Source organism: Sebastes umbrosus, chromosome 16 (genome assembly GCF_015220745.1).
Source record: "Sebastes umbrosus isolate fSebUmb1 chromosome 16, fSebUmb1.pri, whole genome shotgun sequence".
Lineage (NCBI taxonomy): Eukaryota > Metazoa > Chordata > Actinopteri > Perciformes > Sebastidae > Sebastes > Sebastes umbrosus.
Window position 1 is genome coordinate 21,758,898 of NC_051284.1, and position 576,716 is coordinate 22,335,613.

Sequence of the window (576,716 nt, forward strand, 5' to 3'; positions counted from 1 at the left end):
TTTTTTTCTTTTTGCATTTAGCACCCTAACCATTTTCCAGTAGGAACTATAAACACTTAGTGTTTTGTCACTTACGTGTTTTGCTGGTTATTGAGCAGCAAGTGCTGAAAGTCCACATGTGCACACTGAATGTACAATCATTTCAGTTTTTCTACTGAACAAGCAACACCAAGAGGCAATCTTTTGTTCTGTCAAACTCAGTCAAACAGTCAAAAAATCTAGTCTACATTGTTCGCCTGTGAACTCATTCACTAATTCTTCCTGTGAGGACAGGAGCGCCTTCCCAGCAGTACGAGTGGACAGAAGGTCGTCAAGCTAAAATAGAAAGTACATGCTGTGAGCCCCGTTCTCAAATGAACACATCTGTTAGCATAACTATTTCTGAAGAAAAAGAACACTCCCCTGCCCTGCTGGTCTTCATCACATTCTCGCACAAAACGTGCGCATTCAAAAGACTCACACAGAGACAGACATGCACAACGTCCCCGCTTTTTCCCAGTCAACATTTAGACACAGAATAGATGAGCTTGACCACAGCCTGCACTTATGAGTAAAACATTAAGCTGGGAAGCCCGGATTGAGTATGAGACTACTTTTTTCCTGTACTTAAATGATGGCAAACATGGACCTGAAGATGAACTTGTATATATAATATCACTATAATCAATTGCTCATAAAAGAGTCACATGCACCAAAAGAAAAACTGCATTTTTTTCTATAATAGAAACCTAACGTCATGGTGGCGCTAGAGGAAAAATCATTACGATTCATCCTATGGGGATCATTAGTGTCTGTACAAAATCCAATGGCCATCCATCACCTAGTTGTTAAGATATTTCAGTCTAGACCGACATTTCCACACCGCTGGCGTATAGCTAAGAAAAATGATATGTAAACTGATGGATACTTCTGTACATCACAATCCATTCCAACCAAATGGTTGTTGGATTTGTTTTCAATATTCATCCCAGTACCCCCCAATCCACCACACACATACACAAACCTTCCCTACTGCTCCTCTCTCAGCGGGGTTGAGCACATGAAAGGAGGACAAAACACCTCCTTCTGTCCTCCATCAGCCATCCAAATCCTGTCAGAGATGAAGTGCTCTTTCTGCCCATTATTCACTTCAAAATCTGGATTCAATAACTCCGCTGATCTTCAAAAGCACTCCGAGCACCCCCTTACACAGACACACACACGTGCACACAAGCTCACACATGTCGGCTATACATGCACAGATACTACACACACTCTAAATAACCACACCGTCGCTCATCCACTGCACATATACACACACTATGAAATAAGCAAACAAATCTAACCTGAATGTGAAGCGTGTTATAGTATTTTGGAGTAGAGCTGCATTGATTAATTGATTAGATGTCAACTATTGTATTAATCACAAACTATTTTGATAATCAATTAATCGGTTTGAGTAATTATTTTAAGAAACAAAGAGTCAAAATTCTCTGATTCCAGGTCCTTAAATGTGAATATTTTCTGGTTTCTTTACTCCTCTATGACAGTAAACTGGATATATTTAAGTTGTGGACAAAACAAGACATTTGAGGACGTCATCTTGGACTTTGAGAAACACTGATCGTCATTTTTCACTATTTTCTGATATTTTATAAACCAAACAACTAATCGAGAAATGAAGAAAAATAGTCGACAGATTAATCGACAATGAAAATAATTGTTAGTTGCAGCCTTATTTGGAGTATATATTTAATAAAACCCCAAAATGTTAAGTTATAGAGCTCGTCAGAAGTTTCATGATATTTCTTTCTCTGTTTTACCTCATTTCCTTCTGGACTCACAATGCTTAGCTATTTAAAGAATCCACATTTCTGTGTGATACTGATAAGAGTTTGGTGTTTTTCCTGTCTCTTTCAGACATAACTGTTCTGCTCTTTTCGCTATAATAAATGTAAAATGATTATGTTTTGTGTCACACCTGCCCTGTATAATATTGCCAAATAAAAAGTACCTGTAGTTATGTGTGGGACTGATAGGAAACAGTTGGAAGAAACTGAAGGTGGCTCTACATTTCCTCTCAACTCTTTGATACCCCCCCCCACACACACACACACACACAAGCACAGTTAATCCTGTATTCAATAAAAGCACACGGTTCACACTAATGCTTTGATCCCTGCTCCTTCTCCATCTCATGCTGTTTCGAGACATGTAGTTACATAATGGCCCTCCTTTACACTTGGCGCTACCCCAGTGTTGATGTATGTAGCCTATGTGTGTGTTTGGAGTAGTGTTTTCCCTGACTTACAAGAGAAGCCCTCTACCCCCGAAACTCTATCAAATCTCCAATCATTCCAAACCGGTTCATCTCCTCCGAACGTCGAGCAGGAAGCCAACGGCTTCACCGTCTGGATAAACAGCCTTGGAGCGCTGTGGAATGGCCCATAAAACTTCTGCCAATCCCCTCCACAATCCCCGCTTAGATCGCCACACCGAGCCTTGAAAGAGTTCAGACGATCCCAGTAAAACGCTCCAGGAGGAAAGAAACACTGGAGGTTTCTCTGTAATGGCCGTGGAGGGGCCTTAATGGGTTCAGTCTGTGGGGACTGCAAGGTGACTCCACGCGGGATGTGAAGGGAAGCAATGTAGAGTTTCTTCCAAAAAACGTATGCAAATGCATAATTTGTAAGAGGCAGGGCTGAGAGGAGGTGGCCTTGTTTGAAAAGGGGCATTGTGATTATTGACACCGTCCTTTTTAAAGTGAAGTCCTGTATCAGAGTGGACGTCCCTCCAGCAAATCATGTGGAGTGCCTCATCGTTGCTAAAAGCCACAAACATGGCATGATCTGCTGTCACGGTGTGGGGTGAATTTAACATGGAACCCAAATGCAGAGTAACAGGCAGGAAAATAGTTGAAATAAAAGCGAGCTTTAATAATACTAAGCTGAGAAAATCCAAAACACAAAAGGCAGGGAGGGGAACCAAGAACAAAACAACAAATAGAAACAAACAACAAAAACCAAACAGAGGACCAAAACCAAAAATCACTAACCAGGGAAACACGAGGATCAGAGCAGGAGGTAACAGGAAACATGGAGGACAAGGTAGACGGGGGCTGGAGAGACAAACGAACCGACAAGGACAGAGGGGAACACACAGGCTTAAATACAAGACATGATTACACACAGGTGAAACAAATCAGGGCGGGGCAGACAATCAACAAAAGGCGGGAAAACAAAGGAGGGAAGTAAAACCAGACAAGACACAGGAGGAGTGAACTACAAAATAAAACAGGAAACTGGAATAAGAATATAAAAGAAGCCAAACACAAACCAAAATCACATAAACATAACTAATAAAGACTGGCACAGCCAGAACATGACATCTGCAGGTGCTTAAAGCAGCAGTAGGCAGTCTATTTTTGGCATCATTGGGCAAACATTCCATAATAACCTTTCAGCATATTGTAATTCAAGTGTTCTGAGAGAAAACTAGACTTCTGCTCCTCCTCATGGCTCTGTTTTCAGGCTTTAGAAAATCTAGCCTGTGACGGGAGACTTTGACCCATCACAGGTCATTTCATTGAGAGAGTGTTCCTATTGGCTGTGCTCCGGAACATGGCGTTCCTTCACCAGATTACACAATGGTGGCGGCGTCACAAACTTTCTAATTTTACAGTTGAACCGTGCACTACAAGATGATTCTGGAAACATTTGAGGCGAGAAATAGGCATTACAGTAACAGAATATTGATTCAAATTTGATCAGCGCTGCCTAGATTGACCGTTTGGTTGGAGTTCACGAGTGATTGACAGCGGGCTCTCATAGACAACAGCTGGACAGCGGACCTCAGATCAGCTCTGACTGCTTGTTTTCCTCTGGTATGTGAAATCTTGCAGATGCCGTTAGGAGCACCGGAGGACACAGAGGCACATGATTTTTTTCAGGTTACCTGTTTCATGTACTACTGTCAGGATATAGCAACCGTTTTATAAAAACAACTTTTTTAATCATATTTGCTCCAATCTCGTCTACTTCAGCTTTAAGTCAAATAGTAGAAACATTTATCACTTGTTGCCACATGTGGGTGCTATCATGCACAGCTGCAGAGCAACCACTAGTCCGTGTACATTAGGTTCGTTAATGCAATAACACACTGATTCCCAACCCGGGGGTCATGACCCCCACTAGGGGTCACCAAGGCTTCACATGGGGTCGCGAGACCTTCTTGATTTTAAAGGTTGTGAGACAACTTTTTAAAAAATATACCGCTAGCCTATATCTCAGGGTTTCATTCATTTCTGTGAAGAAAACTAAATTAAATTGTTACTTTTAAAGTTTGGATTATTTTTTTTAAAATAAACTTAAAACAAATCTCTCAGGATAAGGGCACGGTGAAGTCCTGAACACATTCACTCTCTGCTAAACAGCCTCGTCCTGCGTTAGAAAAGTACGTAGTTAAAACAACTAAAGAGCTAATAGAACAATGGTCAAACGTCAGGGAAAAGAAAACGCTGAATTTGTCAAAAAGAAGCCTCTTAAGTGTGTATGATTGTTAAAAACACACACACACACACACACACACACTCACACAATACAGAGAACTGTATTAAAAGTCTATGTTATTGCAATAGCGATGCAATATTCACAGGAAATAATCTACTTAAAATTCATCCAAATTGCTCATTTTACACAGACTTCCTGAAATTATTGCATTCACTATTTGGGTTAATTGTACAGTTTATCAGTTGCTCTGTACTGTTATTGTTATGCACTGAATATAATATAAAATATCCATAAAATATTAGTCAGGGGCCGTCAGTTTACTCAATGATAGAAGGGGCACCTTAAGGAAAAAGGTTAGGAACCACTGCCATAACATGTGCATGGCTTTCTAAACCACTTTCACTATCACTACTGTTCTGACTCTCACTTGTAAAGTTAGATATCCAAGATTTTACTAAACAGACAGACAAACAACCTTTTTTTCAGCTATAAAATGTGATGCTTCACTGCCATCTACTGGGCATTTAACATCAATGCATTTTGTGATGAGATACTTTCAGTATTTGGCACATATCAATCTACACAATGCTGCATTGCCATATATGGCTTCAATGACATGTCTGCATGCTCTCCAACACTGAGAAACTAAAGTGGCATATATACTGTATAAATTTGATTATTACAACATGGACCCAGCCCAGCAGCTGGAAGCCAATCTGCAATCCAGAGGACAGATGCAAAAACCAGAATATTACTTAATGTGCTATTTCACGTCCCATAGTCTAACACAGGTGATAATCCCACTGCGCATCATATCTGTTCTCCTCAAATTGCTATTGCTGCTCAATATCCCTGGTTGAATGCACTGCCATTTTGGGTTGTTTGCCCAAAAAAAGTCTGAAAAAAAAGATCTGAAAAAATGTCCGAGAAAAAAGATCTGAAAAACTTCCAAAAAAAAGTCTGAAAAAAATTCCAAAAAGGTCTGTAAGATGTCTGAAAAAAAAAGTTGGAAAATAAAAGATCTGAAAAATGTCCGAAATAGAAAGTCTGAAAAAAAGTCTGATAAAATGTCGGACGAAAAAAGTCTGAAAAAACAGATCTGAAAAATTTCCCCAAAAAAAGTCTGAAAAAATGTCCGAAACACTACGAGCTTAATGTCAACAGGAGACCTACTTGGCTAATAGCCAATCAAATTGCAGCTGGGAAAATAGGCTGGCATCAATTGTGTGCCATCTCCTTGGTGGCTAAAAGGTAAGACGCAGATTGCGAAACTCTCGCGATATGATTATTAATTTATTTATTATTGTTGGAAAAATAAGTCTGAAAAAATGTCCAAAAAAAGTCTGTAAGATGTCTGAAAAAAAAAAGTTGGAAAAAAAAAAGATCTGAAAAATGTCCGAAATAGAAAGTCTGAAAAATGTCGGACAACAAAAGTCTGAAAAAAAAGATCTGAAAAAATGTCCGAAAAAAAAAGATCTGAAAAATGCCCGAAAAAAAGTCTGAAAAAACATATCTGAAAAATTTCCGAAAAAAAAATCTCAAAAAATGTCCGAAACAAAAAGTCTGAAAAAACGTCCAAAAAGGTCTGTAAGATGTCTGGTAAAAAAAAGATCTGAAAAATGTCCGAAATAGAAAGTCTGAAAAATAAGTCTGAAAAATGTCGGACAAATAATGTTTGAAAAAAAAGATCTGAAAAATGCCCGAAATAGAAAGTCTGAAAAATAAGTTTGAAAAAAAGTCTGAAAAATGTTGGACAAAAAGTCTGAAAAAAAAGATCTGAAAAAATTCGACATTCGACTTTATTCTCGTAATATTACCACTTTTTTCTTGTAATATGACTTTATTCTAGTTATATTACCACTTTTTCTTTTAAAGTTATGACTTTATTAGTCCAGCGAGGTAATCAAAAAATAGAAACCCTTTGTTGTGATGTGTTACATTGAGCCATTTGTCATTTAGAAAACCAATGTCGAATGTAGCCAGTAACATCTGAATGCTCTTTATTTTGCTTATACAGTACAGACAGTTGTAATTTTTAGACAGCATCCGTACATTAGTTAGAATAGAGGAACCTTTATGTCCCAGAAGAGGCTAAAGGTCAGATTTCCCCCGAAAAATCAAACATTAAAAGGAAGAAAGAGACCTGCGCCAAGCTGTAGAAATAACCCCTAAAACCCCTTCCCCCTACATACACCGGTAACATAAAGTACAAGACTGAGTAAATCACATATTCCCTATAACACAATACCTGTGGTCTAAACATACAAATAAACCAGTTTCTTGCAAGACAATTGAAATAGCTTTAAAAGAGAAAAAGGAAATGTGAAGCAGACAATGCCTTTGATGAGAGGCACCAGAGAAGATTTGGAGGGGACGGGGGGGGGACAGGAAATGTAACACTCTCCAATACCAGAATAGTATAGACTTGTGAGACAGATTAATCAAACTGAAAACAATCCTGATAATCTAATTTATTACCCCTCATTGCTGACACCGATAAAGTAACACATCTCTTTTAACACTCTGTTTTGGGGCCCTGAGAGAATCTGCCCTCATGACACTTGCAGTTGTATCCCTAGCAGTCTCTGACCCTAGATCAGCATGTGAAGCCAACGAGGACAGGACAGTGTAAACATTTTTCTCAAATGGAATCAGAGGTCAGTCCTGCGTGGTGGTAATTAGTGCTACATATCGGAGTCCAGCTTAATAATAAGAGGGAACTGAAGATGAGAAAGGAGTCAATTTCCCTGCGTCTGGCATCGGTTATAGACACACAACGGGGCACAAATATGGCTTGAGGAAGAATGACATCTTCTGTTAGGGCTGTGGAGGTGGAGGGAATGTGGTTTAGCATAGAAACCTCATACCACATCTATTAAACAGCACTATTGATTGGATATTAGCATTTGGATACTTTTGGAAATCTAGCCATGGATTTAAGGAAGCAGTATTGTACACACTAAACTGGTTTTCGCAGACACGATGGCATATTTGCAACCAAAATAAAAGGACAGAGCACAACGCCACAGTGTGTGTAGGCTCACTGCTCACACAGGTTTACCTTCAGTACAGCTTTTGCTTGCGTTTCCTGTAATTTGCATATAACGAGTTTTGTTTTACACACCCTCTTTGCGCTGATTAATAAAAAATCAGGTTTGTGTCGCAGCAGGCTGAAGTTGTGAGAGGATTTATGTGCTTATGAAGGCGAGCAGGGACTTCAAGTTGTCTTGCATGTGCCCCCCCACCCCACTGCTGCCTGCGTTCATTTCCTGGTCAGACACTTTTTTTTTTTTTACTCCTGCTTAAAGAAATGAATACTATGTGAAACGTACCATTAGTACACTACAGTTATGTGGCTTCCAACTTAGGTCCTTGCAGTCCAGAGTACTGTTGTGCTGTTTTGTACCATAAGTGAAAATTTAGATGACCAGGAGAGTTGAAAGCTACTGTTTGTGATGCCACAGCTCCTAACATATAGATATTTTTCAGGGAAAACACCACACATTGAACAACTGAATGTTGAGAAGCAAAATTAATGTAGAACTTAATACAACATACAGAGGATTACTTTGGTGCCTTGACAGGAGTAAAAAATACTTAAGCTGGACTGAACAAAAATAACAGACCAGCTGCCGTTGTATAAACTTTAAAGCTGGACCAAATACCTTCCAATATTAATATTACAATCAGTGTTTACACGCATTTAACTAATCTGATTATTGTCAACTTTTGGCAGTAATCCCGACATCATAAAATGTCATTAAATCACTTCCCTTACCCAGTGTAAGGGACTAGAGAAATCAATTTCTTGACCATGTATATGCTTAACTGAGTTTATAACAGGGTTTTTTACAAGAGCACATGATAATGACCAAAACTTGAAATTTTGTCAAACTAAAAATCCAAATAAGTGATATCCACAGTTGAATTGCATGTTATTTGTAAGTTTCTTAACACATGCACTCTTGAAAGACTTCCAGAGTCTGTCCGTCCTCACTTCACCACCGGTGCAAGTGATCAGATCAGGGAAAAAAAGAAAAAACACTCTGGCTGCAGGGCTTCAAATATATTGCTAATACACAAGACTTTTACAGTTGTAATTTTATGGTAGGAGGTAGGGGAGAAAACTGACTACCTGCATGTAAATGCAGATTTCACATCAAACCATGTTAATGCAGTGCATTCTTCTTGCAATTACCCGATGTCTCCCAGCAATAGTTTTTTGTATGGATGTAAACTTACAAAACCAACCATTTGCCATATTGGCATTTCATAAAAATTCATGTGTGCCACAATCCGCTGTAGAGTGTGAACTCTGCACAAAATGCTTAAAAATCCTAATGAACTGCAAACAGACCTACCACTTTCTACAACTACTTTCCCCCACCCGCACCCAAAAATATAGCTCAATGGTTAACACTTATCTATTCTTTTCTTGGGCACCAAAGTCTCCCATGACAACAAGACTTGCATAACCCACAGCGGAACTACCATCTAGATTAGGCTACCTCGTTTCCACTATTGTGTGCTAAGAATTCTCTTTAGCATTGTGACGTTGCTAATATTTTCTATACATTTGTCAGCTCGTAAAGGCCTCAAGTGAAAGGAAAAAAAGAAGAAAAAATGGCCGCACTCAAACACCCGTTGGGCTTCAGAACAGCTTAGACACCCGATTTTACAGAGACCCGGCTAGATGCAAATCTTGTCGTGAGATCTGCAGTTGAAATGCAAAAGTAAACTAAAATTACACTCGGAGAACGCAGACCTCCGCCAACGCGTGACTTTAAAAACAGATCACAGCTCACAGATGGCGGTTACGTGAGGTGGTCGGCTTATTATTAACACGATGTGTTTCAGTGTAACGTATCGGCGGATGTCTCTCATTAAGCAGCCTCGTTATGTCTGTATAATGTTACACTACGTTGTTTGTCATTCTGTCTGTTACAGCTTTGTTCTTTCTCACCGCGGACGGCCAGCAGCTTCCACACACGGATCTCTCTGCTCTCAGAAGGAGGCGGGGTCACGCGTCATCAGTTTCACTGCGCATGTGTTATACCCTGTGGTTTTAATGCTCAGGCTGATCGGAATCTTTAAAAATATTCCTGAATCCAGATCACCACCAAAATCTAATGGATTGTTCATTGTGCCACAGCCCACCCCTCCAAAATTTCATTCAAATCCATCGCAGACTTTTGGAGTAATCCTGCTAACGGACAAACAAACATACAAACCAACGGCAGTGAAAACATAACCTCCTTCCTAGTTCGTAGCTAACTGGGATGTGTATACAAGTCAATTGACAATTATAAGTGTGTATTTGAATGCATGGGTTTTAATCGTCAAAAGACAGAAATGAATGTACCAGCCATCAATGAAGTTATATTTTTAGGCTCTCTGAGCTGTGTACCAAGTAGAGCTGGAGCTTCTTTGAGATGTCAAATTAGCCAGAAGAGATACAATCCTATAAAAGGGAGACTTTAAGTTGAAAGCAAGATGCAGCATCTCAACTGGAAACAAGCCTTGACATACATGCTCACAACCAACTCAAATGCTCCACATTTCATTCAGAAAAAAAGGGACAATAAGGATTTAAAAAGTAATGCACACAGAAAAAAAAAAAAGTATATCACCCTTAGACTAAAAAGAATGTTAAAATTGCTGGAATGTCATTTGGAATTCCTGGAATAATAGCAGTAGCCATTGGAAAGTTAAGCTGTGATGGCTACAGGTGGATAACTTCATTGATTGAAATGTCAGTCAGCCCTGACCCCAAGGTAAAGTAGAAGAAGCTGACCCAGTCCAGTTCCCAGACTTCAGTTGACAAGCGGGGAAACTGGTGGGGATGTGGGGTGAAGACCGGTCGCTTTGATGAGGCGTCAAAGCCATACTGGAGAATAGGAGGGTGCGGTTTCAATCCTGTTCGTTAGACAATTTACAGCTGACTGCCATTTCCTCCTTCATAGCGTTCAGCACACTGATCTGAAAAGGGAGGAGAAAAATAAGATCTGAGACCAGTTGTCTCACAATTAAGTTTTTTTTCTGCAGAGTAATGACCCCTTTATTCTGCCTGAATGTCAATAGTAGGGATGTTAATAATTAACCGTTAACCGACATTAAGAATTTTTGCGGATTAATGCTATCAGTTAAAATATTAAAGATTAAATAAAAAGCGAGCAAAACTCAGGAGCGGCTTGTGACTTAAAGGAGAATAGCTGGTCCACCATAACAGCCCACCTTAAGAGAGTTTGAGCCAGTGTTGTTGCTTACGCCAGAGCTAACCCCCTTCACTTTAATCAGCAGGCGGCTAGCAAGACACGGGAGCAGTAGCATTTATTCACCGACAAATAAACTGTACACACACTGCTACGTTCAAAGATATATCGCCACCAACCCCACACTCACCGCCGCCACACACACACTCTGTTTCCCAACCGAACACTTGCTAAAGGTACGCCGTGCTCACGGAGTACGGCACGCAGACAAACAGCTGGACGCGCTGTTCCTATTTTTTCTGTCGCACGCGTTGAGGACGCAGCAACATGGACGAGAACAGCTGATTAGTTTAGTTAAACTGAGCCGTCAGGGCCGCTGTCAGTTGGAGAAAACCGGGTCAATTGTCCTGGATGTAGAGGACATTAACTTGATTATTGTCACTTTGAGCACAAGCATTGACGCCTGCAGCTGTATGCATAGTGTCCACCACAGAAAAACTATTACGAGGTACCTGGGGTCAAGAAAAGCACAGCACAAAAGAGACAACTATGGAAAAGGAGCCTTCACTACAGTATCAGTACGAAGCCTCATTTTGATCCGCTCCCGTTTGCGTGTGTTTTTTTAATGTAGCTCAATAGAAAAAACAGAAAGACCTACAAATCGGGTGCATTAAAACGCAGGAGGACAAAGAGAGCAAGAAAAGCATCCTGTGCTCCTCTTACATCTTCTACCTGTTTGGATTATTTTGTTCAGTATTGTGGGATACACAATGGACTAATGTTACACTAAACAGGGACAACAACTGGCGAGTGAAACATCCACATTTAATTTTTATTAACTTAAATTGTGGGTATGAAGAAATCCGTCATAATGTTAGATTAATCTGTTTAATTCCCTGTTTACCGTATCTCAGCACTTGTCTGTGTCACTGCCTGTGCTGTTGTCGCATCCCGGGCACGAGCAGGATGCATGGCGGGCTATATTATGTAATTTCCAGTAACTATCACAATATAAAATGTAGATAGCAAGTACTACTAACCCATCTTTTAAGCAGTTACGTCTCCAGTCTGATTATGGAGCACACAGCTGATATTACATGTTTTTTTAATATGTCGTAGGACAGAAGTGCATATTTAACGCATTCAGTGTGGACATAGAGCGCCCGAGCGATAGTTGGACGCTCGCATCCAGTTAGGACACGGTATTAGACCAACTCATAAAAGCTGCATTACGCCAACAGTTTGATTCTTATATGTTAGGGGCAGTTCTGAGACAATGTCAAAGTTTGATAAAATATCAGTGAACACAGCAGATTTCTGGATATTTGCTCTATGACTTTATGGAAATGCAACATATAAAAAGAATTAACTGTTTTACAGTTGTTCCAGTTTGGCCATTACCAGTAAGATGATTTTATTTTCATCCTCAAGCAACAGAAACTCACCATCAACGTCTCTCCTTGGTCAAACCGCTTCTGGATTTCTTTGCCCAAGTCACCCGCTGGCAGTTTAAGGTCGTCTCTCATTTCTCCATTGTCATCCATTAACGAAAGGAACTCATCCTCGATGTTTACCAACTAAATGTGCCATCAGGTAAAGAACAAAAAAAAAGTTAACAGTTAAAACATTAATATGGTTTAATATTTATTTATTTTTTAAATGGAGAAATAATGTATAACCAGTGCCAGTCAACCTAATCTTAGGTGGCATTCCAAAGCACAACAGTAGAACATCAATAGTGGCATCACTCTTAGGCTGCATTCACACCAGATCAGGCTGCACGGCAGATTATTATATCATTAAAGTAACTCTCCTAACTCTAACTCATGGACAGCTTCATGTTGTGTACAGTATGTAAAGCCCAATCAACATCAGATCACGAAAGAAATAGACAGTTTGATTCGAAATTTGTCCTCAGGGTCGTTCTGGAACACCTTTTTCACTGCCTGCCACTGTGACACGCAAGTACTTTTTTGTTTGCCACTCACAAATTTATTATAGAAATAATAAGAGTATTGGGCGATGGTAAATTATAACCCTATCATGATGCGTTCAAATGTCATCTTGTAAAATATCGATTTTGGCGAGAAACTTGAATACAGTTGTTTGAAGATGTTAGAATAGATATACAGTATAAATAGAGAAGTATGACCTGTTAAACTTCCCAACACAAGCTCTAAGCAGCATATTAGGGATGTTGATAATTAACCGTTTAACCGACATTAAGATTTTTAACCGATTAACGCCATTGGTGAAAAGAAATTAGCCATAATAGTGCAGCCCTACCATGGTGAGTGTCGCAGAAATATACTTAAGGAAATATGTTATTTACCAGAATCTTTTGCCACATTAACAATACAACAGAGACCATAAAGCACAAATTCTGTTGAACAAAACTGACCCTAAAAACTAAATCTAGTCTTCCCACCAATACACCAACCATTGTTTGCTTGTGTTTTTTAGAGAATTGCCATCCCAAAAGAGGCCTCTAAGCAGGGCAGAAGAGACTGCTTGTTGGCCAAGCCAAAACCTGTTTAACCAGTTCAAAACCTGTACATCCTTTCACAACTATTGAAGAGACAGCTCAGCTCTAACGCATGTGACACACCTATTTAGCAATCAAGAAAGCATTCATTTTCTCACACCAAACTTGTTCCATGAGGATTAGGTTATATCAAATTCAAAACATAAATGGGAAATGGATGCACTGGTGGGGTCTAAACAAATGCCAAAACACCCAACAATGACCAGGGAAACAATTATTGCCTTCCAGCACAAACTTGTTTTGATGTAATGTTGGTTACACCAAGTGATCCAGCAGAGTCATCTCACCGTGAATTCTTTCCTTATAACATTTGGGACATCCATGTTGTGGGTAGATGGGCAGATATCTTCAATCTTCTTCCCATTAAATATGTCAATTCCTATGAGATGAACCTGGGAAAAACACCATAAGATTAGATTTGGCCTCAGGCCAGGGCAAGCAGGGGGTTACTTGTAAAACTGGGAAGCAAGCTAGGTCACAAACGTGCCTTAAGCTCTGAATTCCAATGGATTCACAAGGAGGTTTTTACCTTGGCATGTCCATGCTTGCCAGTCTTGGAGGTAGTCATTTCAACGATCTTACATGCACGGTTTTTCATCACGACAAAGTGATTCTTCCTGAGTGCAGAGCACTGCATTGGAATTGTGTCGGAGGCCCCAGATTCCCCAGAGTCATCATGGTCAGCACAAAAATCGAGGTGTTGGTCCATGATGTGGTGTTCTTTTTCGTTTCAGCAATAATTGCTTCTAAATCAATAACCTGAAATCAGAGGAGAACAATTAAGTGCTTTGCTACACATTGCATCTTTCCAAGCTAACGCCGATACAATTTTTATTTTTTTCGTTTATTTGTTTTGCACAATTTAAGACCATACAACACAACAAAAAAATAAATAATATACAGTGCAGGAAGAGGCAAAAAACCCACTGGGCTTATCTGAAGCCTCAACCTAGAGACAAGATTAATATAAAGAAATAATATGACTACATAATAGTGATAACAAACATCTAGGACAAGATATATAATAACAACAATACAATATATTAAAAAAAAGACAAGTGTGTGTGTGTCTGTTGTCAGGCAGGGTATGGTTAGCGTTTGTGAGGAGGATATTGAATACATTTCTGTAAAGACTTCTGGGAATATTCCCACCAGAAAGTATCTTATAAATAAAAACACATTTGAGAAATATTGATATCATAAATAGTAAGAAATCTCAAGTTTCTTAAATAGAGCAGAGATGTGTGACTGATCAAGTTGCAATCCTCACAAAACGTTTTTGGAGAACTCAAATTTTATGAAGGTTTGTAGGAAAAGTACTCGCCCAAAGCTATATTACAATATGAAAGATAGGGCTAAATTAGACTATAATAAAGAGTAAGGAGACAGTTTGTGGTGACAAAGAGGACTAACCCTTATTATTCCAATAGATTTATTTGTTTTTTTTACTAACCCAGTCAATCTGTTCTCTCCAACTCAAGCGCTTAACAATTTCCCACACATTTCTTTACCTTTACAAAACAATTATCCCAAGGTGGAGCAATCATATATGGCTGGCTAACTATCGGAAGAGCTAACGTGACTTGATAATATGTCGAGTTTGTACGCCATGTTGCTGTCATCTCACATTTTCTGTCTGGGGGGATATACCCCAAAAGAGTTAGTTAACCATTTTAGCTGCCTTATTAGTTAGTTGATTTTTAGTTTCATTGCCTCATGTGCTTGTCGCCTCAGTCATTGGTATGCGTTTATCTACAAAACTCATTCTGGGTTTAGTTCCTTCTTACTTGTCTTCTCTTTTAAAAAGGAAAACTGGAAGTCATAATCTTCGTTCTATGGACATTTTGCAATTTGTTGTTCCCAAAGGACGGACTGAATTTGGAAAGAAAGCATTTAGGTATTTGGCACCTACTGCTTGGAATAATGTACAACCTGATCTTCAACTATCAAAACTGTGTCAAGTGTTTTTGTATGAGCAAGTTTTATAATGTTTTTAATTTATGTGTTGACTTTCACTATAACTGTCTTGCTGCTATCTTGAACCAGGTCTCCCTTTGTAAAATATCTTTGATCTGAAATGGGACTAACCTGGTTAAATAAAGGACAATAACATAAAATTGCCCTAAAAAAAATGTTCCTTCTTACTTGTCTTCTCTTTTAAAAAGGAAAACTGGAAGTCATAATCTTCGTTCTATGGACATTTTGCAATTTGTTGTTCCCAAAGTACGGACTAAATAAATTGGGAAAGAACGCTTTTAAGGTTTTCGGCACCTACTACGTGGATTAATGTACAATTTGATCTTCAACTATCAAAACTGTGTCAAGTGTTTTTGTATGAGCAAGTTTTATAATGTTTTTAATTTATGTGTTGACTTTCACTATAACTGTATTGCTGCTATCTTGAACCAGGTCTCCCTTTGTAAAATATCTTTGATCTCAAATGGGACTAACCTGGTTAAATAAAGGACAATAAAATAAAATTGCCCTAAAAAAAATGTTCATTCTTACTTGTCTTCTCTTTTAAAAAGGAAAACTGGAAGTCATAATCTTCGTTTTATGGACATTTTGCAATTTGTTGTTCCCAAAGGACGGACTGAATTTGGAAAGAAAGCATTTAGGTATTTGGCACCTACTGCTTGGAATAATAAACAACATGATCTTCAACTATCAAAATTGTGTTAAGTGTTTTTGTATGAGCAGGCTTTATAATGTTTTTAATTTATGTGTTGACTTTCACTATAACTGTCTTGAACCAGGTCTCCCTTTGTAAAATATCTTTGATCTCAAATGGGACTAACCTGGTTAAATAAAGGACAATAACATAAAATTGCCCTTAAAAAAATGTTCCTTCTTACTTGTCTTCTCTTTTAAAAAGGAAAACTGGAAGTCATAATCTTCGTTTTATGGACATTTTGCAATTTGTTGTTCCCAAAGTACGGACTAAATTGGGAAATAACGCTTTTAAGGTTTTCAGCACCTACTACGTGGATTAATGTACAATCTGATCTTCTACTATCAAAACTGTGTCAAGTGTTTTTGTATGAGCAAGTTTTATAATGTTTTTAATTTATGTGTTGACTTTCACTATAACTGTCTTGCTGCTATCTTGAACCAGGTCTCCCTTTGTAAAATATCTTTGATCTCAAATGGGACTAACCTGGTTAAATAAAGGACAATAACATAAAATTGCCCTAAAAAAAAAATGTTCCTTCTTACTTGTCTTCTCAAGTTTTATAATGTTTTTAATTTATGTGTTGACTTTCACTATAACTGTCTTGAACCAGGTCTCCCTTTGTAAAATATCTTTGATCTCAAATGGGACTAACCTGGTTAAATAAAGGACAATAAAATAAAATTGCCCTAAAAAAATGTTCCTTCTTACTTGTCTTCTCAAGTTTTATAATGTTTTTAATTTATGTGTTGACTTTCACTATAACTGTCTTGAACCAGGTCTCCCTTTGTAAAATATCTTTGATCTCAAATGGGACTAACCTGGTTAAATAAAGGACAATAACATAAAATTGCCCTAAAAAAAATGTTCCTTCTTACTTGTCTTCTCTTTTAAAAAGGAAAACTGGAAGTCATAATCTTCGTTCTATGGACATTTTGCAATTTGTTGTTCCCAAAGGACGGACTGAATTTGGAAAGAAAGCATTTAGGTATTTGGCACCTACTGCTTGGAATAATAAACAACATGATCTTCAACTATCAAAACTGTGTCAAGTGTTTTTGTATGAGCAGGCTTTATGTTTTTAATTTATGTGTTGACTTTCATTATAACTGTCTTGCTGCTATCTTGAACCAGGTCTCCCTTTGTAAAATATCTTTGATCTCAAATGGGACTAACCTGGTTAAATAAAGGACAATAAAATAAAATTGCCCTAAAAAAAAATGTTCCTTCTTACTTGTCTTCTCAAGTTTTATAATGTTTTTAATTTATGTGTTGACTTTCACTATAACTGTCTTGCTGCTATCTTGAACCAGGTCTCCCTTTGTAAAATATCTTTGATCTCAAATGGGACTAACCTGGTTAAATAAAGGACAATAAAATAAAATTGCCCTAAAAAAAATGTTCCTTCTTACTTGTCTTCTCAAGTTTTATAATGTTTTTAATTTATGTGTTGACTTTCACTATAACTGTCTTGAACCAGGTCTCCCTTTGTAAAATATCTTTGATCTCAAATGGGACTAACCTGGTTAAATAAAGGACAATAACATAAAATTGCCCTAAAAAAAATGTTCCTTCTTACTTGTCTTCTCTTTTAAAAAGGAAAACTGGAAGTCATAATCTTCGTTCTATGGACATTTTGCAATTTGTTGTTCCCAAAGGACGGACTGAATTTGGAAAGAAAGCATTTAGGTATTTGGCACCTACTGCTTGGAATAATAAACAACATGATCTTCAACTATCAAAACTGTGTCAAGTGTTTTTGTATGAGCAGGCTTTATGTTTTTAATTTATGTGTTGACTTTCACTATAACTGTCTTGCTGCTATCTTGAACCAGGTCTCCCTTTGTAAAATATCTTTGATCTCAAATGGGACTAACCTGGTTAAATAAAGGACAATAACATAAAATTGCCCTAAAAAAAATGTTCCTTCTTACTTGTCTTCTCTTTTAAAAAGGAAAACTGGAAGTCATAATCTTCGTTCTATGGACATTTTGCAATTTGTTGTTCCCAAAGTACGGACTAAATAAATTGGGAAAGAACGCTTTTAAGGTTTTCGGCACCTACTACGTGGATTAATGTACAATTTGATCTTCAACTATCAAAACTGTGTCAAGTGTTTTTGTATGAGCAAGTTTTATAATGTTTTTAATTTATGTGTTGACTTTCACTATAACTGTATTGCTGCTATCTTGAACCAGGTCTCCCTTTGTAAAATATCTTTGATCTCAAATGGGACTAACCTGGTTAAATAAAGGACAATAAAATAAAATTGCCCTAAAAAAAATGTTCATTCTTACTTGTCTTCTCTTTTAAAAAGGAAAACTGGAAGTCATAATCTTCGTTTTATGGACATTTTGCAATTTGTTGTTCCCAAAGGACGGACTGAATTTGGAAAGAAAGCATTTAGGTATTTGGCACCTACTGCTTGGAATAATAAACAACATGATCTTCAACTATCAAAATTGTGTTAAGTGTTTTTGTATGAGCAGGCTTTATAATGTTTTTAATTTATGTGTTGACTTTCACTATAACTGTCTTGAACCAGGTCTCCCTTTGTAAAATATCTTTGATCTCAAATGGGACTAACCTGGTTAAATAAAGGACAATAACATAAAATTGCCCTTAAAAAAATGTTCCTTCTTACTTGTCTTCTCTTTTAAAAAGGAAAACTGGAAGTCATAATCTTCGTTTTATGGACATTTTGCAATTTGTTGTTCCCAAAGTACGGACTAAATTGGGAAATAACGCTTTTAAGGTTTTCAGCACCTACTACGTGGATTAATGTACAATCTGATCTTCTACTATCAAAACTGTGTCAAGTGTTTTTGTATGAGCAAGTTTTATAATGTTTTTAATTTATGTGTTGACTTTCACTATAACTGTCTTGCTGCTATCTTGAACCAGGTCTCCCTTTGTAAAATATCTTTGATCTCAAATGGGACTAACCTGGTTAAATAAAGGACAATAACATAAAATTGCCCTAAAAAAAAATGTTCCTTCTTACTTGTCTTCTCAAGTTTTATAATGTTTTTAATTTATGTGTTGACTTTCACTATAACTGTCTTGAACCAGGTCTCCCTTTGTAAAATATCTTTGATCTCAAATGGGACTAACCTGGTTAAATAAAGGACAATAAAATAAAATTGCCCTAAAAAAATGTTCCTTCTTACTTGTCTTCTCAAGTTTTATAATGTTTTTAATTTATGTGTTGACTTTCACTATAACTGTCTTGCTGCTATCTTGAACCAGGTCTCCCTTTGTAAAATATCTTTGATCTCAAATGGGACTAACCTGGTTAAATAAAGGACAATAAAATAAAATTGCCCTAAAAAAAAATGTTCCTTCTTACTTGTCTTCTCAAGTTTTATAATGTTTTTAATTTATGTGTTGACTTTCACTATAACTGTCTTGAACCAGGTCTCCCTTTGTAAAATATCTTTGATCTCAAATGGGACTAACCTGGTTAAATAAAGGACAATAACATAAAATTGCCCTAAAAAAAAATGTTCCTTCTTACTTGTCTTCTCTTTTAAAAAGGAAAACTGGAAGTCATAATCTTCGTTCTATGGACATTTTGCAATTTGTTGTTCCCAAAGGACGGACTGAATTTGGAAAGAAAGCATTTAGGTATTTGGCACCTACTGCTTGGAATAATGTACAACCTGATCGTCAACTATCAAAACTGTGTCAAGTGTTTTTGTATGAGTAAGTTTTATAATGTTTTTAATTTATGTGTTGACTTTCACTATAACTGTCTTGCTGCTATCTTGAACCAGGTCTCCCTTTGTAAAATATCTTTGATCTCAAATGGGACTAACCTGGTTAAATAAAGGACAATAACATAAAATTGCCCTAAAAAAAAATTGTCCTTCTTACTTGTCTTCTCTTTTAAAAAGGAAAACTGGAAGTCATAATCTTCGTTCTATGGACATTTTGCAATTTGTTGTTCCCAAAGTACGGACTAAATAAATTGGGAAAGAACGCTTTTAAGGTTTTCGGCACCTACTACGTGGATTAATGTACAATCTGATCTTCTACTATCAAAACTGTGTCAAGTGTTTTTGTATGAGCAAGTTTTATAATGTTTTTAATTTATGTGTTGACTTTCACTATAACTGTCTTGCTGCTATCTTGAACCAGGTCTCCCTTTGTAAAATATCTTTGATCTCAAATGGGACTAACCTGGTTAAATAAAGGACAATAAAATAAAATTGCCCTAAAAAAAATGTTCCTTCTTACTTGTCTTCTCAAGTTTTATAATGTTTTTAATTTATGTGTTGACTTTCACTATAACTGTCTTGAACCAGGTCTCCCTTTGTAAAATATCTTTGATCTCAAATGGGACTAACCTGGTTAAATAAAGGACAATAAAATAAAATTGCCCTAAAAAAATGTTCCTTCTTACTTGTCTTCTCAAGTTTTATAATGTTTTTAATTTATGTGTTGACTTTCACTATAACTGTCTTGCTGCTATCTTGAACCAGGTCTCCCTTTGTAAAATATCTTTGATCTCAAATGGGACTAACCTGGTTAAATAAAGGACAATAAAATAAAGTTGCCCTAAAAAAAAATGTTCCTTCTTACTTGTCTTCTCAAGTTTTATAATGTTTTTAATTTATGTGTTGACTTTCACTATAACTGTCTTGAACCAGGTCTCCCTTTGTAAAATATCTTTGATCTCAAATGGGACTAACCTGGTTAAATAAAGGACAATAAAATAAAGTTGCCCTAAAAAAAATGTTCCTTCTTACTTGTCTTCTCAAGTTTTATAATGTTTTTAATTTATGTGTTGACTTTCACTATAACTGTCTTGAACCAGGTCTCCCTTTGTAAAATATCTTTGATCTCAAATGGGACTAACCTGGTTAAATAAAGGACAATAACATAAAATTGCCCTAAAAAAAATGTTCCTTCTTACTTGTCTTCTCTTTTAAAAAGGAAAACTGGAAGTCATAATCTTCGTTTTATGGACATTTTGCAATTTGTTGTTCCCAAAATACGGACTAAATTGGGAAATAACGCTTTTAAGGTTTTCAGCACCTACTACGTGGATTAATGTACAATCTGATCTTCAACTATCAAAACTGTGTCAAGTGTTTTTGTATGAGCAGTTTTTAATGTATGTGTTGACTTTCACGATAACGGTCTTGCTGCTATCTTGGCCAGGTCTCCCTTTGTGAAAGATCTCAAATGGGACTAACCTGGTTAAATAAAGGACAATAACATAAAATTGCCCTAAAAAAAATGTTCCTTCTTACTTGTCTTCTCTTTTAAAAAGGAAAACTGGAAGTCATAATCTTCGTTTTATGGACATTTTGCAATTTGTTGTTCCCAAAGTACGGACTAAATTGGGAAATAACGCTTTTAAGGTTTTCAGCACCTACTACGTGGATTAATGTACAATCTGATCTTCAACTATCAAAACTGTGTCAAGTGTTTTTGTATGAGCAGTTTTTAATGTATGTGTTGACTTTCACGATAACGGTCTTGCTGCTATCTTGGCCAGGTCTCCCTTTGTGAAAGATCTTAATGGGACTAACCTGGTTAAATAAAGGACAATAAAATAAAATTGCCCTAAAAAAAAACGTGTCTTAAGTTAGCGTTAGAATGACGAGGCAGCTACACAACCTAGCAAACACCATTACTAGTTAGCTATGTTAGCTCGTGATGTTACGTGGCAGCTAGGCCAAAATGAGCTAACAAGCTAACGTTAGCTTAACTAGCTTCAGGTTAGCACCTCGTGTGTGTACCGTCATCCTTAGCTACATTAGCTTAGCATGCTAACACGACCCACACCCCATTGTGGCTAACGATGCTAACGTTAGCAGAAAAACAAAGTACGGTGCGAACTTCTTTCAATCGCATTTAGTGAAGTTAACTGCCGTTACCAAGGCGACTAAACGTTCTCCCAGTTTAATATACATTTAGGTAAAGGTGACCGCGAAACAATAGGTTACTTTAACGTTAGCTATATGGTAGAAATGTTACTTAATAAAGCAGCTACGTGTTTTGACTTACCTCGAGTCTTGATTAACAACAGAAGAGGGAGGGCTAGCTTTCCTGCGTAGAGCTTTTGTACCGCAGGAGGAGGAGGAGCCAAGAGCCAGGAAGTGCGCCGCTCGACCATCCGGATTGTCGTAGTGGCCAAACGGCGGTACTGCAACTTCCGTGTCAGCTCATTTCAGTAGGAGCAAGGATGCCCAAACTTTGGCTGTGACTTTAGTGAAATCAAAATCCCAAACAAAACAATTAGAAATATGTTTAATCACATCTCATACCCTATAATATCTTACAGAAATTCAATTTTGCAAATCTATCAGAAAGGAACTATTCACCCCTAGTGGACTGGTCTCGAAAATATACTCTATCTTACATAAGGCCTCCTGTAAGCCACTAACTATTGACAGACTGTGGAAGATGGACCTCTCTCCAAATAACTCCAACCTAAATTGGAAACTAATCTGGCAGAACATCCAACTATCTTCCAGGAACCCCAACCATCAAGTTATACATTTCAATTTCATACACAGAACATATTTCACCCCCCACATATTGCATAAATTTAAAGCTTTACCATCACCAAACTGCACCTTATGCAATCAAAATGCATTAGGTACTTTTTTTCCATATGGTTTGGGGGTGTCCAAGGGTTGCAGAGTTCTGGAAAAAGGTTGCAGAGATGCTATCAAACATATTGTCAAATACAATTCCTTATTCACGCAGAAGTTTTTATTTAAATTACTTTTTGTTGTTGTTTGTTGTTATTTTCCTTCTTCCTGTTTGTTTGTTTGTTTGTTTTTTTCATTTTCTTTTTTCTGTAGCTGCTTGCCAATTCTGTATTGATTAGTACATGGACATTTGTGATTATATATATATATATTTTTTTACTCTATTGGTGATCTATCAATTTGTAACCCCACCCAATATAATTTTGCTTAAATACCAATAAAAAATTGATCACAAAAAAAAGAAAGGAACTATTCACATGTTACGAACTAAATATCTAAAATTCCCCATAACTCTCAAAGCAAAAGAAATCCATTTTAAAATATTAAACGGAGTGTATCACCATCCATCCAGTGATTTTTTGCGACAAAGATTTGGAATTGAAACCAATAACTGTGTATTTTGTGATGATACTGAAACTACTGATCATTTATTTTTTCATTGTATGTATTCTGGAGCTTTATGGCTTGATATACATGACTGGCTTTTCCCAAAAGTTTCTCATCTGGGAAACTTCTCTCAAAAGGACATTGTTTATGGACTTGTCATGGACAACAACAAAGATGACTATCTGGGGAATAACATTCTCATTCTTGGAAAATTTTATTTGCACAAATCCAAGTATATGAAAGTGAAACCTAGGTTTAATGTGTTTCATTCCGAGTTCCTTTCTTACATAAAAGCCCTTAAATTCATGAAAAAAAAAATGCATTGAAACTTCTTGGTATAATAGAAGAATACGAATTACATGTAAAGCCCTAGCCCTTAATTTAATTTATTATTATTTTCATCTCTTATTTTCATGTATAATTTTACATATTCTATTTGTTCTTATTCTGTATGCACCTTGTCCTTTTTACTTGAATGCAATGATCTATGAGCCATGTTGTTTGTAAATTTGAATTTGTTTAATAAAATATATTAAAAAAAAAAAAAAAAAAAAAAAAAAAAAGGATGCCCAAACTTTTCCCTTGGAGAGACAAAACTGGATCTCAATGGTGGGCCGCGGGCCAAAATTAAACACCTATTGTATTGTATTATTCAAGATTCAAGATTCAAGATTCAAGAGTTTTATTTGTCATTTGCACCTATAAGTACATTGGAATTCTGAGCAGTTTACACCAGAATCAGAATCAGAATCAGAATTGTGTTTATTGCCAGGTGTAAGAGATTTACATTAGGAATTTGCTTTGGTTATGTTGGTGCAAGTCAAACAGTATAATAACAAAATAGATAAAAACGTTAGAATAAAATAGAATTAAAAAAATTGAAATTTTAAGAATATACAATATACAAAATAAGCTTTAAACAAAAATAAACATGATATATACAGATAGTGCAAATATTGCCAGAGTGCAAACAATCAGAGTCAGAGTCAGCTTTAAAGGTCCCATATTATAAAAAAGTGAGATTTTCATGTTTTTTTTATTATAAAGCAGGCTGAAGTCCTATATAAATACTGTGAAAGTATCGCAACACTCAATCCACAGAGAAATACACACAGCCCATATTCAGAAACTCGGCATTTAAAACAAGCTGTCAGGATTTCTGCCCATTCGTGATGTCACGAATATACAATATTTAGATTCTATTTTAAATGTAAACATTCTAAATGTGTCCCAGTTTATTTCCTGTTGCAGTGTATGTGAATGTCATCAGCTGGACCCAAGCTGTTCCCTAGCAACGCAATTCTGTTGCAATTCCGTTGAAATGCGCTAAAACGGAGTGTTTCAGACAGAGGGTGAATACAGGTATATTCAGGCTGACAGTATTAGGAAAATAAAGTTTTTTTTTAACATTACAGTATGTAAACATGTTCTAGTAGAAACACAAAATACAAGAATGAACCTGAAAATTAGCACGATATGGGACCTTTAAGAAAGGAAAAAAGAAAGAAAAGGCACAAGGTAATTACAGTACAAAATAAGTAACACATTCAACTCAACACAATAAATAAATACATTATTAAAATATAAAACGCCCTCAGTGTAGTCAATAAATAAACTAAACTACCCTTTGCATAGGAACGATACCCCAGAATACAAATATACAGTATATATGCTCCATGATCATGTTAAAAGAACTTGTAACTCTCAAAAATATAAAAAATAAAAATAATAATTAATATATTTCAAACAATTACACAGTGGAAGGCAGCATATTGCACAGCATTACAGTCCATTCAGTTCAGGTGTACTGTGTTTCAATAATGGTATGGAGGTGAGGTGTGGGGTATTTGTGTCCCTCTTTAATGTCCTTTGCCACCAGTCTTATTGTAGCTGGGAAGAAGCTGTTGTGAAACCAGAGATGCTCTGTGAGTGGAGATGCTCTCTGGCCTGTGGTGCCTCAGGTTGTGTCCTGATTCCCTCCACCTGAACAGAGAGTGAGCTGGGTGGTGTCTCTGTGCCCTCCTCCTGCAGGGCTGGGTGTATATCGTGTCCATGGAGGGGAGGTTAGAGCCAAGGATTTTTTCTCCAGTTTTTATGACTCCCTCTCAGCCTGGGTAGTGTTCCCAAACCACCCCGCGATGCCGCTGGTGAGGATGCTTTCCACCAGTCCTCGATAGGCCAGGGTGAGGGGCTGACGTCTGAGTCCAGCCTTCTTCAGCACTTCTATTAAGATGCAAAATATATATATACATATATATATACATAAATATATATATGTATACTGTATATATACACATATAATAATAATATATGAATAATAATAAATTGGACTTATATAGCACATACATACATATATAAATATGTATATATGTGTATATATGTGTTTATATATACGTATGTATATATATATACATATGCATATACAATATATACGTATGTATATATATATATATACATATGTATATATACACGTATACACACACACATATCTATATAGATATATATATTATATACACGCAAACACATTGTTATTATTATTACAGTGTGTTATTGCTTTTACTCAAGAGGATCGGAATACTTCTTCCATCCATTTGCCCATCTTTGAAATGGGACAAAAGATAGTTAAAAGTCATCATGTGGTTATAAATTATTTGTTTAATTTTACTCCGAAGAGAAAGAAACATATTTTTGATTTAAGACGAAAAAAGAAATCCAGATTTTCTTATTATATAGGCCTATAGCACCAGAACACAAAACAGCTGTGTGATAACTTTCTGTAGAAAGACAGAAAATGTAATTCTAACAGAGATTCTTTATGGTCTCTTTAGTGCTTGTAATGAGAAATGTGCATAAAGACAACTATGACGATGCAAAATACCGTGCCTCTTTTAAGAGGTTCTTGTTTTTGCTGTTGAAGATGCCCGTTTCCTTTGTTCCTGTGGTATCTCATGACTGTTTAGCTCAGAGCAAAAATGCAGCGTTTACTAGGAAGAGCACAGCCAACTTGTAATTATTTAGTCTGAAACTAGTCCAGGGACGTTGCTGGGGGCTGTGTAAGAGGGACTGTGTCTTTGGGTAAATAGACCTTTCTGAAAGCAGAGTAGCTGCGCTCTGGTATTGGTTAAACAGTCATTGCTACCCATCTGCTCTTTGCTCTCCCTGATCGGTTTTCATGTGGATCTTCTAAAAGCCACTGAGGGTTCCCTAAAACAGTGCACTATTACTTGGGTGGATAAAAACACTTACTTAAAGGTTCCATTCAGACATGTGATGAGATGTACAAAAATAATTTGCTTTGAATGATAATAATTAAAAAAAAATAGTTTAATTACCTCATTAAAATTTCTCCATTGAAAATTAATGGGAAGCTGATTTTGTGGACCCACAGAATGTTTGTTTTCTTTTTTATTTCCAAATGAGTTTTATTCTACTGTAGTGTTGTCAGTTGTGGAACAGAAAATGTTCCCGTATACTCAGAACATTCCCCTGGGTGCTCTCAGTGTCATCTAGAACATCTCTCCCCATTCATTGTCTATGGAGGAGCTTAACACTTTACACCCTATATATGACATCACAAGTTTGAGTTTTAGGACTCTAGTTTTTAGATTTGGGAGCGAGTTGTTCATGTTTAATATTTTTAGGACTGTCTTAGACCATAGGAATAACATGTATGAATTTTGAAAAAGACCCAGTTCCCCTTAAAAAATCCATTGTCAGTGTATGTGCACTGGACGCTTCAAGTTTCCACATCACACTTTTGGCTTCCAAACTGTGATGTCAGAAAGTAATGGTCATGTAAGTCTACCTTAAACTCCGGTTTAAGGTAAATGAAGGTGGGAGATGAATTCGAAAACAGCCTCCTAGTGTCAAAATCAGCACAGGCGTATATACATGAATTTACATGAATACATGAAGTCCAAACATTCAAGTGACGCAACAAAAAGCAAAACACATTTTTTAGGGACGTCAGGCTTATGATTTTATTTCAAGACAAAAACTGGTGGAGTGAGTAATATCCATATGTGGTAACCAAATATCGCTATGACAGACGTAATATTAGAGGAACACTTCTATTTAGAGTTCTGCATTCTGTTTCATTTCCTGGCACACTAATTCCACAGTTCTAATTTTTTTAATGTATTTTTAATGGTAAACCAGCAAAAACAAGCTGCGAACAAAACAGTGACAGACCTGATAGCCAAATGTCGCCTATTTACAAATCCAGCAGACATAGGGCAATGTTAGCATTCATTTGGGGTTGTATTTTTGGCCACCCGATGGATGTAAGCCCAATATTTACTCTCCTTTTAGCTCCTTTGGTCTCTATACTTCCCCTAAATTCCCCTCTATGCTCACCAGCTATTCGTTAACTTTGTCTGACTTCTGTCTGGTGCTGGGCAGCGGGTTTGTGTACAGCAGGTTTTTTGGAGCTTATTCGCTGAAAACATCTGCCAGCTGTGGCCAAAAACGAAGCTATGAGAGCAGTGGAGGTGAACCAAAACACTAAAGCCTGAAAACCACAACAATAAAAGACGCCATAAAGCTCAGTAGAGCTGCAATCGGGTCATAATTCTCTGTAGGTTCAACAATACAAGATACCCCTCTGACTTACAAATAGTCATATAATCCAGTATCGGTTATGGACACTTTAACTATCAAATCACAATGCTGCAATACAAGTTTATATTTGGATTAAATGTAAACACTACTCCATATAATAGAAACGTGATATTGTGAGTCACTGCTGGTTTTTGCTCTCATATTTACATTGTGAAAAAAATGTCATCTAGTGTAAAAAAAAAACTTCACCGAGTGATTATTATAATACTACAAGGATAAATGTACATAGACACTTGACATTTGAAATACTGACAGATGGACACTCCCTTGCACACGCATACAATATGACCACGCAAATACACGCCGCCGTTGTTTCAAGCATCTGTGGATGTTTTGAGCTGCTGCAGCTCCGTAGCGCCTATGGGGCCCTGTGCCACATTTTTCCGGCCCTTTTGGAAGATGGCCGAAATCTCCTCGAAAGATTTGCCCTTGGTCTCGGGGACCCGAAAATAAATAAAGACAGTGAAGCCAAGAAGCAGCCCAGCAAACAGGATGAACACATAACAACCCAACCATTTCTGGAAAGAAAAGAAAGAAGACAGGAGTCAGTAGTAATGACAGTGTCTCTGATTGTGTGAGTTTACAGTACATATGTATGTCCGCGTTATTCTGCCCACCTGTATGTATGGAAAGGTCATGGCTATGATGAAGTTGCTGGTCCAGTTGCAGCAGCCAGCTAGAGCGATGGCTGCGGGCCGAGGTCCCTGACTGAACAGTTCGGCGACTATGAACCATGGAATGGGACCAGGACCTATTTCGAAGAAGCTCACGAAGAGGAAGATAGCTAACATGCTGACGTAGCTCATCCATGAGAATTCATCCTGGAGGGAAGAGTACTTCAGTCAGGGTACTTGAAATTGTACCTGTTGGAAACATGTTGCATGCCAATCTGCATGCCATTCTTCGGTCCATTTTGTGCTCTGTTTGTCTTCTTCTTGTGTGTGCATCAGAAGCTTTAATAAATATATTCTCAACTCTTTGCCAACTTTACAGTTTTTTTCTCTCTCTGGGCCTCTTTCCCCCCACATTGCCCTGTGTTTCATTACATTTAAAGCTTCAGTAGGCAACACATTTTTGGAATCATTGGGCAAAAATTCCACAATAACCTTTCAGTATATTGTAATTCTCGTGAACTTCAAACAAACCATCAAACTAGGCAGCGTTGATCAAATATGAATCACATATTCTGTCACTGTAATGCCTATTTCTCGCCTCAAATGTTTTCAGAATCATCTTGTAGTATACTGTTTAGCTGTAAAATGAGAACGTTTGTGACCCGGCAGCCATGTTGAGATCAGTGGAGGAAATACCAAGCACCACCCACCAGCCGAAGCACAGCCAATAAGAACGTTCAAGAGATAGATTTTTTTGAAGTCTGAAAACAAAGCCATGATGAGGTGCAGAAGTCTAGTTATCTCTCAGAACACTTGAATTACAATTTGCTGAAAAGTTATTATGGAATTTTTTTTCCAAATGATGCCAAAAACATTCGGCCTACTGCAGGTTTAAGCAGATGAAAGGTCAGCACAAGTTGCTGACTGACTAAAGCGCTGACACCTGATTGAACAAACCTGGAATTTGAGGCCCACTGTCATGGCAACTGCACAGCAGCACATCCCTCCCAGACCGACCAGAGTCAGAGTGCGCCTGCCAGCCTTGTCCACCAGCGCAACCTGGAACATACAAAACACTGTTTATCTATGAGTTTGTGTGCATGTTAAAGTGTGTGTGTTCATGCGTTAATGTCCATATGTGTGTGCATGTGCGCTTTGTATCTGTAGCTACTCACAGACACCATAGTGAAGACTGTGTTGATGACCCCGACTCCTATAGTGGCGTAGACTGGCTGAGCGACACCGGCCCCAGCGAAGATAGACGTAGAGTAATAAAAGATCTTGAGGACAAAACAAGTATAGATTTTCCGTAATTACAAGGTGAAATATAAAGGAACAGTTTGTGTGTGTTTGCTTTGCTTAGGATGAGTGCCAGGTATTTTACACTCATACAACAGAGCAATACAGATCTCATGTATTATCCTTTTTTATGCACAAAAACAAAACCCAGTCACCGCTGATGTGAACATACAGTATGCTCTCTGACAATAAAACCAGGATTTTCCTGCCATCTTATCATGTCATCATAATCACTATAATTTAACTTCAGCAAAGTGAATAAGAGGCAGAAAAGAGTAGAGTTGGCATTAATTTGCCACTCACCGCATTGATGCCAGACAGCTGTTGGGAGAGGTGCATGATGAGGGCAACAAACAGCTGCTGTCTGTACACGGAGGAGCGGATCTAGGAGGAAATACACAACAGTAAATATATTGTCACTGCAATGGTTTTCTAAAGCGCACGACTAAAATGCACATACATTTTTGTTTAACTTGATCTCTTCTCCTATCTCTCCCGTCCTTCTTCTTTGTTTTAAAATATTGTAGTATGAAAACTAGAGTATAACTACTAGAGCAATTTCAAACCACATCTTGTTTGTTGTCTTGTCTGCTGTCTGCATTTTAATGTGTTTTGCGATTGCAGAAATCTTTTGGTTTCACGTTTGGGAGCCGTCCACAGTGGGTTGGCTTCATCTGCAGTAGGTTGTGCCAGAAAGTGTATTTCCCATTCATTCAATAATCTTTAAAACTAAATCACTTTAGATAGAATCTGGAAAGATGAGATCTGGAGCACACAGTTATAGTAAGAGCTTTTAATAACATAAAGCATGTCCTCATCTGCGTTACTCTGATATCGAAACATTCTCATCTTTCCAGATCGAGCTTTCATCACCTATTTAACTAATGATTTAACATTACTGAGTCATCACTTGAGATTATCGGTGTACTTTGGTTGCTGATTAATTTGGACAGTTGAGAGATTGTCTCTGTCTACCCTGAAGAGGAATGTTATGCTGAGTTCATGGGTGTAGGTTTGGTCTCAACATTGGTAGGGACACCAGTGGGTCTTGGAGCAAGTGATTTTAGAGCCTTTTAAACTGGATGCTTTTGTATGTTGCACTTGCATGAAAAATGTGGACATGTTTGCAGAATGAGCAGATTCAGAGCTGCAGGCCATCAGGAGACACTCGTAAACACAGGTAAATATTTGACTTTAGTCAGGTTTAATCCATCCCTTGTCCTGAACTGGCACTACCTAGGCCCTTGGCTGAACTTCTGTTGATTTTTGTTGAGTGTTCTGGTGGCTCAAGGAGTTTATCAGTTATTCTATTTTAAAGATACATTTTTTGGGGACATTTTCAAGCCTTTATTGATAGAATCGTGGATAGTCTAGGAAAGGGGAGAGAGAAAGGGGGCGCCATGCGGAAATGGCCACAGGTCAGATTCAAACCCGAGCCGCAGCGGTTAGGACTCAGCTCTGTTATATCGGCACCGGCTCTTCCAACTGAGCTATCGGGGCACCCCAGTTATTTTATTTTAAAACCCTTGAATCAATTTTCTCACAAATTTGTCAATGGAAAAATGTAAGTAAAATTCACAAGATATACTATTTAGGTAGTTGTGACAATATACTCTTCCTATATAAATGGTAAATTAACTTGCATTTATATAGCGTCTTTCCAGTCTTGACATGTCAGCATTCACCCATTCACACACCCATTCATACACAGACGAGTGCCAACCTGCCCATCAGGATCTAATCTAAATACTCATTCACACACCGATGGGAGCAATTTGGGGTTAAGTATGTTGCTCAAGGATACATCCACATGTGAGGAGGAGCCAGGGATCGACCCGCTCTACCTCTGAGTCGCAGCCGCCCCTGTGTAGAGACTTACCAAATATAAAGAGACTTACCAAAGAAAGGATAGAGACCCTGGGCTCCCTGTCTGCCTCCTCTTTCTCTCTCCTCATCTCTTCCAGATCAGGAGTTGGATCATAGGCCCCCTTTAGACGATGCAGACCTGCAACACAACACGGAGCGAAGGGAGACAAGAGCGAGAGTCTGTATAAATGATTTATAGGCCCTTTTCACAGCAGCCACCTTGACGTGTCATTGCAGGGTAAACACAGGTGTAATTAATAACATTAATTATGGTCCTGTTCCATTTAGGTGGGCCAGGGCCCTGGTGTTGTGCATGCTTGCCTACTGGAATAGCTGTGACACTAAATAGAACGGGGACGTAATTCATTTGATCAGTTACACCTGTGTACCTGCAAAGGAATATTCCTTTAAGTACATTTTGCTGACAATACTTGCGTATATAGTTCTGCATTTTGAGAAATACGCACATTCGCTGCCAAGAGTTAGATGAAAATATTGATATCACTCTCATGTCTGTACGGTAAATATGAAGCCAGCAGCCGGTTAGCGTAGCTTAGCTTTTAAGACCGGAAACAACTAGCCTGCAACTACCACCTCTAAATTAACAAGTTATATCTTGCAATACAATGCATTTTGCACATTAACAACAAATTGGCACTTCAGTTTCCACAAGATTAAACAAGTAAGGGATAATGTACAGCAAGCCGGTCATTGTTGTGAAATAAACCCCAACAGGGCGATGCGGTGGCCCCCGCCCTGAAGTGGTTTATTTCACAACAATGACCTGCTAGCTCTACATTATCCTGCTTATTACACGGCTACTTACTTTAAAAAATCAATAATTTGACACAAAAATGGTCTGCCAGAGTCTTACATTAGAACTGCGCCCATAGCAACGGTCTGTTATACCCAGCAACGGTCTGTTATGAAGAAATAACAGACCATAGAACGCTGTGATTGACCAATCAGAATTGATTATTCAACAAAGCCGTGTAATAAATGAGATAACGTGTTCATTAGTGAGCTTTAGAGGTGTTTGTAAAGCATTTTGTTACCGGACAGAGCCAGGCTAGCTGTTTCCCCCCGTTTCCAGTCTTTGTGCTAAGCTAAGCTAACCGGCAGCCGGCTGCAGTCTTATATTTAGCAGTCAAATGTGAGAGTGGTATTGATATTCTCATCAAACTCTGCAAGAAAGTGCGTATCCCAAATTGCTGAACTATTGAATTAAAGTATATTATGTAGCCTACGGTAAACACTGTATGTCGTGTTTCAATAAGAGAGCACTAGAGAGAGAAAAGGGATGCAAAAGAGAGTTGCTGTGTGTAGCGCTTACTCATTCGAGCCTCTTGCTCCTTGCCCTGTATAATGTAAAGGTACCGTGGGCTCTCGGGGCATAGAGGCAGTAGAAGGGATTGTAATACTGTCGGAGCTCCAGACAGACCAAGCAACAGGGGCCACATATTATCATTACCCAATACGAAGTCCAAGCCTATTACCTACATTCACACAGGAACACATACAGTTTAGGTCATATGATCAGTATGTCATCAAGCAAAGATGATGCGGTGCAGGTGTGTGTGTGAGTGCACCTCACCATGCTGATTAGGATGCCAGTGACAATAGCCAGCTGGTGTAATGTTCCCAGAGCCCCTCTGTAAGCCTTGGGTGCAATCTCTCCGATGTACATAGGCACTAGCCCAGATGTCAACCCTGAAAAACACACATCATGAGGACTTTAAATAAACATCTGCTTATTTTTTTTTCTTGTTAATTTCCTCTTAAAAATATAAAATAATTAGCTTTCAATATGATCATGAAGGGGAATATTCCTAATGATAAAGAGGACAACTTGCCTTATGTATAATATATAACACACAAACATTGGAACTTAATGACGTGAGCATTAAAGAGGACCTATTATTTATTATTTTTATATATTTTTCAGGTGCATACTTGTATTTTGAGTTTCTACTAAAACATGTTTACATGATTAAATGTTCAAAAAACGCTTTACTTTTCTCATACCGGCTGTGCTGCAGCACCACTTTTCACCCTCTGTATGAAACACTCTGTTTGAGCTCCTTAAACAGAGGACTTCAAGCAAGACGTTTCAGGCAGTTCAGGAGCAGTGTTTCCGTGGGGGAGAGTAACTCCCTTTTATGTTTTATGGCTTTTGTAACCTTGCAGACCTTTTACATGCACAAAAAAACTACATAATGCACTAAAGGAAAGGGAAAACGCTCAAATCCATAATAGGTCCTCTTTGATTGAATGTTACTGTACCACAGTAAAAGCCCATAACAGCGCGGCCGGAGATGACCATGATGTGAGGTTTCCACATCTTGCAAAGACCCATCAGCAGTCCAGCAGCTACAGCCAGAACATTGACCATTAACATGCCCTTTACCCTGCAAAACAGACAGAGATAGAGAGGTGGCAAAGGGAGATACAGAGAAAGACAAATGATGGATGAGGGCACCACGGCATTATTCCATATTGATGCTGGTTTAACTTCAGGTCTTATCATGCAAACGTTTGCCTCCATCTCTCCTCTCATTACTCTCATCGTTCTCCATACTCTGTATTATTTTATCCTTCCTTTCTCACCTTCCTCTCATGTCTCCCACAAATCCCACCATGAAGGAGGATAGCATGCCACCGATGGAGAAGATTGCCACCGACAATGACCAATACATGACCACGACAGGATGACCAGCTCCTGAGAACTCTTCTTGCTCCGTGCTGTTTTCTGACCGGACAGCGGCCCTCTCTGGCCACACCCCCAGTGAACGTGCATAATGCTTTTCAATGACCTGTGACATAGACATGTTTATGGATCATCAGGAGGTACAATCATGGCTGCACACAGAGACAAAATATGTAAACACACAGCCATACATGGATCCATTCTGCTAAAATCTAATTTATAAATATGCATAGTAGTTATGACATTCATTACATTTGACTATGTCAGTTAAACAAGGACAACAAAAATATCTTTTATTTTGCCAATTTAGTTCAATTCAATTTGATTCGATCAATATCACTTCGTCAATTAAAATCAAATAAATAGCAGAGGCCATCAACAGTGTGATTGGTGGTGAGCTGTGTAGTTTTGGTTTACTTACACTGAGTTGTTTCTAATTTCAGCATACCAACTTGTTTACATCTTGTTTTGAGGAAATTACCAGTCATGTCTGCACAATGCCTTACAAGGTCCTCTAGCTGGACACCATTATAGGAACAGACCAGGGGTCCCAGTGAGTATACTGGTGTTTTCATAGTATCTGACAGCAAGCTAGAGGCTAGATTTAACTTCATTTTGAGTATACTGTCAATCTTACATAACCTCTATTTGGCTTAAGGCGAGACACCCCGGGCAAAAACATCTTATTTCATGCACTAATCAAATTTGAGATTTTGGGCTATTTTGCTTCCATAACATGTCTTCTTTCAGACTTCCAAAATAAACATTTAGATCTTTTTTTTTTACTACACTTTGTCTTTTTCATCTGTGGATTTCTCCTAAATTCACCAAGAGTTAGCATTAGATCATGCCACATTTGCATATTTAAAGCAGCAGTAGGTAGAATTGGAGCAAATATGATTAAATTATAAAACAGTCACTATATCCTGAAAGTAGTGCATGAGACAGGTAATCTGAAAAAACTCATGTGCCTCTGTGTCCTTCGGTGCTCCTAATGGCCTATTCACCTGGGGTGTCTCCCCTTAACCAATCATCAAGTTGCCTTAGCCCACTGACATTTACATGCACATACTCCACCAATCAGGAGGGACCTTGTTTAGCCTATGACCATTTGCCCTTGACATATCTTGACATATTTGCCAAGCAAACAGGTCTCAACGTTAACACCTCCAAAACACAGGTGGTGTGCATTAATACAACACCTTCAGCACCTGTTTCAATAAATAAGTTTGTGGAGAAATACATTTGTTTAGGCAGCTTTGATCAGCAAGGACAGCAGGAGACAGACGAGGCAAGATTGGGGAAAGTCCAGGGAGGAAGTCCGAGCATTACAGCCTAAAAAACAAAGGTCTGTCTATAAAACAGATAAAGATAAAATGTTGAAAGCTGATATGAAGAGAATAAAGACATTACACAATGGATGCCTGAGGAGGCTTCGTGGCATCTTGACCCACGGCTGGGTCGTGTGCTTCGAATGCCCCATTTGGATCTGCTGTATGCTCCCTGTCCTGAACAATGTCCACACAAGGTCTAGGCTTTAATTGGCCGATGCTATGCTGTCATAGATGGCTGTCAACAGAGAGGGAAGCCTGTCTCCTGTCTCCCAGAGCTTCGGTCCGAGATGTAATCCACTGTGGGGCCAATAAAGGCAGACTTCAGCACAAATGCAGGACGGTATAGAAAGGGTCTGCAAGGGCAGCGAAAGAGTACAATGCAACCTGAACATAACTGGACTGGAGGATGTCCTCATGGTGAGCAAACTCTTTCGGCAGGGAATGAAGTCGTGCCAACTCTACCGGCAGCTTGCAGCAGAGAGACATCCTGACTTGTTTGCTGCTACAGAAGATGTGTGTTTGGTGGAGAGACACAAAGTCCTACTCATTACAGGCTAGAGAATTTCAAAGTTTCACATGAAACAATTCTCAGTTGGCCACGCAAGAAAACTTTGGGAGAAGTTTGGTGGAAAAGTTGTTTCTCTAGACACTGAAAAAAGGGAAGTCTGACCCTTGATCTCTACATTATCTCCTGTGCTGCAGAAAAGTGTAAACAGAGAACTTACACTTTGTCTTATGGGGCAAGTGGCCATAGGGTGGAGTACGCTTATCCGAACTGGCTGATTTGCATGCAGATATCAGTATGCTGAGGTAATTAGATGGTCCAGTAAGGTAATATTAAAGTAGAGCCTACCTTCTGGGGTGCGTTGATGACTCCAAGACTGTAACCATACTGCAGGGAGCTCAGAGTTGCTGTGAACACAGCCAGGGCCAATGTACCTGTTAGCTGCTGCAGGAGTGAGAGGTAATCATTTAGATAAGAAGACACACAGACACACACACACACATGAATGCATGAACAAACACACAATCTAACATGCACATGCACACAAGCAAGAACACAAGTCACTAAGCCGTATTCACATAGTGTCACAAATAAATGCATATGATTGCAGAAAAAAAGACTTTATACACATTATTGATGGATTTGTTCCTGCTCTATGCACTATTTCTGACCATCACAAGAATGCTTACATACAGAAGTTACATAAGAACGCTTAAATGAAAAGTTTTGCATATTTTTTTTGCTATATTTGCTATAGATATGTTTGATCTTGTTGTGGCAGACACATGATAATTTAATTCATTACAATCTCCTAAATGCAGAACACACCGGTGATTAAAGAGCTGCCGGCTTCTTCAGGTCCGAGTGGTAAACGTAACCTAAAGCTTCATATATCAGCATTATAGTGAGATCAGCCACCTGTTTGCAAATAATTGCGTCCATGATTTAGAATGAAGAGGTAGAATATTTAACCATTTTATGTGATACATGGAAAGAATGCATTTGCCCAAGAGCTGTCTTACCTTCCCCGACTCCATGATGGGTTCAGAGTGTCAGCCAGGAGGTTGGTAATGATCAATGGAAGCTGCATGCTCGATCACGCTGTGTCCACTCACTAATCGACAAACACATGCGTGCACACATACACATGGATACACACACAGATACACTGCTGACAGAACTTTTACACATAAATGAAGCAGTGGTCTTATTTACCTTCTATACGCATAATAGATGCATTGCTATTGGAGGGAAGCAATAAAATGATGACCAAACAGTGACACAGTCTGGATTCTAGTTGTTGGAAAACACTGGTTTCAGGCTGGTACGTGTGGTGTTTCATACTAGTACATTATGGACAATGATATACCATATATTACAATTAATAATGGAATGCAAATCTACTGGCAAATAGCACATATTGCTGCTCAGATTCAAAGTTGGGATTCTTTGATAGTAATATTAACAGTGGACACTATTCTCTCTCTGTCTCTCACACACACAGACACCTGCTGTTAATGATATACTTGAGGGACGGACAAAGTCTGAGGGTCACAGCTGATACAAATGTGCAAACTCGCAAAAAAAAAGGCAGGCTCTCTCACAAACACATCCACAAAAATAAAAAAATACAACAACTCCAGTAACATAATGCTCTAGTTTCATTTATTTCTCTCTTACAGTATCTCTTTTACAAAACAAATAAATCCCAAAACAGGACATTAGTAATGCTCTTTCAAAATAAAAGAAAACAGGAAATAAAACAGAATAAAGAAAACAGTGGTTTCGTCTTTGAAAGGAGAGTCCTCAGTGTAATGACCGTCAGCCTTTTCCGATGGGAAGAGTGAATTCCGTGATGGACAAACAATAATAATAATAATAACAATAATAATAATAATAATAATAATGCCCCATTCACACTTGCTCATTAATCATACACACAGATGCGCACACACACACACACACACAGGGAAGACAGTGGTTTTCTTCAGCTCGGCTCTTTATTGCTAAAATGTTAGCCTGCTCCTCCCTAGCAGAGATCGGTGAACTTGCAGCTGCAGTGTGGATGTGTAAAAAAGTCCTTGAAAATATAAGTGAATTTTTTAAAAATAATTTTAAAATTGATTCAAATGATCATTACATCATTGGGGAATGAATCTTTCTTTTTGTGTCACCTTGCGTTTGTTAACCATAGGCCAACATGGCAGGCCGAACCTGCAGTACATCCACCAGGAAAAAAAGACTAATCTGCATTACAGTGCTCTCCAATGTGGATGCATGAACTAGTCTGCCTGCAATAGTGTAAAAAAATTAATACAGTATGTATTAATGATTGAGCTGTGCTATTTAGAAAAATGGTTTTATTCTACCATATTCAGTTACTCCTTTCAAAAGAACAAATCTTAAATGTGTTAATCTCCATTAGAAGAGACAAATAACATCAGCAATGTGTTAAAAACACACACAAAAAGAAACAGTGTAAATGAACCGTATTGGCAATAGAAATCATTAATCATAACGTGATAATCTTTTGGCCTCCGTTTTTGTTTTGCTTACATCATGCTAGGCACTGTACAAACAGGTGGGAGCCAAAAATCAGAAGAACCAATCAGGGAAGAGCATGATTCAAAAAGGACGCCACAGCTTTCAACAACATGCACACAGTATTCGGGGTTGTAGCTCGTATTCTGTTGAGGTTGTATTCAGGATGAGCGTCTCCGTGTTCCCTACAGCAGCACGGCTGCGTTTGTGAACAGCCAAAACACTGCTATGTTAAAGGGAACAGAAAAAAAACACTCCAACCACTTATATTGCCTATGTTTAAATGCTTGGCGTTCAGACAAACCAACTCATAAACGTCACGTTAAGAAGATCATAAATCTGCATGTAAACACACTCAATGTTTTTTTGATCGCATTCAGGTCAAAGGTCACGCATAGAATTACTTGACTCTTTTTTTCTGCCTGTTGATTTCAACGTCCCGCTTTGATTCAAACTTGATTTTTTTTCTCAATGGGACTCATTTCAACATCGTCAAAAACACTTATGCACGCACTCACACACACACTAACATACACTCCTGATTTCAGAAACACAGATGTGCTGTACATTTCATCCCGCTCCAAAGACCGACCGACTCAGTCACAGAAAAAAAAGAACAGAAATTAAAAGAATGAACAGAATGACGCTCTCATTGTTCATTTAATATTACAGTATATCTGATGCAGCACCTTCAGAGTTTAAAGAGTGGGAAGAGTGATGGTGACAGGAGGAGGGAAAGAGGAAATAAGGATGGACCAGTGATTTCATTTTAAAGGGACACAGACGTCATCTTTGCATACTGTTGTGACAACCCGCCGGTGACAGCAGATTGTCTCGCCGCGTCTCTATCAGCGAGATGCGATCGAACGCTAAATCACAATTCGGTTTACTCGGGGCCCGAGAAGACGGCGAGAGGAGGAAGTGGAGGAGGAGGTGGAGGAGTGACAGAGGAGAAAGAAAATCAATCAGGCTGTCTGCTTTCACACCCGGAGTAGATTTGTCATCCCTCAGCTGCCCTCGCCGCGCTGTCATACTCGGAAGTATATATTTGAATTTATATTAAATCTCATTCATCTATTCTTCCGACCTCTGAGGTGTAAGTTCTCCGGGAGTGAGCCCACACATGGCAGATAGGAGGTGAGGAAAATGGAGGACATGGGTGTCAAAGGATTGAGAAAGTGATGACTAGATCTACCGGGAAAGAGTAGAGGATTAAGAAGAGGGGGGGACAAAGGGAAGAAGAAAAGCGTTTTTCTACAGCTGTTGAAAGCACTGGTCCGTTTGGAGAGAAGAGACAGACGAAACAGACAGAGACAGAGGAAGAGGATATTTGGAAAGTCAGTGGCACCAGTTTGCCAGTCAGTTGAGTAACGATGGCTTCTGCATGACCCGACATAATCTATGTCTCTTCATTTAGATCAGGTCTTTGTTGTTTTTCTCTACGATAACTTTTTTTTTTCTCTACTACGCGGTTTTTAGTCTCTCCAGTGTTAAAAGAGTTCACTCGTGGCCTCTCGGGTTAATCTGGTTCATTTGTGAGATGTGCCGTCGGGCCAAGGTGTGTCGCCGGGCGGGCCAGTGGCAGAGTGAGGCAGAGTGGACGGTGGGAAGAGCCATCACCAGTTCATCATAGAGTTTCTGTTGAGGGTCATGAAGAAAACCTGGCTGCTACCTCCCGAACGCACCGATGCGAAGAATACCTACACAGAGAGAGATAATCAAAACAATGCAACAAATTTGCACACTTTGCTAATATATATATATATAATGTTATCCTATGTTTATATGTTATGTTAGTTATAGTAGTTTAGCATATTTATAGTGTATTCTAATATATTCTTTATATTGTATATTCTATAGATATTCTATATATATATATAGTGTTTATGTGTAATCACTGTTCCTGTACAATGCCTGAATAACCTGCTGCTGTAACACAATATTTCCCAATTTAGGAACAGTAAAGTACATCCATCCAGCTAATATTACAAAAATAAACATTTTCAGTTCTCATTTCTAATAAATAATAATAATATCTAATAAATAAAATCATTTCTCAATAACTACAGTTCACAAATAATTAGGCTTTTCCGAATTGTTATTTTTGTAAGTAAATTACGTTATTTATAATCAATTAAGGCTATTATGTTCGTGCATCTCAGTTAATAAGTGCACTGTAGGTGTCAGCTTTTGCAAACTGCGGATATGCAGTTTCATTATTATGCATTCATTTTTTTTTAATTGCATGTTTCTGTGCACACATCTACTCACATTTGGATGGACAAGGTTGTATCTAATAACCCCCCCCCCCCCATTATAAAATAATATATAACTTGATGGACATTGCCTCTTACCTTAGCTGAACTTGAAAATGTGTTACCCAACATAACATTTAAAGTTTACTTGTTGGTTCTATGGGCCTGTGTAAGATCTATGCAAATTATACCAAACTCCATGCTCACAATCAGCGTTTTAAATAGATCATGTCATTGTACTCCAATCATTTCCAAGCAACAGATAAGAATAACTGAGAATCAAAGACAGTGTTTTTTTTTGTTTTTTTTACCTTGTCGTTCCGCTCACAAAGGAATTTGAGTCTCTGGGCTCTCTTGTGCATAAAGACTCCATCCAGATGACCGGTCTCCACGGAGCGGATCTCTATGGCTTTCTCACCCCAGCCCATAATCTGATTTGAGTGGATATAGGCTGGGAAAGAGGAAACACAAGAGAAGCATAAATGACAATAATAAATATATGTCTATACCATTCAGTTCAACATCCAAATGCACAATGTAGAATCCAGATTCATAGTCACTAGCCTAAATAATGGTAGCATTACAAAATGTTATACCACTGGCTGTCACATGAGGGCAGTAAAGTACTTCCCTATGGAAACAGAGCTCATACATGCAAGTACACAGTTCTTTGTTGGACTTTTGATCTCTTGGTTGCCTCCCTCTCCCTGTATTTTATGCTCTCATTTTCCCCTTTGCATTTGCTATTGATCATCCATTTTCCATCTTTCTCACACTTTTACCCTCCCTCCCTCCCTCATCTTCCTTCGAGGCGGCTCTGGAAGCCTTCCTATGAAGGCTGATGTTATTAACTGATTTTTGAATGCAATTAAACCTCAAATGAACCCCCATAAGTTCAGTTCGCAGAGCACTTTTGATCTGCATTGCACACATACACAGGCAAATGAGTACGAGCATATATCACTGTAGTTATTTAAACCTTTTAACTTCAAGTTTTTGAACTCGGTGTTTCTCTATGATGTTTTAATGACTCCAGTGTTGATAGAAATTCATTTAAAATCAACGAAACACACATCAAAATACAGGTGTATGTGTGGGACGTACCAACAGAGGTAGGCATCTCTCCCCACTGTAGCACCACGTCCTTAGTGATTCGCCCGTAGGTGTTGACGTAGACGCCCTCGTCCTCGTAACACAGCAGCATCTCCATCCCATCAGTTTTAGGGAGCACCACGATGGCATGGGGCGTCACCTGGCTCTGGATCTATCGCATGCAAACATTACAGAGGCTTTAATTAAATCTGTCAAATTTAATCATAATCTACAGTAGATTAAAATATTACGGAGGTTTCATCACGGCAGTTTAATGCAACACAATTTGGCTGGCTCTTTGGCATTTTTTTGGACCGGCCTGCATACTGTAATCCTCTAAAGAGCAAGTTTGTGGACACTGACAAGGCTGCCAGATATCAGAGGCATCAGTTCATCAAAAGGCTCAGATATTGGCTTGTTGTCTGAGAAGCCTTGTCCTGTATAATAAGTGAAAGGACGAACTAAAGCACTCTTCTCTGACCTTAATAAACAGGAACAACATCAGAAGAGTTGGGAACAGTAGAACACACACATACATGGCTTGGATCTGTGAACTTTACCCAAAGCGTACCCCAGAGAATAACCCCATTATTTGTGCCAGCAGGGTCTCCTGAGGTGCGACTCAAAGCTACACTTCAGGAGCACAACAAGGGATCATATCAGTAGAATGAATGAGTGATGAGGTGATGGAGAAACTCATCTTAGCCCACGAGAAACTGCATTTACACAAGAACTATATGCAAAGTGCAATTTACAAATTGTATCAGATATAAAAACGGCAGTGCTGTAACCTAACAAAACCACTCTGAGTACATCATACTGTGGTGTTGTTGGTCGGGTGTCGAGTGTCATCTGACAGAAAGGCATTGAATGAAATTGCAATTTAAAGGGGACATATCATGCTCATTGTCAGGTTCATACTTGTATTTTGGGTTTCTACTACAACATGTTTTCATGTTTTAATGTTCAAAAAACACATTATTTTTCTCATACTGTCTGTCTGAATCTACCTGTATTCACCCTCTGTCTGAAACACTCCGTTTTAGTGCCTGTCTCTTTAAGACCCCTCCCGAAAAAGCCCAGTCTGCTCTGCTCTTGGATTGCAGGAAAAATATGGTGCATCTTTCCAATGGTCACGTCTAGAAGGTAACCAACACTTTGGGAAACTCTCGCGAGATGGTTTAGGCCCTGAGCACACTGAGATACGTCGCTAGAAACGCATCGGCAGCAAAACCATTGTGTTCCTCACAAAATTCGAGTATTTTTTAGAGTTAAAATACTCTCAACTTTTCCACCCCAGGCGGAGGCTATCCTCGTTAATGTCAAACTTGGCCCAGGCAGCCAATCAAATCAAGCAAGAGGCGGGCTTTGCTACTTTACCACTTCCTTCCTCTTGTTAGCTCTTAGACTGTGAGAGATATGGAGTATGTGAGACGGCAGGGGGAATTCCCATCTCGTGTTGTGAGGCTAACGTACTGTCTTTCATCACATTTGATCGCCTGGTTAAGCACACAGCCCCGCTCCACGGACGCACTTTTGCCAAGGGACGTTTTTGAAGTTGCCGCGCCTGTGGCGTCGCGTCTCAATGTGATCGGGGCTTAAGGTTAGGAATTGAACTCAAATGGTTAAGGTTAGGATAGGTTGTCAGTTAGCGAGTCTCGCAAGAGTTTTTGCAAGTTTTCGCAATTTGCAGGTTACCCTCTAGACACAACGCTTTGCAAAGATAGTTCTCAAGCTGTGGGTGGCCACAAAAAACTGACTGGGTTGTCTTATTTCACAGTTTGTGGGTTAGTTGTCACTCCAGATACCTAAATGTATGTGCACAAGCACTGAAAAAGTGAGTTTTTCTTAATATGTCCCCTTTAAATGAAAAGTAATACTAATTATTCGAATGAATATTTTGATTTAGGCTTTAACTCTGCAATTTTGTGTTGTGACTCCAACATTCCTCTGGTGGTAGTATACTTTACTCTTCTCAGAACCTTTCGGTGTCTCCTGTGGGTAAGATGAATTTATTCATGCAACCTGTTTCTAGCTAAATTTCCATGAATCTCTACTCTAATGAACTGTACTGCACACAGACACACGTAGTACTTGTGTGCATCCACTACGGGGTTTTTACTAAAGATCTATTGATCTAGTCTAGCGGGTGGATGGCAGGATGTCACCTTCGTCTGTTTGGCACACTGGAAGAGAAGTTGGCAGGGAAGGAGAGAGAGAGAGGAAGCACGGATTAAAGAGACAATCACCTCAAGAGGAATATTCTCTCATAGCAGGTCTTGTGGCGCGCTCGCTGTAAAGCCCGGACTCAACTGAACACGGGGCTACAATTGCGTGTCCTCACATCTGTATCCAGCAGTTTATATTTATTGAAATATAGCCAATAAATCAAGAGTTTGGCTGAAATGTGTGCGAACTTGATTTAGATAAGAGCAAGCGATTAGCGAAGCCACCACGGAACAAACTAATCTGCATGCAAGCATCAAAACTGATTTGCATTCAAGCACGCACATGGACAACTACTGATGGTGCACCTAGCTTCCATGAGTGATTGAGTGACTGGAATATATAACTGACTGCATGCTGCCATGGGAAAAAGAGGTAGTCTAAAAGCATACGCCGGCTTCTTGACAATAACGCTGCTTGGATGACCTTTGTTGCAACAGATAAGCAGCTACTACTTCTTAAATTTCTGTAATGGGAGCACCTCAGTAATTTGAGCTACAGGTCTGAGCCCAATGAACTGTATTTAGCAAACCAAAAAAAAGTATCTGATAAAAGAGGTAAAGCACCCATCAATCTTTTACCCGCACGGCAGCAAATCAATCAAAGAGGCAATTTGTCAAGAACAAGTCATTGTATTCCTGGAAGCCGATCGTCGTGAGCTGACCTTGGCACAGGAGGAGATCAGCAGGTAATATAGTAGGATACAAAGTACTGTTATCCCTCTCTGTTGCCTTACATCGTGTGTGTCGCTCTTCGTTCAAATTCACAAGACGTGAGAGAAAAACATGTTTATTGAAGATTTACAAAAAGATACATCGTATACAAGCACAGCCTTGCACTTACATGCGAGGGGATGTAGATGTCGTAAGGGTTGCCCGAGTCCACGTCGACGACATGGAAGCCCACGCTGGAGCCGTAGATGACTTTTAACCTCTGACCTTCCTCCACAGTCAGGTCAACCAGCTGAGGACGGTGCTGCAACTCAGTGAAGGACTGAAAGAGCGGGAGGGAGAAAACAGACAGGGCAAGACAGAAAAATGTCAGGCCTGTAGTCACACAATATATCCATTCTGCATCTATACGTATATATATATATATATGTGTCTACGTTTTTGAGTGTTAATTGTGTGTTACGTATGTGTAATGTGTGTGCTTCCATACCTTAAAGGCCATGAACTTGTGGTAGGGTTTGGGAGCCCAGGCATAGATTTCCACAGAGTTCTTCAGAGCAATCACCAGGAACTTAATCCGCTCATATTTTACTGGAAACAGGACATGGACACTTACACGGTGGCAAATCAGAACCGCTGAAATTTTCTACATTAGCAAATCTGACCTGATGTACATAATGTATATTAGGTTTTATGATTTATTATTTAAATTGAGGACTATATTTCTCATAAACCATCTCCGCACTCTCCTTACTGATTTTAATATCCTGCATTTGATGTGAAGAAAAACATGAAGGGCAAGAGTCAGGAAAGGTTTCTTGGGTTAGTATAACCAGAATACAATTATAGTTTAATAAAAATCAAAAGAATAAAAGTCCATATTTTAATCTGTAAAACAATTTCCCTTAATAGCATTACGTAATCTAATTAGTACTAAATCTGAATAGCTGGTAGCAAAGGTAAAACAATTAAAACTGTTCCCAAAGCCACTTTATTCTGAAGTTTTACAGCCTACTGTATTACCTATATATGTTTTACCTCTCTGTGTTAATATTGTAGCTACATAGAATACATGTCACCTGAATATATATTACTTTATTTCCCTTTTTTCCCAGCTGGTAAGGGATTCGTTTCTATTTAAAATAAAATTTCAGCTCAGGCCAAGTCAGAATCCAGCAGAAATATCAGCCTTTGCATGTGTAATTGAAATGATTCATTCATGACATACACACACACACACACACACACACACACACCGATGCTTACCAACTTTATAATGCACACAGCCCTCCAGTTCCCCGACTGTAATCCAACCCTGCTTCTTCTCCACTTCCGGGTCGTTGTGTAATATTCTGTTCCTGAGCCAGGACAAGTAGTAGACACGCAACTTGTTCTTTTTACCTTGGAGGGGAGGGACGAAGGGAGGGAGAGAAATGAGATTGAATTTACAGGAATGAAGTGATAAAACCCCAAAATACAATAGAAACCTATTCGGGTGTAAACAGCACACAATGGCAGATTACCGGGTCATTGTGACTGACCCAGATGACTTAGATTTGTACTTTGAGAAGAATGGAAGAAGCACAAGTCTCCAAATATTATTTGATTTTGCTTTCAAAACTGCTAACTGTTAACTATTTACCAAATGTATGACACCTGATGGAACACATTCTTGAGAGAATAAAACACACACTACCATGTCTAAAAACACAGAAGATGCATTGAGGGTGAAAAAAAACAAAAAACTATCTGGATGTAGAGATGCGATAGTAACATACTTATGTCACAAATTATGTCATAGTATAGTATGTCATAAAAAAATATAGTATAGTATGTCATAAACAATATTTCTAAAAAGTCATAGTACTGTATGTCATAAAAAAGTAATAAAAACTCATAGTATAGTATGTCTTGAAAAATGTCTTAAAAATGTCATAGTATGGTATGTCATAAAATATTTCTAAAAAGTCATAGTACTGTATTTCATCAAAAATATCAAAAAAGTAATAGTATAGTATGTCACAAAAAAGGTCAAAAAAAGTCATAGTACTGTATGTAATAAAACATAAAAAGTCATAGAATAATATGTCATAAAATGTCATAAAAGGTCATTGGCTGCATTTGAAACTGTATACTATACTAGAAGTACATACTGATTTGGCCAAAATGTAGCATGCAGTATGCAGTATGCAAACAAAAGCAAAAATCTACTGTATGAAAACATACCCGAATGTTGTGATGTATATGCGTATCACAAATATAATACGATATGAGCTACAAACTGCGTTCAGATACAGTGTAGAAGGGTGCACCTGCGTAGGTGCATACGCTATGAGTGTGTCTCTGTTAGACCTACCAGATATGGTGACCAGCACATTGAGCCCCTCCAGCACATCCATCTGTAGGAAGCGCCGTCTGGTGATCAGGTTATAGACTTTTCCCTGTCCACTTCGGTCAAGCAGCATAAGACCATTCTCTGTCCCCACCAGCAGGTTCACGCCTGAACACACACATAGAGTCAGAGACACAGAAAGATATTCGGGACAGTTCAAATGTTCTTGTTTTATAAAGGAAGACGAAGGATGTTCCCTCCTACCCCAGAGTGCAGCACACAGGATCTCGGAGTTGAAGCGCTTCTTGTATTTGCGGATCTCTGGCGTGTCGCTGTGGGGTCTGATGTTGGTGGGGTTGACGTTGACCACGGAGATCTTTCTGGCTTCGTTTAGTCGGGCCTGCTCCTGCCTCAGCAGCTCATTAGCAAACATGGCTGGGATACCACAGAAGGAAAGGAAGATGAGGAAACAGAGAAAGATAGAACTGATTAGATTTTTTTGCACAGCTGTGCAGGCAAAAAATGACCAGTTGTTGAGAATAAAAAAAGGTTGAATATGTAAAACGTGTGCTTTACTTACCTTCCGCTGAGCTATCATCATCATCATCATTTTCACTTGGGGAAGTTTGATAGACACGTGGATCAACGAATGGGGTGAAGGACGCTTTGGACCCGCCCAGACCAAACTGCAAGACAGAAAACAGTGAGGCATTCATTATTATTACACGGCCTTGTTGAATACTCGACTCTGCTTGGTCAATCACAACGTTCTACGTTCTGTTATTACTTTATAGCAGACCGTTGCTATGTATAACAGACCGTTGCTATGGACGCAGTTCTGATCTTGGACTCTGGTAGACCATTTTTGTGTCAAATTATTGATTTCTTAAGTAAGTAGCTGTGTAATAAGCAGGATAATGTAGAGCGAGCGGGTCATTATTGTGAAATAAACTCCTTCAGGGTGATGCCAGACCCTTCAGCGAGCACTATGCGTCCTGCATCACCCTGTCGGGGTTTATTTCACAATAATGACCGGCTCTCTGTACATTATCCCTTACTTAACACATTACCCAGAGGTGCTTGAATTCATACTACAATTCCTACTTTTGTTCTGGAGTTCTGGATTTGTTTAATGCCAGACATCAAATATGAAAAGTCATCTATATTCATTTTTAATAATTAATCTGTAGATTTTTATGTTGACAAATATAAATATATATTTTTTAAATAATACATCCACAGAGCCTTTAGAAAGGTGCCGAACAAAAGTATGGATTTTCCTGAAAAAAAATATTATGATTGTGAATTAATCATTTTAAAAATTTTGGCGGGTCCTAAATGAATGTTTTGTTTATCTCTTAAGATATCTCACATTTGGTTCCCACTAACAAGGCTTGCGAGCCAATAGTAAAACGACGTTAGTATCACGTGGTGTCTCTGGGTCGTCAGTTAGTTTGGAAAAAACGGATAAATGGCTGAGATTGACGGTAAGTGCCTGGCAACAACTTGTTGTGAAGTGAACGTAATGGAACGGGGGAGGGAGAATGCGACAGCTAGTGGCTGAATGTTATCAATGTTATTAAAAGCACCTTTAATTTAGACTTTATTTAACTTTATGTTGTATTTACAGCACTATATCCATGAGTGTGTGTGTGTGTGTGTGTGTGTGTGCGTGTGTGTGTGTCTGACCTCAGCCATGTCGCCCAGTTCCTGCAGGGCTGAGGTTGGTGTGGCTGAGGGAGAGTTGCTCTGCTGCACCAGGTCAGGGAGGTTACCATGGTTACTGTGATTGCCGAACCCATTACTCTCAGTGTGGCCACCTCTCCTCCTCTCCTCCGCCTGAGAGACGGACAAAAAAAAGAGAAAAAAATAGTAATGAAACGAAGGATAGAAGAGATATAATGCTGAGAGGAGGGGTTTACAAGAAAGTGAGGACAGAAGAAGTAAAAGAAAACAAGGCGATAAAGAAGCAGAATGAGCCCAGCTTGATAGTAGAATATAAACAGTTTGTTTTCATTTCCTTCTCTCTAAATCCCCGTGGCTTGTGTGCGTGCACATTCATCACCTCTCTCATCACTAGAGTGCCGTCCTTGGAGCTATTATAGGCCTCTCCCAGAGAGTCCTCTGTCAGCCCTCCATACGACTCACTGCTGCTCTGCACTGCTGGCCTGCAACACACACACACAAAACACACACCGCACAGACCCGATTATTTACAAAGCAATTCTGCCAAAACTATACTGACAAGCTGCTGGCAAGGCGCATATTCCAAAGACATGCATTTCTCAACACAAATGAATACTGACAAGTCCAGCTTGAGAAACAAACCACAGAGAGAGGGAAAGACAAAAACAGAGGGGACAACTTACATGATGCGGGGGATGTCGCTAACAGCAACAGTCCCATCATGCCCCACCGTCTCCCCGTCGTCATCGCTGCTCTCTGAATCTTCACTAGAGGACGAGTAGTCTGTCACCTTTATTGGAACGCAAGATGGGGAGACAAAATAAAGAGAATAGGTCAGAAACCCTCTGAGAAACAACACTGTGATAAGACCTATTAGGGTTGTATTTCACATTTTTTTAAATCTTGTTGTGACCTCAAGGATACACATAACGAGTCTTTTTGAGAAATACTTAACTTTTTTAATAACTTTGTTTGTTTACAAGGAAACTCCCCAGGGCAACTTTAACTAAGGTCCCACTTACAAAATTGTGAGGAATTACTCTACCAATTTCTGTATTACAGTTTTATTAGAGGACCTAGAGGACCTATTATGCTTTTGTGCTTTTCCCCCTTTCCTTTAGTGAGTTATAGTTTGTTAAATGTGTGTTAAATGTGAGCAAATTTAAGTCTAGGCCAAAGGACTCTGCTCTTGAACTGCCTAAAATGCCTCGCTTGAAGTCCTGCCTTTTATTCCGTAACGTGGTGATGTCACCAAGTAACACATTTAATAACAATACCTAACACGCCCTCAAACAAAGCTAGTTAAAGCGGAGCTGGAGCGGAGTCCGAAGAGTTTGGTTCAGTTGACCAATCACAACAGAGTGGGACAGATGACCAATCGGAGCAGACTGGGCTTTATTTGGGGTTTTGAACATTAAAGCATGTAAACATGTTCTAGTTAATATATGCTCCTGAATAGGTCCTCTTAAATATTATTCCTTTCAGACAAAACTATATTCCTAAATATTGCTGCAGTTCGCTGTGTTTTTTGTTTGGTTTATTTTTTTTATTTTTAACCTGACATGAAGATCTGTCACCTAACCCTTTCCCCTTCTAATGAGGACCACAATGGAAATAATCTTTTAGCTTTATTGTGTTTTTCTTCTCTGCAATTTTCTATTGTAGGCAATAAAAATAAATATATCTATCTACTCATCATCATCATTGTACCTTGACTGGAGGTCTGCTGCCTTCCTCTACCCTCAGTTCTCTGAGTTCCTTAGCCAATGCACTTAGGTCCTATAGAGAGGAACAGAAGAGGAGAAACAGACAAAGTCAGTTAGTTTATCAGTTCTATATCTTCAGTTTTAACCTGAGGAGTGAGAGACCGAATCACAAACAAGGACGAGGGAAGCAGAGAGGGGCAGAGAGTAGGACAAACCAAACTGATTTGTTGTCACGCAAACATCCGGGCCTGTAACCATAGGTGATCAGGAACAAGAGTGCTCATCTGAGATCACTTTTTCTGCTTAGCCACGCTAAAAGATTTATTTTGAAGTGATCACAGATCAGCACTTTTATTCGCTCACGAGCAATATATCAGCTATGTGCAGACGGGTCATAAGAGGAGACAGATAATCAGGCTTGATGTACAACTGGAGTGCAGCATCAATCTGCACCCCTTCTACCAATCACCCCCATGCCAACTGGCCTTCCCTCCCCATTCAACCCAGCCTATGGATCAGACCAAATCATGCAGATGGGGGAGGGGGGGGGGCGTCATACACGGTGGGCTTACCAGCTCCTCCTGACCAGTAACCGTGACGACAGAGAAACAGGAAAAGAGATTCAGGTGCTTGGCAGTTCAAGTGACACACACTCACGCATGCATACACACACGCAAACTCGCACAAGCACGCGTCCACATACGCTCTCTCAGGTATGTGTGTAGAAGCACACGTGCACCGCCATCGCCGTTACACTCTGATATCTTAAAGTTAAAAGAAACATCTTCTTGTGAGACGAACTATCTTCACAATGCCAGGGGGGGAAAAAGAGGGGCTCGGAAGGTCGAGGCAAAGTAAAATTGGGATCAAATAAAGGGGACTGGAGTGTCACTAACCTCATCTATGGCTTTCTTATAGCTCTGAAGAATGAAAGGACAAAGAGAGGGAGGCAGAGAAATACAGAACCAGATGAATAGCAGAAAAAAAGGAGAAGAAGGCCGGTAGAAGATTCCCAGAGAGGAGACCGCTGTGACAGAAAAATGGATGTGTGACTCACTGCAGGTCTGCTGGGTCTCGCTGATTCACGGCCCTCCTCCTGTTTGGGCTTGGCCTCCTGATTGGCTCCTGGAGGGGATCCTTCCTGCTTGGCTTGACCTATCAGAACAAGGAAGTAATTACACATTTCACCTAGGGACTCCCTAAAAACTTAGGGCCTTTCTCAAACCAACCTCTGCACCCTCGCTCTACCAACTTCCACTCCGTTTACATGTTCGCATGGAAGGTCCGCCATATTAAATGCCATCCCAAACCAACTAGCGGGGAGTGGAAGTGGGCTATACAGTATAACCCTCCAACAGCGAGCCTGCATCAGTACCGACTTACTGGCCATGTGTAATGGCGTTTTGTGCTCGTCATGGAAATCGCGTCATACAAATGTAAGTTCCGTGCAACTACCTGTACAAACTGCTCAAACTAAGATAGATATTTAATATTGTCATACAGATGTTAACAACATAAGATTGTATTTAGGATCAAATGTCTAGTCTAGAAAACAGCTGACGTGTTCATTTGATTGTAAAGTGTTGTATATTTACAGGGACTGCTGCAAAAACCGAGCAGCTCATTAACATTAGAATTAAAAACGAGAAGAAGTTTACAAAAAAAGTAAAGAAACGCCACCACAGAGGCATGGGAGTAAGTTATATTTCTAGTTTCTCTGTATATTGCATATTCTTTTTATTACTAATACTGTCAACCTTTTCACCTTTGCACAACCTTGGTTACGAAACCATGGTTACAAAACGTTACGACAGTTTCCGTTGGAGAGAGGGAAGTTGGTCTCAAAGCTTGCTGCTGTATTTATACCCTACACCTTAAAGAAAAGCTGCTTCATTCAGCTGTGAGTGTGACTACATGAACTTGAGAAGCTGGACTGAGTGGCAAAGTATGTGCTAGTTTTATTTCTGCAGCTTGGAAAATTAGACACACTAGCAGAATAATACACGCATACAATATGAGATCAGTTTATTTGATGCATGTCAATTATGAAGGCAATATACTAGTCATGTTTTCCTATAATTTTTATATTTGGTGGTCACACTTATGGACCTACATAGAAATTGATAGTATGATAGTTGATAGTAGATAGTAGTCTATCTACTATCATTGATAGTAGTCTCCTGTACTTTTAATCTTTGGGTTAAGGCAAAGTTTAGGTTAATAAACAACTTTTTATGTTACAGTTTTGCTAGCTTATCCAAAAAGTGATGAGACGACCCGATGCAAGCCGATGAGAATGCGCATCAGGCACACAACACAGGAAGTAAGGCGCCGCCCCCAGGTGAAAAAACAAGTTTTACGGGAGTCCCATTGCACCTATATACACCAAAAAGTTTCCTTAGTATCACCGAAAAATGTTAAATACAGTATGTTATCACTTTTAAAATACAATTTAACATTCGTATTGTCCGATGTCTTTTAAGCTATTTTGTATTTTTCTTACCCTATCTTGATCGGGCCCTTTTTTTTTTTTTTACATGTCTGCCATATTTACTGTCAACCCCATTGCAAAATAACACCCAACAAACATGAAGGAAAAGCGATCCTACCATACTTCAACCTGTCTCTCTGCCATGTGTTTGTCAAGGGGAGATCCATGCATATCTTAGATATCCCTCTGGCCTGTTGTCTGACACATCCCTGTACGCCTCTCTCTCTATCTCCCTCCCTCATTTCCTCTCTTCTATCTCTCCGGAGGCTGAGAGCAACAGGGCACATCAGACAGGTTGATCAGAGCAGAACTGCGACTGACATTGTCCCGCTGATAGCCTCTGAAAACTCACTGTGAGTGGATGTTTGTGTGTTCCTGCGTCTGCATTTGCATGTATGCAGGTACATGCACCGGTTCTTAATTGTTTGCATGCAAGCATGTCTGTGTGTGTTCATTTCAGTGCATGTGTGTGTGTTTCTTGTGCGAGTTTTTGTACCTCTCCTCTCGGCTGAGCCTCCCTGAGATGAAGGGGAGGAGGAAGATGACGAGTTGGAGGACGTTCTTTGTAGCATGGCGTCCAGAGAGAGCTCTGAGCGCCGCAGGTCCGGGTTACTGAAACAGGTGGGAAATATTTTCACTCATTTTTAAAAGTTCTTTAAAAGTATACAGCATATTTACATAAAACATATGCATGCATTGCAGAATTGTCATGATTTTATATACTTTAGATAATCTTAGGCAACTCCTGCAGTGTAAAAAACAGCAGTGGTGATGCAGTAAGATGGAATTTCTGCAATCAATAGGCTCTGCTCAACGATCTAATTTAACAACTACAGCACTCTTTGCAAAAGTATATACAGCAGCACTTTCTGTGATGCTATACAAAAAAAACACAAGGGATTAATTAAAAAATCACTAAAGAATAACAAGAGAATTATTATAGGTAAAAAAAGTCTGTATAAATGTGTTAAGAGGTGGGTTAAAAGATTATCTAGACCATGAAGGTGACTTTAGAAGTGGACATTGTGCTAGCTTTACCTGGCCCGTATGAGTTGAGAACCAGTGCGAGGGCCCAGACCCACTCCTCCATTAGGGGAGTTCTTCCTGACCAAGGCTGGGGAGATGGAAGTGGTCCTCTGGGGGACCTGGACACATACATGAATACACACAGACAGAAGGTCACCATTGCTGGTAGAGCTCGGCTTTTAATCCCCAGTTTAAAGTTTGTAACCAGAATGTTTTTTCTTATTATGATATCATTAAAGAGGACCTATTATGCTTATTTTCAGGTGCATACTTGTATTTTGGGTTTCTACTAGAACACTTTTACATGCTTTAATGTTCAAAAAATGCTTTACTTTTCTCATACCGGCTGTGCTGCAGCACCTCTTTTCACCCTCTGTCTGAAACGCTCTGTTTGAGCTCCGCCCCCTCCCGAAAAACCCAGTCTGCTCCGATTGGTCATCTGGCCCACTCTGTTGTGATTGGTCAACCAAACTAAACTCTTCGGACTCTGCTTCAGCTCCGCTCTTACTAGCTTTGTCTGAGGGCGTGCCAAACTAGCCGCTAGGCAGGTATTATGCAAATGTGTTACTTGGTGACATCACCACATTACGGAAGAAAAGGCAGGACTGAGAGCAAGGCGTTTCAGGTAGTTCAGGAGCAGTGTTTCTGTCCTTTCGGCGTGGACTTTGGGCTTTGTAACTTTGCAGACCTTTTACTTGCACAAAAATACATTAAAGGAAAGGGAAAAAGCATAAAAGCTTAATAGGTCCTCTTTAATAGATCCGTGTGAATGAAAAGTGAAAACAGGTGAATTAATTAAACTGGGCGGTAGGGCTCTAAATACTCTAACCACTAATATTAACCTGTCCTAGTTAACAATGCCAACAACATCTAATTAAAATAAAGCCAGTGAACTGCAAGGGACACATTTCACACATCATGTTTGTATTTCCTTGTATCAAAGACAACAGTTTAATTCCAGCAACTATTTTCAAGTTTTGCAAAAACCTGATTAAACCTCGCAAAACTGTGCAATTTGTTGTGGTTTCAACATCAGTTCAGTTTCCTCACTTGACTAGAGAGGGTACCACTGTGTCATTGAGTCACACAGCAACCACTTTGTAACCAAACAAATGAGAAATCATCAGCACTGAAATATGATATGCATGATGAGGTTTGTGTTCATCTTGATGCTTTTGATATTTTCATTACTATGTAAATGCATACTACACTACACTAAACGACATATTCAAAGGTGTAATCTAGGGGTGTCACGATATACCGGTATTGGCTGTATATATTAAAAAATGAAATATTGATATCATGTAAATAATACAAATATGATAATATTGTTTAAATAATCCAGCATCTCCTAAATTATTTTATATATACAGTTATGATTACAGAGTCTCTCTCCACCTCCCTACACTCGCATTTTGAGTGCAATTCATTTGCCAAAAAAGAGACAAAACAAACAACAATCAAAGTTTAAGATGAATTTGACAGATTGTCAAATTTGACTGAAAATCTGATATCGTAACAGCCGTAGTGTAAACTAAAATTTATAATTATAATAATCTATACAAAATTCACTACAACATATAAACAGTGCTATGAAACTCTAATATAATACCACTTCATTCATCTAATAAGTTGCGCAAATTGGTGACATTGAAGAGGCACTAGAAGTGTGAAGTTAGAGTAAAAATAACTAATCTATTGTGAGGAATGTGTGCTGTACTCTGTTTTATGTTTGTGATCATATTCTTAATTCTGTTTATATATTTATTTATTATATATTTATGTTTGTATTTTCTTTTATTTATTTAGTTGTTTTTATTTATTAATTTCATTATATTCTCATTGTAAATATATATCCTTTTTAACTTTATGTTTGGCTATTTATTTTCAAGTAATTTTTATCATTATTATTATTTTATACACTGCCATATGTTCAGTTTGGGGGGAAGGTTGTGTGTTTCATGTATAATCTGTTAAATGCATAAAATCAATAAATACATTTAAAAAAAAAAAAAAAAAGTTAAACAATGTATTTTAAAATATTTCTTCTACAAGAAAACACATCATCAGTGATTGTCAATATTCCTTTCTGATTGTAATTCTCTGACCTTGGGTGGGATGTCCTCCTCTCTCAGCCAGGCGGCCCTGTCCCGATCCTTGTCTCTGTCTCGTTCCTCCCTGCCGGTGATGCGCAGCGGGGCTCCAGGGGTGTCAGAAGTGGGGTCCGAGTTCTGGCGGGGCATCTCGGGCCTGGGGGAGCCCGCGCTGACGCCCTCGCTCAGAGCTGAGCCCGACTGTTCCTGCAGAGACTGAGAGCCGGACATGCTGCCGGAGTGGGTCTTCACTGGGACCAGGTGAGCCATCTGTAGGAGGGATGGAGATAAAGACAGAGGGAGAGGTGAAGGGAGCATGTCAGGAGGGACGGGAGGAAGTTGAAGGGTGGAAGGTGTAGAGGTGAAAAGGTGAAAATGAAGAATTAAAGGGCAAGAAAGAAAGATTGAGATAAAGAAGAAAAGAGAGAAAAGGGAGGAGGGAGGGAGAAATCATAAAGAAAGATTGATTTGTATGGAGGCATGAACTTTTTATAGTTTACAAGGAGCGAAGAGATTTATGATTTGTTTTGATATACCATTCACAAGGAAAACAAACATTCACAACCCTTCCTTTGGCACACACTCGCACACACACCTGTGGTTCGATGGAGCGGTGGATGGGTGGGGTGCGGGCGGGCTGCATGCCACCGCTGCTGAAGGACTCGGAGCGGGGAGGGAGGGAGGGGTCGGAGATGCGGTTGGACACTTTGTGCTGCAGCGCTGGGGAGCTCTGTCTGTTCAGCTTAGATCGATCCTCCACCTGGGACGGGTCACACATACCACTATCACTCACAGCCATGCACTCACGCAGCACAACCTACCACCACGCTCGACCCAATGGGGGTTTCGCTCCACCCGCCGTCCCCCACCATGCAACCCTACAAGCCACCAGACAATCATGTTTTTTCACATTGCGTGTTGTACTTTCCTTTATCTGTAAACCTGTTTTTATTGTTCATGACTCATGACTAAACTGTTGCTCTGAGAAATTCAGTGGAAGTCTTGGTCTTCTTGACGTAACTTGTAATCTGCCTCCGGATAATTACAGTTTAACCAGATCAGACTTTCACAGAAACCTTCAAAGGAATTATCTAATCCAACAGGTTGCCGTTGCCAATGTTTTGTTTATCTTCTCAGTTTTGTTTTTTCATCTATAATAGCTGTGTATGTTTATCTCAATGGCACCACATACAGTTGAAAAGTAAGAGTGTCTGATGGCTGTGGGTAAAGGCCAAGAATTATCCCTAATCTTCTTTAGCAGAATTCAAACCAAAAACATAGATTTGATGTGCAAAGGTAGTGCGTGCGCACACACAAAAACATGTTTGATTTGACACAAGAGCTCGAGCGACTGCTTCCACCGACTCGTGGGAGCACCCGCGAGCGTCAAAGCCAACCGACGCCAAATATCTAGAGGTGAGGAAAGCAAAGAGCTCCTCTTGCCAGTGTAATAAGATTATCAGATTATCTGCTGTGCAGTGAGAGAAGGCTCCGAGGAACTCTCCCAGCTGCCCAAATCACACTTTCCCCACTCTAAACAATCTACTCAACGGCTGGCGGAGAGTTGAGTCGTGGCTCAGCAGGGCATAGTGTCAACAGCCCCCAGGTAAACACGGGAACTATCCCCCTTTGGAGGCTTTCAGTAATTCCACATGAGCTCATAATCTAGGAGGATTATTCAAGATTACGACCTGGGTCGGAACAACTATGCAATACTGTGTCATTCCTCGAATCTTTGTTAGTTCCCTGCTAGGGAGTCAACTAAGGTGATATATAATGGCGGCAGAAAACATCTCAAATGGTTAGTTGTTCACTTGGGATGAAAAGGCAACTAGTGATTTAGGAAAGAAACAGTAGCTAAATACAAAGACCCATCAGAAAAGAAGTATTTGGTGATTCAGGAGAAGCACTGCTGTGATCCAAGTGGAGTTTAATCTGTGGAGGCGATCAAGGTTAGCATAAACATCAACTGACCTTCAAAAGATAGAGAAATTACTATTAGAAGATCCCTTTACAGAAGAAAAACCTTTTGGGTAGTGCTGCTTAAATCTTCACTCTGTGTGTATCAAGTGTTTGGGTTCATCTCCAGTAAGAGTGTAAGAAAATATCGATACACATAAGTACACTATAGTAGACTATGTTGCGCGATACTGTATCGATTCTCCAAAACATATCCATTTTTAATTAACCTCTTAAAAATCTGTCGGGCCCAGACCCTATTTGATCTTTGAGAGGTTGTAGCGAGCTCAGTTTTAAAGCTAGAGTGAAGGTAGTGGCATCATATGAAACTATAAAACCTAAGGAATCATTGGAACCAAGCATGTCATACTAGCTTGGCGAGAAGGAGGCGAAATAATGCTCCAAAGTTACGCTTAATTTTGACGAGGAAAAACTCGCCATGGCGATTTTCACAGATCCCATGGGTCCCTTGGCATTTGACCTCAAGATATGTAAATGAAAATGGATTCTATCGGTACCCACGAGTCTCCCCTTTACAGATATGCCCACTTTATGCTACTGAATCGTTACCCCTGTATCATGATACGTATCGTATCGCCAGCCCTAATCTTCAGCCTACCACCCAAAAGCCCCTTCTACCATTCTAAGAGGTTAAAACAGAGCATTAGAGGAGGTTAATTGTGCCCACTGCCGCATCTACACTAAGAAAGGACAGAGAAAAAGATTAGGAAGGAGAGCAGATGGAGGACAGAGGGCATCCTCTGAGGATCCAGGTTTTTTAGAAGGGTCCCACCACCACTTGGCCAGCACCCATCACCACCAAGCCGGGATTTGATCGACCGGTTGACTGACCTAGAAAGAAGTTGGGATGTGTGGGTTTCCCCGATGACATTGACACCAATATGGCGGCTAGGAGCGGGCTTGCAATGGCGCTTTGTGTGGCACTGGGTGGTAAGGGTGACAAGGTGGCTAGCAGAGTGGGGGGGTTGGGTTGGCTGGGCTGTGGTTAACTAAGCTACCACTGGATGAGGGTGATATGAGAAACTGTCCCTGCGTTTCGGCACCTCTCCTCCAGATCTCAGACCCAGTAGAGAATGTTTCCAGTATTTAAAGATGTTCAGTATAAACAAACACGTAGTGAAGAATAAAATACACAGACTTTGTAGAGATAAATGTAGATATATTTACAGATCCTTAACTTATGTTAATGTGCGTTTGTATGTATGTACATTATGCATGTGTGCTCCTGCACTTCTATCTTTGTGAGGACTAATGTGACTTTTAGACTTTGAGAGTGGGGATGCTTTCTGAAAAGTGAGGACATGTTTGACAAAGGGCAGTTTAAGGGGTAAGACTTGGTTTAAGGGTTAAGTTTAGGATTGGGTTTTGGTTTAGAGGCAGTAGATGTTTTGATTTGTATCCAGGTGGCACATTTTTTGGACTACAGTTTTAAAGATTCGATTGTAACTTTTCCTTTTGTTATTTAAAAAGGTACAGTGTGTAGGATTTGGCGACATCTCGTGGTCTGGTTGCAAATTGCAACCAAATGAGTGCCCTTCCGCTCACTCCTCCCTTTCCAAGACTGTGGTAACGCCGTTCGCTTCGCTCAGAGGCCATTCTTACCATAATAACACTACTTTAGGAGCAATGGAAGTCAGGCGGCTACGGTTCTGCACTCTGCAGCTCACATTACCGTAGTTTCACAAGCACGTCGGAGAACTACGGGGGCCTTCGGGTAATGTAAAAATGTGAAAGTGTTCGGTTTGTCCGTTCTGGGCTACTGTAGAAACATGGCGGTGCAACATGGCGGACTCCGTGAAGAGGACCCACTCACAATGTAGATATGAAGGGCTTATTCTAAGCTAACGAAAACACAACGATTCTTAGTTTCAGGTGATTAAACACTAATGAAAACATAGTTCTGAATATTAGATTCCATTTCTGCTAATAGATCCCCCGAAATGTGTGTACCAACCTCTTAAAGTGGTATCAACCACTACTAAAGGTACAACGATTAGATAAGGGTTGGAGTTCAGCATGCAGTTGTTATGGTTACGGTAAGGATTTGGGGCTAGGTAATGCGTTATTTCAGTCACAAAGATAGAAGTACAAAAACATGTGTGTGTTCCTATTCATGTGTGCTTAGGACCAGGGTCTAGCACTCAACAGATCAGACGCAGAGCTGGGTCTGGGATCCGAAGGGAGAGCCGTACGGAGAGCCGTACGGGGAGCAATTAGGGGTACAGATTCTGACGGGGAGGGGATAGGAGGCCTGGTTGGGCTGGAGGAGTTGGCCGTGGAAAGGTGGAGAAAATCTCTGGGGCTTGTTGTACACGAGGGTGTGGGGAGAGAATGGGGGGGAAAATGTGTCAGAGGACCAATGGCCTGAGGACGAGAGAGAGGTTCGTGGAGAGGTTTGTGGAGAGGTGCGAGGAGAAAGGCCCAGCCAAGCAGCTGGAGTCCTTGAAGAGATGTGTGGCAAGTGGTCAGAGGAGCAACTACTCATTAGTCTGCACTCAGCCAGGTTCTGCCTGAGCATGTCTGACGGGGCAGAAGCACTAAGGTCACACATGCTTGCTCTTCTTCTGTCCCCATCAGAAGTAAGGGAAAGTAAGGGGTGGTTATTAGGGACTTGAAGAAAAGTGCTAGAGGCAGGTGAGTAGGAGCTCCTGTGTCCAGGTAGGGCGGAGTGGAGAGCAGTGTAAGGGTAGGATTGAGAGAGGGGGTCAGTTGTGTCAGTTGGGACCTCCCAGTCACCGGGCACCATGAGGTACTCAGAGCTGACAGCTGACCTCATCTCTTGCCACCACGGTTCTATATCTACGTCTACTCTATTGCGAGGTGAGTGAGACCTGCTGCGATGACTGCAACTAACCAGTTTCACCTCTGGGATGCATACAGGGTTACATACGGACTGGTGTCTGGACGACTGAGGATGAGGTTGAAGGGCCTTAAGCTCAGGGTCCTGAGACATTAGCCCCTGGATGGCTGCCTGACCGGGGCCAGAGAGAGGCCTGTCTCTGGGCTTCTCTTTCTGGGGCCCCAGAGGATAAAGGTTGTTTGCTGGATTAGACTGGCTGACTGGCCCTGGACCAGAATGACTCATACTAGGTCCCATACTGGGCCCTTGGCCAGGAGCATGGCTGTGTTCCTGGTTGTGTCCCGGGCTGCGGCTCCTCTGTCTGAGATTCTTAGCCCTGAACTCTCTGACCTGCTGACTTATCTCCTGCTTCAGCCCCGGATCGAGGGGTTCTCCGGGGTCTAGTGAAATACGGATGTCGGGGAGGTGGGTGGGGAGATGCTGGGGACCGTGGGACGCGGTTCGCCTAGGGACCTGAGCTCTGTGCTGGCCGTGAGAGCCAGGGGATGAAGCCGGTTGGTTGAATGACTGGTGGTGTCGTAGTTGGGAGCGGGACGGGTTACCCTGAACATGCTGCTGCTGCTTCAGGACCTAGGAGTCAGAGTCAGAGGAAGGTGAGCAACAAAACACACACACAAAGCAGACATCGCACTGTGATTATCGAAGCAGCGGCGTCAAACATCTTCAGATTCAAAAAGCGAGGGCCACTGCTTCTAGTAAGACCTGCTGAATGAGACATCAACAACACAAGAAGGCCACTGGGTGTGTTTAATGTACAACAGGGGTTGATTTCCAAAAGGATCATCAAAATACATTTTACTTTTCCTCACTTTACAAAAACAATTTCACAATTGTGGAAAATACCTCATCACCTATTCATGCATGCCTTTCATGCATGCCTTTCATGCATGTTGTGACTTACCTCTTTAGCCCAGGCGGGCTTGTCATTAGGATTGATGATATCTTTGTAATGGTACAGTGGCTTCTTCTCCGCTTGCCTTCCCTCCTGCTGCTGCTGCTGCTGCTGCTGCTGCTGTTGTTGTTGCTGCTGCTGCTGTAGAGACACCAGGTAGGCTCTCTCCTGCTGGAGCTGCCTCTGTAGCCGCTCCGCCTGCCGCTGCTCCTCTATCTGCTTACGTTTGTACTCCTGGAGGGAGAGAAGGGGGGGGTATGAGAGATGAGAGACAGGAAAGCAAAACAGACAGATGGATATAGAAGGAGAGAGAGGAAGGAAGGTTAAGAGGAGGGCAGAGAAGATGAGGAAGAGAAAGTAGTGATAGACACAGAGGTCAACACCGAAACAGGCGAGTCATTATTGTGCAATTTTCAATCTATCGGTCGTTGCAATTAGTCGTTGCAATACTTCTTATTATTTATTAGAACTTCCCAGATGTGTGGAGTTTACTGCTTTAGGACAACTTGACTGGTTATCCTAAATGGGAAGCTGAGATTATCTCTCAATTATTCTGTTTTGTGCATATGTGCAAATACTATGTTAGGGATGCACCGATACCGGATCGGATATCGGTGACAATGGGGCAGATATATTCAATTCAATTCTATGTTTATATACTATATATGTTATATACTGGAATTTGAATTCCTGTTTACGTTTTGACCAATTAGTTGCTGCATTAAAAAGGTTTACATTACAATTTTGAAGATTTTTTTTACCAAGTCGCTGGTGCACGATTTATTAAATAAAGATCAATTAAATATCTGTGTATTTACTGGTCACATTTTGTTTGACAAAGTTAGGAAAGCAATGTTCAAGTGAAGACTGATGTTGCCTTACACATAAAAGAATGATCCCAGTCACTTCCACACAGTGAGGCATACATCTCATTCATTTAACACTGGTATCAGATCGGTACTCGGTATCGTTACTGGGTATCAGGACTGAAAGTGTTGGATCGGTGCATCCCTACTATGTGTGCAACGAGCCTGTTTCTAAAGTCAGATTGGAGCCATCCGTTAACAAATATTGCAAAACACAACTGACACACACAAATATTAACACAAACACACACCTTGCACAATTATAACCACATTTGTGAGGCTGATGATGGATAAAGGGGACCAGGAACTTACTGGACATGAGGCAAATCTTACAAGACAGGGGAGAGGAAGGTAGGTACTGAGAGGGAAGGAAGGAAGGAAGGAAGGAAGGATGGCAGTATGAAGGGAAGGGGAAGCTGCCATTTTTCGGGCTTCAACACATCCCTGGGATTTGGTGCTGTGGCCTGTGGAGTTTACATGGGTTGGATCTCAAAAGGTTTCCTTTAATATATTTCTCTTCAAATAGGACGCATGGACAAATACTACGAGACATACTGTGGATACATCGCACTAATAAAATAAAGAACTGTTGCCCCAGATAAGACTGGGGCACTGAGAGAAACCCTCTGAGGGAAACAACAATGTCCTATTTCCTCTCAGTTGTTCTCACGTTGTGTGGGCCAACATGATTTTGGGCAAACCAAACCGTTCTTTCTGCCCCCCCTCTGGGGAATCCTTTGAGATCCAGCCAAGTAAATTCATGCAATCAGTGATCTGAATACATTCAACACGCAATTCATTGTTTCGGTTCCGTTTTTTCCTCAAATGGATGTGGAGCTAACAGGTTTCCTCACTGTAAAGCTGCCACTGGGGTGCATGCAGTGGGGTTATGGGGCCACACAGCACAGATGGGGAGCAGTAGTAGCACTATGGTTACCATCAGTAACGCCTGTTCCTGTAGTAGCTGCTGCTGGAGAATCTCTAACTGCCTCTGTTCCTCCTCCAGCTGTCTACGGATATACTCCTGAGCAGCGTGTCGGCACAAGGAGATAGAAATAGACCGAGAGTAAAAAAATCAGGAAATCTGAACACAGACAGAGAGAGAGAGAAAGAGATGTAGAGAAGATAATCTCCCGAGGAGGATGTGAATGAGGAGAGAAGATGAGAGAAGATGAAGCTAAGGAGACCGTGTTCTCGAACAATAGTGATGTGTTACAAAGGAAATATGACAAAGAGACAGAGAGGAAAAAGAAGAAGAGGTTTGAATATATCTTTCCAAAACACTTGGAAAGCGTGGGAGGAGAGCAACGGAGCGATACAGAGGGAGCAGGACACAGACAAAAAATACACATCAGAACAGCAGTAAGTTCAATGAGAGGATGAGGGAAAGAAAGCAGAACGATGTAGGCTACTGGGGAAGATACAGAACATTTAAAAATGCACACAAGAGCAGAACCAGAAATAGAAAAAGAATCCCAGAAATAGTAGCTTGAGAAGCATATGACTAAACCTGTTACATTTAGATCTCAAAGGCTACAACAGTTTCCAGTCTGACAATATCATACAGGGACCCAAGCTCTGATATATTATATCAAAAACACTGAGCGCGTCATGATGATATGCTATTTGCTCAATATTTGTTTTTTGTGCATCTTTGAAAACATTTAACAAAGTTGTCTATTGCCACTTTAAAGGCCTTTACACACCGTTTTTTTTAATCGCACGTCAATATATTCTTTCGAACTGTTGTTTTTCTCATGAATGCTTTCACACAGAGCGCAAATATTACTTATTACTCGGAGAAAAAAGCGACATGACACCATGATATTCTTACACTAACCCTAACTGATCTCATTCCTCATGCCTAAACCTAACCAATCCAACCAACGAAGGCAAGGAGTACTGGCCAATCAGAGGCAGAGCAGGGCGGTCCATGCTTTAACTATAGCAGGATACCAGGACGTCAAACTTTATCACTCCTTTCAATCTTGACAAAGGCAGCGCATACCAGATCCACTCCTTCTGTTCTCACCTTTCACAATAACAGCCCTAGGCATATAATATTGGCAGGTGAGTATTTAGCTCTTTTTATGTTGTTTAGTCATCACGCCCCCGGTGTGTAGAGGCCTTTAGATGTGGTAAAAAAATTTGAATCAGAGAGACAGAAGAAAGTCGTGTTTTTGCATGTAAAGATCCAGGAGGTGATAAGAAGAAAGTGAACTAATAACAAAGCATACTGTAGCGCAACTGCGGCATGGGATATAAAATGTCAGAGTTCTGCGTGTTTGAATCTGAAAAAAACAAAAAACAATAAACAATAGGGAAATACGCCACTGAGGTAATTTAAGGAGACAAGTAAAATCAGTGTGACTCAGGAGGACAGAGGAAGACGCTGCCATGAAAAGAAACAGAGAGTTGAAGGGCAAATGAAGGATTCTGGACTCATAGGTCACACATTTCTGTGGCACCATACTGTCTGTCTTCATACAGTAGTATGTGAGTTCACATAATATTACAGTAAGTGTATAAACCTGCTCTCTCTCCGCGTGCCTCCTCTCCTCCTCTCTACGGAGCTGCTCCATTTCCTCGTAGCGCCTCCTCTGTTCCCTCTCATGCTGCTTCCTCAGCTCGCGCTCTCGCTGCTGCTGCTGTCAGGACGACACGAGAAACACACAACGCAATGTTTTCACACGAATTAAGAAATCCTGTCTCAGCAGAGATCCTCACACACACACACGCTTTGATATGTGAACTCATTTGATCATTGTTCTTTTTGCATCTTTACTAAATTTCATTCCTTCCGCAATGTGTCTTTGCTTGTAATAGGGCATTCACACTTGTCACAAAAACATGTCACAGAGTCACAGACACACACTTGGCCCCGAGTGGAAGGGTCATGTTAGTTGAGACGAGTCATGGTGCTTAGCCGTGCGTCGGGAGGCAAACCCTGGTGGGAACCCAGAGAGAGTGCAAAGATTATGGGCTAAGGATTTTCTTCTATAAGCCTGCTCTCTGGAACTAAGAGAGGGACACTGGGGAAAGGCTGAGTGTGTGTGTCTGTCTCTGTACCGCTCTCCCTTTCTACTGCAACCTCTACCAAATGGTGAACGAAAGGTTTTTGTAAGTTTGAAGTGCCAGAATGGGACGAATTATGTTTGCAAATAGGCTTTAAAGCGTTTAAAAGACGAGAGCCAAACAGTGGGCTTCCATTGGGAATGTAAATTTGGGCTATGCATGTTAAAAACGTATATACTTGTGTATATTGTTCAGTAACACTTCATTTTACAGGTCTGCAAATTTCATGGTAAATTAGGTGATAATTAGCAAGTAATCTATTTTAAATTTCTTTGGCATTACTGCCAATTACCCCAATATTTACCTCAAAATTTATCAAAAATTACTTTATTATAAACATTATTTAATAATTATATGCTAAAAATGGCATATAATGGTTAAAATAGGGCCCTTAGGCTTGAGAAGCGGCTGTGTGCTGCTCTTCATCGGAGGTGGAAAACCAAAACTAATAGCAGACACTTATGATCAGGCACAAATCTCACCATTGTGTGACTTATTGTCTACACAAATGTAACCTGGTGGCTAATGTAATGATTTGTTTTTTAAGAAATTTCAAAGAAGTTATTTGCTAATTATTATCTATTTATTAGCAGACATGGAAATCAAGCATATCAATTAACTTTGTATTCTTTTTCCTGGAAATATATTAAATAAATTACCAGCTATTGGGAAATAGCGGAATATTATAATAAAAATTATGTTTATAATAAAGTAATTTTCGATACATTTTGAGGTAAATATTGGGATAATTTGTCAGTAATTCCAAAGAAATTTCAAATAGGTTTCTTGCTGATTATCACTTAAATACCATGAAATTTGCGACCCTGTAAAATTAAGTTTTAACCATTTTTCATATAAGCTGCTTGCATTCAACAAGGTCAAAAGTCATGGCTAGTGCCTCCTCCAGCTAACCTCCTCCACGCGCCTCCTCTGCTCCTTCTGCTCCTCGATGCGTTTCTGTCTCTCAGCCAACAGCAGGCGCTTGTGCTCCTCGTTCTGCTGTTGCTCCAGCTGCTGCTGCCGCCGCTGCGCTTCCGAGCGCTCCTTATTGGCCAGCTGGAGGCGCAGGAAGTCCCGCCTCAGTGTCGACTCTCCGGGGACGTTGATGATGGAGCTGTCAAATGGACCAGTGAGAAGAGCAAGGTGATTTTGAGTTAGTGATAAGATGTCAATGTTTTTTAGTAAAACAAGTTGTGTTTATATTAGGGCTGTCAAAGTTAACGTGATAATAACACGTTAACGCAACTTGCGATTTTTAGGTTGTAACGGGCTCAGTTTTAAAGTTTTAAATCTCCCTTTATGGTACATTTTGAACAGATACAAAATGTGCAATTAACTTGTGATTAATCATGATTAACTATGGACAATCACGCGATTAACTATTTGAATCGATTGACAGCTCTAGTTTATATTCGCACAAGTGTGAGGATACTGACCTTGGTTCACCCATGTCTCTTTCTTCATCCTCCTCTTCACTGCCACTGTACTCGTACTCTGTCTCGTCTGATAGAGAGAGAAAGAAAAATTGTAAACGAATAAAAACCATATGAGTAAGGTAATAACCAGCAGAGCGCAAAGCCATTCCACTTCACATTTTTCATTTTTCACTTGAACTACCTTTGCTCATTGCTGAGCTGCTTACGATTCTGGCATTCCCAGATCCACACTCCTTCAAGGCACTTTCTTTTAGCCGCTTTGAATACGAGTATAAATTGTAATTTCACTGTGTGTAGCGAGGTGGGGAACATTAGCTCGGAGCTCTTTCAGTCGAACGGGGCTTTAAAGCATAACGGTTGTAGAGGCGGCGGCTCCGGCTCTTCCTGAGACACGTCCACGCAGACCTGTCCTCCGAAAGTGACAAAGTGACAGCTGGAGGAAGCCACCGTCTCCACAATGACAAGACATTTCTATACATCATCACGACGTCCGCCCCGCAGTCTGTTGTTTCTTGGAGCGGTTAATGTGGTTCTTACTGGCGCAGTCCTGTGTGCGATTGTCAGTCTATCACTCAAACTGTGTGTGTGTGTTTGTCACTGTGACGGCACACGAGTGTGCGGGAGAATTTGCGTCTGTGTGTGTGTCTAAAAGTGTATTACATCTCTTTGTTTTTTATGGGTGCAAAGAGTCGATTGTGTGTTTAAGTGTGTATCTGGGTGTGTCTGCTGCACTGTGAAGTTATAATCCTTCATTTTCATGAAATCAAACCCTGTTTTTGATCCTATTTATGGTTTTCAGTAATGGCGATTCAACATACATAGATTCTGTAGTTACCTGTCTATATATTAGTTTTCATTGTTAGTGGCGGGGTCCGCCATTCTCACGCTGGATTCACAGGAAACAATGAATGTATGTAATTCGGCATTACCGTTTTTAATTTCACACACCGACAGCCGTATCAGAGCTGTATTGAGTTATTGATAATGCATAACAACATTCCCTACTGCTGCTGCTTCACATTAAAAGCATTCAGTTGGCGAAACACGGGTGACTTTTATTGTGAAACGGTCACATAAAACATGTATTTGTCATATAGGTTAAAGGTGCTAAATGCAAGATTGGGAGCATTTGTATTGCCTCCGTGAGGCTCAACATGGCTACGGCTGAGCCGACGGCTCGAAGCTATCGGTGCTAACAGCACTAACAGTGAAAACAATGGCAACAAGTAATTGCCGTATGAGAGCAGTGCAGAACGGCGGCCGTGAGCTAGTCATTGGGGCACGCTTACATGCACGAACACACACTCAAAGGCACACACGGCCGGCCCGACTATGTCAACAAAGCAAGGAGTAGCTTTGATTACAACACACCCAGACGCAGAGTGACTTCGTTCTCTGCTCAGGTAGACATTACTCCTCTATATCTTTACATAGCAAATAGTTGTTTGCTGCTATATTAATGCTCTGGATATCGAATAGAGCAGTGGACGTAATCACTCTAGAAAAAAAATTACAAATCCTCAAACGAAATCCTCCGTTTGAATAAAGTGATTCAGCGTATTAAATTAGTCTTTTTTACTAAATCAACTTTCTTTAATGAATAGAACTCGTCAATTTTGTCATAAATAAAGTGACGGCGTCTAATTTTGGATTTAGAAGTGAATTTTAGTGTCACATTTAGTGAAACATTTTGAGTAAGTGAACCACTAATATGATACAATTTTGTGATATACAGCATCATCATTGCATCACTGTATACAAAGGAAACTCTCCTTTTAACGTCAGCTAACTCCTGCGGGCATCTATCAAGCGTAACTACTTCATGAATCAGTCGCTCCACCTCCTCCGCCAACGTGTGTGTAAATTATGCGTTTACATCTGCGTTTAAATCCATACGTGCACGTCTATAAAACACATGTTCTCCCTCACCCCTCTCTCCTCTCTTCTTCTTGGTGCGGTCGATGTGGTCCTTCAGCTGGATGCGGATCTGCCTCTCGTTGGGCAGTTCTCTGATGAACGGGTGTTTGAGGAGCTGCTCCGTGCTCGGTCTCTGGCTGTGGCTCTTCACCAGACAGCTCTCTATGAACGACTGGAACTTCTTCGACCTGAAACCACACACACACACCAAAGAAGTAAATAAATAACCCGCAGTGTTTGACTGAACTGATTTTCCTGCTCTTGATAGTGTTGCAAGATTCCCACTCACCACTTCTTGGACTTGAGTCTGGGGGCGGGGTTGCGTGGGATGAGGAAGAGGGCTCTCATTGGGTGCATGTCACACAGCGCTAAAGATTCAGATATCAGGTGGGTGAGTTACTGTAGGGTGAATGTTTCTAGCTAATTGTGATGAACATTATCATGGCATATAGTCAAAGCCAGCTGGAGTTAGCCCTCATCTGATCAATACGCTGTCGATACTGATAACAATCTATTAGTGTAACACACACTCTTAGGTCTTGTCATCTTGAAGAACACTTAGGTTGGTTATCCATCTCACATAATGGGCACTATAACATCTGGTTATTTGGGGTTTTTAATATCCAAACTTCACATTATCAAACCTAGCCAGGGGTTAACTAGTCTTCAGCTCAAAATAGATTAAAAGATGTTTTAATATTTTGGATCATTTTTGTTCACGGCTTTTAGTTCGTCCTATGTGTGCCACGTGACGTGCCACGAGTTTTCAGCAATTGACTCTTCCTAAGTCCCGCCCCTTTTCGCTCTGTGCTCCAATAACATTTGAGCAGGCTTGGAACCTGGCTGAACCTCAACTTTCCCCTTTCCTGTTGGGTTATACATGTACAGTACTTAGATATGCTATCTCTGTTCAAATGTAACACTACTATGACTTCTATTACAATAAGGAACTATCGTTTTGTGCAGTCCTGGTTCTGGTTCTCCCGTGCCTCCCTTCCCTCCAGCGGGCCCAACAATACGGCCTGGGTCTCCAGCAGCGTGGGGTCAGTGTTGGCTCATGGCTGGAGGAGGAGCCGCTGCCGCCGGGCGCAGAGCTCTCCACCTCCCGCCGGAGCTCCGACTGCAGGCCGCTGATTTGCATGATTTTGTTTGATTTCGTTATATTATCTCTGCTTTGTGCCGACCCGAAGTATGTTGAAGTATGTTTCTATTTGTCAAGCTTGTCCGACCTAGCAACAGTAAACTAAGGGGGGGCAGGACTGAAGATCGGTCAATTGCTGGCATCCTAATGTGATTAATTTGTGTTTACTGAGTCTAAACCCATATGTTATGTCCAATTTGTGAAGCACACACTGAAATATTCTCATATAGTTGGAGGTCTTCTTCCAAAACAGCATTGTACTCTCCTCGACTACTAGAACTGAACAACCTGGACAAAACTAAATTATGTCCTTCATTATTACAGTCAATTACCGACCGTAGCTCAGGCAGACTCTCACCAGAAGTTATACAAAATTTCAATCATCACAATGACTGTGTGCAACCTCTGGGAATAAGGTAATGAGGGAAAGAAAAGAAAAAAGAAGAAGCAATTTGACAACCAATTGTATAACCGCTCCTTTGCCCTCATTAAAAGTATGGCTAAAGATGAGTTGCATTGGCCTGGACACCCGATTATAGTGATGTGTTGCAGAGGTGTGTGTTTTTGACTGGGTACGTACGTGGTGCTCCTTCAGCCATCTCTATTGCTGTGATTCCCAGCGACCATAAATCACTCTGCAATGACAGAGACACAGTGCATAAGTACTCAGGGTGATCACAAACAGCGTAACGGACAGCGGCCGGGAGGTTGTTGAAGCACCTTGAAGTCGTACGTGGCTTCAGGGTTCTCGTCGCAGGCGATAACCTCTGGCGCCATCCAATATGGCGTCCCGATAAACGTGTTCCTCCTTCCTACTGTTCTGTCCAACTGGGCTGACACGCCAAAGTCCACTACAGGGCAAAAAAAAACACAATACTTCAGCATATAGTCTGCAGTTTATTTAAATGGTTGTTTTTCACTGTGTTTCTTTGTGTGTGTGTGTGTGTGGGCTGACACCAATGGGCTTTACTAAATTCCATAATGGACTCTGAACAGGAACGAATTGCTCAACCTGCAATAGCTCGCCCAATTTACAAACACACACACACACACACTTTATAATCCCCTCCCTACTGGGCTTTAGGGGGAGAGAGAGAGAGTCCCTTCTTCAGCAGTCTGCACCAGGAACAGTGGCAGAGCTACAGAGAGATGAGTAGGCTGGTATTCAGCATAAAAGAAGAAAGAAAAACCTCACACACACATCTGAGCCATCTGAAACCGTATACCTCCTCCTGCCCTCCCAATCCTAAAGCCGTTTTGTCAAGTGGGGTTCGATGACAGACTGACCTAGTTTGACCTCTGCGTTCTCCGTCAGCAGGACGTTCTGTCCCTTGATGTCTCTGTGGATGACCTTGTGCTGGTGGAGATGAGTCAGACCCTGCAGACAGCAACAGAGACACACAGAGAAGGAACGCCAAGTCATTATTAGTATTATTATTATTATTATTATTGTTATTTAAAGAGCTTATTTCCAAAAGGAATTGTCCTTGAACAGGACTAACAGCTCCAGTTACTACTGTGTAGATGACCATGACCTCTGATCTCCCTGTGCACAAAAAGAGAAAGCTTATTACCTGGGCTGCAACTAACGATTATTTTAATGTCGATAAATCTGTTAGTTGTTTGGTCTATGAAATGTCAAAATATTGTGAAAAATGTTTATTTCTTAAAAAAATTACTAAAACCGATTAATCAATTATCAAAATAGTTGGCGGTTCACTTAATAGTAAACAACTAATCGATAAATAGATTAATCGTTGCAGCTCTACTTTTTAGTAGTGTTACCTGTCTTAGAAGTAGATGTAGTAGCAGCAGTATTTGTACATCAATTTTGGAGCATACTACACTACCTGTTCAACATTTCGTCAGGAAAGTCAACTATTCAATATACTGAGAGAATAAATGTTGAATACAGCTGTGATATCAGGCATTTTGTCTCTAAACGATCAAATAGAATTAGGAAATGAATTGCATGAGATGGTCCCTCTTGCTAGCGTAATTAAATTTACACATATATATAGGATTTTTAGTATATTGAATCCAAGCAAAATACATGAATGTGTCAGGTATTTATGCTTTGAAAGTTTAATATTTATTTTTCTAGTGAAGTGTCTTTCTCTATTCTGTACAGCAACTGAAATAATAAGTAAACGACAGAGAAATGGATGGGAGGTGGTGGGGGGGGGTAGAAATGTGAACAGGGAAGACAGGAAAAGGACGGAAAAGAACAAGATAAAAGACAGACAAAGGGGGAGAGGACAGAGAGACTAAATGTAAGGGGACAGAGGCACACAAAGAAACAAGAGCAAGTCACAGCAGGAAGACAGGAAGCAGAGAGACGAGGGGTGAAAAAGGAAATAAAAGTGGATGAAAGGAAATCATTGTTGCCTCAGTTCAGAGCAGCTCTGCGTCTGTTTGAGGCTATCGCCCTAAGCACAAAAAAACAGATAGAGATAAGATGTGGAAAGAACAGGTCAATTACTGTATAAAATACCAATGAAGTGAGAATGAAGAGAAGCTATTACATTATTATGTTAAATGAGAATCCAATGCCTCGAGAACTTCAATCAATATTTGAAAAAAGAATAGAAGTGTAAAAGTTTGAAAGCAGTGAATTAAGGATATTACTATCTTTAAGAAACTGCTGAATACTGAAAAGTTTGTTTTCCTATGTTAGATGTGATGAAATGCTTTAAAATATACTTATTCTACGCAATAAACCCTGATTTTAATTAAGACAACGGGGAAAAGGCACTATCCTATTTTTCTACTACAGTATACTACAATAGTAGCTATTAGTTTACATTGCACAGGGGACATTTTAAACTAAAATGAAAATAACACACAGAAGATAAGCTCATTAGTTCAGTATTCTAGTGCTCTAAAAGTGAACTGTGGCCTGAGCTGAAACTGTTAGATCATTCTGCTTAATCAGTCGGATTAAGGTATGTTGTACCTGTGCCAGGACAAGGAAGTAGTTTGGAGAACGAAGCATAAATCATCAGAGAATGACAGTTATATAGAAGAAAAACAGGTGTGTAAATGTATTTTTTCACGCCTGTTTGACTGTGTTTAAGTGTTGATTATCTGAGCTTCTGTAATGGAGATTCTCTGCTTCAGACATGTCTTGTTCCCTTGGTTTGGAAGGACACAAACTTGAACTGTTTTCTTTCAGAAAACTTTCAGAACTACCATATGAACTTGAAAGGAAAAATGGAAATAAATGAAATGCACATCTGGAATAATCCTTTGTCAGAAGTAATTCTGATAGTTTCAGATGATTCGGTCTGTTTTTTCCTGACCTGCAATGCTACATTTTGGCACAACGAGCAGCATTTGTGAATTTTTGTTATTTTACATAAATTATGTCTGATAAACTGCATGCTTTTCTTGTGAACAGCAATAGTAAATCATCACACAGATGTCTTTCTTCGCACATCTCTCACAGTCGTATTCATGCATTCAGAAGGAAAACATCGAGGATCTCGCTCTGTTTCTTTAAGCTTTGCTTACTCATGGAAGGACGGCTGTTGTAGTGTTGAAACAATGACTCTGCAACATGCTCACTCACCCTGAGAATCTCTCTGCAGATGTAGGCGGTCCACTCCTCTTTCAGAGAGTTGCCCTTGGTGTTCTTGATCAAGTCCGTCACCGAGCCGGCTCCACAGAACTCCATGACCAGCTAAACACAAACAGCAAAAGGTTAATTATTGACTGTTCGGCAAAAGGAATCAATCTGGTCTGGGATCTGTTCTAAACAAGCCAGTAACTCCCATAAAGCAACTTAATGAGATAACCAGGGAGCTAGTAAACAATTGTATTTGTTTATTTATGTATGCACAGTACTCTGTGGGCAGATACATTTCTCTTTTTGTCTTGTGACTGGTCATATTATCAAAGTACTAGAGCCTGACCGACACGTCAACAGACCGATACTATGTGCCAATATCAGATAAATCAGTCAAAGAGGCACTTTCGTTGACTTAACGGCCACAGGTGTCGCTGTTAACAAGCATTTCTGATTCTTACCATCAGTCCCTTTATGTACCAAAAGTCACACTCTTGGATGTATTTATTTTTATGGGCCGCTACTGACGCATGTGAACAGAATAAAAAGTGCTTTCTTTCTTCAAACATGATGCTCCTTATAAGGAATATACACAAAACTCATAATCTGTAACTGTAACAGCATTACTAATACAGACTAGAGAGCAAAACACAGCATGTACAGACAGTCATCCTACAGACTCCTTCCAGTCACACACTCCACAGCGACCACAGAAACGACCGCATAAACTGACTCAACGGGGTCACGAGATCACATGAATGAATCAAGTCGTGCATCTCTTGACCCCAAAACACAATGTGTCCATTCTGTCCATCCGTCTCTTCTCTCCATCCTTAAGCTGCCTCATGGCTTCATCTCTCCTCTCCCTCTCCCTCTCCCTCCATCTCCTCTCCCTCTCCCTCTCCCTCTCCTCTCCCATCCGAGGAGATTTGCGGGCAAAGCTTCAGCTGGTCAGTTCTGGCCCCGCTTCAAGCTCCTCTCATGATCATCACTCTGGATAACAGGGAGAGGAAGAGGAAGCTGGCGACTGATGGCCCACCCCTCTCATCCAGGCTGAGCACGTACATTCAGACACGCAAAGACAAAAGAGACATGTATGCATAAACATAAGGGGACACATGTCAAAGTACGCAGCTCGTGCACTTACTAACACACACACGCAGGGAAAACAGGCGGCTGTTGAGTCAGGAGGAATTATGCGGCCAGTAGATGTGGCTGCTGCTGTGTGTATATGCATATGTGTGTGTGTGTGTGTCCTCCCATTGTAGTGTGATGAATGCTACAGGATCAGAGAAGAGAGAGCTCCCTTAGATCGCGTTAACACATGATTTATTGCAGCCAGCCAGCCAGCCACACACAATAATTCATATCCTTTATATCTTTCACACACGCACGTTAAGTATATATACTGTACATATTCCAGTGCACACAAAACCTGCTAAACAAACTACACACTCTTTCACATAACAGTGAAGAATGGAAAGACTCTTCTTTCTGTTCGGCTCTGTGGCGCTCTACAGCCGTCTTACACTTTCACATACAAACGCGTAGAGTTGCATTAACACAACTTGATTTTTAGGTTGTAGCGGGCTCGGTTTTAAAGCTAGAGTGAAGATACTGGCATCATATGAAACAATAAAGCATAAGGAATCCATTGGTACCAACCATGTTATACTAGCTTGTTGCGAAGGAGGCTAAATAAGACTACGAATTACACTCAATTTTGGAGACGAAAGACTGGCATGCTCCCTTGACCTCTGACCTGAAGATATGTGAATGAAAATGGGTTCTATGGGTACCCACGAGTCTCCCCTTTACAGACATGCCCACTTTATGATAATCACATGCAGTTTGGGGCAAGTCATAATCAAGTCATCACACTGGCACACTGACAGCTGTTGTTGTTGTTTATGCTAAATACAGTACCTGTGAGGGTTTCTGGACAGTATTTGTCATCGTTTTGTGTTGTTAGTTGATTTCCAATAATAAATGCATCCATGTATTTGCATAAAACAAGCATATTTGCCCACTCCCATGTTAATAAGAGATTTAAATACTTGACAAATCTCCTTTTAAGGTACATTTTTATCAGATAAAAAACGTGTGATTAATTTGCAATTAAATATTTTAATTGATTGACAGCCCTAAAAACAATACTTGCACAAACACACAGAGATAATTGCGTACCCATAGCTGGTCATCTATGCCAGGGGGGTTCTTCTTGACGAACGCTCCGTAGTAGGTGGCGATGTTCCGATGGTGGCTGTACTTCTTCAGCATGTTAATTTCCGCTTTAATCTCCTCTTCCTCATCCTAGCACACACACACACACGGGAAGAGAGAGAGAGAGAGAGATATCAACAGGCGTTAAACCGCAACCTTCATTTGTGACCCCTCAAACATATTAATAGGATGGCGATAGAGCAAAAAGGGATGAAGTCGTAGGATGGATTTGCATTTTGAATCCATTTAAATTCTGTTGCAAAGCACACAGCTGGGCGCTAAATTATCCACAATGGCATTACTTTTTAATTACTTTCGTTTTAGGGGGTTACTGCCACAAAAGCCAAGAAGCAGTTGCTTGAAACAAGTTGTTTGTGGCAGTTGGTTACTTACCGATATAATTCCTTATTCATTATGCACAAAATTACGCCTTGATTACTTCAATTTAGTGTTCATCAGCCGTGAAAACAAAAACACTTGTTGTAGTAAGCTGATTTTTGTACACTAGCGGCTCATTAAGTTAGCAATTTTGTGTTTCATTTAATTTTCTATCATCAATTAATACAGTCATTTATTTTTATTGTATTTAAGCAGACACAGTCATTCATACACAGTTTAATTTATTTGTTTATTCCTTCTATTCCTTTGCTAATTTGCTCATTCATTCATTCATCCCCATACACCTGCTTATGTTCATTTCCTTAGCCAGTCATTCATGCTCCTGTTCATTCATCTGTTCCTTAGTTGCTTCATTCCTGCAGTGCTTTCATTGTTTTGCTGGCAGCCGAGTGCTGACGGGGAGGCGTAGGGTGAGAGGATCTCTAAATAGAACTGAGATTCTCTCCTTCTTTTACAGACACGTCTGAGACCACACTGCTGTCCTAATACCTCCGGCTAATATTACCATGGCAATAGGCCTGTCCTCGTTTCCTCTCCGCCACATCGCACGTGCACGCTCGCACTGACTCATCGCTCATAATTAGATGACACGGTCGACGGCGGCAGCGGCGGTGTAATCACTTGAGATGATTTTTGCTGTGCGCGTGTAGTGTTTGAGCGCGTGCGTGTAGGTGTGTGTGTGTCTCACCCCGGTGACATCCATGACCTTGATGGCTGCAAGCTGCCCCGTCTTAACATGGCGACCCTGGTGAAAGGAAGGAAGGAGAGAGACGGTCAGAGACGCAGGGAGACAAATTTAACAGTTTACAGTACATGCATTGTATACTGTATCAGGGCATATCAAACACTACATTAAAAAACGTATAGTGAGCATGGCTCCCCAAAGGAGATCCAGTACAATAAGCAACAAATACAATGTGTGTGACCTTGACTTTTAGAAGATACTTAAACATCATTTTTACTCAATCCAACATAAGTGTCATCCCGTCACCAAAATACTGGATGGTAAACTGCTATTATTCCCAAACTGATTGACAGGTCTTTTAAATACAAGAACCAACAACAGACAACAAACGAAGTTACTAATGTTTGCTGATGCTGCTCAAGCCTCTTGTTTCCAAATCGAGGATTTCTCTAAAACAATAATTCAATATGCATGAGGGGATATTGAAAGCAACAATCAAAGTAAAAAAACTAAAGTAATCTGCTTCTTTAGAACAACATGAGCAAAAAACTCCACAACTCTCATCAGATTTTGATTAAAATATTGAGTGAAGAAAGGAGGTTAAACGTGCTTCAACCGTTTCGCAAGGAATAGTAGGCCTGTCCGGTGCACAGAGTCTCGGATGAAGATGCAGTTGGTGTGGAAACATTTGAAATAAAAGTTGATTGCCTGAAATCCGTGCACTCCAGTGTGCTTTGGACCTAATCTCTGAAGTCTCTCCTGTTACAAGATTGCTAAATCCTGATTGGTGACATCACCTTTTTCTAACTTTAAAAGGTTTGCTCACGTGAGTATTGTTTGTTCGCAGGAAAGCATTTTCAGCAACAACCAGTTCAGAACACACAAAATGCGATTTTGTTTTTCACCCTTTATATTAAGTAAAACTTTTCAATAATCGTACAGACTTTACGTGGTCAAAAATGATGGATTGTTGACAGCAGAGAGAAACAAAAAATATGGTGTCCCTGGCCCAAAACCAGCCCTAGGCATCGCCGGTATAGGCGAATGCTAGGAGCAACGCCATCCATCCATGCATACGTAGGGGCGCCCCAAAGGAGGGGAGCAAACATTCAAAATGTATATCTCTTACTGTTTGGATACTATTATTTTGGAATATTACAAAAAAGCCCACAACAACACAACTACATAGCTTATTAAATATACCCTATTTTCTGTGTTGATTGGTGGTGAAATTGGCTGTGATGCAACAGGCACCAGCTGCCCTGACCATGACCTTCAAGGACATGACAGCACTTGCATTACATTGCTTGGTCGACATGATACCCCAGTATGTCACTGGGATCTCGCTTGTAGTTGCAAGTTGCAGTTCAATCCAATGTTAATAGTAAAAAATGGAAGATTGCAGTCAAAAACACAACTGACAGTGTCTCGATTGGAGCAACAAAGACAGATAGCGACCTACAGACTTGTCTGTGTTGTGTAATATCGAGGCTAGGCAGATGCCTGGGGGAGCTCGGAGGGCGAGGAACCGGGAGATTGGAAGCTGGGGGGCGTATGGAAGACCCAAGTGGTTCGTTTTGCAACAGAGCATCTGTGCCTGTGATTATCTAATGAAGCTAACAGGACTAGAGACGCTACAAACCACTAACGGCTATTACTTCCACCTGTCTGGTATCAACTGATTAGCACGTTACAGTCTGAGCAGAACAGCTTAGCAGCAACAAACAAACTCATACACACATAGTCAAGGATACACACACACACACACACACACACACACACAGACACAGTCAAAACAAGGGCAGGACTGTTTTCTTGGTGGAATTGTAACAGTAGCTATAAACCAGATGGCATTAAGGGTCTGGCTCCGAAACGCCTCCTGAGGGCTTTAATCGAAGGGCCATTCTGATAATGAGCGCTGCAGCCAACACAGAGGCTAGGAATGCTTCAATAACAACAGAAGTACTGGATATGATGGCAAAAGAAAAGTTGGTGGTTTGATTGCTTTGCAATTCATGATTGTGCAGTGGCAGGACAGTCTCTGCACCGTGCCACTGGCCATTAGTCACTCTGCTGCTTTTTAACAGATCAATTGGACCCACAGGCTCACCAAAACTCACTTTACTTGATGAATAGTGAGTCGGAGTTTATTCAATACAGTATATATACAGTTATTTATTGCAAAATAATGCAGGCAGCACAATAGCTCATTTGTTCCTTCAAACTCTAATTTTATAAAGTAGCAAAACTGGTCAGAGGTCAACATAATGATGTGATCACATCTCTATTAGGGACACAAAGGGATGTGTTTGCTCATTAGGTCCCCTACAATACAAATATATAATTATATAAAATATGTTATATGATATAATTAAAAAAAAAACAATATTACAAGTACATTCACTTATCATTAACTGCTTCAATATGCTTTAAAAGGTCACAATAATTTGCTTTAATTTGAGGAAGCAATCATGTTCTCAGAGCAGCAAGTAAGAAGAAAACTACACTTGTACATTCGGTGGGTTCCCGCCATAGACTGTTTATAAAGATGGACAACATGACAGCTCCCCAAAGGTGAAGCCAAAACATCTCCATCGCCCCCTGGTGGCTGGCTGCAGTATAGGTTATAAATCCCGCCCCTTCCATGTTAGGAACATGGGTCAAACTAAAAAGTCAAAGTACACGTCAAATAACTTTTCCCCAAAGATTTTTTTTTTTTTCTTGTCTCGCTGACTTTGAAGCGAAACTGCAGTCGTACGAAGAAAATACCAATAATAGATTTGTTGTTCTAAGGAAAAAAAAGGCAACACTGACATCACGCTGCTGGTTCACATGGACCGCCAAAATCATATATATATAGACGCCCAAATGACGTCAAAATCTCAAGATGGCAACTCCCGTATCAGGGTTATTTGGGCTTCACTTTTGTACAGTTGGAGACATTTATATATAGGCAGTCTATGTTTCCCACAAGATGACTGGCAATATGTTAACACCAGAAGTCCCTGAATAAGGGGAAATTAAATCCACAAGTTAAATTTCTCATTAAACATCTCCTCTTGAATTAAAAAAAAAAAAAACACTTTGAAAACTTGCTGATTTATTGCTAAATGAAAGTTAGGGAGATTTAATATGATAATTCATTGTGTCACCCAATCCAGCACTGCACAATGCAAACTATAAGCACCACTGGATGTCTGAACGCTGTGATCAGTCTCTCTTTTTTCTCACACGCACACACACACACACACACACAGCGAGTCCAGCAGCTTCTGTGAGAGTAAAAAAGAGCTGGAAAGATTGAACAGGGATTTCTCATTAGGATCAGACTGCCCCAATTCCACCAGCACAAGGACTGGCTTTGTTGGAGACCAACAAAGGAATTACAGCCACTTACAAATCAGAAACTCTCACACACACTTACACACACGAAATACTAAAAGATCTCCCTTTTTCTCCGCTACTCGCACAGACAGAAGAACTCATGCAAACACCCACACATGTGCACACAGAGAGAGACAAGAGGGAGGGAGAGAGAGGATGATTGAGAGAGTTAGAAAGTGACTAAGCGAGCGAGAGAGAGAGCGAGAGAGAGAGAGAGAATGTGTCCGATAGATATTGGACATAAAGATTCATTACTCTCTCCGCCACCTGACAGCCTCCCTCCCTCCCTCCGTCTCTCCTTCCCTCCTAGAGCAGTAATGTCATCCTGCCTTATTAAATGACCAAGTGTGAAAGGAGCAACAGAAAGGAATTAGCAGCTGTCTGTTCATCTTCATCTCTCGCTCTCTCTTTGTCCTCGCCCTGCTCATTTATTTGCAGATTCAAAGAAGGGACGGGGGGGTGTGTCTTTGGTTATATAAATGTGAAGTTAAATAGCCATTTCCAAAGCAGTTAACAGGATCATGTGTCTGTGTAACAATGATACCAAAACAAAGTCGGGAAGACGGATGATAAAATGATTAGCGATGAAACCATCGGTCAATTAATTGTCTCATCAACATGTCATTTATCAAGCCAAATATTTGCTGATTACAGCTTTATTAATGTGAGGATTTGCTTTTTTTTCTCCATTTCATATCATTGCAAATTGAATTAATTTGGGTTTTGGACAGTTGGTCGCACAAAACAAGCAGTTTGAAGACTTTAATTTAAGCTCTGGGAACTTGTGATGGACATATTACACTGTTGTCCAACATTTTAGACCAAACACAACCACATCAATCCAATGACTGACAAACTAATTGACAGATTAAAGTAATACACAGTGCAGTACACAGTACAACCCTAAAATACATATTAAAAATAATAATAATGATAATAAAACAATAATAAGTCATTACTTTTGAAATAGTGACAAATCACAGCAGGTTTATGCTGACCGAAAAGGAGTAGGCTGAAGCCTTATAGCTTACTACACCTACCGTCTATACATTCATTATTTTGTACACTTTTGTACATCTATTAAGTGCATTACACATTTTCATTTTATTTTAAAAAATATTCCACAAATTAACTCCTTTGAACATCCTTTTTTTTTTGCATTTGTTCTAATCTTAATTAACATGCAAATTCCTCTTCGTTCAGTTCATACTGACTCACTCTAAAATTTGGAGCAACTTCTGGATTTAGTCTGGAAGCATCTGATTTTTTTACTTTTTAATTGTGCCGTTTTAAAGTCCACCAAATCTCTAAATTTGAGAGCATGTCAGTTCATAAACAATATGTTGGCTGGTTCATGATAACCAGCTCTGTTTAAATAATGGAAAAAAGAGAGGATGTCACACGGTATTACAATAAAATTGTCATCTTCCTTCTCTCCTTCTCTCTCTCTCCTGAGGATGGCCCACTCTCTCTCTCTCTCTCTCTCTCTCTCTATGATCCGTCCCATTCAGATTGAGGAGCTTTGAGCCTCACAGGGCTGCTCATCCCTTCCTCCACTCGATTGTTGACTGCTTTGCCTCTCTGACCTAGATCTGTGTTTTCTCTCTTTCTCTCTCTCTGCCTCCCTCTCTTATCCCTCTGATTCTCTCTCTCTCTCTCTCTCTCTCTCTCTCTCTCTCATTATCTAACCCTCTTAACTCCTCACAATCTCCTCTTTATGCCTCTCATTATTTCTGCCCTCCTCCCTGTAGATGTCTCGCTTACTTTTTTCCTGCCCCTTGTATTTTTCTGTCTCCTTCTCTCTCTCTCTCTCTCATGCCTCGCAGCTCCGACCGGCAGCAGCCCGTGTGAACATGACTGAGCCGAACGCTAATGCCAACGTTCAGCTTTGAGCTCGACGAGCAAATATGACACAAGCCGAGTGCTCCCTGCAACCCTTTCACTTTGCTTCTGCTAATGCATCTAGCGTCCTTCTGCAAACCACAATGCACTGACACGGGCCCCCGGGTGTCTCCGCAAAAGCAAAACAAACACGTACTGAACACTTGCGCGCACAAATGCTTTCATCTAATACTTCCTATCTAGTGAGCATGCTGTGCATTAACTTCAATCATCACAGAGACATTTCAAATGAGGTTTAGGAAATTATCTTCACATGTGTCCAATCCACCGTTTTCCCCCCTCTTTAATCCTGTAGAAGTATTTTTGACCAAATATGATAGCAAAACATCTGTCACTCACACACACACACACATAAGGAGCTGCGAAGCTGCCTGCATGGCCAGGTGTGTTTGAGCGATAACAGACCAAATTGACTATGTTTGTTCCGCTTGGATGGCCGTGCTGTGATGGAGACAGCCAACTGATACCAAACTGATCTCAAATCAGCCTCGAGGCGGACGCATCATGGTGGAGTCATTACTTGGCGTCCTCCCTGCAGGTCAGTGTTTGGAAACTACTGTATGGAAATGGAGTTTAGGTATTTTTCTGATCGTTCCATCCAGTAAAATAGGAATGTGCTTTCATAAACCAGGATCATTTAGTTTCATCTGCTGTACATGTGTATAATATGTAATGGTTATTGTTTCATTCTCTTACACAATAAACTAAAAGACAATAGACTCCACTCCCTCAATTTAAAAGTCGACTGATTAGATTTTAAATAATCCAGAAGCAATAATGCCTCTGTTTACTCCCAGCACTTTGTGATGATCGGTCCAAAAGAGATGCGTTCATGATTACAGGCCAAAACACAAAAGGTGGACAAAATACACCCAAACACTTGCAATTTTCTGCAATTAAATAAAATCGCCTTGCAATAAATACTAATTTTGTAAGGCTTAAAATGTCAAATGTTCTAAGATTGTGTCCTACAAGGATTCATTTTTTTAAGTGCAAGTTACGGCTGCATCTGCTGATTTTTTGTCATCTGACTTGAGCTGAAAATAACAACTATTTTCATTATCAATTAATCGTGTGATCACTTGGTCAATAAAAAAAACAGAAAATAATGAAAAATGATGTCATCAAATTGCTTGTTTTGTCAGACGCTGTTAGACTGAACACTCCCAAACCAAAGTTATATTCAATTTATTATCATATAAGACATAAAAAAGCAGCAAATTAGGGATGTTACGATAACAGAAATTTACTAGTCAATACTAATACCAGTGAAAATCGCCCCCGGGATGACGGGAGTCTCAGGTTAGTCTCGAATCCTGATCCCAGGTACCTGCGGTACTGTAGAAAAACAAGTACCGTCACGTTTTCATAATTTTGGCACTGACTTGGAAGCGAAGTATTGGTTCTCGTGACATCCCTACAGCAAATCCCCACAATTGAGAGGCTGGAATTTGGGAATATTTGCCATTTTGATTGAAAAATTACTCAAAATCAAAATAGTTAATTATTTGATGTCCAAAAAAATACAGTAAAATGTTCGTTGCAAGTTCCCAGAGCCAAAGCTGACATCTAAAAGTTGCTTGTTTTGTCAAAGCACCTGCCAAAACCGAAAGGTATTCAACTAATCGCCGAATCACTTATCAAAAATGCAGGGGATTAATTTCTGTCAATAGACTTATCGTTTCCGGATTAACACGTACTAATACTCACATGTTCTGTGTGTACACAGAGAGAAGCATTCTTACATATCTTGAGTTCTTTATCGTACAGCACCCAAGCTACTATCAAAAGTAAATACACACTTATCGCGTTCAATCAAGACCTTTTTCAGCGTGCTAAAAATCCTTTTGGAGCTGTCGTCTGTTGAAGAGTAATAACCGCTTATCATGTTGTCTATATAAGCTCATGCTGTATTCAAATCTAAACGGATTGTAGATCCAACATTACAGCGCCTTCTCATCTCATCTGTCCCCCTCCGTGTGCACCATGAGGGAGGCGTCAGACTGACACAAAGTATACCTATTCCAGTAATTATCATAAACACATAATTATGATTAATTGCACCTGCCAAGCGACAGTAAAACACCAGTATAGCCCTCGGTGCACAGGTACGCAGAGGACTGTGTGTGTGTGTCTTAGGATGAAGAAGAGGAGGTTGTGTGTGTGTGTAATGATTCTCTTTTTACGATTTTTCTGCCGCTATATGGAGCTGAATGTTGAGGGAATAAACACACACACACACACACACACACACACACACACGAGCACCACAGGCTGCAGAGGGAGGCATCTCTTCATCATTCTCAGCTTGTAGCTTCAGTTAGGCGAGACCAACCTGATCGCCGCTGCCTCAATACAACCTGCTGGTGGATATCATCACACCCAAAGCTTCTGCGTGTGAAAAGAAATGTGTCGACAGCGTGTGTGTATTTTGTTTGTTTGTGTGTGTGTGTCCATGCCCTTGCCAAGTCAATTACACAGACCCCCCCACCACCACCTCGGACACATTTACTATGCAGGACACTTCCTGTCGTAGCCTAGCAACAGTCTTTGCTGGCCAGAGTACAGTGGGCACGACACTTACAGAAACGTACATGGTCACACACACATACAAAGAGAGGGAGAAGACAGGGAAGAATAAGACACTATTATCCTGATGTTGTTATTTAGAAGATTGGGTGAGGAAAGGAGGGAGGAAGAGAGGAAGAGAGAGGAAGAAGGAGTGATTGTGAAATGAGGGAGGAGATGAGCAGGAGAGTAGTTCAGTGAGAATTTCACAGTGCATCTGTCCTCAGTGTGTGCATCTCGCTGTGTGGCCAAGCTGCAAGGTCAGAGGAAACCATCCACATTTTGCCCCAAAATGGCCGAGTGAACAAGCTTTGTGATTTAAAAATAGACCCTTATTTGATTTGAAGCCTTGATCCTTTACATGAAGCAGGATTTAAACACCTACACCGGAGCTTCTGCATGTTGTAGCCCATTAACTACAAATCTCATTACTGGGGATAATGCCCATCATATTAAGATTGATTTCCGACTTTCTAGAGAGCCATTGCTTTTTATTCATTTCACTAAAATTAAAAAGCAGCTTGCAGAAACTTAATTAAGACATTCATTATGGGAGACTGTTCAAGTTTTATGTTCAACTTTTTAGTTTTTTTTGTCGGCGTGGTGATGCAGTTGCAAGTAGGACCATTTTAGAAAACTCTACACACTTCCTACACTTTTATGATATATATTTCACTCAACAAATTCCATATATTTAAAGGGACAGTGTGTAAGATTAGGTGGCATCAAGTGGTGTGGTTGCAGATTGCAACCAACTGAATACCCTTCCAGTCACTCCTCCCTTTCCGAGACTGCATGTGAACCGTGGTAACGCCGTTCGCCTCGCTCAGAGGCCATCCTTACCATAATAACACTACTTTAGGAGCAACGGAAGTCAGACTGCGGCTGGCGGTACCACGGTTTTACATTCTGCAGCTCACGTTACCGTAGTTTCACAAGCGTGTCAGAGAACTATGTGGCCTTCAGGTAACGCAAAAACCCGAAAGGCCCTCTCTAGAGACAGTGTCTGGTGTATCCGTTCTGGGCAACTGTAGAAACATGATATGAAGGTCTCATTCTAAGCTAATGAAAACACAACAATTCTTAGTTTCAGGTGATTATACACTAATGAAAACATAGTTATGAATATTATATTCCATTTCTGCTAATAGATCTAAATTGATCATGAGAGGAGATTGTAAATGATCAATGGACTTATGACGATCTAATTTAAATACTCACTCACACACTGATGGCACTTCGGGAGCAATTTGGGGCTCAGTATCTTGCTCAAAAGCACTTCGACATGTGACCGGAGACGCCGGGGATCGAACCTCCAACCTTCCCATTGTTGGGCGACCTGCTCTACCTCTACCACTGAACCACAGCTGCCCCCTATCTGGGTGCGTCAATCTTGGTGGCTCACCACCACTGCCACTTAAAATATGGTCTCCAATAACGTAAAGGAAAGCATGTTATTTGATTTAGAATAGATATTTTGCCAGATAGTGGCAAGTAAAGTAAGTAAAACATCTAATTCGTCTGCATTTTTTATCAATTTTCAAAGCAATAATGTGCATCCATGATGCTACCACCTGCATCAGTCTTCATATGTACCTTGTGTGCAAAAGATACAGGAAGACAAAAGCAAATACACTGCACGCTAAAGCGTAATGCACACACATACACCCACACACCCACTCACCAAACTAAGAACAGATTGCCAGATTGTGTTGCCAACTCTTTGTAAAAAAAAAAAAAAAGGAAATGGGTCACACCATAATCCTAATCTGTGTGTCATGGTAATCCATGCACACACAGAAACATACACAAACACCAGGGAAGAATTGACTGAATGGCATCTAAGGATGCTCTCCTGGCATAGGGCCTGTCGGCATGGTAACAGTATCATAGGGGAAAAGTGGGCGATGGGGATGTGCCCCTGGGCTTTCAATCTATACATTTTTCTCTATGTCTCTCTGTCTCTCTCTGACAGGCAGGTCCTCGAGGGAGATTGCCCACTGTGCTGTCACACACCCACCCAACTGTAGCCCAGTTGTGTTTTAGGGTTGAAGGATTTCAGACAAGCGGTGTTTCAGTCTGTACCCGCGTATCAACACCCACTGGTTCCAGTCTGTAAGCTTAAAATCCCAGCATGCCCAGCAGGTGCCGGAGCTGCGATGCAGAATTAAAGCTACTTTCAGCTAACAAACGATACAAACACAGTTCTGCTCTGAGGAGCCAAAAGAAATAAGGGGGCAATACTACCAGACACACCTCATTGCAGTTCAAACACCTGCAATCATTCCGCATTCACACACACAAACACACACACACACATACACAATTATGTGTGCACGCTGTTGTGGAATCAGTGAAGCAGTAAATAAAAGTGACAAAGGCCTCCATTCCAATCTACTACTGCACTGCCCAGGAAATATAGAAGCACCCCGAGGCTGCTCTCACACTCACACATGAGAAAGCAAGAGAGGGAAAGAGACGGGGAAGAGATTTGAAAAGGAGGGAAGATATAACGAGCCAGTGAGGATGAGGGAAACGTATACAAGCAGAGAGTTTGTGGGAGTAGGAGGTAATAAAGAAAGAGAGGTGGAGGTGATGGAAGAAAGAAAAGAGAAAGATGAGAGGAAGAGAGATGAGAGCAATGATCTGTAGAATAGTCCAGAGGGCTTTTATTGACGAGTAAGGCGGGGGGGGGGTTGCAGGAAGGAGATGCTGAATTGTGCGACAGAGAGCGAGTGTTGATTCCACTCTGAATGAACCGGTGTTATCGGCTAAAGCCTTCTGGAACAATCTGAAATATAGCCGTTCATTAACCTGCTCGCTCACAGTAAAACAAGCTAATTAACAAAGCCGGTGGACACACAAATGTACGACTAATCTGGGGTCAGGGAAAGGATTTGGCGCGGCGCTACATAATCACGACAAAACGGTTTAAATAAGTCTGCAAACAGGCAAATACACACAAACCACGCGCGGGGGTTTGATCACAAGCAACAAAAGCACATCTGTCATCTCCCTGTGGTGGTGTGACGGTGCTTGAAACAAATAGACAGGGTGCAACACACAAAGCTGGGTAAATCCAGCGTCATGTGACACGAAATCTGATTTAGTTTCATGTCATGTATGTAAAGAGGATGCATGTGTTTGTGCGTGTGCATATGTCTGAGGTCAGGAAACAGGAGAAGCTTGTCCTCATCATTATACATGCTTTGATGTGATGGAAATAAATCAACCCTAACAGGATAACCACTCGCCGGATGGACGTGTGTGTGTGTGCAAAGCTTATTTATAGTAGAGGCTGACCCAGATTAACTGAAACACAAACTCACACATAAACAGAACGTTTTCAGCTTCATGCTGCTGGGATCCGTCTAACAGCTTCTCCACCAACTAACACATTACCTGATTGATTCACTAGCTCATCTACACAGGTTAAGTCGCTAATGCACTTACTGGCTAATTCACTCTGTTCGCCACTCACCCACTTATCTCTCATTTCAAAATCAAACTGCCAAAATGTCTTCAGAGTCGCGACAGAAAGAAAGAAAGAAAGACCCTGATGTTACAGCTTCTGCACTACAAACAAGATGCACAACTGGGAAAAAGACAGAGCAATAGAGTGTGCACGAGCGAGGGGAACACTACAGAGGAGGAGGAGGGTTGCGGCGAAGAGGCAAAGCAGCAGGTTCAGCACATCGGCATCACGCTCCGGCGGCTCTGGAGGTCAAGCGAACAGTCGGGCTGATTTACTGTACGGCACTGGAGGTGAGAGAGGATGAAAAAAAGCTGAGCGAGAGTGAGAAGATGATGAATGGAAAACATGAATAAAAGAAGCCTCTCAGATGAAGGAGAGGAGCAGGGACGGAAAACAAAAATGAGAAGTTAAAGGCTGTGAAAAAACTAGGGCTGTCAAGCAATTAAAATAGTTAATTGTGATTAATTACCCATTTTTTATCTGTTCAAAATGTACCTTAAAGGGAGATTTATCAAGTATTTAATACTCTTATCAACATGGGAGTGGACAAATATGCTTGCTTTATGCAAAAATATGTATATATTTATAATAGGAAATCAATTAACAACACAAAACAATGACAAATATTGCCAGAAACCCTCACAGGTACTGCATTTAGCATAAAAAATATGCTCAAATCATAACATGGCAAACTGCAGCCCAACAGGCAACAACAGCTGTCAGTGTGTCAGTGTGCTGACTTGACTATGACTTGCCCCAAACTGCATGTGATTATCATAAGGTGGGCATGTCTGTAAAGGGGAGACTCGTGGGTACCCATAGAACCCATTTTCATTCACATATCTTGAAGTCAGTGGTCAAGGGACCCCTTTGAAAATGGCCAGTTTTTCCTCACCAAAATTCAGCGTAAGTTTGGAGCATTACTTAACCTCCTTCGCAACAAGCTATAATAACATTTACCAATACCATATACCAATGGATTCCTTAGATTTTCTAGTTTTGATGCCAATATCTTCACTCTAGCTTTAAAACTGAGCCCGCTACAACCTAAAAATCGTAAGGTGCGTTAATGCGTTAAAGAATTTAGTGGTGTTAAAACTAATTTGCGTTAACGCGTTATTATCGCGTTCACTTTGACAGCCCTAGAAAAAACACTTTGAATAAGAGAAAGGAGAGGACAGAGGGAATGGAGAATAATAGAGTCAGAGCTGGTATAGGTTATTGACTGAACTATTGACAAGCAGTAATTCACACTGGGGGAAGAGAACCCGGGACTAAATAGCTCTTTACAGTGCACACTATCAATTAATGAGCGGACTGGAAAACATACAGCAGAGAGAGTGAGTGAGAAAGAAAGAAGAGACGACGAGAGAACGAGAGAACGCTATTGACATCAGGCACGGCTAATTGACCCCGGTCGGCGTGGCAGGAGTGCATTGTGGGTAAGTGGGGCGTGTGGCCTTGGGGAAGACAGACAGAGAGAGAGAGGATGTAGGCTAATGAACACACACTGCCAGGTGTGAGTGTCGCTGTATGTGGGTGGAACGAGCACATCTGCTGTTCCCACGGTAACAAGCAACATCCACCTCGGTCACGGTTCACAGTTCATTCATGAGGACTCGGGAGATTGAAGTGTGTGTGTAGACGAACGCCAAAAATACAGCAATAGAGAGAGGCAATGACACGGTGTCAGGCTGTAAATGACCGCAACAATGTCCCGACACCGGGGACACGCACTGACCCACACAATATACACTATATATACTGTATATACACACACACATACTTCACATATAAACACAACCCAAGCCCTATAAAGTCTGCACACACTCCCAGCTGAGACTTCCTGGCAGCGTCCCCATTAGCACTAATGCTACCATATAGTACCACATTCCTTATTCATTTACATCATCACGCTAACTGCAATTTACAGACACAGTGAGCATAACTAGCCTCTACGATTGCTAGGAGAGGCTGGGGATGAGTAATGTACTCCCTGTGTGCAGTAAAGTACCGCAGAGGTGTTGTTGCCAACGGTGAGACTCAAATGACTGCATTTTTGGGGAATGTTTATGTACATACTGTAAAAAAGTAATAGTCAAGCAGAAGTGAACTGCTGTGAGCTATGGTGCGGTTTGCAAATAAGTATGATCATAATTCAGATTCATGGCCCCATTAATAAGGATATCTTAGTTGAATTTAATACGCTTTTTTAAGGAGATTACTCTAAGTTTCATAATAATAATAATAATACATTTATTTATATAGCACTTTTTAAAACAGATGTTAATTCAGAAGACAATAAAAGCAAAGTAAAGTGGTAAAACAAGGTGATAAAAACAAATATATATTCATAAATGTGTATAAATATATACACGCATACACACCTGGACCTTATAAAAACGTCTTCCTACAAAAAAATGTGTATTTAAATGTTTTTTAAAAGTGGACACAGATGTTTATGATCATATATCTACAGGAAGTGCATTCCAGAGTTTGGGAACCCAGACAGCAAAAGTCTGATTTATGTCTCTGATCATTTCTTAAAAGCAAAGTAAATGTGAAAACTTGACAAAATTATTGTTGCAACTAAATTACTCGTGAGCCTGTTAACTAAACCAAAGTTCAGTTTTACTTTACTACCTGTATTACTTTATTAAACTGTTTGACAGAGGGGTTGATTCAACTGTATGATCATTTTGGAGGCTTTGTGGTAGTGGTGCTGTTGAACTGTATTGCGTTTTACTGACAGGTGTTTCTATTATTTTGTCCACTCCATTTATATTAATGACTAAAGCCGGCCTTTAGTAGTCATGTTTTTATGATTTTTCATGCTGAATGACTTATGACTTAAACATAATGCTAACCACTGACGTGTCAAGTTACCATTTTAGTATGATCAATGCATACTTTCAAAAGAGACAGTCTCTCTGTATACGCCGGCTTGTTTGATCCTCTTTCCTGCTGAGAAACACGAGCTGGAGGAGTTAGCAACATCAAACAAAGAGGAAACATGACGTCATCTTCCATCCTTTTCCTCGGAGTCTCTTATGCCAGGCTTTCGCACTTCATGCTGCTTCTCTTAGGTGTGTGGAACTGTGTTTGTGTGTGTGTGCAGGCACGTGAAGCGGGCATACAGAGAAAACAATCTCCCACAGTCCTTTGCAGCGTGACTCCAAGCAGATAAGGAAGATAAAAAAAAACAACTTTGAAGTTTTATTCGGTTCTTAAGAAGGGCAGAGGAGGAGGAGGAGGAGGAGGAGGAGGAGGAGGAAGAAAAGAGGTTGGCCGGAGTGCAAAACAGGCAGGGACAATGAAGGTAAAAGCGATAAAGAAACAGAGGGAGAAAAAGAGAGAGAGATGTGATTGGTAAACAAGATGAAACATGCCTTTAAGCCGTTTGTTTTCATTCTAAGACCCCGGATTTCCACGGTAACAAGATTATCATGACATCAGCAAACGTGTGAGGTCACAACTGCACATGCCTCCGTTTTGTGTTCTCATCTGTTCATCAATTCTGAAGAAACCAACGATACGACTTTCTCAGGAGCTACACACACACACACACACATATCGCCCTACATGAAAAACACACAGCGACATGAGAGCATGTCACCACATACATGCTCCTTCAAACCCTCGCTCGCACACATTGGTTTACATACAGATACACCACTGCAGTAAATGGAAGGCACACAGCTGCTCTTTGTACAGAGCGGCTGTCACAGCGGGTGAGCATATAAAAGCCCATACGGCCCGGGTCCCCAACCGTCGCTTTGTGTTTGCCTATGTGTGTGTGTGTCTCCGAGTGACTGGTGAATATTTAAAGAGTGTGTGTGTGTGTGTGTGTGTGTGTGGAGCATTTTGCCCGAGGAGGAGCAGCAGAGTGGATGTGTTCTGTCATCAGAAAGAAAAAGATTGGTCGCCTCCTTTTTGTCTCTCCTCCTCTTCTGCTCCTTCGCTGCATGGCGACAGCAGAGTCACGGCGAAAAAAAAGTGTGTGAACGTGAAACACACACGCGCGCACACACACACATTCACAAACCCACACAAACACAGGAAATGTTTTGTCGCCGCGAAAGCCGAGGAGACAGTCGATGGGCTGAATGTGTCATCGATGCTGTGTTTGTGTTGTTATGACCGAGATATGATTAGTCGCCCTCTCGACTTGTCCTTGCATCCATTCCCGTGGAAACAGCGAGGAGCTGCGATCAATCAATTAGCCAATCAATAAGTCTGTCAGTCAATAAGTCGTCCTGTCAGTCAGTCAGTCAGGGAGTGTTTTGGCCAATGGCTGGCTAGGGAAGATCCCCGTTCCCGCCTCTGCTGTCCGTAGCACTGTTAGTGTGCGAGGCTTCAGAAGCACTTCCTCAATTCGGAGAACTGCAATTCCCATAAGCCCCATCAAATATTCACAAGCATCAGAGAGAAAGAGAGAAGGGGGAGACGGTACAGAAACAGAGGCATGATAAAATAAAAAATAAAAAAATGAGTATGGGAAGGAGAGTGGAGAGAGAGATGATGTGACAACAGTTGGAAAGAGAAAGGGAGCTAGGGGAGGAAACAGAGAGAGGACGACGGAGAGGGAGAGAAGTGGAGAGAGAATGCGTTTAATTATTCAGCATTACCCGTGTTCTCTATTTATGGCCCTTTTAGAGCAGCCAGCAGAAGCTATATATACACACATACTGTAGGCACAGGCCGCTCCCTTAAGTACAGCTCGCCTTGGAAGTTTCCGCCCCAAAAAAACAGGGGGAATGAGAAGAAAACTTACATATTGATAAGAGGGATGAAGAAGAAGAAGAAGAAGAAGTGACGGGGGTGATATAGGACAGAGGAGGGAAAACAAGGAAACAGAACTGCCGTGGAGATGTAAGATGAGAAAGGGAGACAGAGGGAGCTAAAATTATCATTTCGCCGTGGCTACTCGTCTATCACTGTTCGTCTTGGCCAAACTATTTCTGCTGACGGGGGAACTGCAACAAAAACAACAAACCTGAAACAACTTTTTGAGACGTTTTTTTTAATTGAGATGAGATGTTGGGTGAGAGAGAGAAAAAGAGAGAGATGGAGAGAGGGAGGAAAGAGTACCGTGGAGCAGATCTGTATCATTTAACTAGATGGGGTAATGGAATTGTTGATAAACCTGTTATCTCTCACTCCCAGACCCACAGAACTGCAGCAATGTGGCACATTACTGCCCCCCTAACACCAACATAAAACACAGCGCTGGCCATTACTATCGCACACACACAAAGGGATGCATGCATGGGTACATAAACCTACATATCTCTAGCTTCATTACACATAGTGTACACTGAGTAAAAACCACTGCAGCACAATGCAGCGGGCTGGTTTCAGAGGCATGTTTTTGCTGCAGGATAAATACCAAAGTGTCTGACTTTAGAAAAGGTTAAACTAAAAAAAAGTTCCATTACTGGTTCCTTGTTTTGTGATGTTTCATGTCATATTTCCGTTGAACTAAATTCCAAATCTAACAAGACGTCAGCTGCTCAGGAAATTAACTGTTTTTAGCTTTTGCTTGATGATTTTAATGAGACTTATTAAAGTTTTAATAGGCCTTGATTTACCGATCCACAGAAATTAATAATTCAGTTTCAGTGAAATGAAAATCAGTAATGTTGCAGTTAGGATGTTATTGTCTAATAACATTGATATGTAGTATTAAAGGGATAGTTGGGTGTTTTTAAGTGGGGTTGTATGAGGTACTTATCTATAGTCAGTGTATCACTACATTCAGTAGATGGCGGTCGCCACGCCCCCAGCAAAATGTATTTTAGCCACCTAAAAGAAAGGCCCAACTACAAAAAATCAATATCCATTAAAGTATATTTAGAATATTTTCACCGCTTTATCTTGATGTCAGACAGCTCTTTACGACGGGGAACTGAACTGAAAGTGAAACTCTATGCTCTCTCCAAAGCCACCAGACCTCATTGACAAAAACAGTATAGAGAAGTTTCACTTTCAGTTCAGTTCTCCACATAGACTGTATATAAGAAGTGGACGTAGTCACCGTGACGGCACCCATTGGTTTGTGGACTGCCGTTTTTGAAGTTTCGAGTTTGGCATTTTGGCCATCGCCATCTTGGTTCTTTGCAACCAGAAGTGACACGAGAGGGTGGAGCTAAGTACAACCGAACGTTGAACAAGAAATTTTTAGGCGCCCAAAAAGGTCAAAATCACCTTTCATGAAATGAAAACACACTGTGAAAGGGTTGAAGTTCTAAGACAAAAACACGGACAACTCCCAGACCGTACAACGCCGTGGTAGCAACCTGTCAATCACAAGGTAGCCACGCCCCAAAGTATACCCTGCTTTATGGTCTATTTGACTCTAAATGGGACCATCATTTACTAAACGAACATCATGCTGTATTGAAGAACACTTGAAACTAGTGATTGAGACTATAAACTCATGTTTACAATGTTTACTGAGGTAATAAATCAAGTGAGAAGTATAGGCTCATTTTCTCATAGACTTCTATACACTCAGACTTCTTTTTGCAACCAGAGGAGTCGCCCCCTGCTGGATATTAGAAAGACATTGGTACATTGGCTTCACTTTTCAGATCCGGAGGTTGCCCACTGGTTCACCATCGGAAAAATATTCTAAATATAGCGTACACTTGGAAACGGAAATTGATTTTTTGCTGCTGCCCCTGTCCACAGCAGTACATTGCTTTGCTCCTGTGCTGGTACTCCTATATGTTGACCATCATCTACTGTAGGTAATACACTGACTATGGATAAGTATCTCATACAACCCTACAGCAAAACACCCAAACTATCCCTCCAATCTGCATACATTTCTGCAAACAATGAGCAAGAAACAAAATAAAAGATTGCTTGGGTAGAGGAGTTGTGAAGAGATTCTCAATTTTCGAAAACTGCCGCAGCGAACATTGGTGTGAAAGAAAATATCAAGGTCCAACTTGTTAACTTGCAGTCTATGATCACAGATACATCAGAGCTAAACTGGCCCCCAGCCACTGAGCAAATTGAATTTAATTTGGAATCAAAACGCGGAGTAAAATCCTGTTTACAGCCTGCCAGACTCTGATCTTCACATCTGAGCAAAAAATCCACCTGTGTTCCCTCCACAGCACACAGACCGACATTCATCGATCCAGATGGGGATACTGCAGTCCAAAGCTATATACGATATATGCTATTCCTATGTGTTATTTTTCTGATATAACAAGTGTCTAAAAATGGTTCAGCGAGAGCCAGAGCAATTCCAGTTCACTAATACCCAGCAGGCTGAAGGTCAATTTATCATCTCGGTGACTCAGAGATTCACCTGCTCACAAGAAGCTGATCCTCTTCAGGCGGCTTGCCTCGACCGCATGAGGAATTTAAAATAGATGGCATTTTTACTCAAGTGACTCGGCTCCTTATCTGTATGGATGAATCCAATCTTTCCCAGTTTACATCTGTGCCTCTACAGCATTGAAGGGGCAATATTTGAAACAAAGCACTGCATGTTTTCTGCCTTTCGTAGTATTACGTTGTATTGAAGATTTATATTTCTATGACTGGAAACAGATGTTTCTTTTCTCAAATAAATGTTTGGTCTCTAACATGTCAGTAAAGAAACAAAGTAAAAAAATTGTTTTGAAAAGCTGAAGGTGATCTACTGTATATTGCCAAGAGGTGTAAGTCAATTGTTTGATCCATTGAAACATCAGCGCCCGGCAGTAGACTAGACTGAAAGCGACTACCGGATGCCGGTGAAACGTCCGCCTACAAAGTGCTGTACAAAAGTAAAACAAAATGATTTCTATTCTATTGTCATACTCTACAGATATTACCTGTGTTGAACAATAAATATGATAAATATAACAAGTGTTTTCAGTCCAAAATGGCGGTGGCGGAGTTTCGTCTCATAGCTTGTATACTCTTTGATCCAACCATCTACGGGAGAAAAATGGAGGGAGGTCTTCAGGAATGTTTTAAGCTGTGCAAGTTTTATTTGTTCTTTCATGTCAGTTAGTATGTTTCATGCTGTCCAGAGATGAAAACAAGCATTCACAGGTTAAGGGAATTACCGAGAAGACGCCAACAGAGGAAACAGCTGATCAGTCATGTGAGTTAAATGTTCGCTACGTCAGAATTTATTCGGCTATTATTAATCTATTTAGCGTCAACTCTTTTTCGACAAAGGCAAAAACCAACTCAAGCGAGCGTAAAAACTCGCGACTGAGGAAGTTTTATCGAATTTTGCCATTTCCATACTCACATATGCAAATGCACATAAAAATATGTGAATGGAACCTTTGAAGTGAAAGTGTGAAGGGGAATGTGTGCAATAGATCTTTAAGGAGCTTTGTAGGCCAACAGTTTATAATATGTAGCACCTAAAGGAAACTGAAAGGATAGTCAAGCACAAACAGGCAATGTAGAAAATGTAATCGACTTAAGGTTTAAAAAGCTCATTAACAATCTATTGTACACAAATAAAAATTAAAACTGAAATGTCATTTTTGTATGTGTCAACCACCAGCAGCAGTAACAGAATCAACTCCACTATAGACTCCAGTGAGTATTATAAACCGTGCGACACCCAGTCACAAACCCGTGTGGATCAGCTGTATGGGCCACAGACCCAACAGGCCGGTGCTGTTGCCATAGGCGCTCTGTGGCTCGGTAATGTATAGGAACAGACTGGCGGAATGTCAGCCGGTAAATGAGCCGTGACTTTCACCAAGACAGCAGAGTCAGCAGCAGCAATACACGGATGCACATAACTCTCCTGTTCTCCATTCCTTTTGTGTTTTTTTCCTCCCTTCTGTCCGTCAGATAATTTCCAGAAGCGTGGAGAAATATGTCTGACCTCTGTCTGACCTTTCATCTGGTCCAATCAGCTGTAAGATCAGCTCCTCTCCATCACTACCTGACCTTGACTCTCTGCTCCATTAGACACACTCACACACACACAGAAGGCATGATGAACTCACAGGGGCCTTCACATGTCCATGTCTTCACGTATTTGAACAAACACATGTTTATTCCAGCGAGAGGTGACTAAACAAAGAGTCACATGCCGGCGCGACATCCTGCGGTTCGGCAGGATAAAGCGTCGGGATCAGGAAAAGGAAGCGAGGAGCAGAGAACGGCGGGCCATCATAGAGGGAAGAGGAAGTTCGGTTGACATGGACCGAGAGATAATGTTTAAACGACAGCGGGAAAACAGCTGAGTCCAGCTGACAGCAAAAACCTCAAACCACAGCGCTGTCACAACATCAGACCAACTGAGCACTTCCTGTGTCCCAGAGAAACCCCCCTGAATACCTAATCTAGAAGGGACAAATTATAAACCCCTTGCACAGGCATGGAAAGTAATGCAAATACAAGCAGGGAAGGAGAGAGAAAGTGAAGAGAAATTCTCCTAAAAGCACTTCAATGTGTCCCAGTTTCTGCTTCTCCTCTCTCCGCATTGAAGTCTCTTTTACATTCGCTCCATTTCTCTCAAGCTTGCGCGCCGTCTTTATCTCCTGTCTTCTCTGTTTCCGTCAGTCACAGTGCACATTTCTATTCTTTATTCCATACAGGCTACTTGGAGAGAATGGAGAACAAAAGCTGATAACAATGGGGAGCGTGCGGTGCTATCATAAAAGACAGACTAATATGGGTATCAGGGTCTGTTTATGTGTGTATCTTACCTTGTACACCTGCCCGTAGGTGCCGTTTCCCACCAGCTCAACCAGCTCAAAGATGCCAGCGGGATCCTAGAATGACAAAGGAAACATAGTGGGATCATTAGGGATGAACAGGACTAATGGAAGCGTTAATACCTCAATGCAACAAGGTACAGCGTATATGTTGAATCAGATTTAGACAGTAAGCCTATATCAGTGTGAACAGATTCCTAAAAAAACGTGAGAAATCCACAATGATAAATACAGTAAAGAGGCAGTTCACTGAGGAGTGATGGCTAAAATCTGTCATTACGGAAACATGCTTGCAGAATACAGTCCTGATTGGCAAGAAATATTAATCAACTTTAACCGGTTTTGACACTATTATGCAGTGTCCTCCTGGCATAAAACGCCTGCAGGTAGAAAAGCCTGTTGAATTGTTTGGTAAGGTAGGGTTAGGTAAGGTTAGTCACTCTCAAAGAGCCTGAGGCAGAAAACAGACAGATAGATAACCACAGCATTAATAAAGAATGGATTGATAAGTATGCATTTATCTTGCCAATGTTCAAACCTGAATGCCTCATTTGCAATAAAACAATGCTGCAAAAGAATTCAATCTTAGGCGTCACTATTACATAAGGCATGCAACTTTAGATACCACACAACCCGCATCACATTTATAAAAGATGTGAATTCATTTCAGCTTCACCTATCCTACTGTAGGGTGCTGTTTAGCGTACAACTAGCAAAACAAGCACAGCTTTGTGAGTGAGTTAGGCCTGACTCCTGCATCGGGTTGTGTAGGTCAGTGGTTCCCAAACTCTTTCATGTCAAGCACCCCTAAACTGACACAAATTAGACCCACGGACCCCCATTTGATAAGATTTTGTCTCCCATCTGGTAGGATTTTGGCTTTTAGATGTTTTATTACCGAAAGTGTATGAAACCCATGACCAAAATAGTCATACATTCTGTCATTGTTACTTATGGATGGAATTATTGTGACAATAAACGATTCCCCTTTTTAATGGGGACCTCCTAGAAGTCCCTTAAGGACCCCTGGGGGTCCCCGGACTCCACTTTGAAAAGCACTGGTGTTGGCTTCTCTCTAACAATAAGCTGGCAGATTGATTTATAACATCTTTAGTACCCTCGGAGTAGAACACACATATTTGGGGTTGGTAAATCATTCCTGTTTTTGGGGTTGCGAGATATCCTAAATACCAAAACACATTTTTTTTTTTCCTCCTCACATTTTCTGAATTCATTAATAGTCTGAGGGCCGACGGTCACTGTGCTACACTATGATACTGAACATTGTAAACATATACTGCTACATATCAGCATGTTAGCATTGTCATTGTGAGCCTAGTACAGGCACAGAGCCACTAGCATGGCTGTAGACTCTTAGCCCAATAATCCATATTACAACATGTTGCTGTAATATTACATTGTTAAAGATGGATAACTGCATCTTTAACAATGGTGTGAGTTGGACCTCTAACCCATGCAGTGCTGATGTCTTACTCTACCAGCTGAGCTCTCTGAGTGTTGACACATTGGGTCTGAAATGCAGTGCTGGATTGTTTTAGGCTTGTGTCCAGACTAGCTAATAACTTAAGCCCACAGTCGCTAGGTTGCCAACACGGAACCCGACGCATCTCTGACAAGGAGCAACTTGAACAGAGCATAAAACCTATTGACCCCCGAACACACACACACACACACACACCTCCCCCTTCCTCTCTGCGATGTGTTGCTACGGCATTCCAACAATAGCTGGTATTCACCCTCTCCTTCCTTCTCTCTCTCTCTCTCTCTTTTCACACTCTCTCTGCTCCACCAGCTTCTGTTCTCCAACCAGCCGAAGTCCATCTATGTCTCTCTCACTCTTTTATCTACACATGCTTTCTTTCTCTCCTTCATTCCTGACCGTGTCCAGGACGAGTCCCTCTTTTCAACGCTCATTCCAGCAGAAACACAGAGGCCCTTTTTACCAGCTTCTATAACTGTATGTCTCTTTTCTCCCTGTGCATCCTGTTCGTTATTAAAAAGGAGGAGGTGTAAATCATGAGTTTCATCGCGATACGATATTATATTGATTCTTTGGACAACAATACGACATTTGCTGATATCGCAAAGTCTGCCACAATACGATTTTGATCCCAAAATCAACATGCCCACTTTATGATAATCACATGCAGTTTGCGGCAAGTCATAGTCAAGTCAGCACACTGACACACTGACAGCTGTTGATACCAGTTGGGCTTCAGTTTGCCATGTTATGATTTGAGCATATTTTTAATGCTAAATGCAGTACCTGTGAGGGTTTATGGACAATATTTGTCATCGTTTTGTGTTGTTAATTGATTTCCAATAATAAATATGTACATACATTTGCATAAAGCAAGCATATCTGTCCACTCCCATGTTGATACGAGTATTAAATACAATAAATATGGCAAATCTCTCTTTAAGGTACATTTTGAACAGATAAAAAAATGTTAGTAATTTGCGATCAATCGTGATTAATCATGGACAATCACGCGCTTAATCGCGATCAAATATTTTAATCGATTGACAGCCCTAGTATCGATGTTTTCACTTTGCATCGATATATTGGATCGTTGACCATTGAAACGATAAAAAACGATCCAGACCGATGTATCGTTACACCCCTATTAAAAAGTTTTGTATTCATTTTGGGTTTTAACCGTCCTCACTTTGTACCTCTTCTTGTCTGTGGAGACGTCAGAGCTAACGTTGGGCCCTCATGTACTGAAGAATTACATAATCAAAATGTCTATTATCAGCAATCCTACACTGTAATGATCTAATAACCAGTGTGAGGATTTGTAGTGTTAAGGCTCTATCTCTGTGGATTCCCTTGAGCTTACAGCCAATTCTACTGGGCCGGTTAAAAATAGACCAATATCCAAGGTCAGTTCTGTCATTCCCCCCCCCCCTTTTTTTCTTTTTTGAAAATGTCTCTTCAATATCATCTAGGGACAAGCCAAAGCAGATGTATAAAAACGAGATCTCCTATTGGGGGCAAAGCTGGAGGCTTACTTCGTTGCCGATTCACAGAAATAAACTGCGGTATTGTGTAGATCCGCGCCGGGACTCATGCAAAGCTCGAGAACAGACGATATTACACGATACCCACTTTTCACAGACAATTCCCCTCTCAATAAAGCGTCTCTTTATTTCCGTTCTGAAAAGCCACACATGTACCGACTCCATTTCCATCCCCGTCTCTCTAACCTCGTCACATTCTCTCTCCTGCGTCTTTCATTCACGGTCTCTCCTCTATTTTTTTTTTTTTTTTATCAGACACTTTGTTGCTTTCTCACTTTCAGCAATTCTCTTTCATGCCATGCGTGTGAATTTGCAGCTGAACTTTCGGCTAACTTTGCTGGCAAAAACACGCAGATCAGTGTGCTGTCACAGTACACAGAGAAGGAAATGACTTTACAAGTGCATTTTGGGGCGCTACTGTATAATATTGTGAACACGCTCAAATCGTCTGAATGCGTATGGTGTTTGTAAAGGCTTCTTTCACTCTTTCCTCTGTTCTTCCTCTCCCTCTCTTTGTCTCCCTCGCTCTTTCTCTATATGTTTGTTTCTGCGGGTCTCAGCAGACCTGTCAACCTGTCAGCTCTTTCTGAAGACAGGCCCTTTTCTTGCTCTCTCCATCCTTTTCCTGTCGTTTTTTGTTTTTTTTCACCCTTATTCCTCTGTTGTGTGCAGCAGCAGACACTCACACGCACTTTCCCCTCACATACAAACACACACATTCTCTCACACTCCGTCTCAAGTACATCCTCCCGCTGTCTCGCTCTCTCGCGCTCTCATAACCACACACACACACTGTGCCAAAAGCGCACTCCCACACAAGGGCTAGTGTTCAAATGTTCTAACGAGTGTGAGTGGGCTCAAAATGAAGAGTGTGCGTCTAGCTAAACGCGTGTGCGAAAAAAAGAGAGTCAGAGAGAGAGAGAGACTGCAAAACCTCTTTCAGCGGTGCAGACAGCAGCATTCTGCAAGCTCTGCAACTGTTTGCCTTTGCTATCGGGCCTTCAAGCTTATGCAGGTAGATTTTTTTCCTCGCCTCGCTTCCTTTTTCTCTCTCCAAGTGTGTGTGTTTGTGTGTGTGTGTTTGGCAGCTGTGTGAATTAACTCTCAGAGCTGCATACAAAGTTCTGACAGCAACTCCCAAGACGCATCTGAGGATGCACTCTCTTTCTCTTTCTGTTTTTATACAACAGAAACATTCACACACACAGAATGCTGTAAATGCATATAAGCCCCACAAGCACACAAGAAGACGCATGATGTATAGGCATGCACGTGGTGGAGCCCACGACCTCCATGCACAACATACAGAACGAGTGCTGTGGCTAGAGAAACGGAGCGCTTTTGCTGCTCCAGTTCATACGTGTCCTGAGGCTAAAAAGTATATACAGCACGATATCATTCATATTTTATGGGCCACTTGAGAGAGAATGAGCTCTCGGCGTGCGCCAGGCTTTGTCAGTGCGTCGGCATGTGTGCGTATGCGTGTGCACGTCTGTGTGTCAGATGTTTAGAGCTCCCTATGACTGAGCGCTTTTGACCCCTTCCCCTTTTCTTATTTGGTGTTCTTTCCTTTTTTGACCGTTTGCCAGCGTCACATGACTGTCACATGACCTCACTGGTGGTGGCTGATGAATCACGGTGTGTGTGTGTGTGTGTGTGTGTGTGTGTGTGTGTGTGTGTGTGTGTGTGTGTGTCTAAAGCCCCTTTCACACATGCACCGCAACCCTGAACTTATCTAGACGTTACCCGGAGGAGCTGTAAGTGAGATCGCAAATGTCTGAATCATTCGGACGGGACATTACACAGACTTTACCCCTCCACAGCTCCCCTAGTGCAAAGTCCGGGTAATGTCCGATTGAGCCCGTGTGTGAAAAGAGACGGTCATTGTCCGGAGAATTCACAGCGAGCGAGTGGGCGTGTTGATGACGATTCTATCATGCGGCTGGCGCAAAAAACGAAAGAAAACAAACATTTGAGGGTGAAGAAGAGGGGTCATTTACACAAAGAGGCCAATGAAAATGTGGAGAGACGACAAGATACGGGAACTTACGTCAGTGAGGTAAGGGCCGACGTTGAAATCGTCAGACAAATTCAAGGAACATAGAGTTACAACAATTAATCAATTAGTTGTCAACTTTTAAATTAACGATTAATCGGTTTGAGTAATTTTTTAAGAAAAAAAAGTCAGAATTCTCAGATTCCAGCTTCTTAAATGTGAATATTTTCTGGTTTCTTTACTCCTCTATGACAGTAAACTGAAAATCTTTGAGTTGTGGACAAAACAAGACATTTCACAATTTTCTGACATTTTATAGACCAAACAACTCATAGATTAATCGGGAAAATAAAATAAATAATTGTTAGTTGCAGCCGTAAAGAAATGGCAAGGGACTCGGTTGTTATGAACCAGCTACATAACCGCGCCATGCCCTGCCCCTGCATGCTCTACCCAGGCGCCAACCCCTCGCCCAAACCAAACAAAGTATTTCAAGAAGGTAAGAATGCGTTGACAATGAACAATCTCCTGTTGTGTGCTACATGTGTGATTGGGCAACTCAAAAATCAGGTCCAGATATTGTTCATACAAAAGAACAGCTCCATGAAAAAGACCCGCTCCCTGTATAATATAAATGTCTCATTCTAAGGTAACGAAAACACAACGATTCTTATTTTCAGGTGATTATACACTAAAGAAAACATACTTTTAAATATTATATTCCATTTCTGCCAATAGATCCCCCTAAATATATATTACACAGTGGTCCTTTAAAGAAGTATTTCACTGTGAAGCTGCTGAATAACAGTAACACATTATAAAGAGCTTCTAAAAGTGCTGAGAGAAGTAAGTCTTAGGTTCACACAGACACACATCAGTTCTCCAAAATGTCAAGTTTTGAGAAGAGGTTAACTTAAACCCTGATGACGTGGCGGTTTCTCTTTGTAATCATCCTTATCGACCAGACATCTGAGAATTTTCCAAACCCACAAAGCAGCGTGACTTCCTTCTATTTCTGTGAGAACAAGTTTAAAGAAAAGTTTGATTTGCGAGGCCTTCACGCAACAACAGCGAGGACATGTTTGTCCTTAAGAAAGGACACGGTCTGCCTGACCTCAATCACCACTTATCTACAAGTCAGAAGAAGTTATCTTGCTACTAGCATTAAGTGCAAAGCATGACATTTATTGGTCATAGACGGCTAATCTCCATTTTAATTCCTTACACACACCTCATACAACCCACTATAAGAAGAGAGCTTTTCTACTGACATCCCTGTACATCTGCAGATAAAAAAAATCTGTTGTGGTGCCAATTTCCTCTGCCATTTCTTCATGACAAGGAGAGGGTTGTTTGCCAAAGTAGGATGAAGTAGGATTAACTTTGGGCACGAGGACACCGAGATGGATGCGCCACTGGATCCACTCTTTTCTTTGAATGAACAGGGGATATTGGTCCATTAGAAATAATGGCTTTTAGAGTGCACGGCTGCAGTTCTTGTGAAAGCCACTTTACCACAACATGTGTGAGGACTTTTACTGACTGCGTCCATTCTTTCATTCCTCAACCTGTATCCTTAATCCTCTCTTCTGCATTCCTAACCTTTACTCTTACCCAACCCATGAGTTAATCCTCAGTCAACATTAAAACTAGAACAAACGCCCTCATTAAAATCAGGTGCAAAACACATGAGAAAATGATGCGAGACACCACAACGCATTTCCTCGTTCCGCGCTGGACCACAACTGCTGAGATGTTATGAAATGTGACTCATCTGCTGATCATCACATACAACAATAGTTCTCAGGGTTTCCTGCGAATAGCTCTGTCTAATCCTGCTGCTATGTTGTGGGTCAATTTGACCTATTTAAGATTTAGAGTTAGAGAAAAGCCGTTCATGAATTCAAATGACGTTTCCTCATTATAGCACATGATCGTGTGTGTGTGTGACAAAGACTCCTGAGTTGAAACATACTGTATATACGTGCTTTAATAAAAGACTTTCAATGTACATCAGAGTGCCTCGAATGTCTTTGAATTGACGATTAAGGAAATTACTTTGTGAACGAGGAAGCCGAGTGGTAAATGTTAATTATTAATCTGCCATCACTTGCCAAATTCTGAAGAGCACTTGAGATTATCCCTCCACCTTTCAGCCCTCTTCGTCTTTGTTTTGTCGTCTCTGGCTGACACTCAACTTTTCCAGATAACTCTTCAAAATCAAGTGACAGAAGGACAAAGACTTAAAAAGCTGTGTAAACAAACTCGCAAATACAACATCTAGTTTTGTCAGCCAAGTCTTATCAGCCATGTCAAATTTAACTGTGTAAAGAATACAAATGCTGCTCTATGTTAACAGAGAAAATCACAGGCGGTAACCTGCGGATCAAAGGAGGTTTTATTAGCAGGAAACATCTATTTGCCACAGAGACCTTGGCATGAGATGTGGAGGTGTGGAGATGATAAGGTTTCTCTTAACAGCTTAAGGCCAAACATTTCTATCAGCAGCCGTCACACAAATACACCCGTTGTATCTGTAAATCAACACGTGACATGTGGGTTAAGAGGAAATAAAACGTAAGTAAATATCTGAACATGCTTTATGAGTTAAAAACACCGATAGTGCAATAGGTGAATATTAACTTCCATAAAAACAGAAATAAAATCAGTGCAGATGTGAGAAACTCCAATTTCAAAACAAACTGCACTTATTATAGACAAAATATCATTGTCCTTTGTGTTCGTGTAAAGTCATGAAAAGAACAATTTAGACCTACTAACACTTATACCACCAACTACATATCTCCTTGTTTACAGTAGGGCTACAGCTTCTTATCAGTTCATCTGTTGAGTCTGTTCTCTGTTGCGTTCCTGCAGCTAAAAAGTTAGACTAAGTACTGAATTTTTCCTCACAGAGGAGTGAAGTTTTGACTATGTCAACCTGACCTCAGTTAAACAATTCTATTTATACAGTTGCTTTAGCACACTTACATGCCAGTTACATGGGGTTTGCAACAGAGTGCAGTGTTATAAAGTTAAGATAATTAAAACGGCACTGATCAATAGTTGATGTGAAAGGGGAAACACTTAGCATTTTAGCATCTTTCAGCTTATTGTTTTGGTATAATAGTCTGACCGCAACTTTGCTGTTTTGATTCATTATCATTGCACTCTCGTCTATGGAGGACCACAAGTGTCACAGAGATAGTAATAAAGCATTTCATTAATTAATAGCTAATTGTACAAAATAAATTCCAACTATGCATATATTTACAAATTCCTTTACTAATATATAAATAAATAGACTAAATTACAAAGTAATTTAGTAATTTATTATTTGATATTTTAATGGGCAATAAAAATATGAATGATTAATATATATATATACTGTATATATTGTATATAATATATATAAAATGTGAATCCATTAATTAATAGTTCAAATTAAAAAGGGAATTAGAAAAACAATATAAAATAGTCAATAAGTACATAATTTAAAAATATATCAATGAATTCATAAAAAATAATGGAATTAAAAATACATATTTTAATCAGGCATTTAAAAGGGCAATTTCCTTTCCCATTTGCATTTCCATTTCTCTGCTGCTTTTTGTTTTCCTATTAGCTATTCGATTCGCTTAGTACTTATTGACTGTTGTATGTTGTTTTGGTAAATCCCTTTTTAATTTATACTATTTATTGATGGGTTAATATTTAATTTGTAAACTATTTTTATAATTCATCTTTTCATTGTCCATTAAAATATCTAAATTTAAAAATTACTATTTCTGTGACACTTGAAGTCCTTCATACTCATCAACCTAGTTTCCAGCAGGTAGACGTTTTCAGCAATAACATCTGACAACCTGACTGTACGCTACCTGCCAGGCACCAAACAACAAACATAGAACATAGTGGATCATTAACAGTGAAAAAAAACCCTCAGATGTAAGTGGCCAGCAAAACAGAGCTAAGAGATAGTGAATATAAATTCCTCAGGTGGCTAAAAACAAGACTCCAAATGAATGCTAATGCTGCTCTGTGTCTGGTGGAGTCAGTAATGCAGTAAAATGTCTATATGAGACTCAAAAATGGGGGAAAATGTATTTAGAAAGCAAATAATAATTCTTTCAAAACTCCCCCTGGCTGGTCCCTCTCCAGATCATGCAGGTCCACTGTAGTGCGTATATAAAGCATATGTTTCCGTGCACTTGGCAGCAGCCAGGTGAGTGCAGTTAGTGTCTATAGAAAGTGAATTACAGAGAAGTGAGATGGATTGAATTAGAGACCCTAAGAGGATGATAGGAGTCATGCCGGGGCCGGGTCTGTCTCTTATAAAACCACTTACACTTAACAACATGGCTCACCACTGCTTGCTTTTACAAGGAGATGCTGTAATTCCCAGGACGTCTCACCCAGACATGTACAGTACATTAACGGGAGTCAACTCTTAATCACAGATTTACAGCCCCGACAAAGACGACGATGCGCGCCGCAGAGTTTGTCCGACTGTGATGCTAATGAACCCATCCGCCTCCCTCGCCTTCCATCCGTCTCTGCCAAGTTGTCATCTCACACCTTTTGCTGTCATCCCTCTGTCCTTCCCTCCCCTCCTCCCCTCATCATTCATCTCTTTTTCTTCATCTCAATTTTTCATCATCGTTTCAAGCCATCTTTCTTGCCTTTCCTGCCCTGGCAGCACCACGCGAGTCACACACACACGCGACGGAGGGATTCAGCTCCTACTATGGACTTGTTTATGCACATGATTCCTTCAAGCACTTCAGATCAAGTGTACAGTATGTGTAATACTATGTGTGTATGAGAGGAGAGGAAAGGGAAGACGGAGAGAGTTAGGGAGAGTGTGGATCGTGTTTTAATTACTGCTGCCAATCGATTCACAAATGAATCACACATTTTTTATCCGTTCAAAATGTACCTTAAAGGGAGATTTATCAAGTATTTAATACTCTCATCAACATGGAAGTGGAAAAATATGCTTGCTTTATGCAAATACTTGAAATCAATTAACAAAACAAAACAACTACTAGTACTGCATTTAGCATAAAAGAAATATGCTCAAATCATAACATGGCAAACTTAAGCCAACAGGCAACAACAGCTGTCAGTGTGTCAGCGTGCTGACTATAGGACTTGCCCCAAAACTGCATGTGATTATCATAAAGTGGGCATGTCTGTAAAGGGGAGACTCGTGGGTACCCATAGAACCCATTTTCATTCTCATATCTTGAGGTCAGAGGTCACGGGACCTTTCTTCGCCGAAAATTAGCGCATGTTTGGAGGGGTTATTTACTCTCCTTCGTGACGAGCTAGTATGACATGGATGGTACCAATAGATTCTCGCATGTCTTTAAAGCATGTTGAAACATAATGCATTATTATTCAAAGTTATGATCTAGAAGATCACAGCTTTGTTAATTGTTTCAATGTTTTGATATCGTCTTCGCTCGTGGGGTTTTTGTGCTGCACTTCCACAAAATCATTAGGAAATCAGACAGTCTGAAGTCTTTTTCTTTGAATTTCAAATCGACTCTATCTGCTCAGAAGCTGTGCTTACACTAACTACAAACCACTGGTGTTTTTGCTGGAAACATGAACGACATCACTTCATATGCATGAGTGAATATTCCCGGCAAAACCTGTCCTCAACCTGAATGTTTAAGAGGGCAAATCTTCTGAATTTGGCATACACTGAATCACTAATTTCCTAAATCAGCTGGTGATAGCAGGCATCAAAAAGACATTTACATAAAAAATGTCATTGATTACTGATTTAATTTTGCAGATTTTTTGTGCATACAGAGCCAAGTTACATCTTTGTGCTTGTGCAGCAGAGAATTAAAGACTTGATGTGGCTCCATCAGTGACTTGAGAGGGAGGAGGAGGGAAATAGGTCAACTAGAAGCAGGCTGGCAGAGTGGAAAGGAGGGTGGGAGGGAGAGGGGCATTTCTCAGCGACAGACTGCCATACAGTATATAGACTATTCATGAATAAGCTCTGTGTAAGCCTTGGGCACTGCTGTGGCCCCGTTACTATGGCGGCCGTGGTGAGGGGCCGAGGAATGTGGCCTTACTGGGCAACGGGGATGGAGGAGGGAGGGAGGGAGGGAGGAGATCTGGAGAGGGGTCTTTGCTTCGGACTACTTTAGTCACTGGTCACATCGCCACCTTTTAGCCCGAGCACAGCCTCTGTCGCTTTCTTCTTCTTCTTCTTCTTCGCTCTGTCTCTCATTGTGCCTCTAAAGTCTCTCTAAGCTCAATTCATCTTCCAAATCCCTCGCTGAATCCATCGTTCATCCCTCTCTGCGGTCTTTTTCCTCTCTGTCTTTCTCTGACCGTGTCACCGTTCCTTCATCCTCGCCGGCTCTCTCTTTCATCTCAGATCTCACACCTGAGTCCCTGCACAGCACATTTATGCATCGCCAGTGTGTGTGTGTGTGTGTGCATGCGCTAGTGTGAGCGTCTATACTTCCTGCTGGTTCACCATCTGTTGCTCTCGTCAGCTGACTGGATGAACTCGTGCTTCTGACGCCTCTGATCTACACTGTCTGCATAAAAACCACAGCGTTCGACCTGTTTTGGTCGTCATTGTGAGTCACACACACACACACAAATAACGCCGGGAACATTTCTACGTCTGACTCTGACTTTGGCCTTTCCCACTAGAGCGAAGCATGCAGCATCCGTACAGGTGCCGGGGGTTGATGTGCGACACCAGTTAAATGTCGCAGCGAGCCGACGAGGCACACCAGAAAAGAGAGCGAGAGAGAAATACAAAGAGAAAAAGTGCAGAGACAGCGAAACATAAAAAGCCACTTCTCTCTACTTCCCACTCAATTCTGCCTGCCTCTTTGTATCAGTGTTTGTGTGTGTGTGTGTGTGTGTATGTGTGTTTGTGTGTGTGTGAGATGGTCAGTGTGCCCAAGAGGAGCTGAGCAAGACACACACACACACACACACACATAATCCCCCATTACCACCACCAATGCCAGTATTATAATCACCCCCCCTCTCCACCTCGTCAGAGCCAGCTGACCTACTTCCTGTCTAGCCAGTCCAGTGGTTAACTGTACACTCATCTGAGATTGTGTATGTGTGTGTGTGTGTGTGTGTGTGTTGGGAGGGGGAGGGGAGTTGGGGGGGTTTCATGATAAGTCAAAATACACGATGGAAAGATGGAAAAATGTGAAGGACGGGAACAGAAGTGGAACAGTGCAGATGGAGAGATAGAGAGAGACGGAGGTAGAGAAAGAGTGTGCGCTGTAACTAGATGCCGTCCAGACATGTTGAGGAATTAATCTTTGGTTCCATCGAAACTTCCACCGTACTAACATTGAAATTAAGACGATTCCCTAGAATTTGGGAAACGTATTTGAGGAGGAGAGAGAACAAAAACACTTCTGTGGAATAGATATAGTTCCACTGTATGCACTGCCAAATCCATCAACATCAAGTTGTCCTGTTCTGTCCTGTTTTTGGTTTGTTGTTCCAACTCTTGACTGTTGAAGCTATGTGGTGTGATTACACTGAGGGGGGATATTCAAACTGAAGATGGCTGCACAATTTCATCCAATATCTTTGGGATCGCAACTAAAAGTTAAGACATTTGGGTTGACACAAAGCTCGGCTGCACGGTGAAACGAGGCACCTATTGGCCGGCCGGAAGAGTTTTAGAGGTTAAAGACTTTACAAAAGCCTCATTCTTTGAACAAATCATATTCTAACAATCCATACGTATATGCTCCAATCGGGACTCTCCGCTCTCAGAATACAGGGCTCCTGTCTGTCCCCAGAGTGAAAAAGAAATCTTTTCTTATCGAGCCCCCTTCCTCTGGAATAACCTCCCTATGGACATCAGACAGTCTGATTCTGTGGAGGCCTTTAAATCCAAACTCTAAACTCATCTTTTTGCTCTAACTTTCAATTAGTTAGTTGTTCTTTTATGATTCAGTGGGCGGGTCGATCTCAGTTGTCCTGCTGACGAGAATAATATTAATTCTAAGCCACTGCCTCTCAATAACCCTCTGTTGTTTATGTCCCACATTACCAAGCAACTGTGAACTAAAAACTAAAACCTGGTCCTCTCTCTAGGTTCCATGGTGGAGAGGAGGTCGTGTTGCTCAGCCTCTATCTGCTTGACATCCTCCTGGATCCATCTTCTCATATACGTTTCTCATTATATCAAGTTTTGTCACATGGATTGTCTATGTTGTATTTCCATTATGTTGTTACTCTGTACACACGACATCTATTGCACGTCTGTCCGTCTTGGAAGAGGGATCCCTCCTCCGTTGCTCTTCCTGAGGTTTCTTCCAATTTTTTTCCCCTGTTGAAACTTGTTTTTTTCGTTATCCGATGAGAGGGTTGTACTGTAAAGGATAGGTATCATGTACGGACTGTAAAGTCCCCTGAAGCAAATTTGTGATTTTGGGCTACACAAATAAAATGAACTTGACTTGACATACGGATCTTTGAGATGTCATGTTGCCCAAAGGAACTTTACGGCTTATTCTCTTCCTGGTAATACGCTATGAGTGTACACATTACATCACTATACATAAAAGGGGGTGTCAAATGATCACTATTGATGAGACTACTCAAATAAACACATGACCGTGCCATGTAAAAACAAATGGGAGCATTTCTATGTGTGCGTGTGTCCTTGTATCTGCCCGAGTCACAGTGAGAGACGTGTGCGCTTGACATTACGCCTCTGAGACAACAGGACAAGCATGGGCTGACTCCCAATGCACAGACACTTCCTTCCTCTTCCTCATTCCCTCTTCATCTCCCTGTCTGTCTGTCTCACTCTCCCTCTCTTCTTCTTCTTTCATGTTCTCCTTTCCATTCTACCTCCAATAACATCCTGGTGAAAACACACCACCACTGCACACGCTGCAGGTTGTAAACCTCAAAAGTAGCATTTGTTATCGACATTTCATCCACCTCAAACCCCTGTGTGAACATTACTCTTCATCGGGGAGGTGGGCAGAGAGAGGCAAACGCTAAGAGACAGGGCGGCTGGCAGATATAGACGGGGAGGTGCATTCAGTCAGTCACACGGACAAGACGCTGGGAAAAACGGGCGATAAAACTGATGGACAAAGGATGAGCTAGGTTAGATGGATGAGCAGTTGTGACTCCAGCAGAAACAGAGAGACATGAACAGAGAGAAAGAAAGAGACACAAAAAGCAGACATGGAAACAGGTGAAGCAGACAACAACTGCATTGTGTGTGTGTGTGTGCGTGCAGCAAACAGGTCTTCAGCTGGAGCCCTTTTTCTCATGTGCAGCATCCCTTACTTACCATACATTCAGAATAACACACACCATGCCCAGCGAAGCGAGAACATGGGTATATTCATGCATAAACACAAGCGCAGGAGGCTGTGTGTGTGTGTCTGTGAGTGTGTGTTGTGGTTTTTGCAGGCACTGGATGAACAAAAGAACTGGCTATTGCAGCATGCAAAAGCTTTGATGGAGACTACAAGTAGGTAGGTAGGTAGGTAGTCACACACACAGACAGAGTAGTATAGCTCCAAAAACAGCAACTAGTTTACCATAAAGGAGGATGAGGATTCTGGATAAATAAAAAAAATTGCACTATAACACACAAGTCTGGCAGCAGTGTGTGTGGGTGAACTAGGTTAAATTCCTCTGCTGTCTGAATAGAAATAGGCCTATAATAAAAAAAAAAAAAAGAGACATACAACCCTCCTCTATATCCAGGTCAGCATAATCCCAGCAGCTAAACTCAGCATCACACACACACTATCAAACCGTCCTGTTATACTGACTTGAATGAAGATAGTAATTCTGATTCTGTAATTTTTGCCCTTTGTCTTCGTTTTCAATTGTTATGTTTGTTTGTTTTATGTCTGCAACCGTGTGAGTGCTGCCTATCTATCTTGGCCAGGACACTCTTGGAAAAGAGATTTTTTAATCTCAATGAGTTAAATAAAGGTTAAATAAATACAAAATAAAAGATATAAGCATGATGCAGCTGTCAGGTTATTTAATGTCTATATATAATTTGATCTATAATCTGACACATTTGTGGTGGCCTCCCACACATCCTCCTTTTTGCAGCCTCTCCTCTGCCTGGGTTGCTATTCAGGGAATCAGGTGCACACCAGTTTCTCTCACATGAAGAAGTGTAAAAAAGAAGAAGTGTAAAAAAAAAAAAAAATGTAAAAAAAAAAAAAAAAAAAATGTTAAATCTTACCCTCAAAGCAGAGAGGTCGATTTCATCCAGACTCCGAGCCGGAGAGTCAGTCGCCATGATGATGGAGGGCACAAAAAGCCGCTCTCTGTTATCCTGAAACGGCCTCTGCTGTCACGACTGTGTGGTCCCTCTTTCTGCTGCTTCTGTCTCTGTCTCTCTCTGTATAAAGAATACCAGTGTCCTTCGGGTCAGCAGCAGAGCACAGCTAGAGGAGCTCGGCCGCGGAGAGGATGGGAAGCAGGAGAGCCGCGTGTTTACGCACCTCCAGGTCCATCATGTCTGTCTGTCTGCGGGCTGGAGGAGCGGAGGAAGAAGGAAGGTGAAGCGCGGTGGAAAAGTGGATTAGTGCTGCTGCTACTGCTGCTGCTGCTGCTGCTTGTGCTGCTCGCTTGTCCTGGAAGCTGCTGCTGCTGCTGCTGCTGTGTGACAGCCAGTGAATATAGAGGAGGAGGAGGAGGAGGAGGAGGAAGAGCGCACTGCCTACTGCCTCCAAACCACGCCTGCTCTGCTCCAGGGCGGGGTTAGCTGAGGCTGAGAGGAGACAACAGAGGACTCCCTAACTAAACTCTCTCTCCTCCAACGACCCCTCACTTAACTACTGATGATATTATTATTAAATGATGTATGATGTCACCCTGAAGACATTTATTTATTTATTTTATTTTATTACATATATAAAACTGCACAAAATCCAGTCAAAAACAAAACAAGAAATGTGTCAGGAGAGGTCAAGAAGCCACAGGCTTATTTATACAAAGGACCTCCCCCTACCAACTTCAGGAGAAAAAAAACAGTAAAAAAAAAAAATCCAAACTAACATAATTTTAAAAATACAACAAAAGGTAAACAATTTACAAGAAGTACACAACATTTGCAGAAAAAAAGCCTAACCAAACAGTGGAAAACAATCCAATAAAAACAATGAAATACATACAAAAAGCAGTACAGCAGAAAATAAATTATATCTAAACATATCAAAAAATAATTAGACTTCATTAATTAAACATGACATGAGGACGTTTTCAGAAATGTTTTTAAGATACTTATTTATATGTATTGATATTATTGATTTATTTTGAGATAATAGAAATTATCTATCCTTTTATTATGGGTGGAGTTTTTTTTTTAAAATTTAATTTAAGAAACAAATATAATTTAAGGGGAGACACCCCAAGTGAATAGGGTAAAACATTGAACTAGTAGATACCGCAATGAAACTTCCCCAGTTGATAACTAGTATTTTTTGTACCGCAAGTTTTTGGAAACTTTAGAGAGTAATAGAGTTAGAATATATAGAGTTAGAGTTAGAATATATATATATATATATATATATATATAAAGAGAGAGAGAGAGAAAGATATTCATCAATAGTTATATATATATATATATATATATATATATAACTATTGATGAATGTAGGAGAAACATTGTAAATATATATATATACATATATATATATATAGAGAGAGAGATATTCTAACTCTATTTTATATATATATATGTATATATATTTATATATATACATATATATACAGTATATATATATATATATATATATACTATATGTATATATGGATAGACATGCAATCCACTTCAGTAAAACAACTACACAATTTATGAGATCAAAAATAACATTTAAGATGACACAGTCAAAATATAATTGTTATGAAAGGTATTGTTAAGCTATTGAATTGGCAACTAAACAACTAGATTTGGTGTTAAAGGGGTACTCCAGCAATTTAGTATTGCACTTTCATAAAGTTGGGGGCAGTAGGGGAAGAAGTATTCAGATATTTTACTGATAAAAAATACTCCATTACAAGTAAAAGTCCTGCATTCAAAATCGTACTTATGTAAAAGTACAAAAGTATTGTCATGAAAATATACTTAAAAGTAAAAGTACTCAATATTCAGAATGGCCCATTTCAGAATAATGTTATATTACTTAATTACAATTATTGATGTATTCATGTGTTCATCACTCTAACGTTGGAGCAGGTAAAAGTGGGGCTAATTTTAATTACCTAATGAACTGCTGGGTAGCTTTATCTATAATAATCATAATTTTTTAGTTGATTTATATTTTGTGTTAATAATCTTAATCAGCAAAGTAAGTAGGTAATTTAAGTTATCAAATAAATGTAGTGGAGTAAAAAGTACAATATTTCTCTCCAAAAATGTAGTAGTGTAGAAGTGTAAAGTTGCATAAAATGGAAATATTCAAGTAAAGTACAAGAACCTCAAATTTGTACTTAAGTACAATACTTGAGTAAATGTATCCAACCACTGGTTGGGTGACTCAGAGACAGAGACAAACATCACTGTTTTCACAGGCTGAGTAATAGTGGAAGTCATTATGAGTGGGAACATATATTTAAAATATTCTTACTCTGTCAAGGATAAAAATAACTTTTGAGGGAACCCTAATCCCCAATTTAGGAGCCACTAAATTTGACGAAATGTAAGCAATGCAACAAGAAACCAGATTTGTTAACTAGTGAGAGAGAGTGGAGTTACCTGGTACAGATGAATACCTGTCTACTTATGTAGAAAACATTAGGCAGCTGACGTGAGAATGTGGTGTTGCTCGCACTGCTTTGCAATAACACGTCAACTGTCACTAAACAAATGGGACGTTTTCCAAGGAAGGGAAGGACGAACTAAATGAATGACCCAGTTGCATCAAAGACTTAAATTGTATACACACTGGTTGCTCTGCAGGTGTGAGCAGTTTCCCACAGAATTCATCCTTCGACTGGCAAACCTTTCTTTAATTAAGCCTCTATTTCCTCAAGTGTTTCCCAGGGATTGTCATTCTGTATGTCAGCAATGATGATCGTTAAAAGTATAATTTCCCAGTTCCACCCAGTATTTCAGGTTTGTGGTTTAGGAAATTAAAAAGAAATTCAGATGGCCTGCTTTTACGGTTCTGGTTATTTTACATAAGAATTGTCACTGACTGTGGATTCCACGGGAATCAGCAGCTCCATGTGTGTTTGAAAGTGTCCATTGTATGCGATTTAAGCAGCAAAACACAGTAGAAATTCTCCATTACTTTTATATTTTAATACTTGGTTCATTAAACAGAGGGTCTGTTGTACTAATACACAGCCATTGTAAAGTGTTTATGTCCTTTTTAAACTCCTGGTGCATTTGAGAACCTATAGCTAAACTACTAAACTGAAGTTTGTGCCTATTACACAATCACAGCTTTTGTATTTTAGTTTTTTTTTGCATTGATTACATTAAAGTTGAAGAGCTGAAATAAAAGTAGGAGCAAAACATTTGATTTCTCAAAAAAAAAATTAACTACAATCAAATTATTCAATAAAAAACAATGTTTGTACGTTAATTTGGTTCTCAATTTGCGACTGAAAGAAACAAAAATGTCAAAGATAATTTTATTTGTTAACCGTTTAAATTATGAGTTACACTGTGTTAAATGAACAGACAGAAATTAGAAATACTTTCAAATGTACAAAAAACATAATGTATTGCATATAAACAGTGGAAGCAAGATCAGCTGAATTTAGGCAAAAGGGATTTACAGATAGTTGACAGAAAAGACTGCTGCATGATGGTTATGATAAAGAAACATTCAGTTACAAATCCACTACCATCCATACAAACATGCCGTACATTAAAAAAAAAAAAAACATGTTTAAAGAATGTTAAATGATTTATATTTTATAGACAAATACAGCAAGCGTAAACAATACAGTGATGTCAAAATCAGTACAAATTGAAAAGCAAAACTGTGGCGTTTCCAGTCATTATCACTTCAGCGAACATTCATCAATTTCCTGGTCCCATTAAAAAAACAACCAAAAAAAAACATTATTAGATCCCATGCACTGGAAGTTATTATCTACTTCTGTTGAATAAATACCAGTGATTCACATGTCAGGTGTTGATTCACAAGTCAGGTGTTTATTACTTAAAGACTTTGTGGGCCTTTCGTGAGAATCCAGAGGAGCTCTGCCAAAGGAAACTGCTGATGTTGATTTACATGACACCTCTTCCCGGCAGCTGTCAGTCTAGCCTTAGTTGTTTTAATAACCTTCGTGTGAAAATCATTTAACCAACTATGTGCTGAGAGTGTCTCTATAACTTCACTTTATCTTGGCCAGGACTCCCTTGAGGAAGAGATTGCTAATCTAAATAAAATATTTAAAAAACATAACCTGCCCTGGTTAAATAAAGGTTAAATAAAATAAAAAAAAGATGTTGGTGATCAAACAAGTGACAAATATTCAAAATTAAAACAAATCAGGTAACATGGAGTCCATACATTCACATATTCAAATATTCAATTAGGACAATTGCCCCATACGGTAGGTCAGTGGTTCTCAACCTGGGGGTCGAGACCCCGAAGGGGGTTGCAAGATCATTTCCAGGGGTTGCGAAGAAAGAAATTAAATGACATTGTAAGTAAAATAACATATTTTAGACTGGGGAATGGTTTATTACATTATATCGCCTGATCCAGTGATATAAATTGCCTAAAAATATATTTTATAGTGTGTTTGTGAGAGTCAAAGTGTGTGTGCACGTGAGTTTCGGATGGGGATTTCCCAAATGAATAAGAAATCCACAATGCCTGGAGCACATTGGACAACGCCTAGATGCTGGCTGTCATCACAAACAAAGCATTATTTGACAGTTAATTAATTAATCAATCAGAATACTCATAATAATCCCTCAAAATCAGCAGGTGGTGGTGCGTAGAAACAGCTGTTTACGCCAGGTGGGAGGGTCGCGAACACCAACCTGATTATTCTTGAGGGGTCGCGACGCAATAAGGTTGAGAACCACTGCTGTAGGTCAGATACCATAAGAATCCCTAGAAAAAACGTAGTTTCCCCTTGACAGATATACAGGCTGTGTTACATTATAAATATTTTATTTTTCACTCTGAGTAAAAAGCTTCATCAAGAAAACCACTAGGAACTGCCAGGAAACGTACAGTAACAAGCGATTTCAAACTGTATCTTCATATGACAGTTCTGCCTCTGGCACCAGTTGCATGCTAAATGGAAAATATTGATTTTATGTTCATTGTTTATATCGTTTCAAACACTGTTTTTCTGCACTTTAATACAAAGCCGTCATCATAAAGACTGAGAGAAAAATAGACGGGAGAACTGAAAGGGCCGCTGTACACAAGCTGTATTTTTGAAAAGCTAGCACCATCTGCTGAGCAAACAGGAAATGACTCCTTTGAACGTGTGGGCCGATTGTCTCATCCAACCTCTCTGGTTTTTACCATTTTACACTGCTTCCTTTAATCGTACACCCTCAGCCATCATCCTCTGAATGTACTGTAGCTTTTGTACCGGGGTCAGCTCAACACAGTTCCACTTTGATTGCAGCAGTTCAGTCTGACAATTATCCGTCACAAAACACCTTCGACAGGAAATATAATGTCTCAGAGATGTGATTGGTACATGCATCATAGCAATCGTGTTAACAAGATTTGAGCACAGTTAGTAAAATCATGCACCACTGTTGAATCGGCGAAACTCTCTCTCTGTGCTGAACAGTAAAAGAGCGATCACATGTTGTTGGATTTGTTTTACAGAAGAGATCCTTAAGACGCATCTGAGATAACCACAGTAGCTCCTCTGTGAGCTCATTAACAGCGTACGTAGCACTAATGCACCTCACGAGCATACAGCCACAAACTCAGTGAATCACATGCATCGCCATCTCTGTCATCGTTTTAAAACTAAGAGCCAAACATTTTACGAGCGCCTCACCCTGGTTCCTTAGAAATCCTCGCTGTCTTACGAGCTTTTCCAACAGTCCAAAGGTCTAAGGGTGCAGCGTTGAGTTGATTCCCAAAACCCAAAGTTCACGTGGCTGTTTATCATCTCCACAGCTTGAATGCAGTCTCGAGTGTCATATCTTTTTTTTCTTCATACATCCCAAAAGTGTTAATGCTGCTTACCCAAATACTGTAAGCTGTGCTGTGACTACGGTTTAGTGTTCTTCAGTAGAAAACAGATTTGAGAGATTTGTCAATGCCCGGCAGTCCTATCAATCCAGAGGAGACTCTCATCTCTGGATTAAAGGCCATCTCTCCAATAATCCCATATTAAACATTTGATGACAACTACAATCCAGATACTTCCCTCAAGGAACAGTTAAAAAATTCCGATGTGCAAGTGGCTGGCAGTGGTGGCCCATCCTTTATGTCCAGATCTCAGTTGGTACCATGGACTCCTTCGTTCCAACAGAGGGCATGAGGTTCTCCTCAGACAGGAAGTCCAGAGGAAACTGGACCAGGAAGCCTCGGATTTTGCGCAGCTCCTCCTGAGCACGGGCCAGGTCGGTCTGGGCCAAACCCGGTTTGGACTGGTACTGCTCCAGCTCCGACATGTTCCTCACCAGGGACGACGGGAGGCAACGGAATACCTGCAGAAAAACACACATGTGTTATTGCAAACCGTTTCAACTAGGGCTGTCAAAGTAAAAAAAAAATGTGTTAAAGCAAATTTGTTTTAATTGCAAAAACATTTTTAACGCATTAATGCAATCGATCTTTCAGAGGTTGTGGCGAGATCAGTTTTAAAGCCAGATGTCATACTAGCTTGTCGCGAAGGAGGTTTAATAACACTCCAAACTTGGTGAGGAAAAACTGTCACAGACATTTGACACTTGACCTCTAAAAATGGGTTCCACTTTATGATAATCACATGCAGTTTGAGGCAAGTCATAGTCAAGTCAGCACACTGACAGCTGTTGTTGAACTTTAATCAATATACAACCCTAGTTTTAACATTTAATAATTAAACTGGATATGTATTGCACACATCCGTAATTCAATTCTTCCTACTCAAAATGAACATTTTAGACATCCACAACATCATTTTGACATCTCTTTTGCTGATGATGTGTATTGGGCTTTTAAGTTCAGTTATCTACAATTGCATTCTTTATATCTAATATGAACATTCTGTTCACAAATTTATTGTGGGTATCTGTGCTGGATATACAAGAAGATAATGAAATGCCAAAATGGCTCACTTCAGTTATGACTACTAACAATTGGATTGACGATTTTTCCAAGTACGAATTATATTACAGATCAAGAATGTTCATTCTAAATATCAAAACTGCAATTCTTGTACATTTTTCCTAGGAAGAAAGACATTATGGATATCTAAAATGACAATTGTGGATAGAAAAAAATGTTATTATGGATATCTGAAATGTTCTTTTTGACTAGGAAGAATTAAATTACAGATATCTGCAATAAATATCCTGTCTAGCTATTAAATGTCAAAATGGCCACCTATACTAAGGATTTAAAGATATCTTAAATTTAATTTTGATTAGTACAATCGAAGTTGTAGATATGTTGAAATACATATGTTACTGTGGATATCTTTAATTGCCATTCTGACAAGGAGAAATCCTCTTATGGATATCTAAAATGTAATTACAGATGGGAATGTGGTTCGATTAAATGTTAAAACGACTTGCCATACACGTACAGTATGTACTGTTAACATACAGCTGTCTTTAACTGAAGCACTAGTCACTCAGTCTTTAGCCAGTCTTGTAGATAGCTCTTGGGAAAGTAATGTTGGCGGGGCTGTCATGGTTGATGGTGAAATATCTCATCAACTATTGGATGGACTTCCATGATATTTGGCACTAGTATTCAAGTTTCCCTGAGGACAAATCCCAATGACTTTGGGGAGGAAAACTGAGTCTGAAATGTCCCAAAAAGGCTGCTGCACAGAGGATAAATCCTTGGCAACATAAATCACATACTTTTTCTTTTTACTTTTAGTACATACTGCAGCTTGCATGAAGTATGCATACAATTGGGACATACAACTTCATCATAACATTGCGCCTTGACCCTCTTGCTTATATATCCGCTGTGCAGAGGATTGTGGGTCAGAAGAGACTGAAAAGCAAGCTGGCTTGCATACTGCAAAATGCAACCGGATGTAGTAGGACATCCTGGTATTTTTGGCATACTGCATTTGATATACTGTGTATTGGGACATACTACATATTTTTCTGGTGTACTTAATAGTATGGTAGTACGGGTATTGGAAAGCACAGCTTGTGATTTAGTTAACAACATGCCCATTCCTCTGGCTCCACTAGTGGTAAGGATTTATAGCAATTTCGATTTTCTATTTTTCCAAATTGTTCTTTCGTTTTTTTAGTCTTGTTGAATTTTTGAGCACAGGAGGAAATTATTGTGATTGAATATAACAAAATGATCACCACATATATCGTATGCCTGACTCTTCAGTGAATCCTTAAATTTGCTTTCTCAAATTTACCCGCTGACTTGTTATATATATATATATTTTCTTAAATAGATGACATCTGCAATTTATGTCTCAGTTACAGCATCTGTAAAATGCACCATCTGGCACATGTGCTAATTCCTCCTAAAGCCTGATGACTGATGAATGGAAAATGTCCCCCTAAACCATCACACCCGTCCATACTGTACCTTCTCATAGATGGTGTCGTTGCGGCCAGCTGTGCTCATCCACACCTCTTTATAGAAGTGATCGCTGATGGGGTCAGACACGTCAATACTGGTGTCGGTGTGACCTCCAAGGATAGTCCTGTTCAAGAGAGAGAAGATAGATGAGAAATAAAGTACATTCATTAAGAAACTTTATTTGTTTGTAAATGTTTCAGTCAGATGAAGCCACAAAGACTGTACAGTGGTATTTGTAATGGATTGTGTGGGGATGTGGATGGAAAAACAAATCTATTAAAAGATTTCCACTAGATTATAACATGCTCCTTAAACACATCTCTCTTTCTCATTCACACACACAAACACCTGAAGCATTCGATGCGAAGCCGAAGAGCGTAGGGTCCCGCTTCATACTCCTGTCCGTCCATCACCGCAGCGACCTTTTCAGAGTCCTCGATGATCACCGCCACCTCGCTGTCGCGCTTACCCAGCATGCTTCTGTCGTTGATGTTAGCAGAACCTGAGACAAACACGCAGGACAAAGGATAGAAGCTGAATCTCACTGGTAGCATTACATCTTAATAATCTTAATAATAGTGTCTGTATAAATTCTGAGAGAAAAATTATAGTATATGTCTAAAAAAGAAAAAAGAGAAAGGAGAGCATTTATTGTAGGAAACATTTTCAATCTTTTGATTTGTTTATTGTTGTTAGTGAGAGTGAGCTGTAACTTAACAGCCAGCAGAGGGCGCAGCAAAGCTATGTTGCAGCAGTCACTACATTATTTGTATGCACATTGTTTTAGCTGCACACATGGCGAAAGATACAGAAATGGAGCCCGATTTTTTGATTTCTCACATATCAATGGTGTCAAGGCAGCGAGGCTAGATGCCTCAAATAGTAGTAGGTGAAAACAACACGAGAGACAGAACGTGAGAGAGCAGACGAGAGACTGACCGATGATGACTGTGTTGTCGTCAGCGATGAGCATCTTGCTGTGGACGTAGATGAGCTCGGTGACCAGGCGTCCCTCCAGCTCAGCGTGAGTCCGCAGGCCAGCGAAGGAGATGTAGTTCATCCAGTGGTCGTCCACTGGGAGAAGAGAGGAGGAGGAGAGGAGAGGAGAGAAAAAAACACAAAAAACAAGATGAAATTAGAAGAATATTTGCACTTTTCCAACTCTAACCTTAATATTAAGTATCAAAACATGTAATGTTATAGTGTATTCTTTTACTTACTCTCGTTTTTCAGCTGAGAGATGATTGAGTAGTCTCCTCTGCTCATGGTTCTGAGGAGGCAGGAGATTAAAGCTCATCAAAAAGTATATAGATATCGCACATCCTATTCACTCATCTTGAAAGAAACATAAAACAATAGAATCCAATGTCACTTCCACATCTGCTCTCTCATTTCCCTTCACTCTTCCTCTTTCAATATAAAACTTGCACTTATTTGAAGTGTCATGTGGTCCACCTGTAGTTGAAGTGCATGACAGCCTGAAGGGCGTTCCCTCCTCCGGTAGTGATGTCCCCCTCAAATCCAGGAAGCAGCGGGGTGACCACGTACACGCGGTACTTCTTACCCTCCCTGCGAGCAAACACACATCGGTTACATAAAGACACAGACTATCAGCGTTAAGATGTGAGAAGCAGAAGTAGAAGTAGAAGTAGAAGAAGACAGCAGACGTATCTTGTAAACTTCCTTCCTGTAATCACATGTACAACTAAAATAGACAAATGTTTGAAACAAAAAGGGAAGTACTTGTGTGCTCTGAGGATCCTTTCGATGATGGCATCTCCGATCTTGTTGTAGACCGTCCTGTTGTCGGCACAACTGATGAAGAACTGGTTCTGATGGGAGAGCAGAGAAAGGACAGACTTTGTTTCTAGTACACTGACAACATTACTGACTAAACCCTCTGATGAATTCACAACAATTTCACATCACAGTATTTGTCTTTTGCTGCACCCGATTTGACTGTTGTCAGGCCATTGAATAGGCGTAATCGGTCACTATAAGCATCATAGATGTGGGTCAGTAGGGGCCTATTACACCTACTACGTTGTAAAAGTGAAAGTGAAACTTAAAAGCAACACATTCTAACACATAAAACTGAATGAAACGTTACGTTTTGAACACAAATAAACAGGCTTCTTTAGGTTTAGGAAACAAAACTACAACTTCTTTACATTTAGGCAAAAAAAACAGTTAAGTTTAGGGAAAAACATCGTATTTTGGCTTAAAATAACAAAAAAAAGTACAAGCGAAACTTAACGCTTGTGAAGACAAAGACAACTACACATTGTCGGTTTCACATGGAATGCCTTCTGGTTGAAAACCCTGTGTTTTGAGTGTCCCATCCACCGCCTCCGACCTTCACCCCATATGGAGTTTTACGTTGCAGGTCACTACGGTCACTAGAGGTCGCTGTCATGTGCTTGTTATACCTTCTTTCGGTGATCTACCATGTGAATAGATGATAAAAAACCTACTAGTAGGTGTAGTAGGCCCCTAATGACCCACATCTATGGTGCTTATAGCGACTGATAACGCCTATTTAATGGCCTGATAACAATCTAATCGGCTCTTTATGGTGACATCCTGGCCTCGCTGCTGGTTTACCTCTATGTAGATGTAGTGTTTGCTCTTAGCGATGACCTGGATGTAGGCATTGTGGATGGACTCCTCGTGGTACTTTATGCCTGCCGACCAATCTGCTGCTGACCGCAACACCTTCCACACACAGACATAGGATTAATATCATAGCAGCAATTCTAAAAAATATGAATGTGTGTGGCTAGTCATCTCCATTATACTAGAGATAAATAAGAGCTAAACAGAGAGGAAATGAGCTGACAGCTGGTGTGAGAGTGTCTTTAAGCAAACAAATTGCATGGTTAAATGTACCTACATCATAAAAGCATAATAACTACTTATAGTCAGTGATTATAATAAGGTAATAGCAGTATAATAAAAAAAAATAATGATTTTTCTCACCTATAAACTGCAACCTAAAAACGTCTGTGTAATACTACTTACAGCAATAAACAATTAGTGGTAAATAATTTCTGTGAGGACATTAACTTCACTGCAAAAATAAAATAAAAAAATAAAAAATAAAAAATAAAATAAAATAAAACAAAAATTAAAATTAAAAATTAAAATCAAAAAATAATAATAATAACATACAGTAAAAGTTGTAAAATGTTTTAAAAATGTATGTCTATTATTAGTGGTTATAGTAGATACAAATGGACAGTTTGAATGAAACACACATGTATTAAACAACACTGACACAACAAAAGAACACTTTCTCTTAAAACAAACATGATGGAGTTGTGATGGGATCTTCGTCCGCTTCTTATTTTAGCATTTCACTCAAAGGTTTGTTCCTTTCGGCTAAAAACCTTTGAGTGTCAATCGCAACTCCAATCCTTTGTAGTTATGTAACTTTTTGGCCCATGGAGAGTTTTTTTAACGCTCACTCTCTTTTATCTTCTTCCAGCAGTGATGCAGACTGGGATGTGGAAAACAGTGTGGCAAAGTGAGAGTTTATACTGTTCTTGTGTTTTCTCTGTAATTTTCTACCAGTGGTTCTTTTAAGGTTTGGTGAACGGTTGGGTTTTTGCCCCACTTTCTCATTTTGTATAATTATAGAGAAAGAAAAAGCAACATTTTCCACAACATGTGTTTTATGAGCGCAGTTAATGGTAAAAATGGTACTTAGTGTGTTCAGTTCTCTTACCTGCACTTTGGCGTTGACGCAGTCAGGGACTTGGTATCTGAGTTCATCTGTAGTGGAGTGAGACTTTGGAAGCAGGAATGGATAAGACAGAGAGCGATACTTGGGCTTCATGATCTGTAGGGGAGACAGTTTGGGCAGAGAGAGGGTAAATATAGGGTTAAAGGAGGGATGGAAAAGAGTGAAAACAGGAAACTGGAGGAAAAAGTTGCTAAGTGTGAGGATTAAGGTATTTCTTTCCACTGTTCCAGCCAGACATTTCCTAAGAATTCGCCAGGTTAGTGTTTATTTTTCTGTTTTATTTTTTTTAAGTCAACAAATCGTGATTTTCCCCACTTAAATTGCATTAGCTACTACTTGCTATGATTACGACTATGAATTACCATTAGGAATAGTCAAATCAAGCAATGACAGTCTAAAAAGTTGTTAAATTCTGCCAACAAACAAGTTTAGCTTTAAGTTTTAATCCTGCTCTACATTCCCGTGTGTGTGTGTTACCGGACCTTAGTGAAGTTCCAGCGCTGGATGAAGTGCCGGGCCACATCCCGCGCAGCTCTGCCATGAACAACGGAGGCGATGTCATGCCAGGGCATTCTGGGAGTGGTGTACCTGTCGATGAAGTCTGCACAGAGCGGAAGCAACCCAATGAAGACAGGAAAAAAATGTGTGAGATGGAGAGAGGACATAAAGAAATACAGTAGGATGGAATAAAAAGGGGCAGATAGAAGGAGAAAAGATGGGAGAAAGAAGTACAGCGGGGTCAGAGAGTTTGGTGCAGAGAGAGAGGGAGAGAAAACATTGGAACAAAAAAGTGTTTTATGGTACTCGGTTAGCTTTCCAGATGACTATTTGTTTCCATCCAACTGGCATAACAGGAAAAATCATAAGACTCAGATTAATATTAAGTACGGTTTTGTATAATAAAAAGAGTTTTAGACTTAGCAATGGGGGAAAACTTTTCAGAGTAAGATCAAACTAATAGTTTGTGTGTGTGAACCGGACCATCAAAAGGTTTCTCCAGCTGGATCCAGTCCTTGTAGACAAAGTTGCAGTAGTCTTTTCCATGCCAGAAGCGTGTGTTCCCCTGCAACTCTCCAACACCTGTCTTTAGGCTCTGCACTGAACCACTCCCTAAATAACACACATACATACAGAATGAAAATATTATGGTAAATGAACTGCATTACACTTTTACAGCAAAGTTCTTTACAATGTGCCTCTCATTCACCCAATACATACTCCCAACATTCTCACTATATTCTCTTTCTTTTCCTCTCATATGAACCCACCTGCGCTGTCGACACTGCTGACGCTGTCTGCGTGCTGCAGAGTGTGTTTGTGCAGGTGTCTGTACAGACTGAAGCGAGCCTTCCTACTGCGTCCAATCCCCTTCAGCTTGGGCAAGTCCACCTGATCACCGGGCGGCGTCCCTCGTCCGTTGCTCTTGGAGACGAAATCAACGGAGGGCACAACCTTGCTGGACGGAGTGTTAGTGGAGCCAGCCTGGGAGCAGGAAAACAACAGGGGATGGACACTCAGTTGCTAGTTGATTAGCTCAGGTTGTCTAGGCGATTCATAAAGACTCAGCGCCAGCGTTTTTTTGCACCATGCCTCATAAATTGTATGAACATAAAAACAATGTGGGGAGCATCTGCACGGCACGCACGGGTGCTGTAATTTATCAATAAATCCTTTTTGTAAAATAATTAGTGAACTGTTCGTCATGACTTTTTTTTAATTTGTGAATAAATAAAATGAATGAAAATTTAATTTAAAAGTTTTCTGAATCTGCATAACGTAAGTATTTAACTATAGAAAGTTTTGTCTTTAAGCTTTTTGGGTGTTATCTTGATCATAGTAGCCTAATAGTTATGGTCCAAAAATATGCAAAAATGCATAGATTTAGGTGAAAAACATAAACATTTTCTTGGGGGAAGCCAATATCTCCAAGTTTCTTTTATTAAACTGTTGAAATTCAGACTGTGTCTCTGTATAATATGTAGAAGCATCCTGACTGGGACACTGCTCCTAAAACCTGAATGCATAGCTGACACACCTCAGCTCTACCTGCCTGTCTGACTGGCTGGTGTTGATTCCAGTCTATAGGCATCCTATAATATATTATAGAGCGATACTAAAGGCTACAGATAACACAGGGAAGCACTTTAACTATTAACACTATGAGTAAATATACAAACACACCACCTTAACCCTATAATGTTCCAGTTGGAATATTATTGGAGTATTATAGACCCACTTATAGGAGATGTACAGCCCAAATTTACTAATATAACAATAAAATCACAACTGATTACAGTATAACATGCTTAAAGAAATAATGCATTAATAAATCTGAACAATAGATTACTAATATGTGAATAAGGGGAGTACTGGCACTTATTTTTTTCCACTTCAAGAACTGTGTATTCATGCACATGCACCGTCACCACAGGCCATGCAATGCAACCGCATTCAATGCTGCCTCATCACCACCTCCCCGCGCAACTGTGTGAGTTTGAGTGAAATAGATTTCTCTATTTCCTTGCCTCTCCTCCTTCTCATATTTGAGCCGTTTGTCAGGAGGTCAGAGCCACTTTTATTGCCTCTATAACTCCAAAAACTGTAGACAGGGCGTTTTAATTAGTTGTGTGTGTGTAATTTGTGTGTCTGACCTGCTCGAGAGCCACAGAGCGCGTCACACTGCCGACATCCGTCAGCCGGTGCTCTTTGTCATCCCAGCGACCGTAGGCCAGGTCGATCCCGCCCACGAAGGCCACCGATTGGTCAATGACGACAATCTTCTCGTGATGCGCCCACAGGTAGACGGATGAGGAGACGTGGTCGGGATGACGCATCACCTGAGACACAAACGTATGAAATACACATGGATTCACATATACATAGAAGGTATAATATGTAATTGTGTGTTGTCTGGTACCCATAATCCTTCAGTTACCTTGATGTTGGGGTGCAGGTGAGAGAGGGTCCTCTTGCTGTAGCCCGAGTTGATGCCCAAGGCGAGCTCCACCTCCTTATACAACATCACAAAGATGCGCACTCCCTGTTGCTGTAGAGGGAGACACAAAGGAAGAACAATGTTAAGAACACATTTGACTGTTCATATTTCTTTGGTTTCAAAACATTATGAATCATTTCTGAAGAGGAGTATTGTTATATAATGTAACCTTAATGTCTTTTATGAGTACTATAGTGCTCAATACTTGGCCTGCAGGTCATTACTCTCCCATAATGCTGGCAACCTGGAGCCTACTTACTGCTTTGCGTTTGAGGGTACAGTCTAGCCTCCACCTGTTTCCCTCCACTACAGGCCTCTTCAGGAAGATCTCTGGACTCAGCCTGGCGAAACAGAGAGACAGAAACAAGATAGAGAATATTATGTATTTCTGAATGCATCACTATTACTTAATAAAACATTAAAAGATGGAGAAACTGATGTTTATATTCACCCTTCAGAGTTACCAACACATTTTATACACTTAACATATGACAGGCATGACATAATGATGTAGTCTCATCATGAGTCATTCACATTGGCATCCTGTGCCGACACGTCTACAATGCCATTGGCTCACATTACACAGTCTGACACCTCATTGGTTAAGACCATAAGCCCAGTGATTACTGCCTTGGAACAGAGGGATTTCAGTCACGTCAAACAGTCGCACATTTGGCACCGAGGGGCCTTAAACTATTATATTGGAAATTACACTGGCAGGAATACTGTATCATCAGTAAGTCAGTGGAGACAAATACAGTGATTTCCTATTAGAAAACACGAATAAAGGAATAAGAGAAGGACTCCTTAAGGGAAAGTGTATTCAAGCAGTTGAGTATTGATTTTAGATTTGATTTGCATCTTTGAGACACCGATGGCAAGGTTACGGTACCCTCAGGCGTGACTGTCATCTGACAACAAGTTTTCACATGAGACGAATTAGGTTTATATTGGTTTGAACAGAAAATGTTCTTAATTTCAACACATTTCTGTCCCTAAACTTCATTATACACTTGGATTATATGCCTGTTTGAAAAAGGCAAATAGACATGCATACACACGTACAAAGTTCAGACATGGATGGATTACTAAACCTGGCCCAGGGACCGAACAGGTTAGGGCGCACCTGGGCCAGACTTTCTGTTTGAAGTTACTGCAAACATTTCTTGTTGGGAAGTCACAAAGAGATGCAAAACTACCACAGAGACGCAAAACTACCAAAAAAGAGATACAAAATGACTACAAAATGACCAAAAAGAGATGTAAAACTACCACAGAGATGCAAAACTACCAAAAAGAGATGTAAAATAACTACAAAGAGATGCAAAACAACCAAAAGAGATGCAAAACAACTACAAAGAGATGCAAAACAACCAAAAAGAGACACAAAAGGACCACAAAGAGACACAAAACGACTACAAAGAGATGCAAAATGACCAAAAAGAGACTCAAAACGACTAACAAAATATGCAAATGACCACAGAAACGCAAAACTACCAAAAAGAGATGCAAACGACTATAAAGAGACGCAAAAAAAACAAAAAGAGACGCAAAACCACTAAAAAGAGACACAAAACGACTGCATATAGATGCAAAACGACCAAAAAGAGACACAAAAGGACCACAAAGACATGCAAAACGACCAAAAAGTAATGGAAAAGGACACAACTGTACTTTCAGGTCCTCTGACAGGTCACAGGATCAGTCCTCTTGTGAGGAACATGACCCAGACAGTAAATTAAGAAGACAAAGGGGGTGTAGTAGAAGTGTAAACAGATACTATATGGACACCGTCTTCTTGTCAGTGTATTTCTATTCTGAGTGTGTGGTTGAGGCTGTAATTAGAGCCAGCACCATCACACTGCTGGCCAGAGAGCCAGGACTTGTGCGTAATACATAATGTAATGTGTAACAGTGTGTACTACACTGACTGGGTATCAGAGTGTCAAGTTGTTAGATCATTCTTTGGAAGGAGTCTGATGGTGGTCTATGTGTTTACCAAACTACTGAAATAAGACATCACAGCTACTCTATAGCGTTGTCAGGGATTGGAAACATGGGGAAATATCAAGGGGGCTTGACATAGAACAAAAAGGACTCCATGTCATTACACAGCAATGCACCAAGAGAAACAAAGAAGAAGAGTCAACATGGACGTAAACAATGCAGGTCTTAAACTTTTAGAAAAACCTGCTTCGCAAATGTTTCCTGAGGACAGAAATGGACTTGTTTGTTAGATCTCGAGGATACACATGATGTGTTTTGGTGACTCATAACTGAATGCAAACATAACTTTTGTTTGTATACAAGCAAAGTACACCGGGCACCTTTAACTCTGGCTTTCTGGTATCACGAATCCGGCTCACTTTTAAGCAGGGTGCATCACCATGGTTACCTATGCTGCACGGCGAACCCAAGCTTCAGTCAGTCAGTCAGTCGATCAGACCTGACCGATCAGATTTATTTACAATAAAGTGACGAATAAAGAGCAGAAGAAACATTCTTGCGCAACCATCTGTCCAGTGAGTTTAAAACAGGACCTTAAATAAACAGAAGCATAGTTTACCACACTGACCGCCTAAAGCTTCCTTCACATGATAAGAAACTTGCTCGTCACTCACCGCGAGGTCGGGCGCAGAGCCTTGCAGGGGGCAGCAGGTAAAATATCTCCCCAAAAAGAGCGCAAGGAACGCCATTCATTGTTTCTAGGCAACAACAACAACAGTTGCAGCTGTATTCGTTGCACTCAAAGTTGAAATAATTTGAACTTTGATCGCAACGCTCGGCTTAAGACACGCAAAATTTTTTTTTTTCTTCAGCCCTTTTTGGGACAAACTATCTATACTTTTCTTCTCTACATCCCGACAGCAATCAAATCAATAAATCAAATGCTCTGACAAAAAAAATTGGGTTCTATGGGTAACCACGAGTCTCCCCTTTACAGACACTCTCCCCACTTTATGATAATCACATGCAGTTTGGGGCAAGTCATAGTCAAGTCAGCACACTGACAGCTGTTGTTGCCTGTCTGGCTTGAGTTTGCCATGTTATGATTTGAGCATATTTTTAATGCTAAATGCAGTACCTGTGAGGGTTTATGGACAATATTTGTCATTGTTTTGTGTTGTTAGTTGATTTCCAATTATAACTATATTCATGCATTTGCATAAAGCAAGCATATTTGTCCACTTCCATGTTGATAAGAGTATTAAATACTTGACAAATCTCCCTTTAAGGTACATTTTGAACAGATGTGCGATTAAATATTTGAATCGATTGACAGCCCTAATAATAATAATTCCAAGAGTTAACGGAGTCAGTTGATAACCAGCTTTGTGATGTTAGGCTCTGTGAAGGCAAGTAGCTCAAAGAGAGACAGACTTTGTGATAAAGGCTCCTGGTTGAGTCCACTAATAAGAAAATACTGTGTGTTTTTCTCTTGTTTTGCTTCTCTGGGATTATTATTCTGTCAGGTTTGGGGTAAATTGAGGCTGAACTGGATGCTGCAGTGTTAAAGCAGGACGGATATCACCCACTGAGCTGTTTATTTCTGGGTCCTCACCCTTCAGTGCTGACATCTCAACCAGAATGTTTGACATCATGCAAAGACAGTGAAACTCACCACCAGTCGGTGATAAAGATCTCTTCTTTAGCCTCCTCCAGAGCATCAGCAACATCCTCCATGTACGTCTTCCCATTCACATACCTGCAAAGAAAAGAAATTACAGTTTGTCTGAGGAACTTGTGAGAACAGACAACATGCTCACATGTGCTTGTTATGACACGTACAACACACACAAATTTCCCCAACTTTATTCAACCTTGCAAGCTTCAGGCAACACCCATTGCTGTGTCATCACAACATAACTCTTTTTTTACATTAGTTCACAGGACCGCAGCGTGTTTTTCCATCAGGCTCCATGCTGAGCACAAAGATAATGTAATGACATTATCAAACAGATGATTCAATATCACAGAATCTGCAAGCTGAGGGGAAGAGAATGCAAAAAAAAAAGACCTGGGAAATGGCAAAAGCAGCAAAAAAGACAGTTGACTGCTTCATCTTCTCAAAAATTTCCATAGTTACCAGTGAAAGGATAACAGAGGAAGGCAGAGAAAAAATAAGGGTAACACTTTCTATGATGCCCATGTCTATAATGTGTTATAAACATACTTATAATGAGTTATAATCTGCGTAAAGAACTGTTTACTTATAGTTATAAGTACTCATAAATATTCATAATGCTTTATAACAATAATCATAGCAAATTATAAAGTATTTTATAATGATTTATAAGGAAAAGTATCATTGCTGGTCACTCACTGACTTTTTGATTTTGCAAGGATCATAGTGTATTATAATTATCATAGATGTAATATATTAAAATAATTAAATATTGCATTATAATAACTTTTATAATGCATTATAGTGTGATTATAAGTTACTCTAAGTAGTCATTGTTTGCTTTGAGTAAAGTTAAAAAAAAATAATTCACAATGTTTTGTGTGTTGTAGTTTTAATTATATTTTATTATTATTATTATTTTTATTTTTCATATTTCTTATATAACTATAATTATACAATGCTATAAGCAGAGTATAACACATTATAACTATGTTTATAAAGCAATACAGACATGGTTGTCATCAAAAGTATTACTGCACCAAAATGAGATATGTTGAAAACGTGTGTATTTTGAGTATTTTACTCTCCAATGAGCAGCTTTCTTGCAGAGAACATGATTAAATCTACTAAACTTAAATCGTATATACATATTTTTAATTTTAGTTACTTTTGTAGAGCTGAGCCACAAAGCCACAAGTTAAAAAAAAATTGTAAATGATACTACATAGGTCTGTTAGAAAGAAACAAATGTGGACGTTTGAAACCAATGCAAAAATGTGCTTATTATTTGCTTGTTCTGTGTTTTTATTAGGGCTGCAACTAATGATTATTTTCATTGTCAATTAATCTGTCGACTATTTCTTTAATTAATCGATTAGTTGTTTGGTCTAGAAAATGTCAGAAAATGATGTAAAATGTGGATCAGTGTTTCCCAAAGCCCAAGACGACGTCCTCAAATGTCTTGTTTTGTTCAGAACTCAAACATATTCAGTTTACTGTCATAGAGGAGTAAAAAAACCAGAAAATATTCACAAGCTGGAATCAGAGAATTATGACTTTTTTCTTCAAAAATTACTCAAACCGATTAATCGATTATCAAAATAGTTGGCGATTCATTTAATAGTTGACAGCTAATTGATTAATCATTGCAGCTCTAGTTTTTATTTACATCAAGTGTTTATTGCTATGGCAACATAAGTTCCACCAGTTGTGCTCTCTCCCAGTGTAGTTACCATTTGGCGGCGATGTTTTCCTGCTCCTGTGCAAATGATCCGCAGCGGTGATCTCGGAGGAAAGCCTTCCCATGACTCCTCACGAACGTCTCGATGCTCTGACCCCACCAACGCGCATGTCTGTAGCTGCTGCACTTAAACACCAGGGTCCTGTCGGGAGATACAGACACAGACACAATGAAACACACGGATTTTATCAGCTCTGGCATGAAACACACATTAGTGCCCCTTAGCTCAACACACAAGCAGCCATTGTGCTTTCCTTTTACGAGATAACATAGCTCTGTAATCATTCCTAAAAATAAAATAAGCCCCAGATTAAGAGTGTTGGAATGAAAAGGAGCTAAAGAAAACAACCCACAGTGTTACAGCAGACTGTTAAGCAATGAAGCTGTGATTTTTGAGCCCATTGATGATTTTTCATTCATTTTTTGGAACACTGGTTGAGATTTGCAGCGCAAGTTGGACAGCAAGTCACCTTATATGTTCTATTCATCTGCGTGTCAACACAGTAGAATCTGCAAACAAATGTGATACGTTTTCAGCAAAGAGAGACACTTTGTTTTTCTCCATTCCTACAATTGCTATAGTCAGAGGTGGAAGAAGTACTCTGCTCTTCTACTTAAGTAAAAGTACTAAAACCACAGTGTAAAAAATACTCTGTTACAAATAAATGTCCTACATTCTAAAGTGTACTTAGGTAAAAGCACAAAAGTATCAGCATCAAAATATAGTACTCATAAGTACTCATTATTCAGAATAATCTATATTACATTATTGTATTCTAATTATTGATGCATTAATATGTTCACCATTTTTATGTTGCAGCTCATTTATATACTGCTGGGTAGTTTAATCTAGACTATTACACGGCTTTGTTGAATACTCAATTCTGATGCGTCAATCACGGCGTTCTACGGTCTGTTATAAAGAAATAACAGACCGTTGCTATGGGTGCAGTTCTGATGTAGTAGTTTTGTGTCAAATTATTGATTTCTTAAGTAAGTAGCCGTGTAATAAGTGGGATAATGTACAGCTAATGGGTCATTGTTGTGAAATAAACCCCTTAAGTGCGATGCTTCGCGTCGGGGTCCACCCACCCCTCGGCAACGCCCTGTCGGGGTTTATTTCATAACAATGACCGGCTTGCTGTACATTATCCCTGACATAATACATCATCATTTATTAGTTGATAATATTGATAATATACCTCAAAACTGTACTTATGTACAGTACTTGAGTAAATGTACTTAGTTACTTTCCAGCACTGGCTATAGTGTCATTTACGCCTGTTCTTTGGGAGACTGTAGGAAGTCTGAAAGTCTTTTACTGTATAATATATATATAACCGTTTGGAATACATTTAACATCACAAACAGATTTTATCTAACTTAATGAGAATCTAAGGAAGGATTTTCTTTTTATCTGATGTTGAAATCCAGAATCCACTGTGAGGCTTTACTCGAAATATATGTGATAACTCCTTGGGCAGAAATATAACCTGGAGAGGCTGTCAATCCGGACTCCATGTTTGGTCTCTGTTTCTTTGGAGTCCATCTTGATGCTGAACTCTTTATCCACCAGCAGGACGAAGGAGATGGCGCCTGAGTCTGGCTTCATGTAGAGCATGCACGAGTCCTTCACCACCAGCCAGCTACACACACACACACACATACAGTCATCATCATCATCAGGATTTATGATTTGTGTGTCTACGTAAAGTTCTGCAGATCTCGACTCATTGCTGTGGACCATTTCTTATGTTTCTTGATTCCAGGAAAAAGGATGTAGGAAGAGAATCATCATGGGGATGTAGGTGGACGAGCAGAGCGTTTCAAACGTGTGGGATTTTTTTGTGTTGTCTTCAGAAAAACAACAATAAAAAACTGCTCACATAATAATTTGGCTGTGATAAAGAGAGACAAACAGATGAAGAGAGAGAGGCCAGCATGTGCCAATGCAGCTGGGCTGAAGATGCTACTAAGATTTTGTCAGCAAACTACAAAAAATGATACCCAAAAAAGAAAACAAAATCACGTGATAGCCAAAACTAACACTTATCAAGATATTATCATTGTTATGTTTCTAAATATGCGAATGAGTGGTCACTGTGTTTCAACACCCACGCAATGACAGCTTCCTGCCAGAAAATCGGAGTCTGGAATCTTTAATGTGCCAGTAAAACATAGAAATGAACAAGTAAAAACAGCTAATCCTTCTTCTTGTGTTGTAACACCATAAGACATTAAGGAGTTCCACTCGTAAACTGTAGTAGTAAACTCAAAATGGCAAGAAAGAGAGTCGCTATAAAGAGAAACAATAAAAAACTTTAAATTACCATCCAGTAACTGCTAAATAAATTCAACTATTTGCTTGATTACAAGATGAAAAACCAGTCAACAACAACAACAACAACGGTGTACATTATGTTACCATGGCAACTCAAACAATGGGAGGGGACAGCAGAAAAAAAGAGAGAGCAACAGACGAGCAATAACTCACCGTTTAGACCAGCGGTAGCAGGCCTGGCTGTGACCACAGCAGTTCATGCCAGGGATACGATGTCCACCGGAGCGCTTATAGATCATCCCTTCACTGGAGGAGACAGAAAAAAAAGTTAAGTCTTGTCTAAAAGAAAGTACTATGGGATAAAACAAAATAGGACACTTGGATTTTTTTTTAAATAAGCACGTTTAAAAGAAGTGACATAATAATAATAATAATAATAATAATAATAATAATAATAATAATAATAATATGTTTTAATAAAAGACATAATAATAATAATAATAATAATAAAAGACATAATAATAATAATAAATTGGACTTATATAGCGCCTTTCAGAATTCCAAGGACGCTTTACAAAGGGGGCACACAAAAATCATACTAATAAATAACACATACAAGACTAACAGAACTGTTTTATAGATGGGAAGAAAAAGGGACTGAAAGTAGAGAAAATGCTCACAGTCCTTTGGGCCCCAGGTCATGAATGAAAGACAGCTGGCTGATGTCAATGAACTCCATCTGAGAATAGACAGGAAGAGACCACAGGAGGCTTCACACAGTGACTCTTGTACAGACTAAAACCCAGATACACACTGTACTGTATACATCGACATGTGACTGAGCAGGCAGCTGTTACAGTGCATCCACGCATATCATCCACCTGGAGGCAATGTGACTCATCTCAAATTATCTCAACGTGTTGTTCTCTCAGATATTAGCTTTTAATGCGTCAGGATGATGCATAGTATTAATATGGAAGCACATAACAGGCACAGTGCTATAGCTAAACCTACAGTAGTAATGGTCTGTTTTAAAGGGGACCTATTATGCTTTTTCTCTTTCCTTTAGTGTGTTATATAGTTTTTTTGTGCAAGTAAAAGGTCTGCAAAGTTACAAAACCCAAAGTCCACGCCAAAGGGAGAGAAACACTGCTCCTGAACTGCCTGAAACGCCTTGATTGAAGTCCCGCCTTTTCTTCCGTAACGTGGTGATGTCACCAAGTAACATACTTTGCCAAGCGGCTAGTTTGGCACACCCTCAAACAAAGCTAGTTAGAGTGGAGCTGAAGCGGAATCCAAAAAGTTAGGTTTGGTTGACCAATCACAACAGAGGGCCAGCTGACCAATCAGAGCAGACTGGGCTTTTACAGTACAGCAGTACAGCGTTTTTTTAACATTAAAGCATGTAAACATGTTCTAGTGAAAACCCAAAATACAAGTATGCACCCGAAAATAAGCATAATAGGTCTTCTTTAATGTTGCAGTCGGTAACTTTGAGCAAATATGATAAAAAGTAATTTTTATAAAACGATCACTATATCCTGACAGTAGTGCATGAGGTAATCTGCGAATAAAATCATGTTCCTCTGTGTCCTACTAGTGCTCATAATGTTTTTTTTGCAAGATATCACCGCACCAGAGGGAAAACAAACAATTAGAGACGAGCGGTCTCTGGGAAGCTGCCAATCAATGCTCGCGATCAAACTGCCAAACTAAGCAGCGCCTCAGATGTTTTCAGAAACATCTTGTAGTTTACTGATTAGCTGTAAAATGAGCGGTGGGCGGTGCTTGGTCTTGGCTCGACTGTTTTCAACATGGCAGTCAGGTCACAAACTTTCTCATTTTACAGCTAAACAGTACACTACAACATGTTTCTGAAAACGTTTTAGGCGAGAAATAGACATTACATTAATGTATTTGATCAGCGTTGCCTAGTTTGACCGTTTGATCGGAGGTCGGCCCTGATTGGTTGTTTTCCTTCGGGCACATGGAAATCTTGCAGAAGCCATTAGGAGCACTAGGAGGACACATAGGAACATGTTTTTTTCACAGATTATCTGTCTCATGCACTACTGTCAGGATCTAGGACCGTTTTATAAAAATAACTTTTTATCATATATGCTCAAAGTTACCTACTGCAGCTTTAAAGCTCAATCCACCATAAAGGTAAAGTAAGTAAGGGTAAAGGTAAAGTTTAGTATGAGAGTGTACACACTGTGTGTTATAGGCCCGAATATAAGATTGCGCTGACAATAACTCACTCCCTATTTACAATTTTACTATTGTACTGTTTTGTCACATGACATAAAATACAATAAACCAATAGTTTTTTATATGTAATTTACAGAAAACATTGTCTTATGTTTCTTTTTTCACAGTATTACACAGTATTTTCCTTCAGGGTGTTTAACAGATCTGAAGCCTTTGGCTATAGCTTCAATGTGCTGTTTGTTGAGTGTGTCATCATAAAGCAGACACGGTGCTATGGGTAAACATATTAATGATCCATGTCAACACTCAATGTTCCATCATAAGGGTAGAGCTTAGCTGACAAAAATAAAAATCACTGTTAATCATATTTCCTGTTACAGTGCATCCAAGGTACCTACAGTAGCTGACATGGCTCATATCTACAGAAAATTCCTAATACACACACAATTAGTATACATTTGAACTTCAGGCAGTCATTATGTGGTTATGTCATGGCTTGCAATGCTTAGTATGATTACTCACAGTATGGTGATATTTGCGGTACATGGCCATCCTCAGCAGCTTGTTCAAATAGTCCTCTAATTGTCTCTGTAGAAACACATACACTACATTTTGGCCACTGTGAGTATTTTTATGACAAATCCATGCACACACACACAGTCAGAGAGGGTTTTAGAGGATACATGTGCTGGCAAGGAGTTAAGTGCCATGGCAACAAGCGAGTGCCATGAGAGCTCCTTGCCATAAAGTTAAGATATGACAAGAGGGAATTTTCAATGCAGAGAAAAAACAACACACACAGGCTAAAAGGCTGCAGACGCTGCAGCGAAGCGACGTACCCTCCTGCTGGAGACCTGCTCGTCTCGAACCAGCTCGTCCCCTCCTCCCCTCGGCAGGGAGGGCATCTCCCTCACCTCGCTCTTCCTCACTGTCCTCCTCCTCACCGTGTGGCTGAGAAAGACGGGGAGGGAGAAGATGGAGATGTTTAATTTAAAAGCCAAAGCTATTTGAAGATGCTTTAAAGAACTTGTCAAAACACAGTGTTGCCATACTTTGTCCTTAAAAGTTAGAGGACAACCTTCAGGCCTAAACAACCTTAGGGCAATGCCGTTTCTCTTCCACCATCACCCGAAGCTACAAACCTAGTTTCAGCCGTTGCTTTGAAATGAAAACACTAAATTCCCCTGTGTGCTTTTCTTGCCAGCAGGTGTTTAGACAGGCAAATGTAAAAGCCTGAATAAATTGACAGGTTGCAACTTGACTCATTGTTGTGTTACATCAATAAAGCAACACAGAACGGTAAAATGGACTTTTATTTAACTGAAAACAGGGAGGCAAAAGAACAACCACTAAAGCAAATGTGAAAATCCATCATGCACCCTTCCTGTAACAAAATGTGGTCAAGATCCCAGACAGGGAGAGAGAAAAGAGGGAGTAGGGCAAAAGTAAATCCTCTTAACATCCAAGGTCAACATTCCTTTGTTTTCAATTGTGAACATCACCAGAGAGAGACAGAGAGAGGGAGCGAAAGAAGAATAATGGAAAAGAGGAAAACAAAGAAAGTGAGCTGAAATGTCAGAGTACCACTGAAGTGAACAGAACATTATGCATATGTTGATAAAATATTAAAGTAGCAGATTAATATACTGAAAGGAATAGTTTGACATTTTGGGAAATACTTATAGTGTATGAAGGTAGAGCCTGGAGGCCATTAGCTTAGCTTTGCATAAAGACCAGAAGTAGGGGGAAACGGCTAGTTTGGCTCTGTCCAAAGTTAAAAAAAAAAAAGCAAAGAACACACCCACCACCACTTAATTTGACCAATTCACATGTTGTGTCTTGTTTGTTTAATCTAAACACAAACAGAAATGTAAAAATGACAAGTTGTGGTTTTGGGGGGGAATTAAGTGCTGGAGCCATTTCTGAGCACTGTGACTTCCCGGAGACATCCTGGTTGCCTGGCAACTGTTGCTGCATTTACGCAATGCCGTCAGAATGGGTATAACTAGAGGGCAACTCCAGGGTCTGAAAAGTGAAGCCAATGCTGAAGTGCCTTAAACTTGCATTCTTTCTAACAGCCAGCAGGGGGCGACTCCTCTGGTTGCAAAAAGAAGTCTGATTGTATAGAAGTCTATGAGAAGATGAGCCTACTTCTCACTTGATTTATTACCTCAGTAAACATTGTAAACACGAGTTTATGGTCTCAATCGCTAGTTTCAAGTTTTCTTCAATACAGCATGATGTTCATTTAGTAAATTATGGTCCCATTTAGAGTCAAATAGACCATAAAGCAGGGGATGCTTTATGGCGGGGCTACATTGTGATTGACAGGTCGCTACCACGACGTTGTCTACTCGTGGAGTTGTCCGTGTTTTCGTCTTAGAACTTGAACTCTTTCACAGTGTGTTTTCAGTTCATGAAAGTTAATTAATTACAAGCTTTTGGGCATCTAAAAATGTCTTTCGGTTGTACTTAGCTCCACCCTCTCGTGTCACTACTGACTGCAAAAAAAAAGCAGAAATGGAGACGGCAAAAATGTCGAAATCCATGCTCCAAAACGTCAGTCAACAAACCAGTGGGTGACGTCACCCCGACTATGTCCACTTCTTATATACAGTCTATAACAGTCTAAAATCTCCCATTATTATACCAAAAATTGTAAAAATAAATGTTATATTTTAATTAGTGAAATTAACAGTAGATGTGCTGACAGATTTCTTTAACTTTGGATAGAGCCAGGCTAGGTGTTTCCCTTTGTTTCCACTCTTTATGCTAAGCTAAGCCGACCATCTCCTGGTTCTAGCTCCATATTTAGTGTATAGACACAAGAGCAGTATTGTTCTTTCTCATTTAACTCACAAGAAAGCAAGTAAGTCTATTTACAAGAAAGCGAGTAAGTGTATTTCCCTAAATGTAAGACTATTCTTTTAATATGTTAATCAGTTTCAGTGTGTCCATGCACCTGTGTGTGTTTGTGATTGTATACATACTGTACTGTACGTGTATTAATCACAGTGTGGGATGAGAATCTGTGCACAATGTAACACTGTGGGGACTCACTTCCCTGGTGGGGACAAAAAGCTGTTTTCCACAAGGTCAACGCAATGTGACAAAAACACGTGTGCATGTGCATTCCTGCGTACATCTTAACTTGCGTCTGTTAGTGTTCTCACATGTGCACATCCGTGTGGGAGTGTAAATGTGTGTGTGTGTGTGTGTGTGAAGGCACCAACCTGCGTGACGGCAGCGGTATCCTCATGAAGGTCTTGTACGTCCTCAGCTCTCTGTGCAGCTCCATGAAATGTTTCTCCTTCCTCTTCACCACCCAGGTAAACTCACCGTGCTTCAGCTCGATCTTAAACACCGCCGGCAGAGACTGCACACGTACACACACATTGGCAGAGAGACAGATGACAAACATTAGGGTTAGAGTCATTTTATTTGCTTAAGAAATGGTTATTTTAGAAGCAAAAATTTTAATTCAAATACATAAAAAATTGCAGCGAACAATAATTATAGTGATTTATAACAACATTTTTATTTAGCTGATGCTTTTATCCAGAGCAACTCACAAAGGGGGGAAAAGAAAGATAGTAATAGGGTCTGAATCCACATTGTGTGCAGTACCTTGTTGACACTCCTTTGGTGTGACAGGTTGAAGCGGTCTTGTGCGGTGGTGAATCTCTCAACCTCCAGTATTTTGGCAGTAATGGGCATGGTGGGAAGGTAGACCTTAGCAATGGCCTCCTTAAAGCCCACCGTAGCATACACCGCCGAAAACGGGATACGACAGTCCCCTAGGAGGAAGAGAGAGGCGGGTGGTTAGCGTGTTTTCTTTTCTTCTTCTGTTTGTGCATGTAGGAGTTGTTCAGGCTGCTTAGGAGCGAGTAGGATGCATCACGGGAAACTCGGCCTTTGTTCAAGATTTTTACTTTACTGTGTTAGGGTCAAATGTTTCTGTTTGTGCTCCGGTAAAGTTTTTGAGATCTAAATTATGTAAAGGAAACATCCACCCTCATACTCCTGCTCTGTTAGATGCTAGTTTGAAGGCTCACCAGCTGTAGTATTTCTTAGTGTAGTTTTTGTCAATTTTCCACACTGACATACGATGTGAGCCCGATTTCCCTTAGCTGGTCTACTACCCTTCAGTTTTTCAGCATTTCCCAGGGACCCTGAGTTCAACCCTGAGAGGACAGTCCCATACTTCATGCTTTGGGCTTATAAGGACATACAAATCTTTCTTATGAATGATGAATCTGGTTCATAATCCTGACAAGCGAAGTTTCCTGGAAATTGAATCTCTTGTGGATTTTACATAATCTTAATATCTGAACTGTTCATTACTGGAATATCTGACCTTTGTTATCATCACTGGTGGACTCAGGGTGGACGGGGGGGCGACCGCCACCCTTGGTGACCCCATGTTAAAAAGAAATGCAGCAAAAGTGCCCTCTTGGATGCCCGGATGGTAGACAAAACATGATAAAATGCCCCATAGGATGCACTTCCAATATGGTAAAGTGCTCTCTTGGGCTCCCTTAAATCAAGAAAATGTGATAATGTGCCCTCTTGGGTGCCCTTAAATGGAGAAAACATGATAAATTGCCATCTTGGGCTCCCTTAAATCAAGAAAATGTGATAATGTGCCCTCTTGGGTGCCCTTAAATGGAGAAAACATGATAAAGTGCCCGCTAGAGTGTTCTTCCAGTAGAGAAAATAGGATGCAGTGCCCTCATAGGGTGGCCTTAAAATGGAGAAAACACTATGCAGTGCCCTACATGCTAGAAAACCTTCTGTGCACTGGTGCCCTTTATATTTTTTCCGCCCCTGCCTCTCAGACAGCTTGAATCCGCCACTGGTTATCATTACAGTATATATCTTTTAAGGTGTCATCTTATTCTTGTGTGAAATGATGGTGAAATCACACAACTTGAGACCGACTGGTAATATGTAATCACACACCTAAGTAGCTCCCATCGTAGTCGTTCTCCTCTCCCTCCCCCATGTCCAGCTCTCTGGTATCCAGGCTCTCCACGAGGTCGGTCATCGTGATACCGTCGTGCGCGTCCGGGGCCGCTGTGGCGTCCGACACCTCAGAGTTCACCAGGTTGAGGCTACTAGTAGTGGGCGGAGCTTTACCCAGCATGCTCAGCAATTAGCCCCCAGAGCAGGGCGAGCCTAGAGGGGAGGAGAGATCAAAATATATTAAAAACAAATATTATATACTGTGGAATAAATGTAAACTTGAGAGTGCGTGGGTTCGTATGTCCATGTTGTAAGCTACATTTCCTGAGTGTACATTGACTCCCACACAGACTCATTTGACTTTTAACCTTCCATCATATCCTGATCATGACTTGTTACACAACACACTCATGTTCTATTATAGGAGTCCCATAAGGACCTCAAATATGCAGGCTCTTTAACAAACACAGTCACACAGACTTTACATGTAGACACAGCTGGAACAGGTTTCAAGGTCACATGTGGCCACTTCTCCAGACCCAGCAACACTAGGATGATATGATACGCAGAACCAAAAAGTTCAGACCTGAAAATCAACTAGTCAGGTGACAGAAATGAGCCGGTGAACAGATGTCTGGTATCAGAGGTGTAAAACTGGCTTGATCTGGATTTGGTGACTCCTCGTACCCTGTTGGGAAGCATCTGCATGTGTTGTGTTTCTCCACCTGTCTGGATGTTCTTACAGTGTTGATCATTATTCCTGGAGCCGTAAACTATTTAAGATAACATTCTATTCACCATTCTGTCAGTGACATTTTACAATTTTGATATTTAGAAAAATAATGTGAACAAATATAAAATATAATAAAATAATAAAATATATATTTTTCTCAATATTTGCATTTTTTTATTTTTTGTTTTTTTGAGCACTTACAAATATTTGTTTTGAGAATTATTCGTGTTATTATTATTATTAGTCTGAAGAAGGCCAGTATGATGAAGGTCAGAGGCACCAAAACATTGCCGTAAAAAGTGTGACAGCCATGCTTGAGGTGGGAAAACTGAGGAGTGGTACTGGCATTAATCTGTTCTCCCCATGAGACAGAGGTGGACGTCATTCACTTTAGTTTTTAAGTAGCAATTATGACTGAATCAAAATCTTCAGGTAAGGAAGTGAATGATTTACTGAAGTCGCGCCCTCCTCAACTTAATCCCTTCCTTCCTATGAACTGTTGATACATTTCTTTCGAAATTATAGCTGGATAAAGCATGTGTTACTCACCACTTCTGTCTGTGATGTCCTAAGACTTAAATCCAGTTAATGACAAACTACCTGTCTGACTGACTTCAGTTGTTCATTACTGACACACACAATGAATGAATCAGCCGATAGCCTCCTCCCTATCCAAATCATGTGTGTTATCATGAGTTTAATGACTTATTCTCATACTGCAGATGAACATTTGTACTACTTCTTCATAGGAGATACTGAGTAATGATGCGGCCCATTGCTGCTGCTCAATATTTGACCTTGAGGTCATTAGTCAAACAGCCCCATTGCTCTGGTTTCCGTCTGTTACACAGTACACTGGTCTTAGTATCATGCCAATATGATACCAGAGTTCAGAACAAATACAAAAAACAAAAAAAAAAACTTTTTCTTTTCTTTTTTTATACCTTAATGATCTTATTTAAAGTTATCTTCATATAATATGCCTTAAATAAATCCAAAATTCCAATCAAAATATCTAATTAAAGATTATGTGATGTGTTATTAGTGAACAAGACTGAGAGCACTTTTGGAGTTTTTGCGCAAATGACACAAAAAAAGTCAAATTGACTGATGTCTGCGCAAGACTAATTTTGGCACTAATATCCGATATGGATTTGTTTATTTCGTGCTGTATCAGTAATATTACATATCCAATAAATAACATGTAATCGTATTTATTGTCTCACCGTGGGTTCTTTGGACCTATAGGACAAGGACCCCCTTTTGGATTTAAACTGGTAACATGTTCTTTATTTCTTTTGGGGATTTTTACCACGTACATGTTCGGCATTATTAAGGGAATAAAAATTACATCATCTATCATTTTTTAAGCTAGAAAAGATGAGATTTACTCTACAAGGACCTAAGAATAATTTTAGCAGCGTATGGAAACCTTTCATTAAATAACTGCTTGAGCAGCTGTGAGATCGTAGTATGGTTAGTTTTATTAATTTGCTATAGAATTTGTTTTCAAACCGCCACACACACCTTGCCTATTGTTGTTTTAGTTTTGTTTTTTTATGTCTGTTTTTATCATTATTATTTTTGCTTTTATTACTACTATTATTATTATTGTAATATGGGGATTATCTTATTATACTTGATTTTGTTTGTCTGTTTGTTTCCTTAAAAAAAGATGAAACGTGTTTTCCTGTACTTTTGTGTACAAAATGTTGTTGTTTTTTATGTGAAAACTAATAAACAAAGTGGGAAAATAATTGCATCATCTACATTATGATACACTATTGCAGTTAGAATTATTCCAAATAAAGGCAAGGTGTTGCTGTAAACAACAGAATTACTAAATCTTTTCTAAAACGCACTCGTTGACTAAGAAAAATGACATCATGCACAGCTGTTACAGACACACCCACGGCGTTTCTGCACAGTATAACCTCACTTTCATTTTATTGGCAGCTTCACCAGAGCAGCAGTGGCCTATCTACTGTAATTATCTTGCTCATTAGCACCTTACGAGGTCCCATTTAATCCACTCCTACACCTGGATCTCCTACTCACAGGCTTCTTATACATTTTAGTAGTGAAGTCTCTGCTCTCCCCAAACCTTCAGTCATTGTGACTGCGTTACCAAATATTACTTAACATGTTTGTGGTATTTTCTCGGTGCTGTGTCTGGGACTGACTAACTGCACCCATAAGAGTGGGAGTTGGTGACGAAATAATGTTGCTGATGTTATCTGATTTGTAAAACACCGTGCTGAGACCATGCTGAGACACACATGCATACAGTCAGCCCACATGAATTAACATAGAATACCATACAACTAGCTATAGTGCTCATACATGACACGAAAACACAGTATACATAGAGTCAAAATACTGCAAAGGCAAATAAGCAAATGTCATGGGGGGTTTTTTTGACAAATATTTGCAGCACATAAACATGTTAACACACTGCAGGCTACAGCTGGTCATGTTACTAGATGTTAAACAAAGAACGACAAACAATGTTCAGATCTTTGTTTTAGTTTCACTATTACCTCACCAATACACATCGCTGATAACAAAATAAACATTTCCTTAGACGCCGAAAAACCTGCTAAACCTGTTAGGAAAAATTACAATTCTCATGTTTTTGCTACACTACTGATCCAGTTTCATTAAAGCCCCATCTGTAAAATCCTGCATTACAAAGACAGGATACAGCAAGGTGTGGAGAATAACAGCGCTGCAGCTACAATAAATCTTCCATCTTTCAAGTGCAGTCAAGTGAAAAACACCGCAAAAGAAAGACACACACACACAAAATACCACCGAGCAGTATGCTTAGTCAGCCGACTGAGACTACCCCTTACACATGAGGCCCATTAACTAACCTCCCTCTGAGATGAAGCAGAAAGAAGACACAGGAGGAGATGGGAAGAAAGGAACGGAGAGAGTGGTTGACTCAGCAGAAAGATTCTACATTACTGCTGTACATCACTGTTAATGATATTTCTGTGCTCTATCATGATGAATCCCCCTATTTCCCCTTAATTGTTTTGCTGTCTACTGTATTTCAAGGTAGTTGTAAAACAATGTAACAAAGAAAGGCTAGAAATTGTCTCGGTTGGGATGTAATGAGACAAGATAGCAGGGAGCAGATGGCCCCCCGGTTATCTCATCCCATCTCACAGTGATCCAAAAACTAACTATGTTTTCATATGAAAAGATGAGCAGAAGGTCATTGAAAATGTCAACATTTGACAGCCCTCTGATAAGAACAGACAGAAAACAGCTACTGTTAAAATAAACACTCATTTTTGGACAAGAAACACAAGGGTTTACCGGAAAAAATGGCAGAGCAGTCACACAGCCGGCAGGCAGAACAATTAGAAGTATGGTGATGAGTCAGTTTTAAGAAAAACACCAAACAAAGGCAGTGTCTTTTTTTCTACTTAGTTTAAGGTAACCAGGGAGTAGCAGCACAAAAAGGATGACGTTTTGGTGATTCATTCGATTTCTGGAGTGTTTTCTCTGATGTAGGTTGGGATGGGAACAAAACACACACACTTTCACACAAATACACACACAGAGAAAAGTCAATTGTTTCTTTACAGTCAGTGAAGGCAAAAGAAATCAGAGGTTTACGTTTAAAGGAATACTTCACCCCCAAAATGATCATTTGTATATCAATTCCTCAACCCGTGTTATCTTGAAGAAAACGTTGTTTTTCCCCACATACATTCACGGTGAATGAAGAAAAATGGAGAAAAGTCTTGATGAATTGACCCTTCGCTAAGTCCCACCTCTCGAACGCAGGCTGGCCGATCATAGCGTAGCATCAGCCAGCTCTGACCAGGGTCCGACAACTATACGGCTCTGCTCCATAGACTCAATCTTTTCAAATTTTCATCATTTTCAGGCTGTTTTTTTTGTGTTTTTCGAACAAGTCATGGTTAAACGTTGTGTCTTGGGGCAGGTGTATTAGTGATATTCGTTACCCAGAGAGGTTGGAAAGAGATATAAGTTTATAAAACGTTACGTTTCTACATAAAAACCTATGGAGCTAACATTAATAGAGTACATTAGCACATCATTTAACTACAGTAGCCTTAACTCACAACTCGTGCAGTATAACTCGTTTACGGGGAAGTGATTTAAATAGTAAGGTTTTAGCGAAGATGCACGTGTTTGGGATGTAGTGAGCATACAACTGGATAAACGAGATTGGGATTATAGTGCACGAGTTGTGTGAGAGTTTGTAAACGGTTGTTTTGATATGGTTTTGTTAAACGCCGCTCCCATTTACTTCAATTCATCAAGACTTGTCTCCGTTTTCGGAGTCTCTGTACACCGTGGAGGCATGCAAACAAAGTCTTCTTCATCAATTAAAGGTCACGAACTGAGGAATTGATATACAAATGAACATTTTGTAGGTGAAGTATTCCTCTAAGGTCTTTCCACCGACTAGATTACCGACATAAGATACCCATAATGCCCAAATTTAACATTTTTCATATAAAATGGTATCATTATTCTGAACCATTATAACCCAGATTAAGAATACACCCTGCTCAAGTAAGAAACAGGTACATTACAAAGTGCGAAAATCTTCTGTTTGGAGATAAATACACTCGTGACAAATCAACAACACATGAGCACGCACACCAGCAGAAAACAGCTTGACAGTATTCATTCCCACTCTACTGAACAAGATCCAACACGCTCACACAGTCAGCCCCCAGCAGCCACCAGTTGCCTTCAGTCACTGCATGTCTGTGTGCTTCCCGTTGCCCCTGCATTCATTCATCCAATCATTTTCTCATTCTGTTTTTTCCTGAATAAGGTTGCTTATGTAAGATTTAAGTAATGATTCTGATTATTTTTCAAGACTTTATTATAATTAATGGCATTAATTGCTTATTCTAACTCATGGTCAGCATCAATCATTTGGAAAAAAAACAATCTGCAAGAAAAAAAAAGAAACTCTTTAAAACTATTTATAAAAGCAGTGTTTCCACATTCCTAAGCAGAGTATGTTTGTCCACAGCATTTGCACTAAGGAGCTCACTTTGCTTGGTTACGTTTTGTACAGAAGGACAACAGTGTAGGAAAGGGTATTTCACACAGCCAAGAATGGTGTGACATCTAAATTCTCCCATCTACTAAGTATAGCGAGTATAGAGCCCATATACTCGGAAGACAATTCAAAAATGTCAATGTAACCTGACCCGGACTGCTTGCAAGTGACACACTGTTATCACGTCACCTCACCTGTTGTTTCTTAGGCTAGGAGGCTCATTTACCAAGCTTGTTGTCAGAGGTCTGAGCCCAGGTTGAAATAGTGAAATGGCATCTTTAAAACATGCACAAGGCCAAGATCTTCTATCACGATATAGGTCATTTCATATCTCTATAACGATATACATCACGATAAAGCATGTTCTCTGGTTATTCAATAAATAGTGTATATGAAATGACCACATGGTAAAACCTATCTTTGTGTGCTCCTGTGTGAAATACTTGACAAATGAAAAGTACGCAGTATTTTCTCATTTAAGAACTTGAGTGCAAAATGAACATAACAGTTTTAAGTGAAATTATCACGATAGAAAAATATATACGATAGACATTTTTATATCGTTTTGACGATATATATTGTCATATTGCCCAGCCCTACACTTAAAGATGAGTTGACTGAGAAATATTTGTTCATTGTATTGGAGAAAAGCTGGAGACAAGTGGGCATCATTTTCAATGAGACGGCTGGTCATTGTGAGGAGCAGTAAAACGCCACTACAACAACAACAAACATGGGAAAGAACCACAAAATGGAACCATCTGAAAATGTCATATAAAGCTACCAGCAGAATGATTGTAAAATGAATTGGACAACAAGACTGAGCAGTGGATCATCAGCCTTTTAAAATATATGAATATGAATATAATTGTGGTCTCTGTAAACATGCAAGATGTATCAATGTCGTTAAATTTAACAAGGCCCATTCGTTGTTTTGCAATCTTAGATTCCAGAAGAAGTATTTTTTCACAGTGCAGAGTTATCTCCCTGCTCTAAGAATACCCACAGCCTTGGCCCACTCAGAGGTAAACTGCAGAGGGACCTGGTATGCTGCATGTGGTTTAAATGTCTGCATGTGTAGACCTAGATGTCAAACCTAATGCACACACATATACATGCACAAAAAGCCCCAGTGGTCACGGTATCTGTGTCTACAGTATGCAGTCTGATGGGAAAGCAGAGAGAAGACAAGAATGCAACGGGAGTTTTGCAGGAGTTATCTCTCTCCTCCACTCCAATGGAACGCTGCCTACTTCCTGCTTCCTGTCCTGTTGTCATAGTGATAGTAGCAACAGCCAACTGAGCTGCTCGTATATAAATATCAACAGAAGCAGCTAAGAGCGTCCGCCTCTCCCTTTATGTGCTAGCATCCCTCGTAAATGTCAATTAGTTGGAATCAAGTCGCAGATGAAGAAATGAACGAATGTTGAGTGGGAGAGAGAGAGAGAGAAAGAGAGAGAGAAAAATGAGGCATCATAAAAGCAAAGTGGGAACTCGTCAATCGTTTCTACATGTGACACATGGGAAATTTAGTCTCTCACCCTGCATCACAGAGCCATTAAGGACATATTGCTACGATTCTCATACAGGAACCTTCATTAATTTTAAATAAGACCAAATCCATTACTGGGGGTGTGATAATTCACTCAAATTTAGAGCAAAGCTTTTAGGATAAAGGTGTGCTGGAGAACTTTGGTACCACTGTCTAATAAGGCAGCCCTTATGAAGGTTTATAAGATTTAATTAATGGCTTTATTGACATAATTAATTGATCATTCCCTAATCGTTAATGGGAATTAATTTTGGGGTCGCCAGATTGTGATTGATGTTTATTCTCCCCCAGCAGGACACTTGTTTTGTTTTTAGCTCTTTAGTCCAAGAAATACAGTAGACTGCTCCAATGGGCTGTTTGACCTCTGACGGATGACTGTTGGTAACCAATTAGCTTAGCTTAGCACAAAACAAACTCTACAAATACTGGAAATATGCTCATCTGCTTTGTTGCTGAGTGTTAAATGAGAAGATTAGTATAAAGTTTAGCATAAAGACTGGAAACGGGGAAACCGATAGCGAAATCCACCCAGCAGCACCTCTAAAGCTCACTAATTAACATATTATACATTTTTAAACAAACAAGAAAGAGCCATGCTAGCTTTTCCCCAATGTCTCCAGTCTTTGTGCCAAGCTAAGCTTACTGACTGCTGGCTGTAGCTTCATATTTAACAGACTAACTTTTTTTCTTTAAGATTATTTGGGGTTTTTTTTGCCTTTATTCAACAGTGCAGCTGAACACAGGAAAGTGGAGAGCGGTATCAATCTTCTCATGGTTTCCGCCAGAAAATGAATAAGGATACTTCCCAAAATGTCTAATTATTCCTTTAATATTCACAACTTCATATATGAATATGTTTTAAAGAAGAAAAAAATAATGATTACTAAAACTAACTTTTGCTTTTGGCCTATTAGTGAGAAACCTGTGACCTTTATTAGCAATGACTTTTATAAACTGCAGACTTGAAGGTTTATTAGAAAGACTTGACTAATGATGACGAACCAACGTGGCCACCCAAAAGATGTTCTAATTAATAACTTACAGTATAACATCTATAGAGCATTAGTTTGTGATTAATCATTAACTTAAAATAAATGTGGGCTTGGTGGTGCGAAAAGTTTAATAATTACCGTAGGTTAAAGAAGGTTAATCCAGAATCAATACTGCATTCAACAGACACTCGATTCATTCATCTCTCACACCCATTTACTCCCATTCATGTCACTCTGACGGCAGGCAGGGCGAGGTGAGTTTGTTTGTGTTCAGCAATGTTCATTTACAGTTCCTATTTTTTATTCCATCTTCTCCTGAGATTCATCGTAACATAAAACATTTCCGTCTGAGGTTTTGAAATAAAAGAAGATACCCTAGTTTCTGTTTCTGTAGTAGAGTCTTGTAAGTATCACTGTTGCTGCAGCAGTGCAAGGACCCGAGAGGGATACATGGGAACAAAGATGAGGTCACCCTGGCCGTATCTACTGGCAGAAAAATGAAATATGCATCCCTCGTCAGTCGCTTAACTGTTGTTGTCCAAAATTAACTTTAGTCAGGAAGTTGTGTCTTGCAACATAAAGTCTGATTAACTGCCAAACTTTCTGTGATGCGTGTGGGAAGACACTACTATTGGTCCACATGTAACATGATCATACATATTGTAGTCGTGTCTTTTCTGAAGCTGTGTTCCTTACCACTACTCTTGTACTCTCACACAAAGCAGGCAGCACGATGGTGTCAGTAATCGGATCTAGTCTGAAAGGTGGGAACTCGCCATGATGCGGCTACCGCTGGGAGTTGAGTTGCGCTCACTGCACGAGACCTCAACCGAATCCTCAATGCTTTGAACAGGGAAACAGTTGGATTGTCCTCATCCAGAGCTGGGTGGAGAATGTTTTGTATTTCCAATACGCTAAAACAAAAAGATTTTCCTCTGCTGCTTTGGGGCATCCTGGTGATAGAGGAGTCTTAAGGTGGACAGCACATACAGATTGTTTTCACATTCCACTCTCACTCTTTGCATGTCATCTCCTTTTTCTCCCTCTGTTAAGGTTATGATCAAGATTTTTTAGGATATAATAGTATAAATGGCAGAAAATCAAGCCTTTTACACTTTAAGAAACAGTTATTGGTGACATAGCTGGCATTGGTGTTTGCACCTTGTAAATGTGTGGTTCATTTTGTCATTCCCTTCCTTGGCCAAACAAAGACAATGTGAATATTTCCAGTGCAGCTACCATAAATTTGTTTTGGCAACACCAATAGTAAATCATTTCAGACAGTTTAAAAGAGGGCATATTATGCTCTTTCACTTCCCTTTAGTGTGTAGTATAGTCTTTTGTGCATGTAAAAGGTCTGCAAAGTTACAAAACCCACGCCAAAGGGAGTAACTCTCCCCCACAGAAACACTGCTCCTGAACTTCCTGAAACGTCTTGCTCTGAGTCCTGCTTTTTCTTTTGTAACGTGGTGATGTCACCATGTACACATTTGCATAATACCTGGCACGCCTTCAAACAACGCTAGTTAGAGCGGAGCTGGAGCAGAGTCTAAAGAGTTTGGTTTGGTTGACCAATCACAACAGAGTGGGCCAGCTGACCAATCAGAGCAGACTGGGCTTTTCAGGAGGGGGAGCAGGAGCTCAAACAGAGCGTTTACGAGGGAGGGTGACAAGAGGTGTTGCCGCACAGCCGGTATGAGAAAAATAAAGCATTTTTTTTAACATTAAAGCATGTAAACGTGTCCTAGTAGAAACCCAAAATATAAGTATGCATCTGAAAATGAGCATAATAGGTCCTCTTTAAAGAGTTTAATCTATGTAATGGCACATGAGTGCAACATAATTCATTGTTTTGAACATCAGTTTGATTATTTTGTACGAGTGAATTTGCATACATTTGCCATATCGTGTTATGAAATCGATATCGGAATAGAATATATCTGTGTATATCTATATATATTGGGTAAATGATTTGGACATACATCACACAAATACATGTTATACTTTAGTCTTTCTGTGAAAATGGGAAATCACTGGCTCATGACAGGTTGAGAAAAGTGAAGACAACAAAAACAAGTTATAGCATTTCATCACAAAGTTGTGGAATACACTGAACATCATTGTCAACAGTTTAAGCACACTTTTCATTTTTCATTTTTATAGGTGTGACATAATGACCAATAATTAGTCAGCAAGAATGACAGCCATCATCACCACTTATTTTAAGTTAAACTGTCCTAAATGCTTTCCATCACCTCTGAGCCAGACTTCTTTATCATCTTAATTATTACATCTGTATCGGTGTATTACTAACATCTGTCATCGCTGCTTCTTTCATCCATAAAGTGTCATAAACTGTACGTCTGCTGCCTATTTTAAATGGCAGCGGATGCTCTTACTATTGTCCCTCTACACTTGGTTTGCTTGCAATGTGTCACATTGTTGAAGAGAACACTGGAGGCGGGCTGAGCATCTACAGTATGTCAATATCAGCGGAGGTGCTGTCACTGGTTACCCATTGAGTGTTCGGAAAAATAGATGACTTGGGAGATGCATCATCTATTCCTGGACGTGTGATAACACGCTTGACATTTAAAAAGTACTGTGGCAAACACAGTGAATGATTTAGAATCATTGTAAAGATACCGTACATACATGTAAACACCAACTCGACATCACTCACACGCATGCACACATACATACGATAAAGTCAACATAAATCCAGCTTGGCGTTCACAGATCGTGTGGTGCCAAGCTCCTCGTGGCGCAGATGGTACAAAGACAGAGAGAGAGAGAGAGAGAGAAGATGGAGGGAGGAAGAGAGAGGGAAGCAAAGAGAGAGGTCTGTAACACCTCTCTGTCTCTGCCCACACTAAAGCTGCCTATTATCTAATCCTTCACACCATGGATAGGGGGGATAGGGATGGTCCGAGAGGCAGAGAAAGCAAGACATACAGTAGATGCCAGAAAAAGAGAGGGCGCAAGTCATCATCGCCAGAGTGGCGTTCTGCTGGCCGTAACACAAGGCATCATTGTACTGAAGGAGTGATGGAACTGCTCTCTCTCTTTCTTTCTTTCTCTCCTTCAGCCAAGCCTGACTCAGACTTGCCAGGGCAGCCAAGTCAGAGCCTGGAAATTACCAAACTATAACTTGTGTACTGACCACTAAAGTGACAGACCATGATTATAGTAGCAGGGCAGAAAGTATAGAGGACATTTGGGCTCTTGACTGAAAGGCTTGTTCCACCCAGATTACCATCTCCAGCGGAATCTAGCCATGAAGATTATTTTGGTTTTGTTTGCCCATGTGTTGAGATAGTCCTTAAGATTTATGCCGCCACCCCCAATACAATGGAGCTGGCTGGAATTCCACTTGTGATGCCAACAGCAATGAAAAAGAAATTACGTTTGAAAATTTCAACAGCTACTTGTTGTTGTCCAGAATCAATAAAGAGGACTCACTGGAACTACTTTTTAACTAACAAATAGTCCCTATTAAAACTGTTGACAGTGTTTTCTGTGGATTATTCAGAGTAATGACAACATTGTTTCTGGAAAAAAAGACATCACTGTTGAATATGTTTTTTGAATCAAGTGAACACCAAAAACAAAATCCATTTATTTCCATTGTATGGCTGTGTATTGGCAATAATCTATTAATACGATACAGGTACGATTCAATATATTGCGATACTGTAAGCAAGGCGATATATTGAGATATTTTAAATCAAATTTGAGAGAAACTGTCGCAGTATAAAGAACACACCGTCCCTTTAGCATCCAACATCATAGCACTATACTTTGAGAGGGTGTATCTCTTTGACAATGAAATAAAGTACCTTCTGCGTTCATCTTTGCATGTTAACTATTAATCAAAAATCAATAGGGGTTTTTGAGAATCGATACAGTATCACAAAACATTATATTGCGATACTTGATATTTTTTATATTTTCTTACACCCCTACTAAGGGATAAAATATGAGTTTTAGAATCAGGTGAGCTAACCTTTGCTAGAAAATATTGTCACCTGTCCTGGACCTCAATACCTGCAAATTCATAACACAGCGCATGAATCAGGCGCGCATATAGGGGGGCCAAAAATAAGCTATTCTGATTCAAAAATAGAGACACGGTGCTAATAAATACATCTCTATTTCCTTACATTTCTTTATGTTTATACAAGAGCAACTGTAACGCCCAAATTGCCCCCCTGGGGATCAATAAGGTATTTCTGATTCTGATAATAACGGTCTGAGTGCCAAATGGCACAGTGACATTTCTCACCGTGTAAATAAATCCCTTCTTTTATCTTCTGCAGTCTATCTATTCAGCAGTAAAGCAATGCTGTCAGCGTAACTTCAGCTAGATTTAAACCTGTTATTTACTGTATAGCGGTACCATTGAGAAAGTATGACCCACATACAGTGGTAAGCCAATACCTTACAGTATTAGCTATGAACAGTCTTATGATGCAGAGAAACAAACAGTGTCTGATTACACACATTTAGATCATCCACAAATGATCACTTTTACGACTGTGGTTGGAAACTCAAAACAGGGTTTGTGGTTTTTAGACAGGGGTTCACCATATGGCAGGAGCCTACGAGACTGTAGTCAACATCTGGAATAAATTTACAGTAGTACTGAATCTGCCTGCCAAGCTAAAAATATTCCAAATCCTTCCAATCCTTCCTGAGAAGAAGAAGAAGAAGAAGAAGAACACTGCAATAACTTCACAACTCTTCAACTAAAGAACAGTAGGTGGTTGTGGACAAACATTCTCCCACTGTCCAGATTAATGATTGATATGTAGGCTATCACAGAACTAGGTAGCATCACATGGAACGGGTCGATACAGTTAAAACACACATTTAAAGCCCGAGGCAGCACAATAACAGTAGCAAAGTTGATCCTATGTGTGTGTGTGTGTGTGTGTGTGCTGCTGGCAACACAACAGAGTAAAGTATTGAGGTCATGGTTGTGCTACTGCCTGCATATGCAGAAGGAAGACGAGGTGAATGTCAGAGGTCAGTATCATGTGTATTCAGTTGCAAAGACAACAGAAGAAGAGAGAGAGAGGAGGACAGGATAGGAGAGGAGAGGAGAGTGGGGGGGTTGATACGAGCGAGCAGCAGCGGAGAAAGAAAGAAAAGCAAAATATCTCCAGTGTTCCCATGACATTCCAGCTGCAGGAACTAACTTCCACAACAGGGTGTGAGAGAGAAGGGGGTAGCAGGACCACACACACACACACACACACACACACCTGTGCAGGATTAAACAGCAGGTAACACACACAACTTGTTGAAGTATTTCATAACTCATCTCCACGCCCACCTAGACAAGGATCTCCACACAAAGATTAACAGACATTTGCTATGCAGTATGATGCAAACACACAGGAGCAGTAACCATGATGGCAAACATACTGTACATGCTTCTACATGATCTGGACCCAAGGAGTGTCACAGAGACACATATCTCCCCCCAAGCCCATGGACACAAATAGCCCAAAGCAGACATGGAGACAAGCAGAGAGAGAGAGACATTACCAACCTGCTCTCTCTGTGGGCGTGCAGCCCACATGTTGGTTAGAGCTGATCAATCCACTTAGCTTCAATGGATGGACGACAACAACACTCAGACACACTCTCCCAGCTGGGCAGACAGAGAAGTGAACAGCAGCAGACAGCTAGTCCTATGCTCCTTCTGCTCTGTATAACTCAGTAAGAGTGGCTGAGAGAAAACTAACAGGGAACTCACTCCAACTCCTCAGGAAGGGAGGGGTCTGTGAAACTCTAGACCAATCACAGGAGCCGGTTCCTCCTACAGGCTTCTCTGATTGGGTGAAAAAAAGTTCTGGACTCCTGGTGAAGTAGGAGGAGTTCTCTCTAGGGTGACAAATACTGACACACTGGTTCTGCCTACTACAATATCTCACCTTTTCTCACTCTGTTACTTTCTCTTTGCATGTGTTTTCTTTGCCTTTTCTATCCACATTTCCTGTGTGTGCGCTACCATGTTTGTTTATGGCTTGATGTTTGATAGATAGATAGATAGATAGTAACTTTATTGATCCCAAGGGGAATTGAAGTTTGTGTTAGGGTTGTCAATCGATTAAAATATTTAATCGCGATTAATCGCAAATTAATTGCACATTTTTTATTTGCTCAAAATGTACCTGAAAGAGAGAATTGTCATGTATTTAATACTCTTATCAACATGGGAGTGGGCAAATATGCTTGCTTTATTTAAATGTATGTATAATGACAAATATTGTCCCTAACAGTGCATTTGGCAAACTCAAGCCCAACAGGAAACAACAGCTGCCAGTGTGTCAGTGTGCTGACTTGACTATGACTTGCCCCAAACTGCATGTGATTATCATAAAGTGGGCATGTCTGTAAAGGGGAGACTCGTGGGTACCCAGAGAACCCATTTTCATTCACATATCTTGAGGTCAGAGGTCAAGGGACCCCTTTGAAAATGGCCATGCCAGTTTTTCCTTGCCAAAATTTAGCGTAAGTTTGGAGCGTTATTTAACCTCCTTCACGACAACTTAGTATGACATGGTTGGTACCAATGGGTTCTTTAGGTTTTGCAGTTTCATATGATGCCAGTATATTCACTCTAGCTTTAAAACTGAGCCTGCTACGATCATAAAATAGCAAGTTGCGTTAATGCGTTAGAGAAATTGGTGGTGTTGAAACAAATTATTTTAAACGCGTTATTATCGTGTTAACTTTGACAGCCCTGATTTGTGTCAATATGTGTGTCTGTCTATCCACGTCTGTGCATTTCTGTTTAACTGCCTGTGCCTTTGCATGCATGTGTGTTGACTATTTTAAGCCTTTATTGATCTGCATAAGTACCAAAACAACCAAACACTTAAAAGATAAGTGGTAAAAGCTCTCATCTAATAAAATACGCCCTCATCACACTAATAGCACAAACCATTCATTAGTCTGGCACTCATTCACATCCACAGGTTCAGGTACAAAATGAAATGAGATCTCTTCCTCCATCTTGTGGATGAAGAGATGTCCTGCGCCCCTCACAGAAGCAAACACTCATACGCATCGCTGCCAAATGTGAGTGTTATGACAGGGACTTTACCCTGTACTCTACCACCACACCCTGGAAGCAGTTCAGACAAAATCACACCCAAAACTCTCCCCAATACATGACCAACTTTACCGTGGTAGTCCAGAACCACATGAACCATAAACTGTGTATCGCATGGTACAGAACACACAGCAATAAAATCATAAAAAAGATCAAACACAGAAATGAACTCCAGAAAGCTATGTTTCATATACATAACACACAGTTCACAGTCATAAAAAGACCAAACAGAAAAAGCTCTCCTGACACTAAAATAGGCTACAGCCGTGACATTTGAAAATGTTGCCGTCATTACCTCCTGTTGTCCCAGAAACAGTCCAATTTTACCATTTTGTCTGTGTATACAGAGGCAATTTCAGCTCGTTGTTGGTCTATTATCAGTATTACCACAGTTATGAGCACAAGGCCCACTGAAATGTAGTTAGATTACACAATACAGATGTCAGAGGTTTTAGTTTGTCCCTGAACATCACAAAAATGTGAAATACACACCCGCATGTGCAAACACACACATATATTACAATCAGGACACACGTACACATTGTATGACCCCAGTCAGATACATACCAGATGTGATGAAAAGGTCTCACAGAAGCTGTGAAAGACAAAACTGTCCTGACAAGTGTTCTTCTCTTCGTGTTCTTTCCACTATTAGGATCCCTCCCGTTCTCTCTTTCTCTATTGATTTATCTCCCACTCTTTCTCTTTCTCTCTCTCTCTCTCTCTCTCTCATATCAGGATTCTGTGGTCATAAACATATCTGCTGGTAAACACAGCGCAAAGGGCAAGGAGATAATATTTGAAGCATGAGGAGAATCACATCCGTGCAGTAAAAGTAGAAATATATTGCAACTCTAATGGTGAGGAAATTCACATTTGTGTTGAAATTGGTCACCGGTTGCGCCTCCAGCAAGCTGTCTATTCAGCCATTAAGGAAATAGGCAACAATGTTTGTTATTCTCATATGTTGGTTGCAATCTGCAACCACACAACTGCCCCCCGAATCCTACACACTGTACCTTTAAAGATTAAGAACAATATCAAAGAAACAAGAACATACGTTGGACATACGGTACTACAGTTCCCCTGCATCTTTGACATTGTCCAAACATTGAATGCATCTAAATGTAGTTTTTTTAAAGTCAGTGACAAATAATAATCAGCCAAAAAAGGCATGAAATTAAAGTTTTACAACCTATTGTTATGTTACACTATTTGGCTGAGAGCCTTCAAAGTTCAAACCCTTTTTTTTTTTTCAACTTACTGTAGTTACTGTTCACTGCATTTGGCAGATTAGCCAATCATCTTGCCACTTATTATGGGGGTGATATATTCTATATTCTTATGGTAGTTACTAAAGTGACTCTGCTTTAGGCTCATTATACAGTATGCAACAGTTTTAATCTGGCTGAAGCATGGATATTCTCCATATACTGTGTCATATGACACAGTTTATGTGACTACACCTGCATGAAATGTTCTTTGCAAATAAAACTCTACAGCAGGTGGAACTTGACACATGTTGCTAATTTGCAAAACACCAGGAATGGTGCACACTCATAAATGCCAGATTATTATCCCTCCGGCATCCGGTCGGAGGGAGACGATAACGTTTCTCGCTGCGGATCCCCGTCGCTTCACAAGACATGTAAAACCTCTGTTGGTCTGGAGGAGCAGCAGCATTTATTTCTGCACAAACGTCCACTGTACATTCACTAGATATTCTCAGAGCTAAACTAACTCTTCTGCAGTGTGTAGTGAGCGCGCATGCACGTGTAGGGGTGGAGCGAGACAGCGAGAATGTACGCGGTGTGTGAGTGAAGGCAAGCAGGCAGCGGAGCAGAGACTCCGGCCAGTCGCGAGTGCGCATATGCGAGCGTGCATGGCATCCCAACCTGGTAGATTTATACGTGTAAGAAGTTACAAACAGTCCCTTTAAAAAAAAATAATAATAATTAATATTGAAATATGCAGGTAATTTTAAGAAGCAATAGCCAGATTTAAGCTGATGACTAAATTGACTCCTATGAGGAAAAATATCTTATTTACTGACCTTCTTGCAGAATCAGCTGCAAAGCCACACCTCTGGAGCAGCTGGTTATTTTGAGTCTTGGTCCCATTTGGAGTTCCTGAAAGGTCACTCTTCTTTCCCTCTGCAAGACCTGGTGGTAAACAGATTTTCAGAGACTGGTGAGCATTAACCCCCCACGCCTCCCCCAGTGATCACTGCCATAAAGTGCCTGTAGGTGGCGTTGCAGCACTGAGCTCACATGTAGACCCTACCACATCAGCATCCACTGAGCAGCACCTGTATATGATGTTTTGCTCACTGGGAGCCAGGATCCACACACACTTGGACATGCACCATAACTAGAGGAGCAGATTTTGGAGAGCCAGGGGTGAATTATTTTTGCTTTCTCTCTTCAACTACTTTATTCTACTTAAATCCTTTTGGAGTTTCTTTTGTGCACCAATATGTTGACAATGCGTCGCTCCTTTTTGGTGCTTGTGACTTTTATCAAACTGTCTCCGTTCCGTCGCACAGTGTTGGTTTTCACTGTGGTTGTTGTTTATCCGTTTTGTGTTTGACCGACTTTGAGCTCCAGGACAGATGTGCACAGCTGGCTGCTGCAGCATCATTCCGACCTTGCCTCTGACTCACCATCACATGCTGCACCGGTGCAACTCATCTACCGATTTTACTGTTTTGTTTTTGTCTGCTGGTGATGGGAACTCTTTTTTGGGACTCTTTGGCGCATGAAGGGTTCTCATGGCTCATTTTTACGCAAAGCACTCAGCTGCTGCTGGATCTCACTGACTGGAAGGCGATAACTTGTCTTTAAGTTAGATTTAAGAACATACATTTTTTAATTTTTTTATTTATACAGTTATATATTATAATTTAATAGATGTTTGTGCTGTTTTTTTTCATCTGTTTTGATTAGAAAACACCTGCGCATTCATCTCGGTTGATGATGATGATGTATAGTTTACAGATATCCAGCATGTAATTGTAAGGCTGTCTTCTTGTTGCCTTAACTATAAATTTACTTGTCACTGAATTAAACTACTGTAGGGCTGCTGTGGGTAAAGCAAGAGCTTCATCTGTGCAAAACAGGATCCACTTTAATGTCTCAACTCCAGCCTATAGGACAATTGAACACCGATAACCAGGTGGCACATCACTTCTCACTTCATATCACTCCGCCAATCTTAATCATTACTCACCTTATACAAGCATGTAAGGTGCGCCATATTATATAGTTCCAGATCTAACTTTAAAGGAGCAGAATACAATATGTATACTGTATAAAATAAGTCTTTACAAAAAAAAAAAAAATCTAATCTTACATAATTTATACGCCTATACTCTTCTTTTTGAACAAGTATACTTTCAGCACCAAACCTTGTTGCATCACTTCAGGTGTTGCAGGTGAAGTGGAGAATTGGATCGACCTAAAAAAGTTTGCCTCATGTTTGTGTAAGACTATGGAGAGGACTATCTAGCTGCCTGAAGGATCTCAGAATTGGGACTTGTTTAACCTTCACTGTGAACTAGGTTTAGGCAAAGGCGCGCAAGGATTTTGCTTTTACGCACGGCTGCCAACCTTTTTTCCATTCCCTCTGCAGCTCAGACAGTTGATGATGGGAGAAAAGGACAGTGCCAAAGGACGTGTGGAGTCCCAGACCTGGGGTGCCTTTAGCAGTCAGGGTCAGCTTACCGTGAATGGTAAATGGACTTGCATTTATATAGCGCTTTTTTAGACTTCCAACCACTCAAAGCGCTCAACACTACATGTCAGTATTCACCCATTCACACACACATTCATACACTGATGACAGAGGCTGCTAAGGTGCCAACTTTGCACCATCAGGATCTAATCTAAATACTCATTCACACACCGATGGCTCTCTAGCTGCAGGACAGACCAAAGCCATCACCAGAACTGTGTTAAAGACTCGTGTGGCGGAGCAGGAGACGTCTCTGGCAGGAAAACTGTGGATATCTCAAGAACACTTTTTTCTTTTGCTGGCAAGTACCAGACGGATGAGCTGAATGAAGCTTCGGAAGAGGAAGCTGCAGACTCAGCTGGTGAAGGAAGGAATGCCTTACGGAAACTTTGTATGAATGTTACAGTATATATTCGGGTTGTTTTATTTCACCAACGGTCATTTTTACTATCTTTTAAGCAACATGAGAAAACTTCTTTCTTCGGGAGCAATTTGGGGTTAAGTGTCTTGCTCGAGGACACATGTGACCTTGTGACCCCGGAGCAGCCGGGGATCGAACCACCGACCTTCCGATTGGTGGACAACCAACCTGCTCTACCCTCTGAGCCACAGCGTGCGGTGAAAGCATGCCCTCTTGTCCCAATCTCTCGGAGTGCCTCTCCCATGATAACTACAGCTGGGAGGAGACACACAACAACGCCACGAGGACCTCTGACCTCGGCCTGCCTCCTCTCAACTACTACTCCATCCCTCTCCTCACGGCCATCACCACCGCCTGCACGCTGCTGTTCCTGGTCGGAGTGACCGGGAACGTCATGACCATTTTGGTGGTGGGCAAGTACCGAGACATGCACACCACCACCAACCTGTACCTGTGCAGCATGGCCGTGTCAGACCTGCTCATTTTCCTCTGCATGCCGCTGGACCTCTACCGGATGTGGAGGTACAGGCCCTGGCGGTTTGGAGCCGCGCTCTGCAAACTCTTTCAGTTCGTGTCAGAGTCGTGCACCTACTCCACCATCCTGAGCATCACCGCGCTGTCGGTGGAGCGCTACCTGGCCGTCTGTTTCCCGCTACGTGCCAAGGCCTTGGTTACCAAGAGACGGGTGCGCGGCCTCATTCTTCTCCTCTGGACGGTGTCTCTGTTGAGCGCCGGACCTGTGTTTGTCATGGTGGGAGTGGAGCGCGACAGCATGGGGCCCAATTTCACTTGGGAAATGAATGAGACTGGCTTGTTCATGGAGGACACCCGGGAGTGTAAGATGACGCATTACGCAGTGGAGTCAGGCCTGATGGGCGCCATGGTGTGGTTGAGCTCTGTTTTCTTCTTCATGCCGGTCTTCTGTCTCACAGTCCTCTACAGCCTCATAGGCCGCAGGCTGTGGCAGAGACACAGAGAGACAAACATCAACTCACGAGTGGCTCACCGGGACAAAAGCAACAGACAGACCATCAAGATGCTGGGTAAGTTTTGGAGAGTGCGTAAATTACGATACGATAATACGATAATACGATAATACGATAATACGATAATACGATACGATGCAATACGATACAACTATATCCTCCTGAGACCCAGCCTATTGACATGTGTCCTCTGTAGTGGACATTTTGTCCACATGCATATCCTTTTACTCTTTTGACTTACTCTATCAACCCCTGGTGTATTGTAAAGAGGACATCATGGGCTTTCCAGTGATATGGCATTAGTTTTTTTAATCAAGTTGAATGTATTCTTGATTTAATATCACTCTACAGCCATAATCTGTTCATTTTTTTTTGTCTTTTCACACTGAAATGGTCCTGTGGTCCACTACAGTGGACATGCTGTAAAATAAAAAATAAAGTTTAAAAAGCCTAAATTGTAAGATTTTCTTTTAACCATAAATAGGAAGGAAATCACACAAAAAAGTAATTGTAAGACTCTTTTTTTACTTGGTTCCCAGGAGGTTATTGTCAGTTTGCACTGAAATTCATTTTGCATCTTTGCGACTGATGGACAAAAGCGTTCTTTAGCCTGATGCAGGTTAAATGTAGGGACTCTGAATCGCGTCTTGGAGGGCAGAAGTTGATATTCCCCATTTAAAACATGTAAGGGATCAGAACAGATGTTGTTGGCCTGTCTGAGCATACTCTTGTTATGAGCTGTTTGAAAGGAGGGTGTCACAGGAGGGCCAATGATCTTTGCGCAGATTTTGATTTGGCTATAAACAGTGTGTCACTGTGTCATAATACTTTATTGTCAGACAGGTCTGAAATTTGTTTTGCATCACAGCAGCTCCATTTGCAACATGACAGAAAGGAAAAAGACAAGAATACAAGGATACGTACATTTAAACATTACAATCACAGAAGGACGATATTCAGGGCCCTTCAACGTGCATTTGATCTGGGATTAGGCTTCATATTTAGTTTTAGGATTAACTGGTGTACAAAAGAGTGCTTCTTCAGTCTAACCTTATTAAATCGTGGAACCCTGTATCTCTTATTTTGATGGTAGCCATTGATATTCACCATTCAAAACATGGTTGGTGGTCAGAGACGATGGTGTTAGCCAGCCTTAAGTAAGATGTTATTATGATAGGCTGATTCATAGAATTTCTCAAGGGGGTTGAATGACAATCTTGAGCAGATTTTCATTTGGTGAAGCAGTTTTGACTTTAAAGTAGTGGACAAACTCTTGTACCATGTAGTATAACAATACTGTAGAACACTCATAGTAAAAAACAAAAGAACGCACACGCATAACTTGGCATTTCAACTAGAGTTTTTGCAACTTCATTAATTCTCTCCTCTCTCCTTTTACCTCTACCTACCTGCTCACCTTCGTCCTCCAGTGGTGGTGGTTCTGGCCTTCGTCTTGTGCTGGTTGCCGTTCCATGTGGGTCGCTACCTGCAGTTCCGCTCTCTGGACGCTCCGTCCCCGCTGCTGTCCGTGTTGTCCGAGTACTGCAGTCTGGTGTCCGTGGTTCTCTTCTACCTGAGTGCCGCCATCAACCCCATCCTCTACAACACCATGTCCTGGAAGTACCGGGGCGCAGCGGCGCGCCTCTTCGGCCTGGCCGACAGCCAGCCGCCACGAGGGCGCACGGCCAGCACCGTGAAGGGAGACGGCTCCAACGGCTGGACGGAATCCACAGTCAGCTTCTGAACACTGTCAAAATGGAAAAAAACTATTAGTCATAAATTGATAACAATCACTGACCTAAAAAAAGCCATTATTTCTGTCAGGCCGAAGACAAACTGCTCTGCACGTCATGCAGCGCGCGTCACTTGCCTTTTGACTTGGACACAAAAAAAAACAGATGAGAAAAGCGCGAGCCGCAAAAAGGCTGCAGGCCTCTGTTCACTTTATCAACATCCATCAATAGAACTTCGATTTTAGTCAAACAGTTCATTTTCTTGTTCGATTATTTCAGCAAGTGCCCTGCAGTATTCATTCACACAACACACTCAGCAGCATTTCAAACACAGAAGTGCTTCTATTGATCCAAATGTGAACAACATGGGGGCGCGCATGCCCGTATACACGCACACATATAAATAGAATAGACATCTACAATTGCCTTATATTGTATTCATACTCTGGATGACAAAGAAAGCACTGTAGAACTTGTGGCACTGATCTGTACCCTTTCTGGGAGGGGCAGCGGTGCAGTGTTTGTGTCTGTGTCTGTGTGTGTGTGTGTGTGTGTGTGTGTCAGAGAGAGAGAGTTTGCATGTGTGTATTGTGTGCCAGGTGTCATGTTTTTGGATGTGATTGCTGTAATATGTTAGAAAGAGTGTGAATATGTAAAAGTACTGTGTCACTGTTATTCATTTCTGACATGCTGAATGCCCTGTATCTTGGAAATTCAAGTCCATGCTTTGTTGATGCTGCCAAGAGGGCCAATGGGGATTGGATTTCAGAGAATTAATGTTCCTGTGAAGCCACATGCTGCGCAGCAGTGGGCACTTGGGACTGTGAGATAATTTACCGAATGCAAACATTTCGATATGTATCATTATCATGTCTCTATTTTTGTAATTATACTCATTGTTGTTAAATGATCATTATTGAAGCTGCAGGCTCATCTGGGGGAAAAAAACAGTGTACATGAGGAGGGTTTTAAGAAGCTTAGACAAAGAAAGCTGGTTGGTGTTACTGTAAAAAATCATGTCAGTGGCCATAAATGCCTCAGCTTTCTGAGTCTTGTGAACTGTGTGCATCATTGAAACATTGCTGATTTCAGCCATCTCAGGTGTGCTGATGTTGGTTAACTTCATACAACATGCAGTACAGGGTCTTGTCTGTTTATTACAGCTGTGCGAGGACAGGATCCAATCATAAATCACATGTAGCACATCTGTCTGATTTGACAAGATTCGTTATGTTACTTGAAGTAATGTCCATACTTGGTAAGTGATGAAAACCGTTGGGAAGGTTAAGTAACTTTTAATTTTACCTCATTCACACCTTCATAAATGTACAAGAGCAGTCAGCCTGGAGTATCAGCTGCCCTGTGGATTTATCTGTGGCCTGAAACTGTTCAGTGTGAACAGTAACTTCTTCAATGGTTAAATCAAACACACAATTTAACTTATATTATGTATGTATAATTTGTCTTGTTTATTGATTTGCCAAAAAGTTTTATTTTGATTAAAATTGAAGGATTGCATGGGTGTCCAGTGGAAACTATTTCCACGGGCGACTTTAAGGTGCATGATGGTGTGTGAACTGAAATAAAAACAAACTAATGTGCCAAAGGTGCCACCCTATACAACACTATTGTACAAGGATGTTTTTTTAAATAGCCTTTCCTTTAAATATGTATATGATAATGCAACAGATGGAAAAATTTAAAATATTTAATTTGTAAAATGTATCATGCAAGTGATGATGTTGTGCTTGCTGCTTAAACTTGTACATAGATGCTTTGTAATGCTCCACACTCAACGCTGTACACTCAGATGGTTTCATCAGTCCAAATCACCGCAGCAGCCTCCACTAATCTGCACTGGATCTCAAAACATTGGCCTCCTGTGCTCTGAAGAATGTATCTCTGTTATAAATAAATGTTTCTGACTGTACATAATGATGTCATGACATACTATTTATTAACATACATGATGTATAATTAAAATAGAAAAGATTGATTCATATTTTTCTTATTTTTGAAGATGTCTGTGAATATCTCCTGCTGGCTAATGTATATGTCGATGATAAAGTGTTGTAAAAGTAAAAAAAAAAAAAAAAAAGGGAAAACTCAGTTCCTTGTTGCTTTTCTTCTGTAAACAATACCCTAAACCTTCCATCCACATTAAACATCATTGAAGTAAAGAACACACCGCTCAGAAAGAGGGCCTGTAATCCTTTCCCCTTGTGACCCTGCTGTACCCCATTATAATGATGTAAGTCTCAATGGGGTGTAACAGCAGTCAATGGATTGCAATCTTAACACAGAGACGCAGCGGTGTGCTCTCTCTCATCTCAGCACAGCTGCATCACCTGCTTCAAAGACAGCAGGCTCTGTCCTCAGATGCCACACAGGAGCCCTCACTCACTTGTGAGGTAACATCAGGCAACACTTAAGAGTGTCTGCAAAAAACCCACGCTGACAACATTACACCGACAGAAGTGAATTAATTAAATAAAAGCTGGGTTGGTATCTCATAGAAGATGGTTAGTGGGCGGATGATGGGTGAGGAGAGGGAGAGGTGTGAAAGAACAGGGACGAGAGGTCCCCATTCAAAACAAAGTGTGCAATGAAAAATAGACAATAAAACAAAAGGTGAGAGAAGAGAGGTTTAATCAATGAGTCAGACATCATGACAGTTTATTTAGATGTAGGCTGTGCAGTGGAGAGTGAATTAATTACCTTTACACAAAGAGGAGGAGGAGGAGGAGGAGAAGGAGGTTGAAGATGATCTCTCTCAATTTATATCAGCGTGTACCTGCACATGCAGTAGCTACTTTGTTTGGTATACCAGCTGGTACCAGTTATAACTAGCAGTTGCTAATTGGTACTAGCTGCTGTTGAATTAGAGGCACATGCTCGAGCATGTGCACCCTCACAAAAGCTGAAATTCATGTGGTGTATGGATTTAGCAAAGTGCCGGTTCCCTGCAGACTTGACAGTTATTGGCGAGTCTGTGGTGCAGAATCCCAGAGGTGCTCTACTGGGACTGTGTGCAGACACAGTTATATTTCTGGAGCCATCGTCTGACGGTGACAAAGCATCCTGCAGGAATCATCCATTTATTAAGAGTCTACAGCCATGCTCGCGGCTCGAGGAGGCTGTACTTAGGCACGGCGGTGCTTTGAGCTGAATGCAAATATCAGCATGCTTCTAACATGCTCACAATGACAATGCTAACATGCTGATGTTTAGTAGATATAATGTTTACCATGTCTCAGTTTAGTGTATAGCATGCTCATACTTGTTAATTAGAACAGAACATAAAGTATAGCTGAGGTTGATGGGAATGTCGTTAGTTTTATGGGCATTAGGTCATAAACCAAAGTATTGGACACATTTCAATTTTGACCTGGTGATGGCGATAAATTAAAAGTTAAGGGATTATCACATCTCATCCTGAATGGGAGAAATAAATCTGAACCAAATTTCACGGAAATCCATCTAAAATTGTTGAGACATTTCACCCAAAAAGCACAAAAGTTCACCTCATGATGATGTGAAAAAAGGGATCACCAAAGTCATAAAGCTTCATCCTCTGGGAAACACGAATGTCTCCACAAAATTTCATGGCAATCCATCTAATAGTTGCTGAGATATTTTAGTCTGAACTAAAGAGTTCTTCCTATACTGACCTCACCAATGTCATCTCTAGAGCCATGGTTTAAAAAAAATGCATTTGTATGCATTTGTATTGCATGCATTTATGTATGCTATATGGTGTTCTGATGGTTCTTTGCGGATCTGCCCAGTTTGCTGTAGCCCCAACTGTAGATTACACAGCCACAGAAGTACATTACATTTCTTATTCTTTGGTTTTTGACCCGCAAGCAGCTGATTGGATTTTTTTTTAGATGATACTGTTGGTGAAAATGCCAAGAAGTTGGCTGCTTCAAAGACGCCAGAAGAAGTGGTGCATCAGACCCCACAGATCATTCAATTGTGCTCCTTGGCCAGTGATTCACACACTACCAAAACCACTTTGGATTGCTTTACCCTTCAGCTTTATTCATGCTGCATTTCACTGTCTGGTAGAGCGAGTTATCGCGTGGCCACTGCTTACAGTGCACTTCCCAAGAACAAGGGTTTCTCATATTATTGCTTTATGAAGGCTTAACTAATAAAAGACAAGTGTTGTTTTGCTCCCTCCTATTTAATCGTTCAATTTCAACACCACTTTATACAAAAACTATGCGTGTGCACCACTGGAACGCTCCCATAAAAAGGTTAAAAGACACTCTCTCTCTGGTTGCCCTCGCGGACAGCAGGGGATGATCACGAGTGATTTACTCTTCCCGGCTATCGAAGCCACTGGAGAGTAAATCTAGCACTGACACACCTTCACGCTGATAGTCCAGCATAAAGGGATAGTTTGGGTGTTTTGAAGTGGGGTTGTATGAGGTGCTTATTCATAGTAGGTGTATTACTTACAGGAGATGATGGTCGGCACGCCCCCAGCATTGAGAAACAGGAGTACCAACACCGGAGCAAAGCAGTGCTGTGGTCGGGGACGGCAGAAAAATGGCTCACCTAAAAAAAATTGATATCCGTTTAAGTGTACGCAATATTTCGTATATATTCTGATGGCGAACAATTGTAAGTGAAACATATCCATACTGTTTTTGTCTTCTGAGCTGGCTTTGGAGAGAGAATAGATAAGTTTCACTTTCAGTTCAGTTCCCCGTTGGAAAGGGCTGTGTGACGCCAAGATAAAGCGCTGAAAATATTCTAAATATAGCGTACACTTAAATTAATATAGATTTTTTTTTAGGTGAGCCTTTCTTTTAGGTGGCTTAAATATGTTTTTCTGCCGTCCCCGTCCACAGCACTGTATTGCTTTGCTCCGGTGTCGGTTCTCCAACCTGTGGGCGCGCCGACTGTCACCTACTGTAGGTTATACACCTACTATGGATAAGTTCCTCATACAACCCCACTTCAAAACACCCAAACTATCCCTTTAACTGGACAGTCGAGACAAAAGGTAAGTCTTTAATTACATAAATGAACCTCTGACATTTAAAATGTTGTCCCCTTGAAGAATTACAACTGTTTTGAGACTATTAATCATAATTTAAACCCTAATATTTTAATTCTTGATTACTACTCAGCGATGATTATAACAGTACATAAAGATGTATCTGATGAGAACGGAATCATCATTCTCTTATTGAAGATAAAATCAATACTGCTACACAGCAGTAAATGTCAGCGAAACTGTTTTTGGATTGACGTTAGCTACTGTTAGTTTGCACAACAAATAACTGTCCATTTAGCTACGGTTCATCAGTAGAAAAGTGATCCATACAAAAGCACAGAGCAATATGTAGAACAGTGTATATGTAGGTAGAAGTGCTGATGAATAATGACACACGCAATAAAACATACAGGTGCAATCGAAGTCAGAAAAAAAATCAAAACATTTATTGGGCATAAATATATTATATATACGCTACCGATACAGTTACGTCTTACATACATAGGGTAGTATTTGCAAAAATCTATACATTAAAATTGATATGGCAGTTTCTTTTATATAATGCATATGAAATTGTCTAACATTTACAATACAAGAAGAAATGCATGAATTTCTTTTTTTTTTTTCTCAATTCGTAGACCATGACAACATTGGAATGTTTGTTTTTAAATCGTGAGGTAAAAATATGTTTCTTTTTTTTTTTGTCTCGCTTAAAAAATAGTTAAATACCTGTGAGTCTCTGTACGTTTGTCAAATCGCCAAATTCTCAGTCAAAATTCTCTACTTACTGTAAAACGTACAAAACATAAAATAAAAAATTAAAGGAAAAAAAATAAACTGATCAGAAGGCACAGACGTGGGGTTTGCTGGGCGAAAAAAAAAAGTCTTATTCTTGACATACCCGCCAAATGCGCAGGACCTGCAGGGTGGGGGTGGTGGTGGGGGGGTGAAGGGGCGGGGCGTCTTTAAAATCACCAGCATTTGAAAATAACAAAAAAGCACATAAAGGGAGTACCCTGCCCACACACACACAGCCTTTCAGTTAACGCTGTGATACCTGTACAACGCTAACAAGACTGGCCTGAGCGCGACAAAAAACACCTCTGCTCTCCCATTAAGGCCTGAAAAAGGGGGATAAAGGGGGCTGCGGGTGGGCAACATAACATCAGGGGCTTAAAGGACAGGACACCTCACATTATCACCTGTCGACTACAATGCAACAGGCTCGGTACACGCACCACGAGCACGTCTGAGAAAGGAACCGATTCTCCCTGTGAACTGTGCTTCCTTTGTTGCCGTAGTTTGGAGAAACACAGCGGAGCCGTGCTCCGGTAATGCCAATGTCACAGTGACGCCAACGACAGAATAATGCCAATGAATGTAACAGACGGCGTTGGCAGTAGTGTTTGGAACAGAGCGACGTCTCCTCCCGCTCTTATTAACCTCATCAAGACTAATGCTCGGCATAAAAAAAGTGCTTCAACTCTGTTAGTCATAATGTATTACCATCTCATTCTATAGCTCTATAGATATCTCTGTATATCATCTCTTAGCAAAATACTGGATACAAAATACTAACTACTGCTATACCAGCACTAGCCCGATCAAGGAATCGTCAATATTATTATTGTCATCATCTGCCTGAAATCATCATCATATGATTGTTTTTGCCTTTCAGTGTGAAATCAGGTTGTGTTAAAAACTCTCCTTCGAAAGGGGCTACACATTTCAATAAAATGGCACATTTTGCTTTACAAAATAATAAAAAGATAATATGAAAAGAAGCATAATCACAGATCAAGTTAATGTTTTTTTTTTTTTCCTTTTGAGAGAATAATAATAACAATAATAATAATGCTGTGTCGTTACAGAAGAACATCACAGAACCCTTTAGACGACTGCGAACGCGACATCTAGTGGACACGAGAAGCCTGCGCTTTGGCAATAAAACAGTAAAAAGATATCAGAAGCTTCATTATAACACTAATCAGGAAAATAAAAATAAAAAAGCCAAAGGCAGCGACGTTTATCCCAATACAGATGACTTGAACCGACCCTATAAGGCCTCGCTTTGCTACATGTCTCTCTAAGCGTTACAAGAACTGCTCGGCTGTGCACGGCCGCGACAGGAGATGAGAAAAAAATAAAAATACATTTGGTTACATGTTTGAAACGGCAATGATAACTGCAATGCATGGACTGATGAGCTACAGGTTCCCAACAGCTGTAAGAGAAATACTTAAAGGGTTACTGAGATAAGGAATGCTGGCCTTAATCATACAATCTAACGTACATCCATTAAAAAAAAAAAATTTAAAAAGAAAAAAAAAAACATGCTACAAGGAAAAAAAAAATTAGTATATAACTACACTTGTCTCTTAATCTTTAAACAATAAATAAATGAAGATTGCACTGTAATTGGCATGTAAAGTACTGTATGCAAATATATAGTATAAATAAAACCTAGAAAAGAACTCTACCTTAACTTTCCCATCAACTTTGGCAAAGGTATTTTTGAGCTAGTAAACCACTTTGCTTACTGACACATACAGAAGCAAGGCACAGCATCGACAAGAGGACAAGATACAGCATAAAAAAATAAGAGAAAAAGAAGAGAGGGAGGAAGACGGAGAGAAACAGAGGCTAATATGATGACGAAGATGACAGCGGTGGGGTTGACAGGATCAGATCTCCCCTCTGTAAGGCCTTATCCCTGAGGTACGTTACAGGCTGCCAATCAGAGCTGGCCCGGCGGCGCTAAACTACAGCACCGCCACTCTTCCATACTCCCCCCTTCCCACCCAATCCTTCTTCCCCTGCACCCCACCTGGTCAGGGTGACTTCTTTGGATCATCAGGGTATGTATTGGGCTGTACCTTGGCTTTGTGTTTGTCGGGGTTTGGGATAGTTCAGGCGGGAGGTCAGGTGGGGGTGTTACGTGTGTCAGAATGCCCTGTTCTGTTGAGTTCTGTCAAAGGCTTGTTTGGTTAGTGAACATGATTAGTTCAAGTCCCCAGAGAACATGTCCGTCTGAGGAGAGACCACAGACTTGCTACTGCTCTGATTACATGTCAATAAAGCACCTTTTAATAGAGAGAGAGAGAGATGGAGAGAGGGAGAGGGGGAGTAGTGCATGGGTAGAGAAGATGGGATGGATCGAAAGCAAGAGAAGAGCAGCCAGAGCGAAAGGTAATTACGGATCATTATCATCATCATTATGGGCAGAAAAAGAGGAGACGAGTCTTCAGATGTATTGATTCACAGGCAAGCTGGAAGGAGAAGCTGCAGCGCTGCTCTGGCTGGCGGCTGGCTGGAGGAGGTGTGGGAGGGGGGGGGGGGGGGTGGTAAAGCTCAAGCTAACTCCTAATGGCTTTCCTGGTTAACACACAAGAGCTCTGAGAAGCGCGGCAAGCTGGCGAGCTGTTAGCACCTCTGGGTCTAACGGGCGTATCGCTACTAAAGCTACAGATAAACAGGCTGGAGCGATGGTACTTGAGATGGTAGAATACGAGGAAGGACCGACAGCTAAATCCCTTTCCCGTTTAAGTCGCAGCCAATCACAATCCCCCAGCCCGGCTTCCTACACGCTAGCGCCAGTTTACGCCCGACATTCGAATAACTACAAGGGTTCATAATCTGATCCGAGATCAGTGTTTAAAGGCTCCTTCTTTGAGCTGCGGTTTGTGAGCACCTAGAGTCGCCTCCTCCTCCTTTCACACTGTACTTCAGACCTTACATTGCCATCACTTATATTACATCACTTTTATAGCATCATAGATATTTGTTATAATATATATATATATTTATATATATATATATATTGTGTGTATATATATATATATATATTAGATTACTGGTTTTCCATTCTTTCTTAGATATAATAAAATCACAGGATAGCAGCATCTTACACCACACATGGATTGCATCACTTTGGTAGCTGAATGAGTGCGTGATTGAATGTTAAAAGCTGAGCAGATATGAATCGACTGAATTGCATGAATCGACCGACTGAGTCTGTATAGTAGTAACAAACTGAATAATAAGGTATGAACGGCTAAAGCTTTGTAGGCCTACATTGGAATATGGCTGAAATGAATAAAGACTGCAGCAAAAAAAAAAAAATTTAACATTTAAAAAACAAAAAGTAAGGCAATGACCGTCAAGAAATATACACGTTCTCTAATCAAATATGTTTTTAAAAAGATACAAAATAAAAAAAACAAAAAAACATGCAAGTCAGTCTGAGGAGCAACTGCTTTGCTCACAGCTATTTTAAGGCTTGATTATCAGTTTTCTTTCCCAACCGGGGTACAGCTAAGACACGGCTTCCCCCGACAGAAATCCTCAACAAATGAGACAGACGATGACACAAAGACGACAGAGACGTAGAGAGAAATGAGACCGAACTGAGTGAAGGCAGAAGACAACAGGAACAAGGTGAGGAAAGCCAGAATCGATACTTTGACTAAAAAACATACATCGCCTTAGAAGTACATCAAGTGTTTGTTTTGATTTCATTCGGTTCTTTCATAGACGTTTTTTTTTTTAAAAAGTTTCTCTGTGATTTTGCTTTCTCTTTCTATCCTATAGTTAAAATTCCCTCACTTCATGAAGAAGTACTGTAGCAAGCAGGCGATGAGGATGGAGAAGCCCGCGAACACGCACACGATGAGCGCGGCGAAGCGCTCGTCGCTGGAGATCAGCCCCGCGCCTTTGCCCGTGTCCACGGCGCACAGCTCTGAAGAAGACGCCGTCTCCTGGCGACGCAGCGTGAACAAGGAGGAGGGGCTCAGTGGTCCGCACAGCTCCTGGCACGTATCCTGGCAACGGCGGCAGGCGCCCACGCGGAAACGATAGTCTGTGTTGCCCTGGAGACCAGAGATTTGGAACACGCCCTCCTCTCCCTTAAAAACCTGCGAAGGGGAGAAACAGACAGGTTATAAAAACATCATACAGTTTGTTTCTTCTCAGTTGTTTGTACTGGAGGTGTTCTCATGAGTGAAATGAGTTGCTTGGTGTTTTGTTGGAATAGGGACCTGCACGCTTGCTTGGGTCACAGTGACATATGATTGATGTTGTGAGCACGGTAAAGCTCTCAGCAGGCGCCTATTTAAAAAGGGAACCGATTCAAGTCAAATTATACACATGTGGCAGGACGTCATGGCCGTTTTAAGAAGAGCCCCCCCCTACAGAGCGCCTTGAGTGAGTCCTGCTTTTATCCAACATGCTTAATATTTGAAACACCTTGCTGAATGTGTCCCTCTTTCAATGAAATTCAAGCAGTTATTGTCACCACTCATTTACTCGAGTTTTATCTGCTGCTAGTTATAGGAATAAATAAATAAAGGACTTATAAGGTTTCAATTTTTCTGTTAACTTCTTCCTTGCTTATCTGCTTATTCTATTGGAACTAAATTCTTTTCCATTATCAAGGTGTAAATTAAGTTCAGGAAATGGCTTCAAGCTTTACAAATAAAAACCACTTCGCTATAAATAACTGATAAAAAGGTTTCAGATTCGAGTATAAGTTAAAAGGTGACAAATAGTCACAAAGTGTGTCCTGTAATGGCCAGTCTGTACTGTAGAAATGTCCTTGGGTAAGACAACGAACCCATATTTTCTCATTTCCTGTCCATAACTCCCGAGACTGACTCATAAAATGACAATAATATGATAATACAAAGTCATCTAAAAGACACAGTATCAATTTCAATATCTTGACAGGTCACCTTCTTGTTCATTTTGTAACCGAAGAAGCACAACATGTTATTTTATTCTGAAAAGCCATTGGAACTGGCTTGTAGCTATATATGTGCCTATGTAGGCCCAAATTATGCAATTAGACGCCTGCTGTGAAAAACTGGATATCACGTAATTACCTGAGATACCAGTCATTGTCCCTGCTCCACACAGACACCAATTTGATCAAGTAACAGTAACTCTCTACACACACACACACACACACACACACACACACACAACATCTATTACATGTCTGTCTGCCCTGGAGAAGGGATCACGCCTGTTATTCTTCCTGAGGTTTCTTAAATTGTTTTTTTTTTTAGGGTAGAGGGTACACGCTGTACAGATTATAAAGCTCCTTGAGGCAAATTCGTGATATTGGGGTATATAAACAAAATTGACTTGACATTGATCAAAAACAGTGACTTTGTTTTTGTAAGTGAAAGCAGCTAACATAATTTTGCAGGCAGAAGGTGGACCGTAAGTGTGTGCATGTGTGGGTTTCATGGACATCTGGATAACAGCCTAAAAAAAAAGTAAAACGGTCATTATTGGACTCATAATATTCACTCCTGGTGTTATCCATCTCGTCTGTTCCTGTGAAGTAATGTTTATAAAAAATAAAATTTAAATAAAGTCTATTTATGTGCTGGATGTGTTGATGTAAGATCATGTGCATGCATGCGTTCCTATGGTCACACTATGTGTTAAATAGAAACACATGCATAAATATGTCCTTGTATTGTCATACTGTCTTTTTTGTTAGGGTTGTTTGTCATGGAAAATCCTAAATACCATCTAAATGGAAAAAAAAAAGTTTTATCCTTCAGAATGTCTCTTATTCATGAATGAAATTTGCAAATCATACCGTAGCGTATGCATGCACTCACTTACTCACTTCTCCTTCTCTCCTCATTGTGAGACTACACAAAAAGGACAAACACACGGAGAGGGATGCATACAGACGTCTGAAAAGCAGCATCGCAGACTTGTATTGACAGCTGATGTGTGTAATGAAATGAGCAAATACACATATCATACCCCCATATGCACACTTATGCACACAGCTGCGGTTTAGTCCGCTGGTGAGTATCAGCAGTTCTTCCATTCAGTAATTCAATAACGGAGAGGAAAAACGTCCCTGAAGACAAATGTCTCTTTGTCTGCAGTATGCGGCTCATAGCTTCAACCGCCAGACACCCAATACCATATTTCCAAGTGCAGCCAAAATCTTGTTGTCAGTCGTTTCGGTTGTTATTTTCATTAAAATCCTTCAATACTATTCAATAAATACTGCTGGCACTGCAGATTACCTTCAATTTCAGAATGCTCTATCTCTCAGGGAAGACATAGTGTGTGTGTGAGAGAGAGAGAAGGAGTGTGTGCGTGTTTCATTCATCAATGTGTGTGGGCGGTTGAGTGCTCTGTAATGCTTTCCCCATCAATGCAAACTGAATTTTTCTGCTCCTCCGGGAGATTAGAAAAATATCCTCCCAGTAGTCGTACACACTTCCACAACTTTAAGAATGAACCAAATTACTGAAGCGGCGTTCTGGACTACAGAGAGCTCTCAACACTATCCTCAAATAACCCGAGTGTGTGTGTGAGTGTGTGAGACGAACCTGTTTGTATTCTGACTCGCGTCCCACCAGCACCTGGAGCACATAGCTCACAGGATCTCCTCTCATTGGTGCGATAGTCTCCCATGTGATCTCACACATGTTCCCCTCCAGCTGGTGCACCCTGGGAGCTGTTGGAATAAATTCCATTAAGAACAGGATGTTAATTACATGACAGGATTTCATAATTAGAAATGTAATACAATATAAAGCTAATAACACTCCCAAACGAAGAATAATTGAATCTCACTCAATTGTCCCTTTAGGCACCCTTACAGTCAAGATGGCGGGAAAGATTACAAAAACAGGGATTTATTCATCTTGTATCGTGTTTAACGTTAGTTTGCAGATTCTCTGGTTCAAAATGAGACCAAACTAGGGTTGTTTTTAGCCTAGCTGATTACCAAAAATGCCTTTTGCTACTGTAAATAAATGTCTATTTATAAACAGTTGTTGATCACTTGAGGAGCGAGTTTTAAGCGGGGCGAGAAATCAGCAGTCACAGTCAATAGAATAGGTTTTTCAAAAAGTGTGAATCACTGCAACTACGAGAGGTCTTTGAGCATACAGTCATAAATGAGCACAACAAATATTAAAATATTAGGGTGATGGGTCCAGTCGTATGCAAGATAAGCTGCGGACAGACAGACACACTCGACCGAACACATAATCGCCTGGTGGAGATAACAAACATTTGGACTTTGTACATTTGGGCTCCTAAAAAATAAATTCAACCTATTTGAAAAACAGAGGCATGGAAATAGATGAGGTATATTCTACCTTTTCCTATTGCAAGAATGCATCCTGAAGGTCAAATAACAGTAATTTCTAACCACCTATTTATTAGTAAACACTCCATCTCTCCATCTCCCTCCTAGAATCTAATGCTTCATATCAGCATGTTAATAGCTGCTGTAGATGCTGCACATCATCCTGGACGTGAGCCACAACAAAGACAACGGATTATTCATGTGTAATAATTCTGCTTTTCAGTGTTGATACCTGTTTGGTAAAGCAATAATATCATTGGACACTAATGTCATTTTACCGTAAACAACATAACAATAATCCAATTCTGACTGCATTAATTGCTGTGCTAAATATAGCATTCATTTGACTAAACTCTAATCAGGGGCCGATTCATTGAGTTGTCTCAACTCGTCCTGCTCTTGTTGTTTTGAATAAAAGCTGATGCAACCTGCTAACAGTTTTATCGAAGCTGTTTGGACCCCCGAGGCTGTTGTTTGCCTGGTTATGGATATGTCAATGCTGTGCTGCAGATTCACAGTAATACCCATAACACTTTCTGGTTATATCACCTGAGAGGATACTCTTTACTGTGATTATTGCCGGTATAATCAGCCACAGCAAAGAGCACATACTGGAGGCAATGTTCAAGCAAGGCAACAGTGAACGTGTCATCTCTACCAGCCAAACAGAAACAAATGAATTGTCTTGTCCTGTTAGTATATCACCTCTCTGGGGCCGTTCAGCGTAACTCCTAAACTGCTAGAGTCAGTTGCAACAGCTTTTCAAAAGTTGGAACTTAGCCTAGTTATAACATTTTGAGATTTATGCATTACTAAATTACAAAGGGGTTGCACAATGCAAACTCTTACACAGAGATTAGTTGTTTCTAAATATTTACACCCAGTAACTGCCAGGTGTAGGCTAACTGTTGTGTAGCTAATTGAACCGAATGACAAAGCTAACGTTAGTCACACTTGGAAAGCTTTTAAATTAAATTCCAATTACTAAACGTTATGCTAATAACGTCACACTAAATGACCAAATAAGCATATTATAATTAGCATAATCTGATATTTTCCTTCTCATTCCAAACTGCATGACTACACACATTTCTCCATGTATGCACTTTAAAGCAAAACAAAATAATACGTACATTTACAAAAGATTAGCACTTAAGCTTAATATATAGTAGGCCCCCCTAATACTGATATTTTTGTAAGTTTGACTTCTTGTTTATATGTTTTATTTAATTCTTTTGATTGGACGGCGCAACAGATGTATCAAGGTCATGTCTAGAAGGTAACCCACAATTTGGGAAACTCTAGCGAGATGGTATTGGCAAGGTATTGACCTTGAACAGTTAAGGTTAAGCATTGATCTTGAATGGCTAAGGTTAGGATAGGTCATGGGGCAGCGAGTCTCGCAAGAGTCTTTGCACATTTTTGCAAGTTTTCGCAATTTGCGGGTTACCTCCTAGACACGATCACCAATCAATTTACACATTGTGAAAGATTTTCCTAGCTAAGACATTTCTTACGTTTTATAGTTTGAAACTGGCTAGTAAGAACAAAGAAAGGACTCGCTGATGCAACCAAATCCTGGAGTGCCTGGGTCATTTACCTTTGATGGCCGGGGGTACGGACTTGGTGGTGCAGAAAGTGTGCGTGTCGGAGAACGGACCCTCCCCAGCGTCGCTGATGGCCTGTATTCTGTAGCTGTAGCTGCTGGACTCGGTCAATCGCTGGACTTTGTAGGTGTGGCTGGGACCGCGGTAGATCGTCACGAACCTGGACAGAGGAAATAACGAAGATGAAACGTAAGTCTAAAGATCTAAAAGGGAAACTCTGTAAATGAGAAAAAGGGGTGAAGAATAGAAGAAGGGATAGACCGTGCGACGAACCTGGACAGAAAGAAAAAGTGAGTCAGAGATAAGGGAAAAGGTGAATACTGAGGTGAAGGTGAGAGGAAGGAGTGATGGCGCTATGAATATATTAGAGGAAGAAGGGAGAGATGTAGTGATAGAGGAACTCAGATAACAAGAGCAGATCGATGCTTGGATTGCACTAATCACCAAACTAGTTTTGGAGACTGATTCAGACCACGTTCAGAATTTAATTGATGCATTTTCCCAAGACTTTCAATGACTCATCACAGCAGGCATTACCAGTTAACTGCGCTTATCACCAGTTCTGGTCTAACCATAAATATATAGATGAATCACAGTTCTGTCGTTACTTCTTTTGTTGTTGCAGTACTTGAGACCTTGAAAAGAAACAAGGATGCCGGTGGGAAGAAGAGAGGAGAATGCGTCCGAACAAAGATAGCAGTGATTTATAAACACACAGCACGAATACTGACAGGCCGTAAAGTCACAAATCGAATGAAAACGAGCACCAAAAAAAAAAGTTTCTGGCTGGCTGGATGGACAGATTGATGGACTGAAAGAGAAATGATAAGTGAGTGAATGAGCGAGTCTGAGAGAAATGGGGATTTGAGCTGAAAAGGCGGTTATTTATCTCCGCTATCAGCTTTTCAGCACAATAAGGTAAAAGTCTGAGCGAGGAAGGGTTATGGGAGGGGAGGGGAGAGAGAGAGAGAGAGAGAGAGAAAGACAAAGGTGACGGGGCAAGTGAGAAGAGGAGGCAGTGATGGAGGGAGAAAGAAGCGGTGACTGGTAATTATAAGAGCGGAGACAATGATGGAGGGTCTGCTGTTCGAGGAAGGAGAAGAGAGAGTGAGAGTGGAAGAAGATGTGAGGGAGGTCATGGTTTAGTAGTGGGCTATAACTCCAGATGAGCTCTTTATGTAGCTGCACTGCTGGGAAGTGATGCGTTTCTCTGTCTGATGTATGATGTTATTAATCCTTACTGCCGTACGGTTAACACCCGCAGACACCCAGCGCTGGTAGACTTAGTTCAATGGTTGTAAATGTGTATCGGAGTCTCCCCTTGTTTACTCTCGGTTGACCCTCACAACCACATGGCCAAAACTTAGTTTTCTTCTACATATATATAGTAAATATATCAGCTTTTCCAGCATCATCAAGTTTCATCATCAAAACAATTAACACTCAGCAGAGCACGGACAATAAACACACACACTAAATGACCAGGCTGCGGTTAATGAGATGAACTGCATCCTCGGTCCAGAGCCAAACAGCCGACCAATTAACCACAACAAGCAGAAGCAGAGGAGGACACAGAGGGGTTAGAAGTAAGCAATGATTGTCGCTATCCATTATTTCTGGGTTTTTTTTTTTACAAGAATAAGTACAACAATATTGGATATTTTGTACTGATATCATAAAATAGCGTTTTATTTACTTCATTCTGTCAAATGTGCCTAATGTGCTGGAACTGTGACGCTTGTTTTGTTCCCGGTGCAGATCCACTCACTGATAAGTAACAGAAATAGCATATTGTGACCAAAAATAGATGTGTGTAGTTGTCATTAATGGTGAAATCGTCATCACATTCGCACAGGACTTATATACGTTTGTTATCAGTTTTTTAAGCAATTACTGCCTGATATGAATGCGTCAAGCATGGCTACGTAGTGATAAGGTTAGCATTGGAGGCAGAGAAGGGGAAACAGCTTGTTTTCAAAGTGGCTGAATTGCTTCCTGGCTGGCTGCGTGGAAAAACAGATGGGTGTACATAGAGGAAAAATGGCGGAATACAAGGATGAAGGGATGGAGAAATGAGGAACATGGAGGAACGAATAAACAAATGGGTGAGTTGAGTGACACGTAGATATAAAGACAATATTGGATTAATGAAATGATGTAAGAACTGAAGGAAAAGGGGATGAAGGATGGACGAAAGGATGAATAGACCGCTATGGATGGATGTTTCTTATGAGTGACAGCACCCAGCTTCGCCCCTAGTGACTTTTCTTCCACCTGCATTCATCTGACAAATACGTTGTCAGAAGGTTTAAGCCTTCTTCGCACTGCGCTGCCTGTGTTGCCATGGCGCCCTTACATTCCAAATACCCAAACTCAGGTTTTAAAGGGTAACAACGGAGTGAGTAAAATAAAGTGAAAATGAAAAAAAAAGCCAGGAGCGAGGGAGGACAGAACACGAGCAACAAGTCTGCATACAGGGAGATAAGAGTGGACAAAATAAGCTGTGGGGAGAAAAAGAGGGACGGAGAGGGAGAAGAAATGGGATTCAATTTTGCGAAAAAGCTTTGTTTATCATTTTACACACTCACAAAGACGTGGCAGGGTGGACGGGGACAAACAAAGAGGGTAAACGATGGGAGGGATGAAATGTATGAAAGGGGGCGAGTATTTCTCCAGAGGTCCCTCAGAGGTGAAGTCACCTCTCCAACAATGAAATGAGATGAATGAATATGAATGAGATCGTCCGGAGACAAACAGATAACGCAAGAGACGGGGTCGGGGACAGCCAATGTCAAAAACATAAACAGACAGTAATGTCATTTGGTTAGAAAAATGTTACTGATGGAATTTATTGGCAAAGTCTGAAATTATATTTGTAGAAATTGCAGCTGGCTATTCGGTGTTTTTGTTTACAAAGCAATTTCAAAATTCAATACTTTGTCTTTTCTCAAAAGGCCCCTCCAATCTCCCTCGATACATTATGATTAGCAGTGAAGCATCGGGTTACCATGGTGATTTCATCAATGATAAAACCTCCTGCTAATTCTTTTTAATAGAGTGTGACAAGAAAGCAAAGGGGGAAGAGGAGACGCGTAGGAAGAAGAGCCCTGTAAACCAACTGCACGCGCACACACACTTGCACGTGCACACACACACCACTAATGCAGCCGCTAATGCCCCTAAACGCCCCGTCACAATCACCTGTAGCTGCAAGTGATGAATCCTAAGCAGAGGCAATTAGGCTGAATCAGTCAGGAATCACGCATCGTCATTATGGGGCAATTCAGTCAATTATAGTTTATGGACAGTTTCCTCGGGGAGGAAATGATGGCGATGAAGAGGAGAGAGTAAAATAATGTTTGTGTATTTGGGCTCTTTGGAGATGCTGCTGTTATTTTTATCTGGATCATTTCTACCAAAATGATCTGCAGTTCTATCTGAATGAATCTGGAAGTTTGTGTCCAACCAAATGCTAAAAATCCACCGAGGTCAACTGCTGTTCTTGAATATATAGAATTCATGCTTTTATAATGAGGTCGACCAGGGTTGGCATGAAAGGGATCGCGATGAATATGTTCCTCTCTGTGGAAGTCTGATTTAAAAGACGTGCAGTCTATGGCTATAACTTAACTAGAAAATCATCTCTCTCTCTCTTCCTTGATAGAAGGATTGTGCTCTAGAGGAACAGGCTAGTGAGATCCTACTCAAAATGTTCCTTTGTTTACTTTGTGAGGAGAGTACAGAAATGTGGAAAAATATCATCTCGGCTGAAAGGACAGCGAGCGTTGATTCACTCCTACTTGAAGCAACCACTCATAACAGTCTACTATCAGAGTGCAGGGAGGGACACATGTGGACTGGAAAAAGAAATGAAGTAAAACTGGCCAGAATAATGATACATTTAAGGCTATTCTTGGACGAAACAAAAAGCTCCCGTGGAACACAAACAAGCCCTGCTCAAGGTTGCTTTTGTCTTTTAAAGCCATATTGTTTCCAGTGTTATACAGTTTATCTAGAACGTAGAAAACATTTTAAAGTACAGAAAGAAATTTGACATAAATGCATTATTTATGTTTTGCTAAATACAGTAGCGCGCATGTTTTCGTCTTACAACTTTAACCCTTTCACAGTGGGTTTTCAGTTCATTAAAGTTAATTATAACCTTTTTGATCGCCTAAAAATGTCTTGATCTGTTGCACTTAGCTCCAACCTCTCCTGCACAAAACCAATGGGTGATGTCACGGTGACTACGTTTTAACCTGTGTATGTGTAGGATTGGGCTTATCAATTATAACACGTGCTATAAAAATCATATAATCAGAAGAAAGATCGGGAAAATCAAATAAGCAACTGTATTTTTTTTTTTTCAATTTGCAGGGACAATTCTCAAAATACCATCTGATCCAAATATGGTGCATGCACACATATGCACAAACACACACTGTGTGCCAATTGGAAAAGGGTAAATAAAACTCTCTACACTGTGAAAGCTGTTTTCATTTAGCTGGCAGGGAGTGTGTTTGTACCTACGTAAATGGCATTCCTCTGTGTTTGTTTGTTTGTGTGTCGAAGAGGTTACCAATCCAGGGGTGCCAACATGATGCCAACCAAGCTGTAATTCAAACACCGATAGCCGGCCAACCAGAATGGTAGAGGGCTCGATGGAGGGATGGAGGGAAGGAGAGAATCTGACAGGTGGGCAGATAAAATTGGCTCTTCACTGCTTTTCAGTTTGGTCTGTTACCTTCTTCTTTGTTCATCTCTCTCTTATTCCCTCTACTCTTTGCTATTTCTGCTTGGATGCATAAAAGATTCTGCCTTCTCCTCCAATTATGTGTTTCACTCCCTGACAGCAATTATGTTTCACCCCTTCGCCTCCTCCTCAGTCCGTCTCCCTTTTCCTTTCTCTGTCACACCTATCTGACCAGCCCGTTAAATAGAGGCTTGATTGTTTGAGGCTGCATCCCAGCTGGCTCCAGATGCCCTCAACGTGACTACTCGCTGGTACATCTGGTTACTGCATACACAGGAATAAACCCACACACACACACACACACACATACAAGACCTACACACTAACCAGGCATTCATGCACACAAGCTCCCTCGTCTTCTCTCAGGCGGCTCGCGTTCTGTCCATCTTGTGTTTGTGTGTAGTATTGACCTTCTGATATTGACTAGCTGAGGGTTAAAGAGTCTGAGAAATGCGGCTGAGAGGTTTAGAGAGCACTTCCCCACAATCACAGATCCAATATCAGTCGTAGCCGAGGCTCCATATATGAAATAGCCACTAATCTTGTCTCCTCTCTACAGAAGTGTTTATAGACCATTTCACAGTTGTAAACATTCCAAATGTGTCCCATTTTATTTCCTGTTGCAGTTTATGTGAATGACAAAACGCCAAGTTCATACTATACGACTTTAGCCCTGATTTTCCACTCACAGACAGTTTTAAGAACTCCGCAACAAAAGCCCCACACCAGAGGGAAATCAGCGTTGGCTCGGCGCTTGCACATGCTCACATGCTAAATATCTGGACCTGTTGGGGAGTCCGTCAAGGAGCGACAGCCATTAAGAGCGCGAGACACAGGTTGAGGGGAAATCTGGGAGAAGGGTCTTCTGTAATAATAGGAACTTCACTGCATGTGTTGCTTTTGCAACACGGACCAAAGTGGTTGGTTGATTTTGGCATGAGTAAAAATAATACATATCACAGTGAGTGATCTACATAAAGGATATAGTAAAGACATTAGGGATTACAGAAACTAGGGCTGTCCTCGACCAAAGAAATTCTTAGTCGATTAACACTCACACCATTTTGTCGACTAATCGATTAGTTGATTTAATCAACAGATCCTATAAAACGGAGTTTCTCCAAAAATAATCACACAAAAGCACCACTTTAAATCTTGTGTTTACCAGAGATGTGCTCATAAGTTTCTCAGAAATAAGTCATTCAGCATGGAAAAGCATAAAAAACGACTAATCGACTAAAGAAATCTTAGTCCAAAATGTCCGATTAGTCGACTGATCGACTGAGAGGGGGCAGCCCTGGTGGACTATGCCTGTGTAACTTTTCGCGTGTGTTTTTGCTGCAAAATGTAGTTTGAAAACCTCATCGGGGATTCCTCCCAGTGAAACATCTTACAGTGTGTGACTCCCTGTTGGCGATCAGTCATGTAATGTGAAAACCACGATGACTCCAAGACAGGAAGTTGTGTAGTGTGAACAATACTGCGATCTGATGACTTTGAAAGTCGTATAGTGTGAACTTGGCTTAAGCTGACAGGAAGTAAACAACAACCCAAGCCTAGCAACGCAATTCTGTTGAAACGGTCTATACTGTAGTGTTGATGAGTGCTTCTTTTGACTAGAAACATCTTAACTTATTGATGTAACACATTGAGTTACCATTTTGCCAAATACTGCTGTCCAAATGAATTATTCTGCAATTGTGCAAAACTGCATTAAAAATGAACTGCATTCATTTCATTATTTTTTACAGTAGGAGCTGCTGCGATGAGGTGTATAGTGTGAACAAAACTTGAGGTTCTTTCTTAAATGTGTAAATGTCATCTCTAATTGTGAGCTGTTATTGTGATGTGTTTGTGTAAATAAGCATGTTTTGGATGTTTGACTTTTTATCTTTTCTTTACCCTGTACACGTGGTCTGGTATATAGTAAGCTGGAACCCTTCTCAGTCTGTACCATGAGGTAAACAATGATGATATAAGAGCAGCGTAGATTAGTGTGTGTGTGTGTGTGTGTTTTCTCCACCTGTGGTTCTTGTCCTCCATCTGTAGTGTGTAGACCATGTCGTCGGTGAGCAGGGCGCGGGTGTGCGTGTTGCTGGCGTTCTCGCCCCACTTCAGCTTCAGGCTCTGAGGGCCGGCCGCCGAGCATTCCAGAGGGGGCGGGGCCGGAGGGAGGGGGCGTGTCCTCGCCAGCAGGGGTGGACTCAAGGGACTGGAGCCGATGGCGTTCACTGCCTGGATATGTACACTGCAAGCCATAAAGAGAGGGAGAGACAGATTACAATGTGGTTGTTACAGAATGTTAGATGGAAGATAACATTTACATTTACACGTATCAATCGGATACCACTTGATGTTTTTAGGAAAATGTCTTTAGAAAGGGTGTTTCCACAACATGCATGTTGTGTGCAGGGATTGAGTTCACAAGCCAAAAGAACTTGTACATAAATGCTGGGTACATCAACCATGTGTATTTGCAGACCTATTTATCTAATGGTGGAGTCATTTTCAGTGAAGAGGCTGCTCTGGCGTGTTAGCTTTGACCTTGGATGCGTCCGTGATCTCTCCGCCCATTACCATTCCCCCATTACCATTCAACGTACTCTCCAGGATGAGACTTAAATATATCTGGCCTACTTTTTCCTTCATCTACAGTATAGTAGTGTGCATGAAAAAAAAGCAATCCCTGCTGCGCGGTGTTTTACAAGAAGGACTTTTCTATTTTCCAAGCAACAGAAAGCAATTTCTTTCTTTTTGTCCAACTTGATTTATGTTGCGGAAAGCCAATTCTAGATAGAACAATAACAGACAGGCTACAGTTGGTGCAATGCAATGTGGTTAAAAAAGAGTGTATATACCCCTATCCTAAAAAATACTAACATGCACACGTGCACACACAAGGACAGACAGATCTACTGCTAATTAAAAAGCACTTGCAGAAATTGATTTTTGTTGTTTTCAAACTCCCCTGCTGCCTTTCTTCTAAGAATCCCCCTCCTTTCCCCACCCCGTCTTCTGTCAATGTCTAGGCGGCTGATTAGCATCCATATCAGAGGCCCTCGGCTAGAGAGCATCCACCGTCTGGTATTCATTCTCTGTAACTGTAACCTTTCATTATAATTCATGCAACGGTTCAGAGTGAGGACCGATCAGAAAGGGCAGCGTTCCGTCCGTCCGTCCATCCATCCATCCATCCATCCATCCGGTGGGTAATTACGCATACAGATAAAAGATGATGGGGATAGATGAGAAGGAAGGGAACGACAGATAAAAGATCTTCGCTTTTGATGATGAGGGATTATATTTAGCTGTGTAGGGATTTACATATCAAAGTTCAGGACGGATGCAGTTTTTGTTTCACAGGTTGAAACGAAGAAGAGCAGGAAAGAGATGATCAAAAGGTGGTCGCTGCACCACCATAAGGCTTCATGGTAAACATGTCACCCTTTAACTAGTCACTCACCGTATGCTCAATTTAGTGACAACTAGCCAAATGATTAAAATGTAAACATAACGTCTATTTTGCAACCTTCCTGCAAATACATTTATTTTAGTGACAAACACACAACGCACTGACTGCTCCAATTACTTGTTTGAAATTGGCATTTTGTGCTTTTCTTGTCTATTTAAGAGTGCAATTTCTTAGCGAGTCTGTAGTCTGTGATGTGTGACTGTTTGGCAATTATCAGACTTATACAGACTTATAAATAGCTTTTAACATTAGTAATGGACTGTGACCGTATTGAGCAAATATGCATGTGGATGGTAACCTTGTATTTGTAGAAAAAAAAGCCATTACTGAAAAAAAAAAAAAACTCTGCTGCCATTCATTTTGTTTATCAAGCACAATCTTTGGAGACTTAAAGGTTATAAAGCTTTCAATGAAAACTTGAAATGTAATTAGAAGAAAAAAAAACATTGGTAGGTGCTTCAGGTGTACCATTAAGACATTCTTTAATATATTAACTGATGAAAGAAAAGACTATTTTTCTTTTGAACATACAACTACTGTTACCAAGGACAGTTCTCCGCAGTATGGATAAAAGAGAGGGAAAAACACTCTACAAGTCTAAACATTCATAAGACATGTTAAACCGGCACTAAAGCACGGCACAGCCCCACTCCGACAAAGAAAACAACATTTACCACGGCCCTTCCCGAAGTACAAATTAAATATGAATATTATTATTTGAAGTAGCTCACACTGCTGTAAATAACAACCAGAATTACCGTCATTGTCACACACACAAAAACTCCCACAGGCAGACTCTCACGCAAGCACACACACACACACACACGCACAGTGTTATTGCCATTATGCAAGAGAGCAGAGTGACATCGGGACAAAAACAACCTCGGAATGAAAACAATGGCGTGTGATCGCTGTGCCTCTTCACACGTCACCCCACCTTGGACAGACACCCTTTCCTTTTTTTCACAGAATTTGCTCATGTAAACATCATACCCTTACTACTATATACTACTACTACTACTACCTCCTATGTACCTGTGCCTTAAAATTCATGTGTTACACCATAGGGAACAAGAGACAAAGTAAACAATCTTGTCGCCTACATGTCATGGACAGACGGTGTGTTGTTAGTGGTATTGAAGAGTAAGGACCACACCAGCATCTAACTGTGCAGAAGTGACATTTACAAGTATGTTTACACGCTGTATAATGGTAGATATTAGTTTGGTCAGTCGTTCAACCAGCTATGGTGAAGGACAAGACGTGTATTCATGTTTGTAAGTTATATAAGAAGGAGACTGGAAAGTTAATGTGGGTTGTTGTTCATAGTCTGTGGCTCTTGTGTTGCGTAGCTGCAGTCTGGCTCAGTGTGACCGTCTGCTCTGCTTACAGTATGATAAAACCCTGACCTTACTGCTTTATGGAAGATTTGATTGGCTGTATCGAAATAATGTCTCCGTCTATGTCAATAAAACACCGGAAAAGTATTCTGTTAAATTACTGCAAAAGTAGGGGGGGCCATCATTAAGCCAAAAAATTAGGAGTGTCAAAATGAACACGATAATAGCGCATTTTTTCAAGGCATTTACACTACTTGTGATTTTTAGGTTGTAGCGGGCTCTGTTTTAAAGCTAGAGTGAAGGTAGCTTGTCGTGAAGGAGGCTAAATAACACCCCACATTTATGCAAAATTTTGGCGAGGAAAATTGGTATGGCCATTTTCAAAGGGGTCCCTTGAACTCTGACCTCAAGATATGTGAATGAAAATGGGTTCTATGGGTACCCACAAGTCTCCCCTTTACAGACATGCCCACTTTATGATAATCACATGCAGTTTGGGGCAAGTCATTATCAAGTCAGTCAAATGCAGTACCTGTGAGGGTTTCTGGACAATATTTGTCATTGTTTTGTGTTGTTAATTGATTTCCAATAATAGATATATACATCAATTTTCATTCAGCAGCATAATTTTCCACTCCCATGTTGATAAGAGTATTAAATACTTGACAAATCTCCCTACATTTTGAACAGATTGGAAAAAGAAAATGTGCGATTAAATATTTTAATCATATGACAGCCCTACAAAAAATATAAAATATTAATTTCTTCCCTTTTGTTTCTGTTTTTTTTGCCCAGGAGAACACAGGAAAATTGATTTACAGAGCAGATAAATATGCTGTAGCAGACAAAAAAAATGCAATTTAATTTGAGTTGGACTTTAAGAATGTGAAAGGGTCGTATTAATGAACCCACAGAGAATTATCACTCTGTCCCTTCAGCTCTACGGAGCATTTCAGCATCTTTCATATCAGTTTTTTTTGGTTCTTCTACAGTCGAATTAACTGTTTTTTTTCTCAAGCATATATTTCAGATGCAGCAGGCAGCTGTTTTAAACCAAAAAAAAGCTCTAGAAACCAACTGTACACTTCCTGTTACTTAATGCAGGTTTATTATTCAATATTTCATACTGGTTTAGGAAGGATTCAGATTCTCTGACAGCTGATGTTAATGGTCATCTGCCAACCAATTAATTCCTGTGGTAGTATATTTGGGTTTTATTAGTAGCTCATGTAAGTCAAAATGTCAGCCCACAATTTGATGTTCATCATGAATATAAATCACACTTTGTATCTAATAAACCATCAGTTTAAATGTCCCTCCCATCAGCCCAGCTGTCTACTAATGTATGCCAGTACCTGTATTCGCTGTCTGGCTGCAGGTCCGTGACAAGGTGACTCGTCACTGACTCCACGGTGATGGTTTGGTCGTCCAGGGTGATGACGTAGGAGGCGATCTCCGCCCCGTTGCTGTTCGGCTCGTCCCACTTCAGGAGGAGGCAGGTAGACGGGGATTGGCCCGACTCCGAGGAGGTCGGGAGGTCCAGGAGGGCGAGGGAGGAGACCGGGTCGGGATTGGTCGCCGGGGTCCTGAAACTCACCTGCTCGCTGTACGGACCAGCGCCCGCCTGATTCACCGCCTGAGTCGGACACAAAAACACAGAGAGGGTGAGAGATGAAGGAGACGAGGGAGGAGACGGAGGAATCTGAGGACAGTGATAAAAGAAGACCAAGACAAATAGATGAAGGTTAAAAACAGGTTGAAAAGAGGAGAAAAAGTGACAAAGTAAAATAGAGCGGAGAAGCAGACTTGAAGAATGGAAGAGAGAGAAAACCAGCAGAGGGAGAGGAATTCAAATTAGTTGTGAAAGCACATCAGTCTATTTATTATCTATTTATGTAACACATTTATATTCACCTCAAGTAGCCTCTATTAAATGCTTCAATCGCTTCTGAGTTGTAATAGTCTACTTCACTGCCTCTGACAAACTCAGCAAGGAGAAAACCAGGATAAAATATACCAGCTACCAGAACGAAAATAAAAAAAATGCAAGAAAATGTCAGAATTGTTCTCTGCAATTCTTTTAATTCACAACCAAAATGCGACTTTCTGTCTGCGAGGAGCGATGGATTTATTGTAATGGTCAAAAAAAAAAAAAATCCAGTACTTCTCCGAGAACATGAGGACCACTTATTTCTTAGTATAACAAGTACCGAAGCCACTTTCTAACAGCCCAGCAACATTAATGTGAGTGCACCTCAAGGAGTATAAGGCGTGCTTTGCAGCCTACGGTGTGCACTTAAAGAAGAGTCCTGATTTACTACTTTATCTTGGCAGTAAACTATCCACACTTTGAAGGTCTGACAGGAAAAGTTATATTTCAGTAGTACTTCTGATTTATCTTAACGTGTCAAAGACGTTTTGGCGAGGCTTGAAAGACTTAAAGAAATATGAGGAACTTTTTATTTACCTTATCCTTGTGTGTGCGTGTCGGGCTAGTTCAAGTGTCTCATAAAACAAGTGCATGTCAAGCGGTGGAGATTTGAAACAGTGATACAGTAGGTGAAGCTGCACTGGTTCGTACAGGTACGGGACGTAAAGGAGTCACAGAGAGTTCAACCAAGTTGATGCCTCTAATGTGGTTTGTTCTTGCAAGTTATTACACATTATGAATACACATGTGCACAGAAGTACACAAAGACGGATCACGTACGCACACAAGCGTATTGATTAGAACATTAGGATGACCTTGTGTTGTCCTCTGAACTATAAATGAGCCCATAAGGAAGAGAGCCATAAACCATGCTGTTATTGGATTCATAGCTTCAGAGGGTGCATCAGAGAGAGAGAGAGAGAGAGAGAGAGAAAGGGGATAAAGTGTGTGTGTGTGTGTTAGAAAAATACACAGAGGAAAAAGAGCACTTACTTATGCACCTTTCGCTGGTCTCTGTCTGTTTGTGTGTTTCTTGCTTTTGAGGCTCCCTTGGCTGACATTTGTAAGCAGGTGTTTGCACTTGTCTGTGCCTGTGTCCTGACTGCGTCTCTGTCATGCTTGCAACTGTGTATGTTTGTGCACGTGTCTGTGTTTTTGTATGTCTGTGTTAGGGATATACGAAACGATAGAAGACGATAATTCGGTAGCAAGTCAATGCCAAAATTCTGAAAACACGATGGTGCCGTCAGGGCTAGAGACTAACGGCGTCCAACCGTCCTGGGAACGATAGAAAATGTGTTCGGGATGTAGTAAACTCACTATCGACGCGTCCAGGAGACGCGCCCTATTTTTGTCCCTCCCAATTTTACATTGCAAATAACAAATCCGTGTAGAAAATCGGCAGGACGAGAGATAGTTAACGTTAGCTGTTAGCTCTGTGCAGGGCTGTGCTGTTTACCGGCTGCTAACAGATAACGTTAACTAGCTCTCGTCCTGCCGACATCAACACGGGAGGTGGCATTGACTTTACCATTGACGTTTACATCATGATGCGTTGAGGCTCTATTGAGTAAAAATTAGTATTTGGTGAAGTTAAATTCTAACGTTATCATGATGTGTCCGAATGCAAACATTTTGAATAAATGCAGTTGTTTGAAGGAGATGTGTTTATGATGAAGTACATGGGATTTATTGTTTTATTTTTGTTTTTTACTGTGGTATCAAGAATCATGAAATTTCACTGGTAATCGGTATCGACTACTAAATTCTGGTATTGTGACATCTCTACTTGCAACTGTGTTCATGTGTATGTTTGTGCATGTATCTGCTTTCATGCCCGGTATAGCTTATGGGCTTTCTTATTTCCTGTAAGCGAATCTCTCTCTGTGCATGTGCACGAATGCAGCATCTATGTGTGCTATGTGTGCGGCTGTGAATAAGGGCACATGTATTTAACAGCCACAAGTAGGTTTTGAGTGTATTACCTGTAGCCTGCAGCAGAAATCGGTGGCAGGCGTCAGGTCAGACAGTTCACACTGTGTGGCGGCTCCACAGTAGATGAGCTCCATGGGTTCGTCTTCCCTCGCCCACTCCAAACGATACTCAGAGATGTCTGTACCCGAACCCTCAGGACTCTACAACACAGAGACAATAGGAACTTGGAATTTAAACAATACTACCATAAGGGAAATGATGGATATACTACTGGAGATTTATTCAATTTAGGATACAATGCCAGAGGCTTTCTTTCAATTTGGATACGTCTTCCAGGACGAGTTGGATTGCTATGAACAACAGTCTCCTAGGTCTACTTGTCCACAACAGCCCGGCAGACAGATTTAAAGCAGCAGCTTTTTAGGTCAGTAGGAGCAGAAAAAGGGAGAAGCGTGGCCTCTCTGTCTGACACTTTCTTTGCTCATAAACTGGTTCTTTCTTTTGATAAATCCAGGAGTGTTTCTGTGTTTGTCTCACCTCCCAGTTGAGCGTTACGCAGGTGTTACTGGTGAGAGTGATGAGTGGCGCCCCGCACTGGCCAGGAGGGCCCGCCGCAGTCGTCACCTCTGTCGGCTCAGAGTACACTCCGAACTGCAAGGGAGAAAGAGACACCACATGATGAGACATGTGTTTAACCTATAACACAAACAGGAGAGGCAGCACAGATCACACTGGGTTGCCTGCTTATGTGTGTACATGTGAGTGTCCTCAGCATGCGTGCACTGTTCCTCCGTGTTTTTGTCTGCATTCGATCAGCCAGTCTGAGTGCTATTCACTCTTGAGTGTGTGTGTGTGTGTGTGTGTGAGGATGATCAAATCAGCAGTTGTTAGCTGTGGAACACTTATGCATCCAAACACGGCTGCTTTTAGTCTGTCTGGGACACTCTGACCTAATAGATACCGTTCCTGTGTATCTGTGTGTGTCTGTGTGTGTCTGTGTGTGTGGCTACAATAAAAAAAACCATTTTGAATAAATTGGATAATATTTGGATCATATGAAGAGGTTCCATAGTTTGTGTACTCGATGTGCTGAGTAGATTTCATGGCCTGAAGAGGCATTAGACACAGAATTTCATGCCTGTAAAGTGGAAAATAAGAATTACTTTTATTCATTTTGAAAAGCTGACTTGTTGAGGTGCATGGTTTAACGTCCGGGAAGTGTTTTTTTTTGGGAGGGTGGTAATATTCCAGGAAAAAAACAAAGAATTTCTGAGATTATTTATGAGAAAAAATAATTGTGTCGTTTTTTTTGTCAAGGAACCACATTGCTTCAGTTTGCAAGGCTGGATCCACCTCATTAAACCACAGACGCCACCGTTAAACACTGTGAGCCGCCAAGTGCAAAACTGTGGTAACGCAAGCCACTCTCTGAATTTCGTTGCTCCTAAAGTAGTGTTATTGTGGTAAAGATGGCCTCTGAGAAAGTCGAAGGTCCTGAAAGATACATATATGCGTTTCCTCTCATGTAATTTCTGTGTTATTTTATGAACATAATGATAACATCAGTATGCATTGCACTTTATCGTCCTGTTAGACCAGTTGCACGTTTTATTTTGCCAATGGGTTATCAGATAAATCCTAAAGATCACTGTTTCCAGCCTTTGAGCGAGGCGAAGGTCCTGAAAGATACATATACACATTTTCTTTTATGTAATTTCCGTGTTCTTTTATGAACATAAATAAGTACTAATACAATTAATATATTTTGCACTCGACGGCTCACATTAACGTAGTGTTTAACGGTGGCATCTGTGGTGTGATGAGGTTGATCCAACCTTGCAAAGTGAAGCGATAAAAACACAATTTTTCAGATTTTTTACTTGCAAATTTATGACTTTATAACCTCAGAAAAGTTTTTTTTCTTGTAAATTTGTGAATCTTTTTCTCTTAAATGTACCACTTTAATCTCAGAAAATCTCCAAGTTTTTTTCCCGTTAATTCTGAGTATTTTTCTCAGAATATTAGCCCCCTCCCCTGGCTCTGTAATTTAAATGTTTTTTACCTACAATGGCCCTACTATGTTGTTGTATTTTCCTGGTGAATTACTAGTTGACAGGTTTTCTTTTTCTTTCCTATTGCTGCTGTGTGCGCATGTTGTGAAATTCTCACCCCGGCCTCGTTGGCAGCCCGCAGTTGGAATCTGTATGTGGCACCAGGTAGCAGACTACCCACAGTGCATTGCAGCTCCGACCCGTGGTAGACCTCTGCTGGCTTTGTGTCCCCCTCACTCATCTCCAGACTGAACACACACTCCTCACACACTCCCTCAGAGACAGCGGGCTCTATAGGGACAAAGAGAGCAATTACAATCGTGATCAGATGACATGTAATCAAAATCATCTGTGATGGAAAGACACAACTTATATAACGTCTACATGTATACATAAACTTTAAAAGATTTCCTCAATATTAAGTGTAGTTTTAGATGCCATGTGTTTACAGATCAGTTCACCAGGTGCATTTTCTAAATCCCCTCCCAGGGATTCTTTCTCCCGCCAGCTGCTTCACTTGGGTTGCAGTATGGTGAAAGTAATAAATGATGGAGACAGTGGGGAAAACCCTCCAATACATTATGTCTGACCTTCAACTGGAGCCAGTAATTGCAGCAGCGCTGCCTCAATATGAGCTGATTAGGACTGCGGCCAGCACTATTAGACTGGTTAAAACAAGAACTTCCCCAGCGTTTCAGGCTGGGAGACTTTAGCCTGCCAACAGATAACAGAACTAATCTGCAATAATGGGCTGACATTAGGAGAGTAAAGTCAGATATGAGGCTAGTTCAGCCATATAATGGGCTAAATTAGGGCTCAATCAGGCTGAAACATGGTTGACTAAGGTTACATTAGAGCTGGCCAAGGGAACATATTAAGCAGCCAAGGGCGATTTAGACTGAACATAAAACAACTCAAATACATTCTGGTAAATAAAACTAAACACAGTGTGTATGTGCACTCACCCCATTCTAACTGCACTTCCTTGTGTTTGGCTTTACCCACAATCCTTGGCGGCGGGCAAGGTCCTGGTGGGACGCTTAATGTGCGGACCGGAACACTACCGGTGCACTGCAGGAGCGGCGATAAACACAGGAAATCAAAACAAAAGAGAAGGAACTGCAGTTATAGATCAGCTTGAATAATAACTGGCAGAAATTGTTGATTATCTTTGTGCAGATTGTAGATTTTCCCATATTCTTTTTCTCTACATGAGCATCAGTGATGTGTCACTGCTGCCCCACTCCTAACTCAAGCTCAGGTTACCACTCTGAAGTTGTTTTCACCTGCGTGTGTGTGTGTGTCTTACCGGGCTGTGTCCTCCGGTGGTGATGCTACACACACGTAGGCGGTAGAAGGTCCCAGGTGTCAGACGCTCACACACACATTCTGTTGCTGGACCGCTGTACGCTACCTCCCACTGGCTCGCTGCACACACACAAAACAAAACCCAGAATTTCACAACCGATCACATACATAGAATCCTCTACTGTTTCAAACGTATTCTGCAGTCGATGTAATTATTTTCCCAGAATCCCACTGACCTAATTAATAACTGCACATCACTTTGTGTTGCGGTTATTGTCCTGCTGATGGATTGTGTAGGACTGTGAAATGTACTATTCCAGCTGTAAAGCAGCACTTGTGTTATGCAAATATAGGTTGTGTTTATACAACAGCACTGAAAAGCTATTGTGCAGCAGAGATGTGATTGTATAATGCAATACCCTTTACATACTCTGACTGCAGCTTAAAGTGGAGTTCAGGTAAACTTTCAAGTGCTGCACATCGGAAAGACAGTGTTCAGTGACTGCTGAGAGTTCACCCAAACATCTGTTTCAGAGAAGTAAAGCTACACACAAAAAACACACTTCAAATGCTGTAATGAATCACAGCAACCACAATGAGATGAGTCAGTGCCGTCCTGAGAGTTCACCGCTGGTGCAACTTAGTGAGAGGTGAGAAGGTGAAAAGGGAACAGGGATAAAGGAGGAGATGGAGACAATTTACAGATCAGAGAACACGGGACAACAAATTCAGTGTGAACGGTATCTCTGATGTTTGAAAGCCCTGAAAAGCTTTGTTTCACAGTCAGCAATGAATTAGAACCTACTTTAAAACACAGTTTCACGCCAGTTTTGATTATTTCACATGAGATATGCGGTCCAGGTTGGGGCCACATGTGATTTTAGGGGCACCAAAAATATTAAGCAGCCATTAGGGATGATAAGCGGTCGTCCACTAATCGGAAGGTTGTTGGTTTGATCCCTGGTACCTGCAGTCGTCATGTCAAAGTGTCCTTGGGCAAGATACTGAACCCCAAATTGCTGTAAGTGTGAGTGTGTCTGCTCTTTGGTACCCTTACTCTGTCAATAATACTACATTTATACTGTACATTTCAAGAAATACTCTTATGTAATTCTTATTTATACCATTCTGGCATTTCTATTTAACACACTTAATAGCTCTCAGCATTTTATATTTACTTACAAACAATTTGTACTGTGGTTATATGTTATATATTGCACATCATATATTTGTACATATCTTATATTCTCATTTCTTATTTTTTATTTTATTACTAACTTATATTTCTTTACATATATATTGTGTTTATGCTGTAGCATTGTGTAAATAATTTACATGTTACATACTCCTTTATTTCTATTTTCTTACATTTCTTTACGTTAATATAAGAGAAACTGTAACGCCCCAATTTCCCCCCGACGATCAATAAAGTATTTCTGATTCTGAACAGGTGGCTGGTATGGCAGCCTCTGCCACCAGTGTATGAACATGTGTGTGAATGGATGAATGCTGACTTGTGCTGTAAAGTGCTTTGAGTGGAAACTACGGTAAGAATAGAAAAGCGCTGCGTATATGCAGTCCATTTACCATCCCCATAGGTTTGGTTCTCTAAAAGATTCAGATATAACAATAAACACAATACTCATTCAGTGCTAACATACATTTTTATCACTAAGAATAATTACAATTTCTCCTCTCTGGGGTGAAATATATATAAAGATATTTGCCACAGCTCCTGAAATATTTGAATCTAATAAGAGCACAACTGCAGTAGTTGAGGTGATAAATCATATCACATCCAGCTGGCTGAAAAGCACAGATTAAATTTGAGTTGCACACAAGCCCGCGGCTGAATTTACCAATTACATCAATCTAACTTGTGATTAGATATGTGCTGCTGCTGATCATCTTTTCATCATCAGTGATCTTTCACTGATAGAACATGAGCTTTTGATACTTAACACTGGTCTCCAATAAACAACTAACTCCTCTTTCTTTGATATGATTGAATGAATACAGATTCAAGACATTATGCCTCTTTCCTCTCCTCGCTAAAGAAACAAAGAGGACATTTGGTTTCCTGAAGCGCATATTTGCGCAAATCAGAAAAATGCTGTGTGCTAAATTGATGCCAAAGAAAGAGTGAATTACAGCTGCTCTTCTTCTAAGTGAAGGTAAGTGAGAGAACGAACACACGGGAGAGAGGACGGATGGTACATCTTGAGCTTGAGGACTTAGAAGGCACTCAATTTAGCTGCTGCATGGACAGATGGACAGACGGAGAGAAGCACAGACATATAGATGTACCTTCAGAGCATCCCTCCGAGATCTCTAGCAGGTACGTCAGAGCCTCAGAGCCCCCGTTGTCCTGGGGAGGATCTGTTGGAGGAAGAGATGGACTCATTTTAGTTTGGGGTAAACATCATGAGCTGGAACACAACTCAGAGGGATTTAACATTCCCAACATGGCTTTTATGTCTTCAGGAAAAGGTGTAAAACAACTAAAATGGTCCAGTATCAGCACATAATCTATACAAAAATGATATAACACATATTCATAAGTCACCAGTTGAGACTTTTCATGACATTTAGCATCCTCATCATTCCTGGAGACGTTATACAAGAGCTCATAAACTGTCAGGTGCTGTGGCAGATTGTTCGTCTTTCAGCCAAACAAAAATGATAATTCTCTCAGAGCACAGTCATCAAACTGTCATCAAATGTTTCAGTGGCAAGGGAGCTGGTTAGAAGTGGTTTTAGTTTCAATTCTTTTTGTATTAATCTGTATATAGTCTATTTTAAAGAAACTATACAGACATTATGATGTAACGGTAAGATAATACGCTATTAGGGATGATTCATTCTGAGATTACAGATAAATCAGCACTGCTGGAAACAACCTACTTGGCTATGTCTCATCTCATACTTATCGTATCAACACGGCTGCCATAATTACAGTGAGGCACACCCTTGGGTGGTGCTGTTTGAATAAATAAGCAAAAGTAACAAAATACAGCACACAATGAGGGAATGCAGTGCAGCTATATCAAGCTGTAGCTGCAGAAATCCCACTCCTTACGATATAATAAAGACAATTGTTTAGCACTCTATAATGTGTTTATAGCTCTTAGAGTCAAATCAATGGATGTGATCAAGAGACATACAGCAGATCTGTGCCGTGTTTGCAACATTAGAGAGAGGGCAAACTGCCCTGACTCCTGCTACTAACACAGGACAGATGGATGAGAGCAGACATGATGGCTTTCATGGCCGCTACAGGAACTCAGTTTTATGATAATACCCCAGAGGAAGCAGTTTATCAATGAATTTCCATCTTCCACAAATATTTTTATTTTGCAATATGAGTAGTTTTGGTACACTTTGATCACTTGCAACCATTCTCTGCCCCGTCTCAAGGTCAGATTCACAAAAGATATTGCGGTAATGATATTACAGTGCAAACACGCCCATAAAGTTGCAATTTGCCTTTTTTTGTGTCCGATTGTAATTATCCATGTGGCAAAATTTGAAAATTGCCTTTGCGCCAAGAACACATTAGGCAGAACAATGGCAGACAGAAAAAGAAAAAATTCAATTTTCAGACCGTGAGCTACAGGTCCTGACCGACGAGGTGCAGAGGCATTCCTCAAAACTTCAGGCAAGGAATTTAAACGTGACCAAGAGAAACCGTATTTGGAATTTAATATCCCAGTCTGTCAGTGCTGCTCTGAAGTCCAGTGCAGTTCTGGGTACTTTTCACCCTTTACAAGTGCTTTGAGAATTACACGGTTTATTTTGTCTTATTTGTGCAGGTTTAGCAGCCTCAAAAGTCACGCAATCCTTTTGTGAATTCGCCCCTGACAGTACTACAACATTTTAAAACATAATTATTATAATATTATTCCAATAACAACAACAAGAGAAGAAGAACAAGTCCAAGAAGAATAATTTAAATGTCATGTTTCCCTGTGTCTATTTCCACTGGCATCTTGCAAGTGTTTGTGTATTGCACAATGTGCAGTTGATGTGTATCTTTACCCCATGAGACGGTGAATCCGTAGGGTGTCGCCGCGGTGACACAGGGTGTAGATGGAGGGCCTGGTTTGTCTGGATTGGTGGTGCACACCAACACTTCACTGGGACTGCTCTTTCCCTCCATGTTCGATGCTATGAGCTGCAGGAGAGGAAGAGGAGGGGGGTTGTGTGTGCGGATGGTATGGTGTGGGAGATAAATGTAGGAAAGACGAAACAAAAAGACGGAGTGTGAGTAATAGGAGCCATTACTCTCTGCTCCTTCACCTTTGGTTCCTCTGCCTTCATTTCTCTTCAGTTTACTCCCTCCTTTCTATAGAAAATCTATTTGCTTTTGTTCCCAGATGTTCAAACCGGATGAACATCACAAAGAACACACGAGGTGTCTCTGTGTGTGTGTGTGTGTGTGTGTGCATGTGTGTGTCTGACAGTGTGAGTGAGGACAGGTACACATGCGTGTGATAGTCCATGTGAGGTGCTGTTTCAGATGATTGCACCATAATACACAGTTAATAACAAGACAGGAATGCCCGCATTAATAAGAACGCAAACTCACTTACAGAGATCTAATGTTGGTACATTTTGTTTCACAATGTCCTCACATTATGAATGGCTATCACAGCTTTTAGTCGAGCCGAGCGGTGTTCTCTACTCGCTAATAGCTGGTGAATTGCCTTCTTTCACTATTGGTTAAATTGCAGTCTATCCCGAGGCGGTAAAATGCTGTATTCCTTCCTGGATTGATGGATGGTGTATTACCACTGAAAGTCACCTGGTGAGGTTTGTATCCTTGGAAACATTTAACGGAAAGAGAACATCACGGACTGGTAATAAATGAAGAAAAAACTGAAGATTATTAGGCAGACACGATGACTCCGGTGTTACGAGCTTTGCGCAAATGCAGGCACAACGCCAGGATTTCAATTTTGGAAGGGCCAAATTACAGAAGTTAATACTGTTGCCTTCCTTTGACGGTTTCCAACTGGTAGTCCTGCTAAAACAGAAATGACTGATATCATACTGTGGAAGGCGACTAGAACAATGCCCCTTAGCTGTTGTAAAATCATTGTAAATCACAGCCTCTCATGGATTATTGCTTAAATCTAACTCTCTGTCGACACAAAAGTAGGGAGACAAATACAAAATAGGAAAAACATAGACAAGTATTGATCTTTTATTTTATAAACTATTAACCTCTTAACAATCCGCCGGCCCTCTTTCAGAGGTTGTAGCGGGCTCAGTCTTAAAGCTAGAGTGAAGATCCTGGTATCATATGGAACTAGAAAACCTAATTGATTGCTACCAACCATGTCATGTTGGCTTTTCGAGACGAACGCTAAACAATGCTCCAAAGTTGCACTAAATTTTGGCGAGGAAAAACTGTCATGGCCATTTTCAAAGGGGTCCCTTCACCTCTGACTTCAAGATATGTGAATGAAAACTCTGAGATGAACAGAGTGAAAACTATATCTTATTAGATAAAACAGATGTTGACTAACTGCATAATTTGTAGTTGAAAAAGGACCTTTGTGACAACAAACAAACACACACACCAGCATCCACATCATCACGTTGTGACTTACCCTGAATTTATACTGTGTACTCCTCTTCAGGCCTTGTACAGTACAGGTCAAGTTTTCTCCAGTGTACTTTGGATGAAAGTCTGTTCCCTGTGGGTCATACAGATACAGACATACTGTCAGTGTGTGTATGCGTGAGTGTTCCTGTCAGCATGTATTAGCTTAAGTGTACATTTTTGAGCATACGGATGCAATAAATGCTGACTTTTGCATTATATACATGTGTGTGTGTGAAGGAGTGTGTGAGAGAATTTGGTGCAATTTCCTCCTTGTTTACGTGCTCAATCATATGCATATGCTGCGTGTTTCTGTGTGTATGCTTGTGTATTAGAGGACTTACTGCTCTGTGCATCTGCTATACATTTCCCCAAACTATTTTGCAAGCAATTTTCCATATTTACTCATAATCTGTTTTTTTAAAGTACATAGTTTCCTGGTGGAAAATGTTTATTCTCCTCTTGTGGGATTCAAGTGACTGACAGCATGGAACTCAATCCAATAATGTTTCACAAAACCAGATTAAGGTTTTATGTTTACTGTGGTGGATTGTGTTGCTGCTGCTGCGTTCAAATCTATGAGGGCTGTTTTGTTGATGTAATGTAAAAGAACCTGCGTCAGCGACATAAACTTAATTCATGTTTTCTATATAATATAGGTGTTTACATGTGTGCGGTACTCACGCTGTTGTCCTCCTGGATCTCGAGTGTGTATTTGAGCTGCTCCTCGCTCGGACTGCCCTCGGGACGCCCCCACTCCAGGGTCACCCAGGACACCCCCGCCCTGACCAGCCGTGGCGCCAGCGGCAGAGCGGGCAGGGTGCCCATGGTGTAAAACACCACCTCTGTGCTGAAGCCGCTGCACAAGACACATTTTATTCACATTTATTTAAAATGCTGAAGCAAATTATTAACTTTATGGATCATTGCTTTTGCTGGAAAAGGGAGTGCTGTGCGAGAGCGAAGGGAGGCTGTGCATCATGAATTACAAATTCAGCAGAGACGGAGAGAGGAGCAATTTTTTAAAAAAAGTGAAAGGATGCTGACATGAGGGCTCATTTGACAGGAGTGCAAGGGTGCGTGCGGGGTTGCAGGTGAGGATGGGGGACGTGGGGAGCACCCGGTGGAGAAAGCAAGAAGAGGAAGGTTAAAGAGGAGCCGTGACAGAGGAAAAATAGGATATATACATGTCAGGAGCCAGACGGAGGAGGAGGGGGAGGCTAATTTGAGAGTAGCAGGAGGGAAAGAATTTGAATGTACGACCAGCAGCAGGGGTTTGAGAGGTCGGAAAAACTTTTCCCAAGCAAGAAAAATAGCCAGTAATCAAATGCCGTGCGAGTATGTGTGTCCGTGGCTTCAAAAGGGGAATTAGGCTGAAGGATGCATTAAGGCCGCCTCGAGTTCAGCCAGAGAGCTAATATCTCCACCCTCGCTCTAGCTCCCCTCCATCACCTCCTCCCTTCTCCCTGTCACCCTAACGACTGCAGGAGAGATGCTCCCCGCCGTAATGACAAAGAGGAGACGAGGCGAGAGAGGAAATGGAGGGAAAATGAGAGAGAGGAAGAGGACTCGTGTCACATGCAGAATAATGGCCACAGGTGGACTGGTGCATGTTCGTGTGTCTCTGTCCATCACTTTATCATGAGAACGTATGTGCTGGACGACACTGATACAATTTGTTCCCATAGGTATAGTCTCCGTGGTTATTAAAACTATTGGAGACCTCACATCTGTCAGGACCTCATGTGAAAGGCTGTCATGCATCTTAATAAATCCATGCTCCTACAGTATATGAAAAAGGAACAAGATGATGTGTGCATGAATACATTTCTCTCTTGAGTGTATGTGTTTTGGGCAACAGTACCTTGTGCCGATGTCATTGTGCGCAGCCACTCTGAACGTGTAGCCACAGGCGGGGAACAGTCGCGTCAGCTTACAGTGTCTCTGGCTCCCAAAGTAACATTCTCTGAAAACACTGTTCTTCTTTCCCTGCAGAGGAGAGACCAGACGGATGTGTTAATGGTAAGAAAGTAAGATAAGATAAGAACAGGGGGAGGAACAATTAATTTCAATAGGAGATTAAAGAAAATAGATGATGAACAAAAAGCGTGAAAATGTACGAAAGGGGATAAGGAGAGTAGGGACTGACATGGATTGGAAAGGCATAATTCACACGTTTAGTACATCTTCTCCGAGGAGCTGGACGTTGACATCCGTTAAGTGACGTCTGTGATAGGTATGAGTACTTTTTTTTAAAGGAATGACAGATGACATGACATGTAAAGCGAGAGCGAAGACTCACCTCATCCCACTCGAGCAGGTAGTTTGTGATTTTGGATCCGTTGTCGCCTGGGGGCTGTGGACGTCAGAGAGACGGACGGAAAGATTAGTCAAGGATAAAAGAGTCCGACACCGAGACAAACAAAATACCTGCTGTGTTTTTATGATTGTCCTCATATCCTGTCTGGGTGACTGATGTCACTCTTTACCAGTGACAGTGTGAGCGGATATAAAAATTACTTGTGCAGAAAAAAAGGTCAGAGAGTGCGGCGCGCTGACACCATTGGGCAACAATGCAAGGATTTCTCTCTATTAGGTGCTGTAGGGCTGATAAAGTCAAGCTAGGAGATAAACCAGGTGAAGCAAAACATACTGTTGTTGATGTCGCTGTGATGTTTATTGGAGTTAAAATGTGTTACTGTGTGTCTTTGAGATGAGAAAGGAGTGTGTGTTTGTACCTTCCACTGTAGGGTGAGGGTGCTCTTGGTGCGGTGGGAGAGTTTGGGGGTTAACGGGATGTCGGCAATGCTGCAGTGTGTTTTGAACGAGCCCGCCTCCGAACACGAGCCTCGGACTGAGTTGTACATCACCGACACCCTTTGAGCAAAAACACACAAGACATCACATGTGCACTGCCAGATGAAGCTAGGATCTTAATATATTGAAAACCCACAATCTAACATATAGAACATTGGAATGTTACAAAAACACAGGAATGAAAGTAGTATAAAAAAGTCAAAAAACGTCCTTACCGTACGTGGTAGTCTGTGTCCGGCCTTAGGTCTTTCAGATGATACTCCAATTCTTCGCCACTGAAACACACACACACACACACGCAAGCAAAGAACAAATGTCACACCAGTGAACTCTGGGTGTCTTTTGAGGTGTATTGCAGCTGATGCGTACTCTTGTAGCTTGGAGCGTGTTCCCTACCTGTATATGAGACGATACTTTCCGTCTCGTCCTTTATCTGTGAGGTAGACCTCGTAGGAGCAGGACACAGGCATCCCGTTACTATGCCTGTTCACCAGCCCTGCCGGGGGGGCCCAGGACAGCCGTGCAGCCCGCGCCTGCACATTGGAAACCTGTAAGACACACATGAACATATATACTAGGGTTGTAAATCAATTAAAATATTTAATCACGATTAATAGTATAATTGTCCATAGCTAATCGCAAATAGTCACAAATTAATTGCACATTTTTTCTGTTCAAAATGTACATTAAAGGGAGATTTGTCAAGTATTGAATACTCTTATCAACAAGGGAGTGGGCAAATATGCTTTGGAGTTTGGAGCGTTATTTATCCTCCTTCACGACAAGCTAGTATGACATGGTTGGTACCAATGGATTCCTTAGGGTTTTTAGTTTCATATGATGCCAGTATCTTCACTCTAGCTTTAAAGCCCTAATATATACTATATGTTATATTCACAATTAAACCAAGTACCCGTGCACAAAATGTAAGGTCACATTTGGTCTATTCTACTCAGCAGTACTTCTACCTTCATGAATATATATATTGTTCTATCAAGGTGTGTGTTTTGCTATCATTTTGAATGAAGCTTTTGTCTGTCCGTTCATGTATGTATTCAGCTCTATACGAGTCTTTAAAAAGCAATGTGTCATTAAAATTATTACCCCAGATTCGACATCTCTTTCCGGCTCAACGCACAAGAGAATTCAAATGAACGAACAGGAGAAAGAGGGCTGCATGTTAGTGTGTTTAACTGTGTGCCTGCGAGTGCCTGCATGTTTATGGGAGTTTAGCCTCTATTCCAGACTCCACTTCCACTGAATAGGCGATGAATGCGCCTTGAGGGCACTGCAAACCACAACCATGCCCAGACTGTCTATGAGGAAGACAGACAGGAAGAGACGGAGAGACAGACGAGTCTGTTTATTGAGAGTTCTGATCATAATGATTAGGTTTTATGAGATCACATCGCTGCGTCCGCATGTCTGAGAACGCCTCTGTCTTCGACGGCAATTTATGCAAAACTATGAACACTCTTTTATTCTGTCAATCACTTTGCTCATATACACACTGTGGATACATAAATAAGGTTTCCACTTAAAGTGAAACATTGCAGATTTTCAACCGGCTTTGTATGCTATGGCAAAAGTCCGCTGGATGACGCCGGTGACCTGATGATGAATGCAACAACAGTTTGATGTCCATAACGGCAACAGAGAGAAAGACAGTGAGAGCAAAGACAAACTGACAAAAGGCAGAAAGAAAAGAACACGAAGAAGCAAGAAATGACAAGAAAAATAGGATGAAAAAACGGAGATAAAGAATGAAGGACACCATTTAGAGGTTTGTGGCCCTCTTGCCCTTTGACCCTGAGAGACAGCCGGTTCATCATCTACAAAGACTCTGTCACACAAAGGCCGCTGAAAGTTAGACGGTGAGAATCAGTCCTCGTCTTCTGTTCACTGCTTGTTTCATCTCTCTCGTACAATGGCTGCATTTATGTACATACTAAGGCTGCCACGATATCAGATAACGATGTTATCGCGATATCTATAGAAAATTTAGAAGAAAAAAAAAATGATGCGATCAGTCAAATTCATCTTTAACTTTGTTAATCTCGTTATGAATTAGGGTGCTTTCACATTAGGGACCCGGGCCTGGATCCGAGTACACCTGACCCCAAAATCCAGTTTGTTTGATTAGTGTGAACGCTCCGTACCGCACTCTGGCACGGTTTGTCGATCCGTACTCGAGTCCACTTGAGAAGGTGGTCTGGAGTACGGTTCATGTGTACTCGGGCACAGTTCGCATCAGGTGTGAAAGCCAACCGTACTGAAACACGGAAGTGGACCGCTTTTTAATGCGAGTAACGTTAGCAGCCAGCGAGTAGTTGTGAAAGGGCTGGCTTTTTACAACGCCGCAAGTCTCATCCGAAATGTTTATACACAGCTTTATTTAATTTATATCTTATTAGCATCATGACAGAAAGGTCAGGTGTAAAGCTGAATGCTGGAGGGATTTAACATTATTTCGGTCATGCACATAAACCTATAGCAACACTTTTCTAATACTAACTTTTTATAGTGGGGTTAAAATAAAAAGAATATTGTTCCTGGTTAATTCATATGTCTTTTAACCAAATACCCGTAAATCAACTGAACAAGAATGTACCATCTCTTTCATGGCACATTGCATACTATTTCCGGTGAAATATTACAGTATGCAAAACGTTGGACACTACGGCGACATAAGTATCCCACAATGCAATGCGGTAGTGACGATAACGATCATAACAGACGGACAAGATGCATACTACTGTTTATTCACACAAAAGTAAGTTGAGCGATCGTCCACATATTTGGTATGTAGTGCGTAGTATTTGATTTCGGACGCAGCCTAGGTAAATGACATCAGCTGACTGGAAGTGTACCAAAGCTGTTGCCTAGCAATGCAATTCTGTTGAAACGGTCTATTCTATACCCAAATCCTCAGTGACACTTAGTGACACTCTGTAGGGAATGCTATTGGGTAGAAATCAGTTTGGGAAAACAGCTTTTTCACTTTAACATAATTTGGCGAAGCAATTAATCGGTCTTTGCTCCGTAGAAAGGAAACAGGAATATTAATGAACCTGCATTAACATCTTAATTGGTGTGATGCCTTACTGTGAAAATCAGCCATAATCAAATAACCATGTAAATGTAGCCAGTGCCTTTGAGGTGAAAAGTTTGCTGCATTTTTCTTTAAGCACTAAGAGCAAAAGAGTACAGAGAGTCTTTTCCTTGCATAGTTCTCTTTTAGCCCCCCACTGCTTCTCATATTTCAATTTAGCTGAAGTAGACGCGCCTCACTGCTATGAAAGCAAACGATACAAGCACAGGAACGATATTGTGAACATTTTTATATGAAGAACTTTCTCATATAAGCTGTGCCTCTGCGACACCTGTTACACCTGGTACACAGCTGAATCCATCACGATGCACTTTTGCTGTTGCACAGAGGATTGTCAAATTTACTCTGTCCTATACAGTATAAATCCATACCACACTCCTGCCTGCAATAAAGACGCATTAAAGTAATGGGGTGTCAAAAGTGACAGAATGTCACATCTGCAGTTCATGACACAAAATAGCAATCAGTGACACAAGGAGATCTCAAAATTGTCCTTCCTTCCCTTCCCTTTTCTTTTCCTCCTCAGTACCGACTATAATAAACTGTCACTTCACTATCAGTGAAGGGTTGATTCGAGGTTATGAGAGCGAATAAATGGCTACTGCACACTTCTAATCTCCTGAAGGGCTCAAAAGTCTGACCTAACCTCTCATCAATCCGTTCTCTCTGTCCGTTATAAACTCGCAGATATCAAATGGTCCAATTATTGGACAGCCTGCTGACCAAACTGCTTTAACCGGGAGCGAGCAATTCCTCTCCACCAAACCATGTCTGCACGGCTCCAGCTCATTCATTCACACTCCCCTTAGGGAAGGAAAAAAAGCTGTTACAGTGTTTTTCAGCTGATAGTGGGAAGTGAATGGTGTGGACAAGCAGATGCTGCCCTCATGTGGCCAGTCCGAGCAGAGCTTAAATGATCCCTGTAACTGTTATTAAAGCCCTGAAAATCACTTCAAAACTGTTATTATTTTCAGTGGAAGCATTTTTATGTTAATTAAAGAGACAGGATGGAAATATGGAAAATGCATCAACACTCATGCCAGCTATGATTGCATCAGACAAGAGGTGATTGATGAAAGTGGTTAGGAGTGTGTCAGGTTTTTGTGTGTGTGCGCAGCTGTGGGAAGAGGTACGCATACCAACCTGTGGTTTGTCGATTGTAGACAGCATGTCTTGAAGTCGCTTCCCCTCTGAATCATGATCTGAGGAGACAAGAGAGTAATTATCAAAAAACAAGAAGAAGAAGCTTTTTTTTTTAATGTACTTTAACAGAAAAGAGAGACTGGCACCAATCACGGGAGATTTTGTGCCACATGTGGGGTCATATGATCCATACATTTCTGAATTTGATTCTGACTTTTTTATTTAAATAAAAAAAAAAGAAAACAAAAATTCCACAATCTTAAGTTTCAAAACAGATGCGCATTAGCAATTTTGGCAGCGCTGCTGCTGAAAACAGGGCTGCTGATTGACAAGGAAAAGGTTTACAATTCCCACAAGCCGTGTTATTGTGATATCTTGAAGTCTATGGCTCATTATTGTCCAAGGTCAGCCAAGGTTTGCATCTAGATTGTCAAATTGTAGGGTGAAAGAGTCAGCTAAGATGCCTGATATTGTGTTAAAATATTCTATCCAAATCTGTGGAAAGCCTAAAATAGAGTAAAAACAGACCTAAAATGTGTTCTCTAATGGTGATGCAACACTTGTTTTCCTCAGCAAACCACTTATTTCTTCCCATCAGGTCATGATGAAAACAGCCCTTGGAAATAAGAACACTCCCGTGTTCCACAGAAACGAATTAGTCACGAAATTCCTGATGATTTCCTCGAGCAAATACAACGGGGATCACCAAGAAAAAAAACATGACTCATATTCCACAGTGACTGTTTTCTGCTCTGTACACAGAAACTGTAGATTATATCTTTGGAGGCATTAGTTCATAGAAATCATGATACTTATCATTATTATGTATCATTTTCAATCAGCCGAATTGTCCCTACACCTGTGAATAATCATCCACATAATCACCTGACATCAGCCGCGTTGTTGCCGCCCCGCAGCGCAGCTTGTTACGCATGACATTAAACAGAATACAATGCCATTACATAATGACCTTGTTGCTATACAATGCTGCTGCTGGATCGTATAATGCTATACACATACAAAAAAAACAGGATTAAGATATTTCTCTTAGAGCTCCTTTTAAGTAGTTATATTTATTTCAACTTTTATTTATTTTTTATTTAACTTGATTATTTGATACAGATACCATCAAATATAATGGACCAGATACAGCTGCTACAGTAAGTCATGTGGTACCAAAGAAGAGGCTACACATTGCTTCCTGTGCAGCATAAAAAACACTGATCCTTCCAGAAAACATCTATCAGACATCAGGTGTTTAGAGGAGCAAATGTGAACTCTTTCATATCTTAAGAACAAGCGTAATAACTCAACGTATCCTCAACACCGGCTCGTATGATATCTTGCAAAAAGTTATGCCACATTTTTCGTGCGTTTTTTCTACGAATGTCCAGCAGCACGTGTCAAATTCCCCTCGTTACATGCATACAGTCTTTTCAAAATAAACGTCCATCTTCACAGGAAACAACTTGGTTAGGTTTAGGCAACAAAACTACTTAGTTAAGTTTAGGAAGAGATTGTGGTTTGGGTTAAAATAACACTGGAAGAGGCGTAACTTAAAGTTCGGAAGTTACGTGACAAATGAATCAACGCTGACTTCTGGTTTCTCACGGGGTACGAACAGAGGTCTCCTTTGTGAAGTCCAGTGTTTTTTGGCTCGTGGCGTTAGTCGCTCTTTATACTTCCTGGTTGATGATTTCTTGGATTACATACGAATTGATTTTGTGACATATACACAGTGCATTACTTTTCATAGGTATAACAACGAATGGTGTATGAGAACAGCCTGAATGACTATACAAACATTGTGACGGAGTAGAAAAAGGACATTTATTTCTATGGAAATGGTGCAACTCATTATTAAGCAACATATTAGGGATTTGAAAGGTAATAAGGTTTGAAACCATTGAGAAGTTGACATCAGAAAATTGATTAAATCAATTATTTACTGAAGTCATTTATCAAGCAATAATGTTTACTCGTCCTGTTTCTCAAATCAGAGATTTTGTTGTGCTTAATATCATTGTAAAGAGATAAAATAATCCTTTATTAGTTCCACAGTGGGGACAAAACTAACAATTTAAATAAATCACATTGTGCTCTAAGAAGCTTGTGAAAAAATGTCTCATTCTTTTTTTTGTAAAATTAATTATTAATCAATTAATTGAAAAAAATAATCAAAAACATCAATTGATAATGAAAATAATCACCATAAAGTTGCTGCACTACAGTTCATTCTGCCTCTTTGGGTATGATTTTGCGTGGACTAGTCCATTGTAACACACACACATACACGTAGCACAAACAAATGCACACAAACACACACCCATGTACACGTCTGGTGCGGTGATACGATGTGTCTAAAGGTGATTTATTGGACACTCGGGGTAGTTACAGTAGGAGGGTGAGCGCAAGTGAGTGTGTGTGCGTGCATGTGCATGCATGCATACACACGTGTGTGTAATGGAAGTCTTTCCCCCCTGTGTGATCCCCGCAGTTGAGGTTTTTCCGACCAGAGGAGGCCTGCTTTCTCCATCTGAGTCTGACCACTGTAAATCACACAGGACGTGTACGTGTACGTGCGTGCGCGCGCGTGCGTGTGTGTGCGTGTGTGTGAGGGTCAGCAATACAAGACCTGTATGAAACCAAGTCTGTTTGATGAGAGTGTTACAGTGGTAGAGCACTGCGAAAACACAGACATGTACACACCTGTGTGCACACACACACACACACACACACAGTATACTTGTGTATATTAAGATATTTAAAAAATCACTGTACACTTGGAGCAAGTAATGAATGAGAGTGTGTGTGTGTGTGTGTGCGTGTGTGTGTGTGAGAGAGAGAGAGAGAGAGAGAGAATGGCTAAGTCCCTCTGACAGGTTGTGTGGGGGAGAGGGCCTTACTGTGCCTGGGGGTACACTTATGAGTCATGGCAACAGTGATGTCATGGAAGCACAACCTCAACTTGACCTCCTCGCGTGTGTGTGTGTGAGTGTGTGTGTGTGTTAGACGGAATAAAAAAAGCAAGCGCAAGAGAGAGACAGCGAGTGTGTGTGTGTGTGTGTCTCAGTATCAGGTTACAGTAGATTGGTGATGGGTGATAGGAGGAGGGGGGGTTGAGCTACTGTGTGTGTGTGTGTGTAGAGTTCAACAGGTGAAGTACACATTCTGCATCACTGCTAGACACTGTGGCTCATTAGCACGCTTTTTTTTCATACGCACACTTGTCCCCTTTCATCCATTTGGAGAAAAACTGAACTTTTCTCTTTAATGGAATAAAGGCCCAGTGAGACAGACAGCTCCAGACATGAGCAGCTCCCTCTGACCCAGCTTATTCCACCCATTCATCACAGCTGGGTGCAAAAGGAGAATATTGCCTGTTTATTGCCGCGGTCCTGTAGCTACTTGTCTGATGCAGGCTCCTCGGTTTAGGTGAGAAGAAGTGGAATTCCATTACAGCATCAGTTCAGCTGTCCCGTTCAGCACACAACAGATGTTAATAATCAAACAATATGCATGGCTGGCGGACAGCTTCTCTGGAAGTTCAGGGCTTTATCGAGGAATGGAGAAATTAATTCTGCATTTACCGTAAAATGGTAAAAAAAAACAAACACATTCTGCCTTTTCCTTCATTAAATTCAGTTTATCATCCAGCCTTATCAAAACAACTCCATTCACTCTTGACGACTATTAGAAGAACCAAATGTGAAATGTGTTTTTATTTTGTATTTGTACTTTTCTGTACTTTGCAACACACTTCTTCTCGAGGGCTGCATCAGGACCAAAAGTAGGACTACGTCCGGCCTGGTTAAAATATTTACTTGAATGGGGTAGCTCACCAGGTAGCGTGGGCGCCCCCATGTACTAAGCCCCGGGCCGCAATGGATGCATGAGCAGCACGTGACGGCTAGCTCGCTGAACTGTTGCGTCTCTCACGTGTATGGTGTCTACACCGACAGCGTTGCTGCTGCTGCTGCTGCTGCTGCTGCTGCTGCTCTGCGGCTACTCTGCGGCTGCCAGCCGTTTCTTTTTACGTAGTTTGCCTTTCATAATAGTCAGAATGTTTAATTTAATTTCATTATTAATGTCATATACATTTATTTTAGACAGAAAAAAAGTTAAGAAGCGGGTGTTCATTTGTAAATAATAATAATAATAATCCACAATTAAAAGCTCCTACTCTATTTATTTATGGAGCCGTACAAGTCACTGCATTTTCCACAACACTGTCCTGCAATTTCAAAATAAAAGCCCTGTGTTAAAAAAATGAAGAAATTCTGTCCATAGAAAAAAGGGCTTTTATTTTGAAACGGACACAGAAAGTGGTTTCATGTCTGTGACATATTCTACATATATAGACATTGAAACTGTAGTAAGGTTGCGGGTATGATGACAACATACGGTCAAAAGATCATTTTCACTCTGTTGACGCTGTGAACAGTGCGGTACACGGACAAAAAATAGGCGAGACCGCGAATTTCTAGAAGAGATGCAGCTAACGCGCATCCGAGCCTGAGCCCTGCTGCTCACGCGGGCTGTGTGGCTGCTTTAACCTGTTAATATGGGCGCAGAAATAAAAAGCAAGAGGTTCTCATGCGTCCTGTGTGGTCCAGGCGCAAGGTTGAGTCCTTAGCAGTCCATTTCAAAGCCGACCTGCTGCCCTTTTGCTGCATTTCGTCCTCTCTCTCTCCCCCTTTCCTGTCTATCTTCAGCTGTACTAAAATAAATGCAAAAATAATAACTTCAAAAAATAAATTAATATATATACATATATATTAACTTGAGTAACCCTATATTTAATGGCTGCATTACGTAACTAAAACAAACCAAACAATTCCACACTGACTGAAACGGACTAATACCTCAGCACTATGAAAAGAAGTTGGCTCGCCCACAAAACTTTGTGACAGAAGTAAGAGATTTATTTAATATTTCAGGAGAGCAGTAATAAAGTTTGAAAAACACTGCTGCTTTACCTCACCGCTGAGTGTTATGACTTGCTGTGGTTGCTGAGTCCAGCTGCTTAAGTGTTTAATATAGAGAACGACCACAAAGAGCTGATGCTGACGGCTGAAACAGAAACTGAATCTCTTCCCAGTGTAACTCCACACACACACACACACACACTCCTCTGTCCTCGCCGTCCCTCACCTCCTCTCTCCTCTGTTTGTGCGCTGCCCACGCACCCTCACTTCCTCTCCTCGTCTGACCTCACATCCTGTCTGCGTCTGACTGCCTGTGTTTGATTACTGAGGACAGCCAGACGGAGCGAGGGAGCGCAACGGACAGCAGGAAAAGAAGAGGAATGAGGAATGAAGGAGGGGGGGGGGGGGGGGGGGGAGTGGCAGGCCGAGCCAAAATCAGGCGAGGGGTGGGGGGGGGGGGGGGATTCAGAGGAAGAAAGAGAGACACTGAAGGACAGACTGCACAGAGAGAGAAAGAGGACAGGCAAGAGGAGTCTGGGTAAGAGATTAGGTGCAAAAACGCAAGGAAATTGAGAGACGAAGAGCGAGCCAGGGATCAACAGAGGAGGAGAAAGGGAGGGATGAAAGGAGAGGAGGGAGGAGATGGCTTATAGGATGTGAGGTGAGGATTACACAAACTTTTGTGACATCATCAGTAGGCGCAGTGCAGATGCACACCAGTGATCTCAATGTACGTATTAGTAGTTACAGTACTAGTCACTGCCTTCAAATCTACACTGGCTTCACTACAAGCAGAAACAAAACAGATATTTTATAAAATAGTTGCTTTGAGTTTCATGTTTATTCCAGCCTTTAAAGTGCTCCAACTTCCAGTCACCTTTTATTGGACTTTTACTTCCAAAATCCTGGACACCTGAAACAACTCCTCCACACTGTAACTCTATTCCATGGGGGGGGAATTGTAGGAATGCACACACTGGATTATTAAATAGCACACATTCACATACTAGACGTGAGCTTCATTCTGACTCTATCCATCTCATTCCTTTCTAATTCCTCCCCTCCTTGCTCCCTCTGTCCGCCTTAAACACATGGACATGTCTACAACAATAGTTTTTTTAATGTCGCACACCTACGCACTTTATTAGTGGCGTCACTTGAAAATAGCGCTACAGTAAAACGGAGTCACTTTGACAGTGAGGAGGTTGCATTCCTCCTGCATGACGGCCTGCGGTTCTTAGACGCAGTCTGTCTGCACTGGGACAGAAAAAGACCTTTAAGGCCTGGAGAGAAAAATTTGAAAAATGTGGCGCTCATTCAGCCCCCACTCCGCTCCACACACACACACACGCACACACGCACACACTGGGCCACAGGGTGCGTGTGTGTGTGTGTGTGTGTGTGTGTGAGGCCGCCGTAAAGGAACAAAGTGACATATGATACCCATCTTTCGAAAGCCTCTAATCAGGGAGAACAAAGCAAAGTAACGGACACTCAGCTGGAAGGAAAGGGAGAGAGAGAGAGACGTGGAGATGAGAGGGAGGACAGACAGACAGACAGCAGAGGACAGAGAGTGGGGACGGAGTTGAGACGGAGGGAGGACAGAGGGAAGAGGAAAATCGAGGTAGAGAGGAGCACAGACCTTGGATTCCACACTATTATCATCGGCTGCATAGTGAGCATTCCATCTGCTCAACAGCTGGGCTACACACACAGACACACACACACACACACACACGGCATAGAAGTCGTTGGGACATGCCTGAGATTGTGGTTGTCATGGTGAAGGTTTGGTTCTCATGGCCAGAGCCCTGATCGTTTATAAAGGGGATTAGAGAGGGAGAGACGGACCGAGAGGCTGGCACAGAGAAGTAGTGTAAGAATGTGAAAGAGAGCAAATAAGGGCAGTGGATAGAAAATTAAAAAATCAAACCCTCAAATCAGAGAGGAAGAAATGCAAATAAGAACGGTGGTTATTATGGTTTTCCTGCAGTAAACTGATTTATTGGATTTTCCAAATCGGGGCAAAGGATTGAAAGAATCTGGTTAACACAGCTTGATTTCTGCAGGAGAAACCTGACTTTTGGCCAATTAATGGTTTCTAAAAGTCTGCAATTGCATGAGAAAGACTTTAGAAAGCATTGCATGTAGCAATGCATAAGAAACATCACTATCCGTGCGTCCTTGTGTCCAAATCCAAGGTCAAACTTTACCAGAAACTAAAATAAATAAGCCTCAGTATAAACACGCGCAAATTGCGTTCTCCGATCCCCTGCCTTAAACTGATTTCTCTCAATAACCGGGCTTCATGTAAACGTAGACGGAGAGAGACAGAGAGACCTTGTCCACTGCAGCCCTCTCACCGAGGAGAGAGATGAGCGCCTCAACTGCCAAGCGACACAAAAAACTCTCTCCCACTTTTCCAAGAAGACCATGAATTTGTGCGCATGCATGCACATGTGTTTATGTGAGTGTGGACGTGCTGCGTACGTCGTAGCAACCTGGGCCAGGCAGCGAGGGATTATGGGGGATGAGTTTCTCAGAACCCTGACCCCATTCGACCCTGCTCAGCCCAAAGAAGTCTTGAGAGAGTGACTGCAGACTGGCAGACGGAGTGGAAGACAAATTCAAAGTCAGAGAAATGGAGGAAGGCTATCAAAGAGGCAAACAGAGATAAAAAAAAAATACACAAGAGGAGGCAGATGGAATGACGGGGACGGAGATGCAGATTGAGTCTATATCCACACTATTGCAGATGAAATGTAAAACATCTGTTTTTATGTTTGCTCAAGAGGCCTGCACATGCAAAGTACCAACAACCAGCAATACCAGCAATTTGCATGGATGGAAAGCGTGAAATGGTAACATCATTTTCATATTTATCAGCATGTTTGATGTAAAATTATGTTAATTAAGGACATTGTGAGCATATGGACTCCTGGCCGGCTTCTGTCTAATCAAACACAAAGAATTATTTTTTTTCAAAATGAACACCAACCAGCTTTCCCATTAACCCTTTTGTTTGTTTACTGTAATTGTAGTTTTTCAGTCACGTAGAAAGTGAACCTTCCATAGATCTCGCACTGCACTGCTTTCATTATAAATGCAATTTATATTTACTTTAGACAGAAAAAGATTAAGAAGCGGGTGCTCATTTGTAAATAATAATAATAATCCACAATAACTAAAAGCCGGTACTCTATAAGTTTATGCAGCTGTGCAAGTCACTGCATATTCCACAACAATGTCCTGCAAATATTTCAGAATAAAAGCCTTGTGTTAACAAATGAAGGGATTCTGTCCACAGAAAACAAAAACTAGAGGGTTTTTTATTTTGAAACGGAAACACGAAGTGTTGAGTAAAAAATAAATATATATTTTTTTTCATGTCTGTGACATATTCTACAGATATAGGCATTGATAATTTTCATTGTCGGTCTTTGCTGTGAACCATGTGGCACGCAGAAAAAATTGGCGAGACCTCGAATCTCTAGAAGAGACGTAGCTGACACCCTTCCGAGCCGCGCTGCTCACGCGGGCTGTGTGGCTGCTCTAACCTGTTAACATGGGCGGCGAAATAAAAAGCTAGCGTTGAACTCCAAAAACTTTAGCTGTGTAAAGAAATGCACCTCTTACAGCCATACAAAGCCCAGCACAGTGACACACAATGTGAACAAGTAAAGGGTGGTCTCAAAATTAGCCCAATATTGGTCTTAAAATACTACATGCAGAACCTTTAATCAAGTCCCAGATGTCAGAGGTTTGCGTATTTCTTCTATTCAACAACTTAATTTCGAACTCAGTTTGCAGTTGAAAGGATTTAGAATATTATGTAATCTAGTTCTGGTTAATACGGAGCGGTCGGGTGCTGTAGTTTCAATAGTGTGGTGAGTTTGTATCACAAGGTTCATTCAGCTAGATGGGGTAATGTCTGGTGTACTCATTGTGATTGGCGAGAACAACCTCCCCTTCTAATCCCACTAGTCCTGTTACATGATATCAGCGGGAAAGACATTCCTCTGCTGGTAAAGCCATCCCTTGTTCTCCCTCCGTTTTCTGTACATCCCCCTCTTTTGACTCTTTCATTCCCCCAATTTCTGTCCATCACATCTCTTCTGTCCTATTTCCTTGTCTTATCTCTTTCTTTCATTCCCTCTTCCAGCCCACTGCCCTCCATCTTGCCCTACAAACATGGCCGTATTTGGGTTGTGGGAAGGGGTCGGGGTGGGGAGATGAGATTATCACCATGGCGATCCACATCAAAACAATCCAGTAAGCGAAGGGTGGGAGTGTGACACACTCGTTTCACACATCTCCAGCCCTGTTACTACAGTTACAGCAGGAGGAGCTGGAAGAGGAGCTTGATGTTAATATAAGGGCTGAGTCATGAATCGGTCAAAGGCCACTACAGCTAACAAGGATGACGTCACCAAAACACTACGAGACATTGTGCTTTTATAAGCCTTTTTCTTTTTTTTTACCAGCGTCAATGTTCTAAAACTGTCAGTTCATTGGAGCTGCAACTTAATTAATAGGAAACTCTGTTGGGGTATAAAAAATAGCACAGTACTAGAGCAAAACCCACTAAACCGTCACAAGAGACTGTTTCTACTGGTGTTATCTGCATAATACAGTTATGGATCTACCGTCACCTGATGTTTTTTTAATGCTAACTTTACAAGAAGATGTTAAAGCACATCCTTCAACTACAAAATTAGAAATTACACATTATTCCTCTTACAAATTTAATGTTCAGTTCATAAACAATTAAACACACCCCGGCACAGTTCAACACACTCAGGAGTTTTGCTGGTACAGCCTAAGTTGGTCTTAAAACTTAAACTTTATTCATATCATCACATACATATCAACACGTTCTCATCCCAACTCGTCACATACCGCCGCTTTGTCAAGCCCCTTGGAGTCACTTCGTTTTCAGCATCAAAACCACTATAGTTAGCCTTGCCGTCACTTTAGGTTTGGGCAACAAAACCACCACTATAGTTAGGTTTAGAAAAGAAGTGAAAGTGAAAATGACACGCGACATGACACGTCAATCAATTGTTCAATTGATTGACGCACAGGACACGAACAGCGGTCTCCTGGATGAAAGCCTTGTGTTTGTTGAACCCATCCACCTCCCCTTACCGCCCACCTGGTGTGTGTCTTTTTGCTCTCTACTACGTCACCACACTCCCAGCGCACTTTCTCGGAGCGTTTACTGTTGCCGCAGATGAGTTTACATTGTAGTTAATGGAACGCCCGGTGCGTTTCATACCGGCGCTAAAGGGTGCTATGTGCATCGATATCGGAGGCCAATGGCCATGAAAAAGCCTCGGAATATGACGTCCTGGAAATGAGAACGGGCTATTACACATGCACATTTGACTTCTGCATTTAACCCATCCTAAGCATTGAGGAGCAGTGTGATGTTGTAAAGCGCCTGGGGAGCAACTTGGGGTTCAATTTCTTACTCAAAGACGCTTCAACATGTGGAGAGTAAGAACCGCCAACTTTTTGGTTGAAGGACGACCCGCTCTACCCCCTGAGCCACAGCCGTCCCAGTCTGGTATGACCAGTAGCTTATGATGACTAATGTTGGCTAAAGGTAGCAAACTTTAGACGGGTACTGCTGTGGAACTGATATTACTGAGTCAGTTCACTTCCCTAATGGCTCATCTATACTTGTGCTACTGTTACACTAGATATGTTTTAGCATTTATAAATGGCAGCAGTGGCTCATTGGGTACAACAGGTCGTCCTTTAACCACAAGGTTGGCGGTTCGATCCCCACCTCCTACTGTCTGCATGTCGAAGTGTCCTTGAGCGAGACACTGAACCCCAAGTTGCTCCCTGGGCGCTTCACAGCAGCTCACGGCTCCTAAATGCTTAAGATGGGTTAATTGTAGAGGTCAAATTTCATGTATGTACCTGTATATTTATGACGAAAGTTAGTTTTGTTTAAAAGGTGCTGCGACAAATATCCTTTATATAAAAAGGTAGGCTTAAAATACATTTTGAGTAACCAACTGGTGAATCTGTTCTTGTTCAGGTTAAACCTTGATGGTACTGTAGTTGGTACTTTTAAAATCAGGAAAATGAGGCCAAACTGTTCTTGGGAGGAGAAACTTGTATTCTTAGATGACGATGCCAGAAGAAATTATTATTTCAGAGTAATCGTATACGAATTGTGCTTCAAGTCTGAAGCAAAGAATGAGCCAAGAACTGACAGAAGATTACATTCCAGTCGGGTTTTCCCAGTTTCAAAACATCCCTCTTGGCACATTGTCTTTATGTTTGGCAATGAAGAAACATCTTTAGAAATGTCTTTGGTTTAGATTCACTATGTCAACACTGAAGAAACATGAAATGTTTTCCCTTATTTTGGTTGCTAAGACGATTGTGCAACTGAAAATGAACTTTGAGGAATTCCTCAGAGGCTCAAAGAAGTGCAGTTCAGGAAAAAGAAAGGAAAGCCAGCTATACATTAGAGTTTTCCCCCCTATTTAATAGATAGATATGTTTCCACAGTTCTCATACCACAACAGCAGACCACTGTAATATCTATTACCCTTCTTCTTTTATCCCATTCAACAGAGCCAACATGGTGGACACAGCCGTCACTGCGCACATCTGGTTTCTCCTGAATTCACAGCACTGTGGCAATGACGTAGAACCAAAGATGGAGGAGCTGCTGGCCCATCTGTTTCTGCTGAAATCCCAGTTTCTCTCCGAGTGAGAGACAGGATCTGCGGTGGTGATGATGCAGAGCCAAGATGGAGGAACAGAGGGGACGGGGCCCACATCTGTTTCTGCTCAGCGAGCATACTCAGTTCTGAGGAAAAGGGCCTGTAGAGCTGGCTTTACTGGGGAATGGACACCGTGCTCGCCAAGTCAGCCTGCTGCCTTACTGGCACCGGGGCGATAGCCACACATGCACACACGGAGCAAGGGCATCAAGGGCAGAGCGTAGGCGGCTGTGTGTGTGTGGTATTCTGGGTTGGACCATACTTGGATGCGCCGGGCCAAGCAGCAACTTTGTCGGAATGCTCTTTAACTCGCTGTCTCTTCGTCTTTCCATCTCTCCGTTCCCTGTGATGTTTAACTTCTGGCTCATTTTTTCTCTCTCTCTCTTTACAAGCCTTCCATCCATCTCCCTCCTCTCTCTCATCTGTCCTTAAAAATCCCACATTCCTCTCCTCTCTCTCTGTTTGCCCCCCCTGCCTACCTCCCGCCAATTCTCTGGACCCTCATGCTCTGATTGTTTTACAGGAAGCCTAGTCACGGGGTGTTTGTGCATGTGTGTGTGTGTGTGTGTGTTGGTGTGTGGTAGCTGACTCAGCCTGATCTCCAGCCCGGTACGGAGACCCTGGCAGACCAGAACAGACAACCGACGACATGCTGACATCCTCCTGTCCGTCATGTGTTGTTTGACTACTACAGTATGTGCAACATGAAACTATGACACTCACAAGCTGAGCTGTCGACTTCACTTTCCTTTTCCTGCTTTGGCACTCGTCTAAGCCGAATCTCTGCTAGTGTGTTCTGTGTGTGTGTGTGTGTGTGTGTGTGTGTGTGTGTACTGTAAGGAGCTGTGCAGTCTCCCCCCCTGCAATGCAGTCAAACACTGCCTCTTCTGCATGTGTGTGTGTTTTGCATTTTGCAGATGTCCAGACTTGCACCTGTACTACTGTACACTCTGTGAGTGTATGTGTGCAGGTTTAAATGCATTTGAGCGTAAAGCGAAACACGTTTTCTCACTTTACATCTAGCGGTATCAAGTCATGCAGATATTTTTGGTTGTATAGCACACATTATTAGATATCCGAAAGAATTCTACAATGATGTGAATCTTGCATCCTCACTAGATGACTTACAGACCTTGTGGTGAACAGTAGGGCTGCAGCAAATAATTATTTTTATGATTAATTCATCTGTCAATTATTTTCTGCTTGTTTTGTTGAGCCAACAGCCCAAAACCCCAAAATACAAATTTTACAATGCTTTGAAAAGAGTGAAGTACAATTAAATACAGAGAATGCTTGGGATTTTTGCTTACAAATGACTCACTGAATTGTAATTTGTAGTCAGTTAAATCAACTAAATGCTTAATCAACTCGTAGTTTTAATAGGCACTACTTTCTATTGAAACAAATAGTCCTTATGAAAACTGACGGTATGTTCTGTGGATTATCCAGAGGAACTAGGGACATTTTTCAAATGTAATTTTTTCGGGCTGCCCCTGTCGTTTTGGTCTGAGTTGACTAATCGTTTCTTGTGCTTTTTCATGCTGAATGACTTATTTCTGAGAATCAAATGAGCACATCTCTGGTAAACACCATATTTAAAGTGGTGCTTTTGTGCGAGTCTTTGTGGAGAAATTCAGTAAGTTGATTAAGAATTTCTTTGGTCGAGGACAGCCCTTGTAATTTTTCAATGCTGTGAGCATAACAAACCAGTTTCCAATCATCTCTATTGTATTGAGTTGGAGGCAGAAATCTTAGAGACAGAAAACTAAAAATACAAGCAAATAAAACCAATACTGTCTGCATGGCAAGATACCATTAGGCTTTGTTGGCAATTTAGGTGAATTAACCAATTAAATGCACATTTCCATAATGTTTTAATCCACCTAAACCAAACCACCCCAGTTATATTTATAGACTTACAACAATTTTGCCATCTCCAAAGTCCAAACAATATTCTAAATACATGACAAGTCTGTCACCACAAAAATACATTTCATACCAACATGGGTATGTTACAAAACGTTCAGACTTTATTTATATAACGTAGGACATAGGATCATTTGAGTTATGCTCAAATTTACCACCACACTCGTGGATTTTGGGAATCGCACACTTTCCCACACCTGACCCAGATGTGATATAGCTCTGATCCGACACCGTGCTGTGAGCGACCAAAGCAAAGTTTTATGGGGAGGGTAAATTAAAGAAGAGTCTGACAGTTACAGCGAGGAAGTAGATGAATTTATATCTCTCGTTATGTTTTTCTGTCGTCACCTCTGCGCATAAATGAGATACTCAGCTCTTTTCAATAACTCAGACGTACATCTGACGCGTCATTAAAGAGGAACACTACCACAATGAAGTGTGTGTGTGCGCCCTCATGTCTTTCCACTTCTTTATGTGTGTGCGTGCGATAAGGCTGAGCTGTGGTGTCTAAATCTCGGAGCTCAAAGGTTTCCTTCATCTCGAGCAGGACTCTACAGGTATGTGACTCCCTCCCTCCCCCCTCCTGTCTCCCCTCTCTCTCTCTCACCCACTCCCCCCCTCTGTGGCTCAGCCTTCACCAACAAGGCCGGTATTGTAGCGAGGGTAAGACGATAGCGCTCAGGGACGGGTTCAGCTATGTGGTTACCCAGACAACCTCTCATACCCCCTTCCCCACCTTCCCACCACTACCCCCCTCACCCCCACTGGATCCCTTCACCTCAATGAGGCTGCATACATCCATTCATTTTTTTTTGGGTGACATTCTGTGAGAAGAGAAAGAGAGGAACGAAAGGTGTGTTTTATCAGGCGAGCTTGAATGCGGAGGGGCATTGAGGTTGAAGAGGACAAAGCCAGTCACGTAGAGACGGAGGGAGAGGTCAGCGAGGACAGAAGTTATTCTTCCGCAAAGAGATATGGGCTGCTTTGATTGCATAAAAAGAGCATAAAAGAGCATAAAAAGGCCAGACTAGCAGCAGCAATGTACACAGGAATGCCCAGTTTGTCTCCTTTCTGTTGGTTTTGGGTGAAATTTTAAAATCAAAAGGAAAACATTCAGACCTACTGTGAACCGTGAACTGTTGCTGTTCAGTTGTGTGTGCCAGTCTCTCCTTATGCTTTGTGTGTGTGTGTGTACGTGTCCTACCTTGTGTGTGTGTCTCTGGTTCACTGTTTCGTGGACTGCTGCGGAGTCGTCTCTCCGGCTTCTTCCCTCCTGGACTGCAGAGTCCACCCCCTGACCCCACTGACCCGAGCGACGGGGCGTGTGATTTGTTGCTGCATCACAAATAAAGTTACAAAACAGCGTTTAATTCATGCAAGCCAGAATTTTTAAGTATCAATCCATATTTGCAGTTTATCATTTAAAGGAACAGTGTGTAGCATTTAGAGGGATCTATTAGGCAGAAATGGAATAAAATATTATTAAGTATGTTTTCTTTAGTGTATAATCTCCTTAAAATAATAATCCTTGTGTTTCGTTACCTTAGAATGAGTCACTTATATCTACATACGGAGCGGATCCTCTTCACAGTCGTGTCTAGAAGGTAACCCACGAGTTGGAAACTCTCGCGAGATGGTTAGGGTTAGGCATTGATCTCGCGAAGTTAAGGTTAGGAGAGGTCATCGGGCAGTGAGTCTCTCGAAAAGTTTTTGCCAGATTTCGCTATTTGTAGGTTACCGTCTAGACACAACCTCTTCACGGAGCCGGCCACCATGTTTCTACAGCGGCCTAAGAATGGACAAACCAAACACTGGCTCTAGATAGAGCCATTTGCGTTTTTGCATCGGACACCATAGTTTCACTTGGTTGCAAAAATGACCTGCAACCTCGCCACAAGATGCCACCAAAACCCACACACTGCACCTTTAAAAAAGACAATCAAGTCAAAGCGGATCTCAGAGAAGCAGTATGCTCACCTGTATCCGTTGTGTGCTGGCCCCAGGCTGCCCTTATAGAGAGTGGAGGGAGGGGAGTTGAGTCGGTTCTGTCGCTCTAGTTGTCTCTGTTCCTTTATCTTTTTGGGCTGTGGCTTACTGTACGTCTCCTCTCTGCCTATGTAGTTAGACATCCCATAAACTGGGATGATTTCTGAAAGAGGAGATGAAAGAAAAGAATACAAATCTGCACAATTTATATTTTTAAATTGGATTAATAAATGAATTTTTAATTCCACATAAACCCCTTGATTTTTTCTGGCAGTAGCATAAAGTCCAGTCGGCAGCATGTCAGTACCTGGGTCGTACATGGGGGGAAGGTGGTGCTGGTAGTACTGGTGGGGCAGCTCCCCGGGGCTGACAGGGGGGTAGAAAGAGTGAGAGTTGGGGATGAAGTGAGGGTGAGGCAGGTAGGGGGGCAGGTGGTGTGTGGGGGAGAGGGCCGGAGAGTAGGAGGGAGGGTAGCACTCTGGAGACTGGGGGGTCACCACCACCCGGCGGACCCCTGTGGTGTCTTCCAGCACCTGCGGGAGACACAGAAGAAGGGAAAAGGGAGGTGAGTGTGGGAGGAATAAAAAATGTGTTTCAGGAAGTCACAGTTCAGTTGGAAATTTTGCACACAGCTCCAAAATGGCTTCTGTGCCCATAAATCACACGAGGTCAGTAAACTGCACACAGTGTGTGATCGCTTTATATGTTGATGTTGAGTGGGGGGCTGCATGGATAGCGCTCACTCAAAGTGGTTCAAGAATCAGTTTGTATCTTATTATTTAGTTTCAATTTGACATTTGGTATGACATCAAAATGTAATCTGAGTCAAGGGGATAATGTACAGATTATCAATTAGTTTCTACATATGATTTATGCTGATATCACAGGTTTTTATGTATATTACATACGGCTTAAAGGAATAGTTCAACACTTTGGGAAATACACTTATTGACTTAGATCAGTGTTTCCCAACCTTTTTCTTTAAGGGATTTGAGTAAGCTGACGACCCCTGACTAAGTGATATATTTTATGGATATTTCATATTATATTCGATGCATAACAATACTAGTACAGAACAACAGATGTACTGTACAATTAACCCAAAAAGTGAAAGCAATAACTGCAGGAAGTTTGTGTAAAACGAGTGATTTGGATGGATTTTGCATCAGAGATGAGTTTTCGTGTTATTTTGAGGAACTTTTATACAGTCCTTAAAAATTCTAATATTCTTTATATCTATTTTTAAAGCTATTTATAGAGCTGCAACGATTAATTGATTCGCTGTCAACTATTAAATTATTCACCAACTATTTTTATAATCGATTCATCGGTTTGAGGAATATTTTTAAGAGAAAAAAAAGCAAAATTTCTCTGATTCTAGCTTCTTAAATGTGAATATTTTCTGGTTTCTTTACTCCTCTGAGACAGTAAACTGAATATCTTTGAGTTGTGGACAAAACGAGGCATTTAAGGACGTCATCTTGGGCTTTAGGATAAACTGATCCAACATTTTTCACCATTTTTCTGACATTTTATAGACCAAACAACCAATTGATTAATCGAGAAATTAAATGGACAATGAAAATAATCGTTATTTTGCAGCCCTAGATTCGAAGTTCTGGTGCACCTGCTCTTACAAAATGATGCTGTCAATCATTTGTGTAAGAGCAGGTGCTCTGTGGATATCTAATAAAGGAAATGAATCGCATAATTTATTGAACAAGCGGGGCATTGTGCTAACAGGATGCTTTGGCCCGTTAAGTGGTGAAAACAAGTCGCAATGTTGTCATCAGATGGTCTGCAGATTTCAATAACAGCAAGTTTCAATGAACTGCCTCAAATTAACATAAATGCCATACATGTGTTCACTTTCACATTCACGGACACCCACACACACGCATTCCAACTATTCAGACACTTTCACAGGCCTGCATTCCTAGCAGGGAGCAAACACACACTCCCTGCAGAGAGGGGGAAGTCATCTGCTGGTCCCCAACAACAACAACAACAACAACAACAACACACACTGAATAAAACTACCCCAAACCCCCCCTCACACACACTCTGAGAGGCAACAGACTCAGTGCCAGTAAACAACAGACAGAGAGAAAGAAGAGAGAGTATTAAAGGGGGTCAGAAGGGGAGGAAGAGGGTTACAGAACTAATCCGAGTGAGAAAACTTGAGAGAGGGGGAGAAGAAGAGGAGCAGGAGGAGGAGGAAGAGGAGGCCCCGCTTCCCCTCCAACGCTGCAGAGGACAAAAACAAGAGTGTTTACAGGAAAACAAGGGCAAAGTCCCTGCATGAGTACATGTGGACCCGACCTACAAACCCACGCAACATTTACTGGCAGGGAGACACTCACACATTCCAAATAATACAAACTGGAAGGGACATACAAATACGCATGCACGTGTACCCACACACACAAACACACACACACCCACCATCACAATGCAGAGCCATTAGCACAAACCACCAAGGACACACACACACGTGCAAAATCCATCTGTCAATGCACTACTTTCCACCACCGCAGTGCTGTTTCTCCATCCATCCCTTCTTCCACCCCTCACTCCACAATAACCCACCCACCCACCCAGTGCCTGTCTCCACTATCAGCCTTGTTTACGTAAGAGTGACAGTGTTTCCCGCTCACACTTGGCCCAGGCCCTGCTAACACACACACACACACACCCACACACATGCAAACACACACCCACGGTGAGCCAATGACCTGACTTCCATTGGACATAGGAACACAATCCCCACCACATGCACACCACAGATGTATCTGCAACACTATACTTGTGAGGACAGACTATTGATTAAATAACCTTTGACCCCTCCACACTACTGACACAGCAAACTCAACCTTTACCTAATTCGTAATATCAAACTTGGATGTCAAAAGTCCAGAGATAAAATCCTCACTTTCAAAGATTTTTCCTCATCTTTCTGTTCTTGTGAGGACATCTGATAGAGTACACACTCTTGCTCTCTCTCTCACACACACACACACACACACACACACTCCCACCCAAGAGAGAGTCAGAAAAACAAGTGCCCCCTGACACCCAAAATTCAGCACATTCCTGCTCGGTACTCGGTACGACACATGAGGCTGCCTTAGTTACTGCTCTTTCAGCCAGGATAGGTGTAATGCTTGGTGCATGCTTTCTGTGTGGTTTGATGTGCACATGCTCTCCACAAATAGTCTGACTTCCATCATATTAATGAGGACCACTTCATCCACTTCTGATAGTAGTCTGACAAAATAAACACAAGTGAAAAATGTGTGGTCTTTCAGGCAGTCCTGCTCAAATCTCTTATGTTGCATAACCATATTTGTAATGCAACTATTTTTATATGCCAGGAGATTATGTATTCGGTTGTGTGTGCATCTCTGTGTCTGTCAGGTCTGTCCATGGCTAATCTCGCATACTGCTGGACTCATCAAACTTATATTTTTTGTGCTCATTTATGACTGTATGCTCAAGGATCTGTCACGATTTCGGTGATTCACACTTTTTGAAAACTTATTTTATTGACTGTTATATACCGTTATTGACTGCTGACACCTCATTACTTTTAACCAGCTGGTAGGGGCCGCAAGTGATCAACAACTACAGCAAACAGAGCTAAAAACACAGCCGGAATGATAGTTTTTGTTCAGAGGAAGCGTTAAACAGTCAACATGAAGCATGAACTGCAGTTTAGCTGCAGTGCAGATACCTGCGTAGATTAAAAATAGAGTGTGTATATTGCATGAAACGTGTAGGTCAAACGCTCCAGAAGCTCACCTAATGGAGTGAGCGCCCCATGTACCAAGGCCAGCCCATCCCCACTTTCTCTCCCTTTCATAACTATCACTGTCAAATAAAAGGCAAAAAGCCCCAAAAACAATCATCTTAAAAAAAAAATATGCCGGTGAAAAATGTGTCTGATAGACTTGCAGTGTAGACGGGGGGATTGGTTTGTACTCAGTCACACATTACAGTAGTGGTCACTGCAGACACACTTGGTGGAGATCTGCACTCTACTGACTACACTTTTCTATTTAGCTTTAAATATATAATTTTAATTTAATTTTCCTTACTTCATTTCAGGACGTTTCCAGAAAAAAAGCGTCAGTACGTTGCCACAAACCAAAAGGCTGTTCAACTGGCACCAGTAAACTGACACCTTATGAAATAAATACTGAATAAATTTGCCTCGGAAAGATGTTTAATTAAGGTTTTTATACGTATTATTTATTTGTTACTAATAAAAATAGTCTTTTAAGAGTCAATAATATTAGATTGCAATATTAGATTGGCTTACAAAGCCTTATTTTCCAGAAGTATAAATGACTGGTTAATTAAATGCAGTTACACGTGTTGGTCTCCAACTAACTGAAACGCTCCAACAAAACACAAACACATGATGAACATAAAAATCATGTCTGAAAGGAAAAAACACAAACAAACACAAACTAACCTGTGAGATGTATCCTGGGGGAACGTGGATGGGGGGGATTGACCCATTTGGGGACATCATCGGAACCTCGGCAGGACCTGCGAAGGAGGAGAGGAATTATTTATTTAACCAGGCAGCTAAAGTAAATAAACACACACACACACTGAGGGGCTGGCGAGTGTGACACAGATGTGCAACACCTTTATTGTAAAGCGCCCCTTATTTCAGTGAATAAAACCTCTACCAAATATAAATCTAAGGCAGTCTTTTCCTCTTATTTCTGGCAAACACTTAAAGCTCTTGGAGATGACGACGTCTGTAGCATCGTGATGGATGGATGTACAACATATGAGGGCATGCTGAAAAAGAAAACCTCAGCTCTGAAGGAGAAGCAAGAGAATCTAATAGAATTAGCAGATTGAAAATGATGTTGACTTTTCCACAATCCATATCTCCCCCCCCAAAAAAAAAACTCTCTCAATGTCTCTCTTCCTCCGTCTCTCTCTCTGATGGAGGTCTGCAGCTGCCGGCTGGTAAAGTCATTGGGACCCCGTTGGGACAGCTGGAGGCAGACCTGGCCTCAGAATAAATCATACTGCACACACACACACACACACACACACACACACACACACACACACACACACACACACACACACACACACACACACACTCAGAGGCCATTTCTACCTACAAACACAAGTATGATACGAATAGTTGCTGTCAAATGTCAGTTGAATATTCTAAAACCGGATTTCCTCTAAAGGGTCATTACATATTTTCTCACTTACCTATGGTCGGTATGTGAGAAAATAAGCTTTTTTTCTTTTGTAATTTAGATGAACTGACCCTTTAGCTCCTGTTTTCATCCCTCCCCTTGCTTTTCTCTCATTTCCTCTCCCCCTTTCACCCAGTCTCCTTCCTTCAATAACTTCTCTCTCCGTCCATTCTTGTGTCTCACTTATTTTCTTCCCTCCATCCTTCTCTGGACCTTCACTCTTCTGCTCTTACTCACTTTTCTCTCCTTCTTTTTCCCTCTCTTCCTCCATCCCTTCATCCCCAATTTCAGGAATTCCTCCTGTGTGATCCTCCCTCTTTCCCTCCCTTCACCTATTACTCACATCCTTCACTCCCTCCTTTCATTTTCAAATATTACTCACTTCATCTTACTTATTTCCCCTAAGTCATCCTCTCCCCCCTTTTTCTCCCCTCTCTCCCTAAATCATCCCCTCTGTCCGTTCCATCCCTCCATCACCTCCCTGACCTCTCACCAGCCAAACAAACAAACAAACAGGTACAGTAAACACCCGCACACACATATATACCCACGCACACACAAACACAACCTGAGCAAAGTCTGGAGTGTGGACTAGTGCGTGTGTGTGTGTGTGTGTGTGTGTGTGTGTGTGTATGTAGTGAGTAGGTCACAGGTACGAAGAGACAGACCTCTCTCAGTCCTGTCTGCTCCCCTACCATGGAGACTATGAAAGTCCTCATTGAGTAGAAGGTCATAGTATGGGGAACACACACACACACACACACACACACACATACACAGAGCTCCTCTAAACCGCTTTCCATCACTGCTCAGGACACACTTTCCCTCTCGCTCACACACACACACACTGTCCCAAATACACTCTCTCCATGTGTCTCAGCCGCCCTCGCTCAGACACACACACACACACACACACACACACACACACACACACACTCTTGACAAACAGACGTGTGTTTGGACAGTCTCTGCTGCCTCTGTGCTCTTCACTCAGCAAACAGCAGCATTCCTCAGCTCACACACACACACGCTCACACACACATACACACACTGAACATTCCCATCCCTGGCCCCCAGGACTGGACCCAACAGGCCCAACTACCCCCCCATCCCCTCCCCAAAATACAAGACACTCTTTGTCCTGCTACCCTTCACACACACACACACACACACACACACACACACGCACACACACTCAGTGCTGTAAGTCATATAGTATTAGACTGTTTGCCATTTAGAAAAGCTCAGGATAATCAAGCAGATGAACGTGTGTGTGCTCAAGTGGTTGTTATTGTGTGTGTGCGCACATAAAAAAAGTGAGTGTGATCCACATTGTGGTAACGTCACGCTCTGGTCTTGCCTCCAGCTTTGGCCTTTAAGCACCACAAACAGAGTCACAACTTCCTCTGCCTAATCCTGCAGGAATCCCAGACAACACAGCTAACACACTCCACTCCCCCCCCCTTCCCTCCCTCATCCCTCCCCTTTCACATCTCCCATCTGTTGCTTCTTCCGCTTCCGACTACCGGAGAGGTCAGGTCAAGGATCAGTTATGAGGTCATATCCTGCATGTGGGATGATATCACAGTATTACCTGAGCAACTGAAGGGCATACGCATGTGTAATCTGGTCCTTTGAGAGGCATTAAGGGGGTATCCGGCTCAATGAGGAGTCACTCATTTCCATTTTACTCCTTTGGAATGGAAAAAAGTCCTTTACACACCAGTGGTGTGATGAATAAACAACACGAAAATGCGAAATACTCGCCTGCAAACATTATATGTCTAGGGCTTTTATTGTGAAAGGTTAGAACAGAAGGGGTGGATCTGGTCTGCGCTACCTTTGTCAAGGTTGATAATAAGGTTTGCTGCCTGGTTCGGACTACGGAGCCTCCGTGTTGTTGTTTCAAACATATAGGAGCAACTCAAGATGAAGTGACCACGAACCACGTGTTTAAGTGCAAAACTTAAAACACAATACATAGTATAAAAAACACGTACCACATCTATGACTTAAAATTCCTGCTGTGATGGTCACTGAAATAAATGCGAGGTCTGTGGTCAGATGCGCATTCATTTGGGGGTCAGTGACATGTGTACATATTTGTTTGAGAGCTGCTGTCTAAAGTAACCGAGAGGACCACAGGAATGATGACGGAGTACCGTAACAAAGATAGACACAACAACAACAACAACACTGACACACGGGGGACGGGGGACGGCCAGGTGTTGAATGGGAAAACACTGTTGTCGTGAGAAGAGCAACAAGTTACAGAACAAATTCCAATGACGTGGTTACTAGAATTACCGCTTTGCAGTTGTATGCCACCGCCAACCAGTCAATCTGCAGTTAACAGTACATCCATGTCTGTCCAAAATGTCATCATTTTATCCTATTAGATATGTGTGAAATTGTCATAATTAGCGTAGGAATTCTTGAGTTATGGCCAAAAAATGTGTTATGTGAGGTTACAGTGACCTTTGACCAACAACATCTAGTCAGTTCATCCTTGAGTCCAAGTGGATGTCTGTGCCAAATGTGATGAGATTTCCTCCAGGTGTTCCTACATATCGCGTTCATGAGATTGGGACGGACAACCTGAGAATATTATGCCTCTCGACGCATAAAAAGTGCAAAATAAATAATCTAATTTTGTTAAAAGTGGAAATGTAGGGCAACAAATAACTCAAGCTGATTGTCAAAGGAAAAAACAACAACCACATCTTCATGCTAATCTAACACACACACACACACACACACGTCTCACCTCAGAAAGATGGTCGGCAACGATTTACACAAGAAACATACACACATGTCCATGGTAAACATCCTGTTTCACACTCACAATCTCAGGCAGACAATCTCATACTCAACTCTTCTATACCGACTCACTCTCAAAAAGAAAGAAAAAAGAAAGGAAGACAAACTTGTGATTTTGTCTGGCTGCCCGTACCGCACATACATACACAGATAAAGGAGATGATGCAACATTTCATCAGATGTTTCCCATGATCCAGCTGTCAAATACAGCTGTGCCTGGGGCCCCAAAGCACAACACACACACACACACTCCAAACACAGAAAGAGTCCTGGTCTGACACACACACGCCCAATTACTAACATCCGCAATAATGCACTAACTTATGCACACTACATAAACACACACTCATCTATCGATCGACAGCGCCAATGCCGAGCTTGAATATTGAAGGCCGACTGTGTGTGTCGGTTTGCGTTCTGTCCGTCGAACTGAAGCAGCGTTGAGCTTTTAGAAAGAAGCAAAACACTTTCTTTCTCTCTCTGCCTTCATTTCAGCGCCGCACATGTGGCCACCACATTGAAAGGAAACGCAGACCCTCTTGGGAAGGCGTGTGTGTGTGTGTGTGGTGTTGGTATCAGACCAAAGGAGCCTGTTTGTGAGCTGACCTACATACAAAACAACTGGACTCAGATGGGTTTCCCAAAAAACGCTCAGACAAAAAAAAAAAAATTGAGTTACTAAATAGCCAGACTTAAAAAAAAAAATGTTCACTTTATTTTTAAAGTACAACACACACACATACACAGAGACACACACACACTCATTGTAGACCCTATTGGAGCCCCACGGAGGCAGCTGTCCAATCTAGATGGGTATTTGTATTCCTGTATGTGTGTGTTGTGTGTGCATCTGTGCATGTGTGTGTGTGTGTGTGTGCGTGTGTCTGGGTCAGTTGTGACGTGGCGTTGCCTGGAAGTTATGTAAGCATCAGCAGGGTAATGTTATCTGTCCTCAGAGCTCCAAGAGCAAGACACTCCCACGACAGCTTCCTCTACTGCCCGGCCAATACACACACACACACACACACACACACACACACACTCACGCACACAACCACATACACACTGTATAGAGCATGGCCTATTGTCATATGTCGTAAAAATGATACAAATCCCCTTCGATCTTTTAGTCAACTGATACGGCTCCTAGAAGCTCTGGGAGAGAAAAGTAGACGGAGGAAGGTAAAGAGAGAGCATGATGGGAAACATAGTGAAGAAGAAAGAAAAAAAGAGTTATAGAGGGGGGAAGAGAGGGCTTGCTGTTGCAGGAAATGTGGGAGACAACTTTAAAATAGCACAGTGTACTGTATATACACACATCCCGGATTGGCGCTACATACACACACATACACACACACACAAGAGAGCCCTTGGGTCCATCTCCGGTGAGTCAAGTCCGGCGGACATCTTTGCCGGGGGCAGGGTGAAGCTCAGTGATGGAGGAGGAAGTCAGGACATCCTGCGCTGCCCTGCCCTCGGTAACGACACCAACACTCAACACATGCACAAACACACAAATACATTCACACACAGCTGATGGCTCTGGATATGCATGTAACTAACATCTATACACGTGTGCATAGAGAAACACACTTCTGATCCTGACTGTCTGTAATTTGAGCGGGCTGCTGATTTGCTGTGGAATGTAAATCATAAGCTGGAAAGTTGCTACGTCTGAACACTGGGTCTTACTGTAGGTACATAGTGTGTGTGTGCGTGTAGGTGTGTGTAAGCACATTCCTCAGGACAAGTGAGCCCCTCGACTTATAGCCTCCGAGCTCAAAGTTACATAAGGAGAACAAGCATTCTCAGTTGTGCCAGCTGATGAATCTATCGATGCCATGACGACTTCATCAACATCTGACATCAGCACATTAAGAGAGAGAAGAAGAAACAATCGCTACGAGGCTTGTAAAACCACGGCTCTATTTTACTAGCCCTCTGACTCGGCCTCATATTTCACATTAAGCGTGCTCTCCTTCTAAAAACTAATGTATTAAGCTTTTTGCAACAACAGTGGAGAAAACTTTCCACCCCCCGCAAAATAAACCCGTCCAAGCCAAATGCTGCATTGCATGGGGTCTGATGGTGGAGAGGTTTGTGCCAGACTTGTGCACGAAAGCCTTCAGTTCCATCTCTGGTTGTTTGCCCGGAGGAAGTAAATGTGGTTGTGATCTTCGTCCCTGGTTGGCGAGAGATTAAATTCCACTGTAACCTTCGGCCTCTTCAGAATCTCTACTGTCCTTAGAGATAAAATTACCATGGAAGTTATCTGTCCAACTTATAATCATGTTTTTTAACCATTTAAAAATGGGCTGTTTGCACAACCCCATTTAATTCAAAACCCTAACAGCTAGAGCATTCATTCTTTTTGCAGCGGAAAGCTAATGCTTCTGTCTTTCACGTCATCACGGTGTACACTTGTGATGACATCATTACGTTACTTGGCGTGGCGTGACATGCGGATCAAAACACCTTTGAACTGCTCATAAAAATTACCATATCTCAAAAACTAAAAACTGTGCATAGTTCAAATAACATATGAGTGTTGAGAAATATTTTGTTCATGTTTCTACATTTAGAAATCTTTTGGATCAATGTTTTGTGTGTTTATTTCGTAACATTTTATTAAAAAAATGTCCAATTTTTGTTTTATTTATGACACAATTTCAATATTTTTTATCAATTATTATGGTTTATTTACTTACATAACCTGTTAGCTTAGGTTGTGCAGATTTTAGGGATATGAAGCATTTGAAGATACTCTGAGAAATCCCATCAAAATAAGCAAATGTAGGCAATAGCGGACTATTTCTATTGCAGAGTTCAAAGGGTTAAGATGTATTTCTTATGTGATTATATGTATAAATAAATAAATGGTAAATACAAAATTAAATATACTTCAGATTTATCATTCAACATAAATACTGTTTTGACATACAGGCAATAAAACTGACATTTTGTCAGCTAAAGAGTAATGTAGTTTCCAGTAATAATATATTATTTCTGTGCTATCAATCACTACAAAACAACAGGTGTCATTTTTATGTTGGACATGTCATTTTGGAATAAACGCTTCATAAATCAAAATAGGTTTTTGAAAAATTTGAACCACTTGTGTTGTGCTTCTTCTATTCCAAGTCACAAATGTGTCCTCTAATATGAAGCTGCCAGTCTCTCCGGGTCTGTGCCAGCCTCCAGGAGTTCCTTGAGGAATCTTCTGAGGCATCTTTTACACATTATTTATGACTTTTAGTTTATTTATGTAACCTTTATCTATCCATGTTAGTCCCAATGAGCTACAGTATTTTTTTTTCTTTTACAAGGCAGAACTGGCCAAGACAGCAGCAGCACTTAAAGTGTGTAACACTCAATAGCCCCGGAGCATTGGAAAACATGTGCAAGTTATTATAAATCTAACAATCCTCTTCTTTTTTTTAATTTTTGAGAAAGATATAATTCCAAATGGAGATCTTTTTCCCCAAATGTGACTCATTTTATGAGAAAAAAACGTAACACATTAGGATCATCATTTGTAAGACACACAACAGCCAGGTTATAAAACTATTGAAGAATTCTTCAACCAAGATCCTAAGTGACGACTAAGAGATTTTTCTTTTTGATCATTTCTTTCTAACATTTTTTCCTCTAAATGACCACGTCCCCTGAATTTTGGATCTCCTTTAGGAAAAAAAAACACTTTACAACTTATTTCCAAAGGTTGGATTTCTAAGAATACGATAAGAACATCTTATCCTGTCCTGATCGCTGTGTGAACAGTACTTAAGCATACAAGATCTGTTTAGTGTTGAGCTTGTAGCCTGGGTGCCAGCCCATAATACCTCCACCCAGCCCACATCTCTCTCCGGTTCTCCCCCACCCAGAGGAGGGGTGCTGCTGTCGGCCGACCTACTTCTGCTGCTGAGTCTGAGGAGAGCAACGTAACGTCTGGAGGGACACCGAGCCCAGCCGTGCTTTGTTCTCAACATGCACAAACACACATACACACATACCTTCACAATGACACTATACACCAAGACAAACAAATTTAAAAACTGCAGACAAGTGCATAATGTTTAAAATGTCGCGCTGACATGGACACAAAGTCGCTCACTTGACTTGTGGAACACACTGACATTTACACTGACAGAAATCACGGTCACCTAGGTACAAACAACCAGATGAGACACACACCGGCTGTAATACTTCTGCAAATCCAGACATAACTCTGAACACACACACACACACACACACACACTAGCTAGATCTTTTCCAGTATTATCACATGGGGCTATTCTCGGGCTCGCAGATATAATTGTTTTGGGATTGGTAACCATGCAACACACACACTGCACGGACTGAGCGACATACTCCACTTATCGCCCTTGCCGTCTGTGCATGTGGCCGCGCGCGGAATCCTGACATGCATGTGCAAGCGTGCACGTGCACACGCAAATACACACGATCCAGACACTGATGACTCATTGTATCCATTCCCTAATCAACTCTACATGTCTAGAAGGAGAGAGAAAGAAAGAGAGAGAGAGCAAAGAAGTGCAACAGCTGTTGGTGTGTAAACAGACCCAGAATCATTTCCTGCTCTCCTCCTTTGCTCCCTTCTTTTTCTCTCACTCCCTCGAATCCTCAAGACGCAACAAATTCTCAAACCTTGACCCACTAAAGGAACGGCAACGCTTTCAGTCACTTTTACTAATTCTTTCCCCTCAGTGGGCAACCTGCTACGCTTTGTACCAGGCAACCTCTCTCCTCCTCTACTCTCACTTTACTCCTTCTATCTCTCCACATGTTAATGTGGGGCATTTCTGGTGGATGAGTCACAATCTGAACAGTACAACAGAGTTTGTGTCCACCGCAGAGAGCAGAGAAAGTGTGTGTAGGGAGGAAGAGAGGAAGAGGAGAGAAGAGAAGAGAAGAGAAGAGAAGAGAAGAGAAGAGAAGAGAAGAGAAGGGAAGAGAAGTCGTGTGAATCTCAGTGGAAAGAAAGAGGGCAAGACTGGAAGTGCTAGATTAGCAGGGACTTTCCCCCCACTCCCCATCTCTGAATTCCTCTGTTTGTGTGTATGCGTTTATGAGTGTGTGTGTGTGTGTGTGCACGACTCATAGCTGCAGACAAGCAAGGGAACTGCAGATATGGTCGAGATTGTGTGTTAATGCAAGAGGGGACGAAATATTGTTATAAGTCAAACTAACAGATTTTCACACTTGGTCCCTTTTAGCCCTCCAAACAAACTCAGAACGATTAGTCAGCATTTTTTGCGTATATGTGAACGCTAAAAAAGAACTCAGACCCCTTCTGAAACAAACCGTACACGGACCACCTCCCGAGGAGGTCCGAGTACGGTTTGATTCAAGTCCGCGTTGCGGTTCGCTAAATCTGTGCATTGTGAACACAAAGCGCCATTGTATTTTAGCCCTCTAGAGTTGCGTAGACGGATAACACGCGCTTGCACACTGTGATGCTCGGAAAATCAACTCGGCACCATGGTCGCTAGTGGACGAGGAGTAGTTTGGACCGAAGAAGACACCCCTGCACTTCTCCAGATACGGAACGAAGAACACGTCAAATGGCAACTATTCAAGTCTTCAATGCACAGAAACGCTAAGGTTTTACTCAAATTTTCAGTTCATATGAAAAGTGCAGCGTCAAAGTAAAAAAAAAAACTATGTCAAAAGTACTTGACCGCACGCGATAAAATGAGAAAAATCGGGGAATCCGCTGACATAAAAGACACGTGCCCCGAACTGGACCGTATTGTGTGTGGAAGTGCCTGTGCCAACCCAAAACATGTCATTGAAGGGGAAAGCATTGACCAGCAGTGATGAAGGTAGGAACTACTGTATAGTGTGAACAGAGAGAAGACTAAGGCCCCCTCAGAGCTCTTTCAAAGTCCTCTTTCAAATGAACCGACAATGTGAACGCGAAAGGAACTGAGTCCCTTTTCTGTTGGTCCACCTTTTGGTCCACTTTGGTTTAAAAAGGACTAAATGTGAAAACACCCTAACTGCACTCCTAGACCAACATCAAACCTGCTTCTCTACTAGTTCCTCCGATCATTCCTCGACCTCCGTGCCTGGGCCCTCCCACCGACTGACACACACTTCCCTGCTGCCGTCCAATCAGATCAGAGCAAAAGGAAAAACTGAGGGGCTTCCCTGTGAAACCTAAACACACACGATATAAACAATCACATTGTATTCTACGCAGCTGTGCAGGAGGCCTCAGGAACCGAGGCACATTTATTCCCATCACCACTCGCGGCTCCAACGGCCCCATGCGATCAATAAAGATTCAACCAATTTAACTGAATCTAATCCGAAAAGTGGCGTGAGCAACATGTGGAGAGGATTTTTTAAAAAGGACCCTCGAGTGTTATGATGAATTTCATTCAATTAAAAAAAGCATGCAAAACTTAGGCGGGAGTTATGAGGACGCAGAGAGAAGGGAAGCAAGGGAGGAAGTGAAGGAGGTTGGAGAAGGAGAGAGGGAAAATGAGGAGGGAATGAGGGCGGAGGGAGGGAGAAGTGCTCCAGCTGTACCCTGAGCTTCAAGGGAGCCAAGAATTTCATCCCTGGAAAAGCTCGCTTTCTTTCTCTCTCTGGAAAATTCTGCAAAGCTCCTCTACACAGCTGCTGTTCACACACACATCCACTTTCACACAGTCTTATACATGAAGACAGACGCAGTGTTCTCCAGAGTTTTGCCCACTCTTGTCTCTCCCCCTCCGACCTTAGTGTTGCCATAAGTGGGCCAGTCTCAACAGCAAATAAAGCCTTCCCAGGAGCTGGCAGACCAGACCAAGTCAACAGCGCAGGGGTGGCTGGGGTCATCGCATAGAGGAAGTGGCCTCGCCCAGAATGCATGGCAGCAGACACGACCAGACATGCAGCGTCTGATTCTCTCACTCTATTCCTCTTTTTTCTTTCCGTCTCTCTCTCCCCCTTTATTTACCTTCCTATCGTTTCATTTCTTCCTCCCTCCCTTCCTCATGCCCTACTGTGTGAGGGCATTGAGTTTATAAGAGAGCGCTGGGCAGGGCATACAACAACAATCAACTCTCTCTCTCTCTGCCTCACGCACACTAAAGTCAAGCTCTTAACTACCGTGTGCCAAATGAACCAAACCAGTCCTCTCTGTCCTTTTGTTTCTTACAGAGTACATTGTGAGTGGAAACTAGTGGAAAAAGAAAAAAGGTATGCTTCACACAGACACACACACAAACTGTGCCCAGAGGGACCACATTCCAGTACACACCACCTGGAGTGCGAGTCCGTTCCCATGGTGACCACTTTCCCAAATCCAATGGGACATAACACAAAATTAAAACACACACACACCCACTAAACAAACCTCCACGGTTGATTTTACAGTCGGCCCGAGGGGATAAAAACTTGAAGGTAAATCCACTGGCTGCCAACTAAAAATTACATACGTACAGACGCATGCATGCATTTCTCTATTATACGATCATGTGTCTCTCCACCCATCCCATTACCCGTTTTTCCAGCAAAGCATATTCCATAAATACAGACTCAGCAGTCGTCAACTTGAACCAATTTAAAACAGAGAGGGGAGAGACTAAATGTGTTAGCTCTTCAAAACACAAGACTGAGACTTCACTGTCTGAACGCTTGTTACTGCAAAACTTTTGATATGGTCTCCTGGTCTGACAGGCAACATGACGGTACTGGGAGATTTAAATATGAAGATGGTTGCTGTGTTCAGAGCAGGTATTTTAAATAAAAGGTTTTTTAAATCTTCTCAGTCGAGAAAAAGCCATGTATCTCCAAATTTGGATAATTTCATTAAGTTTTACTTTATGGGTTGAGAAAATTATTATGTTCTTATGCTAAATAAAAACCTAGAAAACCAGTGCCTGGATTGGACCAAAAAAAGTGCCAGTACCTTAATTCAGCAGTTGCGTGACATGATCATCACACATGTCTTGGATATTATGTGTATATCTTTGTAATATATCCCACTTTAAAAGTATTTTTGTATGCATTTCATTACATACATTAGGCCTACATACAACATACATTTCCACAGTTTGTACATAAATGTATTTGGTTAATAAAAACTTTAAAAACGTAGCTATTGTTACAAATAAAAATTGTACACAAATATAATATTGCATATATGCAACAATAAAACCAACTTAAAATATGATGTGTTGACCTACAGATGAAATTGGATAATGAAAAGGAATACCAAAGGCAGCATTAAGCTATAGCTACAGTTTACGTTTACACAGAGACACATTTACGCGGCTGTTTAGGGGCGCACACCTCACCAGTATGTGGCGGTACGCTATAAGAAGTAAGGGTATTCATGTGGACAAAAATCAAAGTGCGGTACTCCGTACTGGCGAGTACAGGCCCGTTTCAGGCACTGAGAAAAAACCCATTGGAATATCTACATCTAAACAGTCCTGTTTGTCTCAGCTCATAAAAAGTTGTCATACATTGTTTTCATAGGACCGCGTTGAGATAAACCAGTCAGGATATAAAATTAGCAACGTAAAGGTGAACTTAATCATGTCTGAAAGGCCACATAGACACAACGAATGCCCATTTAAAGCACTGTATAAATATGCAATGCACATTTAATTGGTTATGGGATTCATTATGCCTGGGGCTAAATGCAAGTGGCAATAACAACAACACCCTCATTCATTTGTCTAGTCACACAAACAGGAAAACACACATCCATACACATTTTTTGATGTACATTTGCTGCTAATTTTACAAAATAAGGTATCATAACACATAAAGCCTAAGTTATGTTAATTTCAATACACATACTGTATACATACACATACATTCAGTCAGCAGTAATTTTCAATCCTGCTCCGTTTGATTGTCACACTGTCACATCTTAGTGGATTTTACAGCAGGTTTGAAACGTTCCCTAAACAACCGCCTCTGGTTACAAGCAGCGAAGGGACCGTCTGTAACAGAACTCTAAATGAAGCCCTTCTGAGAAAAGTGTATTTGTGTCTTCACCCCCAGCTTGTTTAGAGCCACCTGGCTCGGTGTAAACACAGACCTCGAGGCTTTCCACTATATTTCTCTCAACCAGCTATTTAGCCCATTTACATTAAAAAGGGCTCAGAGTGTTGAAGTGCACACTCTGGGAGAAGACTGGCGAAAGGGAAGCTCAGCGTGCTTGTGTGTTGATGCGGTGAAACCAGCAAGAGGAACATCAGCATCGTCCATCCGACTCTGGCAAACACCGAAGCGAGGGAGAAACTGAGACGAACGAAGTGAGACGAAAATAGACAAAAAGGACAGAGAGGCTGAATGATGAAAGGGAAGGAAAACACAGGGTGCATCCCGATTCCTCCGACTTAAGAAACGAGGACGAGGAAGGGGAGGAGGGAATTGAGGAAACACGAATCATCTGAATTGACGTCAGTTGCTGATCCGACACTAAATGTGCATGACTTGCATCTGCATTTATCAATTTCTTTTCACTTATAAATGCATTATTTAATAATCCCAGATTATGATGAAGCCTCATAATGCGTAATAACAATTTAGCGGCCGAGCCATTTTGTACAAAATGAAAATAGCTTACAGTACAACTATAGTCACTTCTGGCTGATGCACAGTGATTGATCGCTGCACTCACATCACAGCATGGAAATGATGCCAATAGACAGTTACTATGACAACAGCATAGCAAGAATACTGTACAGTAAAAAGAAAAGTTTGTCATCATTAAGACCTATATTCAGTCCAACTTTTACTACTTTATGAATAGAAAACAATAAAAACTGGAATAATATTCAACCTGAGTTGTTGACAATATCTGTGTTTATCCACATCAGTAATTTGATACAACTGCCGTGTTGTGGTGATGTGATTTCAAGGCAGCATCCAATTACTATAACACATTTTCAATGGGTACTATTTGTCTGATAAATGACTTGTGTATCCTCCATCTAAATAGAAAAAAGGTAAGTGGAACGTCCTTAATGACGGATCGACTTCAGGAGCGTAAAGATATGAAATAACAGGATTAGGATGCACCCACAGAGGGAGAGAGAGAGAGAGAGTAACAATGAGAGAGGGAGAGCAAACAAACAAAACACATCTGCTGGTAAAACACAAAACAGACCATGACATGATTCACACTCCGCTCCGTCCAGATGACACACATGCAAAGAAACATGTGCACACAGCTGGTGCAGAGACCACATCACTGAGGTCACGCTGGCAGCGTCCACCATAACCATTGTTTGTCAGGAAAAAAAAACTGGGCCTGGGCGAGCCGGACTGCAGCAGAGCATAGGACTACATTTCCCATTGTGCCACTGCAGTAATGCAGCACTGAGACTGGACTCTATCGTGCATGCATTCTGCATTTTCAGACAGAGGCCAGTCTGTGCAGGAAGTTCAAGTTCAACCTTTGTTAATATAACCGATTCTGTTTAATACAGAAGAATATTTTAATGTTCTAATAAGAAAATTACCTGTAGGAACTATTTAGTTTTTGTTTTTTTCTGGGACACATTGAGAACAGTAAACATGAGTTTATGGTCTCAATCGCTGGTTTCAAGTCTTCTTCAATACAGCATGATGTTCATTTAGTAAATTATGGTCCCATTTAGAGTCAAATAGACCTTAAAGCAGGGTGGCTAACTTGCGATTGACAGGTCGCTACCACGGTGTTGTCCGGTCTGGGAGTTGTCCACGTTTTGGTCTTACAACTTTAACTCTTTCGCAGTGTGTTTTCAGTTCATGACAGTTAATTATAAAAAATGTTCGACTCCTAAAAATGTCACGGTGACAATGTCCACTTTTTACATACAGTCTATGGTAGATACAAATGATTTTTTGCAAACAGGTTGAGTTTATTATGAAGCCATTTAGTAGCTGCCGACATAATCTACATGCAAAATGCAAGTTTTCGGTGTCAAACTGATTAGTTTCAAGGCAAATGCAGCACAGATTAACCACCTCTACTCAACTCTACTGAGATGCTGTGCATTTAAGACGTCCAGTAAGGCCGCCAGTGGTTGCAATAAGTTGAAAAAATAAAACCAATCAACCATCCTTAATCTCAACCAAGACCAGAGAGTACAAATACTCAACAGGAGACTTGCTTCTGCTGCTGCTGCCACCCATGCCTCATGACGTCACATCCTCCCTGGCAGGGCACAGCTTCCTGCTCTTCACCCCCCCCCCCCTTGGCCTCATCATCCCTCATAAAACTCCAACAAAGAGCAAACAACACAGTAAACCAACACAGCCTTGTAAAACACACATAGACACACACACGCATGCACGTATTAACACACTCACATTCCATAGCAGGGTGCTCTAACACACCCCCTAGAGTCTTGTCCTTTGATGTGAGTGTGGGAAAGCTCAGGGGAATGGTCTTAGTGGGGGAGGGAGCGAGAGAAAGGGAGAGGGGGAGGGGAGAGGAGGGAGGGGAGGGGATGGTATACATGAGAGCAACCCAATGAGACGGTGAGAGATAGGGGGGGGTCAGTTGAAGCTGACCCCTGGAGCACCGAGAGGTCAGTGTGTTTAAACAGGGGATGGAGACATGTAGACTCACACACACACACACAGTGCATGCTAATTAACAGACTGACACAGGAAAGGATTTTAGATGCAGATACACTGATTCCCCACAACAAAAGTGGCACAAAGAAATTAAATCGTGGGAGCAAAATAACAGCGACAGACTCCGGAAGAAAGCAGCAAATAAGATAGAGAGCAGGGAAAGCATTGTCAGCAACAGAACTAATGAAATAACTGAAAACTTTTCAGAGCAAACATGAATTATTCGACTGTGCGCACAGTGCGGCTCTGAATAGATTTTCTGTGCCCTGAGGTTATGGAATTTGTTAATACAATCCTGTGTAAACTTTCAGTCCAAATAAAAGAGCATAATTGAGCCAGTAGCATTTAGCGGTAGTGTGGCTAATGAGCAGTACTTAACATCAATCCAACAAAAATACAATAATCTCTTTGCTGCTGCAGGTTTGCTCGAAGGTATAGAGGCAGAAAAGAGAGAAGACGAGAGGAGTAAAAGAGGAGAAGGAAGGCTGAGGGCTCGTATGAAAGAATCTCTTTGGGCTGCTGTGCCGACGTCTCCAGGCTGGTTGAGCCTTGGCAGGAGCATCTGTGCCTGTGTGTGTGTGTGTGTGTGTACGTGCATGCATGTTTGCATGCATGCACCGCAGTGCAGCAGCTAAACAGAGGTTACTTTATATAAAAAGCTGGGCCCCTGGTTGTGCCCTGAGGTCTCTGTAATCTCGCTCTCATGTCACACACACTTGCGCATAAGTACGCAGGAGTGCAAACACACACACACGCAGCCAGGCACACAAGCATGCGCAAACCCAGAGCTCTGAGGTCTCAGTAATCACACCAGAGTCTCTGTCTAAAGAGCAACTTTAAAAACACACCGCCACACTCCACCTCTCATTAAACCCAGTGACCTCCTCCAGATAGAGACATGGAGAGAGGGAGAGAGAGAGGGAGACACACAGAGAGAGAGAGAGAGTGTGTGTGTGGCCCTCCACATTAATAATATGTGCATTTAAACATGACCCCGAGCCCCCAGCCACCCGCCCAATTAACTGTCGTCGACTGTAGTAAAAGGCACCAAAAAAAGCTCACACAGATGCACACTGTGCTCTCGATGCTAAATTTTGCATCCAAGTGCACCCACACAAATAAACAGACAACCGCCAGACCCCAGCTACGTCAGTGCTGTGTGTGTTTACAAATCAAAGTATGGTATCCCATTAATGTAATCTTTTATGCATCTTTCTGCAACTCATTGATCCACATCTATAAATTTATTTGTCAGCTGTATCTATTCTGCACATCTTTGCATCCGTCCATCCCATCATGCACTGTTGCTATCTGGCATTATCTGAGCCTCTGAGGTCCGCCTAGAGCAATCCCTCCGATTTCAGGGAAAAATTGAATTACACGGCGGGCGGAGAAAAGGAGGCGGGCTGTAATTAGTTACAACATAGAGTATGGGGTGGTGGTGGTGGAGGTGGTGGTGGGGGGGGGGGTCAGTGTCTGAGCCAAAAGTGCTCTCACTCAAAGGAAACCTTCACAGAGGGCAAAAGAAAGAGTGAGAGAAGAAGCGAGAGAGACAGACAGATGGAGAGAGATTCGAGAAGAAAACAAAGGCGCCCTTTCAAAGTTTCTGAGTAACAGCTTACTCTGCTGACATCATCAAAGTGAGACGCTATTCCACAAGAGGAGTCGGGGAATTCCCGTGCTACTGCCACCTCTTTCCGTCTTTGAGAGCCTCTAAGTGGCTTACATTTCCACTCTTTTCATGCACTGATATCGGATGCGGCTGAGAGAATATGTCACCAGTCTGTCACTGACTATGCTTTCAACTAGTCTTTTTTTAATTTGAAGATAACATGCGCAGAATCTTCACCCTTAACGCTGCATTACTGACTTCTCTCCCAATAGACTACAATTAGGAACTATTCTGGAGTTTAACACCCATGTGCAAAAAATTTAAAAAAAAATAAGGCTGTCATTCGATTAAAATATTGAATCACAATTAAATCGAATGAAGGTCCATAGTTAATCATGATTAATCATAACATGGCAAACCGCAGCCCAACAGGGAACAACAGCTGCCAGTGTGTCAGTGTGCTGACTTGACTATGACTTGCCCCAAACTGCATGTGATTATCATAAAGTGGGCATGACTGTAAAGGGGAGACTCGTGGGTACCCATAGAACCCATTTTTATTGACATATCTTGAGGTCAAAGGTCAAGGGACCCCTTTGAAAATGGCCATGTCTGTTTTTCCGCGTCAAAATTTGGAGCGTTATTTCGCCTCCTTCTCGACAAGCTAGTATGACATGGTTGGTTTAACTTAGGTTTACTAGTTTCATATGATACCAGTATCTTCAGCTTTAAAACTGAGCCCACTACAACCTAAAAATCGCAAGTTGCGCTAAAGAAATTAGTATAATAACGCTTTAACTCTGACAATAAAATATTGCTTTTGAGAGGCACAGGGATGAGGAAGAGACCTCAAACTCTCCGGACTGTGATGCTAATTGAATTTACTGTATTTGTTTACTGTTCATTTTATTGGTGATTCTTGTTTTGTTTGTTTTTTGTAAAACAATACTGCTGATAATTTTCTAAACCATTATTTTGTAAAATTTTTGAAAGGTAAACATTTGTGTAGAGCCTTAAAATGTGCTTGAGATGGGTAATAAACTTCTAAAATGCTACAATGCAGTTGAAAGAATGGGTCGTTGTGATGCATTCATGTGCTGGTGGGAATTTACAACATCCTAGGTTTGACTTCCAAGAATCCATGTTTTCACCAGTATCACCATAAAATAAAGGAAAAACTAGCATGCTATTCCCTGTGTGGCTTCCTAATCTTTCAGCCAGTTCCAAGTCTACATCATTTGATTTTTTAATAATAAACTGTAATAAAACAGAACCCAATAGCTACCTAGGATAGAAAATCTTAAAAATCGATAAATACATAATATGATTTGGAAAGAGATTACCCATAATGTCAAGTTTTGTTGTTCAAGTAAATAGTGAATTAAGTTCTTGTGAAATCATTAGATTGCATTTTCAACCCACAAACATCACGTAAGCATGTGCAGCCAGCACGTAATTAAAGTGATGGGAAATACTCGGTCTTAAAGTGACACACATCAAAGCGGCCACCAGGCCACATGTTAATATGATAATGTAATAATAATACAGTATATCATGAGACTGACCCTGGATGCATTGCAGTGAGCCGTCCTCTGCCCGGATGGTGAACGTCTCCCCCGGGTTCACCTGCACCAGGATCACCTGTACCAACAACACACACAAAACACGCACACATAACCACACAGTTAGACAGCACCAATCAGATTCATTGATCAAAATCAGCCACGCATAAAGTCATAAACATACATTTTGTACATGTTCAACAATCACAAAAACAGGATTAGACTCTCTGCTGAGCAGCCAATCGGCTTGCAGAAGTGACATAACACACAATAAGCATCAGATCCCAGAGTAGGGCGGACACAGAGTTCACACACATATGAATGAGGTGTTAGGTAAGCTAATGGTGAGACAATGCTGCCGTCTCACACACCCTGATCTGAGAAAAGCCTTTCTCTTTTAACCACAGTGACTGGCAGGAAACCACTAAAACCAGTACACACATGGATTTATCACAATTGATGAACAGACAGGTGGCACACAGTGTTTCTGCTGAATATGCCGGAAGGGAGTGTGCTGTGCATGCACCTTACCGTCATATTCTCCGCATACAGATTGTTGAGAGTGTACACATGGCTGTAGACATGAAACAGGTGACCCTCCATTACACACACACGCACATATGCATGCACACACACACACACACACACGCGAGCACAGCCCCGTCTACGCTCTACAGGTGTGCCGTCGTAAAATCCTCATATCCTGCGCTCCTCCTGTAGTGTCTGCATGCTCTCCCATCTCAGCGCTAACCTGCTCCTCTCCCTCAGACACACACACACACACACACACACTTCCTGCTCTGTCTGCTGCAGCGGCTGCTGTTGCTATGGGAACCCCAGCATAGTACAGGGCGACCCATGTTTCCCGGAGACTGAGAAAACCCCCATGTCAGACCATGTGGGTGGTTGTGTGAGGAGTGAGTGTGTGTTATGTATGCGTCATGTATAAGCAACCCAAGATTATAGTATATAGTGTAACATAATCATGTGGGATATTCTTTATGTTTTGATTTGAAGTTGCTATGATCCAGTGAGCTGATGGTTTACAGAATATTTTTAATACGAAGAATGTTTCTTACCTATAAAATCTGCAAAAATGTAGTTTTTAAGTTTAACTTCATCTAGATTTTGGTGCAAAATGCACTTACAGCATATTAAAAAAATCAGATTGTGGCTGAACTGACATTCTCCAAACATCTTCTTTGCCAGGCTACAAACATTTATTTTAGTATCGTCTGAGAATTTGATTTTTCTTCTAGTTATCTCGTTTATTTAGTAAACAGTCTCAGGCAGCATGAGTTTTGAAAGGCACCATTTATAGAGAGACAATCTGAACATTTCTTCTGTTCCAGAAGTAAGAAGTTCCAATTCAGTAGCTCAGTCTGTGGGGACTTGGCTTAGGAACCGGAAGGTCGCCAGTTCAAGTCCCCACACGGACCAAGTACAGAGTATGGACTGGTAGAGCTGGAGAGGTGCCAGTTCACCTCCTGGACCTCCTTGGGCAAGGCAAAGAGTTGTTCATGTTTATTAATATTTTTTGGACTGTCTTAGACCATAGGAATAACATGTATGAATTTTGAAAATGGTCCATTCGTCCAAAAAGGCTTCAGAAATTTTTAGAAAGCATTGTAATATCATTGTTTATTTTAATATTTCTGTTTTAGCAGCCTTTAACACACACCGTTTCTTAAAAGCCCGATCCGCCACAAGTTAAACGTTACCAACATGACGGACCTAAGCCAATCGAGTGGCTATGGGACTTAAAGTCAATGGGTTTTTTTTTTTAATGGGGTTTTAACACAAAATTAGGATATTTTAATATTTTATTCTATGATTTCGTTTCTCTTTTGTTTATAGCTTAACGTTAGCTTTTTATTTCTGCGATTGCTGCATTTATGGGAAAAATTGGAAAAATCCCACCGGCTTTTTGTCGAGGGAAACCGTGTGACTTCTGCTTCTAACTTCTGCATGGGCTTACAAAAATACGTCATCCCTGCACCACTCTATTGTTGCACTTTATTATGTCACAGCGGAGAAACTGTTGCAACTGTTTTAATACTAACAAATCAATCTTCAAGGATTCAAACTCTTACAGCAAGGGCTTTAAGTAGATAGAAACTTATCTTAGTATACATGTAGTAAAAACCTGTTTCACTTTAGCAGAAAGGAAAATGAAAGAAACCCTCGATTGAGAAATTCCACCAAGTTCCAGCTACAGCTAGTTTAGATGTTGGTGGCGCTTTGGCTCTTTATACGATTTACTCAATTATGCATTATCATGTAGTAGAATGATATGTTATGCACCCTAACAATGTTGTCTTTGCTTGCATGCACCGAAGGACACACACAGACATAGATAAACACACATACAGGTGTGGGCAGGCAGACACAGATAGACAGACAGGAAGGCTGATAGACACGCAAGCAGACAAACACAAATATACTATGTACTCAAGACTCAACACAGACACTCGTGTTCCCACAGAGACGCTAAAAGGGTAAAAGAACACACACACACACACACACACCAAGAAACAAACACAAACACACAAACAAGGACACACACGAGCACGCAGAGTGAAATCTATATAATCATGGGTCTAGATCCCTGATTCCACACTGGGAACTGAGTCTAAACTGCAGGGTGTTACAATAAAAAGAGCTCCCTAACTGCCGTGTGTTACAGCCAAAAACCCCCCTAACTGTTATGTGTCGCAGCCAAAACACTCCCACCATGCTTCCTCTGGGCTGTGAGGGAAACAGGCCGGGGACGACGCATAAACATCATCATCATCATCATGTCTCATCTACCAAAAAAGTGCATGGTGTAAAAATATATCTGTGACAACAGGATTAGATCCAGGTCAATTAACTGTGATGCTTTTAATTGCGTCCACGCTTCCTCCCGCCTGTGCCGGGAGCTCGGGTGGGGTTTTGTACTTTGAAGGTGGATCCAGTTGGCACTGCGGCTTCTGATAAGATCGGTCAGCCTCAGAGAATCCTTTTCCAACGTAATTTAAGCTAAGGCCTGGGATCCATCAATGGAGCTCTCTCTGAGATTGAACGATGTTAGTGTATGTGCCTGTACGGGTCGGTCTTGTTCCTGTTATATGACAAATGCTTTCCCGTAACAGCTTGGCAGCTATTCATTACCTGTGCCAACAACAACCCCTGAGTCATGTGACGAAATGACAACAAAAGAGAAGTGCCCGCATGACTGTTTGATGTGTATTCTTGCATGCATCTGGTCGGTGCGTGTGTGCATGGAAACACAGGAATGCTGAAAGGAGGTGGCTGTATTTTGTACACTCATTCTGCAAGGATGACTGAATGCAAATGACAGACGTGCGCGTGAATCCGCTTACCTGCTGCGCAGCGTCCCCGTTAACCATGTGAGGCATGAGGGGGACCTCCCCGTTCAGGAGGGGGGGCGGAGCCAAGTCCAGTGGAATCTGGTCTGTCATCATCATTGTGACGTACATTCATGGAGAAATTCACTGAACTGCCCTACCTAGGAAAGTACAGAGAGAAAGAGGAACAGGGGAAGACGTCAGTATTGTTCAGTTATAAATACACACATATCGTGACGAGAACAAACACAACATGAAAAGTAAAAACCGGGTTAGGGGTTTCCCTGGTTCAATCAAACCGGATTCCACAGAATGTCAAAAAACACCGAGACGAGAAAAAAAGGAAGAGTGATCTTTACTAGTGAAGATATAATAAAATATGGCTTTATAGCATTAGCAACAAAAAACAACATTTGTTGGACAGATTTTAAGTTTCAGAAAGTCCCTTACTTTTTTAAAGAAATTGTTTCACACTTATGTTTATAATATGTTTAGATGGTTTCTTGCCAACAGTTAGATACTATGCTCATGTCTATACTGTAAATATGAAGCTGGAGCCAGCAGGAGGTTAGCTTAGTTTAGCATAGCTCAGTGGTTCTCAACTTTTTTCATGTCAAGGACCCTCATTTGATAAGATTTTGCTTCAGGAACTTCCATCTGAAAAGATTTTAGTTGTTAGAAGATTAAGACCAGAATTCTACAGTTGAGGAGATAACTATGATCAGAATAGTAGGGCTGTTCCGAATACCATTTTTTGGGCTTCGAAGCTTCGGTGAGTAATCTCTGAAGGTATTCGAAGCTGTCGAACATTATTATTACATACTTAAATATAAACAAAAAAACAAAAACAAAAAAAACGAAGCATTCAAATACTGATTTGGAAGTTGAATACCATGGCAACGGTCGAAGCGCTCTGGTCGGCACTACAGAAAAGTCACTCTTATGACTATAAACTATTCCCCATTTTTCTGGGGACCGCCTGGTACTCCCTCAAGGACCCCTGGGGGTCCCTGGACCCCTGGTTGAGAACCACATATTAAACAGACAGATGTATCCTCTATCTAACTCTCACTAAGACAGCCAATATTTCCCAAAATGTCAAACTACTCCTGTTGTACAATGAAGTGTGATACCAGATTATGCCAAACCTGTATTAGGCCGGCCAACCAGTGTGTTTTTCATCTGTGTGTATTGTGGAAAATCCTCATCTATAAAACTATTTTCCACTTCATGTGAGCGTGAAAACCTCTCTGCATTGTTGAGGAGCTTTTATTAAATGTGTCTGTTTCCACTACTGTAGTTATGCCGTTTCCATCCCAATTTAAGGGTAAGAACTTGGATCAAAAAGCAGATATATTTCTAATAGCAGAGGTGTACGGGAAACATGAATAGCCGTACGAACACTGGTATAGTAGAATGAGCTAGAAAGAGAGGGTGTTTATTCTAAGAAAGGTGCACACAAGCAGAACAATGGAAAGATAGATACTGTAATTGGTCCAGTTTACAAAAGGTAAGAAAAATAACCTTGTGCACAAGAGGAAATAAAATAGACGCATAGAAAGAGACAGAGGAGACTGCATTATACTTGTGTTTCTAACAGATTAACATTAATACTTTCCTAATATGTTGTCTTTGGATAGGCTTTGGTAAAATGCAACAAGTCACATCATGTCAATATAAAAGGAAAAAAGATGAAAGAGGCAGAGTAAAAAGAGAGATGAGAGTGAGAGACTAGCTCAAAGCACTTCACCATCAACAATAGTAAAATACAGGAGAGATTACAGTGAATATCCTGTTTGGAGGATTAATACAAAATAGAAATATTGGCTGAATGAGGTCTTAGTTTGATAGGTGAATAGGGATTACTGCACCTGCTGTTGGCTTTCTAAATAAAGTACACAGCAGATCAGTATTCTATATAAACACGCAAACACATCAAGAATAGGATGTGCTCCGAGGCCTTCTGGGGTCAATGGTGATGCCGCTCTTTGGAGAGTAAACCCGGAGAGCTAAATGTGGATGTGGCTTCTTCTCTTGCATAATAACAGCAGTAAAAACCAAGAAGCGTAATTATGAAAAAAAAAATAAAAACAACAACCGAGGCCATTCATCTTAAGTGGAAAATAATATGGCTTTACCAAATTGGCTATAGGGCAAGAACCAAAGAAAAGAGGCAATGTGTGTCGGCCGTGCATGCGGTGCTCGCCGGGGTTTTAACCGAGCTGCTAACTTGAACTCATTCACACACTTACGTCAGCAGTGATATATATGCTGTCTCCTGGGGGCATAAACACACTCATATACAGTAGATACACAAAGAACTGCAGAACCTAACGCATACATATGAACACATATACAAAAACACACAGATTGATTACCAGAGGTAGATTACCGAATGACGAAATTCAACGCTGCTGAGTGAAATCGCTGCTAAAGAGCTACTGACTAATGGCTATAAGCTGCTATTAACACACAAACACACCCATGCAGTGTGCATTACGGAGTTGCTATTCATTTCGGTAAAGACATACTGTATATATCCGATATCCAGTTCAGCATTCCTCTGAAAACAGCTGTGTGTCATTGCATGTCTTTTCTTTCAGCTGGTCGTCTTCTAGCACTGACGAGGTCTTTGAAAGGGTTAGTAGATCACACAGCTGCGGCTCGCACTGTTGCAACACAAACACACACATCACTCAGTGTCTTTCTGACTCTATCTCTTCTTTTATTTCTTGATTTTGTTCTTAAAACGCTCCCTCTTTCTCCGTCTGAGCCCCGTTCCCAGTTCAGCCTGGCCATCCTGCCTTCAACACACACACACACACACACACAGAGAGAGAGAGTTGCGTCCAGGACACATCACAGACAGATGGTAACACCACTCGCAACTCTGCCAGGAAAAAGAGAAGAGCGAGACAGGGAAGAAAGAAGGGAGGAAGAGAGAGAGAGAGGGAATAAGTAAATGAAGGATCGGCTTATATGATAGATGGAGAGCGAATGAAGAGGAGGACAGTCCAAGACATGTCTTCCAATAACCCCGTGTTCTTAAAATAAGCCCTCATTTCCTGAAGAAATTCATTATATTCCTACAATCTTTTGACTCATGAATACTCATCATCGGCCTGAATCACAAGTAGAAATGAGATTGCAAAAGTGTGCGCTGGTATGATGTTCAAGGGATTCTGGTGTCGGGTGAGGTTACCGACAGGAAGTCTATCTGCATACAGGAAGTGAGGAATTTCAACTGGAAATAAGCCACCAAAAATAAAGGCTACCATGGTATTGTACCTGAAAGCAAACCGGTCTACTTGTCTAAAAGGTCGCTTATTCTTTTCTTAAGGGTCAGGTCACAACAAAACAGAGAACTCAACCTTTAGATAAACCATGGACCACGGAACAAATCTGAACTATAACTACAGTATACTGATATACAGTATGTATGAGTATTGAGTAACGTTACAGAACACTTTAAGGCTGTCGAGACACGCAAGCCTTCCCAAGTGCCTATTTTTAAGGGCGTGACGGCTGTGCCCCGAGATGAACACAATTCAACATTTGGAACTTCAACCTCATCATCGCATCGCAGCATGCAGGTTTTGGTTGCTTAGTAACGGCAGGTGTGACAGGAACGCAACCTCCCAAGCACCTGGATAAAAGGATGAAAGCAGCACGGCTGGCGTTTTTCAACACGTTTTTAGTTGCTACATGTGAACGGCCCTTAAGGCTACTATTTCAAAATTAAAGAATAGGCTGCAATTATTAATCAGATTACTCACATAAGAACGTAACACTATCAGAGTGCTAGATACTTTTTAAATTTATGAATGATTCTCTGTCAAAATCAGCAGAGGGAGGCGCAGATACAGTTTGCAGCTCTCGCCGTCTCTCTCTTTACAACCACGAAAAGAAACCAAACTAGGTGACGTGTTCTGTCGATCTGTCTGTCGATCTCCTCTCCGCTCCGTTTCAGTACTACGGACAGCGCCAGGAATATCAAATTGCATCGCAGCAGTCAGTGAGAGTGGGTGACGATGACCAATATCGTTTGGCTATCAGACTCCAAAAGTTACTTTGGCCATGGCTCCCTGCCGACTATTTCTTGGCTTCTTTCAAAACCGGGCTAGCCGTTTCCCCTCTGCTTTCAGTCTTTATGCGAAGCTAACCGGCTCTAGCTTCATATTCAGCGCACAGACCCGAGTGGTATCGATCTTCTCACTCTCGAATAAGCATAAATCCCATAATGTCAAACTATTTCTTCAGAGCAATCACGGAGCAGTCTGGTAGATAAACACAATGTGTTGTGTTCAGCTTACTGATGAGGTCTTGTTATAGAATTTCTTGGCATTGGCATACTCTAAATTTAAACACTTAACCTTTCGCTGCAATTTAGAGCAAGTGATGTGTGAAATTGCACAGAGCAGAAGCAAGTTTAAAAAAACAACTGATTATCCTTTTTTGTCTACTGACGTCTGATTTGTCTGACTTTGGGACTATGTGCCTTGTTGGCCTGAGGCATGCTGGGAGTTAAATGTAGGGGAAAATGTAGATGCACTTTTTGTTTCCTACAGGATCCAATGCACATATCTGGAAATTAAATTTATCGATGAATGAATAATGACCTTTGTTTTTCGAGTGGAATCATTACCAGATGGATGCTGCTGTTGATAGCTTCAGAAAATCACCACACACACACACACACACACACACACACACACAGTGGTTTCCGTTCCCCTGTGGAATGTGGGAGGAATAAGGTGTCGATTCCCAGCAGGGATAAAATGTTAAATTGAAAAATTCCATGTTGAATCCAGAAAACAATCACCCACTTGTCCGGGCATATGAACGTTTGTGTGTGAAAGAGCATGAGTGTGCATGTGTGCATGTACACGTGTCTGTGTCATTAGACAGAAAGCCCTGTGTAAGCATGGAAACTGCCTCTCCAACATAAAAGATGCATAGAGTAAAACACACACCGAGATGTAACGCACACACACACACACAGAAGCACTAGATGTTCAGGAGCAAGCTCTGACCTCATAACACGACGGTCATTACTCATACAGCCATTTATCATTCACACACGCACGCCCGATGACTCCGGTTTGTCCATCCTGATGAAGCATAATGGATATTCACAACCACATAACAGACTGTCTGACTTACTTCCAGTCGACTGCTTCACACCTCTCTCTCCCAAGAAACACACACACACACACACATTTGTGCAACAGGCAAAATCTCTTGAGAAATTTGGCCTTGGAAAATAGTCTTGAATTTTTTATATACAGTAAATAGCAAAAATAACAACAATACTCGAAAATGATCCCATGTGCTCTCTTACCAACCTGTACATCTCCTTTTCTGAATTAATTACTGATTACATGTCCACTTCTTCTTCTTCTTCTTCCGACCACAGAGATTGACGAGATGACGTGAGGAAAATAAAACACTGTGACAGCGTGCGGTTTCTACCAGCCCGGTGAGAGAAGCCACAGGTGATATAAGGCTAACATTAGCTAATTGGCCATCCATGTATTCCCTTCAGGTTAACTGCTGCTTTTTAAGTCTTGCAACCGGGGAGATCAAAGTCAGTCGTGTCCTGGCATTCGACATGCAGAGCGATGCTGAATCAGTGCATCGGCATGTCTGACTCTCTTAGTTTGTACTTTTCCTCGGCTGTTAATGACGGCAGTAAGAGGCTTTATCAGCTCTATATACGGCGGAAACCTCTTATGGTGTCCATGGTTACATTGCTTATATGGGTCAAAAACCTTGAGGCAGAATCATTCCTATATATAGTATCCAAGTAGGGTCTTTTCATATATGACAACATATGGAGAAAAAAAAGTAAAACTAAAGTAATTCCGTAAATTAGAAAGTGATTTTCTCTCAATAAAAAAATGTAGGCTATGTATGGCTGCTAGTGATGGAGACAGAAAACGAATGTGCACGGGGAAAGCACCTGTGGTTGAAGCTGGAACAGCTTTACTGTAAGAAGTTGGTAAAACAGCTTTTATGTTTCAGGTTCCTTCTGATTGGAATAAGTTACCTTTAAATATTCATTCTCTGTCATCACTTCGCTTATTTAAAAATGTTTTGTTTTCTCGTCTTAAAACAGACTGCCAGTGCTTTCAGTAATGCCGTCACTGTTCCCCTCTCTCTGTTTAGAGACTGATCATTGATCGTTTGATTGTGTCTAGTCTAAGGTCTTACTTTTTTTCTTTTCTATTTTTCTTATAATTTTTTTCTTTATTATTGATGTTATTTTTCACTTCGGGATTTAGTTTGTTATTTGTTTGGTTATATGATGTTTGTTTTGTCTCTTTTGTGTCATATTGCATTGTGTCTTGTATTGTTCCGTTTTCCATTTGTGTTGTAAGTGTTTGTTTGGGACTAACTCGAAAACGAGATGACGCATCTCAAGAGGTTTATTCTGATGTAATTCATTTTTTATTAAGTACTTTATTTTGAAAGAGTCAATGAAATTCAATGAATAGTGAAAGCTGTCTGTTTCATTACTTTGTATTCATGTAAAGAAATACACTAATGTCAACTAGATGGTAATCTATGCATGAGGAAAAAAAAGGAAAAGAAGAAAAAAATTGGCTTACAGTGATCAATTTGACCCAGACAGACTTGAACACATAAGAGGTATAAGAGGTTTACGCTGTAGTAAAAAAAAAAGTTTGTTTGGGAGTTTTAAACATTTTAAAAAGCTTAAAACTTTGAGCTCAAATATGTAGAATAACATTTCATTTCAGCTCCAATCATGGGGCTGATAAACTTATGGATAACTTTGCTCATGTGTAATCCACCTGATTCATTCTAAAATGTGCTAAAGCTTTCGGTCAGACTTTTTTTTAGAGGATGATGAATGCATGGTTCACACACGACTCATGTGACGAGTCCTTCTCAGGAGTGAATGTGTCACCAAAAGAGATAAGCATTGATTTCAGATGTAATCTTGCCCCATTATCAGGGGACGGGCAGCGGAGATGGTGGGAATCTATAACGGTCTGGAAACTCGGACAGAAAGCAGTTGAACTTTGAGAGCCACACAGACCTAATCTGCAATAAAAGTCAGTAACGGCTACTTTTTTTGTCTGAGGAATGTCCTTTTCTATCACTGTTATGTACTGTGGTGTGTCTGAAGCCACTCTGTTGACTGGTAGAATGCTAAACACGGTATGAAATGTGGTGCATTATTTGATTGCAAATTCACTGCAATTGCTCGGTTGTATCAACTGCCTTGTGTTTGTCTTTGTCGACTGTTGATTTACTATTTGGATAATTACAAAAGATGAATATGCTGTCGAAGAACTATGCATGTGTTGATATCAAACCGACATATGTAAACACACTGATATGCAGAACAGAGAGGCGCATTATATCAGAGCATTGCATCTCAATTAAAACAAACACGGCTCCATGAAAAGACCTCGGCCTTTTTGGTCAGTTCTGCTAAATACACCACTGTTTCCCGTCCTGGATAACGGAGAGAAAGATTGAGTCCGAGTCCATTTTATCCAGCACACCAACGTTTCCAGGAACTTAGGAACACTTTCAGGAGCTTAGAGCTGGTTCTGATTTTGGTTTCTTGATTCCTACCACAAAAAAAAAAACCTGCCCTGCAACCAAACTACTAGTTTTCATTGGGCTGCAAAATCCTGGGGTGGAGTTTGGACTACTGAACTGCTGATATACACAAGAATCTTACACAACCTCCATTTTTAAATACCAGCAACCATGTGATTAAAAGCAAGAGAGTCGATTCCTACTAATAATCACGGCTCCTGATGCACGACACGTGTTCATCTAGTTTCTGGAGTGTTTTCTGGTGACAAAGAGGTTAAATAGAGAGAATAAAAGAAGACAGAGGGAAGAGAAAGACCGGAGATTAGAGAGGTAAGCAGGAGGAAAATATGGCCACGAAAGGAGGAGGTATAGACAAACAAAAAGACAGAAGAGAAACATCTTCACAGTAACGAAACAGAGAAACAAGACAAGGAAATGAAACTGAAACTGGACTTTATTTGCTACTTCAGTCATGTTATTCTCTGTAATTTTGTGGTTTAACGGGGATGACTGATTAACCCGGGACAGTGGCCTCAAGTGAATATGTCATCATGAATGCGCTTCCTGTATTGACAGCGTATATTGGACACTGGTATAAGCTTTAAAAAAAGAAAAACCACATCAGTGTAACTGATCTCTAATGTGCATGTAAATGTGGCGACACAGAAGGAGAGAGATAACAGAGAGGAGACAGAGGTGCAGGTATCCTCTTCCTCGTTCTGGGTGTGTTAAGAAGCGAGGAATGCTCTCAGGTGTCAGAACTGAATGGCTATCTATTCTATTCACTGCAGCGCACACACACACACACACACACACGCACACGCACATGCACACACACACAAACAAAGTTCATGCCAAACATGACTGGGATTGATCCAAGCCCTTTTAAACCCATTTTATCAACTGACAACTTTAATCTGTGCTGGCATTTAATACGCACGCACATAGACACATTCATGTGTGTGTGTGTGTGTGTGCATGTTTAGAGAAAGAGGGAGGGGGGGGTAGCTTCTAAATATGGTGGGAAACTGCCACCAACACCACTCCCATTCAACCCCAGCTCCTTTTACAAAAGGTATTCAGTGTAGGAGAGACCTGCTCTCTCTTTCTCACTCACCCTCTTTCTAACATGCACACACACACACACACACACACACACACACAGATGGAGTACCTTTTTACCAGAAGAGAGAGAGAGAGAGAGAGAGAGAGAGAGAGAGAGAGAGGTGGGCTGGAGAAGGGGGGAGATGCAGAGAAGGAGGGAGGGAAAGAAGGGTGGAGAGGAAGGCAAAGAGGAATGCTGTGCTTGTGCTTACTCTGAGGGGAGCGTGAACACACACACACACACACACACACACACACACACACACACACACACACACACACATTTGGGAAAGACAGAGAGGGGATTTATAAAAGATGGAACCTCTTCGGGTTCCCACGTCGGCTGGCAGCTTTCCGCACATATGCAGCCTGTGTGTGTGTGTGTGTGTGTGTGTGAGAGAGAGGGAGAGAGAGGGTGTGCATTGAGAGGCTGAAAGAGAGCGACAGAGGCAAAGTGTCTGAAGCAAAATTCAGAGTTTCAGCTTGTTCTTATTCATGCATTTGGCTCGTGTGCGCATACATTTGTGCAGCGCCTTTATGTGTGCACGCCTCTCTCTCTCTCTGTGTGTGTGTGTGTGTGCGTGCGTCTATGGTCGAAGTCTTCCTGCCCTGTAATTGCGGTAATGATATGTCATCCACGAAGAAGAACTCGGAACGGGTGGAGAGGAATGCAACGGACACATACGAGCGCAGACACACACACACACGTTCCACTTGCAAACCGTGTATGAACAAGCTCCTCTTCAAACCCCCTGAACTGAGCATTTTTTTTCATCCCCCCTAAACAGATGAGATCCAGCACCTGATGGCAAAGCCTCAACAAACCAGCTGCTGCTTACGGCTTTCAATTCACTTCCAACAGGTCTCTCTTTTTTAAAACTTGTATTCAAGTTCCCTCAATGCCACAGCGAACGTAGAGGTTGCTGTTACCTTTTCCCTGCAGCATCAATCAATCATGTCATCATTTCTGGATAAAAAACATCGGTCTCCTGAACAATCCCTCAAGGTGATGGAAAAGAAAATGTGTCCTCTTGAAGGTAACATTGCTATTATGAAAGTTTATAGCACATTTAGCTGGCACTCTTACAAATCTACGAATGAACTACCAATTAAATGTCCATCGTCTTTCTCAAGGATACGTCTACAAAAACAAGGTGAACTTGTGATTGTCTGGGCGCAGGACAATCTGTTGCATCACCAGGCACACCTGCCAAACCGGGAATATCTGCAAAACACATCAAACGCAATATAGGACGTCGAATTTCTCCCTCAAGCTCTGGCTATCCCTATCACAACAAGGTTTTGCAGTTCTGGCAGTTTTGCCATTGCCACGTCCCACATTCCCTGCAAGAACGAGCATTTCCCCACTTTTACAGAATGCAAATAAGTCTCCAAGGTTAAACCACGGTCGGTTGCCTCGCCTGCATCTCGCGCATAACTCAAGGCAGATGAGGAGCTATTAACAATCTGCAGTTAGTGCTGGGAAATGCAGGAACACCCCGAACTGTCTGATGAAATCTTGAACTGTCATGCTGCACTTAATGAATCCCAGATTAGGTGGCATAAAAACATCACTGTGTATTAATTCTTTTTCCTGGATTACTCCTTTCATGGAACTACTTTTTCTATTTTATTCTCTCTCCTTTTTCTTCCCTTGTTTCCTCTAAATGCCAGGCATTCTGCAGATCATTGTGTGCAGCCGGAGCGCCGACAAGTCAGGACTCAGCCTGGTAAACGTCAGGCTCAGCACTTCTCCTCTCCCCCGTCCATCCCTCAACCTCCACACACACACAGACACAGAAAATAAGCACCCTGGGCAAAGCCTTTCTCCCCTGTCATCCTCCCATCCATCCATCTACCCACCCATCCAATCCTCTCATCAGGCCTGGTTTCCAGGAACACAGGCCAGAAACAGATGACCCAGTGACTTCGAGTCAGCCTTCGCTCTGCCTCTCCCTACCTCCTCCCTTTGAATGCATTTAACATAAATGTCAGTATATGGGTGATCTACAGTTGTAGCGTCGGCCGATTTGACCACGAAGATGAGAGTGACGGCTGGCTCGATCGCATGTTACGGCAATATGATAACGTTTCCTGTCCATGTCAGAGTTAGCATGCAGCTTCAGCCGTGATGTCTAGCTCTGCTTTTCCTGGCAATGTGTGAAACCCAAAGTGTTTCCGTACTTTACTGGATGTGTAGTGTTTACCGCGTTGGATTTAAAATGTGAGCGTTAAGGTCGTATCCACGCCGACCCTCCGCCGTTTTCTACTTTTTCATTTCGGCTTGCGGCGGCCGGCTGCTGTTTGTTTTGGTTGAAGGATACGGAATGGATACGGAATGGATACGGAATGGATACGGAACGGATACGGAACGGATACGAAACGGATACGGAACGGATACGACGTCAAGTTACTCAGACTACAACAATAAAAGCGGTAACATCCTTTTACCTCTGTATTGACTCAAATGAAGCGAATACATCGATTCTGGCATTAAAAAAATCTATTTCAAAATTGTAAAACAAAAATCGTAAAGTAAATCGTTTTTTTTTCCCACCCCTAGTTCTCTGTCCATCTTTCTCTTTGACAACAACTTCAGATAACTTGAATCAAAAGATAGAGACAAGAAGAATTCTTTCATTCAGTGGAAATACAACAACATGCTCTTGTACACTCAGAAAAACAAAACTCAAACAGCTTTGATTCGGCTCGTTTCCACATGAAAAGAAAAGTGTATCACATTGAATTCTTTTCCAGGGTGCCAAATAAGTAGCTCAGCCAAAAGACTCCAGGATCTGACTCTATTGCCATCCACTTCCTGGAAAGACCCCGCCTCCCTCGCATTCCACCACCCTGTCAAAACACAGCTCCCCTCTCCCACTGGCTGACGGGAAAACCATCGGCTCCCGTTATAGGCTGTTCGCCGGGGCAGTGGGCGGGAGGAAGTAAAGAGCGCAGCTCAAAGAAGCAGCGGCCCATTCCCAGGGACAGACTACAGTTACATAACTGCACACACACACACACACACACAGGATCAAGACAACACCCTCAACACACAGCAGAATAGGGTCAGAGAGAAAGAAAGGTGAGGAGACAGTAGAGGGAGTGCAGAGGAAGAAAGAGTTGAGAAAGGGGGGAGGAAGAGGTGGGTGAGGCATCGGTTTTCCTTGTGAACAAAATGAAGAGGAAATGGCTTTTTTACACTCAGGTCAGGAGCTGAGGGAGAGTAGCTCCAGTGTGTGAGAGAGAGAGAAAGGTTAATTGGTGTACGGTGGAAGATCACCTGCATCGAAACCAAAGCGGAAGAGCAGTGGACCGAATAGGAGAACTGTGCCAAGACTAAAGTGCACGTGCACACACACACACACGTGACCGAGACAGCTCTGTAGTTTTGTCAAAAACAAAGCAATTTGGTGTTATTAAATCAATATCATCTGTTGCCTGTCTGCGCAGGGCGGAACTGACAGCAATCTGTTAACTGAGAGAAGGGCAGGACGGAAAGAAGAGGAGGAGGAGGGGAAGGAAAGAAGACAGGAGGAAAGAGGAGAAGGGAGAAAATGGGGAGGAGAGGGGGGGGACAAGGGGGCCGCACGTTGAGTGTGTGTGGAGACAGAAATGTGTGGAATCCTAATTGTGTTATTGCTCCAGAACAAACATTAGTCCTGCCTGTCATACCACAGACAGCAGGCAGCGAGCGAGTGTGTGTGTGTGAGTGAAAGAGAGACAGACAGGCAGAGAAAATTGAATGAGTCCTGCAAATTAAAGAGTCGAGCTAAGAGAGTTTCAAACATGCCGTCCACTTTTTTTTTCTCCCCCAGCTATTCACGAAGGTTCACAATCAGCTCTGTGTTAGCCGTTAGCTCCGCATTAGGACAGCGCAGCTAGCTCCAGCAGATGTGTGCATCTGCCAGCGAGCCCTCCCTCCTGCAGCTGTACGGCTGTGGGCTGGCCATATGTGTGTGTGTGTGTGTGTGTGTGTGTGTGTGGTTGGGCTGGGGGCCAGCAGGCAGTAAACCCACAGTAGAGGCCCTGACAGTCCAACGCTTGCCACGTAGCCACGCAGCAGCGACGTAACGAAAGAGGAGAGGAGCGAAAAAGGAGATCTATACGTCTCCTTGCGTGTGAGAAAACAGATGCGAGCAGGAGGGACAAAGTGAAATAATGTGGGTCATTGTGTGGGAGTCGAAACAGAGTCGATGCAAACACTCGAACACACGAGACAAAGTGACTTTGTGATAGCGTTTATCCCGGTCGCAGACACTGACGTTTCCACCAATTACATCAGCCGGGGGACGCCACTCACGCTCTTTTCTTCCCAACTGAGAGCTCCTTTGACTTACAGATGTTCGAGGTCTGTTTCCACAAACTGGTGACCACACACACAAGAAAATAGTTTACCAAACCGGCACAAACACAAACCCACCCCGCCCTAATCATCATCATTAAGACTGATGTCATTGTCTTCATTACTTCCATCAGCCTCATCAACGTCTTCACGACTGGCACTGCCAACACACTCATTGTTCCCATCAATACGCCAGACGGCCTACAGAAATCGCCGTATTTTGTTTGGTGTTTGTGTGTGTTTAATACTGAGGAAGTGGCTATTCTCCCACAAGCACATGAACATGACTCACTCGTCTTCATGGCAGTGCTTCCAGATTTTTCTTCTCCTTTTGTCCTTCTCTCTCCCTCCTCCCTCTCTCTCTCTCTCTCTCTCTTTCTCCTCACCACAGTTCAGACTTTCCTCCGTCAGATCCAGAGAGGCTGAGGGCTGAGCGCTCTGCAGCCCAGAGAGGAGCGCTGAGCCTGAGGAAGGCTCACAGAAAACCCCTCCCTAACACCTTGGATCTCCGAAGCTCAGTCTGGCCACACACATAGGAGGCTAGATCGACAAGCCGGGAGACTAAAGGCTGAGTTGGGCTGACTGGTGGTGGGTAGTATGACAGGCTGTGGAGATGCAAACACAAGCCCTCTGGGTTCGGCCTTGGCATGGCTTGCTTGCTAATAATGTTAAATAAGACCAGGGGTCGTTCGGTTTAAAGCCTATTTAGGGATCATTAAAGATTTGGGAATTCTTGAATGTCTTTAGCCCCAAGCACATTCTTTTACAGCACCATTGAACCCTACTGACCTTTGACCTAATGACCAAATGCTGAAGATGTGCATGCCTTCAGGTGTGCTTGAGTTCTGCAAGTTGGTGCAGTTTAAATTGACAAAGTGAAGGTTATAAGTGTCATATTTAACTTGCCATTAATAACAAAGGTACAAAGATTACTAGCTGTAGGAGACACATTTGTTTATTTTATTTTTATTTATTCATTTTAATATATTATTATGTATTTATTTATTTTAATACATTTTAATTTGTATGTATTTGTTTATTTTAATATACTTTTATTTTGTATGTATTTATTTTAATATAATTTTATTATTATGTATTTATTTATTTTCAATATATTTTATTATGTATTTAATTGTTTATTTATTTTTAATATGTTTTTATTATTATGTATTTGTTTATTTCTTTTAATATACTTTTATTATTATGTATTTGTTTATTTCTTTTAATATACTTTTATTATTATGTATTTATTTGTTTACTTTAAATATATTGTATTATTACGAATTTATTTGTTTATTTATATTCTATATAATTTATTATGTATATCAACTTCATTTCTGTTGTATATTTTTTAATGTATTCTTATTTTATGTTTTTCTTGTCTTGTGTATGTTTCTTTAGTTATGTATTGTTTATGTTTCTTGAAAATTAATAAAAAAGTGTAAAAAAAAACAAAAACAAAGGTAGAAAGACAGATGAAAAAGCAGAAAAAACAGGAATAAATAGGAAGAAAAGCACAGTTACTTTTTTCTTAATATACTAATGTGTTTCAGAAATACATGTTATTTCAAAGTCATTTCTCCTCTTGTCACCATGGAGATTTGAAGACGGAGTGAACTCAACTCAGGTTCAAACCTTCTCTCTGTCTGTCTTTTTCTCTTCCTCAGACACACACACACACACACACATATAATCCCCAAATAACACACACTTGCACATGCACTTCCACGTGCATCAGACATTCATGCCAGACACGACAATATTATGCTAGTATGACATGCAGCAGCAGCTCTGCATTAGCTCCACAGCCTCATTCATGTCTCCTCTACATGTCCATCGCCCACCACCTCCTCTCAGTCTTTGCTTTATTGCTGTGTAATACACTTTGTTCCATGTAATGCAGCCCTTTAGCAAAAATATGAGGCTTTTGCCCGCAGTGGCGTCTCAGATAAGGCAGCGTCTGTGCTGTGTGTGACTTTCGTGGTTGCACGGTTTTCACAAGAAAGGACCAGTGGCCAATGAACATTAGCTACACTTTGATTTTCATGCACCAGCGCCCGGCCTCCTTCCTCTACTCCTCTTCTGTCCCACGTCCAGCTTTAACCTGTCTGAGCGCTCCCCTGCACTCCCTCTTCCTCACTTCATGCTCCCCCACCCCTCCTAACTACACTTCCCAACAACCCCTCAGCCTTCAAAGACAGCCGCCCATTCAGAAGGTTTTGGGGTAGGGTGGGGGAGGAGGTCGGCGCAGGCTTGGTGAAGGAGGGGGGATGCAGGGTTCTCATTCCCGCTAAATTGTCCCACATGGCTGAGCGTGCTTAGTTTAAACAAACACAGCCACTTCCTCCTCACTGCGCACATCGGCACACAGACACACACACACACCAATTGGGTGCACAGGCATGCTTGAACTCCGTCACACAAAAACAAGCATGCGCGCACATATATAAACACACAATACATTGTATAGCAGTTGGCGGGCAGCTTTCAGCTGAGCCTTCAGACTCAACGCCAAAACACCACAGACTGGACTGAAGATTGCTTATAGTTGCTCGTGATGGACAGTTTCACATGCATATTCAGCATGTTTAGTGTATGATTTGGCTCCTGGTTGCAGCGAGTTTAAAAAAAAAAGGGAAAACGTTTGTGGGGCTTTAACTGTACAATCCACAATAAACATCTCAGCTAATGGGTCCCTGGAGTCAAACCCCAAAACCCAAACTCATACCACAGAATGAGACTCAGGGATCAAACACCGGACACAATATATGTATATGTGTGTGTTTGAGTGTGTGTGTGCACAGTTCTGTATGTGTTTCCAGACAGAGAGAGACAGATGGAAATATGAAGGACATTTTTAATATATTACTGTAAAGTCAGGTGTTTGGGTAATTTAATTAAATCACATTACATGCATGTAAAAAAAATGATGTTTACCATACAGACACTGTATGTCTATTGCAGAGTGCACACAGTGATTGAGGCAAATATGAGCGATTCCTCTAAAAATGCTTTTACAGCAAATGAGGGAAACGTATTTGAATAATGACAGTGGGGCAGAAGAAGATGCATCTGAACCAAATTTGCTGAACTTTTTAATGTTTAATTTATAAGGGAGAGTAACCACAAAGTCCCTGAAAGTATTCAGAATAAATTAGAGCTGCAAAATTGCCAACATTTGATGGTCCCACATTCTTAAATTGCTGCTTTTCTTGGTTTTACTTTCTATTAAAGGGATTATTAGTTTTTTTGGGGCTGTTGGTTGGACAAAACCAACATACTGATATTTGAATACTGATTTGGAGGTTGATTACCATGGCAACAGTCAAAACATTCGGGCCAGCCCTATGTAGGATATTGCGATATTGTATTTTTTATTGTTTTCCGATTATACAATCATTAGGCAACTATCATCCCTCCTTGTTCATTTTACAGTCACATTACAGGCACTTAGGTGAGAGATTGCAAAATACAGCTGACTAAACACCAAATAATGTCACAAACCAACAGTTTATGAAGTGGGTTTAGAGCCAGAGATGCATGACATGGCATGCAGTATGTAGTGTATAAAGAAATACCTTATTTAGAGAATTCCAAAGTGCACTTCTGTTGTTTTACCTCTGCTGTGAAGTTAAGTAAAGAGCCATCTACCTCGGCATCGCCATGTATTTCAATGCAATGACCTGCAATCATCCTAATCAGCTCTGCGTTACAAGCGGCTGGTAAAGAGTGGAGTGAAGGAGGACAACCACAGAGTCCAGACAATGAGTCCACATTCCCTGCCAGCGGACCTGCCGCCGTCCCGGCCGGGAAACACACAGCATGTCTCTGCCACTAATGCCGAGCTCCATCAGGGCCGCATGCCATGAGTCTTAATTAAGACAGCTATGCCAAGTCAAGAAGTGAATTCTACTCCCCCCCCTTTCACACACACACACACACAGCTAGACGGATGCCCAAACTCACATTCTTGGATGGACGAGCACGTAGACGAAGACAAACCACCAAGAGACACTCAGATCATCAGTTTTATGGGCCATGAAAAAGCTTCTCTCAGTGGGTGGTGTGTGTGTGTGAGTGTGTGTGTGTGAGTGTGTGTGTGGGTGCTGAGAGAGAAGGACTATTTAGTCACACCTACATGAGAAACCTGTCTCCTCTCTCACAGACAAGACAACAACTGAGTCTGAGAGTGATGTGCACACACACTCACACAGCCTTTAAATGCACAACGGAACAAGCAAATCATGAATGAATGGTACTTTGCATGCCTAATTCCATGACTAACTCATAGTCCTGTTTATGAATGTGCATGTGTGTGTGTGTGTGTGTGTGTGTGTGTGCATAGAGAGCGGGCAGCAGTGTTTAATCCATTAGAAGAAAACTGAAATGGGCTGAAAAATGAGGACACTTCTGGGAATAGTAAGCCAATGGAAAGTGTACATACAATCACTTGGTCCCGTAACATCAAACACACACACTTCCAACACCCCTCCCCACAGCCTGGGGTCACAAGGTCACATTCCTCCTCCTCAATCAGCCTCAGGATTTCACACACTAGTTCAGGGATGTGGATGTGTGAGTGCTTTAGTGTGTGTTTCTGCCTGCTTACGTGTGTGTGTGTGTGTGTGTGTGTGTGTTTGAGATGTTTCAGTGATTTGTGGGGGGTCCAGGTTTGAGGGCAAGGAGGGGAGAAGTGAGGGGAAAAACAGGGGAGGCCATGTCCACACAAAGCCGGATAAATCTGAAATGCATTTTCTTTTTGAAAAACTCTCTTCGAAGTGAATAAAGCTTTCCCAAAAACAATGATAGACTCAATCAGGTGCACTTGTGGCGGTAAGGTTAAGTGGTTTTATCGCCTCAAATTCTCCTGTGGTCACTCATTTTTGTATTTATGTTCATAGTGCCAGCTGATTTTGCGAGTATAAAGTCACCATTTGATCGACGTCTCAGTCAAGCAGCGCAAGAATTACTGTTGGATTTCAGGTATTTATGATCCGTGATCAAATCATTCTTTTATATTGTTTTATACACAACATGACAGTTGTCCCTGTACTTATGGAGTAGGAGATTTAGCTATTTTCCCATTTGCCTCCTGATTTTGAATTTCAATGTGCACAACAAACGTTTCCGTGCAAGTTATGCACAAAAAAAACACCTAAAATTTGCTGGTGTGGATGAAGTCCATCAGTGTTTTACCAAATGTATCAGCCCTGTGGAAACAGGCTGTGAGTGGCAAAAGAACAAGAGGGAGAAATGACAGGTATGTGGAGCCGGGACGGGTGGGGGGAAGACGGGGTGAGAGGAGGGGTCGAAGTGTGTCTGCATGCCCTGGAGGAGGGGAGAGAGAGGAGGAGGAGGAGGAGGAGGAGGAGGAGGGTTTAACAAGGGAAAGCAATAAAACATGTGGCTTCACATTAAAAAACATCTACTTCCTCCCTGAGCAGAACCCTCAACTCTGGTCCTGCTTACCCGCCAACATGTGACACACACTCATACAGTAAATACACACAGAAAGAGGATACTTGAAAATGCAGGTACCCGTTCCAATTCTAGTTCCAGCCATATAATAATCAGAAATATAACCCACAGCAGACACACCCGAGATACACACACACACACACACACACACACACACACACACACACACACACACACACACACACACACACACACACACACACACACACACACACACACACACACACACACACACACACACATACACACACACACACACACACACACACACACACACACACACACACACACACACGAACCGCTCACTGTCAGGCATAAAAACAGCCATTAACGACCGGCGGAACTTTCCATGGGCCTGCCAACTAGCAACACCAACACGCCTGGCATGCTAATGCAGGCACGTAAAGTTAACTCTGCAAGTGTGTGTTTCATGCATGTGTGTTAAGTTTCTGTGTGTGTACAGGTGCACGTTTGATCCCTTCAGCCAGCTGACCACGCACACACACACACGGACAGCAGTGGGCAGCTCTTCAACAAGCTATTTCTATGGATGATACCCCCGAGGAAGTGTTCGAGGGGCACGAGTCGGGCAGGGCAGCCGAGCGCTACGCAACTCTCGAATCATTCGGCTTTTTCTGCACGCGTGCACGCATCCTCAAAACTTTACCAACTGACGGGGAATTGATGAGAAGCTTGACAGCCTAATTACCGGATTCCAAACACGGTATCTATTTGTCACAATCATTTTATTTCATCATCTGCTCCAATCCTCAAATGTCACTCTCTGTCGTTCCCTCTCACTGGTGTCTCCGCTGCAGCCATACAGCTGCTGTCAAGACCTTTCAAATGACACCAAGTGACGAGCAGTGACTCAGATGTGCAACAAGAGAAGTGGAAGTTTTTGGTGAAGTCACGCATTGCATCATGTGCCACATATGTTGTGTATTCAATGCATCAAAGCTGCACAAATATTGTGGATATTTGCACAAAAGGTCTACTGTATCCCCTCAGAGTAATACAATACTGTACTATATTATACTATACTGGTTCTACTATTCTGACATTTGAAACTATCAGATAAATCAGTGACTTGCTGAGTTAATTGTTATGACCCAGTTCACTTGAAATTGAATTATGACCTAAAGATTGCCGCTATTTTGTTAGCAAGAAAAAGTTTAAGATAGCTGAGAACTTCAATGACCTTTAATGACGGGGGGTTTTAGATTTAATAGCAGCAAATGATAGTCAAGTCAGAGTAGGCATCACATTTCTCCAAATGTCAAATGTCTTATTTTGGACTGGAACTTGTAAAACCAGGGATAGAAATGACGGAGATTGTTTGACATTAGACATGAGGAGAGGAGAGGAGAGGAGAGGAGAGGAGAGAAATAGGAAAGGAGGAGGGAGGAGGTAGGAGGTAGGAGGGAGGAGGGAGAAGTTGAAAGACTTCTTTTATCTTCTTCTAAATCAACTGTCAACAATGCAGGAAATTATCAAGGGACACAAAAAAAAGTGGAGACGGGGCTCTGGAGAACGAGAGAGGAAGGGAAGGATGGAGGAAGGGAGGGAGGCAGAAAGAAAGAAAGAAAGAAAGAAAGAAAGAGAGGAGGAGGGTAAACATTACAGCTCTGTGCCAAGCAAACATGAGATGCTGGGATACTTCAACAAAAAGCCAGCGTTCATATGGGAGAGAAAGAGACACCAAGAAGCAGAGGGAGAGAGCATGCAGGAGAGAGAGACAGTGAGGAGACACAAAAAGCTGGGAAATGGAAAGTGAAAGCATCAAGCAGCAGACAACAAGCTGCTGTCACGAGATACAACTAGTTATATTTTCTGTTTTGGACTTCGAACCTATACTTGCAGCTCTTAACTTGGTATGTGTTCTGTTTACATGGTATAAATGCATCGCCTGCAGATTTAGTTTGACCAAGATGTAACCTCATGCATCACCACATTTTAATCAAAATGAAACTACTCAACAGCTACTGCAAGACAATTGTACACTCGTACACATAAAACAAACCAAACACTTCACCCAAAACCTGCACAAGCACACTCTACAACATCATTCAACTGTGCCAAACTACTACTGCAAACGTGTCACTTTCTAATTTAGTCTGTACAATCCACTATTTCTGCGCTAGGCTGAACATAAAGTCAGTCCCATTCACAGTAACTAAGAGGAGCAAGATCACTATGACATATCATCATTCACTGATAAATACAAACAGCAGGAAACTCAATGTCAAAGCCAACAAAAGAAATGTGTTTTACTTTCTTGAGAAGTAGCTTTTTATGTTGAATACAGCTGAAAGGATTAGCCAATGGACAGAAAATTGAGTTGGGCCAACGTGACGCCCCGTCTCTCGAACTGCGCCGCCACCTTACCAGAATGCATTGCACGGCTGCTTACATAGCCAATGAATGGGAAGCGTGAAACAGACGGAGGCTGTGGACACGTACCATAAGAGGGGGGAAGCCCTATTATTTTATGGATAAAATGATTAACGGAATAATTGAGAAAACAAATGGCAGATTTATCGGTATTTTATTGCACGAAGATTCCTCTCAGCTTAATAAAGCCATTTGTTTTTAATATAAATGAAACATGGGGTCGGCGTACCCTCTTGAGCTCCCCTGCACTCCATCATGTGTCACGGATGCCGCAGCAGAGATTGTTTTCAACGCAAACACACCGCAGGGAGAAGCCGTGTGTGTTTTACTGTGCATCATCGGGACAGAAGGGTCACAGGGACGAGAGGAAGAGAAACTGCAGAAGCTCTCCCTCCTGCACTCCATGCGTTGACCCCTTGACCTCACCGAACGGGAACGCCTCCCTCCGCACATCCAACCCACCCAATAAGTCAAACCTCCCGTCACAGGCAAGGGAGCAGGAAGCAGCTCGTTCATTTGACCAAACCACACCTCTGCTACAGTAACAGTGGAGGCTTTCTGGGAAGCACACCTGTTGCATTGGGAGAAACAGATGGCACGACTGATAGCGGACTCAGACGTAGTTTAGTACTGCACATGGAAAAGACGTACTAGTTAATGGGAGGAAATATTCCAGATATGGGCCAGCTGGACCATTTTAAACAGTCATTATCAGTATATATTAAGGGCAATTACTGATGATTATTTGCAGACATAGTGGATAAACTTCTATCTACACAGGCTGAGCATATTGAGAGCATTTCCTTATTTTATAAAGCTTCGAAAGCTTATGCACCTTTTTCATTATCTGTTTCATTGTTATCACCCCTGTCCTATACTGCCTAGGGCTGCAACCAACAATTATTTTCATTATCGATTAATCTGATCATCATTTTCTGGATTCATTGAGTACTTGTTTGGTCTAGAAAATGTTTGAAAATAGAAAAACAAAAAGTGCAGCCCAAGGTGACGTCCAAAATCCAAGGGCATTTGGTTTAGTAGTGCAAAAAAAACCTAAGAAAATCAGCAAATCTTCAGATTTGAGAAGCTGGGACTAGTTAATGTGTGGTGTTTTTGCTTGCAAATAACTTAAACGTTTAATTATAAGTCATTCAACTTGTCGTTTCAGCTCTAATACTAACATAAAATGAGTCATCTTGATCCCACCACCAAGTTGCCTGATAGAAAATGTCCAATCAATGGTACAAAGCTTTGTTTCTCTCAGAAATATCAATCAATGCCTTCAAAAATCTACCGTAGGTTTGGCACTAAGACATCAGATCGGCACAAGCAGCACTGCTCCGTAACACTATCCCTCGGATAACATGTTCTAGGTTACCAGTCATGTGCACACACACAATGGCCAGCATCGTCCTGCCCCCTTCCTGACCCCATTTCGACCAGGCGTACCTGAAGGTTTTATAGAGCCAACAGCGAACCGCAGGCGGCTGCGGGTAGAAAGCGGAGAAGCCAGATGATGCTTGAGGTCAGAGATGGAGACAGACGCTCTTGGCATCACGAGTCCTCATGAAACATGGGAACAACTTCCTCGTTGCGCTTAGAATAACCTGTCTACGGAATATTAAGAGATAAAACACAAGCAGTCCATCAAACCCAGGTCACTATATGTCAATCTTTGTCTGCTGGAGGAGAAAACGGGAAAGTGTAACTTGTAACTTTGATTCAAAGAAAGCACAATAAATTGACTTTTCTAATGATATACTGTGAATTCTTGGCGTCGGTTCCCCCCGTTCTGGTTCAGGCACTTCAGTGGAATAAAACAAACTGACAAACTGATTAAGTGGGATCAAACGAAGCAGCTGCACAGCTACATGTACCCCGTGTGCAGGCGATGACGCACCATGACCCGGGCTGACACAGCTGAGTGACTTGTACCTGCAGTGTGACAGAGCCCTAACGTTTACAGAGCGCAGATCGTTAACTTATATAAAGCGTTATTCAACCCTTCGCCTATTCATGTGAAAGACAGAGAAAGGCCACGGCAACAATGGCTCCCCTCCTTCAACCTGACTCCAGTCTAAACACCGCTCTTTCTGCTCCGTTATATAATTGCAGTGTATTCGATTTTTTTTTTTTTTTTTTAAACACAGAAAAAGGGGATTTTACAAGTGGCAGACTAAAAACGGTTGGAGGAAATACACTTGCTCGCAATTGCATCAGTTGGATTGCAAATCCCTGCTTACATTATGCCGTTGCACATCCAACATTCCTGGCTCTCCACACAGCCAACTAAACATACAGTATAAAAATGTATAAAAAACTCAAAAAGCCTGTCATTAAAAAGGCAAATACGAGTTTTCATCCAAACTTTTTTATTGAATTTGCTATGAATACAACGACAACATAACGGGGCTTTCATAACTTTTCAAATGTCGGCCTGCTAGCTTTGTTTACATTCTTATTGTGTATAAATGTTGAAGCCAAAGAGGCTTAACTCTCAGAGAACAGTGTGCAGTGATATAAACCTCATTCAGCTTGTGTTAAGAGGGATATGGCTGTATAGTATGTAACTTAACCCATGAAAAAAAAAAACAGTTTCTGCTTTGATGTATGGATTGCCTTTGTGATCGGCACCTGGAACTTAATCAGGGCTCAACAATAAGGCTTGCCTGCCTGCCTGAGGCAAGTAAAATACCACATCAGGCTGGTAATAGGGCTGGGCAATATACTGATACTATATAAATATCGTGATACGAGACTAGATATCGTCTTAGATTTTGGATATCGTAATATGACAAGTGTTGTCTTTTCTTGGTTTTAAAGGCTGCATTACAGTAAAGTGAGGTCATTTTTTGAGCTTACCAGACTGTTCTAGCTGTTTTATTATTTGGCTTTTCCCACTTAGTCATTATATCCACATTACTGACCATTATTTCCCAAAAGTCTCATTGTGTAAATATTTTGTGAAAGCACCATTAGTCACCCATACAATATCGTTGCAAAAGCAATATCAAGGGATTTGGTCAAAAACATTGTGATATTTGATTTTCTCCATATTGCCCCAATTGGGCAAGTAGTAAATAAGAATTAAACACATTGTTTGATCTGATCTCTGTTGAGAGTTGCCCATGTATAGAACCGATCGGGCACTCACGAGAAAATGGCGGCGGGTGAAGACAAAGTTTATGAGCTGGAGCGCAAGCGAGCATTTCAATTATCCTGGAAATAGGAGTTTAGTTGGCTGGCGTTAGAGGATGTGGGCGAAACTCCACATTAATTTACTTAAATAAAAATTAAACATGACAACTAACTTTGGTCTTTGTTGTTATTTGATAACCGCTAATAAATAAAACAATTCAATTTGCATAGGGGCAAGTAAAAACTGACTTTGGGCAAGTCAATTTCTGACCCACTTACTCAACAATGTTTAAAAAACATTAACATAAACCCTACTTAAAGCTACACGGGTACCAACACAGCTTTTTCACTGTGAGGATCAATTGCAAAATACAATGCCTTTAGCATTTGTTTCTCATGTAACACACTGGAGCTGCAGGCCATGATAAACAACCTGAAACCCCAGAAACAAAAGGAGACGTCATGGGGCTGTAAATCAGGAGCCATCCCAAATCTGAAATTACCTGTTAGGTAACCTCTGAGTGAGGGCCTGATTTAGAAATGAGACATTTTGAAAGAGTTTAAAGAGGCAATCTGGAAGATTTACATTTAAATAAATGTCTGTTAAGTCACTATCTATTGCCAAATGAGGTAACACAGTGGTGATTGAGCCTACGGCCCACTGATGAAAGGATTGCAGTATTTATTTATTAAGTATTATGAAATGGGTGTCTGGGGTGACATTGCCGGAAAATTACTGTTTTTCTCCATTGGATACACACAAAAAAAATGGAACTATGCACACGATTCTGAAAACTTGAAACGTCTAAGCTCATGTGTCAACTAAAAAACTCCAGACTGCTAAACTCTTTAAGAAAAAAAAAGTCTAGAAACTTACACTTAAACTTGCAGTAGGCTGAATGCTTTTGGCATCATTGGGCAAAAATTCCATAATAACCTTCCAGCATATTGTAATTTGAGTGTTCTGAGAGAAAACTAGACTTCTGCACTTCCTCATGGCTCTGTTTTCAGGCTTTAAACAAATCTAGCATGTGACAGTAGTCTTTGTCCAATCACAGGTCATTTCAGAGAAAGAGCGTTCTTATTGGCTGTTCATTCAACGGAGGCAGCTGTCAATCACTCGCGAACTCCGATCAAACGGTCAAAAGGCAACGCTGATCAAATATGAATCAATATTCTGATACTGTAAAGCTTATTTTCTCGCCTCAAATGTTTTCAGAAACATCTTGTAGTGTACTGTTTAGCTGTAAAATGAGAAAGTTTGCTCCGGATGGTGGGCGGTGCTTGGTATTTCCTCAACTGATCTCAACATGGCTGCCGGGTCACAAACTTTCTCATTTTACGGCGAAAAACCGTGCACTACAAGATGTTTCTGAAAACATTTGAGGAGAGAAATAGGCATTACAGTAACAGAACATTGATTCATATTTGATCAGCGCTGCCTAGTTTGACCGTTTGATCGGAGTTTACGAGTGATTGACAGCTGCTCAGAGACGGCAGGCTCCAGATGGACTCTGATTGGTTGTTTTCATCTGGTATGTGAAATCTTGCAGACACAGAGGAACATGATTTTTTATTTCAGATTACCTGTCTTGTGCACTACTGTCATGATATAGTGACCGTTTCATAAAAATATATTTTTTTAAATCATATTTGCTCCAGTTCTACCCACTGCTGCTTTAAGGGATGCTACTTTCAACTGAAGAGATTCTGTCTCCATCTTTACCTGCTTCCTCCTCCTCCTCTTCATACCTTTGGCTTATTGCCCAAACTTTTGATGCTAAGACTTTTTGATGCCTCTGACTTGTGGAAGCAAAATAAATTGCCCATTCATGCACCGAATTCCTTTGCTCTCACCTAAACCTAAACACACCTTTTCAGCGGGTAGCCAATCATTTCGTCCCTCTACCAAATAAATAAAAAAAAAAAAAAATCTGATATCAGTTTTTCACAGAAAAAAAAAAAATAAATGCATGGCCACATCAGCCTTTTACCAAAGGAATGTCATCTGACGTCATGTATTTGGGATCGGATTTCTCTCTCTCTCTCTCTCTCTCTCTCTCTCCACTGAAAAAAAAGTGTGTGTGGTGTGTTAGGTTATTTTTTCCCTTAGTCTATATTCTCCAATGTACCCACTGGATCCAGAGCCCACAGCAGCAGTAGGGGGATATTCTCAAATCATAGCCCCAATTATAACCCCCCTCCTCCACCACCAATCATGACAGCATGACAATTAACCACTCAGTCCTGTTATTATTACATTAAAAACTGACGCATAAAACCACCAAAAACTAGCTCTGGAGTCATCTTTCTTGCATCTGAAATTTTCCAGTGTGTCTTCATCTCTTCACTGATGAACTAAAAAAAAGGACTTCTACTTAGAGGTGCTGTGTTTTTTTTTTCTTTTTTTTTTAAACGTGTGGAAGGCAGATAATCGATCCCCTTCAAGCAGAGGAGGAGACCAATGTTTGATTTCCACGTCTGCATCCAGAGAGGCTGAGAGAGAGGTTTGTCTTTCTCTGCACAAACAGACAGACACGTAGTCGTTTCTGAGAGGGAGAGAGAGGGGGAGAGAGGGAGAGAGAGAGAGAGAGACTGGCTGGAAGGAATGCTAGGATATGCTGGAGTTGGGATTTTTTTTTTTTACCCCTTTTTCCTGCATTCTGCAATTGCGCACAAACTCTCTCTGGAAAAGTCGCTCCAACACACAACCCCCTTTTTTTACCATTTCCCAACATTTCCCTTCCTCCTATAGTGTCAATTCAATGATTTCGCAACCCCCTCTCCCTCTCTCTCTCTCTCTCTGTGTCAAATCTGACTGCCTCAGCATCTTTACACTCCAAACTTATTTTTCCAGCTATAAAACAAAAGTGTCCATTTCCTGATTTTTGCGCAGCTACAAACACAACCGACTAATTCTAGAATGCTCGGAAAAGACGCAACAATTGCTACATTTGTTGCAGAATTACTTTATTTTTTCCCCTCTGTTGCGCACTCACTCCATCCGAAGCTCCTCGGAGACAAAAACACATTCTTTCGTGGAAAGCTGAGAAATTGCGAGCACAAAGACTCCAAAAAAAACGCACAGCCTTGACGCATTCACTCGGTTATAGTGTGGAGAACTAACCTGTTTTAGCTTTTTTTGGTTCTAAATAAAGGGGAAAATGTTGCCCAAAAAGTTTCGTTTCACCTCTCTCTCTCTCTCTCTCTCTCTCTCCGCAGCAGTTTTCCTTTTTCCTTCGCGCTGGCCAAGTGGCCCAGACTGCCGGCGTCAGCGCTCAGCTCTCCAAAACTCCACACACACTCACAGACAGACACGCACTTTGAAAAACTTTGTTTTCCAACATCGACTCCTACCGTCGCCATTCCCCCCATTCTTTTGCTGAGCTGGTACCGTGAAAGAAGTGTAAAAAAAAAAAAGGAGACTCACCTCGCTGCAATAAAATAATCTTCAAACAGACTGGTGCTGCGTGTGTTTTTTTATTCCCAGGGTCGGGTCTTGCTGTCTGCTGGCGCGGCGCAACGCTTACTGGGAGACTCCGCCATGTCAATCAAAACGCGACGCACATGTAGGTCAGAGCCCGCCTCCTTTTTACCGTAATACACCGCGCACTGGGAAACCGAGAGCAGAGCTGCTGCTTTATCTTAGTGAGGGAAGAAATCTGAATGCTCGTCTTTTCCATTGGTGTAGGTATTTCATAAGGAATAACAACAAGGTGATCATTTCTAAACTATTTAGGATCCAGTTTTTTTTTTGTATGGTATCCATTTATGTATCTTTATTGAAATGGACTCATTCTGATCTTTACTTAGCCATCAGAACAACATTTTGGAGCTGTTTTTTTAAAGATGTTTTTATTGAAGCAAAATAATAAAATATTTTTTTCCCATAGATAAATAGACTACACATGAAAAACAGACAAACAGGGAAACAAAATACCCCCTAACACTCCCCATCCACAGTCCAGGTAAATGTATCCCTTGTTCACAATTGAAAAATAGAATAAAATAAAATACATTTCAATCAAGTAAGGTGTGAGGTTCTATACTCTGGAGCTGTTTTGACAAATACTTATCATATAAGACATTTTGTGTTACCATTTTATTTGATGGCCACTGATCAGGTAGAGGTAGAAAACATCCATTGTGACACTTCAACTACCACTTTCAGCATATTTTTTTAATTTTCAGGGGGAATAATAATAATAACTTTATTTATATAGCAACTTTAAAAGTTTACAAAGTTACAAAGTTTACAGAGTTTACAAAATGCTTTGACAGACAAAGCAAAGCAAAAGCAGGATACAAGGCAATATAATGACAGAAAGACAAACAGTGATGCCAAACAAAAGCAAGACGAGGAACAATTTAAACACAAATAAAACAGATAAAAACAATTTAAAAAATAGATACATTCAACTAAAAAGAAGAAAGCAATAAAACAAATAAAAAATGTAGGTTGCCGTGTCCTGAAGAGTTTTTGTTATGTCAGCTCAAAAAAGGTGGGTGGTGGACTGTTCTACAAATAAAAGCAAGCTGAATCCAGTTTCGGCTGGTTTAACCTTGATTATGACACAGAATGTCTTCTTACGGGAACCTACAACAGCAAATGACCTGCTCGTCCCGTGTCACCTTGCTCGCACTGGTACATTTTATTACAACAACAAAAAACAAACACCCCCCAAAAAAATCAGTAGATGTCAATATAGCAGGAAAAATAACTTTATTAAAATACACAGTAGGTTCCAACAGACATAACATGTGCAAAATAGTCTGCTTATGATAGCAGATTTTGAGGAGGGGCAAGTGGGTCAAATCTCCGTCCCAGTGCCTCCAAAACAGCTTAGACAACAGGCCAAAGTCCCTCTGGTGGCTGCACAGAAACCCAGCGGCATCCCTCAGCTGACAGGTCCAAGGGTTACAGGTTCGACCGACACTGGTGCTTAAGATAGAAAGAAACATCATGACCTGATTTATTAAAAAGAAAGAAAGAAAAAATGAACCAATTAAGGTCAAAATCAGTGAAATGTGTGCCAAATTCGGTTCATACTACAGGTGTGTTGTGATGTGTACCCTGCAGGGTAAACTATACAATGAAGGTTGTATCTAAACCTGTAACTGAATGAATTACAGCACAGTTACATGTATACTCAGAGTTATTACCTGCGGCGGTGGTAATATGGGCGTGTTGGTGCCTGAAATTAAGACATTAATATCAACACGTCAGGATCAGAGTATTAAACACTGCTGCAGAGTTCCACTACAAACCCACATATTGCCATTTCATGGAAGGAACTACTTTTCCGAAATTATTTCTTGTGCATTTTCAAAATTAAAATGGGATTAAAATTACAGAACAGATGCAACGTAGGATATATTTTCCCCTCTAATAACAGATTGAATGCAGTATTTTTGACTGATGACATGATGGCGAGACTCAGCAAAAAAAACAGTATGAAAGTGAATTCACTGCACAATAAAACTCTCATTAGGAGTCACTGACAGATTCAAATTTGTGTCCCAGACTGGAAAATGTGAGGAATTCTTCAGTGGAGAAGACATTGTTCTTTATTAACATAACATAACAAGCTACATAAAGAACAAGGGCAAACAACACGAAAACAAGCTGTTAAATGAACAACGGGGCTCCCGTCTGTTATGTGCGTGTTTGTCTCCAGCAGAGATCGGCGTCGTTATTTCTGTATTTTCAAGCAAGCAGACTCAGCCAAATACACTCATTGCCCCTGAGTTCTACATTTCTCTCTGCTGGCAAACACACACACACACACACACACACACACACACACACACATTCCAGCAACTGCACTAAGAAAACAGCCACTGCTGTAATTCTAAGCCGGTAGAAAAAAATGGCCCTGGATCAGGACAGTGTGCCTGTAAGGAATTAAATTCAATTCACTTCTATTCAATAAACACTAATCACCCTCAGGGGGCAATTGATGTGGCAGGCAGAAAAATCCTTCTCACACACCAAAAGTACAATGCAGGTTATTATTATTATACAGAGTGGGTACGGGCAGACTGTGGAGCCCCCTAACTGCAGAAATAGTGTATGATACCACTTAAACAAACTGGGTTTGTTTGGATGTCTATTCTATATTCACCCATTCAAATCTATCAAATTTGATTTTAATTTATGGTCAGGATAAGGGGAGTAAAATGCACAGTAGTTTATGCCATACCGCCTTCAGTGTGTGATAACATTTAGCTTCATAATTGAGTGTTTTTTCAACATAAAGTGTCCATCGATTCATCCATCAAGTAGCTTACCTTCAATAAGAAATGGCATTCACAAAAAAATATCCAACATATAATCTGAAATATATTATCCAAATCAAATCACATTGATAAAAAAAAAGCATAAAGCAACCCCCATTGGCCTTGTTCAGCTGGAGATATTAAAGAGATAGTTACTGCGGCAGAAAGTGTCCAGCAAAATCTGCACCAATTGACAAATCTTTACTGCTTAACTACTGTATATATATCATCAGGTTTATGCAGGATGTGCTTAAATGGCAGGTCTCTATATGGTATCAAGATTATCTCTCCACACAGCTACATATTCCATATCTACGGGGACTAGCGCTGTCCTCGACTAACACTAACACTCATATGATTTTGTGGACTAATCGATTCGTTGATTTAATCGACAGATCTATGAAACTGAGTTTCTCCACAAAGAATATCACAAAAGCAGCACTTTAAATCTTGTGTTTTTCCACAGATGTGCTCATAAGTTTCTTGGAAATAAGTCATTCAGCATGAAAAAATTATTAAAAACGACTAATCAACTAAAAAAATCTGAGTCAACTAAGACCAAAATGACCGATTAGTTGACTAATCGACTAAGAGGGGGCAGCAGATCTGCATCATGTGTGATAAATGCAAAGTGAGACATGGCTATGTCACTGGACAAAAATGCTCACAACTGCTTTCCATACCTTCCACTGATAGTAAGATGTTGGTTTAACTTTGATTGATTGCTTCCACTATTTCCATTACTCATGGCCACGTCAACTGTTTAGTGTTTACATACGACGAAACAATCTTACCTCGTGGTCGATGTAGCTGTTCCGGAGCTTTCAGTCATATCACATGATCTTCATCAGAAGTTGCCTTCATCAGTTGCATTTCCTTTTTTCTGAGCACTTAAAGGACTTCTTTTTCCCTGTTGGTATAAAAGTTGAAATAACACTAATATTTATAATATTTTATGCAATCTGCTCTTTTCTCAGCAGCTATCTTGACATGCCATTGCAGGGTAAACACAGGTGTAATGAATAACATTCACTATGGCCCTGTTCCATTTAAGAGGGCCATGGCTTTGGTATTGTGCATGCTGGCTCACTGGAATGACTGTGACCCACTAAACTGAACTAAACTTTACCCTGATATGACTTGTCGAAATGGATGCTGTGAAAAGGGCCTATACACTAATGACTATTAAATCTGAATTAATCACAAAGGGAGAAGATGTATAAAGAGAAGCAGATGAGTTAGGGAAGGGCTTAGAAACTTTTAAACAAGTGAGAAGTGAATTGTTGTGCAACATGGGGCTGTAACTCAATATCAGGGAGATGTTTCCCACGATTTTGCACAGTGAAAACAGGGCACATTTGGGAGTGTACCGGCAGTGTGTGAACAAATAAAAAAAATAAAAACCTATTGATTCAAATAAACGTGTTAACAAAGCCAAAGTGGGGCAACCTTGAGTGACGTATTGGACCTTTACAGACAGCCAGTCACGTTAGATTAGATCTGTGGAGGAAAGTGGATGAGGAAAGACTGGAGGGAGCAGATCTTGGAACAGCGACGCAGCTATTTCCCCTGTATGTCAGGGCCAGGCCTCCACAACCACCAGATGTTTACCACCAACCCAGCTGCTTTCTCTCTCTCCCCTTCTTTCTCCCCGTCTCTCCCTTTCAGATTTTTTCTCTCCGAGTCTCTTTAAAGCAAGCCCTCCCTGTAATCATGCACACTCAGTTCACCAGAGGTCTTTGAAGTAAGTGGAATGTGTCCAGCCATATGATAGTGCGTACTGTATATTCTTATATCACAGAGAAAGCAAAGCAGAGAAAGCGGAGAAGGAGATTGTTGGATTGCAGCCAGTCCTTTCGATGTGGTTTTCTGAATGTTAATTATGCCTTCGCCTCGCTCTTACATGCGTGTGTGTCTATGTATGCATTTATGTTGTGTCTACATGAGCGTGTGTGTGCATATGTTCGACGAAACGCCAGTCTGAGACGCCAGGTGACCGATGATAATGGGCGTCTGGCTGCAGAAAAGGCTGGTATGGAACATGGTGGTGCGTGCATGCGCTCGTGTGTCTGTGTGTGTGTTTGTGCATGTGAGGTACTTCCTCCCATAGATGTGAGGATGGAATTTGGCTCATCATGAGTTCAAAGGAGTCAACCCGAAGCTCTCTGCACACCAACAAGAGCAGGCATGCCTCTCTTCTTCTTCTTCTTCTTCTTCTTCTCTCTATCTGTCTGTCTTTGTCTCTTTGTCAGCCTCTCTCTACCCCTCACCCCCCTCAAATAAGATGGATGTGATTTTGGATGTGTTATGATTCCATCACTGATGTCCAATCAGCTCCTATCACTATTATATTCCTTTTTAAATGACAAAGCAGTTGAACATTATCAGGAGTAAATACCTTTTTGTTATGTGCTAACATGGCACACTGTGCAAAGGCAAACTGTAATGTCAGAATAAACTTGAAAATATGTTTTGTCTGAGTGAAATTCTTCTGCCTTTTCAGCCTTGGTTTTGCTACTTGGTGGCATGTGCAGCTTTGGCAGTAAACATGTGCAATGTACCACTTTTTTAAGGTAATATCAACCTGACAGAACTAAGTTTTAATGAGCTGGGAATACACATAATGGGTCATTACTATATGTTGCATCAGTGAGCGAATCACACCTTCATATAAATGAAAAGGTCACATATCACATATCTTTATATGAATTATACAAGGAAAAATAGTGCATTATTATCATATTTTTGTAATGCTATTCTTAATTAAAGCCACACGTGTATGAAATTTTGCCATCTGGTGGTAGCATCAAAAAAGACAGAGTGACTGACAACATAGAGGACTCACAAATACTGAGATGAATGGACAATACAGAGAATGCAACAATTTGCACCCTGTTTCATTACAAATATATATATTTATATGCAATCAGAATATTTTGAAAGATGCTATAATCGCCATCAACGGCCATAATAGCGTCTCTGTGAGGCTGCATGTGCACAGTGACACTGTTAACTGTATGCTAATGTCATAATCATAGAACGGACATAACCGTCTGCCGTGGTCATTTGACTAGTACAAAAGTCATAAAGTATGTTGCTCCGTCGCTAAGCCGGCAGCGGAGGTATAGTCACAAAGCGTTGTAAAGGGGACAGCCGGCATGGCGAGACTACACACACACACACACAAACACTAGACGCCGACGCCGTTGTTTTACACGTCACGCCGGCATGAGTGAGTCCGCGACTTGTCGCAAGTCGGTTTACGCGGAAGTTAGCCCGCTACATTGGTTGCAATGGCAACAGTACATATAAAAATGGCCACCGCTCTGACCAGCCTGCTACGTTGAATGGGAATGTCCGTTCTAGTGGTATTCTATTTCTATGTTCATAATGCTAACATGCTCACAATGACAAAGCTAACATGCGAATATTTAACGATAACCATGCACAACATCTTAGCTTAGCATGTTATCATGCTAAAATGTTCTAATCAACACAAAGTACAGCTGAGGTTAGGTATTTGGTAATAAAGCAAAATATTGGATCAATTGAAAATTGTACTTGATGATGGTGCTATAGGAAATATGTGCGGTTATTGAAGTTACGCTGCTGGTGGCGACAGAGAAAAAGTCAACAAAGTCACTTGGATTCAGTCGGGCCGCCACAAAATGGATAAAATTTCATAGCAAACGGTCCAATATTTGCAGAGATATTTCAGTCTGGACCAAAGTGTTGGACAGACCAACAGTAGTGCCACGTTGCTAGTATGGCTAAAACATCTGTAGTGGCTTTAAATGTTTGGTACTGATATTTGTTATTTTATTTGTCTGATATCTAGTACACCTATCTCTGGTATGTCTGGAACAAGCGAGACACCTGATTCAAAAAACACTCTGTTTCTCTTTGATAAGATGAATTGCTTCCAGTTGCTTCCTCGCTCTCTCCAGGACTTTTCCAAGCAGCTTTATCCAAAGCTCATGTTTCTGGGAATCACTGGTATGTCTGGAACAAGCACACACTCAAGACCTTTCGGTGCCCAGACACATCTCTCTGTCGCCCTTCTTTCTCTCTTTAATAAGATGAATTGGTTCCAGTTGGATCTTCGCTCTTTTGGGAGGGATTTTTCCAGTCAGCTTTATCTGAAGGCTCGGTGTTCAGGGGAGATCCGTGTTTGTTCCAGCGCTGCCAATCATGTCATGTGTTCCCACTTGCAGAACACCTTCCAGTCATGACATCACAGGGGGTGAGATCACACAGGCCGGGTCACACCACCATAGGGGTGGTGGGTGTTGTGGCAATCATGGCAGTGGAATGTCCATGACTCAAGGAGCTGAGCTGGGACTGCGATCTGGTTGGCTAAATTGTGACATTCTGACATTTGTGAAAAAACAAGCAGAGTGCCATTTCAAACAAAGAGCAGTCAACTCTGACCTTCGGTGGGAGGCAAATTGCTCAAATCACAACATGTTGGCATGCCAACTATTACACCAGTCCCAGGGCAATCCTTGTATTCAGAACAATAAACCCCCATCCTGCCTACAGCCATCATTAGTTTGCCATGGATTACGTCTCTAAGAAAACATGTAAGTTCTATTAAGTCCCACATAAACAAATTAATTTTATGTAGGAAGAGGAGTACCAGTCAAGACCACTTAAACCGAGACCGAGTCATGACCAAGACCGGAGTGTAGCAAGACCAAGTCATGACCAAGACTTAGAGGGGTTGAGACCGAGTCAAGACCAAGACCAGACCACTAGGAGTCCCACACTGCATGACACACAATAAAATGTGGAACATGCAAACCATAGACACTCCTAAAAATGATCTGAAAAATCCACATTCCCATAAAAACACCCACAGAAAACAAATTAAGATTCCTCTTCATTCAATTCTTTTATTGCCATAACGCTATAATGTATGGGTGTGTGTGTACTATGAGAAATGTCTTGATAAAATAATCAAAAGGCATTGCAGAGGTGAATTTTATGCATGGGATTTTTTCTTTGTTTTCTAAAACCAATAACAGTCATGATGTTATCAAATAAACCAGACAAAGCACAGGCAGGTTAGTGATACCCCCGCAGTTGTGGTCTTATGGTCTTGTGGAAATAATACCCTCTAAAGTCCTCTTTATTTGAGACCGAGACAAGACGGAGTAAAAATTATGGACGCACCGATCTGACTTTTTCAGTCCCGATACCGATACCTGGTCTTTGGGTATCGGCCAATACCGAGTACCAATCCGATACCAGTGTTTAATTAAAAAACTGCATGCCTCACTGTGTGGAAGTGACTGGATTAGGCTTAATTTAAACATTGCTTTCCTAATTTTGTAAAACAAAATGTAACACAGGAATACATCGATAAAATTTTACTGAATTGTATTGAAATAATAAAATCGTACACCCTCAACTTGGTAAAAAAATCTTCAAAATTATCAGGAATTACAAATCAATTGTTAACCTTTTTAATGCAGCAACAAATTGGTCAAAACTTAAAATTTTCAGTATATTATCTATATTGTATACAAACATAGAATTGAATTGAATAGATCGGCCCCATTTTCACCGATAGCCAATCGAGCTATTTGAGTCAGTATCTGCCCGACATCCGATCCAGTATCAGTGCATCTCTAGTAAAATGTGGTCGACTCCGGGATGAGACCTTCAAAAAGTGGTCTTGAGACCAACCTCGAATACTACAACACAGGAATCTACTCTGTCAGATAGAAGTGTGGGAACCAGAACATGTGATGGCTTCGTCCCAAAACGCTAACTATGCTACATGAAACTCAAATTCAGCCCAAATTTAAAAAACTTAGATGATCACAACCTAAAAGCTAAAGCTATTCTAGATGTAAAGGGATACTTTTTAGCCATGTTACTGTAGCAGCATGGCTCTATGGCAATGTCAGTAAATACCTGAACAGCTATTGGGTGGTGTGCCATGAACTTTGGTAGACAATGGTACTATGATTCATCATCTGGGCACAATGACTATCATTGTGAATCATAATGACTTTGGTGATTCTCTTACTTTTCCTGTAGTGCCCCCAGAAGGTCAAAGATTTTACATATCCTGTCATTATATCCTGGTTCCCTGATGATGATTGCTATCACTTGGGTGACTGTCTTGTCAGGTTCTGCCCTGTCCAGTCCAGTCTGTGTGGTGAGGACAAAGTTGACAGAGAGGGAAAGGATGAGGACAGTGGTGCTAGTGAAGAGGTCAGTGGTGCCAGATGGTACCACTTTGCTCCTGCTGGGTGTGGACACACTGACCAGTATTGGTTAATGGTAACAAGTAGCATGAGAGAGGTATCCTGCTCCAAGGTAGGAGTAATAACACAGACATCCAGGCAACACTGCTGGCAAAGACGTCACTGCAAGCTGGATGGAGAGAATGAAGAAAGGTACCTTGAGTAACTCATCAGCTGACTAATGTTGTAACCAGTATCAATATGAATCCCAGTCGGGAGACAGCTACACAATTTAATTGTACCACGTGACAATGACTATGACGTCTATGAGACTAGGTCAAATCCAACGACTGAGTGATTCTCAGTCAATGGGATCCTTGGCTGCGGTGAGCCTGGGAATCTCCTGAATGTTTTCTGCCAAAAGAACAATCAACAATGTGCCAGCCTCACCAGACACTTCCTGTTTAGGTCCGTGTTTGTCATGACAACAGTGACGCCAGCCACAGCGATTCAGCGCAAAGCTGCTGACGTCATGTATGCCAGACACAGTCCGAGCCACATGGGTGTGAGAACCCTCAATGAACTGAGCTGGCATCAAATCATTGCCTGCACTCCAGGAGAAAACAGACTCCAAAAAACCTCAGTTACCTTCAAGTGTTGATTTCAAAGTTGGTTAAAGAACAGTTTGAAGTTTTGCGTAATGCTGATTAAAAACACATGTAAAAAAAAGTAGAAATGTCTGAAAGAAAATCTGCCTTCAGGTAAAAAAAAGGTCAGACAGGGCACTCAGCAGTTCAAAAGGCTGTAAAGTACACTCTACTGAGCACCGGTGCAGACAAACACACTTACTGTACAGTACACAGTGTGTGTACACAAGGAGGGTATGATGACGAACGAGTGTGTGAGAAAGATGTTTGCGTGTCTGGGGGGATAGGAGGGAGGGGGGGGGGGGGGTGTAACCGTAAAGAATATTCGAGGAAAATTAATATTCTTGAAACATCTTTATTTAAACTTTTAAACTTCAGACAAAAGCAACAAATAACAGGGGACAGGGCAAAGAAGAGAAGAAAAAGAGAAAGAAAGTCAAAGAAAGAGATAAAGAAAGAAAGAAATTAAAGTAAAAGAAAGAGCGAAAGAAAGAAAAATGATTGACAGAAAGAAAACCATGCCAATACAATAACCATCAGGATTTGAACACTTCTCAGCCGACTCAAGTCTCCTCTGCACAGAGGAAATACATCAAAATAAAAGTCTTGTGTCTACCTCTCAAAGTAGAGATGTAATTTCAAAATAAAAGTCTTGCATGGCTTCTTCTGTCCTAGCCTGATGCCGCATGTGCGAGTACCAGGACACAATCGGAGACGCCCCGTTGCCTTCAACAGTTCTTCTTAAACACTGTCTGGATGAGCGGGTCTCCTTGGGAGTGTGTGAGTGTGTGTGTGACCACAGCGGTGAAACATCAGCCCTCAGAGGTCTCCATATGAGAGGCTTCTCATATTTTTTTGTGATTGTCAGATCAGTCCTCCACAGGATCCCCCCCTCCTCTTCTGCTGATGAAATCCGCCGCGCGTCGAACACACAAACGTAAACACACGTCTAACATAATTTACCCCCCTATCCCGAGCCACACAGTGGCACAGCAATACAAACCATCAAAATACATCAGAAATCTGAGCCGTTATATCTATAATGGCTTATCATTCGTTATTATTATAATAATATAGTTTTAATACACAGTCAGGCACATTTACAATGGCTATAGAGCAGAGGGGGGAAACTTACAGCATCCACTAGCTCGTTCTCCCTTTCAATAGCAACTATAGTGTGGTGTGTTTAAGTGTAATCTGTGTGTGTCTGTGTACAGGAAGTGCCAGTAAAGGAGGTATATGCCAGTGAATTTGAAGCCATTGAGGACAAAAGCTGTCCCATTCCTAATTAAAAAGAGTTATACAAGCACACACACACACTGACCCCGGGAACACCATCCCCATGGCAACAACTATGACGTATAAACAGCCCGAAACTGAGAGCTACACATCACACACGCTCCTAAAACACACCCCTCTATCAGTAATTTTCTAAGCAAACACACGCTCCTAGCTATTACAGTAAGGGCAGTGTACACACATGCGTCTGTCCCTGTGAGGGCAGCACAGTAAATATTGGGAGTTAAAGGGGCAGTTCATTCAAATTTAAAGGCAAAATCTCACTTAGTGTCTCCGTCTATGTAAAAAGTTTGGATCCTAATGTATCCGTCTCTGAGATTTCTGATTTTAAGACAAGTATGGACAACTTACAGTAACACATGTCCACGTTACTGTAGGTAGCTCCAATGAAAACATTTTCATGTTAAAGAGGACCTATTATGCTCATTTTCAGGTGCATACTTGTATTTTGGGTTTCTGCTAGAACATGTTTACATGCTTTAATGCTAAAAAAAACGCTTTATTTTTCTCATATCGGCTGTGATGCAGCACTCTGTTGTGATTTGTCAACCGAACCAAACTCTTCAGACTCCGCTGCAGCTCCGCTCTAACTAGCTTTGTTTGATGGCGTGCCAAACTAGCTGCTAGGCAGGTATAATGCAAATGTGTTACTTGGTGACATCACCACGTTACGGAAGAAAAGGTGGGACTTTCAGGCAGTTTAGGAGCAGTATTTCGGGCAGGGAGAGTTACTCCCTTTGGTGTGGACTTTGTAACATTGCAGACATTTTTTATTCACAAAAAAACTCACTAAACGAAAGGGGAAAAGCACAAAAGCAAATAGGTCCTCTTTAAGTGCCACAAATTCCATTCATTTCCATTGTAATGTGGTTGAGGCAAAAATCTCAGAGACAGATTTCACAAAACTTCTGCAAATAAAACCAAAACTATCTGCAGGCTAGATACCACTAGAGACGTGAGAATATATGTTTACATAATTTGGGTGAACTGGCCCTTTAAGAGGCATCCTTAGTGGTGTGTTTGGTACTGTATGTGTGGTACAGGGAGAATGGACGTTTCGGTGTATGACAATGAGATGTTTAAGCGGAAAAATGACAATTTTTGGCATAAATTTCAAAAGCAGATAAAAGTAATTACCAGGTACTGTACACAATCAACAAGGATGTGAGAAAACACACAGTGGGATGTGCTGGGTTATTGCATGAGACTGACAGGACAACTCACAGTTCTTATGCGTATCTATTGCGTTATTACAAACATGTTACAGGTGGAAATGTGTGGGCAACTCTACCAGAGAGTTTGATATGTTTGCATCATTTTATGTGCACGTGTCTAACTTTGACCTGATTGAGAATTAACACAATGAAGTGGTACCTTTCAGTCTATATGTAGTCAGAAACTTTTTAAAAAACGACTGCAAAAGGAGTCCAGAGGTGGAGAGCTGATAACGCCGCACTAATAATAGAGCAGCTCAGATTGTGTGTGCAGTGAACTGAACTCCCTCTAGGAGAAGTTGGCCAGCCCGTTACGCACCGTGCACAACAGTGATGACATGCAGTAGCACAGACTGGCCACAGAGAGGTGCTGTTACAATCAACCCAAACTGTTACATGATTCCTCCCTGAAGAGACCGGAGGTTTAACAGCTTCCTTTACAAGGAACACAGTGACACGCTGCACAGGCAGCAGGTTTCTGATGGCAGTGTCTGTCTGTATGTATCATTATTGAGCAGATGACTGCAGGTTTTCAGTGCCTATCACTATAATTATATGTTTGTGTAACTGACAGTCTACCTGTCTGTCTACCTTTAGATGATTGTCTTCTGGCAGGATTGTCTGTATAGAATTCATAATTACATTATTTTACAGTTTTGATTCCTTTTAGAGCTTATCACACACGTCTCCCCCCACCCCCATCGTAGGCTTTGTTCTCTTGGATGGAGCGAAGAGCTGGAGGCAGTGAAATAGTTTTCTGTATGTCTACAGATCCGTTATTGCACCAGACACAGAACAGTACTGGTTTTACGGTCACACACACACACGCAAAAAAAAACGAAAAAACGTCCGAGTCCGTTCTGAGGAGACTCCAGAGTCATCGAGAAACAGATGCCAAAAGCGTTTTCTCTCTCCGTCTTTACATCCATGTATTTTTTGATGCATCCATCCAAGGGCACCTTCTATCACTGTGTTCCTGTTAGTTTTCCAGAAAGAAAGGCCCAGGAATTCCAGGGAAGGAGTTTTACGCTGACAGGTCTGATATGACCAGATTTTCCATTTTATTCCCAATCTCTCCGGATACTTGAAGCTCCTCGGATTCATAGTCGTCGTCAAAGGACCTGAGAACACAACACACATAGTACAACTTTCATTGTGTTGTCTATCAAGCTGATCTAAAAAGGGGTGTCTTCTTTAAATGCATGGAAAACTGCAGCAAACTGAGATTGGTTGTATTTCAATACTTGGAAATGCACATAGGCATGTATGTAAGTGTGAGTGTGTCGTACCCTTCATGTAGCTGTTCATTTGCAGTCTCCTCCGCTACCAGTATCTCATACTCCTCTGAGGCATATTTATCCCAATCAGATGGCTCTGGACCTTCACTGTCAATGTCCTGGAACAACACATGAACGCCACATATCAGTATTTTACAAGAGAGAGAGAATTTAATACATTTTTACAAAATAAAAAAGAGAAGTAGCTTTAAAACTAAACAAATACTAGTTCTGTTTAGTACTAGCAATTGATGCCTGCAAAATATGGCATATGGGGAAGGAACCCAAAATGTTTTCATCTGGAAATTTAATATGTATATGTGTTTATATATTTTCTTATGTCTTCTTTGCAAACACTTTTGAGGTGAGAAATGGCAGGTAAAATAAGTAACATATAACAACTGAAAATGTCCTTTTTCATATTTTCATTTGCATTCTCAATTATGTTTTGTGGGAAACATATTTTCTCCCGGATTACAGTCACACTTTAAAACAGTTTTAAATGTGTGGTTAACGTTGTAAATTGAAACAAAACAAAACAAAAATCCCCATCAAAACTATTTGGTTAAGTTTAGCGGAACAAACATCATGGTTTGGCTTAAAATGACTGAAATTGAAACGAAGCACAACAAAAATGCAACAAAACTTAGGTTTACAACATCATGATTAAAATAAGTGAACGTTGACTTTTAGTTTCACGCTAGAGACAAACAGCGGTCTCCTGGCCAAAAGTCCGGTGTTTCTTTGACCCACACACCACCCCAGCCTCCTCGCTACATGGAGTTGTACTGACAATCATTACAAACATATTTATGATGCGTCAAAGACAAAATATGAAAAAATTCACACATGCACATAATTTTCTGAATTTTGATAGATTTGTTTTTCCTTCCCTCTATTGCAACAAGGAATCCCTGCATTCCCCTTTAAACTGACTCCTGCAATATGGCTAAATATTACATAGATGTAAATTCCCACCTTTTGCACAGCAAATGGGTCTCTCTGTTCGTGGTCCAGGTATTTCTCCAGGTTGAAGAAGGTGTCCAAGAATATGTGAGCCATCCGGCAGCGCTTCAAATCACCCAGGGTTATCTTACCTGGAAGAAAACAACATACACACAAATACATGCACGTGTAAAGTTTCAGATATCAATGGCAGGGTGCGGCTTTCCAACAAAAATAAATAAAAGATAACATGATTATAAAAAGGGAGAAAAACACCAGCTAGTGCTGGCACTGACCTGAACTCTCAGGTTTGACCAGGTCGAGCATCTGACAGAGCAGATCCTGGAAGGGCAGCGGTTCGATGCCCATCCTTTCCATCCTCTCACACTGTTCCTCGTAGAAATACTCCAACTCAAACATGGACAGGACGCCATCGCCATCCACGTCCATGCAGCGGAACCAGTACTCTAAACTGGATTAGAGAGACAACACATGCATACAGAGTTACACACCACTTGTAAATGGTGGAAGAAGTGCATTTGGAAAATAAAAGTGACATCTGGCTGGGATGTAATATATTCATGAGACACATGCAGAGAGAAGAAATATATCACCTGGTGGGATTTTTCTTGTCTTCTTCAGACATGAGGAACCAGACGAACTCAGCGTAGCTCATCCTGCCTTCCCTCTGCACAGCGTTACCCCTGGAAACAAGAGCGACAGCGTCGTTCACATCCAATACTGCCATCATGGTGAAGCAATCAGCTCCTCTGTGTTTGTTCATGTGCGTTTGTTCCACTTACCGCGTAACGGCCCCTGAAAACAATCTTTCAATGATTCTGTTTGAGGACGCTGTCAGAGGAGAGAAGGAGGAAAAATAAGCAAACGTGATTTTGTTCCAAAGACACTGGGTACTGTTTGTGCATGCAGAGCAGTCACTTGCGTAAGTACTGAGTAAGTAAATTAAAATTTGGCTAAGTGGTCGTATATAATGCTGTTAACAGTGTAATGCATTTCACATCAGACAGCATGAACGTGTTGAGCCCAGGACAAACAGCTGTTGTTTTCTGCTCTAGCTAGCGGGGGCCCAACAAATGGAAAATAAGCAAATGAATGTGCCAAATCCAACGACATCTGTTTCTGATTCTTTACTGGCGTCCAATCCATATTAAAATACAATGGGACCAACACATTTTTTTATTTATTTACATACTGTAGCCCAATATCATAAATCAAAAATATGCCTCAAGGGGCTTTACAATCTGTACAGCATATCTAGGATAGAGGTCGATGTCGATCTTACAGAAACCCCCATGTGTCCGCTAGGGACGTATTTCATAAGGGGAAAATAAACCCTCTGCCCTATTCGAGTTGTTCTCACCATGGTCGTTGTATCTCGCCAGGTCTTTGGGGTCAATGTAGAGGTCATGGTCAGTGTCCAGCTCCCAGAACTTGCAGTAGATGACGTAGAAGTGTTCGTAGGAGAAGTAGTCAGTGATCTGGTTGATGTCGTCCTCCTCCTCCAGCAGGGCCAAGGTCTGCAGGAAGTTGCTCCTACGCAGCTCCATCATGGTCATACGACCCGTCCACGAACGGTTCACCACGTAGAATATCCGCTGGATCACCTGGGAAAACAGAGTATGATTCAAATGGTACTGATTAAAATGAAATGAAATAGAATTGTGAATTCTTTTTTTATAAAGCAGCACCACAAAAGACAAAATCAACATTTACGGTGAGAGCAAGCAAATGATTATCATAATGTAGACACTTAATCCATAAAGTATTTAGGTGTCGGGCAGCAACTAAGGATTATTTTCATTATCGATTAATCCGCTGATTATTGTCTAGATTAATTGATTAATTGTCTGGTGTATAAATTTTCAGAAAATAGTGAAAAATGTTTCTCAAAGTCCAAGGTGATATCTTTAAATGTCTTATTGTATCAGTCCAAACCCCAAAGATAATCAGTTTAATATGATATAAAACAGAGAAATCCAGGAAACCTTCATATTTGAGAGGATGAAAAAGGCAATTTCTGTCATTTTTGCATGGAATAAATTACTTTAACGATTAATTGATCAAAATAGTTGCTGATTATTTTTCTGTTGATTGACTAATTGATTAGTCGACTAATTATTGCAGCTCTATTTAGGTGTTTAAGGTATGGCAAGTTATAGATTTAGTCATTACAGGATTGCATGTAAGAGCTCCATAATAATGAAGTAGAGAATGATGTTTTATATTTGCCTCTATTGTTTTCATCAATACAGTATCACAAAATATAATAATGTGATTCTCATTTACTGTATATCGATATTTTCTTACACCCCTGTTGAGCAACAGTGAAACACAAAACACGTGTTTAAAAGCACAAAGAACAAGAACACATCATATAATTACAAAACAGAAATCAAAAGCAAAACCTACATAAGTCAAAAGGATTTAAAAACAAGTAAAATTATGAGTAAAAATGTAAAATATTAAGATAATTTGAATAGTTGAGAGATGGCCGAGGCTATGAAACGTGTTTATTTCTGTTAGTTTTGGCTGACGGGAGTCTAAAAAGGGATCCAGAACGAAAGGTCTGACGCTGTGACAGGAGCTGTCAGGCTGGTTGGACTCTGCTTTCAGTCTATGAAAATAGCATGAAACTCATATGGGATCTTTCCAAGCCCCGTCATCTAGACTTAATAAACATATTCCTCATCTTTCCATGAGGAAGACCTACCCACCAACGTTTCATCTACAACCTATATTTGTGTCCTCATTCATAATATGAGTAAGACAGGTCTTTAGCATACAGTGGAAACAAGGGGGTCCGAGCTCCCTGTCCCTGAAACAGAACACTTAGGCTTATTAAAGAGCGGATTAGCACCCATTTCCTGGTACACAGACCTCCCAGTGCTACTAATGCCTCATACAGTAGCGGGTCAGCTGGCCTAAACTGAAGGAAGTGTCTTAATATGGGCATGTGGAGGGTCGGGGCCTCTGTGGGGGGCACCAGTGTTTCCGTGACGTTCCCATGACGCTTCAGACTTCTCTGCATCTCTGCACTTCTACTGTACGCAGCAAACCCTCGACTGCTAAAGCACGTGTTGCAGCTGTCCCGATCAACACACACACACGGTCTGCTGCTAAAGTTACTGGATGTGCACAGAAGCAGTTTCGCTGACAATGTAGGAGGAATGAATTCTGAGAAGTCACTGATATTTAATACTGATGGTTTGAACTATTTCATGCTCTGCACAGAGCAATGCTGGAGGAAGTACTCAGATCTATTACCACAATGTAAAAATACATCATTACAAGTAAAAATCCGTTAAAAATTGGATCTTATTTTTGGACAGTTTAATTTATAATAGGCCTAATACATCATATTTTATGACTTGATTGATGATTATCAAATGTTTTGTATGAACAATCTGTAATATCTGTAATATTTGTAAAGCTACTAGTTACTAAAGCTGTCAAATATATGCATTTTTTAATTATACTTGGATAATAGATCAGAAAATGTGGCTCCATTATAGCCATCTCAGCAGACTAATAAAAGTTTGAGACTAAATGATAGTAGTCCTATCGTTACACTAAAATACACATGTATCATAACATCACATAAAAAGCACAGCTGATTTTTATCTGAGTTTACCGTTGTTATGTAGCGGGAGTGGAACTCCGGTGCATCCTTCAGAAATGTGAGCCCAGGATGCGTATCCACGATGTCCTAATCAGACAAACAGAATAAATAAATATAAGTATAAAAATAAATAACAGAATAAATCATAATTCAGAAAAGTTTGTGTTGAATACAGAAGACAGCACAGAGACTATAAATGTTTGTGTTGATTAAGACATGTACCTGCAGTAGAGGGATTAAGTCCTCCTGCTCCAGGTAGTTACAGCTGGGTTTGGCCAACAGGGAGATGAACCTCGACGAATCATCGTGGCAGCTGTGCAACAACCTGCAGGAGCGGAGACGTTTAAAAATAACCTGATGACAGATATGATATCACATTTTTAAGACTCTAGATGAACATGATGGTGTGTCTTACTTCCTCCAGGTTGCAATGAAGGAGTGAACAGAGACAAAGCCCGTCCTCTCACCGCCTGCCGAGTAGAACATGGGGGCCTTCCAGTAGAGTGGACACCCGCATGCCTGGACAGAAAGACAACACCATTAGCTTATCATGAAAAACTATTGTGTACTGTACTTGACCACCGTGTTTGTTTCCTAGAATCAGTGATCACACTGCTTAGCAAGGAGTGGCAGCATAAAAACAGCCCTGCATCAACCAGGCCAATGTGTGTGCAATGACTTCTGAAGAATAATGTCAACCAAACCATTCATTCAGTGTGTCTACTATTATATTTTTTTCTGTTACATCTTGTTTTTTACAGTTTACTTATCATATCTTGTTTTCTTTTTTACTGATGCCTCTTGTTTGCACCATCCCCTTTGCTGTTGTAGTTCTGCCAATTTCCCCGCTGTGGGACTAACAAGGATTATCTTATCTTATCTTATTTTAAGAAAAGAAAATGCTTCCATGGAATAAATCAGTGTGGTAGCTTCAAGGTGAAACATGGAAACATTTATGTTAATCTCCATATTACTGCCAGTAAATGTTGATGCTGATCTTTTCATCTTTTATGCTTTTATCATACTTAAAAGCATTAAATTAAAAACAGAAGTAAAAGTTGTTTCTAGAATTACGAACACTGTACTGTTGTTAAACTGCTGACCTTTACTATACCTGGCAGCCCCTCTTATCTTATTTTGACCGACTGACGTAGTGTATTTGTGAATAGACTCATGGCACATGAGATGTATTTCTCTCCATTAGCTAAAATGTATGACATCATAAAGTTATGTAAACAGAAATGACTACTAAAAGTTCATTTGTCCATTTGTACACGGTACTTTGTACTTGATGTTAAGTTTATCAGCTTATTTATCTGTAGTTTGGGATTCATCCTATAATTATTATTACTGTCAATGTGTACTTTACTTATTATTATTTATTTAATTCATTTTTTAAATCTTATTTTTAGTTTTTTTTTGTATTTATTGTTTTTTATTTTTTATCTATTTACTGTATTTATTCTAAAATACCAACATATGTAGGGACAATCATTTACATGTGTGCTTTATTTGTGTTTCTGTACACCTGATGTTACTTCCAATAAATTATTACATAAAAAAAAGAAGCCTCCTGACCTTTGCGATCTTGCCCATTTCATATATGTCCGCCTTCTCCTCCTCAAACTCAGTGAAGGCCGCCTCGATGGCAGCGATGGCGGCGTCGTGGTTGGTGACCGGGCCCATGGCAGGAAGCCCACGGGGGTAGTAGAACCTGGGAATGTTGATGGCCGGCGGAGGAGGGGTGACTATCACCGGAGCCGGAGGAGGACTGGGTGAGCGCGGTGTGGGCGTGGGCGTGGGCGTGGGGGTTGGTGTAGGTGTGGTTGAGGTCAGGGTCGGGGCTGGTGGAGGTGTGCCTGGTTTCTTCTCCGGTTTGGACTGGACCTGAAAAGAGAGAAGGCTGGTCAGGTGTGGGAATGGACAAGCAGGGTGGTGGGAACTTTACACCTGCTATTTATTGTTCAGTTTAGATATTTTTTCATACGTTTTTTAAAGAAAATCTTAAAAGGAAGAAAAAATAATAATAACTCCTGCAACATCTTACATAGACAACATGCTAATGACTGAAACACCACAGTCTAAGTATGCATGATGTGGCTTATTGTTCCAAATCAGAGCTACACTCTTGCATTGCATTTCAACTGGCAGCACTCTTTGAGCCATATTGTTGCATGATCCCAATGTGTAAATGACCTCCTTTCCATAAATCCATATTCATTTCTTTGGGAAGTAACTAAGTCAAAAAAATTATGTACTTTTTCCCAAACGGAAGACAAAACACAACTTCACTTTATGAGGATAAAGGATCCATGCAAGGGTGGGATGTGGGGGAAACTCCCAGTGAATCATAAAAAAATATGTACAAACAATGAGAGACTTGTTTTATAGTCAGCACTTGGCATGAAAAGCTCCAGGTGGCACAAGAGTGCGGCAGTTAAGACTTAACTTAATTTATACTGATCTCTGGAACCTTAACTAACTAATAAGGGAAAATAAACAACACTCGCGGCAACAGTTCTGCTGTATTTATGATGGTTTGATTAAACCCTTGCAGCTTTAAAACTCTGGGCACCAACTTGGACAACATTATGAATTACAAGAAGGGCCTTCTGGGTAGTATGCAGTAATGAGTGCATGGGGAAATAATAGTACAATTTGTCTTACATTGTGAAGAATTATCAAATGGTGAGCAGGAAAGAGGACAAATGCTTCAGTGAGTTCCAGTCAGCCATCTCTATTTGATACCAAACACAAGACTTCCTTCATGTAACAAAAAATACACCCATAAGATAAGATAAGAAAATGCACCCATACATAGTGACCTATCCTCAGGAAAAGCTATTTTATTACTAACACACTCCATTATCTAATTCACAAAACAACAGAGATGGAAGAAGTACTTATTTATTTTAGTAAAAGTAGAAATAAAACAGTCTAAAAGTACTCTAAAAATCCTGAAATCAAAATCTTACTTAAGTAAAAGTGCAGAATTATTATCATAAATATACTTCAAGTATCAAAAGTAAAAGTAAAAAGTCCTTTCAGAGTATTATATAATTCTTTTTTTATCACTTATGATGTCAAATAAATGTATTGGAGTAAAAAGTACAACGTTCCCCTGTGAAATGTAGTAAAGTAGAAGTATAAAGTGGCAGAGAATGGAAGTAAAGTACAAGTATGTCAAAAATGTACTTGAGTACAGTACTTGAGTGAATGTACTTAGTTACATTCCACCACTGCAAGACAACAATGTCCACTACTAGCAATGACGAGGTGAGATGTCTGATACAAGACCCATTCGCTGTAGTTCAAGGGTGATGAAACGTTACAGCTTACACAAAGTGAAATGAAACTATAATTTAATTCACAAATCAAAACTAGTCAGTGTGTTGGAGCAGGAGCTCCCTGACGGCTGGTGTGAGGGGCCTCCATACTGTGTGTGTACTGAGCAGGACAGCTGTAGCAGTCCTCCCTCCCTCCCACTCTCCTTCACAGAGTTCATTCTATCACTCTATTCCTGCACCTCCTGCCCTATTAATAACCTGCCGGGATCTGCCTCAGAATGGTCTCTGGCATGTCACTCTGTGTGTATGAAAGCAACAACACAAATCTACTGTATGTGTGTAGAATATATGAACATCTGTGATAAACGGTTAGAGATAATTAGGATTTGAGTAGATTTCTCATGAGTTGCACGTCCAGACTTGCAGGTCCATCGTCCACGTCCATCCTGCTCATTGCACCGACTGACCTGCTGTTGCTGCTGCTGCTGCTGCTGCTGCTGGAAGAATTTGAGTCTCTTCTTGAAGCGTGAGGGGAGGACAAAGTCACACCCCCTGGCCAGAAAGGCCAGCTCCCCCCTCAGGTCAGGGTCCCGGCGTAACGACGTCTCCTTGATCATCATGGTGGGGGACGAGACGCGTAACCCCCCACCAGACACGGCCACCGGTGCGGCTACTGACACGGCTACTACAAGCGGACCAGCTTGCCCGACAACTAAACAACCGCTGAGAGGAAATCAAGTGGACTGTAGCAAAGAAAGTCCACTTAACAGCTCAGATATCCACTAACCAAAAAAAAAACCTCAGGAAAGCATGTGTGTGACTTCAGGCCTTTTGACAATCACTCCACTCGCATGTACAGACTCCCAAAGCGGTGTCCTGTAACGCAGTAATCCAGCAGTGTATCTCCAGTGCTGCTGTGTAGGCCGGGAGGCAGGACCATGGTACTGGGCTGTTTTATGACCAACCGCAGCCCCAAACAGCAGCTTCTCTCCTGGGTAGAAAGCCTCTGATGTCCCCCTGTCAGCTCAGGATGCATGTGTTTGGTGTAGTCTCACTGGTGCCTGCCGCTCCAAGCTGGGCTCTGACAAACTGCACTGAGAAACATGAGCTATGCCAGGGTCTGGCAACACACACACACACACAGCACACCGGCTGTCCTGAGCACTAGAGTGGGGGGGTAAGGGGTTCAGCCATGTCGCATATCTGTGTGTAGTGTTTTGCAGGATCTGAGCCCTCCTCAGTCCCTCCTTAGACTAAAGTTAGCCGTTGGGAAGTTACAAGTCAAAGTGTGTCTGATTGAAATAATTTCGCTGCAGACAGGAGGCTTAGATCAGCGAGCGGCTAGGACCAGTACGCCAAAATATATTCATAGAGGTAATTTCGGAGGGAGTGATGAATCAGCAGGCAAAGCACCTGTTATATCTGTTGACATTCAGTAACTCAGCTGGGCTTGCTTGGAAACTTAATTTCCTTTTGCTAAAATATTTTAACATGTGTGAGTCACTCTTGATTAGAGCTGAAACAAACAATTATTATTGTTACAGTAAAGGTCCATTTGAGGACATCGCAAGGGGATGTCCTCAAATGGCTTGTTTTGTCCAAAATAGTTGCTGATTATTCTTCTAATTGATTAATTGACTAATCGTATGAGATCTGCAGTCCAATACCAGAAGATGTTTAGTTTACAATCCTCTAAATCCTCATATTTGAAAAGCTGGAAACCAGGGACGAGACATTTGATCGTCAAAATGTTGGCAATTAATTTTCTGTCATTTGACTAATCAATTATTCACCTAATCATTTTAGCTCTATTTTTGATTGACACCTGCCAAAAGACTCTAAAGCCATCGGCAGGATTTAGGTTTCTCTCCTGATGCTTTTGGTACGTAGGTGCAAAAGAAAAATGCAGTAGTTGAGGTCCAATTCTTATAAATAAAGCAAGCCTTTGGTACACCTTTGGTGAATTTAGCAAATATGGTAATAGCTAATTAAAGTCACTATGAGGAACTTTTAACTGGTTATGAAACTGTCTCAATTTATTACTGATGCCTCTATATGACCTACATAAGCAAACAAGACCATCAGCGAGAAGATTGGCTATTTCTATATAGTTATTCTTGATCAGTGCCACTGGGTCCGATTCCGGCGATATCAGATGAAATCATACAGGTTAACCAGAATGTCCTTCAGCTCAGACTCCAGCACCACCTTAGACCTACAGTCGGAGCTCCAGCGGGAGGAGGAGGGCTCCGTGCCTGGCGATCCCTACTGGGAGTAAACAATGACACCACGTCGCTGGACACCCAGGCCGTATTGCTGGGCCTGCTGGAGGGAAGTGAAGTACGGGAGAACCAGAACCAGGACTAAGCGGGGCAGACTGTCAAACCCTTCTGCAGCAAAACGAGAGGTTTTCTAAAGGGACTCTGGTGCTCGGAAACACTACTGCTTTTTTCCACATGGATCTCCATAATCAACACAAAACGTTCCTCATAGTAGCTTTAATATATGAGTATACATAATTAAATGTATACATTGCTAATACAACATCCTCCATCTTCCCTTTCTCCCAGCTATGCCAGATCAGAGCCCAGCAACCCCAATCTAAAGCCAGACAATGCAAGAGGGGATCCCTGAGGACAGAAAGGCGTGTCCTATTTTAAACTTGTCAAAGCTAAACTCCTTCCAAGACAAAGATAACACATCAAATGCATGCCATATAACTGTTTACACATATTGTACTGTGTACAGTATATCAATGCTGGCCCGCTGACTGTCAAAGAAAAGGAAACCGTCAATTTCTCAGAATCTGTTGGCGCAGTAAACACAGATTCCACTATGGTTGTGTTTCAGAGCAGCAAAGATGGAGAGTCAAGTGCCCTCTAGTGCTATACTGAGCTCCATGAGTAAACATGTAGTAACTTATGAAACAGAAGGATATATATAAACGCTGCTGTTGGATGAAAACTTTTCAGGAACTATTTTCACACCTGGAGTCATGAAGTGGACTAAGAACTTAAAGGGGACATATCATGAAAAGCTAACTTTTTCAGTGGAGTGCCTACCAACCCACAAACTCCCCGTCCTATATCACATGTAGGCTCATTAGAATATACCGCCAACAGCTTGAGAACTACCTTTGCAAAGGTGCACCATATTTTTCTCGCATGCCAATCAGAGCAGACTGGACTTTTTCAGGAGGGGGGCTTAAAGAGACGGGGGCTAAAACGGAGCGTTTCAGACAGAGGGTGAATACAGGTATATTCAGACAGACAGTATGAGAAAAAATAATGTGTTTTTTGAACATTAAAGCCTGTAAATATGTTCTAGTAGAAACCTAGAATACAAGTATGAACCTGGAAATGAGCACAATATGTGCCCTTTAAAAGGTGCAGTGTGTGAGATCTGGTGACATCTAAATGGTAAGGGGGTAAGGTTGCAGATTGTAACCAACTTAAATTTCTTCTGTGTGCCAAGCGTGTTGGATAACTACGCTGGCCGACGTGAAAATGCGAATGGCCCTATCTGGAGCCAGTGTTTGGTTTGTCCATTCTGGGTTACATACAAACATGGCGGCCGGTACCGAGAAGAGGACCCACGCCATATGTAGATATAACGGATCATTCTAAGGTAACAACAATTCTTATTGTCAGGTGATTATACACTAAAGAAAACATACTTAAATAAAACAAATTAATATTATATTCCATTTCTGCCAATAGATGCTCCTAAATGTTACACACTGTTCCTTTAAGGGGTTCAAAAACCTTAAAAAAAACAAAAAATATGATATTTTCCGAAACCAGCAACACGTTACTTTCCTGCTGTTCCAGTGTGTATTTTTCTACATCCTAAATATACTCTTGTTATTTGTTTCTACTCAAGCTTTCCTACTACATTTCAATGGTGTTTCATCCCCTGGAGTCCCCTGTCCTTGCTGTCCTTTTGACCCATTTCAGCATCTCATCACTCCAACTGTTAATGTCTCGGCATCATAGACAACATTGTGTGCTAATAACAGATGAGCAACAACTCTCTCACGCTACAGACATGTAGAATGCGTCCTGACATTTTCCAGAGAAATCAGTGAGTCACCTTGGGGTTTTTAGGGTAACTCCTCTCAGCTCCCTGCACGCTCGACCCAGTGAATTCTTTGGAACAACTGGACTCTGTACTGGAGCCAAGGTCACATACCGATCCCACACACTCACACTGACACACACACACACACACACACACACTGTCTCCTTTCTGGCCAATTCTCACCTCCGTGCTGCAGGGGGAAACATTATACAATCACTATCTCGTGTCTATCAACAAATGAGCACGATCCGAGGAGCGCCATCTCGCCAGTCTTGCATGTCATGTTGAATCCCTCACCCCTCCCTGTCTTTCCCTCTCTCTCTCTAGTTCCCACCGCTTTCTCTGCAACGCCTCATCAGCGATGCACTTGTGATATCATAAATCTCTGTATAAAGAGATACGTGTGTACATGGAAGTGTGTGTGTGTGTGTGTAAAGGGAGCCAGGACAGATGCCATTGAGCAGCTGTGTGCTCTTTTCCTCTCTGACTGACAGTCGGTGTAACTCTGCCCTCTCAAAAAGTCTCCGCTTGGTCCTAAAACCAGTCTCTGTGTATGAATACTGAGTGTTAAACCAGCAAAATGAATAAAATGGCTAATTTATTTATCTATGTGATGACTGCGAGAATGGCGTGTGGTAACCCAACTCATTAAAGATTCTTAGATGTCCCACTACAGTATGTGGGACAGTAGCTACTCAGGTGACATGAAGGCAACTTGAGGGACAAACTGTTCCCAATGGGAGGGACACATAAGGTCAGCAGTGATGAGTGGGTCAATTCTGTGGGCATCCAAATGTGTTACCTATCCATAACCAAAAGGAACACAGACACAGTTAGTTAGTTAGTTAGTTAGTTAGTTAGTGACTAGCTGGTGAACATAGTGAGGAGTTTAGCAGCTAAAGAGTCACATATTTCTCTCAGGGGTTGGTGGAGACCAAAAACAGAGCTAAAAAAGGAGAGTGAACATTGGACTTAATTCATCAGGTGGCCAGAAACACGACTTCAAATGTTGCTCTGTGTCTGCTGGATGTGTATATAAAGTAGGTTATTTTTGCTTTAACTACTTTCCAGGGTAATAATATGTCAATGTTGTGTTTAGAGCTTGCTCTTCTACCCCCAAGTAGCCAAAACTACAAGCCACATGATAGAAAAAAAACTTTTTAAAGTCAAATGTGCAGCCCTTTTACTTATTTCCCTACTGTTCAGACAGATTAAACATTAAGGTAATGGCCCTGATCCAAATTACCAGATCTTTTAATACAGTCTTTTAATACAACCTGGGGGTTGGGGCCCACAAGGGGGTCGCAAGATAATTTTTGGTGGTCGCCAGATATATAAAATAAATAAAATAACAGACTAGGGGATAGTTTTTACATTAAGGGCGCCTGCACCAGTGATACAATTTGCCACAGAATAGATTTTATTAAGTGTGTTTGTGAGAGTCAAAGCGTGTGTGAACATGAGTTTCTGATTTCAAGCAGGTCAGGAGTGAAAAAGTCACAAAACGCATCAAAAATCCCCTAGCTAGGTGTTCAGACTATACAAACAGAAACAAAACTGGGGGTTTGCAAACACCAACATGCTTTATTCTGGGGGTTGCGACTCAAAAAGGTTGATTTTAACACACAGACCAATGCTAAATAAAAAACTAAATCTAAATGACAATTTGTATTTTTAATAATGATCCATCGAGAAACACAAATGCTTCAAAGCTCAAACTGTTCAATTATATGGATATATTTTTAAATAAAAATACTGAAACAGCATGTGATTTAATGGATGACACATGGATGATTTTGATGCCATTGTTCTCATCTTTTAATTGGAAAGTTGAGCCACATGTAAATTCCCCCAAAAAATTAATGTATTCCTTGAAGATGCTCGCGTCGGGAGAGAAGAGGCAGGCAGAGAGGGTGAGAGGGATGAGGAAGAGAGGGCAGAAAGGGCTGATGGGAGTTTATTCGGGGGTTAGAAGCTGAGCAACAGGTGTTTGTGAGTGTGTGTTGAGTGTTATGTCTGCAAGTGCTTTCCTCCGTCCACCACACAGACCTAATCCAACCCCACTGCTACAGGAACAGGTGAGTCAGCAGCCTTCATGGCGTTGATCAAATACATGCATGATGGGAAGAGCGAAGGGACCAAAGCAGAGGATCAGTTGTCCCACAACAACTGTCGCCTTCGTCCAACTGTTACACACACACGGGACGTGCACACATGCCCTCTTAAAAGTGTCTAATGAGTCATGCAAATCATTTGTGTGTGTGGGTTTGCACGTATGCCTCGATGGATTCAGTGAACAGGAACCGCTTCTTCCAGTCCTTCAGAGAAGTTGAATAGTGTGAACATAACAACTTCCTCAACACACACACACACCTGTTCGTTGAAATTGGCTGCCTGCTGTGTGTAAAATTATCTGTGTAAATATAGCCACCGATTTCATGTTTATTTCTGCTTCAGGCACCGGGCAGACTTCACATGTGCACATGTGACAACACACACACACAAGCATTAGGTTGGCTTGCAATTTAGGAGATTTTGCTGATAACTTTGTAGAGTTATGATCAGGTATTTAAATGGACTGTTCAATCACATTAAACCTATCACTGTCATTTATTGTTTAATTTTCCAATTTAAAAACTTTCTATTAAATTTGTAATGTGATTTGTAACTACATTTAAAAAATGCTTTGAAAATATGCTTTTTGCTAAATTTAAAAATTAAATTATTCAGACATATTTTATTTGTTTTTCCACTAAGTATATATGTTTATAATTTCTTTTTTAATATTACTGAATTGGCAAATGCATGTTGTTATGCATGTCAGCCTTATATTTGTATGCAATGTTATTTTTAATACTTGCAGTGAAAGTTTATACTTGAACGTGATGATATTGAAAGAGGCGACTCCCCCTCCCCATCTCTGTGATTAAACACACACTCACTTTAGACCGGGGCCTGCCAAATGCCATCTCCATGGCGATAACCCTTTCCCTGGATTGAGTGGCGGGTGGAATGCTCCCAGGGTTACCGTGCCAACAGCAGGAAACGCAGTTCACATCGCAGCTCTATTCTTTATTCCCAGTCTCACTTCCTCTCAAGAAGGACACACACACACACACACACACACACAAAGTTGCCTTGGGAACCTCCTCTCTAAACAGCGGAGAATGAGCCGAGTTCAAGTGCTGCCTCCGTGATAGATGAAGTGAATCAGTGCTCGACACGGTCTACCTCACATCCGAATCAGAGGAGGACAACATGGGAACAGTTAAAAACACAGCTGCTGTAGCTGTCTGAGAGGAGGAAGAGAGGCTGTCCACCTGTAATAAACATGTCACAAGCTCAAGCACCACAGCAGCCGACGGCCCTCTATGAAAACACTAAAACTGTCATCCGGTGACATTCTTATTTTTACATAACATGAACACACATAAAGATACTCTGACTGCCACCGCCAGTTGGTTTGAGTTGAACAGTCTGTTGCTAGTAGCAACAACTACGAGAACAATTCTGCAGCATCTTCTGTTTTCATCCACCAACTTGTCAGATCTGTGACTAAGCAAATATTACACACTATAGTCAGTGACTCAGTAGCTATTACAGTCTCTCTATTTATAAAGAAAAACATTGTTGTGACTCATGGTTTAGTTTTTCTGCAACAATTTCTGAACAGTTATGTATATGTATTGCTATATAACTGTTAATATTATTAATTTTACCCATTTTACTTTTACTTCTGTGGACCATATGTATGTAGGTGCCAAAATGTGTATTTAGCCTGTGTTGTTTATTATTATTCATTTAGGCTGCACCCGTTACTTCCAGTAATTGGCACAGGGGTGTGGTTTCTCTTTATTTACCTGTTCACTTGTTCTCTTCAGACAAAGAGTCTTCTTTCCTACTTTAGTTATTCCAGTTAATTTATTGCTTGTAATTCTTTTCATTTTAATAAACAGCATAAACGCATCTGGATGTATAGATTCCTTTGAACGAGTCACAGTTAAAAGCCTACTTGGCCTCTTAGCTGCTTTTGATTGATAGTAGTGGCGACAATGTATTTATGTATTTTTACTAAATTAACTGCTGTGTTATACTTCATACGGGGACTTAAAGGAATAGTTCAACATTTTGGGAAATACTTTTTTACTATCTGGCAGAGAGTTGGATGAGGCTACAGCCAGCAGCCGTTAGATTTTTATACCACATTTAAATACCAGTAAATATAACACAATAGTACGGTAAACATCATTTGAATTTTACTTTCTCAAACAATAACTACATAGAAAACACAAAGCTATATCAAATTTTAATTGAGCATGAAAATAACATAAAAATCCTAACATCCCTAACACAATATAGCTGTGACAACCCGATATCGGCTGACAATATCGACCTGCCAGTCTCTACGCCACTCTCCCAGTATGTCATTCTGAATAACTGCATCTCACAAAGACATAAATGTATTCTGAAATATTAAGCCAATAGAGCTGCCTCAATAATCACTAGATGAAAGGCCTCATCATGTTAAAAAAAAACTCAGATTTTTACTTCACCACCTATATCTGCGAGGGTTGCCCACCAGAACAACTGCCCAGTGAACCACCTCCCTCTGCAGGAACAGCAGCCTGTCAACAAGTAATCTTTAATAACAACAAACTCCAGGCCTTCGTTGGCCAGCTTGGCTTTTCATATTTATACACATGGCTATCAAGGCAGGTTTTGCATTACCTTCCCATGGCTATCTTAAGATATAGAGTAAGTGAGCTAATCCTACATCAGCAATAGTGATGAGCCTCAGCCTGGAGCTGCAGCGAGAGAGAGCTGTCACTGCTGTGCAGGAAGAGACTTCACACAGCCAATGGCAGAGCAGAGCAGCTCCTGTTTCCTGTCTTTTTCAGACGGAAGAGTAAAGATAGACAGGAATGTGAGGAGGGAGAAATGTGTCAGCATATAGAAGTAGCCGCTGCACAAGGCAGCCACATTTTGCTGCAGCCCTGCGATATTAATAACAAATGTAAGAGGGAGACGGTCAGATAGCAGTGAAGAATGTGCAAGAAGAAACTGCACACAAGGAATGCTAAAAGTATGTTGCATAAGTAATGATCCTATACCCTACAGACCATGCACCAAACACACCACCTTAACATACCTTTGCCCATGCACCTTGAGCAGTATTTTCCCAGCAAACTATATAATTCAAACACACAACCAGTGTGGGAAGAAGTATTCAGAAGTAATAGTACTGCATTCAAAACCCTACTTAAGTAAAAGCATGCAAGTATTATCAGCAAAATGTACTTAAAGTACTGAAAGTAAAAGTATTGATAGAGCAATGAAATGTCAGTGTTTTTACTATTATATATGATGTTTCTGGATACATATGAATTAATATTACTGCTGCATTTATGTTTATGTTGCATTTAAGTGCTGTAGATGTTTTAACTCCTTTATATTACTTAGTTTATTCTACAGCAATGCATCATATTCTATAAGATCATCATATGTTTGAACCTTCAACATCAACACATCTGGAGATACGTGATTTCCACTGGACAGGAAGGGGATGAAAAACTGTAATCTGAAAAGCAATTAAAACTGTCAGATAAATTTAGAGCAGTAAAAGTACAATATTTACCTCTGAGATGTAGCGGAGTAGAAGTATAAAGTAGCAGAAATTGAAATACTCAAGTATAAATACCTTGAATTTGTACTTAAGTACAGTACTTGTAAATGTACATTCCATCACTGCATACAACATAAGACAATAGCCTCTAGAAACACTTGTCTTTGACCCAGAATAGTGCTGTACCTTGCACCACCCTTTCCTCCCAACAGTTACTTCATGATAATGTCACAATAATGGCAGATTGTGTTATTGTTTCAACACAGGACAGGTTTTTCATGCCTCTACTTCACTAAAAATAAGAAGTTAAAAGCATTGAAAGTAGCTTGAGAAATAGAAGAACATGTGAAAACTGTCTTTGGGAAATAAACCTGATTGTGATTTAGATCCTGACAGACTAGTGTTAGTTCACAGATCAGCCTGTAGATGGAGCTATAGATCCTCTTCATATCAATAAACAGAAGTGAGGTTGGCCTGTAAGCCGACACAGTTCCCTGTGGTACAGTAGGGTCTGAGCGTCGCTAGAGGGTAGCAGCTCTCTGCTTGTTACCATGTCCAATCTGTCCAACACTGGAGCCTCACAGGTGAGCCTGGATCTGACAGGAGACGCTGGTTTCTGCTTGTCTTTGATCCGCTCGGCTTCAGCTCCCTCATCTCGTCTTATTCAAGGCCAAAATTCCTGCTATCACCTTGGCTGACAGAGTGAGAGGTTTGAATGATAAAAACCATATGCTTATAGATCATGTAGTGGGAACCACAGCTTCAAATATCATTCTTAACCCTCCGCACAGACCCCAGAGGTCTACTTCTTTTGTAATATCTCACAGGTGCTGTATTCTATCATTGCAATTTTTCATGACTTTGGCAAGCAATTTACTCCTAATGACTTGACACCAGTCAAACGCACCCAATTGCTAAAATAGAATAGATGGATAAAATGTTTGCATGGGTCCTAATTTAAAGTATGACACACTATCAGGGGGATAGGGGCACGCTGTCAGTCATTTTGAAGGAGACAGACACAGATCTCCTCATGTGCTCTATCTATTTTTGTTTAACTCAATATGCAAATTAACTGTAACTTTCCTAAAATTGTGATAATCTGTATTTTTTTTAGGAATGAGTCCTAAAACCCGGAAATGAGTTAGCATTTTATCACTTCCGGTTCCCTCATCTGGAAGTCAATGTTTTTTTTTTTAAATGGGTTAGATGCCTGACATAAGGTCTGTGGTTAACACAAGCTGAAGAGATTTTAACGTTTTGTTCTACAACATAGAATACGTCAGTAAATATCCCACTCGTGAATTTTGAAGCCTTCATGTGTCTTCAAAAAGGCGGTTGCTAACAAGTGGCTAAATGAGACTACTAAACGTCATCACACCGAATCGTCCGCCATTAGAGCCTCATTGTGTATACTCGCGCTCATGCGACCGTGGTGTAGTTCATTTAGCCTAATGTTAGCTTTTTACTTCTGGCGATTGCATTCACACTTCAGAAATCATAAAAGTGGTGTTCATTTGTGGAGATTATCTTGTTGAACAAAATGTGTAAGTATCATAAACGTGAGCTTGCCACAGAGTTTATTTTCTGCAATAATCCAAAACCCAAAGGAAAAATCCCATTGGCTTTTTTGTTGAGGGAACCAGAGCGATGCTAACTTCCGTGTTGGCCTACAAAAATACGTCATCCCTGCAGCACTCTATTACATTATCTGTATAAAACAGATGTTTTATAATGTTTAGAGAAGAAATAAGTTAATATTTTGATATGATGGTTGTTTCTTACAGTAGTTTATTCTTGGGGACCCCAGTCGGTAGTCCTTGTATGTTAAACAGGTTGTTACGATGATGGATATACAAACACCTTTAACAAAAGCTTTTAAAAAAGTTTTGTCATTAGTGACACTCTACAAGAGGTTGTACTTGTTCTAGAAAACTTTTTTGTGCATTACAGTACAATTTAGAACACAGGCAGACCCTTGGCCAAGTTTGGGTGGAGCTGGGTGAAGGGTGAGTTCAAAGGGAGAGGTTAAACAGGGAGGGAAATGGGTGGGTGGGGGGGCAGGTGACACCCAAGCCTCCACCGAGTCATAATGTTCTGGAACACTGGCAAACTATTTCACATGGAAACAGACACGTACACAAAGCCAGCCACACCCACATCAACACAGTCAGTATTCAAAAATAAACCTAAAACACATCCAGTCTCCATCTGATCTCCCCTGGTGCCACGATTCTGCGGGGGAGCCCCCTCCGCCGGCCAATCCGATTGCACAACTGATATTCTGGGGAAGGGGAGTCCCATCAGCGAGCCTAACATGTTGTGGTGGTTTCCATGGCGACACTGAGGGAGGCCCAAAGACTTACGCAGCGATGCCTCCCACTGAGCTAAAAACATTTCAGATGAAAAAAGTAACTTGTATTTAAAAAAAAAAAAAAAGGTCAGGCTTGCATATGTGTGTGTGCGCGTGTGTGCGTGTGTGTGTGTGTGTGTGTGTGTGTGTGTGTGTGTGTATGTGTGTGTGTGTGTGTGCATATGAGCATCTGTGAAAGTGTGCACTGGGGACAGCAGTTGGAATTTATCCCAGCCTGCACTGGGAGTGGTTAATCATGATATCACTTGCTTAAAAGTGCTATGTGTGTGCGAATATCTCCCAGCCAAGTAAAGTTAATGAACTCCACCGTTTCTGAGTGTGTGTGTGTGTGTGTGTGTGTGTGTGTGTGTGTGTGTGCATCAAAGGGCTGGGTGGTGAATATTTCATTGTCCAGGCTAACCTTGGGTAGAAGGAACTGTATTGGAAAAGTCTTCGCACACATAGCAACACAGGCCCCCGTCTGGTCGTGCATTGTGTGTGTGTGTGTGTGTGTGTAAATGAATGCATTCATCTGTGTGCTTGTGCACCTTGAAACAGGCGTCTTTCTTCGCTTGGCCAAGGTTCCCACTGTGACCTTATTTCCTGTGGAAGCAGCCGAGGAATGATGTCATCCTCGGCCGACCCAAAGTCAACAACTGTACGCTGCTAACCCCCCCTCACTAACTCCATCCCCTCCCCCAGCACCACGAGTCTCTTTCTCATCTCCGCTCATTTTCTACGTCTGTTCCTCTTCTTCTATGACTCCCTATGAATTCCTCTTTTCTCTATAAGTTACAACTTCTCAAATGACAAGAAAAACTTCTCCCTCCCGCTGGTCTCACACATTCATTCATTCATTCCTGTCTTCCTGTTATTTCCTTTCTATCTCCACGCTTTTCTTTATCGCTCCTGCTATCCTTATTTAAAGCCTCTTTGTGCCAAAAAGTAGCAGCTTTCTGTCTAACAAGGTCAACAATTCCAACAATATTTATATATACAATATGGGCGAGAAAAGTCAGAAAGAGGAACACTCATGTCTACGTCAGCTACGAGCTGAAATATGCTGAATTGCCCTTGTGTGGGATTCACCTCCTCAACACTTTAATGAACGCTGTGACTCACAGAGGAGGACTGCTGAACTGTTATTTTCAGATGATAAAAATAAAAGAACTGTACGGCCATGAAACAAAGGTTTCTCAATAAACTAATTCCACTTTTATTAAGTAAATTTTTTAAAGGTCCCATATCAGGCTCATTTTCAGGATCGTACTTGTAGTTTGTGTTTCTGCTAGAACATGTTTACATGCTGTAATGTTACAAAACCCGGCTTGTTTTAAGGCACAGTTTCTGAATACAGGCTGCGTGTATTTTTCCATGGTTTGAGCGTTTCAATACTTTCACAGCATTTATACAGCACTTAAATCTACTTTATAATTAAAACAACATTACAACATTGGGACCCTTAAGCAAACTTATGGCAGGTTTCCATCAACTGGTATGAAGTGAATTAAATCAGCGACAGCGTAGTTTGCGTCAGAAGTTGGCGCTACAGGGTATGCATGTCTGTAATCCACTAGTAAACACAAGTTGTCTTGGCCATCTAACCATCTACGAGAGAACAATGGAGAGAGTTCTTCAGGAATTTGTTTCAATCGGGAAAGTTTTAATTGTTATTTCATGTCAGCTAGTATTGGCCATGTATCATGCTGTCCGGAGACAAAGACGAGCAAAAAAATATGTGAACGGAAACAAGGCTAGTCCATTTACTCACACAGTGTGTTGTTGCATCGCTGCTACAAAGGAAAATTAATTCCACTGAAAGACAGCACTCAGTTTGGCAATGGACATGTTAGCAGTTACAACCAAAAAATATACATTTTATTTATTTTAATATACCATTTTCTCACCAATTTCCTCTCCAGCACGCCGTAACCCGAGCCGTAACCGACCAGCACTATTCTAGCCTAGCAACATGTCAACAGCAGTTGGCAAAAACGCTCAAATCAGCGGCGAGTTAATTAAGCCATCAGAATGGCAGCTCCGGATACAGCCAAGAGTCTACGTGTGTCTGTAAATCATGTCGCCGTTGGCTGTCCTGGAACAACCCGTCACTGAAATAAAAACATACAGGTCAGATTTAGGCGAAGGGGAAATGTGATCTCATATCTTGTCTTATATTCGCCAAAAACAGAGAGAGAAGGGAAGAGCAAAGACAGACCAACTGCTACTGGGAGGCCATTGACCTCAAGTAGCACTAACAGATTTAGTCGACTGCTCTACTCTCAGCATCACCGCTGCCACGTCTCCCCGTTCCGGGTCTGACTGTTGTGGCCTTGCCTCTGATTTATATCAGCTGGCTTCCTTGTATCCATGGAGATTAATGGGTCGGCTCTGACAGGTGCAGAAAGCCCTGTATTAGTCTGCCAGCAGCAGAATCAACAATAAACACACAGATGAGGATGGTACCGCCTGAGGCCGGTGTCATCCCCAAGGGCTTAGCAGAGCTTCCTATCAAAGCCATGACAATGCCAAGGGAAACTTCAAATCTCCAAGGTGGAGTGTGTAAAGTGGTTGTGTATGAGAGTGCAAGGGCATTGTCACACTTGGTGTGTGTGTGTGTGTCTGTGTGTGAGGGGGGGGGGCTTGTTTATCGTTTGATTGGCAGTTTAATGTGCAACCGAGGCAGGAGGCGGGGTTGGCTCTGAGGAATATTAGCATAATTCCCAGAGTGCCAGAGTCAGTATTGGGTGTCAGAGAGCTATTCCCAAACTCAGCTGTGACCCACAGTAGCTGGGTCAACTTACAATCAGGCCAACTAACAGACACACACACACACACACATGCACGCTTGGTCACATTCATTCAAATGGGATTCATATGGATACACCTGTATGCACATATGAACACATGTGTGAATGCACACACATATCTGAACATCTGGGCATGTAAGAAAGCTCGGATGCACACACATACACACACAAACAAACACCATCACACACACACATATGCACGCCATCACACACACCCACACACACACACACATGCAGGTCCATTTACACTGTGGCGACAGTGAGTCTGTTAGCGGGATGCCATAGTACAGAGGGGTGGACAGATTTAGGTCTCCCTCACACCTAGCTCTGCCAGGAGGGGCGGAAGGGGGGTGTTGGAGGGTAACGATACCGTTAACACTCGGTGTGCCAACAAATGCCCCCCCCACCCTCCACTCCACACCCTACCCCACCTCGCCCCGCCCTCCTCCACCCCCCTCCTGCTGTGCTCCAATCAGCACCTCTCATTGGGTTGCTCTGCCCTCCACACAGCAACAACTGTTATTCAGCGCTCCCAAAATAACACAGCGGCCAATCACAGGGCGGGAAGAGAAGCGGTGGTCAACGCAGACTGACTCCAGGTGAAAGAAGGACACCATTAAGAGGGGAAAAGGCACACAGGAAAGAGAGGAACAAAAGTGGCAGAGACAGAATGAAAGATGGGCAAGAGATTACAAGAAACGTGGAGGCAGAGAGGAAGGAGGGATGGATAGGCAGACAGAGGACGGAGGAGGAATAAGATCGTGTAATGATGTGTTCGGTTGCTGGCTGTTCTGTTCCGACTGTGGCAGCTACCATGGTAACCTCATAAATAGGTGCCCTACATATCTGCAGGGCATAAGGTTACACAGCTCAGTAAATAAACACACACTTACAGCAGACTGGTGAGGAGAAGGAGGGATGATGGGAGAGCAAAGACATTTGTAAAGAAAGGAGAAAACAAATCAGGATGTGAGGCAGCCGGTGTTAATAATGTGTGTTTGTCTGTCATAGATAATTACCTAAATCCACAATGTGTTGCTGAACGCCCACATCAGAGACAAGCTGAGGTAAACCCCCCCTTCTATTTATTCACGGCAGAGTCACACACACATATAAACACGCGCTCCACTTGCCTCGCTCTCTCTTGGTAGCGCAACCCTAAATTACCTTAAATATTCCCCAGGGTGGAAAGGAGAGCCAGCACACACACACACATGCCTGCACACACACACTCACATATACACGTTCACGTTACAAAACACAAGTTAGAAACCAGGAAAAGTCAACAAAGAGCCACTCCTAACACAATGAGCTGTTCTGTTCCACCAGCCTTTTTTATTCGAGCCCAGATAGGGAAACTGTATCAGCGTGTTCATCACAGCTAATGAATACTATTCATCACGGCCCATCAATTACTGTGGCATCAACCCCGTTGTGTCACAGCGATAAAATCCTCGCCTGGGCGTTTAATACGACATGTACTGAAAGCCATAGAGGCTGTCTTTCTTTTAAATAGTTTATTCGCAGTTAAATGCTGTCAATCACTGTTTCTTGGCTCCTGTGTGACCGTCACTTAGTGCCTGTCTATCTGCTTTTGACACCATGGCAACAGAAAACAGTTAAGATACATATTTAGATGATGTTGCTATGTATTATGATCCATCATCAGTTTACTCAACATTTGACATAATGTAATAGGGTTGGAAAACGATTAAAATAGTTAATCACGATTAATCGCAAAGTAATCGCTCATTTTTTATCTGTTCAAAATGTACCTTAAAGGGAGATTTGTCAAGTATTTAATACTCTTATCAACATGGGAGTGGGCAAATATGCTGCTTTATGCAAATGTATGTATATATTTATTATTGGAAATCAATAAACAACACAAAACAATGACAAATATTGTCCAGAAACCCTCACAGGTACTGCATTTAGCATAAAAAATATGCTCAAATCATAACTTGGCAAACTCAAGCCCAACAGACAACAACAGCTGTCAGTGTGTCAGTGTGCTGACTTGACAATGACTTGCCTAAAACTGCATGTGATAATCATAAAGTGGGCATGTTTTTAAAGGTGGGTACCCACAGAACCCATTTTCATTCACATATGTTGAGGTCATAGGTCAAGGGATCAAGTTTGGAGCGTTATTTAGCCTCCTTCCCAACAAGCTAGTATGACATTATCACATTAACTTTGCCAGCCCTAAATATTAAATATATTTACTATGTGCAACTACAGTGAACGTGAATAAAACCAAACCTGCACAGAATGCAAATATCCTCCAAGGGAGTTGAATAAAGATAATCCACTCTATCTGAGACACTGATTTGCAATAGATTTGTATGGCTCCATACTCCAAATACAAGAAGTGACATTGTCTTCCACAAAGCAGCGAGCTAGTGTTTAAGCCAGAGAAAGTTGGACTCAATAATGACTGATTTTGTTTTTCACCAGACACAAAGAATGATAATTCAGGTCTGAGATGCGCAGTTTGCTGACATGACATGATTTAAACCCCAGAAATTCCTATTCCTCCATTTCCTGGAGGAGTTTTAAATAACTGAATGTGCTAAAATCTCACGTGGTGTGTTTATACAGCTGTAACAGTGTGAAACTGTAATGTTAGGTTGTGTCTCTGGCTGTCCATTAGCTTGTGCATTTGTCAGCAGTTTTAATATGAAGGTGCGTCTTTGACTTACCCTGATCACCTCTGGAGTCTGCTGGATGAGGAGGGTTGAGCCAGTGTCTCTCACAGCAGCAGGGTCGCCAACGGCAACGGCAGCATCTCTTGCGGCGACCACAGTTGGGATGGCAACAGGGGCCGGAGCTTCAGGCGCAGCCACAGGTGTGGGTTCAGCTGAATGTGTGGAGGAATGCAAGCTCGCAGGTGCAGGCGTTACAGGGACAGGGATGGATGTTGGATCAGTCCCACCCGTGGAGGCTTCTGTAACTTTATCTGTAGCCACAGTTGTAGGCTCAGATATGGGTGTAGGCAGAGGTTTGGGGGCAGCTTCGGGTGTAGCAATGCACGCAGCTTCAGATACTGCAGTTACAGGTGTCGGTGCAGGTAAAACCGCAGGTATATTTGCCAGGGAGTGTTTTGGTGGTATAGCTGGGATCTGTGTGTGCATGGACTGAGCAGTGGGAGCAGCTGGTGGGCTTATGCTCTCCACAGGGGTATCAGCCCTGCCAGTGGTGGCCAGTGTATCCTGCAGGAGCCTCATCACCTCCCGCTCTTTCCCACATTTCCTCTCAGCACTCCCCGTGCTCCCCGCCCCCGAATCCACCAGCTCCTGGGCAAAACTCTCAATGCTCTCCAGGATCCTCAGCAGCAGTGCCCCATCCTCCTCCTCTCCCACCACAGCGTCACTGTTCTCTCCCCGGGGGGGAGTGAGACTCCTGGACGTAGGGCCATTCATGGCTAGGTGGTTGGCTGGCTTCTGGACTTGGAACTGGGCCATTTTAGGCTGAGTAAAGGCCTCACTGGAAGTGACTCCTTCCCTCTTCCTGGTTTTGGCTGGAAGTGGAGGCTCTGTGTTTCTGGGGTGGCTCATACTCTGAGACAGATTCTCCAAGTCCATCAGCAGTTTGTCAATGTCATCATTCCTGTGTGAGACCGCTTTGGGTGCTGAGACTGTTAGTGAGGCAGAGGAAGGCCACGCGGGGCTATAGCCGGTGCTAGCCGGCAAAGCATTTGAAGAGTTATGGAGCGTGTGTGGATGGGACAGGTGCATGTGTTGACCCAACGTTATCCCATTTTTGTTCTGGGTAGCATTCACCCCTCTGGTTGGAGTGTGTGAGATTTGTTCCGGTGTCTTTCCCACATCTGCTTCCTCCTCCTCGATATAAAGAGTCTCCATGGGGGATGCTGGAGGAGTGTGTGCGTACGGTGGTGTCGGGGAGGTGCGAAGAGGGGAAGGGGAGTGTGTTGGAGAGGAGCCGGATGGAGAGCATGTGACAGATGGGGGAGAGAGTGTGTGTTGCGTGATAGAAGAAGGATGCGGTAGTCCATTGGTTAGTGGAGTGGCTCTGGACGGGGAACTTTGGATTGGTTTTGTATGGATGGAGTCTGATTTCAAAGAGGATGAGGAGGAGGGAGTAGACGATGCTGAATGAGAAACAGTCTTTGGGAGGGGAGGTGACAACACCACGTCCTCGTAGCGGGGAGGTTGCTCGTTGCCAAATATTGGAGAGTACGGCCCCTGCTGGATGGAGTGAAGAGTGTTGACCAGCTCGGCCAGATCGCTGTGTCCGCTTCCAGGTGCGCCCTGACCCCCCTGCCCACTGCCTCCCAAACTTCCAATTCCCTCCAGCTCCAGAGGTAATCTCTTCAAATAGGAGCTGAGTCGGGTCATCACGGCCCGATACACGCTGTCAGGACTGGCTGCTCCATCCTCTGGCCCTCCACCAGCTTTGTGTCTGATGCACTGCTTGATGATGTCGGTGCATTTCTTTAAGTCTTCGGAGCATTTGAGCAGGATGTCAAGGCAGGCGCGGATGTCCTCCCCGCCCGAACCTGCCTCCGCTCGCGTCTTCTCCAGGAGACGGGCGATCAGGTTCTCCTCTCCCAGGGTGTTGCGGTACAGGGAGGCCATTGTGTTCAGACTTTGGTCCAAAGCACCCATACTCGATAGGCTGCCTGTCGATCCACCACCCACTTTGGTGATGGCTGACAAGATGGCTGTGCTTCCCTTTAGCTTCGTCTCCTCCAGGCTTGCTACCTTCCCTGGCACAAATGGTGGCAGGTTCTCATCATTAGGCGTGCCCGTGCCATTTGTCATGCCATTAGTAGTTCCGTTTGTGGTGATGTTGGAGCTGAAGTGGCCGTAGATGATCTCCAGGTCAGTGGAGCGGCGGCTGAGAGAGTCGGGACGGACCTTACGACCTTTCCGGAAGGTGACGTGGCTGGAGGAAGAGAGGCGGAGCTTGTCAAAGGAGAACTCTTTGAGCTTACCACTGGCCAGGTTGATGGCCTCTTCGGTGATGTCCTTCAGACTGCCAGAGGAGCTCAGGTTCCCAGTCGATCCACTGGCAGTGGGGGCCTTTTTACCACGCCATGTGGGGCTGTCCTCCCCTATAGACAAATTGCCACTGCTGTCCGCCCTCTCTATACCACCATTATAGCTAGTATCCATAGTAACAGTCATTTTACCATGGTTGGGAAGCTGCTGAGTGATCATGTGATGGGAGTGTATGAGCGAGCTGTTTGGGTCAGTGTATGCAGCGTCGGGTGCAACAAGCAGCTCGGAGCATTGGCCGCGGTGTGCGACGGTACAGTCTAATCCCTGGGACAGCGCCCCACACGGCCCCGAGCAGTAGTGCACGGCATGGGAGTGAGTGCGCCGGTCCACTACCACACTGTTGTAGCAGCTCACACTGCTCACCACGACACGATAGGCTGCTGCCATGGCGACCGATGTCCCTCAGGGCATAGGACGGTCAAAATAATATCAAAGTGTAAAAAACAATATAGCTTTAACAAAAAAGTGGATGGACTATGCCAATACTGTATTATAAACAAAAAACACCTGAAAAACAAATGTCTAAAACAATGACTTCCAAATTCGATATCCTTTCATGATTGCATCCGAAACAGCTTTAAAGGGTTCCACGTTCTTGCAGGGAAAGAAAGAAGGAAGAATTCCTTGTCTGAGAGCTCTGGGCCTCTTAATAACAGCTGTGAGGTTCCTCCTCTCTCCACAGGCACCCTCTTCGTTTCCTCTCTAGCAGCAGCTCATTAGCCACTAATGACAGCTGTGGAGGATGGCGACAGCGGAAGATCCAGCTGGGGTATCACCCATCCCTCCGAAGAAGCAGCCCCAGGGGCCTAATCCGAGGCCAGCGAGGCCTTAACATCGCCCCAGCCGAGGCTCGTTCCCCGAGGCAACGAAACGTAGGGAGAACCCCCTTATCCCACTCCGTGGTTTGCGAAGTCCTGACGGAGCCGAGAACCGTTCGCTGACTCCAACGCAGCTGCAGAATAGCAGGCGGACCGACCTCAGATGGACGACTGCCTCTTTCTTTCTGGATCTCAGTCAGTCCCGTACTCACTCTCACCCCTTCCGTCTCCCGCTGTCAGCCATGTGTCAGAGGGAGTGTGTGTTTCTGACAGGAGGACGCCACCTGCGAGTCAGCAGAGAAGGGAGGGAGGGACGGTGCAAAAGAGGGAGAAGGAAAACAGAAGAAGAGAAAGTAAATCATTAAGACAGTTATCAAGAAGTGGATAATTGTGAATGTGAGTGCATATATATGTTGTGTATGAACAAGACACTCTCCCTCCAGCTGTCATCAAGATGACAGCTGATAAGAGGGTTTACGAGGGCTTACTCATCAAAAAAAAAACTGCACAAACCGTACTTAACTTCCTGCCACATCAACATCAAATACACACACATAGAGATCAAAAGGAAGGGAGGAAGGGAGGCATTGAAGCGTGGAAGGTTAAACGGGCAAAGTAGAAAACAAGATGTGACTCCCTCTCTGGTCAGAGCAGAGCTACAAAGACTTTCGTCTGACCCCGCTGACAAATCATGACTCAGTAAAAGAGAGGCAGGTGTGTCGGAAGGGGAAAACACCTGTTGCTTTCCATTCCTGTTTTTTCTTTTTTTTTGTGCCTGTGCTCCAGAGCAAATCCTGTATTATGTCTGTAAAGGTGTAAATAAAGATGTATTTTTCTGTTCTATTGTGTTTTATTCTATTCAACTTCCATAAAGAGCCGTCACAAACTCTGTACACTTTAACAAACAAAGAGCTCTGTCCCAGCTCCCTTTATTATAAGCCTAAATAAAGCAAATGCTTCTCACAAAGCTCTTTTGGACCAACAGATCCACCTATGAGGTACATTTTTACAACTGAAAGCTAGAAGACAGTAGGGCTGTGTATTGGCAAGAATCTGGCGATATGATACGTATCATGATACAGGGGTTATGATTCAATATATTGCAATTATATAAATCTAGTTTTAGGAAGACTGTCAGTTTAAAGAGCACACTACCATACACATAGTTTACTTTTTTATGCAATAAGAACAGTGGGATCCGTATTTGCATTTATCACAGTCCCTGCAACATCCAACATCATAGCACTACTTTGAGAGGGCACATCTCTTTAACTGAGTTCATCTTTGCACTTAAACTATTAATCAAAAACCGGTACAGTACTATAAAACATAATATCACAACACTCGATATTTAAGATATTTTCTTATACCCCTAGAAGACAGTGGGAAAGAAGTTAGGCACTTCAATTTTGATCATCTTTAGCTTATGATTTCAAACTTTTTTAAATGAAAATGTGAAAGTAGAGGCAGCTTTGTACATTAAAAGAAGTCAAGCAACATATAAATACCAGCAAGGTGCCACATACTGTACCAGGAACTAACAGAGCCTGACTGGGTAAACACATTTTGTAGCCAACCTTGCACGGCTCTCTCCCTCTCTTTCTCTTTTGTGTTTCTCTGTCATTCCCCCTATATCAAATACTTTTAGTCATTTTTAATTTACTTCTCGTCTCAGTTTCAATTTCTTTTTCTCTTTCTCCCTCCGTTTCCCTCCCCCACCACAGCGGCAACACATTCCTCAGAGCTCCTTATGCCCATACTTACTGTAAATACATGCATATACATTAACTGTAACACCGCGGTGAGACGGCACCACTGTGGCCACAACCACACACACGTAATCTAACCTCAGGCTTAATCTCAACTATACAAAAACACTGTGGAGTTAGAGAAACTCTCAGGGTATGTAAGACTTATTTGCTGTGCAAATGTGAATCTACAAAGGATTTAAAAAGAAAACCGAAAAGAAGCCAGGGTCTTATACTCAAATAATTGATTTTAAGAATTTTTTGACACCGCTGATAGTTTATATATGTTCAGAACTGCATACCTGAGGGATGCAGGGTTTTCAGCATAACCACAAGAAGAAAGAACAACACTGACTGAGAGCGCGGACATATGATCCATCGTGGGTTCTCAGGGGCATTAAGGAGCCAGAGTTTCCTACTTAAAAGTGTGAAAAAGAGCAACTGAGGAGAGGAGGGAGGAATGATTGGTGGGCTTGTGGGTGGGTGGGGGAGAGGGGCTGGCAAGGTGAGGATGGGGGTCTGTGGCACCTGGAAAAACAACTATTAAAGGATGGAAAAAACAGGCAGTCGCCTCATCCTTCTGTCTCGCTCTCTACCTCCTTTCTCTCCACACAAACACAACAGCTGGATGCTGCTGAATCAGTCTCTCGAGCAGGAAATTACACTTCCTGGCAAGCTGCACTTGAAATCTGGACAGACAGTTAGAAATAGACTATTATAGGATGGTAATGCACACAAACGTGTCCACTCAAACTCCTTCCTCTTCGCTGTACACACACTTAATATCTGTGTGTACATCTCGGTAAACGACAGCTTCCCCAAGTGATACCGAGCATGTAAACAAACTCCACTGGTGTTTATAACACCAAGTAACCTCCACACACACACGCATGCACGCGCATAAATACACCCACTCATGAATGCCAGCACATGCCTCGCTGACACACATTACAGAAAAAGATGATTCACTTGTGAACACACATTCTGTGGTGTCTTTTCAAGCCTTCGTTGTGATTTAGTGGCAGCTAAGTGATGTTTTGTTTTTTTCTGGAGCTGTTTTATGGGCGAGTTAGCGGAGAATGCGTGGAGGTATCAGCTTTCAGTTTAACGTCAACAAGCCGAGCTGAAATCAGGAATGTCTTTATGAAAAAAATGTGAGTTTATTTTTAAGAGGTCTTGAAATAACATAAGAGTAAAACTGACAAAAAATAAACGTTTGCTAATCTCATAATCTACTAACACCATGTGTCCCCAGATATTTAGTATGATGAGGAAAAATACCACAACATTTGTTCTGATTGGTCAAAAGTCTTGAAATTTGGTACGGACATACTTTGAGCAAGTATCTAACAGTACAATTTGAAATTTTTAAATCACATGAAAAATCACACTTTCAATAATAGTCAAAGTCAGGGTTTTTGAAAAATGAGGAAAAAAGGCTAACATTGTGCTTATTAAATGTCTTTTTGCACTGCATATGTGTGCATATCTTTAATATTCAACTTGTTATGAGTCCATAGATACCATGTGCTCCTTGTAGTTTCTGAGATACAGCCATTTTCTTATAGAGATGTTCCGATACCATTTTTTCCTTCCCGATACCGATTGTGATCCCTGAACTTGCAATCTCGGACGATACTGAGTATCAATCCAATACCAGTGTGATAAAAAATTTATATAGTTATAGTTATTATTATTATTATTATTTAACAGCAGTTTACTACTGACCATGTACGGATAGTGGACAGTAGTTGCCATGGCAGCCATGATACATCCAGGGTGAAAGCACAGTGAATGCTACTGTTTTGGAGCGGAGAAGAAGAATTGATTCCCAGTTGATTTTTTTCTGGGTTAATAAATTATGGTATCGGATCGATGCATAGACTGGCGTACTCGCCGATACCTGATCCCGAATTTTGGGCAGAAACGGACGCATTTCCAATACTTCGGTATCGGAACAACTCTATTTTCTTATCATACTATATCTAGTCTGTGGGTACATGGGACTACTGTTTTTTTACTTAAATATAACAAAATAGTAGTCCCATGTGCCCAGATACTAGATATGAAAAAATGTCTTCAAATGTTTTCGCTTTGGCAAACCCAGAGAACACTTCCACCACGGGAAATTGAAAATGTCATTTGTGGGCACAAATGGGTTAACTCTAAATACAGGTAGCAATATGTTTTATTTCATTGCTAAAACGAAAGATTTTCATCAGATTGAAACTACTATTATTGACCAAGTACATAGTGAAGGTTACCTATTAGCTCAGGGCACCGTAATGCAATTTGCAGTGGAATGCTTATCCGTCCCCTTTATCCTTTGCTTCCTCCACTTCCTATTTCTTTTATGGCTCTCTGTCTGTGTGAATGGATTCAAAAGCAGAACAAGAAGAGGTAGATTGTGGTCCCTGAGGTTATTTGTGACAACCTTTCCCCCCTCTCTCCTCCCAATCCTCTCTCCTTCTTTCTTTACCTCTTCTCCCTCCCTCCCTCTCTTCATTCTCCTCCACCTAAAAAAGTCTTTCCTTCAATGTGACCTTCACCAGGAAGCACTAAATCACCGGAGGCCACTTCTGTCACAACCTCCACTCCAGCCACCAAAAGTATGTCTGAGCATGTGTGTGTGTGTGTGTGTGTATGAAATGTGCACAAAATGAGGTTGTGTGTGCGACTTTGTGATCACGTGAATACACGCAACATGTGTTGGGGGCCAGGGGGGCCTCGCAGAGGGGAAGTGGGTCTTTGTGAAGAAGAGGGAACCCCAAACATACCCCGAGGGAGAGAGGACAGGTCTATACTCGCCCTCTCACTGTACACACACACACACACACACACACACACACACACACAGCTTGATGCACTACCTCAGTGTTGCTGCTGCGATCACACAGAGAGAACAGAGAGCTCCGCTATGCCATGCTAATACTAAATAGAAGAGAGACTAACAGCTTCATGGGTATTGACTTCTGCCTGACAATGGGGGACAACAGTAGCAACAAAAGAGGGATTACTGGGCTTCATACAATATTATTCCCCACTGAGAAACACACATACTCATAAGGAAATGCACACAAACACATGCAAACTGTACTACAATGTGCAGTTTTTAAATTCAACAGTTATAAATGATCAAATATTTAATAAGAGCATTTCTTTCTTTCATCCATCTAGCCTGTCTGTCTTTCATTATTTCTCCCGCACTGTGATCTTAACTAATGTCCAACGAGCTAACTGCAGTCCTGACCCACTTCTCTGCTTCTTCTCTGTAATCCTCACATGCATTATTTATTGACTCTGCCTGTTTGCCTCCACACACACACACACACAAACTACACAGTCATATTCTCTTGAAAATAGAGTCCGATTTATTTTTGTTCATCAGCTGTGCATCAATCAACTGTCGTGATGTCATTTTCTGGCAGAGAGACACGAGGTGGTGCAGACAGATAGATAGAAAGATACTCTGGCAGACAGCTCTGTTCCCGTCAGGCCTCGGCCACGCTTTCACAATTATCATCATCATTTTCTGCGTCTGCTGCAGAGAAAGTCAGACTGGGAAAAGAGGGAAAAAGATGGCCTGTTTGGCAATCAGAGAAACAATTGTCTGACTTGTGCAGGTGAAAAACTGCAACCTGAAGCTATTCGGCACAAGAGAAAAGCAGTAAAACTACAGCAGGGAATTGAAATACAGTTATTTTTTCAGCGTTATCAGTTGTTATAAGCCCCATAAATGTGGGTCAGTAGGGGCCTACTGCACCCTCTAGTAGGTTTTATCATCTATTCACATGGTAGACCACCGAAAGAAGGTATAAAAGAACATGACAGCGACGTCTAGCGACCGTAGTAATTATGACAGGAGCAGAAGCAGAAGTCAGGTGCTGTAGTATAGACAGCGTGAAACTTCTTTAAGGGTGGAGGATGGGGACGATGGATGGGATAGAAATCACAGGGTTTTCAAGCAGGAGACTGGAGTTTGCATTCCTTGTGAAACCAACAATGTTGCCTAAACCTAAAAGAAGTTGTAGTTTTATTGCCTAAACCTAAAGAAGCCTTTTCTTCTTTTCTGTTTGTGTTAAAAACAAAGCCTTTCATGCAGTTTTTTACGCTTTAGAACGTGTTGCTTTTAAGTTTCACTTTCACAACGTAGTAGTAAACCTAAAGAAGTTGTAGTTTTATTGCTTAAACCTAAAGAAGTTGTAGTTTTGTTGACTAAATCTAAAGAAGCTGTAGTTTTATTGCCTAAATCTAAAGAAGCCTTTTCTTCTTCTCTGTTTGTGTTAAAAATGTAGCGTTTCATGCAGTGTTAGAACATGTTGCTTTTAAGTTTCACCTTTACAACGTAGTAGGCCCCTATTGATTTATGGTACTTATAGCAACTGGTAACGCCTATTTAATGGCCTGATAACAGTCGAATCGGGTGTTTTTTTCTCTTAATCTGAAATCAAACTGTTTGCAGAGAGTTTTGGAAACACAAACCCTGTCTTCACAACTCTTTAGGTTTGAATCCTTCAATCATCCCCTCCCAATCTTCCTCTCTGCCTGTCTACTGTCTAATAAAGAAAAAGTACCTTGAAGTTAAATGTGTAATTTAAAACACAGCAGGAGGTTTTATGTTGACCAGATGCACAAAGCTATTAGTCTTTCTTGAGAAGGAGAGCTGGAGTTTTGGAGCCCTGGATTGCAAAAAAAAAGCCCTGCCAGGTCCCTCACAAAGACGAGGAGGGAGCTGCAAACCAGACGTCTGTACACGGGCCAAAACAAAACAGGCAGGAGAAGAATCAGTGGGGATATCTGACACAATTAAGGATCAAGGGACGGTTATGGTGTTCTCAAGCCCTCAAGTAAGAGAGATTATGTGTGTTTGTTTAGATTTTACAAACAGTAGAAAGCATAAAAAAGTCATTTTCTTACATCTATGGATGGTAAACGTTTAAGACTGAATATGTACAGGGGTGATGGTGTGTGTGTGTGTGTAGAGAGAGAGATTGCAGAGACTTGGGGGTTCTCTAGTTATGTCTGCCAAACTTATTGTCTGGATGAGACCCAGAGCACAAATCACTGCACTCTGGAGACACACACATACACACATCCACACACACGCACACACACACACACACACACACACACACACAGCTGTTCATGATGAAACCCCGTCTGCAGACTTGATCGAGCACGTCCCACAGTAATATCACTGGGCTTTATAGGTCAGAGCAGCAGTCAGGGCTGAACAGGTCCAGACCCATAGGGACAGTTTTATAGAAATCACTGTGGAGGCATTTTTCATGTAAACAGAGAGAGGAAGCACGGGACAAAGAGAGTATTGGTTTATATTTGTATAGTTGGTATTCATCTTAATGTTATGACAGAAGTTGATTAATCTGTTTTCTATTACTTTTCCCTACCAGGCAACAAAAGTCGAACGGTCTTTGTAGGTCAACGCAGCAGGCAGCAGTGGGCTTTAAAGGCATTTCTGCTGATGAAAATGACTTCACACTGAACAACCAGGACGTTACACGTGTTTCACAGACCAAACTAAAAACATGTGTGAGGTAGATTCCATTGAACGTTGATAAATGTTAACATTAAGTTATTATTGCCCGCCCTATCGCTCCAATACTCCTCAAGATTTTAGTGTAACTAATGTTGACCACTATAATAATTGCTACCTATGTGGGGGAAACCATCAGCAGAGAGACAACAGCCTATTTTCCTACAGTTTAGAAAAGGTCCAACACGATCCATAGACATCCATTTAGAGCTGCAACAATTAGTCGCTTAAATTATAGCCAACTATTTTGATAATCAACACTTAAAGTAAAAATGACAAAAATGAGCTTGCACCAGCATCTAGTAGGGGTGTAAATCACCAGTTTCATCACGATATATTACATCGATTCTTAGGACAAAGATACGATATTTGCTGATATGACAAAGTCGGCCACAAAACTATTTAACTGTTTGATTTAATTCAGGGGCCCGCGATCGATATGAGACAATATCATGTTTCATATACAGTATATTTAACACAATCAGTTACATTTAAATCAACTCAAAAAAATCAACTAAACTTAAATGAAAAATTTAATTTAAATGAATTCAAACAAAAAAAATCTATTATTTTTAATACAAAGAATAAAAGTAGACCTCCTGTTGTACACTATACTAAGTGCCCCATTTCTCTGTGTTAATGTTTTTTTATCAGTTAGGAATTTCAAAATAAAGGCGTATCTTAAACATGACGATATTTATCAATGTTTGCACTTTGCATCGTTGATATTGATTCGTTAATCATTGAATTGTTACATCGATCCAGATCAATGTACACCTCTAGCATCTTAAATGTCAGGATGTGATGCTTTTCTTTGTCATACAGTACATCAACTGAATATTTTCCGGTTTTGTACTGTTGGTTGAATAAAACAAGCTATCTGAACACATCTGATTGGGCTGTGGGAAACTATAACAGCGTTTTTCACTTTCTTTCGATCGTTTTATGGATTCATTCAGAAATGAATCCTTAGTTGCACCCTTCATTTATTAATAAAGCATAGTGTCAGTTAGTGAAATTACGCTCGCATTAGCTGACAGCTGCTTTATTCATGCTTCGCAGTCAGTAGCCATTTACTATGAAGTGTCGGTTCCTTCACGTGTTTCTGACTGAAACTGAGCTAAGCCAGGCTAACCCAACATTTAACATACCTTCACACTGGACACTGAACATACATCTTTGAGTCTGTCTGATTCTATGTCAGTCTGTAATATAGCAAATTACCGTCAAACTAAAGCATTCTTCTAAAACATGTTTAGTTTCCAGTGAGTACAATGAATACTCTCTTCCTCTCGCTCTCACTTGGTCCATCATTTCTCCCTTTCTCTTTCCCTTTTATTCTCCTCCTTCCTCTCTTCATTATCTCCTCTTCTCTAGCTGGCAGCACGCTCCCACTTTACAGGCTGAGATGGCACAAATGCTCCTCCACAGTCTTAAAACTCCAGCGCTATACCAGCTGTTCCTCCAGCACTCTTCACATCTCTCGGGGGGGAAAAGTGGGCAGTGTGAATAGCTCACCACCTCATTAGGAACAAAACAGCAACCCCAAGGACTACAGGACACACGGACACACACACACACAGAGTATATCCCCTTAGGGAAGGTGTTCATAGGGCAGAGAAGAGGATGTTTTTGTGCTCCTGAGCAGATGAGGGAAAACAGTGACTCACGTCTTTTCTTATCCTTAAATGTTTCCCGGTTTAAAACAGCGTGGCCTTATAAGGCTAACACACAGTCTTGATCACACACACACACACACACACACATCCTGCCGTTCCACTGCAGAGGGCAGAAAAAACATGCCGTGAATACGCAACACTGTAGGCCACATGAGACGACGATGATGAAAGCTGGCATCTGCTTCAAAACATCCAAACCTGGACTAACACACACACACACAATAGCAAAGAGTGCACACACACACAGTAGCAGATACAAACATACACAATCAATCACACCTCTGCACGACACTCATACACGTTAATTCAAGCATGCACAAGCACACACCTACACACAAACAAAAACAAACACCTACACACACACACACACACACACACACACACACACACACACACACACACACATCTGTCCATCCTGCCTCGCCTGCAGCTCACTATGACCCGTTCTCTGCATTGCTGCTAATTTAAAAAGAACATTTTGGGTGATGTCACGCTTTTGGCTGTGTTCTGCTAATGCACATGAAAATCAAACATCATACACACCCACATAAACACACACGCTGGCACAGAAGACAAAGGACACACTAATAAATCTAATGTAATGTACAAAGACAGCTGACCTGAATTCAGCCAGTCAACAGTTTATTCCTATACCACCTACCTACGATGCAGTATAGACCCAAAGGCAACCAGCTTACACCAACAACTTCCAACCAGAAACCAGACAGCTGAACGCACACACATGTCGAAAACCGCACACTAAACCTGAGGAAATAAAGCAGGAAGGAAATGGCTCCGTGTTTGGAGCAAAATCAATGAGCCGAAGCGTTAATCAGTGCAATAAATCAGTGATGCACTGAGAGCTTCCTCGTTATTGATATTCATAAGAGTGTATTTTAACAGATCAGTCACGGATCAGTTGGTTTATCAGTGTATACTTCAATAAACCTGTTTCCGCTCAGGATCTCCAAATCTGATCCCCCGTCGTCCTTTTAAAAGAGGACGCCACCAATTTGCACTCTTATAACACTGTCAGACTCACAATGGACAGTTTATGGGGGAAAAAAAAGATAAAAATCGACCAGAAATATAATTTCTTTTATTAAATGCATTTTTCTTCCCTGTCAAAACCGGCAAGGAAAGCTTACATTACCCACAATACAACTTGACCACTGACAGTTCGGTCTGACATACAGTATATAGAGTACTGCAGGAATGAGTCCTAAAACCTGGAAATGAGTTAACATTTTAGCACTTCCAGTTCCCTCGTCTGGAAGTCGATGGGTTTGTTTTTTAGTTAGATGTCTAAAATAAGGTCTGTGGTTAACACATGCTGAAGAGACTTTAACGTTTTGTTCTACGATATAAAATACGTCATTAAATATCCCACTCGTGAATTTTGAGGCCATAAAGGGTCTTAAAAAAGGCGGTTGCTAACAAGTGGCTAAATGAGACTACTACACGTCATCATGCTGAGTCGTCTGCCTTTACATCCTCGTTGTGTATACTGGCGTTTATGTGACTGTGGTGTAGTTCGTTTTTAGCCCAACGTTAGCTTTATACTTCTGGCGATTGCATTCACACTTCAAAAATCATAAAAGTGTTGTTCATTTGTTACTTGCTGAACAAAACCTGGAAGTATCATAAACGTTTGTTTGACACAGAGTTTGTTTTTTGCAATAATCCAAAACCCAATGGAAAAATCCCATTGGCGTTTTGTCGAGGGAACCAGGGCGATGACAACTTCCTGGTTGGCCTACAAAAATACGTCATCCCTGCAGCACTCTTATTATATTATCCGCATAAAACAGATGTAAAAAACACTTAACCAAATATAGGCCTATTGGAAAAATAGCAAAGCCAATCCCATTGAGAGTAAATATGTTTAACAGCAGAGGAGTGTAATCTAGTAAAGATTTATCAGCGGTACAAAAATAGCTAATATGACAAATTAAACGGGGTGAACAACACAATTAATAATGAGGTGTTGAGTGTTCAGGCGCACTTAGAGCCCAAAAAGGAAGAGAAGTAGACCAAGACTAGACCGCATGGAGCCAGAACCAGACCATGTCCCAGACCCACTGCTGGTCAGAGCTGAATGGCTTGTTCCAAAACGTTCTGGACTCAGACATTCCCCACCGCAGTGTTTTTTTTACACTAACAGACATCATTCAGAAGTAACGTGCACTGCGATATACAGACTCACTCACACACTCACTGAAAACAAACTGCAACACCCGTGGAAATGAAGTGACAAGATGATGGATCTGCCAACAAGCAGCTGATGGTGGGACGCATCGGCGGTGCAGCCAGTTAAGTCGAGATGTATGGCGAAGTGTGTCAAGTTTGGCATGACAGGCTGTGAAATGACAGCATAATGTTTGTACACAAACACACAGAGAAACTACCGAGGGTGACTCAGACACTAGAGAGGAGAAAGAGAGAGAGAGAGGAGATCGAGCAGACATCGCTATGACAGATTTTGACGACTGCCTGCTGTATGATTTCCAATCACTTTCTCATAGTTATTGAACTGATAAAATGCAAAAGAGGCCAAAATCAAAGCTGCAAACTACATGAAACCTGCCTTCAAGGAGAACAGAGACAGTTTGTTTTCCTGTTCTTCTTCCCTTGCATCTATTTCCTCATCTTTACATAAACATAGAGGTTATTAATAACATACCGATTAATATAATTATGCGGGTAATAAGGCGGCTTTCAAATAAATTGTGTTCTTTTAATAAGGGTAGATTTAAAGTCAGGCTTGTGCATTATCATCATTATATTTTTTCAAACTGTTGTTTTTGTCATGAATACTTTCACACAGAACGTGAACATTACGTATTAAAAAAGGCAACTTTTTTTTTGCGGAACAAGGACGATTTTTGGGGGTTTTCGCACCGCAAATAAAAGCATCAACCAATCACGCTGTGCAGAACGGGTTGAGTTGCGCCTATATTCATAAAAAGATGTGTCTAGAAGGTAACCCCCAACCCAACTCTTGCAAGATGGTTATGGTTAAGCATTGACCTCGAATGTTTAGGGTTAGGATAAGTCGTCGGGCAGCGAGTCTTGCGAGTGTTTTCGCACATTTTCGCAACTTGGAGGTTACCTTCTAGACACAAGCTTTATAAAACATCAACTTAGAGGCTCCATAGTCCGAACACTTGTCTGAACCAAGACGACAAACTTCATTACTCCTTGACCTTCACCTTGAAAGAGGCAGCGCAGACCAAATCCACTCCTTCCGTTCTTACCTTTCACAATAAAAGCCCTAGACATATAATATTCACAGGCGAGTATTTCACATTTTCGTGTCGTTTATTCATCACAAGGTTGAAAATATTTCAGGAAACTTTTTTGTCTGTTGTTTTTAGTCATGGATTTGGACGCTATCCATAAGAAGGATATTTCTAGTTTTTACACCATATCAGATGGAGTTTCGATTTTTAATGAAGAAGGACAGCTGGAACATAGCAAGTATATAAAATACTGATGACTGTCTTAAAGAAGTCAGATGTCTAGAGTTCACATCTTAAATACCTCTGGCCTCCCTAGAAATGTAGTCTGGACGTCCAAAAGTAGCCTCTTAGAGGCGTCTCAGTGTCACGAGAAGACATATAAAAGACTTTCTTTCCCGCTCCCCTTAAAGACGTCTTCTGGACGTCAAAACATACCGTCTTCCAGACATGTTTGTGCTCACTGTGTAGTTACATGTAGGCAGCAGGATTATGTGTTTATAAAGAAAGAAAGAGTGGAGATCTCCATATTTTAACAGAAATCCATATAAGAGCATGTTTAGACTGGAGAGCCGAAGCTAGACTAACTAGTCTGAGAGCTGTCTGTCTGTGTGTGTGTGTGTGTGTGTGTGTGTGAGTGTGTGTGTGTGTGTGGACTGCTGTCCCTGTCCATCAGAGGGTCACATGAGGAGCAGATTAGGGTTTCTAACCGCAAACCCCTGTCGCCATGGCCCCATCGTCACAGAGAAGGTGAGGAGAGTCATCGTGTTCCGAACCACCACTGACTCACCCCTCCTTATCTCGCCGCCATGCACACGAGTACGCCGAATGCACACACACAGAACCACATCTAAATCAGGACTTTGTGGCGCAACCCATCTCACACGTTCGTCATCCCTTCTGCAGCTTCAACATCTCGACCAATCACGTCAGTTTGAGCCAGAGCACATGAATGCCATCAAGATAGAGCTGCATATGATTATTTTCATTATAAATACTGATTCATTTCTCAATTAACCAATTAATTGTTATATTATAAGAGTCAGAAAAAAGCCATTTTGATTTATTTATGGATCTATAAAAAAAAAAAACCTTGTCTCCTACAAAATGACGTTCCCATACAACGTAAGTCTGAGTAGGCAGGAAGTCAAAAAACACAGGACTTCCACCCAAGAGACCGCTGTTGGTGTCCCGCGTGAAACTGAAAATCAACGTTCACTTGTTTTAATTTACGTCCCTGGCTGAAATAACATAGCAAACGTAGTGATTTTAAGCCAAACCATGATGTTGTTTTACTAAACCTAACAAAGTAGTAGTTTTTTTAGGAGACCCAGGGGCTGAAAAAAAAAAAAGCCAATCCAAGGGATAACATGTTAAAACACTTGGTCCCAAAATGTGAAAAGACACACAATTAAACAGTAAGACTACAATCTTACTAAATCAGTGCAAACTAAACAAAAAATCCATACAAAGCAAAAACAGTTAAATGGCAATTTCAGTCCAATTTCATTAATAACCCATCACCTTATTCCACAAAAAAGCTCTGACCTGTCTTCTGAAAGTCCCTCTTATTTATATCAACTTCATATTTAATTGAAAGCTTCTCCCCAGTTCAGCACCAGTATGTAACAAGAAGATATTCAATGAGAAAAAGCAGCAAATCCTCACATTAGACAAACTGGAAGTAGGGAATGTTTGACGTGTTCGCTTGGAAAAAATGACACATCTTCTGTTAATTGACCGTTTTAGTCATACTTTTCCTTTAATACCCTTTGATAAAACAACAACAACATGTGGCAGATACAGTATCTCTACTAAGTCTTTAAGACTGAGGTTAGTAAGACTTGCTTAACACTTCACGCTACATGCTTTTTGCTGACCATCGGGCCTCACCAACCCTCTAATCAGGATTTCCATGATAAATGCTGATGTGGCAAATTTGGTCTAAGTCGTCCCAACAGTAATCTAAATCCTCCCTACTGTTAGTGGTTTCCATCTACCTCTAGGACCCTGACTCAGTCTGCTTCTTGTTGTCTTACATGGGGACTACTCATAAACTGGCACGCCAGGCCTTGCGGGTTTTTATTGAAAGCCATAAAAGACGGAGACGATGTCATCTAAACCGTAGTTTTGAATTTGAGAAGTGAAATAAATCATCTTAATCATTTGGTTTCTAAATGTTTTACCGTATACAGTACAGTTTCAACAGGACCAGCTATGGCGGTCTGCGGGACCAGCTGTCACTTTAAGCCTGTTAGGGGGGTATTTACAACCCTACATACAAACAAGCCCATAAAACTGGACTCCCCTCACCTCTCTCTCAACTCTCCTCCCTCTCCCTCCTATTAAACTTGAGGCTGCACACAACCTCAACTGAAGGAAAATTAGTGGGAACAACAGTAAAATCACAACTTGAAAGATTTAATTGATATTAAACGGGATTCGTTAAAGCCAGGGATGAAAGAAAGACTTAAAAAAGTAACTGCTTTTACTTATTTATAAGCCTAGTTAACCCTATAAATAAATGTATAGCACAAACACACATGAAAAACACATGAAAAACACCCAAATCTGCCTCTCTCTTGCTCTCCCTCACACACACATGCCACATCCGCTGTTACTAGGTTATTTTCTTCCCCAGTGTTTAGAGTCTATTCTTGGACTTGTGTTTGTGCATGTGACCCCAGTCGCTGCTCACGGTCAAATGTCCGGCTGGCTTTTCATCTCAGGGTACAAATGTGTGCACGTCTGTGAGTCTCACTGTCTCTGAGTGCGTCACACACACAACCTGATCCATAGAGACGGGGCCCATGTTTGCACCTTCTGGTCCATATCACCACAGGCCACCACCAAAATCTTCCCTCTTGTCCTTTTCCTTTTACATCCCAGTATACGTGCCTACAATCTGCACTCGAAATTTCTCCTATTTTCGTCCTCCAATGCACACTCCCCTCTCCTCTTCTCTCTTAATCAACACCTCTTTAGTTTTATCCACTGTGAATCACACCCTCCCTCAGGATCCTGAAAGATAAATACCGACAGTATCCCCTCTCCTCCTTTGTGTACTCATGTTTTGCTGAGGTTTTCCTTGACATTTTATTTCATCTGTTTGAGACATCAACGCACACCAGCAGGGTGTTTCATTCGCTTGCCCATAAACCCTCGGTGTGTGCCAAGTGCATACAGTCTCCGGCTGGGATGTGGGTTTAGCCGAGCATGTGGCTGTGTGGCGCTGCTGCCGCTATAAGCCCGAGGTTTAGGTCTAGACTTTCCTAATGAGAAGCAGCCCTCTCTTGTACAGCACGCCACAGTCAAAGTCTGGGGTAATACTGTACATACAGGAATCCACATGGATGCATGCGAATGAGCAGAAAAACATACATACATAGCAAGAGAAGCCGGTTGAACCAGCTGTTTGCGTGTTCAAACTCAGCCGAGTTAAAGCTTAAAAGGGACTGTTTGTAAGAATCAGAAATGCTTGTTAACAGCGACACCTGTGGCCGTTAAGTCAACGAAAGTCAGCGTCCTGTTGCTCGCGCTTGTGCTCGCTCTACATAGACATGAACGAGCATCGCTCAAAACAGTGAGGTGACACACGTCCGCTAAAACGACAATATCACTCTATATTTCAGCTGCTTGGCAGTAATGTTAGCTGACCAGACGAAGGTCTCTCCATGAATCAATGCTGATCCTAGTGTTGGCTTTTCCTGCTTCAGCCTCCCGACCGCGGCCGGAGGGAGACACCGGCACCCGGTCAGAGACGATAACGTTTCTCGCTGCGGAGCCCCGTTTCTTCACAAGACACGGGAAACCTCTGTTGGTCTGGAGGAGGGTCTGCAACCAGATTTAGGAATTCACTTTTTTTTAAACTAGCTAGTAGTTAACTTTGGGATGGAATTACAAATGAAGTCGTGGATTTCAGATTAGCTTGTTAAACCAAATCTAAGTGAGCAAAAGGGAGGAAGAAAAGAAACAAAGTTTTCAAAGCTGCTACTGCCTCAATAAAAAGGTGTGGAAGCTCAGATTTAAATCAAGAAGCAACAAGTTAAAGAGAAGAAGAGAGAAGGAGGGCAGTACAAGTAAAGACAGTGTGAACAAAAGGTAATAAGAAGGCAGAGTAAATCCTAAGTGGCCGCATAAAAAAAGAAATGAGCATAATGTACTATACGACGTAATGAAAAGAGCTTGTTTGTCCATGCAGGTTAGAAAACTGGGTTTGGTCTCAACAAAGATTCAAAGCAAACATAAGAAGTGAAGGAGAGGGTGTTTTTTCTGGCTCCTAAATATAGCTGCAGGCTGTATTTACGTGTATCTACAGTGAGTGTGTGTGTGTGTGTGCACATCTGTTTGTAATATGGCTGCACAATAACAAAGATTTACTGCACGAGCTGACTCGAGTATGGCTTATTAAAGTCCAATAATGTCAAACCAGGACTTAACAGAGGGCTGGAGGAGGCTACCTGTCTATGCTGTCATTACACATACACATAGACACATACACACATACACACACGCAGCTTCTTGACAGGCCGCCCAGTCTTGTAAGCCAACGTTTACAAAGTAGACCGAGCATGGTGGTGATCTCATATGAGACAGCGCTGTGTATAAGGAAAGTATCTGCCCTAGGGCGATATATATCCGCACACACACATGCATTTTCTTCCTGGCTTGTTTCTGTCACCTGGAGGCTGAGGAAAACAACAAGACCTTTGGTTAGAGGCCAGCAAGTCAAGAGTACAAAGACAATGGCTGCAGCACGTATGACTCACCGTGCCACAAAGACACACACGCGCACACACGCACAGACACACAACCTCCCTTGGGTTAGGCTTAGAAAAGAACATTCCCTCATTATAGCAGCAGTTCAAAGGCGGAGTGGGAGCACTGTGCTGTTACTATGGCTCTAACTGGCTGCGAGCCCTGGACCTTCACACCGACTACTGTCACAATTTATCATGCTAACACACTGACCAATAGCCCGACAAGTCACACACACTGTAACGCTGGCCGGCCAACAGTGATATCAATTATAGATCACTGGATCATCAGTAAGTGGCAGGTCACGAGTAAAGTAAGTTCCTTTATATAATATACAGTATAGGCCCTTTGAAGCAGTGGTGGAGGAAGTATTCAGATCCTTTACTGAAGTAAAAGTATTAGTATCACACTGTAAAAAAATACTCTGTCACATGCATTGAAAATGTTAGTTTAGTAAAAGTATGCAAGTATAATCAGGAAAATGTATTCAAAGTATTAAAAGTAAAAGTACACAATGCAGAAAAATGCCCCCTGTGGCTGTTACACTATTATATATGATTATGTTATTATTTACTGTTGTAGTTGGTTGAGGTGGAGCTCATTTTGAACTATTTTGTATAGGACTGCAACTAATGATTATTTTCATGATAGATTAATGTGCTGATTCATTTCTCTATTAATCTATTGATAGTTTGGTTTGTAAAAACTCTGAAAATAGTGAGAAATGCCATCACAATTAAAGCCCAAAATGACACCTTGTCCAACCAACAGTCCAAACCTCTGAATTATTACACATACATTATTATTATTATTATTAAAAGGAAAAATGGAAACGATCAAAGTATTTGCTAATTAATGATCTGTCAATTGACTAATTGACCAATCAATTAATCATTTCAGCTCTATTTGTATATACTGTTGGGTAGTTTAGTTTATAACACCAGATTTTATACATCTTCTAGTGAAGTAAAAAGTTCAATATTTCCCTCTGAAATGTAGCGGAGTAGAAGTAGAAAGTGGCACGTACAAGTACCTCAAATTTGGGTACTTCAAAATTATAAATATTTTAAGACAATGAGTCATGAAAAAAACATGAACTGCAGACGTAATGCAAACATGGAAAAAATGAGAACAAACACAGCCTAAATATCTGGAGCTGCTTTTTTAAAAAGGTCCAATGGGAGTGAGTTCCAGACCTCAAAGGCTGATCAGCTTTGGTTTCAAGTCTGAGGCGATACACTCAGTGAGCCCGGCTCAGAGGACTTAAGTGGTGCACTTGTGATAATAGAGCTCAGTAACATACTGTAGGAGGTCGCCCCCGCCATGCACAGCTCGGAGAGTGAGAGAAAGGATTCTTAATTGATTTCAGAGTTTGACGGGGAGCCAGCAGGAGAGAAGCAAATTTGCATTTGAGCATGGAAGTTTATTTTTGACCCTTAGGAACAAGTATATACTGTATATAGAACTAGAATTATCTGCTCATGATCCGTAGAGACTTACAATATAACTGACATGTAAGGCAGCATTTAACACCGGGGGGGGGGGGGGGGGGGGGGAATTTAGGCTTTATCATTATGATGACCTAAACCTCAGGTGATGCTACTCTCACCACTACGTACTGTTACTGGGTGACTTATGCCTAATTTATACTTCTGCGGAAAAGATTGTAGAGATGATTTGCGGAGCACGACAGACGCCGCAGAAGTTTGATTGGACATCAGAGCCCGGAGATGGCATTTCGGGATAAGGGACACAACAAGAACCTCATTAATTTTAGGCACAGGAGCTCCTTTGCATCATCCAACTCTTCCATGATTTCTCTGCCAGCCATGGAGCTGTGTTTAACTATTGAATCACGGCTGTCAAATAAATCAAAGCCCTGACAAAGGATGTGAAAACCGCAAGTCCAAATCAAAACCAAATTACATGCTATGCTCAATCCGCCGCAGTAGTATGTATGCCTGGCGTGCGCCAGAGGTGCCTGCAGGCAGTGCATACTCTACATGTAGGTGCGCAGCCGCAGGAGTATAAATCAAGCGTTACACATTATAAATCTACTCCAAGAGCTAAAGCAGAGCGGCGGGCTGAACCTGAAAAGACGGTATGGACTGGATTTCATCATCATCACCACTACTGTGAGTCACTATGAAGAATGAGATGCTCCGCAGTATGTGGCTGTGTAAGGTAGGTCAGAGGGAGGCCAGCAGCCTTGTTAGCCCTGCCTTATCTGGAGTGGTGCAACACACACACACACATACTCGTAAGAAGCAGCACACAAATCTCCAACAAAAACCCAAGTCAACTCCTCATCTGCCTCAAATCCCTCATGCGTTTGGTATGACGGCATGCCGTATGCTGCTGGGAGGTGTCGTTGGCTCATATCTCAGCGCGCATGTATGTGTGCGTGTGTGTCTGTTCCCATAAAAGTTGAAGGGGGGGGGGAGTAAATTATGTCAAGTAGGCGTGTGGATGTCTTTCTTCTTACCATTAGCTGCCAGTAAATACTATAAATGTAAATGTGAGTGTGTGTGTGTTTCCATATAACATGAGCAGGCAGCGCTCACACTGTGATTCCAAATGTTCCAGTCAGAGTTACTGAGCTGCTGCTGGCAGACAGAGGAGGCAGACACACAGTCATCCCGTCGGTATACTGCCAAGTCTTCCATGTGTCCGCGTCGCACATCTGTTTGCCGTTACACACACGTACGCAAACGCACACACACTGTAAGATGCACTCAGTCACAAACGCAAGACACACACTGACACCTACAATCCCACAGTTCGGTGCAGAGAGAGAGGTTTATAACGCCCACACGAACCACCCGCACAAGTTCACGGACCAAACTGACAGGACTGGCTGAAAGGAGTGTGTGTATACTTTTGCAAACTGCTCATGGACACATAAAGTCACATTCGAATGCTTGAAAAGAAAAGAAGTATAATAATAAAAGGCTGTAGGAGAAGATTGAATAAGATTGAATCCAGCCCTTTTTTTATTGCATTAAAGGTTCTCTATACGATATCCAGAACATTAACATAGCAGCAAACAACTAGTTGCTATGTGAAGATATAGAGGAGTAATGTCTACCTGAGCAGAGAATGAAGTCACTCTCCCTCTGTGTGTGTTGTAATCCGAGTTTCTCCTTGCTTTGTTGACATTGCCGGGACGGCTGCGTGTGCCTTTTAATGCATGTTAGTGCATGTGAGCGTGCCCAACTAGCTCGGCGGTCACATCTGATAACGCCGTCCCAAGCGATGGTGCCGTCGCGGAAGCGTAAATAAGCGTATATGATATTTGCCTGTTTTTAGTTTTTATTTGAAGCACATTCAGTCTACGCCTGTCATGAGAAATGTTTTGATTTGATCTCCATCTACCCAGCAGACCGGCACCTGCCTGCAACAGATGAACCTGGAACCACATAATCAATACTTACACCTGAATATAGTAAATAATCATTCTGTATATCTATCTCTACAATTTCCGTTCTCAGAAAAGAGCAACAAGCCATGGTTACTTCTTCAATTGTATACCTGCAATCTTGCCTTTAAGTGGCCCTTTCACATCGACAATCTCGAGGTCTAATTCCCCACCACTAGAGATGCACACACACAAACACACACACACTTGTTATCCCTCAGGATTTGGCTCCACCAGCAGCAGTGACAGTGTGACTGTTTCGGCCTTTGAAGTCAGGAGTCAGTAAACCTCTGGGAAACTGGCTTCTTCGCCCCGTCTCCACCCCTCAGTCAGCAAATAAAGAGCCGCTTCCCGAAAAGCCTCATTATGAAGTCAAGAGAGGAGCCTCAAGTTATAATGATCCATTCAAAAAGCCTCGGGCCTTTGTGTCAAGTTAAGTCCAGAGATTGTTTCATCTTTTGGCTCATTTCAAAAGCATCAGTCATCCGTCCGTGTCTTTAAAAGCTTCCCATCTCCTCAACTCTCTCTTTTCTCCCAGTGACACGCTGCACTGTTTGGGATTAAGACTCTGGGTTTTAGCAGAGGAGATATTCAGACTTAAAAGAGTGGAATTGAAGAAGTCCATCATGCTTAGTGAGACAGAAAGGAAGGGAGAGACTTTGACATATTGAGGAGAAAGAAAAACTCCAGACTTGAATTAAAACACCTTTTTCCCTTATAGTTCCTCACATCCACACATGTTCACTCAGACACACAGTAGCTTCTCTTTTTACCCTTCTAATTTGTAATCCATCATCATCGCGACAACAAGACGGATTTAGGATTCTTGCAACATGACTTGTGACTTATGAGGAAGCGGCCCCACAGTGTGATTAACATGCTGTAGGTGTATGTTGCATCCATAGGAGGAGGAGGAGGGCGTACAGAGGGCAACGCTGGCGCCCTGAAGTGTGCAGCCTATATATAAGTCGTGACGCCTGAGGGTAAAGTAGCCTGCATTCCCCTGATTCAGCCTAAAAGATGGATACCTGAGATACCTTCTCTCACTGTCACTGCCTGGCCAGAGGCTGAATCATACCGCTCAGCTTCTATCGTCACCTCCTTCGCCCTCTTCTACCCACGCATGCCAGGAAATGTGTCACTTGATCCCCATATCTTTACTGGACGCAACAGAAACAAATGGAAACAGGGTTGGACTGTTGCATCATGTGGATGGACGGCTGTTTTCGTCCTTTAATTGTAAAAATAGTCTTACACATTCTAAATACTAAGGCTGTCCTCGACCAAAGAAATTCTTAGTCTGCTAACAAATGATTTTATTGTGTTGAATCTATTCGTTGATTTAATCGACAGATCTGTAAAACTGAGTTTCTCCACAAAGAATCATACAAAAGCACCACTTTAAATCTTGTGTTTACCAGAGATGTGCTCATAAGTTTCTCGGAAATAATTCATTCAGCATGAAAAAAAGCATAAAAAATGACTAATCGACAAAAGAAATAATTTTTGACTAAGACCAAAACGACCTATCAGTTGGCTAATGGACTAAGAGGGGGCAGCCCTACTGAACACAAAAAAGTAGTGCAAATATTTTATTTATTTTCTCAATCAATCGCTTGGTCTATAAAATAGCAGAAAATAGCAGGAAAAAATACAGTTTCCTAAATGTTCAAATGTCTTGTTTTGTTCGACCAATAGTCCAAAACCCAAATATATTAAATTTACCATGATATAAAGCAGATTAAAGTACCAAATTCACATATTATACAAACTGGAAAATGTTAAGCCTTTTTGCTCAAAAAAATGACTGAAATAATTTACAGATTATCAAAATACTTTACATTCTGCTATATGCATGCATGGTTAATTTTGATCCCATATAATCATGAAAACTTTTACTTTTAAAGTTCTACAGGATCATTCAAAATAAAGCAGGTGAGACAACATGGAAACTTACTTTTATATGCTTTTAAACCTCAAATATGGCAAAATATGAAATTTAGATGTTTAAACGTCCCTAACAAATACAGTATTTTTTTCATTCAGTGTTAATCAGTGGTTCCCAACCTGGGGGTCGGGACCCCCACAGTGGGTCACGAGATGATTAACTGGAAAGAAAGGAGAATTTTTTTTTTTTATATATATTTAGATTTTCCTCTTACATTTGTTTTTTCGCTTGTGAAAACCTGGATCATTTTACCTCTAAAAGATATTCAAATAATGCAAGAAAATTACTTTTTGGTTTAACTGGTCGTCACTGGTAGACATATGGAGTCACAAGAAAATAGGAAACAATGATTACGTTTACATGCACATGCCAATATTATTTGGGTTTTAGGAGCATTGTTTGGACATGTATACACGGCCCCTCGCCTGATTACGTCCAGCTCTGTGCATTGTACACAAACCAACCGGCCAACAGTTTGCAGAGATGCATGCCCAAAAGAAAAGCCCACATTTCTGGTCAGAAGAAGAAACACATCTACTTTTTAAACATTATGAAAGACTTGGATATCAACATGTTTTAGCCCACCACCAGTTACGTTAATCGGAGTATGCAAGGTTGCATGTAATTAGGAATATTAGTAGGAATTAGTCTTTTTCAGAATAAGGGCAAAAAGCGGAATATTTTATGCATGTAAACGTAGTCAACTTAGTCAATGATGTATGTAATCAGCTCCTTAGCAAAAACAGTTTTTATGACATCTTCTATACTGATTGTAAAGAGGGAAGAAGGAGGCTAGAAGAGGAATCAAGGAAATAAGGAGGCGACTTAACAACAAAGTACCAAAATATTCCCTGTGCGACTGAAAGGGCAGATGACGGAGGAGGCTGCAGTCTATTTGTTGTGTGTTTTTTTTGGCTCCGCTCCACGTGTCTGAACTGCAGCTTTCATGTATTTGTGTGTATTTATATATGTGTACTTCTGTATAATAATCATACTTACAGTATCTGATCGGAATATGGGATTTACAGGCAGGAGCTTTTCTCTGTGCGTGTGTGTGTGTGTGTGTGTGTGTGCTGTAATGTTTTGGTCCCAAAACTGTGGGAGTGCGTTTATCAACAACAGCACCAGCAGTACAGTCCCAGCCAGGGTCCCCGAGGACGCCAACACTAAAAGCCCCTCTGGTTCCCATGAGCGCACAGCCCACGCAGCAGCCTCTCTCACTGGGTTGTGCTGCTTTCTATTGTGAAACTCAGTACAATGTTGCTACAAATAAACCAGTAAAAAAAACAGTTTAATCACAGCGTTACTACGACGAAATTACAGTATAATTACACGCACGGGCCACATCAATGTAGTCAACATGACGTTGTTGCTGTCACTCTGTTTCTGCTTTAAAACTCAGCCTTTAATCAGGACGCAATCAAAAAGTACAGACTGGGAACACCAGGGCATATAGGGCTAATTTTACCTTGTATGTTGACATTTTAATGCACTGAGACTTCTAAACATAACTTTATTATTATACTCAATCCTCATGGACAGTAAGGGAGTATAAAATCCAAACAGAAAGCTATTTTCCTTTCTGTCTTAATGAAATATATTGAGCTGTGTGTGTGGCAGGAGATATGTGGTTCATCAGGAGGAATGGCAGGAAAACACAAATCATCTTTACAAATCAAGATTTATGCCCTTCTAACGACTTAATGTTTGTGTGACATGAGAAAATGTTAGGAAGAGAGAAACAAACAGAACAGAACAGGGATCTGAGTCAGTTCATGAGCACATTTACAAATAAAACAAGCCCGGATAAGATCCCCTGCATTCCACGGCACATCAAGATAATCCAGATATTTATCGTTGTATAATCTAGAAGAGCAGACTGACCCTCCCGGTTCTGCTAAACTCCCAATAGATAGTTACTGTTTAAGATTTATTCTCCATGACGGATGGGAGGACAAACATTTCAAACACTGAAAGCTGATACAAAAACACAAATTTAAGGTTAAGTGCTTCTTTTAAAGAGGCGCCGATGCAATTCACCAGGTCAGTATTTGGTGCCAATACTTCATTAAGCAGATCAGGTACTAATCATGAGTTTCTATCTCAATGTCAAATATATAAAAGTTGCATTAATTCAGTCTCAGCATGCCGTAACTATCCCTGACCTAATGTTACCTCACATATAAATAATTCCAACGAGAAGCTTCATAAAATATGGTGGCGGTGCAGGGTGTCAGTTATTAATGTAAAATTAAAATATAGGGGTTAAAAGGATAGGTTCATATTTTATATAATACTCAGACAGTTATTGGTATCTGTAACCGTTTATTTTAAGGCCCAGACACACCAAACCAACATCAGAGTACTAGCGGTCGCCTCAAGTTGCCTTTGTCTTGGCCGGAAAAGTTGCACTCGAACACATCGCAAAGACTACAGTCAACGGCCGACTACTGTTGGAATGATCAGATGAGATGAAGATGAAAAATAAGAAGAGCCTTCTGTGTTTTTCCTCTTGACTTTCCTCGTTGGCTTGCTTTCCTCACTTCCGTTTCTCTTCTTGTGCACTGATTCGTTTAAGCTGAACAGCCAATCAGAGTGATTTCTCTCACCGACGGGCTGCAACATGCTGAATCAGCCAAAAAGCCTTCCGACACTAGGGGCTGCATGATTTAGAAAAAATATCTAATTGCGATTATTTTGACTGATTTTGCAATTGCAATATGATTTGACATCATTATTCTCATTTTCATTGAAAAACATCTCAAAATGATTATGGTGTGATTTTTTGGGGGATCTGTACCAAACAAAGATGGTTTCTTAAGTCTGCAGAATATGATGTGTAGGCCAGGACATCTACGCAACATGACAATATCTCATTTAAAACGGTATTTTGACACACATTTCGACACTTTAACGAACATTGCGCCTCCTGCGATTTGAAAAGTGCAGTAGGTCCCATTGCGATTACCATAAAATTTTGATTAATTGTGCAGCTCTATCAGACGGGACTGATAGGGTTAACAGTGCAGAACACACCACAAAAACTAGGCCGACAGACTCTTGGCCGTCGGCTTGGTGTGTCAGAGCCTTAAAGTGATTTCAAGGTAAGTGATGGAGGAAAAGATCCACAGTTCCTCCACGTTCTACAATGTTCCCTCTTTGTGTTCCTCTCCTGTGACTCCCCTCCAACCTTGGAAAAAGAAAGATGGCAAAAAAAAAATGAACAAAGCCCAGAAAGCTACAAAGACAGCAAAACAGTAGGGAGGGAAAGAGAGAGGGAAAGAAAGAGCCAGTAGATTGAGTGTGCAGGTGATGTGGCCACAGCTGCAGCTGTACAACAAGCTGTCTTTGATTCACTGCAGTTCAAACACATAGCAGGAGAATCAGCTCACTGATGAAAGAGCGCCAGTGATATCAAAACTACCACATCTTAGCTCTCCCAGGTATGGGGCACTGACACACACACACACACACAGAGTAACAGTGTGAGAGCATGAAGATATTTATACCAGCATTATAAAGGCAAGAGTGCAGCTATGTGCGGCACTATACTGTATATGGACAAATATTCTACACACACACACACAAATCCAGTCATTCAGTGACTCTAACGATTCTGCTGTTCCTCCCCTGAGGGGCCTGCCCTGTACCTGGACAGATGAGAAGTCAGAGGAAGAAGATACGGGGGGAAAAAAGTGAGGAAGAAAGCGTTGTCAGGGCCGTCTGATCCGATCAGAGGACAGATGAAGGAGATATAGAAGACAGAGAGATAAGGAAGGAGAGGGGAGGAAGGAAAGAAAGAAAGAAAGAAAGCAAAAGAGAGGCAGCAAAAGTAAAAATCAGTGAAACCTACCCGTCCTCAGTCCTTTAAGGCTGATTCCAGAAAGGCAAAATAGCTGGGAGGAAGGGTGGGAGAAGCTATGTTTCCATCCTACTGTCTAGGGACTTTTGAGTGAAAAAACAAACAAAATGCTAAAATTCCTCATTCCCAACAGCTGGGCTTAAGTGAATAAACAGACTTCCTGAATGTAATAAAAAAGCATCCACAAGGAAAAATGGAAAGAGAAGCTGTTATTGTCTTTTGATTGTCAGCAAATGTCGCTCATATTTCATCCAAAAAGCATCAATATTTCAATGCTTATGCATTTATAAATATCCATACAGCCAGATGAGGAAACTCACACGTGCAAGAAGCAACAGGTGATGTTTGTGGTGAGGTTTTCAAAGAGTCTGAGACAACATTTCAAGACATTTCTGTGCCCTTGCATAATAAAGCTGAACCAACGCGACCGACCGACCGATCATGCCAAACCCATATAATTTTTAAATTGAATCCACTTAAAAGTCGGAAAAACTGTTTTGCATGATTGGTTAGATTTGATCTAAATTGTAGCCTTGCTTTAACTCAGCAGAGACGGGTGAAAATGTCTCTGATGTCTCTCCAACACATCAGAAGAAGAGACAAAGAGGGAGAGAAAAAAGACCCTTGTTAGAGGATTTCTTGGGTCTCAGCTCTCAGCACGACGCGGCTCTAACTACCGGTTGAAGTTACTCTCATCTGTCTGGTGTCGGTGCGTGTCTGTCTCACAGCAGGGATCCGGCACGGTCTGTAACCATGGAAACCACAAGGATGTAGTGCTCAGACTCATAGGAAGTGATGCTATATTATACCGATGCCACACACGCACGGAAAAACCATCTTCCCGTGATTAAAGTGAGGGAAAAGTCACGCAATCGGCATCCTCAAGAGTCAGCTGGGACTTTCTGTTTTGTTATTGTGAAAAGAAACTTTTTTTTAGAAGGCGAGCTGAAGCTGCTTCACATCCACACAGCTGCTGTCGGCAAAAGAGCAACTCCACTAGAGTTGTTCAAGTTCTTCTTGACCTTTTTACTTTACGCCTGTTTACTTTCCTCGCCTAGACTTCCCCTCGCCTTTCTCAACCCCGGCAGTCTTCTGGTTATGAGCCTGCTGCATCAGCTCCAGTCACCCAACATAAAACTTCTTCCCTGGAACTCCAGGCCACAAAAACAAAACCACCTCCTTTATGAATTAGCAATCATAACCCTGTGCATGTTACGCAAGGTTGAATCTGTTATAGCTCTCGTATTTCCCTCCTTTTATGCCGCTGCAGACTACCTCATAAAGCAGAAATGCTGTGAAAGTGGGGTGAAAAGATGAAACGGTAATATACTGTATAACAGACATGATCAGTCAAGTCCAAATTGTGGCAAGCGTGTGTGGAAAAAGATGGATCATTTGGATTAGATCCACTTGGTTGAGCAGAGGAAAGATAATGGGGGAGACAGGTGAAGACAGCAAAGAGAAAGATGGAGGGAAAGACAGGAAGAAAGACGCCGTCCAAAGTCACTCAGGCTGTGTTCATATATACTGTTCATAGATACACCTATGAAAAGTAAACGCACCGTAATTTGTGTATGTCCCACGTACGTAATTTATGTAATCGTGACCCAGAAAATATAAAGAGCAGCAAATGCCATGTAAGGAGGAGATGTGGGTGGATGGATGGGTCAGAAGTCCTGGTGAAACCAGAAGTCAATATTGATTTATTTGTCACGTAAATTTACAGAGAAGTTTTAAGTCAAACCACAATCTTCCTAATCCTAACCAAGTTGTTTTGTGGCCTAATCCTAACCAAGTCGATCTTTTCCTTAGCCTTACTAAACAGTTTTGTTGCCTAAACCCACGGAAGTTGTTTCCTGTGAAGACGGAAGTTTATTTTGAAAAGACTGTATGCATGTAACGAGTACACGTGTTGTCATTAATGCATTAATAGAACTTTTAGGTTCTTTTTTAGGTTGTAGCTCAGTTTTGGAGCTAGAGTGAAGATACTGGAATCATATGAAACTAGAAAAACCTAAGGAATTCATTGGTACCAACCATGTCATACTAGCTTGTTGCAAAGGAGGCTAAATACGCTCCTAACTTGCGCTAAATTGTGGCGAGGAAAAACTGGCATGGCCAATTTTAAAGGGGTCCTTTGACCTCTGACCTCAAGATATGTGAATGAAAATGGGTTCTATGGGTACCCACGAGTCTCCCCTTTACAGACATGCCCACTTTATGATAATCACATGCAGTTTGGGGCAAGTCATAGTCAAGTCAGCACACTGACACACTGACAGCTGTTGTTGCCTGTTGGGCTGCAGTTTGCCATGTCATTATTTGAGCATATTTGCCCACTGTCATGTTGATAAGAGTATTAAATACTTGACAAATCTCCCAGGTACATTTTTAACAGATAAAAATTGTGTGATTAATCGCGATTAAATATTTTAATAAATTGACAGCCCTAGTTGAATCACTACATATTTAATTGATAGTGTTTTTTATATTTATTCTCAGGGATTATAATATGAAGCATCACTCTCCTCCGAAAGTGCTGCAAACACACACTTATGCAAACACAGAAAAGCATGCATGTCATGTTAAATATTCCCCTCTCATAAAATATACAAAATGAGCAGCTATGAGAGAAAAATGCAGAGCAGATCCACACAAGGTTTTGTATGAAATTATCTCTGGTTTATGCAGTTGCACTGAACTCCACCATGCTGTGAGCAGTTACACACACACACACACACAAACACACGTAGCCACTAGTGGTCAGACTGGCAGGCAGGAGGGAAGCTTGAGTGTGCTGGGATCTGACCAGTTCACCGTATACTGCCTGCCAACAATCCACCACACACACACACACCACTGTTTTGTCCAACCACAGCCTCTGAGTGTGTGTGTGTGCACAAGTGAGCGGGAGTTTGACCTTGTTTTTTGTGTGTGTGTACCGCAGGCCTGCGTATCCATTTATACAAGTGTGTGTTCTCTGTGTGTTACAGTGTCCTCTAAGTATGTACGCATGGGAGTGGGGAGTTAAAGACACAGTATAAACAATGTAGGGACTCCCTCGGCTGTGTGTTTACTGACCGAGATAAAGGCTGTCATTCGTCTCTCACCGCCAACCTACTGTACTTCCTCCTCGTCCAACCGGAGAGAGGCAGAGATGCACTTAAGCCTTGGCAATGTCAGAGCGATCTTATCTTGCCAATAAAGCCTCTTGAATGGATTTAGATGAAGAGAGAGGGGAAAAACAAGAGAGGGCAAACTGGTGCAATGGGGTCATTTCCCCCCGCCATGAGAAGGACTCCTGCCCTCCTCCTCTTCTTCTTCTTCTCCTCCCACCTCACATGTTAATGTACTTACAGCCCTGCAAAACCTTCACTCTGCCCCGAGATGCTGGGTGGCATAACAAACAGGAGCCTGAAATAGTCTCTCCCCCTGTTTCCCATGGAGGTATTTCCGTGGTAAAGTCGAAATCCCGACGTTGGATCAAATCATCAACCCGCTTCTCTGTCTTTCTACTTCCCTCTCTCTGTGAGTTTCGCCGGATTACTGTCAGTCTCCGTCTGCCGCCTTCCCTTCATGTCTCATTCCTCTATCTCCCCAATTTCTCCGTATTTTTTCCCCCCCTCTGCCTGTGGTAGGCAGTGAGACGCATGGTCTACCCACACCGACCAATAAAAAAGCAGCCCTTTGCCTCTGTCATTTAGTCAGCCTGTCTGTTATACAGCTCAGGATGTTGGACACCTCAGAGGGGCAGAAAACACACAGACTGTCTCCTTGTGATGTCACAAGTTTGGATTCCTCATGACCTTTCCCGCAAATGGCAAGCCGTTTTTAACATTTAATAGCTCAGCTTGACTATCTGGAATTAACATTAGAGATGTCCACAATAGTATTTTAGTCGTAATTGTGACTAGTCAGAATTCTTATTCAAGATATCTATAACGTCATTCTGAGTAGTCAAAACAACAGTTAGAGATATCTGTAATTCAGTTTTGACCATCCTAAATAAACAGTTACAGATGTCTCAAACGTCATTATGACTAGACAGAATATGCTCATGCAAGGCTTCCCACTGGATATTGGCCCAACAAAGCATTTGAACAGTGTTAGGAGAAGCTTTTGCTGGATAGTTCGGTAAAGATATTCACAGATTCAAACTTCCCAGATCAATAACTCATAAGCGGAACAATGTTAATACAGAAACGACGGCTCTTTCTAACCGTAGTAAGGTAGACAACGAGCTACAACCCCATTTGAATCGCAACGAACCGTCCTTCGAGCTGGACACATGGTCAGGGACCGCTGTGGATAAGATAGTTAGGAAATGCCATGATATAGAAAGAGCTTGTCAGCAAGGAATTTGTGGCGAACGAGCGCTTTGTTCGCTAGAGAGTTGAGGTAGAAATTTGCAGCGTATTGTAGATATTTTGTCTCTGGACACACTTTATAAACGCATACGGCTTCAGTGTCATCCCATCCCACCCCCTTCTGACGTAATTACAGATATCTGCAACGTCATTTCTCCTAGTCAAAACTCTAATTCTAGATATCTGTAATTACATTTTGACTATCCAGTTTGAGATATCTACAATGTCATTCTGACTAGTTAAAATTATATTTAAGACATCTAAAAAGGACAATGTAGATATCGTTAATTGAGTGAAATTAAAGATATCTTGAACTGGAATTCTGCCTAGTCAGAATTAGATTGTATTTATTTAAATCTCCTGCTTCTGTTTACCAGTCTTTTTACCCAAGGGGTTACTTGCACAAATTTACACCTTGAGTAAATGCAACCACAAGCCGACTCTATAAACTCAGAAATGCTATTAAACGCATCCTAATGGAGCCCAGGCTTCGTTTGCTTCCACTGAGAGAGAGAAACACAACAGAGGAGAGAAGTAATGAAAAGAACAGGAGGAGTAAAAGGAGCACAAAAAAGCAAAGCAGTAAAATATTTTTAGCTTCGGACTCATTCATGTCTGGAACCGGAGCCAGGAAGAACCGCACTGCCATGACTATGAATGGTACTGTTAGTTAGTTTCTTTCTCTTTCTCTCTTGGCAAGTGTCCTGCCACTGGAGGAATGCCTGGTTCACATTCACATGTGTGTGTATTATGTGTGTGTGAGTCTGGACAAAGAGAGCCAGTGTGAACAACAGAACACAATCAACCACTCAATGGATAGCTATTAACTCATCGCACACAAATGCACACAAACACTCGCACACACAAATTCCAGAGTCCACGGACGAGAAGCAGTGACATTCAGGGCCGACCGACCAATCGGCGCGCTTCTGCCGCAGCCACAATGGAGCCAGTCAATGAGCAGCAGAGGATGATGGGAGATCTGTGAATCAAAGTGTCCGGCTCCTCATCCCTGTCTCACTAATCTTCCGTCCTCCTTGTTCCCAGGGTGGACCTCTCCGTGGTTAAAGGTGGTTAGAGGAGGCCAACGGGCACAGTCCACCTCCCACACACTCATGTATGAATCAACCCATTGTGGGCTGGGTTCCATTCCTAACACTGGTGCAGGGATTTATTGTGACAACCACATGCAACTACCTAGGGAGTTGTTTTTTTGTTGTTTTCTTTTTTAGCCCATGTTGGAATGGGTGCAGGCTAAAAAGAGGTGATTCACTATAAAATTAGACCATCAAGGTCATCAACCTTTAATATCAAAAGAGCCATTTATAGCCCAAAAAAGAAAAATATAAAAACGAATAAGTCTAATACAGTGAGGACCAAAGTGCAAATGAGAGGCCGGACACTAGACACTTGAAAATAGGGATGTCACTATACCAGAAATGTAGTAGTCGATACCAATACTAGTGAAATTCCACAATACCCAATTTGATACCACGCTAAAAAACAAAAACAAAACAATAAACCCCATGTACTTCAACATAAACTCCTTTATTATTGTTTGCATATTTGCGAATGCATTATTAATCCCTGATGATCTGAATCAAGATTACATTTCAACACATCATGATAAAGTTATAATTTACCTTCGCTCAATACCAACACATTCTCATCCCAACTCGTCACATATACCGCTGCTTTGTCCCGCCCCTTGGCGTCACTTTATTTTTGGAATCAAAACCACTATAGTTACTCTTGGCGTCACTAAAACTACTACGTTTGTGAAGTGAAAATTCAACTGAATGCTGTGAACACGGGACACGAACGAACAGCTGATTGTAGAGTGAAAGTGAAACTTAATGCACGGGATACAAACATCGGTCTCCTGGATGAAAGCCTTGTGTTGGTTGGACCCATGCGCCTCCCCTCCCTCCTGCCCTCAGTGTGTCCTTTCGCTCTTAAAACTACAGTCGGTGCACTTCTCTCTGAGTGTTTACTGTTGCCGCGGATGGGTTTGCATTGTAGTTAATGGAAAGCCCGGTGTGTCTCATACTGGTGCTCAAGAGTGCCTTTGTGCGACAGTATCAAATGTGCTTTAATCTTTAAAAATCTATAAACTTTAATCTCTGTTTTACGGCCACAACTATGCACATAAGACCGAAAGCTGTGATAAAATGGAATTCCTCTTTAACTTTGTGTAAACTTTAGATGTTGGTCTAGTAAGAAAACACTTGCCTCAATGAGATGCACATGGTTTTCACTTTTTACATGGTACTCAATATAAGTAAATGTTATAACGTATCAATATCAAGAAAAAGCTAAGATAATGACAGAAGTTTTGCCCACATCACCCACAACTACTTCAAGGCAGCTTACGGCTACCACCAAAACTGTCAAGTCGTCAACCTTATCCAACCTTCCCCCTGTAACAGTAGCCCACTTTTATGGTCTGCCACAAACCACGACATGCAAAAACAACAGGTGAGCTGCTCGTGACTTCACTTTGAAGTGTCTCCTCTCTCCTTCTCCCTATCTTTGAACTTCCCTTTGTTGATTTTCTCTGCGTCACTCTCTCTTTCTAAAAAACTTTCATACATTCCTCTATTGCAAAATTGGAATTGTGATATGAAGGTTATCAGTATGAGTCTATCTAAAACAAATCTGACAGGAAAGTTAGAGAATCTATTTGACTACTTGACAGCCGATGGCAAAAGGCAAAGAGATAACCGAGCGGAGCATGTAACCTCGGCTTATTGAGATGCAGCTCGCCCCCCTACCCCAAACACACACACACACACACCCCCACTTCTCACTATCACACTCACACGTTCCCTGTCACGTCTTCATTTTTAGCAGCCGGCGGCGTTGCATGGAATATGAGACGACCACCCACACACACACACTCTCTCACACACACACATATGCTGCTGGGAAATGTGAATGACTGTGTCGCTAAAAGTGACGTGAATACGCTAAATACAATAGTGCCTTGTGCTGCAGAGATGAGTAGCTGTGTGTGTGTGTGTGCATGTGTGTGCATGTGTGTGTGTTTGTTGCACAACTAAAAGCAGGCGAGCACATGTGGGTGCCAAGAGAGCCACATAAATCACACTCTGAATCAATTAGAAAGCATAAATGTGAGAAGTCCTGCAGCAGTTGGTAGCCTGGTATACAGTTTAATGCTGGCTTGATTACAGACACACCACACCCATACAACACACACACACATCCAGACGAACAGCCAGACACACAGCGAGGGTGTGGGTGTGATGGAACGCCTAATTACACATGAAAGTAATCCAAAAATGAAACTTAATTAAGATTTTGTATTCTACTGGATTCCTCTTCATGTGCATCTCTCTGTCTCTGTTAATCTTTTTATTACCCCCTTACATAAAACACACACACACATGCAGACAAAAACTCTCATTCACACACACAGCGTCTGTCTGAGTTAAACACAGTAGCAGGGAGTTGTCCTGACTTAACCAAAGAGGTGTGTGTGTGTCTGTCCTTTTTAGTTCAAACACAGTTTCCACCTCTGGTTATTTCGCTGTTACATAACACCGTGTTATTGACTGCACTCCTTTTGTCTATGACCTTGCATGTCTGTGCTGGTGTTGCCTTCAGATTCGTAACATCTGGATCTGTTGAATTTATGTAACCAGGTAATTTCCGTGCTTTTCTCCTCCTACCCTGATTAGAAAACGGCGATTGAAGGTTGTTTAATGGAACTATTAGGTTACTATATCTATAGATAGATGTCAATAAAGACAGATAAATAGAGGTTAACCAAATCAGGGCTGCAACTAACGATTATTTTCATTGACAAGTAATCTGTTGATTATTTTCTCACTGAATCGATTAGTTGTTTGGTTTATAAAATGGTGTAAAATGTTGATCAGTGTTTCCCAGAAGCCCAAGACGACGTCCTCAAAAGTCTTGTTCTGTCCACAACTTAAATATATTCAGTTTGCTGTCACAGAGGAGTAAACAAACCAGAAAATATTCACATTTAAGAAGCTGGAATCAGAGAATTTTGAGTTTTTTTCCTTAAAAAATTTCTCAAAACGATTAATCGATTATCAAAATAGTTGATTAATTTAGTTGTTGACAACTAATCAATTAATCGTTGCAACTCTAAACCAAATATTTGGTCTTTTACTAAACTGACTAAACTGTCCATGATGCCAATAAAGAGCTAGAAGACAGAAAAGGCTAACAGCATATTGCACTCTGCTATATGCTTAATTGAAAGTACATCCTGTTATTTTTTTTTTATAATGTCCAACAGCACTCACAAATTTCTACAAATTTCATAGATTTGACATGTGCTTGAAAAAATGACTTACATTATTCATCCATTATCAAATGAGTTGCAGATTAATCGACTAGTTGATCAAGAAATAATGACTTGATTAATTGCCTTATTAAAGAGGTCATATCATGCTCATTTTCCGGTTCAAACTTGTATTTTGGGTTTCTACTAGAACATGTTTTCACGCTTTAATGTTCAAAAAACACATAATTTTTCTCATACTGTCTGTCTGAATATACCTGTATTCACCCTCTGTCTGAAACGCTCTGTTTTAAAAAGTTCTCAAGCTGTGGGCGATATATTCTAAGGAGCCTGCATGTGACATAGGACGGGGAACAATATGAATGGCTTGTTGAATCACATGTTTTCTGATCTATGCAGCCCACAAAAATAAATGACTGTGTTGTTTTATTCCACAGTTTGTGGGTTGGTTGTGAGTTTTTCATGATATGTCCCCCTTACGTAGATTAGGTAATTGGACAGACATGACTGATCCACAGCGTGGAAGGAAACAGGGCGTTATGAGTCTACGTTTTGTGACTCAGCCCACTGATCCCACCTTCATCTGTCTGCACTAAACCCCCACAACCACAGTCATTACTCCATTACATCAGGACACTCCCAGTATGTTCTAATGGGAAGTATCGTTGCTAGGCACTCACTGTCCTTCTACACCTATGTGAGAAATGGATAAAACCCAGATTAATATCACACATGCATGCACACACACACAGTTGTGCACACAAAGCTTGGGAACAACAAGCACCTGTGAAAAGACGCACATCTGTGAGGGACTGAGAGAAACCATTGGCTCATATAAATGCAGATTCAAAACGGACTCCGTCGCCCATCCGCCCACCAATCCACCCACAAACCATTCCATTCGAGCTGCAGCAGACCGAGAAGCTGATCAGTCAATTTATCTGGAAGTTAAAAACACATAAAACAACCTCCTCCGCGATGTGTAGATCAAAAGAGCGGAGAAATCGAGTCTGAGACAAGAAATGGTTTAAAGCGGGGAAGGCGAGGGCTGCAGCTATTAAAATGTTCCGTCATTTAAATGGATCAATTGATTTCAGTGGCCCTGATAGATGTATAATGATGGGAAAAGGCAGCATCTCGTATCAAGAATGACAACTCTGGCTCTGGCACTGAACAATTCAGTGCTCGTCATCCTCTTATATGAAAGGATTTCAGTCTGAAAACCACAACTACCACAACTGGAGGAAGGAGGATGCAATCTGTGAGTGTGAATTTAGTCATCGCGGGTTGAGATAAGTTTAAACACAGGAGACGTCTGGCCCCGAGCCGGTTTCACATCATGTTTCACACCAATAAAGCATTCTTCTGCATCAGTCCATCCATGAGAAGAGGTGAAAAACACACGTTTGTTTCTCTCATGTATACATAATCACACTTCAAAGATGTATTTTGTCTTTCTGCTTAAAAACACACCAGGTCAGATTGAGAAGACGGTGGAAAGCACACACTGAGCCATCTGTTTTATTACAGAACCGTCATCAACACATGATCTGCCTAGGACTGCAACTAATGATTCTTTTCAATATAATTTAATCTGCCATTTATTTTTATGATTAATGAATAGGTTAGCCTATAAAATGTAAGCAAAAAATGCCACTCACATATTCCTAGGGCTGCAACTGTTCGTTGTCGATTATGTTCTTGATTAATCCCAAAAGAAATGATGTCCTCAAATGTCTTGTTTTGTCCACAACTCAAAGATATTCAGTTTTACTGTCACAGAGGAGTACAAAAAACAAAAAATATTCACATTTAAGAAGCTAGAATCAGAGAATTTTGAGGGTTTTTTCGGACATTTAATAGACCAAACAATTAATCGATTAATCAAGAAAAGAATCGGCAGATTAATCGATAATGGAAATAATCATTTGTTTTTCGTATCAGAATTGGCACTGGGAGCAAATACTTTGGGTATTTTTGCCAATAGTATGTCACAAAATTGTCATTAAAAAAAAATCATAGTATATATGTCATAAAAAGTCACAAAAAAGTGACAGTATTCAATTCAATTCATTTTTTAATAGCGTCAAATCATAACAGAAGTTATCTCGAGACGCTTTTCATAAAGAGCAGGTCTAGACTGTACTCTATAATTATAGTATGCCATAAAAAAAGTCATAAAAAAGTCAAAGCCATGCCATGAAAAGGTCCTAAAAAGTGTCAAAAAGGTTATAGTATAGTATGCCATAAATGTCATAAAAAAAATGTCATACTATATGTCACAAAAAAGTCATAGTATAGTATTTCAGTTCAAGGTCTGTCATTGATTGTGTTTCTGATTATAATGGCTGTGATGGTGTCTGTGGATGAGTATGTGTGTGTGTGTGTTAAGGAGTTGGTGATGGGATGTTTATGCTCTCTCTCACACACACACATACACACACACACTAACTTCCACATTCCCCACAGTTCATGCAGAGCGGTCTTTGTGGCCTTCCAAGAGTCAGTGTGTCCAGCCAGGCTCGAGTTACAGCAGACAAGATCCTCTCACTCCTTCTCTCTCTCACACATACACACACTTTCAACTAGCATCCATCATGTGAACAGGCCAGCAACAAGAGAGCACTGGTTTGTTCTTCTAACATGTCCTTCTCTGACTCATGCCTGCCATTCTTCACAGTCTAGAAGAGCAGAAAAAGAATAGCCATACAGCAGAAAGACTATCTGTCAAGCTGGCTGTTGTGTCAAAGTGCCCTTCAGCAAGACATCCCGACCAGCATCTGTAGTGATGCTATGAGACAGTTTGACGCCCACTGTGCTCATCTATAGAAAAAATAACACCTGTAGTTTAGAACAAAACCAGAGAGGAGAGGACTACATATTATATACTAAACACATATTCACACACACCGTCTTAACTGGACTTGACGGAGCTGAAATGTAATGATGTAACGGATGCATGTAAATGAGACTTATAGTTGGCATCAGCATCAAGGAGAAGAACGCGGTCTAACTTGAGAAGACGACGTCACAGTTGCTATAGTCCTTCTATTCGTGGAGCGTTGAAATAAAGTGGATTTCAGGCTAATAAGCTACAGCAGCCTCACACATCATGAAATCAAAGCAGGGAGGTTATTATGGTTTCATCAATCATTGAAAAAGAAAAGTCATTAAGCTGACTGAAGATGGGCTTAAAATGTGTGTGTGCATGTCGCATCTATTCTCGGAGAATTCCAGAGGGGAGACCCTGTGACTGACCCCCACCCCCCAGGATCTGACAGGATATCACCACCCGGACACACACACACTCTCACACACACACATATAGATATATATATATAGGCACATGCACATAGAAACAAACAAATGATGGGCGTGTCGAAGGACATACACACAACTTGCATGCAGAGGAGACACACAACAGTGATAAACTGCATGTGTGTATATGCAGGCTAGCCACACCTAAGTTGATTTTATGTTCTTAAATGGCATTAAATGCATTTCTTTGCCTCGTGTAAAGCACTTTGAGTTGTCTTTTTGTTTAAAAAGGTGCTATAGAAATCTTATTCAGCACGTACAATGACTAAACGGTGCTTTAAAGTCAAATATCAAGCTCTTAAGACAAGATTAATAGGATACTGGTTTGACAATTAGACCAAAAGCTCCCCTAAAATTAAAATCTATTCAAAATGAGTGGGAAAAAATCTGGTTTTAGTGCTTTTTGTTCAAACACAACTCACTTCTTGGACTTCTGCAACATACTGGAGTCTATATCTTGAAATCTAGACAACAACACATGTGCTTTAAAGTCAAATATCAAGCTCTTAAGACAAGATTAATAGGATACTGGTTATCCAATTAAACCAAATACTTTCCTAAAATTACATTCAAAAAGAGTGGGAAAAATCTGGTTTTGATGCTTTATGTCCAAACAACTCACTTCTGCAACATACTAGAGTCTATATCTTGAATCTAGACAACAACACATGTGCTTCAAAGTCAAATATCAAGCTCTTAAGACAAAATTAATAGGATATGGTTATGCACTTACACCAAAAGCTCCCCTAAAAGTAAAAATCCATTCAAAACAAGTGGGAAAAATCTGGTTTTGGTGCTTTCTGTCCAAACACAACATACTATATTGTCATACTATCATGTATCTTGAATCTAGACAACAACACTTGAGTTGTGCTTTCTGTCCAAACACAACTCACGTCTTGGACTTATGCAACATACTATAGAGCCAGTATCTTGAAATCTAGACAAAAATACATGTGCTTTAAAGTCAACTATCAAGCTCTTAAGAAACGATTAATAGGATACTGATTGTCCAATTACACCAAAAGCTCCCCTAAAAGTAAAAATCTATTCAAAATGAGTATGAAAAAATCTGTTTTTGGTGCTTTCTGTTCAAATACAACTCACTTCTTGGACTTCTGCAGCATAGAGTCTGTATCTTGAATCTAGATAGCAACACATGTGCTTTAAAGTCAAATATCAAGATCTTATTGAGACAGATACACAGGATAGGCTACTGGTTATACAATTACACCAAAAGCTCCCCTAAAAGTAAAAATCTATTCAAAATGAGTATGAAAAAATCTGTTTTTGGTGCTTTCTGTTCAAATACAACTCACTTCTTGGACTTCTGCAGCATAGAGTCTGTATCTTGAATCTAGATAGCAACACATGTGCTTTAAAGTCAAATATCAAGATCTTATTGAGACAGATACACAGGATAGGCTACTGGTTATACAATTACACCAAAAGCTCCCCTAAAAGTAAAAATCTATTCAAAATGAGTATGAAAAAATCTGGTTTTGGTGCTTTCTGTTCAAACACAACTCACTTCTTGGACTTCTGCAACATACTAGAGTCTGTAGTCATAGGATACTGATTGTCCAATTACACCAAAAGGTCCCCTAAAAGAAAACATTTGTCCAAAAAGAGTGAGAAAAATCTGGTTTTGTTGCTTTCTGTCCAAACACAACTCACTTCTTGGACTTATGCAACATACTAGAGTCTATATCTTGAATCCAGACAACAACACATGTGCTTTAAAGTCAAATATCAAGCTCTTATTAGACAGATACATAGGATACTGGTTATCCAATTACACCAAAAGCTCCCGTAAAAGTACAAATCCATTCAAAATGGACAACATACTATAGAGCCTGTATGTTGAATCTACACAACAACACATGACTAAACAATGTTTTTTAAAAGCACATAAATAAAGGAGTTAAGTTGACAAAATGCAGCAAAACAAAAAAAATGAAGTTACCTGTGCATACTTCAATGCCAGCCTTTTTTCTCAGGAAAAATGAGACTCCACTCACATGAAACATGAAATATAATGCTAGTTGTTTTTTTGCAGGTTGCCCTCTCTTCAATGATCCACAACAATCTGAGCCTCCAAATCTTCAAACTTCCTGTGACACAACCAGAGGATCCCCCCCTTGAAAATGTGAAATGCACACACACACACACACACACACACGCGCATGCATAGGCGCGCGTAAAAGAGGGACTACTTTAATAATAAACACGCCCTGGTTGGTGATCAAACAGCCTGCAGCTGACTGATACACGAGAGAGACAGCTGTAGGAGGAGACGGTATAAACACACGGTAAAGTTTGTAAACAGAGAAGAGGAGAAAACACCACATCTCTTACCTTTTTCTCCTCCTCCCCTCCTCCTCTTTTCCTCCACTGCTCCTCCAGCCGTCTCCAAACTCTGTCACGACGAGGCTCTCCTCTCCTCTCCTCTCCTCTCCTCTCCTCTCCTCTCCGATCCGCCGCAGACTGCGAAACCTTAAACAGCCGCTTCTCTCTGCTCGGTAACCGGTGGAGCAGCAGAGACGCACGGTCGCTCCGACATGCAGCAGCTCTCCGTGGGGATTGAATATGTGTATGTGTGTGTGTGACAGCTCATGGAGAGAATGAGCAGAGAGAGGAGAACCAGAGGAGAACCGGGGAACTTAGGGGGAGTTCCCGTTAACAGGCAGGCGGGGCGACGAGAGTGACAGGCTGCTCAGAGTCTAGCTCCACAGACCCCTTCTCTGGTAGTATAGTAGGCTGTATATTCAGTGTTTTAGTAGCACCAGAGGGGGGAAAGTGTAGTATGTGTAGCCTACTGTAGGATATATTGTTGCATATAATGTAAAATGCATATAAAGTGGGATACTTTACATAGTATCTCCATGTTTCCAAATAGTACATTTATATACTGTATACTTATAGGTAGCCCATGTCACAAAACATATAAGGTCATAAAATATGATAAGCTATTGCTATAAATTAAAGTCACAACCAACAATAATTTTCATTATTGATCAATCTGCTGATGATTTTCTTAAAGGTCCAATATTATAAAAAAAAGTGAGATTTTCATGTTTTTTTTTATTATAAAGCAGGCTTAAGTCCTATATAAATATAGTATCGAAACACTCAATCCACAGTGAAATACACACAGACCTTATTTATTTATGATTTCTTTATTTTTGTATTCAATTTGTTTTTTCTATATTCTTTTTAATTCAATTGATCGTTAACTAGCCTACTCCTTTTGAGTATGGTTCTTTTTCAGTTTTGTATGTGGGTGGGATAGGGAGGGAATTTGGAGCCATGTTTGTGTGAGTTTGTGTTTTGTATTTGGTTAACTAAAATTTTTTTTTAAATAAAATATTCTAAAAAGAAATACACACAGACCGTATTCAGAAACTCTGTATTTGAAACAAGCTGTCAGGATTTCTGCCCGTTCGTGATGTCACGAATATACAATATTTAGACCCTAAACACAATTTTAAAACGTAAACATTCTAAACGTGTCCCAGTTTATTTCCTGGTTGCAGTGTATGTGAATGTCATCAGCTGACAGGATGTACACATGGACCCAAGCTGTTGCCTAGCAACGCAATTCTGTTGCAATTCCGCCAAAATGCGCTAAAACGGAGCGTTTCAGACAGAGGGTAAATACAGGCATATTCCGGCCGACAGTATGAGGAAAATAAAGTTTTTTTGAACATTACAGCATGTAAACATGTTCTAGTAGAAACTCAAAATACAAGTATGAACCTGAAAATGAGCATGATATGGGACCTTTAAGTGACTGATAATTTGGTCTATAAAATGTGAAAAACTGTCCAAAAACCCCAAACATCTCAAATGCATCGGAGTAAAGCAGCCTCACAAGAACTTTAAAATTGAATTTAAAAAAGTCTAATGTATCATTTAAATCATTTTTTTTTTGTGCTGGTCCACTGGTTAAGTGAATGGGACATTTCAGTCAAATCTCCTTTATGGCTATCGTGTACATTTTTCAAAAAGCAGACTTGATAGGATCTTCACATCCGTTCCAGTTATTTGTAACTGATGCAAATCAGCTGAGAGGACCTTGACTCATCTTTTCATAGGCTTGTCCTAAGAGAGGAAATATTGTATTTATTCATTCATAATTTGAATAATATGTAATCTAAAATTACTTATATGACACAGCAATCTTTAATATCATTTAAAGCTAAATGCTCAATGATATGTTCCCTGTCTTTATTTGAAGGACAGTACTCCTCATCTTATTCGCTGTAAATTTGTTAAGAATTGGGGGTCCTTTTTATTGATTATATCAGAAAGCAAATGGACTTGACTGCCACTAAATAGTGAATATTGAATTATGCGCCCCTCTTGAGTGTGGCTTGATGTACAGTTTATGAAAGATGTACCTTTAAATGTGTAGTCATTGGACAAACCCGGACTGTGACAATGTACAATATGTACAAAATAATTACAGCTGCATAGGACAAACAGAACAACTGGTTCACACATTGGGGTCCAGGAACCATTAGAGGGTCTTTTAAAGAAGTCTTTTAATTTCACTACAAAATTAAGCCTGTGAGATAACACGTGAAAATGTCTAATTTAATCACAGACTGTCACTATATCAGTGTTTTACACCAAATCAACAACAAAGCAGTTACTCATTTGGGGGCCTGAGCTCTAATGTGTAGCTTTTAGTGGTCCATGAGCTTAAAAATCTTACAGTCTAAGTGTGTGAGATTTATGCCTTGGGCCTCTTATGATCAATAACTTATGAATTATTAAACGTAAATACAGTGTTCATAACAGGCAGCAGGTATAGTTTAACCACACAGCTTATTTGGTGTGTTGTGTTAAGAGAAAGTGATGAAAATCTGCTCCCATCACACATGCACGACCTCATGCTATTAGATCCACATGGTCAAAAAAAGGGGGTTGATGGGACTCATGTGTCCTCCATCAATGTTATGAGAAGTGGTGGTGACGCCGGCGCCGCTTGATCGTGGACTTGAAACCGCAGTTTTAGCAGATGACCCCAAGAGGAGGGGGAAAAACTAGCTAAAACGGGATATGGTCTGTGGTGGCATCGTTGCTGGCGGTGTGAAGTTACCGTGCCGACGAGTGAGAGTAAGACCTGCTGATGGACGATGTGCGGTGGATTTGATTTAAAGCACCCTGGCTCTTTACACACACACACACACTCACACCCAAGATCGCTCTCCAAATCCTGATGGAATGTGTCTCCTATAACAACATTACTGTCACAAGGCCTGCATCACATGACAAGAAGGGCCCATTTGTGTGTGTGTGTCTATATATTTCTTGGATGGTGTGTGTGTGTGTGTGCATAATGGACGGTACCTTGTTCTGCCCACAGGGTAAAAATAAACACTCAATCAGGGGAGGAGCCAGTCCAGCGTTACAGAGAGAGGACCGGATAGAGGGACGGAGATAAAGTTGCACTAAACATTTTAAACCTCTTACACAACGAGTCCCTGATGGCAGCAGAGAGCACAATACAATTTTACCCTGCATCTAATTTAGTTTGCCATGCCCGGGAACACTTCCCAGATACATTACCGCATGTATTGAACGCAGGAAGAACAGCAATAAAGGGAAACTTTAAAGCTTGTTTATCCATATTACCTTAAACACATTTTCTCATTTACCATTAGTGGTATTTAGCCCCGGAGATGGATTTGGATTTAATTGCACAGCTTTTAGATGCACAGTCTTTGTGATTTATGCCTCCACCCCAATGCAATTTAATATTGTTGTGGTGCTTACAGCATTGAAAAAAGAAAATAGTGACATATGAGTTCAGAAATAATGTCCCCATTGCTCTGGATGATCCACAAACCTCGCTCTGGACAGTTTATTGGAACTACTTTCTACCCAAGTTCCTTATTAAAATATTTGACAGGGAGGTCTGTGGGTAACAAGGTTGTTTATGGAAAAGCCTGAAATTAAATGCTGTTTAACATCTAACCTAAACTTAGTTTTGCCACATCTGTTCACTTTAGCTCGGAGAAGCTGCAACCGAACATCAAACTAAATGATAGCTTTTACGGGTTATACATTTCAATAATCACAGACTGTAAACCACGTTCTTTCCACTCTGAGTATTAAGAAATATCACTAAAAAGCCAAAAAGTGTGGACGCGAGTCACATGGGACTCGAGTCCGGCTCGAGTCACAAATTTAATGACTTTACTGTAGACTCAACTTGACAAAATAAAGAAAGACTTGCAACTTGTCTCAGACTTTAACAGCAGTGACTCGTGACTTGATACCTTTCAGCCAAAGATTAAAAAATGCGTTATTTAAAAAGTGTGTGCACGAAGACGATCAACTGCCCGGTACCGGAAGTAACTCCAACAGCATCGGAGATATTGGGTTTATTTACTTTTTGAGAGATCCTTTATGGGATTTCTTTTGGGGAAGAGGATCTACTCGTAGGGGGAAAAACTGAAATGAACAAACTGAATTTATATATTTTGTTGTTTATTGCTGAATCCCAGAAAAGTGGTGTTTTTTTTTTGTTTTTTTTGGTGAATATTATTAGGACTTGCCTTTTATTATCTTACACTTAATTCCCCAGATCCACTTTGGTTGAACCAATCTGACAGCATCCAATCAAGTTGCAGGAGAAATCGGCTTAGCCACCTAATTTTAGCTAATTTTGTCACATTAAGAGAGAAAATGCAACTTTAATTCTGTTGTTATCCGTGAAATGAATTGCTGGTGCTGCTAAGTGAAACCAATAATCAGCAGCTAGTGGCGAGCTTTGTTTCATAATGACTGTTAATAAGCCTTTTGTGAGGGAAATCTGAGGAGCGGAGTATCAGCTTTATTCCAGAGAAAAGAAAAAACACCTTGACTAAAATCGAAACAAAGACCGAGCCATCCGGACCTGGTGAGAGCTGCTGCTGCGACGCAGAGCTGAAAAAGAGATGGAGGAGAGAGGGCTGTAGGGGTAAAAAAGAAAAGGCGATGAGGGTGCTGACACATCCTGACAAAATGGAACAGGGAGTGTCACTCAGCACCTCACACACCAATACTGTATATGCTGTACATGAGAGCTCGCCTGCAGGACAAGGCACCTGGATCTAAGCTTCTGCTGAAAGCAACAGATGCCAGAAATACAGCATCACAAATAGAGCTAAGGACACAAAGAGGTCACACAATCACCCACACTTTCACACACAGTCCAGCTATGAATGCCTGAATCTGAGGTGAGCTTATTACGAAGCCACAGTTAATAAAACCCTCGACTGCGCGAGCATTTTTACAAGGTGAGCCCTCTCGCCTGCGTATTTGTGAGTGCTCATTATCAGCAGGCTTCGTCGAACTGTGCATCTTTGTGTGTTAGTTTGGGTTTTGTCTCCACAGGGAAATGTTAGTAAAAGGGGAAGAGTTTTATTAGGGTGTTGCATGATACCAGCTGTCTAAACTGGCTCCTTTCTCTAAACCAAAGAAGCTTTCTTCCTGTCTTCAAGCCGCCCGACTCTTCAGCGAGTGTGCAGCTTCTCAACATCTCCTCCGCTGCAGCTCCCATGTCCAAATGTTCTCATCATCTTTGCATGTTTGAGGCACTCAAGCTACAAATTAGCTTCAAGCAATCCCACAAGCCACAACCACAGACTTATGTGCTGATAAACTGGCAATCGCTCACATATTTATTTGCTGGATGTGTGTTCTGAAAGTGCCACCCCCCACCATATGTGTGAGTTATCTGCCTATTTATCTACGTATCTGCTCTGGCTGCTGCCTACTGCATCAATCACACCCTCTCACCGCCGCAACAGCTGCCTCTTGTCAACGTCGCTCTGCAGCTGAGGGCGAGGGGAGGAGTGCGAAACCGCGTTTAACAGCCTCGGTTCTGGCTGAGGGGAACGTGTATGGGGAGAGGGGAGTGGGGGTTAAAACAGAACATCAGGATCCCATTTAGACCAGAGAGAGGCTCATGGGAGTGGGACGGGGCGTCGGCTGATATGCCAAGGAGGAAGTGCGATTTCATGTGTGTATGTTTTTTTTTATGCATGTTTAATCACAGCTGCTGTGTTAATCCCTGCAGCCTTATGAGCTCTGCTCTATTGTCTTTAATGTGGTTGTTTTTATTTGCCACTGTTTCCATTGAAGTGTCATAATGAGGTTGAGCGGGTGTGTGTTTGTGTGGCGAAAAGGCTGCAGCTCTCCGCAGCAGAACAGTACAGCACTGTCCTCATGCACGTCCAGGTTAAAGGTCAGAGCTGAGGCATGTGGCTGTCCACATCAGTCCCTATTTGACACTTGACCTTTGACCTCTCTCTCTGCCCAGGCCGGCTGCCAGCCTGATGCTTTTTCCAAACTGTGGGATGCACAAACTGGAGGAAACTGATGTGCTGTCTGCTGCTGGCAACAGTGAACGGACTGTACCATCCGCATCCCAGTGGAAAACTTGAGTCTGACAGTAGCTAGATATGAGCTGGAGTTGGTGATGGAAAGACTTAGTTGGGAATGGAGGGGCGGGGTTTGAAAATAAATGGGGAGAGAAATTGTGAAACTAGTGATGAAGAGCTTGTGAAACTTTTTCCCACCTCTTCAACTGAATCTATTACTATCTTTTTGGCAGAGACCAGATCAGACCAGGTGTTGTTTTCACTTTCACTATCTCCTCCTCTCATTTACAGTAAAGCCAAGACTTTAATTCAATTCCTGAAGATATTGTTAGTCAGAGCCTGTCTTAGCTCGCCTTCTGGCTGTTTTGCGTGGGCATTTAATACAGTAAATGAGATCCGGAAAAAATCTCTGTAACTTGTTGTTAGCTGGCCTGTGCACTATGACTCAGAATAGCCTCTCACATCATTATTTCTTTATCTGTTTTCAACAAATGATGTGACAAAAATAAAAACAGAAGTAAAATGTAAAACTAGAGAGTACAGCTACGGACTAATAGTCTACGGACTCTGTGAGGCTGTACTCAGCTCATAATGACCATGCTAACATGCTGATGTTAAGCAGGTGTAATGTATACTATATTCATCATCTTAGCTTAGCGCGATAGCATGCTAACATTTGCTAATTAGCACTAAACACAACGAGTACAGCTGAGGTTGATGGAAATGTGATTCGTTTTGCAAGTATTTACAGTTATTACAATTCATCCTAAAGAGATGACCGTCGCCATGTTCTATTTTTGTGCAACCGAACGCTGAATAAGACATTTTCAGGCGAAAAAAAAGTTATAATTAACTTTGATGAACTGAAAACACACTGTGAAAGGGTTAAAGTTGTAAGACAAAAAAACGGACAGCTACCAGACAATGCCGTTTTATTGACCTGTCAATCACAATGTAGCCACGCTCTTAAGCATACCCTGCTTTATGGTCTAATTTACTCTAAATGGGACCATAATTTACTAAATGAACATCATGCTGTATTGAAGAAGACTTGAAACTAGCGATTGAGACCATAAACTCATGTTTACAATGTTTACTGAGGTAATAAATCAAGTGAGGTCATTTTCTCATAGACTTCTATACAATCAGACTTCTTTTTGCAACCAGAGGAGTCGCCCCCTGCTGGCTACTAGAGAGAATGCACGTTTAAGGCACTTCCACATTGGCTTCACTTCTCAGACTCGGAGGTAGCCCTCTGGTCTGTGCCAAGTTTTATGGCAATCCATCTGATGGTTGTCAAGACATTTGACTAAAAAACAACAATGTCAACCTGCTGATGGCGGTAGAGGAAACGTCAGGGGATAACCAAAGTCAGTAGGATTCATCTGCTCTGAGTCTGAACCGTGAATATCTGTACAAAATGTGATGTCAATCCATCAAATAGTTTTGAGATATTTCAGTCTGGACCAAAGTGGTGGACCGACCGACAAACTGACCATCAGACAGACACTGCCACTAGCACGGCCAAACATCCATCTATCTCCCTATCGACTCAATAAAGGAAATGAAAACCACATTACACATGTACTAACAGCCGAGCACAATGTGTGAATTCAGTCTAAGAAATGATTGATTCCATCATTATCAGTTCTCCCGTTGCTTCATCTTGTGTTACAAGAGTGATTGCAACTATTTGTGGCCTAGTTTAACTAAACTGTTAATTTACATAACACACATGTGGCAGAACAATCAGTGCGTCAGCGTTCCTCTCTTTTCTTTTCCGTAGCATGCCACCAACATACTCAATAAGCCATCAGACAAATTGAGATAAAGTAAAGGATCTAATCAAGAGTGTTTACAGTATGCCATTTAGAAACAGATTAGCAACATCCCAGCATAATGCTGTTGATGTATTGAGCTGGAAACTTACAGACGATAAAGCCGAATGATGAACAGCAGAGAAATGAAAACTGCAATAGAGATGAAGAATTCAATATGAACCGATTCTACCCTGCTAAGATGATGACTGTGTTTCTTCAGCAGCAGAGCAAATAGCCCTCAACCAATTAAGAACATTGTGTGCTTGAACGCCTCGCACCAACAACAGCATGCCACCCAGCACAAAACTGAGCCTGCTTCTGTTCCCGTTCTGTCAGACGTGACACCGTGCAGTTTGCAGAGGGCAGATAACAACAGGTTGTTGTTTGTCATTTCAGAAATAGAGTCTGTGTTGCAGATGAAGCACACCAACTGGCCTGCTGTCCATGACATTCCCGAATGCCACAATGCATTATTGTCACCGTGTGTATGCGTGTGTCTAGTGTGTGCACACACACGCAAGCACATAATGCATATCTCATATGTGAGGTATGTTTAAAATGATCTGTTGAAGGGGAACTCCACCTGTATTTAGATTTCCAATATCTTATTTCCATGGTCTCATACTCAATATGTGTACTATCGTTCAACATACTTTTGTGTGAGTAGTATGTATCTTTTCGGACGCACTGCAGTAATTTACTCTTACTCACTTCTCTGAGAGCCTCCTTTCCTGTTGGAGATGTGTAACCATGGTAACCCCTGACAACCTCATGTAAGAATCATAAAGTCTGAACTAATATAAAAACTATATTACGCCCAGCAGAGTAGAAACTTATACTTCCACTCAAATTGAAGTGTTATTGATGTTACAGAGCTGTGCACCATTGTCTGTTATGAAAGTTGTCGTTACTAGGCTACCGCATTGCATTATGGGATATTTATGTCACCGTAGTGTCCAGTGTTTGCATACTGTAATATTTCACCAGAAATAGTATGCAATTCACGTACTATTGGTTTCATACTAAGGTTTCAGACATACTAAAAAATCTCACCGTTCTTCGGTCTATGCAGCAGCTCCAGACTATATACCCTGTCACATCACAAATTTGAGTTTTAGTACTCTAGTTTTTAGATTTGGGAGAGAGTTGTTCATGTTTACTAATATTTTTGGAGTGTCTAAGTTTAATTATGAAATGGGTGAAGTCCCCCTTTAAATAAAATATGAAATCCTAGCTTTTAAAAAAAAAAAAAAAAGTTAAAATAAATAAATAAACAAACAGGTTAAAAAAAGGAAAGTTGTCTTAACATTTCTAATTTGATTAATCACCTGCAATGCCAAAACAAAGTGTAATGTTTCCTATGCCATACAGATTCTGCCCTGTCATGACTATGCACACAACAAAGACACAAGGAAATTTGCATTTATGCTCAATTCAAGAGGTTTAAATCTATTCAGATTTGCCCAAGTAAACGTGACACTATGAGTGTAAAAATACTCCACAAGTAAAAGACGTACTTTCAAAATTAAAAAAAAGTGTCAACATAGTCAAGAATGACTCTACAGAAAAAGTGCCGGTTCCTCTGAATCACTGTCCACATCTCAGATTGCTTCAGTGACAATGAAATGGCAACTCAGTCTGATTATCAGGATGTGGATGATGTTCTATCTTGGTGGCTATTGTCATGAGACCAGAGAATAGGAAATGTACCAGCTGCAGCCTCCACTTTTCATATCAAAGACTCACTTCCTAGTGAGGTAGTTTCCTCCTTTACAAGGAGCAGTGGCTGTGGTCAACTTGAATTCATGCCAGTTAGATTTGAGGTGAAATATCACTTTATCCTCCTGTTGGCTCAAACAGTTAGTGGCTACATATTTAACATATATTCATTGCCACCTGCAGAATCATGAAAGTACAAAGGATCCTGTGAAGATATCATCTGCTCCTAACAAATATCCAAATAGGTCTTTTTCACAGCAGACATTGTAACTTGTCGTAGTAGCAAAAGCAGATGTTACTAATAAAATTAATGATGACATCGTTATATTCAAGTGTCTTAGTAAGCCAAGACAGTGATTCAGCTAAATGGTATTCAGCCATCATTAATTTCTATTACTTACGCCTGTGCACAGTAGGAATACTGTGACATGTCCTCTGTGAAAAAGGTATGTTATCAAAGTAGAGGATCTGCTTCAGTTGAGTCGTTGCTTCCTCAGACATATCCGAGAACATTCCTAATTTTACGTGCACATTAGCCAGTCAAGATGATGTAAATGATGTGTGCAAAAGTAGTTTAGTCTCCGTTGAAACAGATTAAAAGAAAACGTAGTATTTGTCACCATTTTTGTCACGGTCACAAGCACAGTTGGACGCACATCAGCTTGAACAAGATATATTTGTTATCACTCCTTTTTAATCGTTTTAATCAGTGCCTATTAGCTTGTATTCTCTCATTTCTACTTGCAGCAAGTTGTTGCTTAACATCCATTACGACCTTAACTTAATGTCTAGTGGAACACAAAAAAAATTTAACCTACACAGCAAGAAAAAGCTGCTGAAGCACTTTAAGTGTAACAGTGTGTGACATTTATATGAAAATAGTTAGAGAAATCAACTAATATTACAGAAACGGAAGCAAATAAGGCATTAGGGTCTCCAAGGACAAATAAACAAACAAAAGGACCAAAACTAGTAAATAAAAAAGCCATTATTCTACTGAATCAAACAAAAAGACAATACTTATCTCCCTAACTTGTAGCCACAAATTAGGAAAAAAGCAGAAACAAAATAAATAGCATAAAGAACCCCTACAAGGCTTCTTTAATAAAGTGACAAAGACCAACAAAGACAAAGGATCAAGAATTATCAGAGCCATGTCAACTCCAGTCTGTGCGTACCAATACCCGTACTACCATACTCTTTAGTATGCCAGAAAAAGATTTAGTACGTCCCAATACATAGTATGTCAAATGCAGTATGCTAAAAATACCAGGATGTCCCACTACATTCGGTCTCATTTTGCAGTATGCAAGCCAGCATGCTTTTCTGGCTATTCTGACCTACAATCCTCTGCACAGTGGATATATGAGCAAGAGGGTCAAAGATCAAGGCGCCATGTTATGACGAAGTAGTATGACCCAATTGTATGCATACTGCATGCAACAGTACGCACTTAGTAAGGGCAGTATGTACTAAACGTAAAAAGAAAAAGTATGCGATTTGGAACGTAGCATTTGTTACACCAGTTAATCAACAGCAGCAACAGACAGCTCAGAGGCCAAAAGGGCAGGATCTCCGTTTCTGGGAGTAGATAAACAACTCCACTGATTGTTGAATGAGATTCAGGTCTGGGTGATCAGGCACTGAGAGAGGGGCGTGGCAGACCTGAAACACAGAGAGAGAGAGAGATCTCTCTCTTCCAACCAAGAGGCCAGAGGAAAAATCAGTGTACGTAACACAACATCCTTTCAGCCAAGTCCTTGATAATCAGAATACCAGATGCGGAGCAGTTAGTTCAAGGTGCTGTTTATTGGTAAAATCTCTTGCCATACTCGGCCCAGTAATTCATGCTCAAACAAATGTAAAGTAAGTGTCAAGAAAGAGGCTGAACAACGAGACAGGACTGCCTGAAATGGAAAACCTCCATTTCTGCCTCCTGCGTTAAGTCATGTTAAATGACCATAAGTGTAATTCCAGTCGGCGACACAAGAGAGGCCCTCTCTCTGCCCTCCATACCACAGACTGGAGGGAGACGCCAGACCAACACACAGGAGGGAGGGGAGGAGGGCGGCAGGAAGAGGGAATTTTAATGCACACTCCTCACACACACACACACACACACACACACACACGAAAGCACGTATATCACATTAACGTTTACAATCTAAGCTTTCTGCTGACGCTCTCGTTCAGACAGCTTTTTGGACAGAGAGCAAGAATGGCATCTGTGTCTGACTTAAGGTGATCTTTGGAGTGTGACCCCCACCCCAGCAGGGTCGTAGGATTTCAAGATGACCGCAAAGAGTTTGTAGTTTCATGCGTCACGAGGAACACCACCAGCTGTGTCAGATTTAAGTGTACTGGTTGCAACGGTGACACGTTTTAAAGTATTAAAACTTCCACTTCTGCAGCACAATCCACCTTCTGCTGTTCATCCCTAAATACTTGTTTCACCAAAATATGCATAAAAAAAACCTACATACCATTTCTTCTTTGATCTATAATTAGATTGCACTGTACGGTGTGCTTACTTAAAGTTGTATTTCATAGATGAAATCCTTTATACTAGTTTGACATTTTGGGAAATATGCTCATTTGCTTTCTTGTTGAGAGCTAGATGAGAAGATCAACTCCACTCTATGGTTAATATGAAGCTACAGTAGCCTTATTTTGAAAGGTCTTGACATCCATCTGGAGCTCAAACTACGCAAACAACAGAGTTAAATGTTCTATCACTTTCCAATATTAACACTCACATTTACAATTCTCTAATTAAATATTGTAAAGACTATATCACTGACCCTCTGCAGCCACCTCTCCATGTCTTCTTCCCCACTCTGGTCTTCCAAGAGGCTAATCTGACATGGTCTGGTGGTCTAGCTGCTGCTGTGTTTTGGAAAACTGGTCCAGTGCAGGCCAGGGGTCAGATCCTCATCAGCTCCGATGTTTGTTTACATTCTCACACAGGGCCACCAGGGACAGACAGTGCCCATTTAAAAAGTTAAACCGTGGGAAGAAACAGGGCGATAAATAGCACAGAGAGAGAGCGAGAGAGAGAGAGAGTGACACTGAGACTCTTTGCCCCGCAGTCTAAGATGCACACCACATAATTGCAACATCCTCGATTTGAATTTGGCTGTGGGCCTTTGTTGCGTGACTCCCCTTTCTCTCTCTCTGAACTCATGTTTCCTGTCAGATTGTCTTCTGCAGAAAATCGTCTGCCAAATCATAGCTGTGATCAATTTAAAAAAAGTGATGCAAACAGCATGTTTTTCCAGGGTTGACACGTTTAGATATTTTAGTGGTGTCAAATTTGCTGTTGATGTGTCCCAGTGCAAATATTGAACACCAAACCAGACAAAAAAAAAGAGAAGGATGACCTTTTATCAGACAGAAAAGTATTAAAAGGTAGAGGGATCGATAGCCTGTGAACGATCACGAGGAGTCTGATCTCTGTCCAACAACTCGCACCACTAATCCATTCCAGTAAAACTTCAGTCCAGTATTGATGTGTGTACACATAAAAGGCATCAATAGTCAGTGAGTGAAGCACTTCTGACTTTACCAGACATACAGGGCTATGATTTCACCCCAGATCATTCCACCTGTTATTGACCTTAACAGCATAAACTGGCATTGACTGTTTTCTATTTATGTACTAATATGCTGTGTATAAGAATGAACACTTTGATTTTTTCTTACATTAAATTAGTAGGATTATTATAATCGTTAGGAGCATATTTTTATGGACGTAATGTTGTGGTTTTTTTTACATTAACAGGAAATTGCCAAATTAAGAGTTGCAGCATGTGTGTAAGGTAGCTGTTGCAGAGAGGTGGTGTTTTATTTCGCTTCATGGCCAGTTTCCTCACCTCTAAGTAATCACTAACATATTTGCATCTACTGACCTGCAATATCAAGTCTACTCTATACATCCTCCTGCAATTCAAGAAATTCTGCATTTACCTGTCTTTGTACGCACCAGTGTACTCTCTTAGGAAGATGTACAACAAGCTCCAGATGGAGCTGAAATCTTCATTTAATTGCATTTATGTGGTTCAATTTGATCTTAATTGGGCCATAAACTGTAAACACTCTAATTTTGCATCATCTGAGCTGATAAATAAAAGATCTATGTGTCTCCACATGTTATTGTTTTCTTAAAGAAAAAATAATTAAATTAGATTAAATTGGCATTTTCAAAAACGTTATGTAAATATTTTCTATTATTAAAGTAGTTTCCTAATTTCCTTTCTTTTTTCAGTTATTATATTTTCACCTTGCAAAGTATGATGAAACTATAGATAAAACCAGATTTAGGTATGGAGTCCTGGCTGCACTCTGCAGCTCTATAGTGCCTCTCCGTGGTCACATGTATGTAATACAACTTTGTACCAACCTGCAGATGTCACACAAAAAACTCATTTCCCAGACGCCCATTCGTTGCTGCCTGCAGCCTTCAAAATAAAAGCGTCAAGTCTTGCCAGGTTTCTGAAGAAGAAGAGAGAGGACAATTATACCCAAATACTATAGATTTGTTTGTAATTAGATTAAAATCTAGCAGTAAAAAAATTCTGCAAGATAAACAAATGTGTAGGCTGACACAATATTGGTGGCATACCTAATATTAATGAAACAGTGCCTTGCAAATTAGTTATTTCATATTTCATTCCTAACTTTGAAATAAAAACAGCAACCATATTTATTGACTGCAAAGTGATATAACTTATTAATTTATAATGATATATTTTCTTCAAACAGGTCGAATCTGAAACGATTTAGGCCAAATGTTTAAAACATATCAATTAATTAAAGGTCCCATATTGTAAAAAAGTGACATTTTAATGTTTTGTTTTTTTTATTGTAAAGCATGTGTAAGTGCTATATAAATACTGTAAAAGTATCAAAACGCTCAACCCATAGAGAAATACACACAGCCCGTATTCAGAAACTGTGCCTTTGAAACAAGCCGTCAGGATTTCTGTAAGTTTGTGATGTCACAAATATACAATAAATTGACCATTTCACAGTTTTAAATGTAAACATTCTAAATGTGTCCAAGTTTATTTCCTGTTGCAGTGTATGTGAATGACATCAGCTGACAGCAAGTAAACATGAACCCAAGCTGTAACCTAGCAACACAATTCCGTTCCAATTCCTTTGAAATGCGCTAAAACGGAGTGTTTCAGACAGAGTGTGAATACAGGTATATTCAGAGACACAGCATGAGAGAAAATAAAGTTGTTTTTTTTAACATTACAATAAACATTTTTTTTATAGAAACATAAAATACAAGTAAGCTATGAACATGAAAATGAGCATAATATGGGACCTTTAATTTAGTTTGCAGACAACAGGCTCAGAGTAAATATAGATGTCAATACAGGTTTTATTTTGAAGGTTTTCAGCGGAAGTCTCCATGCTCTAACGGTCCCATAAAGTAATGTGTAGTGCTATAATTAGTGTTACCTCTGGAGCCTGGTTGGCCCTCGTAGAGAGCATCAGAGTCAGTTTGGATCCTCTGTCAGCTCGTCCATGAGTCACAGCTGGAGACACTGAAGCTGTCAGATCCAAGATGAGGCTGCTTCCAGCTGCTGTTACTGTGTCACTAACGGTGGCCGTCGCTTATTTCATCTACATCCCGCTGCCTGATGCCATCCAGGAGCCCTGGAAGCTGATGATGCTGGATGCTGGATTCAGAGCAACGATGCACCTGGTGAGAGATGAGATGTTTTCATTGGGAATGGTGCATGTGCTTGTAGGTACAATAGTGAGTGGACTGATGAGTAACTTCAGCTATATGATTATGATTATCTGCACAAATAATATCATTGAAATTATATTGTTTTCCACATAAAAAGGTTATTTGCAAATACTGCATATTGGAAAACAGCTACTGTAATAGTGGTTTTGAGAAAAGACACACCTGTTAGCCTACAGCACACCTAATCTGTGCAGACATGGACTTTGATCCTACCCACCTAAGCCTTGTGTTGCCCAACTGTAGCTCAGTATAGTTATTATTGCATAATCAGTGCCTTACAATGTGTGTTTATTTAAAGGTCCAATATTGTGCTCATTTTTAGGCTCATACTTGTATTTTGTGTTTCGACTAGAACATGTTTACATGCTGTGATGTTAAAAAAAAACTTTATTTTCCTCATACTGTCTGCCTGAATATTCCCGTATTTACCCTCTGTCTGAAACGCTCCGTTTTAGCACATTTCGACAGAATTGCGATGGAATTGCGATGGAATTGCAACAGCCTGTAACAGCCTGCAACAGCCTGCAACAGCCTGCAACAGCCTGCAACAGCCTGTGACTCAAGCTGTTGCTCGGCAACAGCTTGAGTCACGGGCTGTTGGGTCCATTTATATGCAACCAGGAATAAACTGGGACACATTTAGAATGTTTGCATTTAAAACTCTGTAATGGTCTAAATATTGTATATTTGTGACATCACAAATGGACAAAAGTCCTGACGGCTTGTTTCAAATGCAGAGTTTCTGAATACGGGCTGTGTGTATTTCCCTGTGGATTGAGCGTTTCGATACTTTCACAGTATTTATATAGGACTTAAGCCTGCTTTATAATAAAAAAAAACAGGAAAATCTCACTTTTTATAATATGGGACCTTTAAGTATTTTCAGAGCAGATGTCATGTACATGAATTGACACACAGAGAGCTGTACAAATCAAAATGCATGTGCTGAAACCCCCTCAACATTGTGTAACTGTTATGGATTTAAGTCTACAGTGCTTCTCTTTACTAGAAGGTCTGTTCATGCTTGTATCCATTAAGGCACATTAGTAACAGCAGGGTAACATGTACAAACTTTGTCAAAGAGCTTTTTCAGTTTGATTTTGAAACTGTTACGCCGATTGCTAGTCTGTTGCAAATCAGCCATCTGGATATTTATTCTGGGCTTGAAGCCACAACAATCTCACCTTTGTTCTACATTTTGAAAGTCTCACTGTAGGTGAGGAGTCATGATAGGAGTTATCATTGCCACACTGGCTGAGCAAGTTGTTCTACTTATTATTATTATATAACAGATAAAACTCTTTTATTTATTTTTTTAAGTCATTTAATATTTAATCGTATCTTTCTGTTCCAAAAATTAAGTATAAAAGATCCATTGAGATAAGATTAAAGTAAGTCCAACTGGTCTGTCATTGTTATTTAAATATTTGGTCTTCAATGTGTTCTTTTATAACATTTACTATGATATACTGTAGAAGAAGAAGCGTAAATGGTTTAGAACTAAACACTGAGATGAAATGCTCTTTTTTCCTTTGTGTGTTTGCATATTTTAAATATACTAAAGTAGTTTTAAATAATACATATTGTTTTATATAGTAGTTATATATAGTATTGTTTTTGATAATTGTACAGAACTTAATTGTCCACCAGATTGGAAAATTGCAGCTCACCAAAATACAAGAAAGTGTAACATTGAAAAAATATGTTAACGCTGAAACAAGTACTAAAAAGTACCTAAAACAGAGCATTAAAAAGCATTAAAACATAAACTAAAATAGTGTGAAGCAAGATTTGTGTCTCACTTTATTAAGTCTTTTATTCCGAGCAAAGGTAGATAACGAGGTTTACTAAAATACATCCAAAGAAGGGATGTATTGATCTCATGATACTGACTTTATTAAAAAAAAGTACTCCACTGATTTAGCATCGCACTAACATTGCCGGACTCATGATGAACCGTTTAAAAATAAATGCCTACAGTAGAACGAGGGGGGCAGGACCCAAATGCAGACGGTTCAGGCAGACAGGAATAGTTCAGTGATTTATTGAAGAAGTGAGGATACATAAGCTTACAAGAAGGCACGTACAGACAAGGGTTCAGGAACAGATACAGGGTACAGGGTCAGGAACAGATACAGAGTACAGGGTCAAATACAGGAAACAGGTTCAGGTACAGGGTCAGGTACACATAAGGGTTCAGGTCAGGAACAGATACAGAGTACAGGGTCAGGGTACAGGGTCAAGTACAGGGTCAGGTATTTCGGGTACAGGTTCAGGTATTCCGGACCATAGGAAGACTAGCTGGTGCCATTGGTATCAGCTAATGGGGATCCTTTTTAAATAAATAAATAAAGTACAGAGTACAAGGTCAGGTACAGGGTACAGGGTTCAGGGTCAATTACAGGGTTCAGGGTCAGGTACAGATGGCTAGAAATTCAAAAGTCAAATATCCCGCCACATTGGTCGAGTTTTCTTGCCCGGGTCCAGACCTTTGAATCCGCCCACATAAGTTAATTTCATTTTTAATTCTTCATCTCTATCGCAGTTTTCCTTCTCTGCTCTCTGCTCTTCGGCTTTATCATCTTGTATTCTAAGTTTCCAGGTAAATACAGCAACAGCATTATGCTGTGATGATGCTAATCCGTTTCAAAAATGGCATAAACACTTTTGAGTAGATTACATTATCTTAATTTGTCATATGGCTTGTTGAGTATGTTGGTGGCATGCTACAGAAAAGAAAAGAGAGGAACATTGACGTACTGATTGTTCTGCTACATGCGTATTGTGTAAATTAACAGTTCAGTTAAACTGTGCCCACATTTTTGCAATCACTCTCGCAACACAAGATGAGGCAACAGAAAAAAACGATAATGATGAAATCAACCGTTTCTTATACTGAATTCACACACATTGTGCTCGGCTATTAGCGCTTGTGTAATTGTGGTTTTCATTTCCTTAATTGAGTGGATAGATTGATAGATGTTTAGCCCTGTTAGTGGCGTGGCTCTTGGGATGCCGGTGTCTGTCTGATGGTCAGTTTGTCGGTCGGTCCACCACTTTGGTCCAGTCTGAAATATCTCAAAACTATTTGATCCATTGCCATTAAACAGCTGTGTCTGCTGGCCTTGGTTGAACCAGACAGTGTGAGATGTTTGTGGGGAGGAGGGCAGACATACTGAGACATATCAGTCAGATACAGTGCAGAAGGACAGAGGGGACTAGGTGAGACAGTTGTGTCTCAAGTCCCTGCCAAGAGATGATTGCAATTTGTCTTTTCCCAAAATTCCTTTCTCCTACTTTTCACCCGTCGTCTGAATACGTCTTGAATGTCTTCTCTATCTTCAGGCCTCTTTGAAGGCCTGGCTCGGCTTTGATCATTACATCAAGACAATCAGGGATTCCACAGAGGGTTTCGACGGCATGATGGAGGGGCTGCGCAATTCTGAGAACGACGGAGAGGTCTTTCCCGGAGTTAAAGTCAGCGACATCACTTTCGCCGGCGTCCCGGTCCGTGTGTACGAGCCCCCGGCTGGAGGGGAAGGTCATCTGAGGAGAGGGTTGATGTTTTTCCACGGAGGAGGCTGGGCCCTCGGCAGTGGCAGTGAGTATCGACGTTCCTATCGACGTTCCTATCGACGTTCCTATCGACGTTCCTATCGACGTTCCTACTGTCTTTAAGTATAAGGAGAGGAAATTAAATCAGAAAAAAAAGAATTATCAAATTCATTATTTTGTCTTTTAAAATGAGTTATAAATGCAACTATAAACACAACATTAAAATCTTAAATTTAGCCTTACGAAACCTGCAGATTGACAGTATTTTTGTTTGTTTTATTGAATGGGATCTGTTACATTTTCTGCCTTTAAGGGAAATGATTTGTCCAGATTCCAAAAAAGGAGTTTGTGTAGTAACTTATGTGTGTGTGTGTGTCTTTGTGCCTTTCATTGAAACTTCAAATAAGCAAATAATTCAGCAATAAAATGTTTTTTGTTCACTTTTCCACACACCTCCACCTCTCTCTCACTTCCTCAGAGAAGGGGACGTATGATTCGATCAACCAGATGTTGTCCGACGAGCTCAACACTGTTGTGGTATCCGTTGAGTAAGTGTGCAACACTAATCTACCGTTTCAAAAAGTTTCTGCTCATAGAGACAGAAACACACTTTAAGAAATAGAAAAACATATTTGTATGTTAACTCCATAGACTGTGTATATATAGATGGACGACACGTCTCCACTTCCTCTCACTGTACAAAAGTGAAGCCAAAATATCCCGGATACGGGAGCTGCCATCTGCGTCATTTGGAGCCAGAGTCTGCGCTGTAGTGATCGGGGGACTGGAGCCGCGGTATCGAGGTCCCACTTCATTTATGATCAAACTAACACACATTCTATTACACAGATTTGTGACGGTTATGGAAAGTTAAAGTTACACCTCCTCTCTCTTACAATTCCTGAGCCTCCGGCTGCGCGACTACTTCACTCAGAGCAGCTGTCAATCATGATGTTTCAGCCCCTTTTAATAGCATCAAATAACTAATTAAAACCAAACTTATCAGAAAAATTAACACTTAAAGTAAATGAGCGTGATAAGAATTACCTAAAATGACAGAAACCATCTTTGGGAAAAATGTATTTGATGTGAATTTTTAAGTTTGGCCGATGTCCCATCTGCTAACATGGAGGGGGCAGATTTATGACATATACCGCAGCCAGCCACCAGGGGGCGATTGAGATGTTCTGGCTTCACTTTTGGGGAGCTGTCATGTCGTCCATCTTTATATACAGTCTATTTTTAACTCAAACTTTAGAAAGCTCACAGATGATGAAGTGCTTTCACGGTTTGAATCGTACTCCTGTAGACAAGTGACCCTTTAACTATAGAGAAAGTGCTTCCAGTCACATTCTCCAGTAAATGATCATTTTGCAACCAATGTCTCTATAGGTATCGCCTGTATCCAGAGGTGCACTTTCCAGTGCCGTATTTGGACTGTCTCGCTGCTGCCAAGCACTTCTTGTCCCCAGAGGTTCTGGCCAGGTATGCCATCGACCCCGAGCGTCTGGCTGTGGCAGGTGACAGTGCTGGAGGAAACCTGGCTGCTGCGGTCTCTCAGGAGGTACATACCGAAGCAATGTCATGTTGAGAGCGTGTAACAATGTGCTGTAAATATAAATCAAAAGATTGAGGCCTTATATGTTTTTATATTTCCCCAGATTGCCATAGATGAAACTATGAGTGTGAAATTCAGCGTCCAGGCGTTGATCTACCCAGTGCTCCAGGCTCTGGACTTCAACACGCCCTCCTACTTGCAGAATGGAAATATCCCCATCCTGTACCGGACCCTCATGATCCGCTTCTGGCTGCAGTACCTCAATGCTGACCTCTCCCTGCTGCCCCAGCTGCTGGCTAACAACCACAGCGCCTTACACCACTCAAACATCACCCCAGAGCTGAGGGCGCGGTTCGACTGGACCGCCCTCCTTTCGCCGAAACACAAGAAGAACTACAAGCCTGTGGTTGTGGAAAAAGGTTCCCAGGGGGCGGTGAAGGAGATGTCCGGGCTGCTGGACGTGAGGGCGTCACCACTGTTAGCAGGACCAGAGGTTCTGGCTAAATGCCCTCGAGCATACATCCTAACATGCGAGAATGACGTGTTGAGGGATGACGGCCTGATGTACGCGCGGCGCTTACAGGACGCAGGCGTCGCAGTTACCAGCGAGCACTATGAGGAGGGCTTCCACGGATGTTTCAGCTTCATATCTTGGCCGGTGGAATTTGATGTAGGGAAGAGAGCACTCAGGGGTTACCTCAACTGGCTGCAGAACAACTTGTAAGAGTGTGTATGTGTATGTGTGTGTGCAAGTGAGTGAAAGTGTCTTCATGTGTGCATGCATGTGTGTGTTTGATACAAATGCACTAATCTTTGCTTTATGAATCATGGACTTGCTAAGGGCTAATACATCTGCTCTTTGTTTAAAAATACAAGCTCAGGGACCTCATGTTCCTGTAGAATACACACACACACCACCTGGATACATATGGAGGTTTGTTAGCACTGTAATGTCTGTTGGCAGTGGAGAAGGGCAAATATGTTAACATTAACACTGTGACCAGCTAACAAACATACTTAACAGATGCACAGCCACTAATGGATAAATTAATCAGCTGCTTCCACTGGGAGGAACCACATCAGTACACCGATTCTTACACATGAGCAAGAGATGTCACATGTAATTGGTTTTATACCTAACTTTTAGAATAAAACAAACAGAAGTTCATGTTAGCAGTGGTTTAAACTGTCTGAAGCAATTTAAAAAAAAACAAAACAGGAATTATGTTTTGTCCATTTTGGTCCCGACTAAAATATCTTAAAAAGGTACAGTGTGTAGGAAGTGGCGGCATCTAGTGGTGTGATTGCAGATTGCAACCAACTGAGTACCCCTCCACTCGATCCTTCCTTTCCAAGGCTGTGGTAACGTGAGCCGGCGAGTGCAAAACTGTGGTAACGCCGTTCCCCTCACTCAGAGGCCGTCCTTACCATAATAACATTACTTTAGGAGCAACAAAAGTCAGACGCCGGCTGGCGGTACCACATTTTTGCACTCATTTAACAAGCGCGTCAGAGAGCTACGGTGGCCTTCAGGTAACGTAAAAATGTGAAAAGCTCTCTCTAGAGTCGGTTTTATTTTGGTTTGTCCGTTCTGGACTACTGTAGAAACACCGCGGATGATGACAGATTGTGGATGATGCTTGACAATCACTTAACAAAATGCACTATTTACTTTAATTATTCACATTGTGTCCTACTTACTTTCGGGACATTCTGTGTATCTGAGCATGCTCTTAGTTTATTATGAATTAAATGTTTTGTGATTTAAATGCCTGAGTAGGGATTCTTATGGAACATGAATGAATCACTGGAGTTACAAGTTCACTTGACAGTAGCAGTCCTAAAATTTGTATTATATCAAATTTCCCTATAATATCTGCTCTGCTTGGTCAGCACTGTTGTCAGAAATCTACATTGTATATAGAATCACTCCTACAATATTTTAAAAGTAACATGCAGGACATCTGAGGTGCAACACTTGCTTTTTATGCATGTATTTCAACTGAAGGGCTTCAAATAATGTCATCTTACCTCTAAATTTAATTTTCTTCTTCTAAATGTTATGTCTTTTAAACATTTCACGTGGGACAAACTTCCTCTGTGTCTCTGCTCTGCCAGCTGTTTGTGATTTATGAAGGAGCTGATGAATAATAATAAATACTCATGAAGCACAAATTGTTTGTCCATTTACTATTAAAAGAAAATCTATTTCCAAATATATTGTTGTGCATCATCAGCCTGTGATGTTTAATATATGAAATGTTATTTTGCAACTAGGTGTATTTTTGTGTTATGTTTCCCAGAATGCCTTTTAACAACCGTGATAATAAAGGTGTGGATGTTGCACCTGTACTGTACATGGAGGTTGTGTGTGACTGAGGTGACGCTCACTTTGACTGTTCAGTACATGACGTGTCGTTGGCGTGTTGAACAAACTTAGATGTTTGTGTAAAAAGTGCAAACATTAGAATTGAACAAAGAGTTCAAATAGACGGAAATAAAAGACAGAATGACGAATATTTTAATTTACAATTGATTGTTTCCAGGGCCTTCTGTGTACTCCACATTACTACTACTAGAGAGCCCCCAAATGATTTCACATCTACACCAGCTCTCAATAATATTCAAGATCAGACATGTTTTTGTTTCTTTACATAGAAAGAGAGTGCATTTCTGGGCCAATAATCAATGCAACACCCCCCTCTAGTGGACTGAGAACATCATGACCCTTCCATGGTCTTAATCTAACACACATTTGGTAACCACTAGTGGATACTCAAGTACTGTGAGAACAACTTCGAGGTACTTCCAGAGGCTATTTCCTCTACTACTACTACTACTAATATGACACATCGTTATAGATTAAACTATCAGACAGTATGTGAAGTAGTTAAAATTAGAATGAATTAAGCATGAATGATTTAACAAAATTAATCCAATAATACAACACACAGTAATAAACACTCACGGGGGCCGTTTGTCTGCATGTTAAATCATTTTGATACGATTGTGAGTTAAACATTAGTCTGTATTGGCTCTGTTTCTATGCTCCCACATTCACATACAATAGTTTCCTATCGGGGAAACACCTTTCCACGGACACACTAGCTGAGTCACTGGCAACTTGTGCTGCTGTAGCAGTTTTCAGCACTAGTCTTTGTTTCATAAATGAGACAATGAGCAGCTGTAATGCTCAGGCGGGAATTTAGGGAGATTCCATGACTTTACCGAGAGGAACGTTGGGAGGAGAAGCCTCAGGGGAGGGGAAAAGGGGAGTGGAGGACAGAGGAGGGTTGGATGGAGCGTGATCTGTGCTTTAAATCTATAATAACATATGTCTTCTGGGTGTTATTTTAAGTGTTTCGCTACAGGGGGGGAAGCTGCTTTCATTCCCAGAGAAGCAGCAGCTCTCCTTATGCTTTCCTGTTTCCAATTGTTCTTGTATTTCAGATTTACGGAGTTGGAAAATAGTTTCGTCAGCGTCACTGAGTCTAACAATTTCACAGTACTGTTGAGTGTTCCTCACAGAGAGACACAAGTTTTTACTGATTTTGGTGCTGACCAACATTTGTTCCACTTATAAAGTTACAACCCCTTCATATTTTCATGAATAGCAATAGCTATTCAATGTATTTACATTATGTAAATACCTTTCTATATATTAAATTTCATGGTTAATGGCGGAGTCCACCATTCCAGCACTTGATTTGATTTGCCTTCACACGCCAGAGGGATCACAGGAAACGATGCAGCGTTACTGTTTGCAATTTTATCTCATTGATGTTAGCCGCACTGATTAGTGTTCACTCCCCCCACAGCCAGAAATAGAAAATAATAATAATAATAATAATAATACATCCCTGCTGGCTGTAGTTTAATATAATAAACGTAAGAGTGGTATCAAGCATCTCATTTCACGCTCAGCTAGAAAGCAAATAAACATATTTCCCAAAATGTAAAACTATTTCTTTAAGTTAAAACACCACAGGATTAAAGCCAGTTGCTGCATGTCTGACAGAGGTCAAAGGTCACCGGCTGATTGAGGATAAAAATAACAATAATATGATAGGTTTAAAAATATTTAAACATAGTTTTACTGTCTCTTTCTCTCTGTGTGTGTCTGTTTGCCATGGGACTGTAGACAGGCATGTCTCTCAGGGTGTCATCTTCCACGCCCGGGGCCAGACAGTCTTCAGCTATCACTCATGCTCTCTCTGACAGGCCTGGGAATTGACGCACCTAAGGGAACACAGGAACCTCTTATCACTGCCGCATTTTTAGATTTTAATCAGTTAAAGGAAACAAACAAAATACTTATTTTCCTCTGCTGCTGCTGCACTCGCTTACACTTCCTACATTTTTTCAGTTTGGTACAGCACTACCTACATGTGTGAACATTACGGCAGCATGTGTGCCAGTGTGAATGTGTAACACATGCTTTTTAAGGCAGGTCTTGATTGCTGGGAGGGTCGTGCACATCCAGGAGCTGTGAACTCCTTCAGCTCCACTCTCACTTCCTCACACTGACAATGGAGCCGGGATTAGAGGTGAAGGAATGAAAGTAAAGGAATCACTCAAGGTTAAGCTCTGCACATTGAATGACTCCCCTGGGACAAATGGTACTATAGGGCTACACATGAGCCCAAACAATGGCGGGTCATTTGGCACTATAATCGAATAACATTCTCTCAGATCACTTCACAATAGCAGGAAAGAGAAGAAAAAAAGGGTTCTTTTTTTCATCTTACTTTCAGATGCTGAGTATCTGTTATCTACACTGCACTCAAGTGATTTTGGTCATAATGCAACATGACTTTGTTTTATCTTTTTTTCAAATCAAGCAACAGCCAAGAGTCGCGAGGAAAAAAACAGCCATCAGGAGAAAATAAAGTTTGAGTTACACAGTATTATTTATCTGCAGCTGTTTAACTGTGAAACACCAAGAGAACACAAAAGTATCACACTGACAAAAATTGTGAAAATGAAAAACTGAACAAAGACTGAATGTGGATTAAATTACACACAAAAAGCCAAATATCTTAATAAAAACATCACATCTTTATTACTGATTCTTTCCAGAGCCTCCATGCTCACCCCAAATGCCCCATTCAACAAACACAGCTAATGCTGCCTTTGACTTCTAGTCTCCAACTTTGGAGACTGGAATTCATAAAAACAATTTGTACTGCACTGAAGTCTTTCTGACTTGAAATGAACCCAGTTACAAATTGTGGCAGATGTTGTGATTGAAGTTGAACAACGATATTATGAATAACAGAAAGGAGTAAACAATGTCAGATACTGAAAACTGCTGTCTCCTACAAGCATCTGCTACACATAACTAGACCTACGGGATTTAACACATCAAAATTTTTATTAGAACAACACAGGACAGAACACAGATCTATTTTTTCTCTCTGTGCAAAGCTCCTATCTGGTCAACACACTTGTTTGATAACTCTCTGTTTAGACATCAGTCACATCCACTGGTGTAATAGAGGGTGTACACAGCTATACAGAGTATACCCACTTCTTTTTCTGGCATTTTACAGCATACCCACCTACATCACCCAAAAAGCCATTGGAATATAAAGCAGAGTACACCCACTTCCTCCTCAGGTAACCAATAGACTACCATCTATCTCGTACACCCACCTCATCAACGACCACTATCATGGCCATTTTCATTGGGGTCCCTTAACCTCTGACCTCAAGATATGTGAATGAAAATGGGTTCTACGGGTACCCACGAGTCTCCCCTTTACAGACATGCCCACTTTATGATAATCACATGCAGTTTGGGGCAAGTCATAGTCAAGTCAGCACACTGACACACTGACAGCTGTTGTTGCCTGTTGGGCTTCAGTTTGCCGTGTTATGATTTGAGCATATTTTTTTATGCTAAATGCAGTACCTGTGAGGGTTTCTGGACAATATTTGTCATTGTTTTGTGTTATTAATTGATTTCCAATAATAAATATATACATATATTTGTATAAAGCAGCATATTTGTCCACTCCCATGTTGATAAGAGTATTAAATACTTGAAAAATCTCCCTTTATGGTGCATTTTGAACAGATAAAAAATGTGTGATTAATCAAGATTAATCAAGATTAATCATGGACAATCATGCAATTAATCGCGACTAAATATTTTAATCAATTGACAGCCCTAATTAATATAACAATAGAATGAAAAAATGAATATTTTGAACACATATAATGCTCCATCTGCTGATGATGTGGTGAAGATAATGTGTAGTAGCCTTGTTTGGTAAAAAAAAAAAAACAGAAATCTTAGGCTATATACTAGCTGTCAGTCTTGTCAATGGTATGTGCATCAGCAATAGAATATGAGTAAAATATTTCAAGGTTTAAAAGGTCCACATTATTATCTCTTTTGGGTTGCTCAAGTGAAAGTTTCCATATTTCCTACAGCACATGAAGGCGTCATGAAGTTACATGTGCAGTAATAAGCTCCCAGCTCATTTCTATCTAATAACAGATACATCTTGAGGCTGTTAATCCTCCCACCCTCTCTCTCTCTCTCTCTCTCTCTCTCTCTCTCTCCCTCTCTCTCCCTCCCTCCCTGTGGAGCAGAAATGCAGCAGAGCTTGATCTGACTTGTCCTCCCTGCTGGCTGGAAGAAGTGTCTCTTGCTCCTCGGGAACTTTATTTGGGTGCCTCACTAACTCACTCCAGCAGTGTGATATGGCCGTTTCTGTTTCTCTCCAGTGTCTGGGGCTCATCATGCTCGCAGCAATCCTCCTGCAGACCATCGCGGTTGCCTTCAGCTTTGTGTACTTCAACAAAGTCCTGAGCACGGTAAGATATGCTTTCACTTTACTTTACAACACAGAGCTTGGTTTGCCATGTCTTTTTTACAGGGATACCAGACCAGTGACACAACTTTATATCCTCTGCACACAAACATTAACTGTGAAAGTACCACAAACATGGTGTAGTAGTAGAACAGTATAGGAAGGTATAGCAAACCTTATGCCATGATGTTCCTTAAGGGATTAAAACATTGCAGGATTCATATTTTAGAGAAGTGTATTTGGTGAAATGAGGTTAAAAAAGCACCACTTATGCAATGATTTCTGCCATTTTTTGGGCTGGGCAATGAGAGAGGAGAAAGTTGGGAGAGTAGATAACAGAAAACAATGGCAGGAAACGAGACTCTGGAGGTTGTGACACCCAAAAGCAACATTCATATTTCAGATTTGGTGCAGATATTATGAAAAGAAAAGCAGAAAGGAGCTGACAGATTCAATGCTGAGCTCTGATTGGCTGAGTGACAAGAAAGAAACTCCCACCTCCTCACCTATGACCACGTCAGAGAGTTAATTGACCTTTCACTAAGCCCCGCCCCTTAGAACGTAAGCCAATCAGAGCGTAGCATCAATTAGCTCCGACTTTCAGATTTTCTTAATTTTTCTGGCTAATTTTGTGGCTAGTTATGGTTAAACATTGTGCCTGGGGGCATGTGTAATAGGGATATACGTTAACCGGAGAGGTTGGAAAGAGATATACGTTTCTAAAACGTTACGTTTCTATGTAAAAACCAGTAATAATCAGTAATCAATAATCAGTTTGAGATCCTAGATATATCCTTCCAACATATTGAAGACCCTTAGCAGGGAGTGCAGTGACAGTGTGGGCTCCATGGTAACTGTTAGCTCTGATGGCGTGACGTAGTAGCAGTGGGGGGCGGGGCTTACTAATTGGCATCCACCAATTAGGTGATATACCACTACTGTGTATTTTGCTTAATAACCAAGGAACTTTATTGTTCTGACCAAGAATGTTTTTTAATTAATCAATATTATAAAAAAATTGTATTGAAAATGTGTGTTCTTATAATGATTATGTGTTGCCTCCTTATTGTCGAAGCCAAAGGCCAAAATTAGAAGGAAATTAGTTTGTACTAGGCCTCACAGCTGTACAAAATATCATTCAACCATGGAAAATCATGCTTGTTTGTGCTTGCTTACCTTTGCATGTGTGCTACCCCAAGAGCTGAAACTATTAGTCAATTAATGTAATTGATTGTTTCAGTCATTTTTGCTGTTTTTTGAGTCTCAAATGTGAGTAATAGAAAATTGTAAATTAGCCTAATCAAGAAAATAATCAACTGATTAATCTATCCATCCATTATCTGTAACCGCTTACCCTATTCAGGGTCGCAGGGGTGGGGGGGGGCTGGAGCTGGATCAAAAGTAAAAATTTGTTTTTTTATACCTTTTTTATGTTGACAGATGCAGGAGAGTTTCTCCCGCAGCAGTGTGTCCTGTCTGATCAACGCAAATCAGCTCAAAGATTCAGCGGAGGACAAGAAGAGTGATCCCTGCTGGCAAGTCACGCAACAGCTCCACTACCACATAGAGAAGGTTTTTTTTCTTTCTTTCTCTTTCACTACCTTCAATTCGTTTTTTCCCTGATTACAAATTCTACGTGCGAGAAAGTTCCTTTTTCAAATATTTAAGACACCAGTGGCCACGCAGTGCATGTTGAGAAATTATATTTTATTTCTGCATTACATGCGGTTACTCAGAAACCACTGATTGGAGCTGGAAAAATGATGCAACTCCACATCTCTAAATAACAGTGACTCACCCAAAGGGGAATACTGCTATTCCAGATCAACAGATGACATATTTATTGGCCCAGAGGGAGAACTGAATGATTCATGGGGGTGACAAGGCCCCTGGAGAATAACTGAATGTTAATTTAGATCTAAAGATACCAAAATGGCATAATAACTGAAGAGGTCAAGATATTTTAACTCTTTCTCTTTTTCTTTCTGTCTCTCTGGCTGTTTTTCTTTCAGACGATAGCTGACAGATTCCAGAAGGAGATATCCACCGCTATGAGAAGTGAGGACATTGCCTCCCTTGACTATCAGTCACTACTAATAATAGGAGTAAATCTTTTTTCCACTAGAAATGTCTTGTGTGTGTTTCTTATCTGCCTGTCGTTTCACAGATAAGCTGACGGGAGTGCTGCCTTTCCTGAGCCCCGGGGTCCAAAGGGTCCCTCTTCCTAAAGTTGCCGCCCATGTGACGGGGGTCATCTCGTCCACAGATCCTCCATCAACAGACGGTGAGGATCCTTTAAAGTAATACCGTGACACATATTCACAATGCTCGCACACCTGTGAGAGTGCTGTGTTGTTTCATTCATACCTTTCCAGGGCAAGAGGTGAGGAATGTGCTTCAAGGCTCCTCAGGCTGCTCTCACATTCACTAACGTCTTCATGTTTGTCAGGACCTGCAGATGTGCAGCTGCTTTATCTTTGTCAAAATGTCCTGTAGTTGTCTTTGTGACCAGTCAGTGTCCCAATTACTCTTTGTCCAGATATTAAAAAAACACATGCATTATCTTAAGACGTTAGTAGTCCTTACCTAATGTGATTTTTATCTTTTTATGATTAGATTTATGGCATTTTCACCTTTTATTTTGGCATTAGACAGACAGGGCGATAACATGCAACAACGATTCCTGGCTGGAATTGTAGAAGGATATGTGTGACAGACACCCCCTAGTTTTAATCTTTTTTTACTCAGAAAATGTTTATTATCAGCAATTTCTGGGAAACACACCTTTCTAATAAGGAGGAAAAAGCCTATCACCTCAAGTCCTTATATTAAGTTACTTTAATTGCAGTACAGTTTTAAGCTTGTTCAACCATTTTAATTAGTTTTTGAATGATTTATGGTATTTAGCAGTTCATACCAGACAGTTACGGCAGCTGAGTTTACTTTTTATTTTAATTTAGTTGAGCCAGTTGCAAATACATTTGGTTTCCCTCCATTCAAAGCATTTTTCAAATTGTTCAAAGCTTTTACATTTTTGTTTCTGGAAAAATGAGTCATATGATAATATGATATGTTATTAATTGCTCCATTCATATGAGGAGGTCTGTGGGAAGGAGGGGGCATGTAGGTTAGCAGCATGCATTGCTCTCTGTCACAGTGTCTGTTTTGATACGACCACTGGGGGACGCCAAAGTCAATTTCTTTCCAAATTTACACATTTTGGCTTTAAAGGAAAACTCAAGTAATGTTCTATATTTTTCTTATTGTAAATAAATCCCATGAAATTACCAAAACCAGCAATGAATGAAGTGATTCTACTAACAAGTATTGTCCATGTAGCCTGGTGCTCCATTGTTGACCAAAAAACTATTAAAAACACATCATTGGGCCACCCTACTGCACTGGTGTTTCTTCATTATCATAAACCTGGGCACTGTAGTTTATTTTTGAGTGAATCCCACGTACAGTATCCTGCTGCTGTAAATAATCACTACACTAGAGCACCAAATGTGTATTAATCCACGGTTTAAAATAGTCCCCAATAGATGCACTATTTACTCCTGTTTGAGCGAAGTTTGCGGAAAAACCACAGTGCCCAGCTGTATTTTTTCTTTTAATTAAAGTATATAATCATGGCGCGTTCTTAAAGTCTGTAATAGGAATCGAAGTCAAAAGTATTAAAAGACGGACTAACACATTGTTGGTTTTGGTATTTTCATGGGATTTGTTGCCTTCTTTTTAACATGTGGCTGTTGTCTGTGAGCTTAAAAAAGCCACTAGTCTGTGAGCACATCTGTAAGCATTATTGTCATACTGAAAGTTTGTTTAACATTTGTTTCTTATTCGAATAACAGTGACTGGTTATTCTCAGTAACACTCCACTGTGTGTGTGTTTCCGTGCTTCTGCAGGCCCGCGGAGCAGCAGGGGCTACTTGGGGGAGCGAATCCGAGCGTGGGAGGGCCAGAGAGGTCTGTCCTTCCTGCAGAACATGGAGCTGAAGGAAGGAGAGCTGCTGGTGCCCAGAGAAGGCCTCTACTACATCTATGGCCAGACCTACTTCAGACTGCACTCCACGGAGGAGACGGATGGGGATGCAAAGGGGGAGACGGGGGAACCAAAGGAGGAAGGAGCTCAGCTTGTCCAGTACATCTACAAGAAGGTTAGGCTTTGACATGAAAAACAATAAAAGGTCCTTAATAAGCCTCTGACCTCAAAATATGTGAATGAAAATGGGTTCTATGGGCACTGACGAGTCTCCCCTTTACAGACATGCCCACTTTATGATAATCACATGCAGTTTGGGGCAAGTCATAGTCAAGTCAGCACACTGACACACTGCAAGTATATTTGTCCACTCCCATGTTGAGAAGAGTATTAAATACTTGACAAATCTCCCTTTAAATTACATTTTGAACAGATAAAAAATGTGATTAATTTGCGATTAATCTCGATTCAATATTTGAATCGATTGATAGCCCTAAAATGAATGCTTTGATTATGAAAGTTTTGATCTTGTTTTTGTGATCTGGCCCACAGATGAGTTCCTACACGGTGCCCATCCTGCTGATGAAATCGTCCCGGAGTGCCTGCTGGCCTCGTGGCCAGGAGCCTGGCCTCTTCTCCCTGCATCAGGCCGGTACCGCCTTTCTACAGCCTGCTGACCGCCTCTTCATCACCGTTAGCAACGCCAGCGCAATGGAGATGGACGGAAGGGCAAGCTACTTTGGGGCCTTCCTCGTGGGCTAAAGAGGGAAAACCCCCCGGATAGAAGTGTCCGGGACTGGGACGACTTGATACAGACGTCAACAAGAAGTGAACCCAAAGGTCAAGGGGTTTGCTTGATAATATGAGCAGCTGTCTGGGGGTACAGGATTGGAGAAGAAGAATGGACTCTGAGGAGTGCAAAGGACTTCTTCGGGACCACGGAGCTGTAAGGATATGATCTAACGGAGCTGCAGTGGCAGACTCTCAGTGGCCCAATATGGCAAGGACGAAGAGCCATTTGCTTTTCAAGGCTAGTAAACAGGATGACAGAGCAAACGTGGATTATGTGGTGCATTCAGAGTACGGGGCGATTGGACAAGTACAATAGATGCTGATTAAATGTTGCGCTCTCATGTGTGAATGACTTCTATTGAGGACAGAGAGGGATGCTTTGCCTGCAGGTCAAACAGTCAACAGTTATTGAGTTGAATTTCCTCTTTGTGCAATGTCTTCAATAAATGTGCGGCGTGACACAGATCATGTCATGCGGCCTTGAAGAGAAGCACTGATCTAGTATGAATGGACCGAGTATTAAAAGTGTTTTTCTGAAACATTTACACGTCACATTTGTACCGATTTCTTAAGCGCTGGAATTTGAAGATTTTAGTTAGACGTCACTCGCGAGTCAAATATCCCCTCTACACAAAAAGACACAGAACTGAAAAAGTAAAAAACTATCATTTAATTCATGTTGTATTACATGTTTCCATATTATGGCAGTGAATGTTTCAGCAATAATAAGAGTCACTCCTCAAACGAGAGCTTTTTTGACATAAAAAAAACAATACCAAAAACTAATCAGGGTTCAAGTAATGCCCAAAAGAAATACATTTTTGAAACATACACACGCGCAGGAAGATAGATCATATTTGCTGATCGCTCTGTAAATCCACCTGCTACTTCCTGCTGGTCTATGAGTTGAGAACCAAGGTGTTTTGTTTGGTCAGCCTGAGTCCTCCCGCTCTCTCCTCCTTCAGTCTCTTTTTTGGTCACCGTGTCTGGACTGACAAAAAACATGTTGTAGATACAGCTGAGACAGTAAACACAAACACAGACAATACACACACACACACAGCCGCTCGAGTTATAGGAGGGCTTCAAGGTGCTTTAACCAAAACACAAAAAAAAAGACAGTGGTACCAAACACTTGGTATCAAAAATAGTCTCTGAGTTGGTCTCTAATCAGTCGGGACACTACAACTGGGGGGGAAATGCACACGCAGAGGGATATTTTGTCTTGTTAATGACAATCTATGGCTTCAGTTTATCTAAACACACACGCACAGTCATGTACAATCCCATACTCAAACCTTAACGGTGAAATATTTTTAGAAGACAGTCAGTTATAATCTATATAAATGGCAATACTGTAAACAACTGCGTGTGTGCACGAGAGCTGGGAGGCTCCTTGTTGGTGCTCCTATTGCTATGGTAACCAAGAATGGTTTTTAGTTGTAATTTGGCCAATCAACCAGACTAAGTGCTTGCAACCCACCATCCATCCCCCCCCCCTCCCACTGACATTACAGTAAATCTCAGCAGGCACACACACACACTTACACACACTTACACACACACACACGCACACACGCACAGAAACCGTGGAGCCAGCCAAGTGCTTTGACATTATCTTGCTGCCTGTACAATGCCTGCATCAGTCAAGTTCATTAAGACAAATTCATTATCAGCCTAACAGTACTTGGATTGAGTGAGTTAATGAGATAGAAAAGGCATAGAGTCTTGTGTGGGACATAACTTCTCCATTAGATTAGTCACAAGATTCATTCACAATTAAGGTGTGAACACATACGGGGTTAGTAAGGGCCGTCCTGATACCACTTATGCATTTACACGGAGTAACACTCGGAACATGGAAAATGCTGCGACAGGTGAGATATGTTGATGCGTTTTTTTGTTATCATTATGCACTGATAATCACACAGGCACACGCTGAAATCTATAACGGTGCGCACACACTAACAAACACAAAACCTGGTATGGGTTTCCTATTGCCTCTTACAGTATGTCTGTGGTCTATGAACAAAAAGCACCTCTTGGGAGTACAGAACAGCCTTGGAACCGAGTATAAGTGTTTAACTACAGACAGGCAACGATACACACCGGCACACAGGCACAATACAGGAGGCTTTGGCACACCCATGCTAGTCTTACTACTCAGCATTTTCCAACACAGAAGAAGAGCAGGTTACAGAACAGGACAGACCCATAGCTGCCTTAGATTGCCTTCCCCCCCTCTGGAGGGGTGGGGAGGTACAGGTTGTCAATGATCAGCCGTCACATTCAATCAGCATCGAGCTGTCTGGTTTTTTCAGAATCCCCCCCCGCCTCTCATCCAATCAGCAGCTCCAGGCTGTCCTCGTAGGTGGGCTCTTGCGGGGGGCTGGGGGACAGGAAGGCGGTGGTTACGGGGGTCCCCGTCGCCGTGGCGACGTTGAGGAGGGTGTTAGCGCGGATGCTGGTGGTCGCCGGGTTGCGGAGTGCCGCGGCCGCAGTGATGCTGGTGAGGTTGATGCCGAGCGTGAGCCGCGTCTGCTCCAAGGCTTTCTCTGGCACGGCGAAGGCCTCGAGCTTCTTCTCCCCGTTGGCCATGTAGGAGTTCTGGCAACCTCGACAGATACAATCCAAGCACGCCTGAGAAAGATGACGAAAAAATTGTCAAGGAACATCCGTCTATTTAAATCACACCAACGTCATGTTAAAGCTGCAAAATGACTGATCTAACCCCGAGTAACTTATGACTTTGTAAATACAGTGTCATTATTAAATCTGGTTTACAGAGCACATAAATCACAGGTGGCAGTTTTTGTTAACAGATTAGGCAGATTAAGATTAAGCCCCTCTTCAAGATTTATTACTACCATTGCTTGCTTCATGGCAATGCAGAAATCAAAACAAAGAAGTTCAAAGACACCTTAAAATCAAAGCATTGAGACAGGCCAATTAATTCATACTTTAATCAGACAAGTTTATTTGAATTCACATTAGTTGTGTGTTGAAAATTAATCTACACCCAATCACATAATGATGACATTACACTTCTGAAGTGCTGATTGAATAGAGACATTTTAGTTAATAAAATCAATGAAACTTTGATTAAAAAAAATATTCCACACATGCAATGGTTTTACTCTCACCTTGCGGTTTGAGTAACAGGGACAGCGTTGCCCCCTGCAGGTCAGCACAGATGGATTCTGGGTGGCCCTGCCACACTTACAGCCCTTCTTCTCCACTGGCTTCTTATATGGAGGCCTAACGGGCGCCGGGGGAACAAGGCAGCCTGACATCAACCGCTGGTCTTTGCTTCCGTCCTTGGTCTTGGAGCCTCCCCCGCTGCGGGCCTTCGCGTGGGGCTTTTTAAGGCCCGGATCGACGTGCTTCCTGGCACCTTTATTGTGGTTCGGCGTGGGGCGACTGAGCTTGGGGGGCGCCCCGTTGGGAAGGGACGAGTATGTGTGTGCTGGTACAGTCAAGGAAGGTGTTGGTGGTTGCATGTACAGTGTCTGAGAGGGGTTTGGAGTGTGTAAATGTGACGAGGGGCCCTGTAGGATGGAGGCGATGGGGAGGGGTTTCACCTTTTCCCTGTCGCTCTCTGAACGAGAGCGTTTACGTTTAAGGCGGACTGGCGGGGGCTTGGAGGTTGGAGGAGGATCGAAAGAGGATGTATGTATGTGAGCACCATGACTTGCCACTATGTTAGTCCTGTCTGTTTGGATCTGCGTGTAGTTGTGAGCTGCGTCCAGCTGTATGTACATTTGAGCGTGCGCTCTGTCCGTGGTTATGTGCGTGTGAGTGTGCATACGTTCTGGCTGTAATAGAGGAGAATCTCGACCAGGCTGAAGGGGATCCAAAGTCTGTAACACCTCCTCCACACTGAGGAGCAACACCTCCCCCTCCTCCAGCTCCCTGCTGCTAGATTCCCCATCCCTGAGTGAGCACACAGTGCCTGAAGTTGGGGCTAAAGGTCCAGTGGTCAGACTCAGTTCCAGACCACCACAACCAGTATCGGACAAAGACAGGCCTGCCTGTGGCTGCTCTTCTACCAGCTCGCATACTTCCAGCTCAGGAGAAGAGGGTTCCAGGTCCTCCAGCACGTCTCCATTGCATTCCTGTGGTCCATTGGAACGGGGAGGGTCAGAGGAGGAGCTCTGGGGTACAGCTGAGAGCTCTGCAGGAGCAGGTGGTGCCTCTGTGGGGGTGAGGGACTCAGGGGCAGATGGATTCATATCTTCCTGCGCCAGGCTCGAGTCCTCTGTCTCTAGCTCCTCTTCATGTGACATTAGCACCTCCTCTAGCAAGGCCATAACCTCTGGAGACCCTCCCACGTGGCTGCTGATCGGCTGCAGCAACGGCGAATGAGTTACATAGAGGCAGAGCTTCCTGTAGCATTGCACCAGCAAAGAGAGCTGTTTGTTCTCCTGGAAGCAGGAATAGTCCTTACAGCGGCTGCACGACGGCCTGATCTGCATCTTCTGGCCTTTACAGCCCAAGCAGACATAATGCTGACACTCTGCATGTGTTGGGGAAAGGGGATCCTGGAGCAGTTTACCTGAGAGAAAAGCAAGAGGGAACTGTTAATCCACGTGTTTATCCACTTTGCATTTATTTATGTGGAGAAACTATGGCACAATCAACTAGCTGGACTAGTCATTTTAAGTTCTTTCCATTCACCATCATGCCTCTCTAGAAACAGATGTAATTACCATTTGAAGTGATTAATCTGTCAATCATTTTCTCATTTAACCATTTGGTAAAACATTAGAAAACAAAGGAAATGGCTTGTTCTGTCCAGCCAATTTCAAAATAGATGCTGAATAACTTTCCGTTAATTGATTTATCAATTGATTAGAGATGCACTCATACGACTTTTTCAGTCCCGATATCAATATGATCCCTGGGCTTTGGGTATCAGCCGATACCAAGTTCTGCTCCGATATCAGTGTTTAATTAATAAGCTGTTTGCCTCACTGTGTGGAAGTGACTGGGATCATTCTTTTATGTGTAAGGCAACATCAGGCTTGACTTCTACATTACTTTTTTAACTTTGTAAAACAAAATGTAACAAGTAAATACATAGATATAAATGTACTGAATTGATATTTATCATTAAAGTCGTAAATCGTACACCAGAAACTCGGTAAACAATATTCAAAATTAACAGAAATAACAAATCAAGAATAAACCTTTATAATTCAGCAACAAATTGGTCAAAACTTAAACAAAAATTTTAATTCCAGTATATAATGTATACAGTATGTATAAATAGAATTGAATTGAATACATCGGCTCCACTGTCACCGATATCCGATCCAGCTATTTGAGTCAGTATCGGCCCGATATCCGATCCGGTATCGGTGCATCCCCACAATTGATCAAATTGATTGCTTCAGTACCAGCTGATGCATTTCAAGCAGATCAGAGAAATCAATAAACTCAATACCAATATCATGATGTGTGACTAATCTGGGATTTTTTATTTTTTCTACACCTTAAATGTTGGTGCTTCTTGCACTTTTTTCTGAATTTTAACTTGTCCGTTTATTGACATAAACAAATGAAGGCGCCAACCTGCCTAAGCTTTATGTTGACATTACGGATTTTTTACTGCTTACATCACCCAACCTGTTGTTCTGGTTAAATATTGCACGAAAGAGGGAGAAAGTAATCATGCCAAAAACACCATTACATAATCAGCAGAGGTCAGAAATATTGTCATTTTATCATTCTGTCTATATTGCCCCATCTCTAAATGCAAGCTGTGCCATTGTTGATATTCCACTAGCAAAGCGGAGAGAGTAAATAGAGCATGAATTGGAAACACATGGCTCTGCAGCAGACACAACAACAGAGGAGTCATCTGTCTTGACAAAAGGAGGACAGATGACTGGTGCTGCTCAGCCTCGGTTGCTAAGGAGACCACGGGTTGTGGAGCACGACAAACCGCTGTGCACGCCCACAGACACTTAAAGTCAATATGAGATTATGAAACACTTAATTCATTTTTTAGTAAACTGAAACTTGAAAATTATGATAATCTTGCAGTGAGGTGACATAAAAACAGTACTGCTATTATTCAGTGATATTTTCTTTTTATTTTCAATTAACTTATTTGTTGATTTAATTTATTATTACTCTCGTATTTTTGTATTATTATTGGGTTTTTTTTGTTATGTGTGTCTTTTTTGTTTGTTGTTTTAACTCTATTCTTTCTTTTTGTCATTATTATTATTAAGGTGACATAAAAACAGTACTGCTATTATACAGTGATATTTTATTTTTATTTTCTATTAACTTATTTGTTGATTTGATTTATTATTACTCTTTTTTTACATTATTATTGTTTTTGTTTTTTTGTTATGTGTCTTTTTTTTATTTATTTTTTTAACTATTCTTTATTTTTTACATTATTATTATTGTTATTTATTTTTCTTGGTTTTGTTTCGGTTTTATATGTTGAGGTTGTTTTCTCTCTAGTGTACTCGATGGGTTTGTCTGTAAGCTCATCTACTTAAAAGTTGGTTTAATTACGAACAGTGGATTGCATATATCAAAACAGCTTTGAAAAAAGGGGGAAAATAAAGTGATATTTTGCAGGATGCTTACCACAGACATGGCATGCAAGCGCCTGTCTGAAGAAAGGCAGAAGCGTGTACATCTCTGCAAAGGTGTGAGGCTGCCTCGGGTCACTCTGCAGCACGGCCCGGCTGGCGGACACGTACAGAGCGGTTGCATTCACCGGGTTCATAGCGGTTCTGGTGTGTGATCCGTCTTGCAGCCTCCTCAGGGAAACAAAAAAAAAAAATCCAGCCACTTGCTGCTGCTGCGACTCTAAAGCTAAAGATAGATAGTCTCAGGTTGGATGCTGGATGATGATGGAGGAGGAAATATAAACTGGCCTCTGGTGGAGCAACAAGCAAGTCACTCCAGTGTGTCAATACAGGCACATTAAATAATAATAATAGCACGCACAATAATAACAGACATGCTTGAAGCTGAATCACTAAACGTTAGCTCTGCAGCTAGCTGGCTAACGTTAGCATCACCGGTTCGTAGTAATGAGATCTTTTAGATCATTAAGTTTCTATTAATTAGGACCAACTCGACCCTATGTTTTAATTACTCACATTCTCCCTAACGCTGCTCTAACAGCTACCAGTGATCAATCAATCGATCCATGATCAGAAAGGTTAGCATGTATGTAGCTAGTTAGCTTATCAGCCAAACGTTTTAAACCACAGATGCTCGATGCTATAGCCATAAATAAAGCTCATGTATAACCCAACACAGTCTCCTCCTCTCTGCGACGAACCAAAAGATGCTCTTAAGATCGCATAATTGGTTTGGTTTCTCAATCAGCTAACACCTCCCAGGCGCGCACCTTGATGTAAACAAAGCTAGCGTTAGCATGGCGAGCTAACAATTAGCTAGCAGAAAATCCAACCGTTATCTCCTCCTCCTCTAAGGGCCGCCGCCGCTGCCTTTATGCCTCGCACTCACAAGCAGGAGGGTAAATGCAAGCTATAGATTGAAACCCTGCGACTCTGGTACGTTTTGCTATAATACTTGGCGAGCAGCGAGCGAAACATAGCTAACTAGCCGCTTTACAGATGCATCAATCATTCGATTCTCCACTTTTCTCTCGCATCAAGCTCTCAACCTCTCGACAGGCATGAGCATCATCTCGCGAGATTTACTCTAGTTACCTTGGTTACGGTAGTTTTCGAGGGGTTCACAGCGACTTCAGCTTCGCTTCATGCACGCACCTGCTGTCCTAAACGACACAACAAATTCATTAGTTGAACGAATTTAGAGTTTTCCTCATTATTATTATTTATTATTTAATTTAATTTTATTTAATTATTTATTTATTTGTTATTTTTATTGTATTTTTATTTTTTATATATTTATTATTTTTTATATCTATTTTTGTGTTTTTATTTTTTAAATTTATTTATTTTTAATTTTTTAATTTAATTTAATTTAATTTAATTTAAATTTATTTTATTTTATTTTTCTGCACAATCTCCTGTTCCACACTCCCGTCCAGATGGTGGCGGTAATGCATTTAATTTAATTTAATTATTTTTAATTAATTTATTTTATTTTATTTATTTATTTTATTTTTTTGTTTCTGCACAATCTCCTGTTCCACACTCCAGTCCAGATAGTGGCGGTAATGCATTTAATTTAATTTAATTTAATTTATTTTTAATTAATTTATTTTATTTTATTTATTTTTTTTGTTATTTTATTTTATTTTTTTGTTTCTGCACAATCTCCTGTTCCACACTCCAGTCCAGATGGTGGCGGTAATGCATTTAATTTAATTTAATTTAATTTATTTTTAATTAATTTATTTTATTTTATTTATTTTTTTTGTTATTTTATTTTATTGTTTTGTTTCTGCACAATCTCCTGTTCCACACTCCAGTCCAGATGGTGGCGGTAATGCATTTAATTTAATTTAATTTAATTATTTTTAATTAATTAATTTTATTTTATTTTATTTATTTATTTTGTTATTTTATTTTATTTTTTTGTTTCTGCACAATCTCCTGTTGCACACTCCCGTCCGGATGGTGGCGGTAATGCACGTCTAAGATTGTTTGCCAACCGCCAATAAACACCAAAAAAGAATAAAAAATTCAATTAATTCATTCTTTCAAGAAGAAAGTGGGAAAAGGTAATTAAAATAATAAAATAGAACCGTGGAGACATATCATATTATGTTATGTAGGCTATCCTAAACCCTGCTACTCTTGCTAGCGAGCAGCGAGCAAAGATGCATCAATCATTCGATTCTCCACTTTTCTCTCGCATCAAGCTCTCAACCTCTCAAGAGGCATGAGCATCATCTCGCGAGACTTTCCTCTAGTTACCTTGGTTACCGTGGTGTTCGAGGGGTTCGCTTCATTCATCGCCTACTGTCCTAAACAGCTTGCCAGTTAAAAATTAAATTCATTAGTTAAAAGAATCTAGAGTTTTCCTCATTATTATTATTTATCATTAATTTAATTTGATTTAATTTAATTTAATTTATTTAATTTTTAATTTTTTTTATTTAATTTTTTAATTTGTATTTAATTTATTTTATTTTATTTTATTTTCCTCCTCTAAGATGGTTTGCCAACCGCCAATAAACACCAAAGAATAATAATAATAAGAAAAAATTTAATTCATTCATTCTTTCAAGAAGAAAGTGGGGAAAGTAATTAAAAGAATAAAATTAGAACCGTGGAGACATTTCATATTATGTTGTGTAGGCTATCCTAAATCTTTTTTTTTTTAAACAGAATTTATTTCTGAATTTTGTTAATACAACTCTGACAATCCACTGCACAAACATGTTTGGACTGATAGATATACCCCGAGGGCACTCAAAAAAAGCAAAAAAACAAATGTACAAAAATAAATATAAATAAATAAATAAATACACACAAATATACAAATAAAATAAAATAATCATAGTGAAACAAATAAAAAAAAATAGATAAATGAATAAAATAAAATAAATTAACATAAATAATGATAAATTGTTAGAGGTCTAGGACAGTATACCTTAACATCTAACACTAACATGCATAAAGCAAGCACATGAGTTAAGCCGAAGAGTTGAACACAAAGATAAATCAGAGGTCTTTCCAATGTTTCGTTTGAAATATTCCTGGTCAAATATATACACTAAATCTTTTAAAAGCCAAATCAGCACTGGAACATATATTTCAGAAAATCGCAGCTGAGGGTTGGAACTAGGATGGTGCATTAACATCCCAATAAACAATAAAAAAAATTGCAATTCTTTATTCCATTATTTAAATGATTTTAAAGTTATTTTAAGTATGGTGAATTACAAGAAATTCTCATTTCTGTCCTTGTTATGAACTACATGAAAAACTTAATCCTCTCTAAGCCCCGCCCATTCCACACGTCATACACATCCCTTCATTCTTATTGGCTGTGACAGCTTGCCCCTCTTCCCTATTGGCTCAAATGACGTCATGCCGTCCGCCACGCTGAGAACACGTTACGTCAGGGCAGGCAGGCATGGCGGCTCTCAGTGTGGCTCGGAGAAGCTGCGGACTGATCACCGGGTTGAGGACGTCTTTCAGGAGTTTTACACCTGTGAAACATGGAGCAGTCGTTACCGGGAGCCTGCACCGGGACTCCCGCTGGTACTCCGTCAGCCAGCTGTCCGTTAAAGAGAGGATTGATAAGAAGCTGCAGGCGGCGCTGGTCGGAGGAGGTCAACAGAGAATAGATGCTCAACACAAGAAGGTGAAGTCAGCTGACAGAGGAAACATTGGTTTAATTCTAGTTGTGTGTTAGTTTGCATTTAAGATAACATGTGTGCAGCTTTTTCCATAACTTGTAAGCTTCAAATCCAGTGACAGCTGGAGTGGTTGAGGTGACATGCTCGGCCCCAATGTTTACTTTCTTCCCTCACACACATGTAAATGACCTTGTTGAAGGAAATGGACTGAATGGTGTGAGCAATAGAGGGGAGGAGTAGATAGCAATTTATGCAGAGCAATTTATTTTAGAAGCATCATTATTATATATATATATATATATATATATATATATATATATATATATATATATTATATTATATTATTATCTTATATATATATATATATATATATATATAAGAAAGATAATAATATATATATATATATATATTATTATCTTATATATATATATATATATATATATATATATATATAAAAAAGATAATAATATATATATATATATATATATATATATATATATATAAGATAATAATATAATAAGAAAATAATTATATAATATATATATATATTTATTATATTATTATTTTCTTTCTTGCTTCTGTCTGTGTGTGGTTTATGCTCTGCAAAGAGAAAAAACTTATTTACAATAAATCAAATCATCAACAGATATTGTGCAATAAACAGGCCAATCAAGCATTAAATAAGTAGCTTAAATTAACTTACAGGACAGCATACATCATGTTGGAGGTCAAACGGAAGTGATTGCACCTCCAGACAGGAGCGTTCGTTTTTTTTGGGTTTAAATAATATAATATATAATAATAATAATAAGAAGAAGAAGAAGAATTTAATGATTTAAATAATATAATATATAATAATAATAATAATAATAATAATAATTTAATAATTTAAATAATATAATATATAATAAGAATAAGAATATTTCAAAAGTTCAATACAATATAATCACATGTTCAGATGCTTCATTACAGTTCTGCAAAAAATACTGTACTGTATAAAAATAATATAAACATAAATTATAAAATATACAACAAATACACTGTAAGGAAAGGAAAAGATGAATAAAAACAAAACAAAATAAAAAAACAAACAAAAAACATTCGGGGTCTGCTAAAGTATATTATGATTAAAATAGTCAGTTTTTCTGAAATTATTTAGGTTTAAAAATGGAAATGGAAACGGCTAATCCTTTCGGTTAAATGTGTAGTAACTTGGTGCTGTGTGTTGCAGGGTAAGCTGACAGCCAGGGAGCGAGTGGAGCTCCTGCTGGACCCCGAGTCCTTTGTGGAGTCGGACATGTTCGTGGAGCATCGCTGCTCTGATTTTGGCATGGAGCAGGATAGGAACAAGGTAATCTCATCGTGCTTTATCCACTGGAAACAAGAAACCCTCTCTGAAAATACTTATTGTTATAATATCTTGTTCTCTCTCTGTCATAGTTCCCGGGTGACAGCGTCGTGACAGGCCGAGGCAGGATCAATGGCAGGCTGGTTTATGTGTTCAGCCAGGTATGAAGTGTAATTATACTGTAAGAATCCTACATTGTGGCAACACACAGCAGCTTGGTTTCACCTGTATATAATATTCTTTTCCCTTTGTTTTCCCTCAGGACTTCACAGTGTTTGGTGGCAGTCTGTCTGGAGCTCATGCACAGAAGATCTGTAAGGTAAACAAAACTGAGAATCACTAACAAGGAAAAAAAAGCCTGTTAAACATGTATTTTCCCTGATTAAACATTCCTTGTCAACAATGATAGATATAGATGTATAACGTTTAAATGTCCTGTGCTCAGATTATGGACCAGGCCATGATGGTCGGAGCCCCGGTCATCGGGTTGAACGACTCCGGAGGAGCTCGGATCCAGGAAGGAGTGGAGTCTCTGGCTGGATATGCGGATATATTCCTGGTATGCTTATTTTTTTCTAAAGAACCTTTGCACGTCACTGCTCACTGACTGAAATTGTGACATCAAAATCATACTTATCAAGCTTCAACATCTCTGTACAAGGCTGAATGTACACAGCGAAACAAAACATGTACTTTTTCCAGAGGAATGTGATGGCTTCAGGAGTCGTACCTCAGATCTCCCTCATCATGGGTCCCTGTGCAGGAGGAGCCGTCTACTCTCCCGCCCTGACAGATTTCACCTTCATGGTTAAGGTAGGAAGCTGCACGAATACAGATAAAACAATAATTATAATTAGTAATAATCAACATTTTATTGATTTTTAGCTAAAGCAGAATTAATTATGCAGTCCTGTTTTGTATGTGATTGTATTCTTACTTCCACTAGCCTGATATCTGTGTGCATGTGTGTGTATGTGTGTATAGGACACATCATACCTGTTCATCACAGGACCTGATGTTGTGAAGTCCGTCACCAACGAAGACGTGACTCAAGAGGAGCTCGGTGGAGCCAAAACGCACACCAGCGTGTCGGGTTAGTTTGCACGTAAAAAGCTTTTATCACTGCTTTGTTGAGGAGTCGAGGTGCGCCGTTTCTAAGTTGAAATATTGTCTTTGGGGTCTTAAAAAGATTTCTCATGTGTTGTTCTCAGGAGTGGCTCACCGTGCGTTTGAGGATGACGTTGAAGCCTTGCTCAACGTGCGAGAGTTCTTCAACTTCCTGCCGCTGAGCAATCAGGATCCCGCCCCCATCAGGGAGTGCCACGATCGCAGGTAAACTAATCACCATGACCTCCACAAAAAAACAATAACCTATTATGAATGGGAGAATATCTGTTTGTTTCCCAGCTCACTCTGATATCTCGGCCCCTTTTTTCAGCGATCGTCTGGTACACTCGTTGGACACCATCGTCCCGTTTGAGACGACTAAAGCCTACGACATGTTGGACATCATTCAAGCAGTATGTACACACACAGACACACACACACACACTCGAATGTATCTAACCACTTCTCATTTAATTTCTACAAGAAGTAAAAGTTTCCTTTCTTCATCTGTTCAGATAGCGGACGAGAGCGACTTCTTTGAGATCATGCCCAACTACGCCAAAAACATTGTGGTGGGATTTGCCCGCATGAACGGACGCACTGTAGGCATTGTGGGTAACCAGCCTAAAGTGGCTTCTGGTGAGTAAAATAATTGAAGTGCCAAAAGTCAGAGGGGCAATCAGAAGGGATAAATTATCATTTCCTTCCGTATTTTCTCTTTTTAAATGATATATGCAAACAAAACCGAGCCCTAGAAACAATATTATATATATAAATTGGGAACAAAAGCATTGTTTGTTGATTAATAATCTACTCTGGTGTGTTTTGCTATTCAGTCCTTAATTTTTGTCTCGTTTTTCAGGTTGTTTGGACATCAACTCTTCAGTGAAGGGAGCCCGCTTCGTGCGCTTCTGCGATGCTTTCAATATTCCCATCATCACCTTTGTGGATGTGCCGGGCTTCCTGCCAGGTATTCCTTGAAAATTTCACTTGAATGATTTTCTTGTGATTCTCTCTGCTGCCATGAATAATACAATTATTGGCAGATGGAAAAATCTGCCTGCACAAAAAGCAAGAAAAGATTGAGCTGCCAGCTCAGGGAAAATAAATAAGAAACTCATAGATGAAGTAATCGTAAAGACACACCACAGTAACAAGTTTTGATACGGGAGAAAGCCAGGTATATATCCCATAAATATTTGCTAAACTGGCTATATTATGTACTATACACACAAGCCAAAAAACGGGTTATAGTATTTAACATGTGAGCAGAAATTCTCCTCCCATTGAAATGTAGCTTCTGTCACATCTGATCGTGCACGCTCATTATAACTGCTGTGACGGTCGTCAACAGGCACCGCTCAGGAGTACGGAGGCATCATCAGACACGGAGCCAAACTGCTGTACGCCTTCGCAGAGGCCATTGTCCCGAAAATAACCATCATCACCAGAAAGGTGTGTGTGTGTGGACAAAATGAGGAGAGATTGATGTGGAAATGTGCCCAACAAGCACTTGTAGCTCAGAATAAATGTGGTACACTGTGTACTTCAATAAGAGAAATATGACTCAGTGTTTGTGTATCCCAGGCTTACGGAGGAGCCTATGACGTGATGAGCTCCAAACACTTGAGAGGAGATGTGAACTACGCCTGGCCCACAGCTGAGGTTGCCGTCATGGGCGCCAAGGTACAAACACACTAATTCGTTTGTCTCTCTCTATTTCCTTTGTTTGATCTGACGGTGTGCACGCACGCTTTGTTTCTTTCTTTCTCAGGGTGCTGTTCAGATTATTTTCAGAGGGAAGGAGAACCAGGCGGAGGCAGAAGCCGAATACGTGGAGAAGTTCGCCAACCCCTTCCCAGCTGCCGTCAGAGGTGAACATTCTCACCGCTAACTCCATTCACCGATATAACGCATTGTACACTTCTGTTTCTGACCGGCTACATGTTTGCGTTTAGGTTTCGTGGATGACATAATCGAGCCGTATACCACTCGCAAACGGATCTGCAGAGATCTGGAGGTGCTGGCCAGCAAGAAGCAGATCAACCCCTGGAAGAAACACGCCAACATTCCTCTGTGAAACTCACCCAAACTGTGTCCACATTAACTCTGTCCGTCGCTGTGGGATTTTCCCTGATGCTGACTTTACATTCAAGTGAACTGCAGTGGTACCCCCGTGGTGAAGACTTGGGTAGCCTGCCAAGCAGATGTTTGTTTTAGTCATTTACCACTCCACTGAAAGCAGCACATAAAGATACACTACTTGATTTTCTAAGTGCTTAATAGCAGCCCCAAATGTCCCTTCTAAAAACTGTAAACCTTACACTTCAGGGGATCTATTGGTGCTCTGTATACAAAATCAGCACTTGCATCTTTACAACTTTACCACTGATATGAAATGATAAAATCCTAACACATTTTACAGTACCTGAACAGAATGATAGTGGGCACACACATTTAAAGCAATAGCCGCATCAGTAGTGGCCATATTGGTCACTATTGTTGGTATGATTTGACATTTTGAGAACCAGATTGTATCTGTAAGGGTAAATTACAACAAGCGAAAAAACACAAGCAACTAACATAATAGTACAGTACAGTAGTGGAAATGCAGACACACTGCACTCTGCTGCCACGTACAGTGTTTCCACAGTAGTTCATGTACTGTATTTAGTTGTTGAGGTTTCTGGTGTGTACTGTAGTTTGAGCTTTCAGACCCTGTGTTTTTGTCCTCTGTTAAGCTCAAGAAAAAGTCGTTTTCACAACCTGGAAGTGTGCCTTTCCTCTCCGGCAGGATCCGCTCTGCCGTTTGTAAAATAAATCATGGACTCAATACCGTGTGTGTTTTCTTTACTTTTAAGTTGTTGTTTTTTTCCATAGTGTTGGTTTTAAGGATAAAATCACATGATCTAGAGTAAGTGGACGGCTGCTTTGTCCGATGTGTGAATCAAATGTATAACAAAAATTTGGTGGTGAAACTCAGGACATTCACAAAGAGCTGAAATGTTCAAATGAATGAAAAATGTATTTCAGAAGTTAAGGAATAGTTTAGCAAATACGCTTAATTGCTATCTTGCCGAGACAACTAGGTGACAATATTAAGCGTATCTTGCGTGTCTGTCAGTGAATAAACTACAGCTAGCGACCGATTAGCTTAGCATTCAGGAAGTGACTGCGCCTGGCTGAGAAATAGTCCGTCGTTTTTAATCAGGTTACGGAGCCTTCGACTCTATCACATGGTCCTCATCAGCAGATTGCAGGTCGCTGTGCAACATTTGAGCTGTCTAACTCAATTTGTAAGTCACTGTGGACGAGACGTACTCATAATTTACATAATTGACATAATTTAAACCCTGGTCCCTGCGGTCGAAAAGCAAAGAGTTCCTCAAAAGGTTCCTAGTTCCGGGTGAAAGTTCCTGTGGTGGAAACGGGTCTTTGGAAAGTTTGAACATCTACCGTTTGACGGCAACTGAGCAAACTCGACCTGCCGATGAGGATCATGTGAAACCGTCGAAAGCTCCGGAACAAGTGAGCAAGTGGACCTTAAGTTGAGATCGTTTCGTCAACTGTAACTGTTTCCAAGGTCAAAAATGAACTGTGAAGCGCCACACAGTTATAATCCACTATGAAAACAACAGCTGTTTTGAACTCTACTGAGGTTGTTGTGAAACAAAGTCACACACAAACACTGGTCCATAAATCGATTACAGATTTTATTTTATTAAAAAGAATTTAGGTTCACAGAAAAAAAAAAACAGGCTTTTAGAGCATTTTAGGGCAACTGATGTCAACTGCACTGCAGAAAAGATCCAATTGTCTCTGATATTTACAGGAGGACTGCCAAGCCAGCCGAGGGGAAAACGTAAACGATTGATTAACCGACGGTGGGTGAACGACGATATGGCTGGAAACATTCAAAACACATTCAAACAAATCTGTCAGACATAAAAAATCCCGTCACTGCACTGGATTTGAACAATGATAACAACGAATCTTAAAACTTCTTGGATCAGTTAACACTGAAGGCGGGCGTAAAAACTCAATTGTAAAATGAACCAACCTAACAGGTAATCTGCCGTAATACTGAACTGTGAAACGATTACAATCAGACCATACAGCGCGTTAAAAACTGACGTCCCACATCAACAATCTGAGCTTGGTAACCGTTGAATAGGAGTCACAGGTGAAGGGGGACGGGGCTGGAATATACTGTAAGTATGTAGGCCACAATTTGGCAACAAACAAGATACATATTCAAGAAAAAGCTGTACAAACATCAGACAAAAACAAAAACACACTTGATTTAAAACTTTAGTACTAAAGCTACGGAATTCAAAATATGTTTATTGTCTTTTTTTAAAACTTTTTAACTTCAAAAACTTATCCAAGGTGTGTGTGTGTGTGTGTGTGTGTGTGTGTGTGTGCAGAACCGAGATCTGGGAGGGTGGAGGCGTCTGTCCGAGGTCGGTTGGAGGGGAGGAGGTGGCTTCGCCGTCAAATGACAACCTTTTGCTTTGACATTACACACAAGACAGTTACATCACTTCCGCCGGGTCAGTCTACAACCTCCGTGTGCATGTGCGACTACTCAACCATCATCATCATCACCACCAACACTTTACACACACACATCACACACCAGCACCACCACGTACAAGGACTCGGATGGCGTACAGAGAGAGGTGGGGGTAGGGGGGTGGTAATAAGAGCAAATATATAGAACACTTAGTATTGAGATCCTCTCTATGTCGGATTTAACCAGACGGATCGAAGTGCGACACCAAAACAAGGGGGGGCTGTACAGAGTGTTACGCTGCTCTGTGCTGCTGATCGGGAGCGGAACCAAACAACTGTACATCTGTGGAACGGGGGAACCGTAAAAACTGCGAGTGCTCGTCGGCCGGCAGCAGGATTACTTAGCCAGAGCGCCATCAGAGCTACCGCTAACGAGAGCTAAACCAACAGGCTGGGAAGGAGGAGGAGGAGGAAGAGGAGGAGGAGGAAGATTTGGAGCAAGACGAAGCTCTTGAATAAATCCGGACTAGATTCTGGAGAATATTCTGGATCCTCCGGCCCCGCCTGAAAGAACAGAGGCGATCCTTGCTTCACACTTCAGCCGATGCGGGATCCATCAGTGGATCCGCTTGACAAAACATCCTTCCATCAGGTCTTATAGAAAGAGAAAAGTACGTCAACAATGTTTTTTTTCTTCTTCTTAAGAGTTTGATTTGCAGGTTATCTGGGTTAGACGTCCCAAACACCCCCCATTCTGTTTACTCCTGATGTGGATCCTGAGCTCAGGATCTTTTCTTCTTCCCAGATCAGAACATGGGCATGCTGAAACCCTGGAACAATGGAGAGGAGAGCGACAGTCAGACAATCTTAAACAAAAACAGTTGGCAACCTCCGGGTCTGAGAAGTGAAGCCAACGCTGAAGTGCCTTAAACTTGCATTCTCTCTAGTAGCCAGCAGGGGGCGACTCCTCTGGTTGCAAAAAGAAGTCTGATTGTATAGAAGTCTATGAGAAAATGAGCCTACTTCTCACTTGATTTATTACCTCAGTAAACATTGTAAACATGAGTTTATGGTCTCAATCACTAGTTTCAAGTCTTCTTCAATACAGCATGATGTTCATTTAGTAAATTATGGTCCCATTTAGAGTCAAATAGACCATAAAGCAGGGGATGCTTTAGGGCGTGGCTACATTGTGATTGACAGGTCGCCTCCACGGCGTTGTCCGGTCTGGGAGTTGTCTGTGTTTTCGTCTTACAACTTTAACCCTTTCACAGTGTGTTCTCAGGTCATGGAAGTTAATTATAACCTTTATGGTCGCCTAAAAACGTCTTACTCAGCGTTTGGTTGTATTTAGCTCCACCCTCTCGTGTCACTTCTGGTTGCAAAAAAAACAAGATAACGACGGACAAAATGTAGAACTCGAGGCTTCAAAACAGCAGTCTACAAACAAATGAATGACGTCACGGTGACTACGGCTACTTCTTATACACAGTCTGTGGGTGTAACCCTGCATTAAGCAGTATGCATTGCTGTCTGCCACAGTGTCGTTTTTTGATTACCACTAAGGGGCACCAGAGTTGAAAAGTTTGAATTCTACAGGCTTATCAGTTTCAGTTTCAAAGTTTTACTTACCGACTCGTCCTCAATCATCGCTGCAGAGTCAAAGAAGTCTGGTCTTAATTCCGCTCTTTCACGTCTGTTCCTCGATGGCGGCTGGGAAGGACAAAATGAGGACATTTAATTAAGAATTAGAATTACTGCCTCGCGGTTGTATGCCTCTGCCAACCAGTCATGTTGCAGTTTACATCCATGTCTGTCCAAAATGTCATAATTTCATCATTTATCATTTTAGACATTTGTGTGAAATTGTCCTAATTAGCGTATAAATTTGTGAGTTATGGCCAAAAACGTGTTTTGTGAGGTCACAGTGACCTTTGACCACGAAAATCTAATCAGTTCATCCTTGAGTTCAAGAGGACGTTTGAAGAAAATTCCCTCCAGGCGTTCCTGAGATATCACGTTCACGAGAATGGGTCAGACGTACGTAAAGACAGACAACCCGAAAACACTGATACGGTGCAGAAGCATAAAAATAATGAATTAAGACAACGATCTTTATTATTTGTCTTTATTTCGTCTATAAAAATTTCACAAATGCTGTGAAAGAAAGTGACGTTACTGACCAGGTCGATCACCATAGTGTCTTCAAACTCCTCGTTCATGTCCTCCAGCTGGCCTCGCGATGACATCATCACGTCCTCGAAGATGGGCTCTGCGTCATCCTCCATCAACCCACGCCTGATGGGAAATGTCATTAAAAGTAAGACAAAGAAAACACAATTGAAAAGAAGAAGCATTTCCATCTGTTTATCATCTTTGTTCTTTGCTGTCTAATTCAGCAGAGGACTGACAGGAAACATGGTGGCGGTATGAAGCCGGGCTTCCACTTACACAGTCTGCCGGACGCCCTGATTGCTGCGTGCCTTGATGTAGTTCATGCCCGTCCGGTCCTTCCTGTTCACCTCCTCCATCTTCTGCTGGCCGAGCCACGACATCTGCATCTGAGGACTGAAGACAAACAGAGGGTCAACATACATATAGAAGATGCTAACAGATTCTTATCTTCTCTGTCTTTAAATAAACGTAACAAATTTATGTTAATGTTTATATTTTCATTATGTGTATACACTCACTTGTGTACAAAGTCGTTCTCTGATCCGGGTTCTGAGTCCGGGTCGGGCATGTGTTCTGCTGGTCTGTTCTCTCTGAGGACTGTTGAGGTGAGCTGAGGAGTCTGCAGCGCTCCCGGTGTCTGAAGAGTGTCGTTACGCAACAACCACGAGCCCTCAACGCTACTCTCTTCTGAAAATGAACACACAGCGTCAGTAACACGGCAGCAGATAACCATGAACATGTCTCCTATTACATAACTGATTCAGTGCAGCAAAGCCGACCCGAATCAACCGGGTAACCCTAATCTGTTTCTCCTCACCCTCGATGCGTTTCTTGTGTACCGGCGGTCGTCCCTTCTTGCTGCGGACCGAGCCGGCCTTGCTGCTGGAGCCCGACGTGACAGACATGTGGTCCTCGTCTCCTCCCGTCAGCAGGCTGTTCCTGTAGGAGATCAGTGGCAGCCACACGTCCTCCCGGCGCTCTGACATCGACTCGGACATGAACTTCTCCAGGTACGAGTGGCTGAGGAGACATTTATATTGAAATTAAAACGTGTAACGTCACAGACTGAGTTTGGCTTTACGGTAGGAAAAAAGATGGAGGGGAGTACTTACACTGTCTTTTTGTCTTGGCGGATTAGTTTGGAGGAAAATTCACTCAGGACCTCGAGGAAGGCCAGGTTGATAGGAGGAAACTCTGGTCCTCGAGGATTCTGGTACTTAAATGCAAACTCTATTCCATCCCTGATACGAGAGAGAGAGTGAGACAGAGAAAGAAATATAAAGTAGACAAAGAGAGAGGGAGAAAAACAAGTAAAGTCAGTAAAAAGAAATGTAGAGCAACACAAAGTGAGCAACAGAGACAGTAAAAGTCACATAAATAGTCACAGGAGGCTGTAGTACTGAGCACATACTGACAGGTAGATATACATCTTTTTTCACCATCAATGAACTCTTTCATTTTAAAACAAATATGCCGGCTTTTTGCCAGCATCACGTGTAGTGAGATTAAACGATCAACGGCCAAAATGTGTCTGGGGAAATATGCCAAATAAATGATTAATTAATTAATAGCATATTAAATAGCCTAATATTGTAAGATATGTCGCCAAGACAACTTAAATATAAACTTATATTATACAAAAGTTTAAATGCCTCCACTCCGCTGTGCTTCTAATCTAATACACTTTTTGTCAAATTCAGTGACTATCTCCCCACGGTCCACTGGCTGTCTGTTCTGTGTGTGTTAAAAAGAAAAGCCAGTTGACGGTGTTAATGCAAAACAAACAAAGTGGCTCAGATGGCCGTATTGTTAGCTACACAACCTAAAAAAAAGTTATTATTGATAGAAAAATAGTCAAATCCTAAACCTAATATTCACATTTTTATTTACAGAGTCAAATCAGCATCACTGAAATGCAGCACAATCATCTGCAAAACTTTCTAATCCCCTTATTATCTTTGAACTCACTCTAACCTCAGCTAAAGTGTTCCTAATTTCCTCCTTGTCTGATTACAGCTGTGAGCCCAGTCTAGCCTCCCCCCCCCCCCTACAGGACACAGCACTCGTAGTCTTACTTGTGCAGCGTGGCAACAGCCTCTCTGGTCTTGATCTGATCCAGGCCAAAGGTGAGGGCGAAGCGGCGGGCCAGCTCCTTGATGCCGCTGACGTGAGACGACGTCCGGTCCAGGTTGGGCCCCTGGTCCTGCAGCAGCTCGTTGAACAGCTGCAACGCACACGATGACAAAGTGTTGAGATCTCGAGCCAGAGAGCCGTGTGTGCATGTAGCCTGTAATATTGTCTTCATCAATGTCTCACCTGCTGCAGACTGAGGATGAGCGTCTTGGCACATTGAATCTTGTCCGTCTGTCTGGTTTTACTCAGAGTCTCCTTGATGATGTCCCCGTAATCATTATAATACTGAGGCGGAGAAACAAGACAGTTTAGTACATTCATTTGTAAAATTTGACATCCCAACTTAGGCTACTTTTTTGTTTGCTTAAAAGAAAAAAGCTCATCGTTTTCCCAATAGATTTTGCATTAGAAAGCTTTTTCCTCTGCTACATCCTAGTGCAAACTTTACAATACTGTATCATTAAATAATAGGAAATTAAAGATATTGCAAGGGTAAATTACTGCGAAATCTGTTCTGCAATCTAGATCTATTGCTATCTTTTAAATCACCTTTTTACATACAGTTTTAATGGTCTCTAAATGTGTTAATGGCAATGTGTTTCATTTTGCCTCTTTATTTTATGTTGATTATGTCGATATTAAGTATCAAGTACAGATGAACAGTCACCTTCATGTAGTGTTTGAAGATGTCGGCAGCAGCGGGCATGTCTACGATGTCGTAGATGATGAGTTTGCAGAAAGCCGCGAGCAGATTTCTCCTTTTGTGGAGAGCCTCGATCTTGTTGGCCTCGTCCTCCTCGTCTCCCTCTACGCGGAGACAGAAAGTGAAGTTAAGAAGAGAAAGAGCATCCAATGTGCTTGGATCAAAAAAACAGAGCGCCCCGTGAGAAGCTCTCACCCATGCTCTGACTCTCATCGTCCTGGTCGATGAAGACGTGGTCCAGGACGAAGTTGAGCAGCTCGTTCTGCAGCGTGCTGTCGGGGTTGAAGACCAGCGGCTGGAGGGCCTCCCTGCCGCCGGACACTAGCTGGTGACTGAAGATCATCAGCAGGTCGCAGAGGAGCATGAACGCCTGAATAAGAGGGCACAAAGGAGGAGTTAGGATTTGATGAAAAAATGTTAGCTGTTCATTTTACAACAAAACTAAAGTTTGATTTCTTGTGATAACAGAAAACACTTGTTTTGTCAAAGTAAACATACATTTTTTGATGGGTCGACAAAAACATTTCTAGCTATTTTCATCTCTAGTCTTTAAGAACATCAAAATAAATTGATCAAATAAAAAAAAAAAATTTGTAAGAAACTGCGATTAACTTTTAATTTGAAAGTCTTGGCTGTGTCCTTATCTCTGGCTCTCTCCTGGGTATACATTCTTTTTCTGTATTATTCACACCATTTAATTTTGTATTTCATTCAATGTTGCTATGTGAATGTAAATGCATGTGCATTTATTGTGAATATGTGATTACTTGTGAATAAATTACAATACGTCTAATTCTGTAGTGAAAGTGAAGGTGTGAGCAGGTCACATCAGGTGTGTGTTGTTACCTGTTCTTTGACTGGTGTGTTGACGTTGGAGAGGCACTGCTGGCACACAGCCAGGAAAGACTTCACCACTCTCCTGAGAGCCAACAGGTCATCCTGCATACACACACACACACACACACACAACAAACCATTAGTGTGAAATAATGAGCACTTAAACAGAAATCAATATTAAACAGCAGTATCAGTCAGGCTAAATGTCTTTCCCTGGCTAACTGCACCAGTGAAGTGATCAAACTTTAATGATTTCATTAAATCATCGGCTAACTTCATTGAGGCAGAAGAATCAATACGCTTCGTGTTGACGCTGGTCGAGTCTGTCAAAGGGCTCAGAGAGCGCCAATAATGATCAACTAATGATGACCGAGCCCAGGCCGTTTTATATGTAGAATTAAAATATTAATAATCTTTAGTTGCAGCTCTAGTTACAGTTTATTTTTCAATTTCTAACACACTTAAAGTGGCAGTAGGCAGACATTTTTTGGCATCATTTGGCAAAAATTCCATTCATGTCATTTCAGAGAGAGCGTTCCTATTGGCTGTGCTCTGGCTGGTGGGGGCGGTGCTTGGTATTTCCTCAACTGATCTCAACATGACTGCAGGGTCACAAACTTTCTCATTTTAACAGCTAAACAGTACACTACAAGATGTTTCTGAAAACATTTGAGGCGAGAAATAGGCATTACAGTAACAGAACATTGATTCACATTTGATCAGCGCTGCCTAGTTTGACTGTTTGATCGGCGTTTGTGAGTGATTGACAGCTGCTCAGAGACGGCAGACTCCAGCTCGGCTCTGATTGGTTGTTTTCCTCCGGTATGTGAAATCTTTAAGCAATCATAAAAAACTGTAATAGCGAAGAATTAAGTGACATTTAATGGGCCCACATGGGGAATCTTTAATCTGCTATTGAACTTAAGCTAAAGAGACCATCCTTCACTTTAAAATAGTGCACTGTAGGAGGGGGCCAAAATGTTCCCCAGCAGCAATACGAGTTAAACTGAAGGTTTGGGCTTCATGCCACTACGAAATACCAGCCCTGGGATCTGATGCCTCTGTGCGGTGTTTAAGTGTGAAATGAGATAGATTGGGGGTAAGCCCCTGAATCCTGTCCGATGGGGAGATGAATTTTCTCTCAGCAGAAATACAGATAAGCTCCTGTCCCCTCTGGGCCACGGCAGTCTTTACTGTGAGCCCCTTACTGAGGATAAACCTGGGATCTGAGTGTGTGGCGTTAAAGTCAGTCAGGTGAATCCAGCACCTTGCTGGGAGCCCCCTCCGTGATCTTGACCAGCTGCCAGAGGACGGAGTAGTGGGAGCACTGCAGGGCCTGCACGGCTATCTGCTCCGGCATGGAGCCCTGCTCGATGCCCGCCTTCAGCAGCCGGTAGCAGCTCCCAAATAAATCCCACCGTGTCAAGTCGTGCGCACTGAGTCAGGAAACAGGAGGGAAACACATTAGAGTTCATAGAGTATGTTCAGTCATCAAGTTAGTAGAGAGAGAGAGTCTTACTTGTGGAAGGCTGTGAGTCTCTTGAGCGTAGATAAAACATTGTAGATATCGTCATCATCGGCCTCCTCAGCCTGCAGAATAACAAACACCTGTTACTAAACAAAGACTAAGGATGTTGATGTTATATGTATGCGTCTTAAACACCAGTACACCTGCGCGTCCACACTTCCTGTGCAGCTTGAGACTGAATTTCAAAGACATGCTCCGCTAACAGACATTATAGATCACATATACACCCAACGCCTGCTACTCTTCCCGTCGTACCTCCTGCAGCAGCTCTTCGACAGAGTGCGAGAAGCGATCCGTCATCTCGTCGATGAGCTGCGAGCGGGCGATGTCCACGCGGTTCATGATGGTGTACTCCTCGGAGCAGAGGATGCTGTAAGTCTTGCTGCAGGCCTCCAGCACGTCCATCTCAATGTGCTTCTCCACCACCAGCCGGATCTGCTTCAGCAAGGCGTCCAGGTGCTTCTCCATGCGCCCGGCGCTGTACACGTCCAGGTCAAAGAACTGAGGGATCTGCAGCAGGTTGGCTACCTTCTCCGAGTCTGCCTGGTACTGTGGAGAAGGAGATGGAGAGGTGGGAATTATATAAAGAAGCACAAGCAGACAGAAAGGCAGAAAAGAGAAAGACAGACCCATCAATCAACTTTGTTTCTGTTTCATAGTAGGTAAAATGGTCGATTACATTTTAAGCATTTGGCCGGCACACTTGCCCAGAGTGGCACACATTCAATAACACTTCTCATGACTATATAAGTTACACCCTGATCAATTATTTCGACAAACAGATCAGTCACTCAGCTCGCTCATTAATCAGAGTCACCGGCCCCGCTGCTGCTGGCCCTGTGCAGACTGCATGCTGGACGTCTTACCTTGGACAGAAGCATGGGCAGAGCCATGATGAAGTGCTCTGTCAGTTTGTTCTTATCGTCTATCTGGGTCTTCCTCTCCTTCGCTGTCAGCACCTGGACGAGCAGACACAAAAACTTAAGGTCAAATGAGGTAGTAGGTGTAAAAATAACCAGAAGAAAGGGCGAGTTTGTGTTAGATGGACTATTCTGTCCTCTCATTATGAACCGCGTGTAGAAAAAAAATCTGCTTTTGCTACCTCTGTCCCTTTCTCATAAATCCGCCAAGGATACTGTGTCTTGCTGACAATACATAAGAAAATGTTAAGTAAATACATAAATAAACAAATATACAAATGAACAAAAAAGATATTCAGTTGTTGACATTATTATTTTGACAAACTTAGCGAGATAGCTTAACTTTTTGATATTCTTAGGGCACTTTCACCGGCCATAGTCCGTTTGGCTAGTCCGAATCAGAGGGGTTTGTTTTCTATTTAGTCTGGTGTGGTTTCACAGTGCACAAATCAGAGGTGGACCAAATTAAAAAAAATAATTTGCTGAGGGGTGTGTATGAAGGAGCGAATTTATCTTTTTCACCTCGAGAGCTGACACTTCTATGCAAGGAATCGTGGAATTTGAAATATTGCTGTCATGTATAGTTTTTTTCACTTTGACTCGGCACAAATCGCTTCTCCTCCAGTTAATCTCAAATTATTTTATAAACGTCATTATTTTTGTTGACTTTATTTATCATATTCTGTATGTTCTCTTCGGCCCAGATGTCAAGTTAACATCCGACTTCTGCAGAAGTCCTAGCCAGACCTCTGGCACTCATATTTACCTGTCATTTAACTGTGTCCATCTCAACAAATGCACAGGCAGCCTGCGTTTCGGTTTGCTTGGAAACAGTCCGAGACCACCTCTTGCAAACGGTCTCGGACTAGTTGTTTTCGTCCGCACCAGAGGACGATTACTGCGTTCACAACTGCCCAAATGAACCGCACCAGAGTTTGATTAAAACAAACTATATGTTGGCTTGTTAAATCTTATAGCAGCTTTCAACGAAGCTGTTTCTCTCATCGTCACACCCACAGCAAACTGATACTCGCCAATTTGATCTCCTGTCAAGCATAAAGTACACAGTCTTGGAACATAGATATCTAAATATTTGTTCTTTGATGCTGAAAGTATAGTGTGCATTGCTTGACCTACCCGTTTGCCGGTGCCTCTGCCGACAGGTGGGTGTGCCTCTGCTGCCTGTCGGATGGTGCACACCATCAGCTCTATCAGAGCACTCTCCTGTCTGTCTGACAACACTGCAGGGACAAGACAGACGGAGAGAGAGAGAGAGACAGATATATATATATAGAGGAGGGAGAGAAACAAACGGGGAGACAAAAGGGAAAGTGAACGGTCAGAAACAGAGAGAGAGGGATTAAAAAGAGAGAGTTTCAATGAACAAGATTTCATTACATCATCTCTTCTAGCTGTGCTTGATGTGAAGTAACCTAAAGCAATTTCAGAACAAGAACAGTGTGTGTGTCTTACCCTCCTCTCCCTGCCCAGGCTCCTCCAGCAGAAGTTCAGTCATACACTCCCAGTCCTTCAGCAGCTCCTGAGAGCTTTCCCACAGTGAGTCCACCAGGTAGGCTGCATGCTCATGGAGCTACGCACACAGACAGACACTTGATTTTGCAGGCATTGTGTGAAATCTTACAGCTGAAATCCACAACTTTTAATCAACTACAAAGATGGTGACATTTCGTGTTAGCAGAGTGAAATGTCATCAAACGATCGAGTAACTCCAATGTAAAATATTATTTACTTTATTGTCACTGTCAACCAGGACAGGACGACCTGACGACGACTGTTCTCATTATCAATACAGTATAAAATGATGCAAATATGCCAGTTTCAAGGTTTTACCATACTTCACCGCACCAAAAGGACATAACATTGATTTATTATTTCAAAACAGCTAAGATTTTAGCTTAAAAAAATAAAGTACCCTTGTGCATACTCAGTATGTTTAATATGTCATGTGTGAATCATGTGTTACCTCACTCTCCAGAAAGAAGAGCACCAGCATGCGGATGAGGTTTCCGTTGGGACTGCTCCTCCCTCTGCGCTTAGCCAGCGCCTCCTCTGCCTGCGGGTCGTGACGACTGAACAGTCTGACGGAGAGAAAGAGGGATAGAGAACGTGAGATTGAGAGAGAGGAAAAGTGAATAGACAGAAGCAGAGAGCGAAAAAAGAGGAAAGACGGTGAGGAGAAAGACCTCAGGATGGACTCACTTCCTGTGCAGGAACTCTCCGGCAGCAACTGCCACTGGTCGGTGGGCAGAGTAAACCAGATGGTACACGTTCTCACAGTCCTCATTGGATAAAGCGTCTTCACTGCCCCTGCAACAGATAATCAAAACGACTTACAGTCAACACAAAGTTTAAAAAATTGACCTTAGTGTCCAGAGAATAAGATCTACATGAAACTAAATGTATTAAACATATAAAGGGATATTTGTGGCCCCAAGTGTGATGATCATTCTACGTAAACTGAGCCTGCAGAACAACCCTAGTTAGGCCTGATGTCAAAGCTCAGTGCTCGGTCCATTCCCATCCCACTCTGAAGCATCATGTCTACAATATTGAGTAGTGACCCTAAACATGTGCGCTTTGAATGACTTGACAGTTATGGGATTAAGACCCGTTATGAGTTAATTGAAAATAGAGAAATACTCCAGAGTTTATAGGATAAAAAGACAAAAAGCATTGAAGTTACTCACTGCAGGATGAGTGTGACCAGTCTGATGGCCTCCACAGCCACATCATACTCCTTATCCAGCGTCATTGATACGATGCGGTCCTGTCAAAACAGATATGATTGAACAGGGAAAGAGATGGAATAAATGAGCAGAAAGGCAACAGAAATCATAAAATCTCAGCAGTCCTACTGTTGACTATCTTAAAAGCAGTCAGGATTCTTATTTTCACTCTTGTGTGTGTTACCTTGAAGCGGTTGGTGAACAGCTCTAACTTGGGGAACAGTTCTCGGTTTGTGTACAGGTTCTGCAGAGCCTTCAGGCACTTCAGACGCACCTCTCCTTGCTGAAAAAGAGAGAGACAATTAAAAGCGGATCCCAGTTGGCTTAAGATCTACCAGCCTGTCTATGAGTAAACATCATCAGACCCATTGAATCAATTCATTAAGTGGTGCATTAAAACATCAACCAAGTCTTGAAGAAATGTGAGAAAAACAACTACTAAACAGTGAGGCGGTGGTACGACTGTGTGCTTACCCTATCGTGTAGTGTCCAACCAACATATTTCAGGTAGCTATCGTTGAGAAAAGCATCGCTGTACATCTTCATCCACACTCCGATCTCCTCAATACAGATGGCTCGGATTTCAGCAATTGCATCCCTGGAAAATAAAATCACGACCATCATTATTATTGTTATTATTATTGTGAAAAACAAGGCTCTAAACTGCAAGAACAGACAACATTTGACAAAAACTGGTCACGTCGGATTGTTAACTACCAACATGATCAATGTTTGCGGTCATTAGGACTGACTGGGCTGCTATTAAGCATCACTACATCTAACTGAAGTAATGTTATCTTCTAAAAAAATACAAATAGCAATAATCACATCATCATCAACATGCACAAAGTGTACCTGTAGCGATGCACAAAGATTCCCTTGAAGATGGAGTTCATCATATTCTCTATTTCATCTTGGTTTTCCTGAAGCTGCAAAAACAAAAACACAAAGTTTTAGGCTAAACCATCTGTGGACATTTTTATAAACATTTTGATATACAGCGGAGTATCCCAACAAGCTAAACAATAACAACAGCTGTTACTCCTAATTAATAGAACATACCATAGTACACTAAGTTGAGAAATAATTTCAGCTGTATGCCCGAAAGTTCTGTGTAAAAAGCTTCTAAAAGATTCTAATATCAAATCTGAAAAGTCACATCAAACGTCAGCCGACCTCCTTCCTCTTTTGTAACAGCAGCTCCAGCTTCTCGTTGGCTCGTTTGCCGGCGATCTTGTTCCTCTCGGCCTCGTACTGTCTCTGGGTGTTGTCCTGGTGAATGCTCAGGTTCAACGCCACATTCACCAGCGCCGTCATCAGCTTCATCGCTGTGCAGCAGAGACAAAAAAAAAAAAAATGCACATTTAAGGCTCAGTAATAAATACACATTTAAATGCTTCAGACTTTTCCAAGCGAAATACATACATTTCTGATGTTGTGATCTTGTAAAAGACCTGTATACAAGTATAAATTAAATTGTACAATATCAAGTTTACAACACAGAAATCTTCAATTTTTTATTGTGGCAAACAAAATAATTACATGCAAATATGGTGTATCAAAAGCAGGAAGATGCAGCGGTCTCTCACATCAAATCAAACAACTTTTCAAGTGATGGGTGGCATTTCAACTGTTTTTAACTGCTTTATTATCTTTACAGACCTTTATTTATCGTCATTATCTGCCACTTTTAAGATATAGCGCTACTAAAAGAACATTAGTGGTGTTATCATTCACTGTTGGCCAATGTAGAGGTGTGTGTGACTCATTTAATTACTCTTCAGCGACATGCAGCTGTAAAAATAAATGTTTTATGGTAATGATAAGAACCGTTGCAGTCCCCATAAAGCCGGTGTCGTTACCTGCTAATGTGGAGGTGTGTCTGAAGGCTCGCACTTGAGAGTCCGACAGCCCGGTGAGGAGGGAGATCACCGTGTCCATCATGTACTCGTCGTAGATGATGCTGTACTGACACTGGCGGATCAAAACGCTGATGAACTCGCAGAAGTTGTAGCGGAACTTCTTCCACAAGGGCCCCGGCATGGTGAGAGGGTAATCGCCGCTGTCCTGTTGACAGAAACAAAGTGATCAGAGGGATTTCATTAGCGTTTATTAGAATGATCTGGTACCAGCACGACTTTCCCATCAGAGTTGCTTTAAAGAAAGATGAGGGACATGTTTTCAGTAACGTGGACACATTTGTTCATTCTGGCTGCTTGTTATGATTTTATGGTTTAAGCTGAGAATACATTTGTTACCAATGAAGAAGAACAGAACCCCTTTTATCTGTTAAACCGCTGCTATTTGTTTTGGTCTTGGCTCTGTTAAAAAATGTCATGTTGTGAGAAGATGGTACAAGAAAAAAGTAAAAACGTGGTGTGAGAGCTCAGTGAATTTCATCTTGGTTTGATAAGAGACGTAGGATAAAGTATCAAATCCATTTGACGCCTTCATTATCCTGTAAGGGTTGGGAATCACCAGAGGCCCCACGATATGATATTATGATACAAGTCTCAATACGATCTTATTGAAATTTTAAACATTTTGCGATAAGATATATTGCGATTCATTACCTTTTTTTTTTCAACTGTAAACTATGCAGTTTGTCAACATCTATTTTATCTAATAAGATACAGTTTTCACTCCGTTCATCTCAGTTTTCATTCACATATCTTGAGGTCAGAGGTCAAGGGACCCCTTTGACAATAGCCATGTCAGTTTTTCCAAAATTTAGCTTAACTTTGGAGCGTTATATAGCATTCTTCCCTTTAGCGTATCCTCACTCTAGCTTTACGACTGAGCCCGCTACAACCTCTGAAAGACAGAATAGCGGCTTGGCCTGCCGTCGGATTGTTTAGACGTTAGTAGTTTACACAATAAAAGATTGAGATCAAAATATTGCGATACTATGCTGTATACATTTTTTCCCCACCCCTATTATCCTGTGGAGGATTATTCCTGCTATAACCAGAACCTGAGAAGAGCACACAGCTTCTATGGACAGGCAACACATGTTCCTTGCTGATAAATACAGCAATACATCCTTGCAAACCAAAGACAAAACTTTGACTTGAACATTTATTACTCCCTGACTGGAGCAGACAGTTACCTCATCAAACTCTTCGGTCATCTTGCGAATGATCTCTGCGTTCTGCATGTTCCTGAACATCTCAATCCTCACGGTGCCTGGTTACAGAACAATGATGGCAGGATTCTAATCAGATCTTTCAGTCCAGTTGTTTGACACATGTACGACACCAAATTTCAGTAGTTCTCATTAGCCTTACCTTTGCACCCTGAACACTGGATGAAAAAATTGATGAGATCCAGCAGCGCCAAGTCTCTGTCCTGTTTATACGACTCGATCCACTCATCCACCACAGACTGGACACACACACACACAGAGAAGGAAACACACAATCACAACAGTGAGCCAAATAAATATATTTGAATGAATAATGCAAATATTATAAAGCTTATGTTTTGAGTATGGACACAACTACATTCACCCACCTGCATGGCACTCTTGCCCAGTTTGACCACTTCAAACAGAGTGACGGGGTCTCCGCCGTCTCCATTATGCTGAGCCACGCCGTTGGCTTTCCCTCGCCCTCTCGCTACGCCCGCGGCCTTGTCCGTCGGCGACTTCCGAGGCTTCTTATTGGTTGTCTGTACAGACAGAGAGGTCAGTAACGCAGGGAGGAAACAAAGAAACCCAAACACTCACACGAGAAACAGAAATATACACTTCCAGGTGCACACAAACACAGACTTACATACGCTGGGGGTCATAACAGCTTGTTTCCTCAAATCTTGCAGCACACACTCGTACAATCACACTCATTTCCTCCACTGACACAGACTCATACCGGGGCTTGTTTTCCGGGCCTCCCTCTCTTCTTCTTGCCTTTCACCTCTGGATCTTCAATCTCACCTATGCCTATACTTAAACCCACTGCGTCTGTTGCCCCAGATTCATTGGACGAGTCCCTGAGAGAGTAACACAGGAAAAAAAACATATGACTCCTATGCATTCGAAAGCTTTTATTCATCTACAGAGCAAATGACGGATATTACTCTTCACGTGAAAGCAAGAAAAGCAAACCAAAGTACTTGTACTGACAGAGGGATAACCAGTACAAACTACAAAGAGCACCACTTATTTTAAAGCTTTTTCTACAGTACTGCAACAATAATAAACATAATTTATAAAGCACCTTTCATACATGGTGAGTAGATCAATGTCGAGAAACAAGAGACTAAATAAAAACGGACAGATTAAAACATGAAAACACGTCACGATAAAACCAAGCAATAAAACAAAAGAAGTTATGGGAAAAATAAAACATATAAAAGATAAGTATAAAACACAGGAAGAGTGACAGTTATTTAAAGACAATGCTGAATAAATACGTTTTCAATTGTCATTTAAAAATGATCACTGTGCTTGCATCTCTCAGAGCCTTGGGTAGGGAATTACACAGTATTGGTGCATAGTTAAAAAAGGCTGAGCTGCCGATTTTCTTATTCGTGGGATAGTTTGTATTTAAAAAAAACAAAAACGGCAGCAGAGGGTCCAAGAGGCCGTGAAGGATTATAAAACCACAAAGAGTAAATGCATGCAATTTTCTTTTTCTCTCAACTGTGTGTTTCACTCACTGAAGGACAGGGAGCTCCGAGGTGATCATCCTGGTTAGTGGGGCTGGCGGTGAGGTGTGTAACTCGTGTGTATGTGTGTCTTCAGGACTGAGTGTGTTTCAGGTCCAAAATATGGAGGCACAAGACAGCCGCTCGGTTGGGGGAAAAAGTGTTGGAAGGGCAGGGAGGAGAGGCTCCAGGACGGACAACTTGCTGGCACTTAACTCTCTTCAGCTCCTGGAAAAAAAACACAGAGAAAAGAGAGAAAATGATTATTAAAACATACATTTTAAACCAGTAACAATTATGACTGATACAGGTGCTCTTTTGTGGCTATAAATAAGCATGTGCACACAAACACAAGCCTGATTTGGATATTGAAGGGAAGATATTAAAAAGGTAATGAAGTGATCGCCTTAAATCACTGTTGATTTGTTCAATAAAACTATGACCAAAATGTTTTTTAACATTAGTTAACACCGGACAGTTTATATGATGTGTGAAGTCTCAGTGTCCAAACTGTCACAATTGTAAAATGTCACTGAAAGCAGAGAGAGATGGCTCAATCTTTCACTCAGGCTGTGGAGGTGGAAATGGGGAGAGGAGGACACCAACTGGCCACTTTGAGAACTACAACAGCAAAATATTGTGGGGCGTGTAGTGAGGATTTGTACACAGTAGTGTTGTTGATGAACAATTTCAGAAAGAACCCTGAAAATTGTTATAAATTTACCACAGTACATTAACTAAACTTTATTAAATGACGAGTAAGATCAGTTAAAAGTGACATTACAGCATTTTAAACTTTGTGAAAGTATTAAACAGAAGGTAGAGAGGCGCTATGACTTAATGCGCTCTGGTAAAGTGAAATATAGTCTTTTTTTAGACAAAGTTTGGAGATAAATATGATTTCCAAAAATCCTTTCCTGAGTTGTGAAAATTCCCAGGTGCCACACATGATGCAAACTCAATGAAAACAATCCCAAAATGCCTTGCAGACAGATGCTAAGAATGAGGGAAAATTCTCAATCAGAAGACTGGCGGCTAAGTTAATTATAACATTAGTTTATTGACCTGTTCATATGCTAATGAGAGCAAAGAGCAGAGGAGGAGCACTACCACTCTCAACCACAAGAGGCAGTATGATCCACAAAGTCCTCTGGCCAAAGTCTATCTCCAAACGGCTTAATTGAGTTTAAACTGGGCAGAGTGGGTTTAGAAAAATCACCCAACACTCATTTAACTCACAGCTCAGCGCCAGTCCACTTCTGTCCACCTACAACCTGTTTTAAGGGTGTATTTTCCCCAGAGTGTGTGTGAGTGTATACGTGTGTGTTTGAAAGTAGGTCTGGGCAACAGTAGGGGGCAGGCTAAGAGAGTGTGTATTTAAATACGATCTTCCACACAGTGTTTGTACTGAGGACTAGCATGGGCAGGAGAGCCCCCTGTTTCACCACATTGAACTGCACACACACACACACACACACCACACACACCACACACACATCTCTGTCTGTCCCAAAGCCAGGTTGTCATCTGAACAAGACTGCGAGCAATCGTTACAACCACAGAGTCTATTTATAGTCAAGTAAGTAAGTCAGTAATCTTGTATGTAATTGTAATATTTAATAAAATCAGAAGTTATCCTGTGCACTTCCAAGCTCAAACTTCAGTATGCAGAGGCAGAAGGGGGTTAATGTCTGGGATTTGACCCACTTGCATGCATGAGCTACTAATCGATTTTGACACTTGATATTCCTGCTGCACAGACATTAAACCTACAAAAGGATATAGAGGCCTGATACTGCTGACGTGGACGCACATATAAAGGAAGGATATAATCCTGGTGTGTCTGTGGATCGGCAATCCAAAACTTTAACTGAAATGATAACTTGCATTATGCTGCTACTATGCAGCTTGTCGGCCGTGACAAAGGCGACGTGAGGCGACGCAACAATCGGCCTTCATCGCCGCTAGTTCTTTAATGTTGGCTTGGTGTGTCTGGGCCTTAAGAATGAAGAATAAGGTCCACAAGCGAGTAAAACAACCCTTAACCTTTTATAAAATACTATATACAATATAAATGCTTTCATTTCTCATCAAACACTACAATATTTTTAACACTTAATTTAAAATTAAAACCCTACATTTAAGTAAATCTGTAAAAACATGAATTTACATAACAGATTATTCCACCTGCACACACACACACACACACACAAATCACATTCATGCTAAAAAACATCATGTAACAAATAGAGAAACCGGTTCTACAGTACATATATAGGTAGCTTGTGGCAGTGTTGTACTCTACAGAGTCCACCCACTACAGCCAACAGAAACACTACAAATACACAAACAAAAACACAGTAAAGACAAACAACATGGAGACAGGGACACCTACGAGGCGCCTGAGGATCTGCACAGATTCCTGTCAAAAAAACAACTATGATGGAAAAATGTTAACCCTTTAATACTCCGACGGCCCGCCAGCGTCCCGGACGCTATTGTGTCTTTCAGAGATTTTTGCAAGAGTCTTAATGTGGTATTTTAGAGGGATTATTGATCGTTTTTATCAATTCTCGAGTGGTTAAAAATGATGCACTAAATCTTTGTAACAAATGATATCAACCCAAAAATTGCTGCAACCAATTTATGAGACACAATAGAGCATGGGAACGACCATAACAAACTTATATCATCATGTTCTACGCTCTAATACACTTTCACAATTTATTTTAATTGATTCATTAATTTATTAATTCATTTTTATTTCTTATTAATGACTAGAACAACTTGACACACAGTAATGAGCTGCATCTCAAATTAATCTTAAGGTTCCCAGCTTTCAGATGATGTACACCACTTCTATGCAACATAGACTGTTGACTTTTTAATCTACCCCTCTAAGTGATTGTTGTGGAGAAGTCAGTGGGAAGCGAATGACTGTAAATCGGACTGTTATTGACAGGACAGTGACCAAAGATACTGCTGTTAATGAATTATCACCTCATTTAGTCTCATCTAATCATCTTGAGTGATTTTAATTTGCGGATTAAAACACTTCTCATCATTTAGAGAGCCGGCTGTAGCTGAAAATAATCAAGCTGTAGATGCAGGACGCCAAACGCACAGTGAAATGATAATGCTCCTCCTTGAGACACTTGAGATTTATAATCCACACTACTTCATAACTAATTAATAATAAGCAAACACAAAATGTAGGGAAGTAACTGGATTAAAGCCACGGTCGTGCAGCTTTAAAACAACAGAGGCAGGAGAGCTCTTATTATGTCATTTCACCACTGTCCCACCTGCTAACCATCCACATCCACCATCATCCCTCTGTACCTCACAGACTGTTACGTCTCAGCTGCTTGCTTTTATTTTTTTAGCCTTTGCATCTCTTTCATTTTAAGATTATCTTCCTCCAAAGGGACAGAAGCCAACTACATTTGAATCATTTCTTGTGTCACGTTTGTTTCTCAGAGGAAGAGGAAGAGGAAGAGGGCGTGTGTGTGAAAACTGGGAGCCTGCCTGACCCGTTATCGACCAATAACTAAATAATCCTTACGCACATTGGCTTTCCTCATTTTCTCAACACACTGGCACTCTCTCTGGCTTTCTCTCACACACACGTACACACACAGATTGTAGCAGCCTCAACAGGAGGCTATGAATAATTTGCAGTGAGTCTCCCGAACTGTTCCTCAATTTAGGAGGACAGGAGAGAAGCTGCCAACTGTATTCACTTCGCACCTCCATCGCCCCTTTCTCAGTTCAATGCCAGTTACCCTAACGGCAACAACAAACTCTCCAAATAAATAAATCCCAATCTTAAAATAACAACAGTTACAGTGCCCGAGCAGAAGAATGAATTATACATGTAAAGCCCATTTCGTGTTCACTCTGCAAAGGTGCACAAACTGTCACCGACTGTCTCTGCCTTAAACTGAGCTGAACAGATCAACGTGTGCAGGTTAGAGAGAAAACTATCATAGAAGACAAAGGGCGGTTTCACAGTGCACAAATCAAAGCGGACCATTTAAAAATAAATAAGTTGCCGAGGGGCGTGTACGTCATCTAGGGGGCTGCCACTTCTCTGCAGGGAATCGCGGACTTTATGCTGTCAACGTTTTTTCACTTTGACTCGGCACTGATCCACTGCAAACAAATCCTCTCCTCCAGTTTATGACTTTATAAACAGCACTATTTTTGTGGACTTTATTTAGCATATTCTGAATGTTCTCTTCAGCCCAGATGTCAAGCAAACATCGAGACTTCTGCAGAAGTCCAGGTCCGTCCTCTCCCACTCATGTTAACCTGTTGTTTACCTGTCTGCTGCTCATCGTTGAGAGAAATCACTCTGATTGGCTGTTCAGCTTAAGCGAATCAGTGCGCGAGAAGAGAAACGGAAGTGAAGAAAGCAAACAAGTGAAGTCGAGGAAATACACAGAAGGCTCTTCTCATTTTTCATCTTCATCTCAACCAATACACAGATATTTTCACAACGACATGGCCACCTGGAATGAAGCTAAGGGGTGAGTGCGAGTGGTGTGAAAATGGTCGGCAAACACCACTTTATTTCATGTACGTATCATAACAACGGCTTGTTTATCAGCAGTCTCCCGTTTTCCCTTTTTGAATGACAAATACTGCTGGTGTGGAGTTATTTCCTCTCACGCAGGCGCAGAACGTCCATGCTTACTTGGCTGTAGTCTTTGCGGTGTGTTCGAGTGCAGCTTTTTGGCCAAAACAAAGGCAACGTGAGGCAACGCAGCTGGTGGCCTTCGTCGCCGCTAGTTTTTTGATAACGGCTTGGTGTGTCCCCAACTTAAGAAAACAAGCAAATATTCACATATGAGTACCCGGAAACAGTGACATTTTTCTTTAAAAAAGTGGCGTAATAGATTGATAGACTCTAGTTTACATTTTTCAGCATTTTCTTTTAGTAAGTGGATCAGTTTAAATCTTGCGAGGGAGAAAATGTAAATGCAGTTTGTGTGAATCAGCAAAAACGTCATTAGGAAAGCCACACATTTTACCAATGCATCCTGTCGTATTGAAACCACTCGTGCAGCATCTGCAACGTGAGCTCTGATCACAGTTCCTCAATGCATAGCACAGCGTGGATATCCCAAATGCCTTGAAATGAAGATTAAAGAATGAAGAAAAGTAAGAAAAGTAAACCATTTATATAAATAGTACAAGATAGGGCTAATATATTTTACTGAAAAAAATGTTCTCACTAAGTTACAGTGAGGAGTTTGATTCTGGCAATATGAGCGCAGGCAGTTGTACGGCTGGTAGCTGGTTGGAGGGCAGCATCTATATTTCAAGCTTTTCAAAACATTTGCCCTGACAGTCATCCCAGGTGGTGTGACAGACTGTGTTTGTGTCTCTACATCTCAAAAGGGTGTCAAACAGAAATCAGGGGAGCGTGATCTCTAATAAAACTGTTCAGAAACTTCACCTGGGCTGAACCTAATAATCCCTAATTGATAAAAAATGAATTACAGCCCAGTTAAGAGTAATAAAACTTAATGTAGCCACTGAAAACAGAGAGAGCAGGCCAACAGAAATTACCGTTTATGGGGAACATTAGGAGCTAATAGCCGATATAAACTGTAATAAAACGGCTCTGTTTGGAGCAAATAATGTTGTGAGCAGGTTTGTTACTTTGACACAGAGGTGTTGGTGAGCTTCTCAAAATCTCTAAAACATATGGCCCAAAAACTGAACACCAGGTAAATAAACTTTCTTATTGGAGAGTAGACCTTTACAGGTTTTAGATTGACTGGAAAACAGAACAAGAAGTAAAGGAAGTATATTTTGATGGGATGTCAAAGAACTTTAATACTGTTGTGAGAAAATGCTCATCTTTGACTGCTCAAATGCTGCCGTATCTACACACACACATGTGAAACAGTTGAGTTGTACTTCGATTTTATACATAAAACCTTATGTAGCACTTTATTCTACAAGTTGTAAGAAATTAATTTAGTGATAAGATATTCAGCATGTATCTGCAGCCACTCATGCTTAAACAGACACACTGAGGGGTAAGGCGGTGCAGTTATAAGTGCTGCTTCAGAGGCACTAAAACAAACAGTTATGTTAACTATGTCTGGTCTGTAGAGTCACTTCATCCTGTGTGTGTGTGTGCGTGTGTGTGTGTGTGTGTGTGTGTGTGTGTGTGTGTGTCTACTTCAGAGAGAGCGCAAGACAGAGAGACAACGAGCGAGCATCCGAGAACCACTTAACATGCATGACATGTTCTCTAGGAGGCAGGCCGGCGTTGCTATAGCAACTGGTGTGGGTCATAAGCCCGGCGGTGACGGCATATTTGATTGGCTGAGTGGAGACAGGAGGGACTACAGTGAGGGGTGGTGGTGGGGGGGGGGGGAGCAGAACAGAGCGGGACCAGTTACAGATCCAATCAGCGCTCCATGAACTGACTTACAGACTCTTCCAGGACTCCTGGTGAAAAGTTATTGTTAGATTAGTTTCTCTCTCCCTGAGACAACTCTGTTGATGACCACATACATTCGTCACATAGCTAGCTAAGATAACGATGTAGTAGCATAATCTGTGGAAAGATATTGATGGGTAAAAGTGTCAAATAAAAGCATGGATATATTAAGAAGTAGTCCCCAACTGCTGAGTTCTCAGATCATTGTGCACACTAACACTGCTTTGTCTCAAAATGTTGAGGTCAGAAATTTGGTTTGATTAGATTGGAAGTCCCACCTTATAGGGTGCTTTGAAGTGGGGTTGTATGAGGTACTTATCCATAGTCAGTGTATTACCTACAGTAAATGAAGGTCGGCAGGCCTCCAGTTTTGAGAAGCAGACAGGAGTACCAGCATGGAAGCAAAGCGATGTACTGCTGTGGACGAGGCCGGCAGCAAAATGTATTTTAGCCACCTAAAAGGAAGGACCATCTAAAAAAATCAGTTTAAGTGTATGCTATATTTAGCATATTTTCATTCACCCTTTCCGACAGAGAACTGAAGCCATTGTATCCATCTATGCTCTCGCCAAAGCCACCAGTCTCCATTGAAAAAAAAATGTAATTTTACCTTGCAGAACACAGGGGTTGCTGGTCTTCCACTGCCTCGATTGGTTAGTTTGTTTGTGTTATTGTGTGACTTTGGTGAATCCGAACTAACCAAAGTCACACAATAACACAAACAAACTAACTGAACGAGGCAGCGGTAGACCAGCAACTCTCATGTTCTGCCAGGTAAAATTACTCTTTTTTTTCCAATGGAGTCTGGTGGCTTTGGCGAGCATAGATAACGACTTAAGTTCCCCGTCGAAAACATAGACTGTATAGCTGTCTCATGGCAAGGTAAATTGGCACTGACTAAAGATGAGTACCTCATACAGCCCCACTTCAAAACACCTGAACTATCCCTTAAAGACTGCGTTCGAAATGGCGTCAACGCAACGCAGTGCTGTCCTGCAAAACAGTTTAATCTGGCCATACTTTTGCCTGAACATAACGTGACCAACGTCATCAACCAAAGCCCTGCGTTGACCAATCAAAGATGTGCAAGTGCACATTCCTGGTAAATTACTTTGCAAGTTAAACAGTGTATATTATAAACTGATAAGCCTTCAAACTCATTGATCTATTGCTCAAACTGGGCTTCCTGGGTTGTACTCACTGGTACCTGAAACAACACACCCTCAACAATACAGCTCCTTGCATTTTTTAACACTGTTACTGTTACACCCCCGAAGGCCACATGCAGACAGAAAACAGCACTGTGTTAATGAAAAAACAACACAGCCCCCTCATTCATTTCAACCAGGCCTCGTCGCTGAGGGATCTGGCAAGAAAACAAAAAACAAAAAAAACAGGGTTGCCCAATTTAAAAAGTTTAACCACAACATAATGCAGCATCATCAAGAAAAGCGCTGCGTTTGTCATTTGAATATTTCTACTGTTGTGATAGTCGTGACGAGAGAATAAAATAATGGTCACAGTAATATCTTTATAGAGTTGTAAATCCATTCTTATAGTAGCAGTGGGCTAAAATCTTCTATCGATTTATAATTTAGTGCAAAATGAACATAAGAGTTTCAAGTGAAATTATAAAGAAAAAAAATGAATGAATATTCCCAGCTATACACTGATTATGCTTACATGCATGCACACAAATACAGAGTAATCAGATTTGACAATAGTTTGATTTAACTGAGTTTGATCAGATTTTCAGAGAAATTTGAGTTAGTATGTGCCAATTATCAATTTAGACAACGCAATTGTGTATCATATCTTGATATATGATTTCATCACAATACGATTCCATTGAAAGATGATAAATTATCATACTGAATTATCGCCCAGCCCTATGTTATGTAAGGGATAATGTACAGCGAGCCGGTTATTCTTCAGGGCAATGCAACATCCCGCCGCATCAGCCGATCTGGGTTTATTTCACAACAATGACCCGCTAGCTGTACATTATCCTGATTATTACACGGCTATTTACTTAAAGAATCAATAATTTGACAAAAAAATGGTCCTCCAGAGTCCGACTTCAGAACTGTGCCCATAGCAACAGTCTGTCACACGTAGCAACGGTCTATATAAAGAAATAACAAACTGCCGTAATTGACCTATCAGTATCGAGTATTCAACAAAGCCGTGTAATAAAGTATTATAACATTTGACAAGCCTTACAACTACTGGATCTGTTACTCAACCTGGCCTTCCCGGAAACAACAGCCGTCATCAACACAGCACTTTGTGTTTTTTTCCAGTGCATTACTGATTCCTGGACGCCTTCTGAGTCAGGGTGTTTCAGTGGCTAAATGAATAAGCTCAATGGGTGACACCAGAAGGAGAAAAAGTTGTTAATAGGATAGTGCAGCCAACATGAGGCAAGTTGAAAACAGGCTTAATAATTGTTACTGCAATGATGCCAAACTTCTGTCATCAGGCTATATCGTTAAGCTAATTATAGAGTGTAAACAGAATTACGTTGGGTATGGTGAATGCATGACACACAACCTGGTATTGTATGACACATCCAGCTACAGTGATGCATTGGCGCTATCACAATAGACGGGCGAAATCCTATTCAAAGTAATAAATCAATTCTAGTTCTGAAGGCTTCTATGGTGAGACAGCCAAAACACCTTGACAGAGAAGCATAAATCTGGTTTCACAAAGTGCCTCTCACCAAAGCGAGTGTCTTTCATGATCACTTCACGCCCTTCAACTGTGAAAGAGATTTATTTTTTGGTTGTGTAGAATAATCTGGTTTTATTGTTTAAACTCCTGCCTCAAGGCAAAAAATAGAAACAACAGCAATCTCATACCAATTAGAACTAGCATTAGACAAATCCACTAACTAAAATAACAGCAACACTGTTATGGAAACAATAACAATGAAGATGGTCACAAAATAGCCTACAGCTTATTATTATGTGTTATTTCACTGATGCCCAAAAGGAAATCTCTCTTCCTCCTTCTACAGGGAGATCAGAGAGTGCAGGGTCAAATCACACTACAGAGCTGCTGGCAATGATTCAACATCACTTGTTACGGTGACACTTCAGCAAGGTGGATGCCAGTATCCATGGGGGCCCGACACTTCTCCTACCTTCATATAAATGCTTGCAAAATGGCTAAAGATGTTCCGATACCATTTTTTCCTTTCCAATACTGAGTACCGATACGATACCAGCATGATAAAAAATATATATATATAGTTATTATTATTTAACAGCCGTTTACTACTGGCCATGTATGGATGTGATATGATTACTATCTTTGTTGTATGGCTTGGCTCAGGTTAAAACCTTATGTAAAACAGATTTCCCACTGTGAAATATTGCCAAATGACTGACATTTTCCTCACTCTGACTACCGTTACGCTCTCCACTAGCACCGCACTGTTGTTGTTTGCTAATGTCACGAAACAAACTACCTGCAACCAGTTCTTCTTCGCTGCTCTAAGACAGTAGTTGCCAGTGGGCGACAGCACAGTGAAGACTACTGTTTTGGAGCGGCGAAGAAGAATTGACTTCCGGTTAAACAAAAAAAAAAAAGTTTTAGTTTTTTTCTGGGTTAATAAATGATGGTATTGGATTGGTGCATAGACTGGCGTATTTGCCAATCCAGAATTTTAGGCAGCATCGGACGCATTTCTGATACTGATATCGGTATCAGAACAACTCTAAATATGACATGATAATGTGCACACATAACGGGTGGATATGCAGCCCTGACGTGCAATACTTGAAGCACATCTCTGACACTGAGTTGCGCTTGGTATTGTGCAATCTTTCCCATTAATTATTTAAAGCATTTAAAGCGCCACAAAGATGATTTAACAGGTGATAACTAGACAGGCGATGGTTGCTTTCCCTCGCATTATACTGGAAATATCTGATCATGCAAACTCAGCTAACACACACACACACCTTCCGTGCTGTTGGGGTCCCTGCTGGCCGATTCTTCAGACAACTATAACCTGAACTGCATCTGCTATAATTGGCCATTATCTCTGGAGACGGAGTGTAAGCAAGCCCTCGTTTCGAACACTGTGTGGATACAATTGTGCAACGTTTGAGATGGAAAAACACAAGACTGGATTCACCACTAATAACACCAGGAGGGAAAAAGCAAAGACTTTAAATAAAGGATGGTTGCTCAGATACTATACATGTCCCACTGTATGTGTTGCCATCGATATAACCGATCGAGACACAAGTGCTATTTCTGTCTCGACAGTCAATATTTCAGGATATGAGACAGTGGTGCTACTGTACACTGGTGGGTGGGTATTAACACTTCCCACTGGGCTTACCTATGAGAGGAATATGTAAATGTATAAAATGGGATTAGGATAGAACAAAGTAGAAAAACAGACAAAAAAATCAACAAATAATGGGAAAGATGAACTGAAATATCTACTTTGGAGAAGAAAAAAATCCTTGTATGATGTATTGGTCATATATATGGAAATGACTTGGAAATAATAAAAACTCAAGATAACCCGACAGAGATTAATGTATCCTCGTGCTGTAAAATCTACTAAGTCATATTAATTTGATTCGCTGCACTAGTGTGTAAAAGCCAAACAGAGAAGATGACTCGGAGTGTGTTTTATCACAGCAGTCACCATCTGTTTGCAAGTCAATGCCTTTATTGTCATGTTAATTAGGCTACAATACATAATTAGCCTGTTTTTACAGTGTTTGTGTCGCCTCAGGTAGGTAGGCGGCACAAAACAAAACATCAAAAGTGTGGTTGGTGCTGGTGAAAGAGATTCAAGCTCCACAAGAGGACCGCGTGTCAAGAGGATGGACTCCCAACAAGTTCACTACAAATGCAGGAAAAAGCGCATTGACTAACAAAACAAGTTCAGCAGAGACATACAGGACATTTCAGCACTACTACTAAATTCAGCTTAGGAAATTGAAACTGAAGATGCACAAGTGAAATCTCTAAATAAGGTTCTGGGAATTACTTTCCCTGAAATCAAATGAAATCCATCCAAGCTTCAGGGCAGTAGGGTAAGATGCGAGTACTCTCAAATGTCAGGATTTCTCCAGAATTTAACTTGATAGCTTCAAGAGCCAAAAGATAGTTCATAATAATTATATGAAAATGATGATCTGTGGTTCCAAATGACCCATTTCAGAACAATTTAGCATTTCCTTGGCAGCATCTCCAAAAGAGTCTTCCAGTGAAGCTGGGAGAATCAGGACATAGCAGATATTTGTGATATGGGTTTCCACATGACAAGAGTGTTACTACCCACAGAGATACACTACATTTACTCAAAATGGGTCCCGTACAGAAACTGCTTGCTATCTTAAGCCCCAGATTTATTCATTTAAAGGGACAGCGTGTAGGATTTGGTGGAATCTAGTGGTGTGTTTGCAGATTGTAACCAACTGAGTACCCCGCCGGTCACTCCTCCCTTTACAAGACTGCGGTAACGTGAGCCGCCGAATGCAAAACCGTGGTAATGCCGTTTGCCTCGCTCAGAGGCCATCCCTACCATAATACCACTACTTTAGGAGCAACGGAAGTCAAACGGCGACTGGTCGTACCACGGTTTTGCACTCTGCGGCCCACGTTACCGCAGTTTCACAAGCATGTCGGAGAACTACGGTGGCCTTCAGGTAACATAAAAGCGTGAAAGGCTCTTTCTCTGGAGCCAGTGTTTGGTTTGTCCGTTCTGGGCTACTGTAGAAACATGGAGGAGCAACATGGCGGACTCCGTGAAGAGGACCCCCTCATATGTAGATATGAAGAGCTCATTGTAAGCTAATGAAAACACAACAATTCTTTGTTTCAGGTGATTATACACTAATGACAACAAAGTTATGAATATTATATTCTATTTCTGCTAATAGATCCCCAAAATGTTATACGCCCTGTAAGAGTTTACTAGACACTTGGGCAATGGATACAAAAATAAAAACCCATACAACTAAGAGCATTTTGCCTTTATGCCTTCTACCACAATATCATGCATCATTACCTCCAATGCTCAACATATCTGCAAAATAATTTTACTCTTAAGAACAAGTGAAGAGCGCAGTCACAAACTGATAACAAGCCTGCATGCCACAGGGAGTGAGTTCCTCACTATCTCCTCAAATTCACTTCAGCTATTCAAACAGATAGGCAAAAATGGTTCACTTTATAATGTGACATAAAGAAGCTATTTAGGGAGGTGACTCCAAACAAATATTAAGTATTAAAGCACAATTAATGTCCTTGAAAGAAACAAAAGCTGGGTAAGATTAAAAGACTATATCACTTAATGAACTGTTGACAAGTCGGTGCTTAGTAGAGACGGACTGAAGCAAACTAGAAGACACAGGGAAGATATTATTATCTCTTTATATTACAGCCACAGGCTCAGCACATGTACTGCTGCTCTGCAGAGCTCTAACTGACTGACACGAGCTGAAGCTGCTTAACTTTGTCCCTCCCGTCTCTTCACACTATAGCTGCTGACTTGAGCTGATGTTACATGGAGCTCAGGCTGAAGTGGATTAACTTTTAACACCTCTTTCTCTCCTTCTGTGTGGCTTCATTCACAAGTGGTGCCATAATTTGGCAGGCTCAATTATTAAAAACTGATCGAACAATCTCTCTGCACACAAATGGATGTTTAACCCCTGCAAAGCACTCGTCCTTACAAGGTTGGTTTCCGTAGCAACATGCCCAGTATAGGCCTAAAATAAAGTCATTATCTGCTCAACGGCCGTTTACCACTTTCATTATTTTCCCCAGAACGATTCATCTTTGACGCTTTTGGCTTGTGGAGAATTTGACCCACATCAGCCTCAGCTGTTATCTGTAACTGTAAACCACGCTGCCTTATCTCCTGTCCTTCCCGGCAGACTCCTCAGTGTACTTTTACCACCACACTCTGTGACAGCGTTAAGATGTTGAAAGGACGAAGAGGCAGAGTGAGGTGTCTCTGCTCTTCACTCATCTGTGGTTTATCCCTGAAGCGGTGTCAGGGGCGAACCCTGGGCACTCGAGGGCAGCGCACTAGTTTAACCCCGATGGATATAAATGGATTGTGAGGATGGAAAACGAGAGAGTCAATCCTCCAGACGGCAGGTCAATCCTCCAGACGACAGGTCAAAGCGACACAGTGCACCAAGAACTCAGCAAAGGACTCACACTGCTGTGACCCCTCTGACTGTATAATGTTTAAGTGTGTTTGAGTTAGAAAGAAAAGCAATTCATAAGCGTGTGCATGAAACGGTGTGAAAAAAGTTTATCCTTAAATTGATTGATGACGTCTGTCAGAGTTGAATTAGCCGTTTCTTACGGATGCCAGAAGGGAGAAACCTTGAATATATAATCTATGTAAATGTCTAAACCACCAGACATTTTCAGTATGAGTTTGTAAAGTACATCACAGCAGCTGAAAGTAAGACAAATAGCCCGCAATCAAGTCAGACAGCTGCATGTAGCTCTGAGCTGGAGAACAATTCAGGAGGGGTCAGTTCCCTCACAGCTTACTCTGATAATGACCTGTGTTGATTTATAACTCTGTGGGAACTCTATTTCACTTCACACTTTTGATTCTTCAAAATTCGGCTACATCTCGCCAATTCGTTTTTTATTGTTTTAATGTTGTATTTGATACATATTTCAGCCTCTAATTATTGGGGTCCTGCAATATTTCCAGATGATGTAGGGTGTAGGGCCAGTCAAAGACCCAAAGCTAACTAACTTTTAAGGTTGAAAAGGTTGTACTTCTAACACGTTCTCATCCCAACTCTTCACATACTGACGCTTTGTCAGACCCTTCCGCGTCACCTTTTTCCATCGCACAAGTTTTTACAGTGCAAATGTGACTTGACATTGTGAACACGGGACACGGGGAACGAACAGCTGGTTGTAAAGTGAAAGTGAAACTTGAAGCACGGGACACATACAGCAGTCTCCTGGATGAAATCACTCTTTCAACTATGTCACCACAGCACTTTCCCTGTGCGTTTACGGTCGCTGCGGTGGGTTTATGTTGTAGCCAATGGAAAGCCCAGTGCGTTTCCTACCACCGCGAAAGGGTGCCTTGCGCGATGGTGTTGTACGCCGACGGCCATGACAAAGCATCGGTATTTGACGCCCTGGTAATGAGAGCGGGCTGGTACTGGTACACATTATTGCTGAAATTAAGTTCAAGTGTAAATTTGACAAATTTACTTATCTCTTGCTCACAAAATTCAGCAAAGCAAACCAACAACTGACACATTTCACCTTACAGTCAACTTTAATCTACTGTATCTGCTACTTAACAATCAAACAATCTGTGGGCAAATCATTCCACCAGTTACAGGACAAACATTTAACTTCATCTGATCAAACATTTATTCATCAACAAAGAAAAATAATCTATTTAGAACCATCTAATCAATAATTCAGTTTGATATTTCGTGATACTGATACAGGTGCAATTTGGTAGTAAAAAAGGACTGACTGAAAAAAGGATGCCTGTCCAATACCCAGCTCTAGTCATGGGCAATTGAGTAATTGTGCGTGATTGTTGACTGATCGATAAATACATCAAGCAGCCAACGTAACCAAAGATGTGTCTGTGCCAGTGACAGAATTTAATCAGGTTCATGTGCACAAAAGAAGAGAAAGCAATCAAAAACTGACAATCTAAAAAAAAATCAATTCTGACAGCTTCTAACAGCTTCACTCAGACTGTATAATATGGATTTAATTCAATAAACTGGTCAGGGTCGTGTGCATTATGCCTGTAAGACTTCGGTGAGAAGCTGTGAGCTGCTATGTAAATATAATTAAGTGAAAAGCATTCACAGGAATAGCTTAACAGCACGGTGAATGGCAACCAGTGGTTGAAACTGACATATGATGTACTTCTATAATTAAATGTAATAGTATATTGCCTGTAATCACAAACCACTAGAGGAAAACTGGTAAAGACTTTTCTGTTCTACAAATCACTGTGGCGACTGGCCAACATGCAGTCAGCAGTTCCACTCTGAATAAGCTGCTCAGTTTTTAACATTCTGGGGCTTCAGGACCAACGAGGTCCATGCACCGGTACGATTAGTAAAACATGCCAACTTTAAATATTTCATATTTCATCCCAGACCTTTCTGCTCGTCATGTCAAATAACTGCTATGTTTTCTTACTGAAAATGTTTCAGCCAGGAGTCTTGCTGCATCAGATAGGATATCGCTTACTCTACATGTTTGCATCTGATTGCAACAGACAAACTGTTCAGAGAGTTCAGATCTGCAAAATACATCAGAGAAAAAAGAGGGGAAATCATAAAGAGGAACAAATACTAAGTCAGGCAGTATGTTGAAATGCAGCCAGCTATTAACCACATACAGATAATACTGTGATTAAAGCCTTTACAGTTCACACACAGCAACCTGATCTCTCAAACAGCCTGACATTACATGATTTGTTGTTAATTGGGTAATGTCTGAAAGGTGTGGCAGTCTGCAGGAAATATCTTATGCATACTACATACTATTCATCTTTTTGTTTATGGTGATGAATATACACAAAACTTAACATAAGGCTTATTGTGCCGCATTTCCACTGTGTGGTACGGTACGGCTCTACTCGACTCGCTCTTTTTTGGTTTTCCATTAGAAAAAGTTGTGGATAGTAGCTGGAACTTTTTGGTACCACCTCGGCCGAGGTTCCAAACGAGCTGAGCTGAATTTTTTTCATAACTCAACTCGGATTTTTTTTAAAATGCCAGTCCACATAACTACGCTGTACACTTGACGAAGTGCAGATGTTCACCTGTTTGGTTGCCGATGAAATGATTCAGTGAGTGTGGCGTTGAAGATGATGTCACGGCAGTTTCAGAGAAAGGTTGGTACCAAAAGTGAGTTGAGTCGAGCAGAACCATGCAGTGGAAATGAGGCAAAAAACAGGGGAATTGAATACACCAATTATAACAAGAGTAGTGCCTTAATTTAATTATAATAGATTTCACAGTGCAAATGAAGCAAACTGACTACGGGCACTTGTTCATTTACAGACAGGACTGATCAGCTTTAAGACCAGCTCAAGTCATATTGTCATGTAGGGCCTTGAGGTAAAGAGATCAGCTGCTGGTGTTCACAAGTAACACAACTTCCTTCAGACGTGGAGTACGTAACGTTGCTGGCTTCATCTATCTGCTGTTTGTTTTACAATAGTAGAACAACAGTGCACTGAATGTTAGGACATTAAAGTTGAGTTAATTCCTATTTGCTCACATGCTGTATGAAAAGCGTTTTGCCGGATCTTCATTTAATCATCCACGCAGTTTGCATGAATGAACATTGGAAATACATGGAGAGACTGTTAATCTGATGATTATTGTCAGAGGGTTTGTAACCTCTGGTCACACTGTGAGGGGAAAATAGTTTTTATAGACTGATCTAATATGAGAAGATTTATTAGTGATCTAAGAAGGCAGTATAAGACTCTCTCTGCATGTTTCACCTTGAGCTGCTGCAGCCTTTAAATGAATCCGATGGCATTCAATTCAGACTTGTGCCACTGCTCCGATGTCAATGTGTGAACTACAAATGGGAAATTGGTTCAGATAATAAAAGGTCTGCTAGTCAGCGAAAACATTTGAGACAAAGGCAGTCGGGGAAGAAATATCAAGACAGATGAAAACCAAACAAGTAGAGATACGCTGGAGGATCAGACAGCAGGGATCTGCCTGTGAAAAACAACAGAACAGAAACAGAAGATGACAACAGCAGGCAGTAACCTGCATGATCTGTACATGCTGCACCGATAACCAACAACAAACAGGAAGTTTCTTGTGACTCAGCAGACCAAAGGCATACATCACAACGCATACTAGCAATAGTTTTAATTCATATGCACTTCTTCTCAACCTAAACTGCATGACACCTCACATACGTTCTGAACAGTCTTTGTTGAATTAAGTCCAGTCAACTGCAGATGCATTCAATCTAGCACCTGCCGGCTCAAATGATCAAAATGGCAAAGAAGTCAATGCCTTTTCAACCCCAGACACAATTTAAATATGCGCCCTTCACTTCTGCACAATTCAAAAACATGTACTGTAATTAAAACCAAGCCCCCAGAAAGAGCACCGGGCTTTGAAGCCAATAGTGGCCAAACCATGAAGTTACAACGTCCGGGTCCGTCATGTGATGCAGTTGGGCCTAAAAATACTTTTTCCCAGATTTGCATTGGGAAAGAGACGTCTGTAAATCAGCGGATACTTTTAAGGTAAATCAACTTTCCAGGACGAACATCATATTGTGTGCACTGATCCGCACAAGCACGACATCAACTACTCTACAACAGTGTGTAGCATAAGGGTGTCTCATTAAACTTGACAGTCTTCACATTAAACAGTATTTTCTGCTACTTAAATCATCCTGCTTCTGCTCTCTCCTCATCCCCGACAAATATGTAACAATGAATTTGTTTATGGCCAGACGTGAGATGCTGGAGGTGGAGAATGTGTCATTACTAATCTTGAGGTGTCTCCTGCTAGGAGGGGAAAATATGGATGTACATGTTTGACCACTTAACAAGAACTAGGAACTTTACCTGTGATTGCACCAGAGCTGAAACAATTAGTAGATTAATTGATTACTTGATTGACAGAAAATTAATTGGCAACCAGTTTGATAACTGAATGTTCAACTATGTTTTTGTATGATAGTAAACTGAATATATTTGGTTTTGGACTGTCGTTTGGACAAAAAAATCATCAATTTAAAGCTGCAATAACAGTTTTCTTGGAAGAAGCAGAAACTATATTGATATACTATCACTATATGAAGTTGATATGCAAACGGTCGATTATTTACACATCCAGCAGATACGGAGCAACGTTAGCATTCGTTTGGAGTCGTGTTTGTGAGGAATCTAATGAGGAATGTAAGTCCAATATTTACTTTGTTTTAGCTCTTCTTTGGTCTCCACCATCTCCTGAGGGAAATATCTGTCTCTTTAGCTGCTAAAATTCTCCACTATGTTCAGCAAAAACATTGCTATGAGAGTAGATTATAGCACTTTAAATGTCAGCTTCAGTTTCTTGTCTTTTTTAATAATTTATAGACCAAACTAGTTTGGTCAGTTTCGCTTAATTTAGCTTTTGATAGCCCGACACCCATTAACCGGTAAATAATTGGCTTTCAGCAAAAATAAGCAAAAATAAAAGATGCACTTTCCTTTTACGGTGCTCCTTTGACTCAATGAGCTTTGCCGTCGCATTTCGAAGCACTATATCCACCCAATTACAATGTTTTGTGTTGTGAATGTCTTGCCTTTTATTTTATTTTCTGTTGGCTTTGCTGAAATGTATTTCCATTTACAATACTCATTCGTCTGCTTTCTCGCCTGCTTTTTAATTTATTCTGTTTCGCACATGCATCGAGCCTGGCGCCGGAGCTTGCCGTGGTGCGTCCTGTCTGAACAGCTCAATTGGTTTACATGTAGATCGTAAATTATCCTATAGATCGACATGCGTAACCGGTCAAAAATGTTCACACAAAAATGTTCACATCCCCAGACCAAACAATTAATTGACAAAGTAATCAGCAGGTTAACGATAATCCAAATTTGCAGCCCTAATGAGCATGAAGTTAATTTGATCTTGTGATTTGAGGTCTGAGAAAATGTTTCCCGCCTCTGAATTATTTCATCTTTTCCCTTCCAGGGAGTGTGTAATCTCCTAACGATTATAAATCCTGGCTTATAATCAAAGTCAAAACAAACAGCAGGAAACTCATAAAACTCTAAACTACAATAAAGAAAGAATAAAGAGAACCAGCGAGCTCTCAAACCTCTCCACAATGAAGGCCAACCAGAGCCTGACTTGTGAGCTTGAACCACAATCGGTCCCTGTGGGCCGCCGCTACGAGCTGAACCACCAAGACAATAATTGCACTTTATCATGCTGCCAGCCTCAGCCATGTATGCTGAGACCAAAGAGCCTTGGCCTTATAATGTTGAACAGCCTTGAGGCCGACTGTGGCCGTCTGGTTTAACCAGATTATGATTATGTCACACGGGAGATTACCCATCCGACACGGAGAGTCTGACACAGTCATGTTACCGCGCACACACACATGCGCGGCCATCTGTTATTGCCACAAACTACTGTACACTCAATTTCTGCAAAAGCCTGATCATAGCAAAGAGGAGGGGAGGGGAAGGATGCTGCACAAACTGATAAGATCTCTGTTGAAAAATAGATTTTTCTCCCGCCTAATCTCCTGAGAACTACCTCTGTGAATAAAGGATAAATAGATCATAAGAAAAAAAAAAGGGGCAAGGCTATGAAACGGCGTAAAAGAGAGAGATAAGGCAGATGTAATGTTTCCCCCTCTCTGTGCAATGGCTGCCTGCTCGGCTGCAGCTGACGCAAAATGGAGCCGCGAGAAGAGGTGGTGGCGGTGGAGGTGGAGGTGGTGGTGGTGGTGGTGATGGGAGGAGGGGTAAGGAAAAGGGGGAAATAGGGGGAGAAAGTGTGACAGCAGCACAGAGGGGGAGAGCAGCAGGAGAGGGAGGAGAGGGGTAGAAAAAGAAAAGGAGACTCATTTGTTCTTCTCTCATCTGTCTGGGCTCCCTTTCTCTCTCTTTCTCTCTCTCTCTCACCTTGGCCCACATTCTCAGTCTGCCTCATATTCACTTCTAATAGAGGGGGGAGAACGAGGGAGGACACACACTCATAAACACACACACCACTTGCGGAGGCCATTACTCCTAACACCCATTATTACTTCCTCCTAATGATCTAGCGGCATGTCAGAGATTTCACAAGAGCGAGAGAAGCCTGCTAATATGAGCCGGCAGATGTCAAAGCAAAAAAAAAAAAAGAAAAGAAATGCTGTTATGCTGTTAGCAATAATATACAAGCAGCTGAGGGGAATAATGAGGGTGAGGGAATAAGAAGAAGAAGAAGAAGAAGAGGCTGGTGAGCTCTGACTGGTGGTTGATTTAACACTGTGCTTCAAGGAGGAAGTGTATGTAAATCCCAGCCAGGTGTCAGACACAAATGGTAGGACAAAAAGAAGGAGGAAGATTTAAAAAGGAAACAGAAAAATGCGGGATTCATAGTGAGTGGTACTTTCAGTAATGTGCTGAGATGAACCTCTCACAACAGTTTTGTCTACTTGGGGCTGTTTGAGTGTTTCAGACAACACACAACAAAGAAATCTTGACTTCAGAGTTTTGCAGAGACAAATTCCACTAAGCAATTAGTCAGAAAATGCAATGGATGACATTTTGATAATTGTTTCATCACTTCTGTCTGTATTAATTAAATAGAAATAATAATCTTGGACTGGTGGTTACATCTTCGTACAAGTATTTTCTTCATTGTTAATAGAATATTTGTGGGTTGTTTTAACTGTTACTTGCAGAGAATTAGCCATTTTAAGAAACTGAGATTCTGTTGACTTTGAATGAGCTTTTGTCATTAAATAATATTAAATGAAAGATATTAATTAATGATCACCACTTAGCTGTATCACTGATTAATCGTTTGAGTCATCTTGTTCGCTAAAACGCCACATATTCTCTGGGTCCAGCTTCTCGAATGTGAGGCTTTGCTGATTTTATTCTTTTAGAACTTGTAATGGGCATTTTATTTCTATTTATTTGACTTTTCATAGACTTAATGAATAGTTGGGAATGAAATCATTGTCAGCCGCAGCCCTAGTCTACAATAACAGTGTACCATGATGAACATGCATTATATTGTATGACATTTAGGTAGGAAACATCACCAAGTCATCATTGTTTCATAATTGTTTTCTGCCTCACAAAACTGTATAGACAACTAAATTTAACCAGCACACGCAGTTAAATTGACCATAAACTGACAAAAAAAATCAAAACAATTTTATTTGTGGTGAATGAAGGACATGTCTTTCCCTCTTACAAAATCAAATCAATGGATTCCCAATAGTAGTACACACAGTTTGATGAGGAATCATTATTATTAAAGTCCATCAGCCAGATGATGGTGTTCAAACAATGTTAGTCTGACCTTGACTACAACAACAGTTTTAGGAAGCTGTGAGCAGCAGTGGGTTTGTCTGATACTGTGTTGGACTCTCCGGTTCACATGTGGGTAACGCCAGCAGGATAATATGCAGTCAGTAGGGAATAAGGGAAGAGGTTTACAGGGTAAATAATCTGTTGGCGTCAGCCAGTGCAGGCAGGGAAACCCCTTAATCCCCTCCACACAGGCCGAAAGAGCAGATGGGGTATGAGTGATACAAGCTAATGATGTCTCCGGGCAGTCGCAGCCCGCCACATCTCCACTTGTAGGAGACCTCAATGGGATTCATGGAAACATGGACACTAGATAACACACTTCTGTTGCCACAGTCACAGCATCAACTCTCTAGTATCGAGTCCTTTTTGTGCTCTAAAATACTTTTCCAGACCTTCAATTTTATGCCTCTTTGTGAGACTATCATATACATGGTGAAAACTTTGTTTCCAATACCAATACATATTTGGCCCATTTACAGTTTCCAAATCTTTGAGAAAGCCCTGTCTAGTAGCTCACTTTGCTGAAATGTTTCGTTCTTTTTGGGACCACTTCACTTCCACACTGTACAGCCACAGAATTGACTTGGCACTGGCCAGCGAATCAATATTAAGTAAGAGTGTGTACAAATAACATTGACCGCCGAGACACACGCTGCCACAGCCGATGCTGAGGGGCTGGTATCTGCTGTTGCTTGAAGCTGGTTGTTAAACTCGCCTGTATAAATGACACCGGAAGGATTTGCGGGTCTGGTGCCACATTTAGATATGGCTGCTCTGAAAGTACGTAAATCATAAAATAACGAGTCAAAACCCCCTGAAGCCGAGGCGAGAATTTACTTATCTCCCAGACATCCAACCTTTGAAACTGGAGCCAAAAGAGATCAATAATGTATCATAACCTCTCTTTTCCATTCATAAAAAAACCTGGGCTGCAATCCTTGAGGAGACACAATTCACATATCTAAATCGATGTCTATGCAAATCCAAGACTTTCATTTCACTACCTTACTGTTGGCCAATGCTCCAAAAGAAATTCTTTCCACCGAGGAATCAGGAAACTGAAAAATGAACAGTATTTGATGAGCTAGCTTTTGGTTTTTGGAACCACAAGATGTGAAGGCAGCTGCAAGAGTTTATTTCTTTAAACAGAAAATTGCAAACTAGCTCTTTAGCCTAGCTTTTAATTAAAATGTTTTATAGCCATTAGCATATTTTTCTTATTTAATTCTTTTATCTACTTTATTATCGCTTTTTATTACTCCTATTTCTTGTGTGCATTATTCTCTATTTTTTTAGGATATTTTTGTTGTGCATTTTTGCCTTTATTTGACAGATGACAGTGTAGACGCAGACCAGAAATGGGGGAAAGATCAAGGGGTATGACGACATGCAACAAAGACTACCGAGGCGCTTCACAATTGTTTTACTGTTTACATTTCTACAGTAGTTTATAAGCACTATATAGACATTTCAAGGGGTTTATAACACACTTTAATCCAGTTGTATGCATATAGGACGTGATTAGGCTTTTATTTATGGACAGTATTTATCAGTATTTATCAGATATATTGTATAGGGCTGTTAAAGTTAACGCAATAACGCGTTAACGTAAATTTGTTTTAACGGCACCAATTTCGTTAACGTATTGACTCAACTTGCGATTTTTACCTCGTAGCGGGCTCAGTTTTAAAGCTAGAATGTCATACTAGCTTGTCGCGGCGAAGGCTAAATAATGCTCAAAACTTTAAATTTTGGGGAAGAAGAACTGTCATGGCCATTTTCAAAGGGGTCCCTTGACCTCTGACCTCAATATATGTGAATGAAAATGGGTTCTATGGGTACCCACGAGTCTCCCCTTTATTTGCCCACTCGCATGTTGATAAGAGTACTAAATACTTGACAAATCTCTCTTTATGGTACAGTTTGAACTGATAAAAAATGTTCGATTAATTTGCGATTAAATATTTTAATTAATTGACAGCTCTAATTTTGTATCATTACAAATGTGTTATTATCGTTCATTATTTGTTTATACACCAGCATGCACTTTAAGATTAATTAACATTAAGAAACACTTAAAATGTCCTTATTATGTGTTTACAACTACATTATAGTGTGTCATCATAAACCATCACTGTTACATAGGGGGCAGGGGGTTATATGAAATTTTCATGCACAATGTCTGTAGTCTTTTCGAATGCATTTTTTTACACATACTGACAGCTAAATATCTTCTTAACAAATATGTCGTATGTACTTCACACAAAGGCTCACTGTTCACACCACCGTTCAATGTGAGTGAAGCCCTGGTGGCAGTCTTTTCTTTGAGCCGTCTGTCTGAGGCTCAGTCTTTAATAAGATGTTCCAGTCTACAAAGCTCCACTTTACAGCGCTGGTGTAAAAAAAATGAGCTGCTGTCAGTAACTACAGGGCCGGCGATCCCAACACAGGCGGGAGAAACACTTCCTCACTGTCCTCTAACAGCTGGGAGGCAGATGAGACAAACAAAAACATCCATCCAAAACATCCTGTAATAAAGTGGGGAACTTGACTTTTTTCAATGGATGCCAAAACAAACGTCAAACATTTCACTATCTATTTCATCAAATACTAGCTGTTCAATATACCTGCATCACCTGTTTTCATTTAGTAGAACACTTCAAGAAATAACATTTCTGATGCAAGTGGGCTGATTATAGCAGTGATTTAATTCCTTTTTATAAACTGAACTGTAAAGTGGAAAATACCACTGCGTTGGCATTTTAATTGGATGTTTTTAAGTGGTGGAAATAACACCACAGTAATGTTTCACTTGTTATGATGCCAGTGAGAGCAAAGTTTGTGGTTGCAGTCGGCTTGAACAAGGTGAACAGACACCAAACTAGCACATTATCCCAGATCACATCCACATCATTTCCGAATTACAGTAAATACTTTGTTTATTTTTGCGTTGGTGTCACCATGGATTTACATTCCATTGAGCCATTGTGTGGTTGAGATTTATGAGTCATATTAGGCTTCTATTAGTGCACGGGCAACGGTGGAAAAATACCTGAGTAATTAACTTAAATACAATAAAAATACTGCATTCATTGTAAAAGTCCAAAGATCCCCTCCATACAGGTTTTATGACACATACAAATACTTGAATAACAATTTGTGCCTGATGTTTTTACCACAAAAAAATGAAAATGACATCTAATTTTTCTCTCTCATTGAAAAATCCTGAATTTATGAATATGCAAGTATTTTTAATTTCAGAAGTTTAACTACTAGACACAAGATTTGTCCTTCACTAAACGGTCCATTCTCAGTATATATGCTTTGAAGGTTTCAAGCTTCCATGTCACAAAATCATGCTAGTAGGTACACATCATACAACTCTAATTTAAGTCAAACTGAAATTACATTTAGTCTTCCCTTTATGTAGTCAAAAATAAAGTCAGTGTGGGTGTTTTTATGTATTGTTGTTATTCTTTTATTATTAAAAGGCAGGCTGGCAGAGTGTTGGTGTAACATCGTAGGGAACAACGTAAACTAACTTGCGTTTTAGCCAACATGTCATGGACAGACAGCGGGTTGTTAGTGGTATTGAAGAGTAAAAACCACACTAGCATCTAACAGGACAGAAGTGATATTTTCTAGTACGTTTATATGCTGTTTAATGTGCCGCAGCTGAGCAGCTAATTAACTATCTAGCCTGCAACCTGATGTTATAAGTGCACTTTTCCCTGGTGGATGTTTGTTTGGTCGCTCGATCAACCGGCTAATGTGCAGGACAAGACGGAATTAATTTATATAAATAGATACCGGAACAGTTGTTCATTTTTCAGCTGCTCCCATTAGAAGTCGCCACAGCGGATCATCAAGTTGGTAACCCGGGCTTCGACCGATCCGGTAAGGAAATCCGATTTTATGATCTGCACATTTGATTTGGCATAGGTTTTACGCCGGTTGCCACATCGCTTGGGCGATACATGTTTTGGTGGTGGGAGGAAACCGGAGAACTCGGAGGAATCCCATGTCATGTGTCACATGCAGCTCCACAAAAAAAGGCCCTGCCCGGACCGGTGATCGAACCAGGGAGGCAACAGTACTAACCACTGCGGCACCGGGCTGCCCAGATACCAGAACGGTAAAAAAAAACTGCAAAAGTAGGGTGCGCCACTATGAAACCAAAAAAAATATCAAATGTAAATTTCTCCGCTTTGGTTTTTAAAAGTTTTGCCTCAAAGGAGAACATGAGACAAATGATTTACAGAGCAGATACCGGTATGTTAGCTGCACCAGACAAAAACAATGCAATTTCATTTCACTTAGACTTTAAGTGTTAGTTTCCACATGTGTTCAGCAAGATCAGTGTAAAACTAGCTAACCACACATTTTCAAGGCCAGAAGAGTTAGATCAGCTTTATTTAGGGCCTTTGCTAAAAAAAACAACTACAAACAGTTTTTCAATTTGCAGGATTATACATGTAGGGCTAGTAAAGCTGTACAAGGAACCAAGGATCAGCCCATGATGCTGAGACGCATAATTACACTAAAGTAGCAGTATGTGTTTTTCTTAAATGTAGACAGTGGGCTGAAAAAGAAGTGCCTTGATGTCGGAAAGTAAAGCCGTGGTATTGTTTTCCCATTCTTGACTCTTTAAAAAACAAATAACAGCCACTGCCAGTCGGTAGCTTGGCTGCATCAGCAAACAGGTAAAAGCAGCTTGCTCAGTCGAGAAACCAGTGAGCCGTGTAGGAACACCAGGGAGAGATCACAACACACACACACACACACACACACACACACACACACACACACACACACACGACGCACCTAGTCTCATTACTGCTCAACCTGACAGCTGAATATCATTACTTAAACAAATACCCCCTACTACCAAGTTTTCTGACCCATCATTATGTCAACACTGCATTACTATGTTATCTCACAACATGCACATCTACTTTCCAGACAGACTCACAATTTCCGGCATACTAGTATATTAATATTTTATATTATTATACTAATGATAGTTTTAGCCATGTGGTAAAGCACCATCTGTAAAGCACAGCTAGCATGCATTAGAACACAAGCTCTCTTGTGTAAGGAAATCCAATCCATGTGATACGGTTTGATATGTGTGTATAAACATCTACTTCCCAGCCAGTGCACATGCTGTGGTCACCAGCTGCTACAGTAACCTTGTTGTCCTTTTTGAGTTACGAAGGGCTCGGGGATTGTAATTGAACGCAGAAAATCTATGATTACCAGGTTTGTTTTATATGCTGCCACCCTGTACTTGATCACTAATAAACTGTTGATAACTGTGGCTGATAATACATGAACAATTAATGACATTGTATATCAAAACAGTGACAGTGTTGCTACACATCATACCCCCCAAATGCGCCCTTCTCATAGTTGATTAAAGTTACTACATGACCAGCAGCTCTTCACACTTTGGCATCGCTTTCAAACAATCAATATTTAACTTAATGGTGCCTGAGTTTTCTGTGTAAGTGTAATGGCTTTAAAGAGGTCAGAATCGATTGGTGGCATCACTCTAATGTCTGTGTAATGAGGCTGCAGTGAAATAATATTGTGTTTCCAATTAATCAAGTAACACTATGAAACCGTGACAACAAGAGCTATGTCAACAACTCAATTTGTGCAGCTTTCAAAAGTGCAAAAAATAACTGCAACTTCAAATTTAAGTTGGTAATTTGCAATACTTTTATTGTATATAATGTGTCTAATGTTTATGTTGTGTGTTTTTGTGGTGTTGTGTGTATCCACGATGCTGCTTCTTTACAACTGTGGTACACAAGCTCACAGGCTTACATTCATTTAAAAAAGGAAAAAATGCTCAGAAAAACAGCTGGACCTCATTTCGACAGCCTTCTATTAAGTAAACAAATTCAGAAATCGTATTCCCGACTTGACACGAGTTGCCCTGCACATAAAAAAAAAGTGACAGACAAACAGATCTGAAACCAGCAATGCAGCGAATTACTCACAGGAAACCACATCACAATGAAAGCCTTAAATCAGGCTTCAGTCAAGGGTGACGAAACTCTTTTCGACAGCGTTACTCAGGTCTCTTTGCATATTGACATGAGCAAGGCTTTCCTGAGGAAAAAAACCCTAATGATCGCACTACTGCAGCACCGTCATTTCACTAAGAAAATAAGGTGTAAAAAGCATGTGTTTGAGTCATTTTAGCAAACGATATACGTGTTTTTCTAGCACCATTATACCAATAAATTATAGGGAGACTGCAGGTACGTCATATGACTTTAGAACATTAGACTAAATGCACCTATGTATGTCTTCCTTATTCTATTATTTTCATTAACATAATTATGAAGAAGAGGAATTATCTCTAATCACTGTGCTTCTCCTGTGATGTGTTATATGCTTAATATATTAATAGACAGAGATTTAAACAGACTAATGAGGGCAGATGGAATATATTTCATTGCAACATTCATTCGGTTTTTCTTTGACATCCCTCTTGACTGTGAGAAAACCGCCAAAGGCTGGACAACAATACGAACAGGAAATATTATTCTTTCTATAGCCAACATCTTGAATCAAGGTCGCCGTGTAATAGGCTCTGACAAATGTCAAACCCATTACATAATCTCCTGAGCTGTATCATTATAAGCATATGGCTCTAACAAAAAGCACACTGCACTTGAGCGGTGAAAGCCTCCAGATTAGAAACTACTATATGGCACAATTCATGACGCAGAATCCACGTTTGCTGTTTCCAATTTGATTCATTGTCTTAAAAACAATACTTATTTATAGCTTTATGCTTACAATAATTGAGATATACAGTATCTTGCTTCCATTAAGATTTATAAAGAAAATGTTCTTTGCAGCATATGAACAAACAATTCTCCTCAAAACAAATACCCATTACATATCCATCACTGCCTTTAAAGTGACAACAAACTGCAGTATGTGCACTACTAATAAGAATCATTATGTGATTCTCAGTCCTTTATAGGCGTATTATGGGAAGAGCCAGGGCAAAGAGCCAAGCGATTCAAGGGATAGAGGAAGGAGGAGGGATTATTCACCCTTTCTGTTAACCCTCAAGGTTTATAAAATGACATGTTCTTAACACCAGTCACCTTTAAAAAGTCGTGCAAGAAATGCCACTGCATGTCATCTTCAAACTGTTTCACACCCAAGACCAAGGCAAGGACAGTCTGGTGTATATAACTGAATATTTATCAAATGAAAACTGTGTGGATTTTTTTAGAAACTCTGTGGTTTTCTCTGCTTTGCGGATAAAGCCATTTGTGAGTTATTTCTTCAATACAAGTCAAAGCACAGAGGCTCTCAGACCAACTACATGCATTCCTATTAACATGTATATATATCTAAAACAACAATTTGGGAGCCAAATAAACTGTGTGTTCCTTAATGGTGGATGTTTATAATAGAACTAACTGTGCTCTGGCACAAAACATGAGGCCTGCTGTGACTCTTTACATGGAAGAGGAGCAAAGGACACAGTGTGTGTGTCTTTGTGTGATCTCGAATGACGTACACATATCACACCAAGGGATTCTGACGATGCAATAGAAGAACACCCAACTTATTTTCAGGTATCTGTGGAGATCTACTATAAAATAAACAGAACTGCATATCTAACATCTGCTCAGGAATGACCTTTTTCCAGGTCTATACGGATGTACATGACTACACCATTCCAGCAGAGTTTTCAATAAATTAACACTTTCAGTTGTTTACACGCAAAAAATTTCAAAAGGAAGACATAATAAATACAAAATACATTTTGCAGAGGGACACTTCTCTTTGGGTAGGAAACCCAATTACATGCTATGTGTGGGGGAAGACTGGTTCACAGTTAGCAGCAATACTGTACAACAGACCAAGCAGCAATAAAACAGGACCTGTTGCAATATTCATGCGAAACAATAGCTTCCCTTCTGTAGCAGGAAGTGAAAATCACATTCACTTCAAGTTATTAACTGGACTGGAGCCAATTGTTAGAATCAGATTGTTCCCATAAGGATGTTTTGTGTGTAATACGAGTATAAAAATAAACAGGCATTTCATGAAAACTAAACTCAATTTATAATCTCAGGGGTGGGGATGAAAGACAATATCAATTTGTCAACCATCTAAGAGTTTGCCGTACCGTTTATTATCATGGTAGCTATCCCTTTCCATCTATTTTGGGCAACGTTGCTAATTAATGAGCATGATTGATAATGGAAATATTGGATTTTTTTTTTTATTGTTCCATTAAGTACCAAATTTATCAGGTAATTGCTAGTGCTGGATTAGCCAAAAATGGACATTCATATCTGATTATTTCATCAATTAAAAATTGTCTCAATTGATGATGCAAAACAATTTCTATATCACGATATATTGTTAATGTGATATAAAAATTAGGTATATAACTACTAGACCTGCAACGCTAAATCAATTAATTGGTTGATTGATTAGTTGTCGACTACTAAATTAAATCGCCAACTATTTTGATAATTGGTTTGAGTAATTTTTTAAGAAAAACAATTCCAGCTTCTTAAATGTGAATATTTTCTGATTTCTTTACTCCTTTATGGCAGTAAACTGAATATCTTTGAGATGTGGACAAAACAAGACATTTGAGGACGTCATCTTGTCATCTCCTCATTACCAAACAACTAATCGATTAATCGAGAAAATACTCGACAGATTAACCGACAATGGAAAATAATCATTAGTTGTAGCCCTAGTAATAACAGTATAAAAATAAACAGATAATTCATTCAAACTAAACTGAATATACAATCTTAGGGGTGGGAATGTAAGATAATATAATTTTGTCAACCACTAAAGAGTTTGCCGTACCGTATCCTTTTCCCTCCAACATTTCTGGGTGTATTAAGAGTATTTTGGGCAATATTTCTAATGAATGAGCCTGACTGCCTAAGGAAATATTGGATTTGTATACGATTGTTCCATTAAGTACTCAATTTGTCAGGTATTTAATTGCTGGATTAGCCAAAAATGGACATTCATATCTGATTATTTCATCAATTGATGATGCAAAACCATTTATAGATCATGATATGTTGTTATTGTGATATAAACAACCCAGCCACCCATATATGATGCAGCTCTGCTAAGCAACCATTTCGCCCCTTACAATTAGGAAGAAGCTATATTTTACACAAAATATGGTATGGAAATGTTTCCTAATTCAAAAAGATCTGTTCAAATATTAGAATTTTTGCAGATAACACTCACACATAATGGCCTATATTTTCAGCAGAACATTTGTTTAAAAAAAGAAATGTCAACAGCTCAACATGGAAAAAAAAACTATTCCTAGAGAGCCACCATCATGCATTTCATTAACACATGCAAATCAAACAATGTTTAACACGTATTGCTTAACTTCTGCAGGATAAATGAAATATGGTGCTTGTGTAGTATGGAGTGACAATAATGTGGAGATAAGTTGGCAGGAAAGCCAGCAAGCTGCAGATAGCAATCCAAGACAGCCTGCATGCAAAAAAATCACATGGCCTGACTGTAAACAAAGCAAGTTATGCAACAATCTGAGATCCATGCACACTTGCCAGGAGGCACCCCTGACCCCACTATCATCAACTACCCCTAACTACTAGGGTGAGCTGCAACACACACAGGTCAGCATTATGAGAAGAGGAGGAGGGACAGCCCAGAGAAATGAAACCAGTTTAGACGTGTGTGTATGTGTGTGTGTGTGTGTAGAGCTGTATCTGGTTGGTGGAGCCCATCCCCCCTATAATGTGACTCATGTTTCCCCGCTCAGTGTGTGCCTGCTTCCCGCACAGAAAGGGGGCGGGAATGGGGGGGAAAGAAGAACAAGCGCCATAGTAATGTTATTTAACATGCACAGAGTCCATACTTGCAAAACACACATTATTAATGTAGTGTAGTAAAAGCAACACGTCCATTAGCAGTGTGAAAAGTCAGCTGCTACTCTTGCAAAAAACTTGGAAGGCAAAGAAGAAGGATGCTGATGTTGACACCAGAAAAAGTAGCTCATATTGTGCATCTGTGAGTGTTATTAAAAGGGTTGATAAGTGGCATTTTGCGTTATTGACAAACCCACAGAAAGAAAGGAGGAGGTGCACTACTGTACTGTAACATCATAATACAGGCTGTGCAAATGGGAGAAGGTGATGCTTCCTTGCAAAGAGCAAGAAAACACGTCACACCGCATGGCTCTTTATTTGTTGACAAGCCACAAAAACTCAAGAGCTTGGTGGCTAAAACAAGGCCGGCTCTGCGACAAGACAGCCTCCTCTATAGCATAGTTGTCTTGCTGAAATGGTGGTGGTGCTAGCTCTGAAGCTAACGTCTCTTCTGCTAGGCTATAATGTAACTGAGGAACACAGAGAGAGAGAGAGAAAGCACATTCACCCTCTCCCGTTAGCCGCTAACCGCCCATCCCCCAACCAACAGTCAGTCTGTGTCCACCATCTTTAATCTGTGCTCCCGTCTCTCTCCTCTCACACCCGCCGCACAAAACACGACAAAAACCCCAGACACTCACCTTTAACGAACATCGCCGAATCGATTATCACCTTCCCGAAATAATGAATCGATTATCGGTTATAATATCGTGCGTGTTTTAATATTGAAAATTGGCCCGTGCCGAGCGGAACCGCGCCTTGAGAGAAGAAGCAGCAATCCTAAACCGCCATCTGGTGGTATTCTGCTCTCTGTGATGCAGCGGGAGCGGCGCAGCCTCAGACCGAGACACAGCTGCCCCCTGGCGGACACACAGCGGGCCGGGAGCCGGGGAGACTCGGACGCGCGCCTCGGGGGTGGGGGGCGAGCATGGGAAAGAAGGAGGGACCCTCCAGCACTACACTCACGGGGACGCGCACAGGAGCAACAGAGACACCCCCCCTCCATCTCTCTCTGTCAGTTATTATTTTGACAAGAATATCTAACATATTCTCAAAATCAACACTAAAATACTTATTTTTTGGAATATTATGCACACATTACAGCAGGACATTGCAATATAATGCAACCACTGTGAGTTAAAATACAACAAAAATGATATGTGTATTGCATAATATGAATTGTTATGCATTATTTGTATTTGTTTACAATTTAAAGAAACACTTCACTAGTGACATTGTATTATTATACACATATTACAGCAGGACATTACAATATAATGCAAGAGTTACAATACAACAAAAAATGATATGTGTATTGCATAATATGAATTGTTCTGCATTATTTGTATTTGTTTACAATTTAAAGAAACACTTCACTAGTGACATTATATTATTATGCACACATTACAGCAGGACATTGCAATATAATGCAACCACTATGAGTTAAAATACAACAAAAATGATATGTGTATTGCATAATATGAATTGTTCTGCATTATTTGTATTTGTTTACAATTTAAAGAAACACTTTACTAGTGACATTGTATTATTATGCACACATTACAGCAGGACATTGCAATATAATGCAACCACTATGAGTTAAAATACAACAAAAATGATATGTGTATTGCATAATATGAATTGTTCTGCATTATTTGTATTTGTTTACAATTTAAAGAAACACTTCACTAGTGACATTATATTATTATGCACACATTACAGCAGGACATTGCAATATAATGCAACCACTATGAGTTAAAATACAACAAAAATGATATGTGTATTGCATAATATGAATTGTTCTGCATTATTTGTATTTGTTTACAATTTAAAGAAACACTTTACTAGTGACATTGTATTATTATGCACACATTACAGCAGGACATTGCAATATAATGCAACCACTATGAGTTAAAATACAACAAAAATGATATGTGTATTGCATAATATGAATTGTTCTGCATTATTTGTATTTGTTTACAATTTAAAGAAACACTTCACTAGTGACATTGTATTATTATACACATATTACAGCAGGACATAGAAATATAATGCAACCACTATGAGTTAAAATACAACAAAAATGATATGTGTATTGCATAATATGAATTGTTCTGCATTATTTGTATTTGTTTACAATTTAAAGAAACACTTCACTAGTGACATTGTATTATTATACACATATTACAGCAGGACATTACAATATAATGCAAGAGTTACAATACAACAAAAAATGATATGTGTATTGCATAATATGAATTGTTCTGCATTATTTGTATTTGTTTACAATTTAAAGAAACACTTCACTAGTGACATTGTATTATTATACACATATTACAGCAGGACATTGCAATATAATGCAACCACTATGAGTTACAATACAACAAAAATGATGTGTGTATTGCATAATATGAATTGTTCTGCATTATTTGTATTTGTTTACAATTTAAAGAAATACTTCACTAGTGACATTGTATTATTATACACATATTACAGCAGGACATTGCAATATAATGCAACCATTATGAGTTACAATACAACAAAAATGATATGTGTATTGCATAATATGAATTGTTCTGCATTATTTGTATTTGTTTACAATTTAAAGAAATACTTCACTAGTGACATTGTATTATTATACACATATTACAGCAGGACATTACAATATAATGCAAGAGTTACAATACAACAAAAAATGATATGTGTATTGCATAATATGAATTGTTCTGCATTATTTGTATTTGTTTACAATTTAAAGAAACACTTCACTAGTGACATTGTATTATTATACACATATTACAGCAGGATATTGCAATATAATGCAACCACTATGAGTTAAAATACAACAAAAATGATATGTGTATTGCATAATATGAATTGTTCTGCATTATTTGTATTTGTTTACAATTTAAAGAAACACTTCACTAGTGACATTGTATTATTATACACATATTACAGCAGGATATTGCAATATAATGCAACCACTATGAGTTAAAATACAACAAAAATGATATGTGTATTGCATAATATGAATTGTTCTGCATTATTTGTATTTGTTTACAATTTAAAGAAACACTTCACTAGTGACATTGTATTATTATACACATATTACAGCAGGACATTGCAATATAATGCAAGAGTTACAATACAACAAAAAATGATATGTGTATTGCATAATATGAATTGTTCTGCATTATTTGTATTTGTTTACAATTTAAAGAAACACTTCACTAGTGACATTGTATTATTATACACATATTACAGCAGGACATTGCAATATAATGCAACCACTATGAGTTAAAATACAACAAAAATGATATGTGTATTGCATAATATGAATTGTTCTGCATTATTTGTATTTGTTTACAATTTAAAGAAACACTTCACTAGTGACATTGTATTATTATACACATATTACAGCAGGACATTACAATATAATGCAAGAGTTACAATACAACAAAAAATGATATGTGTATTGCATAATATGAATTGTTCTGCATTATTTGTATTTGTTTACAATTTAAAGAAACACTTCACTAGTGACATTGTATTATTATACACATATTACAGCAGGACATTGCAATATAATGCAACCACTATGAGTTAAAATACAACAAAAATGATATGTGTATTGCATAATATGAATTGTTCTGCATTATTTGTATTTGTTTACAATTTAAAGAAACACTTCACTAGTGACATTGTATTATTATACACATATTACAGCAGGACATTGCAATATAATGCAACCACTATGAGTTAAAATACAACAAAAATGATATGTGTATTGCATAATATGAATTGTTCTGCATTATTTGTATTTGTTTACAATTTAAAGAAACACTTCACTAGTGACATTGTATTATTATACACATATTACAGCAGGACATTGCAATATAATGCAACCACTATGAGTTAAAATACAACAAAAATGATATGTGTATTGCATAATATGAATTGTTATGCATTATTTGTATTTGTTTACAATTTAAAGAAACACTTCACTAGTGACATTGTATTATTATACACATATTACAGCAGGACATTGCAATATAATGCAAGAGTTACAATACAACAAACAAAATCCTTAACTAATACCAGAGGAGATTAAAAGATATATTGATATGATATATTTAAATATGAATTGTTCTGCATTATTTGTACTGTATTTGTGTACAATTTAAAGAAACACTTGGTCATTATTGCTTTTTATATATATTATTCTGTATATACACTTATAGTATACTATACTATACTTGTATGCACATATGTATGCACATAATAGCTCTATGTTTATTTTTTACCTATTTTTGTTTTTACCTATTATACACACATTACAGCAGGACATTACAATATAATGCAACCACTATAAGTTAAAATACAACAACAAAAAATCAATACCATAGGAGATTAAAAGATACATTGATATGATATATTTAAATATGAATAGTAGAATATGAATTTTTCTGCATTATTTTTAATTGTTTACAATTTAAAGAAATACTTCACTAGTGACATTGTATGTTGTTGGTCATTGTTGCTTTTTATATATATTATTCTGTATATACACTTATAGTATACTATACTATACTTGTGTGTAGTACATTGAGAGCAACTTAAATTCCTTGTATGTGTATACATACTTGGTCAATAAATCTGATTCTGATAGCTATAGCCTACATGTATGAACCATAACAATACTGATTAATCTGTGTATTATTTTCTCAATTAATCATCTAATCTATGAAATGTCAAAAAGTAGTAAAAAACGCATATTGCATTTATTTTTTATAGGTCTCGAAATGTTTTGTTTTGTTATTTTTTACCTATTTTTTTTACCTATTTTTACCTATTATACACACATTACAGCAGGACATTACAATATAATGCAACCACTATGAGTTAAAATACAACAGAAATAAATCCTTAACTAATACCATAGGAGATTAAAAGATACATTGATATGATATATTTAAATATGACTTGTTCTGCATTATTTGTACTGTATATACACTTATAGTATACTATACTATACTATACTATACTATACTATACTATACTTGTATGCACATAATAGCTCTATGTTTATTTTTTAACTATTTTTTTCTTACCTATTTTTACCTGTTATACACACATAACAGCAGGACATTTAGTTAAAATACATCAAAATTATGTGTGTATTTAATAATATGAATTGTTCTGCATTATTTGTATTTGTTTACAATTTAAAGAAACACTTCACTAGTGACATTGTATGTGTTTGGTCATTATTATTATTATACTATACTATACTTGTATGCACATAATAGCTCTATGTTTATTTTTTACCTATTTTTTTTTACCTATTATACACACATTACAGCATGACATTACAATATAATGCAACCACTATGAGTTAAAATACAACAAAAACTAATACCATAGGAGATTAAAAGATACATTGATATGATATATTTAAATTTGAGTTGTTCTGCATTATTTGGATTTGTTTACATTTTAAAGAAACACTTCACTAATGACATTGTATGTTGTTGGTCATTATTGCTTTTTATATATATTATTCTGTATATACACTTAAAGTATACTATACTATACTTCATTCATTTCATTCTCACTGTGCAATATCATTTTACACTTGTGCAATTATGTTAATAGTCTGTTTATTGTCAATACTGTATATACTGCTCCTATTTTTATTCTTCCTTCTATTTAAATGGTTCATATTTTGTTACACTTTGTTTACCTCTTTTTTTACTGTGTTAGCTGATGCATCTTGTTTTTTGCACTATTCCCTTTGCTGCTGTACACTGCAAATTTCCCCACTGCGGGACTAATAAAGGAATATCTTATCTTATCTTATTATTGTTTTTTATATATATTATTCTGTATATACACTTATACTATACTATACTATACTTGTATGCACATAATAGCTCTATGTTTATTTTTTACCTATTTTTACCTATTATGCACACATTACAGCAGGACATTGCAATATAATGCAAGAGTTAAAACACAACAAAAAAAATCCTTAACTAATACCATAGGAGATTAAAAAATACATTGATATGATATATTTAAATATGAATTGTTCTGCATTATTTGTACTGTATTTGTTTACAATTTAAAGAAACACTTCACTAGTGACATTGTATTTTGTTGGTCATTATTGCTTTTTACATATATTATTCTGTATATACACTTATATCTACTATTCCCTCTAGGGAGGGGTGGCAAAGGAGGACGGTCTGCAGGACAGATAATAATGCACTACACTCACTTTTAACAGTCTCTTCTGCACTATATTCACTTTTTGAATAGTCGTGTATCACAGCTGTTACCCTGCACTATATTCAGTTTTAACAGTTTTCTTCATCTCCTTGTATTTTTATATCTGGTATATTTTTTTTGTACTTTGCACTACTAACTTTCTTACTGAATTTTTACTAATATGTTTTGCACTATGGAACTGTGATGCTGGAAACTTGAATTTTCCTCCTGATCAATAAAGTTACTATCTATCTATCTATCTATCTATATTATACTATACTATACTTGTATGCACATAATAGCTCTATGTTTATTTTTTACCAATTTTATTTTTTACCTACTTTTACCTATTATACACACATTACAGCAGGACATTACAATATAATGCAACCACTATGAGTTAAAATACAACAGAAATAAATCCTTAACTAATACCATAGGAGATTAAAAGATACATTGATATGATATATTTAAATATGAATTGTTCTGCATTATTTGTATTTGTTTACAATTTAAAGAAACACTTCACTAGGGATGTTGTTGGACATTATTGCTTTATATATATGTTATTCAGTATATACACTTATACTATACTATACTATACTTGTATGAAAATAATAGCTCTATGTTTATTTTTTTTACCTATTTTTGTTCAGCTTTATTGTCCTTGTCTCTAGCTGTATTTGTATCTTCCTGTAAATTATTCCTGGAGATGTTTGTAGTACACTGAGAACAACTTGAATTCCTTGTATGTATACCCTTGGTCAATAAATCTGATTCTGATAGCTATAGCCTACATGTATGAACCATAACAATACTGATTAATCTGTGTATTATTTTCTTGATTAATCACTTAATCTATGAAATGTCAAAAAGTAGTGAAAAACGCATATTGCATTTATTTTTTATAGGTCTCGAAATGTTTTGTTTTGTCCGACTACCAGTCCAAAACCCATATACATTTTATTTACTATCATGTATGACAAAGACAAGCAGCAAAACCTCACATTAGAGAAGCTAGAACCAGCAAATGTTTGGTATTTTTGATTGAAAATGACTGAAACGATTAATCGATTATCATAATAGATGCAGATTCATTTTCTTTCGATTGACTAATTAATAAACTAATAGTTGCAGCTCTAATAAACTCACTGTGGAGCACATGATGTCTGCATAGATATATTACAAAGCATGTCAGTGCATTAATGACCTTTGACCTTTTCATGCTTTCTCTACCTCTTTCTCCCTCTTTTTCATCTCTGCCTCTCTACCTTAGATAGAGAGAGAGAGAAAGAAAAGAGTGAGTATGTGCACATGGCCAAACTCCTATACCATTTGTCTCCATGAGGTCCTTGGGCTGAAATTGGACGCGCATAAACCCAATTACAGAGCCTGGATGTGAGCACATTACTCACTACTGCCTCACTAAAGAGAGAGAGATAGAGACAGAGAGGGAAAAAGTTAATCACATTAGTTCCACTTGAGAGTCATTAAGTGGATATCAAACACCCGCATTACTTGTATGTGCATGAGTGCACAAAACAAAATGTATTTACATTTAAAAAAGATCTTTTGTATTATATAAGGCAGTGACGCACACACACACACACACATAAACATACCGGTTGGTGTTTCATCTGACGGACGCACTTTTGTTCGCCATAGCAACAGCACGTCTTCCCCATAAAAGCTGCAGCCAGATCCTCCCCTCAGGGTTATTTCACAAAAACAAACACTCACACACACATACACGCAAATATTCAGACATCATTATTCTATAATGGTTGGTGTAATGAGGCATTCCACAGGTGCCATGTGTATCAAACAACATCAAAAACATTTAACAAGTCCTTTTAAATAATCCCCAGAGAAACATTCTGTAAAATTGGAATTACGTGTGTATGTTTCGCAAAACCGAACGATCTCTCTCTTTTTTCCCATAATCCTACGCATGCATTAAGAAACATTAAAATATTGTGAGTATGGGAATAATATGTGAATATAATAATCATCATTATCATATTCCACACATACTCACATCTATATAAATACAGAAGACATAGTCACACACGAGAACCTGCTCTGGAGATCCAACCCAGTGGAATAATTCACATTTATGTTGTCTTGAGGCTCTTTTTTGGATTCCCATTCCTGTTATTTTAACGAGAGGTCAGAGGTCAGCTGCAGGAAAGCAATGCTGGAATAAGCAGGATTTCATTGTTTTTCTCCAGGTCAGAGGCTTGCCAACATGATGGATGATCTGCTTATCAGTAGCCTGTGCCGTCTTTTTAGTTTATTTATCAGCTTACATGATTCCCAAAAGCTGGAAAAATGTCAGAAAAGTTCCTTCTGTAATACTCAGATGGTCCTGTTGAGGAAGTATCTTTCTCCAGTAGAGAGAAGAGACAAAGATGTAAGAAACTGGGTCAGAACAGCAGCATGCAGAGTTTAGCATCATGTCCAGAAAAAAACAAAAATCTATGCCAGAAAATGGATGATTTTGCAAGGCAGGAGGAGGATCTGGTGCCTGTCAGAATATCACTGATGGGGTGGCAAAATATATCTCTTTTTCTTCTGTGTTCTGCAGCGATTGTTTGAACACAACTCTATCTGTTTTATTTATGACACCTGGTTCAAATCGCTAAACATGCATTTTGTTTCTGCCAGATAATGACACCGTGCTGTATTTAAAAACATGTCAATATATCACCTTTGAGCCCTGCTAATGCCATTATCATTACTGTGCCTTCTGGCTGTTGACCCATATTATGCATACTATACTGTATGTTCTAAATGCAGGATTTCATGGCAGTCAGTGATCTCACTTACACATCTTGACTCACAGCAATGATGTTGTATAAATAAACATGCACATTAATGAACCGATAAATAATATAGCTGCATATGTACATTCATAACTCTGCTTATTTAACCGCCCACATTGCTGTGAGGAATTATTATGTGCGATTACACAATCAAGCCTTGCACAAAAACACTACCAATACCACCACTTATGAGATATTCTATCTGGCTGTTTATCCTCTTGTCTTCTACATTTCTTTCAGCCAGACAAACTCAGACAAAATGGGTCGGTCTGTGCAGGGTGTTGCATCATATTGCAGCGTTTTGCTGTGGATTTTAAGCTTTTCATGTTTCCTTTGTGCCAAAATCCCTAACATTAATGGGTTCAACCTCTCAAACACATTTTGTAGACACTGTCTTGCCCAGGTTAATCTGTCTTAAACCTACTATATTTAAACTCATGAAGGCGTTTCACTGAGGCTACACCTTACTTTTTAAGTATGCATGGTGCAGTGTTGTTACATAACCAGTAGACTTCCATGGTGTCTGCATCAAAACGTCTGGATCCATGTTGCCCCAGTTAGGAGAGTTTTGACACAGATTTTTGAAAAACTGTGGTATACATACGCATGCAAACATGGCCATGCGTGGATGCACACACATGACGTCCTCAATCGCAGCATCCGAAAGATAATATAAAAAAACTTTTCCCGGGGCTGTAACCATGGCAACAGAGGCTGTCTGGCGCGGCATCAGCAGAGCAAAGCCTTTTAGACTGTCAAGGTAATCACAGGTTATCACTCAAATAGTCAAGAGCAGTGACAAACATCTAGATCTGTGGGAAAACACAGGCCCGAGGGGGCTTCGAGGGTGCTTTGATGACGGCTCACTTCAAACCTCGTCTCTTTATTTAGGCTGAAACGCACTCCTTTGACGTATTGAGAGTTACGTAGTAAAGGGTCTGATTTATTCTTCATCTCATCTCTGGGGCTGTTGACTAACGGAGAGGCTTGACGTGGCGGTTCTAGGCCTCTTCTATTTTTAATTCCCTCTGACCTTGCTTGCAGCGTTTTCACCCCCCGAGGCTTTTTTTCTTTTTTGCTCACAACCTCTCTGACACCCCGTTCCTGACTCCACACGTCTCTTTTGCCTCCTCTGTCTCCTCCTGCTCTTGCCCTCCCTCCCCTTACCCCTCTCTCTTCCTTTCCACCAACGTGGTAATGCAAAATGTATGAGAGGTAGAGTGCTATATTAGCTTGAAAAAAAAAAAACAGTCTATCACAACCTCACTTGTGAACCAGTCATCGTCCGTCACATCCACCTCCATCACTGTAACACACAGATGGTAGTGGACATAGCCAAGGCTTTATTTTGCTGCAGTGTGTGTGTTATACACACCACCAGCTCAGGCTCCTAATTTCCATATAAGATCTTCATCTTCTCCCCATTTTCATTTCTTCTGTTTTTTTCCAATTTTCTGTTTTTGACTCCCCTGTTCCTTCTCCCCTCCACCGCGGAGGCCCGGTGATGAATGTGTCCTGTCTGTGGTTGCGGTTCACTTATTTTTGCTCTCATCAGCTCCTGCTGTAATGAGAACAAGTGCTTAGACATCCAAGGACCCAAGCTTTGAATAATGACATCCTGTTTATAGTTCATAAACACTGAACGCCCCAAAATGGACCTATTTAATAACCTTGCGACAGTGTGAGGAATATTAATTGATGCTGAATAGAAATCCCTCCTGTTTATTTATCATAGAAAACGGTTAATTAAACTGTTAAATTCATTGACCATGAGTGGTAATATGTGACTGACAGACGGAGAATCATGATGTCAAACAAGTGTGAAATTGGCAGAGAAACCCAGCCTACATGTGCTAATGTGTGTGAGAATAAGTGAGAAACAGAAATAGAGTAGAGTGTGTTTGAGAGGCAGATTGAGGAAGAAAGATTCACACAGGAAAACACAAAAAGATGCTGATTGAAAAACCCAAGTTTAGCTGCCACTCTGTCCTTCACCACACTCTATAATTCATTTCATCCTGACCAGACGGAGCAAGGAAAGCTTCTTGATTCTGGTACTCGCATGTGCTTGAATTCATCAAAACCCTCTCTGGCTCTCCAATCCATCCCTTGTCCCCCCCCCTCTTCTCTCCACTACTCCGCTCTCATCCTCACCCATTTGCCTCCCTCCTTCCCCCACTTCCTTCCTCCCCGCTGTCAGCTCATCTCTGCTTCCTTCAGCATATTCTTATCACAGCGAGGCACCAACTCCTCCCTGGAGGCTGCACCTTCGTGTCTGGATATTATGAACCTATTATACCCAAAAGCAGGCCTGCAGAGTAACTAGTGCCCTAAATAGCTGGGTCCGATGTACTCTTATTCACCGTAACCATGGAAACACTAGATATTCCTCCTCACCCTCAGAGAAATAGCCTAAAGTAAATGCATGGGTGAGATAGAGAAAGACAGATATGTGGTCAGGTAAATTCTCGACCACCATGCATCTCTCCAAGGAGCATGGCCACTATAAAAAACAACCCCAGGGACACACAACACGAGGAAATTAACTTTTTCTATCTGTGCTCCATACATTTTGTCCATATCAAACTCATTTTTAACAGCCAATTTTGGCTGCATTCCCATGGCAATTTTGTGAAAACAACCCGGTTGTGTTGAATAAATAAACAGCACAACTTTAGAGTCTCACATCCCTGATATACATAGTGCTGTTGGTGATTTTTAAGGATAGCAGGGCTCCTGAGAGTAACATCAAACTCTGTCTTCTGAATGAGATGAAGCAGGGCGAGCTCTATCTTTAAAAAAATATGCAAAAATGAACATCCATAATCTATATTGTGTTCCAGCATGCTCCAACTAGACACAAGATTTTGAAAGCACTGTTGCATAGCAATACATTGCTCTTTGACAATGGGCTTTCAATGGGTGGCTTCATTTAATTAACAATTAAAAATGAGTTTTTATAGAGTTGCATTAGGCTAAACCTCATCCTTTGAGGAGAAAATCTGAGTTTTATAGCTGCAGTGTAACAAGACTTGCATTTACAAATGACACCATGAAGTGCTTCAGCAACATAAAGGTGCTATTAATAACATTGATAACCTTCAGCCACCTACACTCTCCTTCCCTCGTTCCATTGCATTCACTTCACAAAAAGTGGTTGCCAGTTTGTTGCACAACCTGCATATTTTATGGTCGAGTGCAGTGAGACTCAGAGACATACAGTTATGTCAAGCATTTATATATGATTAATTCACCCTCATAATATATCTTTTTTTTAGGAAAAGCCATACTTTTTATTCGGCACCTTTCTAAAAGCTCTGTGAGTATTACTGTATTAATTAAAAATTATTCATCAACATAAATGTTATCAATAAGACCTTCAAAGCTACACTTATCAATATTTTATATTAATAATGGCTCAAATGACTATGTGTAATGTGGACAGGTGTCTCTTATAGTGACAAACCCTCAGAGAAATGTCACCCGACTCTGCAGTTCTCCTCAGCTCTACAGAGCATTTCAGCATCTGTAACATCAGCTCTTTGTTTTGGTTTTATGGCTCGCAGCTATATTATTTTGGGTTCACTCCCACCACTCTTGTCAACGTCGTTTTTCAGCTGTATTCAGTCCAAAAATAAATTAAAAAGATCTGTACACTACCCGTCAGCACCAAACGGCAGACACACAAAGTGAGCTGGTGAACCAACGCGTTCTCATCCCAACTCGTCATATACTGATGCTTTGTCAGACCTCTCTGCATCACTTTTTGGTCGCAGTAAACACGTGTGAATTAAACAAAAACACTATAGGTTTAGGCAACAAAACCACTATAGTTAGGTTTAGGGAAAAACAACATGGTTGAGCTTAAAACTACTACGTTTGTACAGTGTAAATGACACTGAACGTTGTGAACACGGGACACAAACGAACAGCCAATTGTAACGTGAAAGTGAAAGTTAACGCACGGGACGTGAACAGCGGTCTCCTGGGTGAAAGCCTTGTATTTGTTGGACCCATCCACCTTCCCTCCCCTCCCACCCGACCTATGTGTCTCTTTCTCTCTTTAAACTGCGTCACCACAGCACTTTCCCTGAGGGTTTAATATTGGCGCAGATGAGTTTACATTGTAGTTAATGGGAAAGCACGGTGCTTCTCATACCGACACTAAAGGGTGCCTTTTCCGCGACAAAGCGTCAGTATTTAACGTCCTGGGAATGAGAACAGGCGTGGTGAACATAGTGGAGAATTTAGCAGCTAAGCAACTATTAAAGACCAAAACCAGAACTAAAAGGGTAACTAATACATTTGATGTGTGGCCAGAGACATGAATCCAAATGAATGCTATTATTGCTCCGTGTCTGCTTAATGTGTAATTAGGAAAGTGTTTGCTTGCTACCACAGTTTCCTAATTACAGCAATAGTTAATACAAGATAATAGTCTACAGTGCAGATTAACCATAATTGTTTGTAAGTATAAAATGGCACTGTTTACAGTGATATCTTCTTTGACATAGCCTCTTCACAGAGTAAAGAGCTAATTAGTGAAATAACCAAGTGTAATTGGTTGGCAAAGACACCTGCCCACTCTCTCATTTGGACACCACAGATATAGAAAAAGAAAAACATGTGCTACAGAGACTGGTTGTTCCATAAAGTGTTTATCGGCTGCATTACTTCCATAATCCAAATATCTGGAGTAATTAATGAACATGAAGAGACGTCTCTCATAGTCAGTCTCCACTGGGACCACGGCTTCTTATTAAACATGACGGTCCAACCTAACAATGGTGAACCCAGATGCATTTTGGGAAAGGTTAATACAGCTCGAAATGGAGCAGAGCATACCAGTGTTATGTCAGCAAAATGTCAAAGCAATTACTGCCAGGTTGCAAAAAGATGAAAGTGTGTGAGGTTGTGCAGAGTTTGTGAGAAACCGTACCGAGCTCCTTCAACATCTGCCTCCTCTTTACTTAATCTCTGCTCCCCATTCTCACCACTACTTTCATTATCATTACCGCTAAAATGCCTCTATAACAGCCTCATCTTTTCCGTGAAGGCTTTCCACAAGACTTGAGAACCAGGCAGGAGAGATTTTCTCCCATTCAGCCACAGGAGCATCAGTGAGGTCGGCCAATGATGCTTGACGAAGGGGCCTGGACGTAACGTCCCAGATCATCCAAAAGGTGTTGGATGGAGTTGAAGTCAGAGCTCTGTCCAGGCCTGTGAAGTTGTTCCACACCAAACTGGAGAGACCATTTCTGGCCCTCGCTTCGTACACGGGGTTTTGTCATGTTGAAACAGGAAAGACAAAGTTGGAAGCACAACAGTGATTCTCAAAGTGGGGTCTGTGGCACTCTGTCAGGGGGTCCATAAAATAATTTGCTATTGTAAAATTGTGCTGTATCTTTAAAAAGTGCATATCTACAGATGGGGATCATTCGCACCAATAAAACAAGCATATTGTTACCATTACCCATACCCTAACCCACCCACGTTAGCTTTGGGCCAATAGAAACTCGGATATGATTGTGACACACAGCAATAAGTTAATTATTTTAAAGTTGAAGCACTTACTGAAAGTCAGCTTTAGACTGGTAAATTTAAACGTCTAGTTTTATTAGGACTATGTCAGTCTTGCTACTGTTCATTTTCTGAAAGCTTTTGAGATCAATTACTTGAAATGTAGGCTAAAACTGCTCCAAATGCAATTTGAATAAAATCTCCCTCTGTTTAAAGGTATATAAGTGGTATTAACATTCAATGATATTGCAAATTTCCCTGCTGCGGGACTATTAAAGGATTATCTCATCTTATTTTAGCAAGATTATGAAACAAGTCTGAAGTATTTAAGTTGAAAAGTTTTAGAGAACAAATAGTTCCTGTGGCATCTAAGAGTGCAAATGGTAGCTTAATCGGTGGTACGATTAAGAGGGCGTCTTTGGAAAATGTTCTCCCCGGTAAGGGCTCACTGGCCCCAAAAAGTTTGAGAACACCTGGTCACAGTATAATCTGAAATATTGAAGGAATTTAAAATAGTGTTCGGCACAGCGGGCGCCTCAAGATGAAGTAATAATGCAGAACCTGGCTTAATGTCACTTAATGCTGCATATTTCAAAACTAATTTGCACACATTTGGGACTTTTGGGGGCCCCTGAGGGACTAAGAGCACCAGGGCATGATGCCAGAAAAAAAAATTCTATTATTACAAGAGATACAATAAGAAAGGATGTAATGAGACAGACACACTTATAGTGTGGTGTTGTGTATTTTATACAGTCTATGACCCCTTCCAGCTGCAACACTCTCACACTCACACACAAAGTGGGGATGACACATAACATAGGCTACAATGATCAGGGGTGCTGGTGTTGAGTGAAAGACACGCATGCTCAGACGTTATTTTAGTCCCCCCTCCTCCTCCTTTTCTCTCTCTCTCTCTCTCTCTCTCTCTCTCTCTGGCCAAGCTGAGGAGGAGCATCTGTATCAGTGCTCAGAGGGTGATGGACGGGCAGCAGGTCGCCATAAAACACACATCTTCCTCCCGCAGAGTGAAGTGAGGTGACCGCAGGGTCTGTGGCCAGGCGGAGGAGGCGTGTCGCGTCGCGTCGCGGTGCCCTTGAGGAGACTATTGACTGTCGCCTGCCGCAGGAGAAAGAAGAGGAAGAGGAGGAGGAGGAGAGGATAGCAGCAGCAAATGGCCAAGCAGAGGTGATGGAGCAGTGGAGATGCAAAATGACTGAGGCTGAACGCCGAGAGTGAAGTTCAAGCAGGTGAGTTGTGATTGGACCACATTGTGTAACAACACGAAATTGCAGCAGGTCACTAATTGGGAAACCAATTGTGTCAATCTGCAGGCGCATGCAGAGCGCGAGAGAGCGCGCACTTCTCTCTCCATTCAAGAATTCGTCATGGGTCACGGGTCGGACAGTCACTGTAGACTACAACACCATACACACACACACACACACACACACACACATGCACACATGCACATACATGCTGTTTGGTGGACGCTTAAAAGAAAACCCTCACAGTGTGCCAGGAGCGGGAATCGAACCGGCGTCCCTGCAGGTGCGGGCGTTGCATACGGTATAGGGAAGATATGATGCTTTATGATGTAAAACGACCATTCAACTGGATTTAAACGAGCCAAGACAAGCAGCAGCTCAACCCCTCTGTTTCCCCCCATGTGTGTGTGTGTGTGTGTGCGTGTGTGCGTGTGTGTGTGTGTGCGTGTGTGTGTGTGTGTGTGTATGGTGTGTGCGTGTGTGTGTGTGTGTGTGTGTGTGTGTGTGTGTGTGTGTGTGTGTGTGTGTGTGTGTGTGCGTGTGTGTGTGTGTGTGTGTGTGAACCCTCTGGCGTCACAGGGGCGCATCACCGAGGAACATTGATAACCTTGAAAATAACATCTCCCTTCACATACAGACACACACACTCATCACTTAAACACACATATATACATTGATTTACATAATAACATGCAATAACCCTTAAGCAAAGAACACAGAGACACATGTATTACCTCCAGAATGATATATTATGCAGCTCTAATCAGTCTTACTTTGAATAAATAAGCTATAGGCAGCTGCATAATGCTTTCAGACATGTCGATTCTTAACAGTTTAGGAGTACCATTCATAAAGCGTTTGGCTTATTAATAGTCCATATCGATGATGTTAATGCGTTTCAAATCAAATATAGTAGAAGATGCATTGTGAATACACCAGGAGGACAGTGTGCGATTACAGTATTTTCTGCCAGATTTCATCAGAAGAGTATTCTCTGTAAATCCATTGAGCTGCACCTGCTGCTGTCCTCTCATTGTGCAGGTCTGGCGTTAGATACTAGCGGCTCACTTTAGTGTAAGGTGTGAAACAATAAGCGTTTGAGAGCTTCAGCAGCAGTGGAAGCAGCATTGCAGAGGCAGGCTGCATCATTCAGATCAGTAAAATACTACCGAGTGAGAGGAGACCGGAACATCCTGATCTCTTTATGCTCTTTGTGTGTTCACAGAGCAGCAGATCCGGTTGCATCTAACCCATGGTGGTTGTGGTAAATGACTTCTCAAATGTCATCGGTGCAAACTCATACCTGCTGTTATTTTTTTTTACTTCATTCAGCGAGCTGTGAAGTTGTGAAATCATGATTTAGTGCAGGGCACACTTTCGAGTGATTTCAGAAGGAATTAATTGAGTACAATTCCCTCAAAAACCCATATTTTCAAAAGAGAGCCATATATCATATTTTACATTAAATACCTCACGAGCTCTTTGCCATTAGCAGCACTCACAGCATGACCCTTCTAGCCTTTGTGATTTGTAACGGGGCAATTGAGGCTGATTCGTGTGAATACTCTACGTCTCCGGGGAGAGTAAAGGCCACGTAGCCGGCCACAAATTCACAGCCTCCCCGACCCGTGCTCCTACCAAATCAAAAGGACTGCACCACCAACGATGTGGGAAACAGCAGCGAGCTGCCAAAACTGTCTGCTGCAGTCACATCAGGAAAATATAGTGAAACTGAAAAGATGGTTTTGTATTCTGATGTGATGCACCTTTGCCATGCAGGTATGGTAATTATACATTTTTGAATCGTCAGAGAGAGTGGGCAATCAATGTACAGGATTGATTTGTGGCAACATCATTTTTTGATATGATTTTTACATGAAATACCTTGTTTTGTCAGGTGTTTAATTTGCTGGATGAGCCAAAAACAGACCTTTTTCTCAAGTTATTTTATCCATAAAATCCAACTTTATCATGATACATATTCATATTGCACATAAAATGTCTTATAACGTGATCAAATATCTTACCTTTATGGCCTACTTCTAGTATTTGTCATGTATCTTAAGGGTTTTGCTCTTTCTTGTGAGTTATAGCCAGCGACTTGGCTCTATAGGTACGGCAATGTCGGTCGGTCATCACTGTGGTTCAGTCAAACATCTCTCAACAACTATCGAATATATTGGCACAGACTTTGGTAAAGACATTCATGGTTACCTAACGATGTTTCCTAAAGACTTTGGTGATGCTCCGATTTTTTCTCTAGTGCCACCAAGAGGTTGACATTGGTGGTTTTGAGTGTCTCTCAACAACTATTGAATGGATGGTACACATATTCACTTTTCATCTTGCGCCATCATTAGGTCAAAATTTCAGTTTGTTCAATACTTTGGTTTGTAAACAAATGACATTCCCATCAGCCTCAGCTATACTTTGCATTTTGTGCTAATTAGCTAATGTTAGCATACGTTTTAAAGTAGGATAGTGAACAAGGTAAACATTATACCTGGTAAAAATCACCAGAGCACGGATGTTACTAAATTACACATTTTGTGATTAAAGGTATAATATGTAACCGTTGTCGGTTGCTGTTTGTAAACATGCCGCATTCAAAGTTGGCCACTCCTCGTCGGCTCAACAAGCGAGCGAGTGAGGGAGAGAGTGACTTAAGAGAGGGAGCGGCGTTAGAGAACTAAGTAACGAATCAGAGAAATAAAACGTTATTTTGTGATTTTTTCACGGCGGTTACGTTCTAAAGCTCACAACTTACTCCACACAACTCCGCATAATTCTGCAGGATGGTGCCGAGTTGCCGGATTTTGAATGAATGCAGGCTTCCTGTCTGCTGGCTGTGGCTCAGCGCTGCTCTCGTCAAACTACGGACACACACCTATCATAAGCAAGGCAAGGCAAGGCAAGGCAGCTTTATTTGGATAGCACATTTCAACAACAGGGCAATTCAAAGTGCTTTACATAAACATTCAAGAACATTGCGACAAAGTGCAAAAGAACATTAAGACATAATTAAAACAGGTATAAAAACATAAAACATAAAAATATTAAAGATTAGAAAATAAAAACAAGCTAAAAATAAAAGCTAGGATAGAAGCTAAAATAGAATAAAACACAAAAGAGTAAAAGCTCTAGTGCAGTATCAGATCATTATCTGGTTTAATTAAAGGCAGCAGCAAACAGAACATTTTTAAGCTTTGTTTTAAAAGAACTCAGAGTTGTAGCGGTCCTGCAGTTTTCTGGGAGCTTGTTCCAAATATTTGGTGCTTAAAAACTGAACGCTGCTTCTGCATGTTTAGTTCTGACTCTGGGGACACTAAGTAGACCTGATCCAGATGACCTGAAAGGTTTTGGCCCTAAACCATTTAGTGCTTTGTAAACCAGCAGCAGTATTTTGAAATCAATTCTCTGAGAGACAGGGAGCCAGTGTAGAGACCTCAGAACTGGTCTGATATGATCCACTTTCTTGGTCTTAGTGAGGACTCTAGCAGCAGCGTTCTGAATCAGCTGCAGCGTTCTGAATCAGCTGCAGCTGTCTGATCGATTTTTTAGGAAGACCAGTAAAGACGCCGTTACAGTAGTCAAGTCGGCTGAAGATAAATGCATGGACTAGTTTTTCCAATTCCTGCTGAGACATCAGTCCTCTAATTCTTGCTATATTCTTCCGGTGATAGAAGGCTGTCTTTGTAATTGTCTTAATATGGCTGTTAACGCTCAGGTCAGAGTCCATGACTACATCAAGGTTTCTGGCTTGGTCCGAGCTTTTTAACATTACAGATTGTAGGTGAGCACTAACCTTTAATCTTTCCTTTTTGGCTCCAAAAACTACGACGTCAGTTTTGTCTTTGTTCAGCGGAAGAAAATTCTGGCACATCCAATTATTGACTTGTTCAATGCACTCACTCAGTGCTTGTATTGGATTGTAGTCTCCTGGTGATAGAGTTATGTAAATTTGTGTGTCGTCTGCATAGTTATGGTAATTTATTTTGTTGTTCTCAAAAATCTGACCCAGTGGGAGCATGTAGATGTTAAACAAAAGGGGCATAAGTGATGATTGAGAGGGATTATTTTTCTATCAGTCTATACATTTTTTTTTAAATTAATTCTAGATCACTAGATTGAGTGTGCAGGTGCTGTATATCAATAAGTCATGTAGTTCACTTGCTGTGTTTAGGTAGCCAAATTACTGTTGAGTAATACTTTGTAACTCCAGGGAAATAACTGAGCTCTACGCTCCATATGCCTTTGCATGAATAAACATTATGTCGTGGGAAAGTATTCCCCATTCCCAGAGAAACCGCTGATCTGCTTAGTGTTTTACAACCTGAAATGCAGCAGTGGGTATGTGCCGTACAGCACCTGCATGGCCATATTGTGCTGCTGCAGAGAGCGATTATTACTACATCGGTTATAAGTTAATCATCCGGAGCAGGATCTTGAAGGGAAGGAGTGGATGTGAGATGGTTGAGAAGGAGGTATTAGATGAGACGGATGGGATTCATTTACTTGTTTTTTTTTTTTGTAAAAGCTGACATATCTATTGTTTCGACAGATTGAGAATGTCAACAATGCTTTTATGATTCTTATTTTCCCCGCTTGAACGCATAACGTGAGGGAGGGGAGGAGAAAGAGACAGAGGGAGAAATAAATTGTTAGACAGACAGAGAGATAAAAGACAAATGAGGCAGGAAGCTCTTGCTTACGTAATTGTCATTGCCAACAATCCTTGAAGGTCATGTTCAGCCAAGGAGACTAAAAGGCGAGATAATAGATAGATTTGTTAATCTACCATTATGGTTCTGTATGAATATGAACTCAATGTGAACTCTCACGAAACAGAAAAAACAATTAAACTGGTGATTGCTCAGACGGCCAGAGCTTACGTTCATTCCCTGCCAAACACACGGGGCACATGGGAAGAAGTGAGTCACTGCTATTATTATCTCGGATATTAAAGATATATGAGATATCAAGCGGGATCCCAGTAAGGGACGGCGTGAGAGAGAAAGCAGAGAGAGGATTTGCAGGAGTGCGTGCGTGAAATAAATCTTGTACGTGGCTCTAAAAGTGTCCTTTCTCTTCCCTCGCAGGTGTCTGTCGTCACTGAAGTTTCAAAATGGAGTCCACTCACCTCCTGACCAGCTCTAAGAAGAGAGTAAAGATCCACCCTCACACCGTCACAGCCAAATATGCCACGCACGCCCCCTACTCCCCTCAACCTGGAGTACACACCCACTTCCCCCAGCCGGGGGACGAGGGCTACGATGACGCTCCGTCTTTTGAGGACTTTGGCTCCTTCCTGGAGGAGACGTCAGATAAGAAGCAGCTGACGGAGAGCAGGAAGTGGCCTCTGACTCTGTTTGGCTCTAAAGACAAAGACAAGGACACGACTAACAGACCCCCGGCTGCTGCTGGGGGAGGAGGAGGAGGAGGAGATGGGAGCGAGGGGGAAGTCAGAGCAGCAAAGGGGTCCGGGAAAGGGGTAGGGGAACAGCTGGCCAGTTTCGGGGAGGCGTCTGTGTCTGCGTCTCGGCTCACCTGGGTGGGGCTGCTCGGCGCGGCGCTGGCTCACGGCTGTTTGATTGTTCTGACCCGCCTGGCCTCTGAACGCTTCAGCTTGGGCCCCCTGTTCCTGCTCTTGGTTCGTTCCATCTTCCAGCTCCTCTCTGTGGCCGTACCGCTGCACAGGGGTGAGAACCCTTTCGGACCGCAGGGCTACCGCCTACGTCTGCTCTGTTACGGCATTGCCTACTCTCTCTCCCTCTGCTGCGCCTACTCGTCCTTAACCTTCGTCTCTCCTGGAGACGCCACGACGACCTGGCGCCTGGCAACCACGGCGCTGTCGGCGACCCTGGCCTTCCTGCTCCTGGAGGAGAGGCTGGGATTGGCTGATGGGATCACCATAGCCGCAGGGCTGTGCGGTTTGGGGCTTGTGTTACTTCCCACAGCAGACGAGAGCAATACGGATTCGCCGACTGACCCGGTCGCGTTCTGGAGGGGCGCGTTCGGCTGGTCTCTTTCGGCTCTTGCGGGGCTGTGGATGGCTTTGGCACTGGTTGGGTATCGTTCCCTGAAAGAGAGGGTGGGAGTGGGCACAGCTTTGTTCACAGTGAGCTGGACAGGCTGCCTGCTCGCCCCGGCCTCCTTGGCTCTGCTCCAGGAGGGCTGGTCCTGGCCTATGAGCGCCCCAGCCTGGGGCCTGGTCCTGGGCCTGGTCGCCTGCTCGGTAACAGCCTTTCTGGGGATGACGCACGCCCTCACCCGACTCCACCCGGCTCTGGTCTCCGCCTCTCAGAGCCTGGAAGTACCTGTCGCCATGCTGCTGCATCTGGCTGTGCTGCCGCTGGCTCCCACCGCGCCCGAGGTCGTCGGGAACGTGATGGTCATACTGAGCGTCGGTTGGCTGGTGGCAATAAAGCTGCTGCCGGCTCGTGGGGGAGCGCGGCGCCAAAGGGAGGAGTATGAGGAGATTCTGGACTCTCCCATCAAATAGACACCTCCTCGTCTTCCCCTCACTCCCACCGTCATGAGATTGATTCCAGTGTACATAAGAGACTGCTAAATGTTTATTGGAGCTTTATCTATTTTGTATCGTCCTCTTTGCTTTTGAGAAAGTGCCAATATCGTGTTGTCTGTTATAGTGACTATGTGATGTGACATTAAAATCTCTCTGATGAACACAACGCATACCTGAAGCCACTTGTAATAAGTATCTCACCTCCTTAAGTGTGTGCGTATATATTGGCTACATTTCGCAAGAGTGTAATGTCAGTCACTTTTACCAGCCAGCTGAGGGTTGGCCGAGGATTGATGCCATATATTTGGCTGCTGGGAAGAGACAGAGAGAACAGGAGATGGGAGGCAAGAGAGAAGAGCGAGAGACACAATCAGAGGAAGATAAACGGGGGTAGAGAGAGAGAAGATGATGGGACTGGCATACAGATAAGAAGCAGGAGAGATAGGGGAGCGATGGCAGATGACGAAACAGAGATGAAAGACAAGGAAGCCAGGGCAGAAAGCGAGGCTGACGGCGGCTGGGTATTGTGCAGTGTGTCTGGCCAGCTGGCTGATAAAAACATTGTTCTATGTGTAGGGAACAGTCATTATGTCTTACCTGTCAGACACATAAGCACCGTTACTCTTCTCTTCTGGGCCTCTCCTCCTCTATTTTCGTCATCATTAGCCTCCTGCTTTACTTTTTTTCCTCTTTGTCTCTTTTTCGGTGTTAAAAATGAATGAAGCGACAACGTGAGATGACATGACGAAGCTTCCATTCACTAAAATCCACATTCACACTGCACAGATGGAGACTTTTAATGAAAACAAGTGCCCCCACATTTAATAGTAGGAAGTCTGGCCATGAGATATAACTACTGTCCTTGTTACTGCATCTTGTTCGTTCTGACATTTAAGAAAAGGCCAGGAATTCTCCATCCAGCTGCTGATTTATAAGGACAAGTGCACATACATATACACACACAGGCATGGGCACAAGGACACAGGCATGCCATGGTTGTAAGCCTTTCATTAGTGAAAATATTTGTGTGATGTCAGTGTGCTGGCCTAATTAAAATCACATACGGTTCAAATGTTCTTTTTTGCTGTATGTTTTGCCCAGTGATGAAATGTAACTATGCACATTTAGTCAAGCACAATCTTTCACTTCAATATTTCTATTTTATGCATACTTGTTTTACTACATTTTAGAGGAAGATATTGTACTTTTTACTCCATTACATGTATTTGACATCTTATTAGTTACTCTGCAGGTTAAGATTAACATTTGACAAAGTAGATTATGATGTTTTGTTGGAGATTAAACTACCTAAATGTATATAACTTACTTCAAATTAGCGCCGTCTTCATCAGCTGCAACATTAAAATGCTGCTTACAGGTTAATACATCAGTAGTCGTTATTAAATAATATAACATGTAATAATATATCACTATATAAGACTGAGGTCTTTCTACTGCACAATGAGTACTTTTGCTCTTCTGAAACTTTAGTTACATTTTGTGGTATTGCTGCTTTTGCTTAAGTTAAGGATCTGAATACTTCTTCCGTCACTGATTTTCCTGTCTTCCTCCTCAGTTTTCTTTTTTGTCCTCTCTGCTTCTCTATTAAAACTCCAAAACAAACATATAAATACTTTAAAAATAAATGAAGAGGTGATCAGGGACCAACGGACCATCACACAGAAACTGTAAAATACACAGAGTACCTTCAGTCAACATTGTGTGGTTTATAACAATGAACGTGTGTGTTTGTGTGCGGCAGCAGGAGGGACGGGCGGGCGGCGGTGTAATAGCTCTGGCAGGATTTCATAAATCATAAACACTCTGAGCATTGTAAGTCGTGGCCTCTTTGCATTCAGACACTCTTAAAGCAGCTAATGAGAGGGAGAGACCTGCCCAGAATTGAACACAATCCAGAGCCTCTAACACACTACCCTGCGGTTCTCGGTATCTGCAGACACCACCACAACCGCACAAACATGGTGTAAACTCTGGCACGTTCAGGGAAGGACAAAACACATGCACTGACAAATGAAAGTGTGGGCAATGTGCATGAACATCTAAGTATGTGGCTCTAAAATGAGTTGATTGCTGTGTGGGAGGAGGGAGGAAACCTTTCCATGAGGCTGATTAGGTTGTTTAATTAGTTTTTATTCATTACAGTAAAACCCACAACAATTATGGTACATTTAAATTCATTGTCACCAAACAAAAACAAGCTCACACATAAAAAAGGCCTCTTAAAAACAACATTAAAAACTGAGTATGTGCAAAATCATTATCACTGGAGTGTCCCCAGTCAATCTTTTTTTATTTTTTCCCTCTGGGCAATTCATGTGTCTCCTCTGTCCTTCCTGCCTGCTCTATCACTCTGCTCAGCTGCAGGTGAACCTTCTGCAGCTCTGTTGCTATGGCAACCAGGGCCTTTTGCATTGTGGCCATGTCCATCGGTGAAGTCACTTCCTGCTCTATCAGGCCAGATGTGAACGGCTTCATCCCCAGGCCAAATGCTGCCCCTAAACCTCCAGGTCTCGGTGTTGGTTTGTGCCCCATCGGCTCTGCTCTGTGGCCTCTGCCTTCCTCCAGCCGCTTCAGACGGGCATTCCCCTCATGGCCGCTGTGCAGAAGCTGGTGCAAGGTCGCATTTAACCTCCTCTCCCTCTCTGCCTCCTCCTCCCGGATCTCTAGCAAGCCTTGTTGAAGCCTGACGCTCGTTTGCTCGGCTGGCGCCCTGCACGCTGTCTCCAGGCTGGGTAGACACTGCTGGCATGTCCCCCTAGCAAGCTTGTCCAGCTGGGACCTGAAAGAGACCATTCCTCCACAGCATTGCTCCAGAGACTCCATCAGCATGTTCTGCCTCATGTGGGAGTCCTCCAGAGCGATGAAAAGCTTGTCCCAGCGGGAGAAATCTGCAGCCTGGCATGGCGTGGTTGGAGTTTCCTCTGTAGACAATAACCACAGGGATGTATCAGTTACATACAGTCCCATAGGTAGCTGAAAATGTACTAACATTAACAATAATATCAGGTCACAGGTCATTTTAACTTTAGCTGTTATGCATGTTTAAACGTAGCAGGGAAAACAGGGTTTAAATGCTACTGAATGGGATGAGTAACAAAAAGTTTTGAAATTAAAATTAAAACACTATACGTGGAACCACTGCATTGTAAATGTAAACAGTAGGTTGTTGCTAATTTTAATGTGTTTATCTATGTTTAAACTGTATGTTAAGTCGGTAACACTTGATAATACAGCCTGGGATATACTGCAAAATCACTGTATGAATCAGGTACTAATAAAATACTCAGCAGTTCTTACAGGGACTGCTAACTTTATGTTACTCATTCCATTTTGCAGTATTTAAAACCTGTTTTTCGTTTGAATATGCCTTACAGCTAAAACTAAAATGACCTCTGACCTGACATAATATTTACTCTATTGTGATCAGAGAGAGCAAAGATAGTTTTTCCAGTAGAGGTTTTTACATAAATAACGTACAATGCAAGTCCCGTCTATGATGGCTTAAGATGGTATCATCTGCATAAAAATGTACATTAGAATGTTGACTGGCAGAGATGTTTTTTATGTATATAGTGAATACAAGGGGACCCAGAATAGACCCCTGCAGGACACCTTTACTTATCTTCCAAAACTAATAAATCAAAGCGTGTTGATGAATTCTTAAACAAAACACATAAGATTTATTTTATTGGCTTAATGAAATCAGGCATGGCAGCTGAGGATAAATTCTTCACAATGAGCCATCTGTTCAAACAACAAAAGAGACAAAAGAACAACAAAACTCACCCTCCTGCTGGTCCTGAGAGATCTCGTTGTCATAGTGGTCTGCGTAGTTTCCTTCATACTCAATCTCATTCACACAAAAGGATGCACCCACAAAGCCGAGCACACACAGCACACGCCAGATCCTGAACACATGCATGATGAAGCTCCGACTGACTGTGTTGCTTTTAAAAATGTCACGAAAGTATCTGTATCAGATGTGTTTGTCTGCTCCCCCTTCACTGTATGTAAAGCTCTTTAAACTGAGCCAACTGTTGCGGGTGCTGACTTATAAACTCAGCACAAGGGAAGAAGGAGGGAAGTCAAGCAGGGTGGGACAGAAGTGGGGGTGCTGTGGGGGTTGGGTGAGTCATGCTTCGGTGGAGGTAATATGTCAAAAGTCAAACTTAGTGGGAAATAGGGGCATTATGAGGAAAGAAAGGGAGAGTCACAGTACCGCAGGACACGGAAATCTGAAAAGAAATGGATGGAGGGAGAAGAAAACTGTTTAAATGAATATGTTTCATTTGCTTATAGAACTTTCTTTGAAGCAAGAACATGCAACATATGGAAGTAGAGATAGCCTTACTTGGTTTGATATGGCCAGTAGCTTATGGTGGCTAATGTTGGCTAAAGGTAGCAAACTTTAGATAGTTGCTCTTAAATTTTAATATTTTGTTCATATATTTGAGTTTTAAATTCTGTCAGGGTTCAGCTTTATAGTTATTATACAAAAGAGGGATTGTACACTAAAATGTGGTTGTAGCTCCTAGAAATTGTATAAAGAAGACAAAGAAATCAAATTAGAAGAAAATAAAAAATTGTATTAAAATGAATACAGCAAGGAAAAAAAATACTAATAATAGTAGTAGGCCGCACACTTAAGGAAAAACTATATTATATCTACATAGAAAAGATATACAGTTATGTATAAACCTATATAGAAACACACAATATGTAGACTACAATATAAATTGAGTTACTCTTCTTTAAAGGTCCCATGTTGTAAAAAGTGAGATTTTCATGTCTTTTTTATTATAAGTGCTATATAAATTCTGTGAAAGTATCAAAATGCTCAATCCATGGAGAAATACACAGCCCGTATTCAGAAACTGTCTTTGAGACAAGCTGTCAGGATTTCTGTAATTTTGTGATGTCACAAATATACAGTATTTAGACCATTTCACAGTTTTAAACGTAAATATTCTAAATGTGTCCCATTTTATTTCCGGTTGCAGTGTATGTGAATGACATCAGCTGACAGGAAGTACACATGGACCCAAGCTGTTGCCTAGCAACGCGATTCCGTAGAAATTCCGTTGAAATTCGCTAAAACGGAGTGTTTCAGACAGAGGGTAAATACAGGCATATTCAGGCAGACAGTATGAGGAAAATAAAGTTTTTTTTTTAACATTACAGCATGTAAACATGTTCCAGTAGAAACATAAAATAGTATGAACTTTAAAATGAGCATGATATGGGACCTTTAAAATTTGCTTTTTCGTAACAAATGACCAAAATCTACTGATCCCTCCAAATAGGTCCTTTTTTGTCATTGCAAGGAGCATACCATTGTTGTGAGCTTCATTGGCCTCTACAGCCATTGTTTACATTTTCACGGGACATTTCAATCCACACTCTCTCTCGGTCTGTCTGCCTTTTTATGATGAGTCAGAGTCACTCCCTGCTCTGTGCATCATCACCAAATCCCATAACCAAAATAAATTGCAACATTGCTGAGTCTGGATTTTATTTTAAGCTTTCAATGAGTATGCTTTTACCACTTGAAATTAAATGTTGTTGCTAAGCAACACTGCAAAATTTGCTTTCTGGCTGTAATTGTATTTTGTTGCTTTGTTTATAACTTGTCAATTAAACATTCCACCAAATGACCTTATTCTTATAGACAAAGGGCTCTGGTCAACAGTTGTTGGGGTTAAGCTGCAGACGTAGGACATGTCAAGGTCAGAGGAAAAGCCCTGACCTTTCTACTCTCTGCAGACCTCCAGACTGAGCTCCCCCTGCAGATGTCAGCATATTTGCCAACAACTGTGTATGATTTTCTCTGTTTGGCAGGTAGTAATTGGAGCAGAGGGACTACTTGGGGTGGAAGCTGGCAGGTTTATCTCAGGAAAAGAGAGAATCTGCAGCGGAAGAGATGTACAGAAAGAGAGAAAGGATAGTTGGAAAGTAAAGGTAGAGAGGGACAGGGGAAAATTGTGTACTTTTTCCTTTCCTCATTGCAGTAAAAATACCTCACTGTGGGAATGAGTGTGTGCATTTTCCCAGGCCACTTCCATAAAATACAATAATTAGGATCCCCTCAGGAAAGCGATAAATTTATATGATAGAATTTGCAGGTGTGATATAAAATTCAGTGTCACAAACCGTTGGTGTTGTCATCTTGTTCTCGTTGGTGCCCATCTGAGGCATTTCCACTTATTTTTTCCTCTCTATAGGTCATCTTTCTATTTAGGTCATATATGACTCCATAAAAGTGGAGCTACATTTATCAGCAGCCACCAGACGCTATTTACCACCCACACCTGCACACCAGCTGGCATTGAAGAGGAGGAGGAGGAGTGATGATTGATGAACGACTGACGAAAACATAGCAGAGAGAGGAAGAAGACAGAGGGATGGATGATGAAAGTTGGATTTGATGAGAGTATTCCTCATGTATTAGCGCTAATTATATACAGACCAGAGAGAATTAGACGAGAACAGATCCTGTCGTCTGGTTTGCGAAACCAGGGATGCGAGGGGAAACTGGGACAGTGGGTGTTGTCAGCAGAACTTCATTGGCTAAAAACAGCCGATGTAAAACAGCAACAGGACTGTACTGACGAATAAACCGCATACTAAGACTAACACAGCAAAGTCAGCCAACACAGGCCTGTTTTATGAGAACAGGGTGTATCCCTTTTCATCCCCAATATGTAGGAAGGGGAGGGGAGGGAACCATGGAGATATGATTGAAATACAATATACTGCAAAACAATAGAGCCATTGTAAGAATATTGCCGACTTATACTAGTGTCTAATTATGTTAAAAGACAGTATTAGTTGAAGATTATGTTCTAGCTTATTGCTTTACTAGAAACAGTGCAGTAAGAGACAGTTATTCAAAAAAATAGATATCTGAGCTAAGAAAAGCCTTTGATACTGTGAACCTACTGGTTTAATAATTATCTCTCGGGTAGGACTGAATTTGTCAAAGTCAATGGGCACAGTTCAAACAGGCTTACTGTACTAAATGGAGTACCTCAAGACCTGCGCTTTTATTTTTTATTTTTACATAAATAATCTAGGTGTTAACGCACATGGAATTAATACTCATTATTATGCAGATGATACAGTTTTGTATACCTGGGGATCTTCTCGCCCAGATGCACTTTGTAAAATACAGTCTGTCTTTAATATTTAGCAGTCATTCAACTCAAACGTGTGCTGAATGCAGATACATCTGATGTTGTTTTCTAATACTAGAAGGAAGCCTATAGACATTGTGGTCATTGTTACAGTTCAAGACAACAGATGTTCTTCTACAAATATCAAGGTATTTGATTTGATGAATGTATTTCATTCATCACATTTTACTGGCTGATTTGTTCACCCGTGTCTCCACATGTTGTACTCTGGACATCGTAGTGAATTGAGATTTGTAACCAAATTAAATCCCTTCACACATCATAGTGATTTCTATTCCAGAGTTAGCTGTCCATCTCTGTCCATGAATTGATTGTATTTAGAGTATTTTTTCTTATTTATAAGGCCATTCTGAGCTAATTACATCATAGCTAGATTCCCTTCGCAATCAATGTCTCAGATCACAAGAAACACAGTATATCTGCTGTGTCCTTAATGTTTGGATAGAAATTGGAAAGAAAGCCTTCATATTTTCTGCTCCAGCCACTTTGAATAGTCTGCAGAAGGAATTGAAATTGATTAACCCGACATTTCTGGCAGAATTCAAAATGAGTGTAGCGCAAACTCTATGGTAAGGGACTTCAATTGTCTGGTCTTTATAGCCTTATTTCAGTATTATTATCTGTTTTCTAGTTTCGTTTTATCTGTTGACTGGTTTTGTATTGTTTTGCCTAAATTTTTTGGCCAGGTCTCTCTTTACCTAGTTAAATATAAATTGAATAAAAAATAAAACAACATACTGTACCTATCCATAGAAATGTTATCCGTCTGTGCCCCTCAGGTAGAGGAAAGGACCGAGCCAAATATAATTACAAACCCCAATTCCCTTTATTTGCTTTCATAACTCACTCATGTCAACCAGACCTGCAAAACATTTCCTTCCTGTATCACACATGAGCATAAAATCTGAAGAAGACCAGACAGAGAGAGAGAACTACTGTCTCTACTGACGGACAGAGTGCATGCCGGAAATGATAAAAATAATTAGGAAACATAGCAAGGACTTGCTGTATCAGTGTGGCGGAAACACACTCATGAACAGCTAGGGACAGATTGAGGAGAATCTATTCTTGTCTGGCTGAGTCAGAGGGAAGTTACAGGAACGACACACTATTTAATCTGTCTGTGGCTGTGCCTCCTGTGAGGCCCCTCTAAAATGCAGAGCTGATCTAGTGGTGCAATAGAAGTGTTTATGGGTGTTATTGAACCACGGGCCTCCTGACTGCACTCAGATCAATATCACATAACCTGCGCTTGATCGATCTAATCTGTTTGTACAGACTCAGACAGGAAAGAAGTGGGAGCAAAATACAGGAGACACACACACACACACACACACACCTTTCCGTAAGTGATATTGTAGTAGTATTTCAGTGTGTGTGCATGTGTTGAGGTTGTGGTGAATGTCATACACCACCTGACCTACTTATCCTGTTAATACAATTAATAATAATAATGGAATCAGTGAAGCAAGCCAAGCTTCACAGTGTGTCAGCAGGGTTTTAAATGTTATTATTACACGGCTTTGTTGAATACTCGATTCTGATTGGTCAATCACGGCGTTGTACGGTCTGTTATTTCTTTATAGCAGACCGTTGCTATGGGCGCAGTTGTGACGTCGGACTCTGGGATAATGTACAGCTAGCGTGTCATTATTGTGAAATAAACCCCTTCAGGGCGATGAGACGTCTGGGTTTATTTCACAACAATGACCGGCTCGCTGTACATTATCCCTTACCTATAGACTAGACCTGGAAAGCCTTATCAAGACCTCATCCTGGAAATTATCGTGTGTGTGTAAATGATATGAGAAAATACATCGGTGAGCGGCGAGCAGCAGATTTTAACGAGAAAATAACAGGGACACCTCAACTGGAGAACAAAGATCCACACTTGATTCAGATAGACATGACATCACTGTTTGCATATTTATTTCCACATCTTGACATGAATCACACTGACATCAGCTCAATGTACAACATGTGACTGAAATATGACTACATGGATGCGCAGTTTAAAACTGGCAGCCACTAGAATTGTGAATACTGTTGCTATCCATACTCACACATCTTTACATACTGGGACAAAAGCCTAGATCATAAAACTGGGTGATTACATCAGTAGGGTCAAGGCTATATTAATGTGTGTGTTTCCATCAAGGGTCCCCAGAGTGGACCCACACCACAGTAGAGCACCGCTGCCCTCACGAAGAAAATTAACAACATCTGGCCTTGGAAACTTCTACCCATTTCACCTTAATGGGGTAAAAGGGTAAAAGTGAGTATGTGATTTGACTGTGCAGCAGGGAAACACCCAAGGAAACATATTTTATACCATGCTGCAGCATAAAGGTCCTGTTCAGCTTGGTGTTTTGGCACCTCGCTGGACTCCCAAACACATGTAACTAACATGTTTCATATGGAAAATGACCTCAACTTGCAGTAACAAGAGTCAAGAGGTGGCAGAGTCACATACAGTACACAACTCTCTTTAAAGGTGTAACTGGTCTGGGGAAGCTGTAAACACAAGTGACCCACACGTGAATTGCTGTTTTCACACCAACAATTTGACAAACATATACTTGGCACCAAACTTCACCAGTTCTCTCATTTATCTAAACGTAAAAATGAAGATTTAGTTTCACAGACCGAAAACAACTTTTCACAATGACGTACTGCAAATATGACAGTCTGTCAGGAAATATTACATCCATTTCCACAAGAGGGGACAACAAGTCATCATTTCCATACAACATGAATAATATATGAGTATGGTTAAAGGCTAAAATGAATGTGGCACTATATCACGCTTAGAAAAATAAGCACTTTTACAACCACTTCACATCGTCCCTATGGGATTAATTAATCATGTTATAATGACTGTTCCTTTATAATGCAGTCTGACGTATCGGATCCACCGGTCTAAATCAGCTGAAGCCCCGATCAAAGTCAGCCGACATGGCTTTGGCTGGGTGTAACATCCCCCGCTGGACATTCATTTCTACTGAACCATGTCCTGACTGGCTGTTGATGACTCCTGGACATCTTCTCCGTTAATGGTGGGCACCTCGCTTGTGGTTTCATTAGTTGTTTGGGGCTCAGCAGCCATGCCATTGGTTGTCAGAGTCTCAACAGCCAGGTCATCGGTTGTTATGGTGTCACTAGCTACGGCGTTTGCTGTCTCGATTGAGGTTCCACTGAGCTCAGAAGGTGGAGAAGCTGTTGTCAAACTACCTGCACCATTGGTTATTGCAGCAGTTGCTCCGTTGGTTCGTGTAGAGTCACGATCAAGTACTTGACTGACCACTGAACAGTGGCTGGTTGCTTGGCCATCAGAGAAGAAGGTGTTGTTGTTATTATTGTTGTTGTTATTTGGCTGTGTGGATGCAGAGGAATCTGCTGTTTTTTCCGTTCCGGGCGGTGGATTTCTAGTCCAAGAATCCTGGTCGAAGTCTGGAATTTGGTGGACGATTATGGGAATCGGAGTGACGTGATTTAACCCGACGGGCTCATTGGCTACGTCGTTGCTTGTGGGCAGCTGATTGACTTCACTACTAATTGCTGACTGCCAGTTATTGGAGCAGAGGACTGCTGGAATGCTGCAAGGAGAAACAAAATCATAACCAAGTCATTAATGAGAAAAAAATAGTTTGCTTTAAAATGTATTCTCAATAGTCTTGTGTTCTTTATGAGACCAGATGTCCAGAGATCGTTGGCCAACTGGGTTATAAAATGGATTGGATCCCATGTTGTACATACAGACATTTTAGAATGGCATTTAGCGTTTTAAACTATTTTCCTTTTTTTTCCTGAGCAAACAAATAAAAAAAGTCTGTGACCTTAATGACAGCTCATTGAAAGTGCATTTTGTCAGTATCATGTGAAAACCTAGCCTGACCCGCCAGATGTTTTCTACAGAGAATAATCTGAGAAGCAGTCATTAGAAACTGTTTGGAAAAAGGGCAGGCACTTTCAAAAAAATACTTGGCAGGTGATTGGATGAATTATCTGTCAGTCAAACTCTTACCTATGCCAATCGCAGGGAGTTCGAAAACATCTTTTCCATCGAGGAAATCCTTCAGTGCCGTTCTCTGATCATCTTTCAATGAAGAAATACTCTACAGTTCTGATATATCTGATGTTATTGCAGCATCTACGCTAACCTCTTCAGGTGCCGCAACTGTTGTTTCGAATGAACAGTCGCTTCTCTGTGTCGCCTCACACACACCTAAGCCATGCCTGTAGCTGCCAGTAGCTCCTCACAGGACAATCCCCGCCTTTCCCTGCAAATCTGTCGTTTGTCTTCATGTCATTCCAAACATTCCAAATGTGTCTGAGTTTATTTCCTGTTGCAATGTATGTGAATGACATCAGCTGACAGGAAGTAACATCCGTTGAAACGGTCTATAAAGCCCTGGCTGCTGCTTGCAGTCTCCCTCTCTGTCTGCTGTGCTGCAGTTCCCTCATTTTCTCCACACAGGTACCAATTTGGTTTGGTTTAGCATGTTGCTTTAGTTTATCTTTATGGTTTGTCTTGCACCTTTACAACACCCACACATACACATTTCCCACTCATGCACCCACACACACTACTGACAAAAGTTTCTGTTTAACTTTTAACATAACAAAATAGGGGCTCATCCTTTAAGGTCAGTTTGTTAAAAAATGTTGGTTTGGTGCCACAGGCAGCAGCAGATGTTGATTGTGCAGCTGATAAGTGAGTTGGTCCAGCTGTGTGCTGGTTTGGCTGTGCGCTTTGTTAACAGAGGTGCTTTGGTCTTTGGGACTTATATCATTTTAATTCTATAAAGATTTAGTCTGTCTAGTACAGTAGGTGTTGTAAACCAGACATACAGACCTGGCCAGCTGCTTCTGAAGCTCCTGAGCATGTTGGTTGCACTGGTCAAAGTAACAGGCCTGAGCTTCCACAAAGTCCATCAGGCTCCGCATGTGGTTGGTCTGAAAAAACAACAACAAAAACCTTACAAGGCACATAAAACACAAGACCGATGGAATAAAGAGTTTGTATTTTTTTTTAAAATAGAGAGAAAACTAAGGTAAAATGTATTAACAGTAAACAATATAGAGTTTTGCTCAGCATTGAGTATTGAGTAGTAGTATACAAAGAAAGAAAACCTACTGATACAAAAAATATACACTCCTACCAAGCTAGAGAGATTTTATTTTCTCTCTTTCTGTTTGTGTTTGTGTGCACATACGTGAGTGTTGTTGATTCCTTCCACAACTCGTCTTGTAATTTGTGACTGGCGATCGAACAGACTCTGAAAGATCCTCTGCGCCATCTCTGCCTACACACACACACACACATACACACAAAATCATCTTTTACGGTATTTGGTCTTTCTCATTATGCCAGCTTTATAGCAAAAAACAAATCCCAGAAGGGCTTAAGTCTAAATGAGCTAAACAATATAAAGACAACTATTACTGCAACTAATGGGAGCATTCTCAATTCCATACATTTATATAACTGCTGGCAGTGTTAAAATAGTTTCCTTCTTTTACAGCATGGGCAATATTTATATCAGATTCGGTGTGCATGCAACGAGAAGCATGAACGTACCTGAGAGATTTCCTGAGCCCACATCTGATTGGATGAGAGAGACAGAGGAGGACAAGTGACTTACTCAATGATCAAACAGCAAGTTCAGCTGTGCCTGTCAATGTTTCATGTCCCTTTAGCATCACTGACCTTTAGCCATTTAACACGCAGGAAGCTGAACATGTAAGAGACGTGAGACAAGTAGTCCTCTTCCAGCGGGTTTGCATTCAGGTTCTGACAAAGAGAAAGCAGGAAGGTGGAATGAGACAATATTATTTGTACTGTATGATAGATTTTATTGGATTGATCCAGGTATGATACATTTATTGAAGAAAACTGATATTTATTTAAAAGTTGTGTTTCTATATAAGTGACGGTCAAGACATTGTAACTCACTCTGCCCTCTCGGTCGGCTTCGTGGGCTTTTCTCACTCTGGTTTTAGCTATGTCTAAGTCCAAACGTTTATTCACCAACATCTTGCGCTCATCCTATGAATACATTTTTTAAAAAACCATGTTAAGTATACAAACAATTTATAAACTGAGCATGAACAAAAAAGAAAATGGAAGATATTAAAGATTATAAAAGCAATTACTGACAATGAGACATCCAAAAAATACGATTAAGCACCACGGTGATGAGTGTGTGTATGTTTTTTGTGTGTATTACCTGCATGACTCTGTATTCCCCCTCAGTGAAACTCCTCAGCGGGGTGAGGAAGTGGATGTGAGTGCTTTGGACAAACTTCCTCTCTGCCTCGCCAAGCTGCTTCTGAGCCTCTCCACACCTGAGTAAAGCAGTTCCTGAGCGCAAAAAACACACTGCCGTTTAAAAAGAATACGCACTGACAAATATTTACTGATGTGATGTGAACTATATTATAAAGATCAACATTATCCACATAAATGTATGCTCACCATAGGGTGTGTTGGACCCCATCTCCAGCCCAGCCTGGGTCATTTCGTCTCCCAGTACTTCATGTGCACGAGGCCGAGTGGGGACGCTCCAATCCAGATGCCCGTACAGCCGGTCCTCTAACCGTGCTCCTGTACATCAGGGATCAGAGAGCAGTGGTAGTCAGCGCTAGGTTCAGTTAGTCATTTACTAAGCGATAGTTATACACACATACAAACATGCAATTGTCTTATGTATGCTTACAAATCAAGAGAGGAACAATTTGTAATCTGTAGCGGAAACAAGAGTCCAAACTGACACAGTTGTTAATGACCCGCGGCCCCTACCAGCCGGTTTAAGAGTAGTGAGGAGTCAGCAGTCAATGACGGTTTAAAACAGTTAAAAAATATTTTGTTCAAAAAGTGTGAATTACCGCAACCACAAGAGGTCCTTGAGTATACAGGCATAAATGAGCACCAAAAAATATTAAGCTGATGGGTCCAGCAATATGCAAAAATAGCCGTGGACAGACAGACAGACCCAGTGATGCACACACACACACGCCCAAATACATAATCTCCTGGTGGAGTTAATAATAATATGAAACAAAACAGTAGGCAGCTGCCTGCAAACTGCTGATTTGATGATTCTTCAGAGACTAAAAGCCCTCGGCCTATAGATGATCTGCAAATACGTCCTTGATGCTGAATAAACACATGAGATTGTTGTTTTGTGGCAGCTGAACGGTCCCCTTATTTGATAGATTACAGACCACATCCACTCATAATTCCATTAGCTGATGTATTTGGAGGCAAAAGAATAACCATCCCTATTCATCCAAACAGGCCAATTACTGTCAAAGCAAACAGAAGAGCACACAGGAGATGTATCTATTGTAGGAGGGCAAACAGAGCTGAAATAATGGCTCCCAGAGGTAAAGAGCCATAGTCATCATTCAGTTTCTTTATGTAGACCATAATGGTGAGGGCCCACTTGTAGGAGATAGCACATGCGGTTGTGGTTTGGTGCAATCATGAACATGATGTGCTTATCAGGACAAAATGGTTCTACGTGTAGGTTTGCAGTACAACATACTATATTTAGATTTTAAGTAGTTAATATGAATGGAGTAGAAGCGTTGCTGGGTCTTTGTGGTAATCACATACAGGTGCTCTTTGGATCCTTCAAGTGTACTGTGCTTATTCAGTCTCGTAAAGGGCTCATTGCATGGGTAGAATATGGTCTCAAAAAGCACAAAATGCAAGTCTCCTTCAAAAATAATCCAAGGCACGCTGTAGAGTTTGTGCAAAATTAAAATGGATTTATTTTACAAGGCAATAATTGTTTAAAATGACCAACGCGTTTTGACTGATATTGGTCTGAGTTTAGAGTCCATGTATACCAGGCAGTTACAGCGGATAGCCAGCTACATCTCACACGATGACTCTCATCCTCTGTCTGGTGAGTTCCAGCTTCTCCCATCTGGTCGGAGGTTTAGGGTCCCAAGGTGTAGAACAAAGCGCTACAGGAACAGCTTTGTTCCAGCTGCAATTGTTCATTTAACTAAGTCCTAGCAGTTTTTGGTAACAGGCTTACAGGTACAAATAAAGTCACCTGAACCTGAACCTGTCTTCATCAGAGTCATTGTCCTGTTCATATGGATACTCATTGAAATCACAGCATCCACCAACACCTTTAATTACTATATACATAAATACTGGTAGATAATTTATCAGTTTGATTTATATCTAATCTAAAACAGGCTTTTCTGCCAATATATCAGGGATGTAAGGTAGGCCTACAGTATGTATTGCATATTTGATAGATAGATAGATAGTAACTTTATTGATCCCAAGGGAAATTCAAGTTTCCAGCATCATAGTTCAAAACATGTTAGTAAAAAGGCAGTAAAAAAGTTAGTAGTGCAAAGTACAAAACAAATATACCAGATATAAAAATACAAGGAGATGAAGAAAACTGTTAAAACTGAATATAGTGCAGAGGAGACTGTTAAAAATGAGTATAGTGCATTATAATCTCCTCCTTCGTCCCCCCCACCTCCCTAGAGAGGTGTTGCTAGAGGTCAGTGCACTGAATTTGTTAATTAAGACATCATTAACGTTAATTCTGAGAAACAAAAGGAATTGTATGTTTAATTCAAGATATATACAGACTTACAGGACCTGCAGATCATTTAAAATAGCTAATTAATAGCAATAAATAACCCATTTACAGTCTCTCACCGGCATTGGGTTGCAGTAACACCTCAGTCTGGGAGATTATCTGGTCTGTCCAGGTCTTGGTGGCGTCTACCCGGACCAAGAGCTCATCCAACCCGGGCTCCAAGTCTGTCTTCTCCGCCTGGCCAAGACTCTCCTCCGTGTACTGGGACGGACGGAATAACAGAATAATACACTAATTAGGGTGACATTAACATCTCAGAACGGTTTAATAACAATTCACAGCAACCATAAGCAGTTTCTTTAACCTAAATTATTAGTTTAGCTAACGTTAATGTCGACTTTTTTGTGTTTTTACCTGAACAGCCCGGTTGATGAACTGACCAGCATCCACAGCCAACCGCGTCAAATCCATGGCAACGGTCACCCAAGGTCGCGCGCCGTCCTCTGTGGTCCGACAGAGACGTTACTAACGGTCCAACAGCGACCGTTAGTTAGCTATTCAAAATCCAGTAGTGACCAACGGCTACAGCCAGCTGCCCTCGCCATGGCTTCAACCGTTAACCGCCACTCGTTAGCCAGATTACGGTTCCGTTAACACCAAGCAGAAGACAAGTGCAAAGCACCTGCGTGTTGTTGTCAGTTTATCCTCCAGCCATAATGGAGTGCTTCCTCTGACATGTTTGTTGCTACTGGTTTACAACCTCGGTTTGGCCGTTAACGGCTGCTTTTCAGAACACCAACGGTTAGAGGAGTGGTCCTTTTTGTCGTGTATTTAATGTGTAACGTTACCGGTTTAACTCGGGACTTTTAAATTGCTGCCTCAAATGCAAGCTTCTATTTAAAATACCTTAACGTTTCACAGCAAAATAAGCTGTTTAAAGGCGGAATGTGTGACTTTCATAGCTGTTTTGGGTGAAAATAATGACTAAATCTGACAGGAGACAGCTGATGTCTTTGATAGAAGAAGAATAGTGCCTGAGACTTCCGGTTAGGACTTCAAAATAAAAGCATAATCTCAGTCAGTCAGTCAACTACTAAACATGCAGGAAAAACAATGAATTTAGAAGCAAAATGCAACTTGTTTTCCCAGAAATACGCTCCAGCACACTTTTAAAAAGATGATCTTGGACTTTCATAGCTGTTTTGGGTGAAAATAATGACAAAATCTGTCAGGAGAACGCCGATATCTTTGATAGAAGAAGAGCGCCGAGACTTCCGGTTGGGACTTCAAAATAAAAGCATAATCTCTACTACTATAAATACAGCAAAAACAATGAATTTAGAAGCAAAATGCAACTTGTTTTCCCAGAAATAAGCTCCAGCACACTTGTAAAAAGATGATCTTGGATTTTTCATAGCTGTTTAGGGTGAAAATAATGACAAATCTGACAGGAGAACGCCGATATCTTTGATAGAAAAAGAAGAGTGCCTGAGACTTCCGGTTAGAACTTCAAAATAAAGGCATAATCTCTACACGCCTATGCTAGTCAGTCAACTACTATAAATACAGGAAAAACAATGAATTTAGCTGCAAAATGAAACATGTTTTCCCAGAAAAGAAGCTCCAGCACACTTGTACAAAGATGATCTTGCCATAATGTAAATGGTCTAATCTCTACACGCCTATATGCCAGTCAGTCAACTACTAAACATACAGAAAAAAACAATGAATTTAGCTGCAAAATGCAACTTGTTTTCCCCAGAAAGAAGCTCCAGCACACTTGTACAAAGATGATCTTGCCATAATGTAAAAAGTCACTCAAAAAAGGCCCATATCCGGTGCTGGTTTGGAAAGCTCCTCTTCATTTGAAGCAAAAATATTTCTATCCAAAAGAAAGCCGAAACAGCAGCCAGACATTGACAAAAATGAGAAAAGTGATGATACAAAATACAGTGACCTTTTGAATGTCTGTACCCATGACTGGATGACAAAAATCTTGCTCACTTATTAAAGAAATACTATCCCATACTAACCTTACTATCCTCACCCAGTCTTCTTCAGCCTCTTAAAGCTTTCATGAGCAGCTCTAATTGGTGCTCCTGTGAAAAAGGTCAGCTGATTGGGCCGCTGGGTAAGTGCAAGAGGAGAGAAACACACACACACACAGAGGGGATTAAAACAATCTGACTGCTAAAGAGATTCTAAGGAGGGTTAAGAGATTAGAAAGCAACTACTTGCATACACATTAACCTGCAAAATCAAATCTGCAAAACACATCTTTTATTACAAGAGTATGTACAACAATGCAGCAAATATCTTTTGTTTCCAGAAAACAGGAAACTTAACAATGATGGAAGAACAAACAAAAATGGCATTATGAAGAGCTCTTCAACAGTCATGAATGTTTTTGTGTTATTATGTGCAAGTATTCCTTTGCACTTGTTATAATTGCTTGCAGCCACCTCGGAGGGCACTTAAAGTGGTCTTGTGTTGGCATGTGATGACAGGAAAGCATCTTAAATTCTCCTGAATTGACTTCAAAATGCTTTCCTCTCATTTTGTAAACATAGGTGTGTGTTTTACAGGTATGGCCCCCAGCCCAGATACATCTGACAGAGCAGTTTGTCGTCTGTGGCTTCCTGTATGAGGTAGTGGACGTGTCCCTCTATGGACAGAGGTAGACCCAGCACTTTGTTCCTGCTCTTTATTACGCCCTGCAGACGCTGGTCGATGTCACACACGTGGGTTTTCGCCTGGCAGAGAAGAAAGGGGGAAAGATTCAAGACAAAACAGTGACATTTATAGGTTATATTAGACACGCATGCTGCTGTAAATGCATGTAAACATACTTCCAGAGGTAAAATCCAAGAAATGCACACACACCTTTTCATTAACTATCTCTCCTGTCTCGTTGGCCTGAGCTTTAGAAAGTCCTTTGGCTTGTTTGCTCCACTCCACCAGCGGGTCATGAAGGAAAGTCTTAAGCACACTTAGAGGGAAAATTAAAAACATGAAAAAATAAATATGGTCACCTTTTTAAAAAAAAAACACTAACTATATAAGTTTGGGACGGAAAAAAAACAAACACATTACAAATTATTCAGTGAGCATCGTCATCACATATATAACCATGTTTTAAGACTTAAGTGTCAAGTATATTAAAAATCCATTAATTTCAAAATGGTCTTGAATCTACATTTAGTTAATTTATGCTCCTTTCTTAGTACACTTACTCTAACCCCAGGCTACTCTACTCAGTTTTTATTTTATTTCTGTACTCTATTGAAACAAGGTTTGACAGGATTATTCAATAATCATAAAGTGTTAATATTTGTGTACCTCATGAGCGGTTCCCTCTGGTCTCTCATTAGTCTCAGGGTGACCTCACAGGCCTGTCTGAAGAGACCCTCGGTGCCCATGGGCCCCATGGCGTGGACCATGTTCTGGGTCAGACGGAAGGGAACCACCTCAGGCACGTCAAACGTCTCCCCCTAGTGGAGACGGAAAGAAGGAGCATGAGAGAAATGCAGGGAAAGGTGAGAAAACAGAAAGTAGTGCATAAAAACAATTTCTATGATTTTTTTTAATGATTTCTATTGAACGATTTAAAATATATATGACTGCTAATCATTTATATTTTGAGACAAACCTTGTTGAAGAGGCAGTTGAAGTCGACGTGAACACATTCCCCAGTGAAAGAGTCAAAGAGGATGTTTTCTCCGTGGCGATCTCCCAGACCCAGGATGTAGCCCACCATGGACATCACAGCAGTGGAGCGGCAGTACGCAGAGCGACTGCTGTACCTGTAAACACACACAATGAGTGAGATTCCTGAATTTAACCTGATCCTAAATGTAACTTTAAACCGAAACTCGACCATTTTCAAATTCATATTCATCCAAAAACTGCAAAATTTCTAAATCCAGAACTAAAACTGTTCCTTTCAAATGTGGTAACACACACAGACAGACAACAAAATCAGCTTATTAACGCTGCTTTTGAAACATAAATTGTAGGAGAGGAGCAGGTAGGGTCGTACCATGATGTAGGGTCGGGGAAGGTCCGGAGAAACCACTCGTGGAATACAGGAAGGTGCCGAACACAAAGCACCTCCTTGTGGATTCGTAGCTTCTCCTCAAAGGGGGCTGTCTTCGGTAGAATAAGCTTCCTGAGCTCTTTACCTGATAAGTAGATACCTAGAACACACATACAAATATGACCAAATGAAATTGTTTCATAACATTTATTACGCAGACAGTTTGTTTATCTGTACTTCTATTTTTAGGTTTTATGTGGGAGTATACCTCTCTCTTTATACAGCTTGGTGAGAATGTGTCGAAGTCCGGCGGTGTTGTTGACCCATTCGATGATGCCGCACTCCTCATTGAGAGGAATTACGGCGTAGGTGCGGATATGTAGCTCCCTCCGCCTCGACTCAGCATCTTTACGGAGGCACTACACATACAAACACACACAGAAAGCATTTACACACATACTATAAATTCTGCTGACTTTACAGTACAGCAGACTAACAATAAACTACATGTAATGGGATCAATACAACAGCCCTCTAATAAATCACATTTTAGTTGTTTTTTTGTTCAGTTTCTGGTCACACTGTGTAGGGGAAGTGCAGATTGAACTCTACAAAGTGAAGCAAAAGATATCATCCCACCCTGAACTTAATTAACTGGAGGATTACAATTCAGGAGGTGCAAACTATGGAGAAATAAACTGATAAAATTTAAAACACAGAAGACTTAAAAATGTAATACATTTTCCATTTTTTTTCTGTTGTAAAAGCAAAATCTAGATTGTTTGTAAGTATGGAGGTAAATGTGTGTCTGTATATACTTATGTATACATTTATTGTTTATACTGATGCATTCATTTTCTCTTAAGACTTAGTTGATCATATAGCAAACTATGAATTTATGTATTCATTAAATGTTGATAACTTTATTTTTTTTTCTATTTTTAATATGTCCCTTTTTCATTTCTTGGCTATTTTTTTTTTTTTTATAGTTAATGAATAAAAGCTGTATGAATTGCGTTGTACTGGACTGCATAATAAAACATTGACAATTACTAATATTAATTTTTTTCCCACCTCTATTCATATAAATGAAGGGGATCGATTATGACCACTCAATATACAACTATAACTCCAATATACTGAAAGTATTGTACAGGTAGACTTAGTAAACCAATAACTTGTTCATTATGAGTTGAATACCACACACACACCTTGTTGATGAGGCAGTTGAACTCCATGAGTCTGCAGTCCTTCCTCAGGTCGTCTTTAGGTTTACACATCATGGTGTAGCTCCGCCCGTCTGAACCCTTCAGACTGATCTTCTTAGGCTTCTGTAACGAGGCCAAGATCTCCACCTACACACACACACACACACACAAACAAACACACAGGTCAGGGTTTACGAGGCATACACCACTTCAAGATGATTTCTGTGATCAGAAAATCAGATTTTCTTATCTTAGATAATGTTTCTTTATGACTATGATCTTTGTAACCGTGTTTCATGAAACACTTTTTTTCATCAGGCACCTTCCTACTAAAATACTTATGACAACCAGTGGTGGAAGAAGTACACAGATATTTTAATTGAGTAAAAGTAGCAATACTAAATAAAAGTATAAAAGTATCAGCATCAAAAATTGTCCGTTTTATAATAATGTTTATTATATTACTGGATTATTATTACTGATGCATTAATGTGTTCTAGCTACTGGTTAAAACTAATTTTAATTACTTTATACACTGCTGGGTAGCTTCACCTATAATAATATATAATAATGTATTAGATGATTTATATTTTGTATTAATAATCTGAATCTACAAAGTAACTAAAGCTGTCAAATAAATGTACTGGAGTAAAAAGTACAATATTGGAAATGTAGTGGAGTAGAAGTATAAAGTAGCATAAAATGGAAATAATAATAATAAAGTACCTAAAAATTGTACTTTAGAGCAGTACGTGAGTAAATGTACTTAGTTACATTCCACCACTGTTGACAACAACCAACACCCTCTTTGCCTTTCTCTTACTGTGTCTTCAAAGCCATCCAGGTACGCCCAGTGTCCGGGGAAGGCGTCGTGCTGTGTGTTCGCCCCGCCAGTGGAGGGCAGCGTCGGGATGAGGACCGACTGCAGTGGGATCAGGATCTGGCTGAAGGTCGGCTCCTCCACCAGACGTTTCAGCTGCTTGAAGTGAACGCTCATGCTGAGGGTGGTGCTGTTACCATCCACCTGAAGGACACATAAACACAGAAATATATATTCACAGCTACCTTAATAGATCTTCTTTTACTGGCTACTGCAAGCACTCCTGTTCCAGAAGGGGATCAATAACTGTTTACTTGATCTAATCTTGTCTACCAATAAAATGTGTTGATCCATATTCACTTAGGAGGATTTTATAACGAGCTTTTGAAATATGTGAACGACTATATTTTTATGCTGCGGCTCCACACTCCATTGAAACTGATTGTGAAACAACATGCATTCATCAAATGAATAGTACCTTAGAGTATATGCCATGCAACCATAGAAAGAAACTAGTAAATGTTACTTTGTATAAAGCACTATCTTTACAATGTTATTTCTATGCTATGAACACATGCTTTATTACTTTTATAATGAACTTACACATTTGTTATCTTGAGGTAAAAAAAACGAATCTTTTTAAGATTAAGAATTCACAAACTAAAGTTTAGAAAACCTTCTTAAGCCTAAAATTACCAGAGTTTGGAAGTGTACTTTCTATTTTAATATTATGTAATATACTATATAATACTTGTTTATGTATGTGCGTGTGTGTGTGTGAGTGTATACCGGCTTGTTGCAGAGCTCCAGCAGCTTGTCAGTCAGCCTGTTGGCGTCTCCAATGAATTTCTCCAGAGACTGTTTGAGACTAATTGCTTTCTTAAGGATCTGATTACAGCGGTTCATACGCATGGGGTAGGAAGACTGAAATAAAAAAACAAACAGTCAGGAGTGAATGTGAGGTAATACTTTTTTAGAAAAAGCAATTTAATAGTCTGGTGAGTTTATGCAGGTGCTAAAACATCTGGTCGATCAATCACAGTAGAAAGGATTTGTAATGTTTTTAAAAGGGAACTGATCCGTTAAATTACAATTATAGTTAAGGAAAGGAAATAAACACACAAAAGACAGAGTTCACACACACAGTGGCTTACATACAGTGTACTATAGGGAATGGGAATCGGCGGAGCATTCTGGGGCAGAGCTACGGTAGCTGTCATTATCCGTCACCGGTCTATTCATCTGTCATCTGCCAGTCGTTCATCACCAGAAATGTATAAAGTACGTGTAAAAGACAAATGCCCATATAAAGAGAAGCTGACAGAGACAAAGGGGCGATATATTACAAAACTGAAGTTAGTTCATGATATTGATCCTTTACAAGTTAGGAGGACTTTGACAGCTCGCCACCCATTACGGTCACTGATGTGTCTTGTGTCTTACACTTTACCCTCCAAAAATGTCGGACTTGCTGTTGGTGACGTCACATTCCCATTCCCTACATACACTTCTAGTAGATGGCAGATGTGGAAATATGCAGGCATTCAAACAAACAGGGTTTAGGAGTTCTTGACCACACACACACACACGTACCTTGGAGACAGCAGCCATCAGCCACATAGCCTGCTGGGGGTACGCCAGGAACACTTTGGCCACGATGGTCATGAGGACGGTGAAGACCTCGTCGCTGGAGTGGCACACCCTGGAGATGAGCTGGGAGAAGGCGGTCAGGAACTGGTACGGCGCCAAGTTGGCACAGTGCTCGCTCACCACCGCGTTGATTTTCCCCAGCTCCTGTCGCATTTGTCTGTCTGCTCGCCCCGCTGTGGTGGAGAGGGATGTGTGGATGGTATTTGAATATGTTTACATATGTTTTTCTGTCTCTGGTGTTAACAGCTCATTAAAAGTAAATAGGCATAAAGTGGTGGAACTGCTAGAGAGTACGCCAGACACTGGAAGTATCTCATTGCCCCCTGTGGATCTTTATTTCACACTTCCAGTCATTATTGGCCACCCACCTTTCTCACACTCGCACACTTTGGCTCCAAAATCCAACCAGAGAGACAGCATGCGAGGCATGGCCTGGTAGATGTACTGGTTTCCAAACTGCAAGGCTCTGGGAGGGAGACAACCCAGATTTAAATGACTTATGATGAAACTAATGAGTCTACGAAGGAAGTTATAACAGTATTTAATCAGCTTTGCTCATAGACTGAACGGCTGGGTATCAGCAGTAAGAACAATAACTTACTTTCCAAAATATGTGACAATATATCGGATGAGGTTCCCCTGTTTCTCCAGCTTGTTGTCAGTCACCATTGGCATCACTTTGTCGTAGTACTTGGCCAGGTAGAAGTTTCCATCTTCCCATTCAGGCAGAAGGTTGGTAACATCCTAAAAAACACAACAAACACACTTTAAGTCAGGGCTGCAACCGACAATTAGGCTTCATCCGAAATCACATGCTATGCACTACATACCCAATATGTGTACTATCGTTCAACATCAATGTCTTTGACTTCCTGCAGAGTGGTTCATTCCCTCCTATCATAGCTTATTTGGTTGTTTGTTTACCTTGTATGCCTTCATGATGGCATTGGACTCGAAGTTGGCCGTCTCCTCCATGAAGCGTCCCACCAGCAGCATGGCCTTGCCTTTGGTCTGCAGGCTGCGAGGGTCCGTCAGTGGCTGATCGTCAGGGAAACACTGGGTCACGCCCTTCTGCAGGACGATCAGGGCCTCGTGTACATCGCCCTGACGACACACCAACACAGAAGGTTTTATTGATGTTGTTTTCCTTACAAAAATAACTGAAATGTGAATAGGAAAGCACATATGCTAGATGCTGGTTAATGATTTGATATTTTCCAACACGCATCAGCTGACACTACTATGCATTTTAGTGAGAGTTTTAGTAGTAAATCAGGTTCTGAATAGGGTCAGCTTTACACACGAGATGCTGATAGTGTACTTTAAACATGGACATACAAAAAAATTGCTAAAAGGGTTGCCTATACCTTGGTCCAAAGCCACTTGGCCTTCTCGGTGACCAGCTCAGCCAGGAGTGTGTTCTCTGCGTTCAGTAGTGCATTGAAGGCAGTCTGGTGGTGTCCTGCCTTTCTGGCCACGCGGGCACTTTGCAGCCAGCACTCCCCAACCAGCTCCTTGTTCAGAGGCCTGCCGAGAAAACACAGGGCCTGATTTGTGATGTGGCCTGGACATGGATAAAACAGCCACAAAAGCAAATGCTCATAAGCTTGACATCTTAACACAAATGTGTCTACATCCTTACTGTGGTCCCAGGCTGTGCAGGGCCCGACGGAGGGCCAGGACCGGCTCCTTGGCCCTGAAGGAATTCTGGGTCATCTCCAGTCGATCTGACCAATGAGGAGGCAGCTGGCTGAGGCCGGGGGCGGAGCTTTCCCTCTGTTTCTGCAGCTCCGTGTAACTGTGCTCCAACTCGCTGAGCATGTGGAGCCTAAACCAAACACACACATTCACAAGTTATTGCTACTGACAACCAGGAATCAACTACAAAATTACATGCAACTGATTTCAATGCTACACTGACACACACAGACCTGACGATGTACTCATATCCTCTCTGGTAGGTTCCACACTCGTAACTGGCTGCAGACAGAGGGACGACCTGCTCCTTCCTCACCAGCTTCAGCTTCTCATAGAAAATCTGGGCATCCTGCTTCTTAGCTGACAGCAGCAACTGGCCAAGCCGCACACCCCAGGTATTGGACTGACGGTCTGGGGACACAGTGAAAGTGCAAAACTTAGTCATTCAGTTTTATGTGTTAACAAGATATCTATTTCTGCCAATAGACGGTTTAATTCATTGCAGCTTTCAAGTATCGTCTGTGTGTTTTATTACCTGAACTCAAATAATCTTCCAGCAGGTCCCATTTCCCGAGCTTCCAGGCCGCCTCCACCCTGTAGGTGTTCAGCTCCGACTTCCACTGGTGCCTTAATGTATACATATATAGCTAAATTCAGTAGACTTTCACTGACATACGTGTTATCCGAGTATAAAATACAATAGTTCATTAGTTAAGAAACTATCATGAGGTCATGGCACATTATTAACATGAACATAAACCAATGTATTCCTTGTCAACCTACAGTTAAAGTGGATTTAACTTGAATCAAAAAAGCACCTTTAGTGAGAATGACATTGGCCAAAATGTACACTGTGTGTGTGTGTGTGTGTGTGTGTGTGTGTGTGTGTCTCACTTGTTGGCCAGTACTCCATTGACCTGAGTGATGACTGTTGACAGCTGACCCAGGCCGAGCATAGAGGTCATCACACCGTGATAGTGACCAATCTATAAACAAAGGGACAATGACAATAATGAAATAGGGGAAAAAATTACAGAAAGATACAACAATGTTATTATTAATCTTAATATAAGCAATTATTATACTGTATAGTGACCACTTTTCCCTTTCCAGTATTGTTTAATACACTATTGCTCTGAACCTTGCATTACTTTTTATATTTGCTGCTTGCAATGTTGGTGAGCTGAGAACAGAAACTTATTCTAATATGGCGAGATTTTAGAAAGCAAATTTAGAACTTAGCAATTAAATTGAACCTGGAGGACCATGAGATCAATTTAAAGTTATATCTACTTCATCGTGCAGCATTTCATCATAAGAATGTCGCAAAGTAACAAAACTGAAAAGGAATCGCAGCCTATTTCTGGTGTGACATTTAAATGTGAACACCATTTGTATTACAGTATAGACCATTTTCTGGAATACAAATTATAGTATTCATCGTTTGCATACTGCAGCACTGAGTACATTCTACAGTATGTACACACATCATGAAGACTTTTAGGATTTTAAAATGTTTTTAGAGTTTTTTTATTGACGTTTTGTACATTACACTCCAAAAAAAAGAAGTAAAGTAAAGAATGAAAGGCAGAAACAGTAAGGCACTAAAACATGGTACTGTCTGTGTGTGGGTATACCTGGTCTGACTCTAGCTGTATGGCCCGGTCATAGCAGGCGGTTGCGTCTCGGAGCAGGCCGATGCTCTCATGCTCCAGTATCTGTTCCCGTAGCGACGGCTCCTCCCTCCTCAGGGCGTTGACCCCCCTCACTCCATCAGGCTCATGCATGGCAGCGTACAGAGTCTGCAACAGCCAATCATACAAGAATGATTTCAGAGAGCTTGTTTGCAGTCATGTAATACATACCCGCAGACTGGAGCATATTTCATTGCTTTGAACATTTCTGATTATTTTACATCTTTTGTAATATTGTGATTTTGATTTCAGCCATATCGCCTCAACAACACTGTCTACTACAAAGATGAGCTAAAGGTGTAAATCACATGTTAATGAGGTGAGTGGTTTACTATCATCATCTATCAGCATGGATGTATATAAAAAAGAATATTTTAGTCCTCTATAATCAGGGTTTTATACAGCACCAGATATTGTTAGACTTGCACCGTTGCACTTAACAAGACAATGTAGGTCTATATACTCAAACACATGAAGCAGAGTTAGTGTTAAGTGAGGGATAATGTATAGTGAGTGGGCCATTATTGCAAAATCAACCCAGACAGGGTGAGCAGGACACCAACGCAAACGCTTATGACACGGCTACTTACTACAGAAATCACGGCGTTCTTATTTCTTTATAGCAGACCGTTGCTATGTATAACAGACCGTTGCTATGGGCGCATTTCTGATGTCGGACTCTGAAGGATGCAAGAGTCCTGCATCACCCTGTCTGGGTTTATTTCACAACAATGACCAGCTCCATGTACATTATACCTTCTATAAGCCATCATATATTGGTAACATGTTTTCTAAGCAATGAGTATCATGCCAACATATCCCCAAGCAGCTTGTTTTTTATTTTAATCTAAAAGCAGAGGAAATGAGCACACACACTTTAGCAATGAAAACCCTTTAATGAACTTGTTGTCTGACCTGCAGGAAGGTGAGATGGTCCTGGATGTTCTCTTTGTTTTCTAAGATGTACGCTTCAAAGTGCATGAGGGCACGAGTGTACGCTTTGGACCGTAGAGAGGCCTTGGCCAGAACGTCCTGTGGGATACCCTTGAGGAAGGCCACCACGCGCTGGTACTCCCCGCTCTCTGCAATAACACGTTTCAGCTATTTACTTTCAAGTGTGTGTTAATCGTGCAGGTTAGTGAACAACAACAAGGACACATGCATTTACATTCAGTTCATTGAAACTAAGGTGCAAATAAGGTCCAACTGATGCGTTTCAGCATTGCAGTGAAAACCCAGAGATTACAGATTTGTGTGTTGGGTATCACTAACCGTTGTGTTTGGGTTTGGAGTAGAGGATGTGGCGGCTCCACTGTGTGAGGTGAGACATCATGCTGAACACAGTCTGAGTGCTGAGCTGTGATAAGCTGGAGGCCGTCTCCTGATCACGTCCCCCTCCTCGTCCATCACTCGCCGTCAGCACCGCCAACATCTCCTCCGTTACCTGGAGGGAGGTTTGTTATTAACGCCAAAACGAAACAAACCCCCAAAAAAATCTGGATTAACATGTCTTTTGTAAGTGATACATGTGTGTGTCCTCACCTCCTGTTGTTCTGCAGGTGTGCAGCCCAGCAGCATGTAGAGCAGAATATGAGGCAGCAGGTAGATTGTGACCTTGTAGTCGTGTTTGATGATGAAACTGCAGCAGGTGAACACTCTGCTGGCCAGCTCGTGTCTCACCTAAAACACATAAAACCAGTTCCTAAAACCTCCGACTTGAAACACAAAGTTTATGCCGTTGTAGAGACAAATAAATGTGCTTTTCACGTTTTTCATAAAAGATGTGATATTCACAACAAAACACATATAATTGGTTATATTATATGCCTTTAATGCAATTTATTTTTTGTCTTCATCTTCATAAATGACAAAATCGGATTTTTTTTTAAGATTACAGCACACTTGCACAGCAGAAGGATTTATGTTTTGTTTTTGTAATGATTACGTACTTGTACTTGTAATTCCTGTCTTGAATATATAGCGTTTTTCTTGTTTGTTGGTCTCAATGTGCTTGAAACCTGTGCATGTTTTTAGTGAACTATCAGTTGTCATATGACAGTTCGTCAAGAAGAGACTTTCTCACTGTGGATATTTTGATCTCCATTATGATATTCAAAATGTCATAATGTTATTAGGTCCGCTGCGAACAAAGATCTTCGGAAAGAAAGTGTCAGTTCTATAAAATACAAAGTACTGAGTAAGAGAGTAAGAGATGGATACATGATCCATGTAGATGTGTATGTGTTTGGCTCTTCATAAGTGAAAGATAAACCAGCTGACCTTGCTGATGAGGTATCCGGCCCAGGTGGCCGACCAATCAGAGAATTTGCTGCCTCTCTTGCTTAAGTACACTGGCTTCTTCAGTTTAGACCAGTTGACTTCCTTCTGACTGCTTTTATACCTGAAAATAGAGAGAATGGATTTGATCTCTGAATTATGTGAGACCATTAGAAGTGCACTGTATATGCGTATGAGTCTATGTGTGTGTGTGTAAACTTGAATACCTGCTGTTGAGGTGTGGCTCCAGTATTTCTTGAATCTGCTCTGGGAATCTCCTCCACAGACGGCGCCCCGGTGAGTCAGTTCGACCCTCACGACACTCAAAGATGGATAGCAGCTCCTACAGTGCACATGACAGCACCAACACAAACACATTTTACAGACAATACATCTAACTAGAATGAAAGGAGTCTCTGTCTGTCTGTATGACTGTCCTTAGATTGTCTTGACAACCGTTCATGTGATTGACTTCACACTTGGCGGGTGTATTGATCAGACCCCAAGGAAGCGCAGTGTCTAGTGGGAAGTTGTTTGGATGAGCGGTTCTTGAGAAAGCTGCAATCAGCAATACCGGAGGCCAAACAATCGTCCCGTTCCGAGCAGGCACGTTTTGAACGGGCACTGCACCAGTAGCCAAATAAAGAGACAGAAAGGCTAACACTAATTAAAGTGCAAAGTGAGTGCTTGCACAAGTGTGAGTACCTGAATTGCATAAGCAGCAGAGTCCTGTGCTCTCACGTCATCCGCGTAAGCCAGAAATGTTCTGGTCAGCTCAGTCAGCAGGTCGTAGCCGAAGTTGGGATCATCAACTCCACTCTGTTCACAGGAAAATATACTTTTACATTTGGTTTCTGACAGAGATGCTCCATTCTGGGGGGATCTTTTTTCCCTCTGTCAAACCAACAGAACTGTATGTCTCTGAATGCAGACTTTAGGTGCCAAAGCTACAAGCTATATATCTGTACATGTTTTTGAATTCACACAGCTTTGGTCTTGTCCAGCTTACCACGAAGGTGTTGCGGTCGCCATGGGTGAGTGTGTGTGACAGGTCCAGACGTCCCGGATCCACGGCCCCCAGCTCCCCCAGACACTCCCCACAGAGGAGCCTGGCCTCGGGGGACGAGTCCTGGCAGCCCTTCAGCAGCACCGACACCAGGCTGGAGATCACCGGCTCCACCGCCTCACTCGCACAAACCTGCCGCAGCAGCCACTCCTGCAGTCCACAACACAAAAAACACATTTATGGTATCGTTATGGTAACTTTAAGACATGATGACAAGGCACTAACTAATAGAATAGTAGAACATTCTATTATAACCTGCAAACAAGAAGCTTGGACTCCTTTCAGAGGTAGTTGTCTAACAATCTGTGTGTGTGTTTGTGTACCTGCTTGCTGTGCATCATGTCCCTGAGACTGGTCAGCGCATGAATCCTGACGTCAACGTTTTCATGTTGAACGGCTCTCATGGAGAGCTGCAGCGCTGCGGCCAGGTCACTGCTGCTGGCTGTCAGCTGGGTGGAATCAGACAGAGTGTATTACCGTACATTTTCACCTCTGATGCCAACCAATAACCGTCGCCACCATCTGCATCCTTCATTTCCTTCATCATCCTCTTGTCCACACTGACCTTCTTAAAGTTCCGCAGAACAGTGTGGATGTCTTTCAGCTCAGGGTGGTCTGGCAGGAAGTAAATCTCATGGAGGTAGTCGTTGACTTCGTCTCTGTGGGAAATCGACCAAATTAGACCACTGCTATCGGAAGTCTGGAATTAGGTGATGACTTCTTTATTAAAGCTGGGGTAGGCAAACACCCAAGTACTGTTTTTGAGGTTATGAAATGTTGTTTTAACATGAAAATCTACATTTTCATTAAAGCAGGAGCAACTTGGGGTTCAATGTCTTGCTCAAGGACGCTTCAACATGGGGACAGTATGAGCTCTAGATGGAACCGCCAACCTTGTGGTTAAAGGACTACAGCTGCCTCTGCCTTTTTTTATGTTTAACTTTCTGTACAGGCCCAGTTTGGTCAATTTAAAATTTGCTTGTGTGTATGTGTGTTACCTGTTGTCCAGTATCAGAAAGCGGATAATGGCAGCGGTTTCTCTGGGCTGTAGAGGAATCAGGGGCAGGAGTGCAACAATAACATGACTCAGCAGAGGTCCCAAGTGAGCCGGCTCCACGCTCCTCACAAAACACTCCCACGTCCTGTCAACACAGGAGGAAGGAAGAATTAATACAGAGTCAGACGCAGGGGTTTGAGCTAATCACACAGGACTGTGGCATGAATGAGTAGACAAAGAGAGTTGAATATCAAGTATGTAAATTGTCTTTTTTTGTCAGTTTTGGCAGCCATACAGTGGTTCAGCTATCTTTAGCAACCTTCTCCTAAATGTGGCCAGGGAAACTAAATAACAGAAGCAATACACCACAGATAAGCAGTTTCTATGTGACCTGTGTCAGTGTGAGTGTGTGTACTGACTGGCAGCAGAGCAGAGGGAAGTCCTCTCTGTATCGGAGGCTCGTGCGGAGCGTCGTCATCATCTTCACTCTGACAGAGCTGATGTGTTTGGAGCCCATCAGTCGCATTAGAGCCATCACACTCGTCAATGCCTGCACAGAAAACAGGTTGGATGCTTTCATTTACACTATACGAGCTGAGCAGAATGGGAGTGGACAAACAACATTTACCAAATCAGATTTAAAATTGCTGTGAACAATATTGACCTCAAACAGCAGCTCTGTGAACTCTCTTACTGAAACAATACATTCAATATCAAATTAGTAGTGGATCAACACACCAACTTCTTGCGGTCCTTCTCTCCTGCGCTGGAGCTGAGCAGCTGCATGTTGAAGAAGGCGAGAATTCCCAGCAGCTTCGGCTGCAGGTAGTCCGCCTGTCACACAACGACCAAAAAAAGACAAGTGAGGAAAAACAGAATTATTTTTTTGTTTCAAATAATTTCTAATAATATAAAAAATAATGTATTTAAGTTAAGATATGTATTAAATGTTAATATTTTAGCACTTTCATCCCAACTATTGTCCCACTTAGGCTATTACTTACTTTGTTTTTCTTTATCTCATGTAATTTAACCCATGGCAAAGGAAGCTTTTAAGTCTATGTCTGTGAAGTTGTTTTAAGTGTATGCATGTCTGTGAAGCCAAAGACAAATTTCCACGCAAGTGAATGAGGCTACAACTAACAATTGTTTTCATTATCAATTGATTAATTTATAGATTTGTTTTATTAACTCTATAAAATGTGCATCTGCATGTACAGTTTACCAGACTCTAAAAAGATCTCTAAAAAATATTAACAATGATATAAAGTATAATGAATGCACTGTGGTTTGTTTAGAAGCCTTTGAGACTGAGATACATTTTGACCCTGTCTGTTATAATTTCAGGTGAGCACAAAATATTAAATATAAATAAATAAATAATTTAGTTAAAGCACAACGTAAAGCATTAATACTAATAATTAAACTCTGACAGGTACCATGCGTTCTGGGATGGTGATGTCTCGGGGACCCTGGTACGGGTCATCATTGGACGCAAAGGAAGCCAGGATGGCCAGACCATTGAATACCTACATAGAAATGTAAAATACACAGGTGTGAACAATAACTAATGTAAACAACACATGTGAATTCATTACTGACATGTATGCACTCAAGAATATATACTGAAAAAAACAGGGGAACTTGTGTTTATGTGCGTGTGTTGACCTGTTGGTAGTGCTCTCCGAGGCGCAGCAGCAGCTCGTTGTGAAGACCCTGGAAGTCTTGTCTTAACAGAGAGCCCAGTTCAATCTCTGTCTCACTCTGAGAGGAAAACAAATATAAATCAGTCTGGTAATCTGATTATTTACTATGTACAACAGACATTGCTTTATTGATCAGCCTTGTCAGAGAACGGCAACGACCCAACCTTAATATTCATTCTGCCAAAGGTTACTTTTGCCCAAGTGGGTGGACTCTAGTGCTTTAAATCATACAAGATATTAAGTTAATTTGTGTGACGGTGACATTTAATGATGAAATCTGTCCTTTTGTATTATTTATTTACTCTATTGACAATGCCAATGACATATAAATTCATTACTAACGACAACATGGCCACAATGTAAGACTAGTTGTTCTGTTGTCTGTAGCATGAATGTGCAGGTTACAGCTAGGTAAAGTAATATCACTAATACCTGTAGGTAATGGAAAGCCCTCTCTAGCTCCTCTTTAGTGCAGGAACAGACCAGATGGCTGAAGATGTACTTGAAGTTGTTGATCAGGATCTCTCTCCTGTTTGCCTTCAGCTCATTGGCCAGGGTACGGATGAGGGCGGAGCCAGTGGAGCTCGCTTTGGCCGCCAGGTAGGGCAGAAGCACCTGGAGGGTCCTCTACATAAACAAGTATGCATAAGAACATATATGCTCAGAAAAACATATTATACCGTACATAAAACAGTATCACATCCAACATCCAACATCCACTGTGTATACTGTGTACTTTTGTGTAGTTACGGTACATGTTTGACATACAGTGAGGAAGCGGTGGAGGTCTGGGAAATCAAAAGCGTGTGCGATCTGAGCCAGGATGTCCAGGGCCAGCTCTCTCTGATTGGCTGATTCGCTGCCCTGATCCGGTGTGCTCCGCAAGGCCGATGCATGACGCGAATGCAGCGACTCCACCAGGAACTAAACACATAGAAGAAAGAATTAAATTAAAGCCAGCACATCTTTACATCTCTGAATCGCTACACACAGCTCCCTCAAATTACTCTCCACATAAAAATACATGCAATCATGCAGAGACCAAAAAACAAAAGCATTATTATTATAGTATTGTTAATATATCTAATTATTATTCCGAGCATTATGGACCGTCTTAGAGTCTTTAAATTTCTCAATGACCATCCGCTTATTGGAGCAGCATTAAAGATTTCATACCTGACAAATAGGGTTCTTGTACTGACTGAAGAGGGTCTGAAGTTTAAGACCTTTGGCAGTGGCCAGAGCTCTGATCTGAGCGTAAGCAGCTACAGACACCGGGGACGACTTGGACAGCAGACAGTGGAGCAGCCTCAGCAGAGAGAACGACACCAAACTACCCTGAGACGCCCTGACAGGAGAGGAGAGAAATGGACAATTCATCTCTTCATAAATTTCAATTTCACATGATTTAACACAGACTATATATCAATACAAAACAGGCAAGAATGAAAAATGTGATGTACAAGAACGATGACAGGAAACATGCAACATAATAAAACTATACTACATTAAACAACAAGATGAGCAAATGATGACAGTGATTTTGCTAGCCTTCGTGCTTGTGTCATACATAAATGTACTTTTTTGATCCCAGATGTTGAGCAAAAGAAGGTATTTTTGAGTGATCACAACACATCTGATGGTGCTATTCTGGGGTCTTGTATAGAGACAAAGGCCACCTGTACCTGCCAATCTCTCCGGTGGTGAGGATGAGAGTGTTGCGCAGGTCGTCATCTCTGTTGAGTTTAGCCTTGTTGAATGCTTCTTTAAGACGGGCGACCAGGAGCTTGGATAGTGGGAAGAAACACGTAGTAAGTAGTGAAAGTACTTTACACAAGTCATAACCCCCCAAAAAATTTATGAACCAATTATAAATGTAAAACTTTCCTCCTTGATGTTTCACATAGCAGCATATAAAACTGACATGTTTTTCAGTAATCACCTAAATGCATTTTTTAAAACATGTTATGCTCTTTTTCTTTTACAATAATATATTTATAATGACAACGATGGCCTTTAGATGTTTAGACGTTTGAGTGTCACCGCTGGAATTGCTCACCTCACTCAGAGAGCCCTGCTCGGAGTTTCTGGTGGTCTCTGTTAGCAGGAAACGCACCGATTGGCTGAAGCGTGTTCTGACCACTGGATCCGAGTCCTCCATTAGACCAATCAGAGCACAGAGAGCTGCCTGGGAGTCGCTGTCTCCGCCAACCAGATTCACGTGCTGGCAGAGGTGAGGCAGAGCTTCTAGGAAAGCTAAGAAAGTGAAATAAATAAGTGAAATAATACTGCATTTGAAAATAATCCACAGGAGGTTACCAGCAATGTACTGCCTTTCTGCATGTTGTTAAAGCTAATCACACAAAAAAACCCCTCCAAAATACCTTGTTTAACACTACTTGGAGCTTGCTGTTTGAGCAGTGGCAGGAAGGGTCGGACAACACACGCCCTGAGGGATGGAGAAGTGTTCCCAGCATGGTCTGTTGCGAGGCTGAGTTGGTGGCAGAGGATCTCAGGAGGACGAGCGGACTCAGGGTGGGTGTCACTGAGCAGGGAGAGCTCTGATTGGATACAGCTCAGCTGACCGATGATCCTGGCGAGTTCCTTCTTCACCTGCTCCGAACTGTCCTCCAGCCTGGGACTGATGAAAGAAGGTTTAAAACATCTTAAAATAAGCACAAAAAATGACACCAAAGAAAGAGAGAACATTTCCATTTGTAAGCATACTGTTTATAGATATACATGTGCGTACAGCAGAGTAGTGCTGATGAGGTTGTGGTGTGAGTTTCCAAGGTGGTGAAGGAGAAGAGGGAAAGCCCGGACTGCTGCCGCTCTCACCGCCTCATCTGGACTCAGCAACGTCTTGGAAAACACGCACACACGCCACGTCTCACACACACCACGACGCAGAAGGGCCAGCAGTGACACACAGTCCGCCTGGATCTCAGATGCTGGAAACACACAACAAGTTAGAAGTCAATTCAAAGTTTTCACAATGGAAATGTCCTGGTAAAATTATTTTAAATTATTGTATAACAAACTATGGAACCCTTTTTTAATGCCACTTTGAATGAAATTCTATTAAAACCAACTTCAAAATAACAAAAACTGAAGAAAAAAATGGAAATCAATTACTTAGAGTTAGGGATAATTTGACATTACGCTATCCTGATCTGTCTGACGTTAATGCGAGAGGCATTCTGAAAGTTATTTAAAAAATAGATGTTACTAATCATTTTCAGATTTCAAATTGAAATGTCAGAAACAAAACGATTAATAAAATCCTACTTCCCATGTCTGAGCATTTTTAAGACTTTTGAAAGATTGATTTAAGACATTTTAATACCAATTTGGCCTTATTTTTAGCCTTATTTTCAATGCATTTTAAGACTTTTTCAGGATCCGCGGGAACCCCGTCTGAGTTGTGATACAGGAGAAATACTCACAGTAACAGAGGCTGAGTCTGTGAGCCAAAGCGGGCAGCCAGGAGGGGAATCCTGAACTCTTATAGGCTGAGACAGACTTGTTCTCAGACACCCAGGGGAGAGACAGCAGAGCGCACACTCGCCGCTGGAGCCCGTCGTCACTGTGGCTGCTCACTACACACACACACACACACATAGACACCCGGTGATGGAAACAGATGGCGATCAATGAACTGTACTTAAAAGGATGTGCTTTGGGGTTGATTTCTGCCATATATTTTAGAGTAAAGCTTGTTTTTACACTCGTTAATGAGGAATAATGGCAAAAATAACTGACAATATGCTTTAGTTGTGACATACAATAAGTAAATAGTAAATAAATAACACATCAACAAATAAGTAAAATCCACAGGAACGGCATGTATAATGTGGTATATATCCTTACTTGTCAGGTAGAGGATGGAGTCCAGGACCCTGACAGTAGTCTGGACAGCAGACTGAAAGTAGTCCTTGTTTAAGTCGGGTTGAGGACCTCCTTCTAACACTGACTGGCAGCTCTTCAGGGCCCTGCCCAGAGTCTCGGTGGGCACCCAGAGAAGAGGAGAAGGACTGTCAACAAGGAGGCCGAGGGACAAAGAGTGACAGAACAATCTCAGTGAAAGACACAATAATGCAGTCAGCAAAGTAAGAAATTCTTGTTGTCTGTTGAGAGACAAAACATTTAAAAAGTATACTGGAAAGATAGTATTTTTGTGTGTAAGACATGAAAAGAAAAAGATAAAGAAAGAGAGATAGAGTGACAGCAGGTATGAATGTTTATGTATTTATTTATTACCTGGTGGGAGAGGAGCAGAGGGCTGCCAGGTGGAGGATGAGGGCCAGACCCTCCAGAGCAGAGAGAGTCTGTTTGGTTTCAGGGCCGTCAGAGTTCAAAAAGGTCAGCAGCTCCTCCAGCCGACTGTTCACCACAGCCCACACCTCACTGCCAACACGCATGTCCACCTCACTGAAGACACATCATTTAAATAACAAGATGTCTCTACTGTCACTAACAAAGAAAGGCCTGAAAAATGTCTCAAAATAAAATTATAAGAAGGAAAAAATGATAGAGATAGAGATACACATAACTGAGCAGCTACAGCACAGCATTTTTCAACACATTTGTTAAACAAGTGAGAATAATTGTGCCGTCTTCTACACCACTAAACTTGATTAGTGGCCTACTTCTATAACAGGACACAAATGTTTATGAACTCACGCTGCTGACGCTTTTGTTGTTTTGCTGGCTGACTTGATGGCAGATTTGCAGGATTTCTTGGCAGCAGTCTCTCCATCTTCTGACTTCTGCATCACCATAGCAGTCTCCGCCTTCAGTGCGGCTTGGAGAAACCCCTCCGTACACTGTAAAATACAAGTGCCACAGATACTGTTAGGAGGGCGAGAGAGAAAAGATGTGACAAACGTTCCAACAGCAAGAGGGAGAGATTTTTAACGTTAAGAACAGAATCGTACTTCGGCTTGATTTTCTGTTCCAACGGTGCGTGCCAGCGTCCTGCAGACCTCTGTGACTCGCTGCCTTCTTAGCAATGCAGCACTTTCGTAAACTACGGCGACAGACAGCAAGAAGCTGAACAGCAAGCAGAGCGATTCAGTAACCTCTGTCCCCAACTTGACATCTGAACCTCCAAGGGTACAAACACACTCGAACATCTGCGAGAGATAGATGGGCTCAAAGTGTGAGTGAGAGACACCAGACGACTGGAACACACAGCGAGTCAGGTGCAGCAGCTCTCCGTCATACGGATGTTTCTCATCTACGTTTGCTGTGTATGTGTAGGAGTGTGTTTCCAGCAACTGAAGATAGGCCGAGAAGAACTCGTGGCCCTGCATCTCAGGAAACCCTCCCAGCTCCACCAGTCGACTCAGCATCACCATGGAGAGCTTCCTCAGCCTTGTGTTGCCATTGGCCAGGAAAGAACAAGCCGTCTCCCAGGCCACGCTGATGTCATGACGGGAGACAACTCCCCGCAGGGTGTCAGTTACGACACCGATCGTCACGGCAGTCAGCGACTCCAGGGCGGCAGGCGAGGAGAGAACAAGAGGAGAGGGGGTGAGGTATGAGGAGGCACAAACAGAGGAGATACCGAAGCACTCGAGTGTGACAGGCCATCGGCTCTGTGTGTGAATGCCCAAAGTGTGTCCGTTTCCTGCCAGCGTGGCGATATGAGTGTACAGGATGTTGCTGAGGTCCTGGGCCAAACAAATGAGCTCCTGAGTGAGGCGGCTGCAGATGAATGGCGCCCTGGCTCTGAGAGTGTGAAGTAAAGAGCACAACACAGCAGAGGCCCGCCCGTGGATGACGTCACAGTCTGGAGCTGCTGCCACGCGGAGCAAACGCACCGCCACCCACTTACTAAAGTCTGAATCCAGGGAGGAATGAGGAGACATCAGAGGTGGAGGGGGGAAAGAAAAGCACAAAATAATGATATAGATAGGAATAGAATATTTTTGACATTTTTTAATCTTCAAAAAAATTGTTTGAAGAGCATCTACCGTACCAGTACAGCTCTGTGTGGTGTCCGGGTACTCAGCAGGCTGGCAGGCAGGGTTCGCGAACATCAGAGACGAGGATTTGATGATATGTTGCACAAAGTCCAGCAGCATCACACAGGCCGGCTCTGAACTGGACTTCTTATTCAGCCCTAGAGCAACTGGAAGAACACAGACAATAGATTTGATCAACCAACTGGTTCACAACCAGTCAGGAGATCAGGAACCTCCCCCCATGGGTTGCAATTTAAGATCAATCTGAAAAGTCACAGTATGATAAAAGGGTTAGAAGAAAAATAAACACTTTCTGCTCCACAAAATTACATTTTTGTTTTTTTGTGTGTGAAATGCTGCATAGTTTTAATCTTCGAGCCTAAACGAATTACAAAATCTGAGATAATAAATCTGAGAAGCCAAAAAACACTCAAGCTCAGAATCATATGTAATCTACGACAAGAGGTCAGAAATCCACATTTGTTTCACTTTAAGGGGTAACAAGCCAAAAAGGTTGGAAACCATTAACCTCTTTAACTGCATAGAGCCTTTGTCAGGTCAATCAATATAAACACATAATGTGCAGGGGGGTTGTTTAAACTCACAAAGCTTTATTTCAAATGCTAGTCGAGGGATTTGGGAGACCTAAAACAGAGGTACAAAGTGGCCAGATAGATGGCACAACCCCAAGCTGGGCTAGAATAATATGAGGAGTCAGATTGTTCAATTTATGATTTTTCATTACCAAATATTGTGGCCTAAATTGAACTTCAGGGAGAGCCCAGGCCAAAACAACAAACAAACAAACCAAACAGGTAGCTAAGAGTGTGTATCATTGTACCTTATACAGCATGCTAGGATGGTCATCCCTCACTCTGCGGAGGTTACAACACTGGTACATTTTAGTCTATAAGATCATCTCTGGCAAACTTCCGACTTACTTAAGTAATTCTGTAATTCTCAACAACAGTTACAATCTAAGGTCACATAAATGGCTTCAGTTTAAAGTGCCTTCTATCAGTACAGAAGCTGGCAAAACAAGCCGGTTCCACTACGGTCCTTGGTCCTGGAACGATCTGCAGGCCAAGCTTTAACTTGAGACCCGTACCTCTTTTAATGATTTTAAACATAGAATAAAGGAAGTGGTCACTGCAAGCTGCAGTTGTTTCAATTAAATAGCAAACACATGATCAACATGCTGCATTGTTAATGCACTGTATAATGATGTAATGTATTTTGTCGTACCTATTGTTGCTGTTGTGATTCAATGTTGTCTTTATTTGTTGGATGCTGCTATTTGACCCTGTCTTTGCTAGGTCTCACTTGTAAAAGAGGTTTTAATATCAAGGCGACTTCCTAGTTAAATAAAAGTTATATTATATTATGTAGGGATCAGGGAATGAAGTTAGCACCTGACAAACAAAGGGTGAATGTTACCTGTGGCAGGTAAACATGTCAGATTACCTGCCACCCTGGCAGATAGGTTTTCCTTATATTAAAAAATATTATTTTTTAAAAGCAATTCCTGAATTAAAAATGGTCAGGGATTAAGGTTACATTATACATTTATATTGTCTGGTACCACTGACTCAGTGTTTACAATTCTAAAGTTCATCAGCCACAGATGCAGTGCACATTTGTGGCAAGAGGAAATTAGACATAAGGGAAAGTAAACAGTAGTTACAGTACAACATCTGGCAGTCTCCACTAACAATTAAAGCTTTTATAGCTTTAACAAGCTGTTATTTACTACTGTACTGTCCTGTACTGTCGGGTGTTTCTGTAATTGAGTCCACCTCCCCCTCTATAATGTGCTGGAGACTTACCGACGTCCACATCTGTCAGTATCCTGTCAATGAACTGACAGAGGATCTGTCGAGGTTTCTGCACCGCCTGCTCGTACTCAGCCGCGCTGGCACTGAAATATAACAACACGGTGTAACGTTATTTATGGAAACATGAAGTACAACGAAGGTTTTCCATTAACTTAACTTAAGTGAGTTGTGCTTTGACATTGGGTTAGTTAGCTTAGCCACCTTTAGCTGTCACTGACCTGGCTAGCTCCTGAAGAGCCGGAATCATCGCAGACATCTCCAGTCCCTCCATGTTTACAGCCGCTTAGTGTGTCGCTACTTTAACAAACAACCTCTTTAAAGAATAAATATTAAATTAGTGAGGTTATTTTAACCAGAGCACGTCTACATGTCCTCTCCATCTCATGGTGGTCCATCCTTCAAGTCATGTGTTTCGAAAACTTTCGCTCCAAAATGACGTGTTTTGTTTTGGTACGGCAGTCACCGAGGGTCAAAACACCTGAATATAAACGCGAACTGCAAAATGCGCCCCCTGGCGACGTGTTTGTTAACGTACTTTACCATAAAAAGTAAATACAGTATATTGAATAAACTATTAATACCACTGTGTAAACACTCTATTATAAGTAAAAGTAATCTATTCAAAAGTAAAAAAAAAATATATTTATATCAAAATATACTTAAAGTATTAAAACTAAAAGTACTCTGCAGAATGGCACATTTCAGTTCTCATTAAAGGTCCCATATCGTGCTCATTTTCAGGTTCATACTTGTATTTTTTGTTTCTACTATAACATGTTTAAATGCTGCAATATAAAAAAAACCCTTTATTTTCCTCATCCTGTATGCATGAATATACCTGTATTCACCCTCTGTCTGAAACGCTCCGTTTTAGTGCATTTCAACGGAATTGCGTTGCTAGGCAAGAGTTTGGGTCCATGTTTACTTCCTGTCAGCTGATGTCATTCACATACACTGCAACAGGATATAAACGGGGACACATTTAGAATGTTTACGTTTAAAACTGTGAAATGGTCTAAATATTGTAGATTTGTGACATCACAAATGGACAGAAATCCAAACGGCTTGTTTCAAACACACAATTTCTGAATATGGACTGTGTGTATATCTCTGTAGATTAAGCGTTACAATACTTTCACAGTATTTATATAGAACTTAAACCTGCTTTATAGTATAAAATCCATGGAAATGTCACTACAATATGGGACCTTTAAAGTATTAAAAGTAAAAGTACTCACTGTGCACAGCATGGCACATTTCAGTTAATATTCTATTAATGAATTATATTTGCTGCTGCATTAATGTGTAAGTATAATATGTTGCATCTGGTAATGGTGGGTGCAATTTTAAATACTCCCGGGTAGCTCTATATACTGTAAATACATCATAATATATTCTATTTTATTTTGTATTAATAATCTGAATCTGCAAGGTAACAAGTAACTAAAGCCTTAGAATAAATGTAGTGCAGTAAAAATATGAAGTAGCAGAAAATGGAATTACTTATTTACTTATTTCAACATCACATTACAGTATGATTACAGAGTATGTTACAGAAAGTTACTCAGTCATCCAAGAAGAGAAAATACACTTTGTTTGTTCACTTTATAACATAATTTCCTTTCTTCCCCTTTTTCACTTTACATATTTTTGAAACACATCTCTTTTTACTGTCCTAAAAAAAATAGCTCAGTGTCTCTAATCAAAATAAGTATATTGTTTTTTTTTCCCTTTATTTAACCAGACACAATACACACGTTAAAGGCAGCTCGGTACATTTAATAGATTCTCTTTAATAATTAAATAGCAATATTCAATGCACAACATGTACAGACATAAAGGATATGTGTGTGTATGATTCTGCTTTTCCTTCTGCATCTGAATCTCCTTTTCTGTTCACATAGCAGAAGAAGTAAATATATGTATTGCAATAGCAAAGAACAGTTGGGAGCTTGTTCTATAAAATCACAGATAACAGACAAATGCCAACGAGAAATGATTTCCAACTTTAGGTATGCTTATTGTTTGCATGACAGATTGTCTTGCTCTGATCACGGAGAGGTTAAAGGTCAAATAAAAGAAATTACCATGATGAGAAAAAGATGACATGCGCATAAACAAAATGTATATTGTTGTTTGGTTTCCAGGTGGTTTGTTCATGTTAGTTTCAACGGTTGGCCTTTTTCAAATTGTGGCCCATGAGGGAGGCGAACAGCGTCAGCACCATCTTGGGATTCACTTCCACCAAATCGTCCGGCTGCGCGTAGACACGAGCTCCGATCTTACGGGCCAATGAGATCGCATACCTGGAAGAGGAACAGGAAAGGAGAGGAGATGATGATCTAGTGACAAATACAAAGATGCGGTAAGGGAAAAATAAAACAGTTGAGATTTTTTACTTTGCGTTGTTGAGTTTATCAGCCTCCTTCAGCACTCCTGTCTTTGCTCTCTTCACCATGTCCCACTTGACGGTACCGGGAGCGATGGCGTCAATCAGGTCAATCACTGGCAGACTGGTGCTGATCAGTTTGTCCTGCAGAAAACAGGGAAACGGTCTAATTACAAATGTGTTTACTCAAATACACCACACAAACACACGCACACACGCACCTTGAAGCTGCTGATCTGCGTTTCCTTTTTTTTCTGGCTCAAGGTGGTGTTGACCCAGTTGAGGATGATCTGATCTCCAACCCTCTCTCCATCACCCAGATCTGACAAAACCAGCACTGTGTACCTGAAGGATGACAAGCAGGATAGATGTACAAGGAGCAGTTGTATCTAAACTAGGGCTAGGGCAACAACAGCTGTCAGTGTGTCAGTGTGCTGACTTGACTATGACTTGCCCCCAAACTGCATGTGATTATCATACAGTGCGCATGTCTGTAAAGGGGAGACTCGTGGGTACCCATAGAGCCCATTTTCATTCACATATCTAGAGCTCAGAGGTCAAGGGACCCCTTTGAAAATGGTCATGCCAGTTTTTCCTTGCCAAAATTTAGCGTAAGTTTGGAACGTTATTTAGCCTCCTTTGCAACAAGCTAGTATAACATGATAATCTAAACCACTAAAATTGATTCAAAATGGACAGTCTGTCTTGTACCTCCTCATCAGCTGCCAGACCAGCGCCAGTGTGTGCATTCGGCTCCCCTCGTTCAAGTTTTCTCCTCCGATGCCGACCAGAGAGAAGTGAGCCTCGTCCCTGCCCAGCTCCACAGCATAGTTACAGTTCTCCAGCTAAGATATGTGAAGAAAAACAATGTTATTTTGCAATCAAAATGGTTTTTTTTGTTCACCAGCTTTCTATTTCTTTAATGTGGATACCTTCTTCATATTGGCCCCCAGGACAGGATAAGGCGGGTTATTGACTTTCTTCCAGTTCACAGGCACATTGACCTTATCATAAAGCTGCATGATCACCAAACCATCACACAAGTCACTGCAGAAGACAAAACACAGAGAAGAAGAGGAAAATATAGTTTCACTGCAGCAACAGGAGTGCATACAAAAAAAGAACCATAGTATAATTATGAATTAGATGAACTTGCACTATTTTATGTCTTTGGTTCTCATTTTGCTTTTACTTATTGTTGAAGGGTACCTGAGACCCAAGATTTTCATTGCCAACAACTCCTTGCTGTAATTGTTGAGCATATGACGAATAAAGAAACTTTATTTAAAAAAATTAGGTGAGAAAAACTATAATATTTATACCATGCTAAGTTTGGTTCAGTATCACTAATTCTAATCAGCTAAGTAATAACAGATTCTGGCTTTTTTATTGTTAACGTCAAAGAGGTATCTTATTTTTGACTATGAAATTTTCAGGCTTGTGCACAAAAAAATAGGGTTCTTTCTAAATAGGAGTCTTTATACGCTTTGTGGATATTTTACGGGCTAAGTCCAGTCTATTTTCGACTCAATATGTTTACATTTGATTACTTCTGGCCCAATAAATATATGAAATATAGAATAACATAAATAAAAGGTACATGTAAAACTAAATAAAAGCTAATTTATAAAAGTATGTAACTCGCCTGATTTCAAATTGCCCAGATGACAAATGTCTCTACTACCCTCATTACTGGTTATACTGGGCAGCCCTTAAATAACTGTAGAAATGTTAAGCATCCACCCCCCTTCCTTGATAAGATAATATAAGATAATTGATGACATACCAGTACAGGTGGTTGACATATGGAGCGACGCCCAGAGAGTTCATCCAGTTTCGAAATGTTTTCTCTTCGTTGGACTCGGCTGGAAAGACATGAAGACATGATAAACGTCCACATCAGCAGCTGTTCCCACACAGTTACTGTCAGCTGATAGGAATGTTTTAGGTTTGGCTATAGCTTATATACAGTAGATATGGATTTATGGCTGCCATAACTAACCCTGAAACATGTATTAAGTTTATGACCTGTGCGTTTAGCGTTACATCAGTTCACTGTACATTCACATTATGGGTTGATAGAGAAGCAACGAGCAGCCTCAAAACCACGATAATAATCATATTGGACAAAATCTTTGTGTCTCACGCTCTATGTGTGCCATATCTATGCCGTTGCCGCTGCCGTTCTGCACACCAGGATGCATGTTGTACAGGTTGGCTACGAAGGCCAAGTTGAGCTTGCTGTTCCCAGATGTGACGTCATGAGGAGAAACAAACTGTCTGCAGTCCATCCGGGCCGCCTGCTGCAGCATCAGCTCAGCCCTTCGGTCCAAATTACGCTCCTTCACGCACACATAAAACAGACACACATGAGACACTATACGTACATACAATCATACCAGAACCCAATAGGAAAATTACTTCTTTTAGTGTACATTGTATCTGCAGGATAATAAAACAGAGAGAGATTGAGGCTGAAGAAGACCGGCAAATAGCAACATTTTAAAGTTGGAAATAATATGACCACATCTTACATGGTAAAGAACAATTAAACCGTAAAAAAGAATACCCATCCTATCACATTTATCAGTCTCCGGTTCACAGTTTTCACTTTCACATTTGACATTTTCCACTTATTACACGGCTTTTATGGAATACTCGATTCTGATTGGTCAATCACGGCGTTCTACGGTCTGTTATTTCTTTATAGCAGACCGTTGCTATGCATGACAGACCTTTGCTATGGGTGCAGTTCTGATCTCGGACTTTGGCGCACAGCTGGCGTGTAACTGTTGTGAAATAATGGCGGGGATGCGACACCCCTGTCAGGGTTAATTTCCCAACAATGATCTGCGAGCTGTATCCCCTACTTATCTACTCCTCACTGTGATTTGAGAACTTTACAAAAACAAACGGACTCACATTGAGGCCGCTCATGTCGATTTTCACGTTCATTCTGTAGTCCTGTTCTCCCTGGAGAGCGATCTGGTCCAACAGGTGGAAGTAGGCTCGTGAGTCCTACAGTGGTGCAGTGCAAGAAGAGGTTACACTCATGTGTTTGTGTAAAATGTGTTTGTTTATGTGTGTTCTGAAAGGGAACCTTAATATCTTCACTGAAGTCGCTGATGGTGCTTGTTCCTGCGTTGCGTAGATGATGGTTGACCCAGCGGAGCAGCAGCTCCTCAGGGGAGAGAGACATCAGATGGTCCAGATGCTCCTTTTCTGACAGAAGGCCAATCAGACCTGGAAACACACCACACACATTAGTTAAACACTCTCTATTAAAAGCAGTGGTTGAATCTTTTGGGGGTAAAGAGAAAACCTGCAAATAATCATAATTAGGGCTGTCAAAGTTAACGCAGATTTGTTTTGTCATACCTTGCGATATTAATCTGTCGTGAAGAAGGCTAAAAAAACGCTCTAAATTTACGCAAAATTTTGGCGAGGAAAAACTGGCATGGCCATTTTAAAAGGGGTCCCTTGACCTCTGACCTCAAGATATGTGAATGAAAATGGGTTTTCTGGGTACCCACGTGTCTCCCCTTTACAGACATGTCCACTTTATGATAATCACGTGCAGTTTGGGGCAACTCAGTCAAGTCAGCACACTGACAGCTGTTGTTGTCTGTTGGGCTTGAGTTTGCCATGTTATGATTTGAGCATATTGTTTATGCTAAATGCAGTACCTGTGAGGGTTTCTGGACAATATTTGTCATTGTTTTGTGTTATTAATTGATTTCCAATAATGAATATATACATACATTTGCATAAAGCAGCATATTTCCCCACTCCCATGTTGATAAGAGTATTAAATACTTGACAAATCTCAATTTAAGGTACATTTTGAACAGATAAAAAGTGTTTGATTAATTTGCAATTAATCATGATTAACTATAAACAATCATGCGATTAATCGTGATTAAATATTTTAATCAATTAACAACCCTAGTTTAGATACAACTGCTCCTTGTACATCTATCCCTTTAAGGTACATTTTGAACAGATAACAAGTGTTTGATTAATTTGCAATTAATCATGATTAACTATAAACAATCATGCGATTAATCGTGATTAAATATTTTAATCAATTAACAACCCTAGTTTAGATACAACTGCTCCTTGTACATCTATCCCTTTAAGGTACATTTTGAACAGATAACAAGTGTTTGATTAATTTGCAATTAATCATGATTAACTATAAACAATCATGCGATTAATCGTGATTAAATATTTTAATCAATTAACAACCCTAGTTTAGATACAACTGCTCCTTGTACATCTATCCCTTTAAGGTACATTTTGAACAGATAAAAAATGTGCAATTAATTTGCGATTAATTGTGATTAACTATTTTTAACTATTAATTGACAGCCCTAATTATAACATAACATTAATAGTTAGAAAATCAACGGCATTACAACTAGATTAATAGTGTACAGTAACTGTGAAGTTAATGTGTGTGTGTGCGCTGACCTTCGTTCCTGCTGATTCCTATATCAGCAAAGAGGCCAACCTTGATAATCTGCCAGAACAGTCCCAGGACCAGATGGGGTTTCCCAGCCATCAGATCATGGGCGTCAATGCTCACCACCGTGCAGCCGATCGCCGATGCTGAGTTCAGTGCCAGGACCAGATTCTCCTACAAATGAGTTGTGTATCATCATGTTCATTTTTGCAATTTTATAGAAAAACAACGGCGTTCCGTTGTTGATGTAACAGCTCAGCAAAAGCAGAGGCTCTGGCCTGAATCCTCCAAATAATAAATAACTTAATAGAAATCAAATGGATGCATAAATATCTAGTTAGAAATAAAAGGACAAATATGTGACGGCTCTTTACTTCTCTACAGAGGAGGCAAGAATCATAACAGATATAAAACAGAAAAAGAGGAAGTATGCAGTAAAAAGTTAATATATTACAAGCTGTTTTTGCACTGTTATTGGACAACCAATCTTTTGTCTTAGAGATGTACACTTTTACTGTCTTAGTTGGCATCCATATACAATACTGGGAGACTTTATTATATGTTAACCACAGGAACTGTTCAATAAAATAAAATCAATTCTGCAATTTATAAGAAATAGTTTCCCCCTAAATAGTCAGTGAGAGAGAGAGATGTTTTCAGTATCAGTTCTTGTTAAAAGGAATAGCTTGACATTTTGTTAAATATACCAATTTGCTTTTTTTTTGCAGAGTGTTAGATGAGATTTTACCATTCACTCTTTTGTCTGTTTAATATGAAGTTGGAGCCTGTAGCAAATTAGCTTAGCTTAGCATAAAGACTGGAAACAGGTGGAAACAGCTAGCCTGGCTCTGTCCAAAGGTAATAAATGCACCTATACCAGCACATCTAAAGATCACTAATTAGCCTAAGTATAATACAACTATAAAATTCTGGAGTCTCCACTGGTTGCCTGGCAACCTCACAGTGACTACAAGACTACAGGAAGTCACTACACCCAGCCAAGAAATAGTCCGGCACATAACTCCCACAAATTGTTGTTTTTTTCCCCGGTTTTTGGACAGATTGAACAAACTAGACATAACGTGGTATTTTGTGAGGTTTAAAGCTGCTGGTGAGTTTATTTTGTCACCTTTGAACAGAACCAGGACAGCTGTTTACTATCTTTATGCTAAGCTAAGCTAACCTGTGTGACAGGTAGCTATCGATCTTCTCATCTAACTTTCGGCCAGAAGCAGCAAATCTGGTGCTTCTTCCCTTGTATGCCTCAATATTTGTATGACTGTAAGGGTTACAATGCATGACATATTTCTTAGTATTTGCAGTGTATTATTATGTATTATGGATTTACTAAAGTTATGAAAAGCTACTACTCACTGTCATTGTGAAGGTGGCGAGTTTCTTGGTGTTGATGACTCTTTCATCAATGGTGTCAGGCTGAGACAGGTTGATCATTTTGCTGAAAGAGAATAAGGAGTGAGTAAGTGTCATTTCAGATGTATGTAATCTCAGATTCCTCCTCCTCCTCCTTGTGTGTGTGTTACCATAACAAGATGCCATCGCGGACGGAGGCGAAGAGGCTTTCATCGTCGGTGTTCATCGGCAGTAGATGTTGGCAGTCTGTATCTTTCGCCAAGGCTTTGTTGATCCAGTTGACGAATGCCACCTTCTCCTCATCTAAACACATCATTAGGAAATGGAGAGAGAGTCACACATTTTGGTATACCGAAATCCCAGCAATCATGATACACACACACACACACAAACAAGTAATACTCTCACACCAGAGTAGGAGTGCTGCGTTCCCTCGCTGGAGTTCTCTGACGTTCCTCCGAAGGAGCGGATCCCGTCTCTCCTTGTGATGATTTTTCTGAACGTCTCGCTGAACTCTTTGCTCTTCAGCTCTTGAAAGATCTGAACATGGACAGGCTGTGTTACTCCGTGCGTGGTTTTTGATTTGATGAGTAAGTTTGTGTATTTGTTCACAGTTAGAACTTACAGAAACAAACTCCTCAAAGCTGATCTTCTCGTCCTTGTTGGTGTCTCCAGCGATGAAGGTCTCCATGATCTCTCGCACTCTGTACCCCGGCAGGGAGAAACTGGCCTCCCTGAACAGCTCCTGGAGCTCAAAGTCGCTCACGAAGCCGCTGTTATCAATATCTGGACACAAATAGACACACAGAGAAACGCACACACACATATACAGTAAGTCAATTTGTTTTACAAATATTAATCTGAAACTGATGAGCTCAATATTTATTCTAAAATATTGCACACAGATGATAAAAGCAAAGGCAAACAAAAGACTGGTAATGCTTTATTAACAGGTCTGTAATTCCATAATAATTTGATTTAATATTAGTTTCTATATTTGGCATTAATTATAGGGAGAATAAAGATATTTGAGATTAATTAGTTGTGGTGAGTTCATAAGCGATTATTGCTTTGTCAATAGATACTGCTCAATTTAAACTCAAATAAATATGAATTTGTTATAAATTAATTATTATTTTATTATCGTAAACTTTGTTAGCCATATACATGCATATACATGTTATTACAGTTACTTCACCACAACTGGTAAAAGGTCAAACAATTATTCTGGACCTCAGCTTGCTAACAAAGCCACTACTCTTTGTTATGCTAGCAGTTAATTGGAATTAATTGCTAGCGTTTATTGGAAGTGTACCAATTAATAAACATTGTCTCCATTTAACCTATAATTTAAGTACATAGTCCTTTCCAGAACATTTCAGTTACAGTTACATGTCAGTTCCTTTTGTAGGACATTACATTAACTGGGACCAGTGCCACACGTCATTTTAAACTAGATTCACTACTTTACTTGTTTATCTTTTGTTCCTTACTATAGGCTATAGGAACGCCTTAATTATATATCGCTCACTAGTATCTTTTTATAATTATACACCTATGATTAACTGATCTGGCAACGTCTCATTATTACATCACGAAATACCTCGCACACAAAGTACACACACTCATCAACCAAAGCAATAAAAAGATCTTACATAAGAGTCATGCTTTATGGTCAGCTGTAAACGTCTTACTTAAGCCAGTCAGTACAACTAACCATAGGGTCAGGTTCTGGTGTGTGAGTGTGAGTGAAACTGACCAATTCTATTAAAGGCCTCCCTGAGCTCTTCCAGGTCGTCCCGGGAAATCTGTGTGACGTGATTCTCCATAGTGGCTTCTGCTTTGTGCACCTGAAACACACACACATGATCACATCTGGATCAAACTGCACACAAAGCTGATTTTGCAAGTTTGATCAATATGTCAATTGTATCGCTGCAAACATGCACATTTACTGAGAGAAATCATCCAAACTAAGAAACAGAACTAACAAAAGCTGAGCTGGGATAGAGGTAGGAGAACAATTAGTAAGTGTCAGGTTATATACTGGAATATATCCAGGGTAGCCTTTCTTTACTCTGCAACGACTATTCACACACATACAGGCACATTAACACACCTTACGTTCCTCATAAAGCCTCTGAGGTATTAATATTTTACAATCAAAGTATCCTTCTTTGCTTGAGGAGACGACAAAAGGAAAGACAGCGTAACACCAAGACAGAAACAAGTACCTTCATAAGAGTTTCCCGTCAGTCCTGTCTTGATCTTTATAAGCCGATCCCTCTGGACTGGCCACAGGAGTCGAGTCCTCCAGAGTTCTGCGAGGTTTCAGACCGGGGCAGAGCGGAAGCTGGTTCCCGGAGAGGCTGGAGAGCTGGTTATCTCTCCGAGGAGGAGCCACTCACTCAGGAGAGTCACCGAGTGGACCTTTGGCCTGCCTGGACCCTGGAACACAGTTAACATTTAACACCTCAGCTGTGTCATCATGTTATTGTCTGTAAGTTCATCTGTTTGTGTCTTCGGGGAAATTGATTTGCAGGTAAAGTATCTGACTTATAATGCACCTGTATAGTGGAGAAAGCATAAAAAAGTGAAACCCTAAAACATATTGTGGGACAATAGGTAAGAATGGAAGATACAAATAAAGTGTTATATGGGGCCATTTTTGCCCTGATTTGAACCTACCAGGAAGACATAATCTCTTAATTTGCTCTTTTATGAGACCTTATCTTAAGTCCTAACCATTGCTCTAGATCTAATCTTAACCAATTTAAAGGAATATTTGCTTTCTTGCAAGAGTTACATGAGAAGATTGATACCACTTGAAAAACAGGAAGCTACAGTCCTGAGATGGTTAGCTTAGCATAAAGACACCATAACTGGATCCATAACAATTTGATTTAGTTTTTTTTAAAAAGTCATCAGTTAAAGGGGGATTTCAATTAATACATATGAAATTAATGAATAAATAAAAACAAAATAGTCTGATTGACTGTTTTTTCAATGTTTTTTCAATGTTTTTTTTTTGTACAATAATTAAATTAATTTATATAAATGAAGTATTTATTTGATTTACTTATTATTTTTGTCCTTGTTTTATTATATATTTCATGTTTTGTTTCTTATCTAGGCTGTTAGGCCTACTGATGTAAATTGTGTGTTTTGTGTTTATCATGACGCATCAGTTGATTTAGTATTCTGGTCTGTTTTAGTATGATTTTGTTTTTTTTGTTTGTCTTTTGGTGTCATGGTTTTGTTAAAAATAAAAATAAAAATAAAAATAAGTATAAGTATAAAAATAAATAAATAAATAAACAGTATAAAATAAAATAAAATAGACCGTACTCCATAAAAAAAATAGAAATTGCTAAACCAACACCGTCCCATCTCGCTGGCTGCATTTTGTAGAAAAATTATATTTGGGATGAAGGAGTGTTTCTAGTGTCATGATGTCTTCTTCATTTTTTTTAGCGGACCGTGCACACATTTTGCATTTCTGTCCAACATGTTTAAAACATGAGGCCTGTGTTTGCCTGTGTGGCCACACAATGGCTTGTAACCTGAGGCACAGAGCCAACTGCATCACTTAGATTAAACTGACCCACTTCACAGCAGCACTGCAACAGTCACTCTTTAGTCCAACACACGGCAACAATGCTTTAAAACTGTGGCAGATTATGCTTTTTTTTCTTAAATCTTAAGAGGTTTGCTCATGATGCTCTTCCTAAATCAGTGACCTGTAAGTTTAGGCTGGGAAACATCTGTAGCTGCAGTATATTACAGTTTGCCAACTGTACATTATGCAGCAAAGTTTACCTGTGTTTTAGAATAGTCAAGCAATAATGTAAGGAAGCAATAGAAGTAAGGAGCTTACATTCAGTCCCAGGCAGGCTGAAGGGTTTAGAGTCCGGAGCAGTCCAAAGTAGAAAATCAGCTTGCTGCAGACTAGTTTTGGGCCCTTCTTGTCACGTCTCTCCTTTTCTATTAACACGTTTTCCTGTCCTTACCCCTCTCTTGTGCTCACCTCCCCTCCTTTGTACCTGTCAGCCTCTCCTTTCACCTCCACCACTGCACGAAAAGTCAGAGACACACAGTCCCATAACCAGCCGAAACCAACACACAAGACTGTGGAAAACATTCCTCTCTTGGCTCAGACAAACATACTAAAGACATGTTTACACCTGTTCACTACAAAGTTATACAGAATCTACAATTTTGCGTCTGAATCCACCCAGATAAAGGACTCCATCTTTCCATCTCCCCTTCAGGTCTCTCTCCCTCAGACACCTGATCAGCCCAGTTTCACTCTGTGACTCTGAGGTGCTCTCCGGTTACCCTCCTGCTAATCTCCGGTCCCAGGCAAAGCGCTCCACCTCCAGCCGTTGATGAACCGGCACACAGTTTTGGGTTGTGGAACCCTGAGCCAGGATCAGTTGTTGGTGTGAAAAGTGTGACAGGCAGCCAAAGACTTTCTCATAAGCCTCCTGCTTTATTCACTGGCACCTCAGAGCACATGCGGAGGAAGGAGAATAAAGTGAAAACCCACGCAAACATACAGCACAAGCATGCATGCACACAAATAGTCTGAATTCATATCATACTTGACAACTTAAACATTTTAAATAGGCTCCTTTGTATTTCCTCTGGCAATGATTGTTAATGCAGTAGCTGACAGGAAGTAAACTTGGACCAAACCTATAAAAAGGCCTATAGAGAGTTGATGCACGTATGATGCCTTCAAACGGGGTCGTGTTTACGACGTGTTCACGAGAAGAGTCCATATGAACGCCCCCCTCTTGTGGTATTCACGACCTTGTAAGTGGAAAGTTTCAAGAATTGTGACGTGTTTGTTGACGTCAGAAATGGCAGAGGCCTTGGAAGTTAATTTTTCAATACATAATAAGTTAATATATTGTAATTTTAGTCGGATATTGTTTTTCTTCGTAATTTTATAATATATCTGAGGAAAATGTTGATATTCCCAACGGCCTCATCTTTTTCCTCTGTCATTATGTCTTTGTATTTCCTGCATTATGTTACCCGCTTGCTAGCCTCGACAGTAACGTTAATCTTGCCGTTGCTTAACAGCGGAGTTCTCACGATTTAACAACTTAAACGCCACGCATATTGTGTACACGACTTCCCATGTTGTAAACACAAGCTCACTAGATTCATTTGAAGGCACCATTATTTATACTCTTGCGTACAGTAATCATTGAGCTTAGAAGTATTGTGATACTCAAATGAATTGCCTTTATGAGTTTATAGTCTAAAAATATTACATGTATTGTTGCTGTTTAGTATTTCTAGTAGTAGAAATATTACTTCTACTAAAATAAAATAGTGATATCAGTATTCTTATTGGAGTTAAAGGCCTTTAATGCGATTAGAAGGTGAGTTTTGTATCCAGAAAGGCTTATATAAACCTATCCTTGAAGTAGACAGACAAAATATTTTAGCATGACACACGTTGTCTTTCATCTTTGCTTATTTATATTTAATGTAATAATAGCTGGGTGTGACCATCCCCACACCCACTTACCTGCATGTCCGTGTTTGTGGTTGAGACGTTGATGCTTCATTCAGCTGTAATGTAAAGTTATAACCACTCAGAGGCAGTGCTGACTCAAGATGATGAAGTCAGGAGGATCTTCCTGTTTTTCTTATAAAGACTAGAGCAGTGCAGTGAAGGTCATCCTGCTGCTGTGTTGCTGCACGTTACCATACACTTCTTAAACTGAAGCAAACAGGACACACATTGTACTAAAAGTGATATTTAGAGCATCAATATAGCAGCAAACAAATATTTGCTATGTAAAGATATAGTGGAGTAATGTCTACCTGAGCAGAGAATGAAGTCTAGCATCCTCTGGGGGTGTGTAAAATGGAGTTTCTCCTTGTTGTGTTGACATAGCCGGGCTGGCAACCCATGCTTTTAGCATTTAGCTAGTGCATGTGAACGTACCCCACTGGCTAGCTCACAGACGCTAGTCTGAACTGTTCTCATACGGCGGTTACAAATGATAACGCTGTGCCAACCGACAGAGTTGCAGCAGAAGTGTAGACCCCACTTTCTGGTTCCGGATCTCAGATCAGATTTCGCAATTTGCGGGCTACCTTTGGTAGACACGACCTGCCGGCTCAGCCGTCGCCACGTTCAGAGCCGTGCAGAGGCAATAGAACTGCTCCCAATCTCACATTTAGCACTTTTAATTGTGATTTCTGACAACTTTAACTTGACTGACAGCTATGATTGCGCCTACTAGTTACTCTGCAAATTTAGCTAATTAATATGAAATACAATCAACAAATAAGTGATGCTTTTTTAGAAGATTAATCTAACAAGCAGTATATACAGTAGCTAGTTAAAATTAACTCCACATTCACCAATCTGCCACATTAAAGTGATGTACACATTGATGCATCAATAATTATAATATGATAACATATGTTATTCTGGGATACTTACCAAGATACTGTAAATCTACTATTATGGATATGTGCAATAACATATGCTGATCACTCTGTGCAATAATTATCTGATGCTGTGCAATAATTATCTAATTATCTGACCGACACTTTGTGCAATAATCTGGCAAAACTGTAATCTCATCAATATACATATTGTATTCTTATATTTTGTATTGTATTATCTTTTATATTTTTTATTTTTATATTGCACTATCACTTTTTTTATTGTATTATCTTTTCATTAGCACCTATGGGATTGTCACAATCTAATTTCGTTGTACGACACAATGACAATAAAGGGCTTGAATCTTGATGTTCTGCATAATGAGTACTTACTATATTTTGATTCTAATATGTAGGTATTTAAACTAAGGGGAAATTTTGAATGCATCACTTTTCATTTTTGAGCAGAATATTTCTCCACTGTGTTGTTATTACTGCTGTATATGTGTGTGTGTGTGTGTGTGTGTGTGTGTGTGTTGGTGGTTTCAGTATCATTTCTACAGATTATAGGTCATCACCACGCAGGGGGCGTGTCAGCTGTTTCTGGTCACATGACCCGGAAAATGTGGGGCTTAATTCCTGTGTTGGACTGCTCCCAGCTGCTCAGCCTCTGCCCTGCGCAGTGTAAACCCTCCGTCCGCCTCATCACGACCCTCGCACCGCTGCTAGACTCTCCTCATCACACCATGTCCGGTAAGACCCACCGGGGCTCCGCAGACTGCTCCTATCCGCCACACTGACACCGGAACACGGACACTCCGGACCGGACCGGACCGGAGCTGCGCGAACTGCGCCGTCCCCTCCCGAAATATCACGACTTTTATGAATTAAACGCTGCCGAATGAACCGGCTGTAACACTTTGATACTCGGACATTAATGAGGGGATGTTTTTTAATTTAACACTGTGGTTATGTGATGTATGATGCGGATATTGGGAGGCTTTAGATGTGCTTGATTTGATGAGGTTGCTGCTGCTGCAGCGGTTTGGACCAAAGTAAAGCTGGCGATGAACAAAAAGAGCGCTTCCGGTTACAATTTTCAAAGTTAAACCCTTTCTCAATGCAACTAGTGTTGAGTAACATTTCATTTTTTCATTTCAAAATTCAAAACATGTAGGATACAAAACAATAGCGTAAGAAAAATAAATTGTCGAACACTTGATGTCTTGATTTACAAATTCGAAAAGGAGTGCGAAGAAGTATAAATGTATTTAATCCCACCCCTTCTCCATAAATCAATTATTAATTATTAACCAGCTTCCTTATTGAGCCATACATATACTCTAATTCAATTTTCCTAAATTTGTCTAACTATAATTATTATTATTTATAATTATTCTAACTATAATTATTACCTTTTAATCTGTGTCATACAGAAATATAAATTAATTACTGATATAAATATCCTTATCAAAATATAAATTTGTTATCAATCAAGAATACCAATTCATTACTTATAATATAACTTAATCACAATACCAATTCATTACTTACATATTTAACATAATCAAATTGACTATTTGTTATCTTTTCTTATATGCGCAAATTATTATTTATAATGTACAATTTATAATATACAATATGCACATGCAATACAACATGCAATATATACACATACATGTATGTATGTGTATGTATGTGTGTATGTATATATTATAACAAAATGCTAAAATGTAAAAGGAGAACTCTGTTGAGAAAGAAAATACAATATTTTCCTAAAATATAATTTCCTTTGAATTTTGATTATTACCCAAACAAATTGACTAATATCAATATTATATGGTTTTAAAAAAAATAATCTGATAATGATATATCACATAAACACATATAAAATTAAAAAAGATTTTAGATAAAGATCCTTCAAATGTGATAAAAAACAAAATGTGACAAAGATAATGGGACATTTTACAGTTGAAAGAAATAAACTTGTCAGTGATGTCACTTTCTGTAAATTACCGTAAACACATCTGTCTATTCTTGTAATGTATCAGCCAACATTTATACAGGTACCAATTTACCTATAAATAAGATAAGAGGCCTATTAGCTGATATATAGCTGTAATGTTGAGGTCTGATTACTACAAAGCCAAAGTGAAGTCAAAGTGGAAGTGTAGATTGTGACACTGCACATCAGGTTGTCACAAAGTGGGCAAGTGGAAAGTACGTACATTGCATTACCAACACTGATGATTTCTCCATATAAATTGTAGCCGATTAGCTTAGTTAGGCACAAAAACTGAAAACCAGCTGCTGGATTTAGCCTCCAGCACAGACATGAGAGAGAGTAGTATTGATTTTCTTATCTAATCTAATAATCGTATCTCCCAAAATGTGGAACTATTCCTTTAAGGAGACACCTGCATTATTATTATTATTATTATTATTATCTTGAGGTCCCTTCTTGAAGAGGAGCTCTGAAATTAAAAAAATCTATATTTAAGAACTTTTTTACCAATATTTTATTTTATTTTGCATTTACATGGTGCAAAGGCTATTTTTAAATACATTTATGCTTAATCAAACAAAAATCTGAAAATTAATCTGAAACAATTTTGATTATTGATTAAGCAATAAGCTCATTCTTTTAAGCAAAAATGACAAATCTGAAAAACTGGTTTTAGCTTCTCAAATGTGAATATTTGATGTTTTTAGACTGTTGGTCAGACAAAAACAAACATTTTAAACACCTTTGGCTTTAGAGTAATGTGATGGGCATTTTTCACTATTTTCTAGACCAACTAATTAATCGATAACGATAAGTTAATAATGAAAATAATTTCCGAACAGTTATTTGATTCAACTTTATTCCATAGCTCAGGTGTGCTTTTATTTTTTAAAGAAGATGCTATTAACTTCCGGGGTTAATGTGGGGTCTTTGATTAACTTGACTAGTAGTTTCCTCTCAGTGCGGACGTGCGCAGCAACGTGTGGCCTTGAAGTTTTTTCTTTTTTTCTAATATTGTAAAAGGGCCCATAGTGTCACACCTTTTATAGTTTATTACTATTAATGTGTCCCCTACATTAAAAAAGAAAGAAAGAAAAATAATTATATAAAAAAATACTCTGTACAGTAATAAAGGATTGATAACAGCTAATTATATGCACAAATATATAGTACTGCAAACAATGCTTATGTCTTTTATGGACACTTTACATGCGATTTCTACGCATTTTTATTTACATACAACAATACATTTGACATCAAATGATACACTAAGCCTATATAAATGTATATTCTCCCAGATTATTTGTGAATTTACTCCGTTATATTTTAAAAATTGGTGCACTCACGCCAGATTACATTGTCGCTAACATTTTAAACAAAAAAAAAGAGACATCTGTTCTCATGATTTTGAAACGTGTCGGACCCAGAGGTGTGTAGCCACAGATTACTCTGTGGGAACACAACACATGCTTCCTGTACGGCCCTGTAGGCGAGACAGGCCTTACTCGCTCTGTGTGTTCCACCACCCATAGTACTATACTATATTAATATGCCAGAAAAAGATTTAGTACGTCAAATGCAGTACGCCAAAAGTACCAGGATGTTCTACTGCATCCAGCCGTACATTTTGCAGTATGCAAGCCAGCATGCTTTTCTGGCTATTCTGACCCACAATCCTCTGCACAGGGGATATATGAGCAAGAGGGTCAAAGTTCAAGCTGCAATGTTATGACAAAGTAGTATGTCCCAATTTGTATGCATACTGCATGCAACAGTATGTACTTCGTAAGTACGTACTAAAAGTAAAAAGAAAATGTATGCACTTTGGAACGTAGCCACTTTTGATAGTCCGTTGAAACAGACCCTAGCAACACTGCCTCTTTCCCAGAAGCCCCCCACAACACGCACATTCAGCTCGATGAATACTATCTGCTGGCTCTGGGCCCACTTTCACTCAAGCAGAAACACAGCGTGGCCCCCTACTGATGTTAATGTATGCATGGGGGACCCATCAGACACTGAACTTCACACAAAAGGCCTGCAGAGGGATTGGACGTGCTTGCACTGGTACAGCAGGTTACACAGTATATAGACAGGACAGTCAGTGGATGTGGTGGATGTTATGGAGGAAAAAAGCAGAAAAAGGTGTATTGATTTAATGTAGTTTGGTTTGAGTGTCGAGTTTGTAGCGGAAGGTACACAAAATAGCTTTCTTACCATCTCTATCTGAGGAAGTTTACTCACTTTAATAGCAGGTGTAAATATAAATGCTCCAAAAAAAAAGCTGTAACAGCCAGATGTGAAAGCATGGATAGTATATTTTGAGGTAATAAAAACAGAGACAATTGTACATTTACATAACTGGTGTTGATTTGTGTCTTATCTTAATGGAGAAACGTGAGCATTAAAGTTTGGCTGTATCCCATTGTTGTTAATGGGGGAAGAGGTTGTAAAGAGTTTTGTTGTGTAATTTATTTAACTATCCACATTCTACATTTATTTCCGCATATTTTATTTATTAGTTATAAGGCGTTTGTGAGCCCATAGTTTCACCAAAAACATCATGGATTACTTGGGTTACTGTTCTGCAATGATCTATCATATTTGAAACCTTCAGAATTGTAATAAAATACATTTTGTAATAGAAATTTTCTTGCCAAACTTAAATTTGTACATAGAAATAATCCCCTTTTAAGTGATGTTAGTAGTTATTCACGTCAAATAATTCATGATTTTCAAACAGCCCTAGTTATTTTGATAAAGAGGATGTACACTACATCAATTTTTAAACTAATAAGACACTTTGAAAGGCTGATACACAGAAGTAGAACTGACAAAAAGAAAGTAATGACACTAATGTGATAACCAGCTAACCTTCTGATGTTTCTCCAAGCAGACCAAGCTTTTGTGACGCTGGCCACAAACGACAGCTACGCCAAGGGAGCGATGGTTCTCGGCCAGTCGTTACGAAACCACAACACCACCAGGAAACTGGTCGCACTCATAGGACCTCATGTTGCAGAACCTTGCAGGTAGCACACATCGCTTACGTTGGGTTAAAAAAAAGTCAATATCCAACAACACACACTGACACAAATCCTACTGTCTGTGTCGTAGAGATGCACTACGCTCCATTTTTGACGAGGTGCGAGTGGTGGACATCATGGACTCGGGCGATGCGGCTCATCTGTCCCTGATGAAGCGTCCGGACTTGGGGGTAACGTTCACCAAACTTCACTGCTGGACTCTCACACACTACAGCAAGTGTGTGTTCCTGGACGCCGACACACTGGTGAGACAAAAACCTGACAAACATACACGAAAAAAACGCCTCTGAGTGGAAATAGTAGTTTTGTTTTTGCTCTTACAACTCATTGTCCTTTGATCAAAACATGACACAGTCTTCATTCATCACGTCTTTTCATGTTATATCTGCTATCCATGCAGTGATATAATATTTCAGCTGCATGAGAAATGACGTTGAGTTTAAACACATGCATGCTTCCTCTCAGACTTCTGCGTTTTTGCTGCTATTGTGGAAATATTGATGGATGAAACTCAATATATCTGCACGTAACATTTACTTTAATGTTATTCAGGTGCTGTCAAATATAGATGAGCTCTTTGAGAGAGAGGAACTATCTGCAGCGCCGGATCCCGGTTGGCCAGACTGTTTCAACTCAGGGGTGTTTGTCTTCAGACCGTCCAATGAGACGCACGAGAAGCTGCTCACGTTCTGCGGCGAAAACGGCAGCTTCGACGGTGAGACTCGAGTGTTTTTATGTCTTTCTTTTTCTGTCCCTTAAAGACTTGTTATAACACAATGTGAGGAGACGAGAGGAAATAACACCGACAGATGCTGATATATGATATCGAGCAGTTATCTAAAAAGTAAACATAGAAAAATGAAGCTATGTAAAGTTGCTTTCTTCTTGACTAAAACAACAGTAAAATGCTTGCACAGCTGTGCTTTGAATTAAATGCTAACATGCTCATAATGAGACTGCTGACGTTTAGCAGGTATGAAATGTTTACCAGGTTCACCATTATAAGTTAAAATGATAGCATGCAAATTTCATAGCTAAAATCTTTTTTATTTTACAATAAAAGTTGGACATTTTCCCACAAAATTCCACTAGGGCTGCAAAAACGATTATTTTCATTGTCGATTACCCTGTCAATTATTTTCTCGATTAATTAATTAGTTGTTTGGTTTATAAAATGTCAGAAAATGGTAAAAAAATGTCGATCAGTGTTTCCCAAAGCCCCAGATGACGTCCTCAAATGTCTTGTTTTGTCCACAACTCAAAGATAATCAGTTTACTGTCATAGAGGAGTAAAGAAACCAGAAAATATTCACATTTAAGAAGCTGGAATCAGAGAATTTGTACTTTTTTTTTCTTAAAAAATTACTCAAACTAATTAATCAATTATCAAAATAGTTGCATCCTAATTTAATAGTTGACAACTAATCGATTAATTGATCGATTTAAGCCAGCATTGGCATCAAAACACCCAGATGATGGTTGGCATTTGGTGCGAGCACTAGAAAAGGTGAATAATGGCTTTAAGTTCATCTTCTTTTCAGGGACTTTATTTGAATAAACAAAGTCCCAGAGTTTATGACTATGTTTAACTTTTTGTTTATCAGCCCTGGTTGTCATAGGACAGTGTGAACATTAACCGGTCAACCAGTTAACTGTAGGTGTGGATGCAACCATATAAAGCAGTTAATCTCCTCTGTAACCCCTCTCTCTCTCTCTCTCTCTCTCTTTCTCTCTCTCTCTCTCTCTCTCTCTCTCTTTTTCTCTCTCTCTCTCTCTCTCTTTCTCTCTCTCTCTCTACACAATCACTAACATAGAGTGGTGCAGGGATGATGTATTTTTGTGTTAACCACAGACCTTATTTCAGGCATCTAACGAAAAACCCATTCATAAAACCCATTGACTTCCAGACGAGGGAACCGGAAGTGCTAAAATGCTAACTCATTTCCAGGTTTTAGGACTCATTCCTGCACCACTCTATATATATATATATATATGTCCTGAGCTTAACTCTGACCATGTCACTAACTTTGTCCTCACTGCCACCTCACCCCTGCTGTTTGTCTGCAGTTAACACTGTGTCACATACATCTGCTATCTGTTTGTGAGTGTGTGCGATGGTGTCGCCATATGTTGTCATTCGCTGTGTGCGGCATCCTCTCACAGCGTTGTCAACGCTCCTTTTCAGTTTCTATTTATACGTATCAAAAAGGACTGTGGGAATGCACGGTATGTGTTTGTGTGTGGTGTTGACCATTCAGGTATGTAGTATGTACTATAGTGTGTCTGAATGGATTTCAGCAGCTTGTTTGTGTATTTTAACATGAAAAACCAGAGCTCCTACGTAGCCATCTCTCATTTTGCTCCCCTTTTAATTATGCCCGTGTCTGCAGGTGGAGATCAGGGGGTTCTCAACAGTTTCTTTAACACCTGGGCGACGGCGGATATTTCCAAACACCTTCCCTTCATCTACAACCTCAGCAGTATCGCCATCTACTCCTACCTGCCAGCGTTCAAACAGTCAGTACAATGCATCCAGTGTTTCACGTGTAGCCGACTTATTGCCCCGATTCTGTAGCTTTCCTTGTGAAAAAATGTCAGGGTGCTTGTGTGTTATGAGGCATAAAGCTTATCCAAGGTCAGTTCAAAGGTTCTGTATCTGTGTGTGTGTGTCTGTGGGTGGGTGTTGAATTACAAGAAGCTGCTGAAACGTAGAGCAAGGTCAACACACATTCTGCCTCAAAACAGAGGAGCTATTGTAGTTACACTTGTATACTTCTCTGTTTTATTTAAATCTGTACTGCATGTACCCTTCTGTTCTTACGAGGAGTTTGGTTTAAGTGTCACTTAAAAGAAGTCAGACCGGAGAAGCCAGAGGTTATCATACAGTAAAAACTGTCAGTTGTAAACAACAATCACAGTTTACGGACTGGCTTCCTGGTTCAGATTTACAATACTTCCGGCACTTGTTTACACAGTTTTTTTTGTCCCATTGGACTTTTTAGTAGCAACATTGCTGTGCACCTGGGACCCGAAAGCAATTTTCGAGCCCTGCTTTTGCATAGATTGCAAATAGTGACAGCATCCCGTTTCAGAAATCTCAGACTCTCTCTTTCTCTCAGACCCTTTACTGTCGTCTAACCTTAGACTGTATATAAGAAGTGGACGTAGTCACCGTGACGTAACCCATTGGTTTGTGGACTCGAGTGTAGTGAGGGTGTAGCTAAGTACAACCAAACACTGAAAACACACCGTGAAAGTGTTAAAGTTGTAAGACGAAAACACGGACAACACCCAGATCGGACAACGCCGTGGTAGCGACCTGTCAGTCACAAGGCTTCTAGGTGTGGTTGTGGTGGCTATGCATGTGTTGAAATCTAAATGAGGATGGCTTTGATTGTGTGTGAATTTGTTGCATAACTGTCATGTTGGGATTGTGTCGAAACCTGCAATTTCTAGGGAAATGCTCCTTTTTCTGGCAGGTATTTAAAATGTGTAATCCTGCCAATTACCAAGTGATGAAAGTGTCACATATTGAAGCTTTTCTTTGACTCCCTCTTAAGCTCCAGATAAAAAAATACTGGCTAGCTTTTTTAGTCACTACAATAACAACAAAAAGGTTGATTTGTTCCACATTCCTCAGCACCAATCTGTTGCCAAAAGTGGTGTTTGTTGCTGCTGGTATTTCCAGTCCTCTCAGTAGTGTGTGGGTGCAAGCCATGGTAGCGAACTGTCAATCACAAGGTAGCCACGCCCCAAAGCATACCCTGCTTTAAGGTCTATTTGACTCTAAATGGGACCATAATTTACTAAATGAACATCATGCTGTATTGAAGAAGACTTGAAACTAGTGATTGAGACCATAAACTCATGTTTACAATGTTTACTGAGGTAATAAATCAAGTGAGAAGTAGGGTCATTTTCTCATAGACTTCTATACAATCAGACTTCTTTTTGCAACCAGAGGAGTCGCCCCCTGCTGGCTGTTAGAAAGAATGCAAGTTTAAGGCACTTCAGCATTGGCTTCACTTCTCAGACCCGGAGGTAGCCCACTGCGTCTAATATTCACTTCGCCTGCTGCGTTTTCACAGGTACGGCCACGACGCCAAGGTGGTGCACTTCCTGGGAAAGGTGAAGCCATGGAGCTACTCCTACGACGATCAGAGGGACGAAGTCAAAGGTCACTCCCTGTCCCCTGACCAGTGCCATCTGCACCCGGACTACCTGCTCCTGTGGTGGCAGCTATACGCCAAGTCGGTGATGCCTTTACTGCAGCAGGCCTACGGGGACACTCCATTCCACAGCGGCTTCGTGGAGGCGGGCACGGACGTAAGTCAGCTGTTGTGATGTTTGAGTGTGTTTGGGGAGTATCCGCTTCTAGGTGTGGTTGTGGTGGCTATGCATGTGTTGAAATCTAAACGAGGATGGCTTTGATTGTGTGTGAATTTGTTGCATAACTGTCATGTTGGGATTGTGTCGAAACCTGCAATTTCTAGGGAAATGCTCCTTTTTCTGGCGGGTATTTAAAATGTGTAATCCTAACAACTACCAAGTGATGAAAGTGCCACATACTGACGCTTTTCTTTGACTCCCTCTTAAGCTCCAGATAAAAAATACTGGCTAGCTTTTTTAGTCGCCACAATAACAACAAAAAGGTCGATTTGTTCCACATTCCTCAGCACCAATCTGTTGCCAAAAGTGGTGTTTGTTGCTGCTGGTATTTCCAGTCCTTTCAGTAGTGTCACGGCTGCATGAATAGCTTGCTGTCGTCAATGAAACATGCAGGGTGCCGGGCTTCCTACAACCGTTCAGCACTTCAGAGTAGCAGGAAGTTGCCATGCTGCCTGTTGCAACAGGGCAGCAATGAAATAGTCAAAAAAAGGACAGCTGCCAAAACCTGCAGTTTTGCCCAATCGCCTGAAGCTGTGCCATTTTGTGTCACACCGACAAGTTTATACAAGCCTGTTGCTGAGAAAGTCTTTAAGTGTTGTGCTGGCTCAGGCTGAAGTTTTTTTTTATCCGTTTACCAAGTGGAGCTTGAAATTAAGGAGTTTTTTTATTGTTTAAAGTGACACTATTGTTGCCACGGTGGCCAAGAGTGACAATTGCAGGATAATGGCATGATAAAATTCCCTTCAAAATGTACTCACTAGAGCTGTTACGTTTTGATTAGTATTCACTTACTGAGTTAACATCTACTGTAGGAATCCAGACCTTTCCTCAAACACCTTTCATCATCTGAGAAACTCAACTCTTATCTGCTGCAAGTGTGTTGCAAAATGTCTTGTCTGCACTTTGACTCTTCTGACGAAATGCCTGCATGTACTGATACTGTGTGTCTTTAAAGTGTCGAATAGAGCGTTCAGTCGAGCATGGCTCAATGAGAGGAGACCAGTCCTTATAAAGTATTGCTGCAGTCCCATTTAATCATTCATTCACTCTCTGTCTGTCACGCAGGGTAAGCTTTATGAGGATGTGAGAGAGCACGCGCCGCCCTTCACTGCTCCTCGCCAGAAGGTTTCATCACAGGAGAGGAAGCAGCGCTGGGAAGCGGGCCAGATCGACTACCTGGGCGAAGACTCCTTCGCCAACATCGAGCGAAAGCTTGACTCCTTCTTAAAGTAGCAGGCGGGCGAGGGAGGGAGGGAGCGCGACGGACAGAGAGAGCACCAGTTGAAGCTCTGTGGGGGTGGGGATTTGAAGCACTGCTCAGCCAATCACAGGGGCTTGATTAGCAGGTGAATGCAGCATTCAGCCTCACTCTTTGCATCCTGTCAGCGTGTGAATGAATGACAGAGAGTTGAAGTTTGACACAAATCCCATGCAGTCTTGCCACGCATCTTTCCCCTTCAAAGGAAAAGTTTGACATTTTGGGAAATGCACTCATTCGCTTTCTTGCCGAGAGTTAGACGAGAAGATTGATACCACACATGGCTGGGCGGTAAATGTGAAGCTACTGCTAGCAGCTTGCTAACGTAGCTTAGCATTAAGACCGGAAACAGCTAGCCCCGTCTGTGACCTCAGCACTGTGTACGTTACTCCCTGATTTGGTCACGTAGCGTTCTGTACAGAAACCTTAAATAATAATTAGTGCCGTCAATCGATTAAAATATTTAATCGTGATTAATCGCATGATTGCTAATAGTTAATTGCGATTAGCACATTTTTTTTTATCTGTTCAGAAATGTACTTTAAAAGGGAAATTTTAGTATACATATATATATTTTAGGAGTATTTAATATTCAAATATGCTTGCTTTATGCAAATGTATGTGTATATTTATTATTGGAAATTATTTAACAATGTGTTAACAGTGTAATCAATTTGCCAAAAAAGGGACAAAAGGGACAAAATGCACTATAAACAAAGTTAAAGATGAATTTCACTGATAGCTTTTTTTTTTTAATATATGTTATATACATAGATATTGTAATAATATCATTATCGTGAATTATTTTGGCCACGATAATGTTGTGATTTTGTGATATTGCGACAGCCAGGCCAGCTGTTTCCAATCTTAGCGCTAGACGTTAGCTTCATTGCACAGACAAGAGTGGTACACCGTTAATCTTCTCATCCAACTCTCGGGAAAAAAAAAGCGAATAAGCGTAATTTCCAAAATGGTGAGACGATTCCTTCCTGTGTTCTTGTGTGCATCTGATGGAGATGGATTCACAGTCCTGAGTCTTCCTAACCTGTGGAAACTTTCAGCAACAACAGAAACTGAGAAAAAATGACAAATGTGCAAAGCCTACTGCTTAAAGGGAAATCAATACGTTTAAAAGTTGTTTCTGGATTTTACCACAACTCCTATCCTGCAATAAGTCTCTCTATATTTAAACCACTTCAAAGCAGATATGCAGCAACTGGCTCACTTCCCTCTTGCTCTCCTGTTCAGCCAGTTCTGACAATCTCGCTTTAAATCAGACGGTGTTCACCTCACCAGAGTACATGGGTTAACTTTCCTATCTGTGCCTCTGACACTCACCAGCTCCCAGTGACTTCAGCTTTGTAACGTCTGGTGTTGTATTAGGACAAAGGCCTGTCATGTTGTATTTGCATGGCAGAGTTAAAAAAAAAAAAAGTGGGTCAGTAATGAAGTACTTCCACCCACATCCTGAAGTGATGTTGATAGTGCGCTACCCAGACATCCGTCATCTGTATGCGAGCCCTGCATGTTACGTCCTTGCCACACCCACATCGGTGTATCTTCGTGCCATTACCCGTTTCATCATCCTGTCTGTAGTGTTACCAGCTGCCTTATTGCCGTTCACTGTTTACAAAACCTCACTTACTGTTACTGCTGCTAGTAGCACAACGAATCCCTCCTTTCCTGTTACCAATACCTCCTTTACTTCACTCACAGCTGTGTGCCCTTAAACTATAATCTATAGCTCCCGACAATAACGATAATGCTCCATTTAACACACTCCTCCTACAAGAAGCTGGCAAGGTTGAGAGAAAAGTCCATGTGTGATTTTTCCGATCTCGTCGGCCTGCTAAATCCTGAATATGCATGAGTGTGGGCGTGGAACATAATTGATGCAGATCCGTCCTGTTCCCCAGCTGTTAACTGTACATCCCTGTTGAAAGCGCTAATAAAGAACTGGTGAAAATCACCTTTTATCCACCACTTCTGTCACACGTTTCATTTTCTTTATACTCTTTGTAATATTGATTATAGGGCAGCAATTAATCTTTAACCTTAGGGGAACCTTTTTCTATCATTGTGTAAACTGATGACCCCCTGACTAAGTGACATATTTTATGGATATTTCATATTATATTCAATGCATAATAATAACAGTACAGACAACTGATTGATCGTACAATTAACCCAAATAGTGAACTGCAGGAGGTTTGTTAAAACGAGCGATTTTGGATGAATTTTGAGCAGATTATTTCCTGTGAATCATCAGAGACGAATTTTCCTGTTATTTTTAAGGACTTTTAATACAATTCTCTGTCATCATTCATACGTAATAGGCTTCTTTTTTTTGACAAATTCAGTGTTTTCTTCTCCCCGACGCTTGGCCATTGTTCTATCAGCTCTTTGGTTGTTTTGACTGCGTACTTTTCTAATGCAGGACGATGTTGTTTAGCAGAGAGGGAAGGCTCTGTGAATATAACTTGTGTTCAGGTCTTCACCGTGCCCTTATCCTGTTTATATATTAAATGTATTAATCCAAACTTTAAGAATAACAATTTAATTTAGTTTTCTTCACAGAAATGAATTAAATCCTGAGATAGTCCAGCTGTATATTTAAAAAAAAAAAAAAAGTTGTTTTACACCCATTAAAATCAAGAAGGCCTTGCGACCCCCATGAAGCTTTGGCGACCCCTAGTGGGGGATGGGACCCCATGTTGAGAACCGGTGGTTTAGTCTACAAGATGTCACAAAATAGTGAAAAATGTCCGATTTAAGTTCTAACAGACCAAAGTGACGTCTTTAAATGTCTTGTTTTGTCCGACCCGTTACATAAAACAGAGAAAAGCAGGAAATCCTCACATCTGAGAAGCCCTTAATGTAACCACTTAAATGATTAATCAATTTTGGATTAAACAGATGTTTCCATTTAATTTCATGTTTACGGTTAAACAAACCGAAGAAGCTCTGAAAGCTGCTCTGTGTCTGGTTAAATACAGAAGCTACAAATGTACAATAATCTTTAATCCAAAAAAATTATACATACAGAACATCTGAATCTTCACAGCTGCGTAATGACAAGTCAAGCTGTTAGAACAGGTGTTTACTTGGTCTTCAGCCCAGGGTATTAACTTTCGACTAAATCCTTATCAGCCACCTCCATGCGTTCACACAGCTTTGACATGATCAAGACAAACAGCTTCTACGCATCACAACTGAACAAAAATGAAAGCTTGCCAAGTGGTGTGTCCTGTAAATGAATCAGTATCAAAACTTTAACTGTTAAAGAAGAAATAAAACATAATATAGAACATTAATGATAATCTATAAATGAACATGATTAACTTTTCAAAATATGAACAAAACAAATCTCTGCAGCCCTTCAGATGTGAACTGTCTGACCCAACCGTTTGAAACTGATGTATTAACATGGGAACAACACAAACATTGCAGCTGTACTTCGTCAGACGTCTACAGCTCCATCAGCGCTTTAATGTCATCGATGCGAGACGTTTTCCTATCGGTGTTTGAGGAGCCAAAAGCCTTCTCCACCAGGTCCTGCTTCTGCCTCTGGATCTTCACCATGTTCTCCTCCACTGAACTTTTCACAATGAACTGCAGCAAACAGACACACAAAATCAAAATATAGCTTTTAGACTAACATAATATATACATAATAAATCCATTTAGATCTGAAGAAATCACTTCAATCACCAGGCATTTAAACATTTGTCTTGGTGACAACATACAGCACAAACACATACAGTTTGTCAGCCTTCACAGTGTAAAATGGACCTTCTAAGGAACATGAGACGCCTCGCCACAGACAAGAAATGCACCAAGCTTTACATAGACATACGGTTTAGTAATAATAATTTTCTGACCTTGGTGACGAAAACTTTCCTCGTCTGTCCCAGACGGTGGCAGCGGTCGATGCATTGCTCCTCAGTAGCAGGATTCCACGCCTAAAACACACAGTTAAATGCAAGTGAAGATGCCGTTCAGAATTATTTTTTTCCTGAAAACACTTTACTCTAATTTTCCCATTTGTATCTCATCTGTAGGGTTTCTTGTGATCAATTTAGCTGTTAGACGATGGCTTAAACAATAGTCATATATGGCATTTGCTTGTACTCTTCTTCTATGCTTCCCTTCTTTTTAAATTGTTTTTTTCCATAAAAGTGTATGAATTGTTGCCTTGGAAACAATCATAAAAAACGAAAAACACAGTAAACCTGCAGTGACAATGTACTGTATGTCGCCATGCAGTAAATCAGCAAACAAACTTTTGTGTGTGTCAAAATCCCTTCAGCGTGCACAGCCTAACACATAAAATAAGCTGTGGTTGTATGTGTGAATGTGTCTGGTTCCTGACCAAAATCAGTACTTACAGGGTCCATGAGGAAAACATGAGAGGCGGCGGTCAAGTTAAGCCCCACCCCTCCAGCTTTGAGCGACAGAAGCATGATGACAGGGCTGTCGGCCGCAGAGCTCTGAAACTCCTGGATGACCTGAGTCCTCTTCTTTTGGCTCATGGTGCCGTCCAAACGCACAAAACTGAAGCCATGCTCTCTGGTGAGGAGGAAGGAGGGCAATAACACCAACAGACAAGTCATCAAATCACATAATGGACAATTCCATTACTTAAATCTAAAAATTCTCTACTCAAGAGCTGCTGATGCTCTGCTAACATTTATTATTTTCTCTTGTTTTTACCATTTACAAAAAGGAAAAACAACACCCTAAACTCCCACCACAGCTGTTGTAATAATTAAATTACACAAAAGAACTGTTTGAGTATACTTACGAGACCTCTTTACAGTTATGACCGAACAAACACAAACACTGACCTGTAGAAATCCTGAACCTCGACTGTGAATGTGTTTATTACCTGAGTGGACTCTCCAGTATGGTGAGGAAGCGAGTAAACTGAGAGACGACCAAACACTTAATGCTGCTGTCTTCACATCGCAGCCTGAGCAGGTTTCCCATCAGTGCCTGCACCTGTAGAGACAAAAACAGACTTTAGAGGAGGAACAACACGGCTCTCACCTGGCAGCATATAAGCCCATTCTCCATCACTGCTATGCTGCTGAAGAAGACTTTTTTGAGTGACTTCTGAGTAAATAATCAGGTAAAGAGTCACAAAAAACACCAGGATCAGAAGAGCTACTAAATGGGTAACAAGTTGAGACTTTTAAGTCCTTCAAATATACCTCAGAGCTTTTGGTGTTATGTAATGATGGAGTTTAAAGCAGTTTTATATTTGAGCGTTTCATCTTCCATTGACAATTGTTTTGATCATTCTTGCAGATGTTGATCTTGTTAATAATGTTAGAAATGTTAAAGGTTTTAAGTTAAGAGAAGAATAAAAGGATTTGTAGGCAACTTAAAGTCAAAGATGTTGCACAGCAAAAAGTGTTCTGCATTTTTTTAGTAGTCTACAGAGTGTTTTTATCATTTTTATCCCCCAGGTAATACTATAACCTCTAGAGCTGCAACGAATAATCAATAAGTTGTCAACTATTAAATTAATCGCCTACTATTTTGATAATCGATTAATCTATTTGATTAATTTTTTAAGAAAAAAAGTCAAAATTCTCTGATTCTAGCTTCTTAAATGTGAATATTTTGTTGGTTTCTTTACTCCTCTATGACAGTAAACTGAATATCTTTGAGTCGTGGACAAAACAAGACATTTGAGGACGTCATCTTGGGCTTTGAGAAACACTGACCAACAGTTTTCACCATGTTCTGACATTTTATAGACCAAATAACTAATCAATTAATCGAGAAAATAATCAACAGATTAATCGACAATAACAATAATTGTTAGTTGCAGCCCTAATAGTCTCGGTATGTGCAGTGTACCTTTGAGCTTTTCCTCCACCTATCAGGGTTTGTACTTTTCTCTTCCTCCATTTCCTCCTGTGGAAACTCCACCAGTTCATTGGTCTTGATCTCACTTCGACAGAGAGGACAGCGCGCGGTATCCTATGCACAGACACACACACACAGAGCACAAAGAAAAGACGGATCTGTTCATGATAAGCAGCTAAATAATAACATAGATTTTTAAGTTGTTAAAATGACAATTCAATTACAAATCCCTGCTGTCTGCTGAGGGCAGCACATGTTACCTGCTCAGTGCTGATGACCTGGGCGATGCAGGGCCGGCAGTAAACGTGGGCGCAGTGTGTAATGACGGGCAGATGCACCGAATCCAGACAGACGGAGCACTCCTCGTCAGAGCCGCTGGCCAACACCAACCGCAGCTTCTCTATCAGACGCTCCCGCAGCTCTGCGGGTGTCGCCGCAGCACCTACAGACAAAACATTTGATCAATTTACATGTGAAAATGAACACAGAGGAAAGAAATCTTTCTGAAACATATATTAAAGGTTAGGGTTAGCATCATGTCCTCTTCTATTCTGGCAAATTTGGTGTTTTACAATGACATGAAGGAGGAGTTTATATTCTAGGATTACACACATATTAGAGGTGTTGGATTGGGATTAGTTATTCACCTCACAGTCTCTATGCTCGTAAAACAGGGTCGGTAATATGTTTCCTTAATGCAAACTATTTACACGTTACACCAGCTGCAAGAAGTGAATAAGTACCGCAGTCATGTAGTGAAATTAAGGATTGAAAATGTAGACAGAGAGGGAAGCAGGTAACTGGAAAAAAAGTAATGACGAGTAAATATTTTCAGAGGCAGTGAATACAATTTTAAAACATGAAGATAAGAGAGGGAAGGGGTGAATAGTAGTAGAGTGTAGAAAAGAAGAGAAAGAAGGAAAAAATAAAAGCATGAAAAGGTGTGAAGAATTGGGAGAAGGGCTTTTGCACAACAGGGATTTTTACTTGTCATAACAGGTGCAAAAGTGCAGGTGTAATCAATAACAGTAACGAGGGCTCCTTAAGTGTCCCAGTAAACTATACCAGTGGGCAGTCATGCACAATAGCAGAGCCCGGAACATCGTTAATGTTATTCACTACACCTGCTATGACACGTCTAAAGAGGCCTGGAATAAAAGTGATCCGTCCAAAAGGCTACAGATTAAAACCCTGACACTCAGATGTTTCGTATTATTCAGTTTGATTAATCCTCTTCTCAGTCACTAGAAAATCTCCAGCAAGCCTGTTTGCATATCAACAGAAGCTATACTCCACATCGGTCAGTTATTAGTTATTAGTCTCATATCACACTGCAGGTCTCACCAAGGTCTGAGGATGTTTTTGCCAGCAGATCAGGGTGGCAGCAGTGCTGTCGAAGCCTCATCAGGATGGCCAACACATCAGCGTAATTCCTCAAGATTGTCCCTTCATTTACGTATCTACACACACAAACACAGTTCAGACAACTTAAAGATAATACACCAGTTTACAGTAAAAAAGTGGATGACATCACTGAAACATCTAAAAGACATTTATCAACAGCTGTATGTGTTACAATACTTAAAGCTAGTTACAGCTACTTTGTATATATGTCTTTATAGCTTTACATTATGTTTTTACATTTCAACTGCACCCTTTGTATGTATATATAGAACTACAGATGTTTACATTCTAACTGCACCTTAGTTTATTCCTCTGTACATATTTACTCCTGTATTTATCTATTACTTTTATATAAAGCCAATGCAACTCAGCAATGTGCAATATCTTACTGTTTTTAAAAGTCAACCAAATACACATTTTCTATTTTTTTTTTTTTTTTTTACAAAACTTTATTTGTATTACTGTTTGATATGCTGTGTGTGTATACACCGTCAGGATTGCTATTTAATTTCGTTGTACTCTGTGTGATGAAAATAAAGGTACTCAATTCTATTCTGTCAACATGGCCTCATATACCTACTCTTTATTTGTTGCTGATCAGTTTTATCATGTTGATTTATTCGAACACAGACGTGTACATCGCATACTGACCTGCCGATGATGTTCCTTCCCTCATTGCGTGCCAGCTCGTACTCCTCTCTCTCCGACTGACTCAGCTCGACCTGCTCCACACAGACTGTCTTCTCAGGCAGAGACACCAGGGGACGCCCATTCACCTCGGTAGTCTTGGTCCGCCGCAGGGTGATGCACTTCACCAGGGTCCGGAGGTTCCTGTGCACAGCATCAATTGCCTGAGTTTGTTCAAATCTGATTATCGACAGTATTATATGACAAATACTTGTCATATCAACCACAAACACAAACTTTACTCCAACACTCAGGTTGCTAGACTGGAGACTCAGCATTATAAAATAGAAAACTGGTATGACAATCAATTATAGGAGAACTTTTGAATGTCAGTATGTCACAACTTAGATGCCTGATTCACTGGTTTCCCTCAGACTGACTGTATCACAGTAGATAGCGCCCTCTGGAGTCTTATTACTACATAGCAGCAGTGTGATATAATGTGTCTGTGAGCACTCACTGCAGGCCGGCCCTGTCTCCTTGAGTGGCTGGTCTTTGGATCACTCTGTTCCACCACTCTTTCACATCGAAGGGCTTCAGACGCAGGAAGGCCAGCAGCATCCACAGGTCCTTCACACTGTTCTGGATAGGAGTACCTGAAGAATGAACACACACACACACACACACAAACATTTGGTAACTGCCTTAATACTGAGGCTGTATCCGTGTGTTTTTGATGTCCTTCAAATAGTCAGGCAAAATTAGTACTTGTGGTGGACGCTATGGATAAAAGCACTTTTGTGATATTATCTCATTATGTTGACATATTATATATTATAATATTTACTAAATTATTCAAAACAACATGGAATCCCATGGAAGTATTAAAAGTTAATAAAAGTAAAAAAAGTAAAATCTTAACCATGGAGAGACGTTGAAAATTAATAAATCATCACCCAGCCCAAGTATGTTTGTGTATTCATATGTTGGACTATCTGTGTGTGTTCGGGTGCAGGTATACCTGACAAAATCCAGCGCCGCTGAGCTTTTAGGTCGAGCACAGCCTTACTCATCTGTGCATTAGGGTTTCTCACGATGTGTCCTTCGTCCAGCACAACCCTCAGCCAATTGATCCCATGGAGGGGACTCTTATTCTGAAAGGGAAACAAGCACATTGTGTTTGTTAATAAAGGAGAAGCAAATTATCTCTCAAGTGAATATTGACATGAACACACAGTCCAGGTTCAGGACATTGAAGGATTTTTCTTATGAATAAAAATCAATGCACCACCATATTAAGTGTGTCTGCCAGTGTGTCTCCTTTCTGTGTGAACACCTTGTCTCACCTTACATCCACAGATTTACATGTGACCTGTCTACACTCACCCCAAAGTCGGCAGAGAGGACGTTGTAGGTCGTGATCACCACATCCTGGGAGGACAGGAAGGTCTTGCTCCTGTTGCGCTCGGAGCCGTAATACAGATAGACGTTTAGCTTCACGTTAGCACGCACATGCTGCTCAAACTGGTCCTGCACACACACAGAAGGACAGAAGAAGAAAACATGACGTGGTGACGTTGAGGACGGAAAGGTAGCATTGAATCTTTTACTTGCTCTTCAACGTGGCCCTGTGTTGTATATGCAGTTTGTCTGTTGTTGTTGTTTTTTTACCAGGAGCAGCAAACAAGTTTCACTTATACTCATCACCAAGCTAATTAGCAGGACCACATAAATGAAATGACAGAAAGTGTCTTGGTGTGTATGGCTGTATTCCTACCAGCCAGTTGCTGATCACAGAGAGCGGGCAAATGATGAGAGTCGTTCTAGCTGATAAGTCACCTGGACTTTCAGCGATGGAGGAGTCCACACCTGCACATACAAAAAAAGGTACACAAACATCTCCAACATCACCACAACTTTCCCTTTCCCTCACACTAAATAAATATAGTATATGAAACACAAAACATCAGGTAAAAACACACTGTTAGAACTCACTCAGTGCGGCCTTCTTGGCGGTTTTCTTCTTCTTTAAGCCTGTATCTGCTGCTGAGCCGCCCAGTGCTGCAGCAAAGTCCAGATCCTCCAGAAATGTCGGGGCCTCTGCACAGTAAACATACATATAATGATTTAGTTCATGGTGATTATGATGTTATACAAGCCAAATAACAACAGCTTTTGAGTTATGCCACCCAAAACAAAATCACAAATTCACTGGTCTTTTCAAGAAGATTCCCCGTCAAGCTACGTCACACAGTGCCTTCAACATGCACATACATTTACATGAACATATTATAGTGCACAAATACAAAGAGTCTACTAGGGTTGTACCTTTAATGGGCTTTCGCTTGGTGGCTTTCGTCTTTCCTTTGCTGGTACCTGTAAGTGGAGAAGTCGGGTAAATGTACGGTATGTTGCCACAAAATCCATAGAAGACGACACAAACACGCAATGTGAACAGACACATAAAAGTTAAAAGGTGGTATATACAAGGAGATGACAATCAATTCTTACTTTTATTGGAACTGTCCACTTCATCTGCCGAATCAACACAGATCACCTCCGCCTGAGGACTGACCCACACAGGAGCACATCAGATATAGTGACGTATAGACGGACTGAACGCATGGAAATATGTCCAGATGTATTTGCATTATTATCTTTACACATTAATTAATTATGCAGTGATAAGAAAAAAACCACATCACTGACGATATAATATGAGCATGCCAAATTAAATTAAATTACACTTACAGGTCTGAGCATCGAGAAACAGCTGCGCCATCACTCACTCCTGCTCCATCGCCTGCACTGCTGCTTCCTGAAACAAAGACACATCATCTCTACCGTTAGTGCTCTTGTTTCCTTGCATTCAAACATGTACGCCACACACACTCACAAAGAAAGAAAAAGATTACCTCCCAGTTTTGAAGCCATTTTTGGTTTAGTTTTGGATTTGACAGGTGATGGCAGCTCCTCCTGTACATGTAAACAAACACGTTATGATGGCTGAACACAAGTCAAATCAGACTGACTGAAAAGAACACATTCACACATGGCTACACTTACACATTTCTCCACGGGCAGAGGCTTTCCTTTGTGAAAGTTGGTGAGAATCAGAGCGATGGTTGTCAGAGTTTTTCCCTGGAAAACACAAACAGGGGGTTTACTGTCGATTCATATCTGTCTCTATTCTATCCAGTAACCAGCAACCGACCAAACATCTCATCATGAGTTATGAATTAACTTGCAATTCGCCAATAAACATATTCTCTTTAATGATAACGATATCATATAACAGTACGTGTTTCTCACCAGTCCCATGTCATCTGCCAGTATTCCCCCACGAATTCTATCTGGTATTTCTTTGGCAGAGAAACACGTGAGGCTGTTGTAGTAGAGCTCGCCTCTCTTCTCCCAGAAGGGCGGCAGCGCAGATTTGTTTTCTCGAGCACACATCCAGGACAGCGCCTGCCTCTGGTGAAGCATAAGAGGAGTGCCCACAGACTGCGGAGAAAGAGAGCCGCGTGTTCACATTAAAGCTGCACTAAGACACTGACAACACACACAACGATTTCAAGGTGCAAGAGGGTGACAACTCAGAGGTGAGACGCAGTTTGTCCAAAAACTGCAGCAAGAAGGAGAAGATAGAGAGGATGAAGGAATACATTCAGGTCCAAGAGATGCATGGTTTGATGACATCATATCACAGACATTTAGCTGGTTTAATTTTTATCCACAGGGATCTACAATGTGTTCAATATTAGAATACATTTTTCTAAATCAGCAACATTACGAATGACCAGTTGCACATACTGTAGTCTAAGCTTAAGGGCTCAACTAATAACAGATTTTTGGGTACTGCTTTCCATTTAGTGGACATAAAGAAATAAGACAAAATATAAGACAACATCATCTTAATATCAATCATAATATAAGACAAAATGCTGACCACTAACAGATACAAAAAATGCAGACAGATAAACAGATCAAATACGGACCTCGGCTGCTTGTTTCTCTCCGTCTTCACTCTCCATCAAGCCGTCAAAAAGGTTGTCAAATGCATTCTTCAGCTGAAAGAAAAAAGGAATTACAACTTCTGACTTAAACCCTATTAAAGTCTGTTTCACGATGTTTAGAAATCACAGAAAATGTATAGTTGTTCAACATAATTTAATAACAAAACATTTAAATAATGATTTCTCTAAGCACTAAAAAGTCCTAACAATAATGAATTTCGCAAGCCTTATTTAACTAATAATGCTATGTTATGTTCAGACATGTAGTTTCAACCATACATTGTGATTAGATAAGGAATACTCTGAGTGCTTATAAATACAGTATACCACTGATACCCCATTACTTGCTTTATATTAAATATCCAAAACATGTGAGCTTCCTAGACATGTGTTGCTGCTTCAGTGTAACAACGTCAACGTTACACGATTTGATTTATTTAGTTTGAATATGATGGTTGAGTAAAAAAACATTAGGTGGTAAATCAGAATCTACTGTCAGAAACTGAGAGGAAAGTAAAAGGACGTTGCTCTGTAATTTTCCTCGGCAGACCAAAACAAATGTAAAGCTTAAATTTGCGTCTCTATAATGACAAATATGGTATTAAATGTCGGAGAATCATCACGCTATACTGGTATATATTACATTGACTAAATTAGGGTAAAATAAAGTAGATTACCTCCTCTGCAGTTAGTGGGATGGTCAAACCTTTTTTAGATGTACGACCGCCTTGATTATTGGATGAGTTCTGATTTGCACCTGAAATCACACACACACACACAAAAAAACAGTAAGATTAATGACGATACCTGAAAACGGATATTTTGAATGCAACAATGCAGGCTAAATGTGAGAGGTTTTCCGTCAGGAGGCAAGTGAGATTGGATGGTCAAAAGTGTTTGTACCTGTTGCTTTGCTTACTCCGGTGTTCAGTTTATATCCGCGACGTGCCATGCTTTCAATCACAGCATTTTTGCTCTCTTCTTTCCCCCAGAAGGACAGCATCACTGGCATGGTGAACGAGTTTTTCGTCCCCGAGTGTACCACCCTGACACAGCAACGAGACAACGACATACACACAAACACAAAATCACACTGTCATCACGGTGGACCTGAGCTCATAGTTCCTCTTAAAACCGCAGAACAAAAAAACGGATTTACTGAAAAGGGCTTATGCAAAAGTAGCCGACTAGGCTGCTGCAGAAGTAAAGAAGATGTCGGCTGATTAATCGACGGCTATTGTTTTTTTCCTGCTCCAAACTATCATTATTAAAAATCCGCTATCGGTCGACCTCTAATTTTGACAGAAGGGAATGACACACAGGCCAATAACAATATACTCACCCCTCTACTTTAGCCAAATTGTTGTCCATGACGTGGGTCATAGCTGCTGCCAGCTCTTTCTTGATGTGACCCACTTGGTTGCCATAAATGTTGGCGACCATCACTGCATTGCGGTCGTATGGATTCTGGGGCTGTCGCACTAATCCAACCATTTCCCCTTGATTCACCTGTAAAGAGAGTAAAAAACACATATGATTTTAAGGTTTCTCAACCTATATGTCACAGCTGTGGTTTATCTCCTTGGTGAATCAGTGCACTACTAGAGGAATTAAAGGTGATTGATCCTCACCACCCCTGTATAATATCTGAGGCCGACCACAGTGCCCTGCAGGTGGCCAAACAGCACGCTGCCATCTGCGTCCGGCTCCTCGGATGCTGCAGCTCTGATGGCCTGGGAGAGGGTCTCTGCAGTGGTGTCATAGCGGTCCGTGAAGAGGTCCACCTCACTGTGCCTGTCCCAACCGAACCTCCACCTGCGGGAAAACATGACACCTGGAGAGCACACACAGATACACATACAGAAAGATATCCACAAAACAGACAACAAGAAGGAAATAAGTTAAGAGAAGCGAGATCATTCAGCAGGATTTAGCAAAACTAGTCCATGCATTTATCTTCAGCTGACTTGACTACTGTAACGGCGTCTTTACTGGTCTTCCTAAAAAATCGATCAGACAGCTGCAGCTGATTCAGAACCTGCTGCTTGAGTCCTCAAGACCAAGAAAGTGGATCATATCAGTCCAGTTCTCAGGTCTCTACATTGGCTCCCTGTCTCTAAGAGAATTGATTTCAAAATACTCCTGCTGGTTTACAAAGCACCTAAATGGTTTAGGGTCAAAATACATTTCTGATCTTCTGCTATGTTATGAACCATCCAGGTCATCTGGATCAGGTCTGCTTAGTGTCCCTCAGAGTCAGAACTAAACATGCAGAAGCAGTGTTCAGTTTTTTATGCACAAAATATTACGAAGAAGCTCCCAGAAACCTGCAGGACCAACTCCAACTCTGAGTTCTCTGAGGCTCTGCTGCCTTTTATTAAACCACATAATGATCTTATACTGCACTAGAGCTTTTACTCTTGTGTGTTATATTCTATTTTAGCTTCTATCCTATAGCTTTTATTTTTATTTTCTAATATTTCATGTTTTTATAACTGTTTTAATTATGTCTTAATGTTCTTGAATGTTTATGTAAAGCACTTTGAATTGCCCTGTTGCTGAAATGTGCTATACTAATAAAGCTGCCTTGCCTTAACAACACGACCCATGAATGTGTGCTGTGGGTGCACACAGTATGGAGCTACAGGTTGTATCGTAACTACAAGAAGAGTTGAACCAGGTACAAACTTATGAACCAACAGTAGACACACATGTTTATCTAGCTATATGCAGGAGAGTAGCACATGTCTACACGTGTCTAATCCATTTATCTCCCAACAGGCTTTATAATGAGCTATTAACTGTTAATCAGCCACAGCTGTGGTCCACTCGTTGCTTCATTACATACAGTAGCTTAACCGACAACATAAACCTGGTTAACACACTGTGTAATAACACTGTTTACAAGCTAACGTTAGCTAAATGTCCATTATTATGTCTACCATATATAAATAACTACCAACAGTAAGTGCTTGATTTATCTGTAATTAAAAATGTCATACTGTTTTATTTCTCCTCGGCGACTGTCGACTGTTCAGAGGTGGTTGTTTGCTGGTTGTTTGTCGTTTATGAAGCGTTGTTGTTGTTGTTGTTGTTTCAGATGTTTCTGCTGCTTTCTGATTTTAGTCAAGCGAGCAGCCGTTAGTAGAGAACTTCCGGTAGTAGGTTCCCTTCAAAATAAAATCTTATTTTGTGACATTTTGTGTAATGATGCAACAACTACAATTTGAATTATGAATAAATGGACTAAAATACACCGTAATTCTAAATAATGGGAAAAATAAATAAATAAGTTAAATGTATACATATATACATACATACCTGCATAAGCACACAAATATATATATATATATATACATATATATATATATATATATATATATATATATATATATATATATATATATATATATATATATATACACATATATACATATACACATACATACAGTACATACACATACATACTGTTCATATCCATACAAACACATGTGTACTTACATACATAATCATAACATATTCCCCATGACAGCTATATATTTGGGGTGCCATGTGGAGAGAAACAGAGCACCATATCAGATTGACAGCAATTGCTAATACTGATAAATATTCAAGATTCAAGATTCAAGATGTTTATTGTCACGCCGGTTGCACAGGTACAAACGTGTGAAATACTTTTTGGCTGGGAAGCTCCATTAAAATAATAAGTTATATTACATTTACATTACAATTACATTTACATTACAATTATAAAAGGAAATACTTTGTGGCATATTAAGAACATATATATTAAGAACATATACAGTATATACAGTATAAGATATATTTTTGTATAGAAATATAGAAATAGTATAAATATAGAAATAGTAAGAGTAATTCTATTAGATAGTAGATTTTTATTCTGAAATCAAAGGGACATTGTTTCCGGTGTTGTGTCCGTCTACTTTTACAGTCCGACGTTGCACACAACAAGAGGCAGCAGCAGCAGCAGCTTTGCATTTTACGCGCTCTTTGCGCTACGGAAGCCGTGAAGGTTCCGACTCCTCGGGTTTTCTGTACGAAGGTTCCGCTTCCTCTCCAACCAACGTTCCTCTCCGGGCCAAAGCAACGGAGCCAGGCCGAGAGGACTACTCGGGGGGAGAGAGAGAGAGAGATACAGGGGTTAAAGTGTAAGTGATTAAAGACGATATTTGTCTCCACATCTCCAGGGATTGTTTGTGAAATCTCAGCTTGAAATCTGGGCTTTAAAACGGAGTGAAAATCAACTCAGACTGGGCGGAGTTTCGGCAGTTGGGCTGATTTTTTTCTGCGGTTGACAACAAACCGGTGAGTTTAGAATGTTGCTCATTCAAAACAGTCTGGCATACAAGTTGTTTTTTTGGTTACTATTGGTTACTGGGTGGCTTCTTCTTCTTCCATAAACTGTTGAGGAGACACTTTACTAGTTAAAGGGGATACAAATAAAGTAGCAGATCAAGATCCTCGTGTATAGTGGGATTTGTGGCTTTCTTTCTTTCTTTTAATTATAAACCAAAGTAATGACAGTGTACAGGGACACTATAGTATTGTAATAACATGTGATGTTTCCACAAAACATCTGCCCTCATAACAGCCAATAGACACTGACACTTTACAATTTGAATTATGAATAAATGGACTAAATTACACCGTCATTTTATTATTTGACATTTTAATGGGCAATAAATAGGAAGGAATATAAAAAAAGAATTTACATATTTTACATCATAGCTATTTATTTCTCTTTTTAACGTGCATTTACACTTTTTCTAGTTAAGGGGATAAAAATAAAGTAGCAGGCAGGAGATCAAGATCCTCATGTATAGTGGGATTTGTGGCTTTCTTTCTTTCTTTTAATTATAAACCAAAGTAATGACAGTGTACAGGGACACTATAGTATTCTAATAACATGTGATGTTTCCACAAAAACATCTGCTCATTCTAGTTGCATACAAGTTGTTTTTTTGGTTACTATTAACACTAATTCTGGCACAGACTGAGTGGTTTCTTCTCTTCCATAACTGTTGAGGAGACACTAGTTAAAGGGGATAAAAAATAAAGTAGCAGATCAAGATCCTCGTGTATAGTGGGATTTGTGGCTTTCTTTCTTTTTTTTAATTATAATCCAAAGTAATGACAGTGTACAGGGACACTATAGTATGTATTGTAATAACGTGATGTTTCCACAAAAACATCTGCTCATTCAAAACAGTCTTGCACACAATTGGTAGTAGTTTGGTTACTATTAACTTAATTGTGGCACAGACTTAGTGGCTTCTTCTTCCATAACTGTTGAGGAGACACTTTACTAGTTAAAGGGGATAAAAATAAAGTAGCAGATCAAGATCCTCGTGTATAGTGGGATTTGTGGCTTTCTTTCTTTCTTTCTTTCTTTTAATTATAAACCAAAGTAATGACAGTGTACAGGGACACCATAGTATGTATTGTAATAACATCAGATGTTTCCACAAAACATCTGCCCTCATAACAGCCAGTGGAGTCTCGCCTACTTCGCTGAAATGGGCCTGACAAGCAGTTTCAGAGGCTGGTTGGATAAAATGTAATTGAATAAAGCAGAAGACACTGACACTTTAGCATGTTCTGTGCAACATGCACACAGTATAATGTAAGTGTAGCTACACTACACACCTTTTAAAAAAAAATGTAACACTGTGGTTTAAGCAGATATTTTTCAGCTCAGGGTTTGTATCACTTCTGCAAGAGAAGCAGTACTGGCTTGGAGTAGAAGTACTCAGAAATAAGATAAGATAAGATAAGATATAAGATGGACCTTTATTAATCCCCAGGGGGAAATTCAGGTGTCAAAGCAGCAAAGCTCAGATACAGAGGTACAGGTGTACAAAAAGATTATAAAACAATAAATAGAAATACAGAATATACATAGTGAATGAACATAGTGAATGAACATAGTGAATGAACATAGCGTGTACCGTCCGTCAATAAAAACAAAATGTAGTGTACAATAAATGGATGTAATATGTGCAGTCTATAAAATGGTATATGGGATATAGTGTAAAGTAAGTTTGAAGTTTAAAGTGCACTAGTGGTTAGGAGAGGTGGTTGCAGATAGTGCAGATAGATGCAGATAGTCCAGATAGTGCTTGTTGTGTACATGTATTGTTGTCTAATGAAAGGGGGTATTGTAAAACACACACACACATACACACAATGAAATGTATTGTTGTCTAAAAGTTGTACTTAAGTTTAAATGCTTAGCACCTCTGCTACCTACTAAATGTTTTATTCCTGCAAATGTATATTCCTGGCAGTGTGGAGAAAGCTTTTAACAGTATATATATATATATATATGTATATATATACAGTATGACTATGGCCTTTGCCTGCAAATGCTACACATCAGTGTATAAATCTGTGACTGTCCAGACCGGTAATCCTGCAGCCACACTGAACCAGTCATTCATGCACTACTAGACCCTGAAACTAACAGACTTCGACTGTGAGTCCTGCGGCTGCTGCTCTTGTACCTGGTCCAAACTGTCCGGTCAAGTTCTGACAGCGACCCGGGAGGACTTCAGGTTGCCAGGTTGGTGATTTGATTCATCAGAGTGTTGACTCAGGGGTGAGGCAGCTGTTTGAATAACAGGATAAGGTGTTCAAGTGTGGTGGGTGTGCAGCTGGGCAGTGTGTTTACGCTTCATTCACTGCCAGACCCATAATCAGTGAAGTGACTGTAGAGGGGGGTTGTGTGCACATATATATAGCACAAATGTGTGTGTGTTTTTACGTCTATCTGTATGTTTCTGTGTGAGTGAATGAAAGGGTGTAGAGTGTGTGTGTCTGCTTCATCAGTCCTTCCAGGAAGTCCTCCGCAGAATTTCCTTTTATAGAAGCTGAATACAAAAGGCTTGCTGTCCACTTCCTGTAAACAGCTCGGCGGCTGCGTTTTGCTGCGTTCTGGTTGGCCGGCCCGGTCCTGTGACCCTCTGGCGCTCGGGGGAGTTCCAGGATGAGGAAGTGGGCTTCCCTTGATGGCGGCCAGCCACACAGGGAATAGAAAGTGCTCTGATCCAGCGAAAGAGAGAGAGAGAGCACAGAAAGAGGAATAGAAATCATAAAGGGCAGAGGGATGTGATGGGCTCCGTGCCACCGAGATGATGAAAAGTGTTTGTGAATTGAGAACAGATGAAGTAAGACGCCGTCTGGTTGTGTGAAGTAGTCTGTGTGGTATCCCGGCACGCAGAGTTTGAGGGGATAGATTCAACATGTGATGGAAGAGCGCAGCCTGCTATTGAAAATGGAACATTCATTCATTTATTCAATTCCTTGCTTTGAGAAATATCAACATGTTTTTCCACAAAAACCTTTTCTTCAATCAAATAAAAAAGTCTTAAGTTTTTGGGGCTACACCGATTTTGACTTTTTCTTTATGATTCCGATTCCTCAACTCAGACTATCTGCCAACACAGAGCAACGATACGATATTTGCTGATATCACAAAGTCTGCCACAATACTTTGATTCAATTCAAAGTAGGGATGCACTGATCCAACTTTTTTCTGTCCCAATATCGATAGCTGAGCTTTGTGCCGATACCGAGTACCGATCTGATACCAGTGTTCAACCATTATATTGATCCAGGACCGGTTACGGAGACACTCGGAAGTTACGGGCCAAGCCAAGAAATAGTCCGGCACATAACCACCAGTAAAACTTGAACAGAGCCAGGTCAAAGAACGGATATTGCCAAGAGGTGTAAGTCAATTGTTCGTTCCATTCGTTACATCTGCGCTCAACAGCAAAGCTACGTTTCCGCCATTTTGGACTGAAAGCGACAACCGGACGGCAGTAAAACGTCCGCCTAAAAAGTGCCGTACAAAAGGGAAACAAAATTATTTCTATTCTATTGTCATATTCGACCAAAATAGCTTGTATTGAACAATAAACTATTAAAAATATTATAAGCGTTTTCAGTCCAAAATGGCGGCTGTTTTAAAAAAATAACAGAGATTCGTATCTTTGCTTCTTTACTCTTTTCCCCATTCTTTATGCTAAGCTAAGGTTGCTGACTCCAGCTTTATATTTACGAGAGGTGTAACGATACATCGGTCTGGATCGAGTATATCGATTCAATGATCAACGATCCAATATCACCGTTAAGCTCCGCACCTTCCCTGTCTTGGATTGGATGTGCATGTATATCTATTAGGGCTGGGACGATACACCCATCTCCTGATTCAATACTATCACGATACTCGAGTGCTGATTCAATATGTATTGCGATTTTTAAGAATTGTGATTTTACAAGTATTGCTATTCGATATTATGATTTATTTTGGTGAATCATACACTTCTAGGGACTTTTACTTTGGAAAATATCTAAATTGATACAGTCAAAATGTTTGATTTTCAGCATGTGTGTCGTCAGAGATGTCCTGAAGTCAAATATATCAGTCATTGTCAGGCATTATTTATTTAATTTTTTTCCCCAGCAACCCAAAAATCAAAGAATAAAGACATTTCCCTCACAAATCTATCTACATATATGCCTTTCAAAAAATAGTTCAGCACATAACCCCTGAAAAACGCAATCTTTTTTAAAACCTTTTTACTAAGTTTTCGGGTCCAGCTACATATTAACCACACAGACATGAGGGTGGTATTCTCATCTAACTCTAGAAAGTGTAGTTCCCAAAATCTTGACCTATTTCTTTTTAAATAATGATCAGCAGTGTCTGTTGACAAGCGAGTTAATTAACCCATTAATCATGTAGGTTGTACTAGTAGGGTGTGTGCACAGCTATGCAAACGCTCAAGCATGCAGCCTGCAGTGCTGCCGATCTGTGCACCTGCCTGCTCCCATCAAAGTCTTTTTTTTCTTCTGCTGTGACCAGTAAGCTAAGCTCCAAGCTACATAAAAGATATTCAAGCGCTCACAATGGAGCCCCTGTTGGCAGGGGGAGTGTGTGTGTGTTTTAGAGCAGGGAATGAGGAGGAGCCCTGTGTGTGTATGTATGTATGTGTGTGTGTGCAATGGACAGGAGAACACGCCCAACCCTTGCAGCCCTGCAGCTATGAAATTCCTAGTGAGAGACAACGTGTCTCAGCCTGGCCAGCCAGCACCCAACATTCAGTCCAACACACACACACACACACACACACACACACACAGTCACCGACTTTGAAAATACACATTAAGGCTGGACCGGGTCTAATTTTATCCTGCCATGGCAAGAATACACTTGTCCCATCCAAGATCGCCTAGGAATGAGGCAGCCTGCTAAGACCTGCCTTTTAGATGACAGAGAGAAGGGGAACAGAGAGAAGTAGAAGTAGATACATGAGCACTGGAGAAAGAGGTGCTTACACTCGCTGGGAATACGACAGTTTTTTATCGTTTACATGGTCTTCTGTAAGACGCAGAAGAGGCAACAAACAGGTGAGCACTTGTCAGCTTATATGATCGAGGCGAAGGCATTGAAAAGGGAGCGTAAAGAGAGTTAGAGGAGTGTTCTATAGGTGCTCATTGGGTTGTGCTTTTATAATGGTGAAGTTTATGATCGGATTACGTGATCTAAGGTGTGGAAAACCACTACAGATGGCACACAAAATCAATGCACAGCAGAGCAGTGATAGCTGGGATAGCTTCCATCGTAAAGCGTCAGACTTACTTTTCAGAAAGTATTCAGGGAGGGGAATAATTTAGCCCCGAGTCAAGTTGGTGCTGATGTGTCTTCAGGCTCGTGGCCTCTCTGAGGACTCTCTCAGCTTGTGTGAAATGTCTTTTTTTTTTATTACCTCAAAGGCCTAATGTTGTGTGTGCTGGTTAATGAGTCTGTATCAAGATATCTTTATGGGATTCAAGGTTCATTTATTGACATTGTACAAGACAGGGTTGCACAACGAAAAGTAGTGGTAGTCCATTTATACTACTCAAGAAAAACAAAAACAGTAGTGCATTTTCTTTTAAATTTGCAGTAAACAGCAGCAACAAAAGCCACTGGTGACTTCTCTGGGCAGATGTTAATATGGCCGGCATCTTAACATTAAAAATTCGACGTCAGGGAAACATTGTCCATCGACTTTGACTACGTTTGAGCACCAAGCATCACCGATGCAAGCATAGAGTCCGTTTCCCCTCGTCCCATCGGAGTCCAGCGCTATGTCAGCGTGGCCCAAGTGCGATCCGGGATGCCACAGTGGAGCCAGGTCTCTCTAAGATGTGGGCACAACAGTTTCCGTTTTCCTGATTTCATTTATTTTGTGGTGTTTCAGAGGTCAGCAGGTTAGCCGAGCTGTTGCAGGAGGAGGTTTTTTGTGTGAAGAAGAGGTCATAGGCAGGCGTATGTGCTGTACCTGAGCCACGTCTGCTATCCGGGTTTAACGCTATATGTGGTGTGTCATTGGCGGTCAGACACAGGAAGTGAGGAAACCTTTGTTTGCTTCCTGTTTCCCGTCTGTGATGTCACCAAGTATGCAGGCTGCAGCTCAGAGTCAATCAAACTGCTTGCTTTGCAAGACTGGAAGAGGTGCTTTGGTGTTTGTGTCTACAATCTCACCATATTAGGGTAATGGATAACACTCAAGAGTGTCTACCAGTGGTGGAAGAAGTACTCGAATCAAGAGCCAATACAGCTGTGTTAAACTCCATTATATGTGAAAGTCCTTCATTCAAAATCCAACTTAATATGACAAAAACAAGCCAAAAAGATTGGAAACCACTAGAACTGCAACGATAAATCAATTAGTTGTCAAATATTAAAGGAAGAGTGTGTAACAATTAGGGGGATCTATTGGCAGAAAATGGAATATAATATTAATAACTTTGTTTTCTTAAGTGTATAATCACCTGATAATAAGAATCGTTGTGTTTTTGTTACCTTAAAATGAGCCGATTATATCTACATAGGGAGCGGGTCCTCTTCATGAAGTCCCCCATGTTGCACCGCCATGTTTCTACAGTAGCCCAGGAAGGACAAAACCAAACACTGTTAACTTACCCTGCTTGGGCCGTAGTCGATTTATTAATTTTTTTATTTATTTAACCTTTATTTAACCAGGAGTAAAGACTCATTGAAATGACTGAATCATAAGGTATCGAAAAACCATTCATCAGCATTCCAAACATCTACAGCCAGATGTGCTTGCCTCCAAGTCTTTAAAGACATTCAGCGAGACCAGCTCTAAAAGATTCAGGTAATTTCGATAATGTTACTCGCTCCCGTCGCCGCCGCCGCTCTCTCTCTCTCTCTCTCTTGCTTCACCACTCACTTCCCATCTCGGCTCCAAATGACTTACGGTACTCTTACAAAAAATGCCTCTAGAGAGTTTGAGTCATTTTTTAAGGAAAAAAAACAGTCAAAATTCTCTGATTCCAGCTTCTTAAATGTGAATATTTTCTAGTTTCATTACACCTCTGTGACAGTAAACTGAATATCTTTGAGTTGTGGACAAAACAAGACATTTGAGGACGTCATCTTGGGCTTTTTTAGGAAACAGTGATCGACATTTTATGGACAAATTAAAATAATCATTCGTTAGTTGCAGCCCTAGAAACCACTGGTTTAATAAATAACAAAGCATTGTATTTTATAAGCTTATCATATGTCGTGTAGTGGAAGTATGAAGTAGCACGAAATGGAAATACTCAAGTCAAGTACAAGTACTTCAAAATTGCCCTTAAGTACAGTACTTGACTGTTGTCTACATTGTGTGTTTCTGAGGTTTTACACTACCCAGCTCAGTTTTCCTTCTTCACTCCTCTTCCTTTAACTCCAGCTGTCATACCATTCTCAGTCTCTAACTCACTCGTAGACACTCTTCTCTCTCTCTCTCTCTCTCTCTCTGTCTCTCTCTCTGTGTCTCTTTTCCTTCCTCATTCATGTGTAACCGTGAACGAGACTCAACACGTCACTTTGCCCATTCAGCGTTACTTCCTGTTCACACTCCCTTCCCTTCGCTCCAACGCTCTGTGTGCTGACCCACAGATTGTGGCATGGATGGATTAGTTAGGTCTGTGTGAGTGTTTCTTCATTTGTTATCCGGTTTGTTTGTTTCTCTGTGTAACGTAGGCTAAGGTGTACTTGATTTGCAGCCGTTTCTCAGTAGCATTTTGAGCTAACATGTATAGCATTGTGACATCTAAAAAAAACAAAAAAAAAAAAACAGGAAGAAGTGAACCAGTGACTCAGCGTGCAACAGACTCACTGTGTTTCCTTGTATGCATTTGTCATTTTATGCGTCTCGTCCCATCTATGCAGGTGTACCTGTGTGTAGATGTGTGACAGCGGAGTGTGTGAGGACAAGCCCCCCGCCCCCCCTGTCAGGATGAGCAGCCAAGGAGGAGGAACCAAGGACACCCAGTCAGCAAATCACAGCTCTCGGCCGCTGCCGTCTGTGCCGGAGGAGAGGAAGTCTAGAAACAAGATCATCTCCATGTTCGCCTCTGAGAAAGGTGAGAGATGTGGACACACATATAGCTCATCAAAAATCACACGGATTGCAGTGGATGACCTTTGACCTTTACCTGCAGGAGGCAGGAAGAAGGACCGGGACAAGGACAGACCTGAGATCTCCTCGCCCTCAGACTTTGAACACACCATCCATGTGGGTTTTGATTCTGTCACCGGAGAGTTCACTGTAAGTATCCAACCTTATTACTTTTTAAGGTGCTCGTTAATATTTATGACATTTTACAGACCAGACATTTAGTTTACTGAATGATTTACTAAATGATGTGGCACCATTAAAACTTTTAACATATTGCGAAAATTGGAGGTGTCGCAATAAACCGGTTTTGTCGATAACTGTGATTGTTTAAAAAGATGAATTATTGATATCATGTTAATAATACACATATGATAATATTGTGTAAATAATCCAGCGCCTCTTAAATCACGCTTTTGTACAGTTATGGTTACAGGATCTCTCTCCACCTCCATAAACTCGTATTTTGAGTGTAATTAATTTGACAAAAAAGAGACGAAACACACAATAAACAAAATTAAAGATGAATTTCACTGATGGCATTATTATTTCTTTCTCAAATTTGTTATAGGTATTGCGATAATATAATTATAGTGAATTCTTTTGGCCACGATAATTGTGTAGTGAAAATCTGGTATCGTGACAATACACTTATTTTCTTTCTTGCTGAGAGTTAGATGAGAAGATTGATATCACTCTCATGTCCGTACGCTAAATGTGTAGTTGGCCCGGTTAGCTTAGCTTAGCATAAAGACTGGAAACGGAGGGAAACAGCTAGCCTGGATCACCGATTCAATATCCTCGATGCAAAATCAAAGCATTGATATATATAGATATACCCTTTATTTTGAAATTCCCACGGTACGTCTGTGTCACCGTTTCTGTCCAAGCGTACCTCCTTCCGACAGGGCCCAGTAATAAAATTATCAAATCATATTTTAGTCGCTCTTTGTGAGTTGATATAAATGTAACTGATTGTGTTAAATAGTCATACGATATTGTATCATATCAATCGCAGGCCCCTGACTTGAATCAAATAGAATCGTATCGTATCGTTGCCCAAAGAATCAATATAATATCGTATCGTATTAAAACTTGTGATTTGCACCCCTACTAATTTCCCGCTACATAAGTGCCGTATGTACATGAGAATCACATCTATCTACTTACTCTCAAAGTGTATTTCCCAAAAGGTCGAACTATGGGTGTCTCATCTAGTAAAGACTATATTAATGTGTAAATTGTTGCTAGGAAACATCTAGAGCTCTGTCCAATCACAATGATCAAATATGTAAACAGGAAGTCACTGTAGCATCACAAGCTGTAATGATAGTTCACACTACGAGCGACAAAAGCAGCAAAACGGCCCGCGTGGCCAGCTACATTGTCGGCGAGTTGAAGTGTTGCTCAAGCACTCGTTGACGTAGTTATGTCGTATGTCGTGAAACAGCACTGGGAACTACTGGCTAATGGGAAAAACAAGGTGAAACAAAAACATATGATTGGCTGACGCTTCACCTCGTCATTGGAGCCCTGAAAAAAGTTGAAACCAGCTCAACTTTATTTGTGGCTGCGTCACGCCTATCACGCAGCGACGATTATCGGGGCGTCAGTTTGTAGCTTCACGTCCCCGCCTTCCATTGAAAGTGACTTGTAGAATGTTGCGGTGTCCCTTGTAATGTGAACACGGCGTTACATAACTGCAAAACATGCTCCCCCATGAGCCATTTGGGCGCATGACGTGTGTTCACAGTGTCTTATTTTTGGTTTCTTGGGTAGATCTCTGTATACGTTTTTCAATATGTGTGTGTTTGTTTGTGCAGGGCATGCCGGAGCAGTGGGCCCGTCTCCTTCAAACCTCCAACATCAGTAAATCAGAACAGAAACAGAATCCTCAGGCCGTCCTCGATATTCTCAAGTTCTACGACTCCACCAGTGGAAAACAGAAATACCTCAGTTTTTCCGCCTCGGGTCAGTTTTCGTTTCCTCAACTAATCTGTTTATTAATCTATAAAAGTCCAGTGTTGTGAGTGTGCAGACTCACTCATCTGTCCTTACACTTTATCTCTTTCAGATAAAGACTCTCAGTCGGTGAGGATTTCCATTCATCACTTCCACTCTCATTCACGACATTACATTGAATACATTCAGCAGTTTCTGACCGTCACTCGGTTTAATCTGTGTATGTTTGCGGTTGTAGCCAGGCAAGCAGGGTACCGCGACCTCCCCATCAGGTGGCAAAGACGATGATGACGATGACGACACACCACCTCCAATTGTGGCACCGCGGCCAGAACACACAAAATCAGTGAGTGAAAAGATTGGGATGTTTTGCTTTTAAAAACTTTAAAATTCAATACCATTTGATTTTAGGCCCTTTGTTACACAGAGAGACTTTAAGTCTTTATTTCTTTAAAGTAAGCTGAATATCCAGGCGCCAACTTTACAAGAATAAGAAATGCAAGATCACCCAAGATCAGTATTCCTGAAATGTTTATTTCCTGTGTTGTGTCAGGTGTACACGAGGTCGGTGATAGACCCAATCCCAGCTACAGAGGTAGACGGCGCCTCTAAGGCAGCTGACAGACAGAAGAAGAAGGGAGGCAAGATGACTGACGAGGAGATCATGGAGAAACTCAGTATGTAAAAACACACACGCTGGAAATGACACATCCCAGGCAGGGCCCCATCTATTTTTGGCTTCAGTAGGGCTGACTAAACAATTTCTTTTTATGACTCCTAGGATCTATTGTCAGCATTGGAGATCCTAAGAAGAAATACACTCGCTATGAGAAGATCGGCCAGGGGTGAGTCACAATTCAGGATAATGTGAACATTGAAAATTGGCAGGAATTTGATGGAGGCTGTTTTACGGGTTGCAGAGTTATTTCATCTCTTACCGTTTGTCAATTTCAGGGCATCTGGCACAGTTTACACAGCCATAGATGTTGCCACGGGACAAGAGGTAAGGTTACTTCATCTTGTGTCTCTGCTACTACAAAAATCACATTAGTTTTCCCTTAACTTTTAATGATTAGGTTGGACTGAACTGTAAAGAAAGAGAGCCTGAAGGCTACCATAGTTCTCCAGCATGCTTGTGGAAAGGGAGGGGTATTCAGATGGTTTCAATCTGCAACCTCACCTCTAGATGCCACTAAATCCTACACACTAGTCCTTTTAAAAGTATGCTAACAGTATAAACTAGTAGCGTATATACAGTATATAGCTTGTGTGTATATGTGGTACCACTTTTACAGGATGTTGTGTTCTGCAGGTGGCCATCAAACAGATCAACTTGCAGAAGCAGCCGAAGAAAGAGCTGATTATCAACGAGATCCTGGTCATGAAGGAGATGAAGAACCCCAACATTGTCAACTTCGTGGATAGGTAATTACACTGACCTAGTACACATCCACAGCACCACAACTGTGAGTCGACTGCTTTGTGGATGTGACTGTGTGTGTGTGTGTGTGCATTTTTAGTTTCCTTGTCGGCGACGAGCTTTTTGTGGTGATGGAATACCTGGCTGGTGGCTCCCTAACTGATGTTGTGACGGAGACGTGCATGGACGAGCCTCAGATCGCCGCCGTCTGCAGAGAGGTAAGATTCTCTTCAGACTACTGAGATTACAAAAGAGGTTAAAAAAAACATCTGTCAGTCTATTAAAATAGTTAATCGCAAATTAATCACACATTTATTTATCTGTTCAAAATGCACTATAAAGGGAGATTTGTCACGTATTTAATACTCTTATCAACATGGGAGCGGGCAAATATGCTGCTTTATGCAAATGTATGTATATATTTATTATTGGAAATCAATTAACAACACAAAACAATGACAAATATTGTCCAGAAACCCTCACAGGTACTGCATTTAGCATAACAAATATGCTCAAATCATAACATGGCAAACTGCAGCCCAACAGGCAACAACAGCTGTCAGTGTGTCAGTGTGCTGACTTGACTATGACTTGCCCCAAACTGCATTTGATTATCATAAAGTGGGCATCTCTGTAAAGGGGAGACTCGTGAGTACCCATAGAAGTCTTCTTTCTCTTCTCTTGCATATTGTTCCTTTGTGCATTACTGCCACCTGTAGGTCAAAATGCACATGCTTTTGGGGATCCTAACCTTCCTCCCCCTCTGCGTCCAGGTCCTCCAGGCTCTGGAGTTTCTTCATGCCAACCAGGTCATCCACAGAGACATCAAGAGTGACAACGTATTGCTGGGGATGGACGGATCAGTCAAACTCAGTGAGGGAGAGCACATGCAAACACGCACAGATCCACAGACACATATTGTGCATATCTGACTGAACATCCCGCCGTTTTGTCTTTCTCTCTTTGCAGCTGACTTCGGCTTCTGCGCCCAGATCACCCCGGAGCAGAGCAAACGTAGCACCATGGTGGGGACCCCGTACTGGATGGCTCCAGAGGTGGTGACCAGGAAAGCCTACGGGCCCAAAGTGGACATTTGGTCTCTGGGGATCATGGCCATAGAGATGGTGGAGGGAGAGCCTCCATATCTCAACGAGAACCCTCTCAGGGTGAGTGGGTGCTGGGAGAAAGAATGGACATGTGGCTATTTTGGTGTTTGGTGGAAAGTATTTTTTTTTTTTAATTTTCAATAACAAAAATCTTTTGGATATTTTTTCAGTTAGTCTTTTAGTTTATAAAATGTCAGAAAAATGTATTTCCTGGACCTCAAGGTGGGTTGGACAGAACCAGGCTAGCTGTTTTCTTTGTGTTAAGCTAAGCTAACTGGCTGTAGCTCCATATCTATCGGACAGATATGAGAGAGGTATCAATCTTTCTCATCTAACTCCAGTCAAGAAAACAAATGAATATTATTTCCCAAAATGTCCGAACTTTTTCTTTACTTCCAATGGGAAAATAGAACATAGTCGTTCTGTAAAGGAATGAATTCAATGCTTAAACATTATATTATACTGCTTTTCTTACCATGATATTTTGCTCGTCCTAGGCTTTGTATTTAATCGCCACCAATGGGACTCCTGAGCTGCAGAGTCCAGAGAAGCTGTCTCCTGTCTTCAGATCTTTCCTGTCCCGCTGTCTGGAGATGGACGTGGAGCAACGAGGATCAGGCAGAGAACTGCTGCAGGTAGAGGAGGCCTACACACTCACTACACACTGACGGTGACTTTAAATTGCATGTTTTGTCCGACCAACAGCCCGAAAACCGAAAAAACAAAAGCAGCAAATCCTCATATTTACACTGAAACAAGATGTCAAAATATTCCTTTAAACTATTAATCATTTGGTCTACAAAATGTCAGGAAAATAAGTGGAAAATGTCCATTCTAATTTCCTTAAATCCAAGATGACCTCTTCAGATAGCTTGTTGTGTCCGACTAACAATCCAAAACCTAAAGATATTAAATTTAAGACAAAAAAAAGCTTTCACATTTTCACAAGTAAGACTCTGGAACAAGAGAATATTTGGCATTTGTGCTTGTAAAAAAATAAAGTTATTTT

The 576,716-nt window shown here is 40.8% G+C and overlaps 19 protein-coding genes and 2 long non-coding RNA genes across 55 annotated transcripts in view; 9 read left to right on the forward strand and 12 right to left on the reverse strand.

The window, feature by feature from the left end:
• Positions 1 to 9,799: 9,799 nt before the first annotated feature.
• eif5a2 (eukaryotic translation initiation factor 5A2) lies at positions 9,800 to 22,074 on the reverse strand. Its single transcript, XM_037747205.1, has 5 exons — positions 21,934 to 22,074; positions 13,774 to 14,003; positions 13,532 to 13,636; positions 12,145 to 12,276; positions 9,800 to 10,466 (listed from the first exon to the last, which is right to left on the reverse strand). The coding sequence occupies exons 2-5, from the start codon at positions 13,951 to 13,953 to the stop codon at positions 10,398 to 10,400; spliced, it is 486 nt and encodes a 161-aa protein (XP_037603133.1). The 5' UTR covers positions 13,954 to 14,003; positions 21,934 to 22,074; the 3' UTR covers positions 9,800 to 10,397.
• Positions 22,075 to 26,983: 4,909 nt separating this feature from the next.
• On the reverse strand, positions 26,984 to 37,051 carry slc2a2 (solute carrier family 2 member 2). Of its 2 annotated transcripts, XM_037747203.1 has the most exons (12): positions 36,998 to 37,051; positions 36,324 to 36,419; positions 34,037 to 34,242; positions 33,713 to 33,837; positions 33,024 to 33,139; positions 32,763 to 32,925; positions 31,462 to 31,568; positions 29,867 to 29,947; positions 29,440 to 29,544; positions 29,222 to 29,323; positions 28,268 to 28,471; positions 26,984 to 28,168 (listed from the first exon to the last, which is right to left on the reverse strand). In XM_037747203.1, exons 1-12 carry the CDS (start codon positions 37,010 to 37,012, stop codon positions 27,965 to 27,967), a joined length of 1,524 nt encoding a protein of 507 aa, XP_037603131.1. In that variant the 5' UTR covers positions 37,013 to 37,051; the 3' UTR covers positions 26,984 to 27,964. The 2 variants fall into 2 exon arrangements, with proteins under 2 accessions (XP_037603131.1, XP_037603132.1); XM_037747204.1 differs by lacking the exons at positions 33,713 to 33,837; positions 34,037 to 34,242; positions 36,998 to 37,051 and having other exon boundaries at positions 36,324 to 36,411.
• Positions 37,052 to 37,618: 567 nt separating this feature from the next.
• On the reverse strand, positions 37,619 to 113,890 carry tnika (TRAF2 and NCK interacting kinase a). 15 transcript variants are annotated; one of them, XM_037747188.1, is made up of 37 exons: positions 113,448 to 113,890; positions 98,152 to 98,217; positions 77,140 to 77,196; positions 76,017 to 76,142; positions 73,833 to 73,943; positions 71,549 to 71,639; positions 70,982 to 71,112; positions 70,842 to 70,896; positions 69,410 to 69,488; positions 69,133 to 69,308; positions 67,204 to 67,270; positions 66,680 to 66,881; positions 65,224 to 65,337; positions 63,630 to 63,716; positions 61,836 to 62,060; positions 60,929 to 61,504; positions 56,690 to 56,854; positions 56,110 to 56,364; positions 54,014 to 54,120; positions 53,472 to 53,587; positions 51,542 to 51,639; positions 51,381 to 51,404; positions 51,057 to 51,065; positions 50,489 to 50,557; positions 49,462 to 49,568; positions 49,158 to 49,260; positions 48,782 to 48,931; positions 47,673 to 47,778; positions 47,357 to 47,527; positions 47,117 to 47,260; positions 46,027 to 46,161; positions 45,251 to 45,351; positions 44,933 to 45,082; positions 44,032 to 44,049; positions 41,876 to 42,035; positions 41,083 to 41,222; positions 37,619 to 40,216 (listed from the first exon to the last, which is right to left on the reverse strand). In XM_037747188.1, the coding sequence occupies exons 1-37, from the start codon at positions 113,502 to 113,504 to the stop codon at positions 40,133 to 40,135; spliced, it is 4,632 nt and encodes a 1,543-aa protein (XP_037603116.1). In that variant the 5' UTR covers positions 113,505 to 113,890; the 3' UTR covers positions 37,619 to 40,132. The 15 variants fall into 15 exon arrangements, with proteins under 15 accessions (XP_037603116.1, XP_037603115.1, XP_037603121.1 ...); XM_037747187.1 differs by having other exon boundaries at positions 65,224 to 65,340; XM_037747193.1 differs by lacking the exon at positions 63,630 to 63,716 and having other exon boundaries at positions 113,448 to 113,889.
• A 2,939-nt stretch (positions 113,891 to 116,829) lies between these two features.
• On the reverse strand, positions 116,830 to 159,613 carry pld1a (phospholipase D1a). 2 transcript variants are annotated; one of them, XM_037746437.1, is made up of 26 exons: positions 159,522 to 159,613; positions 143,487 to 143,702; positions 142,152 to 142,321; positions 141,758 to 141,900; positions 139,364 to 139,475; positions 139,047 to 139,112; positions 136,994 to 137,052; positions 136,527 to 136,619; positions 135,526 to 135,678; positions 134,025 to 134,174; positions 132,289 to 132,372; positions 128,926 to 129,007; positions 128,607 to 128,717; positions 128,323 to 128,508; positions 126,940 to 127,153; positions 126,653 to 126,781; positions 126,154 to 126,272; positions 125,654 to 125,767; positions 124,531 to 124,641; positions 123,670 to 123,758; positions 123,382 to 123,495; positions 123,147 to 123,196; positions 122,866 to 123,000; positions 122,275 to 122,428; positions 121,933 to 122,050; positions 116,830 to 119,864 (listed from the first exon to the last, which is right to left on the reverse strand). In XM_037746437.1, the coding sequence occupies exons 2-26, from the start codon at positions 143,668 to 143,670 to the stop codon at positions 119,640 to 119,642; spliced, it is 3,165 nt and encodes a 1,054-aa protein (XP_037602365.1). In that variant the 5' UTR covers positions 143,671 to 143,702; positions 159,522 to 159,613; the 3' UTR covers positions 116,830 to 119,639. The 2 variants fall into 2 exon arrangements, with proteins under 2 accessions (XP_037602365.1, XP_037602364.1); XM_037746436.1 differs by lacking the exon at positions 159,522 to 159,613 and adding an exon at positions 157,386 to 157,565.
• A 3,136-nt stretch (positions 159,614 to 162,749) lies between these two features.
• On the forward strand, positions 162,750 to 165,896 carry ghsra (growth hormone secretagogue receptor a). Its single transcript, XM_037796346.1, has 2 exons — positions 162,750 to 164,150; positions 165,524 to 165,896. Exons 1-2 carry the CDS (start codon positions 163,313 to 163,315, stop codon positions 165,835 to 165,837), a joined length of 1,152 nt encoding a protein of 383 aa, XP_037652274.1. The 5' UTR covers positions 162,750 to 163,312; the 3' UTR covers positions 165,838 to 165,896.
• Positions 165,897 to 171,260: 5,364 nt separating this feature from the next.
• fndc3ba (fibronectin type III domain containing 3Ba) lies at positions 171,261 to 279,367 on the reverse strand. Of its 3 annotated transcripts, none has more exons than XM_037796547.1 (27): positions 279,274 to 279,367; positions 251,825 to 251,970; positions 248,463 to 248,547; positions 230,111 to 230,187; positions 225,941 to 226,166; positions 225,625 to 225,796; positions 224,852 to 224,982; positions 210,045 to 210,103; positions 206,186 to 206,337; positions 206,005 to 206,064; positions 205,711 to 205,849; positions 205,275 to 205,328; positions 204,837 to 204,961; positions 203,657 to 203,831; positions 202,980 to 203,066; positions 201,403 to 201,538; positions 199,672 to 199,743; positions 197,366 to 197,484; positions 197,022 to 197,127; positions 196,175 to 196,347; positions 194,543 to 194,656; positions 194,056 to 194,205; positions 191,496 to 191,776; positions 187,352 to 187,576; positions 180,569 to 180,735; positions 178,202 to 178,329; positions 171,261 to 175,750 (listed from the first exon to the last, which is right to left on the reverse strand). In XM_037796547.1, exons 2-27 carry the CDS (start codon positions 251,939 to 251,941, stop codon positions 175,439 to 175,441), a joined length of 3,642 nt encoding a protein of 1,213 aa, XP_037652475.1. In that variant the 5' UTR covers positions 251,942 to 251,970; positions 279,274 to 279,367; the 3' UTR covers positions 171,261 to 175,438. The 3 variants fall into 3 exon arrangements, with proteins under 3 accessions (XP_037652475.1, XP_037652476.1, XP_037652477.1); XM_037796548.1 differs by having other exon boundaries at positions 175,439 to 175,750; positions 248,463 to 248,538; XM_037796549.1 differs by lacking the exons at positions 251,825 to 251,970; positions 279,274 to 279,367 and adding an exon at positions 248,991 to 249,258 and having other exon boundaries at positions 175,439 to 175,750; positions 248,463 to 248,538.
• On the forward strand, positions 207,857 to 214,925 carry LOC119504465. Its single transcript, XR_005210571.1, has 3 exons — positions 207,857 to 207,974; positions 208,097 to 208,100; positions 214,915 to 214,925. It is a non-coding gene; the product is annotated as an uncharacterized LOC119504465 (long non-coding RNA).
• Positions 279,368 to 291,038: 11,671 nt separating the features above from the next.
• On the reverse strand, positions 291,039 to 321,623 carry ppp2r3a (protein phosphatase 2, regulatory subunit B'', alpha). Of its 5 annotated transcripts, none has more exons than XM_037747548.1 (12): positions 318,200 to 321,623; positions 298,920 to 299,228; positions 297,757 to 297,860; positions 297,564 to 297,666; positions 297,354 to 297,428; positions 295,083 to 295,326; positions 294,505 to 294,553; positions 294,316 to 294,405; positions 293,998 to 294,173; positions 293,735 to 293,853; positions 292,769 to 292,875; positions 291,039 to 292,600 (listed from the first exon to the last, which is right to left on the reverse strand). In XM_037747548.1, the coding sequence occupies exons 1-12, from the start codon at positions 320,906 to 320,908 to the stop codon at positions 292,504 to 292,506; spliced, it is 4,182 nt and encodes a 1,393-aa protein (XP_037603476.1). In that variant the 5' UTR covers positions 320,909 to 321,623; the 3' UTR covers positions 291,039 to 292,503. The 5 variants fall into 5 exon arrangements, with proteins under 5 accessions (XP_037603476.1, XP_037603480.1, XP_037603479.1 ...); XM_037747552.1 differs by lacking the exon at positions 318,200 to 321,623 and adding an exon at positions 310,344 to 310,466; XM_037747551.1 differs by lacking the exon at positions 318,200 to 321,623 and adding an exon at positions 301,105 to 301,723 and having other exon boundaries at positions 298,920 to 299,231.
• Positions 321,624 to 376,886: 55,263 nt separating this feature from the next.
• On the forward strand, positions 376,887 to 383,608 carry nceh1a (neutral cholesterol ester hydrolase 1a). Of its 2 annotated transcripts, none has more exons than XM_037747554.1 (5): positions 376,887 to 377,160; positions 380,554 to 380,809; positions 381,242 to 381,311; positions 382,156 to 382,327; positions 382,425 to 383,608. In XM_037747554.1, the coding sequence occupies exons 1-5, from the start codon at positions 377,020 to 377,022 to the stop codon at positions 383,043 to 383,045; spliced, it is 1,260 nt and encodes a 419-aa protein (XP_037603482.1). In that variant the 5' UTR covers positions 376,887 to 377,019; the 3' UTR covers positions 383,046 to 383,608. The 2 variants fall into 2 exon arrangements, with proteins under 2 accessions (XP_037603482.1, XP_037603483.1); XM_037747555.1 differs by lacking the exon at positions 376,887 to 377,160 and adding an exon at positions 380,211 to 380,430.
• A 5,254-nt stretch (positions 383,609 to 388,862) lies between these two features.
• On the forward strand, positions 388,863 to 394,334 carry LOC119474565 (tumor necrosis factor ligand superfamily member 10-like). Its single transcript, XM_037746643.1, has 6 exons — positions 388,863 to 389,146; positions 390,583 to 390,714; positions 391,155 to 391,200; positions 391,310 to 391,426; positions 393,052 to 393,302; positions 393,680 to 394,334. Exons 1-6 carry the CDS (start codon positions 389,033 to 389,035, stop codon positions 393,887 to 393,889), a joined length of 870 nt encoding a protein of 289 aa, XP_037602571.1. The 5' UTR covers positions 388,863 to 389,032; the 3' UTR covers positions 393,890 to 394,334.
• Positions 394,335 to 394,566: 232 nt separating this feature from the next.
• Positions 394,567 to 401,624, reverse strand: msl2a (MSL complex subunit 2a). Of its 2 annotated transcripts, none has more exons than XM_037746641.1 (4): positions 401,304 to 401,624; positions 400,529 to 400,701; positions 397,063 to 398,474; positions 394,567 to 396,559 (listed from the first exon to the last, which is right to left on the reverse strand). In XM_037746641.1, exons 1-4 carry the CDS (start codon positions 401,330 to 401,332, stop codon positions 396,257 to 396,259), a joined length of 1,917 nt encoding a protein of 638 aa, XP_037602569.1. In that variant the 5' UTR covers positions 401,333 to 401,624; the 3' UTR covers positions 394,567 to 396,256. The 2 variants fall into 2 exon arrangements, with proteins under 2 accessions (XP_037602569.1, XP_037602570.1); XM_037746642.1 differs by having other exon boundaries at positions 400,529 to 400,759; positions 401,304 to 401,623.
• Positions 401,625 to 403,934: 2,310 nt separating this feature from the next.
• Positions 403,935 to 409,483, forward strand: pccb (propionyl-CoA carboxylase subunit beta). The gene is made up of 15 exons (XM_037796701.1): positions 403,935 to 404,200; positions 405,427 to 405,546; positions 405,636 to 405,704; positions 405,806 to 405,862; positions 405,989 to 406,102; positions 406,246 to 406,356; positions 406,528 to 406,636; positions 406,755 to 406,875; positions 406,982 to 407,063; positions 407,166 to 407,289; positions 407,513 to 407,620; positions 408,005 to 408,105; positions 408,238 to 408,336; positions 408,425 to 408,524; positions 408,609 to 409,483. The coding sequence occupies exons 1-15, from the start codon at positions 403,970 to 403,972 to the stop codon at positions 408,728 to 408,730; spliced, it is 1,668 nt and encodes a 555-aa protein (XP_037652629.1). The 5' UTR covers positions 403,935 to 403,969; the 3' UTR covers positions 408,731 to 409,483.
• An 859-nt stretch (positions 409,484 to 410,342) lies between these two features.
• On the reverse strand, positions 410,343 to 459,209 carry stag1a (stromal antigen 1a). Of its 2 annotated transcripts, none has more exons than XM_037796703.1 (32): positions 458,956 to 459,209; positions 426,868 to 427,083; positions 426,078 to 426,198; positions 425,722 to 425,877; positions 425,496 to 425,592; positions 425,318 to 425,394; positions 424,071 to 424,275; positions 423,385 to 423,536; positions 423,064 to 423,137; positions 422,683 to 422,806; positions 422,393 to 422,491; positions 422,170 to 422,249; positions 421,682 to 421,789; positions 421,446 to 421,560; positions 420,935 to 421,052; positions 420,599 to 420,702; positions 419,408 to 419,500; positions 418,797 to 419,090; positions 418,533 to 418,603; positions 418,281 to 418,449; positions 417,023 to 417,115; positions 416,372 to 416,546; positions 416,141 to 416,280; positions 415,657 to 415,758; positions 415,416 to 415,564; positions 414,453 to 414,581; positions 414,158 to 414,360; positions 413,859 to 414,024; positions 413,617 to 413,733; positions 413,349 to 413,463; positions 412,798 to 412,878; positions 410,343 to 411,995 (listed from the first exon to the last, which is right to left on the reverse strand). In XM_037796703.1, exons 2-32 carry the CDS (start codon positions 426,894 to 426,896, stop codon positions 411,972 to 411,974), a joined length of 3,780 nt encoding a protein of 1,259 aa, XP_037652631.1. In that variant the 5' UTR covers positions 426,897 to 427,083; positions 458,956 to 459,209; the 3' UTR covers positions 410,343 to 411,971. The 2 variants fall into 2 exon arrangements, with proteins under 2 accessions (XP_037652631.1, XP_037652630.1); XM_037796702.1 differs by having other exon boundaries at positions 413,859 to 414,027; positions 458,956 to 459,207.
• LOC119504520 lies at positions 422,828 to 442,669 on the forward strand. Its single transcript, XR_005210580.1, has 4 exons — positions 422,828 to 422,851; positions 433,348 to 433,351; positions 436,576 to 436,689; positions 442,660 to 442,669. It is a non-coding gene; the product is annotated as an uncharacterized LOC119504520 (long non-coding RNA).
• Positions 459,210 to 473,825: 14,616 nt separating the features above from the next.
• slc35g2a (solute carrier family 35 member G2a) lies at positions 473,826 to 480,895 on the forward strand. The gene is made up of 2 exons (XM_037796194.1): positions 473,826 to 474,179; positions 479,297 to 480,895. The coding sequence occupies exon 2, from the start codon at positions 479,323 to 479,325 to the stop codon at positions 480,697 to 480,699; it is 1,377 nt and encodes a 458-aa protein (XP_037652122.1). The 5' UTR covers positions 473,826 to 474,179; positions 479,297 to 479,322; the 3' UTR covers positions 480,700 to 480,895.
• Positions 480,896 to 482,853: 1,958 nt separating this feature from the next.
• On the reverse strand, positions 482,854 to 497,732 carry LOC119474380 (endophilin-B1-like). 2 transcript variants are annotated; one of them, XM_037746389.1, is made up of 11 exons: positions 496,931 to 497,732; positions 496,636 to 496,777; positions 494,416 to 494,544; positions 494,168 to 494,301; positions 493,894 to 493,986; positions 493,648 to 493,731; positions 493,519 to 493,542; positions 493,154 to 493,243; positions 492,793 to 492,893; positions 484,531 to 484,652; positions 482,854 to 483,665 (listed from the first exon to the last, which is right to left on the reverse strand). In XM_037746389.1, exons 1-11 carry the CDS (start codon positions 496,985 to 496,987, stop codon positions 483,034 to 483,036), a joined length of 1,608 nt encoding a protein of 535 aa, XP_037602317.1. In that variant the 5' UTR covers positions 496,988 to 497,732; the 3' UTR covers positions 482,854 to 483,033. The 2 variants fall into 2 exon arrangements, with proteins under 2 accessions (XP_037602317.1, XP_037602318.1); XM_037746390.1 differs by lacking the exons at positions 482,854 to 483,665; positions 484,531 to 484,652 and adding an exon at positions 489,839 to 491,533 and having other exon boundaries at positions 496,931 to 497,520.
• A 1,045-nt stretch (positions 497,733 to 498,777) lies between these two features.
• atr (ATR serine/threonine kinase) lies at positions 498,778 to 521,743 on the reverse strand. The gene is made up of 48 exons (XM_037746388.1): positions 521,691 to 521,743; positions 521,464 to 521,555; positions 519,652 to 519,804; positions 518,606 to 519,513; positions 518,352 to 518,494; positions 517,929 to 518,099; positions 517,539 to 517,702; positions 517,115 to 517,267; positions 516,421 to 516,619; positions 516,053 to 516,309; positions 515,728 to 515,924; positions 515,354 to 515,454; positions 514,845 to 515,016; positions 514,437 to 514,592; positions 514,101 to 514,295; positions 513,631 to 513,726; positions 513,402 to 513,491; positions 512,701 to 512,796; positions 512,382 to 512,512; positions 511,964 to 512,107; positions 511,531 to 511,624; positions 511,289 to 511,414; positions 510,909 to 511,115; positions 510,605 to 510,718; positions 510,127 to 510,242; positions 509,903 to 510,023; positions 509,165 to 509,302; positions 508,895 to 509,066; positions 508,538 to 508,704; positions 507,566 to 507,730; positions 506,823 to 506,914; positions 506,464 to 506,555; positions 506,162 to 506,339; positions 505,873 to 506,058; positions 505,598 to 505,757; positions 505,155 to 505,334; positions 504,832 to 504,974; positions 504,599 to 504,696; positions 504,174 to 504,403; positions 503,370 to 503,504; positions 502,584 to 502,784; positions 501,764 to 501,907; positions 500,821 to 500,971; positions 500,556 to 500,712; positions 500,166 to 500,319; positions 499,856 to 500,007; positions 499,400 to 499,505; positions 498,778 to 499,269 (listed from the first exon to the last, which is right to left on the reverse strand). Exons 1-48 carry the CDS (start codon positions 521,741 to 521,743, stop codon positions 499,096 to 499,098), a joined length of 7,824 nt encoding a protein of 2,607 aa, XP_037602316.1. The 3' UTR covers positions 498,778 to 499,095.
• A 1,223-nt stretch (positions 521,744 to 522,966) lies between these two features.
• Positions 522,967 to 533,828, reverse strand: pls1 (plastin 1 (I isoform)). The gene is made up of 17 exons (XM_037796347.1): positions 533,575 to 533,828; positions 531,932 to 532,145; positions 531,457 to 531,547; positions 530,323 to 530,483; positions 530,108 to 530,237; positions 529,868 to 530,000; positions 529,701 to 529,782; positions 528,335 to 528,500; positions 526,962 to 527,104; positions 526,784 to 526,879; positions 526,008 to 526,203; positions 525,648 to 525,726; positions 524,794 to 524,908; positions 524,573 to 524,706; positions 524,083 to 524,206; positions 523,872 to 524,005; positions 522,967 to 523,778 (listed from the first exon to the last, which is right to left on the reverse strand). The coding sequence occupies exons 2-17, from the start codon at positions 531,935 to 531,937 to the stop codon at positions 523,640 to 523,642; spliced, it is 1,929 nt and encodes a 642-aa protein (XP_037652275.1). The 5' UTR covers positions 531,938 to 532,145; positions 533,575 to 533,828; the 3' UTR covers positions 522,967 to 523,639.
• A 2,882-nt stretch (positions 533,829 to 536,710) lies between these two features.
• On the forward strand, positions 536,711 to 548,282 carry LOC119474815 (glycogenin-1-like). Its single transcript, XM_037747090.1, has 7 exons — positions 536,711 to 536,867; positions 541,016 to 541,151; positions 541,237 to 541,411; positions 541,719 to 541,881; positions 543,557 to 543,683; positions 545,255 to 545,492; positions 546,621 to 548,282. Exons 1-7 carry the CDS (start codon positions 536,726 to 536,728, stop codon positions 546,786 to 546,788), a joined length of 1,149 nt encoding a protein of 382 aa, XP_037603018.1. The 5' UTR covers positions 536,711 to 536,725; the 3' UTR covers positions 546,789 to 548,282.
• Positions 548,283 to 549,756: 1,474 nt separating this feature from the next.
• On the reverse strand, positions 549,757 to 561,902 carry hltf (helicase-like transcription factor). Of its 2 annotated transcripts, none has more exons than XM_037747129.1 (26): positions 561,740 to 561,902; positions 560,369 to 560,571; positions 560,080 to 560,246; positions 559,641 to 559,783; positions 559,415 to 559,494; positions 558,720 to 558,791; positions 558,034 to 558,225; positions 557,788 to 557,862; positions 557,637 to 557,697; positions 557,473 to 557,539; positions 557,233 to 557,291; positions 557,050 to 557,097; positions 556,717 to 556,821; positions 556,499 to 556,590; positions 556,108 to 556,251; positions 555,743 to 555,875; positions 555,242 to 555,377; positions 554,746 to 554,925; positions 554,035 to 554,150; positions 552,951 to 553,132; positions 552,682 to 552,804; positions 551,702 to 551,814; positions 551,202 to 551,382; positions 550,695 to 550,775; positions 550,285 to 550,425; positions 549,757 to 550,237 (listed from the first exon to the last, which is right to left on the reverse strand). In XM_037747129.1, the coding sequence occupies exons 2-26, from the start codon at positions 560,564 to 560,566 to the stop codon at positions 550,235 to 550,237; spliced, it is 2,892 nt and encodes a 963-aa protein (XP_037603057.1). In that variant the 5' UTR covers positions 560,567 to 560,571; positions 561,740 to 561,902; the 3' UTR covers positions 549,757 to 550,234. The 2 variants fall into 2 exon arrangements, with proteins under 2 accessions (XP_037603057.1, XP_037603056.1); XM_037747128.1 differs by having other exon boundaries at positions 549,757 to 550,227; positions 550,273 to 550,425.
• An 824-nt stretch (positions 561,903 to 562,726) lies between these two features.
• Positions 562,727 to 576,716, forward strand: part of LOC119504141 (serine/threonine-protein kinase PAK 2-like) — a 17,287-nt gene continuing 3,297 nt past the window's right edge. The window contains exons 1-15 of one of the 8 annotated variants that reach the window (XM_037796225.1): positions 562,727 to 563,063; positions 565,209 to 565,320; positions 570,994 to 571,187; positions 571,266 to 571,372; positions 573,043 to 573,190; positions 573,294 to 573,310; positions 573,420 to 573,527; positions 573,735 to 573,858; positions 573,963 to 574,026; positions 574,136 to 574,184; positions 574,494 to 574,606; positions 574,702 to 574,819; positions 575,375 to 575,474; positions 575,571 to 575,767; positions 576,205 to 576,342. In XM_037796225.1, coding sequence (XP_037652153.1) covers positions 571,010 to 571,187; positions 571,266 to 571,372; positions 573,043 to 573,190; positions 573,294 to 573,310; positions 573,420 to 573,527; positions 573,735 to 573,858; positions 573,963 to 574,026; positions 574,136 to 574,184; positions 574,494 to 574,606; positions 574,702 to 574,819; positions 575,375 to 575,474; positions 575,571 to 575,767; positions 576,205 to 576,342 — 1,461 coding nt within the window. In that variant the 5' untranslated portion in view covers positions 562,727 to 563,063; positions 565,209 to 565,320; positions 570,994 to 571,009. Of the gene's footprint in view, positions 563,064 to 565,208; positions 565,321 to 565,821; positions 565,925 to 567,761; positions 568,173 to 569,663; positions 570,752 to 570,993; positions 571,188 to 571,265; positions 571,373 to 573,042; positions 573,191 to 573,293; positions 573,311 to 573,419; positions 573,528 to 573,734; positions 573,859 to 573,962; positions 574,027 to 574,135; positions 574,185 to 574,493; positions 574,607 to 574,701; positions 574,820 to 575,374; positions 575,475 to 575,570; positions 575,768 to 576,204; positions 576,343 to 576,716 lie in introns of those variants that run through there. The other 7 variants (XM_037796229.1, XM_037796228.1, XM_037796224.1 and 4 more) reach the window with 7 other exon arrangements.

Excerpts from the sequence above, each read along its gene's own strand:
- stag1a (XM_037796702.1), bottom strand. The coding sequence starts at position 426,896 with ATGATCACCTCGGAGCTCCCTGTCCTTCA. Across the intron at positions 422,492-422,682 it reads GTTGGACACTACACGATAGG|CAAGGAGAGGTGCGTCTGAA; the intron begins GTAAGCACACAG and ends TCTCTTTTTCAG. Across the intron at positions 416,547-417,022 it reads ACACACCAGTCAAAGAACAG|GCGTTCATGCTCCTCTGCGA; the intron begins GTAACAACACAC and ends CCTCTTATTCAG.
- LOC119474815 (XM_037747090.1), top strand. The coding sequence starts at position 536,726 with ATGACCCGGAAAATGTGGGGCTTAATTCCTGTGTTGGACTGCTCCCAG. Across the intron at positions 536,868-541,015 it reads TCCTCATCACACCATGTCCG|ACCAAGCTTTTGTGACGCTG; the intron begins GTAAGACCCACC and ends TTCTCCAAGCAG. Across the intron at positions 545,493-546,620 it reads TCGTGGAGGCGGGCACGGAC|GGTAAGCTTTATGAGGATGT; the intron begins GTAAGTCAGCTG and ends TCTGTCACGCAG.
- ppp2r3a (XM_037747548.1), bottom strand. The coding sequence starts at position 320,908 with ATGGCAGCAGCCTATCGTGTCGTGGTGAGCAGTGTGAGCTGCTACAAC. Across the intron at positions 295,327-297,353 it reads ACTCCCGCTACATAACAACG|GTGATCCAGCGGATATTCTA; the intron begins GTAAACTCAGAT and ends CTGTTTTCCCAG. Across the intron at positions 293,854-293,997 it reads GGTCAAACCTGAGAGTTCAG|GTAAGATAACCCTGGGTGAT; the intron begins GTCAGTGCCAGC and ends GTTTTCTTCCAG.
- fndc3ba (XM_037796547.1), bottom strand. The coding sequence starts at position 251,941 with ATGTACGTCACAATGATGATGACAGACCAGATTCCACTGGACTTGGCT. Across the intron at positions 224,983-225,624 it reads CCAGCACACAACGGATACAG|CAACAAATCACACGCCCCGT; the intron begins GTGAGCATACTG and ends TTTGTGATGCAG. Across the intron at positions 180,736-187,351 it reads ATGGAGGACAAGAACCACAG|GTTCGTGACGATCTACCGCG; the intron begins GTGGAGAAAACA and ends TCCTCTGTCCAG.
- ghsra (XM_037796346.1), top strand. The coding sequence starts at position 163,313 with ATGCCCTCTTGTCCCAATCTCTCGGAGTGCCTCTCCCATGATAACTAC. Across the intron at positions 164,151-165,523 it reads ACAGACCATCAAGATGCTGG|TGGTGGTGGTTCTGGCCTTC; the intron begins GTAAGTTTTGGA and ends TTCGTCCTCCAG.
- tnika (XM_037747187.1), bottom strand. The coding sequence starts at position 113,504 with ATGGCGACTGACTCTCCGGCTCGGAGTCTGGATGAAATCGACCTCTCT. Across the intron at positions 54,121-56,109 it reads AGGAGGACATCCCACCCAAG|GTCCCCCAGAGGACCACTTC; the intron begins GTCAGAGAATTA and ends GTATGTGTCCAG. Across the intron at positions 47,261-47,356 it reads CCTGTGTGCTGCACTCTGGG|GCGTGAACCTGCTGGTGGGG; the intron begins GTAGGAGGGAAC and ends GTGTGTGTTCAG.
- pls1 (XM_037796347.1), bottom strand. Across the intron at positions 527,105-528,334 it reads AGGAATCAGCAGGAACGAAG|GTCTGATTGGCCTTCTGTCA; the intron begins GTCAGCGCACAC and ends GTGTGTTTCCAG. Across the intron at positions 525,727-526,007 it reads AGATATGGCACACATAGAGC|CCGAGTCCAACGAAGAGAAA; the intron begins GTGAGACACAAA and ends ATGTCTTTCCAG.
- LOC119474380 (XM_037746389.1), bottom strand. The coding sequence starts at position 496,987 with ATGGATTTGACGCGGTTGGCTGTGGATGCTGGTCAGTTCATCAACCGG. Across the intron at positions 494,545-496,635 it reads GTTACTGCAACCCAATGCCG|GAGCACGGTTAGAGGACCGG; the intron begins GTGAGAGACTGT and ends CCTGATGTACAG. Across the intron at positions 493,732-493,893 it reads AAGCCGACCGAGAGGGCAGA|AACCTGAATGCAAACCCGCT; the intron begins GTGAGTTACAAT and ends TCTCTTTGTCAG.
- nceh1a (XM_037747554.1), top strand. The coding sequence starts at position 377,020 with ATGAGGCTGCTTCCAGCTGCTGTTACTGTGTCACTAACGGTGGCCGTC. Across the intron at positions 377,161-380,553 it reads TCAGAGCAACGATGCACCTG|GCCTCTTTGAAGGCCTGGCT; the intron begins GTGAGAGATGAG and ends CTCTATCTTCAG. Across the intron at positions 381,312-382,155 it reads ACTGTTGTGGTATCCGTTGA|GTATCGCCTGTATCCAGAGG; the intron begins GTAAGTGTGCAA and ends ATGTCTCTATAG.
- eif5a2 (XM_037747205.1), bottom strand. The coding sequence starts at position 13,953 with ATGGACCAACACCTCGATTTTTGTGCTGACCATGATGACTCTGGGGAA. Across the intron at positions 12,277-13,531 it reads TTATAAGGAAAGAATTCACG|TTGGTAAACATCGAGGATGA; the intron begins GTGAGATGACTC and ends TGGCACATTTAG. Across the intron at positions 10,467-12,144 it reads ACCAAGGAGAGACGTTGATG|ATCAGTGTGCTGAACGCTAT; the intron begins GTGAGTTTCTGT and ends CTCCCTTTTCAG.
- pccb (XM_037796701.1), top strand. The coding sequence starts at position 403,970 with ATGGCGGCTCTCAGTGTGGCTCGGAGAAGCTGCGGACTGATCACCGGG. Across the intron at positions 406,103-406,245 it reads GATATGCGGATATATTCCTG|AGGAATGTGATGGCTTCAGG; the intron begins GTATGCTTATTT and ends TACTTTTTCCAG. Across the intron at positions 407,064-407,165 it reads TGTTGGACATCATTCAAGCA|ATAGCGGACGAGAGCGACTT; the intron begins GTATGTACACAC and ends TCATCTGTTCAG.
- atr (XM_037746388.1), bottom strand. The coding sequence starts at position 521,743 with ATGGAGGGACTGGAGATGTCTGCGATGATTCCGGCTCTTCAGGAGCTA. Across the intron at positions 518,495-518,605 it reads GAACAGAAAATCAAGCCGAA|TGTACGGAGGGGTTTCTCCA; the intron begins GTACGATTCTGT and ends TGTATTTTACAG. Across the intron at positions 506,915-507,565 it reads TACAGCTAGAGTCAGACCAG|ATTGGTCACTATCACGGTGT; the intron begins GTATACCCACAC and ends CTTTGTTTATAG.
- slc35g2a (XM_037796194.1), top strand. The coding sequence starts at position 479,323 with ATGGAGTCCACTCACCTCCTGACCAGCTCTAAGAAGAGAGTAAAGATC.
- slc2a2 (XM_037747203.1), bottom strand. Across the intron at positions 33,838-34,036 it reads GTGGGAGACATGAGAGGAAG|GGTAAAGGGCATGTTAATGG; the intron begins GTGAGAAAGGAA and ends TCTGTTTTGCAG. Across the intron at positions 32,926-33,023 it reads CTGGCATCCTAATCAGCATG|GTAATAGGCTTGGACTTCGT; the intron begins GTGAGGTGCACT and ends GTGTGAATGTAG.
- msl2a (XM_037746641.1), bottom strand. The coding sequence starts at position 401,332 with ATGCTAACGCTAGCTTTGTTTACATCAAG. Across the intron at positions 400,702-401,303 it reads CTAGCTTTGTTTACATCAAG|GCTGCAAGACGGATCACACA; the intron begins GTGCGCGCCTGG and ends TTCCCTGAGGAG. Across the intron at positions 396,560-397,062 it reads CCTGTTACTCAAACCGCAAG|GCGTGCTTGGATTGTATCTG; the intron begins GTGAGAGTAAAA and ends CATCTTTCTCAG.
- hltf (XM_037747129.1), bottom strand. The coding sequence starts at position 560,566 with ATGTTTTCCCGCAGGTGGAGGTTCGGTTGGGACAGGCACAGTGAGGTG. Across the intron at positions 559,495-559,640 it reads CGGAGTAAGCAAAGCAACAG|GTGCAAATCAGAACTCATCC; the intron begins GTACAAACACTT and ends GTGTGATTTCAG. Across the intron at positions 551,815-552,681 it reads GGTGGAGGAAAAGCTCAAAG|GTGCAGGCACTGATGGGAAA; the intron begins GTACACTGCACA and ends TTGTCTCTACAG.
- LOC119474565 (XM_037746643.1), top strand. The coding sequence starts at position 389,033 with ATGGCCGTTTCTGTTTCTCTCCAGTGTCTGGGGCTCATCATGCTCGCA. Across the intron at positions 389,147-390,582 it reads TCAACAAAGTCCTGAGCACG|ATGCAGGAGAGTTTCTCCCG; the intron begins GTAAGATATGCT and ends TTATGTTGACAG. Across the intron at positions 391,427-393,051 it reads AGATCCTCCATCAACAGACG|GCCCGCGGAGCAGCAGGGGC; the intron begins GTGAGGATCCTT and ends GTGCTTCTGCAG.
- pld1a (XM_037746437.1), bottom strand. The coding sequence starts at position 143,670 with ATGCTGGGTAAAGCTCCGCCCACTACTAGTAGCCTCAACCTGGTGAAC. Across the intron at positions 126,782-126,939 it reads CAGCAGTGTCGACAGCGCAG|GGAGTGGTTCAGTGCAGAGC; the intron begins GTGGGTTCATAT and ends TGTGTTATTTAG. Across the intron at positions 123,001-123,146 it reads CTCTCAGCTGAAAAACGAGA|TGGACGACCACTGGATGAAC; the intron begins GTAAGTAAAAGA and ends CTCTTCTCCCAG.